Below are 576,716 nucleotides of genomic sequence, written 5' to 3' on the forward strand. Positions count from 1 at the left end.
TTAGTCAAAATGCTGAGTTGCTGAGGTCTGTTATGCGACCTGCGAAGACTCTGCGGATCCCTAAGTGTGCCGGTGTCGGTTGGCATCAGTCGCTGTGATGCTCGGGCAGAAGAAAGCTTTTGAAGCTCCCAAATAATCAACCAGGAGGGAGGGAACATGCCAGTCGGGCATACGTCTCTACCAGGGTCCTATTCGAGTGTAGGCTGAACTCCTGACAACAACAACCAACAGACCCACCTCCCTAGCAAGGCTTGCTATTGAAAAGTAAGCCAGGGAGCAGGAGAAAGGTCTGTAGCCACAATTATTATTATTATTATTATTATTATTATTATTATTATACAGTCCTATTCCTGGAGGTCCCATGAAGAAGAGGGACAAGAGAGAGATGAAGATGACAGTCACAAAGTGCGATTAACTGCCAGGCACTCCACCTTCCTAAGGATGCGCCTGTCCTTAGGCTCCTATTTTTTAACTCTATAACTTGTTCATTTTCTACTTCCGATATAGCCTATTAAACAGGAATGGGCCAGATCTCATATGACTGACTGCAAACATAATAATGAATGGATGAAGACTGTCCGATACTAAGAGTTTGACAACTCTTGTTACAGTGCTGGGTTGAATGTTAAATAATTGGGATTTTTTTCCCCTGTTGCGAATCAGTGCTTTTATTATTATTGCCGCAAATGGCATTGGATATTGCAATGAATATTGCATCACAGTTCTGTTATATCTGTTATAATTTTTGAGCTTGTACCTTTTGTTTTTACTGTACAGTTGTATGGTTTGAGGATGGCCCTTGGCTAAGTGAAGATTTGATTTGAACAGCAGACAAGCAAAAACAAAGTCCCACCAAGCACAATAGGAATTCCTCCTTAGTAAGCCCAGCTCAGAGAGCAGGACAAATCAATACCAAAAGCCTGACAGCACAGAGACGTCCTGTTAAATGAGAAAAAAGGCTTCTTTTTATTTTATTTTTTAAAATGGCACTGCACTGGCCATGCCCAAACTCTTAGGGATGGCATAGGGAACTTTTTCTGGCCCAAGTGGGGCGGATCCCGATCTCCCACCCCCGCAGGCCAAATTTGACAGGTGAGTTGGACCACCCACCTGCCTATTAGCTGACATTACTGTGCTGTCAGGTGATGTCGCACTTTGATTGTGTGGATTTGAACGTGCGGCATGGGCTGTTTGAAAACCCCATTTCAAACAGCCGCGCAGGCTCTTTAAGCCTCTAAAATCCAGCGGCTGAAAAAGCAGGGTGGGGCCGCTTGTAAAAGAGCTTTCAAACCATCCTGTGCTGCTCTTTGAAACTCCAGTTTGACTTCACATGTAGGGCGGGCGGGGATGGTTTGCATGCCAAGTGGGGAGGTCTGGCAGGGCCAGGGTTGGCTCGTGGGTCGGAGGTTTCCCATCCCTGGCTCTTGGACTGGCCAAAAGTTAGATCTGCATCACAGAATGGATAGTTTGTGTTATGTACTGAGTTGAATAGGATCCAAAATGCAGCAGTCTGATTGGTCCTAGAACAATAGGATCCAAAATGCAGCAGTCTGATTGGTCCTAGAACAATGCAGCAGTATGATTGGTTGGCAGGAACCACTCAATCATGCTCCAGATAGAAGTGAATCCACAACCTGATTGGCTTACAGTAGAATTCCGGAATTAGCCAATCATGTGCAGCCCACTGTGTAAATAATGTATATAAAGCAGATACTTTGAGGGGACTTTCATTCATTCCTCCTCACCACTATGAGCTGAATAAAGAGCATGAAATCTATTTTAGTTTGATTGGTTAGAGGGTGGTGCTGATCACACCAAGGTTGCAGACACGATCCTTGAATGGGACACCTGCACTGCAGGGGGTTGGACTAGATGATCCTAAGGGTCCCTTCCAACTCTACAATCCTATGATTCTCTGATCTTGGCCTTGGCTCACTTGAAATTTTTTTTAAAAAAACTGAATTTTTTAAATTAAAAATAATGACGATTGCACTTGGATATGTGTGATCCTGTGTCAGGGTAAATGAATTCTGCACCAACAGAATTATGCAATCCACAAATTTTGACAAATTTCTACTTTATTACTTTCTTCTAGCCATAGGGAGGGGTACTAAAACCATATGCCCTGATCAGTACTCACATAGCAATCTATTTGGCTTTTTAGATTACACGAGAAATGTCCCGTTTAAAAAGCTGAAAATCACAAGATGTCATATTCTTTGAATTATTATTTTTTAATGACCATTTAAAAAAATTACTTCCTTAGGGGCTTCTTTTAATATAATGAATGCAGAGCCCCACCAGGTAGGAGGAGAGTATTCCACTTGCATTATCACCTGCGGCCAGCAGAGAGAGCAGACACACCGTCTGCAACAAGCACAGCTAGGACCAAGACTGGACATTGCAGCTGGAGAGTATTTGCTAACTGGAGGAAGAAGCATAAATGTGCAGTGTAGAAAATCATCTTTGAAAAAGAAAGAATAATCCAAAGATTATTTTGCTGTCGTGCATTAATCCTGCAGATCTCAAAGGACCGCTTTGAAAACAGGAGTTAAAAGAATTAGCCTGCAATCTTTAAACCGCTTTTGAAATTGATGTAGCAAAGTTGTGGAAATCTCTAACGGTTAATGGCTGGCCCTTGTGGATTTGAGAGGCAGCGAAAGTGGTTAAATTAAAAGAAACTTTGTTAGAATTTGTGAAGACTGACAATGAAGTAGTATTTTCCAGAAATTTTGGTGCCTCTGGTAGAAAATCGAATCAGAGCCATTCTCATTGTGATAAAAATACCATAATAATCTAATTGATCATTTGATGGTGTTTAATTATTCCCACAAATCTACCACCTTGGACAACCTACTTCACCCTCCTGAATGGTCCTGATTTCTCCCCAAAAATGGGCTGCACATATAAACTTTGGGAATGCCTGCTTGGACATTGTGTGCCCAAACACAGAGTTCTCCTCCTAATTACAGCGTAGACAAACAAGACAACTGTCAAAGGTGACTGTGGGGTGCGGCGTTCATCTCGCTTTCAGGCCGAGGGAGTCGGCATTTGTCCACAGACAGCTTTCTGGGTCATGTGGCCAGCAGGGCTAAACCACTTCTGATGCGATGGGACACTGTGATGGAAACCAGAGCGCACAGAAATGCCGTTTACCTTCCCACCATAGCAGTACCTATTTATCTACTTGCACTGGTGTGCTTTCGAACTGCTAGTTTGGGAGGAGCTGGGACCGAGCAACAGGAGTTTACTCCATTACGGGGATTCGAACCTCTGACCTTCTGATCGGCAAGCCCAAGAAGCTCAGTGGTTTAGACCACAGTGCCACCCGCTAGCACTACGCAACTGGCACTTTGGACAGAGACCTCCCTCAAGACCCCTCTAATGGGGTACCCTGTTATCGTTGCCGTAGGGAAAAGGGGTGGGTGGGTGAGTCATCACTTCACCGCACCCCAATTGTATGAAATACTATAGGATCCCGCCCAAGGCCTAAACTGCCAAAGTTGTGACTGGCACTATGGAGAAGGCAAAATCTGCAGCACTGGGAAAATTATTTCCCTGCCCCAAATACAGCGACTGTCAACAGACCACAGCAAAGCCCCCCAAGCTGAAAAGAAAATGGTTACTACAGTAATAAATCCTGAATGGAGGGAGGGAAGGGTGGCTGAAACTCCCGGTCAACTGAATGAAGAGAGCTGAGTCGGCCGGGGAATATATATTTGTGGGGCGGACCTGAGTGAAGCCTCAAGTTTGCTCAGCAAGCCACGCTCCCCCCCCCAACTGCTGCAGATTGGCTAATTCAAAGCAAAGTGTTTGGCGAGAACCCGTGATCCTCCACAATGGCCAAGCACGCAAAATGCTAAGTGGCCCATATGTTAATTTTCAGCTTTGCCCAGTCCAAAAGGTGATGGCAAACAGATTTCTCAATTTATGCTTAGTAAGAGACATCTTAGGGACGCGGGTGGCGCTGTGGGGTAAACCACAAAGCCTAGGACTTGCCGATCAGAAGGTCGGCAGTTCGAATCCCCGTGACGGGGTGAGCTCCCGTTGCTCAGTCCCTGCTCCTGCCAACCTAGCAGTTCAAAAGCACGTCAAAGTGCAAGTAGATAAATAGATACCGCTCTGGTGGGAAAGTAAACGGCGTTTCCGTGCGCTGCTCTGGTTCGCCAGAAGCGGCTTAGTCATGGTGGCCACATGACCTGGAAGCTGTACACCGGCTCCCTCGGCCAATAAAGCGAGATGAGTGCCGCAACCCCAGAGTCAGTAACGACTGGACCTAATGGTCAGGGGTCCCTTTACCTTTACCTTTACCTTAAGAGACATCTTGAACAGCTAGAGATTATTGGGAAGTGGGGGGTGGAGTCCTGAACGCAGTCAGGTTGTAGGAGACCGGGGATGTCAAGATGACCAAAAGCCGTCATGATAGAAGACTGGTGACAGAACTGAGGAATGGACAACTAGCCTGCTTGCTGTAATAGAACTGTGGTGTGCCATTAGAAACATTAAATGACATTAAATGAAGAGCCTCAATCGCAATATTAGAACGCCCTTGTTCACACTTCGTCAAAGATTCTGTTTCCATTGGTTCCCAGTCAGAAGCCATTTACTGAAAACTTGCTCATTTGCTACATGGCTTTCCAAGTTTTGCCAAATACATTTTGCTCCATACTCTCAGCCCAAACTGGCATATTCTCCACTATAGGTGGGTGACAAAGTCTCCATTTCAAACTTTGCAATTGTAGCAAGTTTTGTAATTACTCCTACTTTTGATTTTGGTTTGGAAAGTCTCCATCTATTTTTTTCTTTTAAATGTCCAACTTTGCAGTTGTAGCAAGATTCGCAAACACACTTACATTTGATTTCTGACCAGTATATTCTATGACCTTATGAATCACAACAATCGCGGCTCTCCGATACTTTTTTAATTTAGCACTTGGCCACAAAGGATTTAAAATTATCTTCTGAAACGCCCCAAAGAAATTGTGTATTAACCAGCACTGTCAGGGAACTTGCACCTAGCCATACCAAAGCGTTTGGCAACTGCAGCACAGAATGACGACATGCTATGGTTTCTTGATTTACTGTTAAGAATCCCATTGGGCACAATCCACCACTGCAGGAACTTCTCCCGGGCAGGCGCCATTGAAATGAATGGGAGATGTGTCAGAATAAAATAGGAGAAGCCTATGGTGCTCTAGCCAGCTCCAGTTCATTTCTGTGTTTTGCTTGTGCACTGAACTTCCTGGGTGGATTGCGCCCCAAGGTCTATATTCTAGAATCCTTCCTTCCTTAACAAATGGTTGAAATAAACGGTGCTTTTATTTAATTGACTGTTGGGAACTTTACTTATTTAATAGCTGACTCTGTTTCAGCGCCTGCTTGGCACTGAAGCAGAATATAAAGCGAGAATTTCACTGTAGCACCAGAGATTCTTTATCTGGAGTAATGTTGATTGGAAATTCATCTCTATGAATAACAGATTCCTGATTAGGAAACTGATAGCAGAAATGGTTAGAGCAATCCATTTCACCAGGCATGTGCTAGACGAATTATTCAAAAGACTTCAGCCCTCGGGATATTTACAGGACTATAGTCTCCCGCCTTCCTTTTTCTGCTCAGTGATTTCTAAAAAAATATTTTGCCTGTGCCAGAGAGGTGCATCGTGGGTGCTGATTAGTTTGGCAACTCACAGCAGGTGGCAAGGACGCTGAATTTCTATTATTATTTGACGGTGAAAGCCTGCTTTAGAATGCAATAAAATAACTTCCAATATAATAGCTGTTACATTATGTCAGGGAACTGACATCAGAGGAAAGGGAGTTGGTAGGGCTCCCAGAGACTGGGAGAGAGTCAGCAGCCAAAGCAGGGACCAGCAGGGGGAGCGAGGGGTTTCTGGAGGAGGATCTCAGTAATGCTGAGAGAGACACAGCAGCCCAGGCAGGAAACAGCAGGGGAGAGAAAGGGATGAGAGACACGTCCAGCGAAAATAGCGGGGAGGTGTCAGAAGCAACTGTAGGGAGACCCATACTTCGCCGGAAGCTGCCACGTCGTGAGTCCAGGAGACGCGTTTCCGTTAAGGAGCTTCTTTGCTGGAAACGCTTCCGCAGGCAGCCACTGTCAGACTCTACTAGTGACTAGAGCAGACATGTCTGAGGAGCTCTGTCACACACAGAGGTTTGTGGAGCCGCACAAACTCTGAAGGGGCACAATTTTAAGCACAAGCAGCTAATCATCCCCTGACAGCAGTCTGACAGTCTCTGTACGCTGCCTGTGCAGGAGAAAGCATCATGAGCGACCCAGCCGGAACCGGAGAGGCAGGGGTTGGAGCTGGTCCAAGCTTGGAAGAAAGGTATCAAGCTCTGGAGGTCCAACTTGCGCTGCAGACGGCGAGGCTCGAGGAGAGAAGGGCTCAGGATGCAGACAAAAAGGGGAGAACCACTCAGTTCCCCAGAAAGGTACCAGGATTGGTGCAGAAGTTTGGGGGGGACCCCAAGGATTACCAGGCCTTTAGGACAGAGATGCAATATGCCCTTAATGTGCAGTTTGATGAGTTCCCTGATGAGGAATCGCGAGTTGCTTTCGTAATTGGGCATCTTGAGAAGGGGGCGCGAGACTGGGTTCGACCCCTGATGGCAACGCACAATGATATCCTAAAGGACACTATGGAGTTCTTTCGTGCAATGGATATCATGTTTTCTAGCGATATTGAGGAAGGGGTGGTGCGCAGACAGCTAATGGCTTGCAAGCAGGGAAGCAGATCTGTCCGTGAGTACTGGACTGAATTTACCATGCTGATTCACAGATTGGGGTGGGATTTATCGGCGGCACCCATTCAGATGCTATTTGAAGAAGGTCTTTCTTCGGCTGTGAAAGACGAGCTGTCCCGGAGCCCCAGGGCGGTGTCTATGGATCAGCTGACCAAATCTGCGCTGACCATTGGAGCGCGCCAGGAGGCAAGAGCCTTGGAGAGGCGGGAAGGGAGAGGGGAACGTTGGAAGGAGTTCCGCATTCCAGACATTCCTGAGCCAGCTTTCCCGCCGGCAGAGCCGATGGAAATCGGAACAGCCCGCGCGCGCGCAGTTTCAAAGCCCAGTGAGGGGGCTAAGAAGGAGGGAAAAGGAGCCCGGAAATGCTATCTCTGCCAACAGCCAGGCCACTTTGCCAGAGTCTGCCCCCAGAGGAAGGAATGGCAAGGGATGGTGGGAGCTGTTGAGGGGGGAGAGCAGGGAGAAACGGAGCAGGTAAAAGCCAACGCCTGGTTGCCACCGTCAGGGCACTGCAGCCAGGCCAAAGAGCAGTGAAAGTGCCCGTGCCAAAAGCTCCTCGACCTGCTCTAGTGATTGAAGTGTCGCTAGAGCTGCAAAATGGACACCCCCTAAAAATAAAGGTGCTGTTGGACTCAGGCAGCTCCTGCAATTTTATGAGCAAGGAGTTTGCTGCTGAACACCAGATACAGACGATCCCTTTAAGCAACCCCCTGCAGGTGACCACGATCGATGGCAGGGAACTGTTGGGAGGAGGAGTCAGCTTGCAGACCGTCCCGATGATAATGAGGGTGGCAAGGCACACAGAACTGATAGCGTTTAATGTGGCCACCTTGGGAGGCGCTCCCATTATTTTGGGAATGAGCTGGCTAGCCCTACATGATCCGCTGGTGGGCTGGCATCAAAGAGTGGTTTCCTTCGGTTCAGCACATTGCTTAGAACACTGCAGGGGGGAAAAGGGGTCAGCAGGGGCCCAAGCCACCCTGGCAGGGACTGAAGTAATGGAGAAGGGGAAGGTGCCACCACAGTATGCTGATCTCAGCGACGTGTTCAGCGAGAAGGAAGCTGACCAACTACCCCCGCATAGGCCCTTTGATTGCCAGATCAATTTACTCCCTGGAGCACAGCTTCCTGTAGGCAGGTTGTATGCCATGTCAGACAGGGAAATGCAGGAGTTGCGAGAGTTCATTGACAAGAACCTGAAGAGAGGCTTCATCAGAGAGTCCAAGGCAGCGGGGGGTAGCCCAGTGTTTTTTGTGGATAAAAAGCACACGGACAAGCCGAGACTTGTATGTGATTTCAGGCGGTTAAATGCAGTGACAGAGCCAGCGGCTTTTCCTATGCCCAGGATTGATGATATTTTGACCAGGGTGCGGAAAGGAAAGATTTTTACAAAGCTGGACCTAAGGGGGGCGTACAACCTGATACGTATAAGGAAAGGGGATGAATGGAAAACCACCATGTTCACCCCTTTGGGGGCATTTGAATACCTCGTTATGCCTTTTGGATTACAAACAGGCTCCGCGTGTTTTCAAGCCTTCATGAACCACGTACTGGGGCCTTTGCTCTACAAGAATTGCGTGGCCTTCCTAGATGATGTGTTGGTGTATTCGGAGAATGAGGAGCAACATGTGAGAGACGTCAGAGAAGTGTTGAGCAGGCTGCAAGCCAACAGGCTGTGGGTGAAACTGGAGAAGTGTCAGTTTCATACCAAGGAGGTGGAATTCCTGGGGTACCGCTTGTCAGACAAGGGGTTGGCCATGGACCCCGGCAAGGTTCAAGCAGTGCTGGAATGGAAAACACCCAAAACCAAGAAGGATGTGCAGAGGTTCCTAGGGTTTGGAAACTTTTATCGTAAGTTCATCCGAAACTTCGCCCACCTGACGGCGCCCATCACGGACTGTCTCAGCAGTAAAAAGAAGTTTGTTTGGACGGCGGAGGCGGAGCAAGCGTTTGAGGAACTGAAAAGGGCCTTCGCCTCTGATGAACAACTTCTGCATGTGGATTTACAAAAAAAGCTGAGGGTCGAAACAGACGCTTCTGACAGAGCCATAGGGGCGGTGCTTCTTCTGCAGCCGGGGAAGGAGGAGTCAGAGTGGCGACCGTGTGCCTTCTTTTCGCGAAAGCTGAACAAATCCGAGAGGAACTACACGGTGTACGACCGGGAACTTCTTGCGATTCATGAGGCTTTCCGGAGATGGAGGCACCTGTTAATTGGTGCACAACATAAGGTGCAAGTGTGCACGGACCATAAGAATCTAGAGTATTGGAGAACTGCGCGAGTGCTCAACCAACGGCAGTTGAGATGGGCCCAGGAGTTCTCCAAATTTAACTTTGAGATTTGTTACGTGCCAGGCCCAGAGAACGTTAGGGCGGACGCTCTCTCACGCAAACCTGAATATTTGGAGGGGGAGGGTGCACCCGAAGAGACCCATGTCATTCCAGAGGACCGCTGGGTGTGTGGGGCGGCATTGGTGGGGCAAAGGGAACTGGTAGAGGGAACGGTGCAGGATGAATACGCCCAGGACAAACTCAGGGGTCTCAGGAGGGAGGGAGACAAACCCGGGGGTTTTGAGGAGAGAAACGGGGCGTTGTACTACAAGGGAGCGTTATATATACCTGAAGGGGAATTGAGGGAAAAGGTACTCAAGCAACTGCACGATAGCCCCACAGCAGGGCATTTTGGGCAACACAAAACCATGTGGCTGGTTACCAGGGAATTCTGGTGGCCCAAGGTCAGGGAAGATGTGCGGGAGTATGTGAGAGGGTGTGACCAATGCCAACGAGCCAAGGGGGAGAGGCGGGCACCGGCAGGTTTATTAGAACCACTACCCACGCCGGAAAGGCCATGGGAGGCAGTGGCAATAGATTTCATGACTGATCTGCCAAGGTCCAGAGGGAAAACGGCCATCATGGTTGTGGTAGACCTGTTAACCAAGATGGCCCACTTTATAGCCTGCTCACATGCGGTCACAGCGGAAGAAACCGCTAAATTGTTTGTGGAAAATGTGTTTAGGCTGCATGGCGCCCCCTTGAGGGTGGTTTCTGACCGAGGGAAACAATTTACTTCCAGGTTCTGGAGGAAGCTCATGAGCTTATTGCATGTAGAGGTGAATTTCTCAACTGCCCGTCATCCAGAAACCAACGGGCAGGTGGAAAGAGCTAATGGTGTCCTCCAGCAATATTTGAGGTGTTATGTGAATGACCGAGAGAATGATTGGGTGGAGAAGCTGGCGTTGGCAGAATTTGCCTACAACAATGCAGAGAACGTGTCCACGGGGATGAGCCCCTTTTTGGCTAATCACGGGTGTCATCCCCGAGCCTTCCCAGGGGGGGAAGGGGAGAACTGGAGCGTTCCAGCTGCAGAACAGTTCGTTGAAGAAATGGAAGCGATCCATCGCCAGCTCCAACTTAACTTAAACAGGGCTAAGGAGGAATATAAGAGGCAGGCAGACAAAACCAGAAGGGAAGGGGAAAGCATTAGGGTGGGGGACCAGGTGTGGCTGTCCACCCAAGGGTTACCATTCAAAGGGGGTTGTAAGAAGTTAAGACCCAAAAGGCTGGGCCCATTTGAAGTCACGCAGCAGGTCAACCCAGTGGCTTTCAGACTCCGGTTACCGAACCACATGAAGCTGCACCCAGTGTTCCACAGGTCGTTGCTGTCACCGTATAAAGGGGACAGAGAAGGGAGGGTCAATAGGGGACCAGCTATGGAGGAAAAAGAACACAGCTACCATGTAGCGGAGATTCTCGATTCCAGGTGGAAGGGAGATCAAGTAGAGTATTTGGTAATGTGGGAAGGGGAGCCGGAGTCGGAAAACACCTGGGTCATGGCAGAGGATGTAGATGACGAGGTTTTGATAGAAACTTTTCATCAGAGATTCCCTCGTAAACCTCAGCCAGTGGCGAGGTTCCGGAGGGAATACTTCGCCACCACCGACGAAGAAGAAGAGTTGGAGGGGTTCTCTGATTCCGAGGCGGAGGAGGATTCAGCGAGCCGGAACGAAGACCGATGGAGGGAAATGTTCGAGACGTCTGAAGATGAAGAGGATTCTTTTCGGGGTTTTAGCTCCTCACCGCCCAGAGGAGAGAGTAGGGGCGGGGGGGAAGGGGGCCCTGGAGGGGAGGTGGATGTCAGGGAACTGACATCAGAGGAAAGGGAGTTGGTAGGGCTCCCAGAGACTGGGAGAGAGTCAGCAGCCAAAGCAGGGACCAGCAGGGGGAGCGAGGGGTTTCTGGAGGAGGATCTCAGTAATGCTGAGAGAGACACAGCAGCCCAGGCAGGAAACAGCAGGGGAGAGAAAGGGATGAGAGACACGTCCAGCGAAAATAGCGGGGAGGTGTCAGAAGCAACTGTAGGGAGACCCATACTTCGCCGGAAGCTGCCACGTCGTGAGTCCAGGAGACGCGTTTCCGTTAAGGAGCTTCTTTGCTGGAAACGCTTCCGCAGGCAGCCACTGTCAGACTCTACTAGTGACTAGAGCAGACATGTCTGAGGAGCTCTGTCACACACAGAGGTTTGTGGAGCCGCACAAACTCTGAAGGGGCACAATTTTAAGCACAAGCAGCTAATCATCCCCTGACACATTATGATGTAACTCACTGCTGATTGACATTGACAGTTCTTTAAAGTGCACACCTATGCATGTTTACTCAGAAGTAATACCCACTGTGTCCAGAAGGAATGACTGCCTTGTAAGCATGTTATGGTGCTACATTTTGTAAAAGCTGATCTTAAGTTCTATATGGGTCAAACTGTATAATCAAATGGGGGTTGGGGGACTAATGAGCTGTCATGTTAATACAGCACTCTACAAAAAGGAGTCTGGACTTTTGGGGTTTTTTATTATTCTTTATTTAAAGATAACAAATGCACAGAGGAAGAAAAGATGCAAAATGGAGAGGAGGGAATCGCACCCATGTAGAAAACAAAACAACAACAACAAAACAACAAACAGCATGGTAAGTGTTGCATCAAGACTTTACGTAACGTTTTGCAGATTCATACCATGGGCTGCAATATGGAGAGAAAAACAACTCAGGCAGGGGGATTTGCTTAGCAAATATAACTATGGCATATTTACTTTCTGGCCAAGAACCTATCGGCCGCCTTCCGGGCTGTTAACTCTTAAACTGCACCTTTAGAGAAGGGACAGTTTCGTGCCGCATATTTCCTTCTTCAGAGGATTGCTGTTCTTAGCTGGGGCAACTGACCCCAGCCACCTTCACATGGCAGACTGGTTCTGTAGCCCAACTGGAAAAAAACAAGTGCAAGTGGGGAATCGTGATTGAACTTTCCAATTCTGTTGCAGCTAAAACATTAGCGTGCTGTTAATCTTATATATGCACTTTATCTAAAAATAAATATGGAGCCCTAATTCTTAGATCCAAGTGATTTATATACTGGAACCAGAGTACTTTTAAATGGCAAGACTTCCACAGTAAACAGGATTAACACAAACCAGCCTGCCGCAAGATCACGATGATGAATTAGTCTAAAAAGCTGCAGATTTACAGTTATTATTAATGGGACTGTTATGCAAAGAATGCCTGCACTTAGTCACTTAAATGGCAACAAAAGATAGTTTGTGCAAGAATAGATTATAATCCATTGTAAAATCGCATAAACAGCTATGTTTCGCATGAATCTTACCATTTTATGGTGCAGCTTTTGTGGCTGCTTGCTCTTCCTTTTCGCCATCCGTCCTCTTTCTGCATCATGCTAAATTTAAGGCTTTGGAAGTTATCATGAACATGAAAGCTGGTGCAAACCTGTAGCCACTTCAGCTGATTTTAAGGGATGATGTTAATGGCTGCCAAGTGGAAGAGACTCACAAGTATATTTATAAGAGGGGAACCAAAAGTTGAAATACTTGTTGAACTACCACCAAGCACAGCCAATGGTAAAGGACCCCTGGATGGTTAAGTCCAGTCAAAGGTGACTATGGGGTTGCGGCGCTCATCTCACTTTTCAGGCTGTGGGAGCTGGCGTTTGTGCACAGACAGCTTTCCAGGTCATGTGGCCAGCATGACTAAACCGCTTCTGGTGCAACAGGACACAGTGACGGAAGTAAGAGTGCATGGAAATGTCATTTATCTTCCCGCCACAGCGGTACCTGTTTATCTACTTGCACTGGTGTGCTTTCGAACTGCTAGGTTGGCAGGAGCTGGGACAGAGCAACAGGAGCTCACCCCATCACGGGGATTTGAACCGTTCACCTTCTGATCAACAAGTCCAAGAGACTCAGTGGTTTAGACCACAGCGCCAGCCATGTCCCCTGGAAGTTGTAGTTACCAACACCAGGTGGGGAAAAAGATTCCCACACCTGCTGCAATGCTTCCTTGCAGCAGAGCTGTTTTCTCCGAATCCTCTCTTTCTGCCAGTTCTGCTACCAACAAGGAACACCTCACAAAACACTACAGGGAGAAGAGCTTTTGGTTTGTAGCTTAGGCCCTCAGCTGCACCATATCTCTAAAACTGTATCAGGCCACTTTAAACCGTCATGGCTTCCCCCAGAAAATCCTGGTAGCTGTAGTTCGTTAAGGGTGCTGAGAGCTGTTAGGAGACCCCCTATTCCCCACACAGAGTTGCAATTCTCAGAGTGGTTTCACAGTCTATTAAACAGTGGGCGGACATAGCAGACGACACAGAGATTTCTCCACGTAGTTCTTTATAAGTAAGCTGGAACTGAACTGAACTGAACAGCTCAGCCGCCCTGCTTTTATAGGCAGCCGGCTGTCAACATTGTAACAACAGCACCCCAAGGTTTTCCGCCTAAATTAACTTATGTGGACCTGAGTGAAAACTATATTACAATACCCCTGGTGGCCAGGGTGAGAACTTCAATACATAAGACAGTCAATCCCTCTTCTAGGGGACACCGGGGATTGTGGTCTCCTAACAACTCTCAGCATCCTAAAGAGACCGCAGTTCCCAGGATTCCTGAGTGGAAGCTATGGACGTTTAGAATAGTATGATACTGCTTTCAGTGTTTAGTGTGGAACAGCTGGCACCTGGGGCAGGGGCACGCCAAGGTGGCGCATGTGCCGGGGGGGTATGGCATGGAGGGCAAACAGAGCCCATGCCCAGACTTTGCCACCACCATCGTTGAAGGGACCCTCCTACCACCCACTGGAGCCAAGCGGGGCCACTCTGTGCCCCTGCCTGCCCACAGCTCTTGGTGGGCACAACAGGCAGGAGGGCCATGGGGAGGCAGGGGTGCAAAATGCACCCCTCAAATGTGTCCAGGGCCACCACTCCTCTGGCCCACCCCACACAACGCCATTGGTGTTAATCTCACACAGCCATCTAGTGGATTTAAGGGCCATACTGCCCCTCCCAGGCGCCCCCCCTTCCTTGAGGGATGGAAGGCTTTAAAGGGGAAGTCCTCAGGTATGTCCCAATTCCTTCTTTCCAACTCATCCAGCCATAGCCTTGGTCTGTACAGATGCAGCAACCTGGGGATATGGACCCCTAGTGCTCCTGATGTGGCGAGAGAGTTTAGGTATACAACCCATATTCTTGCACCCGGGACAGTCTAGTCCGACCAAGAAAGACACTGTTCCAGAGGGATTGGCAAACCCTGCAGATTTGTTCATTTATCGGGCTGCTTTCAACCGTTTGCAGGTATGTGCATATTGATTAAGGTGCATTCTGTGTGTGTGTGTGTGTGTGTGTGTGTGTGTGATCGCTTTTATTTGATTTTTCAAATATAGATTTATAGGAAAACCAAATACATTTCCATATACAGTGATTTCTCTGAATCTCACGACTTCCCCCATCCCCTAAGTGGATCCTTATGTCAATGTTTTCAACTGCGTATTATATCATAATCTATGTTTTATATCTATCCATATTATCCACTGTATTTGTTACATTACAAGTGCGTTTCAAATCCTGCTAATGTTCTCATCCGCTTACAGTGGTCTCCTAAATAAATTATGAATTTTCCCCATTCTTTCCTGAAGTTTTTGTCTTCTTGGTTCCTGAGCTTTCCAGTCAGTTTTGCCATTTTGGCGTAGTTCATCAGCTTAGTTTGCCATTCCTCTCTTTCTTCTTTCCATCTCTGGGCTAGAAGCATCCGTGTGGCTGTTGTCGCATACATAAAAAGTATTTTCTGCTCCTTTGGTGCATTTTAAATGCCATTTAAGAATGACGTACCATATTTTTCTCTCCATAAGACGCATCTGACCATAAAACGCACCTAGTTTTTAGAGGAGGAAAGGGGGAAAGCCCACAGCTCACAGTTGTGCAGCTTCTTTTGCAAAGGGGAAAATCCCCGTTTTTTTGAGGATCAGCTCAAAGTTGTTGAGCTTACTTTGCAAAGGGAAAAAATCCTGTTTTTATGGGGTTCAACTCACAGTTCTGCAGCTTCTTTAGGAAAGGAAAGGGAGCCGTTTCTACAGTTTCCAGACAGATAATCTAATCAGCCAGTCACATGTCGCTGGGGAAACAAACAGCCTCTGTCTGTAGAACATTCAACAATGAAGGCCTGGGCAAGGGGGTGGGGCCGGAAAGGGAGCCAGCGATCGACCACACATTCACTCTATAAGACGCACAGACATTTCCCCTTACTTTTTAGGAGGAAAAGAGTGTCTTATGGAGCGAAAAATACGGTACTAGCCATCAATGTTATACTCTGCGTCCACTCTCAGAAGTCGTATGCCTCGGTATGCTAGCTATGAGGAATCACAGGATGTGAAAGTGCTGTTTCTGACACATTCTGCTCGCAACCTTCCCATTGGCATCCTATTGGCCACTGTGAGAGCAGGATGCTGGTCTAGAAAGGCCTGATCCAGTCTGGTTTTTTAAAAAACAAAACAAAATTCTTATGCAGTGTTTGCTTCAAACCAAAGAACGTAAACCATACGAGGTTCCTGCAGCAATTACCGTATTTTTCGCTCTATAGGACACACCCGACCATAGGACGCACCTTGTTTTAGAGGGGGAGAACAAGGGGAAAAAAATCTCTCCCTCTCTGTGCAGCGCCCCTTCCATTTCTCCTCCCGCTTAGCTGAAGGGGTGCTGCACTTTTGCTGAAGGGGCACCTACCCTTCAGCGAAAGGAACCCGAAGCCTCTGGAGCGCAGCAGGAACTCCCGCTGTGCTCTGGAGGCTTCAGGCGCGCACCAACCCCTCTTGCTCTCCAGACTTCAGCAAAAGCAATGCGAAGCCTCCAGGGCGTGGCGGGAGCTCTCCCTCTGCGCTTCGGAGGCTTCGCGTTGCTATCGCTGAAGCCAAGGAGCCTGCATTCGCTCCATAAGACTCACATACATTTCCCCTTAATTTTTGGAGGGGAAAATGTGCGTCTTATAGAGCGAAAAATACAGTATACGATCTCGATTAGCGAAGTTCTGCCCTCAATGTCACAGAGACCCATGCAGGTCCCCAATGGATTAGGTAGAAAAGTGAAGGTTGAGCAACCTTGACTGTTCTAAAGCAACCCTTGAATTCTCAAATATTTGCCTGAACCTGTAAGAAATTGCAAAACTGGGGCAAACTAACCTGGCCACAGCACAGGGGAACAGAAAGTATTCCCAACGAGAGAAAGAGGGTGAAGTATAGAGCTACATTCAGAAAAGGGTACCGTACATTGCTCTTTCCCACATCTTATTTTTTTGTGTCCCTTTACGATCGACTGAAAGTCCCCTGGGCAAAGACTTATATCACTTTCAGATGCTGCACAGCATCTAAAGCACTCCTGCCATGATTTCCCCAATCATTCCTCTCTCATGTTATCATATCCAGCAAGAATATATTTCTCAATGAAGCAAAAGGTTTATATCTCCCAACTTGAACAAGATCTATTGCAAATGTATGCCAAGTAGAATGAAAAACATACATTGCAATCCTTTCTGTGGGAATGTCCTCATATCGAACATTCGGGTGAATGATACTAGCTAATGTGACCCAAAGCTCTGAATTAAGGAGACGCGAAATTCCATTAGACTGGTGACTTATGGCTGCTCAAATTGCTTGGTGACCTCCAAAGTTACAGGACAGATGTAGTTTGCTTTCTTTATTTACTGATCCTGGCTCATAAATGGATTGGACAATAGAGACAGCTCCCTTGTGAGATTCTTAGTTGAACTTGACTGAAGAATGCCTTCCCCTTGAAAACATAATATTTAGTTTCCAGCAGGGAACAGTGGGATACTGTTTGGTGCTATCTGGGGAAGAAGAAAATTAGATTATCATGATAGCGCTAAAACGGCTTTGTGTGGACAAAATACAAGACCTACCTAGACAGAGATTTCTCCACAATGGGTCTTTCTTTCTTTCTTCTTGGGAACTGCTTCCGATGATACGTGCTGAATGCAGCTAATTTATCATTTTCGGTCTACATTTGAGAGCCACAAAAAAGACCTGAGCATTGATTTCACTGGCCCTGAGCAGGCTGCACTCTGTTTTACGTTGTGAAGAAGAGTCTATGAACTATTTTAAAGGGAGCATCGGACAAATAAGCTGTGATTCCCCAAACATGTGGCTCAGAAACTGCACAGGAGAACCAATACCATAGACTAACTATTCCTCTCTGTGACAGCATTTGCAGCAGCAAAACCTCTGACAAAAATCTGCTTGGAAGCGCACATTTTAATTTACTGTGTATAACATAAAGGTAAAGGGACCCCTGACCATTAGGCCAAGTCGTGACCAACTCTGGGGTTGCGGCACTCATCTCACTTTATTGGCCGAGGGAGCCGGTGTACAGCTTCCGGGTCATGTGGCCAGCATGACTAAGCTGCTTCTGGCGAACCAGAGCAGTGCATGGAAATGCCATTTACCTTCCCGCTGGAGTGGTACCTATTTATCTACTTGCACTTTGACGTGCTTTCGAACTGCTAGGTTGGCAGGAGCAGGGACCGAGCAACGGGAGCTCACTCCGTCATGGAGATTCGAACCGCCAACCTTCTGATCGGCAATTCCTAGGCTCAGTGGTTTAACCCACAGCACTACCCACGTCCCATGTGTATAACATACCCTCCAACAATTCTCTGATGAAAATAGGGATGTCCTATTCAACAACAACAGAAACAAAAACAACTTTATTGTTTATGCCCTGCCCATTTGACTGGGTTGCCCCAGCCACTCTGGGCAGCTTCCAACATACATAAAAACATAATAAAACATTAAACATTAAAAAAACTTCCCTATAGAGGGCTGCCTAAGATGTCTTCTAAAGGTTGCATAGCTACTTTTGTCCTTGGCTCAGGAGTTGCATAACTCCATACCCTCCAACATTTATCCGATGAAAATAGTCCTAAGGAAAAGTGGGACATTGGTATCAAATCAAAAACCGGGACGGCTTCTGTAAATCCGGGACTATCTCTGGAAAATAGGGACACTTGGAAGTTCTGGTGCACAAATTGATTTTGAAATAATAATTTTACAGTACAGTGGTACCTCGGGTTACATACACTTCAGGTTACATACACTTCAGGTTACAGACTCCGCTAACCCAGAAATAGTACCTTGGGTTAAGAACAGAAATCGTGCTCCGGCGGCACGACAGCAGCAGGAGGCCCCATTAGCTAAAGTGGTGCTTTAGCTTAAGAACAGTTTCAGGTTAAGAATGGACCTCCGGAACGAATTAAGTACTTAACCCGAGGTACCACTGCAATTTGTATATTGTGAATGGTCAACATTCTCAGCAGACACAATGTCCCACAGAGTGGGCCAGAAATGTATGGTGCTACCTTGCGTTAAGTACTTAATTCGTTCCAGAGGTCCGTTCTTAACCTGAAACTGTTCTTAACCTGAAGCACCGCTTTAGCTAATGGTGCCTCCTGCTGCTGCCGTGCCGCTGGAGCCCGATTTCTGTTCTTATCCTGAAGCAAAGTTCTTAACCTGAAGCACTATTTCTGGCTTAGTGGAGTGTGTAACCTGAAATGTATGTAACATGAAGAGTATGTAACCCAAGGTACCACTGTATTTTATTGCACATTTAGATTTCCTCCTCTTACATACAGTGAGACATTGTAATACAGGCTCAGTAGATTATCAGTCAGGGCCATGATTCAAAAATGTGATGACACCTGGGGCACACCACACACACCACACTCCCCTTCCTATGGCAGGTGGGAAGCAGCACCTTCCATGCCTCGTTTTAAAAAAATAGATTTATACTTTCCAAGTTTATACATTTTATTAATTTTACAATCATTTTGACATTTCAAAGCTCGACTTCCTTCCCCCTCTTTCTGCAGTTCCTTAAATTTATTTTTAATATCTTCTGCATATCAAAATTAACTTAATTTGCTCATTTATTCATCTACTCTAAATATATACTCTTATGAAACTGCAGGTTATTACAATAATCCTGCCAATATTCTTATCTGTTTACAGTTTATCTGTAAATATTCAATAAACCGTTTCCATTCTTTTAAAAAGTTTGTTATCTTGATTTCTTATTTTTCTGGTTTTGCCATTTCTTCATATTCCATAAGTTTTTGTATCCATTCTTCCTTTGCTGGGACTTCTGCTTCTTTCCATTTTTGGACAAGTAACATTCTTGCCACTGTAGTTGCATACATGAATCAGTTTCTATACAGTTTAGTTAGTTCTGTTCCTATAATTCCCAAAAGAAAAGCTTTTGGTTTGTTTGTTTTTTTACAAATGTTATTTTAAACATCATTTTCATTTCATTATATATCATTTCCCAGTATGCCTTAACCTTGCTACAAGACCACCACATCTGATAAAAAGAACTTTCTTTCTCTTTACATTTCCAGCACTTATTTGATTTAGATTTATACATTTTTTTTCCAATTTACTCGGTGTTAGATGCCATCAATATATCATTTTCATATAATTTTCTCTTTGACCATAAAGGTAAAAAGGTAAAGGACCTCTGACAGTTAAGTCCAGTTGCGAACGATTCTGGGGTTGTGGCACTCATCTTGCTTTACTGGCCGAGGGAGCCGACGTTTGTCCACAGACAGTTTTTCCGGGTCACGTGGCCAGCATGACTAAGCTGCTTCTGGTGAAACCAGAGCAGCACACAGAAACGCTGTTTACCTTCCCACCAGAGTGGTACCTATTTATCTACTTGCACTTTGACGTGCTTTTGAACTGCTAGGTTGGCAGGAGCAGGGACCAAACAATGGGAGCTCACCCGTCATGGGGATTTGAACAGCCGATTTTCCGATCTGCAAGCCCAAGGCTCAGTGGTTTACACCAAAGTGCCACCCGCGTCCCTTATAAAGGTAAAAAGGTAAAGGACCCCTGACAGATAAGTCCAGTCGAGAAAGACTCTGCATAACATGATGTAAATTCCACAATCATTCCCATGCTTCCATGTCTATATTATGACCAATGTCTATTGCCCAATGTATCATTGGGGATTTTACTTGCTCATCCTTTGTCAATAATAATAATAATAATAATAATAATAATAATAATAATAATGCCTCCTAGGACTTGGCAAGAGAAGGCAGCATAAAAAAATATGGCGGCCCAAAATGGAGTCTCCACTTTTACTCCCCTTCCCTAAGAGATATCATATTAAAGTGTGGAGTATCTTTCGGCTTTCACAACTTTAGAAGCAATTTCTTCTAAAGTGAGACCGAATGAGATTATTGTTTTTCTTTCACCACAGCCTGATTAAATTTGGCGAGGAGACGAGGGATCAGATTCAAATTCTCTGAAATTATACGGCCTTAAGCTTCCAGTTGGCGATCTCCGTTATATATAATTAGGCCAAGGGGATTTAAAATTACTGACATTTGCACTTGGTTAACAACACCAGCGTTTCCAGCATGGCAGTTCGGGTTTTTTTTGTGATTTTCTTTTTTCAGTGGAAATCGTAAGTAATGCTTTTGCAGCTATAATGTGACTTTAGAAAGGGAGCCTCACTTTTAAATGTGTAAAAAAAATTCACAACACATTACAAATCAGGGTCTGGCTGTTAAAATTCACAACACATTACAAATCAGGGTCTGGCTGTTTAAATCTGGAGTTTAAAAATACATTTCCAGAGGGTAGGTTCTTATGCACAGAAAGCAGAATAGAAAACTGTTTAATTCCCATTGCATTTGGGAATTAAAGAGAACAACACTCCAACTTCATTTTAAAATTGCTCCTGCCTTTTGTATAATCTTATCAAAGTGTGAAATATCAAAGCTATAAAACCTTCAGTTTAATAGGGATTTAAAAAATCTGTATAAATACAAGCTTGAAATTTTTCTGGAAACTAATCCCTATGAATTTCTTAGGGTTTTTTTGTTTTTTTTTTTTAAATAAGGGATTCCCACTCCCAAAAGCAATATCAATACAGCTTGGCTATACATGCCTTATAATCAGAAAATTACTATCATTTGCTGCTTCAGTAAACAGAAAGAAAATAGCAACACACAATGGAGTTTTCATATCATATAACAGACATGAACGTACCAGCTGCTCCTTTTGCTGCGTATAATTATCTGTATTCCACAACATTTTTTTATCTTTTGGTTTCAATTTACTTGTACTGCTGGGATAGCTCAGTCCAGATATTGTGGATTACAACTCCCATCAATCCTGACCAATGACCATGATGGGAAGTGGAGTCCAAAACATCTGGAAGCTACCTCTGAATATATATTTGCCTGTGTCTTACGCATATTTACTTGGGAATACGTCCCATTGAACTCTGTGGATTTTTGAGTAAATATACGTAAGTTCAAGCAGCAAATAACATAGCTGGGTTTTTTGCTCTACCTCAAACCATGTGATGTATTTGTGTTGCAATGTTCTTGGCGAGCTTTAAGGTGGATCAATTTCCTTTTTCCAATAACTGTGAAGTATCGGGCGTGCTGTGATATCCTTTAAATAAGAGTATTTAAACATTTCCCCAAAGAAAGAAAGCTGATTGTATTGATTCATCTTTAAATCTTGTTCCTAAAAGCATTGCAGAAAAGACTTGGAAAGCATTTTTGAATGGCAGGGGATTGGAATGGAGAATTTTATTTGTACATGTTAAATTTGCTGTGTTTTAAAATAAATTTAAAGTGTGTGTGTGTGTGTGTGTGTGTGTGTGTGTTTAAATTAAACAAGACTGTTACCTTCTCCAATGCTTGGTGATTAGAGGTGATTATAAATGGAATCAAGAAATCCGCCATAGACATAAGAAAGAATAGACATGTGGAGGCTAATATGTGATTCAGGTCAGCTTTGCATCTTACAAATAGTTGTGCCTTTGACCATTTATGCCACTTGGCTTGGCTGGAAGACACTCATAACGTGAGCTGGAGCTGATCTACATGCACATGCCAGCTGATGACTCTGGACCAACTTTTGAATAAAGAAGAATTACAACTGGAATTTGGCTTAGCAAAGAGAGCTAATTGTCACTTTCTCAACTTAAGCACCTCACATCCATTTTGGAGACCTGCTAACAGGGCAGCATCTGCTCTGAAGGAATGGGTTTCCCAAACCCAAAATTGACTGTGCAGGCAGTTTGAAATAGGCACCAAAACCCCTATTTTCCTTAGCTAAAATCCATTAACTTGAGCTCTGAGTCAATGTATAAACAAAAACCTGGCTGTATAGACAAGTGCTCAGAGCCCTCTCCTTTATCAGTTTGTGATGGCAAGGATGGCCTTGACTGTACCAGTAGAACAGGGAAGACACGTCTGTGCCTTATGTTATATCCTGACCACAAAGACGCACAGACCTAGTCTGGGAACAGTGCCAGAGTGTGTTCCTGGAGATGGTGACCTCTTGCTCCAAGATAAGAGTAGGAACAGGAAGATCCTTTTATGGTCAGAAGTACAGGAAGGAATATCCTTTTATGGCCAGAAGTATAGGAAGGAATACCCTTTTATGGTTAAGAGTACCGGAGCAGGAATATCTGTGATGTCAACCTGCGTGTACAAGCTGACGTGGCTGGATTCCTGGGGAAGGGGGAGAGGGTGCCTGGAGGATATATATACTGCATGAAACTTCTCATTTCTTTGGACTTGCTGTGGACTGACCACGCAGGTGCCTTTCTGCTGTTCCGGAGAGCAGAAATAAAGAACTCTTTCTCTGAACCAATCCTCGGTGTCACTTGACTTCCTTCCTCCTGTCCGGGAGCAATGCAGAGCCCACCAATCGGTAAAGTCTAATAAGGCTACAGCTCCACCAAAACTCCTTGGAAGATCTGCTTGGGTTCCCTGGCTTGCCAAAGCCAGTGTCCTCTTTATACAGCTGGTTCTTAGACAGCTTTAAGGTGAATATATCATACCTTTCTGAAGAGTGAAATGGGTCGTTGGAATGCCTCGTTCAACCGAAGCCCTGGCCCAGAGCATTCTTGTCTACTGAAAGATCCTCCTCTGATCTGATCGTATGTCTTATGCAATGAAATTGAATGTCGACATATCGGACACCACAGAGGCTCCACCACAAATTATTTTTGTCCTTGACATGTTGGAGATGTGGGGGCAGAAATCAGGGCCACGTGGAGTTGTGAAATTGCCCACTGCACACTTCTTTTGAGATCCAGCTCTGAGGGCCTTCTGGTGGTTCCCTCACAGCAAGAAGTGAAAATACAGATATCCAGGCAGAGGGCCTTCTCAGCAGTGGTGCCCACCCTGTGGAACGCCCTCCCATCAGATGTTGAGGAGATAAAGAACTATGCAACTTTCAGAAGACATCTGAAGGCAGCCCTGTATTGGGAAGTTTTTAATGTTTAATGTTTGATGTTTTATTATGCTTTTATATATGTTGGAAGCCGCCCAGAGTGGCTGGGGCAACCCAGTCAGATGGGTGGGGTCCAAATAAATTGTTGTTGCTGCTGCTGTTATATTGGAGTAAAATCTTGGTAGTTATCTTAGTCCTGAAAACCTTGCTGTATTTCAAAGATATACACATTTTGCTGATTACTATTTGGAATTTACCACTGAGTCATGCATACACTAGGGTCAGCCAAAGGCATACTGCTTCCACAATGGAAAGACAAGTCATTGCTTTGCACAGAATTAAGGATTCGCACTATCCTTATCTGAGCTGCCAATATAATGATGTGAGCATAAAGAAAAGAAATGTGAGAACATTTGGACAGTTTTCCCCCACGAGATTTATGCATCCCATTTGGCAGTAGAGTATATATGTGTCATTTGACAGTGAAGGGACTCCAAGGTTGATCTCAAAGCCTGGGTAAGTATATGAAGGAAGGAGAAATGCTTTAGGTAACATATATATATATATATATATATATATTTCTGTTTTACAATTTAAAGTACTCATTTTTATATCCTTAAGAGATCAATGACTTCCCTTCTTCTCTTTCCATGGTTCATATTACATATCACAAATCCCTGCGTATTTTACAGAAACTATACCATTCAGTATTCCATTATTACATCCATCATAACTTATTTACACTGTTGAATTTATCTTAATGCTGCCAGCGTTTTCAGCTGTACACAGTTATTTCCCATATATTCAATAAACATTTTCCAATCTCCTCTAAACATATGTTCTTCCTGTTCTCTTATTCTACATGTTAAGTCTTCAAGTTGTCCATATTCTGTCAACTTAAGTTGCCACTCTTCTTTGGTTGGGACCTCGCTCGTTTTCCATTTTTGGGCTAACAAAACACAAGCTGCAGTAGTAGCATACATTAATAACCTTTTTCGACACCTGGAATTTAAGTCTGAATTATCCCCAACAGAAAGGACTCTAGTTTGGGGAGCAAAGTAACCTGCAATTTGAACACTGCAGGACAGATGTACACATACAGAGCTCATTCAGATGCTGGGGTAGTTGGAGGATAATGGTGCAACCTTTTAAGAACACTACATTTCAGGATCCAACTAGTTATTCACATGTTTGAATGTACATTCACAGCAATAACGCTATGTAAAACCATCATGCCTAAGAAAAGTATGTTTGCATCAGTTCCTCACAAGGAAGCCTATCCATGAAGCACCTCAGATGGCAGAAGCCCAGAGGCAGCACCCCATCGTCACCTGACATGCCCTGCCATTCCATCACTAGTGGAAAAGCTGCCTCGGCCCCGGTGCTGATTTCCAGCGAGATCTCACTGAAATGTCAAGGTGCGCTGAAGATCTTGCGAAATTTCCAGTGAGATCTCACCGGGAATTGGTACAGATGCCAGAGCTGCTTCTCTGCTGGTGCCAGCAGTGCAGTGTCATAAAACAGTTGTTGTTTAGTTATGTCCGACTCTTCGTGACCCCATGGACCAGAGCACGCCAGGCACCTCTGTCTTCCACTGCCTCCCGCAGTTTGGTCAAACTCATGCTGGTAGCTTTGAGAACACTGTCCAACCATCTTGTCCTCTATCGTCCCCTTCTCCTTGTGCCCTCAATCATTCCCAACATCACAGTCTTTTCCAGGGAGTCTTCTCTTCTCATGAGGTGGCCAAAGTATTGGAGCCTCAGCTTCACGATCTGTCCTTCCAGTGAGCACTCAGGGCTGATTTCCTTCAGAATGGAGAGGTTTGATCTTCCAGCAGTCCATGGGACTCTCAAGAGTCTCCTCCAGCATCATAATTCAAAAGCATCAATTCTTCAGCGATCAGCCTTCTTCTCACTTCCATACATCACTACTGGAAAAACCATAGCTTTAACTATATGGACCTTTGTCACAAGGTGATGTCTCTGCTTTTTAAGATGAAAAACAGGAAGGGACAACCACAAGGGTAATGTAGCTCAACCCCCAGCAAGGCAGTAATCTTTTGCCCAACTTGAGTTTCAAACCCACGACCCTGAGATTAAAAGTCTTTTGCTCTACCAGCTGAGCTAGGAAGAATCATGCTGGTGGAGGTGAGCGGTCTGGCAGTGGCGCTGCAGAGCGGCGCAACACTACTTGTTTGGCTCAAGCGGCAAAACAGGACACACTGCTCCTGGTTCCTGCAGTGCAATTTTTCCATCATAGCAGATAAACAGCACCCTCTCCTTGCCATTCCAAAGTTACCTCTCTGTACAGAATACTCTTGGCACAGCAGTGCAACCCAGCTAGGCACCCATTGGATCCATTGCAAACAGTTTTTCATGGCTTCCCTACCCTTTCTGCCCCTTTGATCTTCCCCACAACTCACCAATCATAGCTTTTACTTGAGCTAGGCAAGATGGGTCTGGAATTCATGGCTGCTTCCATACGGGGGCTAGATTAGGTCCCAGGGCTGGAGGAAGTCCTCTAACTGATGGTTAGCGGTGTGGGGTGAATTTTTTTGTAGGGGAACAGTTACTGTAGTTAGGGCCAAGAGATGCCATCTCGCAATGGCGATTGAGGGGCTGATATTGCGTGCCTTGGCAGAAGCTTGTTGGGCCTTTGTGAAGGTGGTGTAGGGCTCTTTGACCTGTCAGAGCATCGTGCCTCCCTCCCTAAGTCAGGTAGAATCTTCCTGGGCTTTGAGAAGGAGGCACCAGGCTTTAATACTTTAATACTCCAATTTGCCGGGAACATTTAGGAGACCACCCTAGTTCCTGTGGTCCACATGTCACTGGTTCTGAATTCCTTACATGGCATTCATCACAACTCCCTTGATGCAATGGGAAGTATTCCTCCAATTTGGTTCTGAAGTTCAAACCGACGAATCACAGCGATTGACTCAGTTTAGCTCTCCTTTTTTGAGCTACGTAGTCCAAACTAAGTTGCTTCCAGGTGACAGAACACCAGAGGGATCAGTCATACTTTCCCGATTCGACATAGCCTTCCGTACATCTAGGACACGTTCAGCAGGGCGGTGCTGAGATAAGTTCAAAGAAATTCATCAGAGCCATTTAACCAGGAATTACTTCAGCAACTCCTTAAAATCTATCTTGGTCTATAAAGCACAGCAATCTCCCCTTTGATCCTGTAAAGATAGAACCCAAGTACGCTATACATAGCACTGTGATGCAAGCTGAGGAGACGGTTGAAAGTGAAGCATGCCACAGAGTTATACAAAGCATCCAAACACTGCAGGAATGAGATCGAAGGCTCATGATAAACAATATACTCCTAGCAGGCTCATCATTTCATTATGGTTCAGCTCGGGAGAAATCTTGGCCTTAAAAAGGCACCAAGTCAATAGAAAGAACTCAAGTGATCAGAGGCAAGGCCGGAGGACCAGAGGGTTTAAAAGCCAAAGTGCAGACATTCAAAGATCTTTTCCATGACCGTCATTTCCCAGGTCTTCCTTTTCCCATGTCAAAGTTTCCTCCAGGGAGGCTCCCTTAAGCTTTCAGTATACTGAAATCTTCTGCATAAATTCCTGAAAGAGAGATAAGAGATTAACAAGAAATGAAAATGCAGAGAATTTTCTTTGCTGAGTAACAACGGTGACTATACAAGGGAAAAGGCAAGAGCCACCCATCACTGTTTTCCGAGGCAAAACAACCCAAAAGTAAGATATGTTTTCCAAATTGAAATTTGCATGGTTCCGTGTGTACGCCCAGCTGTTCACGTCACTCCAGCCTAGAGATTCTCTTCAGGCATTCATTAGACTTGAGGCAGGGCAGAGAGGAAGAGAGTGTGAACTCATCTGCTTCTCAAGGCAAAAAAAAAAAAAAAAAGGAGGGGGGAGTGTAATTGAGAAAAGAGAATTTGAAGCAGAAGAGGTGGAAGACTCACAGAGAGTGCCTTTTCCTACCAAGGGCTTCAAGCCCAAGTCCCTGGTGGGAAGAGAGGCTGCAGCAGGAACTGAGACACAGATTGTCGGTTCTCTCCAGGAATCCTGGCATTTGCAGTGAAGTCTTGGTCCCCTGTGAGGAAAGATGTCTCCCTGGGGTTGTACGCAGTGATTCTGCCACTTTGCCCCCTTCTCCTTCCTCAAGGAAAGTGTCTTCGCCCTGGGAAAGAGAGAGGGGGAGAAGGAAGCAGCTGATAACAGGAAATGTTCACAGCACTGGTACATGCAGAATCAGCATGGCAGAGGTGCCTGGCAAAGAGTGCCCGCTTCAGTTCTGCTTACAATCTGAGCAGGGGTGCTCAGCTCTGCAACTAATCCCCTGCTCACATTCTCACAGTAATTCTAATGCATATGTGGTTAGACTCCAAATGAGGTTGAGCTCTATAACTTCCATCAGCCTCAGGCATCATGGTCAGGGATGAAGGGAGTTGGACAGCCCTAGTGTGGGACATGGGTGGCGCTGTGGTCTAAACCACTGAGCCTCTTGAGCTTGCTGATCAGAAGGTCAGAGGTTCGAATCCCCATGACGGGGTGAGCTCCCATTGCTCTGTCCCAGCTCCTGCCAACCTAGCAGTTCGAAAGCACGCCAGTGCAAGTAGATAAATAGGTACTGCTGCGGCATGAAGGTAAACGTCGTTTCCGTGCGCTCTGGTTTCCGCCACGGTGTCCCGTTGCACCAGAAGCAGTTTAGTCATGCTGGCCACATAACCCAGAAAGCTGTCTGTGGACAAACGCCGGCTCCCTCGGCCTGAAAGCGCGATGAGAGCAACAACCCCACAGTCACCTTTGACTGGACTTAACTGTCCAGGGGTCCTTTACCCCCCCCCCTTTATACCTTTAGTGTGTGAGCAGTAGATTAACTCTTCTCTGCTTCTTCTATCTGGGATCCAGATTCCCAGTTAATCCCATGCTTGATCCATGGGGAGTTTCCTGACACCAAGCATGCAGGAGTTGGGTCCCCAGACCGAAGAGAAATATTTAGAGCTACCCCTGCAGCAAATATAATATACACAAACGTCGGTAGTGTTAGAGCAAACATTATATTTTCTCTTTTCAATCACTTTGATTTTAAATTGTTTCAAAATAATTTTAAAGCTGCTGTTGGCATCCATCTGTCCCGAGAGACAGTGAAGTTTGCCTCCGGGTAAGCAGCACCGAAGTGACCTCTCTGGGGCGCAAGCCTGGGCAGTTTGTGTGGAGGTCCTAAGCTGCCCCGATGACATGATGACTCTCAGTCTCACTGATGTGGTCCAAAGGAAAATAGAGCTGTTATGTACTAAGCTTGGATCCTAGAACAATAGGCAAGTAGGATCCTTGAATGCAACAACTGATTGGCTTGCAGGAAAAGACCAGTCAGGCTCCAGGAGGAAGTTAATCGGCCTATTAGGCTGGTAGGATTGTAGAATGCAACAACTGATTGGCCTGTAGGAAAAGACCAATCAGGCTCCAGGAGAGAAGCAGAATCAGCCAATCAGACTGGACTCATTGTCCTGAGGTTTGGGGGACAAGTCAATCACTGTTTTACAAGCTGCAATAAAGTGCGTGAAATCACTACACGTACCTATGAGGAATGGCTAAGGGAGCTGGGCATGTTTAGCCTGGAGAAGAGGAGGTTAAGGGGTGATATGATAGCCATGTTCAAATATATAAAAGGATGTCACATAGAGGAGGGAGAAAGGTTGTTTTCTGCTGCTCCAGAGAAGCGGACACGGAGCAATGGATCCAAACTACAAGAAAGAAGATTCTACCTAAACATTAGGAAGAACTTCCTGACAGTAAGAGCTGTTCGACAGTGGAATTTGCTGCCAAGGAGTGTGGTGGAGTCTCCTACTTTGGAGGTCTTTAAGCAGAGGCTTGACAACCATACGTCAGGAGTGCTCTGATGGTGTTTCCTGCTTGGCAGGGGGTTGGACTCGATGGCCCTTGTGGTCTCTTCCAACTCTATGATTCTATGATTCTATGACTACAGGACTCTGAGTATATTTCAAGAGCTATACTTTGGCACCAGCTTGGCTGTAAGAGTTGCCGGAAGGAAGCGTATAATACTCATATTGGAGTATAAACACTCTGCTGTGAAGTGCCATGCCAACATAGAAGTTCCATAAGAATTACCAAAAGGTCCTGGGTTGACCCTCTTCTCAGCCTCACTGATATGGTCCAGGTTGCTGGAAGGAGACATACAGTGGTACCTCGGGTTAAGTACTTAATTCATTCCGGAGGTCCGTTCTTAACCTGAAACTGTTCTTAACCTGAAGCACCACTTTAGCTAATGGGGCCTCCTGCTGCTGCTGTGCCGCCAGAGCACACTTTCTGTTCCCATCCTGAAGCAAAGTTCTTAACCCGAGGTAGTATTTCTGGGTTAGCGGAGTCTGTAACCTGAAGCGTATGTAGCCTGAAGCGTATGTAACCTGAGGTACCACTGTACCAGGTGCCATCCAACCAAATTAGAACTCCACTCCAGATTTGTGGAGGATTTATTCATTTATAAGTGGTACCCCCCCCCTTTAAAAGTACTTATTTCCCTCTGGCGTGTTTTCGGCTTGTTTCCAAACAGAGCATAATTGAAAAGGACTTTCAGAATTTTCAGAATGGCTAACACTTCCGGTTACACTACATTGCTTTACTTCCATGGGAACGTTCTCCCTGATTCTTTTCCATTTTCAGTGTCATGGAAATTTCACGGAAGTTGACAGTCCGGCAGAAAGAAACGCTCCTCGGGGACTGTTCATTAAGGCTGCAGAGCCTGCCAAACACTCATATGTCAAGGCTGCCTTCTTGCCAGAAGTGCTTGCTCATGCTTTGTGTCCAATGCATGCTCCCCAATCCATCACTTAAACGAGGGAGAAATAATAGAATGATCACGAAGCACATTCTCACCTCTTTTAGATTGAGGCTCTGCACACACTCAGTGGGGCTCGCTTCTGAGTAGATGTAAAAGGTAAAATGCAAAGGACCCCTGGATGGTTAAAGGTGACTATGGGGTTGCGGCGCTGATCTCGCTTTCAGGCCGAGGGAGCCGGCCTTTGTCCACAGACAGATTTCTGGGTCATGTGGCCAGCATGACTAAACTGCTTCTGGCACAGCGGGACACCGTGACAAGTACCAGAGCGCATGGAAATGCCATTTACCTTCCTGCTGCAGCCGTACCTATTTATCTACTTGCACTGGTGTGCTTTCAAACTGCTAGGTGGGCAGGAGCTGGGACAGAGCAATGGGAGCTCACCCCATCATGTGGATTCGAACTGCCAACCTTCCGATCTGCAAGCCCAAGAGGTTCAGTGGTTTAGACCACAGCACCACCCTCTTATAGTATAGGATATAGAGGATTGTATATATAGTATAGGATTATATATAGTATAGTATATATAGGAAATATATAGGATTGCACTGTGTGTGTGTATCCAAAGCTTCAGGATATTCAACATTAATGTTTAAATGCTCATGACCCTGCTTAAAAACATATACAAAATCAAATGCAGGATTTCAATGCCATCAAGGTGGTTTCAAAAAGATCCCTTTTCGGGAAATACTGGAGCAAATGTGGCCCGACTGCACTGGCTGCCAATTAGGTTCCGGGCTCAACACAGAGTGCTGGTTTAATAATAATAATAATAATAATAATAATAATAATAATAATAATAATAATAACAACAACAACAACAACAATAATAATAGTTGTTATTATTATTTTATTTCATTTATACCTTGCCCATCTGGCTGGGTTGGCCCAGCTACTCTGGGTGGCCTACAACACATATAACAATATAATAAGAACTCCAAATATTAAAAGCTTCCAGATACAGGGCTGTCTTCAGATGTCTTCTAAAAGCTATGTAGTCTTTGAACTATAAAGCCTTAAACAGCTCTGGGTTGTAAAACCTTATGGATCGCCTCTCCCCATATGAACCGACACAGACCCTGCAATCATCACCTGAGGCCCTTCCTTATGTGTCCCAGTCCCTCCATGAGAGGTCCAGAGGGTGGCAACATGAGAACAGGCCTTTTCTGTGGTGGCTCCATTTGTGGAATGCTCTCCCCAGGGAGGTTTGCCTGGTGCCTTCATTACATATCTTCAGGCATCAGGCAAAAATGTCCCTCTTCTCCAGCCTAATTAAACAACCTATGGCCTTTTAAACTGTGTGTGGGGGGTATTGTTTTGTTTGCTATTATGTTATTTGTTATATATTATGTTATGTGTTATATATATAAACCACCCTGTGGTCCTAGGATGAAGAGTGGTATAGAAATTTAACAAATAATAAGAATGATAAAATAGATGGAGAAAGCTAAAGGAAGCTTGATCTCCTGTATTCTAGTTATTATAGCTTTGTTGATGCGAGAAAACATAAAATGAATATAAAGCTTTACCGGGTTATCAACTCTTTTAGAATAAGCATAATAAAATCTATTTTTTCCAATTTTTTAAAATTAATTTTTACAAAATTATAAGCAAACAAGACAAACAAACACAAATCATAATCTTATTAAAAATTATAGTTCTTAACATTGTTAAGTGACTTCCTCGCTTCCCCTTGGTTGAATTTCCATGCATTTCCATTTAACGGTTTTCCAAATCACAGTTCTTATAAAATTAACCTTTAGCTTTAACATCTTTCAATCTTTTCATTTTGAAATGATACAAATTGATTCATCCTTAGAATAAGCATAATAAAATCTTATCGCTGATGACGCACGCAGTACAAGGCGGAAAATGGGCCTGAATCTGCAACCATTCCTCCCATCTGCATCATATTTGCACTGAGTAGCATATGCATGCATATGTGTCATGCATCAATTAGTATTTGCATGCAAGGTGTATAGGAAACTTAAGGTGCCTGCAGTGACAATTGCTTTATTGACAAATATACAAGCAGAGAGAAAGTGGAAGCAGAAGGCAGAAGGCAGAAGGCATCCCAACAGGTCAGAAAATTCTCCACAGACATTCACCCATTAGCTGGCTTATATATTTGCCTCCCACCATTCAGCATTTCTGATATCCTTCAAGCTAAGGGTGTTATCTTCTACCAGCTTTCAGGCCCCCTCTCTCCAAAACACTAGATCTGTATTGATCAGGAGACAATGATCTAACCCTTAACTGACCATATCGGACTTTGTTATTCTGTTAGAAAGTAGAACACTCTTTTAGAACAAGGATCTCTTCCAGGGCATTCTGCTGTTGCTCATCCTTTTGCTAATATATTTTCTCCCCAATAGAAGAGTTCATAACTTACTGAAAGAACCCCAAAGTCTGGGAAAATAAGAAAAGCTATTTATGGTGCATAATCCTTGCATGCTTAATTAAAATTAGCAAACCATTTTATGTATGCACACTACTGTACTGCATACTACTACAGAAGTGTTTTTGTGTTGTTGTTTTGTGTGTGTGTCAATTGAAAAATCACGTTTTGTTGGCGTTTTTGTAAAAAAAAAAAAGAAAGGCTGCGCAACCGAAAAAAGAGGCAAGGCATGTAAACCAAGATTTATTTATTTTTAAAACTTTTTTTTCCAAAGAAAGGCATTCATAATCCTATACATGTCCACTCAGTAGTGGACATGACCTCTGTCATCCCCTTCTCCTTGTGCCCTCCATCTTTCCCAGCATCAGGATCTTTTCCAGGGAGTCCTCTCTTCTCGTGAGGTGCCAAAGTATTGGAGCCTCAGCTTCAGGATCTGTCCTTCCAGTGAGCACTCAGGGCTGATTTCCTGACCCAATATGTAGCAATGGAGATTTATGTTACTGCTTTATGAATGAATTTTGGGGTTTCTCTAAAAGAATCTCAACCATTTGGAGGGGGGGGGGGTTTCCTAAGAAATACGGCATCGCATCACGCCCAGATCACCAGGGATGCCGCTCTCCTCGCCCCAGGAGCCGGCGGGGCAGCCGTGGTCTCTAAGACCCGACAGAAGCCCGGTCTTGCTGTTCCTGCCGAGCATGCGTGGCAAGCACTTGTGCAGCTGGCGGCTGCCTCTCGTGGAGCCACCGAGGGGAAAGGAGGTGGGAGTCCGAGCGATTGGGCGAGAGTTATTGCCTAAGCAGCCCTCCTTTACCTGGCGGGGCTTGGAGAGGCTTTAGAACGGAAGCACTTTCTCTTTCTCCTTTTTGCACCTGGGTTCGGCTCCGTCGGGATCAGCTGTGGGGGGAGATCGCGGAGCTGCAACCCACGCGGCGAGCGTGGTAAGTTCACCAACTTCTCCTCCTCCCCGGCGCAACTCCCAGCGTTGCCCCGCGATCCTTGGGCAGCTTGGGCAGCCGCAGGGGCACATGGAGTCCATGCCCACCGTTGCTTGTCCCGTTGCTTGTTCAGGGCATGGCATGGGATCGGGAGCTGGGAGGGTGGGAGACGGAGGAGGAACCCGGTGGCTGCTCCCTGCTCCTTGCTCCAGCCGGATCCTTCGCCAGGCTTCCCTGTCATGGCTCGATCGCCCGTTTCTCTTGTTGCAACCCGCACCCCACTACCCTAAAATATTTCAGGGCCTCCCCAAAGGCGCATTCAAATAGTGCCTTGTGATCGATTATGAGCGGCGGGGCTTTCCTGGCCTCCCCCCAATATTTTATTCAAGTTGGCACCCCTGTACCCCACTCTGATATCCTCGCCCTGTCACCCCAGCAGCAGTTCCAGGGCAGAAGCAATCGTCTACCCTGAATCCTAAAACAGGGAACGGCGTTTCCATTTGCAAAAAAAAACCAAATAAATGATTTTTTTTTTTAAAAAAATATTTTATTTTTTGGAAGAGGCGGGCTCAAAGAGGGAAGGGTCTGCGCTCTCCAAGAACGCGCCCCCCTTCTCCGATCCTGAACTCCACGGCTGTGAGTTGAGGTCTCCTTTCTCGCGCCCTGCCGTCGGTCCGCCATCGAGGTGGTTAATGAGTAATGAAAGGAGAAACTTCTTCCCACCCCGCCAAAGCGCCTTAACCGGAGCAATGATTCCGGGATGCGGGTGCGTAGACACACAGAGAGAGAGCCCGCCCGCCCTCGTGGCTTCAGTAAACAAGGGGGTTTCAGAAGGGTGCCACCCCGCGTGCGTCGTGTGAATGGAGGCCAAGGGCGAAAGGAGACCTCCCCTCCCTGGAGGTTTTGCATAGGGGCAGTGCAAAAAGCCAGCGCCTGCTGCTGCTGTTCCTCTCCCCCTCTCTGTCCCCTCTGACGCTCAAATGACACTTCAGTTGAAACGTATACAGCCAGCAGAAAAGAAAAGAAAAGTTTGCAAAGTTGACTGCTGCAGCAAGAGAACTTTCCATCTCCGTCCTGCGGCGCCCGGTTGGTTTCACGCCCCTGGCTTGCTTTCTCCTTATACTGTCATCAGTGAAATGATTTTCCTTTTCCTTCCTCTCTTCCTGCCCCTCCCTTTCTCCCTCCCTCTTTTTTTTTATTTTGGAAGATTGCTGAAATTTTCTGTGTCAGAGGTGGCTGCTCGTAAGAGGATGTAGCGAGTCTGAGGATGGGGCTTTCTGCGGAGAGGAGCTCACAATGGCCAGAGAAGACTCGGTGAAGTGTTTGCGGTGCCTGCTGTACGCTCTAAACCTGCTTTTCTGGGTGAGTTCCTCCTGCTCAGATGAGAGGCTCCAGCATTTCCATAGATTGCCCCCAAAGGGAAATTAGTTCACTGGGCTTACTCCTGTTTTTTTCCCTTCTTCAAGGGTAAAAAAAAATTCCCTTATGTATAGCACCTTGGCCCTGTGCATCAAGGAAAGAGTAATAAATGAAGGCTGTGGGATAGCCATGGAAGTAATGTTAGGTTTCGTCTTGCATCTGAAAAGTTTGTTGTCAAGAGGAAAGTATGCAAATCTGCTTTTGCAGGGCATTTTCATGCCCTCCTTCCCAGTGGCGTAGCATGGGTTGTCAGCACCCGGGGCAAGGCAAGTAATTTGCGCCCCCTAACCCGTGGATTTGCGCCCCCTAACCTGTGGATTTGCGCCCCCTAACCCTAACCCCCAGATGTTGCGCCCGGTGCGGCCGGCCCCCCCTGCACCCCCCATGCTACGCCACTGCTCCTTGCTATTTCCAGTGTTACCAGTTAGCCATAAACTCTTCAACAAATTGCATTCTATTCAAATAATTTACAGGGCGAGGCAGTTTACAAATTAAAAGAATCTCCCACAAAAACGAAATAATAATTACTATTTAAATTAGAATTAGGAGCTGCTAACACCTCTTTTTTTATACTGCCCGTTAGCCAAATGCAGGCTAGAATAAAGGCTTCTTCAGAGTTGTCTTAAAAACCAGTAGCGATACAGCCCTGCAGATTTCCTTGGGGAAGGGGTTCCAAAGATGTGTGTGGCCACCCCTGAAAAGGCTCTGCCGACCTAGCCATGATGAATTTATGTTTTAGAGCAGGAATAGGGAACCCGTGGCCCTCCTCAACTCACATTGGTCCTGGCCAGCATGACCAATGGTCAAGGATCATGAGAGTTGTAGTTCAACAACATCTGGATGGCTGCAAGATCCCTACTCTTTGACAGGGACTGCTCATTCATCAGAGGAAAAGTGGAATTATTATTAGAAGGTGCATGCAGGTTTTCCATCGCTGTGTTTTCCTAGTAACGCAAATGATTTTGTGCAAATAGAATCTGGCCTACAGTGTGTGGCTTTCGCACCCTTAGGCAGCTGCTGGGCGCCTAGAATCCTGATAGGGGCCCACAGGTGCTGGTACCAGCTCTGAGCTCCCTCCTCTAGGTGGCTGCTGCCCTGGACGTAAATCCATGGCCAAGACTAGCTTCCCCAACACAAGAATCTCTGCAGAGAGGATACTTAAATTGAGTGCATAAATAAACGCGTTACTTGTGTACTGTGTAGTCCATACGAAACTGGGTGAGAATGTACCACTGGACAAGCAACTGTAGTTTGATGTTGTTCTTGTATTTATATGAAAACAATAAGAATTATTGGGGGGGAGGGGCACCTATTTAGGACGAAGCCACCAGATTGCATGTTGCTGGTGCCCCCTTCAAACCTGCCTGGCACAATCTTTGGGGCTGACATAGGCTTTGCATTCAGATGTGATGCTCTTTCTAAAATGATTTTTAGTGTTGTGTGTTAAAACAGAGTGTTTTCTTCACGAGCACACCAACTACTAATTATTTTATATAATGGGTTGATAAAGCTGCATTGACATCTTACCTGTTGTCACCCAGATCTGGTCTTGCGAAGTTCAGGTGCTTGCCTCATGTCGTACTACGTTTTGGTTGTTTTTTCCAGCCACCACAATTTCCGTCTTCCTTGAGGTTTCTTGCCCTTTGTCTGAGAATTCATCTAGCCCCATATTTTCATTCGTTGGTAGTTCTTTATTTCTCCCATTGAAGCATATGACAAGCACTCAGTTATTTGGTAGAAAGAAAAGGGAGGCATTTTGGGACATCTCTAGGATAGGAGCTTCGTCCCCCTCATTCTGGGCTCGTTAATCCAAGCCATTCAGAATCAAGTTCGTTCCTCTCTATATAACCCCTCCAAGATTTGTTTCTTAGGCCTCATTTGCAGTATACCTTTAAAGCAGGGGTTGACAACCTAAGGCCCATGGGCCACAAGCGTCCCATGGGGGTCATTTAACCAGCCCATGGACCCCACTGCCCGCTCAGGGACTCCTGCCGCCTACTCGGCTCCTGTGCGCCATGCTAAACTGGCGTGGAGCAGAGTGGGGACTGCCTTCTGCGATGCTGGCTGGCTTCCCATTGGCTGCAGGAAGCTCCTTCAGCCAATGGGAAGCTGCGCACGCCTCCTCCGCGCTAGAAGGAGCGCTGGAAATAGTGTTTGCGCATGCGTGCGTGCGCGCGCACACACACACGTGCACACACACTCCAGCTCACTGCGGCGTCTGTGGGACCGTGAACTGGCCCAAGCCACAAAAACTTTGCCGACCCCTGTTTTAAAGAGTATCATATCATTTTAAAGAGTCCCAAAGAATCTTGGGAAGTGTACTTTAGCATTGATCTGAGGGATTAGGTTGGCAGCTTGAATGTGCTTTCAGATTTGGGTTTTTTTTAAAACAGATTTTATTAAAGTTTGAAACAGAATACAAATGTTATTTTGTCAAATTTCCAGTATCTTTTTTATCAGAGATTAAAAAAACCTAACCTAAATAACAACACAAACCAAAAAGAGAAAAGGAGAACTTCTGATTCTTCATCCGTCAGCAATATATAGAAAATTGTTGAAGGCACCCAGTCCAAGATAACACCCCACAATTCTAATGTCTATAAACCAATCTTTTCTTCAATCCTCAAACCCAGGATTCATTTTCTTTTTCACGCAAAAGGTCTGTAAGGAGTTTCCAATCTTCAGTAAATAAGAGCCTCCCTTATCTTTGGAGGCCCAGGCAACACCCAGGGTTTCAAATACCTTTTTCCTACTTTGGTGCTCCATCTTCTTATATAGATGCGATCTTGCCTCACTTAATCCATGCTCTTTTCACGGTAAGGTTAGATTACTGCAGTGTGTTGCGGCTTCTTGGGAAAAGCACTGGTCCCATATGCAGTGGTCAGATTGCGAAGAGGGTAGTCCTGCAGAGACAATAATTGTACTCATCTTGCAAAGTCTACCCTGGCTTCTGGTATGTTTTCAGGGGTGAAACGGAATGCTGCTTCGAGCCATAAACTCCAAATGGGGGAATCCAAAAGATCATGGCCTCCCTTGCAAACTTACCATTTGCTTAAATCTGCATTGTACAGTGGTGCCTCGCAAGACAAAAATAATCCGTTCCGCGAGTCTCTTCGTCTAGCGGTTTTTTCGTCTTGCGAAGCAACCCTATTAGCGGCTTAGTGGATTAGCGCTTTTAGCGGTTTAGCGGCTATTAAAGGCTTAGCGGCTTAGCGGCTAAAAGGCTCTTAGCGGCTTAGAAAAAGGGGGGGGGAGCGAAAAAAAATCGCAAGACTTGCAAGACGTTTTCATCTTGCGAAGCAAGCCCATAGGGAAATTCGTCTTGCGAAGCGCATCGAAAAACGGAAAACCCTTTCGTCTAGCAGGTTTTTCGTCTTGCGAGGCACTCGTCTTGCGGGGCACCACTGTAAGTCTGTCACCATTTGAAGTGAGCAGGGTATGGGCTTCAGAGGGTCTTTTCTACATCCCACCACTTAAATACCCCTACAGCTGGTGTTGAGGTGCTGGGTAAATAACAACAACAACAACAATTTATTTAATTATTTTTACCCCGCCCATCTGGCTGAGTTTCCCCAGCCACTCTGGGCGGCTCCCAATTGAATATTAAAAATGTGACAAAACATCAAACATTAAAAACTTCCCTAAACAGGGCTGTCTTCAGATGTCTTCTAAAAGTCAGATAGTTGTTTATTTCCTTGACATCTGATGGGAGGGTGTTCCACAGGGTGGGTGCCACTACCGTGAAGGCCCTCTGCCTGGTTCCCTGTAACCTCATTTTTCAGTGAGGGAACTACCAGAAGGCCCTCGGAGCTGGATCTCAGTGTCTGGGCTGAACAATGAGGGTGGAGATGCTCCTTCAGGTATACTGGGCCAAGGCCGTTTAGGGATGATTTCTAGACTTAGTTTGCATGTAATTTTAATCCAAACCATGGCTTAGTTTTGAAGAAACGATTGTGCTGCCTGTCAGTGAGAAGTCAGTACCGTCCCTTTGCTCCCCCTCTGATGTTGCTGCCAACACTATGCTCTGAGCTAAGCCAGAGGTGTATTGCTTTGGGATTTTTTTCTTAAAAATATAAAGTGGTATAGAAATGGGGGAAAACGTAATTATAATGTCTGAACTGTGGGCTCATGGTTTCTCACGCTCTGACAAAACACAGGCTTAGCTAAGATTTATTCTATGGCTTACCGCTCATGGTTTGTTTGGGGGAGATAGACCATGAACTGGGGTTTGGGTGCAGCACTATGTTGAACTATGGTTTGGTTCGCAGCAGTGCGGCAGCAGCAGCAGGTTCAGAAACTGATCAGAAACAACCACATGAAGCGACTAAGCCATGGTTTGTCTCAGTGTTACAAGTGACTTAGGTCTTAGATTGCTCTGCTTTTCAGATTCCCTTCTTTAATTTCTTCTCCTTATTACACTGGAACGAATGGTCGTTTTATTGCTCTATGTGCAGTCTCTTGGAGAATCAAGGCTTAAATGAGGTTAATAAATAAAATAAATTCACTGTTGTAAAAAGATCTCTCCTCCAGACTGATTGCGGAAAATGTAAGAAAGCTTAGTTAAATAATAAATGGATTTTGAAAAGTACCACGGTGTTTGCTTCTAACTGTGTGCAAAGATGGGCAGCTGGGGCAATCTATTTAATGACTATATTAATGTCACTAATGAGCTGCTGTAGTTATTTGCTGAAGTGGGCGATTGCGGTTGCAATGATTTTAAATGGCAAGGACTGCAAAACACTTTGCCAGTGTACTACAAACCGTCCTGCGATTCTTCTAACAATGTCCTTATGGACTAGACGCTCCTCAAAGTCCCTTCCAGTTTAATTCTATGATTCTACGAATTTAACACAAGAGAAGTTCCAGTTATGCGTATCTTCTGAGTAGCACTTGTGATGATAATTTAACTGATGTTACAGGACTCAAATACGACGCGATCTCTGCACAGTGTTCCTAGAGAATAATATTTTACTTTTTTTAAAAAAATAAACAATCCAAAACATGTTGTGTGGCGTTCTGCATGCACTCATGAGCTTTTCAGCTCTCCTCTTTGAGCTCAGCTTCTTAAGGCTACCCTAAAAGGCTAACAACTCAGTCTTGGCAAAGCATATCACGAGGCACAATGATCTCTTGCCAGGAAGAAAAATGGGTCGTCTACCCACGTAGGCATAGAATTGGCTGGCATTCCCACCCAAGCTCTTCTTGAATCCTGGCCGCCACTTCAGCCTTTGATGGCTCTAACTTCCGCAGAGACTTTTCAACTCTTGAGATGCCCAAGCCTGAATCCTTCCAAGTTATTTCAAAGTCATTTTCTGTTACCGTTGAGCAACCTTCCCTTCCAAATGCTGCTGCCAGATCTCCTAACTATGGCTGTAGGGCATGTGTGTCCTTGGTGTGCTCAGCTGCCGTGCCAGTCAAGTTTTGTGTGCGTTGATTGCGTGTCGAGGTCCCCAAGCCACCCCCCCCAATAATTCACATATCACACATCAATTTTGGTTTGGGTTTTTGGCACGATTTTGGCCCACAACTTTATTTAAATACACACAAGTGAGTGGTTGCTTAGGCGTTGGTTCCGACTATCTGTCCTTGCCCAGGGACAGAACTGACTTCCGGATTCCAGCGGAAGCCAGTGAGGGAAACAATTTTGGGGAGAAAATAAAGCTGGGCCTCAGTCCCTCACTTCTCACCCTCATGTTCCTGTGGGGCTTGCACGGCCCAAGTCCGATGCCAGGGACAAGGATGAAAAGAATGGCAAGCCCCTGGATTCCTTTAACGGAATTCCCTTTCCGCACCACCATTGGAGGGGTAGGCACTTACTCCTCCACCAACCAATTTGAACCAATGCCTAACCGCCAACCTTACAAGTTGTGACGATTTGCTACGTAGTAGGCAAAAACCAAATGGCACCAGCCAATCAGCCAAATGGACAAAATTCCTACCAGGCCCCTGCCTCAAAGCAGACGACCCCATGACAGGCATAGCAAGGTCAAGCGAACAACCCTCCCAATACAGGGAGGGTGGGCGGGTGATCCGGTGTAAGCAGCCAAGAGGACGCCCAAAGTTGGGCGTCCAATATTTAAAACGTCTGACCCCTCCTTCAAAATTGGTAACAAGCAATTCTCCTCAGTGACCCAATTAACCAATTCACTGCCTGGGTCACTCCGCAAATCTGCCCAGCAACACTGGGGTGGCTTGTATCCCCCATTGCAACACGTGCTCTCTGCTAGGGAGAACACGTTTTAAGGTCCTTCGGTGCCCCTGGAGCAAGAAAACAGACATGGTGCTGCTGTCCTCACTACACTTTCCAAGAAGTAAGGCATTCCCTTGGAAATGCTTCTGAGTAAATGTTTTTGAGATTGGGCCCCACAATTCAAGATGCAAGGACGGTCGTGGCGCCTTTATATTTTCACAGATTTGTTGTCTTATGCTCCATGTCAGTTGTGGACCAAAGGGCATCTTGTAATCTGACAGCCGAGGCTGCTGTAGCACAATGAGATGATTTCTTTCTCTCCTCCAGAGGTTCAGAAGCACTGGCCTTTGAGCATTATTTCTTCGCGGCATCTTCGGAAAGATTGGCAGGTGGGCGTGTAGAACATAGAAAAAAGGCCGCAGTGTTGTGTACTTGCTGAAATGGTTTTAATTCCAGTGTGTGGTTAGGGGTCCTGAAGCTTTTCAAGCTCACAGGCACATTAGAAAAGGTGGCGCTGATTGGCGTTGAGTAGTGATTACTTAGGTGTGATTACTCAGGTGTGCACTGTCAGTCTTAAAGGGATGTGGGTGGCGCTGTGGTCTAAATCACTGAGCCTCTTGGGCTTGCTGATCAGAAGGTTGGTGGTTCGAATCCCCGTGACAGAGTGAGCTCCTGTTGCTCTGTCCCAGCTCCTGCCAACCTAGCAGTTCAAAAGCATACTAGTGCAAGTAGATAACACTGTGGCAGGAAGAAAAATGCCGTTCCCATGCGCTCTGGCTTCTGTCATGGTGTCCGGTTGCACCAGAAGTGGTTTAGTCATGCTGGCCACATGACCCAGAAAGCTGTCTGCGGACAAACGCCAGCTCCCTTGGCCTGAAAGCGAGATGAGCATCGCAACCCCATAGTCACCTTTGACTGGACTTAACCGTCCAGGGGTCCTTTACCTTTTACAGTGGTACTTCGGTTTAAGAACAGCCCTGTTTACAAACGATTCGGTTTATGAACTCCGCAAAACTGGAAGTAGTGTCTTGATTTGCGAACTTTACCTCAGTCTAAGAACGGAATCCAGACGGTGGAAGGGCACTAGCGGCGGGAGGCCTCATTAGGGAAAGCGCGCCTCGGTTTAAGAACAGTTTTGGTTTAAGAACGGACTTCTGGAACAGATTAAGTTCATAAACTGAGGTACCACTGTACTTAGGTGTGATTACTCAGGTGTCTTAAATGACAATACCAACAGTCCTATCCTGCAACGGCTAACCCACTGTTCTTGTTGCATATACAATACGAAAATATTCCCCCACAAAATTCAGTGGTCAAACCCATAGAGATTGATTGATTGGTTTTGTCACAAGTATTGGAGAGGAGCGCTGGATTTCTTGGATAGACCTTTATTGCCATTTTTGCAGTTCCAACGGAATCCGCTGGGTTTAATATGGCTTATTCCTGTATTCCTGTGCAAAGGATTCCAACAGAATTAGCTCAGCAGGAGTCAATCGTTGAACACAAGGACTTACTAAGTACTTAATCCGTAGTTAACATTTGGCTGCAAACAAGGACTCAAAACCACATTGCCGTTTTTTGTTTGTTTGCGTGGTGTCAACTTTTTGTGATCCCAGGACAGGTTACAAAACAAAATAAAACTTCAATATAAAATATACAAACATTAAACTTGAACAGCTATATGGCCTGCCAGGGGAGAGCTTAATTTGGCAAGCGAACCCATGCTTTTACCAAGTAACTGTTTGCTTTGAAGGGTCTTAACCAGGTTAAGGCAGCAAAACGCAGCGCTAAACTATGTTTAAGCATTTGAAATATTTTGACTGCTTTAGACCAACATGGCTACCTACCTGAATCTATGTTTAAGCACTGTTTGCACTGGATCATACTGTAGGGATTGGTAGATGATAGTTCTACTGATTTTATTCTATTTTGTACGTTGTATACCCCTTTGATATATCTTATGAAAGAGTGGTTTGAATGCAGGTATTTCAGTAAAGAAAGAAAGAAAATCAACCCCTTTTAGAATACTACCACTAACTCTCATTACTATAGAGAGTTTCTCTGTCTCTAACTTAAGATTGTTGGTGAGAAATTTGCCTTCTTTCAGAAATCAACAGCTATCTAATCTGGACAGGCCTAAACTTGGTGTTTCTAAAAGGCCCCTGTTGCTGTATTGTTTTTACACAGACTTGTTACAGCAGGTTCTCAGATGGTAGTTGCTTTTAAGGTACATTATCTATTACTTGAAATAAAGTAGCACCGAAGAGACCTTATGGTTTCCGATCTCCCAAAGCCTGCAATACATAGTGTTTACTGCAGCAGGAAAAAACCAGCGATTCTCAAATTTTAAGTAAAATATAACTACTTTTTTTTTGCAAATAATTTTTATTCATTTTCCAGTTAAAAAACCCCATTCATATTAATAACAAATCAAACCAAATGTTTCCACATTCAAAAAAAAATTCAATTATAGTCTGAATTAATTAATTTCAATGGGACCCCCCAAGTTCTAGATTTCAAGAGCTAATATCCATCCTTTATTTTCTACTGATATTGATCCTCTCCTCAGTCGGTCGTCGGTATAACTCTCTATCTTGTTTTATTTTACCATTCCTTATTTATAATCACATAAGGGGCAATTTTTCTAATATAACTACTTTCAAGGTGCTGAAGTGGACATTGTGCTGGGCTTTGTGGGCAATGCATTCAATTTTTCTCTTAAGAAGTACACAGAAAGTCACTGAAAATAGGCTCTCTGCATTCACATTGTAATTTGTCACCACTGTGAGAGGTGCATACGAAGTCAGAAGCTGTGTGGAAACATAAATAGGTTTAAATCCTTTCAGGTAATGCGGAAGCTACAGGGTATGTACAGGAATCAGGTATAAAAGTGAGCCAAGTCATATGCATATAATGGTATGTCATACCCTCCAACATTTCTCAGATGAAAATAGGGGCATCCTATTCCATAATGATTATTATTATTATTATTATTATTATTATTATTACCCCACCCATCTGACTGGGCTCCCAAACCACTCCAGGTGGCTTCCAAAATATATAAAAACATTAAACATTTCCCTATACAAGGCTGCCTTCAGATGTATTTTAAAGGTTGTATAGGCCTCCGTTGGCTTGGGTGTATGTGACATAATTCCATACCCTCCAACATTTCTCTGATGAAAATAGGGACATCCTAAGGGGGGACATTCCGGGATCAAATCAGAAACCGGGATGGCTTTTTGTAAATTTAGGACCATCTCTGGAAAATAGGGACATTTGGAAGGTCTGGTATATGTGGACTTAATAACAGGTGGATTTGTAGAGGACAGAAATAACAGTAGATTATGGCTAACTTTATTAATTTGTTTATTGAATTTATGTGCCTTCATCTGAGAATCACAGGGCGATTTACAATATAAAAACTCAAAAATGCAAAACGTAACAGCAAACAAAAACAGTAACCCCCACCCAGTATTTTATTTATTACACGGTATTTTATTTATTAAGGCATGTGATGTCAAACTCGAAATGTCCTGTCATATCCTAGTCTGTCCAAAGGTAGGAGTGAATCACACAGCATGGAGTTCTTCAATTAATGATTTTTGCGGTTGTAAATTTCAGCGTTCGGAACTGCCTGGTATTGGAGACAGGATGGGCCCTGTAGCTGAACTAGCGTTTTTGTTTTCTTCGGAGGATGTTCTGTCTTTCCTGGAGGGAAGGACAATCATCCTTTCAGGAAAAGGCTCAGCGTTATTTAATGGCATTTGCCCTGGAAAACAGGCAAGCGCTCTTTCAGGAGAAAATTTAAATGGGAGTTAGAACGTGTCATTTGAGCAATGAATCAGATTCTGCAATAATTCACCAGTAACTGACATTTCAGAAACCGTGACACTATCTTCTGGGTCAAAACTTTTCTGTTTGCCTGGGTATAGAATGATAGAGTTGGAAGGGACCCAGGGGTCATCTAGTCCAACCCCCCACAATGCAGGAATCTCAGCATCCATGACAGATGGCCATCGATGACAGATGGCCATCCAACCTCTTGTTTAAAAACCTTCAAGGAAGGAGAGTCCACCATCTCTCGTCCATTCCACTGCCAAACAGCTCTTACTGTCAGAGAGTTTTTCCAAACGTTTAGTCGGAATCTCCTTTCTTGAAACTTGAAGCCACTGGTTCGAGTCCTACCCTCCGGAGAAGATTTTAAGCTGGCTACTTTGCCCTGCTGTGCGCTTACTGCCTTTTGAAGCCGTTTTTATGACGGTATTTTATTGTTCTTTGGCCAGTCACCACCCTGCTACTTTTTGAGGGAGGGCAGTTTATAAATAGCTTAAGAAAATAAAAGAGCTTCATGCTTTAAAAGCTTGGCACTGAGGTAAAAACGACGGAAGAGGGAGGACTAGTTAGCATGTGAGGGCATTGAGAGAGGTCAGAGAAGAGGCCGTGCCTTGGTACATCAAAGGGATCCTTTAAATTTACTTTTAGAGCTCGAGGGGCAAGTAATGTTCTTTGGACATGCTTTCTGAGATGGTGTTATCCAGGAGAAATTGACCAACCTAAAATTAGACTGGAACCGGGTGCAGACAAACGCTGCAAGATGACTGTCACTGGAGGCAAAATACTTCTTTGCCTTGAAAAGCTAGGTGTATATTTTTAAATAAATGAAATACAGAGTGTCTCGTTCTGATGAAATTTGGAGGAGGCACTGTCCATGAATCCTAGTTACAGGTAGGTAGCCGTGTTGGTCTGCCGTAGTCGGGAAAAAAAATCCTTCCAGTAGCACCTTAGAGACCAACTAAGTTTGTTATAGGTATGGGCTTTCGTGTACATGGTATCTGAAGAAGTGTGCATGCACACAAAAGCTCATACCAATAACAAACTTAGTTGATCTCTAAGGTGCTACTGGAAGGAATTTTTTTATTTTGTTTCCATGAATCCTGTGTGCATTGTGACATTTAAAAAGAAAAATTGGGTGGGCAACAGCTCCCACCTTCTGGTTGTGTTCTGCACCGTCACATACAAAACCAGATTGTTTTGCAGCCGCCCGCAAACGAAGCAGATGTTCAAATGCGAAGCTGCTACCATTTGGCAGGCTTCAGTTCTTATGACCCCTGTGCATTTGTGACTGTGTAGCTTCTGCGGTATAACGTGTTCAATTTGCCAGTGACATACTATTGCTGAAGAGCAGCATCAGGCTGTTTCATATCCAAAATCAGCCAGAAGAATTACGCAGGATTTGGAGAGTTTGGAAATATCAACACAATCGACAGCATGCAGCACTCCTGCTTGAGCCAAGTCTGGCTTAATTCGAATAGATAGTTCCACTGGGAATAAAGATTCTGAGCCAGACATGACCTCTATCAAAGTTTGAAAAACCCACTACTCCTTTGGGTATCTCCCTACCGCTTTCTTGTGAAAACCATAGCATTTTGTACAACATGAGATAAAGAAACACAATTTCCGGACTTAGCCTTTGATGTCTTCTGATGGAGAAGCCTTCTGTATCAGACTTCACTTTCTGACACTTACGTTTGGTTCAGATGTAATGGAAAACCTGGCAAAACCCTCACTATTTTAATCCTTCTCCTGTCCTCCTCTTTTCCTAGTGTAATGTAACATTTCTGCTAACCAGAGTTCCCTGTGATGTCCAAATGTGGGGAACTTTGGTTTGCTTGAATTATAGTTGGTGAGATCAAGCTGGGTTAAACTCTATTTTCAGATCCTGGCTAGCTGATAAACCATTACTGTTGTTGTTTAGTCGTTTAGTCATGTCCGACTCTTCATGACCCCATGGACCAGAGCATGCCAGCTTTAAACAAACCATAGTGTCCCAAGTTTTGGACACCACAGGGCTCCGTGGGTAGTTTAAAATGGAATGTTTCTCTGCTTCATAAGGGACCTGTTTGTATATGTGAGAACCTGAGACTCAATTGTTGTTTAGTCGTTTAGTTGTGTCTGACTCTTCGTGACCCCATGGACCAGAGCACACTAGGCACTCCTGTTTTCCACTGCCTCCCGCAGTTTGGTCAAACTCATGTTGGTAGCTTCAACACTGTCCAACCATCTCGTCCTCTGTCGTCCTCTTCTCCTTGTGCCCTCCATCTTTCCCAGCATCAGAGACTTTTCCAGGGAGTCTTCTCTTCTTATGAGGTGGCCAAAGTATTTGGAGCCTCAGCTTCAGGATCTGTCCTTCCAGTGAGCACTCGGGGCTGATTTCCTTCAGAATGGATAGGTTTGATTTTCTTGCGGTCTGTAGGATTCTCAAGAGTCCCCTCCAGCACCATAATTCAAATGCATCAATTATTCTGAGACTCAATACAGTATAGTGTTTTAGCAGAAACCATGGTTTCCTGTTCCATGTGAACTAAAATTTAAATGGAACCAGTTTCCCACCTCATTCCTAGTTTATACCAGGTTTGCAGTAATACAGGTGACTAAGCTGCCACGTGTCAGAAAGCATTACTAAGCGGTAAGCTCGTTATCTGTTTTGGCGAGCCCAGACAAGCTGACTAGCTAAGGCAAAACAGGACTCTTGTTGGTTGTTTGGTCATCATTGGAATGGGCACAATGCTGTGAATTGAAGTAGTTGTTTAGTAGTTAGTGCCATTCACTTTTGCCTTATATTGCTGCTAAGGTATTTCGCCTGCTGTAAGTTGGAAGCAGAGTGCAATGAGAAAATGTGTATGCAAAAATATTCTGGGTCCCAGGGTATAGTCTGAGGTCACATGTAAGGCTATCACTTCACAAAAGCTAAGCAGATCTAGATCTGGTCATTGTCTGGATGGTAGATTCCTTGGGAACAACGTGCAGGATATAACAGCAAGCAAGCAAGAAAAAAATTAAAAAAAATTGATGTAACTGTATTCTGCAGTTTGCTCCAGTGTCATGGCTAGCAATATATATTTTGTATGTTTTTCATTTAGGCTACAACATTTTAAAAAAATGTCTCCATTAAAGCACCAACTTTGTAAAGTATCTGCTAGTTTTGGGTTGTGTTTTTTTGGCATAAATACAATTAAGCAAATATCTGATTTAAAGTGAGGAAATGTAGCTTGAAAACGTAATGCTGGTCTGTGTGGCTTCATCACTTATTTTCAAGGCAATCACGGAGGCTGGCATATCAAGCAAAAAATGTAAAGTAGCAATTTCATGGTGATGGCTATATAACATTCTGATGGTTTAAAATGAAACCAGAAGTGATTTGGCCAGTCGACTGTAACAAGCAGAAAATGTTGAATTGGTTACTGTTGTGTTTATAATATACCACAACTGATACCTACAGATAATTTTTGGATCTTAACATTATTGATATATTGGCATTTTAAGTCGCATATGATGCTGTTTTTTTTTTATGGTCTTCCGTGCTCTCTCAGAAACTTCAATATGGTTTGATTACCTTAGACTATCACCTTGATCTCAAACACTTTGCTGGAATGTAAATTCCATTTATTTCAGTAAAGCTTGCTTCAACTTCCCTGAGTTTTATCTGGAAGCTCATAGCAAGTTTACACTTAAATAAGTTTCATAGAAATTAATGTGATTTGTGCAATGGGCACATTCCAGAGAAAGATAGGGCCACCTACATCCCATTAAGCAGGCTTACAGATGCAGTTAAATATAACTGCTGACTATCAACACATTAGGGATGCGGGTGGCGCTGTGGGTTAAACCACAGAGTCTAGGACTTGCTGATCAGAAGGTTGGCGGTTCGAATCCCTGCGACGGAGTGAGCTCCCGTTGCTCAGTCCCTGCTCCTGCCAACCTAGCAGTTCAAAAGCACGTCAAAGTCAAGTAGATAAATAGGTACCGCTCCGGCGGGAAGGTAAATGCCGTTTTCGTGTGCTGCTCTGGTTTTGCCAGAAGCGGCTTAGTCATGCTGGCCACATGACCCAGAAGCTGTACGCCGGCTCCCTTGGCCAATAAAGCGAGATGAGCGCCGCAACCCCAGAGTCGGCCACGACTGGACCTAATGGTCAGGGGTCCCTTTACCTTTACCTATCAACACATTACATAGAAATAAGTTCACTGGTTTTAGTGAAACTTGGTTCCACATAATGCCCACCATCCGGAGGGTTGTCAGGACACAGTGTGCCCATTGTTGGCTATGAAAGGAAAGCTCACACAGGCAAGGAATATTTTCCATTTTCAATAGCTCTGCTTCCACTTCCTATTCTCCTGCAGTTGATTGTGGTTGGCTGGCACAGAAAGCTAGGCGTGTCCCACCAATGTAAATGGAACGGTGCAATCCTGCACATGGCAACTCAGAAATAAGTCCTGTTGTGTTCAGTGGGGTTTACTCCCAGGAAAATGTGTCCAGAGTTGCAGCCTTAAGCACTTAGCTATATTCTTCTTTCTATTCCTTTTTTCTTGCTTTCTGTTCCTTTGTTTTTTCTCCCTTCTGACTTTGTTCTCCTATAAGACTAAGTAGCTGTTTTATCTCACTATATTATAAAAAGATAATGGGTATTTTTGTATATCTTTGAGTAAGTATCAATATTTTTTTTTAAAAAAAGCACTTAGCTGTGCTCTTCAGTCCCCCCAATTTGATGGTAATTACAAACGAGTGAGATGTTCAGCAAAATCACAGGGTGTAATTTTTTTCTTGCACTATATTGCCACTATATTGCAGCAGATTGCAGGTGCGGGCTTACATTCTAAAAAGAACAAAACAAATCTCTGATAGCTCACCAGATGCAAGTGCAGTGGTGCCTCGCAAGACAAAATTAATTCATTCTGCGAGTTTTGTCATCTTGCGATTTTTTTCGTCTTGCGAAGCACGGTGTCGGGAAAGTTTTGGAAAAGCTTCAAAAATCACCAAAGTCTTTAAAAACCTCAAAAAAGGCTACCACACCGCGTTCTATGAGTTGCTCCTCGAAGTCAAGTTGCAACTGTATTAACGGTGTTAAGAAAAAGGAAACAAACTTGCAAGACGTTTCCGTCTTGCGAAGCAAGCCCATAGGGAAAATCGTCTTGCGAAGCAGCTCAAAAAACAAAAAACCCTTTCGTCTTGCGAGTTTTTTGTCTTGCGAGGCATTCGTCTTGCAAGGTACCACTGTGTTTCTACTTTAGCCCAGTTCCTTTATGTACTAGGTTTCTGTGTGCGGGGTGTAATTTTTGTGACTTTTTAAAAAAAGGTAATTCCTTCAGCTCCAGTTTAAAACGGCACACCTCCAGGAAGATTCTGAAATGTAATTTGCCGAATTTGTGAATTAGTTTGAAGCATAAGACGAATGGCTTTCAAACTTTTTGCTGGATTGCACTCAAGGGATGCGGGCAGAAGTCCAGCATGCACATGGAACTTCCTGTTCTCTTATATGACAGGAAATATTCTTCCTATTATTGGGGATTCCCTGTTGTGCACGAGGAGTTTTCCTCTGCTTGTAAAATAGGACATGAAAGGCCAAGTTTGTGAGGGAATTATTTTGTCAGTATCAGAGCTACTGAACCACAGGCCAAGTGTTTGGGATCCAGTACAAGCAATAGTTGGACTGAGGCTTCGATAATAAGGAGCAAATTTCAATTTGTAAGGCAGAGGGGCTTGCGATTCTGATTTATTGAGGTACTTTGAGGGGAAATTCCTGCGTTGTCAATGCACACATTACTTTTTGTGTAGGAGTTGGAGCTCCTTGTTTTGCTGAATGCCTGCTTTAATTCTGCATACTGAGAAGAAAGCAGAGAGTGCCTTCTGCATTTTTATCTTGTAAATTAACCCAACTCCTGTGTAATTGGAGAGTGTGTGGTTTGGGGACCCAGAGATACAGGCAAGACAGATTCGTCTGGAAATCTTCAACATTCAGTAGGAGGAAGTGTTGAGAAGAACAAATTATATTAGAAGCACAGATGCTGTGTGGGCTGATGTGTTTTTTCCCTTGCAGTCAAAAGCCAAAAGTGCATATTGAATATATAATCCAGATGCCAGATGACTTCCACTTATATGTCATCTTCTGCTGGGTAGTAACCAGTTTTTTCTTCTCCTTCAGAGTGGGGGGTATTACCCTGAATACTATTCCCACATCTGTGGTTCTGGCTCTGCCTAACAAATACAGATAATATGCTGCTGAGCAGGAATTTGCAGTGTCTCCAAAACTGACAGATTATTGCAGATGTCTCACAACTACTTCTCAAAATAAAAATACTTCTCAAAATAAAAATTAAACACAGAGCCTCCAAGTGTCCCTATTTTCCAGGGACAGTTTCAGATTTACAGAAGCCATCCCGGTTTCTGATTTGAGCCCGAAATGTCCCGCTTTTCCTTAGGGTGTCCCTGTTTTCATCAGAGAAATTATGGAGGGCATGGAATAGATCACCCCTATTTTCATTGGAGAAATGTTGGGATGCCCCTGTGTTGGAAGGTATGTAAATGCACTCATTTTGGGTGGTTTTGCAAATCATGGGAAAGATTTTATAACGGGGTTTCCAGCGTTTGCCAACCTGGTGCCCTCTTGGATCAAATCCTAAAGAGGGCTACTGTGCCTTACCAGTCATAGAAGTCTCCTAAATGACTTAACAGAAACTTAATTTACTTGTCCCAGAACTGGTAAACAGGAGAGGAATATTCTCGATTCAGTGGAAAGATTTCTGCGAAGAATGTTGTATGCAATATAGAAGAAACCTGTTTTAGATACATTGGGTCCTTCCTTAAAGAGGAAGGTGAGACCTGGAAAACCGGCACCCTGTGCTGTGGGTGGGTATGAATGGTCAGCCACAACACCCGATTGGTAGGTCCCTCGAAACTGGGTTCAATCTGGCCAATGGGACACAGTCTAAACAGTTCAAGGGACCTATTTATGCCCATGCACGTGACCCAGAGCTTCCTCTTTCAGCGGTGCATTCAGAACACCTGTCCACCTCTCCCTACTTTTAGGGCTTTGCGCTTGACCTTGCTATGCTGTTGTGTGTTGCCTGTCATTGGGACAGGGGCATGGCAGGAATTTTCCCCACTTGGCTGATTGGCTGTTGCCATTTGGGTTTCACCTACCGCGTAGCAAATCATCACAACTTGTAAGGTTGCGGATAGGCTCTAGTTCAGGTGATAGGGATGGGAGAAGGCTCTCGCCATCCCTATGTGAAGGGTATTCTGTTAAAGGAATCCAGGGACTCGATGGTTTGATCAACCCCTGAGAGGGGGTTGTGCCTGTGCCTGAGTCCAGGGGACATTTGGGTGACAGAGTTAGCCCGTTCCCAGTTTTCCACTTATCCAGGTGTTCACCCTTGGCTGACCTATGCTGGAACCCTGGGTCAGCGTTACCTGCATGGCAGTGAGCTAGTCGAACCAGAGCCTAATCAACCAGTCACTTTCTGTAATCAATAAAGTTGTGGCCTAAATTCTGCCAAAAACCAAAACCAAAATTTGAGTCAAGTGTGAATTAATTTAGGGGGGAGGTTTCTGGGTCTGAACACGCAAATTTTAAAATTAGCTAGCTAGCTATATATTGACTTCAGTGTAGCCTAGAGAGCATTATTATTATTATTATTATTATTATTATTATTATTATTATTATTAGCGTTTATATACCGCCCTATACTTGGAGGTCTCAGGGTGTTTCACAGAAAAGATCACAACATATATAATCTGAATAAAAACAACAACCCAATAACACCCTCCGCCCCAGAAAAGTGCCACATTTTAAAAGGGTATAGGATGCTGAGTTTGTCACATTTCAGAGACAGCATATGTGTACATAGGGAATTGTCTTACGCCATTATTTCGTGAAATCCCATGCTGCCTTCCTACCTGCCTGCTATGCCAGCTCTCTGCTAAATTTCTACCAAAATAAATATTGGGAAGAAACATCTATTCTGATAGTTATGCCTTCATAGTTCCAGGTGCCTTGTGTAATTAACACAACACTTGAAAGGGCCCGTCTTAAAAGTTAACTTCAGCATTGGCTGACCCCAAATCTGTAAATTATATTAGATATCTGTCTACAGACTTGGTTGGACAAGAATTCCCAAGCAACCTTAGGCTACTAGAGCATTGTTTTGAAAGAAGGAGGAGAGTTTTCTCGTCGTGAAAGGGATATGAGTTTCCACATGTGCTATGGGAAAGCTGTGCACATCAGTACAGATGTTTAGCTTAGTAACCTTTTAGTCTTAAGGTCAGTAGACCAACTGCCATCAATTGAAGAGCCAGGATTGAAAATGCTGAATTATGTTTCTCGTTCAGTTCCTTTTCTAAACTGCCTGTATCTGCTAATGCTCATGCCTCTCTGTATTTTCTAGAAAAAAATGTTCTGAACTGGTATATTCTGCAAACTCATGAATATATCCACATACCCTGCCACTAATATTGCAAGCCTGTTCAAGTTTATTGATAGCCCACAGACCTTCAAATTGCAAAAAGAAATACTTAGAATCATAGAATCATAGAGTTGGAAGAGACCACAAGGGCCATATGACGAGGGGAAAAGAAACTAAACTAAAAAAAAAAAAAAAGCAACTTAAAGTAGAGTGGAAAATATTTATTGAATATATGGAAAATAATTTTACACAGCTCAAAACGCTGGCAGCATTCAATAAATTCAACAGAGTAAATAATATTTGTTTGATGTAAAAGTGGAAAACTGATTTGAATGGTTATAGTAAAATATGCAGGAAACTGTGATATGTAATATGAACCATGGAAGGAGAAGAATGGATGGATGTCATTGGATGTTTCAAAGTTTGTAAAATGTTTAATTTGATATGTAGAAAAATGAAAACCCAATACCTAAAAAAACCACAAGAAAGGTCATTTATATTTTCATTGTTTAAAAAAATCAACAAAGATTAGGACAAATGTGATGAAGAGCAGTACAGAAATGTGGTAACAGATTAGTTAATTAAAATCAATGCCCCCAAACAATTCTGTAACAGCAACACACCCAGAAAGTGTGCTTTCCATCGCAGTTATTCCTATGGCAGTCCTTACCTTAGAGCAAAAACAGATGAACTGATGACAGTTAAGCAGCTCTGTGGTAATGTCAGAGATAAATGATATTTTAGTCATAGCGAAGGGATCAAACTCCTGAAGGTGAGCTAGTTCCCTTCATCTTATATAAGTGTGCAGCTCCTACTTTTTTCATGCTGCTGCTTTAACCTCACTTTTCAAAAGCGGCGGAATAGTAAAATAATGCAGTCCCAACATGAAAAGCAATATGACTGGGGAAATTCCTGCTGCTCAATATGATCGCAAATTGTATTGTGCAGAGAAGCATGCCACGAAAAATATTTTGCTAGAGCTTACCAAAATGCTGTTGGTTGGAGAAAAAGGGAAGAATGTTATCTCCTTTCTCTCTCTCTTTATATATATATATATAAAATATGTTTTGTTGAAAGAAAGGAAGCAGAAAGAAAGGATAGAAGGAAAAGGGTCGGGTCGGAGAGAGATTACTAGACTGGCGCCATTGCTAAGAAGAAGAAAAAGGAACTTTAGAAAGGAGAATTTTAGAAAAGAGAAGAAGGGGATACATGGAGCAAAGCAGACAGGTATACAATACGATTGTCACACACTTGGGAGCCCACAAAGAAGAAATACAACACTGGAAAAAGAGGATGGAAGAGAAAAACCAATCTGCATATAGCATGCCTATGCTAATTTATATGGATAGATGCAAATTTTAGAAATAATTACCAAAATTTGAATACACTATATATCAATATAACACACCCTCCAACATTTCTCTGATGAAAATAGGGACATCCTATTCCATAATAATAATAATAATAATAATAATAATAATAATAATAATACCCCGCCCATCTGTCTTGGTTACCCCAGCCACTCTTGGCAGCTTCCAACATATATAATAAATGCAATAAAACATTAAAACGTTAAAAAAACCCTTCCCTCTACAGAGTTGCCTTCAGATGGCTCAGAGTCAGATACCCATTCAATATTTATCTGATGAAAATAGGTCCTACCATACCCTCCAACATTTCTCCAATGAAAATAGAGACGCACTAAGGAAAAGCGGGACGTCCCGGGATCAAATTAGAAACCGGTGCGGCTTTTGTAAATCCAGGGCTGTCCCTGGAAAATAGGGACACTTGGAGGGTCTGATATAATGGGTAAAACTGTGACAAGATGAGCTATGGGTGTCAGTGGCGTAGCGTGGGTTGTCAGCACCCGGGGCAAGGCAAGTAATTTGCGCCCCCTAACCCTAACCCCCAGATGTTGCGCCCGGTGCGGCCGGCCCCCCCTGCACCCCCCACGCTACGCCACTGATGGGTGTGCCAGGCATGCCAACTCTGGGGGCCAAGGGGTCTTCAGCCCCCTCAATATTTGCTTGAAGGGGGCCCAGCCTCCCCATGTTGAGAGGAGCCCAGTGCAATGTTGCAAAGGCTGCACTGACTTGCGTGATTTGGGAGGTGTGTGTGATGTTGCCCCCCCAATCTTGGGGGCAACCTGGAGCCTCTGGTGCCTACTCAGCCTGTTTTGGGGTCACGAAAAGTCGGACACGACTAAATGACTAAACAGCAACAACAACAACAACTGTTGATGGGCAGCTTCAAGAGCCGTGCTCTGCCTTCTTATGGTTCCTTATCTTTAAACTGGACTTGGTCTGGAGATCCCTTCCCACAGAGGACACCTTCAGACAAGCAAGTATTAAATCAGTCAAAATTAATACCATCAACCAACTGTTAAGCAAAATACAAAAAAAAAAAGAAAGTACAAAATCACAGCCTCTGTAGAACCAATTATTAAGGGAAGAATGTAAAGTATGCATTTTTACATTTTTAATCCTCATCGCATATATATATATATATATATATATGCTTTCGTAGATTTTCACGGGTATAGGAATGCAGGTTTTGGTGTCTTCGGGTGTCTTCCCGTGTAAGAGTCGGGGTGTCTGTGCGACGTTTCGACGAGGTCTCACTCGTCATCTTCAGGCTGGTGCTTTCGGCTTCTTGTTACTGGAACAGAGCAGAGTCTGGTGTTTGCGTTCCTATAAATACTGTTGAGGGGTGTGGTGTATAGCCTCCAACGTTCTGGGTAGAGAGGAAGTTCCTAGATTAGTGTGCCTTTTCTTCTTTTGTTCCTTAATTACTTGAGGGATATCTTGGGTGATTTCATGAGTGATATTCTGAATATCACTGGGTGGGTCATTAATTACTTGAGGGATATCTTGGGTGATTTCATGAGTGATATTCTGAATATCACTGGGTGGGTCATTAAGTGTAGATTAGTTGCTAAAGCTCTCGTGTCTTGACCTCTTGAGCTTGTGAAGAGTTTTTCTGAGAAGATGGCTGTGCTGCATTTAGTTGTGCTCTGGCTTGGCTTCGTGTATAGGGGCGAGCTATGGTTTTGTGCCTTGTGCCAGCCAGATCTGTGTAGGGATTGCAGGGGGGTGCAGCATCCGGAGGTGCCACTATAGTTTGGTTGCTGGATGGAGTCTGTAATATGTCTGTGGAGAGGGTCTGGGTTTGGGTCTGGTGTGGTTGATTGGTGACGGCGTTCTGTGTGCCTCTGGTTCTGGTGTCGGTTTTTGTGGGGAGGGCTAATTTCCAGATGTCTGGCAGGCGGGACGTGTCGTCACGCTTGTTCATGTTGTGAGGGTGTTTCTCTATCTCGATGGCTTCCATGATTATTCTCTTGTGGTGATGTTCCATGTTAAAGAGCAATTTGGAATCTGCAAAATTAATTTCGTGTCCTGTTTCTTTCATGTGTTGGAAAAGAGAGGAAGTTTTTTCTTCTTTTTTGACGGCATTCTTGTGTTCTGCGATACGTGCATTTATTCGTCTGTTTGTTTGTCCAATGTACGTGGCTGGGCAGACTTTGCAGGGTATTTCATAGACCCCTTGGTTTTCCAGCTGGATTTTGTCTTTTGGGTTTCTGAGGATATTGGCTATTTTTTGGTTGGTGCAGAAGGCTGTTTTGATATTGTGTTTATGGAGGATTTTGCTGATTTTGTCTGTAGTGCCCTTGATATAAGGAAGGAGGGCCATGCCATTGTTTTCTTCTGTGTCTTGGTTTTTGGGGGGTGTTTCTTTTTGGATTAGCTTCGTAACCCTGTTTTTCTGGTATCCAGAAAACACATTTGAGAGATTCTGTAACTCAGTTGTCAAGTGGTCTTTGTCAGCCAGGCGTTTGGTTCTGGAGATGAGAGTCTTGGCTACGGAGTTTATTTGTGCAGGGTGGTGGTGTGATTGTGCATGTAAGTAGCGGTTGGTGTGTGTTTTTTTCCGGTAGATAGTGTGTCCTAGGGAGCCATCAGGTTTTTTGTAGATTAGGACGTCAAGAAAGGGGAGTTGGTTGTTGTCTTCTATTTCCATAGTGAATTGTATTTTGGGGTGTAGGCTGTTGAGATGTGTGAGGAAGCTATCTAGTTTTTCTTTCCCGTGTGGCCAAATTACAAAGGTGTCGTCAACATATCTGAGCCAAAGTTTGGGTTTGTGTTCTGACTTGTCTAAAGCATTGGTTTCAAAGTGTTCCATGTACAGATTTGCGATGACCGGTGAGAGGGGTGATCCCATGGGTGCTCCTTCTATCTGTTTGTATCTTTGTCCATTGTGGATGAAGTACGTGTTGGTTAGGCAGTGGTTGGTCAGGTCCAGGATGTATTTGGGGGGGTTGTATTTGTTTTGATATCCCTCAAGTAATTAATGACCCACCCAGTGATATTCAGAATATCACTCATGAAATCACCCAAGATATCCCTCAAGTAATTAAGGAACAAAAGAAGAAAAGGCACACTAATCTAGGAACTTCCTCTCTACCCAGAACGTTGGAGGCTATACACCACACCCCTCAACAGTATTTATAGGAACTCAAACACCAGACTCTGCTCTGTTCCAGTAACAAGAAGCCGAAAGCACCAGCCTGAAGATGACGAGTGAGACCTCGTCGAAACGTCGCACAGACACCCCGACTCTTACACGGGAAGACACCCGAAGACACCAAAACCTGCATTCCTATACCCGTGAAAATCTACGAAAGCATATATATATATATATATATATATATATATATATATATATATATATATGCAGGTTTTGGTGTCTTCGGGTGTCTTCCCGTGTAAGAGTCGGGGTGTCTGTGCGACGTTTCGACGAGGTCTCACTCGTCATCTTCAGGCTGGTGCTTTCGGCTTCTTGTTACTGGAACAGAGCAGAGTCTGGTGTTTGAGTTCCTATAAATACTGTTGAGGGGTGTGGTGTATAGCCTCCAACGTTCTGGGTAGAGAGGAAGTTCCTAGATTAGTGTGCCTTTTCTTCTTTTGTTCCTTAATTACTTGAGGGATATCTTGGGTGATTTCATGAGTGATATTCTGAATATCACTGGGTGGGTCATTAATTACTTGAGGGATATCTTGGGTGATTTCATGAGTGATATTCTGAATATCACTGGGTGGGTCATTAAGTGTAGATTAGTTGCTAAAGCTCTCGTGTCTTGACCTCTTGAGCTTGTGAAGAGTTTTTCTGAGAAGATGGCTGTGCTGCATTTAGTTGTGCTCTGGCTTGGCTTCGTGTATAGGGGCGAGCTATGGTTTTGTGCCTTGTGCCAGCCAGATCTGTGTAGGGATTGCAGGGGGGTGCAGCATCCGGAGGTGCCACTATAGTTTGGTTGCTGGATGGAGTCTGTAATATGTCTGTGGAGAGGGTCTGGGTTTGGGTCTGGTGTGGTTGATTGGTGACGGCGTTCTGTGTGCCTCTGGTTCTGGTGTCGGTTTTTGTGGGGAGGGCTAATTTCCAGATGTCTGGCAGGCGGGACGTGTCGTCACGCTTGTTCATGTTGTGAATTGTATTTTGGGGTGTAGGCTGTTGAGATGTGTGAGGAAGCTATCTAGTTTTTCTTTCCCGTGTGGCCAAATTACAAAGGTGTCGTCAACATATCCAACACATGAAAGAAACAGGACACGAAATTAATTTTGCAGATTCCAAATTGCTCTTTAACATGGAACATCACCACAAGAGAATAATCATGGAAGCCATCGAGATAGAGAAACACCCTCACAACATGAACAAGCGTGACGACACGTCCCGCCTGCCAGACATCTGGAAATTAGCCCTCCCCACAAAAACCGACACCAGAACCAGAGGCACACAGAACGCCGTCACCAATCAACCACACCAGACCCAAACCCAGACCCTCTCCACAGACATATTACAGACTCCATCCAGCAACCAAACTATAGTGGCACCTCCGGATGCTGCACCCCCCTGCAATCCCTACACAGATCTGGCTGGCACAAGGCACAAAACCATAGCTCGCCCCTATACACGAAGCCAAGCCAGAGCACAACTAAATGCAGCACAGCCATCTTCTCAGAAAAACTCTTCACAAGCTCAAGAGGTCAAGACACGAGAGCTTTAGCAACTAATCTACACTTAATGACCCACCCAGTGATATTCAGAATATCACTCATGAAATCACCCAAGATATCCCTCAAGTAATTAATGACCCACCCAGTGATATTCAGAATATCACTCATGAAATCACCCAAGATATCCCTCAAGTAATTAAGGAACAAAAGAAGAAAAGGCACACTAATCTAGGAACTTCCTCTCTACCCAGAACGTTGGAGGCTATACACCACACCCCTCAACAGTATTTATAGGAACTCAAACACCAGACTCTGCTCTGTTCCAGTAACAAGAAGCCGAAAGCACCAGCCTGAAGATGACGAGTGAGACCTCGTCGAAACGTCGCACAGACACCCCGACTCTTACACGGGAAGACACCCGAAGACACCAAAACCTGCATATATATATATATATATATATATATATATATATATATATATATATATGCTTTCGTAGATTTTCACGGGTATAGGAATGCAGGTTTTGGTGTCTTCGGGTGTCTTCCCGTGTAAGAGTCGGGGTGTCTGTGCGACGTTTCGACGAGGTCTCACTCGTCATCTTCAGGCTGGTGCTTTCGGCTTCTTGTTACTGGAACAGAGCAGAGTCTGGTGTTTGAGTTCCTATAAATACTGTTGAGGGGTGTGGTGTATAGCCTCCAACGTTCTGGGTAGAGAGGAAGTTCCTAGATTAGTGTGCCTTTTCTTCTTTTGTTCCTTAATTACTTGAGGGATATCTTGGGTGATTTCATGAGTGATATTCTGAATATCACTGGGTGGGTCATTAATTACTTGAGGGATATCAAAACAAATACAACCCCCCCAAATACATCCTGGACCTGACCAACCACTGCCTAACCAACACGTACTTCATCCACAATGGACAAAGATACAAACAGATAGAAGGAGCACCCATGGGATCACCCCTCTCACCGGTCATCGCAAATCTGTACATGGAACACTTTGAAACCAATGCTTTAGACAAGTCAGAACACAAACCCAAACTTTGGCTCAGATATGTTGACGACACCTTTGTAATTTGGCCACACGGGAAAGAAAAACTAGATAGCTTCCTCACACATCTCAACAGCCTACACCCCAAAATACAATTCACTATGGAAATAGAAGACAACAACCAACTCCCCTTTCTTGACGTCCTAATCTACAAAAAACCTGATGGCTCCCTAGGACACACTATCTACCGGAAAAAAACACACACCAACCGCTACTTACATGCACAATCACACCACCACCCTGCACAAATAAACTCCGTAGCCAAGACTCTCATCTCCAGAACCAAACGCCTGGCTGACAAAGACCACTTGACAACTGAGTTACAGAATCTCTCAAATGTGTTTTCTGGATACCAGAAAAACAGGGTTACGAAGCTAATCCAAAAAGAAACACCCCCCAAAAACCAAGACACAGAAGAAAACAATGGCATGGCCCTCCTTCCTTATATCAAGGGCACTACAGACAAAATCAGCAAAATCCTCCATAAACACAATATCAAAACAGCCTTCTGCACCAACCAAAAAATAGCCAATATCCTCAGAAACCCAAAAGACAAAATCCAGCTGGAAAACCAAGGGGTCTATGAAATACCCTGCAAAGTCTGCCCAGCCACGTACATTGGACAAACAAACAGACGAATAAATGCACGTATCGCAGAACACAAGAATGCCGTCAAAAAAGAAGAAAAAACTTCCTCTCTTTTCCAACACATGAAAGAAACAGGACACGAAATTAATTTTGCAGATTCCAAATTGCTCTTTAACATGGAACATCACCACAAGAGAATAATCATGGAAGCCATCGAGATAGAGAAACACCCTCACAACATGAACAAGCGTGACGACACGTCCCGCCTGCCAGACATCTGGAAATTAGCCCTCCCCACAAAAACCGACACCAGAACCAGAGGCACACAGAACGCCGTCACCAATCAACCACACCAGACCCAAACCCAGACCCTCTCCACAGACATATTACAGACTCCATCCAGCAACCAAACTATAGTGGCACCTCCGGATGCTGCACCCCCCTGCAATCCCTACACAGATCTGGCTGGCACAAGGCACAAAACCATAGCTCGCCCCTATACACGAAGCCAAGCCAGAGCACAACTAAATGCAGCACAGCCATCTTCTCAGAAAAACTCTTCACAAGCTCAAGAGGTCAAGACACGAGAGCTTTAGCAACTAATCTACACTTAATGACCCACCCAGTGATATTCAGAATATCACTCATGAAATCACCCAAGATATCCCTCAAGTAATTAATGACCCACCCAGTGATATTCAGAATATCACTCATGAAATCACCCAAGATATCCCTCAAGTAATTAAGGAACAAAAGAAGAAAAGGCACACTAATCTAGGAACTTCCTCTCTACCCAGAACGTTGGAGGCTATACACCACACCCCTCAACAGTATTTATAGGAACGCAAACACCAGACTCTGCTCTGTTCCAGTAACAAGAAGCCGAAAGCACCAGCCTGAAGATGACGAGTGAGACCTCGTCGAAACGTCGCACAGACACCCCGACTCTTACACGGGAAGACACCCGAAGACACCAAAACCTGCATATATATATATATATATATATATAAACACCTCCCTTTCTAAGGCACCTAACAAATAATATAAAAGCCAAATAAAAGAAATCATAAAACAAAACTTTTTAAAACAACAACAGAAATCCATGCCGAAAGAATCACCACTAGAATGTATCCAGAATGAGTTTCTTCTATGCCGTATAAAATTCACCACAGAAATATTTCTGCTGAATTGAGAACATTCCTCTCTTACCAGTTTTGGAATAAGTGAATTAGATTCTGTAAAGCCATTTAGGAGGCTGTTATGATTGAGATTATTTTAACATTTGTATGTTTTCAAGTAAAATGTTAACGTTTGCGTGTATGGTTGTAAAACTTTATTGGTCTTTTTGCTTTATCTTTTTGTAAACCACTTCAAGGTTTTCTTTGTTTTTTGGTGTTTTTTACCAATGTGTATACATTTTCTGAAATAAAAAAATAAAAAAGGCCTTTTCAGGTATTTGACATGTGGGCATGTGCAAAGAGGCTGGGATCAGAAGTTCCTCACCATCAGAGGTGCCAACTTGAATAAAACATTGTGAGGGCCCAGGTAAGCCCTACCCCTATAATCGATCACAAGACACATCATTTGGATGCACATGCACATCATTTTAACATGCACGCATGCACATCTTAACATGCATTTACCACTTAACATGCACATCTTAAGTACCACTTAACATGCACATCTTAACATGCATTTTAACATGCACATGCACATCATTTTAACATGCACATTTTAACATGCACACATGCACATCTGCGCATGCACATCATTTGGATGGCCCCTCCAATGTTTTACTGGGGGGCCTTTGGCCCCTAGGAGATGGCTCCTATGCCCGCCATCGCTCTCCATGTGTTGGAGGCCAAACACAGGTTGTTGTACCTAGGGGTTAGCTAGATCTTCTTCTGCCCCACAAGCACTGATAACAGTATGTGTGGCCCAAAAGCTAACTTGTTGTGTACAGTCATACCTTGGGTTGAATGTGCTTCAGGATGAGCGCGTTCGAGTTGCACTCCACGGCAACCCAGAAGTAACGGAGCGCGTTACTTCCGGGTTTCGCCACTTGCGCATGCGCAGATGCTAAAAATGACATCACACGCATGCGCAGAAGCACTGAAACGTGACCCGCGCATGTGCAGACGCGCGGACACGGGTTACGTTTGCTTCTAGATGCGAACGGGGCTCCGGAACGGATCCTGTTCACAGCTAGAAGTACCACTGTATATCGAACGCCTCCCTCAGGAGACAAAACAAGGTTTCACTGGCACTGTGAGAGGGTGAAGAGAGGCTACTCCAGCAGTCAGCAAACTTTTTCGACAGGGGGCCGATCCACTGTCCCTCAGACCTCGTGGGGGGCCAGACTATGTTCTTTGGGGAAAAACGAATTCCAATGCCCTACAAATAACTGAGAGATACATTTTAAATAAAAGCACACATTCTACTCATGTAAAAACACCAGGCAGGCCCCACAAATAACTCAGAGATGCATTTTAAATAAAAGGACACATTCTATTCATGTAAAAACATGCTGATTCCTGGACCATCCAGGGCCGGATTTAGTAGGCGATTGGGCCGGATTTGGCTCCCAGGCCTTAGTTTGCCTACCCATGGGCTACGCCTTCATGCCCATTTGCATTGTCATTCCAGGGCCTTGTGCCCATTTTTGTGCCAAGGAAGGAAGAAAAGGCTGGAAGAAAAAAGTGGACGAGGAGTTTTGATGTGGGATGAACGCCTTGCATCCGTCCCGGCGTGTGCTTGCCAGTTTCGTAGCTGGAACTCCACTGCACGCCAAGGGAGCATGGTTCTGGTTGCAGCTGTTCCTTTGCTCCTCTGACATTCCTGCCTCAAATATATACAGGGTTCTTCTGTCTTCCGCATAGCTGCTTGTGGTGTAGCCTGCTGCCGAATGTAATTAATAGTTGCTCGTCCAGCAACTCAATGTCACCCCTTTGTTTTCCTTTGCTTTTGGAGGGAACGGAGAGTGAAAAATAAAGCGGCGCCACTTGAGTTAGCAGAGCTGTTTCTTAATCGATTGCGTCGTGGACACAATTAGAAGCTACAGCTGGAAACCTTTTGTGCCGTTGTCATAGTTTGATGCTGTTAACTGCTCAGCAAGAGAGGCCAGATAAACCGATAGGTCTGTGCTTATCTTTCTTTAAAGCAAAGTTGGGGGTGGGGTTAAGGGGGCTAAAGAGATATCGATGAAACTTGCGGATTTTATTTCCATAGAGGCAAAATAAAATTGACAAAAGGCGATTCTGGTTTTGAATAGGTAGCTCATGTCAATCACCCAGGCTTCTCCAAAGAGACCTCCAAATTCCCCACATAGCTTGCACCCCCCATCCCTTGCACTTTTGGTCATCTTCTGGTCTCCACCAGATCCCGAGTCCAGGTGCTGTTCTTTCTAAAGAGAGCTGGGTCACTGGCGGGTTCGTATGGTGAATAATGGCCGTTTACATGGTGTGGACTTCTCGACCTCACAGCCTTAGAATAGTAGTGTAGATCCCCCCCCCCCAAAAAAAATCTAGTAATAAGAATTAGGCTATTTTCCAGCCACTGTTACATGCGCAATGTGCAAACAAACTGCCATGAGCCTATGTAGATCTATCATGTTGCAATCCCATGGCTGTTCAGGAAAATCATGGAGCTATGCCAGACTCCCTCTTCAGGCCCCTCCCGATAATTAATGCTTACAGAATTAATGAGTGATCAGGATCTGATTTAAGGCCTCATTAAGAGCATGAATATTATGGTTAGAGCTGGAGAGAGGACAGGGAAATGTCTGATCCTGCACGTTTCTTTGGATTCTTAAATGTGGGTGCAGGACCCACAGTCTTAAGATCTGCATATACAGTGGTACCTCAGCTTACATATGCTTCAGGTTACATACGCTTCAGGTTACAGACTCCGTTAACCCAGAAATAGTGCTTCAGGTTAAGAACTTTGCTTCAGGATGGGAACAGAAATCAGGCGGCACGGCAGCAGCAGGAGGCCCCATTAGCTAAAGTGGCTAAGAGATTCAGGATAAGTACGGACTTCCGGAATGAATTAAGTACTTAACCTGAGGTACCACTGTATTATATACGCTTCTTTGGGTAGGGGGAGAAGGGTTGCATAGAAGCATTGAAAACAAATAGCAATAGTGGTGGAGGTGTGAGGCAATTAAGAAATTTTGGACAGTAATACAAGAAGAATTAAAGAAGATGTTGAAAATATCAATAATAAAAAAACCAGACATATATCTCCTTGGATTGATGGGGAAGAGATACCACGGAGGGGAAAAAGAATCTTCTTATATGCAAGTACAACAGCTAGAGTAGTGACTGCTGCTAAGTGGAAGTCACAGACTCTACGCTTAAGGGAAGAATGGATTTGTAAACTAAATGAATACTTAACTCTGGCAAAACTAACAGCTATTATAAGAAACCAATCGAATCAGAAATTAAAAAAGGAGTAGGAATGTTTTGATGAATACCGTATTTTTTGCCCTATAGGACGCACTTTTTCCCCTCCAAAAATGAAGGGGAAATCTGGGTGCATCCTATGGGGCGAATGCAGGCTTTCGCTGAAGCCTGGAGAGTGAGAGGCATCGGTGCGCACCGACCCCTCTCTCTCTCCAGGCTTCAGGAAGCTCTGCGCAACCCTCGGGAGACCAGCTCCGAGGGTTGCGCAGAGCTGCCTGCAGTCCCCGGCTCAGCACAGCTCTGCGCGGCCACCGGGAGCGAAGCCCGCCCTGCTCCAGATGGCGGCGCAGAGCTGCCTGCAGTCCTGGGATCAGCGCACTTCTCCCCATCGCCAGCCCCACAAGCTCGGGGGACAGCGGGGAGGCAGAGTGTGCCTTCCCACTGTTCCCTGACCTGGTTCTTCCAGCCCCGCACCTGGGGGGGGAATAATTTTTTTTCTTTATTTCCCCCCCAAAAAACTAGGTGTGACCTATGGGCCGGAGCGTCCTATGGGGCGCAAAATACGGTATATGGTAAAATATTGCTCAAAAATATATATGCTAATATGCCTAGATTAAACTGTAAAGTATCTGAGGGAAGGTAAATCAGTAAGGGAAGATAATAAGAATATATAGAAGATTTGAGAAGATTGTAAAATGCAAATATAAATGTAATCTCAGAATGTAGAGGAAATCGTGTGGGGGTGGAGGGAAGCGGGGGGACAAAAGAATATTAGGTTTGATTGATGGATATATGGGGGATGGGTAGGATGTGGTGATGGCTTTGGTTTATTTATATTGTGATGTAATATGGAAAAAACCAATAAAATTTTGTATGGGGGGGGGATAAAGAAAACTAATAGCAATAGCAACCTTCAGTTGCTTCCATTCTTTATCTAAGATCAGTCTACTCTTTTGATGCTATATCCGTGTTCCAGTTCTGAAGGAGGTTAATTTTGTAAACTGCCCTGTGATCATCGGGTGAAGGGCTGTATATAAATTTAATGACCAATAATAATAGCAGATGATGAGGTAATCACTTTCCTCCAAACCTCCTTAAATGGAGATTATGAAAGCTCAATTTGATCCTCTTCCAGAATGGGTGTGTTCATATGGTCCTTTTTTTGTGGCTCAAAATTTAAAATGTCATGGCCTCATCCCTAGTTACTACTTCAGCAGTGTTACAAACTGAAGATATGAAAGCTAGGAGCTAAAGGGCACCTTAAACTGAGCTTACGGGCACAAAAACGGAATGTGTAGGTGCGCCTTTTTGTAACAAGAATACGAAGCTGAAAATGAATGAACTCCAGCTAAAATATTATGTTCATTTTTCACATGGTCTAGTCCTTCCCCTGCCCACCCCCCTAATATTCTTCAGAGGGTCTCTTCGCCAGTCTTCGGAGAGTAGCTGGAAGTGGGGAGGCAGAAAAAGGTCCTCGTTTCCTTCCACTCTGCAGTTTTAATTTCAGGCATGGCACTATCAGGAGTTTGGCCTACACTCGAGTAGGACTCTGGCAGAGACTCATGCCTGACTGGCATGTTCTCTCCCTCCTGGTCGATCGTTTGGGAGCTTCATAAGCTTTCTTCAGCCCGAACATCACAGCGACCGATTCCAACAGACACTGGCACACTTAGGGATCCGCAGAGTTTGCGCAACTTGCATGACAGACCTCAGCACTTTGGCTAATCTACTTTATTTACATATAAACACACGGAGCACTGCAACATGGCTCTCTCTCTCTCTAGTATCAGACAGCAAAGAGAAAAAGAACAAAGGATAATCGTCCCACTTCACAGAACACAGTAATACAAACATCCTGTCTCCGTCACTTCCCACTCTGTGGAGTCAAAACATATACCATCATGTGATAGACAACAATTCCATGACTGCAATCATGGAGCAGAAATTCTAACAGGTACTGCGCCCAGAGCTCAGAAACTGCTTGCGCTAGTGAAATTCCCTGGCGCAAAACACGCCTAGAACAATGGGAATTTCGAACACTGTATTTCAGTATTGTGCATGTGCATGTTTATATATTTTCTTTCTATCAAGTTGAGTACTTTAAGTCCTTTTAACCACAAGATTGCTATGCTCAGCAAGGGGTGGGATTTGGTGACTTCCACGGCCCCTTCAAATTCTGAAATTCTATGATTTTTTAAATCATGTATAAAATATGAAATCTTAAGTTAGTTTCGCTTTTCCTGATTGCCCACGTTTGATAACCAAACTGTGAGTGTTCAGAAGTTGGCAAAACAGCTGGAATTGATCTTATTACACTCCATCATCTTAACCTAGTCCAGGTCTCTGATGAGCTGCATATTATTCATTCAGCTTCAATCACACAAGTGGCTTTCCCCATACATGCCAGCTTGAGTGAGGATTTTTCCCCTCCCCTGAGTAATCCGATAATTATACACATAGTGGTCTCTCAAAGCCAGTAGTCTGAAGGAAAACGGATCATGGTACCTTGTGGATTTCACTTATGAAATCTCTGCTGGAGTTATTAATCTTACAACAAGCAGAAAATAAAACCTCAAAGCTTACCAGGTCCCCGAGGTGCGCAGTTTTGGGGAGAGCAGCCAGTTCGGAAACGGCTCCGTTGAGAAACTCGCTCTTCCAAAGTATTAGTAAATTGGAAAGGAGCAGATTGCCATGTTTAGAGAAGTAATACTTTAGCAACGCATCTGCTCACAGCACTAAGTGGGGGGGGGATGTTCTGTGCAACAGTGCCTGTAATGCTGTTTTAATAATGTGAGTCTGCTCTAAATTGTGTTTGCTAAATAAAATCCCTGTTTTATTTCAGTTGATGTCCATCACTGTGTTAGCCGTTTCTGCCTGGATGAGAGACTACTTGAATAATGTTCTCACTTTAACTGCAGAAACAAGGTAGGCTTCTCATGGTTGTCCGCATGTAGCTAGACTGCCAAGGAGGAAAGTGCGAATTCTTGGGTTGGTTGTGGGAAAGGGTGAGGTCCCACAAAGCTTCTGAAAAGGGCTTTGGTATTTTGCATAATTTATCTGAGATGCTGTTTTTAAAAGCCCACTGCTGGAATAATCCTGTTTAAGGTCACGTTTCCACCATACATTTAATGCACCATTGCAGTCAAACCTTGGTTTCCGAAGGGCTCCATTTTGGAACGTTTCAGCTCCCAATTGCCGAAAACCCGGAAGTAAATGTTCCAGTTTCCGACATTTTTCGGAAGCCGGACGTCCAACGCGGCTTCTGCTTGAGTGCAGGAAGCTCTTGCACCCAATTGGAAGCCACGCCTCGGTTGTCGAATGTTTTGGAAGCCGAACGGGCTTCTGGAATGGATTATGTCTGGCAACCTAGGTTTGACTGTGCAACACCTTAACAATCGCGGCTCCCCCCTCCCAAAGAATCCTGAGAACTGTAGTTTGTTGAGGGTGCTAAGAGTTGCTAGGAGAAACCTATTCCCCTCCCAGAGCTAAAATTACTAGAATTCCCTGGGAAGAGGCTTGTTGTTGTTTAGTCGTTTAGTCCTGTCTGATTCTTCGTGACCACATGGACCAGAGCACGCCAGGCACTCCCGTCTTCCACTGCCTCCCGCAGTTTGGTCACACTCATGCTGGTAGCTTCAAGAACACTGTCCAATCATCTCACTGTCCAACCATCACATTCAGTGACTGTGTGAGGATTTCCCACAATTCCCTGTTCTGCTTCCAATAATTCTTGGCGTGGTGGATGCAAGAATTCTGGGAAGGGGTGGGGATTCCTCTTTAAACAGGAGTCCATGCTCCCACACCCTTCTCACTTTTCATTCTGTAAGAATAGTACAAAGGTTAGAGAGGGTTAGGGGTTCGTTCAGCTGGAATAGTCGTTTTGTGGCCTTTTCAGCCATTTTCTCACCATATGTTTCCTTTCTGTTCCGGTTGAGTTTGTGGGGTGTGGTGGCATCCTCCCCACTTGCTCACCCCTCTTGGTCTCTTTCTCTGAAGAGTCTAGCCCAGTATTTCCCAAGCTTGGATCTCCAGCTGTTTTGGGACTACAGTTCCCATCACCCCTGACCACTGGTCCTACTAGGCAGGGATGGTGGGAATTGTAGTCCAAAAACAGCTGGAAGCCTAAGTTTGGGAAACACTGGTCTAGCCCCTGGATGAGGGGTCTGTTGCCCTCCAGTTGTTGTTGGACTCCAACTCCCATCAGCCTCAGCCAGCCTGGCCAAAGAACGTGGATGATGGGGATTGTAGTCCGGCAACATCCTCCAGAACCCGAAAGTCGAAAAATCTAACATCCCTATTCTTGCACCAACAATCATTGCTTGAGCCTCTCCACCCAACCCTATTCCAAATTGCTGAAAGCTCCTCTTCACTTGTTTGCATTTTATTTATTTGCATTCTCTTTCAACGGAAGACTCATAGCCTAGCAAAAAAGGAATCAGTGTAAGAATTACAACGCAAATGCCTTACTTGCACTTCCCAATAGAAAGTAATTGATATAAGGAAAGCAATACAGATTCCATATTCAAAACTGAACAATACTTTTGATGCTAATTCCACATTTTAAGTAGCATAATGAGAGCAGGATTCAATTTCGTCCTCTTCTTTCCCCTCTGTGCCCCCCAAATTGGCTTTGGAACAGCAAATGAGGGGAGAAGAGGGGGGATTGTTCCATCTGGCAGGCTGAACAGATTGCACTGATGGAATGATTGACGTAGGACCACGTTGAATTCCTCACTTGTGTATCTCTAAGCAGTACGCATAAATGGGCAAAGCGTTTTAAACCACAAAAACGAACCATATACAAAACACCAAAATGCATCAAGATAGGACACCAAATGCAACAGTATATATCATGGAAATATATTCAGGTATCACAAAAAGAAATGTGCATAATAATAATAATAATAATAATAATAATAATAATACAGTTCTAATTCCAAGAGTTCTCAAACAAATGCCTTTGTGCAGCTTGAAGGCGGCAGTCCTCTGGCTGTAAACTCACAGTCTATATATTCAGAGATATACTGCCCCCAACATGGAGGTTCTACTTCTCTATCACTGTTAGTTGTTGAGGGATTGATCTTCCCAAAAAAGGAAAACCTCTCTTTCTTCCCCAGAAGGGAGAAACCACTGAGGTAAAGCAGTTTCAGAAGCAAAAGGCACAGAGCTTTTTTTTTTTTTTAAAGCACCCTCAAATCTTCCCTGGAGGACAAAATAGGGACAATAATTTATACAGGTTCCAGAAAACTGGGGTTGTCCCTTGAGCACCGATTCCATGGCTGTTTATTACTCTGCCTCTCGTGAGATCTCAGTATAGTCTAGGGCAGCCTCAGTTCATTCATTCATTGTCCGTGTGTTAAGGAATATGTACTTTAAAGTATGCAGCAAAACGAGTTATTTCAAAACTAAGAAATTGAATAATTCATAGCTTCTAAAAGCTGTTAGGCCATTTCCATCTAGATTCAAAGGGCACAACTGCCTCTCAATAGGACACTCCTGGTAGTAGTAGTAGATGTAATGATAATAATAATAATAATGATAATTTAATTTATACCCCGCCCTCCCCAGCCAAGACTGGGCTCAGGGAGGCTAACACCAAATATCTAATACATTTAAAACACAAAATCAAACCATTAGTTTAAAATACAATTCGAATCACATTAAAAATCAAAATAAAATTAAGTGGGTAAGACTAATGGTTTCTGCATTCCTTGATCAGAAGACTACCATTTTCTAAAACGAGCCACGGTTCAGTTCTGTTAGCATGATCCTGTTGTTGTTTTCATTTGCTTTCAGGGTAGAGGAAGCTGTTCTTTCCACTTACTTTCCAGTTGTCCACCCAGTCATGATTGCCGTCTGCTGTTTCCTTATCATTGTCGGGATGTTGGGCTATTGCGGAACAGTGAAAAGGAACCTTCTGCTGCTCGTGTGGGTAAGAGTCTTCTGTTTTCCTGTGCCATTTCGGCATTGATGCAAGGAGAACGTAACTTAATATCCCATTGCCACTCTTTCTTCTTTGGCGATCACTTGTAGCCAAGTAAGTTTGTCTTCCATGAACACGGTCTTAACAGTGAGTCCGTAAGTGACTATGGAGGCCAATTCTGGATCCACATGTCCCTCCACAGTGGGGACATAGGTTTCCAGGCGGGAGTTGATCACAGTGAGGGTTTGTCAAGGGTGCCTTCCTCTTAGCACGTTTCTCCCTTTCAGCCTGAGTTTGAGCGTCTTCAAAGCCCATGACACCTTTGGTAACAGCTGTTCTCCAATTGGAGCGCTCGCAGGCCAGTGTTTCCCAGTTGTCGGTGTTCATACTACATTTTTTAGACAATCCCACAGTGATTGGGATTGAAGATTGGAGTGATCATTCTGTGATATTATGGCAGTGGGCAAAGCTGTATTGTAACTTTTGAATAAAAGTATTTATTTTTTTAAAATGGCTTTGGGGGAAAAAGAGAGAAGAGGGTTGCTGAAGGTATTTTGGTCACCCATAGTCTCAGAAGCTGGTAGAAATGGAGAACTTTCTTCTCTGCTCTGGGACCAAGTCTTGTTCAACTTTTCAGTCAGCTTTGGAGCATTCTGTGTTTAGATACAGTTCTGCGTGAGGCAAAGCTTGTGGAAAGAAATGAAGTCTTTGCCAGTAGAATATAGATTAAGAGCTTGAGGAATGCCTAGCTTTGCTTGAATGGTAGAATTTAGGCTCTTATTTACAAAGCTCTGAAACTGGTTCAATCTTAACTTCATGAGTGGGACTGAACCAGCTTTATTAGAAAACAGTGCCTCAGTTTCAACACAGTTCTGTACTGCTCTGCTCCAAAGTACGTAAGTCCTGTTGAATTTGGTGGGGCTTACTTCTGAGCAATGCATAAATTGCACCGTAATTCCCCATTTACCTGGAAGTAAGCTCCATTGAGTTCAGTGGCACTTACTCCCAGGTAAATGTGTATCGAGTTGCAGCCTTAGTGCAGTCCACAATCTGGACATTACAGTTGAGATAAGGCTGTGTACCGGGCAACATTCCACTGTAAGTTGTCCTTAACAGACAGATGCCTGGGAATGGGAAAGAATCTGAATTATTTGGTTCTTGCCACCCCAGACTTCTAAAACAAGCTATTAAATCACTTGAGTGTCTTAAAACGTTTAACCCATTATCGTTTTGTTCTTTTTAAATCTCAGATGAATGTTCTGTTTAATCACCATTTTTTTTTTAAAAAAAAAAATGCAGTGTGTTGAAATAACAAACTTGGTCCTAATCCTTTCTTTCTTTGTTTATTTAAAATGCCAGTGGAGAAGCAGAATCAGTTACTGCTCTTTAACACAATCTGGAAGTAAACACATGTACTGTGTGTAGAGCAATCAAACTCCATTAAATCAAGCCTAGACAGTTCTAGAGCTCTTAACCTACAATATTTCACTCTGGGAAGCCTGAGAACCAGCTCTTTCTGGCCCAACTGATAAGCAAAAATAAATGATCTTTTCCTAAGTACACTGCAGTTCTTGACTAATTGCTAAATAAGCCGTTTACCATGGCATTGCAGAGATGTGCAGGTGCGACTCAATAGTTGATTCATCACCCTAATAAGAAGCAACAGCAACACCCCAGAACAGCTCGGCAGAAAAAGCTTTCGTAAAACCAGATGAAATGCAGGATAAAGAAACATGGTGTAAAATATTAAGCCTTTTCAATCTTTCCCTTTGTTTTTCATTCTGAGACTTCTCGAGGATTGAAGTAATCAAGCACACATTAATTTGAATGCATCCTGAAGCTAAATTAATTTAAATATATATATATATCTTAAGAATTATTTAAACCCACAGGTGTCTTTAAAGTACGGTGTACTGTAGAGGGATGGTCCTACTATTTTATTTTATTTTATTTATTTTATATGTTTACTGCCCTGTAAGGTAAAGGTAAAGGACCCCTGGACGGTTAAGTCCAATCAAAGGCAACTATGGGATTGCGGCGCTCATCTTGCTTTCAGGGTGAGGGAGCCGGCGTTTGTCCACAGACACCTTTCCGGGTCACGTGGCCCACATGGCTAAACCATTTCTGGTGCAATGGGACACTGTGATGAGTGCCAGATCGCACGGAAACGCCGTTTACCTTTCTGCTGCAGCGGTACCTATTTATCTACTTGCACTGGCATGCTTTCAAATTCCTAGGTTGGCAGGAGATGGGACAGAGCAATGGGAGCTCACCTCACTGTATGGATTCGAATTGCTGACCTTCCGACTGGTGAGCCCAAGAGGCTCAGTGGTTTAGACCACAGCGCCCTATACCTGTACTTTATAAGGCACGAAACCAGCAGGGTTGGAGTAGGTGGAGCTGAAGGAGCAAATAATGACAGGGCACTGTCTTGAGATTGAAACAGAAACCCTAACCTCTTGCCTCAAGGAGTTCCACACTTGGGATGGCAATGCAGAAAAAGCATTCTCACATGTTGCCAACCATCCAATGGCCCATGCAAGCAAGGCACGACTATCAGTCTTAAAGAACAGGGTGGTTTGCATAAGTTGCACTGTTCAGAAAGGAGCCAGTTGGACCCAGAATGGATGGAGTTACCTACTTGGGGAAGAGGACGGGATTAGCCTTCCTCCCAGTCACGTCTCCAAGTGCATCTCTTCACTTTTTGGTCTAGGATTATAGCTCGTACATCCTTTGAACACAGCAGATCACAGACTCTGTTCCTTCCATCTCTAGTTTCTCATTAAAAAGGGATTGGATTTTGTGTGATGGGAAAGATCTCTCTCTCTCTGCCTGAGATCTTGGAGAGCAGCAGCCAATTCGGGTTCCTGTACCCTGGTTAGGGCTGTCTTTAGCATATGCGGCTCCGGGGTTCAGAAATTCACCCAGCACCCCAATTTTTTTGGGGGGGGAGCAGGTCAAAGTTCTTGAGTTTTTTTAAGGGGGCAGCTCAGAGTTTTTGAGCTTTTAAGGAGGGGGACAGCAAAAACCGCTAACATGAAAAAGTAAAAAACGGCTGCGATGCCCCCGACTTTCCATTTTTGCAATCATGCTAAAATGAAAGACACCACTAGGGGCCGCCGCCAGATATGTTGATTATGCAGCTATTCCACAATAGGGAACGGAAATGACCCATCAAACGCAATCACCCGTAGGTCGTGGTTAACAGCTTAGGTGGCTTCAGAGGCGGGCGCCCCACAGAATTCGGCGTCCGGGTGCAACGCACCCCTAGCATCCCCAGGTAAAGACGGCCCTGTCACAAGGGCAGGGGCTACATGGGGAAGGAGGAATAATTGAAAATAATCTTCCCATTTCCTCCATTGGTGTTTGCATGAGGGCAACACTATTCATTGCAAGTCTTCTGGACCCATCCCAATGTCTGCTCACACACTTCCCAACCCTGACAACCATTGTCTAATTGTCTAAACTGAGAGTGAATACACACCAGAACATTCTTCTTCTCCTCCTCCTCCTCCTCTACTGCCCTTTATTCGAAGATCACAGTGCGGTTTACAATATAAAAACACAAAAATGCATACCAGAGTAGCACTAACCTCCCCAGCTTAAAAGGTCATAGATTATTTCATGAGCCAAAGGCCTGGAGAGGAATGTTTTTGCCTGGCACCTAGAAATATGTAATGAAGGTAGATTGGAACCTGCCCATTATGTTTGCTCGCTGTATGTGCTTCTTGAAGACAAATTACATCTAAATTTTGTTTGAAAATTATATGTTCAATTTTATTCGTCAGGGAGTCTTGGAAACAAATGAGCGTGGTTAATTAGAAAGATTTATTGCAAAAAAACCGCAACAGAGTTCATGGAGCAGTGAATGCTGCTGTCAGTCCATCAGTGAAGATGTTCCTACTGAGGAGGCTTCTTCCCGCAAAACCAAAAGGAGCCCAGCCTCCTCTTGTGACGTGATCTGTCCTGAAGTCCGCCTATTCGACGAGAGTGGGGGCTAAGGGGGGTCAGCCCCTCCCCTTCCTCATTCCCAGACACGGAGCTTCCATGTTCATTCCTTCACTCTGAGCTGCTGCTGTAATTTGAACTCCACTGGTCGGCTGGCAAATGGTTGTCTGTCTGCCACCAGGGCTGTTTTCAGTCGTCATACCTGAGGGTTGGGGACAGGACTCCTGATTGTACTCATCTAGTCCTGCGTTTAAATCCCCCCCCCAGGCTGTTTCTTAGCCTTAGCTGATTTACACCAGACCCTGTAGCAACTGTCAATAGATCCTTCAACATACTCCAATTCCTCTCCCAACCAATCCACAATTGCCTTGGCTATGTATGTTTTAAGAACTTGTCCCTCCTCCACCTCTGGAAGGCCTCTTCTTCGCAGAACATTAGATTTTTGTCTCATCTCTAAGACCGCGAGACAATCCTCAAATTGACCCTGTCTGCCAGCTAAACCTCTCATATCCCCCCCTTATTATCTCTTGTTCCCCTCAAATTTCTTCGTTCTCTTTTTCAATTTTTTCCAAGTTTTTCACAGAAATGTACAAAGTTTCCCAACTTTGGGCCTCCAGCTGTTTTTGAACTACAATTCCCATCATCCCTGACCACTGGTCTTGCTAGCTAGGGATGATGGGAGTTGTAGTCAAAAAACAGCTGGAGGCCCAAGGTTGGGAAACACTGTATTTAATTTACCAGACTTTTCTGTGACCATTTTTGTGTTCTTCCCAAATTCCGCTACAATTTTTTCTTTCTGCTTTTGCATTTGTGTCAGCATCTCATTTTTAAAATCCAGAATATACTCTATATTTGACTTTCTTCAGATTGTTTTACTGATGTTTTAATATTCTGTAAACCGCTTTGAGGTTTTTCTTAAAAATATAAAGCGGTATAGAAATTAAATGCATACATACATGCATGCATACATACCTGGGATGCTAGGATAGGAAGCACCCACATGATCTAGCCAGTGATGAATCAGGGAAGCATCGTTAGAGCAGCAGGCACAGTGCAAAGGTTGCTTGAATTGGTCCTTAGATGCCTTGGTGGAGTTCAGAACCAAGCTTATTCACTGAAATCACTATCCCCAAACACTCCCATGATAATACATTGGGAAGTGAGGGATGTAGGGAAAAATAAGAGGGGCATGATTGTTGCATTGGAAGTAAGCATGGACACCACAGGGACTTGAACCCCGTCCTGGGAACCAGGAGCGCCGACCACCAGTGGTTTTTTTGCTTCTTTTTTTTTAGCAGTGCAATAAGGTAAAAAGCAAAACCTGAGAGAACATTCTGTGAATGTTCTCTCAGGAAAAACAACAACCCATAAGATGTTCAGAAGAGCTCTTTGGAGAGACCTGTGAAAAGAGATGAGATTCAGATTTAGTGTGGAAAGAAGGAAGATTGTTCACCCTTTCGTTTGTGCATCTGAGGGTGACTTTATGTCTTGCAGTTCCCCCTTTTTTGGTGTGCGATCTAGAGTCACTAGTTTGTCCCCAGCCACCTTCCACTACTCCTACAGAAAATGAGTTTTTATTTATTTATAAAAAAACAGCTTTTCTTACCACCATGACTTCTGGGACTCTGCTGGAAGCCCTGGCTTCATTTGAGGGTTGGGACCCCTTGGACAGACCTGTGAAGAGACCAGCAGAAAAGAAAATGAGAAAAAGGAGAGACCAATACAAAAAATATTGTCTTGAAAAAAAGACCACTGAGTGGTGGAATGTGAACTTTAGGTAAGCAGCACAGTCCAAATGCAGGTGATTTCCCCCTCAGGTACAGTGAACTGTGGGAAGCCTGTAGGAAAGAAGAGCTGGAAGAAAATAAGAAGTGTTCTCCTCTCCTCAGGTGAGCCTCATTGTGGCGACACAGAATAGGACCTCTTCTGACAACTCCGTCACCGCATCCTGAAAGAGTCTTAGCACAAAGAGTTGCAGACAGAACACAACATAAATTTTCTTCCCAGCCAAGCAAGGGATACTCACTTAGATGTCCTTCAGGCATAATGTATACAAGTATATTGCTGCTGTCATTGTGATGTAGCGTTTAGGGTTTACTTGTGAGATACCTGAGCGTGACATCGCCTCTGAAAATACAAGAGTACTTGATAGTAACTTCCTTTCACTGTGATGGTCACTTCAAAGTGAGTAGTTTCTATATTTTTGTTTATATAAAGTCAACGCTTTGTGTTGTCTGAGCTACGTGCTAAGTACGGTAGCTGTTCCAAGATGCTTAGCAAAAATAAAATAAAATCCCCAAACCTTGTTTATTATCACCAGAGAGCCGTGTTATGCATCAGGGATCATTTTGCCTGGCCTGTTCCGTAGTTAACCTTTTGAGCTCCATTTCCCGTATCTTTTCGTAATCTTGCAGGTTCTGCTGGAAAGGCTTAGTGGAGTTGATGTTCTAGTCTGCTTCCTCATTTGATCCTCACAGCAACCCTGTGAGGTTGGTTAGGCTGAGATAAAGAGAGTTCCATGGCTTAGTGAGGATTTGAACTCAAGTCTCCCAGTTCCTAATTCACCACTCTTGCCGCTCCACTCTCTCAGGAACTTCCCTCAGAGAAAGCACTTTCCCATGAGATCCTGGACTTGCCATGTCCCTGAACAGTCACTCCAATCACCATCAGCAGGTTCATTCTCAAAATGCTTTATTTGCCTTTCCAGCAAGTTTTTAACTTACCTGTCTTTCTCTCCTTCCAAGGCAACCTGAGCCAACATGAAATTAGAAGGAGCAGTTTTGTCCTCTCCCTGTCTTCTTTGCTCCCCCCCCCTTCACATGCACATTTCTCGCTTCAGCAACAAAAAACCCCAACTTTCTCTTCATGAAATGACTTCTCTAGTTGCCTTTTAAATTTTCTCTCTGCTTTAAGCAACCTTCATATCCATGTGCTCCTTTTCATTTGAAGACTAATTAGTTTGAAAGGTAAATAAAACTTGATTCTGCCCGCTTCACATCCCTTCATTCACCTTCATTTTCTCTTGGCTTTTCCAGTTATTTTTCTTGATTCTCTTTAACATCTCCATCTTGGTATTTTTCTGAGTTTTCAGTTTAAATTTTGCTTGGCTAAAATCTTTTTTTTGGGGGGGGGACTTTCTCAAGGTCCACCATCTGTCTACAATTTACTGTCCCTGTGTTATTAGGATTAAGTCTTCTTTGATCTCCTTCGGTTTCCTTTCAATTTAAAATTTAGTGTCTCTGCTAACACTTTTTAGGGACAAATACCTGATTAAGATATATGTGCGCAGTATTTGAAATCAACCACAGCAGAGATCGCAGGTGAAAATTACCTGTGTCCCTTTTTAAAGTTGTAAACGATGAATTTCAGCAGAGGGAAATCCCTTCATTTACTCCATTAAAAAAAATCCCAATAGTTTTGAAAAGTGATCTTACCTGAGCTGGTTTGTTGCCTTTTCAAACCTGTTTCATCTTCCCCAGCCTCCCTCCCCTAATCCCTCTGCCCATTAGCTCCTTCAGCTCTGACCAGTGAGAGGGCTAAAGCCAGTACTCTAGCCAGGGACAGGCTCACTCAGCGGAATGCGGCTCGCTCCTTCCACCACTTGTTGGTCATAAGAACACATAAAAAAGTCCCCTGCAGCGTTAATACAGTGGGTGCAAATGTCTTTACAGTGGTACCTCGGGTTAAGAACTTAATTCGTTCCGGAGGTCCGTTCTTAACCTGAAACTGTTCTTAACCTGAAGCACCACTTTAGCTAATGGGCCTCCTGCTGCTGCCGTGCTGCCGGAGCCCCATTTCTGTTCTTATCCTGAAGCAAAGTTCTTAACCTGAAGCACTGTTTCTGGGTTAGCGGAGCCTGTAACCTGAAGTGTCTGTAACCCAAGGTACCACTGTATTTTCTTTTCCTTTTTAAAAATATTTTTTATTAAGTTTTACAATAACATTGTCTCAAACAGAAAAAGTAATACAGTTCCCCAGCTCCCCCCCCCCCGGGAGACTTCCCTCAACTTCCTTTTCTGGTTTGTTACGCAATAAAGGTAAAGGTAAAGGGACCCCTGACCATTAGGTCCAGTCGTGACCGACTCTGGGGTTGCGGCGCTCATCTCGCTTTACTGGCTGAGGGAGCCGGTGTACAGCTTCCGGGTCATGTGGCCAGCATGACTAAGCCGCTTCTGGCAAACCAGAGCAGCGCACGGAAACGCCGTTTACCTTCCCACTTGAGTGGTACCTATTTATCTACTTGCACTTTGACATGCTTTCGAACTGCTAGGTTGGCAGGAGCAGGGACTGAGCAACGGGAGCTCACCCCGTTGCGGGGATTCGAACTGCTGACCTTCTGATCGGCAAGCCCTAGGCTCTGTGGTTTAACCCACAGCGCCAACTGCCTTACATTCTTCCAATTGAATATTATATATTCTTATCATTTTTCTTTTCCCCCTCCGTACTTAGTTTTAAATTACTTCTAATATTTTGCTATTTCCCCATTATTACATCTTATTCTCTATCTTTGTTTTGTTGGTTGTGAGTCCACTTCTTTACAATGTTTCTGTAGATACAAAATAAATGGTTCCCAATCTTTTTTAAAGCCTCTCTTGTCCTTATCTCTCAGTTTTCCAGTTAGCTTCGCCATTTCAGTAGACTCCATCAATTTTTCTTGTCATTCTTCTTTAGTTGGTATTTTATTGTCTTTCCATTTTTTGGACTAGTAATATCCTAGCCGCTGTTGTGGTATACATGAATAATTTCTTCTGATCTTTTGGCAAGTCTTGACCTGTAATGCCTAGCAGAAAAGCTTCTGGTCTCTTAACAAAAGTTATCTTAAGCATTCTTTTCATTTCATTATAAATCATTTCCCAGAAATTTTTGATTATTTTACAATTCCACCACACATGAAAAAACGCGCCTTCTTTTTCTTTACATTTCCAACACTTGTTGGAGCTTGTGTTATACATTTTGCCATCTTTGCCGGTGTGATATACCATCTATACACACACATACACACGAATGATACTAGTTACAGGTAGGTAGCTGTGTTGGCCTGCTGTAGTCGAAACAAAACAAAATAATAATGTTTTTTTTTAAAAAATAATCCTTCCAATAGCACCTTAGAGACCAACTAAGTTATTTTTGGTATGACATTCGTGTGCATGCACACTTCTTCAGATAAGCTGCAAAGTGCATTTAACAACAACAACAACAACAACAACAACAACAACAACAACACTGTTTCTTTAATAGAAAACCTGTATTCTGATGTCCCCAAAGAAAGCCTTCCCAAAAGTACATTGGGCACCTTGCTATAAGGACGTTTACATGTTTTATGAAGCTCAAATCTTGCAGTTCTGTTTTGAAGCTTTGAGGCTGGCAGTACCTTCATTTCCTCACAAAACGCTACTATGTAGTAAAATCTAAACCAAGTGGAAGCATTTGGGTTTAATGCAAGATGTAAATCTAAACTGAGTTGACATGTTTAGCCTCTCTAATAGCACTGGAACCCGGCTATGAGAAGACCATAATTTATTATCTGCAGCTGCCTGCATATGGTCACTTGACAGCAATCTAAACGGAAAGGTTAAAAATGAGGAGGCTTCCTTTTGGCTTAAACTAAAGTTGGGTCCATCTGTATAGATTGTATACATTAATTGCAAAAACCTATTAGTTGAGAGCTGGAGGGTCCTGTTAAGGATGAAGAAAGCAATGCTCAAGAAAGATGGCTGGTATCTGTAAGGGGAGACTGACCGCCATTATTATACCTCAGTTGGGTATCTTTGATGACCCTGATTATCCAGACCAGGGGTAAGCAAACTGTTTCAGCAGGGGGCTGGTCCACTGCCCCTAAGACCTTGTGGGGGGCTGGACTATATTTTGAAAAAAAAAAATACGAACGAATTCCTATGCCCCACAAATAACCCAGAGATGCATTTTAAATGAAAGCACACATTCAATTATTGTAAAAACATGCTGATTCCCGGACTGTCCACAGGCCGGATTTAGAAGGTGATTGGGCCGAATCCAGCCCTTGGGCCTTAGTTTGCCTACCCGTGATCTAGATCCATTTCAATCTGGGTTTTAAGCCTGAGTTTCAACAGTAACTGATCATATTCTGTTGCTTTTAAAGCATTTTTTAAATCTTGTTTTTGGTAGGTGATTTATTTTTTAACCATTTTAATCCAACTTATTAATATATACTTTTCCTGTTCTTGTCTTTACAAATGGAAAAATGGACCCCCAAAAATACAATTCCTAGTCCAATTCTGTGAGTTCCCTGTGAAAGACTGATGCTGTACCATGCAAATGAAAGTATATCTATTCCTAGCCAATGCCCTGTGGTCTGCTTGGGTTTGTGCTGCATATGTATTGTACATCTTCTTGAGTAAACATATATATAATCCGTGTAAGCAAAAACCATATACAAGCAGTATTCTGTTTACTTACATAAATTAAACTAGTTATAGGTAGGTAGCCGTGTTGGTCTGCCGCAGTTGAAACAAAATAAAAAAATTCCTTCCAGTAGCACCTTAGAGACCAACTAAGTTAGTTCTTGGTATGAGCTTTCGTGAAGTGTGCATGCACACGAAAGCTGATACCAATGACAAACTTAGTTGGTCTCTAAGGTGCTACTGGAAGGAATTTTTTTATAGATTAAACTAATTCATATTTTTACTATCTTTTGTTGTCTTATCTATTTATTAACATGAATTAAAGAAAGAAAAAAAAACAGAAAAAAGAAAAAAGGTGTGGTTGAACTTCTTGTCTTTTCCCGGTCTATAGTCTTATTCTAGTAATGAATATACATAACATTATTGAGTTATTCTTTATATTCCTTCTAAGCCATTTCTGCATATTCCATAAGTTTTTGTATCCATTCTTCTTTCGCGGGGACTTCTTCTTCTTTTCAGACCTCTCCATACAGTCACAAAAGGTTGCTTGCCAGTGGCAAAATACAACTGGTGCAATGGGAGTATCAAACGCTGACTGTGAGAACGGGGGGGGGGGCGCTTTGGTCTGATCCAGCAGGGGACTTCTGATGTCCTTATTGTGCTTAATCAGGTCCTCCCTTAAAGAAGGCACGTAATGTGGTGAGACCTGGAAAACCGACACCCTGTGTTCTGGGTGGGTACGATTGGTCAGCCACAACACCTGATTGGTTAGGTCTCTTGGAGCTTGGTGCAATCTGGCCAATGGGATGCAGTCCAAACAGTTTGAGGGACCTATTTATGCCCATGCACGTGACCCAGAACTTCCTCTTTTGGCGCATGCATTCGGAACACCCGCCCACCTCTCCCTACTTTTAGAGCTTTCCGCTTGACCTTGCTATGCCGTCGTGTGTCATCTGTTGTTGGGACAGGGGCACGGCAGGAATCTTCCCCACTTGGCTGATTGGCTGTTGCCATTTGGGTTTCGCCTGCCGTGTAGCAAATTGTCACAACTTGTAAGGTTGCGGATAGGCACTGGTTCAGGTGATAGGGATGGGAGAATGGTCTCGCCATCCCTATGTGAAGGGTATTCTGTTAAAGGAATCCAGGGACTCGATGGTTTGGTGCCCGTGGCTGAGTCCAGGGGGACATTTGGGTGGCGGAGATAGCCTGTTCCCGGCTTTCCTCTTATCCAGGTGTTCACCCTTGGCTGACCTATGCTGGAACCCTGGGTCAGTGTTACCTGCATGGCAGGGAGCTAGTCGAACCAGAGCCTATGCAACCACTCACCTTCTGTAATCAATAAAGTTGTGCCTAAATTCTGCCAAAAACCAAAACCAAAATTTGAGTCAAGTGTGAATTAATTTAGGGGGGAGGTTTCTGGGTCTGAACACGCAAATGCAAGAACTGTGTTAAGGCTGTACTGCAAAGCCTCCTTTCCAGCCTTAAATCTGTGAGCTGTAAAGGCTTGAGGGAACACTAGCTTAAGATTTGAAGCTTTGTTGTACTGCCTTTCCTCCTTACAAGAGGAAAGAGCTTGCCACACAGCCTCCGGAGCATAGCCCTATTTTAAATGGAGACACGTTTTTTGCAGACCCTCCATGTGACCCTATTTACAGTCCCAGACTTACAGAAGCTGTCCCAGTTTCTGATTTGATCCCTGAATGTCCCACTTTCCCTTAGAACATCCCTATTTTCATCAGAGACATGTTGGAGGGTATGGAGTTATACGACCCCCGGGCCAAGGAGATAACTATGCAACCTTTAGAAAGACATCTTAGGCAGCCCTGTATAAGGAAGTTTTTTCTAATGTTTTATTATGTTTTTATATATGTTGGAAGCCACCTAGAGTGGCCGGGGCAGCCCAGTCACATGGGTGGGGTACAAATAATAAAATTATTATTACAGTGGTACCTCTGGTTACGTACTTAATTCGTTCTGGAGGTCCGTTCTTAACCTGAAACTGTTCTTAACCTGAAGCACCACTTTAGCTAATGGGGCCTCCTGCTGCTGCCACGCCGCCGGAGCACAATTTCTGTTCTCATCCGGAAGCAAAGTTCTTAACCCGAGGTGCTATTTCTGGGTTAGCGGAGTCTGTAACCTGAAGCGTATGTAACCTGAAGCGTCTGTAACCCGAGGTACCACTGTATTGTAAAATATTATTTTATATATTATTTTAATATAAAAATGATTGTTGTTATTATAAAATAGGACATCCCTATTTTCATCAGAGAACTGTTGGAGGGTATGTTTTTGAGATTGCATGCCTCTCTGCCTCAGACTCCCATCTAACTAGCCTTTAAAGATGGGAGCTCCCCAAGGCCACCAGGCAACTCCAATCTCCTTCTTAGCTCAACCAAGAATTACATGATTGAACAAGTGTCTATAATTGCATGCCTTGCCTAGCCTGAATAGTTCCTGAGAGAGCTAGCTGATATTCTGCATTGGTGCAACTAATTGGCTAAGCAACAGATCTTTTTTTTTTTCTTCTGAGGAAGCTATGCAACGCAATAAATAGCTCCAATGGCTATTTTGTGATATGAGTTTCTAGTGATGTAGCTTCTGGGGGAACATTTAAAAGTGTTCCTTGAGTAAATTTAGCCTTTCCCCCTATTGAACTGATTCCGGCGTGCACAGTATGTGCTAAGATGAACCACAAATGCTGCAGAATGATTTTCCTAGCACGAGACTTGTTCATTTCAGTATGTGCCAAGCTGGTACACTGGAATAAGGTTTAAATTGCTGGCCGTATGAGAAAACCAAATTTTTCATTTCCATAATGCTAAGTTTCCTGAGCCAGCAGTGAATTAACTCCAGTGTTGTTGCAGAAATAGGACTACGGCATCAAACCAATATTTTATAGTTCTCTTCTTCAAAAAAACAGACCTGAAAATAAAAGCCAGTAGAGCTAGGTAGATAATGGTGGTCATTCTCCCTTTACAGGAACAATAGCTCTGTCTTTTATATTGCTTATTTCCTCTTAACTAGACTTTCCAGTGTTTTACCTAATAGAATTGCAGCCAGTAATTCCAGTAAGAGACGACTTAAGAAGCAGCAATGGATAAAAGATGCTATCAGTTTCAGGTAGTTCAGGCTTCAAGGAATTGTTACGCTTCCATTTAATTCAATGAGACTTTGAGCACAGATCGCCTATCAGTTTGGCTCTTTGCCAAATAATCTGGTTTCCTGTTTCGTGAATGCTGTATATACAGAGACTCTGGTTCTTAAATACTTAGTTTTGTATTAGGTGGCTGGGGCATTCTGGTTGGAGGAGAACACTTGCCCATCATAAAGTTAAGATGTTTGCAGGAAGAATTTCATCACGGAATTTTTCTGTCATCTGATCCATTTGTAATGTATTTTATTTCTGTAGCTTTAGGGAGTCGTTTTTATTTTGAAATAAAATGCAAATCTCCTGCTTCTCCTCCTCCGTATCATCTACACATTTGCAAAAATCTCTCGGTATGTGAAAGATCTCTTAAATATTCCATTTCAGCTTGACATCAAAGACACATGGGTGCCTGATATCACTTTCTAAAAAGCTAGCCGTGCAATCTTATACATGCCTATCTGGAAATTATTCGTTGTTTCCAGTAGCGCTTTCTGCCAGGAAAGTAGGGTGCTGCCTCAGAGACAGTTCAGAGAGGCAGGGAGATCTAATGACTAGATGGGCAAGGCTTCAGGCAGGATTTCTGTCCCTCTCATAAAGACTTCCACTCATTTTAAATTGATAAAGAAAGCAGAAACACCAAAATATTAGTAGGCATAGTCACGAAATTAAAAGACGCCTGCTTCTTGAGAGAAAAGCAATGACAGCATCTTAAAAAGCAGAGACATCACCTTGCCAACAAAGGTCCGTACAGTGGTGCCTCGCAAGACGAAATTAATCCGTTCCGCGAGTCTCTTCGTCTAGCGGTTTTTTCGTCTTGCAAAGCAACCCTATTAGCGGCTTAGCGGATTAGCGCTATTAGTGGTTTAGCGGCTATTAAAGGCTTAGCGGCTAAAAGGCTATTAGCGGCTTAGCGGCTTAGAAAAGGGGGGAAAGCGAAAAAAATCGCAAGACTCGCAAGACTTTTGCATTTTGCGAAAGGAAGCCCATAGGGAAATTCGTCTTGTGAAGCGCATCGAAAAATGGAAAACCCTTTCGTCTAGCGGGTTTTTTGTCTTGCGAGGCATTCGTCTTGCGGGGCACCACTGTATAGTTAAAGCTATGGTTTTCCCAGTAGTGATGTATGGAAGTGAGAGCTGGACCATAAAGAAGGCTGATCACCGAAGAATGGATGCTTTTGAATTATGGTGCTGGAGGAGACTCTTGAGAGTCCCATGGACTGCAAGAAGATCAAACCTCTCCATTCTGAAGGAAATCAGCCCTGAGTGCTCACTGGAAGGACAGATCCTGAAGCTGAGACTCCAATACTTTGGCCACCTTATGAGAAGAGAAGACTCCCTGGAAAAGACCCTGATGTTGGGAAAGATGGAGGGCACAAGGAGAAGGGGATGACAGAGGTCGAGATGGTTGGACAGTGTTCTTGAAGCTACCAACATGAGTTTGACCAAACTGCAGGAGGCAGTAGAAAAGGGATTTCAAATGCTGTGGATGCCGTGTGCAAGTTGGCAGGATGTCCCAGGGGCCTTTGCACTATTGCAAAGACACCTGTTTCACCTCTGAGACTGTTGTTTACTATGTGCATGGGAAGTAACCCCTTGCCCATCAAGGAGTCCCTTGGATTCACCTGGCATCCAGTGCAAAGTGATGTTCTTGAGATCTTTCCTCCTCGCCGGCCTGGGAAGATGGGAATAAGAGGGGGACCGCAATTGCAACAGGGGTGACCAGGTATGGCTCACAGACCATCTGGCCATTCCTTGGTTAGATTGCATCGATATATCTGGTTGAATGAGCAGGGAGAGGTCCTGGAGCTAAACACCAGGAGCAGCTCACTGAGTGAGGTGGAGCCTCACAACTGCCTCCAAGGAGTGCAGTCGCTTCTGTTTACCAGTGTTAGAAGAATTTTAAGGTCATATATATATATATGAGATAAATGTTCATAACTGCATATATATAAACCACATGTCTGAAACCCTACAGAAAAAGTCCTGAAACCATTTTGTCCCTTCCAAATTGACCTCAAATCATGAGAGCCAATGTGGTGTAGTGGTTAAGAGCGGTAGTCTCGTAATCTGGTGAACCGGGTTCGTGTCTCCGCTCCTCCACATGCAGCCGCTGGGTGACCTTGGGCTAGTCCCACTTCTCTGAAGTCTCTCAGCCCCACTCACCTCACAGAGTGTTTGTTGTGGGGGAGGAAGGGAAAGGAGAATGTTAGCAGCTTTGAGACTCCTTCGGGTAGTGATAAAGCGGAATATCAAATCCAAACTCTTCTTCTTCTCAAATATTTCTCTGCAAGATCAAAGGAAAATGGAAGAGCCTCCCCATTGTCTTTTTGTTCACAAATCCTGTCTTAAGGGTATGTCTGTGTATGAATAGGGTGAGCCTGTGACCTGGCTCAGGAAATAAGTATTTATCATTACAAAAGACTGGCCAGGCTCCCCAGGTAATCCAATGAAGTGGCCATTAACAGGTCACGTACAGGACATAAACAACACACTTTGATTTCTGTTGTAGACCGCCTCTTCTGTGATGTATGTATGATTTTTCTGGGGGTGTTCTTGGACTCCAGGGCGGGCAATTTAAAATGTCTATATAAGGGCAGGCACACCTTTGTTCTCGGTCCTCCTCCGTCTTCCTGCATGTGAGGGAAGCAGCCTGTTGCAACAGCTTAATAAAGATCAGGCTAACTAGCTGCTTTGCTTCTCATTATTCTCTGGTTGGCTTCTGTTATTTTCTCCTACCAATAGGGAACCCACGTAATGACACTGTACGGGCTCTTGGATACCCCATAAGGGAACATGGGCAGATTTTGTTTACAACACCAGGGAAGAGCGAAGAGCGAAGCAACAGCAAAAATGGGACTGCACAAACACACCAGCAGGAGCTTCATTAGCTCAGCTGGTATCCAACACAGCTCCAACTCTGTGACTCCATTGCTGGGACGTTATTGCTCAACTCTGCTTACAAGCTGTTGCTGCTAAATACAGTTAATTAACAAATTATCCAAGCACCAGCTGATCTAGCACACAGCCTCAACCCATTTAGTTGAAGTCTTTTGTGTCCATAGCTGAACTGAGCTCCTGTAGTTCTCTTATTTCCTCTCACAAGAAAATTCTCTGTGGTCCATGAGCCAGTGTGGACGCAGGTGGTGCTGTGGTCTAAACCACTGCGCCTCTTGGGCTTGCCGATGAGAAGGTCAGCAGTTCAGATCCCCATGACAGAGTGAGCTCCTGTTGCTCAGTCCCAACTCCTGCCAACCTAGCAGCTCAAAAGCACACCAGTGCAAGTAGATAAATAGGTACTGCTGTGGCGGGAAGGTAAATGGCATTTCTAGCTTCCGTCATGGTGTTCCATTGTGCCGGAAGCAGTTTAGACATGCTGGCCACATGACCCGGAAAGCTGTCTGTGGACAAACGCCAGCTCCCTCAGCCTGAAAGCGAGATGAGCGCCACAACCCCATAGTCGCCTTTGACTGGACTTAACCGTCCAGGGTTATCTTTTTTACCACAAGGTTAGACTGAATATTGACCACAGTTCACTGCTGGAAGACTGGTTAATTTCAGGTGGACCCACTGGAACTTGATGGGTGGAAAAAAGTCAGAGGTGGCTATTTTGGCTATACATGGCTTTGTAGTGAATAGGACATGGGAACAGAAAAACTTGCAGGAAAAGTTGGACACATTAAATGCTTGATAACTTTCAGATCTATGTTGGTCTCTTGCTGAAAAGCCAACATGGGGTTGGGTTTGACTCCAGTCATATTCAGAATAGACCTATTGAAATTAATGAGCATGACTAATTTAGGTCCTTTAATTTCATTGGGTCTACTCTGATCAAAACTTTGGTGGATACAACCCATTGCACCTAGCAGTGTCGACTAACAAATATATTGTGATAGAAGTTTGTGGATTGGAACCCACATTTTAAGAACCATTGGTTAATGTCGTCTAAAGAGGGACCATAGTTTCTGATCATTAATTTTTAACCTTTCTTCAATTCCAGGTACATGAGTCAATGACTCATCCATGGTTTGAAAAATGTGTTCTTCACATGCTCAGAGGCAATTTTTATTGCAGTTACACAAACTACAGGGCCGAGCCTTGGCTCTGATTCAGCCTTGAATACGCCAAGATTGTAAGAAGTAATTTCCACAAATGTCTACTGCCTCTTGAAATTCTTTTATCATCTTGGTTAGCCAATAAAAACACACTATGTCATTATTTGACAAAAATACGACCGTGAAGCTGGTGGAATTTTAAAAAAAGAAGAAGAAGTAAGAAAATAGGCTTTTGTTACAGCCAACCGAAGCATGGGCCAGAATTATTGCTTTCCTGTGGATTTGTATCTATATAACAAAGAAAATCTGTTAGGAATATATCTCTGAGCTGACGGCACAAATCTCTTTACTAATAGGTTTTATCGGAAAAATGGCAGAAAAATAAATATTGTTTGGCAGATAAGCACTGGAAGGCTCTCACTGCACAGCCAAATGATTTGTATTTTAACATTTGCTTAACACAGTCATGCATGGTGCAATGAATCTATAAACTGGCTTGTCCCTCTCTACGTAAGCCAGACCAAAATGTGTGAGATCTTGGTTTAACAATGATTAAGTTCCTTTATGACTGAATAAAGTTGTTCAGATAGAACCAAACAGGTCGTGGCAGCTGATAAGATTCTCAGATTTGGTAGCAGAAGATGAATAGCTAGCATTCATGACCTGTAGGTGAACTGGCGTTTCGTGCCATTTTAACTCCTAGAATACTTCTCCCTCCCCATCACTTTCTAATATGGATGCAACTTTTTCAATTTGTCCATTAACACACCCACACACAGACTGTGGACTGGGTTGGGCCCTCAGAAGTAGCTCATACATCAAAAGTACAAATAAGTCACAGTAGCTGGAAATATGTGGTTTCAGACACTCCAAGTGCCCCTGTTTTCCAGTGACAGTCCCGAATTTACAGAAGCCGTCTAGGTTTCTGATTTGATCCCGGACTGTCCCACTTTTCTTTAGGACATCCCTATTTTCATTGGAAAAATGTTGAAGAGTATGGAGTTATCCAGCCCCTGAGCCAAGGAGATAAGTAACTGTACAATCATAGGGAAGGTTTTTTTAAAAAAATGTTTATTGTTTTGTTACGGTTTTATATGTATTGGGGACCGCCCAGAGTGTCTGGGACAACCCAGTCAGATGGGTGGGGTAGGAGTAGTAGTAGTAATAATAATAATATTGAATATGACGTCCCTATTTTCATTGGAGAAATGTTGGAGGGTATGTGGTTGCAGTCTGAAGGCATCAGTGCATGTATTGTGGGAAGACTCTTCCCTCTTCAGAAAGAACCCACACAACACCATCCACATAAGAGGAATTTTCTTGATGCTCAAACCTGTGCCTCTAAATTGCCCTTTGAGATGAGCCTCCCTGTGCTGGCTCTTCTGGGGTAAGCCTCCTCTCTTTCCTCCTCCTTCCATACAAAAGAAGAGTCCATAATAATGTTCATCGGTTACACAAGCAAACAAATGGAGTTTGCTACCAAAAGCAACAACTGTACTTTGCTTTGTTGCTGAGGCTGGCTCCTCCTCCTCCTCCCCCTCCTCCTCTTTTCTTCTTCTTCTTTTTCTTTTTCTTCTTCTTCTTCTTCTTCTTCTTCTTCTTCTTCTTCTTCTTCTTCTTCCTCCTCCTCCTCCTCCTCCTCCTCCTCCGCCCCCCAGTTACTTCTCTCAATAGTTTCAGCCTTTAATCTCTCCTTTTCACTTTCAAGGCCTTCCCCATGCCTCTTACTTGAGGCTCCAGAAGGGCTATGAGCGCTGTTTTTGTCTTTTTGGCATAGTAACACAGACCTGAAAGTTGCAGGTCCTTTTCAGTCATGTACGATCAAGAGGCTTCCTCCATAATTGCAAAGACTTGAAAGGCCACTTTCTCGTAATGAAAGTGAGTTCATCCCAAGATTTCAACCCTGTCTCTTAAGCTCAGCTGCCATCGAATGAAGCTGATTGGCAGGAATTCGGGGCAATCAGAAGCACCACTTAACACGCTATTGTAATTAACTTATGAAATTCGCTTCAAGATGTAGTGTTGACCGGTTACTTAGACCCGGTTGCTTAGACGGCCTTTAAAGGGGGATTATACAAATTCAGTAGTTGCTAGTCATGGGGGTGGGGTGGGGCTAAATGGAGCCTTGTGATTCAGCGACAACATGTCTCTAAATACCAACTGCTAAGGAGCAACAACAGCAGAGAGCGATTGCCTTCATGTCCGGCTTGTAAATTTCCCTGAAGTGGCCGTATTGCCATTGTGTAAAACCCTGATCCATCAGGGCTATTACATTTGCAGCGTGTGACCTAGCCACCCGGGTAACTCTTAGTTTCATGGCACAATTGTGTGATAGTTTGTGGTGGTGGCTAACAGATATGACACTCACAAGCTATAGGCCATCCTGTTTATGGGGATCATCCATGGATCTGCATTGCATCACATGGGCCAGCCATGGGTGGTGCTGGCCACCAATAGTAGTAGTAGTAGTAGTAGTAGTAGTAGTAGTAGTAGTAGTACCATGCCCATCTGACTGGGTTGCCCCATCTACTCCGGGCGGCTCCCAACAAATATAAACGCATAATAAACATTTAAAATTTCCCTATATAAGGCTGCCTTCAGATGTCTTCTAAAAGTCAGATACAGTGGTACCTCGATTTAAGAACAGCCCAGTTTAAGAACAGTTTGGTTTACAAACTCCGCAAAACCGGAAATAGTGTCTTGGTTTGAGAACTTTACCTCAGTCTAAGTTCGGAATCCGAACAGTGGAAGGTCACTGGCGGCGGGAGGCCTCATTAGAGAAAGCGCGCCTTGGTTTAAGAACAGTTTCGGTTTAAGAATGGTTTTCTGGAACGGATTAAGTTCGTAAACTGAGGTACCACTATAGTTGTTTGTTTCCTTGACATCTGATGGGATGGCATTCCACAGGGCGGACACCACTACTGAGAAGGCCCTTTGTCTGGTTCCCTGTAACTTCACTTCTTGCCCTGAGGGAATGGCCAGAAGGACCTCGGAGCTGGACCTCAGTGTCCGGGTTGAACGATGGGGGTGGAGACGCTCCTTCAGGTAAAGAAGAACCACATCATTTTGACTCCTAGCACTACAGTTTCTCACACGTTGCCTTCTAGCAGAGGAAGTGAGGCAGAACCTCTTCCCCCTCATATTTACCTTAATCTCCTGGAGTGCTTTGGTCACCTACACTTTGGGGTTTAGGTATTTAGGGGAGTTGGTGTCCGGCATGAAGGAATGCAGTCGCCACCCAAGTACAAAATTAAGAGTCCACCAGCTGCTCCATTACCTTGTACAAATATTGACACTGGACTTCGATTATTTGCTAAATGGGAGTGTTTCAATATATCACTCAATAGCCAATCAGTATGAGCAGCAAAAAATATAAACAACTGACAGCGACTTAGCGTTAAGGTCTGCAGAGAACCAGGCGTGACAGAGACTGGGATTCATCCCTGCTGGATTACTGGCTTTTAATCAGCTTTTTTTGTATTTTGGGGTGGTCAGGGCTGAATGTTTTGGCAAGGAGAGTATGCACAATCCTCTTTTTTGAATTGCTTTCAAAATGTATAGCAGCAGCATTTTAAATACTTATATGGTTCCTTTTGCTTTCTTTGCAATCGCGTTCTGCAGAGTCCCACATTTCAGGAGGTATTTAACACTTCAGCTCAGAATAAAGCATGTAGTTCTAGCGTATGGCTAGAGAGTCTGCACATTCAGTTTTCAGATATATTTCCCCCCGTTTGCTGCCTCTTCTATCTAGCTTTAAAAACACTGAAAAATCTATGAGGGAAAAAGACGCATAAGGGGCATTTTGTTATCTTGCTTTCAGACCAAAATTGAACAATTGAAGGTTTTTAACAAGTTTAATAGCAGCCAGCTAGTTTCACACTGCTGTAAGTATGACACTGGCTCAGTGCTTCTATTACCTTAGCCATAGTTAAGCGTAAACTATGGTTTGTTGCATTGCCTGTGTTTTAAAGAAACATAGTTTGCTGAACCAAGTCTTGCCTCAGAAAAGCATGGATAGAGAAACAGAAGCAACCCTGCTGTGTGACAGCGGAACAGACTTCCACGAGAGGTGGTGGCCTCTCCTTCCTTGGAGATTTAAAAGCAGAGGTTGGACGGCCATCTGTCCATAGCTGTCAACGTTTCCCTTTTTTTAAGGGAAATTCCCTTATTTTGAATAGGATTCGGGATCTCTTCCAACCTTACAATTGTGTGATACTGTGTTTCTGTGGTTTCCTCAGCGCTAATGCAATGCTAAACCATGGCTTTTTTAAAAGCCTGGCGAACTTTTCCTTCAGATGAGTTTAGAGCCTTTCTTGTCCTTTGAGCCCTTCTGAGAGCTGCTTATTCAAGCAGTCTTGCTTTTCCTCTGTTATCAGATGTGCAAGGAGCCTGCCCCTTCCTTCAGTTACCCTTTCCCTCCCCAACCCTCTGCTGGGGTAGCAAGTCCCAGAAATGCTGCCTTTTCCTTCCTCCCATGCTGAGGCCTAAGTTGCTGTGGACAATCTTGCCCACAGCCTAGCAGACCTCTTTGTTTCCCCCCTGTTACTTCTTCTCCATCCTTGCTCTCTGTCAGGCTTCAGGGAATCGACTCCCCCCCCCCTTTGGCAGTAGATAAGCAGAACAAAGGAAAGGAGTCTTTTTACGAGTTAGAAACTTTAATGATCACAGCAAGAGAACAAAGAATCCATTTTCTAGGAATGGTGGTGCTCCCAATTAAGGGTTTCACCCACTTCCTCCCTAGTCACTCACGTCACTAGTCACTACTGCGTCTTGTACCCTGAGCTTGTAACCACTGTGCTTTCTGTTCAGCTCTTTTTGACCTTGGGCTGAGCGGATGAATGCTTTCCAGAGACAGTGAATCTGTTAACCCTCTCTCTCCCAGTGTTACTTCTAGCTGTCCCCCTTCCAGTATTTCCCAGCTTCTGAACTATGCCCCTCTGCAACCACTGTTCCAAATCTATACTGTCCTCCTGCTCCTGGGGAGATTCAGTATCCTGATCAGAAGCAGAGGGAGGGGGAGGTTCCTACCATTTCTCCTCAGTGCAGACCTTCTCAGCACGGTCCCTGACATCCCCTCCCTAAATGTGCTGCAGGGCACACCTTTATCCAGGTTGAGCACTCTTCCTTCTCCTCCCCCAGGGCTGCCTTGCCTGGCTTCTTCTGGTTTTTTTGACTCCTGCCAGCAGCTGCCTATCAGGCTGACAGCTTGGACAGGGAGCTGATGGTGCCAGCTGCTCCTGACACTCTTTTGCTGTTTAATCACGTTGGCTCCCAGACTCATTTCTTCTAATAAAGATAGCCCTGTGCTTAACTGTTGCTCACAATAGCAATGCACTTGAATACAGAAATTTCGATGATCAGGATCTCCTGAGAGTTGCAGGGGCCACAGGAAGGCCTGGGATGTGTCTGGAGGGGTGGGCTTCCCGTGGAATATCGGAGGAAACTGAGTGAAGACAGCTTGTCCGTGAGCCCTCTAGCAGCTTTTCCACAGGTGGGGCTATACTGAGAGGCTATGCTCTAGAGCAGCGCTTCCCAAACTTGGACTACAACTCCCATCGTCCCTAGCTAGCAGGACCAGTGGTTAGGGATGATGGGATTTGTAGTCCAAAAACAGCTGGAGACCCGGGTTTGGCCAACCCTGCTCTACAGCATTAATGGCATACCTGTGGCTTTCCGGATGTGGATGTGGTTAGACTTCAGCTCCCATTATCTCTGATCGTTGGCAATGCCGGCTGATGGGAACTGGAGTCCAAGAACCAACTGACGAGCTGTAGGTTCCTCACCCAAACCCCAGAGCCATGCTACCTTCCATGTACTAGGTTCATCATACCCACTAGGTTCTTCCCCAAGGTTCTTCCAATATCTTATTGACAATTGAGGTGACATAAGAAGTACAGTTGTTAGACGGTTTATGTGGCAAAGTTCCTAGTTTACCAGGAACGTGCTTCCTAGAAGGTCATATTTGACTTCCAAATGCGCCAGTAGGTTTCTTTGCTCAAGAGAATTCCACATGGCATTCTCAAAATGCTGCATCAAGGCAACGTCTTATGCTTGATCAGCCTAATGGAGGAGTATCTGCTTGTTCCTGTCAATGCTGCATATTCCTACTCTTACAGAAAGGGTGAGCAATTCGTGACACAACTTCCATACTTATTGACCATTGGACGACAGGTTTCTTTGCTTTGCTTTTAAGCTGTGGCAGTCCCCCCTCCGCAGGGCTCTCCCCCTCTAACCTTGAGGATTATTTGCCAAGATGCCAAATAATGGGAGGATAGCACGACACTATCTTGACATCCATGTATTTCTATATCTAGGGGCCCTGTTGCATCCATGGGACCGTGGTTTCCTCACCATCACTTGCAAGCTCTCACTTTGCTCAGGAAAACGCAACTTTCCTCTCATTCACTTTCTGTTCGAACCATCTGAAATGATGTTTCACTTGTATTTGATCGTGTGGGAATAAACTGATAAACACATGGCATTTATTATCTTTGAAATGGTAATGTGGAGAAGGAATGAAGTCTGCATTGAAAACACACACATGCACAACCCAAAAAGAATAGTGCCACATTCAGGGGAAACCTGAGAAAATTAACACACTCCGCAGAACATTTGGGGCTTTGAAATAACCAACAATTTAGCAGTATTGTGAATCTTCACACCCCATGTACTGGCAAACAATAAGGGGGATCATTTAGTTTCATCCTGATTTCCCTGAAGTCAGCAGCTACATTTCAATTTGCTTGACCTAAGTCCACCCTTTTGCTTTGATCATATCTGTCATGAAGAGGATTTATTTTTAAAGACCTAACGACATTCATTCCATTTCTAAAATAGTTTGTCTTCCCAGCTGAGGAAACGCCCTTTTATTGGCATGCAAACGGGAAAAGCAGAGTTTCATCACTCCGGGATTTTGATAAGGGTAGCCGAAAAGAAGTGTGCCCTGAGGAATTCATTTCCCATTATTTGGGATGCTGTTCCCGGATTTAATCAGAGTTTTAAAAGAGCAGCTTCCAGAGTGATCTTTGAGCCGCCTCTCATCACGCTTCGTTGGGTTGTAACTATGATCTGAGCAGCAGAAGCCATCGGTTACAAAGGCAGGAACTTTTCTTGGCTCTCATCTTCTCCTTTTGAGTTCGCTTTGCAAATTGAGTGTTCTGCTGGGGGTCATGAGATGCTTCCGAGGGTACAGGCCAATGTCTGGATTGCTTGTTTCTTGGAAGAAAACTGGTAGCCAGTAGGAAATGCTGCACTTTCTCGTAACATTTATTGTCATTTATATGTATATATATATTTGTACACTGTGTAGATGTGTTCTACACAAGCTAGCGGTAAATAAATTTTCATATAAATAGAATAAAATAAAAGATTAACAGTTTCAGAATAACAAAGTGTTTTGTAGAGACAAAAAGTAATACAATGATTCCTAGAAATGACAATAATAGCTGTTATAATTGTTTGATTTATATACCGCTTGCATGACAAAATGGCATCTGAGCGGTTTACAAGTATAAATTTAGTTATAAAATCCATACATAAACCCCTGTAATGTGAGAGTGGCTGATCTATTCTTGACATTCTCCCAGGCACCAACCAATCTTCTTTCTCTCTTTCTTGAGCCAGAACCTCCCACCTACAATCTCACCTGTTGTTTCTGGGAAGTGTGTTTTGACTGCTTGTTGCAAACATTGTGTCGATTCCTTGCTTGCTGTAGATCAGTGTTTCCCAGCTTTGCGTCTTCAGCTGTTTTTGGACTACAATTCCCATCATCCCTGACCACTGTTCCTGCTAGCTAGGGATGATGGGAGTTGTAGTCCAAAAACAGCTGGAGACCCAAGTTTGGGAAACACTGCTGTAGATGCACAAAATGATGCATTGTACACATTCCATTTTATCTTTTCCTCTCCCCCCTGTCTTTTTAACAGTATTTAAAAGCTATCTGTGTTAAAAGCTATTCAGAAACTTTCTGAAAACCTTTTGTAAGGCAGAAAGCCATCACACACACACACACACACACACACACACACACACACACTGTGTTGCTTCAGCTGTGAAACATTTAATGGCATTCAGAAAAAGGAAATGTTGGAATTAAACCAATATATTGAGTGTAGAAGAAGTGGCTGAACGGTTGCATGTGAAGCATTTTCTATTTCCACGCCGGCATTCCTTGCACCATTGCCTGAAATATGATGGCAGAGTCAATCCGTACGATACACTGTATGCATGTTCATTATTTATTAGAGCAGTGAAAGGGAATAAATTAATAACAGCGGAAGATGCATCCTGACAAATGATTAATTGGTTTTCTAGCAACGCTGTAACTTTGAAAGAAGAGAGAAAATAGGAAACACTTTCGCAAAGGGAAAGTCCCATAAAATGCTTTTTTTAGAACAACAACAACATTTCCCAAGAGCAACGTTTTCCCCACTTCTTTACTGTAAGTAACCTGCACATTCTCTCTCAGGGTTAGGGAAACTGCCCAAAGGCACATTTTCTTATAGGCGACTTTCTGAAAGCAATAAGGCAGTGATGGGGCAGAGCAACAGGTGAGACTTACCTTTGTAAAGTCACATGTTTCCTATATACAGCCACCTCTCTCTTTTTTTAAAAAAATAATAATTGGTTTTTCAAATTAAAATTTTACAGAGATATATCAAACATAAATCATAAATTCCAAGGAATCTCTTGGACTTCCATCCTCCCCTTTGTGGGTCCTATTATTAATTTCCTCCTGCATCTTTTATGATGATACAAATCTTTTACATCTTCATTGTGTCCAGAATTCACCCTTAACCTACAAGTGATATTCTAATCCTACTAACGATTTTAACCGTTTACAACGGTTATAAATTTTCCCCTTCCTTATTAAAATTTTGGTCTTCCTGATTTCTGATTCTTCCGGTCATTTAAGCCCTTTCAGTGTAGTCCATCAACTTCATTTGCCATTCTTCCCTGGCAGGAACTTTATCATCTTTCCATCTCTGGGCCAATAACATCTGTGCAGCTGTGGTTGCATACATAGTCTTTCCTGCTCCCTTGGGAATTCGGCACCCAGCCACCTCATCCAGGGGTCAGCAAACTTTTTCAACAGGGGGCTGGTCCTCTGTCCCTCAGACCTTGTGGGGGGCCGGATTATATTTTTTGGGGGAAAATGAATGAATTCCTATGCTCCACAAATAACCCAGAGATGCATTTTAAATAAAAGGACGCATTCTACTCATGTAAAAACACGCTAATTCCTGGACTGTCCATGGGCCGGATTTAGAAGGCGATTGGGCTGGATCCGTCCCCCGGGCCTTAGTTTGCCTACCCATGTCATAAACCTATACAGCCAAAAGAGTAGCATTATCACTGTTCAATGATGCATTGACTCGAGGAGGGCACAGAACATGACTTTTGATGGATGCAATCTGAGGATAGGGCTTGTGGCCTGGGAAGAATCCCAAGGGGACCCAAGTAGGGCACATTTGGCGTCTGTTCCTGAGGTTCCTCACCTCATTCTACCTCCTCTGCAACCATTTCTCAGAAACTTGAGTTCCCTGAACCAGGCCTGCCACTGACCAAAGTAGCCGCCTATTCTGTGAAATATCTCAGACCATTTTAGCAAGCTGTACTCTTGTTCGGTGATGAGCTGCAGTGCAGTTGGAGGTGGAGCAGTGTGGAGGCTTAACAGAAGGATGGGCCCAAAGCCGCTGCTGCCATAGCGACTGTGAATGGCTGTGCCACTTGCAAAGTGTGTTTCCTTGACCCAAACTGTTCAAAGGGGGCATGTGTGACTGGGTAAATCAGTCATAGGCCTGCAGCCTGAATACGAGAGATTCCTTGTTCTTGTTGGTCCCTGGTCGTTCTGACGCCAATAACAAATTTGTATGTGTTTGAATTTCAGCAACAAATGAGAAAGCAATGGTTCTCTCCCTCTGTCATGCGCAAACATCTCCTATTAATAAGCCCTAAGACAAGAAATGCTTGATTCATGCCCATCTTCCAATTAAAGCTTGCCGACTGAAATCTCCTGGCGCTATGACTGAACCAGAAGGTGCCAGGAATTATTTCTTCTATATCCACCCTATAAGTCGATGTGGTTACCAAACCACAAAGGTTGCATTTGTAAACACCTTTTTTAAACAACTGATATAGCTGTGGATCAGCACTCACTTTAACTATTTGCTTACTGGGTGACCTTAAATAAGACCCACTGCCTATGATAGCGACCAAATAGCTTTCTATAGGTTTCCTGAAAGGACACATGGGAAACCCTTCGAACGCTCAGATGTGCTGTATATATGCCAAACTGTGGTTGCTACCAATAATATTCCTCCTAGTGTGTCGTTCGTCACGTCAGTGCAATTTGTGGGGTAGTGGCTAGAGTAGCAACGCTTTTTTTTTTTTTTGCAGAAATAACAGTATGGTAAACCAGCTTTGATTTACTACACGGTAAATAACTGCCTTGTAACTTGATCCTAAAATTATTACTTGGAATTGAACAGCCACTGATTATGTAACCTGCTATGATAGCACCAGCTGCCTGTTCTGAATTCCTCTTACCCTGAATTCTTGAAAACTACCCTCAGGGCAAAAACTACCCTCTATGAGCAGCTTTTGTCTAATTGTTTATTATCACAGCAGTTGGCTTGCATCCATCCCATTGATTAAGTGGGCTTGGAACATCTCGCTTTGGGAGGTAGGTTAACTATACCAAAACAACCGTTATATGCGTTTGGTTAAGAAGCCAAAATTATTTTAGGATTTTTAGAGGACAAAAAAGGTGTTTTAAAACAAGAAGTCATTTCTCCCTACTAGACTAGTTACAATTTAACTCCTGTTTTGTGTTTTGCAGTATTTTGGAAGTTTGCTTGTTATATTCTGCATTGAACTGGCCTGCGGCGTTTGGACCTACGAGCAGGAAGTTGCGGTGAGTGGGTAATGTACAGCGGTCAGATATTTTGATTGGAAAAAAATACAGCCATACCTTGGTTTTCAAACAGCTTAGTTCTCGAAAGTTTTGGCTCTCGAACGCTGCAAACCCAGAAGTGAGTGTTCTGGTTTGTGAACTATTTTTGGAAGCTGAACGTCCGATGGGGCTTCCGCGGCTTCCAATTGGCTGCAGGAGCTTTCTGCAGCCAATCAGAAGCTGCACTTTGGTTTCCGAACGTTTTGGAAGTCGAACGGACTTCCGGAATGGATTCCGTTTGAGAACCAACTGCAATCCCTTCTAATTTGTGCTGCCATTCTAAGCACGTTTATTTGGAAACAAAGCCTATGGAAATCAATTGAATGTTTGGCGTGCAATCCTGTACCGTTCTACTCAGAAGTAAGTCCTGTTGAGTTAAATGGAGCTTACTTCCAGGTAAGTGGGTGTCCAATGGCAGCCTTGGGATTCTCTTGCTTAGTGTTAGTGACATGCGAATCTTAAACCCACCAACTGGGCTGTAAGTCCAATATATCTCACTGGAATTCTCAGTCAATGTGTTCAGGGTTGTGCTTTTTATCTATTTTGAAGCATTCTAATTTGTATTGTTGTGTAAAGTGGAATGTCAGAAAGCACTTCTGCCACGTCGTTGATGAATAACCATGGATAACCCCACATATGGAGACAGGTGGCAGAATTTTTTTAATTTATTACGCTGTGTATGTTTAGAGGCGTTTTTCATTATTATTTTGGGTGTTCTACAGGGAGGAATCCTAGCAGTGAAAACAGGATGCGGGGACCAAGTATGAGCTCAGATTAATCCTTGAATAGCAGTTTTAACAGCAGGTGCTTTTGCATGTGTAAGGTTATCAGCTGTCCTTTCGGAAATGCAGTCGATTCTAAAATGTGCTTAATATGAACATAATCGGGGTTTTTTGAAACCTAGCTCTCTATGTCTTGCATTATACCGAGGCAAATTTTCATTGAGAAAAATTAGCCTCACCAAAGGATTATAGGGATGGCGACCCATGCAATCAGAATTTGCAGTGAGAATGGACAAATTAACTCGCCACGTAAAAGCGACTCTCAGCACAACCCCCTTGCAAGTCTACTCACTGAGCTTAATAAGACTTAAGGGACACGGGTGGCGCTAAACCACTGAGCCTCTTGGGCTTGCTGATTGGAAGGTCGGCGGTTCGAATCCCTGTGATGGGGTGAGCTCCCGTTGCTCGGTCCCTGCTCCTGCCAACCTAGCAGTTCAAAAGCAAGCAAGTGCAAGTAGATAAATAGGTACCACTGGAGGGAAGGTAAACGACATTTCAGTGCGCTCTGGCTTCCGTCACGGTGTTTTATTGTGGCAGAAGTGGTTTAGTCATGCTGGCCACATGACCCAGAAAGGTGTCTGTGGACAAATGCCGGCTCCCTCGGCCTGAAAGCGAGATGAGCGCTGCAACCCCAGAGTTGCCTTTGACTGGACTTAACCCTCCAGGAGTCCTTTACCTTTTTTTTTTTTTTACCTTAATAAGACTTACCCTCAAGTAAGTGTGTACAGGATTGCAGTCTCAGTTTCTGTCCATATTAAAGGCTTCCTTTTGATCATATCTTGCCCACATAAGCAGTAAAGTGCAAACACAGAATCACCTGTTACCAGTGGCGTAGCGTGGGGGGTGCAGGGGGGGCCGGCCGCACCGGGCGCAACATATGGGGTTAGGGTTAGAGGGCGCAAATCCACGGGTTAGGGGGCGCAAATTACTTGCCTTGCCCCGGGTGCTGACAACCCACGCTACGCCACTGCCTGTTACAAATTATTTCATATTAATCCCCAAAATTAGTTTTGGATGTGCAGGCACTGTCATGTGAGGATGTTTTGCTTTTATTTGTATTGCTTTGAGTTGGGGAAATGGCACCCATTTGTAACATATTTTCAAAAAATGGGGAAACCATTTCTCTCTCTCTCTCTCTGTCTCTCTCTCTCTCTCTCTGTGTGTGTGTGTGTGTGTAGAGGGAGAGCATTCTTCATTTCGTTTTGAGGAGGCTGAATATTGAAATTCTGTGTTATATGACCAGGCTCTAGTCATTGATTCAGATAAATGCAGCTGTTCTTTTGAAACCCATTGAAATAAATGAAACAGGTCAGTCTTGACTTGTTTGAAAGCTCTGTTGCTTTCAACAAGGTACACACAGCAGTTCTGTACAGATTTGCTCCCCATTGGGTGTATTCATTGGATTGTTAGGATTGCTGTCTTAGTCACAGCTGGATCGGGGCCACAATATATTCCATTCACTAAATGCCATGTGCTGGGAAAAGTCTAGCGACTGTTTCTTAAGTTGCTCGTGGTCTGTGGAAAACTCGCATCATTTCTAAAACAGCAATTATTCACATGAGCTTTTGCCTTGAGGTGGCATCCTTTTCAAGCTAGAGGTGTTGTTCTTGCATGGGGAAATAGTTTAATCACCGAGGAGAAAAGAAGCTGGCATGTTATTCGGCTAACTGTTAAATTTTCCCCTCTTATATTCCGTCTGGTACATATTTATGAAGAGAGTGACAAGTTTTTTCACACAGCTGCCAAAATATAACCGCGGCAGTGGCCTTTTCAACAGCAGCAAGTGTATTAGAAATTACAACGCTGTGGCGTTGGCTGTTTTCTTTTTCTCTTTAAATAAAGAGAGAGAGTTCATTTGGTATTTGTACAGCACTGGGACCAAAGGAATTTCTGGCAGATCTCGCGTCTGAAAATGCATGCTAACAGTTTTCATCAGAATTCATTCCCTTGCTGTACAGATTTCCAGCGAGAGGCGACTATTCCAAATACAACTGCAGTTTCTAAAAATAAAATAAAAAATAGATTACTTTGTTGAAATGTCAGGATAAAAATGGAAATGTAACTGCATGCTTCCTTCATCCGCTGACTGTTTCCCCCCTTCCTCTGGGGGGGGGGGAAGGAAGAGTTTTTGGGAGCTCAGGAATAATGCTTCTTGACAGGCGCTGCCTGAGGGTTGGACTTGAAGGAGACATCATATCAGCGCAGAGGCATTGGGGGACGATTCCTCCACTGTGCCCCAGCCTCTCGGCAGGCCCCCCATGTGGAAGATGCTGCTTTTTCTCCATACCTTTGTCACCCCTTGCATGTTTAGAGAGGGCAGGTGAACAGGCAGCAACAGTGCAGAGGAAAAAACACAAGAAACATTGAGTCAGTGTTGGCCCACCCTGCGTGGCTTTAGGTCTTGGTGGGCAAGGCTGATCCCTGCTGGGGGCTGTACGCATGGGTCTGTCGGTTTTCCTTTATCTTAAAGTGGTCAATAATGCTTCTCAGGAACCAGGTTGGTTTCAGAGGTATATGCTTGCAGTTTGACCTACTTAGCTGCACACCTGTGGTCTCTTGACTTTTTGCCTAATTAAAAGGATAGTTACTTTCTGCACTGGGTGCAGGAAGGGATATGGATGTTAGAATTCCTGCTCCATGATTGCAGTCATGGGATTGTTATCTTTCACGTGACGGTGTATGTTTTGACTCCACAAAGTGGGAAGTGATGGAGACAGGATGTTTGTGTTACTGTGTCCCATGAAGTGGGACTATTGTCCTTTGTTCTTTTTCTCTTTGCTGTCTGATGCTAGAGGGAGAGGGAGCCATGTTGCAGTGCTCCGTGTGTGTTTATATGTCAATAAAGTAGATTAGCCAAAATGCTGAGTGCTGTCACGCAAGCTGCGAAGACTCTGCATATCCCTAAGTGTGCTGGTGTTGGTTGGCATGAGTCATTATGATGTTCGGGCTGAAGAAAGCTTTTGAAGCTCCCGAACGACCAGGAGGGAGAGAGCATGCCAGTCGGGCATGTGTCTCTACTAGGCTCCTACTCGAGTGTAGGATGAGCTCCTGACAATGATAAGATAATTGATTAATTCAAACTGTACCTCGGGTTAAGTACTTAATTTGTTACGGAGGTCCGTTCTTAACCTGAAACTGTTCTTAACCTGAAGCAGCACTTTAGCTAATGGGGCCTCCTGCTGCTGCCGTGCTGCCGGAGCCCGATTTCTGTTCTTATCCTGAAGCAATGTTCTTAACCTGAAGCACTATTTCTGGGTTAGTGGAGTGTCACCTGAAGTGCATGTAACCTGAAGCGTATGTAACCTGAGGTACCACTAATTTGATCAAATAACCCGAGGTATTTAGTTTGATCAAATGTCTTGTAAGCTGCTGGTGAGGATGAGTGATGGCTTGCAGCGTTTGGCTGTTAACATTTTCGAAAATAAAACTAAGAAAAGATATTGTGGACAGCTTTTTATTTCTACACTCCATTCGCTGCGCACACTCTGTGTTGATGAAGAAGTTCAACAGGGTCATGTTGTCTGCTGTATGAGGGACTGTGGCGAAGATCACTGGAATTAAGTTCCTCATCCTCTCTTCTGGCATCCACACTCCTGTGATGCAGCTATATCTAGAATAGGAATTAGGACCCTCTGAGAATAGGAGCAAGGAGCCGCTGGTCCTCCAGATGTTGTTAGACTCCAACCCCCATCAGCCTCAGCTAGCATGGCCAGTGATAATAGTCCAACAAGAGGGCCACAATCTGATCTTGTGTGTGTCTTTGTGTGCTGGTCCCGGAGGCTAACCGAGAGGCGAGGTCTGAGTCCAGTCCGAGGTCGAGGGTCCGGTATGGAGGCTGTCCGTCAAAGGCGAGGCGGGGTCCAAGGCAGGGAGTCAGGTGAGGTCAGGAACTCCGGCAGAAGAGCAGGACAGGGTGCAGGCAGGAACAGGCTACCAACAATGTTGCTCCCACAACCTAGGACTGGGGCTGGAAGGCTTTTATCTGCCCCAAGGCATAGGGCTGCCTGATCCACAGGTGACTCGCCCCTCCTGGCCTTAAGGCAAGCACTCCTGTGGGAACTTAGTTCCCTCCGCCTCTCTGCCCTGAGCCTCTGAAGCTCAGGAGAGGATGGAGGGTTACCAGACCCAGAGGCAACCTCACCTTCCCCTGACAGGGCTGAGAGTGGAGCACCTGCAGGCAATGGGTCCTTGATCACCTCCGGAGCCGGAGCACATTCAGCTGGTGTCTGCTCCTGAGGATCCGGCACAGGTGAGGGCCCTTCAGGCTCAAGCCCCAGCCCCGGCTCAGCGGCTCACAGGAGGCGGGGAATCCTGTGAAGGCTGGGATTCCTCAGGTTCAGCCTCTGAGTCCGAATCCCAGGCCATCACAGTTTGTTTATTACAAAGGGCACTGAAAATTAGTTGTGTGATTCTGCTACATAACAACTATGAAGGATTTGATATTTAATTTGTCCTTACCTGTACGCTCTATCCTTCCTGCAAGGAGTTTATCCTATTTTATCCTCTGTTCTCAGCACAAAGACTCCGCTTCTGGTTTGGCGGAGAACTGCTCACTGGACCCATTCGCACAACCTGCCATGTGCAGTGAATGCATGTATTGGTGGTCGAATCACCTGGCTTCCCAATGCCCCATGTTGCTCCTGGTTACCGACAGGTAGGGGAGCGAGGCAGCCAGGAGCTTGGTGTGGTCATAGCAGAAGCAGCATTGGATTAGCTCTGCCGGCACCTGGTTGAGATCCCCGTTGCCTTGCACCCCTCACCCCTAACCTGAAGCAAGGCATGTTGTTGGGAAACCAGCTAAGCGATTCCACCTTGCCCTTGCTATCGCAGCAGCCTCTGCTGCGCAACTTGCTGTGCAAATTTCTCTGCTGCTTATATCATTCTTGCTGGGCAAGAACGTGACCTCTAAGAAAGAAAGAAACCAAATTCAGCATTCTTTAACAGCGAACTCTTAAATTTATCCAAATTTCCAGCTTTGATCGGGGAATGATATTTATTTCCCAATGTTTCCCAAGCAATAGCTTTCCTCTAGTTTCCAACACAAGTTTTCATTTTTAGGTCATCGGTGAGTTCCCTGCTTTTGTCTTTGGGCTACCCCTAAACCATGAATTGCTTTGAATCCTATCAGTTGACAAAAATATTCCTTCTCACCTTCACTCCATTTACATTAGAAGCAGTTTAAAACCGAGAGCAGAAGCTTTCAGATTTTTCTTCTGGCACATGTGTGAAGAGGAATAGGGAACACCTGAAGTTTGCTGGGGCTTGTTCTCGTAAGCAGGAAGCCAAGCTTTCCCATTAGGTGTGAACTCAACAAATCTCTTACGTTTTTAGGGCAGGAATTTCTAACCAGTGGCCTTTCATATGTTGCTGAACTACAACTCCCATCAGCTCCAACCAGCATGACCAAGGAAGATGGGAGTTGTAGTTCAGGGTCACAGTTAGATGCTGTGAGAGACGTATAACCTGGAACAAGTGTCCTTTCACTCACTATCGTTGCTATTCATAACAACGTGGGTGAACATATCAGACGACACAGCGATTCTTCAAACAGCTCTTGTTTATTCACAGGCCAGAACAGAACTGAACTGTAGGGTTCAGTCAGCCTGCTTATATAGAGCTCCAGTACAACGTTACTGTAACAACTTTCTAAAACTATCCAATCACTGAACGTCACTTTCGACCGTTCATTTGCATAACTATCTACAGTATCCCCCTGCTGGCCCAGGGTGAGAACTTCAGTACATAACAAATACTAAGAGAAATTCATTTCTTTCAGTACCAGTTATGCAGCTTGGAGCATCTCTCAGGAGTTACGGCTAATGAAGACTAAGCAACAGAAAGGGCAAAGAACAATCTGAGCTGTGCCCCATTTTGGTTTCAACTTCGCATAAAACTATGAGAGCGCCCGAAGCGAAGTCAGAGGTCCAGTCAGTGCTTGTGCTTATACATCCTTAAGGGGGGGGGAGTCATTGCTGCATTTAAAGTCTCACTTGACACTTTTTTGGCATGTATCTGCCGTGAGAACATTTGCATCGAGGATCTGATTTCTGTTATGATAGTTCTCACAACCAGAAGTGTGTCTGGTGTGTCTAATGTCTTCCATAAGACTGAGAAACCACAAACTGGTGCTTAGCTTCCTCGAAGCAAAGTTTTAGGCCTGGAAGCTATTAGAAAAATGACAATAAACATGATTTTAAAATCCAGACTGCTTGCTGAGAGCATGCTTGATTAGAAATTGACACAATCGTGCACATTGATTCCTCAGCCTCCTTATACACCCCTAAGAATTAAACCATTTTCTCAGAAATATTATAGACACCTGCTTTTATCTTGATGCACATTTATACAAGATGTAGGGAAATGATTTTGTTCTGGAAGGTACATCTGGAGACCTAGGGATGCAGAGAAATGTACATTTTCTCATTCATGATTTGAATGACAGTTCAACACAAGAACGTCAGCCTACAAATGTGACAATCTCTCTCTCTTATTTAATCACAACATTTGTGCCATTTTGCCCGAGATTTCAAGATTTGGGTGTCTTGTAGATGCCCTGGCAATTTTTCTGATCTCCATTCACACTTAAGATAGAGATTTTAATTCTAAGCTCCTCTTATTCCAAGTTCCTGTTTGTTAATATTGACAAAGACTGGAAGGGAGTTGAGCTGGCCAATTAACTCCATCGGCAGCTGTGACAAAAAATAATAATTCAGGTAATACAAACGCCAGTGCTGCCTTAACGGTAGTTTCCATAGTTGTCATTTGATGTTTGGCTCTATGTCATGGCATGACATTTCATTTTCAGGCTATAATTAATATTTATTAGAAGTGTGACAATGTCCAATTTCACCCATTTTGTAGAATAACTCGTGGCGGAATGAATAAGCATCCCATGTATGTTTCTGTTCACTATTCCACAGATATCATGAGGTGGGGGAACATCAGAAGGGCATGTAACAAAAAATCTGAAAATGTAAAGGGTGATATTGCTTGCCTTCCTCTGAAATGAGGGTAGTCATTTCTGAGCCTGTCATACGAGTTGTCCTCTCATTTACAAATTTCTGTCCACAACCACAAAGACACCATACTGGTACAAACGACACAGTTGGTCCTTGTCAACGTGAATGGCTGGAAATTTATTAATACTAGTTCTCACCTGATGTAGTTGTTGTTGTTTAGTCGTTTAGTCATGTCCGACTCTTCGTGACCCCATGGACCAGAGCACGCCAGGCACTCCTGTCTTCTCTCACCTGATACGTTGAAACAAATCACTGTCACCTCACCTGGTTTTGGTCCTTCTTAATTTCTCTTTTGCCGCCTTGCATTTTGCGATAGTGTTTGTAATGCAGCAGCTTACCATTTGCATTTTGCTTTTGTGGTTTTTATACTTTTAAACCACAGAGCCTAGGACTTGCCGATCAGAAGGTTGGCGGTTCGAATCCCCGCGACGGGGTGAGCCCCTGTTGCTCGGTCCCAGCCCCTGCCAACCTAGCAGTTTGAAAGCACACCAGTGCAGGTAGATAAATAGGTACCACTGAGGTGGGAAGGTAAATGGCGTTTCTGTGCGCTCTGGTTTCCGTCACAGTGTCCCGTTGTGCCAGAAGCAGTTTAGTCATGCTGGCCACATAACCCGGAAAGCTGTCTGTGGACAAACCCCAGCTCCCTCAACCTGAAAGCGAGATGAACGCCATAACCCCAGTCTCCTTTGACCAGACTTAACTATCCAGGGGTCCTTTACTGAAATACTGAATGCTTATTGTGCTAAAAGAAAGGGAAACAGCTGATATTACCTTGAATCAGATTTAAATAGAACCAAGTTCACGCGAAGCTGGTATCATTTAAAATTGCGTTTAAGAATGGATTCCATAGTATTGTCATTCACACTCCAGCATGTACCAGTCTGGAAACCTTATTTCAGCATGGAGGCCCCCATCTTGAGTCACACCATCTGTTTTCATGAGAGGATTTAGTGCTTTTTTTACACGATAAACCTCCTGCTCTGTAATAGTTGCTTAGTTTTACGAGGAGCCATTATCACTACAGTAGTTTGCTTTTGCAAAATGATTTCCCGTTAGCTCGCTACCTAATAAGGGCAGGCAGGGCAAGGATGTCAAATGATAAAACCCATAAAAATCTGAAGATACCTCCAGATTATCGCACACTAAAGTGGGAGGGATATCACTTGAGGAGCTGCAACAGAAATTTCTCTGCCTGGCTACCCCCTTAACATTCAGCCAACTAGGGAAAATCTGTAATAGTTTTATTGTTAATGTGAATGTAGGAATGCAGAATTACAGAATTGAGATCAGAATTATGGGGTTTCAGTGGGCGTTTATTTTGATGCAGAATTGCTCTCTCACTCAGAGAACAGTGAAGTTGACGGAAACAGAATCATGCTGAACCTTGTTACTCAAGCACTTACTGGGTCATGAGAAAACAAGCTGTACACATCTAAAAATAGTATTTATTTTTTGTGGGTGGAGGGGAGAATTGTAAAGGAAATATTTCCTCACACCTATCAAGCACGCACTGCTGGGCAAGTATTGCTGCTGCTGTTTATTTTACCAGCAAAAATAAACTATGGGTGGTATTCAACTGTGGTTCTGTTTAGACCCACCCAAGCTAATGAATGTGACTAACTTAGCTTCATTAATTTCAATGGGTCTACTCTGAGTAGGACTTAGTTGAATACCACCCAGGTGTTTCTTCCTATCAATTCTCTTCACATTTTGCGGATCATTTTATTAGAGTGTTTTTCAGTCAGGTCTTTTACTGGATAAATATTCATTGTAATTGATTCCCTATCATCCTGGCCAATTTCATGTGCAGGTGTTGTGGTGGTGGTTGTTATTTTGCACAATTCTAAATGAGAATGTATTCGTTTCCTTCAATGAAATATCAAATATAGTCAATATCGGAGAACCGTTTTTGAGAGGAAAGAGCAAACCTGATGAGGTTTTTCCTCTTCAGCCTTCAGAAAAGGGAGCCATGAAAATCCTCACTGTGAAAAACGATGGACAACAAGCTTGAACTTGTATTCAGAAGCATACTGCAGAGCTTAGACATTGTGCTAGTAGCCTTATCCTTTATGAATTTCTCTCATCCCTTTTTGAAGCCATCCAAGATGGCGGTCACCACCGCCTCCCCGGGGAGAGAATTGCATAGCTGAATGAATTTTGTCTGTCCTGAGTCTTCTAACACATGGATTTATGTTTCTGTGTTTTGTCTCCCCACCCTCAGGTCCCTGTGCAGTGGTCAGATATGGTCACTTTGAAAGCCAGAATGACCAACTACGGCTTGCCTAGATATCAGTGGCTTACTCATGCTTGGAATTTCTTTCAGAGAGAGGTAAGTGGCCGAGCTGATACTAAAATAATACAGAACTACGGCAAAACAAAAATACTCATAAACCACAGATAAAACGTTAAAAAATACAAAACCAAGTGGATCCATTTCCCCATAAATCTGAAATAAAGATTAAAAAAAACCAGCAAGAAAAAACCCCAAACAACATCCCAGCCCCCTTTAAGAAAAAAACCACACTACATAGTTTGTGTTTGGTTTTAATGAATTAGTATAGAAAAGGGAAGTGAGAGCTGGACCATAAATAAGGCTGATTGCCGAAGAATTGATGCTTTTGAATTATGGTGCTGGAGGAGACTCTTGAGAGTCCCATGGAGTGCATGAAGATCAAACCTATCCATTCTTAAGGAAATCAGCCCTGAGTGCTCACTGGAAGGACAGATCCTGAAGCTGAGGGTCCAATACTTTGGCCACCTCATGAGAAGAGAAGACTCCCTGGAAAAGACCCTGATGTTGGGAAAGATGGAGGGCACAAGGAGAAGGGGACAACAGAGGACGAGATGGTTGGACAGTGTTCTCGAAGCTACAAACATGAGTCTGACCAAACTGCGGGAGGCAGTGGAAGACAGGAGGGCCTGGCGTGCTCTGGTCCATGGGGTCACGAAGAGTCAGACACAACTAAACAACAACAACAATAGAAAAGGGAACAGTAGCTCACTCTCTTGTCCGCTCATGATGAACAATAACCCTGAAGACATGCATTTATTTGTTGGAAAGAGCAGCCGGATTAAGGGAGCAATTGCAACACCCTCTTGCCGGCTGCAGGGTTTAATGAAATGTTGGGGTCTCCAAAGTATTTGTAGACCTGTTGTGCATTGTAGCCAGACCAGAAGGCAGAGGATCAGGCAGATTGCTGTGCCGCCACGGAGCTAGCAAAGCAGTTGAGCCCCATGCCATCACATAATGGAGACTGCCTTGGCATCCATCAGTTTCCAGCTCAGGGCTGCCTCCACACTAGAAAACCCCACACAGGGATCACGCCAGAGACAATTCTGCTTTCCCCCACATTTGGTGGGCAGAAGGGGGCAGTTCTACAGCAGCCCACAGGGAACATAATTGACATGTCAGTCCCTCCAATCCCACACTACCCAGTTAAAAGAGGATTTGAATTGCTGTGCCACTAAGTTATGCTAAGGGCAGGCAATAGAAATAGAACTGGGCTGGATGAATCTCAGGCCTGACCTAGGACTCAGCTACACAGCTGCAAACAAAACGTTTAAGTGTTTTGTAATGTGCAACGTACAAATGCGACACTAGATGGCAAGAGCGAGCTATGGCAATTTCAATGTATTTTTAAAACTCCCCCCCCAAAAGCGTTTTCACAGCGTTTTTTTAATATGTGTGTAGATTCCACCCTAGGGTGGGGGAGTTTAACGTTCATAAGTTAAAGTGAGAAGCTTTCCCACAAAATGAAAAAAAGAGCTTGTCAGAGATTGCTAATACTGACTCTAGTGTGAAACTTGAATGTCTAAAGTTGGGTTTGAGGTGCAAGTACTGTGTTTTGGATTGTTGATATATTAAAATGGCTAGTTTTTGTTTGTGTTCAATTTATTGCCTCAAACTTATGGTGAGAACAGCCCTGGTTTTGTATATTTTTGAATCCTTGCTGAGGGGAAACACAGCGCTGTTTTTTTTGGTTTTTTTTTAAAAGAATGAGCTATTCTATAGCGAAAGCATGGAAGTGCACAAGGTAAAAGCCATTAATTCTAGATATATGTTCAGGAGCAGGAAAAGAACACTTTAAATGCCTGTCATTCTCTTGCCCTGGTTGAAATCTGAAATCTATCACTGTTGCACAGATTTCCTGTTTATTTAAGCATTTCCTGGCCACATTTGATGTCTGTATTTGTTTTAGAAAGCACTCAATAGACAGAACATAGAATTAACAAGTTTAAAGTTGCACTCCTCTAAAGCTATGCAAGTGTGAGAAGAAATAGCAGCTTCTTATGAAGACAGAATGAAAGAATTCTGGTTTGCTTAACCTGAAAAATTAACTTTCTTTCTTGCACTCGGGTGACTGGATTTAAAAATGGAGCCACTAACGTCTTCATCCAGAAAGCTCAGTTTCAGAAATAGCTGTGGGGAGTACTTGTGGGGAACTGCTGCCGTGATCAGTAATTGAGAATCTCTCTCATGATGCTTTGCTCTAACTTAGAGCTGCCATTCATCCAGAATTTCCAGGACATATCTGGAATATGGCAGTTGGAGATAGTGTCCAGGCGGAAATTGCTGAAACGTCCTGGAAAATCTGGACGTATGGCAACCCATGTCAGAATTTCCTTAAAAATACAGTGGTACCTCAGGTTACAGACTCCGTTAACCCAGAAATAGTACCTCGGATTAAGAACTTTACCTCAGGATGAGAACAGAAATCGCCTGGTGCCTGCACGGCGGCAGTGAGAGGCCCCATTAGCTAAAGTGGTACCTCAGGTTAAGAACAGTTTCAGGTTAAGAACGGACCTCCAGAACGAATTAAGTTCTTAACCCAAGGTACCACTGTAGCTCAGAATCTTTTTCTTCTTCTTCTCCTCCTCCTCCTTCTCCTTCTCCTTCTTTGCAAAAAAAAAAAAAAAAGTTCCCCAACTTCTGCGTCCGGATTTTCACTTTTTGAAATATGGAAAGCCTACTTTAACTGGAGGAAACCTCCATCTACCTATTTACAGAGACTTAAGTGAAAATGTGCAGAAGTGTTTTACCCAAATACTCATTCAGAAATTAACCTGATCCTGCTTTCCAGTGAGCAAAATGACATCGCAATAAATCGCATTTAAGTCATACTTAAGCCACTGAAATAAATGGACTCAAGTTAGCCATGCCATGGATTTAAATGGGTTTACGCTGTGTGTGACTTTGGCTGCAATTCCACCATCTGCTACAAGATTTAGATTGGGCAGACAAAGACCTCCACTCACTTCCATGGGCTCAGCTGGCCTCTTATTGTTCACTGGTGGCATCCCTGAAATAGGGTGTTTGGGAGGGTGGGAATGAATCAGCCCAGGATCCACTGCATTGGGTCCAATCCAGACCCAACTGATGCTCCATCCCAAAGCTGGCTCAGGAAGAATGCACCACCTTCTTCCAACACAACCCCGCGGCCAAGACCTCCCTGGTTGTGTCAGGGCGGCTAACATCAAATATAAAAACAATTGATTAAAATACAACTTAAAAACAGGATTTAAATACAACTTAAATTGCAGCCTCATCAAATCTTCACCAAACATCAAATCTTCACCAAGGCCAACTATCCAGACTGGTCCTATGTGGGCCAGAAAAAAGCCAGGGAAGTCCCCAAATAGGGGTTCCATCGCAGAAGGAAAAGGAAAGAGGGGGAGGGGGTCATTTTGAAATGTTTCTGGAACCTGAACAATTTATTATAGTAATTTGGTGAACACGTCTCAGCTCTTTGAAAATTTTTGTGTTTAGGGTTTTCACAGCGCCCCTTTAATATATGCCACTCTCCTCCCCAAACACTTCTAGCTATAAACCTGCCAAACACATGTTTTTTGGTGGTGGTGTTTTTTTGCAGGGTTAGACTAGTATGTGTGCAATCCTTAACACACACACACACAGCAGAAGAGAGGATGTTGTTTCAGAGTGAATCCCAAAGGCCCATCAATGCAATATCTATTAGTCCATTGCTATGCAGAGCAAAAAGGTAAATGAGAGTCATTCGAAATAATGGAGCATGCTTTTGCACAGAAACCTAGGTCAAAACCAGGCTGTCTTTATTCTCAGAATAAATAGAAATAAATCAGACATTTTATAACAGTAATGCTCAGAAACATGGTTGTGTATTTCACTCCCCAATGCAGACTGGAACCTTGTCGTATTTCAGAGTGTGACCCCCCCCCCCTGACGCTGCTTAATTGGAATTCATAGGTTATATCCAGTGCTAGTCCTACTCTGAGTAAACCCACTGAAGTTACTGGACATGAGTAACTTAAGTGCATTAATTTTAAAAGGTCGACTCTGAGTATAACTTAGTTGGATTCAACCCCAGTTATTAGATTTATCTGTCTTCATAGGAACTTGCTTCAGAAGGTTCCTTCAGAAACTATTCCTCCATAGGTATCTATTTGCATTATTTATCTTGCATTGCCATTCATTATCAGTTAGGATCTGAAGATTTCAGATCCCCTGTCCCCGTTCTCCCAGTTTTCCACTGGACTTCATTTCTGCTTAGTAAGGAAACATGATAGTTATTTCTTGCCTTGCTGGGGCCTTTTGGTGTCAGTTTGAACTAATATTCTCCACTCTTTTCTCCTCTCTCTGTGCATGTGTGTGAGAGACATACATCTGCAAGTTGCACCTGACAAACTGAGCTCTGGCCACAAAAATCTCACACCATAATGAATCTGTTAGTCTTTAAGGAGACATCACAGTTTTGTTTCAGTTGACCAGTGCAGCTGTTCCTGTGAAATTTGTTGCTGTGCACTTTGAAGCCCGTTTCTGTTTCATGAGGACTAGAAACCTGTTTTTTAAAAAAAGAAAGCTGAGATTCTTAGGGTGCAGAATGGCCTTCTGCCTGATTTAAATGCCGCAGAAGTGACTGCCTATGAATAGAATTTCCTGCTGTAGAATTTCCTATGAATAGAATTTCCTCCTTTCTTTAAAATTAGCCAGAACCCCAGCAGCACTCTCTTGCCAGATGTACTTTGGAAATAGGGATACATATTAAATGTATCCCTGGCCAGGGGCAATCTTTTAGGAGGCTTAATTAGAAAAGCTCTCTTCCTATTATGGGACTATAACTGATTTGGTGTGTTTCCCGTTTTGAACATTCTGCTAACTATTTTTGACCGCTTACAGATCAGCTATTGAATGCGTTAGAGCTGCACTCATTCTCTGCCCTAATGAGGGCCTATCTTTTTATTTTACTGAAAGCAGATGATTTTAGTTTGGAAAGGATGTTACTTAAAAAAAAAAAAATACTCGGCTGTGTTTTATGCAGAGTCCTCTGACTTCCTGATACCAACTTGTTAAAAAGAGCTATGCATCGCAAGACACAGGAATGAACCCGAGGTTAAGGGGAATGCGTTTAATGACTACAAATCACACAATTTAGTGTAAGGGTCGGGGGGGGGGATCTCACTTGAGCATTCCTGGAGTTTATGGCCCATTTCTAGAGTCAGTGATTTATGAATTTCAGCCAAGGTGGAAGACTGACAAGTAGAAGGAAGTAGTCAGTTTGGCACACCAGAATATATATATATATATATATATATATATATATATATATATATATATATAATTTGCTTTCGTAGATTTTCACGGGTACAGGAATGCAGGTTTTGGTGTCTTCGGGTGTCTTCCCGTGTAAGAGTCGGGGTGTCTGTGCGACGTTTCGACGAGGTCTCACTCGTCATCTTCAGGCTGGTGCTTTCGGCTTCTTGTTACTGGAACAGAGCAGAATCTGGTGTTTGAGTTCTTATAAATACTGTTGAGGGGTGTGGTGTATAGCCTCCAACGTTCTGGGCAGAGAGGAAGTTCCTAGATTAGTGTGCCTTTTCTTCTTTTGTTCCTTAATTACTTGAGGGATATCTTGGGTGATTTCATGAGTGATATTCTGAATACCACTGGGTGGGTCATTAAGTGTAGATTAGTTGCTAAAGCTTTCGTGTCTTGACCTCTTGAGCTTGTGAAGAGTTTTTCTGAGAAGATGGCTGTGCTGCATTTAGTTGTGCTCTGGCTTGGCTTCGTGTATAGGGGCGAGCTGTGGTTTTGTGCCTTGTGCCAGCCAGATCTGTGTAGGGATTGCAGGGGGGTGCAGCATCCGGAGGTGCCACTATAGTTTGGCTACTGGATGGAGTCTGTAATATGTCTGTGGAGAGGGTCTGGGTTTGGGTCTGGTGTGGTTGATTGGTGACGGCGTTCTGTGTGCCTCTGGTTCTGGTGTCGGTTTTTGTGGGGAGGGCTAATTTCCAGATGTCTGGCAGGCGGGACGTGTCGTCACGCTTGTTCATGTTGTGAGGGTGTTTCTCTATCTCGATGGCTTCCATGATTATTCTCTTGTGGTGATGTTCCATGTTAAAGAGCAATTTGGAATCTGCAAAATTAATTTCGTGTCCTGTTTCTTTCATGTGTTGGAAAAGAGAGGAAGTTTTTTCTTCTTTTTTGACGGCATTCTTGTGTTCTGCGATACGTGCATTTATTCGTCTGTTTGTTTGTCCAATGTACGTGGCTGGGCAGACTTTGCAGGGTATTTCATAGACCCCTTGGTTTTCCAGCTGGATTTTGTCTTTTGGGTTTCTGAGGATATTGGCTATTTTTTGGTTGGTGCAGAAGGCTGTTTTGATATTGTGTTTATGGAGGATTTTGCTGATTTTGTCTGTAGTGCCCTTGATATAAGGAAGGAGGGCCATGCCATTGTTTTCTTCTGTGTCTTGGTTTTTGGGGGGTGTTTCTTTTTGGATTAGCTTCGTAACCCTGTTTTTCTGGTATCCATTGGCGATTAACACATTTGAGAGATTCTGTAACTCAGTTGTCAAGTGGTCTTTGTCAGCCAGGCGTTTGGTTCTGGAGATGAGAGTCTTGGCTACGGAGTTTATTTGTGCAGGGTGGTGGTGTGATTGTGCATGTAAGTAGCGGTTGGTGTGTGTTTTTTTCCGGTAGATAGTGTGTCCTAGGGAGCCATCAGGTTTTTTGTAGATTAGGACGTCAAGAAAGGGGAGTTGGTTGTTGTCTTCTATTTCCATAGTGAATTGTATTTTGGGGTGTAGGCTGTTGAGATGTGTGAGGAAGCTATCTAGTTTTTCTTTCCCATGTGGCCAAATTACAAAGGTGTCGTCAACATATCTGAGCCAAAGTTTGGGTTTGTGTTCTGACTTGTCTAAAGCATTGGTTTCAAAGTGTTCCATGTACAAATTTGCGATGACCGGTGAGAGGGGTGATCCCATAGGTGCTCCTTCTATCTGTTTGTATCTTTGTCCATTGTGGATGAAGTACGTGTTGGTTAGGCAGTGGTTGGTCAGGTCCAGGATGTATTTGGGGGGGTTGTATTTGTTTTGAATGGCTGTCAAGGCTTCATTAATGGGCACTTGAGTGAAGAGAGATACAACATCGAAGCTCACAAGTAGGTCATCGGGATGTAGGTATTGTTTCTTTATTGTTTCTATGAACTGGAAGGAGTTAGTAACGTGTGAAGCGATGGATTCTGCATAGGGCTGAAGTTGCTTAGCGAGAAATTTAGCGAGATTTTGTAGAGGTGAGCCTATGGAGCTGACTATTGGTCTGAGTGGTGTTCCTTCTTTGTGTATCTTGGGGAGACCGTAGAGTTTGGGGCATCTGGATGATTTTTCTCTGGGGATGATTCTCTGGGGATGATTCACCAACCGCTACTTACATGCACAATCACACCACCACCCTGCACAAATAAACTCCGTAGCCAAGACTCTCATCTCCAGAACCAAACGCCTGGCTGACAAAGACCACTTGACAACTGAGTTACAGAATCTCTCAAATGTGTTAATCGCCAATGGATACCAGAAAAACAGGGTTACGAAGCTAATCCAAAAAGAAACACCCCCCAAAAACCAAGACACAGAAGAAAACAATGGCATGGCCCTCCTTCCTTATATCAAGGGCACTACAGACAAAATCAGCAAAATCCTCCATAAACACAATATCAAAACAGCCTTCTGCACCAACCAAAAAATAGCCAATATCCTCAGAAACCCAAAAGACAAAATCCAGCTGGAAAACCAAGGGGTCTATGAAATACCCTGCAAAGTCTGCCCAGCCACGTACATTGGACAAACAAACAGACGAATAAATGCACGTATCGCAGAACACAAGAATGCCGTCAAAAAAGAAGAAAAAACTTCCTCTCTTTTCCAACACATGAAAGAAACAGGACACGAAATTAATTTTGCAGATTCCAAATTGCTCTTTAACATGGAACATCACCACAAGAGAATAATCATGGAAGCCATCGAGATAGAGAAACACCCTCACAACATGAACAAGCGTGACGACACGTCCCGCCTGCCAGACATCTGGAAATTAGCCCTCCCCACAAAAACCGACACCAGAACGAGAGGCACACAGAACGCCGTCACCAATCAACCACACCAGACCCAAACCCAGACCCTCTCCACAGACATATTACAGACTCCATCCAGTAGCCAAACTATAGTGGCACCTCCGGATGCTGCACCCCCCTGCAATCCCTACACAGATCTGGCTGGCACAAGGCCCAAAACCACAGCTCGCCCCTATACACGAAGCCAAGCCAGAGCACAACTAAATGCAGCACAGCCATCTTCTCAGAAAAACTCTTCACAAGCTCAAGAGGTCAAGACACGAAAGCTTTAGCAACTAATCTACACTTAATGACCCACCCAGTGGTATTCAGAATATCACTCATGAAATCACCCAAGATATCCCTCAAGTAATTAAGGAACAAAAGAAGAAAAGGCACACTAATCTAGGAACTTCCTCTCTGCCCAGAACGTTGGAGGCTATACACCACACCCCTCAACAGTATTTATAGGAACTCAAACACCAGACTCTGCTCTGTTCCAGTAACAAGAAGCCGAAAGCACCAGCCTGAAGATGACGAGTGAGACCTCGTCGAAACGTCGCACAGACACCCCGACTCTTACACGGGAAGACACCCGAAGACACCAAAACCTGCATATATATATATATATATATATATATATAAAACATATACATTTACACAATACACATACATAACATACTACCTTATTTTCATAACATAAAACATACCTACATTACTCTATATAATACCTACCTATACTGTACATATCAACATACCTACACACCTACTCCACACGGACACCCACCAAGTGACTTGACTTCCAGCCACTCTTGTTACGCTACTTTATTTTTCCAACTAGCTTAAACGCATTTCATTATTTCTTTAATCTCTTCTTCTATCTTGACTTCACTCTCCTTTCACTCTAATCATTTTCTGGATTCACTCGGTATCTGTCAGAAATTCTACTTTTTCCACATAAAGGCACACCAGAATATTTAGTTGAAGGGGGAAATAAGGTGCATTCAAAGTCATACTAGGCTCCATACGGGGTGCAGGGTGGAAGGGGACCTCGAATTCTTCTTAATTCCCATGGAGCATCACACCTGTGCCACCTTCCTTTTGCAGTTTAAATGCTGTGGAGTTGTGTACTTCACGGACTGGCTGGAAATGACGGAGATGGACTGGCCTCCGGACTCCTGTTGCGTCAGAGAATTCCCAGGATGCTCCAAACAGGCACACCATGAGGATCTCAGTGACCTTTACCAGGAGGTAAGGACGTCGACAACATGTTTGTTTCTAAGCTTTGGAAGGGGGTGCTGCTGATATGGTGCTGACCTTTAAAGCCCTAAACGGCCTTGGCCCACTATACCTGAAGGAGCGTCTCCACCCCCATCATTCTGCCCGGACACTGAGATCCAGCGCCGAGGGCCTTCTGGCGGTTCCCTCGCTGTGAGAGGCCAAGTTACAGGGAACCAGGCAGAGGGCCTTCTCGGTAGTGGCACCCGCCCTGTGGAACCTCCCCAATGACAGGGAAATAAACAACTAGCTGACTTTTAGAAAACATCTGAAGGCAGCCTTGTTTAGGGAAGTTTTTAATGTTTGATGTTTTATTGTTTTTTTAATATTTTGTTGGGAGCCACCCAGAGTGGCTGTGGAGGCCCAGCCAGATGGGTGGGGTCTAAGTAATAAATTATTGTTGTTGTTATTATTATTATTATTATTATTATTATTATTATTAAGCCATTGGTTCAAAAATTCTGCTCTTCTAATTTGCCTCCTGGCACAGGTTTCGTTCCCCTCGCTTAAAACCCCCCAAACTCCAGTTTTATGTTTCTGCATTGTGATAATATGCAAACTACAAAAGACTTTTAATTTCACCTGCAGTGAATTAAATGCCTCGCTCTTTTCATTATCTTCCCACTTCTTTTATCTGAAGAGCTGAAGTGTTTTGTGCGGAGATTTGGATGGAGTATGAACTTTACGGCTATTAGTGAATAATTATAGGCGATCCCATCAATGAGTCTCTATTTTCACTTTTCACATAGCTCCAAAGATCCCTCAGAAGTATGTGGAGAGTGTGGCCTTTTGAATCTCCTTCATGAGAGACCTATAGTTTTCTTATTCAGCAGAATGTGCTTTCCTGTGAAAGGAACAAACTCATCTCATCATTTTGGGAGTTCATTAAAAATATCTGTATAGTGATATGGAGCTTTGGAGACTTTCTTCAAAGTCCTCAGAGATCTTGGCATCTTGGCTTTTTAACGAACATAAATTTTTGTGACATCAAAAGGTTCAGTAGAAAACGGGGAGGGGGAAGAGCTGGAACAGAAAAGGCTGTTTTATGACTAGGAAACTAAAAATTCTCTCTCTCTTTCTCTTTTTAATTTATTGAAAATTATTGTCTTGTTCATTGGCGTTCCTACTCCCCAGGATAGCTAGTTCACTAGTAATAATAATGCCATTAAATATCAGCATTTGAAAGCAGATAAAACGCTGGAACAGCAGAACAATAAAAAAACACACAAGACGGAATTAAAAGCAACTCTAACAATAAACTAAATGGCATGGGGAAAATGAAAAAAAAAAGGCTTTTCCTGGCAGTGGAAGGTTGTAAGCATTAGTATCAGGCAACTTTCTCTGAGATGGGAGTGTTCCAAATGTTGCTACTGTGGTTGAGGGACTTACCCTCAGAGCATAGAGAGTACAGTGGTACCTTGGGTTACATACGCTTCAGGTTACAGACGCTTCAGGTTACACACTCCGCTAACCCAGAAATAGTACCTTGGGTTAAGAACTTTGCTTCACTTAGTCATGCTGGCCACATGACCCAGAAGATGTATGCATTGACCTTGCTATGCCTGTCATGGGGTCGTCTGCCATTGGGGCAGGGGCCTGGTAGGAATTTTTCCATCTGGCAAATTGGCCGGCTGGGTGGTTTTTGCCTGCTGCGTAGCAAATCGTCACAACTTGTAAGGTTGTGGTTAGGCATTGGTTATAAATCTGGTGGAGGAGGGGTTAGGATAGGCTGGGCCTGCCCCTCCATGGTTGCTGCGGAAAGGGAATTCCGTTAAAGGAATCCTGGGGCTTGCCATCTTTTCGTCCAATCCCTGGAATGGGACTAGGGCCGGCAAGCCTTCGGGGAGCATGCGGGTGAGAACTGAGGGTCTGTGACTCAGCTCCATTTTTCCCCGACTTGCTTTCCCCCGCACTGTCTTTCGGTGGTGCCCGGAAGTCAGTTCTGTCCCCAGGCGGGGGGACAGATAGTCTTAACCAATGCCTAAACAACCACTCACGGTTTGTATTTTAATAAAGTTGTGGCCAAAATCATGCCAAAAATCTTAAACAAAAATTACGTGTCCGTTGTGAGTTATTTTGGGGGTGGATTGAGGACCTCGACACGCAAAGCGAGATGAACGCTGCAACCTCAGAGTCAGCCATGACTGGACCTAATGGTCAGGGGTCCCTTTACCTTTTCAGGAAGGAAACAAGTTTGAAAGGATTTCTTCTTTAAACGGAATGCTTAGAGAAAAAACTATTTTATTTTCAAGCAGATGGCCAAGAAAACTGTGCTGCAATTAATATAGTTACAATGGTAGAGGTACAGTGGTACCTTGGGTTACATACGCTTCAGGTTACAGACTCCGCTAACCCAGAAATAGTGCTTCAGGTTAAGAACTTTGCTTCAGGATGAGAACAGAAATCGTGCTCTGGCAGCGCGGCAGCAGCAGGAGGCCCCATTAGCTAAAGTGCTGTTTCAGGTTAAGAACTGTTTCAGGTTAAGAACAGACCTCCGGAACAAATTAAGTACTTAACCTGAGGTACCACTGTACCTGGAAAAGGACCTCTGAAGATGACCTCAATTGATGGGCAGGTTCCCATGGAAGTAGGCTATTTTTGAGGTTCCTGTGCCTCAAACTGTACAGGGCTTTAAAGGAAAGCATCAATACTTTGAATTGAATCGAACAGTGTGTAGCAGAACAATATAACACAAATGCTTTGGAGCACTGCAACAGTTTCTTAGCACTGACCTGAAAGGCTTGAAAAGCCTATCAAGGTGAGAACCAGTGCAGGTACCAACTTCTTTTCTAGATAGTCAGTCTAGAAGGATAACATGATCAGGTACCTCAACCTGCAAAGACTCAAGGAGAACTATGAATTCATCTTGATTTCTCCTAGAATAGGTATTCTGTCAGGATAAGACCCTCTTGGGGCCCAAAGCCAGGCCTGAAACCAAGCTCCTAGGATTCTCAGACTAACACAACAAATACCTTGTTTTCAGCCGGTTTGGATGATCTTTGGAGTCCTGGATGGGCTTTTGGGCAGGTCCCATGCCTGATTCCTTAGGACAGCTGGGATCACCTCCCCTTGCAAAATATATCAACTACTTCCCGAACCCAGCCAGTCAGGACACATGGCCAACAAGCCAATGATATAATAATAATAATAATAATAATAATAATAATAATAATAATAATACCCCGCCCATCTGAGTGGGTTTCCACAGCCACTCTGGGCGGCTCCCCACAGAATATTAAAAGCATAATAAAACATCAGGCATTAAAAGGGCTGCCTTCAGATGTCTTCTAAAAGCCAGACAGTTGTTTATTATGTTGGTGCTGCACCAAGAACCCAAGTGGACACAGAGCAGAAATATCAACTTGGCTATGTCCATCTGGCTTCTCTTGTGGCTTCTAGGTCAGCACCCTTCTCCCAGATGAAGTCGTGGATGATAGCTGTTTTGTTTTACAGGCTGACATTAAGCAGCAACACCAAAAGCGTTGCGAAAAAGATCTGGAAATTTGGGGTAATGATTTCCAACGGTGGTTGACCTTTCTCATCTCTCTTGGTCCACAGGGTTGTGGTAAAAAAATGTATACTTTCCTGAGAGGAACGAAACAACTGCAAGTGCTTCGGTTTCTTGGAATATCGATTGGGGTCACCCAGATTCTGGCGATGATCCTCACTATTACTTTGCTGTGGGCTCTGTATTACGACCGACGAGGCCCAGGTACGGATCAAATGTTGTCCTTGAAGAATGACACCACACAGCACCTGTCGTGTCATTCAGTGGAACTGCTGAAACCTAGCCTGACGAGGATTTTGGAGCACACATCCATGGCAAACAGCTTCACCACACACTTTGAAATGGAGGAACTTTAGGGTGATCGTCCCTTTTGCTAATTGTACATTTGAAAAAGGAGTCTGAGGTCATCATTCTGATTCAGAAAAGAAAACAGAATGGATGGAGATGTTCTTCGTGAATGACAGCGATCCCGGGCTCTTAACCTTCTTATTTCTTAAAACGTTTGTGACCTGAAGGTTCTAGCTATAGTTTTACCACTAAAATATATCTATTGTTTTAAGTACTGAGAGTGAATAGGTTCTGTTTCGTGAGAAGATGTGCATTATATAAAATGCTGATTGTAGCAGGGCCTTTAAACTTTTTTTAAAAAAATCAACATTTTAAAATTAAGAAGCATCTGTCAAAAAGAACACATTCAGGTTATGACTTTAGGGCTCTTTGATTCTGTCTGAACTTTTGATTTTAAACGATTAGGTAAGAGTGTGGGCAACTTGCTCAGCACTGAGAGCTGATCAGTGTTTTCGCTTACTTGTAATTTAAGTAATTTTCATAATCATTTGAAGAAATGGTAGCTGGATGCGTTGCACTCTGATGTGTTGCAAGCCGCAGCTGTTGGATATGTTGCACTCTGATAAGCTTCTTCTGGGGTTGTTAATCACAGCCGAAGGCAGACCCTTCAAAATCTGGAAAAGGGTCTAAAGCCATGAGGTTGGAAAACAGGGATCTCTTTCTCTTTCAAGTGCTTCTTTCTTTCTTAGATTTTAGGAAAAAATCCAAGATAATCACCTTTCCCGCTCTGTGGACAGAATCCACCTATACTGGCTTTTGAATCTTACTTTGATGTTTATGATGGGATGGCATCCTCTGTCACACCTGTGGGAGCCACACTAATTTAAGGACTGTGGCATACACCGCTCTGTCTTCCTATAGAGTGGAGTGGCGGCTGCTGCTGCTCAGAATCTGCTGCCTGAGGCAGTGCTCTCACTGTGGCTAATGGTAGGACAAGCCTTGGGTGAAACATATTCAGCCGCAGCTTAGTGAAATCCATGTGTCTTAGCTTCCCTGTGTAGCCGTAGCCAGTGCAATTCCGAAGTTGGATCTTCGGATCTTCCCCCCCCCCCAGCATTTCAAAACCCTGAACATCCAGCCCCCCCCCCCCACGCGCACCTAGACACACAAAGCCCATATCCCATGGGCAAACTAATTGTTGGCGCACAGTTAGTTGTTTGTAAGCTGATAGGACTTGATAAATTGCTGGGAAAGCCTATTTCAACCCCTCTGCTTGGACGTTGTGGAAATTGCCTCTAAAAGATCAGGGATGTTATTTGTATATAATAAGGCATGTGTATGTATAGCAGAACTGAAATCCATATTCACATTTTACTTAACACTTTTAAGTTTTGTAAAAAGAGAAACGTGTGTTTTTAGCAGTGTCTTTATCTAGCTTTTTTTTTTTTTAAAAAAAAAGAAATACAGTGGTACCTCGGGTTACAGACGCTTCAGGTTATGCATTTTTGCGTTGCGCACCGTGCCAAACCTGGAAGTAGCGGAATGGGTTACTTCCAGGTTTCGGTGCTCACACATGTGCAAAAATGCTAAATCACACTTTGCACATGTGCAGAAGCGCCGAATCGTGACCCACGCAGACGCGGCGCTGCGGGTTGCGAACGCTGCGGGTTGTGAATGTGCCTCCTTCACAGATCACATTTGCAACCTGAGGTTCCACTGTACCTGAAACATCTACTTTTTAAATGAATTTTTAATGTTCAAATTAAATTATGTGGTCCAGAGAGATTTTTAAAATACTAATAAATGAGATATATCTGAAATACCCACTTTTAGGAGAGGAAATTAAGTGGTGAATGGTCTTGGAACTGGATTTATTGAAGAGAGATTCTACATTCTTTCTAAGCAAGGGATCGTGAGGATAATGTCTTTAATCCTCTTTTTCCTGCCCTGTTCATTTTTTGTTCAGAATGTGTATGGCGTTAACTCTCCCATTGAAGCCAATGATACAGACATGTGTTTAATTCTGGCTTGATTATTCTTCACTTTTGGTTTCCTTCTTGTAGCACATGGCCTGGTTCATTTTCTTGAATCATCTAGAGCTGTTTGTACCTGTAGAAAGCATTCTGTGGGCCACTTGCTTCCTTCTTGGAGCATGCTTTAATCTAGATTGCCTGGGGAGATGGATGGATGGCCAACACTTCTCCAGCCAGCCTCCCCCAGCCTGGTGTCTTCCATATGTTGTTGGACTGCAATTCCACCAGCCGCACACAGAATGCCCAATTATCATGGATGGTGGGAGTTGTAGTTCAAAACATCTAGGAGTCACCAGATTGGGGAAAGACAACCTTGTTTGTTGGAGTAGGAATTTGGAGCGGTTTATTGGACTGGGAATGAGCAACAGCTTGCCTTGCCTCCCCTTCTCTGGTGGCTTGGGTATAGACCCAAGTTTGTTGAAACAGCATTTTCTGAGATCCTTGTTAACAAACCAGGATTATACACAGTGCTTTAAACAGCGTTTCTCATTCTGGACCTCTGCGGAGACTGCAATTTAACGGAGAAGGAAGTCTTCTCCGAAGCAACATGGTAAAGAGATTAAAATGTATTTATTGAATTGCGAAAAGTGCATCTTACTGTATTTTATGTGTACTATAGAGTTACGGTTGTTTCCACCTAGCCACATTCTTGTTTCACATGTTATAGTAGTTAATTTAAATGCTTGCCAATCCTATGGTAGCTGCTTAAAAGCTGATTGTGTCGCAAACACAGGCACATGGCAAGCTGAACTTCTCTGGCTTTGAGCCACGTTGGTCACCCGTCCACTGGTGCTCAAAAATGGGTGTGGGGGTAGAAACCAAAGTCTGGGTAGAAACCAAAGGTTGGAGACTGCCAACTTTTGCATTCCCACAGTAAACTTGAAGTGGCTGCCATGTGACTCTGAGATATATGAACCCACCTTTAAGCTTCTTTCCTCTTGAGCAGTTTCCCTCAGTGCCTGCAAAGTCAGACCAGGGAACTTCCCTCATGGGATAAAGCCAGCATTGCACTGGGCCGAGTGGAAATTTGTGTCCTCCTATGATTTTAAAAATTGTTCCAGTTTGCACTCACAGTGCTTCAGGAGAAAAAAAAAGCTATGTGTAATGTTGCAGGCAATAAAACCACTACTGTCATATATTTTGTCATGGCTTTATTAGAAATGGGAGCTGCCCTTCCATTTTCCTAAGATTCTAGGATTCTCTTCTGTGTGTTGTAGACAGAAACTTTTGCTTTCTTTATATTTAGCTAATACAGTGGTACCTCGGTTTTCGAATGCCTCCGTAGTCAAACGTTTCGGAACTCAAACACCAAAAACCCGGAAGTAAATGCCTCGGTTTTCAAACGTGCCTCAGAAATCAAACAGGAAATGTGGCTTCCATTTTGAATTTTCCATTTTGAGGCTTCCGCTTTCAGTTTTCAAACATTTTGGAACTTGAACGGACTTCCAGAATGGAAGTGTTGGTGCTGACCTTCAAAGCCCTAAACGGCCTTGGTCCTGTATACCTGAAGGAGCATCTCCACCCCCATCGTCCAGCCCGGACACTGAGGTCCAACGCCGAGGGCCTTCTGGTCGTTCCCTCATTGCGAAAAGTGAGGTTACAGGGAACCAGGCAGAGGGCCTTCTCGGTAGTAGCAGCTATCCTATTTTTAAAAGACATCTGAAGGCAGCCCTGTTTAGGGAAGTTTTTAATATTTAATGCTGTATTGTTTTTAACACTCGATTGGGAGCCACCCAGAGTGGCTGGGGAAATTCAGCCAGATGGGCGGGGAATAAATAAATTATTATTATTATTATTATTATTATTATTATTATTATTATTACGTTTGAATACCAAGGTACCACTGTATTATGGCAAGCCCACAACTTGTGCACATTCACCTTTACACAAAGAAATATAAAAAGGGGCTGGGGTTGTGGGGATAATTACTTTGGCATTCCCACTCACCATTGAACCCAGTGGGTTTGGGCTATACACAATTTTGGCTTCAGACGTGATCCCTGAAACGTAAGTTGCAGGTCTACTGCATAATGAGAAGGGGAATAACTGCCTCTTTCAAGACAGAGGCCAGCACATTCTCCCACAAGGATGCCTTTGTCACCCTCTGGACCCAAGATATGTCCAGGCTGGGAAAATTATCCCGCATGCCCTCAAACCACAGCAGCTCAAAATAAGATCCCATACAACAAGATGAGACAGTTCCTCAGGGGCCGTCTTAAAACCAGCATTTTATCACGTGGTGCCACTGCAGTGTTTTCACAGATAACAGCACCTCGCCAGTGCCTAGGGTCCAATAACAAATATTTGCCTATAGAACAAATAGACATTACCTGAGAACTGCCAATCTTTTCTTTATCGCAGGCATGGAGAAATGTCTCTATCTCTGTAGTGCACGCCAATATTTCCTTTTAAGAATCCCCGGAACCGGGAGGCAGAAAAGGTAACTGTCAGTCATGTAGACCTGAGCGTGAATATTAACAGATTCGGGTGCATTACAAATGAGGTGACTGAACTCACACGAGTAATTTTGTAAATTTGGCCTCCTTGGGTCTCTGTTCTCCATCTGTACTTTCACTTCACTTAACGGAGCTTTGTCTAGACACATTAGATGGAAAGCTTTGGCAACACGTAAGTACAAATAGTTTGGAGAGATCATGTTTAACGGAGCCCTTTTTTAATCTGCCAATTTACGTAGGTGTCCACAGCCTACTTAAAAAAAAGTAAACTACAAAAATAGATGGGGATTTATTCCTGCCCATATGGAAGGCATTCATGATTTCTATTGTAATTTTTCTCCCATACAGAAATATTTGCTTATGCTATATATCAGAATTTTTCATCACATGCATCAAATTCAATCTTGACTGCCTTCTGTCCCACGGTTTCACTTGCCCAAAGGGCCGTTTTTTATTTGTGCTGAAATAAACGGGTGCCTGGCTTTAGTGAGAGTAGACTCTAATGCCTGCAGATTGTATCTTTTGCACCACAGCTTTGCTCTAGCCAACACCACACTGTAGCTTGTGGTCAAGATGTAGCCTAGGCACATTAAATACCTGGAAGCAGATATGCTTATGCCATATCTCTTGGTCACTGTGGTTCTGTGGATTAAACCACAGAGCCTAGGACTTGCCAATCAGAAGGTCGGTGGTTCGAATCCCTGCAACGGGGTGAGCTCCTGTTGCTCGGTCCCTGCTCCTGCCAACCTAGCAGTTTGAAAGCACGTCAAAGTGCAAGTAGATAAATAGGAACTGCTCCGGCGGGAAGGTAAACGGCGTTTCCGTGCGCTGCTCTGGTTCGCCAGAAGCGGCTTAGTCATGCTGGCCACATGACACGGAAGCTGTACGCCGGCTCCCTCGGCCAGTAAAGCGAGATGAGCGCTGCAACCCGAGTCATCCGCGACTGGGCCTAATGATCAGGGGTCCCTTTACCTTTACCTAAGTAAAGGAGGAAGCAGTGTTGCCCTGAGCTGCTAAACAAATTTGGGGAACCCCTTTGAGCCATCTGTAACAGAGAGGAAGGGGGTACATGCCAGTGATGGGCAGTATTAATTGTTGCTGGCATCCGTCTGCCTCAAGAGACAATGGAGTGTGCCTCCGGGAGTGAAGTCAAATTGCTGGAGAATCGCAGCGCCTGCTGTGGCTACAGAGACCGGTAACTTGCTGCCTCCCCCGTTGCTTTTGCTGTGTTAGCAGCACTGAAGTGACGTCTCCGGGCCCAGGCCTGGGCTGCCCAGATGACAAGACCCGCCCCCCTTGGCCTTGACCCAAAGGAAAGCAGAGCAATACAGTTTGTACCAGCTTGGCTGCAGGAGTTGCTGGAAGGAGGAATACAAGATGCCATCCAACCGCATTAGGAACTCCACTGCAGGTTTAATAATAATAACAATAATAATAATAATAATAATTTATTTATACCCCGCCCATCTGGCTGGGTTTCCCTAGCCACTCTGCGCAGTTTCCAACAGAATATTAAGATACAATAACATATTAAACATTAAATTAGAGGGTGTGTGTGTTTTTTTTGTAGGACAATTAGAGGGTGTGTGTTTTTTGTAGGACATATTAATCATGCATTAGAGGGTGTGTGTTTTTTGTAGGACAGTAAAAAATGTGCTATTTTGAGGCAATGGAGGAGAGACTGATGTTCAGAAGAAAGTGGTGCTTTTGCCTGCACAATAAGTAGAATGAATGCCATCTCAAATCACACGAGGACCTTTAGCAAAGGTTTCTCACATTCACTTGAGGTTCGTTTGAAGTACAGGCAGGAGCAAAGTGCTTCCTGAATGAGGTTATGGCAAAACCAGTTGTCCCATTCAAGCATGCAGAAGTTTTATTTAAATATTCCTCAGATGTCCGATTTATTCAGCGTAACACATCTTGTTATACCACCTTTCCGAAGTACAATATCAGTTTCAAATCTCCCCGCCCCCACTCCAAAATTGTCAAAAAAACTCCAACAACCTTGGTTTCTTTTGTGTGATACACAGAAATAATTACATTTCATTTACAGCACAGATGCATTTTACACAGTCGCCAAGTCATTCACTACCGAAAAACAGCATTTAAATCACCTAAAACACAAAAAGAAGTTTTAGCATCTGAATTTCAGAGGGGAGAAATATAACATTTTTGCATGGGTGATGGGGCCCACGAGCATTGTGGAAAATCCTTACCAAATTCAAGGGCAGTGGGGGCAGAGAGGGTTGCATGAAGGTCACACTGCTGGAATGTAACCTGTTCTATAAGGAATGTGGCATCTTTAGAGACGGCATATTTAAATCCCAGCAGGGTTTCAATAGGGTACAAGATTGGGGGTCTTGGACGCATCTCATCATTGTGGTTCTGCTCTGTTTTCCTCTTGCACAAAACCCTTTTGTGAAACCGGTGTGGCAGATCTCTGTGTTGTAACCTCTTTTTGCATGCAGAGTGCATCCCCTGGATCAGGTCTTTAGTCTCCAGGAGTTTTCTGTGGCTGCCATATTCTATCGGCAAATTTAACATCCGTTAAACTCAGTTCAGAAGTACAATGTTACTAAAAGAAGCGGAAGCCGTTGCAGTTTCAGATTCAGAAATTGACACAAATTGCAAACAAAGCTAGTTCTCGTCAAAGTTAATCGGAGGGAGAGTTTGTAAACCTTGAGCTGCCCTTTCTTGCTTTTTATTTTAAGAGTCCAGAGCAGATCTCACACTCCCTGCATGGTGAGGCAAGCCGAGGGCTGCTTCACCATTTTCCAGTGCATTATATGAAAATGTTCATATTCCGCAGGAGTAAAGGGTTACAGCGGCAGGTTGTCAAAATGGAACTGTGTTTCTGCAGTTGAAGAATGAAATGATTGTGTGGTTTCAGTGGAGTCACTTAGAAAGATTACAGCAGAGAGCAGAAAACTCTAGCTTTGCATATTATAAAAAACGTCAGTTGAGTAAAAGGGGCCAGATGTCACTTGCAAATGCTGTAGACTCTTTCTAGTGTGTGGAAATGAATGGGTGTTCCAATGCAAATGATTAAAATTATCCCTACGTATCACAGCTTTTCTGCCTTCTTTTATAAAACAAAACAAAAACAAAAAACCCCACCAATTTGACCGTTTTGTGTAACGTTTCCTATGCAAACTTACCTGGCAGGAAGCCCCATTGAAAATCTTCTGCACAGACACATAATGTAACTGATGGGTTACCGGACTAGTTCAGTATCTGCCACAACGTCTCGTATGAAATACCACCAATTGGTGCAAGCTTAAGTCCTGGCAATAGGGGTGGGGGAGAGGGAGAAGGAGGACTGGGCTCCTGCTTCCATAACAATTGCATAGAAGAGGGGATTTTAGCAGATGCCTCTATCTGCCTAGTTCTTAGGCACAGCCCTTAGATCGCTCTGTTTTTCACCTGGCCACCCTACTGGCAAAAGACTTACTTCTGGTGCACTGAGTACCAACAACTTAAGCGCTAAGATGAGCACGCTTTGGAGAGGATAATTTCCAGGGCAGATAAATGTGGCCTAGGTGAAAAAAATGCCAGAAGATGCAAAAGTTATTTCACTTTCTGCCTTGCATTCATCATTGGTCTCTCTCTCTCTCTCTCTCTGTATATATATATATACACACATACATACATATGTATACACACATACATACACACACCATATTTTTCGCTCTATAAGACGCACCAGACCACAAGACGCACCTACTTTTTGGAGGAGGAAAACAAGAAAACAATATTCTGAATCTCAGAAGCCAGAACAGAAAGATAGATCGCTGCGCAGTGAAAGCAGCAATCCCTCTTGCTGTTCTGGCTTCTGGGATAGCTGCGCAGCCTGCATTCACTCCATAAGACGCACACACATTTCCCCTTACTTTTTAGGAGGGAAGAAGTGAGTCTTAAAGAGCAAAAAATACAGTGTGTGTGTGTGTGTGTGTGTGTGTGTGTGTGTAATGCAAGAAATTACAATTTATTTTATTAACCCCCCCCCAACTCCCCCACCTCTTTTAGAACCAGGCTCCAAAAAAGGAGTTTTACCTGTGCAACCAATGATACCTGCATGAACATGTCTCTGTTGTCCTGGCTTAATCCCTGTGATCATCTGCTCTTGTATGTATAACATTATGACAATTCATTTCATTTCCCCTTGATTCAGTTTCAAAGGAGGGGGAGCCACACCAAAGGGAGATATTTTCCTGCCCACTCTGAGAACTATTACTCTTAATGCACTGATATAGCATGGCTAATCCGTCCAGAGGACTGGGCTGGGAGAACCTATAATTCTACATACCCCATCCCCTCTCTTATAAATGAGCCTCTGATCCAATATTGTGGCAATGTGAAATGTATTTGGGTGTGATGCTGGTCACATAATGTTACAGTAATAGATGTAACTAACCCATACTAGACAAATTGTTTGGGAATAGATGAGGATGGCATCTGATGACCAACATCCAATATATTATTTTTAATATGACATAATTGCAGACAAGGAACTATGTAATGACATCCTTACTTCCATACAGCAGTGTATTCAATGACTAGATGAAGACACATCTGTTAATACACAATCATTTAGGACCCATTCTAGCAGAGGTGCTATATAAATCTATTTAGTAGTTTCTTGAGAAGCACCTTCAATGTTTGGTTACACGTTCTTACTTAGAAATATTTTGAAGATCTGAAATTATGGGGAAAAAACAACCCACCATGTTCCTAAACAAATTAGCAATGGTGGAGAAAAGTTACTTTTCTGGAAACAGCATTTTAAAAATCCTTTGGACAATGAAACAAACAAAGAAAAAAAAGATTTAAACAGTAAAGTTTGTGTATTGTTCCTACAATTATATGAGTAATCCTATTGGGGTACATCCTTTGATGTTACTGTTTTTTTTGCAAAATTAGGTCCTTTTCACCATTCATCCTTGTGAGAGTATTGCATTACTAAGTGTTTCCGACTACAGATTTGACAATCAACGTTTTCGTAATCCTCTGCAAAATTAACTTGCATGTCTCCCAGTGCTCAGCTTGTCTAATAACACAACATAACAGCGACGTTTTAGAGATGTTAATCACTAAACCAAGTGATTGTCACTTTGGATGAGATTGACATTGTATCACTGCACTAGGAAGACTGTCGTTTTCAGGAAACATAAAGGATGGTGTTCATAAAACAGGGTTTCTCAGTTAATTTATGGAAACCCTTGACATTCAAAGAGGATAGAAATGCAGCGAAAGGCAATGGTTGGCTTTAAGGAATTACAGGGTAATGAGAATTAAATAAACTTTAAAAAAACAACCAAAAGCTAACATCTGTGACAAAAAAAATTGCTTTTGAAATTATTCAAAACATTTTCATACAACAGAAAATACTTTACTGTCTATCCGGGTGATTATTTTACCTGTGTAGCTGAATTTGTGCAGTTTTATACATAAAGGCCTGATTCCTGATACAACAGGTGTATGTTGAATTATTGCAGTTGTAACAGTACCAAGGAAGCAAGCAAAAAGAATGATAGATGCTAAACTGACTGAACACCTCAAGTTCACTAATGCATGTTTCAAGTGAGAAATACTTCATTTCCCCCACAAGAAAGGAAGTTATTTGCACAACCATGGAACATTAACAATCAGGGTTTTTTTTGTAAGTGCACAGAAATGTCCCTTTTCTACAGTAAAATGTTATCATGCCTAACCTGAAATAAACAACAGAAGTAAACTTAGATCACAGCTCCAAAGAATTTTCACATGCATTATGGTTGTGTTTCTTTCAATCGATACAAATATTGTATGAGCCATTTTCTCACTATCTCTTTTAAACTCACTTGGTTATGGGTTCATGGTTTATCAACAGGAAAAAGGAGGACACATTATCAAAACTTCATTTCCAGTCTTGGTTTTGCATTCATTTGGAACTGTCTGACTGGTGGGTTGCCGGGTGTGTTTTTTGTTTTTTTTAAGATATTTTATCAAAAAGATTTTTCATGGTAAGAAGAAGCATCAATGGGAGACCTTTCATTGTGCTCATAGAGTAAATCAAAAGAGTCACAGAAGAGTTTGCTTCAGAAAAGTTCAAGTGATGTGTAGAAATTCCATCTGGTTGCCCAAAGCACACAGTTCAATATTGAAAACCCCAAATGTTTTGCATCTCCAGAAACTCAAATTTTCTTTCTTTTTCTTGTTTGCCATTCCACCAAACAAAGAGTTGTTGGGTCCCTCTTTCTTCGGGATCTTATGCTCTTGGCCGCAGTTCAGCTTCCGAGTGGTCTTTATTCTAACTGTTTTATAAAGCAGATACTCTGACAATGTTTCCTCCTGAGTACCTTGGAGATCCCGGTCTATCGTCTCCCTCCGGCGTAGTCACAGGCGGTGTTGGAATGCTGATTATTGCTGTGGTTACATAAGGCTGCTCACAGTTTAGTTTAACACACTCTTCCATTTTGGCATTTAAACTGGATCGGCTAGAGAAGTTTAAAAAAACAAACAAAAACAACAACCAATGGATAAAAAAAAATTATACAAATGTCCCATCTGCTTAGTGTTTTCTATTCAATTCTGGTATGTCACAAAAGCATGTAGAATGCAACTCAAATGTCTATTAGACTCTTCCAATGCTTATTCTACTGTTCATCCACCAGCCTCAACACATTTTACATGGAAGCAATTAGGAACCATGTCTTCATTGTAGATAAGAAAGAAACACAGCACTACAAAGGTAGGCAGGTCTGTGAAATCACCATGAACAGAAGACCAAGGCGGTTTTCTGGTCTACAGCTTCATACTGGTCCTAGTGACTGGTGGCATCTCAGGTGGCTGTATTTGCTGTTGAGAGTAATGGAACAGCTGACCTCAGTTACTAACATTAGATAACCAACTTAGATATCATAGATGTTATAAGTGCGGACACCTGAGTCACAGACATGTGCAATTCGTCTATCTACATTCATTTCAGCGGAGGCCACCATATTGGGGTGCAAAGAAGTGTTAGTAAAGATCATAGTTTCTCTGAAAATAAATGGGACATGTCGCACATGCAAAACTCTGTGCGCATGTCAGTGTATACAAATCCTTGAATTGCAACAGATTTTGGTGCAACAAATTACTCTTTTGGTTGTTTTGGAGGCTATTATTACAACGTGATTATAAGCTTTCACAAGACCAGTGCACCTTATTAAAATGCCCTGGAAGGCTAGCATATTTCGACTTAACCATTTTACAAAAAAAGGTCATAAATCTCAGTCATATTATGTACATGTTATAGATATGAGAATCTTTCAGTATATGACTAATATTAAGTCTTGATAATGTTTATTTAATAGATTTCTTTTCCTTTTAAAAAACACCTCTCCCATGTGATATGGTATGAGATCAGTTGATATACCTGTAGTCACAATATTGCCCAGTGCCATGAGTAAGTTCAGTGCTCATCCACACAGCAATATTTTCTCAATAAAGATTTTCAATCCTGGTGCAGTTAAGATTTTTTTAAAAATGAGGTCATCTATCAAGGGGAAGTATGACAAATGGTCTTGTGAACAGCTATCTGTAAACATACTGACCAAATTGAATTCATAGGTGTTTTCAATTCATTTGTGCCTTGTCACAATGGGACTACTCAAAGTCTCTCAAAATGTGGTTTCCAGTGGAGCCCAACATTTTACACAAATGATTTGCTTTGATAATTTAAAAGAACCAACATTCATTCACTGTTCCTCTGCCAGTTAAGCACTTCAAAATCGTTACATTCAAGACTAGGAAACAGCTTTTCTCGTAACACTACAGAACACAGGTTATGACCCCAAACAGAGCAATATTTTGCGCGGGCACACACACACACACACATGCTCCATGCCAATTCTTTGATAGGCAAGATCGAACATCATGTTATCTCTGCCTGGAGAGCGAACATAATGCTATCTCTGTCTGGGGTCATTTTTAAGCTGAAGTACCTGTTAGACAGAGGTGTTCTTTCCATGCATCTGATCTGAATGGTACTGAGTTCTTGGACACTACTTGGGCGACTGCCAGTTAGGTTAGTGTTTGGGATGCGGAATGTCTTTTTATGTCTCCGTGAGCAGCAAGAGCTCGTCACTCCATGTTGAGAAGAGAGGGAAGGACTATGGCTGGACTGCCTGTTGACAGCGGACACCTCCATGCAGCTTTCTTCGTAGGTTTGTTCATCCAGGAAGTCGTGATTCTGCTCAACATGATTTAGAAAGGAAAACAGCATTAAATCTGAAAAGCGGCTGTGATAAATGAAAGTTTCCCCATGGCACAAGATTCGGCCTCGTTCATATTTCATGGGAAGAGAGCTGGTTTGCTTATTTAATAAATTTAGTAGCCCAACTGTTCAAAATACAATGTTTTCCCATGGCAGCTTACAACATTTTAAATAATTTAGAACCATATCAAAATATAAGCAATGTAATCAGAAGCACGATAACAGCAGAAGGAAGGGTGGGGTGGGGGACCCAAATTCTTCTATATCGTTTGCTTCCTGCCCAATATATCACAGTCAGCCATATCGGTAACAGACTTAAAACAAAAATACTGCCAATTGAACTCCCTTCACTGAAAGTAATTTAAACAAAAGCATCACCGAGCCCAAGTAAATAAGGCAAGGAGCAAAAACAAGGTCCCCTTCTGATTCAGATTTCTATAGCTTATTTTAAAAAAATGGCATCATTAGGGCTGCTAACTTGAAGTCTGGCAGACCCAAACTTTGCTCAATTTCATGCTGCAACACTGAATTGCATTTCAGTCTGCTATATGCATGCTTCAAAACATGATCCAGTGCAGTGCAGAGTAAGTAAAGGGACCCCTGACCATTAGGTCCAGTTGTGGCCGACTCTGGGGTTGCGGCGCTCATCTCACTTTTTTGGCCGAGGGAGCCAGCGTACAGCTTCCGGGTCATGTGGCCAGCATGACTAAGCCGCTTCTGGCGAACCAGAGCAGCGCACGGAAACGCCGTTTACCTTCCCGCCGGAGCGGTACCTATTTATCTACTTGCACTTTGACGTGCTTTCGAACTGCTAGGTTGGCAGGAGCTGGGACCGAACAACGGGAACTCACCCCGTCGCGGGGATTCGAACCACTGACCTTCTGATCAGCAAGTCCTAGGCTCTGTGGTTTAACCCACAGCGCCACCCGCGTCCTCGCAGTGAAGAGTACGGATGGTAAATAGGAGTGCACATATAACTGTGTTTTTTTAAAAGTTAAAAAACCCAAGGTGCCAGCACTCATGCTTTTGATCAAAATGCTGTGTGTGCCAGCACAAAATGGCTGCCATGCAGGTCAAAAGAATAAGCAACAGTACTTCCTGTGGTTGAGCCCTGTCTCAAAAAAACCAACCTTTCATGTTTAACAGACACTATTTTTTAAAGGGATCAAAACTGGCGCTGTGGAACTCCTCATAACTCAGATTCGTTCGGCTGCCAAACTCAAGGCAGTGGCCCTGAGACATCAGGTGGCTTCTGAACACAGGAGCTTCATCCACACCTGACTGAGCTTCCAGGAGCAGATGAGGCTCATGTCATTGAAAGCGATGAAAACAAACACCATACAATGGTCCAGTGCGGAATACAAGAGGCTACGTTTTCTATTTCGCAGTGAGCAAAAGCGAAAAAGAAAAATGCATATAATAAAACCACTACTGAACTCAAAGTTCTCTTCTTCCAACAAAGGGAGCCTCTTCCAAGTCAGGAAGCCTTCCCCCCATTGGAGGAAGTGAGTTTTTGCAGCCAACCTAGTACAATTTTGCCCGCAGAATTGTCATGTGGCGTTTTTGGTATCTGCTGAGATATGTGGTGTTGCATTTCCAATAGCCAGCATGTTCAGATTTCCCCTTGGCTCTATCTTCTTTCTTTTTGTTGTCAGGACTCAGGAACGGGGATGCGAAGTTCAGGATATGGAAAGGGGCAAGTATGAACAGTGCTGCGCACTTTGCTGGAGGGAGCCAGTGGCTACTACGGATGACCCTCCAAATTTCCCTATTTTTCAGGGAGAGTCCTGGATTTACAGAAGCTGTCCTAGTTTCTGATTTACCGTATTTTTCGCTCTATAACACGCACCCGACCATAACACACACATAGTTTTTAGAGGAGGAAAATCCATAGGCATGCCACCCATAGGCATTTCCTCCATAACACGCACAGACATTTCCCCTTACTTTCTAGGAGGAAAAAAGTGAGTGTTATGGTGCAAAAAATACGGTAATCCCAGAATGTCCTGTATTTTCTCAGGGCGTCCCTATTTTCATCAGAGAAATGTTGGAGGGTATGGAGTTATGCAACCCTCAAGCTAAGGAGATACAACCGTTAGAAGACATCTGAATGAAAGCCTTGTATAAGGAAGTTTTTTAAATGTTTAATATTTTATGTTTTTATATTGTATATGTTGGATGTTGCCCAGGGTGGCCCAGTCAGATGGATGGAGTATAAATAATAAAATTATGATGATGATGATGGAATAGGATGTCCCTATTTTGATCAGAAAAATGTTGGAGAGTATGCAACTCAGCCCGCGAATTATCTGATCAAGCTGTTCATAGGTTAAACTGAGCTATTAATCATTCAAGCACAGCAGTATTCTCAACAGAGCTAATAAAAACACAAATGAGTGCCATTTTTCCATATAAATTCTGCCACCAAAATAATTTCAGGAAACTGCCACTTCATGAAATTTCACTTGCTAAGTATGATGAAAATCTACTTCATCAGAGCAGTTCTTAAGTAAGAGCAACAAGAGAACAGGAAATCAACACCATATTTATTTTTCTCAGATCACAAGGAAGCTGCAGGTTTATCATCTTACCGTGGTTTTTTCCAGACAGTGCAGCAGGTGGTGGTGCTGGATTTCAAAGGAAGAACCAGATTTGCTAACAAAGGCCTCTTCATCACCGCATAACTGTTAATACATTGAATATTATATTTTTCTCAGTTGTGAAGAAATAGACTTTAAACTAAGTTCTTGATCAGAGCACATCTGGACAATTTATAAAGAGATCTGTTTGTGGAAATACCAATTAATATAAAATAACTTGCGCATATCCACTGATCATTAGATTTCCTCGAAAAATCCTTTCAATGAGCCCCCATCCCTGCTAATAACCTGATTCACAGTTCATTTCAGGTGAAGTATTCGGTTTTAAGACCAAGAAAAGTGGAAGCATTTAAGCAAATGACCGGTTTGCCCTCCACAGTAGCTGTTGATCAAAGCTATTCTCTATGAAGGATCCTTTTGACATTCTAATCCTTATAAAAAAATACGTCTACGCTGGTTATCATCAATATATGTTGTAACAAACTCCATATGTTAAGTAACACTCTGCAGCACAATCTAAAAGCGTCTCAAAGGATAGCCAGCAATTATTAATGCTCTAAAGCTTTCCTGAATAAATGGGCTTTAGAAAATCACCTCAATGTCAGGAGGGAAGAATATAGACCTGCACCTCTTGAGGGAAGTGATTGCAGAATTCTGGAACTGCTAGTGATAAAGGGCCTCCTGTTTGCTGCAGATGACTTCACCTCTTACATTAAAGTGGGCAGGTTAGCAAACTGCTGCTCACAAGTTTGTTTAGATGTGGGTTTACGCTCTTGTCTTCCATCTCTTTGCCTGCCCTTTAATGTATGTGATGCAATAATGTGCGATTTAGCAGAGGAATAAGTGAACAGAAAGAGTGTCAGGAATGGATAGATCAAGAGGAGATAAATTGCAGGAGAGGGATTGTGATGCAAGCATATCCTCATTATAGCAGGGACCAGTCATCTGTAATATACTATACATCAAAGTTGCAGAGCAGTATGAAACTTGGTGGAGACCAGCAGGCATTTGGTCCATGCTATTTAATGGTGTGTCTGCCTGGATTAATCTATCCTGGTGAGTTATAACGTTATAAATGCGTTATAAAAATGTGACACCAGGGGGCACTGTACAACAGCCAATGGGAAATTGCAGAGAGCTATATAATGGGTTTCCCCCCACCTCTTAACTTTTTTGTATCAGTGTGTAGATCCAGCCCCTGTCTGTATGCGAAGGGGAGATGCTTTCTGGACGGCAGCTACAAACTCTTGGGAGCTGTATTGGAGATTCACAGGATGAAGGCTGCTTTCGGAGCTGAACGGGCAGGGCTCCATCACCTTCGACAAAGAGCTGACTGAGTCCCAAGGGAAACCTGGCTGTCACAGCTTCCTCTTAGGAAGCACAATGCTTCCTTCCTCAGCCTGACTGTCATTCTGTGTTTGGAGGCCTCTGATGTGAAACAGAACACGGATTGCTGGGCTATTATTGAATGCTTTTTCCGAATTTGGAATGCACACGCTCATTACCTGGTTACTGAGCAAGCCGTTCCTTTTGCTCTGCATGTATGCGTTTGCAGTCCCACTCTTCGCAGCATGGATCCTAGCGAGCCTGGCTTTCTGTGTTGGGGGAGGGGGGAGGGAATGAGGATAAGAAAGAAATGTCACTTGCCTTGGTATCCTTCATTCGGTTTTCAAAGGAAGATAACAAAGCTAATTGGAATTGCGTTTCCGTGAATAGCAAGGTCCCTAATCACGGAAGGGACTCTTTCAACTGGGCTTTCAGGTGCGGCGCTTTCAGATTTACAATGCAAATGAGCAAGAAGCATTTGTTTCTCAGCATGCATCAGCCAACAAGAACAATGAATGGTGTTTACACGCATTTTCACATTGGACATGTTGTTTCTCCATTTTTCCCGTCACCACGATCATGCTGTTGCTTGTACGTCAAGGTCAGAAATGCTGCTTTCATCTCACTTTAATTACTCCATTTCTAAAGGTTCCTTCGGAGAAAAGGACAGTACGCCAAAAAGAATGCGTCGCTGTTAAACTGCTGTGAGGTGCCACACACAATTGCTCAGAACATTCTGATTTGTGGTAGAACATCTGCATAACACAAGGAGAGCTAAACCAGTGGATCTCAATTTCTTTGAGTACAGGGCCTTGTGATACAACAGCAGTGTACACACAACATGGCCTGGTTGATGGGACTTTGCTTGGATAAATGCCCCAAACACTGAAGAATTCAAACGGAAACCTTCGTATTTGAATAACCTACATTTAATTTCCATTATCAAGGCAATCCAGGAATGTCCACCTTAAATTCAAAGCACAAACATCAACAATAATGTTTCAAGGGTTAGTAAAAAGAAGTGTAAGACCCTGTGGCTAAGAAACAGTAGTCTAAGCAAATCATGTTAGATGAAAACTCTTGAGTTCTGGCTCTCTTCTCAAGCTATCTACAGAGCTATCTTCAGTGCTATGCTTAATAGACAACTCTTTTTTACAGTGACAGCTTTTGCATGTTGTCACGCATGCTGACACTGCATCCCATTTTCATATATCCCATAACATTTGAAAAGGAGCCTTATATGTCTTTCTTAATAATTGCACAGTTTTGCAGGAACTGACATAGAAGAAACAGTTGCCCTTAGGGTAAAGAAAATATGCATCAGTGTTTAATATGGAGCCATTCTCAGCAAAGCATTTGGATTCTCCTTCTCATATCAGAGGCCAAAGAGACCAAGGAGTATGGCGATTCTTCAGTTGTATTATGCATCAAATTTGTTCTAGTGCAACTTTGTTGAAAGCTACCATAAGGGAGGGTAAGATGAGGAAAGGACTGGGTGCAGCTTGGCTCGCCCATCTGTATACAACTTTCTGAAGTGACTTTCTAACTAAGACACACTGCACATGCCAGGCCTGGTTGACCTCAGTTTTCTTGAGGACTATTCTATTTTCCAGATAGTCATTTGATGGTGCAACCCCCTGTCTCCCTCTCAGATAGGTAAAGGTAAAGGGTAAAGGGACCCCTGGCCATTAGGTCTAGTCGTGACTGACTCTGGGGTTGCGGCACTCATCTCACTTTATTGGCCGAGGGAGCCGGCGTACAGCTTCTGGGTCATGTGGCCAGCATGACTAAGCCACTTCTGGAGAACCAGAGCAGCGCACGGAAACACCATTTACCTTCCCGCTGGAGCAGTACCTATTTATCTACTTGCACTTTGAGGTGCTTTCGAACTGCTAGGTTGGCAGGAGCAGGGACCAAGCAATGGGAGCTCACCCCGTTGTGGGGATTTGAACCGCTGACCTTCTGATCGGCAAGTCCAAGGCTCTGTGGTTTAACCCACAGCGCCACCCGCGTCCCTATAGCTGTGCTTAATTTATAATAACTGGCAGAAGCTAGCAGCAATGACTTCACAAGTATGCAGCATGTAGCCTGGGACAGACCTTTACCTGGACTGGGCTGCGAAGAATGACTGTCCTTCTGGGAAGACAGATCTGTAGGAGACTGGTAGGTAGACCATGGTAAGTTGGGTCTGAAGCTTCAAATTGATGTCTCAAAGTCCCATTTAGGGATGTGATTGCTCTACAGGCACAATGACTGGCTCTACAACCTGTGTCATTGCTATGATAAATCAGAGGTGCAAAACCTCTGGTTCTACCCAACCTTCTGTGGTGGTCCACCAGCACCCAGATCAATTTATCAGGGGTTGGCTAACATACTAGATTGCAAAGCGAAAGGCAGAGATACTAGAAATGCTGCTCTTGAAGTGGGCTTGGGAAATAACTTTAGGGGACTGGAAGGTGAATTTACAATTCTTCTCAGGCTCAGATTTAAATCCGAGCCAGAGAAGAACTCCTGGCTTCCTGTTTCTTCTTTTCACACCAGGCCTCCCTATCTCCCAAAGGCACAATTGTACTTCAAGCCCCGACTCTCTTAAATATTCTCCCTTTACTTATCTGGGCAGTGGTGGTGGTGGTGATGAGAGCAGTGGTGGCTCATGGGGAGACCCACTCTCTGTCATTGTAGCATGCTAATCCTTTGGCTTTGTAGTCTTCTCAGAACTAAGGAGGCAATCCCTGAGAAGAATATGAATCCCCATGCCTTTCCCCAGCTCAATAAGCTTCTGGAAAGAAAGGGAGAGAAGTTATGGAGGGGAAGAGTAGCAGGACTCTGCTAGTCCTTTGCTGCACCTGCCCAGGTAAGGAAAGAGAAGAGGGTGGTCATGTTTTGGGAAGTGGAGTACTGGAGGAAATTTACCACCCCCCAGGTCATTTCTAAGTCAATTCAACATTGGCTTTGGAGAGCTGAGCCATCTCTTAAATAAACAAAATAAATCCCCTGTGCTGTTTTATTTTAAAATGACTCTCAGTCCCATGTTGATAACAGCTGGGTAGGAGTCTCATCAGGGCTGATATTTTAGTCCTGGTAGGTCCCTGCAACTAGTTTCACTGATTCCTAGCCTTGTATTGACCCCATAAATGAAATTAATGTTTTTAAAAATTTCATTTTAATTGGAGTTTGAGAGGCACTAAAGAGTCAGTGCTCTGAAGCTTCCTTTCAAATGCTGCTTGCCTCCAGGGGCAGGGCTGATGGATTTTCGTAGAAGCCACGCATTACAACCTTCCCAAAGTCTCTCTCTATATTTGTTCTATAATTCTAAATCTGTGACAGGGTGGGAAGGGATTTTTAGGGCAGGCATTTCCCTGCTCGCTAGCCAGCACAACTTAGAAGGAAGATTGCTCTTCAAGTAGGGGACATAACACAAGGGAGAACAAAGAAGACTGCAAAAAAGAAGTTTAAAGTAAGAATGTCAGCTTGAGCAAGTAAGATGTGTAAATTGAACAGCAGGAAGTCAACATTAAAGATTACAAGTTCTGTTAGAAAGGAACAATTTTCATAGGATCAAATGCATGGCAGATAATAAAACAGCCTTCCCCTGACCTCTCAGAATATGAACAGTTGTACTCTCTCCAGTCACTTTACTTTTATGGCAAAATGCGTGCGCTGGGTGAAGCCATATTGAATTTGTTCATGTGCTTAAGCTGCTAGTGTTTGATATCTGAAGTCAAGCGCTGAATATTTTTTAGGTGGCAGTCCAGGTTGATTCACGAAGCATGTTGGAAGAAGCTGGTCTGCAGTTTTGTTCCATTAAGATTTAAATGAAATGCTTCATTTTTAAGAAAACAAGTTACGAAGTTAATTTTGGGGGAGATATGAGGCAGACGTCCCTCCTACCCCCCCTCCCCAAGCACTGTTAATTATAAATACTGACAGAATCCTTGAATTGTATCCATAGGCAAAAGCACAAAAGTTGTATTAGCCAAATTACGGTAACTTCCACTGAAGATCTACAATGGCTTCATGGAAGTAGGATACATCACCTTCCACACGCGTTGATAGTGTTACACCATAAAGATGTTCTGAGCAGGTTTGTTTGTTTGCTATGGAGCTCAGTTTGGGGGGCTGGGAAAGGAAGGATCCAACACCAGTTACACATAATATACTATGGGCAAAGAACGCCTGTCAAAACCCTTCTAAGCTGCCACCTCAGGATAATGGCTGACAGGCTCTTAAGAGTATTTATTTCATTTTTGGCCACTTCTGCACTGTACCACAAGCAATATCATACCACTTTAAACAGCCATGGTTTTCCTCAAAGAATCATGGGAACTTGTTAAGAGTATGGACAACTCTCAACTTACTCAGGGGTTATGTTCTGGAACTTTTGGGGATAGCGTGCACAACCAAAATTGTGTCTAGTCAAAACACACTGGATCAATGGCAGGTGAGATTGCCAAAACCCTTTTCCCCCTGGATGCCTGTCCCCTTTCCACCCACTTTTAATTTTTTTAACTTTTGCCAAGCACGTAAAGTTGGATGTGCACAAGTTAAATGTGTGTAAGTTGTGAGTTACCTCTACCGAGTGTTGATGAAACCCCTACTGCCCCAATACAGCTATAATTTCAATGGTTTAACAATTCATCCTTCTTCCCAGGGAACTCTAGGAATCATAGCTCTGTGAGGGGAATTTTCGGCACCCTTAGGAAACTTGAGTTCCCATGATTCTTTGGGGGGAACCATGGCAGCTTAAATTAGTAGGATACTGTTCTACATGTATAATGCAGATGGGGCTTGTATTATTACATTTATAGGCCAACTTTCTTCCAAGGAGCTCAAGGTAGTGTTCATGCTTTTCTTCCTCTCCGTTTTATCCTCACAGCAACTCAGTGAAGTAGGTTAGGCTGAGAGATAGTAACTGACCCAGAATCACTCAGTCGGCTTCATACCTGAGTAGAGATTTGAACCCTAGTCTCCAACTTCCTAGTCATTCACTCTAGTATTTCATACTCTTAAAGAACATATAAATTAGTTAAAAGGTGGAGCCATCATGAACCGAAGTTTCAAGCTGCCTCTGCATTGTAAGAGGCGGCCTTAAGTAATCTTAGTGGAATGCATGCTGAGCTGGTTAGAAAAGCATGAGGATGACATACAACACCAGAAAGTAACTCCTGATGAATCAAGTGCCATTGAACAGTACAGAGGAAAAGCCAACTGACATCACAATTCATTATGTAATAACTGGAGTGAATTTTAAGTTGTGGTCAGCAGGCTAGCCCAATACATTTTGACACCTGAGGTGAGCCACAAAATGGCGTCCCTCTGGTCAGGGAGTAAGTGGCGAATGAAGAGCTACGTCAGGAACAAGGTGTGAATAACTATCTACATCGGGAACAAGGATGGGAGGAGAACAGCTGTGCCTCCTATTCACTAAGAGGCCACTGTGGGGCTGGGTCAGGTGGGTATTGCCACCCGAGGCAATTGTCTCTCCTTGCCTCATGGGCAAGTGCTGGTGATCTGTATGAAACAATCACACAATAACGTAGGGCTGCCATAAGGGAAAAAGAACTCTTCCATTAGCACCCTTAGGGGATTTCAATGCCTAAAAAAGCCCCTAACTCAAAAATTCTTGTAGCTTTTATGGAAAAAGGCTCAACAGCTTTGGGGATTTCCTAAAGAAAGCTCAATGATTTCTGTGGTTTCCTTAAAAAAATCCAACAATTTTGAAATATGGCCACCTTAAATAAGGTTGCCATGCACACCACTCAGTTGAAGGTGAGCCCAAGACATCCCAGCATCTGAGGTATTATTATAAACAGTAACAACATCCCACGGTTTAAAAACACACACAAGTGGACGTTTCAGGCAAATGCCACACTGTAACTCATGACAGGGCCAGCCAGCCCTGAACCTCACCCAGATACCCTCACCCAGATTGTCATCAAGTTGGGCTATGTGACGGCTTTAAGAGTCCACACAAAATGGAGGTCAAGTATATTCCTATGCGCTATAGATTCATTGTGTGTGTGCACCTGTATGTTTAAAATCAAAGAGGAACAGAACAGCATGTTTTCTAGTAGGCCCTCTAGTGCTTTGTGGAAGAGAGCCCTTAGCTATATTAAATCTTTGCAATGCGACATTACTGGCAGGTGCAATCTGTGGGCAATTCCCTCCTTTCTAAGCAGTGTTCCAAGCAAATACATGTCCAGTAAATATCACTTAGTTGCTCTTGAAATTACTCCTGTCATTTTTTCCTCTCTCATGCTGCCACTGTACTACTAATCACAGAACAGGCTGCCAAAATTGAACTTATCAGTTACTGTTCATATTCAGCTGCTTTTGACAGAATTCACTGGGGCGATTTAATATGTTTAGTCCCCGAGAGGTGCCAGGTGGAGAATGGATGGTTTCTGTATGTCATCAGAGAGTGAAAAGAACTGTATTTTTTCCATTAGCACCTGCCACCTGAGTGTTTTGTCAGGTGCGCTGAAGGGGCTTGGGCTTTGATTTCGCCAATGCAAAGCACTTTTCTCTTCGTGCAACAGGATGGAAAAAAAACACACACGCATATGCCGCAGTTCAAAACAAGGGAATGCAGGTACTACTGGAGCAAGTCATCTGTCTTGGCTGTGATGTTTTTCCCATTTCTTCCCTTAATCAGTAGAATGCTGATGCTGGGTAAAGGCACCTGGGAGCCCGGCAATCTCTGGAGGAAGGGCAGGGTATTTAAGATGAAAGATGCTTTAAGATTTCTCCCTGCACATACAGCTCAAAAATGCCAACACAAAGGGAACTTTCTGGAATCGCATGCCCCCTTCCTTGTATGTGTCTTGAATTCAACTATTGATCTTGTACGACGAATTTGTACCACGTTTGGTACAAAGGAGTCTTTGTCTGGCTAAAATACTACACCACATTTACTCACATGAGGCAAACAGTCAAAATGGCACCCCTCTGCTACTCAGTTCTTTAATGAATGTGGAATTCAGAAAAATGGGGCTGCCTTCGAATTTTGTGGTCTCCGAATGTTAACAGCGAACATGATCTCACAACTTCCCTAATGGATACTGAATCTGGAAGCTCAAAAAATGCTGTTATTCTCAGAGGCTAGGTGATAGGTGACAAACATGAATGCATTTAGCGACTTGCCAAAAAAAAATTCATATCCCAGGAGTAATGCATCCAGCTTTATTTCCAGAACCCCACCCTCTGAATTCAATCTCTTTTTCCTTGTATGCTATGAATTCTTAGTCTATAACATAGAAAGAGTGTATCTATTCTGTGTGAATAATTTCTGGATCGCTTGGATATCCAGTAAAGACAAATTGGGCCCTGGGTTTGGGGTTTATTCCCTGTCATTTGCATCATAATACATCACCAGTGCAGAACCTTTAAACATCTGTTGTTTTTTCTTCAAACCTTGGACATTTCCTTATATTTCAGAGGACACAGCCCTACAATAAATAGTGATTGGAAATTATCTTGCTTTCTTCCTTTCTAGCCTTTGAGATTGATAAAAATCTGTCAGATATATTTTTTTTGTAAAGAGGTAAATTTGATTCTACTTCAATAGCATTTTAACTATCTACTATTCACACAAAATCGAGCATGAAGTTTTGCTGCTTAGTGTTCGTTCTTTAAAGTCTTGATGTTCTAATGTGAAAGAGAAAGTGGGGGGAGAGAGGGACCAATTTGTCCATTGGTTTCAAAGAAAACAGATTCATGAAACAATCCAAAAGTGGGTGGGGCAACCTTTTCCTATGCCCTGCCAAGCTCATGCATAGCTGTCAACGTTTTAATTTTTTAAAGGGAAATTTCCTTATTCCGAATAGGATTCCTCGCCAGAAAAGGGAAAAGTTGACAGCTATGAGCTCATGCCACCATAGCAGATGGGTGGTGTTTCCCCTTCACTCCTGCTTTCTAGGTTTTTATTCATTTAAAAAAGTTTCCCTTCCACTGGTTGAATAGAGAGTGAAATAAGGTACACAATAGGACGTCCCTCTTTTCATCAGAGAAATGTTGGAGAGGATGGAATAGGATGCTCCTCTTTTCATTGGAGAAATGTAGGAAGGTATGCTAAAGTTAGTATAGCTTGTCTCCCATTTTGTGGGAGGGGGTGTAAGGGGAACAGGAGTGCTTTAGATCTGTTGGATCCACATTCTTTCCCAGCACACCCTCTGGAACACCTTTTTGCCTGCTCCAGAGTTGAGGCCCAGTGGAGGGACACTGGCTGTCTTTCTGCAGTCTCACGGAGGAGTCATATTGCAATAAGAATTTTAAGGTCTTAGATATATAATAAATGTTCATAAATGTACCAAGCAAACATGTACATAAACCACACATCTGAAGCAGCACAGGAAGACAGTCCTGAAACGAATTTTGACTCCCAATCTGACCAAATGTTTCTCTGCAAGGAGGGAGGAGGTGAAAAAAACCTTCCTTGTTACAGGAATTTAGTAATGACCATTTCAAAGGGTGACAGACTACCAGGAAAAGACTACCAGAAAAGGCAATCAGATAAGGCATTATCAGATAACCTGGCAGACAGAAAAAACACAATTCAAAGTGTTGGTGTTGACCTTTAAAGCCCTAAATGGCCTCAGCCCAGTATACCTGAAGGGGCGTCTCCACCCCCATCGTTCTGCCCAGACGCTGAGGTACAGCGCCGAGGGCCTTCTGACGGTTCCCTCGCTGCGAGAAGCCAAGTTACAGGGAACCAGGCAGAGGGCCTTCTCGGTAGTGGCACCCGGCCTGTGGAACGCCCTCCCACCAGATGTCAAAGAGAAAAATAACTACCAAACTTTTAGAATACATCTGAAGGCAGCCCTGTTTAGGGAAGCTTTTAATGTTTAATAGGTTATTGTATTTTAGTGTTTTACTGGAAGCCGCCCAGCCAGAAGGGCGGGGTATAAATAATTTATTATTATTATTATTATTATTATTATTATTATTATTATTATTAAACATTCAAATTTCTGTTGTAGACCACCTTTTCTGTGATGTAGGTGTGATGTTTGTGGGGGGGTGGTGGTCTTGGGTTACACCCCTTCTGTGATGTATGTATGATGTATGGAGGGGTGGTCTTGAGCTCCAGGGCAGGGAATTTAAAATGTCTACATAAGGCCTTGCGCGCCATTGTTCGAGGTCCTCCTCCTTTCCTGCGTGTGAGGGGAGCACCCTATTGCAAGAGATCAATGAAGATCAGGCTTACTAGTTGCTTTCTTTCTCAATAGTCTCTGGTTGGCTTCTGTAATTTTCTCCTACCAATAGGGAACCCACGTAAGGACTCTATACGGGCTCTTGGATACCCCATAAGGGAAAAAGGGCAGATTTTGTTTACAACAATATGCCCCTCACTGAGGGTAGACCTCTGTTCTTGCCCCCAGTGAGGAGGACCTGGAGATGCTCTCCCAGGAACCAGAGGATTGCAGAGCATCAATTACCTATCTACTGTATTTTTCACTCTATAAGATGCACCAGACCACAAGACGCACCTAGTTTTTGGAGGAGGAAAACAAGAAAAAAAATATTCTGAATCTCAGAAGCCAAAACAAGAGGGATCGCTACACAGTGAAAGCAGCAATCCCTCTTGCTGTTCTGGCTTCTGGGATAGCTGCACATCCTGCATTCGCTCCATAAGACACACACACATCCCCTTACTTTTTAGGAGGGAAAAAGTGAGTCTTATAGAGCAAAAAATATGGTATTTTATCACACCTCATGTCTTAATCAACAGAGACTTTAGGATTTCCTTGGCTTTCCCACACATTCACAGACAGGACGATATTCTTGGAACTGTGTTTACTTAAAGTTCAGATAGTTATGAGTTGCACCAATATTTAATGTGTCTTTCCCTCATCTACTCATGCAGATCTATGTGTATGATGACTGAAAGAGGATTTACCGTTCCTGAAGGGATAATTGTCTGAGTGCAAACTATACTTAGCGTTTGTTCTATATGAAAATGTAGGCCAAGCGCTTTGCTTAATTATATCCTCACGTCTCCAGTGAAGCTAACAACTTGTTTAATCTGAAAGTTATATTTATGTGGCTTATGTGGAAATGCACTTTGGTCCCTGGTGAGGTAGTTCTAAAGTATTCCTCAAACACTGGGAGCATTTCAGGAATTAATGACGCGGTTTTTCAAATACATTTTTCTATTTTATAGGCTGTTTCTTCCTGCCTAAAGTGGTATATGGTACATTCACTTATACCACGCTTTGGTCAAAGAGGAGGTTCAGATAAGTCACCCTCCTGCAGGTTCCACAATCATTCAGGAAATAAAGGAAGAGCTGAAGAATACTCAACACAAAGCAAAGGTTCTTAACAGATCACAATCATGTGAAATGCCTTAGCTTAATAATGGATTCAAAAGTCACCTTTTCCTTAAGCTCCTACTACTCCACCTTTTATTAAAAATATCACACTAGGCTTCTCTAGGTAGCCAGGGTTTTTGCAAGCTGTTAATTAAAGTTTCCCGTGGCCATTTGGAGTGAAATTGATTTTTTTACTGATTATGAAGAACACTTCATTCATAATTCCTTGGCTGTGCAGAAATTAAAGGTTTCTTGAATTCACAGCTGGAAAGGAGGTATGAGAGAAAATGAAGGGTTTAGCTTTGTTTGTTTTAAATAAAATAATAAGAACAATAATAATATAAACACTGTTGTTTGGGAAAATAAATATAATGCACCCAAGAAACCACTTAAACTGGTATCACATCCCATATAAATGATCTTAAATGGTTTAAGTGCCACAGGGAGGTCAATCCTATGCACATTTACTCAGATTTGAATCTTACTGGTTTCAGTGAGGTACATATAGATATACAGATAGGCACATATAGAGATACTCATTGTAAGCAACCTTGAAATCAGGTAGAATGAAAGATGATTTATCAATATTTCAGATACAGGAAAAAAATTAAGACTGCAGGTTTAAAGAAATAGACTATAACGTCCCATTGCAAACCCCACTTCCATCCACACGAACTCTCTATTATACTTGCATTTTTTGAACGTTAATAACGCATGCTCAAAATGTATAAAAATCCACTCAAAATGGTTTAAAATGGTAATTTTAGAGACATGCTTTTATATGCATGAATTTAAAACAATTATTAAGGTTGTTTTTTTTAATGTGTCAAACCAACCAATCAAGTAGTTATATCTTCAGGAGGTGTGAAAGCCAATTTCCAATTGATGGTTTTTGTTCCAGAGCTTCTGAAGCCGTCACATTTTTTTCTTCATTAACAACGATAAATTCACTTTGATAACGTACAGCATACAAAAGAACCACTTTGTGTCTATCCCAGAATGTAATGAATGGAAAGTAGAAGCACACCTTTTGTGCCTTGCGCTTATCTGCCCGTTGGTTCTGATGGTAGATGCGGCTGAAATTGGAGACAATGACAGGAACTGGAAGGGCAATGACTAAGACCCCACTCAGGGAACAAATCGAGCCAAAGATCTTCCCAGCAATTGTCTTCGGCACCATGTCACCATACCTGTGGTGGGGGGAAAAAAAGAGAGATTTCTGTTTTAAAGGTAACTCGCAATTTACACACATATTTAACCAGCTTGGTGGGCTTGGCTGAAATTATTATTATTATTATTACTATTTTACGAAAAGGAGGTGGAAACAGGGCAAGTGTCCAGGAAAAAAGACTTTGGGAGTCCTACCTGCCATTGAACCCAATGTGTTTTGACTCTGAGATTTTGGCTTTAAGTGCTATCCCCAGAACATGACTGCCATGTAAGTCACCTGTGTACATTTCCCTAGTTAGAATTTTAATGGATAGAGCCACATTACAGTAGTACCTTGGAAGTCGAACAGAATCCATTCCGGAAGTCCGTTCGGCTTCCAAAACATTCAGAAACCAAAGCAAGGCTCCTCACTGGCTGCAGGAAGCTCCTGCAGCCAATTGGAAGCCACGGAAGGCCCGTGGGATGTTCAGGTTCCAAATAATGTTCGCAAATCGGAACACTCACTTCCGGGTTTGTGGCATTCGGGAGCCAAAATGTCCGATTACCAAGGCGTTCAGTATCCAAGGTATGACTACTACTTTACTTTCATTTGTAAGTAACTTTTCCTACTTTGACCCACATTCCGTATGCAGCATCCCCAGGGATGTAAACAATATTGAGATAGATGGACCAATGGCATATTCTATATTCCTGTTTATCACTTTTATACACCATCTTTCCTCCAGTGACCTCAGCACAGCATACAAAGGGATTACCCATTAACCCTCTCAAAGTTTTTGTTAGGTTCGACAGAAATGCACCCAAAGCAGGGGTAGACTTGGGTAATATCGCATCTGAGCAAGGACAAAGTTGGGTGTGCCCCCCCCATTCCCCCCCCATATTTTCACAATACAGTCCTACCTTGGAAGTCGAACGGAATCCTTTCCAGAAGTCCGTTCAACTTCCAAAACATTCAAAAATCAAAGTGCGGGTTCTGATTGGCTACAGGAAGCTCCTGCAGCCAATCAGAAGCCTCGGAAGCCCCATCAGATGTTCGGCTTCCAAAAATTGTTCGCAAAATAGAACAGTCACCTCTAGTTTTGTGACGTTCGGGAGCCAAAATGTTTGGGAACTAAGCTGGTCAACTTCCAAGGTATGACTGTAATTCCTTTTGTTACTTTGAGTATGAACACATATGAACACAGGTTTTCTTATTCTTATTATTTTGTGCCCCCTCGGCTCAGCCTCTTGTGTGGGGGAATGGCCCACACAACCCTAAATCTGGCGCTGACCTACCCCATGAACTTCTTGGCTGGAGGATGTTGAATTTATTTAGCATCCCTTCTGAGATGGCAGCGCTCCTTTTTATGGGTTGGAAGAGAGTAGCACTTCAGAGATTGTATCATAAGGATGGGCAGTCCAAGATGAGGAAGTGTGACTCGTCCCTCAAAAGGTTTCTAAATTGCCCTACAGCAATAGATGGGCAGGGGCTAAGATGCTGTTCCCTCTCATTTAGAAGGAAAAAATTAAACTATTGATCAGTTATATAGAATTGAATTTGGTGCATTTCTTTATTTAGGAACAGACTATAAGATCCTTCTCATCTGAAAAGTAAAAATCGCATAGTGAATTCTGCAGAGAAACTTTTAAATCTTTTTTTTTTTTTTTTTTTTGCTGGTTAAGAGTTAGGAATGAATCCAATTTATCCATGAAATAAAGCCAAAGCAGGGGGAAACTAATGTGCTACAATAATCTTCTGCCCCACTAGAGGGCATAAAACACCACCAGAAAGCAGCTGAAATGTGTCATATTTTACACAGTGAGACACAAATGTACCCAAACACGTACTGCAGATACCCTCCTTTCCAGTTCAATTACATTCTCTCCACAAATGTTATACCCATGTGGGGTTTCTTGTCTAACTTCTGCTGTGCTTGCTGAAAGAGGGGAGAAAAAAAGATAGTACAATGACTTTTTGGTTTTATTTTGCAGCTTGTAAAAAGGGGACTGCAGAGACTGGGAAAGTAAAACAAATAGGTCATTGAACCTGACAGTGTTCCTTTTAAAAGGCAAGGTCATTCCTTACTAATGCATGAAAAAGATGAAAAACTTTAGACAGCAATAATCACAGTGGCTGATAAATAAATTAGAAGGTGGCGGAAATCAAATTTTGCAGGAAAACAGAACGGAAGCAGGGTAAGCAAATGTATTCTAATTTGTACGAGTTATTCTTGTCTGAAAATATAGGTCCTGCTGGTTGAAGAATTCAACAAGGTGTCTAGGGACCCTGAGTCTTGAAAGCCAAGTCAAATGAGTCTTATGCCACCTTAAAAATTAATAGATCTATTGTGGAGTTAACCCTTAGAGGACCAGAGGCAACTTCGTCAGGTGAGTTATGCGGTCAACAAAGTGGGCAGGTGAACATGGTCTTGAGTACAGAGAAATGAAAATCATGGTGCAACAGTTGTCTGAAAAGTGTGAGGCCAAATGGTGAAGCAAAAGATAGCAGGAGGGCATATAATATATATTCCTTGTTTGGTTTATATTGCCGCTTATAGGTAAAAGGTAAAGGTAAAGGACCCCTGGACGGTTAAGTCCAGTTAAAGGTGACTATGGCGTTGCGGCGCTCATCTTGCTTTCAGGCCAAGGGAGCTGGCGTTTGTCCACAGACAGCTTTCTGGGTCATGTGGCCAGCATGACTAAACTGCTTCTGGTGCAAAGGGACACCATGACGGAAACCTGAGCACATGGAAATGCAGTTTACTTTCCTGCTGCATCGGTACCTATTTATCTACTTGCACTGGTGTGCTTTCAAACTGCTAGGTTGGCAGGAGCTGGGACAGAGCAGCGGGAGCTCACCCTGTTGTGGGGATTCGAACCACCGACCTTCCAAAAGGCTCAGTGGTTTAGACCACAGCGCCACCCGTGTCCCTATTGCTGCTTTACACCAGTGTAAACAGGAAAACATTACAAAACAACAAAGCCACAGTGATGATCTTTCAGAGCAAGAGGGGAGCCCCTTCTGGAGAAGCCAGCTGAGAAAACAGCTCAGCCCGAGAGGCAAAGTGACAAGCGACAGGTGCCGTTGAAGCTCATGATTGCTGATACATTGAATGAAAATAAATAAATACAATGCCGTACAAAATATGTCTGCTTCGGACTGTAGTATTTTATTTCATTTTTGAGATTCTGAGCTATTGCATTAACTATCTGAATGAGGCTACACTTTTTGACAAACGTTGCAAAAGCTTGACAACATAGTCATAGAATTATAGAGCTGGGGGTCGAATCTAGAGATTTAAGAGGCCCATTCTCTCCACTGACAGAGCTCTCCTGCATCTCTGAGTCTTTCCACCTTTTGCTTTCCAGTTTAGCTGCCACTAATCAGAAGATGAGAAGCTCCTTCTGATCTGTAAAATGGCTCAAAACACCAAGAGCCTTAGCCATTGAAAGTTCAAGTTGTTCTGAGAAATGGAAAGCCGGCTTGGAAGTTTGTTGTGCATTAGGAGGCAATCACCTGTATCACTAGTAGCCTGCACCCAATAATTAAGTTCCAAATAACCTGGAATATAGCACAATAGTCCAGGAAGCCATTGTAAAAGCAAATGTACAAGCAATACTGAAATGGGTTTCTTCTTCTGGAAAACAGGAAACAATCTACAGGCAGCTTTCTGTGGCCCTGTTCACACACACCAAAAACAACTTTGGCTTAACAAACCCATAATATGTTTTCATTTCTGTAATATTCTGTTTTAGAGGACAAAAATAAAGAGCAAGTTTTTATATTTACAAAGATGGAGATTACTTTTGGGTGCTGCAAATAGGAGGCAAATTGGATTGAGAAGGTATGTCAGATTCTGCATTTGAGAGTTTTCCTGTGGTAATCTTAAGTCTCTCCCATTTCCAATTATTCCTGTATTGTGAAGAATAAATATTGAGCTATTTCAGCTTAACATTTCTTATATTTTTAATGCATGGTTCTATCCCCCCCCCATTTTTTTACACCCAACCTAATTCTCAAGAACCAGGTGGAATATAAACCAAAACAAACAAACAAACCAGCCAAACAATTAATGTGGGAAATTAGGATAATTTTCCAATGCTGGCATGCTTCTCTGTACATTAAAGCAAACAAACAATCAGATGCTTTCATTTGGATAGTGGCTCGAGAAAATACCATTAGTGAAGGACAGGAATGGCCTGTGTTGAAACAGTGGAACAAGAAAGGAAAAATATGAAATAATATTATAGAGCTGTCAAATTATATTTGGCAACTGCAAAATAGGCTGCTTGTCTGTGGAGGGTGAAGCAAATCGGTATAAAACTGCTCCCTATAGCTTCCAAGCTGCTTGGTGACTAAACACTGGCAAGTGAGCCCTAATTAGTCATTTATTTCAGAACGGCACACTGGAGTAGTTAATTTAAAATGCCACTGGTAATAATCTTAAGTAGCATTTGGAACCATGCATGTGCATTACAAATGCACACATCTCTTGCATTCCGGTAATTTTTAGGAGGCTTCTATTTGCTGCAGTTTCTGTTTCGAAACCAGCCAGATTTGCTTCTGTCTGTCTTTTCCAATGTGTGCCTGGAGCTCGGGATGAGCTGAGGCTCACCCCTTTCCAAAACACATAAGGAAATCCTTCATGTGCACTGGATATGATAGGGCAGCCGAGTCCTGGGTTCTCAAGCTCCTACGCGGTTTGGCAATAGGCTTGTGCAAAGCTTTGCAATGAATGGAATCCTATGCAGCTTTTGATCCTTGCTGTTCCCTACAGGAAGGGACACGGGTGGCGCTGTGGTCTAAACCACAGAGCCTAGGGCTTGCCGATCAGAAGGTTGGCGGTTTGAATCCCTGCGACGGGGTGAGCTCCCGTCGCTCGGTCCCAGCTCCTGCCAACCTAGCAGTTCGAAAGCAAGCCAGTACAAGTAGATAAATAGGTACTGCTCCGGCAGGAAGCTTAACGGTGTTTCCGTGCGCTGCTCTGGTTCGCCAGAAGTGGCTTAGTCATGCTGGCCACATGACCCGGAAGCTGTATGCCGGCTCCCTCGGCCAATAAAGCGAGATGAGCGCTGCAACCCCAGAGTCGGCCACGACTGGACCTAATGGTCAGGGTTCCTTTACAGGAAGGAAACAAGTTTGATAATTGAAAGGATTTCTTCTTTAAACAAAACGCTTAGAGAAAAAACTATTTTATTTTCAAGCAGAGGGCCAAGAAAACTGTGCTGCAATTAATATAGTTACAATGGTAGAGGTACAGTGGTACCTTGGGTTACATACGTTTCAGATTACAGACTCCGCTAACCCAGAAATAGTGCTTCAGGTTAAGAACGTTGCTTCAGGATGAGAACAGAAATCGTGCTCCAGCGGTGCAGCGGCAGCGAGAGGCCCCATTAGCTAAAGTGGTGCTTCAGGTCAAGAACAGTTTCAGGTTAAGAACGGACCTCTGGAACGAATTAAGTACTTAACCCGAGGTACCACTGTACAATGGAAAAGGTGGCTTCATTTGCCTCTGTGCTGGTGATGAGATGGTAGTACCAGAACTATTTTTGACACACAGGTGATAGACTGCTTCAAGACCAATTAAATCTTTAATGGCATGTTAATTTATGGTTGCGTTTTTCTTATGATTTATGGCAGGTTTTATGAGCAACGTTGACTGTTTAATCAGTTGACTTTAAAGGCCTGCAACTGCATTAAATTAAACTGTTTCTGTCATGACCTATGGTGTAGATAAATAAACATATGCTACTATATATCATGACATTATGTGATATGTTCCTTTTTGCATATCGTCTGACATTTCTCCGATGAAAATAGGAACGTCCTATTCAATAATAATAACAACAACAACAACAACTTATTATTATATTTATATTTATATACCATTGATCTGGCTGGGTTGCCCCAGCCACCCTGGGCAGCTTCCAACACATATAAAAACATAATAAAACATTAAATGTTAAAACAACTTCCCTATACAGGGCTGCCTTCAGATGACCTCTAAAGGTTATATGGTTACTTATCCCCTTGGCTCGGGGGTTGCATAACTCCACACCCTCCCACATTTCTTCAATGAAAATAAGGATATCCTAAGGAAAAATGGAACATTCAGGGATCAAATCAGAAACTGGGATGACTTCTGTAAATCTGTGGCTGTCCCTGGAAAATAGGAACACTTGGAAGATCAGGTTTTTTGGATCTGTCAAATGTTTAGTTACTGTGAACATCAGTAAAAATGCAAATAACTAATGAGTATTGGAGCTGCAAATAAAAAGAAGGTATCTTTTACCTCATGTGGTGGACTTGTAAAGAGGTAAAGGCCTTCTGGGAAATGATACATAATGAATTAAAGAAAATGTTTAAAAATACTTTCGTGAAAAAAACAAAAGCCTTTTTATTGGGTATAGTGGGTGGGGGAAGAGATACTAAGAGATGATAAAATACTGTTCATGTATGCAACAACAGCAGCAAGAATTCTTTAAGCCCAAAAGTGGAAAAAAACAAGAAGTACCAATGAAAGAAGAGGGGCAGGTGAAAATGATGGACTTTGTGGGACTGGCGAAGCTGATGGGAAGAATCCGGAACCAGCATGATCGAGTATTTCAAAAGGACTGGAGTAAATTTACACAATATTTGAAAGATTATTGTAAGCAATTAACATCACTAGTCTGAAGACTTGTAATGAGAAATTTTCTCTCTTTTCATATTTATTTAAATTATGATGTATTTCGTAAGGAGTGAAATTAGAATTGGAAAATGCACAAAATGCTATGATATAAAGATTAACATTTGAAAACCATGAGGTGGGAGGGAAGGAAGTCGATAGGTTCTAAAGAGCCAAAGAGGTAAAGTGAATGATAATGATGTGAATATATATTGTTAAATGGAAAAATAATAAAAAATATTATTATTTTAAATGCAAATAACGGCTCACAGAAATGGTCTACAGTGGCATGCACTCACAGAAGAATATGTTTGTGATTAGAAACTTTGCAAAATGCAGGATTTCCACCCTTCTAATTATGGAAATGGCTGTTACAATCCCTCCTGATTTCCCGTGCTGCATGCTATACTGCACATATGAGCCTATTGTTGTAAAGTCTGCAACAGCTTCCCCCCCCCCTCGCAAAAAAAGCCCAGCAGCAATGAAAATGAGTCAAATGCTTGACTGGATAGTTATTGACAGGCTCATAACACTTCTACAGAAGTTAAACATTCTCTTCAGCATATTGCTCCTGAGGCTTTGCGGCTCTGCAATAGTCACGTGGGGCCAATGTGCCTTTACTCTACCAGGGACGCGGACTTATAAAAAATATTGGGGGGGCTGGGAAAGCTCGTGAAATGTAAATAAGCTCATGAATATGCAAATAAGCTCATGAATATGCAAATAAAGTGGCGCCGCCCCCTCGTGAGCGAATAGGGGAGAGCGTGCTGCTGCCTATTAATCAGCTCCGGAACAGCTGATATGCGGGAAACCTGGGGCTAGAGGCAGAAGCCCCCGCCCCCGGGGATTCCCCTGTTCTCGCGGGGGACGGCCGGGGCTCTCCAGCTAGGGCGCGCGGCTGGCTGGCTGGCTGGGGAGGGAGCAGGTGGGGAGGAGGCGGGGGACGGCGGCAAGGGTGCCCGAGATTATTGGGGGGGCTGAGCCCCCCCCAAAATTTTTTTGAGGGGGCTCAAGCCCCCTCAAGCCCCATGGAGTCGGCGCCTATGTACTCTACACATATCAAGAAGAAATAAGGCAAGGAACAGCTGACATGAATGATCAGAGCAGACTCTGCATTATACCTCTGTCTTACCTATCGCCTTAATGGAAAAATCTCCAAGTGGCCTGCCTATAAAAAGAGTGTTCCTTGCATGAACGGTGTGCCATTTTTCAACACGACTGTTGCATTCTTTCCCCCTCTGACAAGATTAGATTGTCTGACTTTTGGGGGATTCAGAAACCAGAAACATGGGCAAGATCAGAAAGAATGCATTATTTCCATCCCCAAAAGCATCTTGCAAAGTGATACATTATTGTCGGAGCCACAACTTCCCTTCAGAACAACAGAATCTCACAAGGTGAATTAATGATATTTTGGTTTCGGTGAAGCTCATTAATCTGTTGCACTGCTTAATTTACAACAACCGTCATTTTGCACTTTCCAGGTTGAATAACCAGTTTATATATGCATTCTTTTTGCAACCGATTCTTCAGTTGTGATAACTTCTTGATGGAAGAAAAACTAGCACCAGAGATCACATCAACTTTCCTGCCACTCATTTATTCCTATACCCTCTGAGAGGATGGGTGAACAATGCATGGTACTCAAAAGAGCCTGAAGAATATGTGATGGCAGATGAAGCTAAAAGAGAAGCAATTTATCTATTTCTATTTTTTTGGGGGGGAGGGGACGTATAGAGCCCCATCCTAAACATATCTGCATACCATGTTTCAGTCTGCCATCTTGATTCAAAATGGTGCCCAGCATCCAAGCAGTGAAGACATTTGCCCCTCCCACCTCTGGAAGCCTTGTGCCAACTAAACCTATGCCAAAAAATGGGCAAAGTCATGCCAAAGTGATGATTTGGCTTACCATCTGGATTCAAAATGATGTCCAGCATCGAAATAGCGACAAAGTCTACCACCCCACCTTGGGAAGAAACTACCATATGTGCTGCGTTTGCTGACAATATCTCAAGAGACAGGCAAACCTATGCCAAAATAATGGGCAATATCACATTGTGGTCTGCCATTTTGAATCAAAATGGTGCCTGCTGTCTTGACCTTGGGAACCCTTGTGTCAAGTTTGGCAGTGATATCTTTAGAGGCATCGTAAATAATAGCGCGATCTCAGATGATAAATCAGCTATTTATTTGCAATTAGTTTGATAAAGAGCACAGCTGTCAACGTTTCCCTTTTTTGAAGGGAAATTCCCTTATTCCGAATAGGATTCCTTGCAAGAATAGGGAAAAGTTGGCAGCTATGATAAAGAGAGACATGCCTAGAAGTTCAAGGCATGAATTAAGCATAAGCTTTGTTACGGCAAGAAGGTGTGGGAGGAAACCTACATAGTACCAAGAACAAAAAATCATGTTCACACCCACCTATAATAAATATGTATACAATCAGACTCTGTAAAGCATCTGCAGATTTAATTATCTCTGCTGCAAACCGATAACGTTTTAATGCATTGCACGAAACTTCGCCTTCACAGACTAGGAAGCAGGTGCCCACAAGCTATTGAACGCAGGCTGTTTACTAAGCCAGGCCAAGGGAATCAGTTCCCAAAGCTTGGCTGCCCCAGCAAAGTCTAATTATGTCCATAGTACAGATGGTAAACTAAGCCACAGCAAGCTTCGGGGACCTGCCAAAGGTTTCACAGTTAGAGAAGCCAGGAATCCAATGTCTGCTGGAATGAGCCTCTACAAACTCTCCCATGTGGGACAAGCTTTGGTACACGATGCTGTTGAGACATCAATTCAGAATACACTTGCTAAAAATAAGTCCATGTCTTAAGTTGCTGCTACTTATGCTGTGTTCCCATAAGATCAGGAGCCCCTCTTCCATTGCAGATCTTATTCTAAGAACAAGCAATGCCTTTATCCGGCATATAAAATGGGTAAAGGCCTGGTGAAGTGCTTAATCAAGGCATAAGACACCTTTTAAGCATCTAGAAAGTGTGATGATATTCTCATACCCTATTTAAACCAATGGGGAAATTCCCATTGATTCTAGTAGACCAGTCTTATATTTTTGGTTCACATGAAGTTTGATTAAAATAAAAAAATTCCTACCAGTAGCACCTTAAAGACCAACTAAGTTAGTTCTTGGTATGAGCTTTCGTGTGCATGCACACTTCTTCAGATACACTGAAACAGAAGTTGCCAGATCCTTCTATATAGTGAGAAGGTGGGGAGGGGTATTACTCAGAAGGGTGGTGGGAATGGGAGATTGGCAGATAGCTGAGATGAGCCTGTTGACGACTCTTAATGACTGTAATAGGTCTTACAGGAAAAGGCAAGGGGTGAGAAGGTGAGAAATGGCTTAGTCATGTATAATGAGATAAGAATCCAATGTCTCTGTTCAGACCAGGTCTCTCCATGGTTTTAAGTTTGGTAATGAGTTGCAATTCAGCAGCTTCTCTTTCCAATCTATTTCTGAAATTCCTTTGTAGTAAAACAGCTACTTTGAGATCTTGTATAGAATGTCCTAGGAGATTGAAGTGTTCTCCTACTGGTTTATGAAGTTTGATGTAAGCAAAGTAAATAAGCAGTGCTTCAAGTTCAATTGCGGAGCGAATATTATACTTTGTGACTATGCAGCTGTGTTGAGGATGGGTAAAAAGAACATAAGGGCGGAAGGTTAGGTAATAAATAGAAGCAAAAAAAAAAAAGGTACCGGTACTTTGGCCAGATACCCAAAGTTCGAAGGATGTTCATAATTACATTTTCATTACTTAAACAAATCAATCTTTTTTATTTTTATTTATTTATTAAATTTGTATACTGCCCTTCATCTGAAGATCTCAGGGTGATTCGGAACATAAAAATACAAAACGAGAGCACAAAACACACAATAAAAGCAAAAACACCTCGGTATACCATAAGGCAGATGTCTCATAACACAGTATCTAGAAAACTGATACGGGGTAGGTATAAGAAGCCTGAGTCCTGTGGTCTTTAAAGCCTTATATGCGTACTATTCGGCTCCTCACTAGCAGTTGGTGTGCAAGTGGTTGCTAGTGACAAAGTAGACCGCAGTATTTTATGTTGTCCTCTATGGTAAGGCAGAATAGTCAAGTGCCCCTTGTTCATAAACCTAAATAATCTCATATTGTGGTAACCTCGGTCTTTGTGAGCATTTTAATTCACAAAGATGCCACGAGTGTGTTTGCTTATTCAAGCCACAGACTTTAACATAGTTGCTCCATTAGGATGCTTGCCAGATATGTTCTGGAATGGTCGATAAAGTTTCTGCTTGTTATAGGTGCAGACCTATATTGAAGAGTAACAACCACCATGCCTGAGATCAGGTTACTAGGCCTTCGGAAGCTCGCATTCTGAAACTTCAGAGGTTGGAGCCTTGAAGCTAAAGGTGGTTTCCATTAGAACTGTCCATGAGGAGTAGGGATAGAGCTTTATGGCAGCTGATGCAGGCAGACGATGGAGCCTGGCAGGTCAGATGAAGAGTGCTCAGCTATGCAGGTGCCTCAGGGTGGATCCTGATGATTGTGATAGGGTGGAAGAGTGAACTGTGTTATGTATTCAGTGGTCTGTGTTTGCCTGAGCTTGAGTCTGGACTAAGGATTCTGAGCTCCTGTGTTCTGATTTGATACCTGATATCCAATCTCAGAACATTTCAGGATTTGGGCCTCTGCCATTGGCCCTCTGAGTCATGATTCACAGCTTGGAAGTTTAGAGAGCCAATCACGTTGGGAGTGGGAGTGGCCCAGGCCTTCAGAAATGTATATAAGCAGTTGCTTTGCCCCTGTTATCCAGTTATGAAGTTCAATAAATGTTCTTGTTGTTACCACTGTGTCTTGCCTCGTGGGAACCCATCTACACATCAACCCATTCAGATGGGTTGTTGTTGTTGTTGTTGTTTCCTATTTTCAAGGAGAATGTGCTGCACATATCTGTACCCACTGCCCTTCATATGTGCTCTCGGTGTGTGTTGGGGGAGAGAGTCTAAACAGTCCTTGCCCAAGATACTAATCAGGAATAATATATTTCCCTTCCTAGCAAAGAAGATCTGGTAATGTCAGGAACATAGCCTGAGAAACTGTGCTTTCATTATTCCCTTTAAACAGTTTTATTTCATTTGAGAATGGTATCTGAGATCAAGCTAAGCAGCCGATAAACAAGAGCATTGTATCATTTTGCTTATTGCCATTATTCTCAATGGGGAAAAAATGTTTCCAGATTTCTATCTCAGCTTCAGGCAAACCAGGAACATGCAATATGGTTTGCGCCAATGAGAGATTGATACTGGCACAACATTTACATGAAGCTCTGCCAGTTACTGAGCACTGCAGTGAATAAACGGTTCAGAGACACTAATTATAAGTTTGCTGTATCCATGGAATGCTATATTAAGATAGAAAACCTTTGTAGTAATATGGTAGCAGACAGAGCAATCCTGCTCATAAGTAAATCCTATTGAATTCAATGGGGCTTTCACCCTAGGTGCTACTTTCATTTCTAACCCTTTTGAAACCCCCCTTTTGTACTCATTCATGTTCTACCTTCCCTGAGAGGGAGAAGAAAATAACCAAAAGTCTCTTCAACATGAGGTGAGATCCCTCTTGCAAATTCTTTTCTATACCAATATGTTCCCACACCTCTCTGACTTATTTCCATCGGCCTCTGGAAAAGCTCAGATAAACTGAAGGAAAGAAAGGAACTATCTACTGTTCTGAGGGGTGAACAAAATGGGGAGAATCAGGTATACCAGGATTCAGAGTTCAGCTAGTTAAGAAAGGAAGGCTTTTCACAGCCAACGTTTCCTTTCATCACAGGTCAAATATCCGAGAGCATATAGTGGATGGTTCACCTTTCATTCCTCTTATAATCCCTCCTAGCAGCCTTAATTCATTCCTGCTGAGGCCAGTTAAATCTCACCCTCTCTCTACGAAACACCCACCCACCTGAACACGAGCGCTTTGCCTCCTGGAGGAAACTAACTTTCTCCCTGCTAGTCATAGGGATGCCAGTTTTTAAGGATGACCTGCTTGTTGTACCTTTACCCCACAGATAATTGCACCCAGCATAAATGTGGTGCTCAGCAACTGCATCCCTGACCTTGCAATGGTGCTGAAGGAAAGCCTGGTGCTAAAAAAAAAAAAAGTTAAACATTATCCCTGTGCTTTAAAAAGCATGCAGATGTTAAAGGCCCAGGAACACAGGGAAAAATGGGAGCTCTAGCTCAGGGGTCAGCAAGGTTTACCTCGCCTGGGCCGGTTCACTCCAGCGGAGAGCCCTCCGTGGGCTGGATTGCGCGCGAGCGCCCGCAATTTCCAGCATCTGCGCAGACACGATTTTCGGCGCCATGGAAGCGAGTCCCCACGCCACGCTGCACCGCGCTGGTTTAGTGCAGCACGTGGGGACTCACAGAGTGGGTGGCTCGGTTCGGGGGCAGCTCATGGGCTGGTTAAACGACCCACATGGGCCGCTTGTAAGTCTTAGGTTGTGTTATGTGCCGGTGTGGTTGCTCGAGAGCAAAGAGGCAAGACTCCCACCGGTCTTTTCCAGGCTTTATTATCTGTACAAAAACATTTACAGTGCAGAGCGTCTCAAGTCCATGGCTGCTCAGTCGCTAGCAGAATCTGGGAGTGGGCGGTCCTTAAACTTTCCCCAGCATAACAGTCGTGTGACCCCCATCCTTCTCCTCCCCTCTCTGTGTTTAAACCGACTTGTCTCTCCCCCGCTTTGCTCAGGCTCGGAGTTGTGGCTCTCCCTTGCATCCTCCAATCCCTGCATCCCTTCCCCACTGGAGGCGGGGCTTCCCTCCTGGAGGAAGAGCTGCTTTGCATGATCTTCTTCGGAGGCTCCCTGTAACCCAACTGCCCTTCCACTTCTCGCCTCTGAGCTGATGGCAGTTCCCTGACAGGTTGCCTACCCCTGCTCTAGCTAGTACTACCTGCATCTACAAAATTGATTGGGGGGGGGGATGGAATTCTTTGTTAAAGAGCTGCTGCTTGAGCATGCTCATATTGAGCTACAGAGACGGCTTTGCACACTTCACTGCAGATCACCTCTGGAGGAACAAGTTGGGATGAACCCCAAAACTGAAACATGCTAGTGACTGCCTTTTGCATTTCAATGAACTGGGCATTGGGCAGATGTTGTTACCTAATCTGATTTAGGCTACTGTGTTTCCCCAATTTAAGCCCCATTGAACTCAATGGGATTTACATCTGAATAGACATGCATAGGACCGCATGGTTACACCCTGATCTTCAGGGTTACTTACTTATTCTGTGAAACACCACGACTATCAGTAAGTAATCTGAAGATTGCAGTCAGAGGTTCCACCCCGTGACATCAGTGATAATGGCTTTGTTTCTTTCAACCTGCATCTGATCTGAATCTCTGCCCCAGAGGTTAAAGTTTCTGTTTCCAATTATTGGCTCCCCAAGTCACCCAAAAACACTCCATTTTCTACATCCTCACTGCTTATTTTTTTTCTGTTGGCAACACCGCAACTGCTAACTTCCCTGTGTTCCTTCCATCTTTGACTATCCCATCTTCTCTCTTTTTGTGTCTATTGGAAAATAATTTCAAGCCTAAAGCCAAGCCCTCGGCCATCCTATAATGTGTTCATTTGTTTAGATATAGTCAGAATACTCTTCCCAGCAACTCCTGAGCAGTCATGGGCTCCTTTTTAACCCCTGCCACCTCTTGGGAAGAACAGCAACAGTGCTTGCAGTTAGTTACCTGAACCATCTGGGGGCGATGGAAATACAACACATCTGGGGGCGATGGAAATACAACATATTCTTTCTCCTGTTGGTTCCTTCCTTAGGAACTACTTATTGGCATACAGATCACTTCCCTTTTCACTTTTATTTCCTCCTCCTACTTTCTTTGTCTTAGTGTTAGGACGCCTTGGGTTCTCTTGACCGCATGACTCCATATTGGAGCTTGTGCTCGAATGTCTTTGAAAAACTGGAGTTAATTGACCTTAAGTTTCTTTATTCTTTCAACCAGCAATCTTACCGTGCTATTTATTTCGACACACCGCTGCAATATATTTACCAAGTTCCAATACCGTCAAGTAATTTGAAGCAAACATGCTCCAAATCCAAAGGAAAAAGGCACGAAACCACCCATTATCCTTTCCTTTGAATACAACTTTCATTTGTGCACAGCGATGCCATAGACTTAAGCGAATTTCATAGCTATTTCCTCTTCGCAGGGAACTCTGACCCTTCACCAGAGGGCTAGGGATACATATGAGAGGAGACAAATGTAATATATAAAGAGGCTTGTCTTGTCCAGGGTATTCTCAGTGCTTTGAGCTGACCTTTATAACAAAACTGACAAACGAGCATTCCAAGTTGTCAGTTTCCCCCTTCCCTATCCATTTTCTCCCTGCTGCCCTCTTCGCCTTCTGCTTCAGCCAGATGTCTTTCAATCACTTTCCAAGCTGTGTTGGGTTGTGGGAGGTGGAGCAGGTATTATCAGCACCCAGGGTCAGGGAAAAGGCAAGCACACAGGCAGGGCGGCAACATGACCAGTTTGAACAAGCATTAAGATTTGCTGCTACAATGTCCTTCTGCCATTGGAATTGTGCAGAAAACTCACAGCACAGCTAAAATATGAGTCTTGTTTTTCCTATTGCCTGTGTTTTCTCCAACAGAATTTGCTAGGAAACCATACTTCCTAGTTGTTGTTGTTTAAAAAAAGTTTTTATCAATTGAACCGATAAAACACTGATTTAGGTCTGTAGGCTAGATAAGCTGCTAGAATATTGTAGCGTAGATAAATTCCTAAAGTTGGCCAACGCTTCAGCCTCCCCAGGCATGGCATCTGTGAATCTGGATTATGGAAGTGGAAAAGGAACGAGTGTCCAGATCTGTTAATTGGCTGCATGTTCCATGCCATAGCAAACACTTTCTGCTTTGCAAAATTAAGGGCTGGCTCCAATATTTGCTATTTTTGTTATTTATCAATCAATGCTTTGCCCAAAGGTGCTTGATGCAACATACAATATTGACAATATTTGCTCATTCTCCTGTTAAAAGATCTCCCTGGAGGCTAATAACTGGAGGAAGAATCATTTGACCAAGGACAGAGCTCCCACCTCTTGGCAGGAATTTGTCTGAATGTCAGCGGTGCTGCTAGGGAGTGCAGGTTGCTGTGCTACAGGTCTGGGGCAGCCCCATAGCTCAGGATGCTCCCAAATCACTTCCCACATCAGTAGCAGCTGCTACTGTTGCTTCCTCCTTTCCAGTTTGTTTCTGTTTCAAAGAGCAGCCATGCTGCAGAGCAAAGCTCCTAACTGTCGTGCCCACCTTCTTCCTTTTCCAGAGGGCTGCCTGTGAAATGAAGATGGCAGGTGCTTCATTCTGGAGCATGTCTATTCTGTAAAAAGTGGGGAAGGGGATAGGGAAGGGGATAGTAAGTCTCATCAACTTACTAGCAGCTCCGCTGCCCACTGCTATGCCACCTAGTGAGGGAGAAGGACCATGTGATGCATAATAATAATAATAATAATAATAATAATAATAATAATAATAATAGTAATTTATTATTTATATCCCGCCCATCTGCTTCCAACAGAACACTAAAATACAATAGGAAGAAAAGAGTAGGGTCCCATCTCATTCTTCACAATGTTTTAAAAGGTGCTCCATACAGGAAACTGTTCATGTATGCTACAACAGCCACTCAGATGCTACTAGCCCAGAGATGGAAGGAAGAGACAGCCCTGACCAGAGAAGAATGGCAAATCAAGTTGATGGACTATGCCAAAATGGCAAAACAAGGAGACAAGAAATTTAAAAAAGGATGGGAAATGTTTTATAATGTATATACAAAATCACTGTAGACAGGTCAAAACATTAGCAGGATTTTAAATACAGTGGTACCTCAGGTTACAGATGCTTCAGGTTACATATGCTTCTGTTTACAGACTCCGCTAACCCAGAAATAGTACCTCAGGTTAAGAACTTTGCTTCAAGATGAGAACAGAAATCGCGTGGCAGCGGGAGGCCCCATTAGCTAAAGTGGTACCTCAGGTTAAGAATAGCTTCAGGTTAAGAATGGACCTCCAGAATGAATTAAGTTCTTCACCTGAGGTACCACTGTACACTTGTAATGTAACAGAATTTATAGATGGAGAAGTACTGATATACAGTTGAAAATAGAATCAAAAGGACCCATGGAAGGGATTGGGGTGGGGAGTCAGGGGATTCAGAGTAATCTTGATATTTGGATTGTGTACTGTTTTTTGTTGTATGTTTATATTTTTGAAAATCAAATAAAAAGATTATTAAAAAGTTGCTCCATACAAGCTAAAACCATTTCGCCAGGTTCAGCCAGTCGTTCTCAGCAGCTGACTGCCTCCAGCATCTTTCTCTTTGGCATATTATACCTCTCAGTATTCTCCCTTTCTGCTCAAGGTTTGATTCATCCTTGCCGCTTTTATCCCAGTGACAACCTGCTTTAAACAGAAGAGAGCCTCAATTAAAGATTGCCTATCAAGGCCTCTCCATTTTACAGGATTTAATTTTCTTTTTCTTCTCATTGATTGTAACACTCTTTCCCCCCCTCCAAAGCCTAAAATAACAAGTCCTCTGTCCTGTTTTGTTGTTGTGTTCGTCCTTTTCTGTTCGTCAAACATTGATTCTGTTTGCACCCCTCCCCTTTCCCCACTGTGACTCTCTTTTTTGTTTTGGATACTTCCTTGCTTGAGTTGACAATGCGATGTTGGTACAGCTGCAGGGAGGCCGTTAGGTAATTAATTGCTGTTGCTTGTCCAGCAGAGCAAGTTAACCAGAGCCACAGTCTTAATGCCACTGTGAAAAGTGGTTTCATGAACTAAGCAATAAGCGTTTCATCTTTTCAAATACTCACCTGTTGGTGAAGTACTGGGTCTAGCTAAAATGATACTGTGCTTCATTGATGGGTCGCTCATAATGTATGCAGCCACTTATTAAATTCAGTGATGGCCTAGTCCTATGTCAGGGATTGGCTAGGCGTGGAGGAATGGTCTGAGGACACAGCCAGGGAACTCTCCAGGAAAGCATCAGAGGGGGAAGGCTTCAGGCCAGGAGAATGGTGGTGGGATGCAGGAGACAGGTCGGAGGAAGATGGAGGTGCAGATGGGTTGGAGGCTGAGCAAGCAACAGGTCTACGTGAGGGCCACCTCCAAGGGCCTTCTGGTGGTTCCTTCACTGTGAGAAGTGAAGTGACAGGGAACCAGGCAGAGGGCCTTCTTGGCAGTAGCGCCTGCCCTGTGGAATGCCCTCCCATCAGATGTCAAGGAAATAAACAACTATCTGACTTTTAGAAGACATCTGAAGTCTTGGGAAGCTTTTAATTTTTGGGTGGGGTATAGATGATGATGATGATGATAATAATAATAATAATAATAATAATAATAATAATAATAATAATAATACTGAGGCATCTGAGGAGGAGGAGGAGGCTGAGGCTGTGACAGATCCCCAGCCACTTGCCAGTTCCACTGTCCCCATCTCCCCTCCTCCTCTGTGCCTGAGATCGAGGAAGGTGTTACATGTAGCAGAACAAAAGGCACAGAGAACACCTCCTCAAAGCAGTTTGTGACTGTTGGGTAGGCAGCCAGCTGGGGAGGAGCCTTAGGAGGAAGTAGGAGGCTGAGATCCTCAGTTCTGGCAATTGCCTCACTGGGCTAGACCTCCCTGTGGAGCTCTCTGCTGGGTTTGGTTTCTCTGAATAAAGAACCAGCCTTATGGCTCATCTCTGAGTTTCTCTGCTGCACTGCAGCTGGGCCAAATAAGAGTGTCCTTAAGGTGGCCCCTCTGTTTGTTCCACCCGCTGCTCCTGTCCTTGGGAGTCCTTCCACGAGGCCATCCTCCACAAAATCAAATACAGATTATTAAACAGAAACCATTTAAATCATTAAATTATGGATTCTGTCTGACAACAATGTTCATGTTCAATGCAAAGTCAGATAAGTGCTTTCTTTATCCTTTATTCCCCTGCATCCGTCCTTCTTAAAATAGCCTCAGCTGCCTGATAATCCATGATCTTTTGATTGATAGAAACAACATCCAGCTATCACTTCATTACCTCTCAAGAGTCAAGTTGTAAACTATTGACCCGCTAACATCAGTCCCTGCTTTCTCTGATATGTTCATGTTGCTGGTGCATAATATGGTGGTGATACAGAGGCTGGCATTTTCAAGATGGGAATCGGGGGAAAGAGATAAGCGAAGCAGAGGCTTCCTGAATTGTCTCCTTGATCTAACTGATATAATAGTGTGGGCTTCTCTGATGGTGTTAAAGAGGCAGGTTGAAAAGAAAGCCTGATCTAAAGGAGTTGGGACTCACCCCTCCAGTATAAGACTAGCTCCTACCCCAGTTGCTGTACTGGTTGGTGAGTGGAGACATAGCTGTCAACTTACAGATTTGAAAATAAGGGACCAGCAGCCTCAAAAATAAGGGACCAGCAGTCAAAATAAGGGATTTCCTTTTCCCTCACCATGTGCCCCGCTCTAGACAGACCTTTTCCACAGCACAGCAACCCAGCAAAGGAGATGCAGCAAGGAAAACCACCGTCACCTCTCCGCTGGGAAGCACTGAGCAAAGGCGAGTCCCCAGGCAACACGGCTGATTTGATCGGCGCAAGGCATGCAAGCTCCACCCCCCAGTCGTTCTTAGACTCCTTATTGGGTGAACAACGTAGCCAAGCAACACAGTTGGAGCCTCCCTCCTGCCTGGGAGGGAGGGAGAGGAGCTGCTTCCTTTGAAACCCGGGAAATTTATGGGATATTATCAATCTGGGACAGCAGTGGGAAACGGCGCTGGGATAAGGGAGTTTCCCGCCAAATAAGGGACGGTTGACAGCTATGAGTGGAGAGCATATAGTTGCATCATTGGCCCTTATTCTTCCTGGGATAACTGGCTGAAAGCAATCAGAAATAAACACGAATGTGGCTAAAAAGTAGGCCTCCCTCCCTCTCTCCCTTCCACCAGGGGCTTTCGGCAAGCTCATATCTCCGGTCTTCTTAACTATCAACTGAGATGGGTGCTGTGCTCTCAAGAAGCCATTGCTTCCCAGCCAAAGCTTGTTGTGGGTCTTCAAGCTGCAGTGAGATATAGGCAGCTTACAGGATACCTTCTCCTGGACCTGTTCCTTCACTCCTTTGGAGATGATTGCTGCCACCACCAGAATGGAGCCAGCTGCAGGTCTGGCATTGCTGCTGTTGCCCTCCCTGAACTGTCAGAACATGTTACTTAAGAAACCTCCCTACTGCATCCCTCACTGCTTCCACCTTTCCCGAGCCATCTGGTTCACCAAGGCTAGCTTCAGCCTAGTAATGGAGACAGAGGGCAAGACCAGCTGGCCATGTTGAGTTGGGTTGGCAGGCTTGCAGTTTCCTTTCAGGTTCCAGTCATTTAATTGTCCGGGTTTCAGGGCAGGGTTGTTCCAGTAAAATAAAAAGGATAGTTTTGTGTGCTAGTAACTATATCCTGTTACTTTTATTGCCCTTCTTAACTATATTTTTTTGCCATCCAAGTAACTTTTACTTTTCATGTGTATCGTAATGCAAAAACTCGCAGAGGTGGTGAGTAAGCTTCTTGCAGTGGTTACCCTTCCTGGTTACACTTCCTGCCCCCTGTTCCTTCCCCTTGTCTATCTCTTTTTAAGCTCTTTGATGGCTGACAACAGACTTTAATAATGTCCTAATCTGTCAGGAGCAAGCCATAGCGAGGAGTATCTTCTTTGATGTTGGACATTGTTTCAAGAAAGCGAGGCATTGGGAGAGGATGGCTAATGAATAATCTGCCCGTAGCTAGTGATCTGAACGTAGTCAGTTGGGCAAACCACACAGGTTAGCTATCTATAAATCAGATGGTTGTGGGCAGAGTTAGAGAGAGAAGCTCATGCATGGACTGACGGCTGTGGGGCTGTGCAACCTGAGGCTGCCTGGGGAGTCCCATCACCACTTCTTGAGGTCTTGGTGTCGTGAGCTGGAGATTGTCAGCAGCTATTTGGCGTGTTATTGGTGGCTGCACCCAGGGCTGGTGTTGATTGGCTGTCGCTGCGTCAATAGGGCAGGCGATTGGCAGCTTCTGCCGACACAGGGACAGGCGGTAGGTGATTTTCCCAATGAGTGCAAGTGGCAGCACAGGTCAGACAGGTGAGCGATTTTTGGCAAACCCCCCCCAAAGCAGCTCAACAACTCTGGGCCACCCCCCTAAAAAAAAGCCCAACAACTATGGGTAATCCTCCCAATTTTCTTAATTTTTAGTCCCACAAAATAGGGGTCATCTTATACATGGGGGGCGTGTTATACATGAAAAAAAAATACAATACTTCTGAATCTCATTTTAAAAGAACCACCTTGCATTTGGAAATTCAGATGGAAATGGCCCTGCCCAGTTGGGCTCTGTGAACAAACAAACAAACAAACAAACAAACAAACAAACAAACAAACGTTAGGTAGTCCTGTGAGGGTTCCTTATATAATGGCTTCAGCTTTAGGAAATCATTATTTTGTCTGTCGTGAGATGGGAATCTGTAAAACAGTGTTTCGGAGGAATGGGCTGACTTCCCTCAACAGGTGTTTGCTTTGGTAATGTTAACTCTGAATCAGAGAACCAGTAAAGACAATCAGAACTTTATGACAGTCAAAATAATTGGTGCATTTTATCTTGTAGCTGAGGGGTTTAGTGGATTTAGTTAATCCCCTAGGAGGAGGGGGGGGGGACTTAAGAAGTTCACCCAGCCATGTATTGCATCCTCTGAAAATAAATGAGAATATAATAGAGCCCTGTCCCCACAGGTTCAATAAATGCAATTATTTATATCTGTAAACTTTTTTTTTGTCTTGCCAGACATTATTATTTCATTATATACACTCACATAAAAGGGCTGAGAATGTAACCGGGTGTTCCATTTTACTAAGCTTTTGCAGTCAACCAAGCTGCTTAGCAGAATGTACAATGGGTAGGCAGGCTGTAACTTTTGCATGCAGCTGTAGATGTGTCAGAGATGTGTGTGTGTGTATGTGTCAGAGGCTGGAGTTTGCAACTGAACTGGCTCACAAGACTGCTGGGTCTGCTGAGAGTGAATTCAAAACGGGCTGGCCCAAAATAGGTTTGGCCTTACCAAAAAAAGAGGAAATGCAATAAAAAAAGAAGACGAAATGCAGATTTTGCTTATGCTAATTTACACGCATATTTGCAAATCTAGAAATAGTCACTATAATTTAAATTGGAATCTATTACACCATGGTTGGGAAGACTGATCAGGTTACCTGCTGACTCTAGTGGTTAACTGTTCATGGGCAACTTTAAGGATGCTGTTCTTCCTTCTTAGGCTTCTATGGGAGGAATTCGTTGCCAAGTTTTCCTAATAGTTCCATCTGAGCAAGCATTACAGCTTGGCAGATGGAACGATTCCCCCCTCTCCTACCCCTCATGACCCCCCAGAGCCAATTTCAGGGTTGTGGGGGCAAAGAAGGAGAAAAGCCCCATGTCAAGGATTCAGGGGATCCTTTCTCTCTCATGGTGGGATGCCAAGAAGCAGAGAAACCAGAAGAGTTCTTACCAAGTAGTTTATTCAATATTCACAGAGAGAGATGAAGGAATGCAGTCTCTCTTAGATAATGGCATTGCTCCAAGTAAAGTGCCACCCCCTCAGTCCCTCCTATTCTACGTCACCCCTGTGCCGGCTGACCTGTGTTTTCTGTCTCTGAGCTTTCTGTTCTACTACCCTCAAAGCACACCTGGTTCGGGGGGGGGGTCAGGAATGTTTTCAAGAGACACTCTGTCAGCTGTCTCTCTCCTGGTGCTGCTTCTTCCTGCTGCTCCCCCAATATTTCCCAGCTTCTCCCCTCTGCAGCCTCTGAACTGTGCCCTTCTGCAAACCACTGTTCTAAATCTATACTGTCCTCCTCTTTTTGGGAAGGTGCAGGAAGAGGGGAAGGTGGCAGTTCCCACCATTCCTCCTCAGTCCAGCCCCTGACACCCCATTGCACAAGCAGAAGTCATTGTATAGGGCTTCTGTTGACGGGGCTGCTCAGGTGAATCCCACCCTGTATCTGTAAACCATAATTCTCAAGCAAACCTAGAAAACTGCCTTATATTGAATCAAAACATTGACACGTCTAGTTCAGTACTGTCTACGCTGATTGGCTGCAACTCTTCATGATTTCAGACAGGTCTTCTGGCTCTACCTAGAGATGTCAGGATTGAATTTGGGACCTTCTTCATGCAAAGCAGATGCTTGTACCAGTGTGCTATAATCTTTTCTAAGGGGCCTTTAACCAGAGAGCCTTTCAAATAGAATATATATTCAAACAGAGGACCATTCTCTTATAGTCCTTCCAATGGAGGTCCTTCGTCAGCAAAGTAGACCACATGGCAACCTTACTTGAAAATTCTACTCATGCCAGTTCCTGTCAGGGACTAGACAGAGGAGGATTGGTGCAGACTGCCTCCCCAGCCTGAACCTTCCAGAGAAGAAGACAGTATAGATTTACAACAGTGGTTTGTGGGAGGTCACAGCTCAGAAGCAGATGAGGGGAAAATTTGGGAAATAATGGGAGAGGAGGAGGAGGAGGCCCAGACAGCTGCCTGACACATTATCACTAGAAAGCATTCCAGAACCCCCCTCCCAGAACCTGGCGAGCATTGAAAGTAGGAGAGCAAAGGGCTTGGAGACAGTTGGCAACCATAAGGTGGGTGTGCTGTTGACGAATGAGGAAGTAGGAGAGAATGGGGGAGTGTAGGGATGATTGCTGGGTGCGGAGCACACTCCCCACCCACGGGCAGCCTCAGCTGCCTGCACACATGACCTTGGGGTGTGGGGCACACTCCCCCTCACAGATAAAGCCACAACTGTCTGAACATCTTGCCCTCTGCCTAACGCTTTGCATTCTCAGTAGTCTGCGGTGTCCTGTCTGTGACCTTGGTCTCTGAGACCTTTGTCTCCTTTGTCATACACTATGCAAGGGGAAAATGACGTGGTGGAAACGGGTGCCAAAATAACTTTGTACCACCCCACGATCCCAGGACAGGAAGATGCGTAAAGGTCACAGCCCAAAATGTATCTGCCTGAGTTTGCATATTGTGTCAATAAAAGGAGTCTCCACATAGCTGGCTGGCAGCTTGCTTGCAGCTCACCTGTGCGCAGCTCACCTGCATTATCATCTCCTGCCTCATGTCCTTCACTTCAGGGAGCAACACCATTTCTTCAAGAGGCTGCATTTCTAAGCCTCTCTCTATGAATATTGAATAAACAACATTGGTAAGAACTTTCCTTGTCTTATCCATTCCTGGAAACCTACAATTGGGGGTGGGGTGGGTGGAGTGGATCCTCTGTCGCCTGACAGTTCCCTGTAACAAAGAATGTGAGGCTCTTGCGCTCTAGATCCTGACAGAAAACCACATTCACTTGAACGAAGGTGAAGGTAGCAAGGGATAAATGTGAGCCAATGCTTCCATTTGGAATGAGGACTAAGGGGTTAAGCCAAAACACCCCTCACTTCACAAAACAGGTGGCACCATATGCAAGATTCAGAAATTTGGCATGCCATTGCCAATGGCACACATTGGGCATTTGCTGATGAGTTCTGAAAGCTGGATCATGCAAGAGATGGTCGATACACATGGCCAGCAGCTGGTGACAGCCTAGGAACTGGCAAGGAAAGAGGCCAACTGAAACAGATGCAGCCTTGTGATCCAAGAGGTGCGCTTCAGGGTTTGGACCACACAATTTAACACCTGGGATTAATGTAAAATATGGGGAGAGGGGTTAGTTGTGATATTTAGTAGAAATCCGAACAAAAGGCTTGCCCAGTAACAAAACACCTCTGTCCAATGGACAGTCTTTTCTGGAAATCAGGCAAATAGAAGCTTTGCTAGAGAATGTTCCTAGCAGTTGGCACACTCCATGGGAACACCGTCAAGCCCATTGAGAAGAGTGGGGAGCTGGAGTGGTGCTATTGCTAAGCTTGCCTTGGTTTCAATGGAGCTTGTGCAGGAGAAATTCCTGCTGTATTGTACTCAGCGTAGCTGTTTCTTCTCTAACAATGTGGGGAATTTTCAATGGACTTTTGGAGTTGGGAGCACTAGAATCAAATATTAGGCTTTCATTAATTTGATCTTTTTAAAAAGGAAATATTACACAGACGTTATGTTTTGAATAGTGTGGATCTCAAGATGGGCAGTGTGCCCTGAAACCATTGAATGTTTGGCTCAGGAGATCTGAGCTTTTTTTTCTGACTTTTCCTCAGAACTACGGTACCTTTTTGACCTTTAGCAAACCACTTAGCCTCATCCTCATTTTTGGCCGTTTTCTACATGCTTGTAATTCCTGTTACGAGTGTCGGGACATTTACAACAGCAGATCCCTCTTTATTGTGCATTTGTATACCATTTTGTATAATGAAGCCTTAATCTTGGCTCACGCCTTCAGGCTCTGTTTGCAATGCAAATATTAAACAGCAATGCTAGAAAGATTAATGGGATACAGTGGAACAGAAAGCAACAACAGCATACCTATGAACTGGACTTCTTCCAATGCCTTGGCTTATCTGAAGCCACTAAAGTAGACACAATGTCTAGCTAACATCAGTCTCCAAATCTCAAGTTGCACAATGTCGCACCAGCACCTTTCTAAAAATATCTAAAAAGTAGTTTCGGTCTAGTAGCTCGAGGCTATGGAAATACTGATTGGGCTAATAGTGTTTCTAAATTCTTGTCCCATTGTTTCTGCTCCAGGCTACTTTCCTAGCAAGATTAATAAATGAAACAGGGTATGTGACATTGTCCTCAAATCAGCAGTGCTTCTTTTTCAAAAGAATCAGCAGGTTTCTTACTGGTTTCACTGCTCATTTAAGGTTAGCTCCCTCTTTTCAGTGTAGCTTTGGCTCCCTTGTTTACAGCAACTATAATAGTACCAAAGACATATTCTTCTGGGGTGCGCCACATAACACCTGTATGTGGCTAATAAAAATGCAACCTATTTTTACATAAAATATTCATGCTGTTGTTCTTTCTTGCGCTTCTGTTTTGAATAAAGATGGGGGAGATGTTTGATCCAGCTCCCATTTAAAGGCGAGCTCACCTAATCCACACTTCTGAAACAAGACGCGAAGTGAAACACAGCCATCCTTTGAACGCCACACGTCTCTCAAAATCTCGTTATCCAGCCCTCTACAGCCAAAGTCCCAACAATCAGCTGGAAGCACATGCAATTTGCAGCCAAGGGCTGGAGGAGGTGACTTAGATTCAAAGCGTTTCCTACAGTGCTTCGAATTCAAGCCAGTTTCTGAGGAGGGGCGGGGGGAATAATCAGTTTAAAAAGGAACATTATTTTTTTTCTTTCCAGAGGAAGCAGTTTGCATTCAAAGTGCCTTGTCCGGTGTTTACGTAAAGCCAGAAGACCCTTTAGAATGGTTCTGTATGAAGTTCATCTACAAAATGTGGTTTATTTTATTTTATGCCTCTGCTTCTTTTCCATATGCATGAAAGTTTTCACTTTCATGCCTGGTTAGCTGCTTACTGAGGTACCAGGGACAGCATGTTCCTCTCTTTGCATGCTCACGTGAAGTTGGGGATGCTTTCGTAAGACTGACAAATCATTAATGGGGGCAGCCCACTACTGTAGCACCCAAAGGAAACAGGATAATAATAACACACTTGCCCTTGCAACATTCTCATATTCATATTCTCATATAAGACCGGTCCTGAAAGATCTTCATGGGCTCCCAGTACGTTTCCAAGCACAATTCAAAGTGTTGGTGCTGACCTTTAAAGCCCTAAACGGCTTCGGTCCTGTATACCTGAAGGAGCATCTCCACCCCCATCGTTCAGCCCGGACACTGAGGTCCAGCGCCAAGGGCCTTCTGGTGGTTCCCTCACTGCAAGAAGTGAGGTTACAGGGAACCAGGCAGAGGGCCTTCTCAGTAGTGGCACCCGCCCTGTGGAATGCCCTCCCAGCAGATGTCAAGGCAATAAACAACTATTTTTTCTTTTAAAAGACAACTGAAGATGGCCCTGTTTAGGGAAGTTTTAAATGTCTGATGCTGTATTGTTTTTAATATTCAGTTGGAAGCCACCCAGAGTGGCTGGGGAAACCCAGCCAGATGGGCGGGGTATAAATAAATAAATTATTATTATTATTATTATTATTATTATTATTATTATTATTATTATTATTATTATTATTATTATTCAGCTGGAATTGGGGGCCCCCTCTCTTTTCTCACTTCGTCTTTATTGCCAGACACTTAATTGGGGATGCAGAAAGTGGTCCTTCATGGAACCCTGAAAGCAACTAAGACAAAGTGGCAACTTTTTGTTAAGCAGGTTTGTGCCAGAGGCAAGTAGCTCATCTATATAAGTGAGCCAATCTGCATTCTACAAGCAAAAGTGAAAGCAAGCAAGCAAACAACCAACCAACTAGAGTCAGCAGCCTAGGGTTGTGCGTAAGGGGAATTCATTTCCCTGGTCTGAAAGTTCAGCCCCTGACCACGAGCAATGTGCACTCATAGAATCTTTCCAAGGGAAAAATTATTGGGGTGCAACTCATTGCCAAATAACAATCTAGAGCACTGATGGTTCAAATCCCTGCATGCACCTGCAAGCTCCTCAAGTGAAAAAGTATAGTTTGAGATTCATCTGGGAGCTGCTGGCAGAAAAAGGTCACCCTGAAACTCATGCATATTTATTATCTCACTAGACTGTGGTCCTTGACTCCAGTTTGAGCAGTTCTTAAGTTGCTGGGTGGTGGTGGGTTTAGGAAGACGGAAGAGCAGACAGTAAGACCTGTGGCCGATAATGAGTGGGTGGGTTGTTGGCCTAGTGGCAGGATCACACCCTCCAACATTTCTCCAATGAAAATAGGGAGGTTCTATTCAACAACAACAACTTTACTATTTTTGCCACGCCATTTTGACTGGGTTCTCCCAATCACTCTGGGTGACTTCCAACACATATAAAAACATAATAAAACATGAAACATTAAAAAAACTTCCCTATACAGTGGTACCTTGGGTTAAGTACTTAATTCGTTCCGGAGGTCCGTTCTTAACCTGAAACTGTTCTTAACCTCAAGCACCACTTTAGCTAATGGGGCCTCCCGCTGCCGCCGCACCACCACCACACCACCGCCGCACAATTTTTGTTCTCATCCTGAAGCAAAGTTCTTAACCCAAGGTACTATTTCTGGGTTAACGGAGTTTGTAACCTGAAGCGTATGTAACCCGAGGTACCACTGTACAGGTGTCAGGCGGCCAAGGAACCAACCCCCACAGCCGGTTGCCAGGAATGGACGAGACAAGGAAAAATCCTTACCGTCTGCTTTTATTCCATATTCACAGAGAGAGGCTTGGGAAAGTAGAATCTCGGAATAATGGCATTGCCCCGAGTTATTCTCCAGCCCCTCCCTCTTTCCTTTTCATGCATCATCACTACGGGTGCTGAGAAGCGCCATCTGCCTCTGAGCCCTCTGCTCTCCTACTTTCAATGCTTGCTGGGTTCTGGAAGGTGGGGTCTAGAATGCTTTATAAGGACACAGTGTCCATCAGCTGTCCTGCCCCTCTGACGCTGCTTCTTCCTCCTCTCCCATTATTTCCCAGATTTCCCCCTCATCTGCCTCTGAGCTGTGATCTCCCTCAAACCCGTGTTGTAATTCTGAACTGTCTTCTTCTCTGGAAGGGTCAGGCTGGGGAAGCGGTCTCCACCATTCCTCCTCTGTCCAGACCCTGACAACAGGGCTGCTTTCAAATGTCATCTAAGGGTTGTATGGTTACTTATCTCCTTGGCTTGGAGGGCAGAACTCCATACTCTCCAGCACTTCTCCCATGACAATAGGGACACCCTAAGGAAAAGTGGGGCATTCCAGGATCAAACCAGAATGGCTTCTGTAAATCTGGGACTGTCCCTGGAAAATAGGGAGACCTGGAGAATCTGCAAGATTTTGGGCCTGAGAAATCCTCAGGGTTCCATTCCTAGGTAGTACCTTGAACTGAAAGCAAGAGAGGCCACAACTTGTGGGGAAAGATAGCAGCTTAGTTGTGGAGCACATGTTTGTCCGCGGCTTCTGATTGGCTGCAGGAAGCTCCTGCAGCCAATCAGAAGCTGCGGAAGCCCCATCGGACGTTCGGCTTCCAAAAATAGTTCACAAACCAAAACACTCACTTCCAGGTTTGTGGAGTTTGGGAGCCAAAACGTTCGAGAACTAAGCCATTCGCAAACCAAGGTATGACTGTACTTATTACTACTGAAGAACCTCAGGTCTCTCTATACAATCCATTTAGTTACCGGTATTTATAGGCTCTCTAAGCATGCCTTCTAAGAGTGTTCTTGGGTTTCACCTGGGACTCAAGCTACAATAGTAAAAAAAAATAACGTTTTGAATTTGTTATAAACATGTGACACCAGATGGCACCAGAGAGCAAAAAAAAAAGTATGTGATTTTTACAAAGGTTTTTCTTTTCTTTTGTTATAACAATTTAATTTCTGACTTATTTATAGTGGGTTTCTTCATCAGTCCTTGGCTTCATCAGGTAAGGATAATAAAGATTCATGTCTGAATCCCCAGGGAGCTGCTGCCATATAGACAATAGTTAAATGAGACTGACTAATAATAATAATAATAATAATAATAATAATAATAATAATTTATTATTTATACCCCGCCCATCTGGCTGGGTTTCCCCAGCCACTCTGGGCGGCTTCCAACAGAACACTAAAATACAATAACCTATTAAACATTAAAATGGTCTTCAGTCATGGTTTCCTGTGTTTCTAATAACACTGTGCTGATCATGGAAAGATAAATTTCCCCCTAGCGATGTGTATCTATCACAAAGTACTACTGAAAGCCCTTCTGTGACAGAACAATGTAGTGATTAGGTCATCGTGTGATAACTGCAATTGCCGTGTGAAAAACATGGATGTTATGAGTGTATGAACAGTATGAGTTCTACACCATAGGATAGGGAGATCATGGGCTAATTAAGGGTGGTAAATCATTTAATCACATATAGACATACTATGGCACTGTGAATGTAGTAGGGAAAAAGCAGCTATCAAGAAATAATGTCTTTACGTTACAAGACAAAAGAGCCCAGTGGTTTTTGTGCCGATAAAGTGCATTTATTTAGACACTCATTCCAATGTCAGCTGTGTTCCTGCTAAGGTCAGGTTCTGGCAACTGCCTTAGTGTTAATATGCAAGAATTGTAATGAAGTTTAAATATAGTGCTCTCTGGCAGAGTGCATATGTGCTGCACAGATAAGGCTCACTTTCAGTCAAAGGAGCTGAGGCTGAGAGCCGGTTTCAGTTCACTAAAGCCATCTATTGCCCTGACACTTCAACAAAAGAAAAAGATGGTTCACAAATTGATGATTATGCCCTCAGCTAAGGAGGTAGATGGAGCCCTGATTACTGTATATGGAGCACTGATTAGTTTCATGCATCCAGAAATAATGCTTGCTAAAAATATTTCAGAATGGCCCAGTGCGTCATCGGAAGTTCTTTTTTAAAAATTTATTTTGGTATCATGGAATTGAGGTTACGTGAAAGGCAAAGGGGATACATTGCTCAAGGTTACCAAGGTTACAGGGCAAAAGAATGGGCATCTCCTAAATCAGTTGGATGCCTCTTCTTGCATAAGAATTTACAGTGCAAAGGTGAAAAGACTAAACACTTAAACTGCAGGGAAACAAGGCTCAAAGAAATGCACAACAGCCATCAGACACCAACCTGCGTTGAATCAGACACAAACACATAATTATGGGCAATAAGAGTTTGCTTTCTGATCTCTGACTGGAAACCACACCAAGGGTGGACCTACACACAGGAAGAAACCCACTGTAAATAAGTCAGAAATTAAATTGTTATAACAAAAGAAAAGAAAAACCTTTGTAAAAATCACATACTTTTTTTGCTCTCTGGCGCTATCTGGTGTCGCATATTTATAACAAATTCAAAACGGTTTTTTTTTTTTTTACTATTGTAGCTGAGTCCCAGGTGAAACCCAAGAACACTCTTAGAAGGCATGCTTAGAGAGCCTGTAAATACTGGTAACTAAATGGATTGTATAGAGAGACCTGAGGTTCTTCAGTAATAATAAGTACAGTCATACCTTGGTTTGCAAATGGCTTAGTTCTCGAACGTTTTGGCTCCCAAACTCCGCAAACCTGGAAGTGAGTGTTTTGGTTTGTGAACTATTTTTGGAGGCCGAACATTCGATGGGGCTCCCGCAGCTTCTGATTGGCTGCAGGAGCTTCCTGCAGCCAATCAGAAGCCGCACTTTGGTTTCCGAACATTTTGGAAGTGGAATGGACTTACAGAACAGATTCCGTTCGACTTTCAAGGTACATTGCTACATTGTGCATTTAAATTAGAGTAGTTGTGGCAATTTGCTCTAAAAACCACTAAGGCCACTGCTGCTGTAGCACCATGGAAATAAGGCTTGCATCTTTTTTACTATTTTGCTCTTTAAATGAAAATTTCAGGCATTCGTGGCTGTGAGCTGCCCGTGTATTAAAGGTTCCTGAGTATCAAACTATGTTGCTTCTGTGAACCTTGCAATTCATTATATTTTCAAATGGTCAGAGACCGGAGGAGAAGAAGTGTTGTATGAGAAATAGGAAATATGTTCTGTTACCATGGCAAATGTGTGCACTAGCATTCACAAAAGAATTGTAAGCCATTGCTGTGGATGCGTGTTGTTTGTGTGTGCTTCTCAGTTCTAAGCGGAGCTTGTCTCCAAATGAAGTAAATTTTGCTCATACGTATCAAATCTGCATGACCTTAGCTGCATAATGAAGCACGGAAGATTGTTTTCTATGGAGGAAAACTGGCGGTTTCAGGAATCTTGAGCTTAATAATAATAATAATAATAATAATAATAATTTATTTATACCCCACCCATCTGGCTGGGCTTCCCCAGCCACTCTGGGCGGCTTCCAAAAAAATATTAAAATACTGTAATACATCAATATAGGCTTCATAGCAATGGAAACATGCAAAATTGATATCATGCCTGCCATGTCTATTATCTGGATCTCTATTCCCTGGGCACAAAATGCTTAGGGGCTCAAAATACAGCTGTGCACTTTCATCACTGGGCTCTGCTGAAAATGGCTTCTCCATCTGACCTCTCCAGACAACGAAATGACTTCTCTTTTCTTATCTCTGTAACTGCGATCTCCTGGGTGACATGGGCCCCTTTAGGCAGTGGAATGCACATGTGTAATAGCTCCTCATGTGTTGCCACTTCATCTCTCTATCTCTGTGACCAATCATACATTTCTAATAAAGGCCTACAGTTATCATTGTTGCTGGTTGGGATCACCACTTTGCTATCCTAGAACTTTTGAGCCTCCAGGTTCATGGCAGGAAGTGAGGGTACTTTCTGTGCTTGCCTTTTCCTGTCAAGCATGCACTGAGAGGATGGGGAGGCAAATGCATTCACAGAGTACTGTGAATGGTACCCAAAAATACGTAGTCATGAAACAATACTTTCACATAAAATTCACTTTTGATTTAGGGAATGTTCATGGTAAGGAAGCCACACAGATGACGTCTAACTGTTTTGAGTTAAGAACTAATGACAAACTGTGTACACTCGATAGCCGGTAATCTAAAAGCCCCAGGAAAAGCCAAGATATACTTGCCTTTCCAAGGTCTTTATGGCCCATCTCAAATGTAACATTTCTGTGTCTCTAAGATAGAGCAAGTGAAATAAGTTTGCCTCTAGCAGCTGCTATCATTATGTACCACAACAAAAAAGCAGTACGACAGAGTTTGGGGAGCCATTAAGTTCCTTTATGTCCCTTTCAATTTGTTTCTACAACATTGGTGTTTGATTGCCACACAATCCTGACTTGGGGGTTGTCTAAATGGTGGAGATTTTTATACACGGGCAGCAGGATCTATTGCTACTGCTGACAGAACATTCCTAGGTAGAGACGTTATTTTCCCCCAACCCAACTGCTTGCGTCTAAAGGAGTCATTTGGAATGGGAACTACCAACAACTACACTCTGTTAGTCTTTTCATGCTGTGTCTCACTTTTTTTTTGGTACAGACTTTCAGCAAAGAAAATAGAAGAGTGTTCCACAGTAATAGAACTGACTTCAAAAGCCAGACAGAGATTGCTTAGGTGTACCCGCTGAATGAGTGATATAAAGCACATAGTTTCTTAAATTATAGATGTAAGAAGAAGAAGGGCGACTGATGAAAGAAGCTCTGCAAATACTAAGAATCAAAGAATGTAATCCTGTTCTTGTAGGAAAATGTTAATCATCTGTAAATCTATTTTATTATCTGTTGTTCTTGGACTTAAAGACATCTGAAGAGATATTGCTGAGGATTCACGCATGTTTTATGGAGCTTAGACATAGGGGTGGGTGAGGAGATATGAACTGATTCTGTTCTCCTATGAGACAGAGCAGTAGTGTAGTGTGGGTTGCCAGTGCCCGGGGCCACATGGAGGGGTGGGAAGGGAAAAAGACAGAACACACGTGCTACACATGTGCATTCCACTGCCTAACGGTGCCCGTGTCACCCAGGAGATCACAGTTACAGAGATAAGAAAAGAGAAGTCGTTTCGTTGTCTGGAGATGTCAGATGGAGAAGCCATTTTCAGCAGAGCCCAGTGACGAACGTGCACAGCTGTATTTTGAACCCCTAAGCATTTTGTGCCCAGGGAAACTGCCCCTGTGACCCCTCCATGCTACACCACTGAGACAGAGGAAGCAAAACAACCTACATTTATGTGCACAAGTTTTTAAGGCTTGCTTACTTAGGTGTTAATCCATGGAGGTAATCCATGCTAAAAACATATGGAAATTAGTAGGATATTGATAACAATAGCAACAAGAACAACAGTATTTATTTATTTATTCCCCCCCCCCATCCAGATGGGTAGACATGGCATGGTATATTGTTACTTTATTCTAGTAATGGCAGTGGAATTCTTGAGGTTCAGAACCAAACTCTTCCAGTTTGGAAAACATGAAGCCATTATGAGGTGAGCCCAACCCTAAAGTTTGAGTCCAGCTCATGATCAGCTTGTCTAATACATTGTTTTCTACTGCCAGTGACAGCCAGCATTCCTGGGCATAATGGATCTTATTAGTTATTGGGATGATGCTACAAGTCTGCACTGAATTTAACATGGAAGAAAGAACAATCAGAAGAACCAATTAGGAAAAACAAAGGTACTACATGGGATAAAAATGGAAAACATTTACAACTAATGGAATTTCTGAGGACAAAACTCAGTCCCCTTAGCTACATTTGGCCCCCAAACTGTGCACCCCTATTGTTACATATTCTCTGGGTGGAAATTCTAATAATCTTGAATTTATTATAGGGCCGGATCCACAATTTGTGGAGATTATTATGGTTCCATTTGCTGATCCATGCCAATATTTCAGAGTTATTACAGACTTTCTAGCACTAGAAAGAAGAATTACGGAGTGCTATGCATATATAGAACTTCAGACACTGAATTCTCTTGCATCTGTTAGTTTTCATAAGCACCATACCTATTATTTTCTAATTTTGCCACTAGACAGCAACACAGCACAGTGCACAGATGTTCTGCTTTGCAACACTGGGCTTCAGTGTCTTAATTCTAACATGGGACCTTCATCCAGCCACAGTGCTTGGATAGTAGCATTGACCAATGATACTATGTACAACTGTTGTCCTTTATTTGTCTAGGAATCAAGCCTGTAGGTCCCACTTCCACACCAATGAAAGCAAGATTGGTCTGAAGATTTGTATTGCATAAACCTATAATAGTACAAGCTATAAACCCAGCAAATTCCCCCCCTTAAGATTAAAACGTCCACATTTTAATACCTTGCTTTCAAATTACACATAAAGAACAAAGGCTTCAGTAAACCGCTGGCATACACGGCCTTTGCTTTGTTGAAGGCTATTGTTGCTTCGAGAGATCAAACATTATGCAGCTTGATAACACCAGGTTTTGTTTTAAAATGCTCTTTTTAACAAGCCTGGTGAAGCTGGTATGCACCAGTATGTTGTCTGGTGAATGCTGGTGGCTGACTCCATGATACAATGCAATGCAAAGTTATGATTGCAATCAAATTGGAAAACTCAGTACCTGAAATAATCTTGCAGTTTTTAGTTTTGCCTTTCAAAACAATTTACTTGTCCAATGATTTAAGTACAAAGCCTTCTGGAGGCTTATCATATATTCCTATCGATTCAGATTTGCATCTTTATACAAAATTGGAAGAGCAAATCAGACTCCAATGGCATTCAGTTTTTGAGGTCCAGGATATGATCCTACAAAACATGTCAGATTAGTGTATCTGGAGTGGCTTGGTATTGATTTTGTGAAGTTAAGGACTTAACTTAAAAGGGAAATAAACTTTGCTGGATTCTGACTGGATGGTAGGAGTATTGTGAACCGCATTTTGGATTGTTATGGTTTGACTGTAACCCTCCTTTGCCATCCATGCACAATTATCCACATATTTAGCTGAAAATACATATCGAAAGATCTGTCCCTACTGGCCTACATGCAAAACTATTATATATCTGTTTTTGGGTCCCCCACCCCCCGAAGATGGAATGCCGGTAATCCTGATATTAAACAAAGCTTTGATTTCAACAGAACTCAGATGCAAAGTGGTTTTAGTGGGGTAAACCCCAGGGTTGCCATATTGAAAACCCAGACAGAAAAGTTGTTGAGCTTTTTTTTTTTTTTTGGCTATGGTTGTTGAGCTATATATTTTTTGAAGTTTTGGAGCATATATAAAGCTGATCGTCGAAGCATTGATGCTTTTGAATTATAGTGCTGGAGAAGACTCTTGAGAGTCCCATGGACTGCAAGAAGATCAAACCTATCCATTCTTAAGGAAATCAGCCCTGAGTGCTCACTGGAAGGACAGATCGTGAAGCTGAGGCTCCAATACTTTGGCCACCTCATGAGAAGAGAAGACTCCCTGGAAAAGACCCTGATGCTGGGAAAGATGGAGGCACAAGGAGAAGGGGACGACAGAGGACGAGATGGTTGGACAGTGTTCTCGAAGCTACCAGCATTAGTTTGACCAAACTGCAGGAGGCAGTGGAAGACAGGAGTGCCTGGTGTGCTCTGGTCCATGGGGTCACGAAGAGTCGGACACGACTAAACGACTAAACAACAACAACATATATATATATGGAAAATCACCCAAAATGACACTGCTAACATGGGTTGCCATACATCCAGATTTCCCTGGATGTTTTTCCGTGATTTCTACCTGGACACTGATTTTGACTGTAGTATTCCATGTATGTCTGGGAAATTCTGGGCATATGGGAGTTCACATTATTAGACTGTCAATTTTTTAAAACTTTAACATTGATTACAAATCTTCATGGGGTGTTAAAGTTATGAAAAAGAAAAAGAGTGTATATAGGAGTAGGTGGAATTGTTGTATATTTCCATCTGATTTTCTCTAATAATCAAACCAATTGTTGGGCTTACTTCATATTTTGATTAATTTATGATTACTCCTCATTTTCACGAGATTAGGTGTACCAATATGTCTGTAATCCTATATGAAGGATGGGCAGTAAAATTTAAGAAGCTTCCAGCAGAACAGCTGTTTTGAAACTGTGAGATGCCATAAACTATTTCTGAGAGAAACCGGTCATGCTTTACTAGAGATCATGCCTAATAGAGAAATTACTACACAACGGAAAATGAAACGAAATGATGTGGCACCTCTTTTATCACGTATTTCGAAAAGCACCCTCATTTTCAAGATGATGGAACTCGCACTGTAATTTCACTGATTTGCTGTACCCATTCGATTTCTTATGACATGTTGAAAATATCCTTTAGAGAAAAAATGATTACCTGCTTACTGGAGTTGTGTGCTATTGGGAGGGATGAATCTATGGGTGATTCAAACAGAAGTAAATAGTATGGTCAAAACAGTTCCAGTTAAAAACCCGGAACAAATATATTGGAATCTGCCAGATTTTTACATCCCTGCCCTGTAAACCCTAAATCCCATGTGGTATTGACTATCACATTCAATTTTGGATTTTTTAAAAAATGTATTTTTTAACTATCTTAGAATCAGATGACAATCAATTTAAGGGTACATTTTGTTTTTTAACCTTCAACACACATACTATTTTCAGATGGTAAGTCCACAACCTGTTGAACTAAATTGCCTTTCTTATATAGATTCCCCCCCCCCCCAAGCTTAGGATGGTATATTTTGTGAAGTGTTCTGCTTCTGCTGTTCAACACTCCTGGTGAAAAACAAATATTTCCCTGATGGTGGAACATGGTTTTATCCATTCTAGGCATACATAATGTGTTTTAAGGTTTTATTTTAATCCCAAAATATTTCACCGCAGTTCAGGTGTGAAATCTTCTGGACTTTAAAATGCCCAATTTAGATAGTTTATGGGGAATGAGTTAAATGGATAATCCCGGTACATAGATGATATATTCAGTGCATCTTTTTTTAGTCCTATGTATTAATTTTGACAACCCTATCCCATCCGTCTTAACTCAGAAAAATAAGACCAACTGATTTCAATGTCACTTACTACAAAGTAAGTGAGAATGGGATTGCAGCCTTAGTGAATTTCTTTGTTTAATTCTATCTATCTATCTATCTATCTATCTATCTATCTATCTATCATCTATCTATCTATCTATCATCTATCTATCATCTATCTATCTATCATCTATCTATCATCATATATCAATAATATATATAGAAAGATGCATTATTAGAAGGCAGCCAGCCAATAGTAACATGGAATATTACTTACCAAATATCTGGACCTATGAAAAAATATTTTGTTTTCTAAGGCAGACTTAAAGAAGGCTTGAGGCTAGTTCACAGAATTGTAGAATCATAGAATTATATCCAGTCTAACTTCCTGCAATGCAGGAATCTCAGCAAAAGCATCCATGGCAAATAGCCATCCAACCTCTGCTTAAAAACCACCAATACTTAGCCTCTTTAGACAGTGGAGAAATGTGCTTCCCTTCACCATGTAAAAAAAAAGACTATGCCATTCCCTTTGAAAAAAACAGGGGCAAATTTTCCCCACCCCAATTCAGAGGCAGTCTGAAGGGAGGGGATGGAGCTGGCCCTCCACCCAATCACAAAGGGGGCTGGTATTCTAGTATTCAATTTGGCACCATTCCCTCATCAGCCTTCCTTCCTGCAGCACTGGACTACTCCCTGGCAGCGTGGGCTATGCTAGCCACCCTTGGTAGGACTTTTGTGATCGGCTGGATTCTGTTTTTCACCTACTGCAAAGCCTGGAATTGCAGTTGGTTGTTGTGGGTATGGTTCAGTTATTTAACATGCTGCTGTTCTTGTTTGATTGGCAGGCATGTGGGTTTTGGGAAATGTCAAGGATAAGCATCGCAAGGCATTGCTGGGTGAGGAACACTCTCCAGTCCCCTTCCATTGCTGAATGGTTTGGCAGCTTCCTCGGTGGGGGCTGTTTGGGGAGTGGAATGTGCAACGTGATGAACATTAGAACATTGGTATCTGAAGAAGTGTGCATGCACACGAAAGCTCATACCAAGAACTAACTTAGTTGGTCTTTAAGGTGCTACTGGAAGGAATTTTTTTATTTTGACTATGGCAGACCAACACGGCTACCTATCTGTAATTAGAACATTAGACAGCAGGGGCAGGGTACACAGGCTAGGTACCCATGACTTCCCTAATTTCACCACCCATCTTCTGCTCTGGGGATGGAGGCCTGCTGGAATATTCCTGCCCAGTGCAATGACATACTCAGACACTACCTACTTGTACTTTCATAATCTGGTTGATTGTCTACAGATCTTAATGCTGTATAATAGTTTTGTCTTTATATCCAAATGCTATGTCTCTTGAGTCTCCTTTCTGGGTGCGTTAGCAATATGTGGTGATGCATGTAGGTACAATTTTATATATATATATATATATATATATATATATATATATATATTCCCCCCCCCTTCTTTATAATCACACGAATAACTTACAAAAACATCATTCAGTCAAAAATCTAACAATAACATGCATCAGAATCATCCTCCTATTAGTTATACATAACAGTATATACCGTATTTTTCGCTCTATAACACGCACCCGACCATAACACGCACATAGTTTGTAGAGGAGGAAAATCCGTAGGCATGCCACCAGTAGGCATTCCCTCCATAACACGCACAGACATTTCCCCATACTTTCTAGGAGGAAAAAAGTGAGTGTTATGGTGCAAAAAATACGGTACTTTTGTCCCTACTCATTTATCCTATTTCCCCCCTTCCTCCCTCCCCCTTTAACCCCTCCCCCCAAAACTTGTTCTCTCTCCAAATCTTTAACCATATGCACAGATTATTCATTCTAATTTGGGTGCTTGGGTTGGCTTCCCCCCGTGCTATCCAATTCCTATAACTTGTCCATTTATTCAAAATCTTTTGACATTTGTTTTTCCATGTATCTTCCGTCATTACCTGTTCAAATACATCAGATTGTAAATATTCGAAAACATAGTCATTTCATTTTTCCATTGTCCATTTATCCTTTTCTTTCCATCCTGATGCAATAAAAAGCATACCAGCTAAGATCATAATTTTATAATGTAGGTACAATTTGAATACCTCTTCCCCTTCATTTTAAGGTGAAAGGTGCAAATTTGACCTAGGTGCCTACAGTCATGCATGCAGGAACTGAGTTTCTGAAGTAAAGCTTGTTGTGCTGCAAAACTTTATAGCTGGCTTCATCAAAGATCCCAAGAAGCAGAAGAAATGTATGTATTGCAGACGTCAGTTGCTTTATCTTGCCACTTCCGCTTTTTTGAAAATGCTTCATCTGTTTATAGCTTGAGTGACTTGGACTGCTTGCTCTGTGAACACTTTTATTTGGGTTTAACAGCATTTTTCTTGTGGTATACTGTGGTCTAAATCATGGATTAATCTCTGTTGGTCTGATGTATGTATAGCCATGTCTCTCTATGACCTATGATAATGTCCAGTGCTATAGCTTTAATCAAGGAATCTCTTTTGCCTAAATAACCACTTGATGCTGAGGTATATAGTTCTATGCTGAAGTGCTATTAATTAATGCATAGAGTGAAGTATTGTGAAACCCATTCTCCAGTTCCCAAATCTTGCTTTGGGTTAAAATCATTATCTGTGGATGCCCAACTTTTAAATTTTTTGTTTAGTTGCACTCAAGACAACAGAATATAGTTTGTTCCATCTGCCTTGCTTTTAGCTAAGGAACGATAAATCAGATCACTAGAATATATATATGTTAGTCAATTAACAGCTGTAGCAGCATAAATTATATGGTCACAGTAATTGCTGGAAATATTAAAAACCCTATAAAAGCTCCAAATTCCCCTTATCCCCCCCCCATTTTTATTGTAAACAATTTTGCTTGTGACACCTTTTCTGCATGCCCTGAAGGAGCAAACACTGTTAAAAATGTTATGAAGTTCATTTTATTACTCAAATCTGCTATGTATGTGCCTCTTATAATAAAATTGGCTAATGAGGAGTTTCATCAATGCATGATAGAGACAACTGCATTTATAGTTCAAGTAATGCTTAATTGGTATGGATTAAACCAAGCATGATTTTTAAAAAACGATAATGAGCCTCTATTATTAGCAATTTCCAGCTGACTGATAGAGGGGAGGAAGAGTGGTTATGGCGGTTGCATGCCCACTCCAAACAAATTGTGCTCCTTTGAAGGTCTGCATACTTTATGTACATACAATAAAGGACTCCTTCTTTATGATTGTGAACCGTAAGTCTCATTCCCCTTTCCTCCCACACATGTACATGCATGGGGATTGCCAAACAAGACTGTGGTTTTGGTTGATGTTTAGGCATTAGAAGAATTAGCCTGAGAATTTGTCTAGATGGCATCCAAAGGGGTAGAGAGTTGTACCAATACTTTTCCCCTTGTCGGTTCAAATTCCTTCTTCTACTCAACCATGTGCGTCCTCCACATGCACCTTAACATGAGTGATGAATGTGTCCATTTAATTGCACATAAACCCCACAATAGTGGTAAAGGTAAAACATAGAGGACCCCTGGGTGGTTAAGTCCAGTCAAAGACGACTATGGGGTGTGATGCCCATCTTGCTTTTCAGGCCGAGGGAGATGGCATTTGTCCACGGACAGCTTTCTGGATCATGTGGCCAGCAGGACTAAACTGCTACTGGCACACAGAGGACTGTGATGAGTGGATTTCCACCAGTACTGTGTGGAGTAAAGTAAAGGTAAATGGACCCCTGACCATTAGGTCCAGTCATGGCTGACTCTGGGGTTGCAATGCTCATCTCGCTTTATTGGCCGAGGGAGCCGGCATACAGCTTCCGGGTCATGTGGCCAGCATGGCTAAGCAGCTTCTGGCGAACCAGAGCAGCGCACGGAAACGCCGCTTACCTTCCCGCTGGAGCGGTACCTATTTATCTACTTGCACTTTGACGTGCTTTCGAACTGCTAGGTTGGCACGAGGTGGAGTAAAGTAGATGACTGCATTTGCTGGTGTACACAGACTTCACTATAGGGAAGTGATATTCATGTAGGAAATCTAGTATGTTAAGCATTCTAAGTCTAAAGCTGTATAGGACAAGGTTACTTGAAGGACTTCCTTCATCCATATAAACCTGTCCACACTTACTTCAGAGGCCATACTTTTGTGGCCACCTGTAAGAGCAATTAGGTTGGTGGGCACAAGGGGCAGGGCCTTCACAGCAGTGGCCCCAGACCAGTTTTTCCTTAAAGGTGCTGGTACTCACCATGAAGTTGTTACAGTAAATCAACAACAACAAACCTATGGTTACGTGAAACATACTCAATAAACACACAAGACGTAACCGGCTGTACTTTTGAATAAATAAGGTATACTATTCATTGTATCAAATTGTAGATTTCAACAGAAGTCTCATAAAGTTCAACATAAAAAGCAGAAGACCTAGTGGATCAGTTCATTCTCTAGTCAGTTCATGCAGAAGATGAACTTATTGTTGTTACAGTAAATGCCACAACATTTTGGGGGGGGGGGGAAATGGTGCCGTTACTGCGTATCATTGAGTACCTCCAGGAAAAAAGCACTGCCCCAGATAACTCTAGTTGTGATATGCCAGGGCCCATGATGTAAACTTATTAATATGTTAATACATTGCAATATGAAAAACAAAAACAAATTATCAAATAAATATGCAACTCCATGCAACCGAAAAGGTGTTGTTGCTCTTACACTCTGCATGAAATAAATCTTGTTTGTTCCGTTCCTTCCCCTAGCTCAGTGGAACACAGTGCAATGATGAGACAATATATCTGCTCAGTGGCGTAGCGTGGGTTGTCAGCACCCGGGGCAAGGCAAGTAATTTGCGCCCCCTAACCCGTGGATTTTAGCACTGCGAGTGCGAGCGCCCCCCCCCAGATGTTGCACCCGGTGCGGTCGGCCCCCCTGCACCCCCCACGCTACGCCACTGTATCTGCTCATCCCAGTAATACACGATGCTGATGCGCTGCCTTTAAGGGCTGCAACCCTGCTGCTGCGTCCACAATGGAGTGTTGTCTCAAAATATTACACTCCAGGTCATATGATAAATCCTATGTTATGCAGTGCAACAAGAGATGGATCCCCCCCCCTTTATTTTGGGACTGTATTGTGAGGCAATCCATTCAGCCCTACTAATTGGAATACAAGTTTGAACCCTGGAATAGGGATGAAATGCTTGCTTTAGCTTGATAGGTTCATTACTGGGAGGTGGAGCCACAGCTTAATTTGGCAGTTTATAGAAATGTCAGCAGAATATTCTGTCATATGAGGCTCACAATATTAGCTATATTCCAGAAGAATTGCATGTACTCGGGGCATTTTTCTTAAATTAGGAGAATAAGTTGTTGCTATGTTCAATAAATTTCATTAAGTGAAAGGTTAGGAGATACATTTTCATTGTGAGATAGAGTAGCTCTGACACTAAGATCATATTGCTTTCCTGAGACACAAATCATTTACTTCTGGTATGGTTCTCTAACGTTTTAACTTCAAAATTGTGTGATGTTTTTAACATGCAGTTTCATTTATAAGAAGTAGCAAGATTACCTCTTTGTGTACTATATTATTTAATCTGGGATATCTACTATCCTGTAGAGAAGCCATATGTTTGTTATGCTGTTTGTGTCAGACAACCCGATGTGCCAGAATTTTTTTACTGGGAAAGATATGTGCGTGGTCTTGCAATGTCTGCAGCAATGATTAAATCCAAAAATGTGCATGACAAACTGGGCCAGTTGATGCTGCCATGATTAACCCAGAACAGGGCAGAAGAAGCAAAGTCCTAGGAAACCAAATTTAGCCCATAAGCCAGAAACAATGGATTGGTACATGTGCCTGTCAATCTCTTGTTTTTGCCATCTCAGGCAAGCAACAAACCAGAAGGTTTATCTGCATGTTGGTAGACAAAGGTTCAGGGTGACAATGGGCTGAGGATCACAAGTGGCAGAGACAAAATTTGGGAAAGTGATTCATCTCGAGTGATTTTTATAGGCCAGTTCTGAATAAAGGTAAAGGTAAAGGGACCCCTGACCGTTAGGTCCAGTCGTGACCGACTCCGGGGTTGCAGTGCTCATCTCGCTTTATTGGCGGAGGGAGCCGGTGTACAGCTTCTGGGTCATGTGGCCAGCATGACTAAGCCACTTCTGGGGAACTAGAGCAACGCACGGAAACACCGTTTACCTTCCCGCCGGAGCAGTACCTATTTATCTACTTGCACTTTGACGTGCTTTCGAACTGCTAGGTTGGCAGGAGCAGGGACCGAGCAACGGAAGCTCACCCCGTCGCGGGGATTTGAACTGCCGACCTTCTGATCGGCGAGTCCTAGACTCTGTGGTTTAACCCACAGCGTCCCATACATACATACATACAGTTCTGAATACATTTGCTTAAATGTGGCTGGAATTTATGTTAAGTGCTGTCAAACCTCGGTTGTCGAATGCAATCCGTTCCAGAAGCCCCTCCGGCTTCGGAAAAGTTCGACAACCGAGGCACGGCTTCTGATTGGTTGCAAGAGCTTCCAGCACTCAAGCGGAAGTTGTGTCGGATGTTCGGCTTCCGAAAAATGTTCGGAAACCGGAGCATTTACTTCTGCCATTTTTGGCGTTCGGAAGCCAAAGCGTTCCAAAACGGAGGCGTTTGGGAACCGAGGTTTGACTGTAGTTTAGGATTACAGCTCAAGGATCCCCGATTCCATGCTTGTGTACTTGGAAGGATGTCTGAATGACTGAGTTTAACTGGGAATGCCCATTATGCAAGGAAGCATCTACTATGGAGGAAGTTGTAAGACCCAAAGGTGCAGCCATGTTTAGGACTAGACTTTTAAAGTCCAGCCTTGAACTACTTGTGGCTCTATTACTTCAAAGTAGCAGATAGGTCTGTGTTGCAAATGTTATAGAATCTGAGCGAGAAGAGCTGTGATAGGCGCTCATGAACTATGGTGAACAGAGGTAGAGACTGCTCTTTTGCTCTGAGAAATATAGCAGTTATCCTGTTGTATAACAGCCTTAATGCTTGATGTCAGTATAGCTTTGGTATGTGTTTCTGTGGTTGTGGAACGCAAGTTAAATGATGGCTCTTAAAATACAACTGCAACAGGTGGTGTGGAGTGCTGCTCTTCAGGATTTCAGCCGGTTGATTCTAATATAATAGATAAGAATCTAGAATGTCTCCCGGGATGTGTGAGTCATTTATGAATGAAAATATTACTTGATGTTGTAGAATGCTTACTAATTATTTCCCATAAGTAAGATTTGGAGTGCACAGTCCATAATTGTTATAGTCATTGTTTTAGCCTGGTTTTTAACAGTTAATTTACTACATAATGACCGAACACATAATTTATATTAATTCTGGTAGCCACAAACATTAAAAATCTATTTTGTGCAACTAATACGAGACCGTAAAATTATAAATATGAAGCAAAGTTGGTGGAATACCAAAGCAACAATGAAATGGATATAAGGTGATTAAGTCTTAATTAAGAAACAAATGCATTTTCCTCAATTCATTAATTTAACTCAGCAAATAATATAGCGAAAAGTTTTGCAAACTGTGAATGTATAGCAGTTCTAATGACATCATTTGTGTGTGTTTATAGCTACTTATGGCATTGACATCCGTCTGTCTCAGGAGATAATGGAGGAGTGTGCCTTTGGGGGTGAAGTCAAACTGTTGGGCAGTTACGGCGCCTGCTGTGGATGTAGAGACTGATATGGGAGAGACATGTTTTGTTGTAGGTGAGGCAGATGAAGGCATCCGGTTGTGCTGCTGCAGATGTGCCATGGAGCTTCTTTTCTTTGCGCTCCTCCCAGCAGTCATTCTTCCTCAGATCACTGCTATGGATGCACAATGTGACTGTCTGCCTGTAGGGGAGGGTTGATGGAGAGCCAGTGTGGTGTAGTGGTTAAGAGCGGTAGTCTCGTAATCTGGGGAACCGGGTTCGCGTCTCCGCTCCTCCACATGCAGCTGCTGGGTGACCTTGGGCTAGTTACACTTCTTTGAAGTCTCTCAGCCCCACTCACCTCACAGAGTGTTTGTTGTCGGGGAGGAAGAGAAAGGAGAATGTTAGCCGCTTTGAGACTCCTTAAAGGGAGCGAAAGGCGGGATATCAAATCCAAACTCTTCTTCCTCTTCTTCTTCTTCTTGATGCTGCGAGCCTCCATGCAAGCTTTGCAGACATCTTGTAACACAGAGTTGGTCTGCCAATGGACCTGCTGCCTGAAGTCAGATCCCCATAGAGCACATCTTTGGGGATCCTGCCATCTTCCATTCTGTGGGCATGAGATGTCGCTGAGACAGGAGTGCAAACATGCTGGGAATGTGGGCTTGGGAGAGCACATCTTTGTCTGAGGCTCTGTCTTGTCATGTGATGCCCAAAATCTGTTGCCCTCCTTGCCAGAAAAAAGGTGCGGTTTTCCTTAATTGACACATACAAACACACAGGATGTCTCTGATTACCATGCATTCACAATTTGTAAAACACTATACAACCTTACTAGCTTGAGCTAACGATGTGAGAAAATGAATTCATTTCTCAGTTAGTGAAGCGCGCACACACCCTTATTTGAGATGGGTAAATCATCTACTATTGGGACGCGGGTGGCGCTGTGGTCTAAACCACAGAGCCTAGGGCTTGCCGATCAGAAGGTCAGTGCTTTGAATCCCCGCGACGGGGTGAGCTCCCGTTGCTCCGTCCCTGCTCCTGCCCACCTAGCAGTATGAAAGCATGTCAAAGTGCAAGTAGATAAATAGGTACCGCTCCGGCAGGAAGGTAAACAGCGTTTCTGTGCGCTGCTCTGGTTCACCAGAAGCGGCTTAGTCATGCTGGCCGCATGACCCAGAAGCTGTACACCGGCTCCCTTGGCCAATAAAGCGAGATGAGTGCTGCAACCCCAGAGTCGTCCACGACTGGACCTAATGGTCAGGGGTCCCTTTACCTTTACCTTTTTTAATCATCCACCAAAATACAACTTTTACAAATATTCAAAGCTGGTTTTATACAACTGGCTTGTTATACTTGGATTCATTTTGAACTGAACTATTTGATAAAGGATGACATTTTGAATTTTGAATACAGAATCTGAATTGCATTTCTTATTTTTGAAATTATTGTGTTTTTAACCAATTAATTAATTAATCAATCAATTAATTACATTTATATCTCACCTTTCCTCCAAGGAGCTCAAGGTAGCATATATGGCTGGTTCCTCTTCCCATTTTATCCTCAGTGACTGGCCTAAGGTGGACCCAGTGATTTTCATGGTTGAGTAGGGATTTATACCCTTGTCTCCCACAACTTAGCCTGACACTATTAACACCACGACACATTGACACCTGCTTTTTGTGTTCAAACACACTCTCCTTTGCTCAAGTGCGACCTGAGTGAACATGGCAGTGCATTTTACTGGTCATAGAGTCTCAAACTAACCATGACTGCTATCTGCATTTCCCCCCTGCTGAAACACAGCAAAATGAAAAGAATCCACTAAATACTAGGCACAGCTTTAGTTAAAAATTTAGATCAGCATTGTTCTTACCATGTGAAGAAAGGAGCAATCACTGTGGTATAATAATTATCGTTACGTAGACATAATTAGCAACGCGACTGTGGGAAAGTAATGGTGTGTAAATTACTACAGTCTCAAGAAGCCAGTAGCAAACACACACCTCCTTTGCAAAAGTTTGCACTTTGATTAGCATGCCTCATTTATGCCATCAAAAATGGAAATCTTCATGCCTTAAAAACAAGGCTGGCTTTGACTCTTTATGAGCTAAGTAACTAATTAACTGCCAAGGGTAGAGGCACTGTTTAATTTGTAAAATAAGTTGCCAGGATTTATTTCTGACTACACTTTCTGACATGGAATCTCTGACCCTTAATTTTTTCAGATTAAGTGTACGGTTAGGGTAGCAGGGGAGAAAAATTTCTTCTACCAAGCAAGCATATAGATGCAGAAGGGGCAATCATAACCTAATGTGATGTGGAACATATGAGTTTTGTTGCTGAAAAGAAATCCCAGAGCTTATTTCTTCTAACTCAAATTAAGCCCTTGTTAGAGTGGCTAAATGAAATATAAGGACATTCATAAGACCTATTGAACACGTTCATTGTGTACAAAAGATTCAGTCTTGGAATCTCCAAATAGAGCTACAAAAGAATGCTGTCTGAATCCCTGGAGAATCCGCTGCTAGCCTGAGCTAGATCATTTCAACTGACAGTCTAAAGTGAATTTGCAGTGACGCAAGTGGCTCTGTGGTCTAAACCACTGAGCTTCTTGGGCTTGCCAATCAGAAGGTTGGTGGTTTGAATCCACGCAATGGGGTGAGCTCCTGTTGCTCTGTCCCAGCTCCTGCCAACCTAGCAGTTCTAAAGCACACCAGTGCAAGTAGATAAATAGGTGTGGCGGGAAGGTAAATGGTGTTTCCGTGCGTTCTGGTTTCCATCATGGTGTCCCATTGCTCCAGAAGCGGTTTAGTCATGCTGGTCACATGACCGGGAAAGCTGTCTGTGGACAAACACCAGCTCTCTTGGCCTGAAAGCGAGATGAGCATCGCAACCCCATAGTCGCCATTGATTGGACTTAACCGTCCAGGGGTCCTTTACCTTTTTTTTAACCTAAGGCGAATTTGTATACATCCTATTAAAAAACATCATGGATATGTGAAAGGTGTAAACTGAATCTATGATGAAATCTGTTTCAGAAAGCTGAGAGTTTCCACAATAAGGACAAAAAATTGGCCAGTTCTATTTGTGCTGTCATTCCTTAAAAAATCTACTGGGTTGCAATGGTCGGCCAAGGCAGGCAGAAAAAGCCATTACAGAGTCTCTTTCTCCCCAGAGTTCTGAAAAGCAATAACTCTTTTCCCCTGAAAATGGCTTAAGGATGGTTCCTTGGTTAATGGCATTTGGGGCTGAGAGGCTTTCCCCCTGGACTCAGTGAGGCTTGCTTCTGAGTAGACATGTATAGGATTGCAATGTTGTTGTTGTTGTTTTAGTCATTTAGTCGTGTCCGACTCTTCGTGACCCCATGGACCAGAGCACACCAGGCACTCCTGTCTTTCACGGCCTCCCGCAGTTTGGTCAAACTCATCTTAGTAGCTTCAGGAACACTGTCCACCCATCTCGTCCTCTGTCGTCTCCTTCTCCTTGTGCCCTCCATCTTTCCCAACAACAGGGTCTTTTCCAGGGAGTCTTCTCTTTTCATGAGATGGCCAAAATATTGGAGCCTCAGCTTCAGTATCTGTCCTTCCAGTGAGCACTCAGGGCTGATTTCCTTAAGAATGGAGAGGTTTGATCTTCTTGCAGTCCATGGGACTCTCAAGAGTCTCCTCCAGCACCATAATTCAAAAGCATCAATTCTTCGGCGATCAGCCTTCTTTATGGTCCAGCTCTCACTTCCATACATCACTACTGGGAAAACCATAGCTTTAACTATACGGACCTTTGTTGGCAAGGTGATGTCAGTAGGAAAAATAATCAGTTACTGTGTTATATTTACCCCTTGCTAGTGTAGTAAAATAATGCTTCCTATGTAGAAATATAAACTAACATTGAATGAGAATTCCATACAAACTGATTTATGGAAATTAAACCTTGTTCCAATGAATGAGTTTATATTTCCCATTCAAATGTCAAGACAGGGAATCCCTCCCTCCCACTTCTACAATACAGCTGTTAACCTCTTTAAACATATACTTTTTATTGAGATTAATATATTCAAACACAAAAAGGATACATAGAACATGAGTCCCATGAAAATATCCCCCTCCTTTCTACTCCCAGCTGCAGAGCAGCTCCTCATCTTATTGTTATACAACATAGAGACAAATGGCCCCATGCAGTTTGATAACGGTGGTGCTTGTATAAGTACAGCTTGAAAACAGAATCAACAATATGCAATATGGCTGGATGCAGTTCAGAGAGAATCTTACAGACTTCATGTGAGTACTGCTGTTAACTGACCAACCTGCTAGTTGCAAAATGAGAACCATGTCATATACAAACAGCTGTAAACCTGCACACACGGTGCACCATTGTTCTACTGGTGAATCTTCCAGTGCCAAATCTAATTCAATTTCATCTGACAAGTATTTCATCTCCCAAATAACGAAGTTAAAAGTCACCTAAATGCACTTATTCAGGTTTGGGGAACAAATGCACTTTTGCTCTCAAGTTGCCTTGAGGTGAGGGACACGGGTGGCGTTGTGGGTTAAACCACAGAGCCTAGGACTTGCCGATCAGAAGGTCGGCGGTTCGAATCCCCGCAACGGGGTGAGCTCCCGTTGCTCGGTCCCTGCTCCTGCCAACCTAGCAGTTCAAAAGCACGTCAAAGTGCAAGTAGATAAATAGGTACCGCTCTGGCGGGAAGGTAAACGGCGTTTCCATGCGCTGCTCTGGTTCGCCAGAAGCGGCTTAGTCATGCTGGCCACATGACCTGGAAGCTGTATGCCGGCTCCCTTGGCCAATAAAGCAAGATGAGCGCCGCAACCCCAGAGTCGGTCATGACTGCCACCCCAGAGTTGGTCACAACTGGACTTAATGGTCAGGGGTCCCTTTACCTTTACCTTTAAATGCACTTATTCAGGTTTGGAGAACAAATGCACTTTTGCTCTCAAGTTTCCGTGAGGTGAGCCATTTTCATGTGTTGCAAATGAGGACAGAAATATGGGGTGGGTTTTTGTTTTCCCCCCAGCACTGGAATGCTAGCTGGATGAGTAAAACAGCTGCCAAGATAACTAGGCTTAAGTGGGTTGTATAACTAGTCCCCAAACGGAGTAAAGACTGCTTTCTGCCCCTATTCAAATGGATAATAGGGTTCTTATTATCTAGGAATGAAAATGTTTCCTGCAGCCCTTAATGTGAAATGCAAGAACAAGATCCAACCTAGTCATTTGGAAGCCGCCGCCTCCCAATATTCTGTCCTCAGCTCATCACTTCCCTATCGGTTTGAATCTCCCAAACTGTCAAGTGGCTTCAGTGCCTGCTGCCAATTAGGTTTGCTCAGGTAGCAGGGATGGGTTGAGCACCGCCAAGCAAGTCTGTTGACAGATTTTAATTGCTAGAAGCAACTGCAGGGCTCTGGCTACTTGGAATAGGGCTGTGGCCCGAACAACGTCCAATTCAACAACAGAGCACCTGTAGCAAACTCACTGTTCATCACAACAAATGCCATGTACATTTTAAAATATGGAGTCTTGATTTAGCTTAGAATGTGTTAAGTACAGAAGGCCAAAACCAGCTTGCAAGAAAAGAGTAAATGAATCTTGATTAGGCTCTGTTCCACTAATCTTGCAGTGACATGCGCTTATACGAATCCATGTTGCAATAGATTTATTGCAAATCTATGTTGCGACACTTGGAACAGCATGCAGAATATCCCACATCTTAAAGGATTTTGTGGAGCTGGAAATGATGTATAAAAGAATCACCAAACTGATTGGCCTGGGGGGGATGGAGTATCTAAGGAAAAGCTACAATGTTTGTGATGTTATGGTTTGGGAAAGAGGTGACTGTGATTGAGGGGCATAATATAGGTTTTAAAAAATCATGTATGGAGTGGAGAAAGCCTATAGACAATGGTGGTATGATGATGATGATGGTGATGATGATGATGATGATGATGCATCGCTGTGCACTGCACCTTCCAGAGTAGAAGAGCACAGGTCCAGTTGCAAGAGACCCCAGTCTATCATCTGGCACAAGGGAAAGACCAGAAGATGGTGGAGGCAGGGGTAAAGTTGTGTTAGACACCTATACTTTGGAATAGTCACAGTTGGGGCAAGGGAATTTGTACACAAGGGGGTTGTGCCAAAGGCTTCATGGAAAAGGTGGCTTTTGGGGAGGGATGCCAAAGAACCAAGAGAGGTGGCACCATACAGATGATCTAGGAGAAAGTTCCAAGGACGTGGAGCAGCAAGGAAGAAAAAGTGGAGTCTTCTGAGGAGCAGAAGGCAGAGGCCAGTGGTGGAGCTGGAAGAACAAAGACCTATGAGCAGGGATGTATCAGGATATAAGAGCAGAGATGCAAGGACAGACAAGATCATGAAGGGTTCTAAAGATAAGAAGGAGGAGCTTGTACAGGATTTGTGAGCAGACAGGAAGCCAGTGTAGGGATTTAAGGAGGGGTTCCATGTGATCAGAGCAATGAGAGAGGTGAATGATTTTGGACGCAGAGTGCTGGAAACAAGTGAGAGGAAGAGGGAGACCGAGGTAATATAGAGGAGAAGACTACAGTGGTCCAAGTCAGAGATGACCAGGACATGGACCAAAGCTTTTGCCAAGGAAACAGAGAGAGGGGTTGTATTTTTGTAATACTGTAAAGGGAGACTTGGCTATCAACTGAACATGGGAAACTAGGGAGAAAGAGGCATCAAAGATGAAGCCAATGGGAGTTTTCCTTTTCTTCTTCCCGACTCATAATACCAGATCTTGGAGGTCATGCAGTAAAACTAATGGAAATGAGATTTGGGTAGACGAAAGGAAGCATTCTTTCACATGGGGTATGGAGAGCTCGTGGAACCTGTTGCCTCAAGATGTGGTGACAGCCATTAGCTTAATTGACTGTTAAAGGGAGTTAGGCATGAAAGATAAAGTTCTCAGTGGCTACTAGTCTTGATGGCTATGGGCTTTTTCCAAACTAAGATGCAGCATGCCTCTGAATAGGCCGGGTGCCGTGGAGCAAGAGCAAGTATGGTTCTTGTCTCCATATCCTGCTTATAAAAGGTGAAGGACCCCTGGATGGTTAAGTCCAGTCAATGGCGATTATGGGGTTGCAGCGCTCATCTCGCTTTCAGGCTGAGGGAGCTGGCATTTGCCCACAGACAGCTTTCTGGGTCATGTGGCCAGCATGACTATACTGCTTCTGGCACAACGGAACACTGTGGTGGAAACCAGAGCGCATGGAAATGCCGTTTACCTTCCTGCCGCATTGGTACCTCTTTATCTACTTGCACTGGTGGGCTTCTTAGAGCCAGCTGGCAGGTCACAGTGCGGAAAAGGATTCTGAACTAGGCAAGCCTTTGGTCTAATTCAGCAGCACTCATAATGCTTGGCCACTACAAAATGTTGACCCATTCATTGCCCTTGCTTTGCTTCCCCCCATTAGTTTCTTTTTTAAAACCACAACATTTATTTATTTTTATTTTTTACAACCCAATTCTCATACTGAAGAATGCTATTTTATGGATAGGAACAGTAGCTCAAGAAAACTGGCCCAAGATGAAACAAAGCAAAGTCACATAACCTACATTCTCATTAGCTTTCATTCAGAATGCCAACCATGAATTTCATTCATGAGATTAAAAAAAGCTGTGCCGTGTTGCTCGCAACAAACCACTGTGAATAGAAATGGACTTTTAAAAAACTAAAAAAGAAGGAAATGTGAAGCAGGGAAAATGAACATCACATAGTTTTGTAGTTACTAAAAGCACCAACAAATAACTGTGAGCAAGCCAGGAGCAGCAGGCTGCAAGGCATACAGTTAAATCTAAAGAGCCGGTGTTTTAATGTGAATGTAACATTTTAGACAATCACAGTGACAAAATAGCAGAATGTGCCAGAGTTAGCAGGAATGTATTGATTGGCATGTGTGGTGCACCACAGGCTTCCAATATAGCTTGACTGAGAAGAATTAATAAGGGATTGCTTAGTCAGTGGGTGTTGCAATTACCTGTGCATGGGCACATAGGTATATCAGATTCTTCACAAATAAGGTGTTCTCACCTGAGCAGCAATCTAGCTCTGATCTTCTTGCCAAAATGCAAAATTGCCCAACCCACCCATTTCCTATACAAAGTAAACCACACACCACAAAGAGCATGTACAATAGAGAGCTGGTGTCCGAAATACAGTCATACCTTGGTTTTCGAACAGCCTAGTTCTTGAATGTTTTGGCTCCCGAACGCTGCAAACCCGGAAGTGACTGTTCCGGTTTTAGAACATTCTTTTGGAAGCCGAACATTCAATGGGGCTTCCGATTGGCTGCAGGAGCTTCCTGCAGCCAATCAGAAGCGGCGCTTGGGTTTTTGAACGCTTTGGAAATTGAACAGATAGGATTGAGCTAAATGCATGGGGTGGAATTAAGTGGGTAGTGTACAAGCGGAATGAGGTCTGCTCATGTAACAAGATTTGAATACCACGGGATTTACTTCTGAGTAACTTCTAATATGCATAAGATTTCACTGTTAGTTTATTAGTTAACCCTTTGTAATGCAATGAATTAACCAGCTATTTCATTAATTAGTTAATTAATTTATTAGCTTTAAGAAGTTTGCATATTCCCAACATCTCAATAGCCATCTCTTTGTGCATTAGAAGTATGTGTACAACAATTTTCTGCTTAATTAAAAAAACCCTACCATTCATAATTTTTGATGTAGTTTTTTCAATTTCTGTTACCAGATGCAACAGATAAACATGTTTGTCCTTAACTCTCAACCCCACTCATTAAGATTTGCCCTTGCCAATTAAAATCGGTCCCACCAATTAATCAACTAACGCTTTAGCTGATTAACTCACCGATTAAACCTCACTGTGCTAAAAATATCACACCAGCTTTTTAAAATATTAAAACAGCCAAATAACTGATTACTTTAGAGGGTTCTACCGGGGATTATAAATCTCTTTACAACACACAGAACTACCTAATGTCGGCGTGCAGGATTTACAATGACTCTTAAGTTTAAGGTGCCTTTTCACACTGCACAACCGTTTAATGAAAGTGTTCAGCGAAGCTTATTGACATTTACTCTTCCCTTTCCTATACATTTATTAAGCCTGACGCCACATCCACATTAACATCAAACACACATAAAATATAAAATAGCTGGAGAGAACACAAGGCATATTTTAAGGCTTTGATGTTGATGCCAAAGTTTTATTTAAGATATTTATGTCACCTAAAAAGGATAATAAATTTCACTGAAGGCTCACTATATTACCAGACGTTCCATCAACTAACTCCACGGGGTAGTCTAAAAGTGCCAAAAGGAAAAAACACACACAGAAATACCACGGAATAATCAATCTTTGAAAGCATGTTATTAAAAATATGTTTAAGATACCCATAATTTAAAATGTGATTTATGAAAAGTGGAATGACATATATATATATTAGTTCTAGGTCAGGCATAAGAAGCAGTGCATGTAGATTCTTTTGTCTCTTTCCCCCCGACACAGAGATCATCCGTTTCATAAGCATTAACAACTATGCTGCCCCTAACCCACCCTTCAAAGTATTTTGTACTTAGTATGAAGCGCAATATGATTTAGGAATGCTTGCTTTGGGTCACAGCCAGCTGGAGGTAAAGACAATTCCCAAGAGTGAACTGCTTGCCAGTCACTACTTACTGCTGGCTAGATGAAAATAAATCCTTCTATAGATTTGTAGCAAGCCGAGGAAATAAGTGCAAAAGACAGGAGCAGGCACTCGATGGACCAAATTCAGTTCATCCAGCCGTAAATCCACTGGGTCCTTTGGTATTAGAGATGAACAAACTGAACCCGATTATATGCAAACTGACCTCTGCTTTGTCTAAAAGCAACTAAATGTGCATAAGGAGTTTAATTCTCTCTCTCACTCTCTCTCTCTGTGTCTCTCTCTTTCTCTGCTTCAAAATGTGTCCAAATCAGAGTTTTAGAATATTCATTAATTTAAAAAAGCAGCAGTTAGACATCACTCGACAGCGAAATGTGAGTCAGGTTTTGGTCATTGTAATAATATCTGAGTGAATGAAGCCACAGAGCTGATGCACAGATTGATTTCTGAAATGAGAGTCCTGAGAATCATACCTGTCAGGAAGTAAAACTTCCTGCTGCTCTGGGAGCCTTTCCAACTTGCCCCAAATAAGGACATAAGAAAAGCCTTGTTGGAGCAGACCTGAGGCCAGTCTAGTCCAGTGTTCTCACAGTGGCCATCCAGATGCTCAAAAGAGAGCCCACAAAAAGGGCACAAGGGCAATTCAAGATCCCTAGCAGCTGGCATTCAGAAGCATGGTGCCTTTGATACTGGAGGTATTACACAGCAAGTTTGACTGGTATTCAGAAATAGTTTTATCCTCCAAAAATTTGCCCAATCTGCATTTAAAGTGTTAGAATTCCTGCTCCGTGATTGCAGTCATGGGATTGTTGTTTTTCACATGACGGTGTACGTTTTGACTTAGAATCATAGAATCATAGAGTTGGAAGAGACCACAAGGGCCATCGAGTCCAACCCCCTGCCAAGCAGGAAACACCATCAGAGCACTCCTGACATATGGTTGTCAAGCCTCTGCTTAAAGACCTCCAAAGAAGGAGACTCCACCACACTCCTTGGCAGCAAATTCCACTGTCGAACAGCTCTTACTGTCAGGAAGTTCTTCCTAATGTTTAGGTGGAATCTTCTTTCTTGTAGTTTGAATCCATTGCTCTGTGTCTGCTTCTCTGGAGAAGCAGAAAACAACCTTTCTCCCTCCTCTATGTGACATCCTTTTATATATTTGAACATGGCTATCATATCACCCCTTAACCTCCTCTTCTCCAGGCTAAACATGCCCAGCTCCCTTAGCCGTTCCTCATAAGGCATCGTTTCCAGGCCTTTGACCATTTTGGTTGCCCTCCTCTGGACACGTTCCAGTTTGTCAGTGTCCACTTCACAGAGTGGGAAGTGACAGAGACAGGATGTTTGTGTTACTGTGTTCCGTGAAGTGGGACTATTGTCCTTTGTTCTTTTTCTCTTTGTTGTCTGATGCTAGAGAGAGAGGGAGCCATGTTGCAGTGCTCCGTGTGTTTATATGTAAATAAAGTAGATTAGCCAAAATGCTGAGTTGCTGAGGTCTGTCACATGAACCACGCAGACTCTGCGGATCCCTAAGTGTGCCAATGTCTGTTAGCATCAGTCGCTGTGGTGATCAGGCAGAAGAAAGCTTTTGAAGCTCCCAAATGATCAACCAGGAGGGAGGGAACATGCCAGTCGGGCATACGTCTCTACCAGGGTCCTATTCGAGTGTAGGACGAGCTCTTGACATAAAGCTGTTCAATTTGATGGCCAACAATATATCTTTTGGATGCAAATTCTATACTTTAACTGTCCCCCCCCAAAAGCACTTCCTTTTGTCTGCCCTACAAGTGGAACTGAATTTCAGTATGCATGCTCAGTCTCACTATTCCTAAAGATTACTTCATATATTCTAGGGCAATGTCCTTTTTTCTTCTTCAGACTTTCTGGGGCTGAGTCTTGGTACAAACTGATGCTACTGAAGTCCTTTCTACGTAATTAAATCTCAACATTAGCAGCCAATCAGGCTTTGTCACCAAAGCATGGGTGGAATTCAATGTAGTGCTAGGTGAGTTATGGGCATGGGATGTTTGTCCACACAACTTGGTTTCTCCCCTCTCCTCCCCCATCACCTTAAACCTGTTTTAGGTTTCCCCCCAACCCTCCAGAGAAAATTTAAAAGGTGTGGGGGCACAGAGGGGGTAAGTCCTTTTGCCAAGTGTACCACATTCTGGGCTCATGACAACTTAGCTGAATCCTGCCCTATAACACTATCACGTCTACAATCAGAACTGAGTTTTCACCATTGAATACTTCTGTTTCTGAAACATGCAAGTAAAAATGGAGGAAAAGTGTAGAGGTTTGCCCTAGTCTAAAAGGACAGAATTTTGGGAGACAGATTAATTATTTTTTCCTGTCCTTATAAGGTTCTAGCCTATTCAAGCACCACTTCTAACTCAAAAGACTTTACTACAACCATTAGGATCCCAGGAGACATCTCACACTAGGATGGCAAAGGCCTGTTTCTCACTGTGGTAAACCTCTGTTTGGGCTGCACCATTTTACATTGCACATCCCACAAGACTCAATGCTTCTCCATACAAACAGAATACCCTGGAATGCAAAATTAGCATGTCAGGGAGAAGGCTTAGGACAAGACCTCTCTTCATGACATGATATTGGACAATAAGACCCAATGTGCTAAGAAAGGTAAACTCCTATTTACAGGACCGGATTAAGGTTTGATGAGGCCCTAAGCTACTGAAGGTAATGGGGCCCTTTATATGTCCAGCTGTCCTTTGTCAACAACAAATTGCTGCTGTTTTGTGTGTGTTGAATATATGCTCTATGGTAATTTATGAACCTAATAGGTATCTAAAGCCACTTGCACATAACAAATAGGAGCCTACACAACACAAAGCACTGTTGCTATATGTAGGTTTTATTTTATTTGTTTTTTATCTTATATTTTGGAAATGTACATCCAGGTTTTTTTTCCTTTAATTTTTTGGGGCCTCCCAAGAGAGTGGGGCCCTAAGCTATAGCTTGTTTAGCTTATATGTAAATCCGGCACTCCCTGTTTACAAGTAAGGCATTCGAGTACTATAGTTAAAACGTGCCTATGCAGCATTTGCAATAACCATATGTAGTCAGAGTCAGTTCTGGCATCAGTGGAAGCCCGCCACTTAAAATACAAGACTTCTGTTTAGGGCTTGTAAATTGAAAATTGTCATTTGTGATGAGGTAAAGTAAGGCTGGAAGATAGTTGATACACCTGGTCATGTAGTTTCTGCAACTGGAAACGATCTGCCTTTCGCAATTGGCAAAGCACTTAGGCTGGAAGCAGTAGCATATAAAATTACTGCACCACTTCCTCCTTTTCTATATGGTATCACAGCATCATGGGAAGTCAACCCACTGTATGTGTGCTCATGATGCATAGCTATCAGTGATCATATATGAAAATTAGCTGCAGCCTTCCATGCTGAACAAATTGTCTGCTTCAATGCAACAAAACACCTTAGCATCTGGGTTTGGGTTCAACTTAGGCTCAATTTTTTATTTTTACTTTCTGGCACTAGACTGGGTTTTAGGGCTGGTATGAATGACATATTTCTGAGCAGGACAATCTGTGTGATCCTTCCACTCCTTTGGGGAGGAGGAAAGACTGATAGCATGTATATTGCAGGCTGCTTCATATAAGACATCATTCACATGCCCTCTGCCCCAGCGCCTATTACATGGAAGATGTTGTTGTGAGTTTGAATGTATGAACCAGGCCAGAAAGAACTGACATGAAACAATCAAGTCCATTTCCCCCAATTGTATCCTTATTATATTTCCATTCTAGATATGGATCTGGTTCAGGGATTCAATATTTTCTGTTGTAGATAGATGTGGCCTTGAACTATGAGTCTAGCAGCCCTGTCATATCCTATCATGCTGTTACAGGGTTATAAATCTGAGTGCAACAGAAATAGAAATTTTGCTGGCTCAAGGCAGTGGCAACAATACAAATCGGATTGCTGCTTATAATTCCGTACACATCATCTTTAAACTGTCTGTGCAAATATTACAATGTTCCCAATTGACCTGTACAGAATTGCACATTTTTATATTCCACAATGGAAGCAATATCATCAAATTCTGTCCAGACTCTCCTTTTCAAATGTCAGCGAGTTTTGCACTTAAATATTATGGCTGCTTGAATACTGAGTACCCTCTTAGGTTTAGAAACAAAGATAATATGCTTCAGTGTGTTGGGAAAGTATAAGCATCCTTACAAATGGCCCTGTGTTACACAACGCATTCACAGATAAAGATCCTAAAACATTATTTAAATAGGCACAAACACAATTTTATGATGCCCTTTGTTTGATTTAACACTATCAGCCAAAGAACATCACCTTGATCACATTTGCAGATTGAACCTCAAGAGAATAGACGTGTATTACCTTTTGTCAACAGCTTTAGAAACAGTTGTTAGCAAAATATGTAATCGCTTTCAAACGGCAGCTCCTCAAGGCTGATGGCAACACTAAGCCAAAGGATTTTCTCCCCCAATTTACAGATTTAGTTATCAGATGCAGTTAGCAGGGCTCTAGAAGCATTAACAGTCATATATGCCTAATTTCAAATTCTGCCATATGACATTATATTACAAGTCTGCTTCCAGCAAGAAGCATTTGCATAGTAACATAGGTTGTTTTTTTAAAATGGAATGGAGATGTAAAAATTTTCACTCTGAAATTGTCCAGAGCTACTTGGCTCATCATAAAAACAAAATATGCGTAAGCAATAGCATAGCCCCCAGAAGCTGATTTTCACCTCCAGCCCGGTTGTACTACAGGGCTGATTCATTTATGCACACAGTACACAATTTACATAAGCTAGAGTACTTGGATTCAAGCTGATTTATGTTAGCTGCATGTGTGGTGTCTGCGGGTTATTTTTGAATGGGATGGCTAATTCTAACTTTGAAGTGTTATCGGAACTAACAGAAATACAAGCCTCCAACATGCCAAGCTTTATGCGTACAAAACATCATGGACCCTGGAAGGATAAACTCACCCTGAAGCTGCCTCAAATCTCACTGATTTTAATGGGGCTGCACCTGATCCGACATGTATGGTTCATCTGCAGCAGTCCAAATGGTGCAATGCACTGCAGCACATGATACAGGATGCTCACGTGGTCAAACTGAATGGCGCCATCTCACTATATATTATATACTAGGCTCCATATTCTACTTCCCAGGCAACCACCATACTACTGCTATCACTATTCTCCATAGACCTCCATAGAGTTGTGTGGATCACTGTGCTTCTAACAGTCCTGAAAGCTAGACCTGGCAAGTAGATCCCCTCCCTTCTCAGCCAGTGTTATGAAAGTGACTTTGTGCAGTGCTTTTATACTGAAAGTTCCTTCTAGGCAAAGGACTGCAGTTCCAGCAGATTAATTTTGCCCCCTTGCAAAACAACAACAAAGACCAGCCACAGACATGGAAACAGCAGAGTGAACTACTAGACTGAGTTCTTCAAGAGTCTTTATTTAGGGAAGGAATATACTACGTCATGGAACAGACTGGACCTTAACCAGAGTTTCCTGAAATGTTTTCCTTGGTTCATACAGGTTGTGTGCAACAAGCTCCTGTTCACATCTATGAATTATACCTGAAGGATCAATGTACCACTTCTCTTGTGTTGGAAAACGGTTTAATTGCTTTGAAAACTAACTCATTTGTGCTCTCAAGCCAACATAATTTGTGAATGAATGTTTTCAAACCCCAACCCCACCTGACATAATAAATAAATTTCCAGAACAGTAGCCTTCATCTGCTGGAGCAAAAATAAGGGTACAGTGGTACCTTGGTTTACGAATTTAATCCGTTCCGGAAGTCCGTTCTTAAACCAAAGCGTTCTTAAACCAATGTGTGTTTTCCCACAGCAGCGGGGGACTCAATTTACAAATGGAACACACTCAACGGGAAGAGAAACATGTTCTTATTCCACGGCAAAGATCACAAACCAAAACACCTACTCCCAGTTTGCAGCGTGCTTAATCCAAGTTTTTCATAAACTAAGCTGTTCTTAAACCAAGGTACCACTGTATTGGTGACAATCATTTTGAAAAGAACTCTAAAATGAAAGTATTTCAGCTAACTCAGACATATTTGCCCCAAGTCCCAAAGAGAGACACTTCTAAAAAGATACTTCTTAAAAGGCACTGTAGCCAAAGCATGGCAAAGAATATATTTGCATGTCAGAGGAGCCACTTCCATTCTATCTGCTGTCGAGTGACAGTGTTCTGTCTGGTGACAGTGTTCAGAGAGCCTGCTTAGGATTTTTTTGAGCTCTGCTTACCAATAATAGTTGACAGCACTGGGCTAGATAGAATAAAGCAGCTCCTTATATTTTGGCTTTTGTGGTCCAGCTGAAATTCAAATATCTGTTTCAATAGCAGATATGCCAGAACATCTTATATTTAAGCTACAAAGACAGCAGAAAGGTGGATTCTGCTAAGGAAGAAGCTAAATAATTATGATTCTTCCCAAGCACTTGCCCAAAGCATTTCTAAGCAAGCTGTTATTGAGTAGGGAGTCACAGATCAGATTTATGTCAGTCATTTATCCTGATGCATTTTTGTTTTGGGACATGGGCATCTGCCATTCAGCTACTAGAAACATTCAGGAGAGACTGCGGATGAAGTCAGAAGATTTGGTTAGGGACTGAAGTGATAGACGGAGTAATCTTTGCTGAGATATATTTAATGAGACTATTAAACTTTGCTATTAATAGCTATCGCCTTACTTTGCTGTTTTGCTAGTGTTTCTTCAATTACTTAATTTGCTTCATTGGCTCTAAGTGATGGGATGTACTAAATCACTTTTTGCTGGGCGCTGTGTAATAAGGTTACTGGGAAGACACTATAATTAATTCTGCACCAGTTATAGGAAATGTGAATATACTATACTAATGCAACTAGAAAACTTTTCGTATCCTGCACACACTTTTTTCATCCTATGCGCAACAAAAGAAATTTGCTTTTCATTTTAAAATGAGCAATTTGTGTGTTTGTGTGGTATTTTAAAAATGTTTGCCTAGTCACTAATTACTATTACTATTATATATGTATTCCACCCTATATCCATAGATCTCAGACACATTTCAGCCACATAAGAAAAAACGGAAGTTAGAATAATGAAAAATAGGAAAAAAATAGACAACCCCCCCCCCGGCAGTTTCTAGGAGCGAGTTAACAACTGAAAAGTTCCAATCAATCAATATTCCTAAGAAAATGTTTTCATTACAAGAAAGATGGAAGGATGCTTAAAATTTTGATCACAGAGTTGACGCAAATCCTGGAATCACAAGTGAAGCATCCGAAACATGTGACTAAGAAATTGTTGTGTTTTAATCAGGACTGATGATGTCCTAATTTTTCTGCCAGACTTGATTGTTGACAAGTACATAAAATGGGGGAAAAACTTGCCAGCAATTTAATTACTGTAATACGTAAAAAGTGGTATTCAACGAAGTCCTACTCAAAGTAGACCCACTGAAATGAATGCAACTTCAATTGGTCTACTATGTATAGGACTAAGGGTGAATAGCACACAAAGGGCTGCGGGGGGGGGAACTTTGCCTGCTAGTACTCATATATTAGAAAAAATAACAACACACTATACATTTTGGTCAGAAACAGCTGAAATGCAGTGCTGGCTACCAAGTCAATATACTCTCGGAGAAATCCTGCTGATTATGTAAGCTGAAGTGTATTAGCTGAAGTGCCCACTCAGATGTGTTGGGCAAATCCAGCACAGAATTTACACCTAATTATACCTATCTCTTTGAAAGGAAACATCTGCCATGTCAGTGCCTCTTGTCTTATAGCTATCACTCTTCTAATTACGTACTTGCAATGGCTTTCAAAGCATTCAAAGATGCTTGATTGTGAACTTTGCTTTGTATAGGTCACTATTTCCATTTGAATGAAATTTGATCTTGATTGTATTTATTAGTTAAGTCACACCCCCATTGAAAAAGAGATAGCACATCCCAACAGAGCCTGCTTAGTCTCCCAGTGGAGCTGGTGGAAACAGAGCTCTTGGACTGTAACAGTTCTGCAAGACTAGCCTCCTGCTATAAATGATTTCAAACAGAGTGATGATAATTTTTATGGCCACTTTATTTTCACAATAGCTGAAGTTGTCCAGGTTCACCAATGGGTAGCCACGTGATATTTCCCAACTCTTTCATACCAGTCTAAATAGCAGCAAAATAAAACAAGGACCATGGACAGCTCTCTCCTTTTTATAACTCCTGTCTTCCCAGTCTCTTCCGAAATGATGTTTCAAACTGAAATTTGGTGAGAACATCACTGCCCAATCTTTTCTAGCGTTCTCTCCTTGTTAGCACGGCATTGGTGAGTTTTGTGAAAGATGTGGAGATTTCTTCTTCTGAGCAAATATATGAAAAAGTAATTGATTTTTTTGGGGGGTGGGGTCTGTACTATACCTAAGAATGTCTTGTCATGTTCAATTTGTGGAGGAAATCCTTCATCTCAGCAGCAGCATTTTGAAGGATGCCAGCCTCCTTCAGAATTTCTCCCTGATACAGCTGTTGGAGGAAGGAATTTGGAGATTGTGAACAAAGGGGTGTGCTGTCTCTCAGTCAAATTCTCCCTACATGCCCCTCCAGAAATGACGAGAGGGATTAGCTCAACTTTGCTCCTCAAGTGACCATTGAGAGGCAGCACCATGTCTTTGAGACAACATCCCATGTGTCAGAGTCAAACATATCTCTCACCTCATGATAAAAAAATTCCTTCCAGTAGCACCTTAAAGACCAACTAAGTTAGTTCTTGGTATGAGCTTTCGTGTGCATGCACACTTCTTCAGATACTGAAGAAGAAGTATCTGAAGAAGTGTGCATGCACACGAAAGCTCATACCAAGAACTAACTTAGTTGGTCTTTAAGGTGCTACTGGAAGGAATTTTTTTATTTTGACTATGGCAGACCAACACGGCTGCCTATCTGTAACTCTCACCTCATGGTCACCTAGAGGAAAGCGGGGGAAATCTCTACTTCCTTTCATTCCCCAAAGGGTATGCTCTGAGTTCTTCTTCTTCTATTATTATTATTATTATTATTATTATTATTATTATTATTATTATTATTATTATTAATACCCTGTTCCGCCCTGCTGTAGCTGTTTCATAGAGGGAAGGACTCAGAGTCTTGCCTCTATTGAGACAATAGTTTGGGTGAGGAATTTTGGATTTCAAGATAGTATAGTGGTACCTTGGGTTACATATGCTTCAGGTTACATACGCTTCAGGTTGCAGACTCCGCTAACCCAGAAATATTACCTCAGGTTAAGAACTTTGCTTCAGGATGAGAACAGAAATTGTGCTCCGTTGGCACGGCGGCAGCGGGAGGCCCCATTAGCTAAAGTGGTGCTTCAAGTTAAGAACAGTTTCAGGTTAAGAACGGACTTCCGGAACGAATCAAGTACTTAACCCGAGGTACCACTGTATTCCAAACAGTATTAAGAAAGCATAATTCACCCTCTTGTCTGGTCAGAGTGATGCTCATTCAGTGCCTAGGGCTGCTGGGAATATGACACACATCATCACTTGCCAGAACCTATTTGGGCGTTTTGGGGCTAGGGGTGGAAAATTCTCCCCATACCTTGGTGACCCATGTGCCAATAAGGACTTGATTTATTTTTTCTGATTTCTGTCATTTGGAACTATGCTTTAATAACTGGAGGTGTGATGAGTGTTTCAATATTAATGGTCTCAGAAATAAGTAGTCAAATACTGGTAAGTGCTGTGTTATTGGATATGATCCGTATGTGATTTCTTTCAAGTACGTCTGTAAAAATGAACAAGCATGGCCTATATTACCCTGATTTCTCTTCTTTCCTTCTTTCCTTCCTTCCTTTCTCTCTCTCTCTCCCCACTCCTCATCCATAATTTATGTCCTTTATTAAATATAAAAGCTCTAAAATAAGCCATAATTTCTCAGATAAAATGCTTTCTTCATAAAAAAGGGGCTCCCATATACTGATTTACACCCACAGAGAGATCAAGGCCATATTGTGGCACCTGAATTCATGGTTCTTAACCTCGATGTGTAATTGAGGTGTACAATGGGAAATCAAACTTTGAAATACTGTTTCAATTATGAGTGATGCCGTATTTAAGCTCTTCTAATGCTTATTCCAAATACTTTCTCCCTCACAGTACAATGCACCATTATCTATACTTATTCTAGTATAAAGGATCATTCTGCACTAGCCATTCTTTCAAATAATGAGTGTTCCTAAATAGGAATGTTTCTGTATCAATTAATCTTGAGCACCACCCTCCTGCTTGTGTTCTTGCATTCATCTCTCCATGCTATAAAGGCCATATTCACAAGGTCAGTAAAGATGAAGTACTTATCACACTTAGGAAAGTGGAAGAATCCATTACACTTAATTCTCCTGGTTCAACATACTTCACCTTTATTTACAAGTACCGTAAATGACCTTCTGAATGCTCTTTAAGAAGGTTTAGGCCTACTATGTTCAGTGCTGAAGAACGACTTTAAATACTACTGTAGAAAAGTAACCTCTCCGCAGGAAAATGCAGCAGAATGTTAAGATAAAATATAGTAAAGACAAGTTCACTTGGAAAGCAGAAACTATCTAGAGCAGCCCATGAATGCTGAACATTGTCATAGTGTTTTCCTGAAACTCTGTGAAAATAGTTCGTGATTAGTGCAGACAAGGCATAAGCCTGTAACCAGTATCTTATACTGAACCATGAAATTAGACTATTACACTTATTTAAACTGATTTAAATGAATTAAAATGGTGAACTTGGAGGTCTGCAAATGTTAAATTTATCACTTCAAAATGGCAGGTATATGAAGCAACATGGAAAACAAAATAGAGTGGACCAAAATAGAGTAGATCAAGAATGGGGAGTTGCACAGTGAAGAAAGGAACCCCATTGCCAAACTTGCATGGCAAAATGCCTCCTTGGAGCTCCACTTCTCTTGACTAGATAGCCTCTTCAGATCCTGTTGCATAGGGTTCCCTGCTCTTTTTCTTCTTCACAGGAAAACTGGTACAGACCTCAAATCAGCCATGGCCCTCTTTTCCAAACACGTTTTCAGCTTACACAGTAAAAACCATGCTCTCATAAGCTTCCATTAGTTTCTGGATATAGTAATCTTTTGATACAAACTTGATGGACAATTGACTATTGCATGCAACCCCCTTCCTGACACTGTTTCTTTTCTAACACCCCATTTTTCCTAATAAACATTTGTGGGTTAATTTTGCCAGCTCTGTATTGAGTAGCTACAGTGGTGCCTCGCAAGACGAAATTAATCCGTTCCGCGAGTCTCTTCGTCTTGCGGTTTTTTCGTCTTGCGAAGCAACCCTATTAGCGGCTTAGCGGCTATTAGCAGCTTAGTGGCTTTAAGAAAAAGGAAACAAACTCGCAAGAACTCGCAAGACGTTTCGTCTTGCGAAGCAAGCCCATAGGGAAATTCGTATTGCGGAACGACTCAAAAAACGGAAAACTCTTTCATCTAGCGAGTTTTTCATCTTGCGAGGCATTCGTCTTGCGGGGCACCACTGTATTAAGTAACAGACAACTATGTAATCACCTGATCCATATATCACACAACTGGGAATGCTGCAGTATGGAATAGTCCTTTTCAAGGTACCAGCTTGTTACCAGTTATGTCCTCTTCCAGGAAATTCAATTACATCCTTTCTGGCTTTCAGTTTTTTCTTTTACAACTGGTTCCCCATTTTTCTTTACCATCCAAAATGGCAGAGGCAGACTTTGGGGTCTCAAATTTCAGCAGTGCCCTCTGAGGCAACAAAATTCACCGCCCCCTGCCTCTCGCGCTCCATTCTAAATAGTTGTGAAATCTCCCTGTGGCGCCCCCAAGCCTGTGCGCCCATTGCAACTGAACTGGTTGCACTCCCCTAAATCAGCCTGTAACCATGGCTACTGAACATGTTCATAAATTGGGACTTTTTTGGGGGGGGGAATTAGAGGGAGGTGGACACCTCTGATTTTTTTTAAAGCTTTATTTTCACTTCTGTTAACTTTGGGGCTCTCATTGTTGTTGTTTAGTCGTTTAGTCATGTCCGACTCTTCGTGACCCCATGGACCAGAGCACGCCAGGCATTCCTGTCTTTCACGGCCTCCCGCAGTTTCGTCAAACTCATCTTAGTAGCTTCAGGAACACTGTCCACCCATCTCGTCCTCTGTCGTCTCCTTCTCCTTGTGCCCTCCATCTTTCCCAACACCAGGGTCTTTTCCAGGGAGTCTTCTCTTCTCATGAGATGGCCAAAGTATTGGAGCCTCAGCTTCAGGATCTGTCCTTCCAGTGAGCACTCGGGGCTGATTTCCTTAAGAATGGATAAGTTTGATCTTCTTGCAGTCCATGGGACTCTCAAGAGTCTCCTCCAGCACCATAATTCAAAAGCATCAATTCTTCGGTGATCAGCCTTCTTTATGGTCCAGCTTTCACTTCCATACACCACTACTGGGAAAACCATAGCTTTAACTATACGGACCTTTGTTGGCAAGGTGATGTCTCTGCTTTTTAAGATGCTGTCTAGGTTTGTCATTGGTTTTCTCACAAGAAGCAGGCGTCTTTTAATTTTGTGGCTGCTGTCACCATCTGCATTGATCACGGAGCCCAAGAAAGTAAAATCTCTCACTGCCTCCATTTCTTCCCCTTCTATTTGCCAGGAGGTGATGGGACCAGATGGGGGCTATCATAGAACCATAGAATTGTAGAGTTGGAAGGAACCCTGAGAATCATCTAGCCCAACCACTTGCGATGGAGGAATGCGCAGCTGTCCCATATGGGGAATGAACCTGCAACCCTGGCGTTATCAGCACCATGCTCTAACCAACTGAGCTATCAGAATGAATTATCCCTGCTGTCTGCTTCTTAGGTGAGATTGTTTCTCAGTGTCCCCCCATTTTGGCTCCAATCCCGTTGACATTCCCCATCTAAGTTTACCAATAGAGGGACTATTTTATTTATTAGTTTTTAAACAATATCATAACAACACCCAAGATGCCAGCACCATACGCTAAACCTGATGTCTATCATGTTACCTTATAGAAGAGAAAAGCTGCAAAAATTGCATGCATTTCAAAAAAAAAAAAAAATAAATAACACCCATAATAGGCATTTAGGGAAAGCTATTACATTTGTCCTCCCAGTAAGTAATGTCAGACACATTTAAAGTGTATAGCTCAGAAGCAGGATTTAAGAATTGCTTGTTCAATATTATCCATTTGCCAATAATTAACAGTTGAAGTTAAATGATGTTTATGACAAGGAGAAGGTTTTGCAAGCCCCAAGGTATGGCTGACAATACAGCAGGGCTTCTGGATTTACAAGTTAATCCTTTTGCAGCTGAGGAAGGCAATGCTCACACTCCTAGGTATTACATTCACTGCTGGGTATTTTATTTCATTCTAATAAATTATATTTATTTACACATATAAAAACGATATATCATATTCATTTTGGGGCCCTCCAACATGTTGAGTGCTCCCTCTTTTCCTCTTCCTGGTGTTTATAGGGTGATCAATTTTGAACATTGCTTCTTCCTACTAGTATGAAAGAAAAATGCCTTCAGAGATATATCACTTATATTTATTCATATTTCAATGTAACTAAGAAAAGCACGATTGCAGTACAACAAAAAACAATGTCGAGCCACTTCTTAGATGAAGGGGTTGGACTGCTTTTGCAAATTTCTTGTTGTTTCATATAAGATTATGAATGCTATGCGCAGAATATAATTATGCAACTTTAAAAAAAAATATTGAGACACAGAAATAAAGCTGTTGTAGAATTATTATTTTTTTAAATCCTTGTATCCCTTGAATAACCTGAGGTTAGCTGGGGCTCCATGTAGATATATTTGGGTAGGTTTTCTTGGCCATTATTTATTTTTGACAACTCATCTAACCTTCAGCTTTATTCATTTCTGAATACAGCATGAATTCATATATTGGCTATTTGTAAATCGTATTGTCAGTAATTTCAAGCACTCTACTTCCCAAACAATGTTTGCCTCCACAGAAGTGCTTTTTGAACTATTCTTTAGCTGAATATATATTTAAAATGTTGTGATTGTATTGAAAATCCAGGTGGGCTTCCCCCCAGAAAATACATGCAACTACAAGCTGACAGGTGTCTAAATATCTACTCACAAGTCTTTCCTGAAATATCTATGTGGATTTGAGTTCTGATGTAGTGCTTTTTGTGCAGATACCTCTGTCATTTTGTAATGAAAATATCCAGGATGGTTCTATGGAGGTAATCTACTCATGGATTTACATATCACTAAAAGTGTTCAGCTTTTTACCTACCTCACATGTTGTGCAATCATGCTTCCTATAACCCTTATTACTAGTATTTATATTTTTTATTTTCCAATGTAATGAAACTGATAAAGGCTTTTTTTTTTTACATTACATAATGGCACCTCCATGGAAACAATTCCAAAAGCACTCCCATAGAGACAAAAATTATATTAGAACTACTCCTAATTTGAAAGTCCCTTTAAGTGGCGCTGTGGGTTAAACCACAGAGCCTAGGACTTGCTGATCAGAAGGTCAGCAGTTCGAATCCCTGCGACGGGGTGAGCTCCTGTTGCTTGGTCCCTGCTCCTGCCAACCTAGCAGTTCGAAAGCATGTCAAAGTGCAAGTAGATAAATAGGTACCGCTCCAGTGGGAAGGTAAACGGCGTTTTCGTGCACTGCTCTGGTTCGCCAGAAGCAGCTTAGTCATGCTGGCCACATGACCCGGAAGCTGTACGCCGGCTCCCTCGGCCAATAAAGCGAGATGAGTGCCGCAACCCCAGAGTCGGCCACGACTGGACTTAATGGTGAGGGTCCCTTTACCTTTACCTTTAGACTAAAGTTTGGTGAGATCAGCATCCCTTTTCTTACACAGCTTTTATGGAGTTTATTTTACTTCCTTTCCTACACCAATTGTTTCAGACATATTCTTAGGAATAACCTGAAATAAAGCCTTTTATAGCAATATTTGTAGCCCACAACTGATTTGATTTTCTTCGGTGAAATGGACTAAGTATGTTGAACAGGAATTGAGGAGCTACACTGATGTAGACCGAGATTTGAATCAATAACCTTCAGGAAAGTACTCAAGTGCCATAACTGATAAGCTAATATGCCTGTGGATAATTTACAGTGGAGTTGCTGGCTAGCATTGGAGAAGCTGGTTCAACTTTCATGATGAATAGCTTTCCAGTGCTTTTAAAATTGCAGCTATGATTTTTCGGAAGTCTTTTGTGCTTTACTAGCACATTTTTAAGGCAATGCTTCTAAGCATATCTGAAACAAAACACATAAACCTAAACAAGCTATGGAGAAGTTGTAGTGTTATATACAAAGAGTTTTGGGATATGCTGTGGTGGCTCAGAGAGGGAGCAGATGTGTCAAACACTGGAAAGGACATCAGTGAAACAGAAGACAAAATAAATTGTGTGCATCAAAGATGTATTGCCGGTTGTGTTCTTGCAGGGGTAGCATTGTGATTAGATCAGGCCTCGATTTCGGTTCAGTTTGTCTAGCGCTAAAATGTTTAGCAGGCACTGCTTTTTCTTTTTCTAAAAAAATTGCCGCTGGAACTGAGAATTAGACACAGATCCCAGTTCAGCTAAAGTTGGTCATGGTGACGAAGTCCCACTGAGACTAATGAAATAGGTTTGACATGTGACTAACTTGTTTCATTGCTTTCGGTGCAGCATACAATGCAATTCTCAGAATCCCATTGTATTCAATGCTCTTGTTGTCTAGAAAGTGTGTTTAGAAACTGCAGCCTTAGAGCCAGTTTAAAAATGACATTAAATTAAGATTTGGAAACCATTGGGTGTTGACTGACAAGGTCAGGATCACATCTATCAGGAGGGGGAATTTAATCCCTGGCACCATGGTCCTGGTTAAAATTGCTCCATAGAAGCCACTGTTTGCATTGGAAGAAAATCTCCATTGGCACCATGTCTAGTTTGGTCCTCTCTCAAGCTCAAATTGTAAACTAGGATCTTACATTTTCATGAAAGCTGCTACTGACTTGAATATTATATACGACTAGTGTCAGAATCCCTGATACATGATACAATGGCCCAGTCACATACTGAGCCACCGTCCTGTTTTAAGAGGGACATCCCAGATTGACAGAAGCCATCCTCGCTATTGATCCCAATCCGGGATGTCACATTTTGGCTCCTGTTTTGGCAGCAAGCAGGTGAGGAGGTGAGGAAGGGGGCAAGCAACAGGGATGGCAGGATGGTGGGGGTGGAGGTGCCCCAATTTGTCCTCCCAAAATGTTGAGGGGGGGTATGCAGTCAGCACATAATGCTAAGTCAAACTACAGTGGTACCTCGGGTTACATACACTTCAGGTTACAGACTCCGCTAACCCAGAAATAGTACCTTGGGTTAAGAAGATTGCTTCAGGATGAGAACACAAATCATGCGGCAACAGTGGGAGGCCCCATTAGCTAAAGTGGTTCCTCAGGTTAAGAACAGTTTCAGGTTAAGAACGGACCTCCAGAACGAATTAAGTACTTAACCCGAGGTACCACTGTATTGCGTAGCACAAATGTGTGAGCAAGCAGCTACGCACGGTACAAAAAAGACACCTGCTGCTCTTCTCTGGTTCTGCTACTGATGTATTACTCTGAATTAAGCCATGGTTTGGCTGAATGTTATGTCTGAACCTGGACTTGTGATTTGTCTCCCTTGGACAAACCATGAGCAGTAAGCCAAGAACAAACCTCAGTTGCACCTCAAGATTTGTCTGGAGCAGGGGTCAGCAAACTTTTTCAGCAGGCGGCCGGTCCACTGTCCCTCAGACCTTGTGGGGGGCCAGACTGTATTTTGAAAAAAAAATATGAACCAATTCCTATGCCCCACAAATAACCCAGAGACGCATTTAAAATAAAAGCACACATTCTACTCATGTAAAAACATGCTGATTCCCGGACCGTCCACAGGCCAGATTTAGAAGATGATTGAGCTGGATCTTGTCCCCGGGTCTTAGTTTGCCTACCCATGGTCTGGAGTGAGACAAAGCATAAGCCCAGGTTCAGACATACCACTGAGCCAAACCTGAGTTGAGTTTTGGGCAGTGCGGTAGCAGCAGCAGAACCAAAAGTGGAGTGCTGCAGGAACATTTTCATGGTTAGCCGTGGTTCGGTTTAGTTACGTGCAAACTCGGGCAGCTCCAGACCCAAATGAAATAACCAGTCAACAGCTTTTGCTGTTTCTCCGAGGCCTACACAAATTATGAAGTGAAAGTCTTCACTATGGCAATAAACATCATGCACCTAAGTGACTACTATATTGCAAATGAGGTAGTCAAGTAATGCAGCATATATCACTCTATACTGCAATTGTTGTTTTTAAAAATGGTGGGATTCAATTGGTGCCACTGTATTCGTGGAAGGGTTTTTGATCCAGTGTATGCCTCCACTGATGAAAGAAGAATGGAGGTGATTTTTGATTATTATCCCTCCTCAATGCAGTCCTTGAAATCAGCTCCCAGAAAGCTAGGATACCCTCCAGAGCAGAGCAGATGGTGTCATAGGGACTGCAGGTTGAAGGGTGAATTAGCAAAAATTGCTTCTCCTCTTCTTTTACTGGAGCCATCCATTGGATCGAAGCCCTTAATGAGTGCAACAGCATCAGTTGGATTCCACACGAGAGACATAATAATGCAGAAGACACACAGGAATGGTATACACATACACACACAAAATCCTTCAACTACAATGGGTATCAAAATGTGTGCTGTATGGCCAGTTGCTGTAGAGAACAAGACTACAAATATAGTAGCAAAAGAGAAATGTGTTACTGTCCCACCAGCTTTGTTCCAAAAATAGAAGCGAACAAAAATGAAATGCTCCTCAGATGTGCTCAGTTGTACAATGTGTTTAATATTTTGCCACTAGCAAAGACTTTTAATATCACCTTGCAAATATTGGTATATTTCCTTGGCAGATATTGGTGCATTTGAACAAAACATCAGTCACTTTAATGACATCCTCCTGTAGATCATTTCATAGAAGTCCAGATTAATTTCTTTTGAGGATTTGTTTGAAGCTCACATAACTGATTTTGCAACCCTCCTGGCCCTTACGATATTCAACTAGATCATGATACCTAAGGCTGCAATATTATACACATTTACCCGGAAGTAAATTCTGTCAAATTCAGTGAGGCTGACTTCAGAGTAGACATGGAAAGGCTTGCTCTGTAAGCAGCTTAGTATTTGATCCAAGGTGAATGCAAGGTTATTGAACAAATGTTACTGATGTTTTAAATATGCTGTATAAGTTCCACCATGTCTGGACTATTGCCCATGTTATCTGTTATCTTGAAAGAAAGAAAAAAACCCACCTTCCACAAATAGAAAAATGTGTGTCTGAATGCAAATTTCAAGTCTTTAATTTTATACACTTTTAACATTTAAGCCAAAGTTTAAGTGATCAGAAGTACAGGTGTTAATACTGATGCAATGAACTGCTCCTTGTTAACACCTTCACACCCTCCCTTTCATCCCCGAGGTATCAGGAAAATGCCATTAATGAGAGGTAAATGTAAGTCTCAAATGATTTTTGATTCATGGAACATTTGTGAAGCTGAGCCAATTTCCCTCTGGTAGTAAAGAAATAAATAAGAATGCAACAAGAAAGACCTTTACAATTTGTTTGGTTGCTGATACCAGATCTTTTCAAAATGTAACAAGACAAGTCACATATAATCATGATATATTTGTTGCTATTTAGCAATATAATCTTCTGTCTAGTGGTCAGGATGTGAACAGTGAATGTTCATTAATGGAGAATTAAGATCAGGTAGGAATACTGGTCACTCCTACCTGCTGAGACAGGGGCTGAAAGTCAGGTTATGAGGAAAGTGCCTAGTTCATTCACCTGATATCATAGTTTCTCATGATATTTTAAGCTGAGCAAATGAAGCAGGCACGCATTACTGATTAAAAATGTTTTTTTATCTTCTTATGTTTGTGAGCCTCCAACAATATTGTTGGGCTGCCTTGTATAAATATAGTAAATAAATAAAATTAAAAACATCACATGTTTCTGACAGATTGAGAAGACAAATTTCTGGTATAAAATGCTGATTGTCAGCGGTTATGCCTATGCTTTAATTTAAAGGCGACGAGTACATATATGGGAAACTAATATGGTGGTCAGACTCAAAGACAGGAATAATGTATCCCTATTCTACTACTTTGTGGAGGAAAATGCTACTCAGTTTTAGAATGAGTACTAGAGTACTAGAATTTCCCACATCTGGGAAACATAGTACTGAAGCCCGTTTCTGATTAAAGTAGAGTTGCCAATCAACTGAGCAAAAATAATGGGCTGGATGCTTTCATGAGAGCTCCTATTGCCCAATGATGGCAAAGCCAATTTTCGCGACCCCATCACAAGTTCATTCAACAAAAGTCTATGGCTTATTAGCCATGTTCACGGATAGCAAACCTGCCTGAATCTACCACACCACTGGAAAGCTGCTGATAATTGCCTTAGAGATTATGGAACTGGCTGAGTTCACGGCACTATTTATTTATTTATTTATTTTCAAACTGTAAAATACAGAGAACAAGTAACAATTCATTTCTTGACCACTGAGCAACAGTCCTCCAACCTCAGTCCTCTACAGCACCAAATACTTTTCAGGAAAAAGGATTGGGTCTTTTTCAAAATATAATACTTCTTTGGAGTCTTGTCATAATTATTGGGGTGAGTGTCCAAAGAACTTTTATCTTTTGAATTATCTGGTTTTCACATGCTATGGTATTATTTTCATATAGGATCTACCTTATATCCTATATAAGGTAAAGGGACCCCTGACCATTAGGTCCAGTCGTGACCGACTCTGGGGTTGCAGCGCTCATCTCGCTTTATTGGCCGAGGGAGCCAGCGTACAGCTTCTGAGTCATGTGGCCAGCATGACTAAGCCGATTCTGGTGAACCAGAGCAGCGCATGGAAACGCTGTTTATCTTCCCGCCGGAGTGGTACCTATTTATCTACTTGCACTTTGACGTGCTTTCGAACTGCTAGGTTGGCAGGAGCAGGGACCGAGCAATGGGAGCTCACCCCATCACGGGGGATTTGAACCGCCAACCTTCTGATTGGCAAGTCTTAGGCTCTGTGGTTTAACCCACAGTGCCACCCACATCCCTTATATCCTATATACTATTGTAGAAAAAAGATGGCTCAAACATTTAATAGCAAGTAAGTAGGCAAACCCTGAGCATTGACTGCTACCTGTTGCAATACTGAAATTGCAGTCTAAATTCAGTCTAGCCAATATAGTATTATTTTGCTTGTTGTCAAAACACCATGATATGCTTAGTTCAGAACACAAAGAGTCTATGCTATACAACAGCAATTCTCAAAGGGTGTGGCATGCCAAACTGGTGCGGCCGGAGAGGATGGCAAGTATGGCAAGAAGTTTCAAGGACAATCAGTATTATATTTTGGGAATGACTCATGTTCTTATGTAGCTGCATTGTTTTGTATTTTCTACTGCTATGCACTATGCTTAAATATGGCTACATCAGTCTTCTTATTGGTATGTCATGCAATGTAAGCATGTATGCATGAATAATGCAATCTGCATAGTCCTCCTGCTTCAAAACAATGTTAAGGTTCCTCAGTTAAATACTAAAGGAATATCAATATTAATGTGGTTGCATTTGATTTTAAACTGCTCCCTTGTGCATTTATAAGGACATGACTCTCAGCTACCTAGGATTCTTTGACAACAGCAAATCCCATTAAATCCTGAGTTAAGGAAGAAATACAGTTTAGTACAATTTTAAATGTAAATAAATTCAATGCTGAATATACTTGGTTTTTCAAGAGTCAGCATATCAACTTCCATATGGTCCCACACTGAGGGGTAGCAGAACTCTAAGAAACCTTCTTTTATCAGAAACTACATCTGAGAATTATAAACAATTACAGAAAATCATGGCTTGAATGCATTACCAGTTCTCATCAATTTCTTCTCCCTACAAATGCAAATGGTGGCGCTGTGGGATAAACCACTGAGGCTCTTGGGCTTGCCAATCAGAAGGTTGGCAGTTCGAATCCCTGTGACGGGGTGAGCTCCCGTTGCTCGGTCCAAGCTCCTGCCAACCTAGCAGTTCGAAAGAACGAAATGCAAGTAGATAAATAGGTACCACTCCAGTGGGAAGGTAAATGGCATTTCCATGTGCTGCTCTGGTTCACCAGAAGTGGCTTAGTCATGCTGGCCACATGACCCAGAAGCTGTCTGTGGACAAACGCCGGCTCCCTCAGCCAATAAAGCGAGATGAGCGCCACAACCCCAGAGTCGTCCGTGACTGGACCTAATGGCCAGGGGTCCCTTTCCTTTCTTACCAGCTAGTCAACAAGAGATTTAGAGACCAATCCTACTGAGGGTGGCTATTAAAATATCTGTCCTTACAAGCACTTTCCGTCCCAGTTACAAAAGGCACAACTGAGTGATCCTTCAGCACTTTGGTCAGTGTGAAGACATGGCTATGCCTGACAATGAGTGAAGATTGATTGTCTGGCTTGTTGAGCGTACATAGAGAAAAAAACAAGACCTATCCCAAGGAGAAATTTGGCCAAGACTCTCAAAGACTCCAATTTTCATTTAAAGAATGATTCACTTTGTATTATATGTTTCTTTATGTTATGGATGTGGGGTGGGGGTGGAGGGTGGGGAGGCTGTTTCTTACTTCAGGCATTCACCTCAGCCAAAGGTTTTACGCAACTTTTGTGTAAAAGTTGTGAAGTTCAGCCTTAGGGCTTTTAAAATTTGGTTTAGAGTCCTAGGTAGCGTTGATCAATGGACAGACGGAAGCTGTATATCTTTCTGGAGCCTTACTTGCTTATTATTAAATGGACAAATAAAGCAATTTGTTAGAAGTGAGTTCTGAAATACCGTATATCATCCCACACAACACTGGATCAAGAAAACATCAAAGAAGCGATTCAGTTAAACGCGTTGTAAACTTAATACAGGGAAATCCTGTTGGCGAAAAACAGGACTCCACAGCGCCATCTCGTGCCACAGTGTTACAGCACATATTAAGTGCTTTATCTTTACAAATGTAGCTGAGTCCTAAATCACCATGGTTTCTTGTGGCGTCTCTTGAGCAACTTGTCATGGTGGGTGGGGTTTAGTAATATAAAGACTGCAGATAGTTTAGCCAACAACCTGTAGTTACAAGTCACATACCTCCTTCCACCTTGAATTATTTTTCAGATGCCCAGCAGTGTGGACAGAAATAACCCTAACCCTAAATACCTCATTCCCACATATCATACAGCTGTTGTGTTTCTTGCTATCTTAACTCTTTAGAATAGTTAAAGGGTACTGTGTTGGCCGTCATGGATGAGAATGGTAGGAGCCTGCAATTCCTTCCTTGGTGGTCTTTAAATTAGACTAAAACACCTGCCTAACTCTGTATTTTAATGCAAATTGTTACTATTTAATTTCCTCATGTTTCTGAAGTGTCAGATGCTAATTACACAAGTGCACACTCTAGTCAAGCATTTCCAAGTGATGTGTGCAATTAAATGAGAAGTATCCTCCTGTGCTGGAAAATAGGCTATAAATTTTGCCATTCTTTCTGCCACACATCTCTCAGCTTTTCTATGGTGTCAGCCTCCTCATTTTTTAAACCTGCCGATTTTTTCCCCTTCCCATTTTCCTTTGAGAAGCTTCCTTCAGAGTGGATAAGTGTTAATGTAGTTAAATGCTTGTGTAAAGGTAAAGGACCCCTGGATGGTTAAGTCCATTCCAATGTGTCTATGGGGTGCAGTGCTCATCTTGCTTCAGACTGAGGGAGCCAGTGTTTGTCCACAGACAGCTTTCTGGGTCATGTGTCCAGCATGACTAAACCGCTTCTGGCGCAATGGAACACCTTGACGGAAACCAGAGCGCACATAAATGCAGTTTACCTTCCTGCTGCAGTGGTACCTATTTATCTACTTGCACTGGCATACTTTCTTATTTTTTTATTTTTATTGGAATTTTATTTACAAGATAACATAAACCCCCATGCTCCCAATACACCAATCCACCCTCATTAAACGTGAACATAACACACAATGAGCATAGCATACAACAATACAAACAACAACAAAAAGACTTCCTTTTCCTGTATCTCGCCTCCTTATTTACTTCTTATAAACTGTTTCCTTTATGAATAATTATTAAGATTTTTCTAATTATAACTTAAATACCCACAAAGTCTCCTGCAGACATTAATCGAAACAAGTCCAGGAATATATTTTAGAGCATTGTTTTGTGAAGTATTCTCTGCATTTCCCCCATGCTTTTTGAAACTCTTGTCTAGTGTGATCTCTAATTGCCTCTGTTAATCTAGCCAGTTCAATATACTCTAACAGTTTGTCTTGCCATTCGCACTGGCATACTTTCAAACTGCTAGGTTGGCAGGAGCTGGGACAAAGCAACAGGAGCTCACCCTGTTGTGGGGATTCGAACCGCCGACTTTCCAATCGGCAAGCCCAAGAGGCTCAGTGGTTGCATAGCACGCAAGTGACAAGCCTGCTTGCTCATTGTCTATTCTCCTGCTACCCAACACAGGATGGTATTCAATTAAGTTTTACTCAGAGTAAATCTATTTAAATGAATGGCCCTAACTTTGTCTAGCTCATTCATTTCAATTGATCAACTCTGAGTAAAACTTCATTGAATACAACCCAATACCTTCATGGCGGGTCCCTCTGACAGCTGCAGAACCAGCGGAAAGTGGGGATATACTCTTAAGTACCAATGATCAACCGTCTGACTAAAGCCTCCACCAAGGAATCTGAGCTAATCCTACACTTAAAATTACTCCTCTGGTGCATAGTGAGAGATCAGGCATTTATGAGGTTGCTGTGAAACTTTAATTTCATCTTGAAATGAAGAAGATAAGACAGAAGTGAGCTGTTTTCCTGATGGCACGTGAGCCCCAAATATTTACCACATCACTTAAGCCAACACGTACTTGATATACTTATTGGGTTACTGGAAGCAGCAGGGAAAGGGAAAGGCAGCACCAGCTCTGTACCCCTTCACCCTCCCCCAATAAGCAAACCTCACAACACATTGAAGGAAATAGTTAATAGCAGAAGCACTGATTCTCTGACAACTAACACTTTTTGAATAGCAAAGCTCTTCACCAGAAGCAAAACTAATTTGGGGCAATAAACAGTTCCACTAGGACAAGCACATTGGGCTGTGCCATGGAACGTCCCATCCCTCTCCTTTCTCCTGCTTCCCCCATGTGTCCCTCAAATCTACTCAGAAGAAGAAGAAGAGGAGGAGGAGGAGTTTGGATTTGATATCCTGATTTATCACTACCCAAAGGAGTCTCAAAGCGGCTGCCAATCTCCTTTCCCTTCCTCCCCCACAACAAACACTGTGAGGTGAGTGGGGCTGAGAGACTTCAGAGAAGTGTGACTGTCCCAAGGTCACCCAGCAGCTGCATGTGGAGAAGCGGGGAAGCGAACCTGGTTCCCCAGATTACAAGTCCACCATTCTTAACCACTACACCATGCTGGCTCTCTGAAGGTTTGGAGGAAACCCCAGAACATCTTTAGAGAGGAGAGGAGAAGGAGGGGAAGGTCTGCGGCAGAGCCCAAAGTGCTTGGTGCAAGCACAACTGTTTACTTGGATACTGTCCATTGTTTCCTGAAGTTATTTGTCCTTTGAGTAACAAAGGATATATACCCTCAATCAATTAGAAATTCAGGGGAGCATGAAAGTGATATCATTCTCCTTGCTTCACAGTGTAGTTACCATTTGAGGAAATGGTTCTGTATAGGGCTGAGGTGAAAGTTTTCATAGGATTCAAACTGAAGGGTGGGAAATGGGTGCTGAAATCTCCCACCAATTTGGGCTGTGCGTGTTCAAAAATCAGGGGCAAAATTGACCATAGCCACCAGAGGTCACCCTACTTTCCCAAGCATAGGTGATGACAGTATTTATCTGATGGAGGTTTCAGGCTAACCACCACTTGACAACCACCAGTAGGCGCTGCAGAGCTGTTTGTGAGTTTCTCCCTCATCCCTGACTTCTGCCCAGGCCTAAGCTTGCCCACACTTTAATGGCCCTCAAATGGGGACTGTGGAATCAAGGCTGCCATTATGGGACTGTTCTACCATGGATCATAATATCAGAAAAACCAGAGACAGCTATAAAGCAGGCATATTAATATTGTATTGCCATTTCAGAGTGATGCTATGCACCTCATATCTGCTAGCCATTTTAAATGGGATTGGGTCTCCCAAGGCAGTAGAGGAGAATGAACACGTCTAATTTGCTAAGCATAAGATGTGCTATAGCTACATAAGTCTGTCTAGGCCATTGCATATTTTAGGAGATGAACACCAAGTTACTATTTAATAGCACACATCCTACATTTGCAGGTGTGCAACACATACACACACACACACACACACACAAATACCACATATAACTTATCTGATAAGCAAATCTGCACAGTAATGAATGACTTCATTTGCAATGTTAACTTGAAACATGTGACTATATTACTCCCTATTGATAATCAAACGACTATAACATATAGAGTTGATTTTTGTCATTTATTAGCTAAGCAATACGTAGTCACAAAGAGATAATTTTTAGAACATTATTATTATTATTATTATTATTATTATTATTATTATTATTATTATTATTATTATTTACAGGTAAATGAAAGGAAATGTAACACCTTGTAAAAGGCTTAAAATGTGGAGTAGCATTTCTGCACCCAATGTAGTCAGGTCTGAATGTAAACTGAGTGTTGAAAATGTTTAATTGCTATATATAAAAACAGCATTTCCGCTCTGGTTTCCGTCACGGTGTTCCGTTGCATCAGAAGCAGTTTAGTCATGCTGGCCACATGACCTGGATATATATATATGTGTGTGTGTGTGTGTGTGTGTGTGTGTGTGTGTGCGCGCGCACACTTTGACTGGAGGCTGCTTTGGGCCTGAGCAGCTGTTAATGGAAAGATTGTGGATTCCCAGGTTACTGCAGAATTTGCATTCTTCAGGTTCTTTTTGAGAGTTTTATGAAGATGTGCTAGCTTATACTGCTAAGTGTGCACTTCAAGTGCTATAAACAAGAAGCAACATTGTAATGGTTTGCTTTTGATGGCACTGTACCAGAAAACCTATCATTCCCCCCCCCCCAATAAACAAACACTGGTTGGAATACTTTTGAATTTATTTAGCATAAAAACAAACATTTTTATTTGGGAAGTGCTCCCTGATTTATTTCTGCTAAGCAGCTCAGGCACTGCTATTTTACTTATTTATATAAATATTTATATATCACTATATCATAAAAATATATATATATCAGTGGTTTCCAACAATATAAAAACACAAAACAAGACAAATCATAAAAAGTCCAAAACAAGTTGCTGTCATAATTTGCTCAGCTGGGCTAAGAGTGACCCATAAACCCTTCTATGACATCAAACAGCTGAGTCAATGGCAGCCATAGAGTTTATGATGTTTGTAACCAAGCCTTATGAGGAACAGTTGAAGGAAAGAGACTGAGAGGTGATACAATAGCCATCTTCAAATATCTAAAGGGATGTCCCATGGAAGATGGAGCAAGCGTATTTTCTCCTGCTCCAGAGGAAAGGACCCGATCCAAACTATTCAAATTAGAAAAAAAGTAGATTCCAACTAAACATTAGGAACAACTCTCTGACAGTAGGAGCTGTCCACCAGTGGAACAGACTTTCTCACAAGGTGGTGGACCATCCTTCATTAGAGTTTTTCAAACAGAGGTTGAGGGATGCTTCAGTTGTGATTCCTGCTTTGCAGGGGTTTGGACTTGATGACCTTTTAACTCCCTTCCAACTCTACAATTGTACGATTCTATGAGGCCTGCATTAGACCTTGTGACCTCACAGCCAAGAGTTGCCAAGGGGAAACCTAGGGCCAAACAGCTGCCTGATTTGCAAGAGAAGCACAGGTCTATGGTGACTTCTGAACAAAGCAACAGACAACCACACACAGCTATATTAATAAAAAGTGTAGAGAGAATGGGTGATGATGACTAAATTTTGCATTTGTCGGGTATCATACAATGTGTAAATTCGTACGTTGTCCCTGCAGAAAGATACCTGAGTTCAGTTCCACATGCACTTGGATCTCATGAATTTTAAATACATGGGAAGATGTGAAAGTTCTATCATGCTTCTTTGGCTATTCTAGTTTTCCCACAGGCATATCTATGATATACAAATGACAGTAATCAGCGAGTTTCTTTATTTCTTTTGTGATCTTGCTGCATTGTAAATTGTATTCTTTTTCTTGTCTGTATTTTAAAATACTTCAAAAAAGGAGAGAGGATAAAGAAACAGAATATCACTGAAAGGAAATGTGGATTATTCACATATCTTGCTTCAGTGTTCCTCTGAATATCTGAACCCTCCCTATGTTTCAATTACATTTAGTTGTCAAGCCCAGACATTGGTATTTGTGCACACCTTTAGGATGATAACTCATATACAAGATTATCATATGCTACTCTTTCTATGAACAGAACCTCTGATTATGAACATCCTCACTCCATTTACAGATAGGTAGCCGTGTTGGTCTGCCATAGTCAAAATAAAAAAATTCCTTCCAGTAGCACCTTAAAGACCAACTAAGTTAGTTCTTGGTATGAGCTTTCGTGTGCATGCACACTTCTTCAGATATCTGAAGTGTGCATGCACACGAAAGCTCATACCAAGAACTAACTTAGTTGGTCTTTAAGGTGCTACTGGAAGGAATTTTTTTATCCTCACTCCATGTTTTTCATGCCTATTTAACCACAGTCACCAAGCCCAGAGCATCATATTACCTGGGGTTGAATTACTAAAACACTATGGGTTAAAAACTTGAAAATACAAAATAGCCAGGCTTTCCACTGAGTGAAAACATGCTGAGCCAATATAAGAGAGTTTTGTTCTTTAGAGAAACCCAATTATTGAATCTAATCCACTTTGGATTAGTGTATCCCTCCATCTACCGTACACTACTTCATGGAACAGTCCTGAAACTCTCTCTGTGTGTTTTTGCACATGCGCACAAGTAGAACAGGCTCACGTATAGGATTTACCAGCTGTTGGTTTTATGGTATTCTGTTTTGTGATTTTATAGCACAACCCTATTTGCTGAGTTTAATGTGACTTCAGAACAATCCAAACCCAAGGTCCACAGGGATGTGCAGAGTATGGAAAAGGTGGGTGCCCATCTAAGACCACCTGAACCTGGGTTCAGCTGTGGCTCTTGCCAGCTGAAGCTTGAGATGAGTCAGCAAAAGGGAGTATTCCATGGATTTGGCAGGATGAACTGCAGCCACCTGACCTAGCAAAATGGGTGGTGTTAAGTCACAGTCTTGTCTTTTCCCCATGCAATGACACTTTAGGACTGTAACTTTGCCCTCCTTCAGACAGAATGAACACTGTTTTTGCTTGTAGCCTTTTGAATTTAAAATTGAGCACTCCTAAGGAATCCATTTGGATCTCTTTTCGGGTTTCTTTCCATAGAATGTAACTTGTGCAAAAACAAAACAAAACCCAGTGCTGAACTTTTAATCAACCTTTCTTTTTAGCTAGCTTTATTTTCAGAAGTAATGTAGTTAAGGAGGACTCCATGGTAAACTGAAAATCCATTAGCGTTTAATAGCTGTTCAGATTGTTTAGTTCAGATATTTACTCCATTTTAGTTGCTTTTTCTAGAGGATTTTTTTTGTGCACAAATGAATTAAATTGTCCATTATTTTAAGCTTCTTTTAAGACAATAAGAAAGAAGAAATGCAAAATGCCATGTTTCAAATTAGATTTCACCATACAATCTTGTGAGCGAGAGATCTTTAGAAATGTAAGTGATTTTGATATAGCGGTACTGTATAATTAGGTAAAGCTATTAGAGTTCTGTTCGGTTATATTTCATCTTGCTTTCCTACTGCAATAACAAACTAAATAAAATATTATGTACTGATGTAACATTAGGCAACAATTTTACACCTGCTGACTTGGGAGTAAGCCCCATTGAGCTCAGGGGGATTTACTTCTGAGCAGACATGTAGTGGATTGCACTGCAAAATCACCTTTTACTGTCATTTAAGAGCAATGGGAGCTCACCCTGTCACGGGGATTCAAACCGCCAACCTTCTGATCAGCAAGCCCAAGAGGCTCAGTGGCTTAGACCACAGCGCCACCCGCATCCCATAGTGCAATTGTAACAGAACTGATGTTATATGGTCTGTTTGACTTCAACCAGTCAACAGTCAGACAACAGCATTCTGCATTAACTGCAGCTTGCAAACCATTTTCAAGGGCAGCCCCAACATAAAGTGCTGCAGTAGTCCAGTCTTAAAGTTACTGGACTAAACTATAAGTTATCCCTGCCCAGATCAGCTCATAGTTGGGCCACCAGACTAAGTTGATAGAGGGCACACCACGACACCTGTGCCTCAAGTAACAACAGCACAGAACCAACGAATTACAAACTCATACCTTCAGAAGGAGTGTGACTCCATCAAGAGCAGGCCATATGCAACTCGGCTGGATAGAGATTACCCACTAACAACATGTCAGTCTTGTCTCAATTGAGCTTCAGTTTCTTGGCCCAAAACAATTCCCTTATCCTGACCAAGCACATCCATCAATTTAGCAGATCCACTACCTCACCAACAGAAGATGAACAGAAGGAATAGAGCTGCTTGTTGTCATCAGCACAGTGATGACCACACACTATAAAACTCTGCATGACCCCACTCAGTAGCTTCATGTAGTTGTTAAACAAGATGGAGAACAGAACCAACCCCATACTGGAGAAACCATGGATCTGAGCAATTACCAGTCAGTGTTGATAATACTAGGATTTCAGGGGAAGACCGTGGAATGGGAGAATAATTTAGCACCCCTCCCATACCCACTGCTTCTCTGATTTAAATTGCATTCACCTCTTCCACTCGTGGCTTCCAGGCGGAGGTTTGGGTTTGCAGAACAGAAGAAGAAGAAGAAGAAGAAGAAGAAGAAGAAGAAGAAGAAGAAGAAGAGGCAGCGGAGGAGGAGTAGTAGTAGTAGTAGTAGTAGTTTGGATTTGATATCCCACTTTATCACTACTATGGTTTTCCCAGTAGTGATGTATGGAAGTGAGAGATGGACCATAAGGAAGGCTGATCGCAGAAGAATTGATGCTTCTGAATTATGGTGCTGGAGGAGACTCTTGAGAGTCCCATGGAGCTGCATGTGGAGGAGTGGAGACGCAAACCTGGTTCACCAGATTATGAGTCTACCACTCTTAACCACTACACCACAGAGTCTTCTTAATTTGTAGTTCTCACTTTAGGCCTCTTAGGTGAGGGATGAGCACGTGCTGGGGGAGTAGTTCTCTTATCACCTGAAAAACATGCCCCTTGCTCTCTGCCCCGTCAAAGGCTGCTTCTTGTATAATGAGCTAAAAAAGGACCTTCCATCTGGCTGCAGCAGAGGGCAAGAAGGGAAGCAGCACCACTTCATTGGCTCTGTTAAGGGACCAGTTCGTGCAACTGTCATCATGTGGCAGCAGCCATCCCTTTGGGCTAAAGGAGAGGAGGAGAGGGCAATCATCAGGCCTCTCCAGTGGTTCTGCTGAGACATCCTTTCAGCTCCTCTTGTCCCAGAACTGTTTCCATTCTAGATTTTTTTCTCGCTTCGCATCTCTTTTTGCTTTTGTGTCATGTCTTTTAAATCGTAAGCCTGCGGGCAGAGGCCATTTTGTCCTTAATATTATGCCAACTTTTCTGGCAGCCGATTCTGCTGAAGAATGGGGGTAACAAAAAATATATAAACTTATGACGTAGCTTGCAGACTGAGGCTTGGTGATGAGAGGAAAACGGAACCTTCCCTTGTACTTCAAACAACCACAGAAACTGAATGCAATCCAGACCTTCGTTCCTGACTCGGATGGCGCAAGCCTTTGTATAAACCCAATCAAGGTCAACCCTGAAGCTCTGTCAACTGTAGCAATAAATAAATGTTTTTAGAGTTCCATCTAGATTTAAAAACTGCAGTCATTTCAGCTTTCCATATTAGAAAGTCTGCTTCTCTTCACAGAAGCATTTTAAGAACATTTCCCCCCAGTTATCTTTCCCTCTCTAATGTCTGTTCTTTCTGTTTCTCTCCCCCACCCACCCTTATTTTTTCCCATGTTTCATCTGATATAAATTATCCAACTGTGCAGCTCTGTAGAAGAGATTGCAGATGGCAGGCCGTTTGACAAGTCAATTCCCTCCTTGCCATGTTTTCTCGATTTGCTTAATCTATTTCCAGCTATCGGCTCTGTTTGTTTGCTTATTTATTCAGGTGCTACTGGTTACCCTTAAAACGCAGCTTGTGGCTCCAGTCCTGGCACAGCTCAAAACGGAAATGAAAATGCCTTCTTTGGAGTGGTTTATTGAAAGACTCATTGGTTGTGCAATGCCAATGTTTTACATCATAAATGAAATAGTTGCCACATCCTATCATCACTTTTCTAAGGGTTACTCAGCATCTACAGTGTGGAGATAATTAAGCTGTATCACCACTGTTTTCAATATATTGCTGCACATGAAGTGCCTGTCACTGTAGATTTGAAAGGATTAAAATATGGATCTCAGAGGACCACACTTTGGGCAAAAGGCTTCTGCAGTTTCTATTACTTAAGGCGTAATTTCTTAAAGATTCTATACCAAATTCCTTTCCACTGGTTCCTGCAAACATTTGTGCTTTGGACCATGTGGAATGAAGTTCTTCTCCCAAGTCGAGGAGCTGAATGCATTTCCCGTTCCTGCCCAATTCCTTCATACCCCAGCACAGTCAATTTGGCCAGTTGTGGGGCTTATGTATGTAGCAGAGCCAGATTTCTCTAGAGGAAAGTAACCTAGATTGTAATAATGCAACTTAAAATGAACACAATGTTTACATATCCAATTAATGGTGTTGAGCAGAGAGGACCTGTTAAGCACAGCAGGTACCTCCAATCAGGAAGCTCAGCAGATCAGATGTTAGTCCAATACCGTCTGCAGAAACCTTTGCCAACTTGGTGTCTTCCAGATTTTTTGGGGAGACTATATATCCCACCAGCCCTGGTTAGCAGGTGCTAACTGGTGCATAAGGCACCATATACTTGCTCTCTCACATGTCTTCCCTGTCATTTCGAGCATATATGTAACAGCATCTCAATATCTACCACCAAAGCTCTGTTTCATATTTGAGTCACCTAAACCCTTTTCAGGCATTCAATCCAGCCAGGGATGAACAAGGGGAGGGAAAGGGACTTCTATACATTCACTGGAACTTGGGCACTGAGAACTTATGGGAAGCTGTCATACACAAAAGCAGCTCAGTATTACCCACACTGTCTAGGAGCGTATCTCCAGGGTTTCAGACAGGAGACATCTCCAGCCAGCCCTACGTGCAGGAACTGAACCTGAAACCTTCTGCATTCAAGGCCAAGGTAAGAGCCTTCCCCCTATCCAACAAGAGCTATAGGGCCTTCCTTTAATTTCCTATACATCAGCAGGCTTTCCGTCAAGGTACAGAAGACAGATGAAGATGGGACTTCAAGGCATCGCTATTCACTCTGCTGAAAGATCAGCTTCATCAGGTTCTTCCTTCAATTGTCATCATCAGCTATCCCACCAAGGTGTCAGCGACCAGGAGTCTGATTCCTTTTCATTGACTGGCAGCGGTGAGGACTCTGAAACTGAAGAGGAAGGGCATACAGGGCCAGCCCCAGAAGCGCTGCTTTCAGATGTACTTGTGGTGCCAGTTTCCACCACCCAGGCTGAGGATGTGGCACTGCCATCTTCTTCTGTCACATTATTTTAATGGAGAAGGCTGTCCCCTCTCAGTAAAACAGTATCTTGGTCCTAACAACCAGGCTGCTCTTACTACTATATAAGGGCTCAGTGGTGCTACGTGAGAGTTTAGTCTTGCCTTGTCACAAAACACAAGCTACAGAAGAGGGAGAGACACACAGGTTTTTCCCATCAACTTTGCTGAAAGACTATCCAGTTTTGGTTCTGGACTCCCCTTGAAATCTCTCAATTCCAGCTGGTATTTACAAGAACTCTGTTAACTAAGGAATAACGCTGTGGCTGGTTTGCTTTCCTTGCTCCTATCTACCAATTCCCTTTCCCTTTGTGATAGATCTTTTAGAATGTATGCTGTCTAATCACTGACATTTGTAAGGATTCCCCCCCACACAAACTTTGGCTGAAGAGTGAACTAAGAATGGCTGTGAATGAATGAATGAATGAGAATGAATAACTTGGCTTTGTAATTCAAAGCCAGCACATGGGTTGAGATACGCTAACCTAGAATTTGTGTCTTGAACACAAATTTTAAAAACCAGTACGTATATACTTATTTACAGAAAACAACAATTATAGCAAATATTCTTTTAATAAAGAACGACAAATAGTTTTATTTCCCTGACCCAGAGTACTTGATTTCCATCTTTTATGGTTACTGCAACTTCACATCTTTTTCCTATGGTTGCTTTCCCTGACAGTCTTTCTCAGTCTGACTGTTTCCACCTGCCACTCACTCCCTCCCATCGCATTCTGTTACACTTCCCTGCTGTCAATCATTCTTCCACTCCCTCTTCTGTTACACATTTTGCTTTCTGTCACCAGTTCTGTGTTTCATGTTTTGGTCAGGCATTCAATCCAGGTAGGAAAAAGCAAAGGTGGAGGAGGAGCTTCCATGCTGCAATCACTTTTGCAAACAATGATATTTCTCCTGATTAAAATAAAATAAAAATGATCAGTGCACACTAGTTTGTATGTGTATTGGTTCAGTGTTCAGAGTCAGTGAATGTGGGTAGGGCAGAACCAACCCCTGATCTCCTCCACATGTTCATTCATACCCTGAATGAACACCTGTAGAGAGTTAGAGTCAAGAAGCAGAAATTGGCCCTACCTTACATTTCTTCCTTTTATCCTCTGAACCAGAGTGAGGAATATATATGTGAGGCAATACTGGCTGTTTGGAAAATGAGAGGTATACTTTAGGGGCAGACACAGGGCAGCAACCCACTCCATGCAGCCCTAGGCTGCTAAGCATGGCCTAACAGCCCCCTCCCTTTAGAATCTCCCATTTCTCCCCTTGACAAAGAGCAGCCATTCCAGTAATCTCACCTTGATCCGAGCAACTTTCTCTTCCCTATTCTTCTCTTATTATCACACACCGCTCAGTTAATCTCCGGTCAAATCTCAGCCGCTAAGATGATTAATTATTCGCCTTCATCATAGCACTTTGTCTCAAGCAGTTAATAGCGTCTGCACACAGTCTAAATATCAAACAAATCTATTTAAGATCACTCATATTGCAGGAACTATTTATAGGGCTCTGGGTCTCTCCTCTGAATGAAATCCCTAATACCTTTTGAGCACTTAATACCATTTCCACTGATGTAAGTACACCTAATTAGAAGAAGATTCCTCTTGCCTCAGGTCAACTAATTCCTTGAGCACGCTCCGAAGAATACTGGCTGCTGGAGTTCATCTAATAGGCCTTCCAGAAAAAGAAGGAAATGTCTAGCTTGTAAAAGATATCAATGGCATTCTTATACTACAGGGAAATTTCCATCCATCAACTAATACTACTCTAATCCGTTTCGATTTTCTGGTGGAAATTAATTTCTCAGTTCTAGTGGTTCTCTTCTACCAATCCCTGTATTCTTTAAAATATATTAATGCTATCTGGTCAATTTGTGGAACAGCTGCAGCTCCCCAATGCTGCCAGGTAGTCCTACTCCTTACTTCAAAAAGGGAGCGGAGAGAGACACCAGAGCAGACAGTCACAGATGGACCTGTGATGTATTTTATAAGCTGCTAGACATTTCTTTCCTAGCAGCCCAATTAGATGAATTCCAACCGCTCATGGAAAGCGCTCCAGCTTTCTACACTCTCCCTTATTGCTTAGGCTTGATGTAGGTCCACTGATCATCTGAATAGTAGGGGAAGTGATGTCCATGTTGGAGAAAAGCATGTCCTACATTGGGTAGTTTTGCACCACTGGCAATATTAAAACAGTGATTGCTTTGTCCCTGTTTTTCAACAAGCCACTCATAAATACTATGTCATTGTAACATAAGGAGTGTAGAAAGCAATATTGTAAAAATACTCAATTCATACTGTTCCACCACATCCTGTGAAGGACTGTATATGAATTTAGCAAAGAAAAGCACCACCCTGACGTTGCACTAGCCTACTGCACTCCTGGCAGAACAATCCCCTTTTAGGGAAAGGGCTTAAGGCAGCAAGGATGTTCTCCTGTGAAAACTCAACTGAACAAAATGGGAGCTGTAAAGAGCACCACATCCATCTTAGGATAAAGCTAAACTGCATTAAATGCAGAGCCATCGGCAGTTTCTCTCTCCATAGCATCAGTAGAATTACCTAGTGCAGTGGTACCTCGGGTTAAGAACTTAATTCGTTCTGGAGGTCCGTTCTTAACCTGAAACAGTTCTTAACCTGAGGTACCACTTTAGCTAATGGGGCCTCCCACTGCCACCGCACGATTTCTGTTCTCATCCTGAAGCAAGGTTCTTAACCTGAGGTACTATTTCTGGGTTAGCGGAGTCTGTAACCTGAAGCGTCTGTAACCCGAGGTACCACTGTACCACAACATCATGGCATTTCCTGCATTTTCATGCTATCTGCTCTTGGTTGTCAATGATATGGCGTGGGAGTGGGGGGTGCTACAACAGGACATGAATACTACTAGTCATTGGGGAGGGATTAGGCAGAAGTAGGGTTTTTTGGGGCGGGCGGGCGGGCGGTGGTATGTATTCTATGAGACAGAGCAAATCAAAGTCTGACCCTAAAAGTCTATCTGGATCCCCCCACATTTTGTCATCTTATTTTTCTGTTGGTACCATCCTCCTGTATGACTCCAGGAAGCGGATTGGCCCATAGATCTAATATCCTACCCATCTTGTTATAACCATCAAAGAAGGTCAACAGAGAGGCTTCTGGTTTTGAATGGAAGTGAATGAGAGACTGTTCAAGATTCTGCATCATCTACCTCTACCCCAACTGTGTGCATGGTCAAAAGGGAATCATCAAAGGCCAGCGCAATGGTACCTTGAGTTTGATGATGCAGAGTTAACATCCAGGAAACACCACAAAGAAGTGGATATAATTCACAAAATGTAAATTGCATCTTAGAGGGTTATAGTTATGGTTCTTGTGCATTCTCTTTGTTGGAAGGTCAGGCACCCTCGAACCATACCCTGTACAATCATTGAAGGAACCTAAGGGGGATGGGCGAGATAAAATTGGATCTGCGCAAAATGGTAGCAATTTCACATCAGCGTCTTCCTGGAAGGCAATAGTGCTCCTCCACTAATTAGTCACTTTTGCTACATCACGGCAACCTGCCCTCCCGCTGTTTTAAAAATCAATTTACAATTTACCTCCACTGTCTACTGGTTTCCCTCGGAAAGGGCATTTAAGAGATTATGGGAAATTAAAAACTAATGAAGTTTGCAGTCCACTTGGAAATCATTAGTATTCTCATACACCAGATGTAACTCCTACACTGATTCCCTCCCCTACTAGTGTTCTACTGGGCAGCATAAAAACGAAGCCCCCAAAAGAGTCTAGCCTAGCCCAGAGAATCACAGGAAATTTTATGCAGGAAATATCACACAGGAAACACCATGCCTCCTAATATTTAACATATTCAGAAAATTCAGGAATCAATCACCTTGAGACAAAGTTCATTTATTCTCTGCCTCCCTTCTCCCTTCCAATTAATTTGCAGAGGATTACTAATTACATGTACCAGTTTTAATAACCGATGAGTCAAGTGGTGAGTTGAATAGGTCAATGGATTGCATGCAACCGTGATTCAGAACTGTCTAGAATCCATTGTCACTGGGCCAAGTAGATAAGCATGCTGCCAGGTTTGTAGCACCCCATTAACTGCCAGTACAAATTATTAAATCATTTAAACATATCATATGAGTAAAGCATTGCTTTGCTTTACTTCGTCTCTGCAGCTACCCCCCCCCCCCGCAATGGATTCTGGTGCAAGGATAATTTCTAAAACAGTTTGACCAGTGTGTTTAAACTTATTATGAAACTTGTGATAACTCATGAAGAATTGCTTCTTGAAGCTTTCAGCCAGAACCTAAAACATTGCACTTTGACAGGGGTGGACAACGCAGTGTTCACTGTTGACTGAGCTACAAATGTTCACACCAATTCCTCTTGTCCAGACAAGCAAAATGAGAATAGGTGTTTTTTTTTCTTCACAATCTACTAAACGCATGTTGTTACTTTTCTGTAAACAGTATCCTATTGAGTTAAAAGTCACAGCTGGGCACGAAGGGAACGCTGGTGATGTAACATGCACTATCATGAACAACTGTATGTGTTATGATCGCAGGCAGTGAAATGCAAACTTGTTTTGATTGATTTGTTTGCTTCAGGGAGCTGGGGGTAGGGGGTAGGGAGACATTTTCTTTGCTCCAGATGATTCAGAGTGACACCTCACTGATGTCTGCTGAAAGTCAGACTATTACACACCATGTTTGTTCAGCAAAATAAAGTGTATCTGCTTTGGGGGGGGGCAGCCTCTTTCGAACAACATGAAGGGTAAAAAAGATGTCACATTCAGTTAAAATGATGTGATGTTTTTGACACATTAACTATAGCAGTGCTGCTCTAAGATTGCTTTTTTTTTATTTAAAAAAATAAAAAATAAAAGCGTGTGTTCAGCTATTGAAGACGTGTCCCATGTATTAACAGAAAATTATTTAGCGTCTGAGATTGCAAATTATTCTTGGTGGTGGTGGTCAAAATCTGATTGCTATAGAATGAAAGAATTTGGGAAATGAAAATCGCTGACGTTTTTTAAAAAATAACACCAGAAATGTCTTGCAATGGCTTTACTGGAACTTCTCTCTTCCATTTTTAAAGTAATCGTTTAAGCCTCTGCAAACTGTGGCTTTTCTTTTGTTTTTGGAAATGGAAAACACATTTAGAATAAAGCCATCCATCTCAAAATGAACTTGCATTTTAATCTTGTATAGATGGAGGTGGATCTGGAAGGTTAATGCCTACCCTTTCTTAAAATTCATGCAAATGCTTTCAGCCAGATGTGAGACATAGTAAAGGGATTTCTGAATTAAGGAACGATTGACACTAGAAGACACTCTTGCTGAGTTGCTCGAAATTCACTTCCCCCTCTTTTAATTTCACATTTTTATTATGCCAGGTTAGGTTAATGGAACATTTCATTTTTTATTTCATTTTTTATTTAAGCAACAGGAGCACTGTTGTATTAAATTGAAGGAGCTTTTTGCATTATGGTTGGAATTGCTTGGGTTGATGTCACACTGTCTGATGCTTTTCAGGTCTCAGGTGAAATTCTGAGGTGCATCTTTTAATCACTTTGAGTAGGATCCAGTCATAGCTGAGCATTTCCACAAGTATATTTTAATTGATTTCCACTTTAATAACTTTTTGCAAAACAATTTACATTGCAACGCTATGCATATTTGCTCAGGCATAAACACCGTTGTCTTTGCTAATTTATCTTCTTCCACTCAGCCTTCAGTGCCACCTCCCATGATGTTTCACAGGGTTCCCCAACACCCTGGAACAACTTTTCAGGGGTACAGGGTGCTGCAGAGGGAAGGAGAAACTGGTAAAATGTACCTTTCTCCCTAGTCTCCTTACTTTGGATCAAACCCCATAACTCTATAAAGTCAAATTAGCATTTTCAAGTTATTGATTTAGTGGGATGCAAAATTAAGTTGGTTGGATTGCAACCTTTAGTTACAATCCGAAAATACCGATGCCAGAATAGTCTCCTAATGCAATTTCATAAGACTCTGATAATGGATTCCATATATGTATTCTAAGAAAGAAAGAAAAAAGGCTCTTTTAGAAAATCTGCTCTACAGCTCTTTCAGCGATGTTTGCAGCCTGACCCTTTGCTCATTAGCAGTGGCATAATTTATTAGCAGTGATGGTTCATTCGTGGTTGCTTGTTTCAGCTAGGACTGCCAACTTTTCTCCAGAAGGGATCCCTGTGCTTTAAGTAACTCCATGGCTGCTCTTGAATTAAAACAGGCGGACCTATTTCTGGCATGCCAGAATTTAATCTTTCAACTTTCAACCTTGTACGGTCAGGAACCACGAGAGCGTGAAGAAAGTAGCAACGCTCCTGCAGGGCTGGACTACACTATGGTCTGAGCCAGAGTCCAAGCTCCAGGATTATTTTATTATTATTATTTGGTGGGGGAGAGGAAATCCAGAGATCACAACACAGAAATCAGTACTGCCTCTTTAAAGAAAACCCAAGGGGAACCTAGCCTCTGTCCTTCCAAACCTGTTTCTCCACTGGTAGCTTCGCTCACCTTCATTCCCAACTTGTGGCACCAGATGTAGTGGTGGGGCAGAACAGGGTGGGCAGCATTGCTCCCTTGGCTTCCTAACATGGAAGTCATTGAGAGGGGGAGAAGCAATGTTGTGGGGAGGTCACTGTGGTTCAAGCACATCAGTTGAGTCAATCTATTTCTCCTACCGCCATGCCCATGCGGATAAGCACATCCAAACCACCAAACTGTCCGCTACTACTGCTAAGCATATATATACAGTGGTACCTTGGGTTACATGCGCTTCAGGTTACAGACTCCGCTAACCCAGAAATAGTACCTCAGGTTAAGAACTTTGCTTCAGGATGAGAACAGAAATCACGTGGTGGTGGCGCGGCGGCAGCAGGAGGCCCCATTAGCTAAAGTGGTGCTTCAGGTTAAGAAGAGTTTCAGGTTAAGAACGGACCTCTAGAATGAATTAAGTTCTTAACCTGAGGTACCATTGTATGTGTGTGTGTCTATATATATATAATGCTCTCATAAAAATCAGTGGACCATGAATATGCTTATATTTAGTTGGATGATGTCCAATGTCTGTGATTGAAGACCTCGAAATATCTGCATCCATTGGCACGTTCCTTGATCTTTTGTAAGAAGAGCTCTGATTTCATGTGGGGAATTTGAATCTTTTGATGCGAAATCTCAGTCTATTTACAGTTTGTTGAGAAAGCTGCCTTTCCTCCTTGTAAAGTTGTGAAAATGAAAACGCTATCTCTCTAACTCAAGATTTCAAATAGATTCTCCTGAATAAAATTATTTACTCTACAAAGAAGCTAATAGCAGTTGCATTTTTTTAATACAGTGTTATTTCTTTTAAAAGAATATTTCCATGTTGATCAGAGTCAACAGGTCATTGAAAATGAAAATGATTGATGGCCACCAATGCAAGACAAATGGAAAAAAAGGATGCCGATGTTATAGACCTGATGGAAATGAAAATCCTATATTAACTGGGGCATTTTCAGGGTGACACTTTGGCTTTTTAGAGACACAGCTGGCATTCGTGTTAATAGGGGTTATGCAGCAAAAGTCAATTTCATCCAATTTAAGGGAAGATTCTTGAGTTAATAGCATACTACTTGACAGAACTTGAGTTTTGTTTAATTAACAGCAATTTAATTTTCTACAGAAATCTGGTGTGTGATAAAAAAAGGAAGATAAATTACTTCAGTTGGTTCTTCACACCACCCAAGGGAAGAATCTATGGGGTCTTGCTGTCATTCCTCTCCCAGCTGTGATGGAGAGAAATCCACTCAGTTGGCATTTTAATGTGAACAATTCTCACTTCCTGAATCAACTGTGAACTAAAAGGTAATTCACACACTTCTCCAAATTTTGTGATAGTTCTCCAACCCCAAATACTGCATGAGCCCTGGTCTCCGAAGCCATAATGCAACACTCTCACCATTTCACCACACCGGCTATGCTTCAGTTACTGCTTTAGTTGCAAAGATACATATCATTGTCTTCACAACCACCACTTTTATGAGGTGGAATCAAACTATTAGGAAGCAGTAAGCTGATTGAATAGGTCAAAAGCATTCTCTACTTCAATCAATGTCACACAACTTTCAGTTATTTTTCACACACTTACTGAAGCACTTAATTAACCAAAAATGAATTCAACACCGGAGGCACTGAATAGCAAATCAGGAAGCATAAGAACTGGAATAATATATGTCAGCATTTAAAGGCTAATCATATGTAAGGACAACTCTAGATAAGGAAAATACGAGATGTGAAAAAGCTGGGTTTGAGACAAGGGAATGTGTAGGTGAACAGTCACTCTAGCTTAGGAAGCATCTGTTTCCTCTTGCACACCAAAAAGTAAGCTTTTACCCTAATTCCCTTAATTTTTGGAATTTTGGAAGGGCAGAGGATTAAAGTGAAGTGGAGAAGACGGAGGGGGAAGCAGCTAGGGAGAAAATAGAAGGTAGCCTTAAAGGAAAAAGTCTCTCAGCAGTTGTCATTCCCAAAAATGACTTTGATGTGGTTGTCTCTACTGGAGAAGCATGTATGGCATTGCAGTCTCCGCCCAGCTGCCATCAGCAAAGCCAGAAAGCTCGTGAATTGAGCAGTGGCAAGGAAAGCACAAACATTGAATGGCTATGTGATTGTGCACATGGATATCACATTTAGCAATGAGGCATTGTTTCATGAAGATGGCGTGCATCTTTCTGATCATGGAAATGATCTTTGGTTAGCCAACATTATCGAGGGCGTTGAACGTTGGTTGCAGTTGTGAGGGTATTTGGCAGTGAGCCGTTTGCTTGAGTGACGGTTAGGTATTGGAAAAGCTTGGTTCATGGGAGGGGAGGTTGTGGCCATCACCTACCCCTCCCCTTTAAGAGTATTCCGTTAAAGGAATCCAAGGGTCGTGGTTCCTGTCCAAAGCCCGGGTGGTGGCTGGGGCCATAGCACGACCTTTCCGGTGACCCTGGGGGAGCTCCTAGTTGATGTGCCTCAGCAGGGCTCCCCCTACAGGTGGTTAACCTTTGTGAGACTTCCTGCATGGTGGGCAGGAATCAGATATAGTCATTTCAGGTCCAATGCCTACAGCCAATACCACTGACATTCTGTAACAAATAAAAGTTGCGGCTTTTTTTCACCCATTAACCAGAATAATGGTGTCTACATGTTTTCATTCCTCAAGGGAGGGGGTGTGGGGCCTTGACATGCAAAACTGCTGCAGGTTGGCCTTCAAAAATTTAGGAGATTTCATGCCCTCAGAAGTAGTGATGTTGCCTGAAACTTTCATGCAATTCTGCCATTAATCTTAAAAGTTAGAGGTTCATTTTGAAAATGTATCAAATTTAAAGGTGTCCAGGATGAAAGCCCCTGGACCTATTTGTCCAGGCTTTATACACTCTGGAGGCACAATATTTTTTCACTCAAGAGGGACTGGTGTGCCTTAAAATTTCATCTACTTATGTAAAAATGAAACAAAGAATCATTTTTGGACCCTGGTCCAAATTGGAGATTCCCCAAGCCATCTTGAACTGAGACATGTTGTTTTTCTGAAGAGCTAAACTGGGGTAGAACCAATTCTTGTGGCTGGTGCACATCCTTAGCATATAACATTACATCCCAAAATAACACAGGGAGATATTTGGATGGAAACATGAAAATGTTTGCAATGTTCAGTTACCCTATATTTTTCATCAAATCTAATAAACTGGACATCACTGGATGTCCAGTTTCTGTCAGGTGATACATAGTGTATCAGCTGACAGAAACTATAGGAAACAATCAGCATACTGAGAAACGAAGCCTTGGGGAGCTATGATAGTTTAATGGTTACTATATTAGTAGTCTTGGTTTCTACTCCAGTAATTCCCCCTCCCCCGGTTGAGAAAAGAAGTTGCTCATTCCATTTTAAGGAATTCTTTCCAATATTTATAGGAAAGGCACCTGGAGACAAGATATGCACATTAAATTATTTATTAAAGTCAAACTGCATACATTAAAAAATAAGACAATTGTGCGTTGGTGTGGAAAGACGCATGCCCATAGAAAGACTATCTACTACACTCAGTGCCTATGTAACTAGAGGGGGGAGGGAGGGAAGGAGAGAGGGGGGGCGATTCATTAAGAATCCAGAAAAATACTCCAATAATAGCTTTAAAAATGCTACAATTTTTCATTGCAAACAACATTGCTTCCAACTTACCCTTCTGTGTCTTTTGAATAGAAAACTCAAGCACATCTGTATTTTGTGGTTCGCATCTCATTATATCACTGTTCATTTTAAAAGGAATATCAATAAACTTGATGGAAACAGCAGGTTTGTACAAATGTACTTTATGGAAAGAGCTTATGTATTTGAGTCATGCTCCATTTCCACCCCCAGCGAGAGAAGACTTTCTTCTAGGGCTCTGGAAGGGCCTGCTGCCCCCTTTGCTGCCTCCCCCACCACCACAGAAGCATTTCTGGGGCCTTGAGGGACAGTGAAAGGGGTGGTGGGATGGACATTTTGTAAGGGCTCAGACTGAGAGCTCACAAAAGCTCAACCCTCTTTTGGGTTGACTAGGGATGCCCGTGCCTCCATGATTGCAACATACAGAGATAAATATACTTCCCCCTTTCTTAAGAGGATAGAATTCTTATTGATAGCAAAATGAAAATAGGTCTGGTTTTTTTCTGTGGCAATCATTTAATCATGCCATGCAATGTTTTGGGTGGGTGTTAAAATTCGCCCTTGATTCAGCAGCCTCTCTGATTTGTATGCTTCCATGGCAGAGGGTGGGGAGATGACGTCTGAACTGAACCTTTAAAACCAGAGCCCACATAGTGCTCGACATCTGTCAGAACCAGTCAGCATGGACAATAGTGACGGCAACTGTACACCAATAATGTCTGGATAGCAGCATGTTTGAGCATATAACTCCTATTCTGGCCCGACTGCACTGGCTGCCGATTAGTTTCCGGGCCCAATTCAAAGTGCTTGTGTTGACCTCTAAAGCTTTACGCAGCTCAGGATCTCAATAACTTAAGGACCAACTCTCCCCATACAAACCAACCCAGTTTGTTTGGCTGTTATCTGAGGCCCTTCTCTATGTCCCCTCCACCAAGAGGTTCAGAGGATGATGACAAAAACGGACCTTTTCTGTGGTGGCTCCCCGTCTGAGGAAAGCTTTCCCAAGAGAGGCTTGCCTGGCTCCATCACTACATGTCTTTAGGCACCAGGTGAAAATATTCCTCTTTACTAAGGCCTTTGGCCATTAAATAATCTATGGCCTGTTAGATGTGGGGGGACGGACGGACTGTTACTATGATTATTCTTCGGATTCTTCTGACCAAGTTACAGGGAACCAGGCAGAGGGCCTTCTCGGTAGTGGCGCCTTCCCTGTGGAACGCCCTCCCACCAGATGTCAAAGAGAACAATAACTACCAGACTTTTAGAAGACATCTGAAGGCAGCCTGGCTTAGGGAAGCTTTTAATGTTTGATGTATTATAGTATTTCAATATTTTTTTGGAAGCCGCCCAGAGTGGCTGGGGAAGCCCAGCCAGATGGGCGGGGTATAAATAAAAAAAAATTATGATGAAGATGATGATGATGTCTGTTATTCTGCTTTGTATTGTGTTTTTTATTATTATTCTCCATAAATTATGTTCTTAATGTTGTACACCACCCTGAGATCTTTTGATGAAGGGCAATATATAAATCTAATAATAATTCATAATAAACAAATCAAATTAAAAAGTAATAATGTTGTTGGCCTTTCTTGCTTTAAAGAAATAGAACAAGTTAGTATAAAGTGTAACAAATTTAACCTGCCAGGCGAACTTGACAGTAACCAAAGAGAAAGGTATAATTTAGCAAACAACAGAAATAATTTTCCCCATGATTCATGGGTTGCTAACAAACTACCTAATGAGCTTCCACAAGATGCATCTTGTTTTTAATAACAAGCCAGCTTATTTCTGTTGCAAGCATGTGATTTGTGTTCTGAGAGGTACAAAAGAGGACGTCTCAATATAACTTTCCCATTAGTTTATGAAGGGAATCCATGGAGTGTTATTCATATATCACTTTTTACTACGCAGGGATTATAAAATAATAGAAGCAGCAGCAGTAACGTAGTGCAGTCTGTTTTGGTAGCTCTCGTTCTTCCAGATTTAAAAAAAAAGCAATCTGAGAGAAACCTTAATTGGGATGGTTAAAAACAACAACAACAACCCTAATAACAGCACAGAAAGCTTTTGAGGATTACTGATTAGGTTTTTTGCACAGTACGGTACATTACAGGCACGCTTCATCCTCCCACACAGCTAGTTCAAAGTATGGGCAGAGTGTGCTAGATGAAACTACATATTGGCCTCCCATGGCTGGCAATGGCTGGGCATTGTGATGAGCACATTTCCAGCAGGGCCAGCCCTGCTATTGGAAAAAGGGAGGAAGCCACCAGAGGCAGCAGATGCTGAGGGGAGGCAGGGAGCACAGGGCAGTGGCAAAGTGTTGGACACCAGATTTGTGGGCGCTACAGAGCCTGCTCTGTGCTTCCAGACTTAGCCTGCTGCCTTTAGGTGCAGTGTGTGTGTGTGTGTGTGTGTGTGTGTGTGTAGGGGTGGTGGTGTTGTCCTGGTGCCAGTCTTAAAATTAGATTTAACTTCAAGTTTGGGCTGTACGTGGATTTAGGGGAAGTGGGAACCTTTTCCACCTCAGGCAGTCAAATGTGGTTCACTTGTCCTTGGAGAAAGGTTTCAGCTCAGCCCTTTGAAAATGCCTTCTGGCAATAACAGAATGATGGGCTGGAGCAGCAGTTCTCAACCTGTAGGTCCCCAGATGTTGTTGGACTACAACTCCCATCATCCCTGAGCTCTGGCCTTGCTAGCTAGGGGTGATGGGAGTTGTAGTTCAACAACATCTGGGGACCCACAGGGTGAGAAAGGCTGGGCTGAAGGATGAATGATGCCCCTGCTTACTTATTATTATTAGCGTCTAAAGACAATTTAATTTTTGTGCATAACCGAGCATGATAATAGAGTGAGAGCAATGCACCAGGGAAAGCTATCAGATGGGGGAAATGTTGCAAATATTATGCAAATAAGGAATATACAAATAATGTGCTAAATTAACACACCTTATTTGTGTGTTTAAATAAAAAAAAATCACACTGTAGCTGGAATTTGAAAACTGAGATCTTGCGTATGAAAACTGAAATTTCTGGCATGATAGTTGAGAGGGAAACATTGTGGAGGAAGGTTGTTGCAATGATGCTCCAGGGGTTGCAGGGCTCTTTAAAAGTGCCTTCTCCAAGGCACTTCTGACACTTGCTCTCCCTCTGGTACCACTCCACAGACTGCCTTCCCCTGGGATGCAAGAGGCACTGCTCCATCGCCTTATCACTGCTTGTATATGTGGAGAGGGCAGGTGAACAGGCAGCAAACAGTAAAGAGGAGAAAGAAGGGAGCAGTGTCAGAGTGCTCCAGAGGCTGGCTGTGGACCCCTTACTGTGGCCTGGGATTTGGCAGGGTGCCCAGTGATGCCACCACCTGGCACCAAGTCCAGGTGTCAGTTTGCATTTCTTTCTTTTTCTCTCTCTCCCCCCCCCCAAATAATCTTTATTAGTTTTTCAATTAGATACTCCACATACACATATTGTATTACATTTTACATTTATACTTGCTCTTCAGAGCTGACTTCCCTCCTTCCTTCTTCTGGTTTTTTATATCACATATAATTTTATCACATTATTTTCTTCCATTTTATATATTGTTATTCATTTTCCATATTTGTCCATAGTGTATCCATAACCAAATAAGTCTTCATGTTTAAACAATTCTTGTTGTCTGTCCGTATTCATTTACCACGACAGTGGTACCTCGCAAGACGAATGCCTCGCAAGACGGAAAACTCGCAAGACGAAAGGGTTTTTGGTTTTTTTAGTTGCTTCGCAAGACAATTTTCCCTATGGGCTTGCTTCGCAAGACGGAAACGTCTTGCAAGTTTGTTTCCTTTTTCTTAAAACCGTTAATACAGTTGCGACTTGACTTCGAGGAGCAACTCATAGCACACGGTGTAGTAGCCTTTTTTGAGGTTTTTGAAGACTTTGGTGATTTTTGAAGCTTTTCCAAAACTTTTCCGAAACCGTGCTTCTCAAGACAAAAAAATCACAAGACGAAAAAACTCACGGAACGAATTAATTTTGTCTTGCGAGGCACCACTGTACTGTTAGTTATATTAGTTTCCTTATACATTTTGCTTCTTATTATTTTCATTATCCATCACTTTTCTTAATCTTTCCCATTATGAGGTTTGTTTCCAATTCTACTGGTTTTACTATTTTATCTTATCTTTCCTATATACAACATAAATTTTCCCATTCTTTTTGAAATGTTTCCTCGCTCTGTTGTCGAATTTTCCCTGTTAGTTTGGCTATTTCTGCCTATTCCATGCAGAATATGGAATATGTCAGTCTGCATTTCTTAATGCAGAAAGCATTGATCTGATGTGTAGAAATCTTTCCTATTCTACTTAATTCAAGAGGGTTCTGGAAGCTTCTCTGTGTGAAGGAAGGAAGCAGAAGGTTCATGACGTCTGGGTTATAGGCATGGTCAAACTTGGGCCTCCAGATGTTTGGGGACTACAGTTCCCACCATCCCTGACCACTGGTCCTGTTAGCTAGGGATCATGGAAGTTGTAGTCCCAAAACATCTGGAGGGCCAAGTTTGACCATGCCTGGATACCTTCAGAGAAGCTGAGTGCAGCTGGCTTAAACGGGTTCTATTATCTCTTTCTGTCAAGATCATGCTGACTACAGTAATAGGCCAGAAGGAGCCAGGGTTTCACTTTCTCTTTCTATCTCTCTTCCTTCTGGTGTGGTGTTCAGTACATAGTATGCTCAGTGTTAAGGTTTAGAGTTGTTTAAATTAAGTCTGCTGCAACTGGATTTCTCATGGACAGTGCCAATCCTGAATGTATTGGATTTGTGACCATTATGCTCATTTGCCTTCAGTAGCAGTAAAGCTCTGCTGGATGAAATATAATTGTCCCTGGTCTATTTTTGGGAATCCTACTTTGCTAACTATACATTGGAATCTGCTCTGGATGAGTTGTATGGGTTGCATGGGGCGGCGGGCTGAAAAAGGAAAATTGTATTTAAGCTCCACTCTTTCTTCATAGGTTTGGAATGGGAACAGCAAGTAAGGAATTCAGAAGCACAGGATATATTTGTATCATTAGAAAATTGGTGGGCATGGGTGCCTTTTTGTAGCCTTTGGAGAATGATGTCAGGACCCCAGCATCTGCAAGAGATTCTATGAAGTAATGGCTATCTAACATTCACATATTAAAACCATAACACAAATTCAGTGCTTAGAAATGGCAAGTCGGTTGTTTCCCATTTTCACAGTGTTTTGCCTCTCCTCAAAGAACAGCAGATTCAAATTACATGAGTGTCTCAGGGAGTCTTCCCACCCTCCGTCATCTGGAAGAGTCTATGAATCGATAAGCAACTACCCTGCGTTGATGTCCACCCTAATTATGTTAGTTATTTTTAGAAATCCTCTTTCATGTCAAATCTGTATTCATGGAGGTGAAATAGTAAATATGCCTGGGGATGCATATGCTAAATCATAGTAGTGAAATTTAATTAAATTGTTTGTTTCGTTCTTTGTTCTTTTTACTGCAGTCCCTTTAGCTCAGCAGTTGCTGCTTTAAAACCAATGATAAATATTTATTTATTTCAAAATTTATATCCCATCCTTCTGGCACAAGAAAAGACCACTCAGGGCAACTTACTACATCTAAAATTACAACTTCGTAAAAACCAAGAGTATAAAACACTCAACTAAAGAAACAGGATCAGCAGTTAAAACCAAATGTAAAAACATTATCTGGCAGGTACAATGAAAACCTTCTGGAATTAAATGTAATCTAAAATATGATCCATAAAATGCGCTTCACTCTTTCGGGGGCATCATCATGCATAGTTTGAATACTGAAGCATGAAGTGCTTATCCACCAGGGCTGCAATCCTGTCTACACTAACCTGGGAATAGTCCCCTTGAACTCAGTGGGACTTATTTCTGAGTAGAGATGTATATGATTGGAGAAGGACTGTAGCTTAGTGCTAGAACACATGATTGTGGTTCGAGTACCCGATCCCTGCTTTGAGTAATAAAGACATGTGGACACAGTGTATAATGGGCAAGAAAAGGCCACAACTTTATTGATTACAGCAAGTGAGAAGGTATTGGCTTAGGCATTGGACCACGGAAGATTGGCTCCACCCACTCAGAGGGGGGTGAGCCTAAAGAGGGTTTATTCACCAGTAGGGGGAGCCTGTTGATGCTAATACAACTATAAGCTCTCCTCTGATGTCACCGAGGGTCGTGCCATGGCCCCCCGCCACACAGGCATCGGACAGGATCCACGACTGCCGGATTCCTTTAACGGAATACCCAAAATTGAAGGGGTAGGCGATGGCCACACCTTGCCCTTCCACACACCAAAAACACATTCCAATGTCTAACCACCAAATACCAAGAAAGTTGTGGCGATTGCTATGAGGTAGGCGAAAAAACCAAAAGGCCTAATGCCAGTTGGAAAAATTCCTACCAGGCCCCCTGGGCAACCAGCCAGAGGTCCATAGCAAGGTCAGGAGAAAAGCTAAATCCTAAGCTCTAAGGGAGTGGTGGGTGGGTGACTCGTGGCGAAAAGGTGAAGAAATGGGCAGAATGGCTGGCGCGGCTGTATCTTAAACAGCAAACCACGCCCCTGCCAAGCCGCCCGGTTGGGTGGCCACCCAGGGGCGTGGCGCACCAGCCAGATGTGCGAGGCAGGGGGCATAAAGCCCCCTGCGTGACGCTGGAATCGCGTCCCACCCACAAACCTCCCCTCCTGAAGGAGGAGAGGCCTTTACATGCAGAATGTCCCTGATTCGGTATCTGGCATCTCTTGGTAGGACTGAGACTATCTCCTGACTGAAGCCCTGGAGAGCCACTGCTTCTCAGTGTAGACCAGGGTTTCCCAGACTGGGGGCTCCAGATGTTTTTGGACTATAATATCCATCATCCCTGACCACTCGCCCTGCTAGCCAGGGGTGATGGGATTTGTAGTCCAAAAACAAATGTAGACCCACATTTGGGAAACCCCGGTGCAGAAAATACTGAGCTAGAGGGATCGATGGTCTGATTCTGTATAAGGCAGCTTCTTTTGCAGCTATCAGACTGCTAAAGGAAATTAAGATAGGAATCTTGAGTTTCTTACATAAAAGTTAGTTCACTTTCTTAACACATGGTTCTATATATAAAAGGGGTGTACCTGATTTTATATGTTAAAAAAATCAACGACAAAATTCATTTGAATGGCTCAGGATTCCACCCAAAGCCTAACTGGTTTTCTTTCAATTAAAACATTTATACTTCACCCTACCTGCAAAATTGCTCCCAAAGTGGATTACAAAATACAAACCAAACGACAATAAAGTATATATGAACATAATCAAATCAACAGCAATAACAGATGCTCTCAAAGAATAGCATTGCCTGTAAACAGCAACAATAAGTCGAGAAATGCCCAGAACATGTTGACCTGCCACCAGGATCACAACCATACCACGCATTTAAAGCAAAGAATCCTGAGAACGGTGGTTTTTCTTTTAGGTGCTGAGAATGAATACAGTTCCCAGTATTCCTTGGGGGAAACCATGTTTAAATGTGTGTTAAATGTGGTGTGACCTGTGTCACTGTGTCTTGAAGAGGTGCTATGGAATTGCATCTCTGGCTCAGAAATTAGCTATCAAGTGTCTTCAAGGGGTACTTAGAAGGAGAGGGAAAGAGAAGTAGACCCCTCATACTCTTTTCTGGTTCAGCTTAATATTTCTGTCAATCTTCAAAGCACCCCCACCCTTCCTTTTATTTATCTGCATGTGAGGATAGTGCCAACAACAGCAGTACCATAGATCAGGGAGAAAGAATCTCCTTCTGTTCCTCTCTGTCATCCTGATGTGTCTCTTCATTGTGTAGGTTCAGACAGTGTGGTGTCATCTGGGATTGTGGGTCTTCACTTGGGACTTCTCCAGCTGTCTTTGGGAGGCATCGAAATCCCAAGTCACACTGTTGTTCCTAATCCCCGAGGCGCTGCACAGCATATCAGGCAGAACTGCGATCTGGGGGGGGGGGGAAGCTTGGGGTTCCTTGACAGCTTAGCAAGGGTTCCTCAATGAGAAAATCCATATTGGCAAACAAGCTTCCTCCGAAGGTGGTTTGTCCACCACTATCAGTTCCCTCCCTGAGAGTGCAGCAAACTAGGAAAGTTGGGTGCATTCTGGAGCAAATTTCTGGCCGTACCAGCTCAGAAAGTATCCAGATGTGCACATCTAGGAACTGTAGTCTGTTAAGGGAGCTGGGAATTGTAGCCCCCGAGGCGTAAACTTCAGTTCCCAGGGTTCTTTTGGGGGAAATAATCTACTTTAAATGTATAGTGTGTACCCACAGAGGTTACTCAGCAGACAAGCTGATGTGGAAAAGGGTTCTTTGAAGGCAGAAAGTTGGAAAAAAAACATACTACTTTATATGCTAAGTATAAACCAAATCTCCGGCTTTCAGGTTAACTGGATTTAACGTAGTCTGATTGTCACCTTCAATTTCACAAGTTTCATTTGAGGGTCACACCTGATACATAAATGAGCCCCGTTTCCTATATTCCGCCACAGGAATCATGAATTCATTCTTGATACTACTAAAATATTGAAGACATTTAGTTCACTGCAGAAAATTGACTGTTTTCATTATTTTAGCATAGCCCTCTACTTGTTTCATATCTTCCCCAACTTGAAACGTGCTGAGTTAGATTTGCTTTAAAGACCTTTAGCCTCTGCAGGGATTTCAACCTGAAGTAAAAGGAAAGTCAATATCCCAGGATGTTCAACAGGCATTTTTGCCAATTTTGTGAATGACAAAAAGGGCCTCGTTGCCATGGTGATGGTAAGGGGGTACAAAACAAAAGCCTAAGCTTGCACATTAATGATGGCTAAACTAGAAATGGGGATTAGCCCTCCTCCCTGCCCTCAAAGTAAATTGGGCTACTTAAGCATGCCAACTGAATGCTTGTCAAAACCCAAGGGGCTTGACTAGAAAACCTGAAGTACCCCGGTAGGTTGGCCACTTTTGCAAAGTCCCATTTCATGCCCTCCAACATTTCTCCGATGAAAATAGGGATGTCCTAAGGAAAAGCAGGACATTCTGGGATCAAATCAGAAACCAGGACAGCTCCTGTAAATCTGGGACTATCCCTGGAAAAGAGGGACATTTTTTTTTTTTTTAAATAAAATTTTTATTGGTTTTACAAAGTTTTTAAATAACAAACAAACACTTAAAAAGACAAACATACACGTATAGTTTCATACCATATTTTCATAAACCTCTTTTCTTGGACTTCCCCTCCCCCCCCTTTCTGCATCCCAATGTCCATAATTTTTAGCAACTCCCAATTGTTACTTCCAACCTCTGTCATCTTAGTCTTCTCTATATTCTGACCTTATACCACTGTATCCCTTTGTCTCTGAAAACCACAACACTTTAACATTCATTGAGTTTATAATAGTCCTTAAGGTAACTTTTAAATTTTCTCCATTCTTCTTCCACCGTCTCCTTTCGTTGGTCGCGGATTCTGCCTGTCATCTCAGCCAATGTCATATAGTCCATCACTTTCATCTGCCATTCTTCCAAAGTGGGTAGATCTTGTGTCTTCCAATACTTCGCGATGAGTATTCTTGCTGCTGTTGTGGCATACATAAAAAAAGTTCTATCCCCTTTGGACACCAATTGGCCGACAATGCCCAAGAGAAAGGCCTCTGGCTTTTTAGGAAAAGTACATTTAAGTACCTTTTTCATTTCATTATAGATCATTTCCCAGAAAGCCTTAATCTTCGGGCACGTCCACCAGAGGTGATAGAAGGTACCTTCAGTCTCTCTACATTTCCAACATTTATTATCGGGCAAATGGTAAATTTTTGCCAGCTTGACTGGGGTCATGTACCACCTATAAACCATTTTCATAATATTTTCCTTTAGTGCATTACATGCCGTGAATTTAATACTGGTGTTCCATAACCATTCCCAGTCAGCTGACATGATATTGTGCCCAACATCCTGTGCCCACTTGATCATAACCGATTTGACTGTTTCGTCCTGTGTATTCCATTTCAGCAACAAGTTATACATTCTAGATAAAATCTTAGTATTGGGTTCTAATAACTCAGTTTCTAGTTTTGATTTTTCCACCTGGAAGCCAATTTTCCTATCTTGTTTGAAAAACTCCATTATTTGACGGTATTGAAACCAATTTTGTACTTTATGTTTCAATTTCTCCTGGCTTTGTAGTTTAAGCTTATCTCCATCCTGTTCCAAAATTTCCCAATACTTCGGCCATCCGACCTCCATATTGAGTTTCTTCACTGCTTTAGCCTCCACTGGTGACACCCATCTAGGGGTTTTGTTTTCCAACAGATCTTTATATCTTGTCCAAACATTATATAGTGCTTTCCTAACAATATGATTTTTAAAGGCACTATTAGCTTTGTCATACCATAAATATGCATGCCAACCAAAAGCATTGTTAAAACCCTCCAGATCCAAAATGTCCGTATTCTCGAGGAGCATCCATTCTTTCAGCCAGCAAAAAGCTGCTGCCTCATAGTACAATTTTAAGTCCGGCAGGGCAAAACCCCCTCTTTCTTTTGCATCTGTCAATATTTTAAATTTAATTCTGGGCTTTTTGCCCTGCCAGACAAATTTCGAAATATCTTTCTGCCACCTCTTGAAACATTCCATCTTGTCAAGAATCTGCAAGGTCTGAAACAAAAATAGCATTCTAGGCAATACATTCATTTTAATCACCGCAATTCGGCCTAACATTGACAATTTCAAATTTGACCATATTTCTAGATCTTTTTTGATTTCTGACCAACATTTTTCATAATTGTCCTTATACAAGTTCACATTTTTAGATGTCAAATAAACCCCTAGGTATTTGACCTTCTTAACCACTGTCAGCCCTGTCTCTTCTTGGAATTTCTCCTTTTCCATATCTGTTAAGTTTTTTCCTAAAACTTTGGTTTTTTGTTTATTCAACTTAAATCCAGCCACCTGGCCAAACTGTTGTATTATTTCTAGAACTTTTTTCGTACTAGTGATTGGCTCTTGTAAAGTCAATACTAAGTCATCTGCAAACGCTCTTAACTTGTAATGTTTGGCTCCGACCTGCACTCCTTTAACCTGCTGGTCATTCCTTATCATATTCAGCAACACCTCCAGAACTGAAATAAAAAGTAATGGGGAAATTGGGCACCCCTGTCGTGTTCCTTTTTCTATCTTAAGCTCCTCAGTTACTACGTTGTTTACAATCAATTTAGCCTTTTGTTCAGAATATACTGCAGCCATACCATTCTCAAAACCTTGGCCTACCCCCATCCCATGAAGGTTCTTCATCATAAAGCTCCAAGAAATATTATCAAAGGCTTTCTCCGCGTCCACAAAAATCAATACTGCTTTAGTGTTTATATTCACCTCTAGCTTTTCCAGAATGTCTATTACGTTCCTTACATTGTCTGCCAGGTGTCTTTTAGGGAGAAAGCCTGCTTGGTTCTTATGAATCCTTTCCATCAACACTCTTTTAAATCTTTTTGCCAAAATGTCTGCAAAAATTTTATAATCCACATTAAGTAGTGATATTGGGCGGTAGTTCTTCAGTTGAGTCTTTTCAGTCTCTGTCTTTGGTATGAGTGAAATATATGCTTCTTTCCACGATTCAGGTGCCTTCTTTCCCTCAAGGATCTCATTACAAACTTCTTTTAATGGTTGAGTCAACCATTCCTTCAACGATTTGTAATATCTAGAAGTCAGTCCATCTGGTCCTGGAGATTTGCCCAGTTGCATGTTCTGAATGGCGGCCTCTATCTCTTGTTCTGATATTCTCTGGTTCAGATCCATCTTACTTTGATGAGAGATTTTTTGTAATCCATATTTATCAAGGAATTTGTCTATATCTTCTTCATTTTGCGAACCTTGAGTATATAGCTTTTTAAAATAACTCAAAAAACAGTTTCTAATTTCATTAGGTTTAGATATATTCTTTCCATCCACTTCTAGGCTTGTAACCGTATTCAATTTCTGCCTTTTCTTCAATTGCCATGCCAGAAGTTTGCCACATTTATTTGCTGATTCAAATGTCTTTTGTTTCATTTGTTTTATCTTCCATTCAATCTCTTGGTTCATCAATTCCATATATTGTGTTTGATATAACTTGATCTCTCTTAGAATCTCCTGGGACTTTGGTTTTGTTCTTAATTTTTTCTCTCCTTCCTTTATCTTTTCCAAAATCTTTTCTTTTTTCTCATTTTGTTTTTTTCTCTTTATTGAATTTTGTTGAATCAAGAAGCCTCTCATCACTGCTTTACTTGCGTCCCAGATCACTCTCTTTTCCACGTCGGTCCTCAAATTTATTTCAAAATAGTCTTTTAGGGTTTTTTGGGCCTTCATAAGGATCTCCTTATCTCGAAAGAGGGTGTCATTCATTCTCCATCTGAATTGACCAGTTGTTGTAAGTTTCATCTCCATCCTCACGGCATTATGGTCGGAGCAAGTTTTTTGGGCAGATTTCCACCTTCTTAACCTTTGGAGCCATACCATTAGTAATCCAAATTTGATCGATTCTGGTCCAGGTCATCATTGCTTGAGAGAAAAAGGTTCCCTCTCTCTCCAGAGGGTTCCTTGTTCTCCATATATCTATCAAATCCATGTTTTCCGTCATTTCGAAAAAAGTCTTAGGAAGTCTCCCTTCCTTACTAACTGTTAGTCTTTGTGCCTTGTCCATGTTAGTGGAGACCACACCATTCATGTCTCCCATGATTATCATATTGTAATCCAGATAGTCCATCAGAGTTTCATGAAGTCTCTTAAAGAAGTCAGATTTACCTTCATTTGGTGCATAGATTCCCACAACTAAAAATTTTTCTCCTTGTACTTGTATCTCCACTGCCAGATATCTCCCTTGTTCATCTTTAAATATCATTTTTGGGGCCCATTTCTCTTTCACATATATTACAACTCCTCTTTTCTTAACTTTATCTGATGCAATAAATTCTTGTCCTAGTCTTTTATTTATAAGTAATCTTCTATGGGCTCTAGTTATGTGAGTTTCTTGTAGACATATCAAGTCCAGTTGTTCTCTGTTCAAAATATGAAACACTTGTCTTCTCTTCAGAGGCCCATTAAGTCCATTACAATTCCAACTAAGGAATTGCAGAGCCATCTTATTATTTTTCTGAAGCTCCTCCAACAGCTCCAAGTTGTTGCTCTTCTTCTGATGGTGGTGGTTTTTGTCCAAACGAGAGATTCAAAATGTCTAGTACTCTCCTCTGTTCTGCAAGTACGTCCACTGTCCCCTTCTGTAGGTCCTCCTGATTTCTTGCCAAAAATTTGTCCTTGTCTTGAATAGTCTTTATCTTCACCTTCTTTCCCCTGTAATCAAATGACAGTCCTTGTGGAAATTCCCACCTAAAACGGATAGAGTTTTTCTTCAGCAGAAGAGTCAAATCTTTGTAGAAGTTTCTTAAATCCAGAATATATTTTGGAATATCTTTGAAGATCTGTATAGCTGAATTTCCAATTTGCAAGGCCTTTCCAAAGTGTAGTCCTAATATTTTGTCTCTTTCGTCCTTGGATCTAAATGTAATCAGGCAATCTCTCGGGGTCTTTCTGTCCTGCTTTTTGCCCAGTCTGAAAGCTGTTGTAATTTTGAATTCGTCTTCTTCAAGATCCCAGCAGTCAACAAACTCCCGTGTCAGATATTCCGCGAGATTGTCTCCTTCATTCTCTGGAATCAGTCTTAATTTTAAGTTTCTCTCTTTTCTCTGTAACTCCCACAAGGCCAAAGTTGCGTCGTGTTCATAAACCTTCTTAGCGATCGGCTCTAATTTCTCTTGTATCCCTTCAGCAGTAACTTTGGCATCTTCAGCAATTTTACGCGTAGTAGCATTTTCCTCCACCAATTTATTTATTGATTCTGTATTCTGGTTTAGTCTTACTGATATTTCTGTTAATTTTTGTGTATTTTCTGAAGTCTGTTTTGTCAGAGACTCCAAAGATTGATTTATTTTAAGCAGGGCTTCTGTCACGGCATCCATAGAGACAGCCGTCCCTTTTTCTTGTCCTGTTGTTCCTGCAGATCCAGTAGTTACGCCTGAAATTGAGCCTCTTTTCTTTGTCTGTTGCTGCAGCTGTTGTTGTTGTTGTTGCTTGGTCTTGGCTCTTGTAACTATCTCTTCTTGTGAGCCACTCATGTCAAGGTCGTTTCCCACGGGAGCTATTCCCCGTTGGAAAATTCCACTGTCCCAAGCTGTGCCAAGTTCTTTACCCTCTAGGGGGAGCAAATCAAAATGGCCAAAAATAAAATGTCCAAGTACAAAGACAAAGGAGAATATCCAAGGATGTAAAAAGAAAAGTTTTTTAACACAGTTAAGGCAAGTATAACTGGAGGCTTGTAGCTACAAATTGCCACAGTTTCCCAGTATATACTGTTTCATCTTGTGATGTACTGTAGCCAGGCACTATATAAACTTTGTATCGCAGTATCACTTTTACAGGAGAAAGTCAGTTCAGTGTCCTATTGTCCTAAAAGGCAGACCGTTTCATACTTTTGTTAGCTGAGACAGCAGAGGATTTTTACTGTAAATAGGTCGTGCAGTTACTAAAGTCTCTTTCACCTCCCCTCTGCCCTGCTAGCTAGAGGGGAGATCTAAGGTCTGAGTGTCCGGTTTAGTTATATAAAAGCAAGTTTCAACGGATGCAGATTTAGAGTTCCGTTGCTTTCACTTTCATGCAGTCGGGGGGAGGGAGACTTCCTTGATTTAACCTCCCCGCTTTTAGTCCGATTTTCAGAATTTGAAGGGTCCCAATTGTTTTCAATTCCTACTCATGGGAATTCAGTCCAAATTTTCTTTCAGGAAGGAATCGGCGCTCTCCGCTTATGGCGACGCGGCTTCACTCCGCAGGCTGGGTGATGACTCTCAGCACCGCGCTCACTCCCGATGCCGCTCTGTAGCCTTTAAAAAGGCTCTTTCGCAGTACCGGGGGGCGCAAAGGTGCCCACCGAATCTCCTTGTTCTCAGGCTTCAGCGCCTGAGATTTTAGGGGTCCCCCGCTCGCCGTAGCGGGTAAGACCCAAACTTGCGGAGCAGTCCTTCTCCGGAGCTCGGAGGTAGGACCGCCATTAAGCGCTGGCACCAACCGGAAGTCGGAAAAGAGGGACATTTGGAGGGTCTGTCATTTCCATTTGCAGCCATGGACTACAAGTCCCATGGTTCTCTGCCCTGCTGCTTCCCAGCGTCTACAGGTAAGACTTTGTTGTTGTTACTTGAGGAGCAGGGAGGGGTATAACAGGCAGTAGGAGCCATGATTCAAGCTGGAAGGGGTCTTTATTCCAATCAAAACTGAACATACTTTTTTTGAAAGAAAGGGTGCTATATTTTGAGCTCCCCCTGTCCTGTACATTGGCCCCATCCCTAGCAGAAATTCCATGTCAAACGTTTAATTAGAACGGGAAATATTTATACATTGTTACTTACTTATGAATTAAGATAGTGTTTGGATCGTATGGCATTGTGTGTTAGAACACAGAGTTGTATTGTTTCTACAAAAAAAGCCAACTAATTACAGCAAGAAAAACGCACCACAACTGTTACAGTACTACAAAAACCAAACCAAATGATGAACTCGAGGGACAATGCTCTCTAACAGCTGAGTTTTAGAGAGTTTTAATTCTTTTCTGAAAAGAGTTTTAATTCTTTTCTTTTCTGAAGGAAAAGAAGAAGAAAACAAGTGCACTGGTACCTCGGGTTACATACGCTTCAGGTTACAGACTCCGCTAACCCAGAAATAGTGCTTCAGGTTAAGAACTTTGCTTCAGGATGAGAACAGAAATCGCGTGGCAGCAGCGGGAGGCCCCATTAGCTAAAGCGGTGCTTCAGGTTAAGAACAGTTTCAGGTTAAGAATGGGCCTCCAGAATGAATTAAGTTCTTAACCCGAGGTACCACTGTATAAGGATGCTGTAAGGCAGCTCGCTCCCGCCCGCCCCCCGCCCCCAAGAATGGGGATCTAAAGAGTCAGCACAGCTATCAAGAAGGTAGCAAATTGGGACAGGATGAAGACAATTCCTTCTTGCTGCCAAAGGGGTCTTGGGTAACCCTAGGCAGGTGGGCTGAATTGCTTGCTGAAGCAAAAAAAGAAGCTGAGAAATGTGTGTGGGGCCTTACATAGAACTTCCCAAAGTTTGACACTTGAAATGCTGGGAGTTCCTGTCCATCATGATAATTTGATGCTTGAGCCCCCACCCCCCGCTACGCCCTGCAAAGTTGGGGATGCATCCCTTATCCAGACCACTTCACAGATGGTACACAGCTAATTCTGTGCCCCTGGGTTCCTGCAAGCCTCCTCCACTGCAGGAGGGGGAAGAGGGCCAATCATCATCATCATCATCATCAATTATGCTGCCAACAGAATATTAATAACATGATAAAACATTAAAAACTTCCCTAAACAGGGCTGCCTTCAGATGTCTTCTAAAAGTCAGATGGTCGTTTATTTCCTTGACATCTGATGGGAGAGCATTCCACAGGGTGGGTGCCACTACCGAGAAGGCCCTCTGCCTGGTTCATACAGTGGTACCTCGGGTTACAGACACTTCAGGTTACAGATTCCGCTAACCCAGAAATAGTACGTGAGGTTAAGAACTTTGCTTCAGGATGAGAACAGAAATCGTGCCGTGGTGGCGCATCGGCAGCGGGAGGCCCCATTAGCTAAAGTGGTACCTCAGGTTAAGAACAGTTTCAGGTTAAGAACGAATTAAGTTCTTAACCCGAGGTACCACTGTATTAAAAACAACAACAGTGGTAGCAGAACACCTTTAGCTACCTTTTTTTGGGGGGGGCAATGTGCTTTCGATGTCGCATTGTTATGGGCAGTGCTTTTTTCCTAAAAAAAAAATGTATAGGGGTACTCTCATTTTCCTACTCATATTGAAATACTGCCCCTCAATGAGGCCAAACTTAGATACACAAAATGTTTAGAGGTATGCGTACCCCCAGGAAAACAGCACTGTTTATGGGGCATTCTGAGGGAAAACATGGCAGCCGTCACAAACAAATGGCAGCCCCACTAGCCAATTTCTAAGCTGAACATTCTCATTTCAGCAAACCTGTAGGGCAACTATATTAATAGGAGTGGGACTGAAGTAGAGAGTCACTTGAACATACATGGTGAATTTATGGCAGAGACAGATTTGAACCAGGGGAACTTCTTGATTTGTAGCTCTGCCTCTTAGCTACTATACAACAGCTTTCAATGAGGGACCTGAACATATATTATTAAATTATCTTAATGGTTCTAGGCATTCCCGCCCCCCAAATAGTTTTGACCAGAATACCACACCGCTGACATATTAGAAAGGCAACATAAGTCGTAAGAGATAATTTAAATCACGTCTCACTCATCCTGTAGAAATGACAGTGCTTTCTCATATAATAAAAAAGCATTATGCCCATATGTCTCTGCCAATTCTACACATCAGGACTTTTCTTTATTTTCATTGTACTTTCCCCAGGGAACAAAACGTTGAAATGATTTACATTTCATGAAATATTTACTAGAAATGAAACCAGCTCTCACTTTTAATGGTCGAAGCCTAACATCAGCCACTCTGCATATTTCCTATTGGGCATGAGCAATAGCTCAGCATAATACTTTATTTGCAAAATAAAGTGATTTCTTCCTAATGTCAGCAAATAAGTGCTACACACACACACACACACACACACACACACGAAAGCCACATTTGTTTCAATGTAAGTAACAAATAAAAAAGCCCGTTAAAAATATAAAATAACAGCAAGATAAATAAGCTACACATCAACATACAAGGTGAAAAGAGAAAAGCTTAGTTAGTGGAGACATGATAAAGATATATAAAATTATGTGTGGATAGACAGTTGTTTCTTGCCTCTTGTAATACTAGAATCCAGGGTTAGTCAATTGGTAAAGAGGACTGTGGAAGATACTCCGGACAGCCAAAAGGAAGTACTTATTTACAGAGTGCACAGTTACACTCTATTTGCTTCCATGAGATGTAGCAACAGCCAACCATTTATTGGGCTTTAAAAAGGAATTAAACTTACAGAAGATAAGGCTATGGATGGATGCCAGATTTGATGGCCATAATACCTCCAGAAGAAACTTAACCTGGACTCTCTCTAACAAATATAGGCATATCAATGCCCTTTTCACAGAGCAGAGCCCCACATCAAAGCACTGGGCCAAAGCAATTTGGGCCAAAATTCCCGCAAGAGGCGTTTAAATCTAGTGTCATGACATAGACTCCTCATGCGCCTCAATAATAACAGGAGGTTTTTCAGACTGTATTATAGATATTAACTGGGCTGCTGAAAGAGAGTTCAGTTTAATGCCAGCAAGGCTGCTTTAAGTTAGCTGATCATTTCTTCCTTATCTTCCGCAGACTTTCAATAGCAGTGTTAGTTTGAAGGGATTGGATTAACCCCACACCAAGCTCTGGAGTCAACAGGGTTGTTTTTGTTTTTTTTTACCAGTGGCTGATTATTGCTCTTGGTTCTAAAACCTATATAAAAGGTTTTATAACTGGAAAACATTTCTGGAAACCAAACAATAATCTACCACACTGGAATCCCAGTAATTCATAAAGGTGAACCCACTGTGACCATCCTTAATAACCATTCTACTGAGAATTAGTAGGTCTAGTCTGTACTGTAGATGGACCAAACAAAAGCCTGAAAACTTCACACCCTGATGTTTACAATTTCTACAGGGGAAAGATCTATCCTTCTTGGATTCTGATAGCAGCAGCAATTTGGCTTCCAACATATGACCATTGCCTTGAATTTTGTCATTTAGCTACAAGCAAATGGACCTCAGGAACTTTTGTGGATAAAGATACAGTATTCCACTTTAATGCATGCTTCCTTTACACAGGTTTCACGTTTAAATAGACAGTTATAAATATTAATAAAAACCACTAGATTTTAATTTCAAATGAATCCCAAGGGCAAATTGATATCAGTCTTCCCAGAAGATTATTTTAGCAGTCAATGAGGTTGAAATTAGAATAGCAAGAACTAGCATGACTTTTATCAATTTTCCTAAATGTTCTTGGTAGGCAGCAGGGGTCTAATCGCAAAGTCCATAAATACAAATGCAAAAAGTGTTTTTAGTATTTCCTCCCCCTCCTCCAATAATTTTTGGGATATCTGTCTTAGCAAAGTAAAGAAGAACCTTCACATGCTCCAAGGAGATAGGTAATAATTCTGCTGCCCTCAAATTAGAAAATTTAATATTCAAGAGTTGCTCACGTTTAAAATTAAAACTTGGGACTGAGTCCCAAGAAGTCCCAAGATCTTGAAATGATAAACTTTTACTTGTAATACAGTGGTGCCCCGCAAGACGAATGCCTCGCAAGATGGAAAACTCGCTAGACGAAAGAGTTTTCCGTTTTGGAGGTGCTTCGCAAAACGAATTTCCTATGGGCTTGCTTCGCAGGACGGCAATCTCTTGCGAGTTCCTGCTGGTTTTTCCCCTCCCCCCTTTTTCTAAGCCGCTAATCCGCTTATCAGCTGATCCGATCAGCAGATAAGCCGCTAAAAGCCGCTAAAAGCTGCTAAAAGCTGCTAATAGCGCTAATCCGCTAATCCGTCAATGGGCTTGCTTCGCAAGACGAAAAAACCGCTAGACGAAGAGAATCACAGAATGGATTCTTTTCGTCTTGCGAGGCACCACTGTACTAGACACTAGTTCTTACTGTACATTAGAAATTCCTTTAAGGGTTTTGGGTCAGGACACACTTGGCCTTGAAGGAGATAGAAATACACCCAGCAAATGTTGACTAGATATAAGTCTAAAATGTAAAGAGAGACATACTTGTCTAGGCAAGTCATTCAGCAAAATTACTTTATTGAAATGCAAGGACTATCTAATATAAATAGTATATTAGATCTTGTGTACATGCCAAGAGAAATATATTGATAACAGGCAATTCCAAATGAATGTAACTCAGCACTTTGAAGAGTCAAGGAAGAGAAATCATAATGACCTTTTCAAGTATTACTACTTCTATGCTCTTTATTACCCTTTATCATATTCATTATTATAGTCTAGCTGGAACAAGCCAAGTGAAAACCTGTAAACTGGAATATCACCATTAACTTTAAAATGTTGCTCTTGGTGATCACAAGCCAGAAACTGATGCCACTGGTTCAAGGTCTAGTTTAGAGTAACTCCATTAGCAGTGCAGCTATAAACTTTGAGTGGTATAAGGTTAAATTGGTGTTGGTGTTACCAGACACAACAAACATTGCTTCATGGCTCTACTTGGCAGAGTGAGATTTTACTAAGCAGTGCTTTCCAAGTCTTAAATTCTTTCATTCTTACAATTTAAATAATAGATAGGTAGCCGTGTTGGTTTGCCATAGTCAAAATAAAAAAAAATTCCTTCCAGTAGCACCTTAAAGACCAACTAAGTTAGTTCTTGGTATGAGCTTTCGTGTGCATGTGTGTATCTGAAGAAGTGTGCATGCACACGAAAGCTCATACCAAGAACTAACTTAGTTGGTCTTTAAGGTGCTACTGGAAGGAATTTTTTTTAATTTAAATAATGTCATCAATCAATCTCTAAACTTCAGCAGATATTTGGGAGAGACATATTATAGAAGGTCCATCAATTATTTCAAAAACAAGTTTGCAAATGAAAAGCCCTTCTGAGTATTTCCATTGCGTTATTCATTCATTTTAAACATCATAATCCTTAATGCTCATCTTGAAGTACACATTTAAATTGAACTTACTTCTGCATCAGTAGCTTGGAATTACTGCATTAACATTCTGTTTTATACTGTGTTTATCTGCTTTGTCCTGTGTTCATATGGCTGTTATTCAGCCACTGAGTGTCTTTGGGGGAATCACTTATGACAAGGAGTCTCACATGATCTACTTCTATTCATACAGCAGAGAACTAGCCTCAAACTATTTTGAGGCTTGACAAGCTTGCGGCGCTCCAGATATTGCAGGACTGCAGCTCCCATCAATCCTGGCCACTGGTCATGTTGGCTAGGACTGATGGGTGTTTGAGTCCAGAAACATCTGGGGATCATAGTTTAGCCATGCCTGGGCTACATGATGTTCTGTACAACATCATGGGACAAAATCCAATCAGTGATCACTGAGCCTTAATGACGAAACATGTTTCTATTGCCAACACTTAGGAATTTTCATCATTACACTTTCTGAGACCCACATCTCAACAGGGAGCCAGCTGCTATCATCAGAAACCTATGGCCTTAATGCTACTCCTTTGCACCGTATCTTTTGCTCTATAAGACGCACCAGACCAGACCATAAGACGCACCTAGTTTTTGGAAGAGGAAAACAAGAAAAAAAATATATTCTGAATCCCAGAAGCCAGGACAGCCAACAGGATTGCAGCGCAGCGATCCCGCTGGCTGTTCTGGCTTATGGGATAGCCCCGTGCAGCCTCTCCCGGGCAAGGGGAGCCTTTATTCCCTGCCCAGGAGAGGCTGCGCGTGGTTAAGGCTCCCCCAAGAGCCGCACTCCCTTTAAAGAGCGTGCGGATTGTGTGTGCGGCTTTTGGGGGCATTTCCCTGAGGAGCTTCCCACCTGCATTCGCTCCATAAGACGCACACACATTTCCCCTTACTTTTTAGGAGGGGAAAAGTGCATCTTATAGAGCGAAAATACAGTAATTGTCATCTGCTCAACTGCTGTGTTTTTCTGGCCAGGAGGGACAGCGTCAGAAAACAATGGATTGGGCAAAAGGAACAGCAGCTTTCACTGCCTATACACTGATCAGCCCTTTCTCTCTGGGCAGGGATGGGGACTTGACCCAGTAGGAGGGCATGTATGCAATTGGCAGGAAGGAAGAGAGGACCCTATTAATAGCATTTTGAATAAGCCCTTCTTTGAACCGACAACCAGTGTTGCCAATAGGCATGATCCCAACTCCACTTACACATGCACATAAGTCATGGAATCAGAGTCAGAAGGGACCACGGGGGCCATCTAGTCTAAATAATAATAATAATAATAATAATAATAATAATAATAATAATAATAATTTATTATTTATACCCCGCCCATCTGGCTGGGCTTCCCCAGCCACTCTGGGCGGCTTCCAAAAGAATATTAAAATACTATAATACATCCAACATTAAAAGCTTCCCGAAACAGGGCTGCCTTCAGATGTCTTCTAAAAGTCTGGTAGTTGTTGTTCTCTTTGACATCTGGTGGGAGGGTGTTCCACAGGGAAGGCGCCACTACCGAGAAGGCCCTCTGCCTGGTTCCCTGTAACTTGGCTTCTCGCAGTGAGGGAACCACCAGAAGGCCCTCGGTGCTGGACCTCAGTGTCCGGGTAGAACGATGGGGGTGGAGTCTTTAAACCAATGCAATGCAGGAATCTTTTGTCCAATGTGGGGCTTGAATGCACAGCCTTGTGATTAGGAGTCTCATGCTCTGCTGGTGTCAGAGACCAGGCTGAGGTGTACTGCTCTGATGAGGAATGGTGGGAGCCTCCCCCTCCCCCTCCCCCTGCTCCTGACCAGGATCCTGAAGATGCCCAGGAGCAGAGTAAGACTCTCTTTCGCTAGAAAGTAGCCAGCCTATCAGTCCAAGCTCACGTAGAGCAGATAAGGTGGCAACACAAAAAACAGGGTGGTTGCCAGAATCCTTAATTGGGAACACTTTTATTCCGAGAATGGCTGTTTTGTTCTTTTGATGTGATCATTAAAGAATCTTTAAATGGTGAGCCAGCATCTTTAAAAACAGAGACATCACCTTGCCAACAAAGGTCCGTATAGCTAAAGCTATGGTTTTCCCAGTAGTGATGTATGGAAGTGAGAGCTGGACCATAAAGAAGGCTGATCGCCAAAGAATTGATGCTTTTGAATTATGGTGTTGGAGGAGACGCTTGAGAGTCCCATGAACTGCAAGAAGATCAAACCTCTCCATTCTTAAGGAAATCAGCCCTGAGTGCTCACTGGAAGGACAGATCGTGAAGCTGAGGCTCCAATACTTTGGCCACCTCATGAGAAGAGAAGACTCCCTGGAAAAGACCCTGATGTTGGGAAAGATGGAGGGCACAAGGAGAAGGGGATGGCAGAGGACGAGATGGTTGGACAGTGTTCTCGAAGCTACCAGCATGAGTTTGACCAAACTGCGGGAGGCAGTGGAAGACAGGAGTGCCTGGCGTGCTCTGGTCCATGGGGTCACAAATAGTCGGACACGACTAAACATTTTAGGCCTTGAAAACAAAGTGTTTAAGAGTCAAGGATTTGTTTTGCCATCTTTTATAAACCACAGTGACTTGGGGAAAAAGCAGAGAAGGAAGGAGGTGAAGAGAGAGAACCAGAATAGGTGTGAGTGGGTCACACTTTTTCCCCAGCAAAGAAGCAACAGTGAGCGTAGGGATGCCTTCTGAACCAAAGCAAGGCACATTTCAGTTCAGTTAGGTGCTTACTTTTTGTAATATTACAATGCTTAAGCGTCCATGGTAGCTTTGCATGGAGGGAAGATGTGGTGAAAACCAGAATACCTTTGCTCCACTCCCATGACCTCCTAGCAGCTCCTCTAGGACTGATGAGCACCAGCTGCCACTGGCCAGAGCTATCACATTATTGTCATTTTTTTGGCCTCAAAACATGTGCCTACTTCTACAAAAAAATAATAACTGGTGGAGTGCCTGATTTCAGGATCATAATATGCATAAAATGCCTTGCATTGCTAAACAGTTTTACCATTTAAAAATTAAAATTAACCCCCCCTCATTACTTCCCTCATTTCCCATTCCCCATTCACAGCAGTTCTATTTAGGAAACGCTAATAGTTTGAAAGGTCCCTATTTGAGAACTAGTTTGAATTAAAGTCAAAGCAGCATCCCCTGCAGCCCTAGATTAGGGAGGCAACATTTTATCAGCTGCTTGGCAGCTTAAACTGTCAACAATCTTCTTGATATATTTATAGTCCAGGGATGTCCCTCAACTACTTTTGGAACACATGTGCAATACAAATGAGCTTCGTTTGTAACAAGGGCTTCTTTTTGCAGGAATTTTTTTTTTTTAGTAATTCTAGCATGGAGCCCCATTAGAGAGCGATTTGGTTGGGGGATTTACATGCCAGACCTGCATCTTAATGAGTGAACACCGGCCTCATTTAAATTCTACACAATGCATTCATTGTTTTAAATTAGGCAAGAATCTGCCCTGTAATGTCATAGCTGTAAGTTGTCATGAAGGGATTGGTTTCAAATGCTCCAAAAATTTCCACCCAAGATACACAGTTGCTGTTTCTAAGCTGATTCCCCACCCTGACCCTCTGAAATGTACCTTGCTGAAGTTTGCCTGAGCTTACTGAATACTACATTAACAAAGTATGATGCAATATTAAGTCAACTGCAAAAAGGCACAATCTGAGCAGGTTTTCCTCCCCTCCTGATAGCAATTAGTAGCTCTAAATGACTTGGCTAAATGGAAGTCTGAAAGTGCAGCCAAGCATATAAACCAGTCAGAATGTTTTAAAGACTGTGTTTTTCAATGACTGATGTTGATACAGTTACCAAAGGTAATGTGTAGCAATCATTACGCAAGCTATTCAGGTCCTGTTGGTAACATTATATCTCATGGTTTTCATTAGGAAAGGCTACTGAGACGAACCAAAAAGAGGAAGCATTTGTAGAGGGGACTTTCCTGCTGTCATATCAACCCCAGCTGCGCATCTATTGACAGACAAAACTAATAAGTCTATTTATATCAAAATGTAGCGTTTATTAACAGGCACGCGAGAAAGAGCCATACTCAACAGATGCATGGATTCAGTTAGCTCTTGGATTCACTCTTAAATATAGATTTTCAGGTAGGGGTACCTGTTGACCATTTCCACCTGATGAGAAAGCTGGTCCATTCTTTTAGCATTGGATCCAGTTGGAGCTCTTATTCGCATGGTGACTCAAATGCTCCTTTTGAAACTTTAACAATTGCACAGTATACACTTTGGGAAGGGCCAAAGGTCAGTGGTAGAGCATCTGTTTTGAATGCAGAAAGTTGCGGACACAATTCCTGAAATCTCCGAGTAGGGCTGAGAGAGCGACCCCTGTCTGAAATCCCGGAGAGCAACTGCTAGTCAACGTGGACAGTTCTGAGCTAGATGGACCCGTTGTTCTGTCTAGGCATAATTCAGCTTCTTTTTGTTTCTGCTGCATTTGCTAAAGCCCATTGTATCAGTGATTCGGTGCACAGATTTTAATACTGAAACAACATGAGTCCTGCAAACCTTGTGGACATCCTTGTGTCCAATTGTGGACATCCTTTCTCCTAGAAGTTCCCTAAACCTTGACAATGCACACCTTCTACAAATGATACAAGACCAAATTCTAGTAGTCCTAGATGTGTAAGCCAACTTAAGAATGTAACTATTGTAAGATACAGTGGTACCTCGGGTTAAGTACTTAATTCGTTCCAGAGGTCCGTTCTTAAGCTGAAACTGTTCTTAACCTGAAGCACCACTTTAGCTAATGGGGCCTCCCGCTGCCACCGTGCCGCCAGAGCATGATTTCTGTTCTCATCCTGAAGCAAAGTTCTTAACCTGAAGCACTATTTCTGGGTTAGCGGAGTCTGTAACCTGAAGCATATGTAACTTGAGGTACTACTGTACTTGGAATTGGGTGGAGGGGGAACTGTATTAGTGGGTTCAGTGGCTGCACTATCATTCTTTTCCCGTTAAGTCTTCATGCCTACCCTGCCCTGCTAATGATGTCTTCTTCTTATGTTTTGCCATAGGTTTCAATGGATTGTATTAAATTTTGTCCGTTTAACATAATGAACCTCCTTGAAACCTCATTGGTGAAAGGTGGGGTATTATTAATAAAACCTAATTTGTTTTAGAAGAGTTGTTCCCTGCCCTGAGCCTCCTGGAACAGGAGAGATTAAAACTTAAATAAAAAAATAAAAAATACAAGATAGTAGCATATTGCTGCCCACAACAACCACAGAATATATAGGTTGCTGCACTCTTGTGGAGGAAAGCATAATAAGCCAGTTGTATGTTCTGATGAAAGTCCTCCAGGAGGAGTAGTAATCCTGTTAATGATTGATTCATCCCACACTTTAGAGTGCATTGCCCTATCACTTTCCAAATTGCAAAAAGTCTGGTTTGTTTTTGAAGTGGATTTACAGTGCTCCAGTGACAAGAATATTTTAATTCACTTCAATCATGCAAGCCTAAAGTTCCAGTAGACACTTGAGTAACTTCTGAAAAAAAACCAATGTTCTGGAAGTTACCCTAATAAAACACTGGTATAAAAGCTGGTGATGTTTTCTGCTCGAAACAGCTCAATTTTATACTTTTAGATACACGTTTAGATATAGCTTCTCCATAGTCAGGCTGCATGTCACTCACATGCACAATGTGAAGTCAACACATGCTCAGTTGCGGCAGTAACTACAATCATATCTTCAGTAACATGTATCTGTGAAGACAGATTAAGACCCACTTTTGCTGATATGTTACTAGGTAAAGGTAAAGGGACCCCTGACCATTAGGTCCAGCAGTGGCTGACTCTGGGGTTGCGGCGCTCATCTCGCTTTATTGGCCGAGGGAGCCGGCATACAACTTCTGGGTCATGTGGCCAGCATGTGGCCAGATATATTACTAGAGGCATATCATTCACACAATCAGATATGCTTAGCAATTCTTGGTTGAGTTGCCCTTACACACACACACACACACAAAGAGAAAACAGCAACAATTTAGATGCAGCACATCTAGATGGTGTTCTCTATGACAGCATTCAAATGCCCCGGCTGGAGTCTGATAGCTGCTGTGTCAAAGACAGAGCTCTGTGTTGAGTGACCCCACAATGTACCATTTTTCAGAGCCACTCCCGGATGACTTTTAAATGTGCACAAGTGAGATGAGGCAAACCGGATTTCAATCTGGAGTCCATCACAGGTAATTGCTCCTTTTCCTGTGTCTTTTCCATGTGTCCTAGTGGACAGAGTTTCCATGAATGGCATGCAACCTGTTGGTGGCTTTCCTACACAATGCTTGTCCCTTCTGGGTCTTATCTCAATCATCATCGGCAGAAGCATCCAGGTGAGTCTTTGAAGCTGCCAAGAGTTTGGAACAAACTAGGGGCAAATTTAAACAAAATGTAAAGGAAATATTTGTTTAAATGAAATTAAATGTAGCATAATTTTAGGCATCTAAAAAGGAAAAAAGAGAGAATCAAACCCACTAAATCTTTTTAATTATATGTTTAGCAAATGAGCTGTGCTTCCGTACACCTCAGAAGACAATTCTGACTGCGCTCCCTTGTTACCATGCAATTTTATATGGGGGAAAAATTCTGCTCTCCCTCTTCAGTCCTCAAAATCAGTTCACAAATCACAGCCTGATAAGAAACAGGAACAAACTGTTTAAACTAGTCAGCTCTAGAACATATTTTTACTAATCTCTGAACTTCTCTAAAGAGATCAAAATATCAAAATCTGATTAAAGGTGAAAACATCTGGATATACACAGATGTATATCCCAGTCACCCTTAGTCCCTTTAGTCTAGTTGAAGCAAGAAGGTATTTGGCCTGCTGTTTATTTTTTTAAGTACAGTGGTACCTCAGGTTAAGTACTTAATTCGTTCCAGAGGTCTGTTCTTAACCTGAAACTATTCTTAACCTGAAGCACCACTTTAGCTAATGGGGCCTCCTGCTGCCGCCGCGCCGCCAGAGCATTATTTCTGTTCTTATCCTGAAGAAAAGTTCTTAACCTGAAGCACTATTTCTGGGTTAGTGGAGTCTGTAACCTGAAGTGTATGTAACCTGAAGCGTATGTAACCCGAAGTACCACTGCATTGAATTCTGAAAGCCCATTTAGAAATTGTCAGTTTGCTTTTCAACTGTATGTGTTTTTATTTTATTTTTTTTAATTTATAGTACTTTCAGCTCAGTAATGGCTAAATAAAAAAATAAATCACTGCCCTATGATTTTCAAATAGCAGACATTTAATATATATTAATAGAGAAGGATTAAGGGGGAAAGTACTTCTATAGCACTAGCAGTAAATAAGAAGCAATATAAATTGCCTTCCAGATGTCTTATTTATTTCCCCAAAGAGTGAAGTTTGAGTTGTTGTGGCAGCCTGTATTCACAGCAGTCTGCTAAAGATATTAGCACTTGTCAAATACAAATTGATTTCTGTCTAAACTGTCCTTCAGCCTCTTTAGCTCCTAATCAGGTTGTGAAATTGGATGACTTTAAATTCCTTTTATTCGTGTTAGTGATGTCACATACCGTTTTGAAAATTGTAGCAATATTCATTCAGCGCTGGCCTTGCTGAACCGCCCCCCCCCCCCATCCTCCAAAAGAAACAAACAGAATGTCTTCTGAAATGGGCAAATATCATCTTAGTGTGAAGCCATCTGAGTGGAACATGGGGCATGTCTGAGCAATGTCTGTGCAGTTACAAGGGTTTCATAGGCAGGGGTGAAAGACAGAAAGAAAGGTAATTAGAAATACTGGATGCTGTGGTGGTAAGGAGATTAAATACATACCCAATCCAATAAAAGCAGCAGCACCAAGAGGATGTGGGTGGCGCTACGGTTTAAACCACTGAGCCTCTTGGGCTTGCTGATCAGAAGGTCAGCAGTTTGAATCCCCACAATGGGGTGAGCTTCTGTTGTTCTGCCCCAGCTCCTGTCAACCTAGCAGTTTGAAAGCATGCCAGTGCAAGTAGATAAATAGGTACCACTGCAGCGGGAAGGTAAATGGCATTTCCCTGCACTCTGGTTTCCATCGCGGTGTTCCGTTGCACCAGAAGCGGCTTAGTCATGCTGGCCACATGACTCAGAACGTTGTCTGTAGACAAACACCGGCTCTCTTGGCCTGAAAGCGAGATGAGCACCGCAACCCCACTGGACTTAACCTTCCAGGGGTCCTTTACTTTTTACTTACCAAGTCAGTAGCTTACAGCAGGTTTCCCTACAAGGTGAATACAGTCTACCAGTGATGATTGACAACAGGGATGTGATAGTCCTTCTGCTTTTGCTGCTGCAACAGGCCGTAATGTATGGCTGGTAGGCCATATTGGGCGTGGTGGGCCACAAATTGTCTTATTTGTGTTAAACATAAAGATCTAATGCCAGGAGAAGACGATGGTCCAGAAGGAGCAGAGGCACTTCTGAGACTATTATCTAGACTTCATTCTGTCTATTATAGGCTTATTCTTCTTTTAAGGATGAAGATGAGGATGAAAAGGATTCCTGATGGTGTATCTAATTTAGTGCAGAACCAAAATGGTGTGTGTGTGTTTGTCAACGCCTTTGCATTCTGAAAACATTTGGGGATTTTTCAAACCTCTGGTGAATGGATGTTAGAAGCTGGGTGTTAGAGTTAGGGTTAGACTGTGTCTCCATTGCTTAGGTAACTATCAGGTGGATGCTTCTTCAGTCTTCTCCAGTGTCATGCAGTTGACTGGCTGTGACACAGTATGGACGAGGGTACTCATCCCATTGAAAGTAATGAAGGACAGATGGATTGCATCTGCGTTTGAATGCACAGTTGAATGTGGATGTCCTCTGTTTGCACAGCATTAATTTTGATGGCTTGTGCAGTTGGTTGTTCATATAGAGGCATTGAACATGGACACATTTGGATATGGATATGGAGTATACGATGCATCAGTGTACATAGAACCAAGAAGATAAACAAAAAGGTTGCCTATAAAAGTTGATAAGCAGAACAGTGGCAATATTTGGAAGAATACAAAAAATTCAAGTGGTAAACAATAAAATGCCCTGCTTTGAAATTGCTTGGCCTGCTCAGAGGGCGAACTGCTACTTAGGAAGAGAAAGAGAAAGAGACAATTTTGAGAAAATCATAGATGTCTTTTTAAGAGAGATATTAAATAAAATTTACAATATTGCTACTGAAAAACCGTGTCAGCGTCTTCTTTGTACTTAACTGGGTGTTATTTAGAAATGTGCTCAATTATTTTCAGTTATTGGGAACAATTTATCAATAGCTATCCTCAAACAAGCCTCTTATGATGGTGTTTGCATTGAAATAGAGACTTGACACAACATCCTAATTCTTATTATTAAAAGCCAAACTAGCAGATATAGTTACAAACAGATTGCTTAAAATAATATTAAATCATACTATAAGTTTTTAGTCTTCGAACTTTGGGGGAGATAATTAGAGGTAGGGCTCAGAATTGCTTGCCCAATTCCCCCTGCAAACCCAAAGATCCCTTAAATGGCAAATAATAATAATAATAATAATAATAATTATTATTATTATTATTATTATTATTCCCACGCCCACCTGACTGGGTTTCCCCAGCCACTCTGGGTGGCTTACAACAGAATACTAAAAACAATATAGCATCAGACGTTAAAAACTTCCCTAAACAGGGCTGCCTTCAGTTGTCTTTTAAAAGTAAAATAGTTGTTTATTGCCTTGACATCTGCTGGGAGGGCGTTCCACAGGGCAGGCCTACTTGTTTTTATTAACCAAGTGGGGGGTTTTTTAATGTAAAAGGTAATTATTTAAAAGCAATGCAGTCTTAAAAATGGGCCTTTAGATTCTGAGAAAGAGAATGAAACTTAAGGAGTAGAATTGACTCTACTCCACATGTCAGAAGAACTGTGCAAATAGCCTCCAGCCAACAGTTAATTCTTTCCCTCAGAAAGAGAGGCAAGACAGAGGAAAAGGGAAGGGGCATGGCTAAAATGGACACTGTGATGCTGCTCATTCTCACTCATCCCGCTGAAACAGATGATGCCATGTGCATGTGCCCTGGTACTTTGGTTAATTGGCATGCGGGCAACAACCACTGTCCTGTGTCCTGACATGGGTCTGCAGCAGGCTTGCTCCCTGTGGGATAGCACAAGAAGGCAAGAATGGTTTCCATAAACTGGGGTGGAGGGGTGGGTCAGAAGCTAAGAAGAGCATAAATCTGGATCTTTGGGGAGTGTGAGGAATGGCATATCCAAAGTTTAGGCCCTAGACTAAAAAGAAGAAAGAGGCAGATGGTTTGCTTCCCTGACATTCAGCTTCTGAAATCCTCCCCTCCATCGGCCTGAGTGCTCATACCAGCATTCTGTTCTCTACTTCCAGGAATATTCATTCTGCAGCTCTCTTGCCTACATACATTTAATAATAATAATAATAATAATAATAATAATAATAATAATAATAAAATATATAAATTTATTTATACTCTGCCCTCCCTGGCCAGGGCTGGGCTCAGGGTGGCTAACACCGAATATAAATTACAATAAAACGTAGTAGAAAAAAAGAAAAAAGAAAAAAACAGTTAATTAAAATACGGCTTAAAATGCAGCCTCATTTTAGTAGTAGCCCATAAATCAATTTAGATTTCTGGAGTGTCACATGCAAAGACACCTAATGTTTAGAAAATCTGCAGATTTTGTTCCATTTTAGGCTTAGGTGATACTTTCCTTTTATTATAATTTTGGGTTTGTTTTTTAAGAAAAAGAAAAAAGTGTATATTACTTTTCATTGAGGCTAGTGGTCACGATACAGGTTTAATAAAGAAGGGTCATCATCATGCAGAATAATTTACTACCTTCACGTGGCAGCTCATGGTGTTGTTTTACAATATAGTTTAGCATCATAGCATACAGGGACATGGTAGAAGTTATAATTCTTACTGGCAGTATGAAAGTTGAAGGCTGCCTCATATTTAAACCACCTGAGCAATCTCTCAAGAGGACCAGTATTAAAGTTTGACAGTAAAAGGGAGAGAATGATATTTCCCAGTATGACCCAGAAGTAGCTTCTGACTTCAGCAAGTACCTAAACTAAAAGAATGATTTTTTTATGGTCTTTAGAATTTTTTTTAAAAAAAACCATTTATGGACTTTTAATAGCTCCCTGTGAGGGATTTACACTTGGGTCTCATGGAAGAAATGAAAGCAACAGAGAGTTGGGATTCAAAATATAGTCCCCAAAATGTTTCTAGAATGAAAACATGAAGTTTTCTTCTACTTTTTTCTTCTAGGTTAATATTCTTGTAGACTAGAGCATATCCAGGTATGGGTATGGTTTTCCTAAGCCACAACAGGATAAGGACCAGTGGGGAAGAACAGCTGGGACCACAATCACATGCAACATAAGAAAGAAAGTGGATGATCTGTGGTGCTAGGTAGGAGACAGAAACTAAGGGCAGGTGAGACTAGTCACTTATGCTAAAGAAAAAGCACAAATTCTGTATACAGTGGTACCTTGGGTTAAGAGCTTAATTCGTTCTGGAGGTCCGTTCTTAACCTGAAGCACCACTTTAGCTAATGGGGCCTCCTGCTGCTGCCTCACCGCCGGAGCACGATTTCTGTTCTCATCCTGAAGCAAAGTTCTTAACCCGAGGTACTATTTCTGGGTTAGCGGAGTCTGTAACCTGAAGCATCTGTAACCCGAAGTACCACTGTAATTTGAAGGGATGTGTCACTGGTTCTGAGTGGTCAACTGACATGCTGCTCAGTCAATAGGCCCCAGCCTTGGCCTGAAGGATAGCAATTACATGTCCCTGTAGGAGTTCCTTTGGTAGTGATACTGAAGGGCCTCAGAAATAGAAATTCCAGCATGTTGTTATCAAAGCAACTGTTATAAGACGGGCAAGGCCGTAGCAGGCAGACAAACAAAGAATGAGTAAATTAAGAAGTGTTAACCTTCAAAAGGAGAAACATGGAATGTTAGAGCCTGATTGGATAAGAATGTAAAGTGTCACTCTCTGTTGTTGTTTTTTTGTATAGTCTATAAAAAGTGGGTGCACCCTGACTGGGGTGTGCAGATTGCGAGCTTATCACTCTTTGTTCTGCATATGCATTTCAAATAAACCCTTTTACAACCTGCAAGGTCTTTGCCACTTTGTGTGAATCTGTGCTCCAGGACCAAATAGCAGATATGGAACAGGTCCAACAATACTCAAATATCCAATGAAGAAAGGAAGTACAGTGGTACCTCGGGTTAAGTACTTAATTCGTTCCGGAGGTCCGTACTTAACCTGAAACTGTACTTAACTTGAAGCACCACTTTAGCTAATGGGGCCTCCTGCTGCTGCCGTGCTGCCAGAGCACGATTTCTGTTCTCATTCTGAAGCAAAGTTCTTAACCTGAAGCACTATTTCTGGGTTAGCGGAGTCTGTAACCTGAAGTGTATGTAACGTGAGGTACCACTGTATCCTCCTCTATTCATCCCACAAAGCAAGGTCAAACGTGTCCCTTCAGGTCTCTCTATCTAGCTCTCATAACTCTTCACAGGTCATGTCTCCTGTTCAGGCCGTGCCTCCTGCCTATGCCACAGACCTCACTGGCCTACTCCAACCCCTGCTCTGTTTTTCATTTTCCTTTTTCTTTCCGGAATGTGTCCATGTGCTGCAATGATGCCTCTAGCTTGCTTGGTTGGCGAACATGAAGAAAGCTCTTTGATGTGGCTGATGTTCTACACACTACTGGTGTGTGCCCTCCCCCATAAGGTTTCCCACTAGAGCTAAAAAAAGGTTCACAACCCATGCCATATTAAGAACCCCAAACATATGGAGATCCTTGTTTTTTAATCACAACTCAGGGAACAGTTTGGATGGAATTTATCCTGGAAAGGAGGTTACCAGCGCTATAGATTGTGACCTTCCTTATTGATAGGTGGCAAATTAATTAATTAATTAATTAATATACTGCCCTATACCCACAGGTCCCAGGGCGGTTCACAGGGTAAAATCACAATATAAAAACACAAAATACATAGAACAACCCAAGAACACCCCCTCTCAAAAAATAATAATCAGAGAGGGAAAATAGAATTTAAAACACACACGTGTGGATAAATTCGCCTGGTTTTGACAGGTGTGGGCACCAAACTAATCTGGATAGATGCTGAGAGTGGAGGTTCATACAGCTATATGCTGTCCTAGAGGAGGCCATTCTCCATTTTCGAATGATGATGCATTTAAAAACCAAACTAAAAAACAGAAGTTTATAAACAGTAAGTGGAAGACACTTGAAGACACTTATTTCAGGTGGACATGTATGAAGCCATGCCCTAGTGATTATGCCTTGGGAGGAACAATTTGTTATCAAGCATTAAAACTGGCTAAGCCAATTGCAGTTAAAATTGTAACATCTGGGCAGATATTTTTTTTTTAAAAAAATCATATGATTTGTCACCATCCTATTTTAAAATGCTGCCATTTTTTTTACTGTTGCATTGTGCATCTGCCTGGTCTTTTGTGCTTCTAGCCCTGGTGGTAAAACGATTAATATGTGCATTGTTCATTTGATATGATAGGAATAAAGTCATTGTCATAAGATCAATGCCTATTACTTTGGGAGGGGGAAAAATGTCTTGCTTTTCAGTGGTATTTATTTGGCAGCTGGAGTCAATTAACCTAAGACAACTTTTTATTTCATTGACATAATAGCTTAATTAAAAGCATGCTGTCAAGAGTTTTAGAAGGGGGTGTGATTACATTTTTGAAATTGCTTTTGGCAATATGCCTTTCTAGGAGCTACGGAAAGGGATCCTGAAGGAAAAATCGACTACTTTCCACAATCCTATTGTGTGCAAGAAACTGAAGTATACAAAAATCTAATGTTAAGAGAGAAATAAGGCACATGATTAAAAAACAAAACAAAACGTGGCATATCCATTTACAAGTTTCGGAATCTTAAGATTCCTAAAACAGGTCTTTCCTATACTCTCTTTGGAATAAGTGTAAATACATCAGCATTCCGGCAGTTATTTTGGCTTTATTGTATATTCACAGCATCACTATACAGTAAGTTAGAAGGAGACACAGGTGGCGCTGTGGTCTAAACCACTGAGCCTCTTGGGCTTGCCCATCATAAGGTCAACAGTTCGAATCCTCGCGATGGGGTGAGCTCCCATTGCTTTGTCCCAGCTCCTGCCAGCCTAGCAATTCGAAAGCAGATCAGCGCAAGAAAATAAATGGGCATTGGTGCAGCGGAAAGATAAACGACATTTCTGTGTGCTCTGTTTTCCATCATGGTGTCCCGTTGCGACAGAAGTGGTTTAGTCATGCTGGCAACATGACCCGGAAAGCTGTCTGTGGACAAACGCCAACTTCCTCAGCATGAAGCGAGATGAGCACCACACCCCATAGTTACCTTAAACATCCAGGGGTCCTTTACCTTTACTTTATCTTACAATAAGTTAGGCTGAAAGATAAAGGCTTACCCAAAAGTCAGGTTCATGGCTTACTGGAAATTGGAATCTAGATCTTAGTCTAAATATGGCCTTCTTTATCACAATCCATCTTTCAACCTTTATTTTATTATAATTCTTTTTCTTAATCTATAGGATTATAAAAAAATTTGTATAGCTATAATCTATAGGATTATAAGAAAATTTGTATAGCTCTAGAACAAATCTAGAACAAATCTCAATATTTGCCTCCTTATTTATTTTTAGTTCTGCCATTCCAACATTTATGCTATACAGTGGTACCTTGGGTTACAGACGCTTCAGGTTACAGACACTTCAGGTTACAGACTCCGCTATCCCAGAAATAGTACCTTGGGTTAAGAACTTTGCTTCAGGATGAGAACAGAAATCGTGCTCTGGCAACACAGCAGCAGCGGGAGGCCCCATTAGCTAAAGTGGTACTTCAGGTTAAGAACAGTTTAAGGTTAAGAACGGACCTCCAGAACATATTAAGTTCTTAACCTGAGGTACCACTGTATTCTAGAAAACCTGGGGAAAATATTCATTCACATCAGAATGAAAGGTACTGTTCAAACAGACAGCTGGTACAAGAAATAAATTACTCTATCCTTGTCAAATGTCATATTTAATGAATACTTTTGACAATTGTTGAGGTCCTTAGTAATACATAATGACACGTAATGATTGAGATCAGGTAATACTTTGATACTGTTCCCAATTTCAGATTTTACACCATTAATATTATATTACATGAAGTAGTTTAAGAGACAGCTGAAATCCATGCAGCTCTCTTACAAAGAAAAATGTGTTGCTTTTCTTTATCCCTGTCTAAGTGAATTTAAACACACATCCCTACATGATGACAATGTCAAGTACACAGCTGCATGTGTTCTTCTAGATCACCGTCAGCTTGAATTCACATACAAATTTTACAAAAACAATTCACATGTAACATGTTTCGGTAGACTTAGATCACCTGCTCTGCTTCAAGTTATCAAGCATTGATTTACCAAGCAATGAGACAAAAGAGTGTGGGGTGACTTATATGTGGATGGTAGCAAAGATTTCTGCAGCATCTCCTTTGAAACCATAAATTTCAAACACAGTTCCCAACAACCCTCCTTCTTGCAATCCCTTGTCTTGAATCAACAACAATGTATGTAAGGAAGGAGAAATACTTGTGCTAATTGGCTTGTGCTAATTATAAGCAAAAAGGGGTTTTTCAAGGCTTGCCGTTAGGCAAAAGTTCAGACAGCCTTTATCAAAAGACACATTTGCCAAATTTAGACATCCATACAGTCATATTTATGTGAACATTGTTTAAATAAGCTATTGTACCAATCATTTCAAGTATTGGGAAATGAGTGTTTATGACTAGGGTCCAAAGAACCTTGTGAATAAGTCTGTGTGCCAAAGGAAAATATCAGCTTGTGTTAGTCAAAGTAAATAAAAGCCCAGAAGCCCATGCATAAAGTCAACAACTGGAGCACCATATTTCTTCATTCAAAGTCATTTTTTTCCTGGAATTTTTAAAAAGCAGTCTGACTGAATTTTATACAAGAATGCACATTTTGTATCAGATAAAATGTAAGTTTAATTTAACCATCTATATGAAACTTGAAAAGTGGAGTATATTCAAAACATCAGGATACAAATGCAAAATATGCATTCATGAGCTGTACTAGAAATAGCATTTAGCACCCATTATTTCTCTTTTAAAGTTGCACGTTCCTCCTCTGAAGTGAATGATAAGAACAGTTCCATTTGAGCAAATCAAGATCATACCAGTTATACCTTTTAAATCTCTGTAAACACATAACGTGACTAAACGTATTTGAATGAAACAGTAATAATAGTCCAACATCCATGGATAATGTCAACAGCCTTGATAAAATGGTGGCCACAAGAATAGTCTAAGGTTCAAATGTGTGAATGTGCCCTATATGGAGGAAGAGGAGGAGAAGGAGAAGAGTTTGGACTTGATATCCCACCTTCCACTCCCCTTAAGGAGTCTCAAAGCGGCTCACATTCTCCTTTCCCTTTCTCCCCCACAACAAACACTCTGTGAGGTGAGTGAGGCTGAGAGACTTCAGAGAAGTTTGACTAGCCCAAGATTACCCAGCAGCTGCATGTGGAGGAGTAGGGATGTGAACCCAGTTCACCAGGTTACGAGTCCACCATTCTTAACCACTACACCACGCTGGCTCTCCACGCTGGAGAAAACGTATTGCACCTCTCTAGTCTAGTATTGCTTGCTATTGCAGGCATGGCTTTCTAAGGTCATAGGTAGACATTTCGCAGCCTTTTTACATTATTTCTTTTTAAACTATAGATGCCAGTGATTGGTGGAAGCTGACCCATTAGGGCAAATGGGGCACTGCCCACCGGCCTCAGTCTGCTGTCACCCAGACAGTCTGATTCTTGCCTTCTTGCTATTTCCAATCCAGGGGCACCACTTCCTGTAAGCTTCCTCTACTTTAGTGTCTGCTGATCTTTTTGCAGATCTCAGCAGGGAAGAAGATGGGAGCAAACTTTGAATGAGCTGGCTTGTGCCCTTCACTGGCTCTGTACCAATGTGCCCTAGGCCCAGCCACCACTGTCGGGGGGCACACTTAAGATTTCCTGAAAGCAAGGCATGCATTCCATAACTGAGATATGACTTGAAGCTTCAGCAGAGGCAGATTTTGGGGAGTGTGACATTTTCGGTTGCACTGGGCATGGAGCCTCAGGGGCGCTGCGGGGATGCCACAACTATGATTTAGAAAGGAGTGCGAGTGGCACCAAATTTTGGCGCCACACAGGGCACTGCCGAAATTTGAGAGCCCAAGATCTGCCACTGGCTTCAGTTAGTAATCTAGCTGATGTTCAATTATAGATACCTAAGGTCTGGCCAGGTTGGCTCCCACCAAGGGTGCAGATCCAGGGGGGCACAAAACCTACGCTTCTCCTCTCTGGCTTGGAGTGGCCAGGAGGGAAAGCAGCGAGTGAAAGGTAATGAAAAGCAAACTTTTTGAGTTTCTGGTCCATGGTCTCAAACTTTTTGAGTTTCTGGTCCATGGCCCTCAGAGGCACCAATACAGCTCCTTGCTAAGGTAGCTCATCTGCAGTACCAATGAGAGTTTAAATACTTGACCACACTCCATTGTGTCTGGTACAGGAGCAAGGAAAGAAGGAAAGTCTGTACACACCATGCTGGAGTAGAAAGAGGCTCCACCACACTAGCTAGTTGGAAAGAACAACTTTATGGATGGATAACTCAATCTGTTTCCTGACTGTGGTGCTTTCAGATGTGTGTTCACCCAAGTCCATTCAGAGCTAATTCTGCATTGATCCATGGTTTGTTTTCAAAAATCATTGGTGTCACGGCTGCCTCAGGTCCCAGCTCACAAAGGACCAACGCCAGTTTCTCTTTATATACCAAGGTCTTTGTTGAAGTCCATTAGTTGTTCCACAGTAGCGGCGCGCAGCCGTACGTCTGTAAGCTTAGACCGTAGAAGTCCCCTCTGAGTCGGTCCCTCCCCTACACCAGTTTAAGAAGGCTGCGCTGCTCCACCTTTTCCTTTCTCTCCTTTTCCGCAGGGTCTTCCTGCCCGCCGGGGTTCCGCCCCTCCTGGATTCCCCTGACGCTGAATCCTCAGACTGCTCTCCCTCCCTCCTGCGGGCTTTGGGACCTGGTTCCTCCTCTGGGCTCCCTGTTCTTCCGCGCGCCTGCACATTTGAACTTGGCGCGCACGCCCAACTTCTAACCTTCCTCTTGACAGCTACACTACTCCCTTCACTACTCCCCTCCCCTTCCGGGAGGGCGGCTTGCTCTGACCTCCCCTCTTTCTCTGCTGCCAGAACTGCTTCCCCTGTCACACTGGAACCTCCTCCCCCCTCGCTGCGCTCTGGTGGGGAAACTGGTCCTGACTCCCAGCTGCCACTTTGGGATTCCCTGCTGGCCCCTTGCCCTCGCTGCGTCCCCCCTGGGACTCCCCTTGTCCTGGCCACAGATTTGCTGGAGAGGCTCATGGAATCCCTCGGACCCCTCTCATCTTCCTCCTCGCAGTCCTGGGATTCTTCCCCATCGCTCTCCATCTCCTGCCTCCCCTGTGCCTCTGTCCCTGAACCCCTGACAATTGGTATAACTGTTTTGGGGTTTGTTTGTTTTTGACTGAGCATGCTTACTAGAAACATTTTAAAATATCAGGAAACAGACAACCATTGGAAAGTTTGAAATGTTTTCCATTTGCTGTTAGCAGCTCAGCAAATGGGCTTAGGGCCTTCTGTGTACAAAATATGTGTTTTGAAAGAAAATACACTGAAAACTAAACATTTGAATGTGATTTTTGTGTGCGTGTGCAGACTGAAAATAAAATAAAGATTAATGCTGAACTTATTGTACCAACAAAATATTCCTATTTATGCAATACATCTCATACATATTCTGTAGATAACAACTGAACTGGATGGAGCAAAGTGGTTTCCCCTGTCTTGGTATTATTTCTAGGTCAGCATCATATCTATCTAGGAAAGGTGCCTTGCGGTTGGCCAGAGTTTTCCTCTTCGTGATTTAGCTGACATAGTTGAAACCTTGCCAAGGTGAGAGAGCATTCCAAGTTCAGCAATGAGGAAAGCAGCTTGGGTCAGTGCCATAATACAATAATAATAATGAAGCTTTCTGACCGTCATGGAGCAGAAGTTCAGGTAATTTTCAAAATGAGGAAAAAACACGCACGCCTTTGGCTTTGTTGATGCTGGGACTTTTCAAGGAGAACCTTTGCAACAGAATGGGAACCTTTTCCCTAATACAAAGAGATCTGAAGTGCTCCGAAATTGGAGATTATATTTCACACAAATAACAAGAGGCATTTCAAGTTGTGCTTTTCTCTTCCATGAATGATAGAACAGGGATGTTTCGGGAATAGAAAATGAATGATGTCAAACTGCCCATGGGGAAAAGGCTGTGTTTTAATTGTACTGTGCTGTACAGAGTATGGAGAACAAATTATGATAAAACCTTTATATTTACATTTTAATAAAGAACACCAACTAGAATACAGTGGTATCTTGGGTTACATAATAATAATAATAATAATAATAATAATAATAATAATAATAATAATAATTTATTATTTGTACCCCGCCCATCTGGCTGGGTTTCCCCAGCCACTCTGGGCGGCTTCCATAGAAACAAAAAAAACCACTAAAATATCATACATTAAAAACTTCCCTGAACAGGGCTGCCTTAAGATGTCTTCTGAATGTCAGGTAGTTGTTTATTGTTTTGACATCTGATGGGAGGGCGCCACTACCGAGAAGGCCCTCTGCCTGGTTCCCTGTAGCTTTGCTTCTCGCAGTGAGGGAACCGCCAGAAGGCCCTCGGTGCTGGACCTCAGCGTCCGGGCAGAACGATGGGGGTGGAGATGCTCCTTCAGGTATACTGGGCCGAGGCCATTTAGGGCTTTAAAGGTCAGCACCAACACTTTGAATTGTGCTCGGAAACGTACTGGGAGCCAATGTAGGTCTTTCAAGACCGATGTTATGTGGTCTCGGTGGCTGCCCCCAGTCACCAGTCTAGCTGCCGCATTCTGGATTAGCTGTAGTTTCCGAGTCACCTTCAAAGGTAGCCCCACATAGAGTGCATTGCAGTAGTCCAAGCGGGAGATAACTAGAGCATGCACCACTCTGGCGAGACAGTCCACGGGCAGGAAGGGTCTCAGCCTGCGTACCAGGTGGAGTTGGTAGACAGCTGCCCTGGATACAGAATTAACCTGCGCCTCCATGGACAGCTGTGAGTCCAAAATGACTCCCAGGCTACGCACCTGGTCCTTCAGGGGCACAGTTATCCCATTCAGGACCAGGGAGTCCTCCACACCAGCCCGCCCCCTGTCCCCCAAGAACAGTACTTCTGTCTTGTCAGGATTCGCTTCAGGTTACATATGCTTCAGGTTACAGACTCCGCTAACCCGGAATTAAGAACAGTTTCAGGTTAAGAACAGGCCTCCGGAACGAATTAAGTTCTTAACCCAAGGTACCACTGTATGTGCCTTTGTGTATAAAATTATTTGATATTATCAGAATTTGCACAAGAAACATGCTTAACTGAAGGAACAACACACCAGAATTTAGGCAGGCATTGTCCCTTCTAAGTTTTAGATGCCTGGTCAAAATTGTTCTATTTTCAGGAGATTTCTGCCCCCTGAATGCTTCTCAGATGTTTTACTGTGTGTGTAGACTTTAAGTTCTTGTGGTTTAAAATTTTGGAGGTTTAATTTATGCTTTAATTTTTGTACTTTATATATTTTATTGCTGTAAGTTACTTTGAGACCTACCAGGTGAAAAAGCAATTTTTTTTAAAAAAAAAAGACAATAAATGAATGCAAAAGTGTAAATCCCTCCTCAAAATCTACTTTTGCAGATCTAATTCTGCATTGACTGAGTACCCTGATCCCAGCAGAGAAAAGGACTGCACAGCCAAGGCAGCAAGATTTAATTCCCACTCAGCAGATCAGTGGCAATTTTAACCCCTTGCAGTGGTTTTGTGGGGGAGCGGATCCGTCTCCCTCTCATTCGCTTGCTTAAAGGAAAAGAGGAGCTACATCACAGATCATTTTTCCGAAGGGCTTTCAAGCCTTCACAAGTGATCTCATTTTAAATCTCCAACACTGGGGGTTTGGAGGGGGAGCCTGGGCAGACTTGCAAAACCCTTTCCTTGCACTCCCCCTTTAAACCTTGAAGATCAGAAGTTTAAATGGGGAGGGAGAAACCTGCAAAACTGTGTGACGGATTTTGACAGGTATGTGTGTGTGTGTCATTTGTCAAATTTGGCTCGTAAAATGGATCCTGATAAGGATCTGGCATGTGGGGGGGAAAATGGCTTCCATACCCCTGTAAAGCGACTTCCGCCCTTCGGAGGAGGTGGAGTTGCGGGCTTCACACACACACCCCTGCGCGACTGGGGGAGATTCCTGGCCGCATCACCTCCCGGCCAGCCAATCGGCTGGCTCTGGGGGTGTGGCCTGCCTTATTTAAAGCAGGACACAGCTGCGGAACTCCCTCTTTGCCACTTACCAGCTGTTCCTGCTTTTCCCACCCTCCCGCCCTATAAGGTTTTTGTTCTTTGACCTTGCTATGGACCTTGGTTGGTCACTGTTGAGGGAATTTTTCCACTTGGCAAATTGGCACCAGCCACTTAGTTTTCGCCTACCTCATAGCAAATCGTCACAACTTTCTTTTTTTTTAAAAAAATACTTTTTATTGAATTTCTTTTATACACCAAAAAAAGAAAAAAGAAATATAAGAAAAAAGAAAAACATACACTCAAAAAGAGACAGATACATTCAAAAAGATTACATCCAAAAACATAAAACATAAAACATCGACTTCCTTCCCTACTGAATTCGGGTTTTGCTTATTACAATTTCATTTTTACCGCTGGTGTTTGTTTCTAGTTTATACATCGGGAGTTTTATAACAAACCCTCTGTAGTTGGTACGTTTTTAAAATTACTTTCGAAATAAACCATGAATTTATTCCAATCTTCTTTTAACTTTGTACTTTTTTGATTTCTGATTCTTTGTGTCATTCTTGCCAATTCAATAAAGTCATATAGTTTTAACTGCCACTCTCTCACCGTTGGGAGGTTTGTGCCTTTCCAATTTTGAGCAATCAAAATTCTGGCCGCTGCTGTCGAGTATTGGAATAAAGTTTTATCTTTTTCTTGAATTTCTGTCCCGACCATCCCTAATAAGAAGGCCTCTGGGTTTTTGGGAAATGTGTATCTAAATATCTTTTTTAACTCTGTATATATCTGATCCCAAAATCTTTTTATTTCCTCACATGTCCACCACATATGTATAAAATTGCCTTCTTTTGTTTTACATTTCCAACAGGACTTATTTACAGTTTTATACATTCTACCTAGTTTTTCTGGTGTTAAATACCATCGATGTATCATCTTTTCTAGGTTTTCTCTAATTGCAGCGCTTGCCGTGAACTTTATTCCCTCATTCCAGAGTTTTGACCATTTTTCATATTCTATACTGTGCCCCAAATCTCTTGCCCACTTAACCATAACTTCTTTAATTTCTTCGTCTTTCGTTTCCCCTTCCAATAGTATGTTATACATCTTAGACAATATTTTGGATTTGCCCTCAACTATTTCAATCTGAAATTTGGACTTCTTTTCATTCATTCCAATTTTCTTATCCTCTGACCATTTTGCATTAATCTGATGGTACTGTAACCAGCCTGACAGCCTCTCCTTTAATTCTTCATATGGTCTTAACCTCCAGTTATCTTGAGATCTTACCAGTAGGTCTTCATATGTCAATTTTCGCTCTTCCAGGTTTACTTTTTTGATTGTTAAGATGTCTGTTGGGGATAGCCACCAAGGTGTTCTCTGTTCTAACAGTTTCTTGTTTTTTTCCCAAACTTCATACAATGGGCCTCTGATAATATGACTCGAGAACCTTTTATGTACTTTTTCTTTATTTGGCCAGAGGTAGGCATGCCAGCTGAACCTGCCATCCGCCCCTTCCAAGACTAGTAAGTCCGTGTTCTCTAGAGTTATCCAGTCTTTGACCCAGCAAAGGCAGGCCGCTTCATAGTATAATTTTAAATTTGGTACTGCCAATCCTCCTCTCTCCTTTCGGTCTGTAAGTGATTTGAATCTAATCCTTGGCCTTCTTCCCTGCCATATGAATCTTGAAAGGGTTTTCTGCAAATCCTTAAATAACTTGGGTCCTCTGATAACTGGTATATTTTGGAATAGGAACAGCATCTTAGGGAGTATGTTCATTTTTATTGCTTCCATCCTGCCCAGCCACGAGAGATTCACCCTGTTCCAGACATCCAGATCTTTTTTCACTTTGTTCCATGTTACTGTATAATTGTCTTCAATTAAATTTATATTTTTTGGTGTAAGCCAGATTCCTAAATATTTTATTTTTTTGGTTACCTTAATTCCATATTGGGATTCTAATTTTTCTTGCGCATCATTTCTCAGGTTCTTCGTCAGCATTTTTGTTTTGATTTTATTCAGCTTGAAACCCGAAAGTTTACCGTACTCATCCATTATCTCCAATGCTTTACCCATGCTTTCTTGTGGTTCCTCTAAGGATAACATCAGATCGTCCGCATACGCTTTTAGCTTATACTCTTTAAATCCTAATTTAATCCCTTTTATCTCTGACTTTAACCTTATTTTGTTCGCCAGGACTTCTAAAACTAAAATGAACAAAAGTGGAGAAAGGGGACAACCCTGCCTTGTTCCTTTTTCTATTTTGAATCTCTTCGTGATACTATTATTTATTACCAGTTTGGCGTGTTGGTTTGAATATATTGCCTGTATTCCTTTCAAAAATTCACCCTCGATCCCTGCCTTTTCTATAGATTTTAATAGAAACCGCCAAGAGACGTTGTCAAACGCCTTTTCTGCGTCTATGAAAATCAAAGACGCCGGAATATTGTTGTTGGTCTCCAAATATTCAATTATGTTTATAACATGCCTCACATTATCTTTCAGGTATCTGTTTGGGAGGAAACCCGCTTGGTCTTTGTGAATTAAATTTGTTAGACATTTTTTCAATCTATTCGCCATAATATCAGCATATATTTTGTAGTCATTGTTTAATAACGATATTGGCCTGTAGTTCTTCATGTTCTGTTTGTCTGTATCTGGTTTAGGAATAAGTGTTATATAAGCTTCCCTCCACGACTCGGGTATTTTCCCTTCTTTCAAAATGTTATTCATAGTTTCAGACAGTACCTGTTTCAGTTGATCTCCCAAGACTTTGTAATATTTGGCTGACAAGCCATCTGGGCCTGGCGCTTTTCCTGATTTCATTTTTTTTATCGCAGTTTCAATTTCTTCTATACTTATCGGTCTGTTTAATTGGGTTCTTTCTTTTTCTGTGACAGTCTTCCCTGTGCTGCCCTCTAAGTATTTTTCTATTTGTGCTGTGTCCTCTTCTCCTTTTTTATATAACTCCTCATAGAATTTAAGAAATTTTTTTTGTATTTTTTTTGGATCTACTATTAATTCTTTTTCTACCATTATTTTATTTATAACATTCTGTTTCTGTCTTTTCCTCAACTGCCAGGCTAGGAATTTCCCTGTTTTATTCGCGGATTCAAAATATCTCTGCCTCATTGATTTAATTTTCCACTCTATTTCTTGACTCGTTAGCATTGAATATTGTCTTTGTAATATTTTTATTGTTTGTATACTTTGTTCATCTTTAGGGTGTTCCGTTAATCTTTTCTCGTATTCCTTTAGCTGTTTGAGTATTTCGTCTGTTTTTTGCTGCCTTAATTTTTTCTTGTAGTTATTCTGCTGGATGAAAAACCCTCTTAAAACCGCCTTACTGGCGTCCCAAACTATTTCTATATTTATTCCCTTATTGAGATTCATCTCTAAATACTCTTTTAATGTGGCCTTAGCTTTCCCAATAACCTCCTCATTATCTAATAAGTATTCATTTAATCTCCATCTAAAACCTCCTTGTGATTCTCCTTTGAGTTCCAAGATTATTGAATTATGGTCGGAGAAAGTTCTCGGTTGGATTTCACACTTGACGGTTCTTAGAGTAATTTCTCTTGAGGTCCAAATTTGATCTATTCTTCCCCAGCTTTTATGTACTTCTGAGAAAAAAGTAAACTGTTTTTCTGTTGGATGTTTGTGTCTCCATACATCCGTCAAGTCTAAATTCTCTTCCAAATCCAAGAATGATTTCGGTAACTTTCCTTGCTTTCGTTTTCTCTTCTCTGTTTGTCTATCCATTTCTAATGTCGGCACTGCATTGAAATCTCCCAGTAATATCATCTTATTATTTCCTAGTTCTAATAATACTTGTTCTAACTTTTTATAAAACTCTGACCTATTTGAGTTTGGGGCATAGATGTTTATCACATTAATCTTCTCTCCCTGAAAACTTATTTGAATCCCCAATATCCTTCCTTCTTCATCCTTGTAGGTCAATTTGGGTTCCCATTTTTCATCAACATATGTTACCACTCCCCTTTTTTTTTCTCTCCCGGAGTTTATAAATTCTATACCCAATTTCTTATTTACTAATACATGTTTGTGTTTTTTGGCTACATGAGTCTCTTGTATACAAATTACATCTAATTTTTTCTTCTTCAGCACATTTGTAATTTTATTCCTTTTTACTTTTTCATTCATTCCGTTTACATTCCATGTTAAAATTTTAAGATTCATTATCACTTTTGTCTATCGAAAAGACAGTAATTTGTCATATTAGGTTTGGAGTTTTACCTGATTTAAATTCGGGTGTTTTAATTCTCTCCTTCCTCCTGTTCCTCACCTAACTCTTCCTCCTTCGTCTCTTCCTCCTCCTCTTCCTCCCCACCCTCTCCCGATCCTCCCTCCTCTTCCACCCTCCCTCCCAATCCCATTCCCCCTTTGGCGGTTAGGCATTGGTATTGCTCTGTAGATGGAAGAGGAGAGGTTACACCATCACCTGCCCCGCATATTGAAGGGTAGTCCAGTAAAGGATTCCGGGGGGCATGGCCCTGTCCGAAACCTGAGGTGAGGGCCTAAGGCATGCCTCCTAGTTGTGACCCCGGCGGAGTTCCTAGTTAATGTGCATCAGCAGGACTCCCTCTGCTGGTGGTTAACCCTTCCAGGACTTCTAGCGGATGGGCTGAAGCCGGATATAGTCGGTTAGGACCAATGCCTAAGCCAATACCGCTCATCACCTGTATCCAATAAAAGTTGTGGCCTTATTTAGCCCATTAACCTTAATAATTGTGTCATTATTTCCACAGGGGGGGGGGGACTCGCCATGCAATACCGAGTAGGAGTAAAATCCCACCTACAAAAGTCAGTTTATGGGCAAGCAAAAAATTCCTACTCAGCCCAGCTGTGATTGGTACCAAGACCTGCACTGCAACCGACCATGGGCCAGGTGGTTGCCAGAACACAGAAGGATGAAGCGGGGCTGGCATTGGAGTAAATAGCCCACTCAGGGCCGTCTTTAGCGTATGTGCCACTGGGGTACAAAGATCCCCCCCCAGCGCCCCCAAATTTAGTTTAGCCACCCCCAAACTAATTTTTATTGAGCTTTTTGGGGGAACTCAAGGTTGTTAAGCTCACCTGTAACAGTGATGAGGCGGAAAAAACTGCTTTTGTTTCCTGACTCGTCGGGAATATTTGATGCTATGGAGTAACAGAGCGACGGAGGAGGGGGGTGGGAACTTTCCTCCATTGCTTTACACTGCCGCCAATCAAGAGGGACCGGTATACAGTAGGTCTACACTTGGTGCCCCCCAGAATTTGGTTCCCGGGTGCCCTGCACCCCTTGTAACCCCCCCCCGGGTAAAGACGGCTCTGAGCCCACTAAGCCATGATCCTGCACTGACATCAGCATGCAGATGCACACCACATCATTCACCCTGCGTCTTTCCCCTTCCTGCCCACAAGTGACTCTCCCATGACCAGCAAGAGATTTGGGACCTCAGAAGGAGCAGGCATCTATATTAGAGAGTGATGTAGAGAAATCCAGAATTTGAGAGGTAGAGAGAAGAAAGTGGTCGGCGGTGCAAAGTATAACTTTTGCTGTAGGTATTGCAAACCTTGCAAGTTTTCTTTACTAGTCCTGGTGAGTGCAGCAGTAAGGGAGACATTTTGATCTCCTGGATATGAGGTGTTCCCACAATGGGACTCTCAGTCAGGGCAGTGTGTAGTTATGATATGCATGTATCGACTGACGAGTCAAGTGAATGTAACAGCCGCCATGCATTATTTAGGCTTCATTACGTTACAGTGGTACTCCGCAAGACGAATGCCTCGCAAGACGGAAAACTCGCTAGACGAAAGGGTTTTCCGTTTTGGAGGTGCTTCGCAAAATGAATTTCCTATGGGCTTGCTTCACAAGACGAAAATGTCTTGTGAGTTCCTGCTGGTTTCCCCCCCCCCTCTCCCCCTTTTCTAAGCCACTAAGCCGCTTATCAGCTGATCCGATCAGCAGATAAGCCACTAAAAGCCACTAAAAGCCGCTAAAAGCGCTAATCCGCTAATCCGTCAATGGGCTTGCTTCGTAAGACGAAAAAACCGCTAGACGAAGAGAATCACAGAACGGATTCTTTTCGTCTTGCGAGGCACCACTGTACATGACTCCAATTGGATTTCAATGAATACAATGTGTATGGGCATCAAATAATTTGAGCAACAACAAAGATAATCTGCTGAGGTGTTTGCTATTTATGAATTATACAGTTACAATACAGTGGCACCTCGGGTTACATACACTTCAGGTTACATACGCTTCAGGTTACACACTCCGCTAACCCAGAAATAGTACCTCGGGTTAAGAACTTTGCTTCAGGATGAGAACAGAAATCGTGCCCCGGCGGTGCAGCGGCAGTGGGAGTCTCCATTAGCTAAAGTGGTGCTTCAGGTTAAGAACAGTTTCAGGTTAAGAACGGACCTCCGGAACGAATTAAGTACTTAACCCAAGGTACCACTGTACTTCATACATTTCCCTTTTGAGCTTATAAATATTTTTAAAATTACTGTGTTAATGCTGGTGCAGTTCATTATTATTATACCCACATTACAGGGGACAGAACAGTAGCAGAAAGTGTGTGCTACCCCAGCCCTGCAAAGTAATCTGCTGTTATGACCATTTTGATGAAAAGAAGAGGGCAGTAGTGCATGACAACATACCCTCCAACATTTCTCCAATGAAAATAGGGACATCCTATTCTATTATTATTATTATTATTATTATTATTATTATTATTATACCCCACTCATCTGACTGGGTTGCCCTAGCCACTCTGGGCAGCTGCCAACGTATATAACAATCATAATAAAATATTAAACATTAAACAAACTTCCCTATATAGGGATGTCTTCATATGTCTTCTCAAGGTTGTATAGTTACTCATCTCTTTGGCTCAGCAGTCACATAACTCCATACCCTCCAACATTCCTTCTATGAAAGTAAGGACATCCTACCATACCCTCCAACTTTTTTACTTTTCCCAAGGTTCATCAGATAGCTACAAAGTTTATTAATCTTAATGAAAATGTTGGGATATTTTATTGGCTGTGAATGACCCTTATTTTGGTAATTAGCAGTTGACTGCTGAATATGCATAGAAACCAGTGGATCTTCTATAATATAATAAATCATGGGTTTAAATGGGACTTTTTATTACATTTGTATCCTACCTCTCCCCCCCCCTATCTCTTTCTCCCTCCCTCTCATAGAGAGATCACTTTTCTTTGGCATTGTGGCCATGAAGAGATTTTAATTATTTGAAATACTGGTATATGTGTGTGCAGACAATTATATTACCTAGGTATACCTTGGTAACAAAACCGCCTGCAATTTGCTGATATCTAAATACCATCACACAAAATTATTCAGAGATCAAAGGGTAATTTGGCCTATGGAGACTCTCTTCAAACAATTAATTCATGTAATCCTCTTTGAGATAATGAGAGAAACCATTACTCGAAAAAAATATGATTTCTCCCAGCAAATATTATGATGTTTAATAATTATGTTAATCTGTAATTCATATTCACAACTTATCTGGCAAAATCATTATATACATTTACGTTGATTGCATAAATATTGCATTACCTTTGATCACACATGTACTGTGCAATTAGGTTGTTGTTTTTTTAAAAAAATGAGTGCAGATGAATCAACAACTACGAATTCTAAAAGAATTGTCCCTTGAAATATTTGATGTGCCCATCCTTACTTTAATTAATCTTTACACATTCATGAAGGGGCACCAATATAACCATTCTTATAGATTTTCAGATGTTAGGGTTCACCCCCCCTGTGGTGGGGTGAAGTCTCCTGATGAGCTTATTCACAGTGAATAATATTTTCATACAGATATATCATTTCCTCAGATAGCACGAAACAGCTGGTGTAACAGTTCGATGCTGACAGAATGCAGCTTGCTTGTAGGTTTTCTTCCTTTCCTCTACCTAGGCTTTAAGTCTTCAACTGCAATTAGTTATGCTTAGAACCTGTCACTGTTTCTGTAGCCTTCAATTTTGTGTATACCTACTTGGTGTTGGACATATGTTTGCAAGCAAATTGCTAAGACATTCAGTTTCTGTAGGTTAGGTGAAAATGATTGTAATACTGGGCCTGTTCAGTCTGAAAATATATAGGGGGGGAATTTCAAGTAATTTTACAATGATAGCACATGTTGTTGTTTAGTCGTTTAGTCGTTTAGTCATGTCCGACTCTTCGTGACCCCATGGACCAGAGCACGCCAGGCACTCCTGTCTTCCACTGCCTCCCGCAGTTTGGTCAAACTCATGCTGGTAGCTTCGAGAACACTATCCAACCATCTTCTCCTCTGTCATTCCCTTCTCCTAGTGCCCTCCATCTTTCCCAACATCAGGGTCTTTTCCAGAGAGTCTTCTCTTCTCATGAGGTGGCCAAAGTATTGGAGCCTCAGCTTTAGGATCTGTCCTTCCAGTGAGCACTCAGGGCTGATTTCCTTAAGAATGGATAGGTTTGATCTTCTTGCAGTCCATGGGTAAAAAGTCCATGGGTAAAAAGTAGAGAAAAAAAGTAGTGATAGCACATACTCTCTGGTCTCTGATATGGCTACACAACCTGACTGTTTGTCTCCAGTCTGGGTGTAACACTAAATTATGGTGAGCTTGCCATGGATCTCTCTTCCTATGGTACAGTGAGAAGCTTTGACTTCCATTTTCAATGTGGTTTATTCATTTGCGTGTCAAGCCCTGAAACCCGCCCTCATGGAATAAAGACACAATGGACACAGAATTTAGTTTAAAGGTTAATGGGCAAAGTTAGGCCACAACTTGATTGAATATACAAGTGTGGCTGGTATTGGCTTAGGCATTGGTATCTAATGACTATAACTGGCTCCTACCCACCCAGCAGGGAACCTGCAAAGGGTAAACTACCACCAGAGGGAGCTCCAACAATGGCTATTGACAGGTGTTCACCCCTGGGGTTCCCGGGGGTCCTGGCATGGCCCTAGCCCCTGCCTGGGCTTCGGATGAAATCCAGACCCCCCCGGGTTCCTTTAACGCGATACCCTATCAAATGGAGGGGCAGGTGATGGCCTGCACCTACCCTCCCCACATTCCCCTAAACAAATGCCTAACTGCCAAACTTTACAAAGTTGTGACGATTGCTAAGAGGTAGGCAAAAAACCAAGTGGCCACTGTCAATCTGCCACATTGGGAAAAATTCCTACCCGGCCCCCATCCCAAAACAGGCAACCAACTGAAGTCCAAAGCAAGGCCAAACCCCGACCTATCAATGGGTGGGTGGGTGCTCGGCAGCACGAAGCAAGAGGGGTTCCCCACGTCACGCTACTGTTTAAATAATAAAGCCCCAATCACCCCACCACGCCAATTGGCTAAGAGCCAGTGGCGTGATTGTGACACCACCGTCCCGGAGCGGGGCAAAGCCCCGCCTCCAGCCGGTTGGGGGGAATCCCAGGGCTGCGCACAACATGGACCCTCGGTTAGGAGGATCCAACTTGTCAGAACCTGGGCAAACTACTGTTGGCCAACTTCAAACTGTGGTTCACAACTCTGGCTTGTCTCCCTAAATCAATAGTTAAGACTAACCACAGTCAGTCATGGCGCATGAGCCGAGGTGTCACTGTTGTGCCACTGGAAGTAGGATTGGGAAGGCCAGGGTGATGGCAATGGTAGAAGGAGCACTGGGTTGTTTGGATGGGGATGGGACAAGGCAGGGTGGTAGAGTAGTTGGAGCTGCACAGATGCTCTATTAAAACCACTCTTGCCTCCCTGGCCTCCCTGCCATGTGCCCAGACTCCATCCAGATAATCTGTAGTGATTTTGGTGGCAGGAGGTCTGGCTCCACAGCTCTGCCCCACCACACCAACTGCTACTGCAGCCCAGAAACAGGTAGCAGCAGCACTTGAAAGCTACACCTAGTGGACAGATTAGCACTTGAAAAGTAAACTGAAAAGTAAGTGTGAACGCTTTAAAAAAATAAATAAAATCAGCTGTACAGTTGGCTTTCTTGCCATGAAGATTTAGCCCATCTGCATGAAGAAGACAAGTTGTTAAGGGAATATTTAACAAAGCTGTGATTGTACAGATGGTTTAACTGAGCCTTAACCTTGTTGTCTTTCAACAGAAAAACTCTTCGTGGATGTAAGCCATAATTGATCATAACAAGCACGTATTATCTATAAATAACCTAATCAGCATTCAGTAAGGAGTTGCATAAATGAGCCCATCTACACATTGCACCTTATAATGAGCCACTACAAGACTAATGACTTATTAGTGCCACAGGCGATGAATGATTAATTAGTCAATTCAAAAATGACTTTTTAAGGGTCTAATTGCTACCTTTCCTAATTTCTGAAGGTTATGCAGAATTAATGCCATGTTGGCATATTAGTACTGATATAATAGTCTTTTGTTTACCAGCAATGAAATTAAAGAACTGAGTATACCCAAAAACCATGCTCTGTGGTATAGAAAATGCCTTTCCTTTCTCAAGAACACATGTGTGTGGGGCGGAACGTGGAACATGCTTTGATTAATTCTCAGCAAAGTAGTATGATGGACTCTGTGCTGTTGGTAATGCCTTCCTATATCCCAAAGCTCAGGGTCCATTTTGGAGATTTGGAGGAACACAGTTTAAAATGGATGCATTCCCAGTCACTGCTTTCCATTAAAGGAATATGTCAGGAAGTGAGAAGGGGGGGGGGAATGAAGAGAGGATGTAGTTTTATGATTGTCAGGAAATGACTTTACCAGGGCTCTCTCCAATCTCCAGTGTTGTGGAAAGGGACATGGAAGAAATATATCATAACGATCTCACTGTTTCCCATTGATTTTGGCTAGTTTAAGTTTTTTTAGGAGTGGGGATGCTGAAATAATCTGTGGTGGAGTGTTGGTGGAAGTGTTTTGGCTTCTGAGCTGAAAAACATGGTTCTCAATTTTTTATTTTCAGTTTTGGTAGACCACTTAAAAATTGGTGGAGATCTTGGTAGACCACATTATTATTATTATTATTATTATTATTATTATTATTATTATTATTATTAATTTGCCTGTCTGTGAAACAAAGCATATACATAACCAATATTTTAGCAACCATAGTCCTGCCTTTCATTCTGGTGATACCGGGGCAAATGAAAAGGCAAATTCAATGCTAGGAATCATTTGGAAGGAATTTAAAATAAAACTATCACTAAGCTGTTATACAAATTATTTAGAATGCTGCGTACACTTCTGGTCGCTTCACCTCAGAAAGGACGCTCGTTGTACAGTTGGAAAAGGTTCAGAAAACAGCTACCAAGATAATCAAGGGAATGGAGCGACTCCCCTTTGAGGAAAGTGTTAAGTTGTGGGTGAACATATCAGACAACACAGCGATTCTTCAAACAGCTCTTGTTTATTCACAGGCCAGGACAGAACTAAACTGAAGGGTTCAGCCAGCCTGCTTATATAGAGCTCCACTACAACGCAACAGTAACCATTTTCTGTAACTATCCAATCACTGAATGTCACTTTCAATCCCTTATTTGCATATGTGGACCTGAGTGAAAACTATCTACAGTATCCCCCTGCTGGCCCAGGGTGAAAACTTCAGTACATAACAGAAAGGTCGCAAGATTTGAAGCTTTTTAGATGAGAGAAAAGGCAAGTAAAGATGACATGATTTATAAAAATCATGCAAGGCATGGATAAAATGGGTAGAGAGATGTTTTTCTCCCTCTCTCATAAAACTTGTAGACATCCAGTGAAGTTGATTGTTGGAAGATTTAGGACAGATAAAAGAATTTACTTCTTCATGCAGCATGGAGACAGTAGAGTGAGAAGGCAGAGTGACAGAATTTTGGGTTTTTGTTTTTTTTAAATTCACCACACCTGCCATAAAGTGAGTTTATATAGTAGTGTTTTGGAGCATGGGTAAGGAATTGAAATACATCCTCTCACCTTTTTCCCCTGAATGAGTTTGCAGCCTACTTCAACCGAGCCACATTTCCCTTTAAATATAAATGATGACTGAGCCAACACAATACTTTCTACATACTTAAAGATAACAAATACATTCACATTTCAGTAAAAACGCAGACGGAGCAGTATTAGCTGCTTTAATGTTAGGAGAGCTATGTTAGGGTCTCCTTGGTAATGTAAGGAAGGGAACCGAAGCAATTGCATCTAAAATTAATACATCTAATTAACATCTGAGCCCTCAGTTAATGTAGGTCATTTGCTAGAAAAGTGCTGGAATAATTAGTGGTCCCATGTCAAGCTGAAGAACAAGAAATAAACAGCACGCAAAGAATTCAGAGAAATGGACTAGGTCTCTAAATGGTCTCGAGTTTATGAATATTAACTGTCCTGGATCAAGAGTTATGCAAAATGAGATATGTTTTTGTACATATGGAATTCAATACAAAAAAACAAGCGATCACCCATTTCCATGAATATATGCAGGATATATTCCATGATATATCCATGAATATCCAGGACATCTGGCTTGCCAGATGTCATTGGACCCTTCAACCCCAGCCACCATGGTCAGTGTTCAGGGATGATGGGATTTGTAATCTAGCAACAGTTGGGGAGCCATTGGTTCCCCAACCTTACTCAATAGGTGTAGATGGAAGGGAAGGAAGGAAGGATGGATGGAAGGAAGGAAGGAAGGAAAATAGTGATATTTACCAGTCTCCATACCTTTCTCATCAAAGCACAAAGCATTTTCTGTGGATGTTAATGAAATTTTGATAAACTAACCACTTTTTTGTGCCATCGTGCAAAGCAGGAAATAAATAGCTCTTGTTCCATGACTGTGGTTCTTTTTGTTAGTATATTTTTACAGGTGCCAGTGGCTTACCTTTACAACCTGACACCATCCAATTAAAAACCTATGGACTGCATAGCGAGTGAGTATTTCTGCCTCAAATTTATCATTAGGGTAATAATGAACTGCTCAGCATCGAAACAAATGTGGAGGAGGTTCGAATGTATAACATTTGTTTATTTATGCATCACCTTTTACATATATGCCTCAAGGTAACTTACTGTCAGTATCATAAAAACAGCAAAACAGTACAAAAACATCAACTGACAAGATACAATATGAAATGAATGTTGTTAATGGAGACTGTCTGTAGGAAGGGGCATAGCCCTATGTTTGGAGAAAAAACAAAATGGTGGGAAACCTATTGCAGAGAAACGCAACATTGAAATGTTTGTATGGATGGATTAACAAACAAATGTTGTCCACACAACATGCATTTTTAAATGCATATGCACTAGATTCCGTAGAAAAACTTGACTATAATGAACCAGACAATCATGAGCCTACTCAGTTGTCTTTTGTGAAGTCCCTATACCTCAATATCAATTCCTTGTAACAAGCAAACATAAGAAACCTCCTTTACATAGCTGAGAGTGAATAAGATATGATTTGTAAAGCTGTGACATTTATTAATAGACTTCAACTAAAACTACTGCAGATTTAATATCCCAGTAATCCTGCAAACTCAAATGAAACATCTACTCAGCAAAACAAAGTCTACACAAACTCAAAAAGCATCTGAGGACTTAATCTCCATGAAAAAGGATGAGCATTTCAAAGTGATTTATAAAGGGACTCTGATAGTCATTAGGAAGTCTATTTTCAAAATGTTAATCATGACGTAGCTGGCTTTTATGTTTTTCTGAATAAAACTTTAATTAGGAGCATATACACAGTTGTGCCATGGTTTGCATGTACGGTAGTAGACAATAAAAACACCGAGGTTCATTAAAGCGATCAAAGAAAACTGCAAACCCCTCACTCCTCTTAATAAGTGTTCTGCAGAAAGCTAGAATGTTTTTAAAAGCTTGAACAGGCCTTGCCATTAGCGTAATAAGTGACTGTAATTACCTAAATCAAGAAAAGACAACTTATTTGCAATGAACTTCCCAAATTAAAATAAACGTTTGACTGCTAACACAATGAGTTTTGGCTCATGAAATGCTAATTAGAATGAGACCACAAACTATTACTTTAAAACAGAATGAGTTCTCAGGACACTGCCCAGTCATATCTTTGAGGGAGCTGTTATTTGCTGTATAGCATCTTACATAACAGTATTTTTATTTTTATTTTTTAAGAAGGAGAGGAGTTAAGCACTTTTTAGTCCTTCCGGTATCAAAGGGGGAATTAGGCATAAATCAGAACAAGCATCAGATATTCCTAAATCTCTCCCACTGACCTAATCATATTTATAAAATGAATTACTGCAGTAAGAATCAGAGTTACCATGTTTGGGCTGTGCAGCGATAAGTAAGGCACTAAGTCTTCTCCAGGAGTTGAGCTTCTCTGTTTCATAGCTTAGCTTTGCACAGTTCCCAGAGTCAATCTCCAGCAGGATCAGTTGCTTCAGCACCCAGAAAGAGGGCCCACAACACCTTACTGAGTGTCTAAAAAGGTTATATTTATTAGAATATAACATATTAGATGATTCTAGATTCAGGTAGGTAGCCGTGTTGGTCTGACACAGTCGAAATACAGTGGTACCTCGGGTTAAGTACTTAATTCATTCCGGAGGTCCGTACGTAACCTGAAACTGTTCTTTACATGAAGCACCACTTTAGCTAATGGGGCCTCCTGCTGCTGCCGTGCCGTCGCTGCACAATTTCTGTTCTCAACCTGAAGCAAAGTTCTTAACCCGAGGTACTATTTCTGGGTTAGCGGAGTCTGTAACCTGAAGCGTATGTAACCAGAAGTGTATATAACCCGAGGTATCACTGTAAATAAAAAAATTGTCCAGTAGCACCTTAGAGACTAACTAATTGCAGTCATTAACAGTTGTCGACAGGTTTACCATACCCATTGAGTCAATCACCCATCTCCTACTACCCTTCTGAGAAAAACCCCACCCTCCCACTATATATAAGGGTCTGGTGACTTCTGTTTCAGTGTATCTGAAGAAGTGTGTGTGCACACAAAAGCTTATACCCAGAACAAACTTAGTTGGTCTCTAAGTTGCCACTGGACAATTTTTTTAATTTATGTTGGATGATGTGACACAGTCGACGCACAAGTAAGTGTGGGTAGGGGGAATCAATGCTGACATAGGAGGGAATCACCCCTTACCCCTGGGCAAGTAAACTAGCAGGCTGTGTGCTCCTCAGCAAAGGATGGGGAGAAATTCTCCTTCCTTGTTAAGTGAGTGTTGGATATATGAAGCTCATGCTGTGCACCTGGACCTCATTGTTCATTGCTAACCATGATGTGCAGGCCATTCCCAAAGGAACCCCCAAGTACCTGCAAGCCTCTGGTTCTGGGTGATAATTCAAGAGCATCCCTTGCCTCCACAATGCCTATGGGTTGCAGTAAATTAAAATCTTACCTTATGCCTGCACTGAATGATCAGCTTAGGTTGGTTCACCTCCAGCCACTAAACCCAAGAGCTCACTAAGAGTTCTCTGCAGGCCCTTCAAAAAGATGTCTATTTTCTCCTGGGAAAGGTGAACACCATCTGGGCAGGAATGCCATACTAATGAGGGATGTTACACACGCACAGCCCAGATGCAAGGGCATTCCTCCTAACAAAATGGTTAACTATTTGGTGAGTCCCATCAATGTTATTAGGAGTGATTAGGGTGCCTCCCTCCAGCACCATCTCTCCAAGAGTGCCGACCAAACTGCCACTAGCCCTGGGGTCCAAGCACAGATGCATTGAAGGTCTTTCACGGTGCCATGACTCACCGTGAGCCCTGTCTGCTGCACCAGGCTATTCTCCACCAAATCGGCCACTAACACAGGCATAGGCAAATGATGTTTTGGGACTACAATTCCCATCACCCCTAGCTAACAGGACCAGTGGTCAGGGATGATGGGAATTGTAGTCTCAAAACATTTGGAGGGCCAAGTTTGCCTATGCCTGCACTAACAGATGAGGCCACCCACCCATAAGTGGATAACAGTGGCGTAGCATGGGGGGTGCAGGGGGGGCCAGCCGCACCGGGCGCAACATCTGGGGGTTAGGGTTAGGGGGCGCAAATCCACGGGTTAGGGGGCGCAAATTACTTGCCTTGCCCCGGGTGCTGACAACCCACGCTATGCCACTGGTGGATAAGGAACTAACCTCAGCATAGCTGTCAACTTTCAGATTTGAAAATAAGGGATCAGCAGCCTCACCTCTCCCGGGGACAGTCTATGGGATATCTAACAATCCGGGATAGCAGTGGGAAGCAGTAAGAAACGGCGCTGGAATAAGCGAATTTCCCGCAAAAAAAAGGGAAGGTTGACAGCTATGAACCTCAGAGCATCCCCCTCTTACATTCCCACTGAAACAGTTCTGTTGGACATCTGAAGTGAGGTTGCAGAGGCAAAGGTGTGGCCAAAGTAGAACAGAATGGCCACACAAAAACACTGGTGCTCTGAGCCCCAAACAGGCCCAAACCAGGATTAGATGGCAGCTGTTAGGAAGCGCCCCTGCCCCTGCTGGTCAGAGAAGACTAGATGGACAAATAGTCTGGTATAAGGCAGCTGCATATGTTCGTGATAAACCCAGAGTAATTCCACTCCACTATCTGGTGTTTTTGTGTTGTGATTCTCTCAGCTTGGGTTCTAGGCTGCTTAATCCCCTTCAGCCTAATGACTCAGCTTTCTGCGGATTCTCATCTGCAAGCTGCTCCATACCACAAACGTTCAAGAAAAGCATGATGACATTGCATATGCAACCCTCGGTCCCCCAAATGGATAAATATGTGAAATACAGAGACATTCCTCTTGGTCTGTCCTTTCCCTTGTTTTCCAGCCCAGCACTTCTATCTATTTTCCATATATTTATATACTGTCAACTTATGTAAAATATCAAGGTGGTGCACAACAATATATACAAATACAACTTCCCCTACCCCAATACCATAAAACAATGCAAAAATAATCATTACAATAACTGGTTTATCCTGAGAAAAAAATGACACAAGAAAGTTACATGGCATTAATGCATATTGTTAAATCTAATATTGTTGTAATGGTGTATGATACATGGGTGTAGTGTATTATCTGCTGTGGTAATGCACAACATACAAAAATTTAGGGACCCTAAATTATTATTTATGCACCTACCCCCATGTTAGAGCTAAGAATTTCACAAACAAAAAGGCAATCTCTGCTTCATAAACACACACACACACACACACACACACACACACACAAATATGCACGGACACACATAATGAAAAATATGTACTCTTACTGACATGCTACAAGGAACCAGACACTATCCTTTGACCCACGCAATTTTCACTTGTGCACCTCACTATGTTCCCTTTTTTCCATAATTGATTTTAAAATTGAAATCTGTGAGGGGGATTTCTATCTTCCCAGAAAGGCTACTGCCTACCACAATTCCGCCTCCAGACATGTCTAAACAGCCTGGATTATTTCATATTTTGTTTTTAAAATATTCTGAGAGACCTTCTAGCCCCCTATTATTCTGAGCAGGTTTCTTTTTCAGTTTAAGGCTGTAAACATGTATGCTAGAAAAGCAAATTGCAGTGAACTCTGTGGAACTTCTTTCATATCCGCCAGCATTTCTGGAGACACACTTGCATCCTTAGAATACCCCTATCCCCACAGCAAAAATAATTGTCTGAGATCCACCCACCCACTATTTCAGATAATCTTTTTTTGACTGCTGTTCAATGTACTAACTTAGTCTACAATAGACTGCCTTGCATAGACTTCTGAAGCAGGTGTATTAATGAACTGATTGTAACACTTTCCTTTTTAAAAAAAAGTCTTAAGAAATTATTATTAAATTGTTGTAGTATCTGTTGCTGCCTTATTAAGGTGACTTACATAAAAAGAATGAATATGAACATAAATCCACTTTTCTGAAGAAGTGTGCATGCACACGAAAGCTTATACAGTGGTACCTTGGGTTACATACACTTCAGGTTACAGACGCTTCAGGTTACAGACTCTGCTAACCAAGAAATAGTACCTCAGGTTAAGAATTTTGCTTCAGGATGAGAACTGAAATTGTGCTCTGGCGGCGCAGTGGCAGCAGGAGACCCTATTAGCTAAAGTGGTGCTTCAGGTTAAGAACAGTTTCAGGTTAAGAACGGACCTCCAGAACGAATTAAGTGCTTAACCCAAGGTACCACTGTACCTAGAACAAACTTAGTTGGTCTCTAAGGTGCTACTGGACAATCTTTTAATTTTTTTATTTATTTCAACATAAATTCAGTAAAATACAATCATACTAAAAATGACTATTACAACATTCTAAAGGCCAGCCCGCCACCAAAAAAGAAATTATATGGACAACCAGCAATGTAAATCATATACTGAGAAGTAAATCTCATTGAGTTCTGTTGAGTTTACTCCCAGGTAAGTGGGTATATGTCTGCAGCCTAAGAATTTAAAACAGCAGAAGCATAAAGCCAAAACATTCGGCACTGCATCTGCTTAACAGTGGCAGACATTGAGCTATCAAATTTCAGAGGCATCCTGTGTGATACCAAAATTCAGAGCCACCCCCCAGGCTTATTGCCTTCCACTGTTTTTCATTGTTGTGGTGCCCCCTGCAGCAACCTCTAGGATTGACACCCAGTAAGTGTCCCTGCTGGGACGCGGGTGGTGCTGTGGGTTAAACCACAGAGCCTAGGGCTTGCTGATCAGAAGGTCAGCGGTTCGAATCCCTGCGACGGGGTGAGCTCCCATTGCTCAGTTCCTGCTCCTGCCAACCTAGCAGTTCAAAAGCACACAGTGCAAGTAGATAAATAGGTACCTCTCTGGCAGGAAGGTAAACGGTGTTTCCGAGTGCTGGTCTGGTTCACCAGGAGTGGCTTAGTCATGCTAGCCACATGACCCGGAAGCTGTCTGTGGACAAACGCCGGCTCCCTCAGCCTATAGAGTGTGACAATTGCGCAACCCCAGAGTCATCCACAACTGGACCTAATGGTCAGGGGTACCTTTACCTTTACGGGTGAACCAGTCACGCTCCCCAAAATCCACCTCTTTGCTTAAAGCCTAACTTCAATGGGGCCAAGATATGTTCACTGGGAGAGAGTTTCAATAATATGGAGTTAATTATGAAAAAGCCTTCTAATTGATTTTAAATCTATAAATTTACTATAGAAGAGGTGCACCTTAAATACTTGAGGTCACTGAAAGAAAGATGGAAAGCTAATGAATACAGAGCAGATTTCCCAGTTTACAAGTGGTTCCATTTCATGGAACTTGAATGCAGAAATGAGTTCTTTATAGGGCTGAGTGTAATTTATGTGTGTAAAATATTGCATCTAGGGATATGAAACGTCCCACTCAGAAGAGGATCAGCTCTGCCTGATGGAGGAGAAGGTACCATCTCTCTCTCTCTCTCTCTCTCTCTCTCTCTCTCTCTCTCATTTTTACACACTTTCACCTAACCAAGGTCAAGAAAGTTGGCCCTGGATACTTGACATCTTGGAAAATATTTACCCTCAGTTATATTGAGTTGCTCCTAATGCCATTATGAACGAAACCAAAAGAATTTTATTGTGCTGTTCCTGGTATTAATAGATAGAATCACTATAGAACTCAGCAGAACTGTGGCTATGTTTTTACTTTTTAGAAAATTAACGAAGGAATGTTCTGGTGAAGTCACTTCCTCATATTTTGGGATGAATCTGCAATGGCGGGCCATTCAGCGACAGTTTCTTCCTACCTGACTGAAACTGAATGGCATTATCTCTGTCACATCAACACTATGGCACACTATGGTATGGCACAATATAGCATACACCAGCTTTTGACGGGATTTGGAATCTTTTTGGTGCAACGCAAAGTTCACCAGTATGAACAGGACCATCCTTTCCTAATGGCTGTTCTCAAAGCTGCTGCAAGAGATTTGAACACACCTACCCACCTGCTGCAAAGTTTCAGAGATATTCATGACCTGCTGTTCTCTGCCATAAAGGGAGGGGAACAATGATACACTGCTACTTGGGGAATGATACAGTTTCATTTTAAAGCTATTCCAAAATGACAACGATGAGAAATTAACATTTGTAGCATTTTGTAGAGCGTTCTGAAACATTTCTCTCCCTTAATTCTGAATTCAAATATGCATGCTAATATTTTCCTAATTTTAATGACAATTGTGTCACCTGACTCCAATGATGGCATAATGCCCAGAAAATGTTTCAGTTAATTACACACCAAGATGATCTACTCTTTGGATTGTCTCCAGGACAAAGGCCTTGGTATATAATTAAAAACAATGAACAATTAACTTCCATCAAACATAACGTGAAGGACAGACAAGCACAGTAAGTTTTTCTATAGATTACTACGAAAAACATAACCCATTTTCTTCAACAAAATGACCAAATAACCTGGTGTTTAGATAGTATAAGCACACTATTTAAAGCTGTAAGTATTCCTTTACTGTCACACTGTCAAATTAAACACAAAGAAATATATTCAGCATGCCCTAATAACTATTATTCTCTCCTCAAGGACCTGAGAAACAAAAAGGGGTCAGGAGACATCTCAAACATTTCCTGCCCCATGTTCGCAAAGCCATAAACACCCATGTGGATTTTTGTGGGAATGTTTCTTGCATCATAATTAATGGGCCCCAATACAAGGCTCAGTGGATTTTAAACTATGTAACGATGGCTGCTGCTTTCGCCTTAAGAAAATAATGAAGGCTGCCTCTAAAGAAGTCAGTGAACATGCATGCTAATTCAAGGACATGCTGTCTTTGGAGGAAGAAAAGTTGCAAAATACTATCTTTTCTCTCAGAAGGATTATAGGAATATTCGCATGCTTTCCATTTTCTCTGAAGGAGATAAAAAGGGGAGGGCAACTGAGAGCTGGTTACACGCATGTCTCCTTTTTCCTGTTCCCCTTTCTCTCCATCCTGTGTGCAGTTAATCTCCTCTACAAGTCTTCCGCCACCTTAAGGAATCTGCCATATAAATATTTCTAATGATCAGTGAATACTGCCAGGGATCTCATCAGTCACTGCAGAACAAGTACTCTTTTGGGCAGTCATCACATAAATTGCATACCGAGAAATTATAATTCCTTCAGACACACCTCTTGATCTTTGGCAAGGTCATGCGCATTCTGTGCCCATGGATAATAAACACCAATGTAAGAAGATAGATAAATAAAGACTTGAGAAGATACACAAAGCTGTAAGAACACAGTGCACCATCTTATTCCTTTAAAAAGTGGTACATGAACCCCATTGTTATAAAAAAATAAAACTGGTGTAGGTGACAAGTGAAATCTAGGGGTAACTGTGCCCGTGAAGGACCAGGTGCGCAGCCTGGGAGTCATTCTGGACTCACAGCTGTCCATGGAGGCACAGGTCAATTCTGTGTCCAGGGCAGCTGTTTATCAGCTCCATCTGGTATGCAGGCTAAGAGCCTACCTGCCTGCAGACTGTCTTGCCAGAATGGTGCATGCTCTGGTTATCTCTCGCTTGGACTATTGCAATGCACTCTATGTGGGGCTACCTTTGAAGGTGACCCAGAAACTACAATGAATCCAGAATGCGGCAGCTAGACTGGTGACTGGGAGTGGCTGCCGAGACCATATAACACCGGTCTTGAGAGATCTACATCAGCTCCCAGTACGTTTCCGAGCACAATTAAAAGTGTTGGTGTTGACCTTTAAAGTCCTAAGCGGCCTCAGTCCAGTATACCTGAAGGAGCATCTCCACCTCCATCGTTCTGCCCGGACACGGAGGTCCAGCACCGAGGGCCTTCAGGCAGTTCCCTCCCTGTGAGAAGCGAAGTTACAGGGAACCAGGCAAAGGGCCTTCTCAGTAGTGGCGCCCTCCCTGTGGAACGCCCTCCCACCAGATGTCAAAGAGAAAAATAACTACCAAACTTTTAGAAGACATCTAAAGGCAGCCCTGTTTAGGGAAGCTTTTAATGTTTAATAGGTTATTGTATTTTAGTGTTTTGTTGGAAGCTGCCCAGAGTGGCTGGGGGGACCCAGCCAGATGGGCGGGGTATAAATAATAAATTATTATTATTATTATTATTATTATTATTATTATTATGCAATCATGGCTAGATTGTGTTTATATTTGCAGCAGAATGAGTCGTTACAGGTGCCCTCAGAATGCCTTCAGAAGGCATTCAGATACATTTTTGAATGTTCCTGCATGCAAAACAACACACACACACACAAATCCTTTCTGCAAGTTCAGAGATAACATTGGGACAGAACTTCCTTCCTGACTTCTTCCTGCATTCCCAATGAGTTATGCGGTCTTCAACACACACACACACACACACACACACACACACACACACACTTTTCTCTGTGTGCTTTATCTAAAAGAGGTGCAGTGGATGGCAATATGAGACCGGTCTTTTACAACATGCCTCGCACCATCATTGCCAGTTTTTAAATGCCAGCCTAAGGCTTTTTCATCTACACAGGCTTTGGGTGGTTGTGTCTTCTTCTTTTTTTACATTCTACTAGTGTGTGGTTTTATTTCTCTGTTGAAATATTTATAGACTTCTCTTTCATAAAAATATAGCAGGGCAGTATTCAGCCTACAGAATGACAATAAGAAAAATGAAAACATGAGTAAATATTTGGTACAAAGATGTTCTCTTTGCCAATTCGTCCCTTTTGCAACAAATTTGAGTGTATGTAAATTCTTTCTTAAGGAAAGTCCATTCTTAAGGAAATCAGCCCTGAGTGCTCACTGGAAGGACAGATCGTGAAGCTGAGGCTCCAATACTTTGGCCACCTCATGAGAAGAGAAGACTCCCTGGGAAAGACCCTGATGTTGGGAAAGATGGAGGGCACAAGGAGAAGGGGAAGACAGAGGACAAGATGGTTGCAGGAGGCAGTGGAAGACAGGAGTGCCTGGCGTGCTCTGGTCCATGGGGTCACAAAGAGTCGGACACAACTAAACGACTAAACAACAACAAGTTTTTCTAATTTTTAGCTTTGAGAATCTGTGTTCACTACTGACACTGGAAGTGTGAGAAGGATCCTTGAAGCAACACAAACATTAGGCACATTATCCAGGATATTTTGTTCAATATAAACAGAAGGACTCCTTTTGGTGCCACAGACTTTGGAAGACTTCAAGCTATTGCTGCAAGTTCACAGCACAGATCTTCAACATCAATATCTTTGTTCCATCAATGATTTTTTTCCAAATTCTTACAGGCCTTATATAGATTTTTTTTGGGTTGATACTGTATATATCATACATGAAGCCAAATAGAGAATTATATTGTTGGAACTGTTGGAACGCCCTTCAACAGATTTCATGGCCATGTCTAATGCAGCACAGGAGAACTCTACTTTTAATACCTGCTTTGGATCTTGTGGTGCCTCTTCTTGGGCCTCATACTCAAACTGCTGTTTCTTCCTCCTTTTCCTACCTTGTTCTGATTCAAGAGTTAGCTGGTATTTCTTTGTAATCCCAGTAGCATCTATCAGAACTTGGTGAAAACCCTTATCGCACTTGCAGCCCACAAGGTAATACTTGGCCACTTGCAATAGGCTTGTAGCTGAATTTAAATCAGCTTCCTTATTTTGTAGTAGCTTGCTTGTAAGATTGACTCCAGAAAGGATGCTGTACCATGTAACAAAGGGCAACACAAACTTGAACTTGGAAATTGCATCAGCAAGGGGCTTAGCTACTACTCCCTAATGCAAAAGGAAATGTGTGAGGGGAAATATGCCTTTATAGGATCATCGTTGCACCTTGACCTCAGTTCACATTTTGCTCAAAAAGTAATAATCCAACATTTTGAATATGGAACTCTACATTTGTGGTTATCATAAGATTTTGCATAAGTAATGAGGAAGTATTGAATGGACACCTTTGGATTTGAAAAGTGCAAGAATAGCTTCAGAGGAATCTTCATAAAGTGACTCTTCAGAAAACTCTCACTTCTCCTGAAGCACTTGCTTGTTACATTAAATTATTTTCCCACTAGCAAAAAAATATTAGAAATATATATATAAAACCTAGAGGGAGGGATAATCTCAAATTTGTGTTTATATTATTAGTATCTCTACTTAACTTAATTGCTTCTCTGGCAGCTTTTATCGAGACACAAAGCCAATAAAAATTCAGCCAGGAGGCAAAGCAGTTTAACATGAAGATCTTTAGAAGGCTAAAATAAATTCATATGCAGAAAACTCGAGTGTATGAGATTTAGATTTTACGCCTTTTAATAAAGTTATTTAAAACTGAGGTGGATTCTTCAAATGCTACAGAAAATAAGAGAAACTTTTGCTGAAAGCCTTAACTCCACTAGAAATGTTGAAAAGATACTCCCATTTTTTTAAAAAACAACAACCCACCATTGAAGATTTCTGTTGTCCATTTAGTGTAACAGGACTGTAATGGTACAGTAAGAATTGTGCTCCCTGCAGAGTAACTGTAATTAAATTATTTGGACGTGCACTCCTGCAGAATCACTTTCCGGACAACCAAGCATTCACTCAGGGGTAATCTTGGCCCTATTTTTGTTAGCAGGAATTATGTTTCTGTTTTAAATATAGCCATGTTATCTTTAATTTATAATTCACTGCATACACCTAGGGCGAAGCATTTTAGCATTCAGTTCGGAAGTGTTCCACTATTTTCTAAAGTGAGTGTAACGATAGACTTCTCAGAGTTTGCAAACTTTACTTGGGAATACAGTGGTACCTCGGGTTACATACACTTCAGGTTACATACGCTTCAGGTTACAGACCCCGCTAACCCCGAAATAGTACCTCGGGTTAAGCACTTTGCTTCAGGATGAGAACAGAAATCGTGCTCCGGTGGCGCTGCAGCAGCGGGACACCCCATTAGCTAAAGTGGTGCTTCAGGTTAAGAACAGTTTCAGGTTAAGAACAGACATCTGGAACGAATTAAGTACTTAACCCTAGGTACCACTGTATATTTTTTCATAAAAAGAGGGAAGCACAATCTAATTAATTAAAAGTTATTTGATTTAAGCAAGTTTGATCCAGCTGGAGTCAAGGTCATTTACAACCAGGCCTGACTCAAAGCTGCAACTAACACCAGCACATAAGTATTTATATTTATCTGCAATGCTCTTAACTACTCAGGACCAAGATACCTGAGGGAATACCTTGTTCCCTTAATCCCTGCCTGAGCACTGAGGTTTTCCAGGGAGTCACTGCTAGTGGGTCCTTTCCTGCCTGTCTTTTCTGCATTCAGCAGGAAGTGTGTATTGATGACAACAACAATGATGATGATGATATTATTATTATTATTATTATTATTATTATTATTATTATTATTATTATTAGTTAGCAGAGCCAACTTTGGGTCTCTACTTGTCAAGCAAGGCAAATGTGGTAATAAAAACTATTCAGCTATGTATACAAGGGCATCGATCCATCTATAAATACACATAGATTCTTTGAACCCAAATTTCAAGGTACAATATTCAAGCATTTAATCACAATTATGAAAAGCCTTCCAGGTGAGATGTGACTTAGAAAATTCTATTACTGAATTAAATCCAGCCAGGTAATACAAGGCCAATGTCCTGATCTGATTGATTCACTATTTGTTTCCTTTAAATCAGACTGTTATTAAAATGCATATTAATACAACTCTACAAAAATCTACTTATAGCTCCAAAATTGGTCATTTTGAAAGAATAATAGTTTAACTGGGAATTAATTATATGCGTCTGTGTGTCTAACTCAAAAATAAGATCTAAGCCACATTACAAAGACTACTAGAGCTTGTCCAACAGATTAAAATACATATTTTGATTCCAAATATGTGTTATAAACATCTTGGAATGAACTCGCTTTATCATCAACTTACTTGCCCTAGTTTGTCACAAACTGACACTGACACCTTTTTTATAGCAAAAAAAAACTGTAAAGCTGAAATAAATTACTACCCCAAGGTCATAAATGGAACTACTAGGGATTTACTTTAAAAGAGAGGGATTAGTTGCTATTTTGTCTCTATTGGTTAAGGGAAATTGGAACATTCATCTCTTGGCTTCTGGATGAAATTCAACTAGCCATAACCTACATATTATTATATTAAATGAAACAGTGACAACTATCTAGCTTTTAGAGATTGCTTCCCACATGATCAAAGTTATTAGCATTAACCTTACAATGTAATGAGAGGGAACAGTCTAATGTATGTGCAAGACTTATCCAAGACATTTTGCTGAAGGACTGTGACTCTCTCCCCTCCATGTTCAAAAGCCAACCAGACTGGCAGCTGAAACTTACTACAATATTACTACAATACTATAAATGGGACATTATTATTATTATTATTATTATTATTATTATTATTGTTGTTGTTGTGGTACATCGGGTTACAGATGCTTCAGGTTATAGACACTTCAGGTTACAGACTCTGCTAACCCAGAAATAGTACCTCAGAACTTTGCTTCAGGATAAGAACAGAAATTGTGAAGTGGCGGCAGCGGGAGGCCCCATTAGCTAATGTGGTACCTCAGGTTAAGAACAGTTTCAGGTTAAGAACGGACCTCCGGAACGAATGAAGTTCTTAACCCGAGGTACCACTGTATTATTATTATTATTATTATTATTATTATTATTATTACCCTCATGCTTCCAAAAAGTATATGTGCCTTCAACTTCCATTCATGTTTTTTTTAGAAATTCATAATTCCAAAATTAAGTATGACTAAGTTGTACTTCTAGACTTTTTCTACTTGTACATATGTTGAACATTATATTGTTTTGGTTAATGTTCCCCAGTGGTATGGTAACACATACAGTCGTACCTCAGTTTACGAACTTAATCCATTCTGGAAGTCCGTTCTTAAACTGAAGCCATTCTTAAACTGAGGCGCGCTTTCTCTAATGAGGCCTCCCACCGCCGGTGCACTTCCACCATTCAGATTCTGGTCTTAGACCAAGATAAAGTTTGCAAACCAGGACACTATTTCCAGTTTGCCAGAGTTCGTAAACCGAATAGTTCGTAAACAGGGCTGTTCTTAAACCGAGGTACCACTGTATTCTGTACCAGATCTTTGGCAGCACCCAGTGTTAAGCTATGGATCACCTCTTCTCTCAAACTGTTCTAAGACTTAATTCAGTCTCCCCCCCCCCCAACCTGGGATCCCAGATGTTGTTGGACTACAAATCCATTATCCCTGATCAATGGCATGTTTGCTGGGGATGGTGGAAAAATCTGGAGACACAAGGCTGCTTTAATCATTTGCCATATCTAGAAACGTTTCCTTTCTTTCATGATATGAGTGCAAATATAACCAGTCAATCTGCAGACAACTGAAGATGCTAAACATAACAGACAACCATTGTACTTGTAACCCACCAAATGGTGTCTTCAACCCACACATAGATAAACTTCCATGTGATAGCAACTTCAACATATTTCTCTGACTTTGAATGTGTATACTGAATAATTTCCCAAGTCGATAAGCAGTTAGTATTTAAGTGTAAAGTCAGAAGTGTGTTGCATTCTTAATGGAACAGAGGAAGATTGAAACAACGTGTATGGAATTATGTTATTAAATTATATATCTCCCTCAAAACTGCCTTGGGCTTCTCTTAAAGTTGGTTTAGGTTTTTTTTTACTTTATTCCTGTTTTACTTCCTGCATATGGTGAATGGTAGAAACAAACAGATTGGAGCAGTCGGAATACACTTTCTGTAATTCTCAGTGCTATTGAGCTTTGTAAACATGACTTTTACAGACGCATTTTGCCAGCTCTTTAAAGACTTGAAGTAGGTTTAATTAGCGCATTCAGAACTACCTTCTCACATTACATTTGTAGCTGCAGAAGCATGTCTCCTTCCGAGACCACTTGAGTAATATGTGGAGAAGCCCATCACAGGGCAACTATCCCTTCCATCAGCGCTGATTTAGTCTCTACAAGGGGCAAAGTGGGGCAGAGCTATAGTCTGAGCTTTTCCCATGTGGCCTAAAAAGCAGTGTGGGAAAGAGCATCATCTTCTAAGCTTCAACTGGAGGAGGAGGAGGAGGAGGAACAGGAACATGTTTTCTTGTAACACTTCCTTCCATTGACGATTGAAACGTGAACTAATATATTACTGCAGAAATATGCAAGTTGTAATAAAATGAAATGCATGCTATTATGACAGATCCTCAAAAGTAAATCCCACAATGTTAAATGAGGCTTACTCTTAAAGCAGCCCTGTTCAGGGAAGTTTTTAATATGTAACTCTGTACTGGTTTTAACACTGATTGGGAGCCGCCCAGAGTGGCTGGGGAAACTCAGCCAGATGGGCGGGATATAAATAATAAATTATTATTATTATTATTATTATTATTATTATTATTATTATTATTATTATTATTATTATTATTCCAAGGTAGGGATGGATGAATTTGTGAATTTCTGTTCTCTATGTTCCTCATTTTTCGATCTTGAATTCAGTTCTCCCCATTTCTGAAGCAATTTGCCATTTTTTTAATATAAAATTTTCCTACGAAATTCATCAGTATTTTAGTATGGATTTATTTTAATAAACACACGTTACAGGGAACCAGGCAGAGGGCCTGCTCAGTAGTGGCACCCACCCTGTGGAACGCCCCCCTAATAGATGTCAAGGAGATAAATAACTATACAATTTTTAAAAGACATCTGAAAGCAGCCCTGTATAGGGAAGTTTTTAATGTTTGATTTTTATTATGTTTTTATATATGTTGGAAGCAGCCCAGAGTGGCTAGGGCAACCTAATCAGATGAGTGGGGGATTAACAACAACAACAACAACAGAATAGGACATCCCTATTTTCACTGGAGAAATGTTGGAGGGTATGTTGTCATACATGGGACGTGGGTGGCACTGTGGGTTAAACCACAGAGCCTAGGACTTGCCGATCAGAAGGTTGGCAGTTCGAATCCCCGCAACGGGGTGAGCTCCCCTTGTTCAGTCCCTGCTCCTGCTAACCTAGCAGTTCGAAAGCACACCAAAGTGCAAGTAGATAAATAGGTACCGCTCCGGCGGGAAGGTAAACAGTGTTTCCGTGTGCTGCTCTGGTTCGCCAGAAGCGGCTTAGTCATGCTGGCCACATGCCCCGGAAGCTGTATGCCGGCTCCCTCGGCCAATAAAGTGAGATGAGCGTCGCAACCCCAGAGTCAGTCACGACTGGACCTAATGGTCAGGGGTCCCTTTACCTTTACCTTTTATGTTGTCATACACTACTGTCCTCTTCTCTTCAGCAAGAGGTACAAATGATGATGATGTTTATACATATACAGTTATAATGAATGCACACATTGAGTGCAAATTTCAAAGGCTGACATGTTTTGATTTGTGTATTGGCTTGGCAACTGAAAATTCGTTTTTGCTAATCCCCTCATTTGGGTAAATTTACTCTTTTGAAGTCCAACATAACCATGTTGGATTTTCTTGGCAATTGGCCATTTACATGTGTGCTTAGTTTAATAGCACTGTGGTCAGTATTTTGAGATCCTTGAAGCTGTTGCTTTTGAACTTCTGATCTATTACTTTTATCTATGTGATTTCCTGAAGTTTCAACATCCTGTTTTGTAGATTTCATTGTATTTCAAAGAGAAAAACAAGACAGAAATCCCAAAATGACTACTTTAGGAAAGAAGAACAGGAATGGAAGAACTTCTGACATTCTTTGCAGCATAATGGCACTATTATATTAAAACAAATTATAATAAAAAGGGAACACAGTAGGGCAGCTAAACATTAAGCAATTAATAGGAGTAATATAAGATAATAATGACAAAAATTAAGCTACCTAGAAACTCTAAGGCTGCAAATCTGTCACCAAATACATTAGAATAAGCCATGTTGAATTTAGTGAGACTTACTTCTGAATGGATATTTATTAGATTGTACTATAAAAATAAACCCCTTATGGTGACAAAGTATCATTACTTAAGAGTCATTTTAGAGAATAATAATTGCGTTCATCAAATAATCATCAGCTTCAGACAAATTACCTAAGATTTTCAGTGACATATTCCCAAAAGTATTGATGTGGAGATTAGGTATGATATGTAATATCAAATTGGAAATTGTAAAAATTATGTAAGATTAGTTGAGTGAAGAAGATATGCAGCATAGTTTTGGAAGAAATAAAACTGTGTGAACTATTCTTCTGCAAGCAATTTTGCACTTAATACAGCAAACTGCTCCCCCCTTTTAATTCCTGTGCCCAATTATTTTTAATGAGATTGCATATACTGAAAGTTTCCAAAACAAAATATATCTAGTCAAAAACTATATAGAAGACTATATAAATTAAGTTTTGTTTGTTTTTTTAATAAAAAAAACCTATAGCAAACTGCTTTCTTCTTTAGTTTCTGGGTTTATTTTAAGGAGTGAAAATGACTATGTTGTTTTACCCAGGTGACTTTTGTGCATCTGTAGCTGTATATTATATAGCACAATCCTAAGAACGTTTACTCAGAAGTGAATCATAATGTATATAATGTTCCTCCCTCCCTAGTAAGTACATGTACACACATTAAATAATAGTTCTTTTAGACATGATTGGGACTTCCTTCTAAGTAAACATGTTCAAAAGTTAGACATTTAAAAAAACCAAAAACATAAAAGACAGTTCGATCTACAAGCCAGAATTGTGGGATTTGAAGTAATTCATTCCAATATCCTATGCACATTTATCTACAAGCATTTGCCGATTCAGAAGACCAATTTGGCTGTGGTGACCCCATTTACATTCAGCTTATAGGTGAATGCAGGTGCATGGAAAACTTGCAGCAGTGCAGTTGTCAGTTTAATGAAGCTCATGCTATCTTATTCCATTCTGTATGGTTCTCAAGTATGATTATTCGCATTCCACACTCCGTAGGCAACTGGCAGTCTATTTGGTTGCTATCAGCCCACTTAGGATTTATATAAACTCCTATAAATTCTGCAAATAGTCATTTGAACCACTCTAAAGTGCCTGTTCACACATGTATCAGGGTTGGTCTGAAGAGGTAATGCTCCGCTTTGCGAAGGCAAAACTCGCACCAGACATGCAACTGTATGTCAAGGAGCATTACACCTGTTTTCCCTGACCTTCTGCCTTCTTGGCTAGAAAACAGGGTTTTCCCCCTGACTTTTTGTCCTTTCACAATTTGTTTGCTAGACATATCACTTGGCTGGAGCATGGCGGGGAAAACAGACATAATCAAATAACGGGGGGACATTTGAGGGAAACACCTGCTGACGCGTTTATTTGCTAATGCTGGAAATGTGCTTAGATGGAAGTACGTTAAGTTCAGGGTGGTTTCACTACTGTTTCCAATTGCTGACTTCCGCTAATAAAAGGAGCCTTTACAGAGCTAGACGGCAGCTTGCTTGGAGCATGCTTGCTCCTGCACAGCTCACCTGCATTACCAACTCCTGTCTCATGCCTTCACTTCATTGGTCCAAGGCAGGCATAGGCAAATTCGGCCCTCCAGATGCGACTACAACTCCCACCATCCCTAGCTAACAGGACCAGTGGTCAGGGATGATGGGAGTTGTAGTCCCAAAACATCTGGAGGGCCGAGTTTGCCTATGCCTGGTCCAAGGCATTTTGGCATCTGCGGTGGACCCCCAAAATGGTGTCTCCCTCCCTGCCAGTGGAGTAGGAGTCAGGGGAGATCTACACCAGGAATGGGGTGGGGGGGGGAGATGAACACCAGAATCTCCTATTCTGGCTAGCCTTGGCATGTATGATGAGTCACAGATGGATATGACTAACATCCACAATGAGCCACTCAGTGTGAGGTGGCAACTAGTGATATGAAAATTCAGTTGCTTCCAACTTAGGCACACATACCATGCAGTCAAAACATCCAATTGTGTGGGGTCCCCAAATGTGTGGTGTTCTTGTGTGTGAACAGTGTTGGCACTCAAGGCTTCCCTTGCAAATAACCAAGCTCAACATGCCATGGCCTAGGACCCTCATACCTATGGGACCGCCTCTCCTGGTATGTCCCATGGAGGACCTTACGGCCTTCAAATAAAATCATCTTGGAGATCCTGGGCCACAGGGAGGTTAGGCTGGCCTCAACCAGAGCCAGGGCTTTTTTGGCCGTGGCCCCGATCTGGTAGAACGCTCTGTCACAAGAGTCTAGGGCCCTGAAGGACTTGACATCTTTCTGCAGGGCCTGCAAGACAGAGCTGTTCCACCAGGTCTTTGGCCAGGGCACAATCTGACCCCCTCTTTCAGTAATCCTCATAGAACTCTAGCCCAATGGTTGCCATTAATTTGATTCTGAATCGATTTTAGAATGAATTGATTTCAGAATGTATTTTAATTAATCTATTGTGATTTTATGTAAACTGTGTTATTTTTACTGTTGTTAGCCACTCTGAGCCCGGCTTCGGCTGTGGAACGAGGGAGGGATATAAATAAAATTTTATTATTACTATTATTATTATTATTGGGGGTAGCTTGCATAGCAGTGCAACTTCAGAGGTGGGACAAGAAGTATGTTCCACCCCTCTGCCTTGAAACTGCGAGTGCCCTACCTGCTGCTCACATATTAATTGGACTTTTATGTTGCTGTCATTACACGTGAAGATATCTGTGTGAAGCAGTCTCAAGTCTACAAGTAATGTATTCCGTTTCCTTAATTTCTGCATTGCAGACTGCTGTTAGATAGCAGAGGAGCAGGGTAACAATGTAATCCTATAGGTGTCTAGGGCTCAGTGGAACTTACTGCCCGGTAAATGAGTACAGAACTGAGGATTTAGTCTGTAAATTGAAGTAGTGCATTACAACACATTTTTCAGGTGGACCGTAACAAAAGAATGCACTATTTCATTGGAATTAACTCTGTGTAAATCATGGCCTTTATTATACAAATATATGTAATCCAGATTCTAATAATGACTCCAAAAAGGGTAATTATATATAAATATTTGCAAGAATAGGCTGGTCCATACGGGCATACTGTTAAGTCCTGTATGAATGTAACATAATGTGTCCCCTGTTCTTGTTCTGCTGTTATCATTTATGAATATGCCAAATCTGGTAATTAGAGGCAATTCTGTCCACTGCATGGGTGATTAGCATAATTAATCTAGTTGAAGAGAAAGGTGAAAATCGAAGAAAGAGCCTGTAGGTTAAAGGCAAATAAACCAATCTGCTGGTGAAGACTCTACATGCTGTAAGTCAAAGAAAGGCAGGCATTCTAGTGAGAAAGCAATTACAAAAAATACAGAGGTCCAGAATGATAGACATGGAGAGTATCAGCAGTGGGTGGGATTTGATGAAGCCCAGAGAATGTTGAGAAGAATATGCTGCCATATTCCTTGCGACTGCCCTTTAAAAATACTCAGAAACTGTAGCTAATGCAAAATTGTTTGGAGTCAGATCACTTCCAGACAGCCTGTTTCCTGAGCTGTTACCCCAATTTGTTTGCACAAAGTTTGTGGGGAGGCTATACAATGTCTTTGTTTACTGAGCATCTATTCTGATTTGTTTTCAGGGACATAATAATAATAATAATAATAATAATAATAATAATAATAATAATAATTATTATTAATATCCCGCCCTCCCCAGCCGAAGCCAGTCTCAAAGCGGCTAACATCAAATGTATAACACATTAACATAAAATCAGACAATCAATTAAAATACATCCTCAAATCAGATCAGGATCAGAATAAAATCCAATCAGATGGCAACCCGCAGATTAGGGTTGGGGACCTTAAATGCTCCCCAGGCCCAACTGTTTGTGCTGAACTTATATGGGCCTGGGAGAAAAATTGGGAGGCCACTTTCATGCAAGTTCTTATGAAAGGGGAGAGGGAGTCAGACTGAACCCCAACCAAAGGCCTGGTGGAACAGCTCCGTCTTGCAGGCCCTGCAGAAAGATGTCAAATCCCGCAGGGCCCTAGTCTCTTGTGACAGAGCGTTCCACCAGATTGGAGCCACAGCCGAAAAAGCCCTGGCTCTAGTTGAGGCCAGCCTAATCTCCCTGTAGCCCAGGATCTCCAAGATGTTTGAAGACCGTAAGGTCCTCTGTGGGACAAACCAGGAGAGGCGGCCCCGTAGGTACGAGGGTCCTAGGCTGTATAGGGCTTTAAAGGTTAAAACCAGCACCTTAAACCTGATCCTGTACTCCACCGGGAGCCAGTGCAGCTGGTATAGCACCGGGTGAATGTGATCTCGCAGCGAGGACCCCGTAAGGAGTCTCGCCGCAGCATTCTGCACCCGCTGGAGTTTCTGGGTCAGTCTCAAGGGCAGCCCCACGTAGAGCGAGTTACAATAATCCAGTCTGGAGGTGACCATCATGTGGATCACAGTGGCTAGGTCAGGGCAAGAGAATTAAGGTTATACAACATCATGTGAAGTTATTCCACACATTTTATATACGTCACTTAACCCAAAAGGCATATTATTCATTGTTGTTGTTGTTATCTGGGTTTGTTGTGCAAGAATGCCAAATCAACTTTAATTGCACAACCTGAATTTGCTGATACACAGTTGAATCCCACCCGCAAAGAAGTAACTGCTTGGAAGTGCCTTCAGAGCGGTCTAACTTTATTACTTTTGGTTTTTGCACAAGCTTGCAGTTCACTTCCTGGCTCCCTAAGTGGTTTGGGACCAGGAGATTCGAACCTGCCTATCCTTTGAATTTCTCATCGGAAGCCTCATGCTGCAGCATCCCATCATCTCTGGCAGTACTGTAGCTGGCTGGGACACAGAATAGAGCCTGTTGTAGCTCACGGGTAATGGGACTTCCTAGAAATGTCCAGCTTGCCTCATCTTTTATGGAGCTTAGGCAATCTGCAAAAACATTTTTTTTTCTACATTGAGTTCTCTCTGCTGTTATGGCTCTGTTTTATGGCTCTCTTGTCATACTTGCTATCTTTAAATGGAAATATGGGGGTGGGGGCGGGGAAAATAATGTACCGTATTTTTTGCTCTATAAGACTCACTTTTTCCCTCCTAAAGAGTAAGGGGAAATGTGTGTGCATCTTATGGAGCGAATGCAGGCTGCGCAGCTATCACAGAAGCCAGAACAGCAAGAGGGATTGCTGCTTTCACTGCGCAGCGATCCCTCTTGCTGTTCTGGCTTCTGAGATTCAGAATATTTTTTTCTTGTTTTCCTCCTCTAAAAACTATAGAGGGAAAAATACGGTATATTAGGTTGCCAACGTTTTAATACGTAACCTGCTTCTATTCATAAAAATAGCCTGAGATGTGCAGTCCTTCAGTTCATGAAACAAAAGGTAATTCTCACACAGGATTATAGGACAGTGATTATTAGAGTCACAAAGGCCGCTCACACGAGCACGGTATTTTGAGTGAATGGAGCTTCCTTTGATCACTAGAACCTCTCCCTGCTTCAGCTCCAGAGATGCTAGATGATCAAAACACATGACTTCCCCCAAAGAATCCTGAGAACGGAAGTTTTCCCATTACAAAGCTACAATTCTCAGCACTTTGACAAACCACAGTTCCCATGATTTTTTTGAAGGAAGCCTTGCGCTTTAAATTCATGGTGTATACACAGCCACTCTCTTGCAACAGCTAAGAAAGTGGGCTGAGAGAAGAAATATGAGCAGAAATGACAGACATCCATCATTCCTGCCTACACAACTCTCTCTCTCTCTCTTGGATAACCTAAGAGGCTGTTTTAGAAGAACAAACCCAAATATCAATGGTAGTGATGACAAATTTGGCTAAAGCCCTTCTGCACTGCTATATGCAACCTCATTTTGCAATGTTCCATTTACAGTGGTACCTCAGGTTACATACACTTCAGGTTACAGACTCCGCTAACCCAGAAATAGTGCTTCAGGTTAAGAACTTTGCTTCAGGATAAGAACAGAAATCGTGCTCCGGCGGCACGGCAGCAGCAGGAGGCCCCATTAGCTAAAGTGGTGCTTCAGGTTAAGAACAGTTTCAGGTTAAGTACGGACCTCCGGAACGAATTAAGTACTTAACCTGAGGTACCACTGTATTTGGATATGCTATAGCCTGTTCTTACACAGTGTACAGAAGAATTGTGTGGGGGAAGGATTAATTATTTAAGCAAACCATTGAGAGATCTTTGGAAATTGGCGTTAAATTAAGGTTACCAGATTTTTTCCAAAGAATCTGGGGACACTTTTTAATTTTTTTGAAAGGAGAAAAAAAGTCATTGAAAAAAGTTATTTTTTAAAAAAATAAAAAGTAATATCTTCTCTTCTGTGGTCTCCTCTGTCGCACCACCTTGCTCTGGGCCCTGGCCTGCTCTCTTGGAGCGCTAGCTGCAGTGGAGTAGGCTCGGCTCGGGCCTGGGCTCGGCCATGTGTCCTTGCCCTCCTGGTGCTCTTCCACTTTTTCTCCTCAGCGGTGGCAGCAGCATGGCAAGGTCGGGGCTCCTCTATTTTTCCCTCCTTCCTCTTCCTCTCTTCCTCCTCCTCCTCCTCTCCTTCTCCCTGCATCGGTTCTGGGTTTTTCCTGGCCCGGAACGCCACTGAGCAGTTGGACAGGTGCTCTCACTCCCAGCTCGATTTGGGTCGCGCGTGCATGTGTGTCAGTTGATGAGCCGGGCGTCCCCGCTTCCCCGTCAGCAGTGGCAGTGGCAGTCTCAGCAGCCCGGAGCCAGCCTGGTAGTGCAGTTAGCTCTGACTGGCTTCAGGAGCTGCTCGCTGCCATTTTGCCTCACCGGAAGTCCCCATATGATGTGTCTTGTGCCGTTGAACTAACCACACAACAGTCGTTCTCTACTAATAAATCTACAACACTTAAAATATAAATCCGGGGACATTAAATGAAATCCGGGGACATTCCAGGGACGGATTTTGTCCAGGGACAGATTTGTTAATCCGGGGACTGTCCCTGGGAAACAGGGACGTCTGGATGTTAAATCCCATTAAGTCGCTTTGACCTGAAAGGCATGTATCCTAATCCCAAAAGCGAGGAGCTCTAAAGGCACTCTGTTCATGCTCAGAGACACCCCATTATTATCAAGTATATATGAAGGCAAAGATTTAACATTGAAAAGAGGGTTGAACCCTGATGCAGAGTCCTGGTTCTCCTTTATATTTCTACTACAACCCACAGAAAGCTGAATGCAAAGATCGCATTGAACTCAAGGAGAATTTTGTGAGTGCTTTGCATCTCAGAAGCTTCTGTACGTCACAAAGTGCATAAGGCTCTCATGCAGAGCATACAGTGGTTAAATATATCTGAGTGCAAAATACATATTTTATGAATTATCTGAAGATTAATAGCCATTTCCATTTCTTAACAGTGGTGTGACAGAGACGAAGTGCTCAGCGTCTCAGCACAGAGTATGCAATTCATCTAAGTTTTTTGCTTTCCTCATGCTCAACAACTAAGGAATTTACACAATAAAGTACATTTTGGGTCAAAACCCAGTAAATCTATAGTGTAGTCTTTAAATGAAAAGCTGTATCTTCCTGTCATGATGAAGCGCACATTGATTTTTGTTTTGTTTTGTTTTTTAGAAAAGTAGCTTGCTATCCTCTCTTTAGTGGGGCTGGAGGAATCGTTCAGAAGAACTTCTGCTCTCCAGGCAAGTCTGTTTGGGTTCCTGTGGAAGGGCTTAACAAAGCTCTTTGGAATGCATTCCGCATTCAGGCAAAAGCTGACTCATGGAGAGGCCAAGGATTTTATCTACGCAGCAAAGTTTGAAGCCATTCTCTGAACTCACTGATTGCTCCTTTTTCACTGTGCACAGATTTCAATACGGTATCTAAAACTGGGCATATGTTTAATTAATATTTGAACAGCTCGGATAAATATATGGGTTACATAGCTGGACCTTGCTGCCTCGCAAAATGCAGTCATAATACTTAAATGATCAGTGTTTTGTTTTTTAAATTGATTTACGACTTGTATTGATCTGCTTCAGTGTGGGAACTTGTACCACTCACTACCTGCGGGTTTGCTGACTGGGGCTTTTGTTATATTCTGGCTTTTAAGAAGTCCTTTTAAGAAGAATTCCCAATGGGAGAAAGAAGGCGTTAGATAAAACCGTTTCCTCTTTTTTGTATCTGAAAAGACCACACAGGTCCTCTTGACATGGCGCCATGGCAGCACCAGGAATCTTTCTGGAGGTGGGTGACAAGGAAGAGGCAAAAAGAGAGAAAGTTTTGTCCCACATATTAGGGCCAAACTGCTCCTTACATCAAATACCAATTTTAAATAAGCACATATAAGCTGGTCATCTTCATTTAGAAGGCATACTAGCTGCAAAAGGCCCTGATTTGGGCTGCGTGCTCACCATACGGTTAAATTGAAATTGAAATGGAATTGAGATACTTTATTGTCACTTGTACAACTTCTACAACTTGTATACAGTGAGATTACATGAGACCCCCCACTCAGCTCTCTTAGTCTTAATTCCCCTCATTTACTGACGCACACCAACCAAATCCGAAAGTCAGTTGCCCTGTTGTTATCTTTTCATTCAGCAGCCTAACAGCCCACGGATAGAAGCTGTTCTTTACCCTGTTGGTGCGACTAATTGTGCTTCTTTATCTTCTGCCTGAGGGCAGGAGATCAAGAAAGAGCTGGCCAGGGTGTGAATCATCCCTGAGAATTTTCCTCACTCTCCTGAGGCAACGTTCTTCCACAATGTCAACAAGTGGATTCACGGGACAGCCCATAATATCTTGTGCTGAATTCACCACCCTCTGTAGGCACTTCCTATCAGTTGATGTCAAACCAGCGTACCACACCGTGATGCAGTATGAAAGGACACTTTCTATTGTGGACCGGTAGAAGGAGATAATCAGATGTTGATTGACATTAAAGAACATTTAATGCACGTAACTACCCCCCAAAGAATCTTGGGAATTGTAGCTCTGTGGGGGGTAAACTACAGCTCCCAATATTCATAGGGGGAAGAAATGTGTTTGGAATGTATGGCGCATGTGTGTGGCTGAAAATGCCCCCTCGCTACTCTTTGCCCCTCAAATACTCTAGTAAGCAGTAAAATGAACATTCGCAGCAACTATCTACTGATTTTTTTCCCCAAGTATGAAAAGATTTGCAGACTAATTTTTTTATTTTCCAGTGCTTGAGGCGGGTATAATTTAGGTGTGAAAAGTGCATCTCATTTGAGAAACTGCAGAGATCCAGAAATCCTGGTGTCAGCATTTTCCATGGGCTTTTCCCTGTCTCATCCCTCCTCTCCTTTCTGTTGACCAGTCCTGTAGATCCACATCTCCCACGTTTTGGGGGATATATTTTTTAACATATGAATTCATTCTAACAGATGAGTTCATTTTAACGTTTGAATTCATTTTGAGCACAGCTTCTTTCCACTGTTTTGCCAATCAGTGTAGAAATCACATATGTAGATGTACCAGTGATCTGACTCAGCGTAAGGCATCTTCCTGTGTTCCTAAATTCTCAGAATCAAATAACTTTACAGTGGTACCTTGGTTCTCAAACTTAATCCGTTCCGGAAGTCTGTTCCAAAACCAAACCGTTCCAAAACCAAGGCACACTTTCCCATAGAAAGTAATGCAAAATGGATTAATCCCTTCCAGACTTTTAAAAACAACCCTTAAAACAGTAATTTATCATGAATTTTACTATCTAACAAGACCGTTGATCCATAAAATGAAAGCAATAATCAATGTACTGTACTATAAAATAAATAAATAAAATAAAATAAATAAGACAGTATTGTAGATGATAAAAATTGAAATTTATTTATTTTCCTTCCCTGCACTGATGATAGTCATTGTTTGGATGGGGGGATTTTATCCATTTCCACAGTCACACAATCAATCAATCAGTAGCTGAACTGGGTTCCACACAGTCACAAAAACAAATTAACCAAAATAGCCTCAAAAACAAAAAAGGCAAAATAAATAGCAAAAACAAAAGCGCCAAACTTAATCCATTCTGGAAGTCCGTTTGGCTTCTGAAATGTTCGAAAACCAAGGCACAGTTTCTGATTGCTGCAGGTGCCCCGGAAAAAATAACTGACAGTCGCATCTGACGTTCGGCTTCCAAAAATCGTTTGAAAACTGGAACACTTACTTCCGGGTTTTGGGAGTTTGAGAACCAAAGCATCTGAGAACCAAATGGTTTGAGAACCAAGGTAGTTCCATTCTAACTCATATTCTTGTTACATTGTAGAAAATCCGTGTCATTACTAAATTAAGAGGTAACAGGATGAAACCTGCTTTTTTTTATTCAGAAGCCATTAGTTTTAGACAGGTAAGGTAATGGTAAAGGGACCCCTGACCATTAGGTCCAGTCGTGACCGACTCTGGGGTTGCAGCGCTCATCTCACTTTATTGGCCGAGGGAGCCGGCGTACAGCTTCCGGGTCATGTGGCCAGCATGACTAAGCCGCTTCTGGCGAACCAGAGCAGCGCATTTAGTCAGGTAACTTCCATTAAAAAAACAAAAACACCACTCTGTAGGTTGCTTCTTATGAAAATAGTTTTGGTGCTCACGAATCCAGAGCTCTAGCTCAATGCAGGCTTTCTCCAGATGTGAACAGGGAAACATATGAACTTAAGATCAATTGAGCTCACATTATTTTGTGAGCAGTGGGATCCAAAGGGAGAGAGATTCTCACTTTTTTTTGAAGAAGAAAAACAGTTGCAGTTTCGTGCAATTTATCATTTATCCAATGTATGTGATTTTTACCGTTAGCTATTGTTCATTATTGCATCCTAAAAACGCAAGCTGTCAGGAGTTAAATCAGTCTGTATGTTGCGCCACACATGGCACAATGATCCATGATTGGGAAGGAGAATGATTGTCAGCATTATCATAATCCAACTCCCACTACACATTATTGCCCCTTCATTTAGTCAATGAGTAAAATGAGATTATAAGCTTTCTGGCGGTACCACTTATAATTTGTCTGCCCTAGGATATTCCCGAGCACACTTCTGGGGGTTGTAAAATCATAAATGCCAACAAAAATCGGAGGATGGTAAATCTTTACGTACTAACAGAATCCCTGTCTAGCTGGCATTCAAGTTAGAAAGTAAATCGAAACGGAGGACATTATCATTAGATGAAAATGGAAAATTAAAAGCCTTTTGGCTCCAAACCTCAAAGGCCTCTGCAAATGTTTGACCTACAACTGGGCTGTCTCAGTGTTAGTATGAGTTCAACGGTAGTATGAAATGTGTCATAACCCCTCTGTCATTCTCCTTCCCATCATCTATTTCGGCATGCTGGTCCCAGAGGCTCATGATGAATTTCAGTTTCCAGCAACCTCCATTATTTTACAAGCTCAGGGCTGCCTGGCTTGAATTCTGCTGCATAATTTGATGCCGGAAAATGAATGGGAAGCAAATGCATGTGAAAATTGCAAGTTTCCATACACGCTGAGAAAACTTTATTTCCAGTTTGGCAAATTTATGGGAAGCAAATTCTGGAACACAGCCCCTCCATGATTTTTTAAAAATTGTTATTTTAGGGCTAATTGATTTCAGATAAAAAGATCCAGGCTGTGATCACCTGTATTTATGGCTAGTGTGTACAGAGAAAGGGGACCAACAGGCAACCAATATTAATCCTCTAAGCCATATCCTCTATTTCTGATATTCATTCTATTTCTGATATTCATTCTATGACTGGCACCACCCATAAGAGTGAGGTTTGCAGAAGTACAAAAAACAAAACAAAGCAAGGTACCATTGTTGGGGGAAAATTCCATAGGTGTTGAAATCCCTATAGGTGATGATATTGATAGACAAGATGTTAAACTGTTTTTATATGCAACAATGGCGGTAAGAGTATTGTTAGCCCAGAGATGGAAGCAAGAAGAAATTCCTATGAAAGAAGAATGACAGACAAAATTAATGGACTACACAGAATTAGATAAAATGACAGGAAGGATTCAAAACCTGCAGGACCAGAGATTTACAGAAGATTGGAAGAAATATACGAACTATTTGAAGAGCAACTGTAACCAACAAATTACGCTAGTAGGACTACAAAAAGTTTTGTAAGGAGAAATATATGAAATATTTCAAAGTAGAAAAAGAAGAGAGATATTAGTTATGAGATTTAAATGTAATAGTGAAAGTAAGAAATGTATATTAAGTGAATACATTGGAAAATTTTCAGATGTGATTGATGGAAGTAAAAAAAAACTGTATAAGATGTTAAAGTGTGTTTAATTATTGTCAAAAATGATATGCTAAAAAAAGAAATCCCTATATCAGTCCAGTGAGGACTGAGCATGCTCATTTGCCATAGAATGCTGGCTAATTGTTTTTGTTTGTGTTCTAGGAGGAGGACAGAAGGGAATGGTTGAAATATTGAACAGGGAACATTGAGCACTGCAACATTTTGCCACAGGTCTGTTTGTTAAGGGTCAGTGCTATTCAGGAATCTCCTGCTCACAGCTAACACACAAACACCAGATAATTCATTGCCAGTGACTCATGTAAGCTCCCCCACCTGCAGCGATATATTGGCCTGGATGTATTGAGAATTTCTCCCTCTTACTGGGCTTTCTTCCCTACTTTCCACACTCCTGACACCTCTAACCACAAACGTGCCAACAATGTTTCTTTAAAAATGTTTGGCACATACTATACTTAGGTTGCATACAATCAATCCCACAGCCCCTCTCATTTCCCGATTAACCATAGACTCAATATGCTTGTAATTACTATGCTGAATTAAGATTCCTTTGTCACTGAAGGCAATTTAAAACATATTCATTATGAATCTCACAGTTATATCCCCCATCCCTTGGTTAATTGCTCTTATGTAAAATTAGGAAACAAAACCAGGCAGCAGCATGGGTGGTATCTTTCCAGACCTGCAAAGTCTTTCCTCACAAAATCATTCCCCCACCATGTGTTTTTCTGATGAGTCACAACACTGTGGGACCATCTCTTAGGACCTGTCTACAATTTCATTTCTCCCACAATTTCTAGTACTTTGTGTCAATCTGTTCTATTGGTGTGTGTGTGTGTTTGTTTTTGGTCACACCACTTTTCCAGGGAAACCCCACTGTTTAGTGCTGAATCAGAACAATCTGTGGAAAACCTGAAAAAAATAATTGCCTCTTTTCTGAACTAGTCCCCAAAGAGCTCCTGAACAGGATTTTGTGTGCTTTTCTGGGAAATGGGGGGGGGGGGAGAGAGACATTCTTTTCCTGCTTTGCCCTGGAAGGTAATTTTTCCAGTTATTATGGATTGAATTTATATACCGCCCCTATAGCTGGAGGTCTCAGAGTGGGTCACCTGGAGGTCTCAGAGAGGTTCAGGGCAGTTGTCTCTCTAGTTTTGAGCAGTGAACTTCTGGTTTTCTTGGGATGCTTAATTTTTAAATTTATTGTACTTTACCCTGTTTAGCACTCATAGAAAAATTGTGATCAGGTTATATATGCTTGGTGTGTGTGTTCTTGCTCATTTGTTTTGATTGGTTGTGATGGTTTCAATCACTGCTTTATTTTCTCTAATAATACGTATTGGGAGGATCCCAACTCCTTTGGTCAACATGATCCTCTGGTTTTCTGATTCTCTGACTCTCTGCCACGGGTGGGTGGAGCTGAAGGTGGAGACAACATGAAAAGCAGACTATTGGTTTTAGGAAAAACAGGGTTTCAGGGGTGTTTCCCCAAGTAAAATCCAAGGCAGAAATCACAAGTAGGAGCACCCAGGCCAGACAAAATCCAAAACAGGACAAAGAGGTGCGGACTTAAGGGAAAGTGTGCCTGGTACTTAGTTTCATAGGCATGAAGAAGACCTTGACGAGCCTCATGTGGTCCATGTCTGGGTGGATATTTTTCCAGAAAAATAATTACAGTTCCAAATCCACTCATAGCACATAGTGCTTTGGCAATGTTCTAAGTCCATTTTGTACTATTCATTCTATGTTGTTCTCTTCTTATCCCCCCCCCCATTAATACCTACAGGAGCAGTAAAAGAAAAGATAAGGATAAAACTCAGAAATAAAAACCAGATAGTAAAATCAACTATGTAGAGAACAGGGAATGGAGCCCTCTAGCACCGCCTTCTGGGTTTGCTCCTCCAAGAAGAAATGGAGCCATTATATAGGAGTGCCTATATGCCCCATCCCAGCAAGGTGGCCCAGATGGAACTCATGGCTGATGGTATCAAAAGCCACTGGCAGGTCTAGCAGAAAAAAACAGGGACACACTCCCTCTGTCCCATCCACCATCTACCATGATGACCAAAGTCATCTCTGTCCCATAGCAACAGAAGTATGCACGCTCTTAAAATATTGAAACCAATGTAAAAAATCTGTTCCAGATGCTAAGCTTGCTTAAGGATGCCCCTGCAACCTAACACCTTTTCTTTTTCTTTTTCAGCTGTGGTTTCTGCTCATTAGCAACCATTTCTGGAATTCAGGGAGGCTGTGGAAAGGATCTCTTAAGATTCATATGGCAGGGGGATGGCACATACAATAAGTGGGAATTTGAATACGTCCTTTTCCATAGCAGTACCGCACTTGACCCTATGTGTTGTATCTCCACAAGCTGTGACATTCAAGGTTCTGTAAAGTAGTTCCTGCTAGCAAAGTCTTAAGAACAAAAAAGTACTTCTGAGCAGATACATAGCAAACTCTGCAGTTCAGCTGATACTAATGTTAAGTGCACAAGCCTCTATATTTCAGGATAGCCTTCTATAATCTCCTTTCCCTTCCTTTCCACAGGAGTCTAAGCTGACCACCTGTCTGCTTTTCTTTTGCTGGCAGGCAAATACTTTTTCTTTTGACAGGTCTTTGGCCACTAACTGTGTCTTGCAGCTGGGACTTTTAAGGGTGGGTGTTGTATTTCTCTCCCCCCCCTCTCCTCTTGTGCTTTTAAATGGTTTTAGAGGTGTGGAACCTTATTTAATTGTTCTTTAATATTTATAACAGGTGTTTTTTATTTTTTAAAAGCTGGTTCTTTTTTAAAATAAAATACATGATGGGAGTTGCCTTGGGTTCTGCACTGGGAGAAAGGCAGAATAAAAATAATTTGTACCTATTGCCTGATCTTCACCAAATGGTTCTACAATCGACAAATGGGTTATAAATTGTCATAACTAAAACAAGTATAGTTTACATGACAAACCATAAAATAAAACTATAAAACTATCCCCAGATGACGAGGTCATGCTGAGTCTTATGTCTGTTTATTTGGAATCAACTTCCTTTGAAGTCTATGGGTTTCTATCTAATTCCCTGCATATTTCATACCCCATATACAACAGTGGACGGGTGAAGAAGAGCATTTTGAAGAAGCAAAGGAACCTAGTTGGGTACAGGAGGCTCCCTGGGGCAGATATTTGTCTCCAGCTGGTGGAGAGGTAGTGGAACTTGTCCCAGTCTCCTTCACACAGTTCTTGTCCCAGTCTCCTTCCAATTGTGTGTGGAATTAGAACATCCAAACAGGTTTTTTTGTTTTATTTGTTTACCAGCAATATGAACATGAAATGGTGGGAGTGATTGAAGGCGGCAGCACAACCACTCAGAATTCTCAGACATGTAGAACTGGGAGCCTATAGAATGAGAAGATTTGTGTACTATCATCTGATGTCTAAATGGCATTAACAGAGCCCTTTCTACTGCTCCTGAAGAGATTAGATGTTTGAAGAGGGCGTGTGAAAAATCTCTGTCCAAGGTGAAAAGTCACAGGTTATTTATCTTGACCTCTTTCTCAGTTTTCTGACCACAGAAGTGAAAGTTTGAGAAAGGTAGGCTGGAAGAGTTGTCTGCATCTAGGCAAGCATATTATTATAGAAGATTTACTTGTTTCTTTACATAGTTATATTAACCATGTCTTGACAATTTATTGTACCCCATACTTCACAGAAAAGCCGCAAGGGTGAACGGGCTTCTGTTGAAAAAGGTCTGGTCCTTTCCGTTAACTCTCAATATCTGACTCTTCCAGGCTAGCACTCAGATGCGGCAAAGAAAGCTAAGAGTGTAAGTTGCATCCTCTGAGATAAATGAGGTAGCTCTGAAAGCTGCTCCAACATGGCTTGCAGGCCTAAATAAAGGGGAAAGTGTAGGTGGTCTCTGAAGAGGCATAAAACCATTGTGCGTGGATGGCCAAGAGGAGAACATATATAATGTTGTAACTTGCACTGAATCAAAACAGAACCGAACTGACTGAAGTGACTGAAAGTGTTCCACACACAAAGCATAAGTATATTTTATTTAGCGCATTACGCATAAAACTGTTCACATATGAATTACAAGCCATTTGGAGGAGAGACCCTTGAGTACTTTCACAATGCCAGCTGGAAGTTTTTCCATCGCTGTGAGCATATTGGAACGCGACCATTTCCCACGACGCTGAAGCCACTTCCACCAAGTTCAGTTACTAAACATTTGCTACCTTCATTACTTCACTGCCTTAGGTCATTTTTGTTCTTATTACAGAACTGTTTGGTTTTTGGAAATTAAGTCTGTGGCTCGAAGTGCAAAGATCTCAAATTGCAAAGTGTTCCAAAGGCATCATTTTATTAGTTGCAAATAGTTACAGTAAGCTTAAGGCCTGTTCACAGCTAACACATTTCCTACCTACACAAGCAGCCCCGGTTTTCCTTAGTTGTGAGGACAAATGTCTGCATAATGATCCATGTTATCACATATGTCTGATAGCAATTTTTGTTACTGTGACAGTGAGAATAATGTGACCCAGGAAATGGTTTTCTACTATGTCTGTGATGATCCAGACCTCCCATTCCTTTAGGCCTTATGAGTGCATGTATTGAGAGCAAACTAGTTTGGCTTGTGTGAGCAATAAATTATTTATCATTATTTATTATATCTCACAGTGGCTGGCTTGGCTGTTTACGGCAAGATATGCTTAGCTTCAGCATAACTTTATGGTGTGCCTTGAAATCAGCAATAACTTATTGTGTGATCTAGTCCTTGAGGCTCTATTTCACTGAAGTGATCTGCCTTCCATTTCACTGAAGTGATCTACCTTCCCCCATCATACACCTCAAAGATGATCCTTCAAGGTGGATCGAAGTGCAAGATCCAGTGCCTCAGAAACATATCACAGATGGCAATCTAAGGAAACACTTTTTGCACTCATCTATCCACCATGTATCACAAAAACACACAACCATGAACATGATCTCCATCCTGGACAATTTAGAACTGCTAACCTTAGAACCACACCCATTCCAAAGTCTCGCATAGCGGGGAGACCTTCGGCATGATAGCAATGATGTACATGGTAAACAGGTCTGAAAATGTTTTGGGCAGCACAGGATGATTCATCACAAGCTTTTCTTGAGTGTGATTTGTATCCCAAACTGAAAGCAACAATGGAGTGTGTCAATGGAGTGTGTCTAAGCGGTACCTATTTATCTACTTGCACTTAAGGGTGCTTTCGAACTGCTAGGTGGGCAGGAGCTGGGACCGAACGACGGGAGCTCACCCCGCTGCGGGGATTCGAACCGCCGACCTTGCAATCAGCAAGTCCTAGGCACTGAGGTTTTACCTACAGCACCACCTGGTCTGGCGCATAGACGCAACTTATTAAGAGCATAACTTACATCCTAACAGTTGCAGCAGCTTGTGGGGCTTAAACCATTCAAAATGTAAGTTGTAAACAACCAAAACCAGGAAAGGCAGCTTGCATGATAGGAACTGACTAGAGCAGATGTTCAGAAAGAACCATGGGTGGATGTGTTGTTGTGAGCCTCTAGCATTTTAGGGTGCATACTAGAGAATCATATGAGTAGCTATTTTTGCACAGTGAGATTTTGGGCTTGTATTTTGGGAGTGGCTCTCTACGGTTTCAGAGAGAAGCCTTTCTCCACCCAGCCTAGAGATGACAGGAATTGAACTGGGCATGCTTTACATTCATCTCATAGGTTCTACCAATGAGCTCTAACCCTTTGACATATGTCACCCTTTGACTGTCAGTGTTTGTGGGCAAGATTCAAGTGCATTCCAGAAACTTAGGTTTGCAGCATTATAGTGGATTCAAGTGCTCTGTCACTCTTATCACAAGAAATCCACTTTAAAAACAAAACAAAAAAACCACTGCCTTTTTGTGGTTAGGGAGGCGATGGGGAAATGCACTGAAAAGCGTGAGATGAAGAAATGATTAATGGGAGACATATTAAACATTGTGCATGCAGAATAAGGATTTGTGCTGTTTGTAGTATAACCTTCCTGATCAAATGCTTGATAAACAACTACCTGACTTTTAGAAGACATCTGAAGGCAGCCCTGTTTAGGGAAGTTTTTAATGTTTGATGTTGGGAGCTGCCCAGAGTGGCTGGGGAAACCCAGCCAGATGGGCAGGGTATAAATAACAAATTATTATTATTATTAAAGGCTGGACATTGTCTAACCCACACCTAAGTTTTGTGCAAGAAAATCAAGTGGATGAACGTTCAATAATCAGGTTGTCTCGAGGAGCCCTTTAATTTGAAAAATAAATAGGACTTACTTTGGGTTAAGGTTGGGGTGCTTGCATTTGGAATTTCGTACATTTTCCCGCATGAAATTTGCCGCTGAACTGATCCATGCTGCTAACAGCTTGCTTAGATATATAAGGTGCTATTTTGGTACAGCAGTGTGACTTAGCTATACTTCAGGTGCCCTCAGCTGACCAGCCAATGTCGTTTTTCTTCCTTGAAAATGGGAACGAATTTTGTAAGGAAATGTGTTACAATAGCACACTGGCTTATAACACCACAGCTGTGCTAAATTCTTCCACACAACGTGATGCCCATTATGGCATCCTAATGCTGCGATGCTGAGTTATGTGCTGAAGGTGGAGTGCTGTGGAGTGAAGAGGTTTGGCAGCCAGCCAGGGTTGTGCTACAGTACTGCACGCTTGGCGGAGTGTAGTAGACGATAGCCGGTTGCTAGAAATTACAGTTCTCTCATGCTGCCTAGAATTATGAAGTGGTGTGAAGTACTGGCAAATGGTGGCTATGATTTTATGGTACAATTGAACTGCATTAAGGAGCAGGGAGGTATTCCTTAACAACTTTAGCCCATGACAATTTGCTTTTTACTTGTAGTGAACTAATAGCCGAGCACTGCGGTCCCAGCATATGGGGGAATAAGAAACTATTTAAGCTTCACAGTCACAGCAGAAATGATACCTAAATGTTCAGCAATTCAGTTTTCTATGGAATCATTGTCCATGTTCATATGATGGGGTTTTTATAGAAGACAAATGTGAGCTGAAATGTGAACTGAAAACTTGAAAGGAGACAGGAACATCATTTATCACACTTGGGTTTTTTAAAGATATAAAACACAATGTTATGTAGAGCTGGAGTAAAGGTGCATCTTATAATAAGCGATACCTTATCAGGGAATGCCAATTTTCTGTTAAATCTAGCATTAAAGGCAGTCACTTAGAGATATAGAAATCTCTTGTTTCTAATTCCAGTGTATTTATTATAATATACATTGTATAAACATGTACTATCCATCCAAATGTCTGTTGTAATAGCTTTAAACTTCTGAAAACTGTGCTGCAACATTTGGGAAAGAGCAAAATCTTTTAGAGAGCTAAGTGCTGATCTGTGCATTACCAAGAATTGAAGATCAGGTTAGGGTTATAGGGTCATACATGAATTTCCCAAGTTCAAACTCCACAAGCATCACTACAGCTACTTAAAACAAAAGATGTTCCCACCTTTCTGTTGGCTATAAGCAACCTTGCATGCCTTCAGTCAGTAGAGGGCAAGGTTGAAACTAACAGATAGTCAAGGAAAATACACTTTGTGGTTTCCCACTAAACATCTAAGCTCCACCCCTGATCTGATTTGAGATGTCTGATTAAAGGAACAACCAACTTGGAAATGCGAAACATTTCCTGAGCCACCCCAGTGGGAATCATAGAATCATAGAATCATAGAGTTGGAAGAGACCACAAGGGCCATCGAGTCCAACCCCCTGCCAAGCAGGAAACACCATCAGAGCACTCCTGACATATGGTTGTCAAGCCTCTGCTTAAAGACCTCCAAAGTAGGAGACTCCACCACACTCCTTGGCAGCAAATTCCACTGTCGAACAGCTCTTACTGTCAGGAAGTTCTTCCTAATGTTTAGGTGGAATCTTCTTTCTTGTAGTTTGGATCCATTGCTCCATGTCCGCTTCTCCGGAGCAGCAGAAAACAACCTTTCTCCCTCCTCTATGTGACATCCTTTTATATATTTGAACATGGCTATCATATCACCCCTTAACCTCCTCTTCTCCAAGCTAAACATGCCCAGCTCCCTTAGCCGTTCCTCATAAGGCATCGTTTCCAGGCCTTTGACCATTTTGGTTGCCCTCCTCTGGACACGTTCCAGTTTGTCAGTGTCCTTCTTGAATTGTGGTGCCCAGAACTGGACACAGTACTCCAGGTGTGGTCTGACCAGAGCAGAATACAGTGGCACTATTACTTCCCTTGATCTAGATGCTATACTCCTATTGATGCAGCCCAGAATTGCATTGGCTTTTTTAGCTGCCGCGTCACACTGTTGGCTCATGTCAAGTTTGTGGTCAACCAAGACTCCTAGATCCTTTTCACATGTACTGCTCTCAAGCCAGGTGTCACCCATCTTGTATTTGTGCCTCTCATTTTTTTTGCCCAAGTGCAATACTTTACATTTCTCCCTGTTAAAATTCATCTTGTTTATTTTTGCCCAGTTCTCTAATCTGTCAAGGTCGTTTTGAAGTGTGATCCTGTCCTCTGGGGCTAATTTTGGGGTATGGATGGAACAACTCCCCCCCCCAATATTTACATTAATCTCTTATTTTTAATTTTTAGTTTCAGTCTGCTATCAGAGGAGGCAGATAACTTTACGTTTCAGTTCACTATGATGATGATGAAGATGATGATGTCTGTACCGCCCTTCATTTAAGGATCACAGGCTGGTTTACAATATAAAAACACAAAAATACATAAAATAGTAACAAAGAAAAATAATAACATCTACAGTTTAAAATGCCTTGGTTTTTTCGATTAGCCTAAGGCCTGGGACGCGGTGGGATGCGGGTGGCACTGTGGGTAAAACCTCAGGGCCTAGGACTTGCTGATCGTAAGGTCAGCGGTTCGAATCCCTGCGGCGGGGTGAGCTCCCATCGTTCGGACCCAGCTCCTGCCCACCTAGCAGTTCGAAAGCACCCCTAAGTGCAAGTAGATAAATAGGTACCGCTTTATAGCGGGAAGGTAAAAGGCATTTCCGTGTGTGGCGCTGGTGCTGGCTCGCCAGCTGCAGCTTCGTCACGCTGGCCAAGTGACCCGGACGTGTCTTCGGACGACGCCAGCTCCCGGCCTCTTGAGCAAGATGAGCACGCAACCCTAGAGTCGGTCACGACTGGCCTGTACAGGCAGGGGCACCTTTACGTTTTAAGGCCTGGGAGAAGAGGAATGTTTTTGCCTGACACCTAAAGGTGCCACAAGTGGGGAGCTAATGCAGAAAAGCCCCATTCTCATGTTGCCACCCTCTCAACCTATCATGGAGGAAGCTCACAAAGAAAAGCCTCGTATGATAATTGCAGGGTCCGAGCCAGTTCATATGGGAAGAGGCGGACCTTGAGGTATTGCGGTCCTGAGCCATTTTCTACAGAGAAAATGGGGATGCTTGATAGTGAAAACCAATAAAAAATATTTAAAAACAGATAGAAGAAGAAGAAGAAGAAGAAGAAGAAGAAGAAGAAGAAGAAGAGTTTGGATTTGATATCCCGCCTTTCACTCCCCTTCAGGAGTCTCAAAGCGGCTAACATTCTCCTTTCCCTTCCTCCCCCACAACAAAGAAGAAAATGGAATTCTATCTGTATCAAAATACAATAACACTGCCTTAGGAAGTATTTGGAATATAATAGATCATTTCTGATGAACAATTCTTTTTGACAATTTTCCATTATGCCATAAAACCTCTTAAGGAGATACCGATGTGTTCTACTGTCTACAAAAAGACTCTAAATCCAAATGATTGTTAGTAACAGCAAAGAGGGAGTTCTTAAAAATATTCAACTAATTTTTACAAGATGCCTGCCAACATCTATTTTATATAATTCTGAAGAAACCAGATTGTGACAGATGACACCCACCCTCTTTGATCTGAATTTTCACCTGCTGTATAAATAGTGATGATTGAAACCATTTCTGTCCTGTCTTTTTGGAATTAGATCTTGTCATATTTTGAGGTATGCTTCATATGAAAATTTGTATTCCATTGGTATGGAAATGTGAGACAGCAGCAGCTCACTGCATACATTTTACTTTGTCAACTTACATTTTGTTTTTGTTTTCAGTATTTATAGTAGAGCCCTAGAATATTTTGGAAGAGTTCTGGGGGAAATTAGGTTTAATTATGTAATTTTACGCCTAGCATTTCCACAGCTTCTTGCTTTCCTCCATGTGCCAAGCACCATAATTCTTTGGACATTGATGATAACTACAAGATAGATGAACAATACAGATGTGCTTAAAAGGGAGTCATTGCTCAATACAATCAATGTACAGTACGTGTAAACCTCACTCTTGTTCATTCTTCAATTTGCCATGATTACATCGCCACATCAGCAAAGGGGCTGACATGTGCATAGAATGAAGGATGCATAAATTTTGTTCTTTTGGATTAGAAATTTTAAAAAGGACTGCTACAAGCGGCACTTTTGAAACAGCTTCAGGAATTGTAGGAAGGGGTGGATGAGGCCTATCATTAATGGAGCTTTCGAACTGCAATCCTATGCAGAGCTACCTGGAAATAACTCCCATAGAAGTAAACTACAGTGGTGCCTCGGGTTAAGTACTTAATTCATTCTGGAGGTCTGATCTTAACCCGAAACTGTTCTTAACTTGAAGCACCACTTTAGCTAATAGGGCCTCCTGCTGCCGCCGCGCTGCCAGAGCACGATTTCTGTTCTCATCCTGAAGCAAAGTTCTTAACCCAAGCTACTATTTCTGGTTTAGCGGAGTCTGTAACCTGAAGCGTATGTAACCTGAAGCGTATGTAACCCGAGGTACCACTGTACTGAGTTTAGAGTAGGATAGAAGTCAGTATGTTTTAATGGGAAGTCAATTATAAGAGTGTTAATCTGCTAAATTCAGTGTTCTAAATCTTGAAAAATCTATTAAGAGGGTATCTCCAGACTTCCTGTATTTTATGGGAAGCACATGCTAGGGAATTTAGGCTTGGGCAATTAAAATGGACCAAAGTGCCCTGTGTTCTAGCATAACAAATCCACTTTTAAAAAAGAAACAACCTTTTCGTAGTAAAGTGACAAAAAAATTGAAAAATGTAAACTGAACAAATAATTAATGCATGAGCAGGGAGACTTTTTGGCTCCGTGGGCCATGTCCTTATTTGGCTTCACCTTGTCAGCCAAATGGGATGGGGGTTGGGGCCACCCATCTGGGCAGGGTCAAATGTCAAATGTGGAGCTTTGCAAGTCTCCCCCATATCAAACTCCTAATCTCAGAAGTTTAAAAGGAGAGTTTGGGGAGACTTGCAAAGACTTTAAGACAGTGTGAAATGGGATCATGGGGGCTGCCTTACAGCCTTCTCAAAAGTGCTGTTTGACGCAGCCTCTCATTGTCTTCATTGGAAGAAGGGTGATTCGATCTGTCCTCCTGCACACAACCAATATTCCCCAAAGCAGCCAGCTGCTTATCTCATTTCCCAATCACCTGACCTGGAAGAGAAACACGACTGCCTTGGGAAAAGATTGCCTGCATGCTGGACTCCCCAGCTTTACAAACAGCCCGATGTCCAGGGCTTGCAATGTGACTCTTTCTCCTCATGGGGGACAGTGGAAAAGGCACTGGCATTTTAGAAGCATTGCTGTGCTTGAGAGAAACCTTCCTTTTTGCACATCTACTGAAAAAGTGGCTTTTTTTGAGCACAGCAACACCTCTTGCAGGAGATCTGCAAAAAGCTTTGGGAAATATGTAGTTCTTCCTGCCCTGGGGGAGGGAGGAAAAAATGTAGGCATTTTATTAGCATAGCCCCCTTTGCAGTAGATCTTGCAAAAAGCAGAGGGGGAAAAACCCTGTTTTTACAGCTCCACTTAAGTGCAGCAGTGGTTGTAAAATATTACCATCTTTCTCTTAATCCTCCACTTCCCGCAAAAAGGGAGAGCTGTGTTGCAACTCCTGAATGCGGCAACCAGACTGGGGACTTGGAGAGGCTGCTGAGACCATATTACACTGGTCCTTGAAGACCTACATTGGCCCCCAGGACGTTTCTGAGCACAAATCAAAGTGTTGGTGCTGATCTTTAAAGCCCTAAATGGCCTCGGTCCTGTATACCTGAAGGAGCATCTCGACCTCCATCGTTCAGCCCGGACATGGAGGTCCAGCACCGAGGGCCTTCTGGCGGTTCCCTCACTGCGAGAAGTGAGGTTACAGGGAACTTCTGGTGGTGGCGCCCGCCCTGTGGAATGCCCTCCCATCATATGTCAAGGAAATAAACAGCTATCTAACCTTTAGAAGACACCTGAAGGCAGCCCTGTTTAGGAACGTTTTTAATGTCTGAAGTTTTATTCTGTTTTTAGTGTTCTGCCTGGAGCCGCCCAGAGTGGCTAGGGGAACCCAGCCACATGTTGTTGTTGTTGTTGTTGTTTAGTCATTTAGTCATGTCCGACTCTTTGTGAACCCATGGACCAGAGCACACCAGGCAGGAGTGTCTTCCACTGCCTCCCGCAGTTTGGTCAGACTCATGTTTGTAGCTTCGAGAACACTCTCTACCATCTCGTCCTCTGTCGTCCCCTTCTCCTTGTGCCCTCCATCTTTCCCAACATCAGGGTCTTTTCCAGGGAGTCTTCTCTTCTCATGAGGTGGCCAAAGTATTGGAGCCTCAGCTTCACGATCTGTCCTTCCAGTGAGCACTCAGGGCTAATTTCCTTAAGAATGGATGTGTTTGATCTTCTTGCAGTCCATGGGACTCTCAAGAGTCTCCTCCAGCACCATAATTCAAAAGCATCCATTCTTCGGCCATCAGCCTTCTTTATGGTCCAGCTCTCACTTCCATACATCACTACTGGGAAAACCATAGCTTTAACTATACGGACCTATTTATACCAGCCACATGGGCATGGTATAAATAGAAATAATTATTATTATTATTATTATTATTATTATTATTATTATTATTATCGTTATTATTATTGTTATTATTATGGCTGCTTGAAGCAGGAGAGTCCCACATGCAGATAATCCTGCTTTTGGAAGACCTGCCACAAAAGTACCTTCTCTTGAGAGTAGTGATGGCCATAAAATTCTGAGTGTAGTTTCTCCTCTCCTATCTTCTACTTCTCTTCTTGCAATCACCCTGTCCTGACCAAGGAAAGGCTGCAGATGGATGAAAGGGGAGAAGAAAGTGCATTGTTTTGCATAGGGTAGGGAGATTACGAGAAGAGAAGGAGGTGGGGAGGGGAGGGGAGAGCAGAAACCACTCCCACACTCCACTCTGATGTTAGGGTTGAACCAGCCTCATTGGGCAGGGCAAAGGAGGACATGAGTGAACTGAAGGAGCAGGTACAAAACAAGCAGCAGGGAGCTTTCAGACAGCACTTGCTCCCAATTATCTGAACTGAGCAGGATTTAACCCCCACGCAACAGCTGGTGAGCAGTGATTAAATTCTGCTGCTTTGGCTGGTTTTGGAATTGAAGATATTAGTAAAAATAGCATATAAAAATGCACCGCATCAGGGGAAACCACAAGCAAAAATTTGAATTTTAGTCAATACTGCATACAAAAAAATGTGTTTATTGGGAGAAATTGCACAGCAGAATGCTGCAGGATGTTGAACGTTTTTTTAAAAAAAATAAAATAAAAATAAATATTCATATTGTGCAGCAATGTGGAGAACTGAATTAAGAATGGCCAGATCCTTCAAACCATAATGCCCAGTTTCACTTTTTCACAACGTAAGCCTCTCATGACACACAGTTTCAAAAGCAGCTTGCCTCTTTACGAGAGGACCACTGATATTTCCAAAATTGAGGCAGGGAGGGAGAAAAAAAACATTTATCCCTGATTGTGTGCGATTAGTTACACAATTCTCTAAATTTCAATCCAAGTTTATTACACATTGTTCTGGCCTTGTTTTAAAACTGTTGTTGAACGTACATTTGCTCTAACCCCAATAAGAGAGCAATAACATTCTGTTTGGCTACACTAGGGCACTATGAGTACAGCTTTCTCTTTTTGCATAAAATGCCTCAAACACATTCTAGTGCAAATAATGCACCTATATATATTCATTCACCCTTTGATGTTGCTAATATTTAATAATACTTTCCCAGAAAAGAGGAATACACCATGCTGTAACTTGACCTACAAAATCAACAACTCAGTGGTTACCAAATGCTCCATAGGAAGCATTAAAAATCCTGGTGGGAGCCATCAGCAGAAACAGAATCGAAATGAGGGTTTCCCGAAATAAACCTGAACCTGGGGAAATGATTCATAATGTTGATATTCCTTCAAGCAAAATTAAAAGGATGGTTTGAAAAATTCGGCTCTAACTTATCGCACTGATTGTTATACCTTTTAAATCAAGATATTGCTTTGAAATTATAGATGCTTTTAAATGCTTTTAAAAGTATGCTTCAATCTACACTTTGATGTTTGAATAAATAGCAATCTGCTCTCCCACTCCATCTCCCTCCCAAGGGAATAAAGCACTCTCCCCTATTTACTGAATTCTGAATATTTCTGTATATGCATGATCTTAAGGCCAAATACGTAATAAAAAATATGTGGCAGTAAGATGAATTCATCAGAGATTCTGCAAGGGTAAACAAAATGTCTAAGAGATGTGAAAATATTACCCTATTAATTTTTGAAATTACTTTCCAGATTAAAATATGGCAGTAATTTGTACAATCTACAAGAAAACTAAGCCACTGCTGTTGGGATTCACTTCACACTCAAGGACTTCAGTTTATGTGGGATGTGGATAAGCCTGCCAAACTTTCCTTGAAGTTGTAACTAGGGGATTAATTCTCATAGTCACTTGAGGTGGTAGCTGAAATTATCACACTGTAAGCTTGTAAGCAGCAACTAAGGAGTACTTTAGATGCTCTCCAGAAAGCACCATTAAGATGAAGCAAGAATGACACATTCTCCACAGGTAGATGAAAGTTCTTTCCCTTCATCTTGAAAAATACACATTACTCCACAGGAGGTATTTATTAATTAAAATGTTTCCACGCTGCCTTTCATACACAATAACAAAGTGATGTGCAAAAATCCAGAAGTACCATAGAATTTACCATTCAGAATAAAAACATGACTATCAAATAAATTGAAAAGAAAACCAGCCGGCCCCTATCCTATGTCAGAGCTGAACCCAATGTTCAGGTGGAACAACTGAGGAATTAACTCTACTCAATCTACCCACCCATGTTGGTAATACATGCCAGGCCAGATCCCTCAGCCACAATCAAGTTGAGCATTAGCATGAACTTATGGTGAATTGAGCTGGAATTAAAAAGCAGCAACATCAGGCCACAGGTTGCAACCTGAGAGCAGGCATCCCCAAACTCCAGATATTTTGGGACTACAACTCCCATCATCCCTAGCTAACAGGACCAGGGGTCAGGGATGATGGGAACTGTAGTCCCAAAACATCTGGAGAGCCAATTTTGGGGATGCCTGCCTTAGAGCAAGCAGGATCCTTAAGGCTGGGAAAGGGGGCCAGAAGAGGGAAAGAGCAGAAGGCATCAACTTCCTCTTCTCTACAGATGACTCACCCTCCATCAAAGCTGTACCTCCCTGCCTATAATCACTGGTATAATGATGCTCTTCTTACCCTCACTTCTTTTCTGCCCATTCAGGCACATGTTTACCCAACCTACTCTTAAACACTCTCAACATCCTTCAGCAGCATCACCCAACACTATACACACCGTTGAAACTCTCAACATTCACATAGGTAAAGGTAAAGGGACCCCTGACCATTAGGTCCAGTCGCAGACGACTCTGGGGTTGCGGCACTCATCTTCACTTTATTGGCCAAGGGAGCCAGCAAACAACTTCCAGGTCACTGCCCCACCCAATTCCACCGAGGTGCTCCTCCATTCAATGCTGATCAGCTCAAGGGCAGCGAAGACAAATGGCAACGCCTCCCTCTCACCAGCAGTGGAAGTGGTGGAACAGGCAGAGCTCTGATTACTAGAAAACAATAGAACCAAAATGGTATAAAAGATTCACCAGCCAACCTTTCTCCCTGGGCAGAGCCCGCCATGTTGAACATGATCAATTGCTAGTCCTGTCTCCCACTTGGAGAAAGAGGCCATATTGACTAATCATTTGGCCTGCTCTGTTGAGGTGGACCTATGCTCATAAGGCTGCAGTTCAGGTTTTGTAGCCAATCAGTGGCTCTGCACTCTTCCTCCCTCAGCTGAGGAGACAAGGTGGTCAGGAGACCTCCTGTCCCCTCACTCCCACCTTACTTGACATCATGGTCTGTGGGAGAATCAGCTACCATATGCTAATTTCCTCCAATTGGAGGTTAGCCAGGAATGGGGAAGGGAGCATGACTCCCTTATACTTCTTTTCTTGTCCCTTCGTCCTGTGCTGCCTCTGAGGTGTTCTTGAGTTTCCTTGAAAAGAAAGGCCTCTTTCATGGAGGCGGTTTTAAAATAGTAGCTTCACACAAGCAAGGTATATTATGCAATGTGTGGATGAGACATATGGTCGTGTGAAAAGTTGCGTGTCGAGGTCCCCAAGCCACCCCAAATAAACTCACACTTCACACATCAATTTTTGTTTAAGGTTTTTGGCATGAATTTGGCCACAACTTTATTTAAATACATACATGTGAGTGGTTGCTCAGGCATTGCTTACGACTATCTGTCCTTGCCCCAGGGACAGAACTGACTTTTGGATTCCAGCGGAAGCCAGTCAGGGAAAACAATATTGGGGAGAAATTAAGCTGGGCAGCAGACCCTCACTTCTCCCCGCATGCTCCCGGGGGCTTGCACGGCCCAAGCCCGATGCCAGGGATTTGGACGAAAGGATGTCAAGCCCCTGGATTCCTTTAACGGAATTCCCTTTCCGCACCACCATTGGAGGGGTAGGCACTTATCCCTCCACCAGCCAATTTTAACCAATGCCTAACTGCAAACCTTACAAGTTGTGACGATTTGCTACGCAGTAGGCAAAACCCAAAATTCCTACCAGGCCCCTGCCCCAACAGCAGGTGATCCCATGACAGGCATAGCAAGGTCAAAGCAAAGAACCCCCCCCCAATTCAGGGAGGGAGGGTGGGTGATCCAGTGCACACAGCCCAAGAAGACGCCCAAAGCTGTGTGTCCAGTATTTAAAACCTTTGACCCCTCCTCCAATTTGTCAACATCAAAATCTCCCCAGAGACTTGAATTACCCAATCACTGCCAATGAACATCCAAACGTATCTGCCCAGCAACAGTGGGGTGGCCTGCTGGGCCCCACCACAACACGTGCTCCCTGTTAGGGAGAACACGCTTTCTTATCATTTGTTCCTTTGTTTTAGTGGCATGACAAGAAACTTAGTAATTTACCAGTAGCAATTGCCACATTAATATATATATTTTTAAACCATTTTTATGTTTGCAGTGTTACATGCTTACTGATAACAATTTTCCATTACTGAATTGCCCGCCACTGCCACACACTAGGCGAGGGAAGAGAGCAAATGTCAGGTTCACATACTGAAGAAGTCCTTTGTGGATACTGTATCACATTGCACAAGTGCCTGCACAAAGACTGCACCATGAGGTCTCTCAAGTATCTGAAAATCCAATGGACAGAAAATTAATATTGCCCTCTAGGAAGGAAATAAGGAGATAGGGGGAAATACTAATCCTTCACTGCTTTACTCATCCTGGTTTTGCTGCAGCTTGCTAAAATTCACTAAAATACTAAATTGAGATGACAGACGAGACAGACATAATGCAACTCGATAACTATTTCAGAAGTCAAATTAGAACTGCTAGAAATCAACATACCGCATAACATATTGCAGCGGCCTACAAGCACACCCAGACAGTCTGAAATCTTTGCTTTCTGAATGATAAAACACAGAAAGCCAAGGTCATGCTTCGCATGTAGCATACAAATTACATCTGCTGTCCTGAGAGAGGAAAGGTAAGTAACAGCAGAGAACGCACAGAAAGAGAGAACAGAACAGAAATCACCAAGGAAGAAAGCCCTGCTATCAAAATGACTGTAAGGTTGCACCTACAACTGTGGAATTGCATAAATATAAAATGTTTGCTTTTCTTTCTTTCTTTTTTTGCTTTTGTTGGTTTTCTGTACTATACAAAAGTGTTGGGTAACATTTATAGAAATCTGTTGTAAGGGAGGAAGGCAGTGAAATTTTCATTCTGACCAGAAATGTGCTTATATATGTGTGTGTTTCAATAGTGCTTTGTCAAAATCTCCAGTTTCTCAGAAGATTTCTTACCCTGCAAAAGAGGCTTCCTTTTCTCTCCCCCCCCAGGGCATCATTCTGAGCACTTAAGAATGTTGATGGTTGTGAAGTTTTGCACTTCTGTTGCTGTTGTGAAGTGGCCAAGTGTGGTATGTGCATATTCCTTTCCAGTAAGCATTTCCTTCAGCAGTCTGAAGCCTCCCCAACTGCCTGCTCCTCCTAACCTGAAAAAGCCTCTTTAGCTACCTTTAAATGTCTTCCCCAGAGGGACACGGGTGGTGCCGTGGGTTAAACCACAGAGCCTAGGACGTGCTGATCAGAAAGTTGGCGGTTCGGTCAGATTGGGTTAAGGTAATTTATAGAACAAAAATTGAGAAAGATGGAAAGGACTTGCTGAAATAGCTAATTGAACTAGAACACAAAAAAGGGAGGTGTGAGGAGGCCGATGAAACAAGTATATGAAAGGTAAAGACATGGAAAGGCTGGATGTGTTTTTAAATGTTTTTGTTCTGTCTTTTCGTTGTTTTAGTGTATTGTTTTTTGTTTTTGTTTTTTTGATGTATTGTAAGGTATTGTTTTGTTTTGCTTAGTTTTCTATTGTTCTTTTTCTCTTTCTGTAACTTTCAAACTCCTAATAAATATCATTTAAAAACAAAACAAAACAGAATGTCGGCGGTTCGAATCCCCGTGACGGGGTGAGCTCCCGTTGCTCGGTCCCTGCTCCTGCCAACCTAGCAGTTCAAAAGCACGTCAAAGTGCAAGTAGATAAATAGATACCGCTCCGGCGGGAAGGTAAACGGCATTTCTGTGCCCTGCTCTGGTTCGCCAGAAGCAGCTTAGTCATGCTGGCCGCATGACCTGGAAGCTGTACTCGGCCAATAAAGTGAGATGAGCGCTGCAATCCCAGAGTTGTCCACGACTGGATCTAATGGTCAGGGGTCCCTTTACCTTTAATGTCTTCCCCTGGCTATAATTGAGCAGCTAAGAATGCTGCAAGGTGCAGATCTCTGGTAAGGTATTTTTAAAATGGATTTACTGTCTCCCCCACCCCCAAACTATGGCGAGATTTATTATATTTTTATTTAAAATATAACAATTATTTCTAAATTTGCACCTGTACACCTTACACTACCATAAGCAATTATTCTGCAAATTGTTGCTCCCCCTTTTTTTGGTGTTGCCAAGCTGCCACTCAAATTCTAATATCAGGTAGCCCCCTGTAAGCCATGATCATGTACCAACCATTATAAAGAGAGGGTACATTTTGTACACACAAATAGAGATCTGTTAACAACTTGTAAAGCATTACCTGGGACTCCGCTACACTGGCAAAAAAAAAGCGCTTTACATGCGTTGTTTATGCATTATACCACCGTGACACCAGGTGGCGGTGTGGAGTTCCGTTTTTGCTTAACCCGATTTCTCATTCAAGGTTTACAATGTCTTTAACTGAAATCCCATTTCTTAGACGGGTCTAGATCCAGCCCTGGTTAGTTCAGATCGGTGTGTATATTTTAGCCTCCTAGCTCATTTCACAGCTTCTTTGGCTCTTCCTTGGTTCCATGGCCCGCTGTTTCCCAACCTTGAGTTTCATTGCTTGATCTCTTTCTACTTCTTTCAGGTCCCTGCTTTTATTCCCTATCTTTGTCATTCTTCCCTCCCATTTCTGGCCTTTCCTATTAAATGTCTTCTAGCTACTCATACCTAAAACATTCTTGTCTGTCCAGTATCCTAGTCTTCACTTTCTGTCAGCGGTACAGTACATATTGTTCCATCTGTATGTGGGCCTTCTGTGAAACGTTTTCTTCATCTTATCTTTCATTTCCCTCATAGAACCTACACTGTTTGTCAAACTTCTGTTGGCAATACTTTTTTAAAGTGGTTTGCATCTTTCAACGTTTGGAATGGCTTTTGCAAAACTTGTCAGTTTCTTTGGATCATGAACATTGGTTTGATTGACGGAGATATAAAATTCCTGTCATATGCTAAACACAGTAAAAGCAAGTTTGGAATCTATTATGTCAGTGAAATAATTTGTTGTGATTCTATGGGAGATTCTCTCAAGATTTACAGGCATGCATTGTATTTCAGCATGGAGAATTTTATCTACTAACAGCCACTAAACTACAGAAAGTTGAAAAATCACGTACTTCATTACATCTTAGCAAATGCTTTATTGATATAAAACATCAATAAATTTATTCTGCATCCTAAATCATAAAGTTAAAATGGAGAAGTCAAATAATCTATTTCAGAAATTACTGCCCCATAACACGGAATTACTTTTTAAGTAGTAATTACAATGATTTCAATTAGTGTTCATTCTTTGAAATTAATAAAATGATCAGGGCCTATTCTTTTTCATCTGAAAACCTCTGCATTCTAGGTTGGAATAAGGTTCAGTAATAGAGTTCTAATGTGCAGATAACCTTCCTACCCCACAAAAATCTTGGTGCTGGATCAAAGCCACAGATGAACTGCCAAATAGATTGTTGGCATTGTAAGCTCTGGCACTCTCTTGGGAAGTGATGGTGGACCAATTCTACACACCTTACTTCCCTCTGTGTGGAAGCAGTTTTGTGTTGGACAAGGTGAAAGAAGCTGAAGCTTACATTAGGCAAGTTGGACATGCTGTGGGTGGGAAATGTAGTATTGTGATTCGAGGACCCGATCCCCGCTTGGGGAATAAAGACATGTGGACACAGTATATAAGGTTAATGGGCAAGGAAAAGGCCACAACTTTATTGATTACAGCATGTGAGAAGGTATTGGTTTAGGCACTGGACCACGGAACATTAGACTCCACCCACTCGGAGAGGGGTGAGTCTGAGGAGGGGTTAACCACCAGTAGGGGGAGCCTGTTGATGCTAATACAACTATAGGCTATCTCCTGATGTCACCGAGGGTCGTGCCATGGCCCCCCGCCACACGGGCATCGGACAGGATCCACGACCGCCAGATTCCTTTAGAAGAAGAAGAGAAGGGGGATACCCAAAATTGAAGGGGTAGGCGATGGCCACACCTTGCCTCCCGAAACACCAACAACACATTCCAATGCCTAACCGCCAAATACCATGAAAGTTGTGGCGGTTGCTATGAGGTAGGTGAAAAAAACCAAGAGGCCGGGCCAATTTAGCCAATTGGAAAAAACTCCTACCAGGCCCCCTGGTCAAACAGGGCAACCAATCAGATGTCCATAGCAAAGTCTCAGGAAAAGGTAAACTCTAGAAGGGAGTGGTGGGTGGGTGACTCGAAGAAAATGTGTGTGCAATGGCAGGGATGGCTGGTGCGGCCGCATTTGAGCGGCAAGCCACGCCCCTGCTGAGCTTCCCTATTGGGTGCCCAGCTGGGGAGGGGCGTGGCGCGGCAGCCATTGAGTTGAAGCAGGGGGAGGAACGACCCCTGCATGACGTGGGAATCGTCTCCCGCTCACAATCCCTCCCCTCCAGGAGGAGGAGAGGCTTTCCTGGATAAAAGTGTTCAATCTATCCTAACGGGATTGCTCTTCCACTGAAGGATCAAGTTATCTATCCATTTAGGGTGTTGCTGGACTCGTTGCTAATTTGGGAAGCTAAGGTAACAAAGGGTGCCGTTCCCCAGCGTAGACTGGTTTATGCTCTGCAACCCTACCAAGAGAAGTCTGATCTTGCCACTATTGTCCATGCACACTGAAGGGAGCAAAGAAGTCAGACGATAAAGGCAAAAAAATGGAAATTGAAAGGCAAAGTTGAGCAGGTCAGATATCTCCAGAATGTTTGGGGCTTCTTCAAAACCATATAATAGAAGCTCAGCTAGAATGTATACTGCAAATCAAGAAAGATAACACCAGGGCCAGTGTAGTTAATGAACAGACTGAAATAAGCTCTTAGAGCCAAGAAGGTTCCTTCAGAAAAAGTACCGTATTTTTCGCTCTATAACACGCACCAGACCATAACACGCACGTAGTTTTTAGAGGAGGAAAACAAGAAAAAAAATATTCTAAACGAAACAGTGGATGTATGATTTTTGTGGTTCATGCTATGGCCACAGACATGTGATCTGACAGTGAGTTTGGAGTAGCCGAATGCAAAAATCCTGAGGATCCATGTGGATCCATGCTTTGTAACCACGTTTTAAGTGGGGAGGGAAGGAAAAGCACTCAAGGGACAAGGAGCACGCATGGGGTGTGTGGAGAAGGATGCTGCTAATAATGCTATTTAGCAAGCTGATTTGGGAGGAGAGAGGGACAGAGCCTGCTTGCTTTAAAGGAACCAACTGGACAGGAGCCGCTTACACTCGTGTAAGTGGCTCCTCTCCTCTCCCACTTTGCTCCTTTAAAGAAGCAGGCTCTCTGTCCCTCTCTCCTCCCCACTCAGCGGCTCTTCTCCCGCTTTGCTGTTTCAAAGTGAGCCGCGGAGGAGGGAAGGAAGGGGAACCATGGATCTTCTGCTCACGACTGCAGCAGATCCCCCCCCCGCCACCCGTAGGCATTCCCTCCATAACACGCACAGACATTTCCCCTTACTTTCTAGGAGGAAAAAAGTGAGTGTTATGGTGCAAAAAATACGGTAAGTCTCTTTCAAATGAGAACAAAACAAGCACAAGAAATGAAAGCAGACAAAAAAGGAAGAGCGCATTACTAAAATCAGAAAGAACAAAGAAAAAATATTTAACAACATTAATAGCAGGAGTTCAGCTTGGTATGTGGTTGAACCTTTGAACAACAAGGTGCCAAATCCTTATCTGCCAAGCTCCCACAGACCAAATTTGACAGGTGGGTGTGACCAGCTGCTTGCCAGTCATCATGATGTTAGGTGATCGACACCTGTCAAAATCCAGAGATCACTGCAACCGCTGTTCAGCTAATCTTATCCCCGTCTCTCTGATTTATATAATTAGAAGTCAATAAGTTTAACATGTATGAGTAAAACCTGGCTGCTGGCTAGGGACTGGGGGAGAAATTTAATTCAGTTCATATATAAAGCTGAATCTGTCAAATTTGCAGTTTCCATATCCTTTCATATTTTGCTGATTAGCAGAAGTGAGAAAAACAAAATACTGCAGAAGCTGTAGTTTGTTTTTCATCTATATAAAGAGCCAGCTGCTTTGAAGAAACACAGTCTCTAGGGATAGAGGCAATAAATAATAAAAAAGAGGAGGGACCTTCGTGTAAATAAAGCATGAAACATAAATACTACCGAAGTATTAATAGTATCAGGCACTAAAAGCCATTCATCACCTAAAGGAAGAAACTCTGCTACACAGAATAACCCTCTGTGAATTCATTCCACATCTGCTTGACCTAGAGGCTACAGGAGGGAAAGAGAGATGAGAGATATTAAAGAGAGCAAGTGAATAAAAGAGTATGAAACTCTAGATTATTTTTTTAAAAATCTTTGGTTAAAGAGAATAATTAAATCTCTTACAAATTCACCCATACACCAAAGGCACTGAATATTATAAATTAAGATTCCCATCTTGACGTCCTTGCCATGTAAACCAGCGATGGCCAAACTTGGCCCTCCAGCTGTTTTGGGACTACAGTTCCCATCATCCCTGACCACTGGTCCTGTTAACTAGGGATGATGGGAGTTGTAGTCCCAAAACAGCTGGAGGGCCAAGTTTGCCTATGCCTGGTCCAAGCAGTAGACCCATTCTACAGTCTACAGTTTATTTGTTGTTGTGACCATCATGGTCATTTCAGCCATCACTACAAAGAAATATACGTCCTATCCATATGATACAGAATGTGCATAGATACACCATTAAAAGACAATGTTAGCCAATTTTACATACATACATACACACACACATATATATATCTTGAAATGCAACCCAAAACACATGAGTTTCTATATTTCATTGATGATCAAATCTTTACAATCCACCATATTATCATTAATGAACACTCTTCACATTTTTTGTGCTCAGTTTCACTTTTTTTGTGCTCACAACTTTGGCTCTATGGAAGCTCACTTTGTCTTGGTCTTTCAGACCCATTTTTCTTCTTCTACGGCTTGGAGATAACACAATTTCAGATTGGTCCTAGTTCGAAGTTTAATAAGATATATATACTTGTTAATTCTAAACCTTAAATCTGGCAACCAAGCTCTTGCGAAGCTTATCTCTCCAGAAACCAGTTCTAACCAAAAGTAAAACCAGCCAATAAACCATTTTAGGCATTGGCAGAACATCAGACCCACAGACTCACTCAATCTATTCATTTAAGGCTTATCTCATCTCTTATAAAGTACGATTTTATGTATATTGAATCAATATTATTCACCTCTTCCTTTCTCTTGTTGACCTCTTATGTATATGACATTGGGATGGTGCCCCACTGCATATCCTGCATCAGGCAGTATGGGGCTGGTGGAGAATATTCCGCCTTCTTTGTACTATATCCAACCTATTCCTACTAATAACTTCCATTCTGATGTAGGGAAAGCAGGGCTCAGTGTACAGCTAAAAAAGTTGCTGCTGCTGTTGAGTACTTTGCAGCATAAGAAGGTTATTACGCAACAATGTTGTTAAATACAGGTACCAATGGATTGGGTACAAGATGTTAGTAAACAAAAAAACAAGTTTATGCATTCAGAGAAAAGGGAAATAAAGGGTTAATTTAGGTGTGCCTGCTCTACACTTGCAACCAAGTGTGAGTCAGCAAACTTGCGAGAATGAGTCGGAGAGTGACTCAGCACAATATAAAGTATAAATACCGTATTTACTCGAATCAAATGCTCACCTTCTTTGGCCAAATTGCATTGCGAAAATTAAGGTGGGCATTAGATTTGATTTGACGGCGTATTTACATTCGCCAGCAAATAGGTTTTTTTGTTTCGAGGTTCTGAAAATTGAGGTGCGCATTAGATTCGATGGCGCATTAGACTCGAGGAAATATGATACCCTTGTGTTTGTAGCATATTTGCCTCGGGGCCCTGCCCCTAGGTTAGAACCTAATCTGTGTTGGAATCCTGGAAGGAGGACATGTTGCCGGAAAAGACTTATTATTACTTTTGCTGTAAGCTGTCTGTTGGGACAGACTGAGGCAGGATTACTTTATGCTACAACTGTATGTAACTGCTAAGCTGAGGAACTGCACTATACATTGGACTACCTGTCAGTAAAGGAACTGACCCTACCCAAACTGTCTGGTGTTTTTCTTTGACAAATCCAATCTGGGTTTTCCATTTGCACAAGCTGCAGGCATGTTGAATGGGCGCTTTGCACATGCCCCAACAAAAAAAGGAGATAGCAACATGTGCATTTATTGAAGAGTCAATGCCCCCCCTTTGTTCCCAATTTCTGCTTTTAAAACTGTTTTCTGAAACAACTGCACATGCAACAAACTATCAAGTTATCGTGGTACATCTTCAAGTGTCGCATGGATCAGTTTGGATTTCAGTATTGTAACAGGCATTGTGTCAGTGTATATAAGAAGTTCATATATTAAAAGAAAAGCGCACAAAGGCTGGATCTAGATGCATCAAAGAAGCATTTCAGTTAAACTCATTGCAAACTTCGTATGAGAAATCAGGTTAGCAAAAACGGAACTCCACAGTGCCATCTGGTGTCACGGTGTTAGAATGCATAAACAATGCATATAAAGCGCTTTTTCTTTGCCAATATAGCTGAGTCGAAAGGTGCACACAATTTTTCATGTAGACTTCTTCACAAAAGTTCACAGACTGATGCAGAAACAGGATGAGCAGGATTTAAAATTGAACTATGAGAGACTGAAATTGACAGAACCCTCCATCTGTAGCACACTGTCGGGAGAGTATCAGAACAAAGGATTTAGCTGTAATGTTAATAACGGATTTTAATGTTTATTTCGTGCATTATGTAAATGGATGAAACACAGCTTCTTATTTTCCTTCCTACATTTTGTGCATCTCTTCTCTACCATGCAAAAGTTATATCCACTTTAACTGCCAAGATATAAATGGATTCAAAAATTATATTATGCATTTGGATCAATATACAGATAGATAACCAACTGGCAAAAGACTTGGCTGGACTTTCTGATAGCCTCAGGTGATGTAGTTAACCTTATGGTTCCAAATTAACTGAGCATTCCTGAAACAAAATATTTTGCATATACAAAAGTCACTCTCTGTTCTAAATGGCATTTAGCAATTTACTGGGCATTTGTTTCAGCTTTAGCTGCAATGAGCTCCTCACTTAAAACTGTGTTATAAATTTTCTGCATGGGTTCACATAGAAGACATATGCCAAATAGTATGGCTGAATGAAATAATAAATGGTATATATCTCTCATTCCAGTGCCCTTTCAGTGTAAAGTATATAAACTAATATGAATTTTTACAAGCTGGTTAAATGACCGGGTAATTTTAGATATTGTGGGAAGTTGTAAAAGGTAAGGATATATAGAAAATTTTTCATGTCATCTTTTAAAATGGTGATTCTCATCTAGAAGCAACTTCTACCCCAGGTGAAAATGGTGTCAGAAAAGGACAGGCTGGATTTGACAGGTCATCAACTGATGTCCTTTAACCTGTACAGTATTGAAAATGTCAGTCACCTGCGTTTGGCTTGGAAAATGAATCTTCTGCCAGAGCTTACAGCAATGACCATCTGTCGACACGTGGAGGGGAGGGGGAATTTTCAGCAGCAGCAGTGATGTACATAACCTCCAACCCTATATGAAATGAGTCTCACTGCCTATGCTAAGTTCTGAAAAAACTGCAGGTCACCTACAAGTGAGTAATCTTTCTCTGCAGTGTTATCCCAGAAACAGAATGCCCCCCCCCCCGCCCAAGAAAGGTTCATCTAGCACCAGTCACTAGTGGACTGTCTCACCAGAGTGGTGCATGCTCTAGTTATCTCTCGCTTGGACTACTGCAATGTGCTCTTTGTGGGGCTACCTTTGAAGGTGACCTGGAAACTGCAACTAATCCAGAATGCAGCAACCAGACTGGTGACTGGGAGTGGCCGCCGAGACACATAACACCGGTCTTGAAAGACCTACATTGGCTCCCAGTATGTTTCTGAGCATGATTCAAAGTGTTGGTGCTGACCTTGAAAGCCCTAAATGGCTACAGTCCAGTATACCTGAAGGAGTGTCTCCACCCCATCATTCTTTCCAGACACTGAGGTCCAGCGCCAAGGGTCTTCTGGCGGTTTCCTCACTGCGAGAAGCCAAGTTATAGGGAACCAGGCAGAGGGCCTTCTCAATAGTGGAATGCCCTCTCACCAGATGTCAAAGAGAAGAACAGCTACCAGACTTTTAGAAGACATCAGGGAAGCTTTTAACAGACCACTGTATTTTAATATTTTGTTGGAAGTCGCCCAGAATGGCTGGGGAAACCCGATGTACCACTGTATTGATGAACTCGGTGAACAAACATGCATAGGATTGCATAGCTAATTTGTTTTTAATTATATGCCTTTGTACTATTTATGGTTGTTCCTTCCTTGACAAGCCTGCTAAATGCCCCAAACCCTCAAGTCCAGAATTTGTGATTTGTATGGATCCTGCTAGCAGAAACTTGACTTTATTTTTTATGTATATGAAACCTGATTTTCAAAAGAAAGAAATTCAGAATCATGCACAAACATAACCCCCCAATTTGCATAGACAGTTTCCATGATTGCATCGGTGGAACATGCACTGCATACAAAAAATGCTCCATTACAAAATTGTCTGGTTTTGCATGCAAATATTCTGTCTATGCACAAAATTACAGCTTTTAAGGCATGGAAATCTATTGTGTAATTACACTCACATTTGTAAATGGTCCCTCAGATCCTGCACTTATGAAAATTGAGCAGAGAGCTATGCATAGTAAATATTAGGTACAGAATTCCCAACTGATTTGCTTTTTTTAAAATATAGAAAAACAGTTGTTATTTTTAAAGACAATTGCTTGTGCACAGACTCTGTAATACATGACCCATGACCTTGCTGCTAACGTGACTAATGCTGCTTGAAGGAAATGTACATAATTTCTCCTCTTCAATCTCATTCACATAAGGCAAATTGTCTTATAACTCTTGGACGGAGTGGCACTTCTTACTGTATTTATTTCACACAAGTGCACATATGCAGTGGTAAGATACAGCAGGAAAAAAATATGCATGGCCAAGTCAATAATAATGCCTTTTTCTTTTTTTTTGAAGTTGCGGTGTCAGTTTCACAGCCTGCAAGCAGTGCTATTTTGCATTCTGCATGGGATTAGTGGGATCAGAATAAAAGGATACAAATTAGACATCCCAAAAAGGCAACTTTCAGAAACTAGAGGGAGAACGTTTTCATGGGTCAGCAAACTTTTTCACCCGGGGTCCGGTCCACTGTCCCTCAGACCTTGTGGGGGGCTGGACTATTTTTTTTTTGGGGGGGGGGAACTGAACAAATTCCTATGCCCCACAAATAACCCAGAGATGCATTTTAAATAAAAGGACATATTCTACTCATGTAAAAACACACTGATTCCTGGACCATCCGCAGGCCAGATTTAGAAGGCGATTGGGCCCGATCCAGCCCCCGGGCCTTAGTTTGCCTCCCCATGGTTTAAATCATCCACAATATTCAACAATATTTAACTTCTTGTCTGAAAGTTACTGTTCTGCAATAAAAGTGTTTCTAAGGGGGAGTATAGTATAAAACCACAGAATAAGATCATAAGTCTTATTCTTATCTTATCAAGGCTAGAATGATTTTGTTATCACCAATTACTGCTGCTGTGAATTACCAGTGCAGTTATCTTGCATGTCTAAGCTTCTCATTTTTGCATTCCACTGTCATGTGACCCCACTGTTTACAATTTCTACACCTATGTGCATCTATACTTCCTAACTGAAGAGCGTGTCATACAAATTATGAAGCAGACCAGGGGTTGTCAACCTGGTTCCTATCACCCACTAGTGGGAATTTCAGGCTTCTGGGTGGGTTGTAGGGGGTTCTACGGCATAAGCTGAATCCTCCTTCCATCGAGCACTGATGGGCAGTAAGGAAATTTTACCATCCAGAAAGATGCAATAGTGGGCGGTAGGTACAAAAAGTAGACTCTAATTTATGAACGCTTATGCTTTAAGGTGGTATTGGTTTAAGCCACACTCAGTGTAGACCCATTGCAAATAGTGGGCTTAACACCAACTTTAATGGGTCTGCCTTGGTGCTAATGTTTCTTATTACTAATTGCAGTGCAGATGTGAGATCTTTGCAGAGATGGTAGCTTCGAAGGGAAGGGTAAAACCTGTCACCCCATGTGCCATGGCCCTGATCCAATCAGGGCAGCCCACACTTAATATTAAATAATTTAACAACTCAGACTGGCAAGAGTGGCACATTTAGCATCACGTGCAGTTCGGCCCTGAGCCAACGGAATGAATTATGTGTTAAGGGGCACAAAACATACCTCAAAGACATGCAGTGTTTCTACACTTTTAATTTGATTAAAACGAACATCAGTAATCCCTTTTGAAAAAGGGCATCCAAATAGAAGTCACTTGTCTCTAGTAAAGGGAAACAGATTATCTCTAATGCTTAGAAAGAACTGTAGTCCACTTGCAACAGGCACACAGAAAGAAAGAAAGAAATTGATTTAATTAAGTCTGCTCAGGCTCCTGGAAGAAAATGGCTTGTTAGCTAGCTTTTCAAATGGTAGCCAATGGTTCATTAGTTTTAATGATATTCTATTCATGCCAGAGAAATCAGAACCTTTTCACATATAAAAATATGTTACTCCATCTTTTAGCTACATAAATAGAAGCGGTTTTAAATGCAATTCTGTTAGGTGTTCTTAAAAGAAGTGTCACCAAGACACTTTAAATCAATAGTAACTTATCCCAGTGCTGTAGACTGGTGCCTATTCAATTTAGTTAAAATAGATCAGTGTGGAATTTAGTCTTGCCACCAATGGGCATTTCGAGTAACAAACCCGTAAAGGTGTCAGTGTCAAGCCTGAAGGAACCGAATGAACAATTCCCAAAAGAAGGCCAATTCTAGGAAGGATGACATTGGACAACATATTACAGTTGGCAAAGAAAGAAAGGAAGGAAGGAAGGAAGGAAGGAAGGAAGGAAGGAAGGAAGGAAGGAAGGAGTTTGGTTCCAAAAGTGGGTATATAAAATAAGTGCTCTATAAATATAATTTATGGGATGTAGGTGGTGCTGTGGTCTAAACCACTGAGTCTCCTGGGCTTGCCGATCAGAAGGTCAGCAGTTTGAATCCCTGCGATGGGGTGAGCTCCCATTGCTTGGTCCCAGCTCCTGCCAACCTAGCAGTTCGAAAGCATGCCAAAAAGTGCAAGTAGATAAATAGGTACCGCTCCAGTGGGAAGGTAAACAGCGTTTCCTTGCACTGCTCTGGTTTCAATGTTCCGTTGTGTCACAAGCGGCTTAGTCATGTTGGCCACATGACCCGGAAAAACTGTCTGTGGACAAACGCCGGCTTCTTCGGTCTGTAAAGTGAGAGGAGTGTCGCAACCCCAGAGTCATCTGCGACTGCACTTAACTGCCGTGGGTCCTTTACCTTTTAAATACAATTTGGAAATTTTACAGGCGAACCTTTCAAGGCTCTGAGCGATGCGCCACCACCTTCCAGGGTTTGTATGGCTGAATATGGGACAGGGCCACCCAACAGCTGGCATACATATACCACATACACACCCGCAAATTCCAACTCCACAATGTTCCACTGACCAGCTGAGGAGGGGGACTGTATGGCTAGCTGTATGCACAGATGTGTGTGGAGTAGTCACACTCACTACTGAAATGTGGACCTGGGTGTTTGAGTCCAAGGACCCTTGTACAAAAACACACCCTTGACCTACACCACCAATCTGTTCCCTGTTGTCGTTATGAACAACTATTGTTCTGGAAAAAATTACAAGCAGAACATTATTTGAGATGACCAGGTCCCGAGTTGCCCTCTGCATCTGACAATTCTGCTTCTTACTAGGAATGATGGTTCTATGGCCGCAGAGAGTGGCTGGGGAAAACCCAGCCAGATGGGAAGGGTATAAATAATAAATTTATTATTGTTATTGTTATTGTTATTGTTATTTTCTACGGCACTTGGTGAATGCCAGCAAATACACAGCCAGCCTAATAAATGCAACAGTCATGTACAGGCTATCAAAGTTAACCATGTGTAGGACTGGAAACATTACTTTGGAAAGGTTGACAATCCACATTCATACATATTGAGCTTAAAGTTTCCAAGATAGCTGCTGAACCTATAGCTGCTGGGAGACATTCTGTGGGGCAGATTCTGAAAGAGTAATGAAAACTTAGGAAAGCCAGTGATGGCTCTAAATAATCGCACTACAGGAATATTTTATTCCCTTTCTAATTATGCTATTTTAAATATGCACTTTATATCTGACTTCCTTTAGTAATGTTTTCTTTTGAAACATTTAAGATATTTTGTGTGTGTTTAGCTTTGCTGCATTAACTGTTCATTCTGTAGCTGACCTCCTTTGCAATGTTTCACTTTGAAATCTTCAAGGAAATGTTTTAGTTTCCTGTTGATTATTGTTGCTTTTAATGTATACTTTATATTTAAACTGTTTTCAGTAATGTTTCTATCATGCATTGTTTTATTTAATGTTTTAATGTGGTATAGAAATGAACAACAACAACAATAATATTCTCCTTGTTGTCTGCAATATTGCAAGTGCAGGTTTTGCTTCTGGGCTGTTTAACTTGGTTTTCTGGACCATTAACAATGATCTATCATCAAGACTGAACCCAATACCCAATACCCAATACCCAATACCAGTAGTGAAGTGCAAACCTACACAACATAATACATATAGTTTCATATTATTTCCCTTTTCTGTGGACCACAAATTGATCTGTGACAGTTGCTTATAATCTTAAGTAGCATAAGAGATAAAGGTTCTTATAGGGTCGTCGTCCGCCCCCTCCAAAAAAAGTTTATTGCAGCATTTTGGATTCTTTCCCCACCTGTTCTTCAGCTACAATTATTTTTGTTGGGACACTGCCAAAAAATCTTATTGAGGCTTCTTCCTTAGCCAAATGCATTTCAATAGCATTTTTCTGTAGCGTTCCAACAAAATGTTTTTCCCCTGAAGAGTGCCCCCAAGTGTTTTATATTGACAACCACAACAAACTTTTTGAGGGTACTCATATAACCTATTCATTTTGTTTTTCTTGCATTCAGCGTCTCACCTTCCTTGTTTTGCTTATACTCTTAAGTAATCTGGGGGAAAATACCACTAGTTCATTGACAGAATCTTGCATATGGATTATTAGTGTTTAAAAATGATTTGTAAAGACGGGTGGGGGGATCCTAAGCGTATCTGGAAAAGATAAGTTATTACCCTCCTTACTATAGAAAATCAACAGATATTGGGTACAGTTAACCAGAGGCTGCAATACAGGAAACCCCAGTTGGACCCATCATCTGAGGCATCTCAAAGATTTTGCTAGCAAGAATTGTATTGCAGTAATTTGTCATTTATAATTGCCTCTGGAGCCACGACTGAAGGTAATGTCATTCATAGAACTGTTAGAATTTGGGCTTTGCAGTTCTGTGATACCTGCTAGTGTGAAAATAGAAAGTCACTTTTCTTCAGTTTGCCCTTTGCTTCATTATAGGAAAATATACCTTGATTTTATTCATTTGGCTTTCCCTCTCTCTTCTGCTACTTATAGTTGTTTAGCAGACAAAAGTAACAAAGAATGAGAAAATGGAATATTGTAGAATTTGGAGAAATAACCTTCAAATAAATAGTTCATTTGGCATAAGACGTTAGATGATGTTAGACTTACCTGAAGGGAAAGCAGGAACATTTCTGTAATTTCCTAGAGGAATTCTGGCATATTTCCAATAATTCTTGCAATTACACCCTCCCCCCAAAAAAACATAGAACATAGTCACAGTGTAGTGAGTTTAAGCGATTTCCTATGGATAATTTCTTAAATGGTTGACACCAAGATTTCCATCCAGAATGAGGATGATTTAGATTCTCTCCAAACTGATGAAGACATCATTGATACAAGTCACTTTAAAAGTAGGGGCCCATCCACACCTCTTCTTAACGTGGATTGTGAACCTCACCTTCTGCCTCCTTTAGTTCCCTTCATTCATACTGTGTTATCCTCCAGCCACTGCAGTCCCACACTTTGTCCTCCCCAAGCACAGAGTTTTCCTACACATTGACAATCCTAATCTCCAGATTTGGGGAGGAGAAAGTTTGGGACAGCAGTAGTTGGAAGAGAATGCCACAAGGGGTTCACAATCCACATTAAAGCAAGGTGCAGAGAGGTCCTATGTCTCATACAGGTACATGGGAGGTACATGGAGAGCCAGTGTGGTGTAGTGGTTAAGAGCGGTAGTCTTGCAATCTGGTGAACCGGGTTCGCGTCTCCGCTCCTCCACATGCAGCTGCTGGGTGACCTTGGGCTAGTCACACTTCTGTGAAGTCTCTCAGCCCCACTCACCTCACAGAGTGTTTGTTGTGGGGGAGGAAGGGAAAGGAGAATGTTACCCACTTTAAGACTCCTTTGGGTAGTGATAAAGTGGGATATCAAATCCAAACTCTTCTTCTTCTTCTTCTTCTTCTTCTTCTTCTTCTTCTTCTTCTACAGAGGCACAGCTCTGCTGCCACCCTCCTTACCAAATTGGCTTGCCTCGTTCACCCATGCAGTCCCAACTTTGTCACCAACCTACCCCAACCCTATACTGTGTATATAGGTCACAAAGCAGTACATTGCTCCATCCTTGCCCAGAGTGATTAATGACAAGAAATAGAGGTGGCGGGGAATCACTACATGATAATCTGTATTTTGTCAGTTACTGGGGTGAAACATTATGGTTGTAGAAGGAAAACTTACTACACAACGGCCTGGTTTTCATGTCACATCAAACCATAAATTGTTTAAGATGAATGAACAGTGTGCTGTCGCATGCTGCTCAAAAGTCCCTGCTTCACTCGGCCACCACTCCCGGACGTGCTTGAAGCCAGTCCTGGAGTTTGTTTGTTTGTTGTTATTAGTCTACAACAACAATAATAATAATAATAATAATAATAATAATAATAATAATAATAATAATTTTTATTTATACCCCGCCCTCCCCAGCCAAGACCGGGCTCAGGGCGGCTAACAAGCAATAATAAAACAAGTTGAATGATTACAACTTAAAAACAAAATTAAAATACAACATTAAAATATTGAAACATTAAAATATTAAAATGTAGCCTCATCGCAGGAGGAGAAAGGAAAAGAAAAAAGAAAGAGAGGGAGGGAGGGAATCAAATTGGCTCCAAGCCAAAGGCCAGGCGGAACAACTCTGTCTTACAGGCCCTGCGGAAAGAAATCAGATCCTGCAGGGCCCTGGTCTCATGAGGCAGAGTGTTCCACCAAGTTGAAAAGGCCCTGGCTCTGGTTGAAGCCAATCTAACTTCCTTAGGGCCTGGGACCACTAGGGTGTTGCTATTTATGGACCTTGAGGCTCTCCGTGGGGCATACCGGGAGAGGCGGCCCCGTAGGTACGAGGGTCCTAGGCCGTGAAGGGCTTTAAAGGTCAAAATCAGCACCTTAAATCTGACCCTGTACTCCACCGGGAGCCAGCGCAGCTGGAAAAGCACTGGGTGAATATGCTCCCATGGCAGAGACCCCCGTGAGGAGCCTCGCTGCAGCATTCTGCACCCGCTGGAGTTTCTGGGACAGCTTCAAGGGCAGCCCCGCGTAGAGCGAATTCTTCAGAGAAAGGTGTCCTGCAGGTCGTTCCATAATAATAGGAAAAGGTAGTTTGCATGAAACAGACCACTTCTGGGGAGGCCTCAGTGTTCAGCACCTTGCAGAATAGGTCCCAAATGAAGGGAAAGTGCTGATAAAGCAGGAGAAGGATGATTTGTTTTATCTTAGTGCCAATTTCACATTTCCATTGGAGCAGGTCAGTTATCTTCTGTGGAATGAAGTTGAAACTCTGTGCTTAGAAGCTCTGGGCTTAACAGTGTTTAGATCTGTACTTTAATACTTAATTTCATATTTTTTCCTGAAGGGAAATGATTAATAATTGTATTCAGTGAAGCATAAACTTTAAAAAGATTGACCCTGCAAGCTGTTTGGAGCAGAGGCAGCGGAGGGAGAGAGAAAGGAAGGAAGAGCAGGAGAAGATTAAGGGGGGAAAGTATCTGGGTTTTAGCTAAAGCTCAGCACTCGTGTGACATAGTTGCAGAATTGCAAGTGTATCACAGCCAAGTTCCTAGATACAACAATCTTTTAGATAAAGATTAGCAATTATGAGTAAGGCCACTGGAATGCAGTGTGGCAGAAATAAATAAACATCATTAGCTCTAACTGAACTATTCATTGCATGCGGCTTAGTTCTTTTGACTTTTGAAAAAAACAGAAAAAGGTCATGAAATAAAGTTCTTAGTTTCAAGTCCCTACACACTGTCAGCTACAGTGGTGCCCCGCAAGACGAATGCCTCGCAAGACAGAAAACTCGCGAGATGAAAGAGTTTTCCGTTTTGGAGGTGCATCGCAAAACGAATTTCCTATGGGCTTACTTTGCAAGACGACAATGTCTTGCGAGTTCCTGCTGGGTTTTTTTCCTCCCCCCCCCTTTTTCCAAACTGCTAAGCTGCTTATCAGGTGATCCGATCAGCAGATAAGCCGCTAAAAGCCGCTAATAGCGCTAATAGCGCTAATCCGCTAATCCGTCAATGGGCTTGCTTCGCAAGACGAAAAAACCGCTAGACAAAGAGAATCACAGAACCGATTCTTTTCGTCTTGCGAGGCACCACTGTAAATGCACGCAGGAGTTGAAATCCATGGTAGCTTGCATTAAAAGCCTTACACCAAACAAGAAGTGAAACGTAAACGGTCATAAAATACTATTCATAAAAGCAGCAGTGTTGCAATGCATACTATCCAAAAAGGAATCTCTAGTCAAAGAAAACAGAGAATCATAGAATTGGAAGGGAACCTGAGGATCATCTAGTCTACCCCCCTCCCCCGCAAATTCAGAAATATACAGCTGCAACCTTCGCATTATCAGCACCATGCTCTAACCAACTGAGCTATATGGCCTCGGTCCAGTATATCTGAAGGAGCGTCTCCACCCCCATTATTCTACCCGGACACTGAAGTCCAGTGCTAAGGGCCTTCTGGCGGTTCCCTCCCTGCAAAAAGGGAGGTTACAGGGACCGGGCAGAGGGACTTCTCGGTAGTGGCGCCTGCCCTGTGGAATGCCCTCCCACCAGATGTCAAAGAGAACAACAACTACCAGACTTTTAGAAGACATCTGAAGGCAGCCCTGTTTTGGGAAGCTTTTAATGTTTGATGTATTACGGTTTTTTAATATTTTGTTGGAAGCTGCCCAGAGTGGCTGGGGAAGCCCAGTCTTTGGGAATGTCTCTCCCCCGCCTACATGTTTTAGTGTTTTTGGCTCAAAGTTCAGTTTCTGCCTCCCGACTTAAAAGGATCAGATAGCAATGTGAAAGGCATTCTATTCCTGAGACCTTCACATACAATTTTGTGCAGGATCTTGCACACCTGGCATTCTCAACTGTACCGGAACCCTCTGCTTTCTGTGACATATATGGCACAAGGTTCAACACCTTTTTCAGCCCGAGGGTGACACGCCCTCTGGGCTAGTCTCCTGGGATCCATCTGCCAGTTGTGGTTGGGGCCAAAGTTACATAAACATCCTCACAAATCCATTCATACAGTATGTCCACCTATCATCCACATGTTCTGTCAATCCATTCACATGCACTCATTCACCTGTTCACACACATTCATCATATGTATTTCCCCCCACCTATTTCCCTTCAACCTCACAACCATGCTTCTTTACAAGGAACTGAGAAAGGGGCTTTAAGTCGAACTTTAGGCATGAAAGAAAAGTCCTTCTGCTGCCAATTGCAAATGCTCTTCAGTACATTTGTACTTCTAGAAACAATTCTGTCTTCCATTATCACAAACTCAAGGCAAAGGATACATCATGCAATATTTATGTCTGACTCCACTAAAACAGGTTTTTAAAGTGAGCAATTTAAGAACTAGAAAAACAAAACCACATGTAGAAATACATCATTGACAGCAGCATTTCACATATCCAGATTTTTCTGCACACTGGGCATCTTTCTATTATGCTCCCTATTGACAGCAAGCTTTCGACTGTGTAAGTGGGCAGTGTAATTTATTAAAATAATAAAAACAAATGATTGCACTTAGATGAAAAAGCAATGTTTTAGAGAGGTGAGAGGAAGAAAAATTTTAAGTGCTCTTCATGTGGTATTGAGTACAGAACAAAAATGAAATGCAAATGATTTCATCCTCTTGGTTTCTTACTTGCAAGCACTGGACATAGACAACCAGTTAGGACAATAGCATCCCTCGGTGGCCAGTCATTTTAAGTAATGTAATATAGGAGTCATGAGGCTGCAAGTATAAGCTTACTCACATCTTTTGTATGCTGGTTATTACTTATAATTTTAATACCACTCTCCATCCCTAGTAAGCATCCCCATGGCAATTTACAACAGCAACATCTCAATATACTTAAACCCAGAAGGTATTAAAAGCTAGGGTGAAACAGTTATAACAAAACAAAACAAAAAAACATAGCTAGAAAGATTAAATCACGCAAAGAACCTGGGGTAATAGCAACATCTTCTCTGCTACCTAGATGACAACAGAGAAGAGGAGTAGTATAACTTTCCTTTGGAGGAAGCTCCAGAAACAGGGAGCTGCCACTGAAAAGGCCCCACCCTGAACCCTCACCAATTGTACTTCTCTTGGTGATGGAATGCTTGCTGAGCAGTTCCCTTGAAGATACCTACCACTGATAGATGGCTCCGTGTGGGAGATGGTCCTTCAAATATCCTGGTTTCCACCCCTATCATTCAGCTTGGACACTGAAGTCCAGCTCCGAGGGCCTTCTTGCAGTTCCCTCCCTGTGAGAAGTGAGGTTACAGGGAACCAAGCAGAGGGCCTTCCCGGTAGTGGAACATCTTCCCATCAGATGTCAAGGAAATCAACAAGTATCTGACTTTTAGAAAACAGCTAAAGGCAGCCATGTTTAGGGAAGTTTTTAATGTTTGATGTTTTATTGTGCTTTTAATATTCTGTTGAGAGCCACCCAGAGTGGCTGGGGAAACCCAGCCAGATGGGCGGGGTATTAATTATTATTAAAAGTTTTATAGGTATTAATGAGCCTCTTGAATTCTAATGCATGACCTAAAGCCTCTAAAAGGGAACAGGTCGCCTAAGAGAGGCCACAGACGGGATATAATAAACATATATCAATTCAAATATATAAAAATAATTCAGCGTGATAGCTGAAACTGACCTGTCTGAAACTGACTTTGTCCCCTGGCCATACAGAGAGATGGTGCAACAAACACAAAGTATGGAATGGAACGTAGAAAGGAACACTTGAACACAAGAGGTCAACAAACAACATGAGTAAACTACCGTAGAAGAGAACTCTTCACTCCTGATCCTGCGCACATTTGCAAAGGGTAAGTCACATTTGATAAGTGTTCATAGGATTGCTATCATCCTAATACATCCTATTATGATCTTGATAGCAGAAAATAAGAAACTGAGATTCATTTATTGCATTTGAAAATATAAATGAGTTTTATGACATCTTAAAGACTGGCAACTATGTTTTGGAGCAAGTCCATGGAAGCTTATGCTATAACAAATCTGTTAGTCTTTAAGGCACTACAGGAGTTTTCACTGTTTTTGCTGCAACAGTTTAATATGGCCACCGCCCCCCCCACCGCCCCCTGGAATTTGAAAATATGTCACACAGCACTGCTGATTTATTTTCCCCAGCAGGAATGACCAATTTGCTATTGTAACAAGAAATATTTTCTTGCTACGATGCTACTTTAGAAGCACTGTCAATGGAGAATGTCTCTTAATACATTGGTCACTGTGTGGAAGGAGCCACCCTGCAACTGCTAACAAAGTTAGGAGGGGAAGAAAAAGCATCAAGGAAAGCGAGACTGAAGAAAAAGTATCAAGGAGATGGGGGGAGGGAAATTAAAGCATTTAAATTAACAATTTTATCAAAAATTAAGCATACCAAAGCTCCTCTTGGGGCTAGTTAAACCTTAATAAGAATATTTTTGAATATTTAAAAGCATATCATCTTCATTTTAAATTGCCAACCTGATAATCACAGTCAAACATGCTTGTTAGTGTTGCTTATTAATATATACCTGGGGAGCATTTGGGACCCTCTGCTTTGGCTGTGCTTTACCTTACATCTTTGAGGTAAGTATTAATTAATCAGCACCAACACATGGTTTGTCGTTCCTTAATCATAATCCTCTCTCCTGTGGGTTAGAGCTCTGTACTCATCAATATTCCCATAAAGGCACATTCTCTTGAATGTTAAGTAATTAGTAAAACGTACAAAAAGAAAGCTTCTTGGCCCTCTAGATGTTTTGAGACTACAATTCCCATCATCCCTGACCACTGGTCCTGCTAGCTAGGGATCATGGGAGTTGTAGGCCAAAAATATCTGGACGGTTGAGGTTGAGAAAGCATGGTTAAACTGATAAGCTCCTCTAACCTATGCAAGTATTTTAGCTAACAAGCCAATTGTCTATGTATGAAGTGTAGCATCGTTTAGGCTTGCCCCTGAGTTTTCTAATTTGATTCTACAGAGCGTACATGGAACAGGGACACAGGTGGTGCTGTGAGTTAAACCACAGAGCCTAGGACTTGCCGATCAGAAGGTTGGCGGTTCGAATCCCTGCGGCGGGGTGAGCTCCCGTTGCTCGGTCCCAACTCCTGCCAAACTAGCAGTTTGAAAGCACGTCAAATAGGTACCGCTCCAGAGGGAAGGTAAACGGCATTTCCATGCGCTGCTCTGGTTCGCCAGAAGCGGCTTAGTCATGCTAGCCACATGACCTGGAAGCTGTATGCCGGCTCCCGTGGCCAATAAAGCGAGATGAGCGCTGCAACCCCAGAGTCGGTCATGACTGGACCTAATGGTCAGGGGTCCCTTTATCTTTACATGGAACAGCCAGGATACCTTTTGAGGAAGCTGCCACCTCTCTGACCCACAACGTTGGGAAGGATACAATTGAGTCCTCCTCCACTGGACTGGATGTCAGACAAGACCAGGGTGGAGAATTATAGCACCCACTTAACATGTAAATTTGCCATGCTTCTGAAAGTATGGCATGGGCTTTAGACTGAGTCAGTCCACTGGTCCATTTAGCTTATTATTATCCATGCTGATTGGCAGTGGCTTTGAATGGTTTCAGAAAGGACTCATTACCAAGTCTTCCTGGAATTACCAGCAGCTGAACATGGGACCTTCTGTACGCAAAGGAAGCGCTCTACCATTGCGATACAAAACTAGCAAACCACAAGCACTGGGAATATGACACTGTAAGCCTGATTTTGTACATGTATAGCCCATAACTGTAATAGAGTGAATGAACCAGAGCTTGATTTCTGCTATGAAAAGGAAATAGCTCCAATTTCAAATGAAGTGCAGGGAATTTTGCAATGGGTTCAATTTTTACACAGCAGAAATTATATCTGAGAAGCAATTTAGCATACTGTCATTAACATTTTCTCAGTATTGAATGATTCATGAGAAACATATGCTTATAGCCATAGATTTTCCCTTAAATGCTTTTTGCTAATTACAATATTTATATCCCAAGGTCCTGATCATATAATAAGTTCTATATAAAAAGGCCTGTAGGATCCCACAATAAGATACAGATGTCTGCCAGGATGAAGGTTCCGATCTGGCAATGAATTAAAAGCCTAATTCTCAAAACGCTTTGCCAGCACCTCGATTATTCTAATGGGATTAAATGCAGGAACTGATGTGTAAATCATATTGACGAATGGTCACAGTGCTGAGGTCACTACCATTCTGCTGATCCCATGGGTATCTGCTCCCCATAAAGTGTGGACTTCCGCAGCCAAAAAAATAAATAAATATGTAAAACACCACCACCAAAACAAAAGCAACAACTCTAAATACCAGAAAGAATATTAGGCTGCAATCCTATTGACCTAGGAATAAGCCCCGCTGAATTCACCAGGACTTGCTTCTGAGTAGAGATAGAAAGGACTGTGCTGTAAGATCACTAACAATAATAATCAAATAGTGGGCATCTCCTACTGCTTAACATTTCCTTCAGAATCCCCCCCCCCTCCATTATCCATTCTTGCCTTTAAGTTTCTGAAAGAATATATGAAGAATTTTGTCAGATCAGAATTAAGTCACATTGAAGTCATTGTAATATACATCAAAGTAAACGCGAGTAAGATTGCACTGCTGTAACACTTGATACTTGATGGATACATGGTATTGATCACAAAAAACATTGTAAGAGAAGCAGCAGTCTGTAAACCCAAGAAATAGCCTTTGGATCTTTGGCCAATATAGTATTTCGTTGTGAGTGGATAATTTCAAATATTCATTGGAAATAGATTTGCTACCCACTGCTACAGGATTTATACATAGATCACTCACAACAATGCCATCAGTAACGAATAACATTCGCAGGAGACAGCAATAATTAAAAACCCATTAAAAACAAGCATCTTTTATCCAAACTGAATGGAGTAATTGATTAATCATGCTGATTAGCTAATTAATATTTTCAGAAGATGGTGCAGAGTAATAGGAATTAATAATATAATGCTAAAATTTTCAGCAACAGAAATGGCTTCTGTTTGTGCTTGAACTATTCTTGTTCATTGATCCATCTCTCCTATCATGCCTGGAAGGTTTTGATCATTATTACCAGAAACACAAAATTTTAAAAAGTTAATTAAATGTGTTTAACATGGCTCCTTAACTTTTTTTAAAAAAGAAGCTGGGGAAAAGCACATCAAAGGATAAATTCCCTCAGTTATGATGGGACTGCCTCTGACAGCAAAGTTATAGGTAGGAGTTGTAAAGCACTGTGGGGAAGAATCCAATGCATAAATTGTGAATTCCTCTCTGACATTTAGTAACTTACAAATAATAGTTCAAAAACAGAAAGACAGCAAAACATGAATAAAATAAATGAACGATGTACTGAATGTGAAACCCCTCCTATTGAAGAGGGAAATTGATTTATTTGTTTTTATTGCCTTGGCTGATAATTTAGGAGTGAATCCCAACACCAGCAGTGCCTGCACAAACAGCAACAGCAGGAAGTGTGGTCCTGCTGGCATATAAAGTCATGAGATGTTAGCAAAATTCTGAAGATAATGCAGTCCAAGCTTCAGGAAGCCACAAAAGACGCACACTGCCATATCCCTCTTCAGCTGGTCACAGTGGCAGAAAATCAAAAGACACACCTCCATAATAGTCACTTGTTGTGGTATAAGCTTTGGCATAGCCCAGCTTTTCTCAAGTTCCCTAGTCTGAATGTATTCTACCTGCTGGGCTGCCACAACTCAGTACCAATCACACTGCTGTTTCCAAATAGAATGGGCAAGATTGCTGCTGTATATTGCTGCTGCGTCCAAAGGTTTGTGAATTGAGCACTAAACAGGCAGTGCCATTAGAAATGGAAATGGACTAAGATATCTCTGACTTCCCCTGAATCCACAGGGAGAAACTTTGTGAGAATAATAATTTAAAAAGGAGCAGCTCTTTCCAAATCAGGTAGGGATGCTGCAGTAGCCAGTCACTCCCACTATTCTGGCAGTGGGGAACCTCTGGCTTGCAGCTCAAATTGAGCCCAGCAGAGGTCCTACATGACACCCAGGTATGGGGCAAATGAAGATGTTGCTGCAAAGGAACAATTCAAAAGTCTTAAGGTGCATTTTCAACTGTTCCTTGCTAAATGCAAGCCCCATTGGGATAGGTTCCATTTTGGAGTTCCTGAATTTAAGCTGGTCTCTGCGGGTGGTGCTGTGGGTTAAACCACAGAGCCTAGGACTTGCCAATCAGAAGGTCAGCGGTTCGAATCCCCACGAGGGGGTGAGCTCCTGTTGCTCGGTCCGTGCTCCTGCTAACCTAGTAGTTCGAAAGCACGTCAAAGTGCAAGTAGATAAATAGGTACCACTCCGGCGGGAAGATAAATGGCGCTTCCGTGTGCTGCTCTGGTTTGCCAGAAGCAGCTTAGTCATGCTGGCCACATGACCAGGAAGCTGTACGCTGGCTCCCTCGGCCAATAAAGCGAGATGAGCGCTGCAACCCCAGAGTTGGCCACGAATGGACCTAATGGTCAGGGGTCCCTTTACCTTTACCTAAAGGAAAATGTTTCTTTTGTCCACACAGTTTGTGGTCATGGATGAATTCAAGCCAGTCTGTGAAGAAAAATTCCAATCTGTCAAAGTGGCCTGTGTAGACTGGGTGACGTCAGGATTTGGCCCACCAGCCAGATTTTGTTCCCCACCCCAGCACTAACTCAGTGGAAATCAATCTCACCATAGATAAATGGGATTTAACCAATACTTTCCTTAGCTGGTGAGTTGGGAAGTTAGTACCTGTATCGGGATAGTAACACTCCTTGGAACGTTGTACTCACTGTCCAAGCAAGCTCATTGCATGACTTGAAAAGCATGGCCATTGCAAAATAAAAATAACAATCAGTTATTAGTGAACAACTAGAGCCTTTCCAGAGACCCAAAAAAGGTGTTAAAGTGGGAACCTCTGAAATGCTTAGGGGTACTTTGAAAACACAGACATAGAAATAATCTGTAGTCTGAAAGTGAAATCACATCCCCAAGGTTGCCATAATGCCAGGATGCTGTGATAAGGGAAGGAGGAGCAAAAACAAATGTGGGTACGAGGGGAGAGGATGCAGAAAGAGAACTGCATTGTGACTGGCAGGTCTAACTTACAATTAGAAGGAATAAAGAGGAAATATTTTTACAAGCTACCCTTCTGAAAATTGGCAGGGTTCATGCCCTCAGAAGGGGGCACCTTGGCTACAAACATAATTTAATTCTACTTCAAAATAAACCTTTATAGATACTTTTAAATATATATATCAAAACCTGGACCCATTTCCTAGTAGTTTGACAGGCTTGAATGGGTTAAAGCCTGCAAATTTCATCCACTCATGTCCAATTTTTTTTTGGGGGGAGGGGTTGTAGCTTTCTTCTTCTTCTTCTTCTTCTTCTTCTTCTTCTTCTTCTTCTTCCCCAATAGTAAATGGAGATTGATGAGGACTAAGTGAGCTGAATTGAGCAGCCTCCAAACTGATTAAATCCCAATCAAACTGCTGCGGTTCGAGGACCCGAACCCCGCACAGTGGAATGAAACACAAGGACACGTGATATAAGGTTAATGGGCAAGAAAAGGCCACAACTTTATTGATTACAGCAAGTGAAAAGGTATTGGCTTAGGCATTGGATTACGTCAGCTGACTCCACCCACTCGGAGAGGGGTGAGTCTAAAAAACAAAGGGGGTTTATTCACCAGTAGGTGGAGCCTGTTGATGCTAATCCAACTATAAGCTCTCCCCTGATGTCACCGAGGGTCGTGCCATGGCCTCCTGCCAAGCAGGCTTCGGACAGAATACACGACCGCCGGATTCCTTTAATGGAATACCCAAAAATTGAAGGCATAGGCGATGGCCACACCTAGCCCTTCGACACACCACAACACATTATTCCAATGCCTAACCTACCCACCAATACCAGGGAAGTTGTGGCGATTGCTACGAGGTAGGCAAAAAAACCAAAAGGCCTAATGCCAAATGGAAAAATTCCTACCAGGCCCCCTGGACAACCAGGGCGACCAACCTAAGGTCCATAGCAAGGCCAAAAGAAAACTGGAAACCCTGCTCTAAGGGAGTGGAGGGTGGGTGACTCACGACGGGAGGAGAAAAAGTGAGGGCTGGAGGCTGGCGCCGCAGCAATTTAGGCTGCTGTACACGCCCCCTTGAAGGCACCTGGTTGGGTGCCTGGCCGAGGGTGTGGGCGCCAGCCAGGTGGGTGGGAGGCAGGGGGCAAACGCCCCCTTCTTGAGGCGGCGTCCGGCTCCCGGCCACAACCTCCTCCCCTCTCTTGCAGGGAGGAGAGTCTTTTTATGAAATACCAAATCATGACCTGACCAAATGTTGTGGTCAGTGCAGGCTCCTATTGGTTAGAGGACCTGCACAATGTGGTTGAAGAGGCACCAGGACAGGTATGGGTGCTGGTGTCAGGCATGGTTTTACAGAGAGTGTAGAGGACACCTAACTGTTGTCATCATTTCTAAACTACAGTCATACCTCGGGATGAATACGCTTTGGGTTAGGCATTTTCGGGTTGTGCTCTGCGGTGACCCGGAAGTAACGGAGTGCTTTACTTCCGGTTTCACCGCATGCGCAGACCGTCAAAATGATGTCACGCGCATGCGCAGTAGTGCTGAAACATGACCCCCGCATGCGCAGACGTGCGGACATGGGTTCCGTTTGCTTCAGGATGCGAACGCGGCTCTGGAACGGATCCCGTCCGCATCCCAAGGTACCACTGTACTTAGAAACTTAATGTTTGACTGTACTCTTTATATTGTAGATGTACAGACTGTTTCAGAGGAGGGGTAAGGAGCATTGAAAAAACAATTTTAAAAAAAACCCCTAACATTTCTGTTAAATCTTTATGTGGGTCATGTTAGAAGAAATACTGACTAGAATGGAAGGATCTCTTATCCTTTCTTTCCCTCGCCAATTTTCCAACGACGGAAAAGTTAATATGTTAAGTGAATCTGCTGCTTTTGTTTTTTGTTTGTTTCCCTACTGTTCTGTTCCTCCCTCTGCTTCCAATGAGCATTCAGCCCCCTCTGTTCAGTGTGAACTCAAGAGAGAAAAAGTTACTATTATGATGGATTGCGTCTAAGGCTAAAGCTTAGAGAGGAAAACTAGCATAAAATGATCGTCTCATGAATGTGCAGAGCATGCTTCAACAAAGCTTCTTTATCCTTACAGAGGTAGGAAACAGAAACACAGAACTACCTAGGGATCTTGGGATGAAAAAAGAAAAAATCTTTAGTAGTTACGTTTTGATATAGCAATAAGGCTTCAGAATTATTAGTTTACACACATAACAAAGTGACTACATTAGAATACAGTGATAAACAATGCCTTTTTGTTATATGAACAAAAGCTTTCGCTTCTCTTTTCAAGTAATGAGGTTTGATTCAACCCCCTGGTTGTGGTTGTCTTAACTATGGTTGTTGGAACAAACCAGTTTCACAAACAATTGTTTTTAATTTAATTTGTTTCAGTAAACTAAGGGTGGAGAACTTCAGACCCAGGAGCCAAATATTTCTGGGGAAAATGTACATCTCTATCCAGATGTCTCCTCCTGAGGCCACAATCCTCATTGGCCATCTTGATCCCATTTTTGAACACTTTTCTCTTCGAACTGTGATCATGCCTCTTGCTTACTTGAATAGAGGGTAGTGTGTGTGTGTGTGTGTGTGTGTGTGTGTGCGCGCGCGCAGAAACCTTTTTCATTTGTGTGGCTGGAATGTAACCTACTGTTCAAAGCATAACATTAATAGCCCTGCCCACTTTTGCCCCCCACCCGGCCTTGGGCCCAGAAGATTGCTGATCAGGAAACATGGCCTGTGAACTGAAAAATAGGTTCTCCATATTTGCAATTAAACATAGTTAAGACTACTCCTGCCATTCGCATCCCCAAACCAAAAGTTGAAAGAGAAACCCATGTTGGTGTAGGGGGCTCACAGGATGACTTTCTGAACTTCCTTAGTTAAAAATGACACTACTGAGCATGACCAAAGCAAGCATTTTCCTCTGGGATATGTGACAATTTTAGTTTTCTCTGTACACCTCAATCCTGTTTCAATTCAGAAGACAGAGGGAGCTATAAATCATTTGTCTCCAGCATAACAACACACTTGAGCATGCTTAGTTCTCCCAACCCCACTCTTAAAGGTAAAGGGACCCCTGACCATTAGGTCCAGTCATGACTGACTCTGGGGTTGCGGTGCTCATCTCGCTTTATTGGCCGAGGGAGCCGGCGTACAGCTTCCGGGTCATGTGGCCAGCATGACTAAGCCGCTTCTGGCGAACCAGAGCAGCGTGCAGAAATGCCGTTTACCTTCCCGCTGGAGCGGTACCTATTTATCTACTTGCACTTTGACGTGCTTTCAAACTGCTAGGTTGGCAGGAGCAGGGACTGAGCAACGGGAGCTCACCCTGTTGCGGGGATTCGAACCACTGACCTTCTGATCAGCAAGTCCTAGGCTCTGTGGTTTAACCCACAGTGCCACCCGCGTCCCTAACCCCACTCTTAGTATGCAACAAATAGGAACTGTTTTGAATGCAAACTGAAGATGAACTTCCACATATCACACTGAAAGCATTCTGTAGTTGTGAAACAGCATGTGGTCAATAAAGGACCCTGAACACCCATGATAAGATACGTTGAGTTCTTCGGGGTAGCGTTGATGTATTTTCTGGATCATCATTATGCATAATTTTACAAATTAGTAACTATGTTGTGATATAAATTTTAATTATGTGTTCAACTTTATCTGTTTACATCTTTGTAACATTTCTGCAACAGCTGTTTTTTTTTAATGATGCAGATCTCACTTCACGGAAAGTCTAAATTTACCCAAAAGATACTTCGATTTGCAGTGGAGTGTTTTTCCTGTTTTTAATTGTTGTTATATAAGAAAAACTAATAGCTAGTACCCTGGTGCAGACACGGTACCTGAGTGGCAGACAAATAGCACACAACAGGAATTACAACATGTACAGTGAAGATCTATTAGCAATATCACTGGTGACTGAATTTCACAAGGTAAAGCCACTACAGGGGATTTCAACAATAGTTTAATAGCAGCTGTTAGACAACAGAGGCTATATTTTTCTCAGTATAATTAGATTTTTTGTGGATTATTTGTTTATTGACCTTTTAGTGTTGAATCATAATAATCTATGTGGCATTTGATTACCAACTATAAATATAGCGCTATTCATACTCGTGTCTTATTCATATTTTTTTTCTTTTTTAGCTAAAGACTGGTAAGTATAAAAATATCAGGGATGACACAGATACCTGATGCGCATTTCAAAACAAATCACAAGAAATAGACTATGCCTCCTACTCAAAACTGCATCAGGCAGGATAGAAGAGGCAAAAACATATTCGTGCGCTGAGAACACAGCTGTTCAAGCTTTCATGCAGCCAGCAGACACACACACACACACACAAAATCACAACAGTAAAAATACTCCTGCACAGATAGAGCATTGCTACTTTTTAACAAGCTCCTCTCTTGAAATTTCAAAGAAAGGGATTAAAGGGTTTGCAAATATTTCTGATGTAGAGATTTAGAAATCAGGTGCTACATAGACCTTTTGTGACACAGTTGTCTATTTAAAAAAGCATGCACAATAAATGTACATATTAGTAAACTAGGGCAGTGGCGTAGCGTGGGGGGTGCCAGGGGTGCCGACCGCACCGGGCGCAACATCTGGGGGGGGGGCGCGAGTCCAGAGGGAAGGGACAAGTTCCTTCCTCCGCCGGGCTCCCCGCCGCCACCGCCAGCCTAGCGCGCGCGTCCCCCGCCGTCGCTGTGGCTGCGCTCCGCTCACTGCTCGCAGGAGGAGCAGCCGCTGCAGCAGCGCCGACGCCGCCACCGACGCCTGGCCGGGCACGGGCAGCCTCTGCACCCTGCCGCCGCCGCCATCCCCTCGGCCCAGCCACAGGCGGCAGCTGCTTCTGCCTCCATCCTCCTCCGGGCAAGCAGCGTTGTTTGCGCGGCAGCGCCAGCGGCAACTCGCAGGTTAGGGGTTGGGGGGGCGCAAATTACTTGCCTTGCCCCGGGTTAGGGGGCGCAAATTACTTGCGTTGCCCCGGGTGCTGTCAACTCACGCTATGCCGCTGAACTAGGGGCTGTGCCCCTTCTCTCTGTGCTCACCAGCACCCCTCATTTACCCACTACGCTCACTTTTAACCTTCCCTATCCCATTTCTGAAGCCAGTTCTCTCTCCTATTCTGCAGTTCCACTTTGCACCCATTCCAACTTCACACCTACGTTTATGCTTTCCTTCTCCTTTCATGAAGCTACCCCCCTGTACAAAACACACCCCATAGTAATCTCCTTTTAAAATATCTTGTTTTTCTTTTCTTTTTTTACACCTAAACTACATTATTTTCTATTTATATTTTTTTACACAGTACAGTGGTACCTCAGGTTACATACGCTTCAGGTCACATACGCTTCAGGTTGTACAGACTCTGCTAACCCAGAAATAGTGCTTCAGGTTAATAACTTTGCTTCAGGATGAGAACAGAAATCGGGCTCCGGCGGCGTGATGGCAGCAGGAGGCCCCATTAGCTAAAGTGGTGCTTCAGGTTAAGAACAGTTTCAGGTTAAGAATGGACCTCTGGACGAATTAAGTACTTAACCTGAGGTAGCACTGTACCCATCTCTAGTAGAAACTGCTGGCTGCAGCCGATAGCTTAAGGGGAATTCCTATTTACATATAGCAATAACCAACAGGAGGCAGCGATGAGGACAAGGCACCCCCTCTGTCAGTATGTTGCTGCTGACAAGCTAGCCATTCTCATTGGCACCAGCTGCCCATGCCCACAACTGGGGTAGTTATTGAGGGCACTCCGAGTCCCACCACCATTTCCTGACAGTGTCTGGCAAGGAAAAGAATTCCTTTTTCCTCTTGATTTGCATGCAGAAACAAGCTAGTGTTTTCTACTATAAAAATCATTTACTGCCTGCCTCTGCTGCGGATAAATACACAGGACAGTAGGCTAGGAAAGTGCTTTAAAGGCAAAACTGAATTACTGGCTTGTTGTAGGGCAGGATTTCCATTTCTTTGGATCTTAAGCCATAAAGAGCAATGGGTTGTGTCAAAACTTCTGCTCTCTGTTTCCTTTACCTTCTGCCCACTCACCAAATTGACTTGAGGTGTCAGCCACTTCTAATGAAAAGTTTTGCTCCCCCCCCCACACAATTGATTTTAATTCTATTCTGTTCAGGCAAATAAATTGCTTCTAGAATGATGAGAAATCATTCCACTTTGTCAGAACTTTGAAATAATCAAAACGGACAGGTTTTCAGTTATGAGATGAGGAAAACGTTGATTTTTGCAAGAAGCTCTTAAATTTTTCGCAACTCTTATTCAAACCAAACCCAACGCTTCTGTGTTAGCTTTAAGCAAAAGATATTAATATTTGTCTCAGGAAAAGAAAGAAAATAGTGTACAGTAAGTCTGAAAAGAGAATGGCTACTCTCCTATGCAAGATAGGTGTAATAGTTATTTTGTAGGCAGCAGTCATAACCTTTAGGACTCCTATTTTTAACCACACGAGTTATCTCTTGCTAAAGCAGCAAATACAATCATTTGAGGAATTCTAGAGTAATAAGCACAACTAAATTCATATCTTAGTCCATGCCCCCCCAAAATACCCTAAGATGTCATGGGGAGACTTGGGTTCAAGTCAGATATTTATCACAAATTCCATATTTTTCATTAGATTGCTCAGGATTGGGAAGGGGAGGGGGAAATACCAGCATGTGCACATCCAGTTTTGGGAAAGGAACAAATATTTCATGCTTGCCTGGATGAGCCTTTTCCAGATTTGGTTCTGCGTGCATGAAAGGTTGCTGTATAGACTAAATAGGTGTGTAGTTCCTATTGCTGGGCTGGGATCAAATCTGTGTTGGGTATGGACATAGAAGGGCTAGATCCATACCCAGTAAGACAGACAACAATAACTGTTTCATTGGTGTGGGTGCCAGATCTCCAGAGTACAATCATAGATGCAAAATGTAGCCCCTGGTGTTCGAGGCTGCCATTTTCATTTTATGTTCTGTCAATGGCAAAAGTCAGTTTCATTAACCACCTGTAAAGTGTTATTTCATTTACCGCTGAGCTTTATAACAAAAGTTTCCTATTCGAGACTAGAACATATCCTTTTATAAAATATAATTATAAATGAGGCAAATACAGAAAATTACTTCAAGGAAACTAGAACCTTCACCTGCACTTAAGAAACATATTAGATTGCCTTATCCTCTAAATATTCTAAATCATATTGGACCCCTGCCAAAAAATTCTTCCTCTGTCTAGCTAATCCCTGGATTCTCCACCACCACTTCTTCCAAGAGGTACTCTGCCTTTCAGACAATGTTCGATGCCTTTCATATCTCAACTGGTGCTTATCTGCTAGGTACATAACTTACTATGAATTCGTCTATTTAATTCATTCCATTGTAGTATTAATCCTAGTGAATTCTCCTGTACGGTTAAAGTACACAGTCATGGGATGATTCAAAGGAAACAAGAGATTCAAGACATTCAAAATGTTAAACTAAGGTTGTTTTATGAGTTAGTTGCCCCTTGCTATATATCTTAAAACAGAACTCATCTAAGAGCATGCTCTCCGATGGAGCATGAGCAGCAAGGATAATTAAGTCTTAAGATTACAGGTCAAAAGCAGCAAAAAGCCAAAGAGAAAGAGAGTGAATTTGCTTTTCATATTTCTAAAGTCAGATCTATGACATACATTTCTGTCGAGAAGGGAATATTGTTTGAATCAGTTCAGCCATCCTATGGTCGCATCCTAGGTTTGGGTTAGGATACCTTCACATATGTGGAGAAAATAACCCTGTACTTATTCTTCAAATTAATGTTAGCATTTCTCCTGGCCAAGTATTTCTGTTTTCTCTTCTAATTACATGCCTCCTTGAGCCAAATATTAAGCTTTCACGCTGATATATTGTCACACTGAGATAATAGTTCGCAACTAGCCCTTTAATCATTATTCTGTTCTGCACATTGCCCTGATGAAAGCCTTTTGATAAAGGCAGGTTCATTACCAAACTGGATAGGACAATCGAGGTTCCCAAATGGCTATCACGAGCCAATGTACGTAAGGGTCAAGAGGCAAGTTATGGAATGGACTTGAGCAATGACCTTGCTTGCATCTGCAGGTGAAATCTATCAGCACTCATCCACGCAACTGCAACAGACAGGTGCTAGGGGATTTCCACTTCCCGTCAGCAAGCCAGCATCCAAATTAGAGCACATGCAATTTGCAAACATATCTCAACAGGAAACCGATGATTAACAAAAATTGTAATGTCCACCTGGATTAATCATTTTCTTCTATTTGGACTGCCTGAAGGCTTCCACAAGTGAACAAGAATTATGGAATTTCCAACTATGGTCTTCCAAGTTCCAGCAGACCACTGAAGCATTCATGGCTCCTGTGTTCCATTCCTACCAATCATGTCACAAGCAAGTTCCTATCTAAATAAAGGAGGCTTAATTTTTTTGTTTTTCTTTTGCAAAGTTAAAGCCAACAGAACTGTCATACCTATAATTCATTGTTTACATCGTATTTTACGTTGAAATCCTGGAAACCAAGACCCAACTTTGGGGAAAGCACTCTTGGTTTAGAGAACCCCAGCAGAGATTTGCAAATAAAAGTGTGGCAATATAGGCTGTAAAACTTTGTATTGTGCCCTTCCAGTGAGTCTCAAATTGTCCCTTTAAAAAGCTATTTCCAAACTATCCCACTTCCCTAGCATTGAAATAGACAACACGCTTGGCATACTATAAAACAGCTTACTTACAAAACACTTCAAAAGTCAGATTTATGTGCTGTTCCACACAGCAGTCAGAAAAGAAGCACAGGCAGTTAAAATGTTGCTTAGTTGCAAAAGGTAAAAGTTTCTATTGGAATAGAAAAGGTTTTCTACTGGAATAGAAAAGTTTTTCTATTGGAATAGAAAAATTCTAGATTCAGACTCCATTCTGGGCTGAAACAAAAGAGGCTCGTTAAAACCATGAGCTGACCAGCTCAAAGCTCCTTACATGCTGAAGTCCACATAGAAAGTGAGAGATAACAAAAGTTTGGTGACCCATTTCCTCTCAGGATGGGAAACAATGACATAAGCTAAGTCTGGTAAGGTGGCTTATTCATGCACTAATTAGAGTCAAACATGCTAGTTATATGAGCTTGGAATCCTACATTTGATTGAGCTGTTTTAATATAAATGGGCAAAATGCTTAGTAGTTACCGGTATGTCTTCTGCTCGTGTTTGTGCTTTACAAAATGAATGCTGTCCCTTAGGAATCATACTGGTATAGACTTCATTCAATGTCATTGGGGAACTGCAGGCACAGAGGCTAAGCTTTTATACAGAAATGTCTAGGGGATTAAATAATTTAAGGAACAATTTGCAAAAGCACCTAACAGCTGTATATATGTGGTCCTGCTGCTTGCTTAATTGTTAATGGTGTTGTTTTTATTCACCCTGTAGAGACCTACCGTGTTTGTATTAATGGACTATATTTTCAGATGAGCTGTGGATCAGATCATTAATTGACTTAAGACTCCCATCTATTCAGACAGCTACATAGTATCCTATTTTTATTATTTTATTTGGGGGGAAACCCCACCGCCACACCCAAAACAAAACATGGACTTGTATATATATACACGAGTGTTTTAGCTGTGTTTATATGCAATCACTTTTAGACTTGTCATGGGAAGTAGTTCATAAATTAAATAATAAATCAACAACAATTATATACCTGCTTGGGTCATTTTCAGAAAGGACATATCTCAGAAATCGCTTCCACTTCTGAGTGGGGGCGGGTTGCTGTCTCGCTGCCAGGCCCACCCCCCACCTTGGCGTTGGAGCGGGATTGCGTCCCGCTGAGGAGGCCCAGCCATGCTAATTTGCCAGGCAGCCAATAAGGAGGACTGGGAGGCGTGGCTGGGGCAATTTAAAGTGTAGCGTGAGGCTGCCCCTCCATGAACAAAGGTATTCCATTAAAGGAATCCAGGGGGTGGGGATCTCATCCGAGGGGCTAGGGCCTGCCACGACCCCCTTGGGAACCCAGGGGATGCTCAAGTCAGTCCGCATCAGTGGGGCTCCCCCTCTTGTGGTTTACCCTTACCAGACTTGCTGCAAGGCGGGCAGGAAGTCAAATATAGTCTGTTGGTACCAATGCCTAAGCCAATACCACTCACATTCTGTAACCAATAAAGTTGTGGCCTAAATTTCGCCCATTAACATTAACCTAAAATTCTGTGTCATTGTGTTGTTATTCTCCTGGGGGTGATGCGGGAGCGTTAACACACAATGCTTGACTGAGACTTAAGCCAATATAAAAGAGGTTTTGAAATCACTGATTTAGCCCCCCCAAAGGAACTCAGTGTAGTGTGATTGAGTCAAAGTTATCCACACCAACCCTCTGAGTAGTGAGGCAATAGAGATACTTATTGAATCTGTATTTATTGAATTTTAACTTACCTTTCCTCCAAGAAGCTTAGAGCCCAAAGCAGCCCTGTGTTGTAGGTTAGGGTAAAACAGAGGGACTCGCTGAAGTTTACTCGGTGAGCTTCATAGCTGATCGGGATTTAAAAAAGGGCCTCTTTAGTTCTGGTCTGGCACCCTCACCATGATACCATACTAGTTGCTTGTCTGTATGGTCCAGAACAGCTAACTTTGTCTCTGACATGATGGCAGAAATATGTATCACAATTTACAGTAAAAGTGACCGGGTCTTCTTAAGGCTTACCATATTATCCCCTTCTTCTATTCTTTGTTTTGGGGGTCATTTCACGGACCACATCGTCCCCACTATTTGCCAGCTACCAATTTCTGAGGTGGAGAGGTGGTATCCACTGAGGTTCATCCACTACCGCCAAGGATTTATGGCTGTGCAAAAAAACGTATCTTCCCTCTCCTCTACCTGCAAACCTCCTAAATCTGTTCTAAGTTTTTTTCTGCAACTCTCCAGAGCAAATTTAATTGGGGGGGGGGCGGGACATGCAAGGAGAGGAGAGGGAGAGGAAGTTCCATTGTGCAACAGAAATCTGTGTGCTTAGCGGAAGCACTTAAATTCCCATTTTTGGAACAGCTCAAACAAGTTTCCACAGAGTAAGGATTTAACATATTGCACACAGTGAGTTGTCTTTAGTGGCTGGTCTGCTGAACACTTGGAAGACTCAGAGAGAAATAACACAGAGTTTGAAATCAACTGTGCATTATGAGGTACATAAGTCATTTTTCTGGATCACCAGTTACAGAATTCAGCACAATTACTACCTGAAAGAATGCCTTTTGCTATTCATTCTTTAGATGCAAAGCAGCCCTTGGAATACTATATATATATAGTATTCCAAGGGCTGCTCTGCATCTAAATTATATATATATACAGTGGTGCCCCGCAAGACGAATGCCTCGCAAGAAAAACCCGCTAGATGAAAGGGTTTTCTGTTTTTCGATGCACTTCGCAAGACGAATTTCCCTATGGGCTTGCTTCGCAAAACGAAAAAGTCTTGCGAGTCTTGCGATTTTTTCCCCTCCCCCCCTTTTCTAAGCTGCTAAGCCGCTAATAGCCTTTTAGCCGCTAAGCCGCTAAGCCACTAAGCCTTTAATAGCCGCTAAACCGCTAATAGCGCTAATCTGCTAAGCCGCTAATAGGGTTGCTTCGCAAGACGAAAAAACCGCTAGACGAAGAGACTCGCGGAACGGATTAATTTCGTCTTGCGAGGCACCACTGTAATTGTTGGTCTATGTGTCTGCATGTATAAATATAGACTTAAATAGAACTGTTGTGGCACTTCTGTTTCCAACAATCTACGGGAGATTTAATAATCTGGGATACTCACCATACCCTCCACTATTTCTCCAATGAAAATAAGGACGTCCTATATTATTTTTTATTATTATTATTATTATTATTATTATTATTATTATTATTATTATTACCACCACCCCGCCCATCTGACTGGGTTATCCAGTATATATTAAAACATAACTTCATAACCTCCAACATTGCTCTGATGAAAATAGGGACATCCAACCATACCCTCCAACATTTCTCCAATGAAAATAAGGACATCTTAAGGAATACAGGACTGTCCATGGAAAATAGGGATACTTGGACTGTCCATGGAAAATAGGGATACTGCCACCATCCATTATTTCTATGGATTATGTAGATATGCTATTTCCAGAGCAATTGTATCCTTCCTAAGTTAATATGTGTTACACACACACACACACACACACATACACACATTCTGGTACAGCAAAATGAATCACTTGTAAAGAGACCAGCAGCAGTGACAAGAAAGAATAGAAAGAAACAGATTTGTTCATTCTCTGGCGAATATATGTGAAGCAATCACAAGTGTCTGTGTTTCCAGAAATCAATTTCCATAGCAAAGGATCCTGTGGTTTGCAAGGCCCTGAGGCTCCATTATCACATGCTCTCCAGCAGGTCAGGCACAGAACCAAATTCTTCTCCTGCTGAATTCCATGGAGTATTGCTATTGACATCAGTGGGATTAGGAGCTGGACAATTGTCGCATATATTTGCATAAATCCAGCTAGAAGTCTGGCACTGTTTAATACTGTCCTGTGTTGCTGTTTACAACACATGCTAATATACCACTCTTATTTTCCATATCCAAATGTATTATCCATACATTTTAGATTTGATGGAGATTACTACAATTTTAAGAAAATAATATGAGAGTGAAGCCATAGCAGCAGCACCATTATGTGAATCCTGATTAGTCAAATTCATGTTGTTTCTCTTGCACGATGATGTAATGCTGTACTGAATGTGAGCAATCTTTCCAATTCTTCAAGTGTAGTCACTGGAAATGTTTTTGCTGCTCTCAACTGCCTGAGACTTCACTACGTGCAATTTTCAACACGAAGCCTAAATACACTGAAAGATGCATTATGACTGATTAATATCTTCAGGTTGGAATATCCGACATTACCTTGGTTATGTGAACTGTACTTAAAAATAGCCTTCTATTTTGCTTTGAATTTTCCACTGAGCAGTGACTCATTCTCTAAAGGGTCAAGCAACATGTAAAACAACCAAGCTGAAAGCTGGCCATTTTCCTACCAAAAAATCACCCCCAGGTACTGTTTGTGCATAACAATATCATTTGCAGTAAAGATACCTTTGGGAAAAACAGAAGCTTGAGGAGCTATTCGGTTCCACCCTCATCCAGTTATCCCAGTTGTTCCCAGTTACCTGCAATAGTACTACTCAGTTCTTACTTTGGAAGAAATCCCAGTCATCTTGATGGGACACTTCCAGACAGTAGTATTTCAGATAATTGCTAATTCATATATTTGTATACTAGAACCACTTATGAAGTCATTCCTATCGAAGGCTGGATGACAGACTAGATAATAAATTCTAAGCAAACTTTCCCCCCATTCCATACTATGATGAATTTTCAACTGACTTTTCATGTGTGCACATTAGTTGGTCCCCCCCCCTCAAAAAATAAAATAAAAATGAAAGCACTGTTTGGCTATAGACTCTTACTAGAATGATATAATTCACCCAGCCAACCAAAAAATAACTTTTCACTTCTGTCTTAGAAAGCAAGTTATTAGGGATAATATAACTGCCAGATCTAATCATAGCCAAGGAATGCATCACCCTCTTTTCATATCAACCTTGATTCAAAATGGAATTTCTTATTCTGCTTCTCTTCTCAATTTCTTAGTTCATTTTAGTAACCTTTATTATGTGCCTACAGAGCTCACTATTCCATGCTGAAACAATTCATTATATGTAAAGACTGCAGTACAAGCTGTGCTCTGGCCAAAGCAGTTTTGCCACAGAATATTTAAAAATCCTCTCTCCTCTACCTCTCCCCTTCTTAAGGATTAAACCATGAATCTGTTTTTGGTACTGGATTATAAATGAATTCATCATACTATTTAACATTTACATTGCACATTCCTTTATTTACTATGTATATATTTTGTTCTTCATATTTCTATATTTTGACGTTCAAAACCGCCAGCAATTTTGTGAAGTTTTTTTCTCCTTTGCAGATTTAATGCAGAAAGTGTATTGTCACTATAGTTTTATAATGTGTGTGCTGGATCTAAGGAAACATGAACAGAAGGAAAATAGTCTTTTTTAGTGCTGTTCTGCAAATGTTTAGGAGTTCACTCAGTGCTATTATGGGTTGTATAACCATTCTCACGCTTCCACTTGTGCAGGAGTTTGTACAAATTGTTTCACAGGCAGAACATCACCTTTGCCTAAAGTTTCACTTTGCCCCTAGTGTAAGGTGTAAAACAATTCTTCCATCAATGGGAGGGGAACCCCACCCGCATCATCAACCAACTTTAGATATTAAATTAGTGATTAATGCAGTCCTTCCATCACAGAATAACATCTGACAGAGGTTTACAATCTGGTCCAACAATGGTTTGGATACTCAAATGTTCTCATATTCAAAGTGAATAATAAGTTCTTGATTTACAGCAAAATCCTAGGCATGTTTACTCATAAGTAAACTCCACAACTATAAAACCTATAGATAGTGTATTAGAAAAACACTATCCCTCTTCCAAAGCCTTTTTTCTAGCACATACACAGTGAACGGGAAGATTGAAGGACGCTGAAGGAATTGGTGGCACTTGGTTGGTTCAACAGTAAAGCATTTTATTCAAAAGTCCCTGGCATCCATGGATGAAATCTTCTGCTCACAATTTGAGTGGAAGGGCACCTTTTGACTCAACTCTCTCATCTGAATCTAGTTGACTTTCTTGTTAGCTAAAAGAATTGATTGCTTGTAAGGATTTTTTTAAAATGTTCCATTTATATTATGCCACTTTACAAGGGAAAGTGGTATTAATAAACATAAGACAACACAAATGATGGGCTAGATCCAGAAGGATTAGAGACTTTCCTTTAGAAAAATATAAATAAATGAAGGCTCAGAGTCTGAAATCCCTGTTCAGGGGTGCCAATGAAGGTTTTCATGGGCACCAGGGCTGGTGACCTCCACCCTAACAGACCAGGCCTCCAATGGCTTTAATCAGAGAGTAGAAACCATGCAACACGCTAAAACACTAGAAGTCAACAATGTCAAATCACTATTTGTAGTCAGTGTATCCTCTCAATTAACTTGGGGGTGAGAGTTCAGCTGCAAGGGCCCCTAATGCTTTTCATACCTATAAACCCACCATTGGTGGGTCTTCAGAATTCACTTCTACATCATCTCATTCTGACAAAGTGGCTTTCTCATCAATATCACAGATCCTCCAAGTGTCCCTGTTTTCCAGGGACATCCCTGGCTTAGAGACGCTGTCCCAGTTTCTGATTTGATCCCAGAATGTTCCATTTTTCCTTTGGATGTCCCTATTTTCACTGGAGAAATGTTGGAGGGTATGGAGTTATCCAACCCCTGAGCCGTCTGAAGGCAATCCTGTATAGAGATTTTTTAAATAAAAAGTTTTATGTTTTATTGTGTTTTTATATATGTTGGAAGCTGCCCTGTGTGGCTGGGCAACTCAGTGAGATGAGTAGGGTATAAATAATAAAGTTATCATTATGGAATGGGGCATCCCTATTTTCATCAGCGAAATGTATGGTATCAGACACAGTTGACGAATCCTCTTGAAATTCTTCCTGGTCTGCAGCCATGCAGGAGAATGCAATTTCAGAAGAAGCTGCAGGCCTTTTAAAGATTGGAGACATCTTTCCCACAGGGCTTGAAACCACTGGAAGAGGTTGCCAGCCTTCGTAGGGCTTCAGATGACTCTGTTCCTTTGCTGAGACAACAACTTGTAGTGTTCAGCCAGCAGGGACCACTGGGAACTGTCTAAGATCTGGTCTCTGGTAATAGCTACCACTTCCACAGTGAACCCAAGGCTCTTTCAGAAAAGAACAGACTGGAACCCGTAGCTGCAGGGAAGCCATTTTGATTCTTATATTAATTCTCTGCTGATATTTATCATGCTTAGGAAAAGCTTTATGCTAGTTCTTTGGCCACCTCATGAGAAGAGAAGACTCCCTGGAAAAACCCTGATGTTGGGAAAGATTGAGGAGAAGGGGACAATAGAGGACGAGATGGTTGGACAGTGTTCTCAAAGCTACCAGCATGAGTTTGACCAAACTGTGGGAGGCAGTGGAAGACAGGAGCGCCTGGCGTGCTCTGGTCCATGGGGTCACGAAGAGTCAGACACGACTAAACAACTAAGCAGCAGCAACAGTTCTGTATCTTTATATTTGTATTAATTGTTTTATGGGTTGCATTGTATTTGGTCACTTTACTGACTTTGTGAATAGCCCAGGAAATGTTGGTCAATAAGCAATGTAGAAATGGCTTAAATAAACAAACAAACAAACCACGTGGAGATTCAGAATATTTTATTTTAAAAACGTAAGAAAAGCCCTGCTCGATCATCTGAGCTATGGGGCATGACTGAACCTAGCCTGAACTTTCAGGAAATCTCTGTTCAAATTGTGAATTAAATCTTGAACAGCCCAAATCCAGAACTACATCTGTTTGAAAACATTACCTAGTTGAATGTGGAAAGGGATAAAGATAAGCTTTAATGCGCAGATGTCTGTATGTTATGAAATTCTCTTTCAAAAATCACAGGCAAGCTCCTGAAAAATGCTGGAGTAAGATTTTACTTTTATTGCTCTCGTTCTATAACCTATAAAAGGTAGGTTTTGCTCCTGCAAATAATCAAATTGTATTATACAGTCTGTATGTGAGTGGCCTGTGTGTGTTCCCAGAAGGCGCTTTTAGTCATGGAAGGGTAGCAAAGCTTCTTTTGATTTCACAATCTATAGAGTGAGCCACTGAAATTTGGAGCTTGGCTCCCATTCAAAAGCAGCTGTGTCACCGGGTCACTTCTAAAACACCATATGTTTTAGAAGTATATTGTGTATATTGGGGGCTTAGGGGTGACTCCAAGCAAAGGACTTCCTTAAGTGTGGCACCAACCTTAGGCTATGGTTGATGATACACAGCCAGATTTTTCTATATGAGGCAAAATGGCCTGACAGCTGTCTTTGCCGCATATCAATCCTACATTCCTAGATTCTCAGAAAGAAGTCCCACTGTGTTCAGTAGGATGCCCAGGTGTGTATATGGCTAAATAGGAACTTGTTAGTACCTGGTCGTCTCTCCAAAAACAGCGATTGTTGGGCAGCAAAGATGAGGTCTTGCTGAAACTGGACCTCCTTCATTTCTTTCCTGGTTTTCACCAAGGCTGGACTAACAACCTTATTTTATCTTTATAAAGTAGCTGCATAGTTGGTTTTGTAGAATTTTAACAGAATATTAAGAAGCCCTCTGCAGTACAAAGTGCCAGCTGGTTGCTAACAAATGGGGGTCAGGTGTGAAAGTGAGCTTGTAAACAAGAATCAGTTTTTTTGTCCCTCCCCTTAAATAAATACCTGCTCAAATTCACATTTTGCAGGTCTCTTAAATTACGGTACCAAATTTATCCACACAAAAACCCCAGTTATATTTTATGAAAGTAGTTCTTATAGTGAGGCTTAATGCATCTGTCCTTATGATAACTGAGTATCTCCATAATGAATGAATCACCAAATGAAGCATATTTTCATGCTGGAATTTACACTGGCATAATGCAGTCCTCATGTCCAGAATAAATTTGTATTTTATTACAAGGTTTGCCAGTAACTATAAAGAGCCAATGCCTCATGTTTTTCAGAATTAGCAGCTTGGTGGTGGTGGTTGGGGGAGACTCTTTCTTCAGCTGGTATATTTTAAGTCGTTTGTTTTACCCATGCATGACTAAGTTAGGACTGTTGCAGTTTTGAAGAGAATAACACCAATAAGCCTGATATTCAAGCAGAACAGAAGACAGCCATTTGTGTGCGTAACAGAGAAGGAACTATTTTGTGCATGGTGTCCCAATATAACAAGCAAGCACCCTTTCCTAACCTCACACAGTGTACTCGGCTGTGTCTTTTTGAGATGAGAACATTGCTTTCCAAAGAAAATATTTCTGCTAGGACATCCAAAGATGTATTTGACATGACAAAGATGCTGTGTGTACTGTAGAGCTGTTGGTAGCATAACCTGTATAATTCAAGTCAGACAGTGCACATAAATTATAAGACTCAATAAAATTAATTACATTGTTTTTGCTCAGAGAGATTATGTCATAAGTGCTCATCTCAGAAGAGCCAAAGAGAGACACATACTCATTTTAAATTCAGTGAAGTCATTTCTATAGTCTTCAGAATTATGGATACAATATGTTTTTACCTGTAGAGGACTCACCTAGTTATACTAACTTGGGTAATTTTTTTAATAGAAAACAAATCCATTAAAATTAATTAGAATTGAAGCTTAGACGAAACATAGTGAAGCTGCACACAAAGGCTGCATCCTGCTAAGTCAAATTTACCTCTTGAAATAAGAAGGATCCGACCCTCTGTCTCCTTCAGCAAAAAATGATTACGCATGAGGAAGCTGTTTCAAGCAATTTGGTTCCTGCTTGAGAGGCGAATTCACCACTTTTGACAATTTGAAGGCCATGTGGAAGGGAGATTTGGGGAAGACTTTAGAACCAGCTCTGCAAGAGAAAAGTCTGGTTTAACAAGCCGTTCTCCTCAGTTTCTGCCAATATACAAGGAGAACTCTTTCAAAGTAGTACACTGGTGGTTCAATGCACCAGCCAGGCTTGCCCATATCTTAGCTCTAGGGTCTAAAAGCTGTTGGCAGGGCTGCCCAAATAAGGATGCATAAAGACATATATTCTGGGACTGTTGTTTTGATTCTGCTTTCTTGGATAGAATGCTGGGGTAAAATTATATCCATAACTGGCAAAAAAGGTGGTTAAAGACCCAAAGTTATGCTTGCTCTCCATACTCAGATTGAAATTCTCTGATCTTGAGCCATGGCTAGTGACTATTTGTTGTATCTTTCAAATATGGCAAATGAGAACATCCCCACTTTTATACAGAAACAGAATGTCTGAGATTACAATAAAGTCTTCTTCATTTCAGTAGTCCAATAAATTAATAATTGGCCAAAAAGAACAACAACACAAAAACAGGTGAAAACATTTGTTTGTTTTACATGTAGTTGTTAAAATGGAACAGGCACCATAAAATACTAAACTCCAAGTTTTTAGCTTTTCTGTCACATCTCGGTGCACTTAATATCCTCCTGTCATATTATTTATGACTTCAGAAAGTAATGGGTTATTTCCTATTATCTCTTCAATAAATAAGTAAATCAGCACGTATTGCAGAACTACAATTTGTTAATGAGACAGCCTAAAAAAAATTCATGGTCTCTAGCTTCAAATGCTTGCACAGCATCTAACCCTTAGAGCTCAATACGGAAGAGTAATTGCATTTTGCAAAGTGAATTACATAAACCAGCTGAAGAATTCTATGACAGGCTCAAAAATTATGTCTTTTCATGGTGGGTATGGAATGGAATGCTGTTGATTTGACATACTAGGTGTGTGTGAAAGATTCATACAAATACCGAGTATTGAGCTCATGTATTTGATTCTGACCTGTTTTCAGAAAGTAATTTAATTATTATTTGATTTTATACCTATGTTATATATTTGATGTTAGCTGCCCTGAGCCCGACTTCAGCCGGGGAGGGCAGGATATAAATAAAAGTTGGATTATTATTATTATTATTATGTGAAGTGCCTTGGAGGGATTGTTTAAAAGCTGCAAGAGAAACTATCCAGCTAAACCACTATGCACGGGGAATGATTTCCACAAGCACATCAGCTCCCCTTGCACCACTCCCAAAATCAGCTTTGTAACAATAGGGACTCAAAGGATCTACTGTGTTGTCCCACGTCTCAGGAACATAATTTAAGAGTGCATGACCATCCACAAATATCAAGGATTTTTCCAAAATCAAGTTAATACGAACAATATCTTTTGACCAAAAGGAAGACACTTGGGACCCACAAGCTAGGAATCCCCACTCTATGAATCACATTTTGTCTGGCACATTTTAATTGCAACTAGCATGGCATCCTATTTAGCTACATTAAGGAAAGAAATCATAGGCAAAAGATATAGCAGCTGTGAGAGACTTAAGCTATTCATCAGGTAGTACCATTAGGCTCAGTTGTCAATGGATAGACCGTATTTTTCGCTCTATAAGACGCACCAGACCACAAGACGCACCTAGTTTTTGGAGGAGGAAAACAAGAAAAAAAATATTCTGAATCTCAGAAGCCAGAACAGCAAGAGGAATCGCTACACAGTGAAAGCAGCAATCCCTCTTGCTGTTATAGCTGGGCAGCCTGCATTCGCTCCATAAGACGCACACACATTTCCCCTTACTTTTTCGGAGGGAAAAAGTGAGTCTTATAGAGCAAAAAAATGGTAATTTCTGGGCTAGCCTATTTAAAATAGTAATCTGCCAGAATCTATTCTCCAAATACTTAAAAACTTCAAGGAAGCTTCCATTTTTTCCCTGTTTCTTACCAACAATGTAATGAAATCATGACGTGTGTGCAGATTCGCACTTACCTTACTGTTGCAAGGTGATGTGGGTGTTTCTCCCCATTGAACTTCTCTCCAGAGCTCTTCACCCTTCGTAGCTACCTGTGCCTGATCTGAAAAAGCCATATGGAAGACCAGTGTCTTCCACTGAGCTTCAACTGAAGCACAGGAAGCCATGGAGGATGGCTACCAAGCACCCTAGACTGGTGCACTCTCTGATTTTGAAAGTCCTCCAAGCTTTGCTTGAAAGACCCTTTCCATTCTGATTTCTTTAAAAGTAAAAATACCATATTTTTTGCCCTATAGGACGCACCGGCTCATAGGACGCACCTAGTTTTTTGGGGGGGAAATCAAGGGAAATTTTTTTATTTCCCGCCCCAGGTTTGCGCAGCCATCCCCAAGCTAGAAGAGGGAGATGGAGCGCTCCGTCTCCCTCTTCTGCCTTCAGGGACAGCTTGCCCCACTGTCCCCCAAGTTTGTGGGCAAGCTTGCTTCTCCCCCCCCCCCCGCCAGCCTCCAGATCAGGTCGGGGAATAGCGGGGTGGCGGCGCTCTGCCATCCCCCTATCCCCCGAGCTTGGGCTGGTGGGGGGGGGGAGAAGCAGCAGGAGGGGAAAAAGTGCGTCCTATAGGGCGAAAAATACGGTACTTCACTTAAAAAAAAGAGAGAGCTGTCAAGTTACACAGGAGGCAGTTTCTCCACCTACTCATTGTGACATGGTGGCCCTGATGAGGATGATACACAGTTTTTAGGAAACACAAAACACCTGAAAAGGCTTCAGAGTGCAGAACCACTCAGGAAAAATGAAAGAAAGGACACTCATGAACAATACATCAAACTAAAGCGGTGGTAGGAGTGGACACAGGAAAGTATAGTCAGATTGGAGGGGCTGACCACCATCTGCGGAGGAGATCTAGATATTTTACCCCTGTCTTCCATTTCAGCCCTTTCAACTCCTACATCAGTTACTGGTAGCTAACCTATTGAGCCCTCTGGTTTGGTGGTGATGTTATTGAATACCAGGTCCATCCATAATAGCACCATGCTCATCCACGAGGCTTTGATGGGTGATCTGGGTGCGCTTTACAAGCCTTACAAACCTTGATTTTGTTGGGGAGAGGTATTGCACCATCCCCTTTACAATAAAACATATTGATGAGGTTAAGAGGGGCTGCAACAAAACCCATCACCAAACCCACAAGCATTTCACAGAAATTTTCTTTCAGGTCAGTGCATAAAGATATTCCTGATGCAGTGGTACCTTAATTCGTTCTGGAGGTCTGTTCTTAACCTGAAACTGTTCTTAACCTGAGGTACCACTTTAGCTAATGGGGCCTCCTGCTGCTACCACCACGCCGCCGCCGCCACACGATTTCTGTTCTCATCCTGAAGCAAAGTTCTTAACTTCAGGTACTATTTCTGGGTTAGCGGAGTCTCTAACCTGAAGCGTCTCTAACCTGAAGCGTCTGTAACCCGAGGTACCACTGTACCCAGTTATGTACAACTTCTTCTTAAATGAACTAGGCATTTCCAACTGGCTTGATTGTATTTATTGTGTAATGTAGGATACAATTTCTGTTGATACTAGCTGAAATACCACTTATTCCATTGCACCCGCCCACACTAAAGGACTTCAGTATATAATGTAACTTATTTTAGATTCACTTGCTGATATTTTATGAGATGTATCTTACATGGTTTTTAATATTAATAATAATTATTAATATTTTAAATAAACCCATTACCCTACTATTTAAAAAAATGTGTTCTTCCTCAAAACACAGATGACAGTAGGCCTGATACATAGTGTTCTTTGAAATTTTACTAGTACATTGGTGCTATTTTTTAAGCTATGGTTTCCTCCTCAGCAGATGCTGCTTTATTTTCAGTGTTCTTGATGTGGGATTTATGATAAGAAAGGCGAACCTTTCAAAAAACATTTCAATATAATGAACATTTTTATCATTTGATGCATAAGAGTAATTGCTGAAGTTTCATATAAAAATGCCATTTTCAAGGGCCAGTTTCCATTTTTCTATTTGTTGGAGGATGAGGAATGACTTCCTTAAAGTCATTCTTAAACTACATCTCTTTCTTCTCACATCTCTAATAAAGAATCAGCTTTGCATTCAAAAGTGAATAGTGAATAAAGAATACCGGTACTTTTGATGGTATTGTATGGATGTTCTACAGCACAACTTTTTGATTTTTCTCTAGGCAGTAACTTCTAAAAGTCCGTTCTTAACCCATCGTAAGAGTTAGGATGAAAATGATGATGGCTCAAATAGGATACATTAAATCAATTTTGAAACCATCAGTTCTATTATGTAATACTTCTAACAACATCAAATGACCGAGCTATTTTCATATGTACCACAATGCCCAACTAACTTTCTAGGCACTTACTGGGGTTCTAGAAATTGGAATCTACTTTCTCTTCACAGAAGAAAACAAGAAAATGTTAATAACTCAATGACAGTGCTTTTAGAGCATATACGTGCCTGCTGCACCAGGCCAGTGGCTTATATGGTCCCACATTTTGTTCTTATGGTGGTCAACCAGGTGCAGTACTTTGCATAGAGAATGTTTTAGGCTCACCCACCACACCTCCTGCTCCCAGATCTCCTGCAGAGCTTGGGCCCGATCTTTTCTGACACCAGCTGTGAGATTGCCTTGGGATCTAGTGAATCCTAGACCAGCTCCACCTCACCCTTGGAATGTCCTGTTTGGGGGCTTTCTGCTGGTGGGGATACCAACCACAGGACTCCTGCCCACCCATTCAGAAGGGAAGGACTGTGTTGCTGGGATGCTGCTTATATTAGCAGAAATGAGCAGAGGGATGCCTCCACTTGATCTCCCTACAGTCAAGCAGAACAGGGGGTTGGACTGCAGCCTAAATGTCTGAAACCAGCTGCCTTTTCTGTAACACCTTGGCTTGTTATACTTTATACAGTTCTGCATTACTTCTGACACTCCTTATTTTAGAAGTCATTACCCATGATTGCCACTACAGGAAGCCTATCTGTTCACTTGTTAGCTGTGTTTTTTTTTTTTTTAAATAACAGCTAGATTTTAATGGAATTGAATTTAATGCTGCTTTTTTTCTTCTCTGTGTTGGATTTATGGAATTCATTTTATTATACTTGATTTTTATTCTGTCGCACTGTGTTGTTTTATATTTTCATTGACTGCAAACTGTTCTACTCCCCTTCAAACAAACAAACAAACAAAACTATAGCAAAACTATTTTAATAGGCACTACATTCTGTCTCTTCCTCCCTATTCTTTGTAAAGTTCACCAGCGCTTCATACAAAGGCAGAACTGCCTGTTCTGTGAAAGCTGGAGCATGCATTGACGGGTCATCTGAGCTGTACGGTGGTACCTTGGTATAAGAACAGCCCTCTTTATGAACTATCCGGTATACGAACTCTGTAAAACCGGAAGTAGTGTTCCGGTTAGTGAACTTTACCTCGGTCTACTAATGGAAGCCAAATGGTGGAAGGGCACAGGCGGTGGGAGGCCTCATTAGGGAAAGTGTGCCTCAGTTTAAGAATGGCTTTGGTTTAAGAATGGACTTCCAGAAGGGATTAAGTTCGTAAACCGAGGTACCACTATATTTAAGTATCAAATATTTTCAACCCTATTTGCATGTTGCTCTCTAGTGTTCCGTTTACAATAGTTATCTTCAGGTGGCATCACCAATGCTATATATTATACTCCAGGGTTGGTATCGTAATCAAATTTCCATACTGATATTAAGAATAGTAACTTTTATGGAATGAACAAACATTCTACCAGACATTTATTACAACTTTTGCTACCTATTGAAAATCATGACAATTTGATTAAGTTCGGTGTAGTAAGCAACTGTCATTTGATTCCTTTATACAGAGGTGGAATTTCTTTCTTTCTTTTCTTTCTTTTTTTTGGATATTTATATTTTTTATTACCTGGAGAAAGACTATCTAATTTGTAGCTCATAAAGCTTCCTGCTCAATGATCTGAGTAGAAAATTACCATTCATTATATGATAATAGGCTCGCTAAACTTTCTTCTGAAGTTGTTTTGAGATTATAAGTGTTTTTAATGTAGTTGATTACAGTGTATCTGATGAATATTGTAACATCCAAATAACTCATCTGTTTTTATTATTGGAATAATGTACTTGTCCCAACATTTCTACCATCTGGTGCACAGTTCTATCTTAATATTCATCTTTGTTCAGGTTCTTTATTATCATAAGTAGATTTGATGAATAAGTAGCATTCTGAAATTAATCTAAAGAAGTATAAAGCATATTCTAAAGCTTCTTTTAACTTATAAAGCTATACAGATTCTCAAACTGAGGTGTGATTTATTTTAACTGCACATATAATATACAAAGTGAGTAGTCAACTGAATGTTCGTCTCTTGGCCCCTTTGATAGAAAAGAGATGTCAGGATAATTTCTGATAGGGAGCTATTGCCTTTGGGCTTTGGGTAGGAAAGTACTATGAGAATGGCAGAGTGATTTGAGGATGAACATTTTCAGAATTATGAATAAATTAGAGGTAGAGGGAAGTTTTTACTGAGTTGTTTAATTGGTAGAAATTCTGAATCTAGTATGTAGTACTTAGCAATCCTTGCTATCCTGGATCCTAATTTTGTCACAGCCATTTTAATTGGCTTCAGCCTTTTTTCATTTTTTGTGTGGGAGATTTCCTGAATTGAGAGCCATCATCTCATGACATGACATACTTGCGTGCACTCAAATTAACACAGTTGCATTCATCTATTCAAAGAAACCAATAGGTGGAATTTATTATATTAGAGAATAGAATAGCAGCAGTCAGCTCCCATCATCTAAGACCAATTGTGTACAGACACAACCTTTCAAGAGGAGATCCCTACTTAGAAGAGGGGCACACACATTGTCCAGGGGAAGAAAGAGTTCATGCAAGATCGAAACTGGGTGATATCCCCAGACAAATTGTCAGTGACAGGACCAACCCATCTATTCAAAATCACTCTTCTGCATCCTGAACTGTTTGGTGTAATCATGAGCAATTTGGCTGGTGCTGTGCACACAGCCCTAGACCCTTCACTGGGCTTCTTAGCCCAAGAAAACGTACAGGCAGCAGCTAAGTTTGCTACGTGTACTGCGAAAACTCTGTGGCAAGGAAAAAGTCATGAATAGAGATCAGTTTTCCCCTGAAGGGGAAAAAGGAGTCATTCATTTTAGCTGCTATGAATCATCTTCAGTCCAAAGATGTTTCTACAGTAAATGCATAGGAAAAATCCTATGCCATTATAGCTGCATTTTCACAAGAGTGATGTTCATTTTTAAATGTTTTGGTTCACATCAGTGACCAGATTAAACTCTTTTCTTAAAGCCAATGTACAGTGCTTTCTTCTTATTTTGTGATGGACAACATATCTCCCATTCCTCTGCAAAAGAGTCATGATGCAGCTGAAATCCACCATAGCAAAATGCATCAACTTTATTCCTAAGCCGTTTTAGCACAGCCTCGTTGCTCCTGTCCACAAGTGATAAAGGCAGCTCAAGGAAATTGTTAGCTAGCTGGTTGGAAAGTGAATAGAGATTACAAAAAAATGATTGTACTATCTCTGTGCTACCCTTATTATAAAGACCAGCTCAAAAATAAATAAATGGTGGACATAAATTAGCCTCTTTCCCCCTTCATGGTAGTGCCTACAAACATGGGGCAACACATTCCTTTTGACAAGAGGAGTGAATTCACTCAGAAGAGATTCAGGAGTTACCACCAAGATGCAAAAACTGTTTAAAAGATATGTCTCTGGGTGGTGATAACTAATAAAAAATAGTTTTAATTTGGGGGGAAATGGGGGGGGAGGGACAAAAACACCACAGTAATATTAATTCAGAAGTCGTATTCTACCATAGGTAGTTGTAATAATTTGTATTGTCACCATATCACAATAATGGGTACATATGTAGATTGCAAAAGGGAGATATTTTCTGCCACTTCTACAAGACAAGTTGGTAGGGTAGGAAGCATAATGTTAAGTCTCTCTGAATATGTTTGCAACAGTTCTTCTGTCTCTAAGCCTTGGTTTATACCTAATGGCCCTGCTGTGGACCAGGATGCTACCTCTTGAATATAATTTATAACAGCAGATGTTGGTAGTCTCCCTTAGGAGTACTTTCACTGTATAAATAGAAAGTGAAAATAGGGAAATGCTGTTTCTCTATACAGTGGCTGCTAGATAACTTCCAGTGGTCTAAATCCTGAAATGGTGTTACTTTTATTATGATGACAATTCAATATTGTATGAACAACATATTCATTATTAAACAGTAGTAAATATATTTTTCAGGTGCAGAACAATTGTCACACGAAGTGATCCAAAGAGACAGTTAGTCAGGCAGACCTTCTCTTTGAAATACTTCTAGTGATTATGCTCCTCATCTTTAAAAAATATAAATATGCTTGCATTTAGCTGTGGACTTTGTTCAAACACGTGTTCACATACTACAGTGGTACCTCGGGTTAAGAACTTAATTCGTTCCAGAGGTCCGTTCTTAACCTGAAACTATTCTTAACCTGAGGTACCACTTTAGTTAATGGGGCCACCATGCCACTGCCGCGCGATTTCTGTTCACATCCTGAAGCAAAGTTCTTAACCCAAGGTACTATTTCTGGGTTAGCAGAGTCTGTAACCTGAAGCATCTGTAACCTGAAGTGTCTTTAACCTGAAGCGTCTGTAACCTGAGGTACCACTGTAGTTGAAAAGTTTGCCAGCTGAGTCCATTTTGACAGCACTACTACAGTATATGGTCATGATCAGTGCTACTATAAAAAGGGGTGTCAGAACTCACCATAAACTTATAAGGGCAATGGCTCCCACCTGAGAGGTGCCAGAACTGAGCTCTGGTGTGTTCTGGCTGAAGAAAAGCCATGGCCATGATCAACAATAAAACTCCGAGCTGGTGAAACTAGATAAACCACAAAAAGCTGGAATATAGTGCCAGATAGTAACTACCGTATTTTTCACCCCATAGGACGCACTTTTCAACCTCCAAAAATGAAGGGGAAATGTGTGTGCGCCCTATGGGGCGAATGCAGGCTTTGCTGAAGCCTGGAGAGCAAGAGGCATCGGTGCGCACCAACCCCTCTCGCTGTCCAGGCTTCAGGAAGCTATCCGCAAGCCTTGTAAGCCCGGCGGGAGTTCCCACGGGCTCACAAGGCTTGCGAGCAGCAGCCTGCAGCCCCAGCGAGTGTCCGCAAGCCTTGCACGCCGGGCAGGAGGTCCCGCCGAGCGTGCAAGGCCTGGGGCGGCAGCCTGTCACCCGAAGCACGGGGAGCCCTCCGGAGGGCTCCCCATGCTTTGGGCGAGTGTCCGCTAGCCTTGCGCCCCGGGCAGGAGGTCCCACCGAGCGCGCGAGGCTTGGGCCGGCAGCCTGTCGCCCGAAGCACGGGGAGCCCTCCGGAGGGCTCCCCATGCTTCGGGCGAGTGTCCGCAAGCCTTGCGCACCGGGCAGGAGGTCCCACCGAGCGCGCGAGGCTTGGGCCGGCAGCCTGTCGCCCGAAGCACGGGGAGCCCTCCGGAGGGCTCCCCATGCTTCGGGCGAGTGTCCGCAAGCCTTGCGCGCCGGGCAGGAGGTCCCACCGAGCGCGCGAGGCTTGGGCCGGCAGCCTGTCGCCCGAAGCACGGGGAGCCCTCCGGAGGGCTCCCCATGCTTCGGGCGAGTGTCCGCAAGCCTTGCGCGCCGGGCAGGAGGTCCCACCGAGCGCGCGAGGCTTGGGGCGGCAGCCTGTCGCCCGAAGCACGGGGAGCCCTCCGGAGGGCTCCCCATGCTTCGGGCGAGTGTCCGCAAGCCTTGCGCGCCGGGCAGGAGGTCCCACCGAGTGTGCGAGGCCTGGGGCGGCAGCCTGTCACCCGAAGCACGGGGAGCCCTCCGGAGGGCTCCCCATGCTTCGGGCGAGTGTCCGCAAGCCGCGCGCGCCGGGCAGGAGGTCCCGCCGAGCGCGCGAGGCTTGGGGCGGCAGCCTGCAGCCCGAAGCACACGGAGCCCTCCGTAGGGTGCCCCGTGCTTCGGGCAGGTGTGCGCAAGGCTTGGGGCGGCAGCCACGGCGGGGGGGAGGGAGATAAATTTTTTTTATTCATTTCCCCCCCCCCAAAAAAAACGAGGTGCGTCCTATGGGCCGGTGCGCCCTATAAGACGAAAAATACGGTAAACTATCTGAATTATGGTGCTGGAGGAGACTCTTGAGAGTCCCATGGACTGCAAGAAGATCAAACTTATCCATTCTTAAGGAAATCAGCCCTGAGTGCTCACTGGAAGGACAGATCGTGAAGCTCAGACTCCAATACTTTGGCCACCTCATGAAAAGAGAAGACTCCCTGGAAAAGACCCTGATGTTGGGAAAGATGGAAGGCACAAGGAGAAGGGGACGACAGAGAATGAGGTGGTTGGATAGTGTTCTCAAAGCTACTAACATGAGTTTGACCAAACTGTGGGAAGCAGTGGAAGACAGGAGTGCCTGGCGTGCTCTGGTCCATGGGGTCACAAAGAGTCGGAAACGGCTAAACAACAACAAAGTAACTAAAATGGTGAAAGTATAGTTTTCTTGGTAAAATGACCTTCGGGTATTAGAATAATTGGCACAGAAACTGATTAATGGAATCAGGAATGTTAGTTATCATGTCATGGTCTAACAAGAAGGCGATTAGCTAAGTGATTTGGAAGCAATACTGGTAAAGCTGTTAACCCCCCCCCCCAACCTATTTATTCCTTTACATGGTTGCCATGAAATAGGATCTGATAGTGGATTGGAGTCCAGCTACATGACAGAATGTTGAACTGGCCCACAAAGAATTCCCTGTTTCTCTGAAGCTCGGCCTGCGCTATGGTCCACATTAGTTTTATCTGTGTATTTATTATGGTGTTATTCTGGAGATCAGCTTAATGCTGCCACTCACTCTGCCTCTGTGGTTGCTGTTCTACTAAGGCAATAGATTAAATGGACAGCATGGTATTATTTACCTACATTATTAATATTGATTACAAACAAAATAAAAGTTTGTTTATTTGTTATATTTATAAGGGGACTCATTAAGTAAATTATCTAGGGAGTACAAGAATAACAATTGGATGCTAATGAATCACATTTTTCCCCTTCTTGTGCCAGGCTGTCCCTTTCCCCATTACAATATTGTAGCATCTTTCTGAATTGCTGCCCCTTCAGCCAAAGCATTGTTGTAGCCATGCTATTAATTTTAATATGTAGCCTCTACCTGACTACTTCAGTCTCCCATTCTCCAGCTTTTCCCAGACCTCATCATACATCTTTCTATCTATTCAAGCTTAGAGGTAACAGCCATTCTTCTGGGTAATTGCTTCAATCACATCACCTTTTCCACTCCATCTTTTCTACCATATCAAATATAAAATTTTCTTTCAAGGCTCTTCGCAAGGTTATTCCCAGCCTACCTATCATGAAACTCTCAAGATGACGGCTCTTACATTGGGTCTGCCAGTGATTCCACATTCACCCACACATCTTAAAGTTTCAGACAAACTTCATAGGGTAGGACTGGAAGACTGTATATTATCCAGGAGACACTGCACATGTGGTGGCTTTAACCATGCGAAGAGCTAGATGTGTGTAGACACTGGCCATGTGACATGCAGCATCAAGCATTGCCACCAAGCTTCACTTGTCTAGATTATGGTTACCAGATGTCCCCGTTTCCCAGGGACAGTCCCTGGATTTACAAATCTGTCCCTGGACAAAATCTGTCCCCAGAATGTCCCTGTATTTATATTTTAAGTGTTGTAGATTTATTAGTAAGGAATGAATGTTGTGTGGTTGGTTCAACGACACAAGACACATCAATATGGGGACTTCTGGCGGGGCAAAATGGTGGGCGCCATGGCAGCGAGCAGCTCCTGAAGCCAGCCAGAGTCACTTGCACTACTAGGCTGGCTCCGGGCTGCTGAGACTGCCACCGCCACTGCCAAGGGGGAACCAGGGATGCCCGGTGTGTCAACTGGGGGAACCACTGACCCCCCCATGACCCAACTGCCCAGCAGCACTCCAGGGCCAGGAAAACCCCGGAGTCAACGCAGGGAGAAGGAGGAGAGGAGAAGGAGAAGGAAGAGAGAAAGAGGAAGGAGAAAAAAGAGTGGAGCCCCAACCTTGCTGCGCTGCTGCCGCTGCTCAGGAGGAGAGGTAGGCGAGCACCTGGAGGGCAAGGACACGTGGCCGAGCCCAGGCCCGACCTGAGCCTACTCCATGGAGGCTAGCACTCCAAGAGAGCAGGTCGGGGCCCAGAGGAAGGCTGTGTGACAGAGGAAACCACAGAAGAGAAGATATTACTTCTTCTTTTTAAAAAATAACTTTCTTAAAATATATTTTTTTCTGTCTCTCTCTCTCTCTCTTTTTTTTTTTTTAAAAAGGGTCCCCGGATTCTTTGAAAAAAATCTGGTAATCTTAGTCTAGATTGCATGGCCAAAGTTCAACCAGCTACAGATTTATTATATAACTGTTTAAAGAAACAATCCTAACTCCAGTTTGGGAGTGTAGGGCTGAATGGAGCTCTGCCACTTATGCTGGCCACAATGGAAGGTGTGGGGAGGAGAGTAGTTTCTTCCCCCTTTTTGCTGCAGTAGCTCTAGGCTGGTGCAACAGAGAGGCCCATGCCAGGTCCACTGTTGGTAGCTAGGCCAGCTTAGGATCCACCAACTCCTTGCCTGGTCCAGGTCTGTCCATTTTTGACCTCACTCTCAGAAATGCCCTATGACTGGTGTTTCGAATGGCTAGTACTGGGGGAGGAAACCCAAACCCTCTCCAACACGCCTGGGGGCTTAGACTGCTGTTAGGGAAGTTTCAAAACACATACATCCCATATAGTTACATGATTCCACACTCAGGTATTTCATGTTCTTAGGAACTCTGAGGCTATCAGCAGAATTAGGCTATATAATATGCCATTAGATTAGGAACAAGTCGCCTAAACAGAGATACCAATGACAGCCATTCTTGCCCCCTGTGCTGAACCCCATGGAAGTAAATTTGTGTAAACGATATGTAGGACTTTATTGGAAAATGGTAACAATTGAGCCAGTAGAGGGAGATTCAGTGTTTCAGTATTACGTTTATAGCTGTTAAAATTAATTTATTCGGATTATAATGGAATGTAGTATTTTTAATCCACTGTAATCTGCAGTGAGTCTTTGGGATGGGTCCAGGTACAGCTTTGAGATACATACATAGACTGTGTTCATAAAAAAGGATCAAACATATATGAGAAAGACATATAGTGTGAATAAATGAAGCTCCTGCAAACATCACAGCAATAAGGTTTATAGATGCCATAGAAATGCGGAGAGCACTTTGCCCCAATATACTAAATTAGTTCATTCTTGTTTAAAGATGTCTGTATAATACCTGGGATTTTCATTTAAGTCATAGTTGTTTATCAGATCTACTCCCAGATATATAGCAGAGCACATATTTTGTCCTAGTGAAGCCCATGGCACCAGATTGTCTAACTCAAAATACATCCCTTAACTTGGTTGTGTATTGAGTTACACTGGCAGAATGTCATGTCCATGCATTGATTGCTTTATATCAGAAACACTGATATATCTGGTAGCACTTTGTTCTCTGATCACATAAATATTTACTTCCATCCAGAAATTTGCTTTGCAGGATGCTTCTTATATCCAAAATGCTTTTATACTTTTCAGTTAAGTGTGTGCTTAAAGAAAGCTACCTAATCCTGGTGAGGTATAATATTGAGAATTTATTTGGTGGGGGGTTGATTGGGTTGTTTTCACATCTATTCCACATTAGTATCTTTTTCAGAAAGATAGAAATGTTTTCTGTGATAAGCTGGAAAATAATAAGGGGTTTAAAAATGTTTTAAGTAGGTAACATAATTCTCACCAAAGCAGACCACCAAATGTTGGACCACAGTGATGGAAATGGCTTGTTTTTGAATATATGCATTTGCAACTGTATCACTAGTTCTGGACAGTTTATTAATTCCTAATTGTTTTAAAACAATTGCCATATAAATACTGATTCTCTTCTCACTTGGTTTTCTATAAAGAAGGGATTTTTCTGTGGATACTGAGTAACCTCCAGGAACAAAATTCTATATGACAAAGAAAGCAATAAGATGAACAAAATTTCCTGGTAAATAATAAACAAGGTGAGTACTTTCTCTTGTGCTTCTAAAATACTGTTCATGTCAACAAAATATCAGATAAATATTTTATTTGCAAAGGTTTTTTTTATATTTCACTGTGCTTCATATTACAGCTCCCTTTTCCAACCTGGTAAGAACATTTCAGTCACCAGTATTATAAATGTTTCAGTATTTTTGTAAAAACAAATGGGGACAAGAAATGAGGTAACACTCATTTGGATTCCTGGATTTTTCTGTTATTTTAAGTCAGGTTTTTAATCTCATTCTAACACTCCGGAACATCACTTAAATAATAGTCCAAGACTAATAAATCATATCCTAGCTGCCATTATCATACATGACAGCTCATGCTGTTAGTGTTGCAGTAAAATATTTGTTGTTTTGGCTTTTGGTCTCCACTGCACCAGTCAAACTGCTATTTTCTGACTCATAATGACTCAACTGCCAAAACACCAGATTCCATCTGCTTCCAATCTAAGGAAAGGAAAATGAATTACCGTACCTGCCACCAAACTCACACTTGGTGACACAATGCTCAAGCCATGGCAGTTTCATGAAATCAGCAAGTCATCAAAATACTATATTATCTGTTAGGGGAATACAGTGGTGCCTCGCAAGACGAAAAGAATCCGTTCTGTGATTCTCTTCGTCTAGCGGTTTTTTCGTCTTGCGAAGCAAGCCCATTGAAGGATTAGCGGATTAGCGCTATTAGCGGCTTATCTGCTGATCGGATCAGCTGATAAGCGGCTTAGAAAAAGGGGGGAGGGGAAAAAAACAGCAGGAACTCGCAAGACATTGTCGTCTTGCGAAGCAATCCCATAGGAAATTCATTTTGCGAAGCACCTCCAAAATGGAAAACTCTTTCGTCTAGCGAGTTTTCCGTCTTGTGAGGCATTCATCTTGCGGGGCACCACTGTAATCTTGAGCATGTGTTCTTTTTCTTCAACTACTACAAACTCTTTGACCTTCAAAGTTCTTCCTGGCCTTCTCCATGGTATATTCCCACCTGTAAACTTTGTTCTCTGCCTGAGCTGATCCAAAATTTAAATCAGTGGCCCTCCTCCATATGCAACCTCCATGACAGATTCAGAGAGTGGTAACAAGTTAGAAGGTCTTTTTGGTTGTGGTCTCCAATCTATGGGAATGCCCTTCTCAGAATGCCCCACCTGTTACTATCTTTTTGGCATCAGATGTGAATTTTGCTCTCAGGCATTTGATAGGCTGTTTTACTCGTCATTAGAACACAACTTGCAGAGCACTAGGCAAGATTTGATCGCCTAATATCAGCTGATCAACCATTTGGAACCCCACCAATCTGTCTAACATGAGCTGTGCGGTGTGTTGGGAGATAAGGATTCAGCCTGACAGACAGATCCAATTCTCCAGCCCTTGAATATAGTGTGTTTCTGCCCTGGGACCACAAGTCATTACCCTTGATTGTAAACCTGAAAGAGGAAGCTTATCAAATTACATAATTATAATGTGTGTTAATTCAGACATTAAAAGTAATATATTTCTAACCATTTTTTTCATAAAACTCATGTTTACACAATCTTTTCATCTTGGATTTTTAACTTTGTTCTGTTAAAATCCATAGACTTTGCATCATAAATAGTACATTCTTAGAACCCTAGAATCACAGCATTGTAGAATTGGACGGAACCCTCTGGGTCATCTAGTCCAACTCCCTGCAATGCAGAAATCTAAACTAAAGCATCCATGACAGATGGCCATCCAACCACTGCTTCAGAACTTCCAATGAGGCTGAGTCCACCACCTTACGAGGGGGTCTGTTCCTACTGTCAGAAAGTTCTTCCTGATGTTCAGTTGGAAGCTCCTTTCTTGTAACTTGAAGTCATTGGTTAGGGTCCTACCCTCTGAAGCAGAAGAAAACAAACGTGCTCCATCTTCCATGTGAGAGCCCTTGAGATATTTGAAGGTGGCTATCATAACTCAGTCTCCTCTTATCCAGAGTAAATATACTCAGCTCCTTCAACCATTCCTCATTAGACTTGGCATCCAGACCCTTGATCATCTTGATCACCCTCCTCTGCAAATGTCCCAGCTTGTCAATATCCTTAAACTTTGGTGCCCAGAACTGGACTCAGTACTCCAGATGTGGTCTGACCAAGGTAGAATAGTGTGGTACTATGTCCTCCCTTGGCTGGGGCATTTCATCCAAGCTGTTTATAAATACATTGAACAATATGCCCAGGACAGAACCCTAAGGCACCCCTCTTGTCACTTTTTTCTAGGATGATGAGGATCCATTAGTGAGTAAAATCTGGGCTAGTTCAATCAACCAGCTACAAATCTACCTAACAGTTACCTCATCTACATTTTACCAGCTTTTCTGCAAGGATATCATGGGGGGCTTCGTCAAAAACCTGGATAGGTGTAGATAACTGCACAGTAAAAATGCACAGAAGGAGACAAGTTAGCAATAGTGACACAAAAATACAGCAAGAATGACCAAAAAGGGGACTTCGTTAGCAGCGAGGTTTTAAGCAGGGATGGCCAAAAGAGAGGCTGTAGTGTTCAGAGGCAGGGGGCACAGAACTGAGAAATAAAGCAGTTTTGTGGGCTTTGGGGGCTGTCTCTTTTCTGTGAAAAATTGGCTAGAAATAATTGGATGCCTCTGATGCTGGAGGTGAGATTACTATAGTAACAAGTGACACCTGCAACAAAATGTTGGGAAGTGTATCCCATTTATAATTCCAGGCAGTCAATAACACAAGCCTTGCAATACTGTTCAATGGTGTTGGTGGGGAGGAGAGAAGACAAGTTTCATGAGTTGAAAAGGTATAATGACATCATTTTTCTTCACCCACCTACCCACCGAAAAGGGTTCCCTCTGTTCTATATAGCATTGCAGGACTGCCAGGCCAAAACCAGAGTGGAGGATGTGCAGTTTTAGTGATGAGAAAGGCATCTCTCCAATCCAACCTTAATTCTCTCTTTCTCCAGGATACTTTCTATAAGCTGTCTGGGATGTGTGCAGGTTGATTCCCTTTCCTGCCTCTGACCTCCATTGTGTGTGTGATGGAGAGAGGATACTTTCAACTGACGCATGAACATTCTGTGTCTCAAAGTGCACTTAGCCACTAACTTGATTAATAGAGCCACACAATCAGTCTTCTAATTTCTTTAAACCCTTCCCCCCACCCCCACTTTTCTATGTAGGCTCCACTGCCATCCACATTATGCAAGCTCACGGGTTTCTGTCAGGCAGCACTTATATACTTCTGTATGTTTGTTGTGTCCCCTGAATTTGTAAAAGCTACTGTTTCACGTCAAACTGATAGGCTGCCACTGTTTGCTTTTAAACAAAATGATAATATAAACAAATAGCAGCTTTATATATTTGGTACATAAAGGGCCAGCAGTTCACAGCTAGAAAGCAACAAAAGACCAAGGATGTATTTGCAAATCACCTTCAAAAAAGTCTACCATTCACCTCTATGTGGAAATATAATCAGACACTGAAATAGCTAATAATACTAATAATACTTCTATGTATTATTGCCTAGATAATTACTTTTGCCTGGTTACTAACTGCAAAATATGTAGTGATGATTCATAAACTGCAATACTAATTAACCAAAAAAGTTTTGGTTTTGCTTTTTTACTTTATCCATACTTTACTAAAATCTGCATTATTGATTTATTTACCAGATCTCTGGCATTACAAATTAGCATAGATTCGACGCACACTGAATTATCAATAAAAAGTGGCAAACAGTACTGTAGCTATCTCAAGCTGGACTACAGCTAAACAAGATTGTTTCTGATCTACTTTAAAGTTTGTCCAAGCTTTTATTCTAACATCTCACTTAACTCCTTGAAAAAGGCTGAAGTATTGTGCAATATGTTCCAATGAACATATTGTGACTTCTGAGTAAACATGCATAGAATTGTATTATTAGAGCTGTTTTTGGAGACTAAAATATGACAATATTTAACATGAGGAGTGCTCTGTAAAAAAGAAAATGTAATCTGTTGCATTTTTATAAGATTGGTAAATTGTCTAGCAATCACAAAGAAATATGGCTTTGCTCCCAGCATTATGACTTTTCCATGACTAAGTTCTCATTCCATATCCTTTCTATTTCAGAAAAGCCCATATTCATTTTCTACAATGTACAAAATTTAGCTGTTTACTTACCAGAAACCTTCATGTGGTTTTATAGCATTCAAGAGAAGTTACCAAGCAAAGTGTAGTTCATTTCACTCTGTCCATAATTAAAACATTCTTTTATACAAACAAATCTTAATGTCCTTAAATAGGCTTTAAGCCAGCCATGTAAACTGAAGATAATTTTGTCTAATGGAGAACTGCAGAATTTAACACTGAGTTTTAGAAGTGAATAATATATAACAACCTTGAGTTTGCTTTCTCCTGCTTCTACTTTTCCTTCTTTTGGCCTTGTCCCAAATGAAAATATAATTTGTGGGATGCAGGGATTACTCTTGAGATTACTGTTTCGCTATAATTTCACTATAATTGCAAACAACTGATATGAAAAGATAAACTGAATCAGTCAATCTGTTGATGTGTATAGTAATGAACCACAAAAAACTTACACAGTGCTTTTTTGTCAACACCCCTTCAAGCCAAGTTTAACATTAATACATATTATTGGTACTAGTAATACTCCTTCTCTCTAAGAGCATTAAGAATATCCATAGAGGTGGTCCTAAAAGGGAAAGGGGGTATCATACAAAAGTAGGAAAGCTGCTTTATAAAGTATCACACAGTGGGACAATGGACATTTTGTTATAAGACGCAACGTGGTCTAACTAGTGTTTAAGGAGCAAAGAAGCAGAACAATTCTATTTATCTGCATATCAGACTACCTACTTTCCTAAGTGTCTGGTGCCATCATCCTACTAAATAATAACAACAACATGGGGGAAATTCAAAGGCAAGGCAATGTAACAAAAGACAAGTGCCTCTTCAGCACCATGGACAAGAACAAGCAGATACTACCATCAATGCAGTCATTTAAACATGTCCTGCACGTAATGTGAGTCACAGCAACTACTGACCAGACTTTCTCTTCTTCTTCTTCTTCAGGTATTGCGGCAGATATTGCATCAACATTGTTTCTTCAAGTGTTATGGCAAATATTAGATCAACACTGTGTACCACTTATTTAACAAAAATGCTACTGGTAATATTTCCCTGAGTGCAAAACTAGACATTTCATTAGACACTTTAGTTTAATATATAGGCATGACACAGATATGCCTCAATCCCATCAAAAACAGAGGATAAGGGTCTACTTTTATGAGCGAAAAGAGTGAGCAGGTGGGAGGTACTGAGGCTTCCCTTGTCTCTCTGTTTTCTTCCCACAGTCAGTCAGTCCCACCTCCCAAACACTTTTATCTCCAATGCTCCAAAACTAGGTTTGCCTATCTGGGAGAAAAGTGGCGGAATGGAAAAGTTGGGGAGAAATAAACTGTTGAGTGGAAGAGGATTCAGTACTCCCAACATATACAACCCTTCTGCTTTAAAATCAGCTCCCTGCCCCCGTTTATTCATGACTGGTTCCTTTTCAAAGACATTATCATTACTAATTTCAACCTAATTTGTATGCACAATCAAGCCAGAGTTAAGCACTTTTACACAGCACTGATTTCAATGGGAGAGTTAAGTACTTGCTTAAATCTCTTCTATTGAAAGTAATGGAGCTTAATTGACTGTATTTTGCCCTATGCATGAAACAACATTAAAATGGATAATAATAATAATAATAATAATAATAATAATAATAATAATAATGATGATGATGATGATGTAACATATAGAGAGGGACTACCAATTTCCTGTATAACTAGATCACTATCCACTACAGAAATGCCAAGTCCTCTGCAAGAACAATATTTTCAGTGTTCAGGATTTACCTCCATAATAATTTTCCTTATCAGCCAATACCATTGTTGAATAGAAAATGATAGCAGTATACTTATGCACATTTTTAATGCTTTGCAAATGGTTTTCTATATAAAACATAATCTGTGAGTTCATTAATTCTGATACAGAGAAAGTTTATCTTCAGCAAATAAGTTTATATGGATGTTGCAGCAATGAAAATTTTGAAATGAGATAAATACGGTTACATTTTTTAAGCCATACATTTGAGTAAGGTTTTGCAAAGATTTGGGAATACAATGACTATGGTGTCCCTAGAATTGACTTACCTCCTCAGGTCAAATCCAGCACTTGAACCATTGATTTTAATGTTGTATCATATTCCATCTTAAGCAAATATATTTACACAACATGTTTTTAGAAATACAATACTACACCAGTTATTAATGTCCTTGTTAAATTTGCTGCAGTTTCAGAAGAGTTTGACTTCCCACAAAAAGTTTACTATATTATTATGGGTTTGAAATTTTCGTTGTTATATTTTCAAAGTTAGCAGGACTTAGATTTAACACATATTATGTACAAACATCATAATATATCATTCTGATATACCAGCACTGGCATAAATGCATGTAAATTGGTAGGTATCATCCCATTTCTGATTCCGTTGGAGAATAATATTGACTTTCCTGAGGTTAGACTAAAGTTTGTAAAAATATACTTACTCTTTCTTGGACAGATACATTCACCTTTAAAATATTTTAAAAGAATTTACAATTTTGGTCCAACACTAACATGAGAGCAAAATCACCAAATTTTAGATTGGATTTCAAGCATGTAACTCATCACCTGTTGTTCACTAACATTCAAACAGAAGTAGGTGAATGGAAATTTAAACACTGGGATCTCAATATGCAAGAGGAAAAATATTAAAATTAAAGCGATCTTACAATTGCAAGGACCTCTCATTATTGTGCTCAATTAGAGATGGAGAACTCCCATACTTCTCCACATCACCACAGACAGATAGATCAGAGGCACATCCTTGATCAAAACACAGGGGTACATTGTCACTTTCCTCACGCAATTTTGAAACACAAAATCGGAAGAGCAATGATAGCAACATGGCTTTTTTTAATATTCTGCTCAGGTAGCTACCAAAACAAATATGCACTTACCCAAGGGTGGTCATAGTGACAATGGTATACCAGAAAGCTGCAGGGATGCTGGTGAATTTGGTGGACGTTGAGCCTTTCTCAGCATAGAACATGACTGTAGCAAAGATTATGATGGCCATAGTGAGAGAAAAGAGGAGAAAGCCGAGCTCTGATGCACAGCTTTTCAGAGTGTAGCCCAGGATGCGCAAACCCTGCGAGTGGCGGGAAAACTTAAAGATCCGGAATACACGGAAGACACGCAGTGTTACAAAGGCCCCACTGACATCCTCATTGTTGGTCATCACAAGACCAATGTAATAGGGCATAATGGCCACTACATCAATGATGCTCATGACACTACGCACAAACTTGTAACGGCTCGGGGCAGCCACTAGACGCAACAGATACTCAACTGTGAAGATCATGACACAGGCCGTATCCAGGCAGAAGAAAGCCACATCATAGCGCTCTCCACAGGACAGCTCCTTGATGGTACCAGGACTTAGCCCACAGGGTACTGTCTCCACTACATTGGCAAGGACGGAGACGGCAATGAAGAAGCCCGTAACATAGTAAAATACCAGGGCCAGCGTGCTGGTGTGTGGATTCTCAAAGGCCCGCCACATCCTCTCCCGGGCTGTCATTGAGGGCAGATTGCATTCATCGGCATTATCCTGATCAGCATCATCCTGAAGACGTTCGGCATTTTCCCGCCGCCGGTCCTTATATTCCTCATAGCAACAGTCACCAATGATCTCGGGGATTATACCAAAGAAGGCCAGCTCCTCGTCATAGGCTGAGATGCACTCTTGACGCGGGTAGTGTAGCTTCCCTGTTCGGTAGAAATTGAGGATGTGTCGGAAGATGTCAGGGTCCCGGTCGAAAAAGTATTGCTGCGTCTCAGGGTGGTAGAAGAAATCCCTTTCTGAGCTGCCCAGCAGCGTGTCAGGATAGCGTTCCAGGGTATCCAGCCAGGTCTGGAACTGGGTGCCACTGACATTCAGCACAATCAGAGAGTCCTGGCTACGCTTCCTCTCTTGGCGAGGGGCAGTCGGCATGGGGTTTGTGGCCACCGGCATCCATCCTATAGCAGCTGCCCGAGCAAAAGGCAGCCATGCTGCCACTCCTGCTGCCATGGTGTAAGTTGCTACTGGTATGCCCAGGGGTTCTTTTTAGAAATAATCCAGTCTACATAAAAAAACAAAATGTACCAAGAAATTAGGATGCCTGCTATTTCCAAAGAATACAAATTTCTATGTTTATGTCTGTTGCTTTGAGGTTTATTTTATCATTCTATTATTTTATATGTTTAGTCTACCGATGTGTTACTTGATGTTCTACTGTTGGGATCATTTCATAGAGTGAAGAGCAGTATCAACATACTCTGAGTACATAATAAAAACCTCACCCATTTCTCCCCTCTGACTCTATGTCACCTTCTCTCATTTGCCACCATTCCATCATTATTCAAGTCAGACTAAGAAATCGGATTTTGTATATTAACTATTGATGGTAGCTAGATAGATGTCATGTAGTACTACAATCCCCAAACTGGCACCTCCTGTCTCTACCACTTGGTTCCTGATAAGGAAATCTCCACATGCACAAAAATACAGCAATAGGAAAGCAGCTGCAAGAGGTAATCAGTCAGCCAGCCAGCCTGCCAGGTCCAATAAGCAGCAGTTAGATAATATTCCAGGCCAAAGGCGCAATTTACTAGCTAGGAACAATTCCTGTACTGTCCTGATTCCTAGAGATGCACTCCAAGCCCAAATCCCTTCCCACCTACTCCTACATTAGCCATCAGCTGCAAATATCTGGCTTGGAAATGAAGAGAGAGAACAGATGATTATGCTATGTTCCCTTTGGTAAATCCTTAAGCTATGCTGCTGAAGGAACACTTGCTAATTTTCCCACATCCATTCATTAGGAAACAGCAGGCTTAGGAAGAAGATGTCCACTCTGAGTTCACAGCTGATTTCACATCATGCCAACCCATCACTCACCTTCTCCAGACTCCTCCTGTTCTGGGGAAACAGGGCAGAGGGATAAAGGCAAACCAGTAATTTAAAAGTTAGGGAAAGACAAGCTTTCTTTTAAGAAAACTTGCGGAGGGACGGTTTGACTCCTGAGGAACAGGTGATGGAGGGAACAGGTGTTTAGAAGAAAATGGGACCTGGATTCTGCAAGCTGTCTTAGGGAAGATGAAGAGGGAAAGGGAAATAGAGTACCTTAGTAAGCAAGGTGGGCATACTAAACAATTGGGGAAAGTGAAAATGTGACTTTCTCTGGGCAGAAGTTCAGGAAGAAGGACCAGTTGTTGGTGCAGGAGTAAAAGTAGGAAACTCTAAGGGAGAGGTTCTTATGAAAGGGGAGGGGGGCATATTTTATTAAATGGTGAGAGAAAAGGCAGGAGCTTCCTAATAGGTCGGGGAGGGGGGAAATGAAGGAGAAGTTGGAGGGGAAGAGAGGGAGGGAGGGAGAGGTGTTGGGAGTTTGTTCCTGAGAGGATAGGGATGGAACTTGAGGGTGCTGATTTGGGTAGAGGGGAACTAAACTGATTTGAGTTTGCAAATGCAGTCGAGTTAGGCTAGACTAGAGTATTCATAGTTGAGGAAGAGGAAGGGAGGATCAGTGGGTGTCTGGGGAGCAGGAGGGAAATCTCATGCCTGACCATCTTCAGGAAAGGTTGGAGACACCTTGGGGTCCTAGGAGCAAGTGTGGGTGTTTGTGGGTGCCTTGCGGCATGGGCATAGGCAGGACTTTGTTAGGGGGCGGGATTTTGGTTAGGGGGGCAAAACCGACGTGAGAGGTCAATTAGTTATTTCTATTGTTTTACTTGATCTAGGGGGGACAGCTGCCCCCTGCCCCCGCCATGCCTTAGGGAGTACAGGGATGTCAGAAAATAAGTAAGCTTAGGGAGTCTGAAGATACTAGGAGGGAGAGGGGGAAATACAGCTCACGCAGCGCAAAAGCAAACAGTTCCAGCAACAGTTCCACAAAAAAGAGATTGATGGGCAATATGAAACCGAGGACGGGGGGGGGGCGAAGGAGGACATAGGCAGGAAGTTCATTTTGTAATCTCAGGGAGGAAAGGGGGCTGGTGGGGTGTGATCCCCCCCGGGACACACACACACCCACCCAACAATCTAATGAAAGAGATTAGAAAGCAAATAAACTGCCTCAGTTCTCTGGGGAGCCCAGAGCGCTCTCGGTTCCCCTCCCGCTTCCTGCAACCCCCCCCCCCACCTCGCCCGAATTCGCCTCGCCCGCCAAAAAAAAATAGAGCGAAAAAGGCGCGCGCCTTCCCTCCGCGCCGCCTCGCCTGGGCGCCTCGCGAGCCCTCGCAAACTCTCCCCGCCACTTGATGCTGCCGAGCAGGTGGCGCGGCGCCCGAAACCTCTGGCGGCGGCGGCGGCGGCGGAGAGAGGTGGAATTAAACATTAAAAAAAAATAAACGTTGCTGACCCGTGTGTGTGCGCGGCTTCCTAATAATATGGAGTAGGGGCGTGTGACCGCTGTGTGTGTGTGTGTGGAGGCGAGGGGGGGTGTCTCTTTCCTGAGGTGGGCTCCCTCCCTCCCTCCCTCCCTCCCTCGCAGTATCTCCTCACCTGGCGAAGTCGCCTCGTGGCCGGGGCGCCCCGTTCGGCATGGAGGTGGCGAGCGGGCGCGCGTGCGTCTCTCCCCCCCCCCCCGCCACCTCTCTCGGCGAGAGGCTTCTCCTCCGCCCGCCCCCTTCTTCCCGCCGCTTCCCCTCAGCAACAAGTTCGACGGCGGCGGCGGCGGCGGGGCGGCCGGTGGGCGTGTGGCGAGAGCGACGCAATCCCGCCCGCTGGCGGCTCAATGCAGACCCGCTTCTTCTTCTTCCTCTCCTCCTCCTCCTCTCAGGAACCAGCCCTGCTCGGCGGCGGCGGCGGCGGCGGTTCCAGTCAGGCAGTCGGAGGGCTGCTGCTGCTGCTGCTGCCGCCGTCCATGCCGCGGGCGGCTGCTGCTGCTGCTGCTGCTGGCGGAGGGCAGGGCTGGGGGCGCAGAGCGGCTTCCTCCTCGCTGCTGCTGCCTTTCCAGTGGGTGGCCCATGCCTGGCAGAGCCGGGCGAGGGGCGCTTCTTGCTTGCCGCCGCCGCCGCCGAGGATGCTGCTGCTGCTGCTGCCGCTCCTGTCGCCGCTCGGGGCTGGCGGGGCTGCGGAGAAGGAAGCGGGGAAGACGGCAGCAGGAGGCGGAGGAGGAGGAGGGGAGAGAAGCCCACCCTGCTGCTGCCGCCGCTGCAGGTTATGATTTCACACAGGCGCCTCTTTCGCCTCCTCCCACCCGGCAAATGTCACTGGGGCGGCGCGGGGGGGGGGCGGGGGGGCGGGAAGGCGGAGGGAGTCCCGGTGCGGAGGAGGAGGAGGAGGAGGAGGAGGGCATCGATCCGGAGAGGAACAAAGAGAATTGCAAATCGGTGCACACTCCGGCTTGGCAAGACAGGCGAAGGGGCAGCGGGGGGGGGGGTGTGTGTGTGTCGCTCTGCCCCCATCGGAAGCACGCAGGCGACACCTTGGTTGTCCGCCTGCCCCACCACACACGTTTTCTGAATGAGTCTTTGCAGAAGGTGGTTTCTCTCTCCCCCCCCCCCCTTTTCTAATATTTCTGAAACTTTGTGGGATTCCCAAGAATGCCCATTTGCAAATGTCAACCAACTAAGCTGAGGTTATGCAATGTTTCGCTGTGTTTTGCAGCCGCTGGCCAAATCGCCTTGAGCCAGCTTTCGAAAATGATCGTCATTCCTGGGAGGTTTCTCTCTCTCTCTCTCTCTCTCTCTCTCTCTTCTCTCTCTCTCTCTCTCTCTCTCTCTCTCTCTCTCTCTCTCGTTTTCCAAATCATCTTCGCTTATCGCCGTCCGCTTTGGAAAACCAGAATCCCTTTCTTTTGGACCGCTAGATGGCGCGTAGAGGACGAGTAAGTCTCCGCTGCACTTTCATGGCTCCAACTTCAGAAATGGTTGATACCTGTTGTCTGAGCTGGACCACTTCAGCCTGGGGTGATGTTACAGGACTGAAATGCTTCTTGGTCCAAAAATTATATCTGCATAAAAACTTGATGTCGGGGAAAGGCATCCTCTCCTCTCTTTTTCTTCCCAAGAATATATGAACCAGGAATTTAATTGTATATAGAGGAACCAGAAGCGACCCACCCCATTATGCCGCCTGAGGCAAATCAGGAATGTGTGGCATGGGGTGTACAGCTTAGATGCATGTAATCGAATCATAATGCATGTAATCATACATGCATCTAAGCTGTACACCACATGCCACACAGTCAAACTTTGAACACATGGTGCTCTTCCTAATGATATTCATTCTGCCGCAGAATGGTGGCCCATCCTTTCCTGCCAACCTAGCAGTTCGAAAGCACACCAGTGCAAGTAGATAAATTGGTACCACTCCAGTGGGAAGGTAAATGGTGTTTCCATCTGCTGCTCTTGTTTCGCCAGAAGCGGCTTAGTCACACTGGCCACATGACCCAGAAGCTGTACACTGGCTCCCTCGGCCAATAAAGTGAGATGAGTGCCGCAACCCCAGAGTCGGTCACTAGTGGACCTGATGGTCAGGGGTCCCTTTACCTTTACCTTTAAGGCAAAACAGGAAGGTCCTGCCCTGTGTGTGCACTGTGCAGCACCCACCTCACTAAAGCCTTGCTTACTGGGGTCACAGCTGAGAGGTTTGCTGGAATATAGTTCTGGAATCTAGTATATCTTTCAGTTCTTAGAATCATAGAGTTGGAAGGGACCCTGAGGATCATCTAGTCCAACTCCTGCAATACGGCTGTCCCATCCGGGGATTGAACCTGCAACCTTGGCATTATAAGTACCACGCGCTAAGCAACTGAGCTATTGCTCAAAATTGTATAAATCCTAGGTTAAGATGATGATGTGCTGAATGATGAGAAAGTGGTGGTGGTAAATCACTATTGTATAAATGTAAAGAAGACAAAGTGCAGTAGAACCACAAAAAGAATTAATAGGGCAATTTTAGCTACAGATCTTAACTGAAGCCAATAACTAGTGGAAACTTAATGAAGACAATGGAAGCAATGTTTCCTTTCTCATCATTTTATTTGAAGGCACTTTCTCTCCCCCCCCCCAAAAAAAGCCTCTCCAGAAGATCAGGGACCCTCCTAGAGAAAGTGGGAATTGGACAAGAGTGTGCTTAAACCTAAGATAACCTAAGGAAATTACAGTAATTGGAAAGAAATGTTTCTGTCTCCTCCCCTTCTCCATCTAACATTGGTTAATGGGGTTCCCCAGCACTCCAAGAAGCTTCTACAGATCCAAATAGCTGTAGGAGGGAGAAGCAGGCAAGAGACCATTCTTCCATGAACTTCTTTAAGTTAATCTATCATAGATTCCAAGCTAATAATAACAGTACCATTGACTACGATACTTGTAAAACTATGCTGATCATGAAACGAGGTGAACCCTTGACTTGCGCTGCCCAAAACATCAGACTTGTCTGCTGTGTCCCAAAGGCAATTAAAGAGGAAATGTAAAATAACCAGCTGAAATCACTGCTATAAACAGCTAAAGCATAATAGGTGTCACCCCGGCCTTGCCTGGACCCAGATCCCTGTGGCTTTAAATTTGAGCTAGAGCATCATGGTTCTAGATCATTTTGTGGAAATTCCAGGTTAGCTCTGAATTCTATGAATAAAGCACAGAGGATGCAGCTAAGGCATAAGCACAGACCCCTATTTTCCATGGACATCCCTGAGTCAGAGAAGCTGTTCCGGTTTCTAATTTGATCCTGGAATGTCCCACTTTTCCTTAGGATGTCCCTATTTTCATTGGAGAACTGTTGTAGGGTATGAAGTTATCCTACCCCTGAGCCGTCTGAAGGCAATCCTGTATAGGGAAGTATTTTTATTTACTGTTTAATATTTTATTATGTTTTTATATATGTTGGAAGCTGCCCAGAATAGCTGGGGCAACCCAGTAAGACGTGCGGGGTATAAATAGTAAAATTATAATTATGGACTGGGACGTCCCTATTTTCATCAGAGAAATGTTGGAGGGTATGTAAGCATGTGTGGAGCATGTTTCTTGCACATTGCACAACCACAACCAGTCTTCAGGCAGGAGTTAGGGCAAGAAGCATTTCTGGGCAGGCTTGCATCCCAGTACATGTGAGAAGTTAAAATCCTCACCTACCAGCAGCTTAATGACTGCCGCTGAAACCTAGCCCAGAATTAGAGAAGGGGGTCTGCCTGAGCAATGTTTTAAAATGACGTGCACTATGAATGCACTACCAGGCACCTTCACGGTAATTATTAAAGGTACGCATATGTACTGTACAGCAGTTAGAGGAGTGATTTATGACGGTAAATGAATGAAGTCATTGTTGATGGTGCAATGTTGCATTACATTTACATAATGTTTCAATAAAATGTGCTTGGTAGACAAAGACGAGCTCTTCATTTTAAACAACATATGGTTTACTCTCACATCTAAAAAATAGAATTAACTGGATCTTGCAACACAGGGTCTATTTTTTAAAACTATTTCAGTGGTGGGGCCTGCTACATATTGGTTGTGTTTGGGGGAACTGGTTGCAACGTTGCCCCCTCCCCACACTGTACAGAACAGGGGCTACACAACAGAGAAGGATGTGTACTAAGATCAGAGGTGGTGACTAATCTTTTTTTGGCCAATCCTCTAAGGACCACTTGCCAGTAGTGGGTGATCACCAGTGGCGTAGTGTGGGGGGTGCAGGGGGGCCCGGCCGCACCAGGTGCAACATCTGGGGGTTAGGGTTAGGGGGCGCAAATCCACGGGTTAGGGGGCGCAAATTACTTGCCTTGCCCCGGGTGCTGACAACCCACGCTACACCACTGGTGATCACCCTTCCTTCCTTCCTTCCTTCTCTCTCACCCCACCACCTCTCTCTCTCTCTCTCTCTCTCTCTCTCTCTCTCTCTCTCACACACACACACACACACACACACTCCTCATCTGATCCTTGCTGGTCAGCTAAGAAAGGCTCCCCTCTTCACTGATCAAGTGATGGATCTGATGACTAGAGAAGGGACACTTTGAATCCTTATGACGACCCTGGGCTCTGTCCAGTTCAGCAGTGTGCCTACTTTATTTTCTTTCTTTTTTTTGCTACTGTCACCAAAATTAGTGGAGTCTTAGGGGGCAGAATAACTTTTTGGGGAGACTAGGTCTTAGCCACCCTGAATTATAAGTGAAAACAGTTGGACAAAACTTTCATTAGGGTGTAGCAGGAGTGATGCTTTAAATAGACTGACCTTGAAAAGTTGTGTTATATTGAGCTTTGTGCAGACAAGAGCTTTAACACCCCAGATATTGCAAAAAAAAAAAAATGTCGTAATTGTATTATTAAAAAGCCCTGCTCTTCAATTTCCTGTAAGCTAGTCAGGACATGTAGAATAAATGTCAGTGATGCCATTTTCAAATTCTAAGTGAAAGGGCAGGGCCTCTGATCTAATAATGTTGGAATATAATGTTTTGACTGCTATCAAAGCAGCTGATTGATGTCTTCACTTCAGTAGGACAGCAATGAGCCATTGTGTACTACCAAAAATGTGTTTAAAGTGTGTTTTCCTGCTGACCAGTCTCCTACAATATACCCTTATTAAAACCTTTCTTTAAATTCTGCAAACTTTTAAAGAATTGCAGCAATACTTTGCTCAGAAGTTACCTTAATGGGACTCACTCCATAGGAAATACATTTAGGATTGCAAGACTCCAGTTGTAAATTGAAACTTGTTGATGTTTAGGATCAAGAGCAGCCTATAGTTAAACATTTCTGATGCCCCTGTGATATTTTCTGTAAGTCTTAAAGGGGGGGGGGAATCCTTTCATTAAACTGCATTAAGTTGGAGAACTTGTTTGTAAAAAATATTCAGATTTGTACATTTAATGTGACATTTTTGTGTGTGTCTAAATCACAAGAATTGGATTGTCATTGCAAACAAATAGTTGAAAGTTATTTCAGAAAACTTTGGTCAGAAATGTGCTGGCTAAATTTTTATTGGCAAATTCATTTGTATTGTCTCTCTGCAGAGGTTAGATGTATAATGGATATTCCCACAGCTTCATTCGTTGGTCAATAAACCTCATATAGACTTACAAGAATAGTTCAACAATTCAACAAGAACTTCAGCCCGATTTTTTTCCCCCTCTGATGTTTGCTCAAATCTATCCAGTTATTTCTAAGTGAATCATCTCTCAGAGACAACTGCTAGTCAATTTCCATTTTGAGACATGAAATTACTCCAGCAAACGATTCATATTTCTGAATACAAAGTACAAAAGGCTGTATAAATCTAAACCTACTATATATTTTGGGAAGTAGTTTGTATCTCTGTGTATTCTCTCTGTGTACGGGCACCTGTTGAAACATTGTTACCCAATTTGGCCTGACTGTTCCCGAGATTAAGTTGTGGGTTTGAGGCAATGTTTGGATAGTGGTGCATACTGATTTGAGTCCAAATTGTGAACTGAACCATTCCAAACCGCACAGATTGGGATGCCTCTGAAGATGTTCCTACCCTATTTAGTTCCTTGAGTGGGATTTGGTCTATGTGGTGAGTGGGGCCAGAGGCAAAAGTGGGTGGAACAATGAATATAAAATTTACCTTTGCTCACTAGGCTTGTTTTTACAGACACACCATCTCAGGAGCAAAATTGTTAGGGGGTGCAAAATGTCAACACTCAGTGCTGCCTCAATGCAGCTGCATGCTTCCGTCACTGGTCTCTGTTGAAAATGGCTTCTCCATGCGAACCAGGAAGTGACCCCTTCAGACAATGGAACGACTCTTCTTTTCTTATCACTGTGGCTGCAATCTCCTGGGTGGCATGGACACTGCTTGGCAGTTGAATGCACATGTGTACTTCATTTGTTTCTCCCCTCCATGCAGCCCCGGGCACTGGCAACCCATGCTTTGCCACTGAGGCAAGCAGAGTCATTATAGCAGTTCAAGGAGACAATCCAGCCAAGCCAAAATGTTCAAAGAAGGTGCAAGACCAGGCCATTGAGGGTTGTGAAGAGATTGGATGTGTCTGGGGAGATGGGGAGCTGATGGGAGTCCTCACAGCCGGACAAAAATGCCTGGAGGGCTTCATTTGAGCCCTGGGCTTGGGGTTTCCCCACCCCTGTTATGTGCAGCAATGCTTGCCATTCAAGAAAACACTCTGACCACAGTTCTTCACTTTATGTATCATTCTGTATGCTGTTGCCATGCCACTGTTGCACTGGCGTTTCTCACAGCAAATATACAATACAGGTCCCCAACTCACTACCTGTGAGTCGGGGTGACCATACCTCTTTTGTGTTTTTATGAATAAAGTGCAAGGCTGGAGGGGGTGATGGAACTGACTGGTATAATGAGGCTTTAAGTGCCAAGTCAAGGGAGAGGAAGTGTGAATGCAACTATTTCAGGCACAAGTGCCCTGTGCCATTCCCTGCTCCCAAAACTGATGGGATTGTGATTTTGCCTGTTTTGCCTTGTGATTGTGCCTGTTTTGCACTGTCAAAGTCTATTGTTGGTTCACTTTAAATTGACCTTCTCAGGGTTAATTGGGCCCTGAAACTGATGTCACAAGGAGCAGGTTGGATTTGGGTTGGATTGGGAAAGAGTAAGGAGTATGTTGAAGCATCAAACTGGTAAAGGGGGACTTACTCAAAATAAAAGCTTGTAGACCAGCTGTTTAATAATGCCATGGCTTTAGTCTAATCTAACAATGTTGCCTCATGTTTTTATTCTGGGAGTGGGACAATATGAACAAATGATACTTGTTCTTAAAGTTTTCTAAGGAAATGCACCTGCTATTTGCAATTTATATGTTTGCTTTGGGGGGTTGTCTCTGTAACAGTGACAGACACTGTATAAAGTGTGTGTGCACACTCAGAGGATGACCTCCAAACCATCCTAAATATATTCATGGAAGCTTACGAAAAGCTTGGCCTATCGCTCAACATCCAAAAAAAGACAAAGTGCTGCACCAACAAGCACAAAACAACCCCTCTGCTGTGCCACATATCCAACTCAATAGTGTAACGTTGGAAAATGTTGGTCACTTCTGCTACCTGGGCAGTTATCTTTCCACAAGGGCAAACATTGATGCCAAAATCCAGCATCACCTGAGCTCTGTGAGTGCAGCTTTCTCCTGATTGAGGTGCAGAGTGTTTGAGGACCGGGGCATTCGCAGGGAAACCAAAATGCTTGTTTACAAAGCTATTGTACTACCAACCTTACTGTATGCTTGTGAAACGTGGACCACTTACAAACACCATCTCCAACTTCTCAAAAGATTTCATCAATGGTGTCTCCGAAAATTTTTATACATCACTTGGGAAGACAGGCGAACTAATGCCAGTGTACTGGAAGAAGCGAAGATCACCAGTGTTGAAAGAATGATTCTTCAACATCAACTTTGTTGGACTGGTCATGTTGTGCGGATGCCTGATTATCGTCTTCCAAAGCAACTACTCTATTCTGAACTTGAAAATGGAAAGTGTAATGCTGGTGGTCAACAAAAGAGGTTCAAAGACTCTCTCAAGCTAAATCTAAAAAAATGTAGTATAAACACTGACAATTGGGAAACACTGGCCTGCGAGCGCTCCAGTTGGAGAACAGCCTTTACCAAAGGTGTCATGGGCTTTGAAGGCACTCAAACTCAGGACGAAAGGGAGAAATGCGCTAAGAGGAAGGCATGCTTGGAAAACCCTCACCATGATCAGCTCCTGCCTAGAAACCTATGTCCCCACTGTGGAAGGACGTGTGGATCCAGGATTGGCCTCCACAGTCACTTACGGACTCACTGTTAAGACCGTGTTCATGGAAGACAATTGAACTCGGCTATGAGTAATCACCAAAGAAGATGCAGAAATTGTGGAGCAGAGTACTATTCATCAGGACCTAGGCAGCCATGCTATACTCTTTCACTGTGCAGCAAAATCCATTTCATACACAGCTGAGATTCACCCCCCCAAAAAAGTTGAATTGGGAGGAGTACTTCCTTGTGTGTGTTTTTATTATCTGGGTATAGGTTCTTTTTGTCTTTGGGGTTGTTGCAGTAGCACTCCATAAAAATGTAAGTTAGAAAGCCTAATTTCATATAAATTAAAACTGCTTCATAATCAATTAATCCCTTAAAGTCATAATCCTCTTTCTGTGACATCACAGTCATTTACCAGGAAATTGTCATGATGTGATAAAAAGGATTATGACTTCAACTAAGAATTAAACAGCAGGATCTGTAAAGAAAGGGGTGGAATCCTGTTTTCATGTGAATAATCCCAGACAAATGCAATGATGGAAGCCAAAATATTATCAAATATAATGGCAAAGAAGAAGAAGATTGCTTAAGAGTTTTATGGAGATGCATTACACTAAATTATTAAATAAATAAAGTTGCTTGTTTTTTTTTAAAAAAAATTTTTATTAGGTTTTCACATTTTATACAGACAACAACAAAACATAAAAACAAACACAAAAGACAACAAACATGTATAATTTCCATAAACCTTATTTTCTAACCCTGGTCCTTGACTTCCCCCCACCCCCTCCCTTGCATCCCTATTCCCAAATTTATGTCAGCAAGTTGGCATTCTCTTGTCCATCTTAATATTAGTCCTTTTAAAAAAAAAGAAAAAGCAAAAATAAATTTTTCTAAGTTGGACCCCAATTCCCTTCCATCGATTTCCCATTTTGTCTTGAATAATAATCTTATTATCTAAACTCCCTGGTCTTGAGTGTTGTTATAATTAGTTCCTTCCCTCCCTCCCATCCCCGATTTGCGTCCCTTCCCGCAACATGTCTAAAATAACAGTTCTTAGCCCGGGTTCCTCACGTCCGAGGCTCTCAAGTCTCTTTCAGTCCCTCTCCGCCGGTCTTGTTGGTAATCCTTTATGTCGGTCGTCAAATCTCGAAAGAGTTCTTTTAGAATCAGTCCATAATCTCTTCTCATATTTAAAAACAGCTGCTGGATAGTTTCCACAAGGCATGAATCTTGGACGTAATCAAGGTCAGAGTCTGTGTGGAGGCCCCAGTTATATTTCTTTATTCCAAATTCTTGCATTTCATAAACTCCCAGGGCCTCCACTTTCATCTTCTGCATCTTTCGTAAACTTGTAATAGATTTAATCCAATAGTCTCCTTGCTTATATTCCCCAGGTGCCAGCTTCTGGTTGGTGTTTTCCCACTTCACTTTTTCTCTTTCTTGTTTTGTCTTCTCCTCTTCTTTAGTTATCATTTCGAATTCAGCTGTGGATTCTTTCTCACTCGGGTCCTCATTACATTCAGCAGAGCTACTTGTTTCAGAATTCAAGGTCATCAATTGTTTGCTCATAGCAGTAGTCTGCTCTTGTAAGATTCCCACCAAATAGAACATCCTTTCGATTTCCCCCAGTATCTTTCCATCCACAGCCATTGTAATTCCACAGAATTCCCCCTAGAGGGAATCTGGTTACTTAGTATTTTCTCCAACAATCCTGAATCTTGTTATTGTTTCTTTATTTCCAACAATTTTAGTTCAAATGTAACTCCTTTTAATCCAGAGGAATCTTAAGTTGCAATTTTCCACTATTTACAGTCCGTTTGACAGCTGTCAAACTCTGTACCTCTTACACAGGCTCCAAAACAGGACGCTCCCAGGCCCGGGAGGGGGGGTTGTTTACAGCAAAACAAACGACTTCCAACACTCCACTCTCCTGCTCAAAGTTACTTTTTCCAAATCTTGGAATTTACTGTCTTTTTAAACTCACCCTTTACAGGGTAGGCACTCCAGCTTAGTTCTTATATCGTTGCTCTAGATCGTCTGCAAGGGGGGGGGGTGCGGACTTCCTTTTAACACACACCCCGATCGTCTCAAATTCAAAAGGTAAAATTCTTAAAGTCCAATTCCAAAATAAAGTTGCTTGTTGCTGACCTGGAATTCAGTTTAGATATCGGAGGCTGGTTTGGAAAATAATGGCCCTTAATGGCTACCATAATGGTGGCAGCCATTTTGTTTGTACTTTCTAAATCATCTTGGAGTTGTTAGGCATTGTACATTGCATTGCTTTCCCAATAATTTTTTTCAGACTGACCCGCTGCCACAGGGATGCAAAGTGTAAAATTGCAAAGCAAAAAACACTGGATAATGGGTAACAGAATGACCCAAGCCCCTGACCCAATGGAATGGGGACGATTTGGATGTAGTAGAGGTGTTCCCCAGCATTATGATGGGGGCTCCAGCAGCTTGAAGGTGCAAGCAGTCAAAAGCCACTGCTGACAGTATCCCCACCAGTTGTAGCCAGTGTAAGCACTGAAATAGGCTGTTTGGAGGTCAGGGAGAGAGTTCAGAAGGATTGGGAAGATGGCAGAGCTGAGCCAGCCAAAGATCTCCCATACCCATGCAGTTGTGGGCCAAATCAACCCTTGAGGCTTGCAGAGCAAAAACAAAACAGGGCTGCATATATGTGTGGGTGTCCCCAATTTTCTGCTTTGGCCAGTTGCGAGCAGCACTCCCTTCCTAAAGGGCAGCAGTGCATATTGGTTTGTCTTTATTTTACCGCTAATTGATAACCTGTAACAGGTCCTGTCAATGCATCAAGGCTCTATACTGTAAATATGAAACCTAGTACCCGTAATTTTCTCTCTATAAGATGCACCAGACCACAAGACGCACCTAGTTTTTGGAGGAGGAAAACAAAAAAAAAAAAATATTCTGAATCACAGAAGCCAGAACAGCAAGAGGGATCACTGCGCAGTGAAAGCAGCAGTCCCTCTTGCTGTTCTTGCTTCTGGGATTATTGCGCAGCCTGCATTCGCTCCATAAGATGCACACACATTTCCCCTTACTTTTTAGGAGGGAAAAAGTGAGTCTTATAGAGCAAAAAATACTGTATTTTGGTTAAGGAATTTTCAGAAGAAGTTACTGAAGCAAGTTGCTTCTTCTCAGTGGTGTAGCCTGGGGGCACAGGGGCGATTGCCCCCGGTGCAAAATGCAATATCATATTGCCATTAGATGTCAGGGAAATGCCAGCTCAGTTGGACTGTGGGTACCATGCTTTCTGAAAGCTGAGTAGCAATGGACACATCTGACTTCATTTCCGGGATGTCCACTCTCATTCACACCACTGCCCTTGTGGGAATGTTCAGGGAGGCAAGAGAGGATATATTCTTTATTAATATCCTTCCTAACTTGCGCTAGCAAGTTCCTTTACTTAGCAGAGTTTCACATTCCCCTTTTTAAACGCACAGTGGGTGGTTGGCTGCAGGCTTGTGTAAGCCACTCACTATTAGGTTACTGGCAAGTTCCCTTATATACCTCTTAAAAGAATAAATACGCCACAATCTTATGTAAATTATATAAAAGTAGTTTACTCACATTCAGTTCACAGCTGGATCCCTGAAGGCAGACTTAGTTACAAAGTATATACATGTGGAGCCATCCCATATGGGGATAATCTCAGTGTCCTCTGTTGGCTGAAAGCTAACAGAGCATCTCTAGCTAAAAAGCTGCTCCAACGACGGAGGAAGTCAAAAAGAGAGAGTGCTGCATACCTAGTCCTTTTTGTTACCTGGACAGGTAAGGTCACGCCCACCTCTAGTCACATGCAAAAGAAGTATGTCCCAGCCAGGAGGAAACAGGAAGTTTTTGACTGGCTGGACCAAACATTCCACCCGCATGTCCACTCTAGGAAAACAAGGAATGTTGTACTTGACTGCTATTTATGTATCACATCCGACAGCCCAGACTGTCTCCACCCCACTCCTCCCACACACCTCAAGGCCCTCTTCCTCCTTTGACAACTGCCAATTTTGCCCCACCCCAATTGGTGCCGCTGGACCCATGGCTTCATATGTAAGAGAGGTACATTATGAAGGAACTTAACACATGAGAAGAATATCAGCTCTGGAAAATCAGAGGCACATCGAAAGGTATAAGAACATGGGTAGGTTTTCCTGGACACACTTTCATTTCAAAAGCATACAACTGAGGATCTTTGCTCTGGATTGTGAATTTTATTGATACAGTTTGGGTTTGATCCAAAAAAGCATGAGTGGAAGGAAAATAGTCACTAGTGCTTTTCCAGAGATATATTGTTACACAATATATTGTGCAATTCCTTCAGGCAGTTTTTTTAATAGGTATGTTCTATAGTAGTTCTCATGCCCCCACTTGTGTCACACATTGCTCAAGTTTTTTAGTTTCATTTTTCTTATGCAATTTTCTAGTGTGAAAGTTTTGGTTTTATTTAAGACTTTCTGTAAAGGAAAGATGCCTCCCATAAGTACAAGGGCCCCTTAAATTGAACCTATTAAATTGAACAATAAATTATTGATACATGCCTAAATGGTAAGCAGGTAAAGGTTAAGTTCAGTCAAAGGAAACTATGGGGTACGGCACTCATCTCACTTCAGGCCAAGCGAGCCGGTGTTTGTCCACAGACAGCTTTCCGGGTCCTGTGGCCAGCATGACTAAACCGCTTCTGATGCAACGGAGCACCATGATGGAAACCAGAGCGCATGGAAACACTGTTTACCTTCCCACCCCAGTGGTACCTATTTATCTACTTGCACATGTGTGCTTTCGAACTGCTAGGTTGGCAGGAGCTGGGGCAGAGCAATGGGAGCTCATCCTGTCGCAGGGATTCGAACCACCGACCTTCTGATCTGCAAGCCCAAGAGGCTCAGTGGTTTAGACCACATAAGAGCAGTCTTTTGTTTTAGAAATTAAAAATGTTGATAAAAGTTAAGCTACTTTAAAAGTTTCCCTGATTTCAATAGAGAAGTTGGAAGCACATGCTGAACTGTCCTTAAAAGTCCTCATTTTTGGTTGAACCATGCCCTAGGTGTTCCTTTTTGCACTGATTTTAATGGGAACCTATTTAACTTTTTACAGAAGTCTGCTATTTCTGGAAGATGGAGCCTGTTAAATTGCACAAGATATACAATATAGAACAGCCAAAAGCCACTTCACCTACTTTTATGCTTACAGCAACATATATATATTTTAAGCCCCTCCAAAATGTTACTCTTATCAGCTATTTGAACTCTGGGATAAAATATATATGAGAATGAATTTTTTTTTAAGGCTCACAGAGGCCAAATGGAATTTATATGTATTAAAGTAGACATGCAACACCTGTAGAATCCTTAATGTACCATTTTTAGCCCAATCAATGTACATTCCTTTATTCTTTTTTCATCTCCTGGTGCGACTGAAGGCATTAGTGTTCTGAGGGTTTACAACTATCTTCCTGCTCTCCTAACAAGAATGAGATGTGGGAAACCAATTTGTTTTAATTAAGGACTTTTATGCTAGGCGACATAGCACAAGATAATATCAGCAGGGAATTATGAAATCAAAGGATCTGTAAATGAGACAATGAACTGGGCACAAAAATGATGGGAGGTAAAAGCAAGTGTTGTCGCAGGGAATGTGGGTGGATGGGTGGGTGGGTGGGGGTTGCTTATCAAATTGTTGTGCTATTAAAAACCATCATGGGATGAGGTTCAGAAAAAGGCAAAATGAGTATCTGGCTTGACCAAAGAACAGGAGTGCACCAGCAAGAGGACTTTATTGGTGCATGATAAAATTTAGCAGCATGGTCACTTGTATCTACCTCAGTGACAAGGAATATATATGCCTTATATTTCTAATCCTTATATTTCTAATTTTTAAGGGATGCGGGTGGCGCTGAGGGTTAAACAACAGAACCTAGGACCTGCCGATCAGAAGGTTGGTGGTTCGAATCCCTGTGACAGGGTGAGCTCCAGTTGCTCGGTCCCTGCTCCTGCCAACGTAGCAGTTTGAAAGCATGTCAAAGTGCAAGTAGATAAATAGGTACTGCTCTGGCGGGAAGGTAAACGGCGTTTAGGTGGCGCTGCTCTGGTTTGCCAGAAGCGGCTTAGTCATGCTGGCCACATGACCCGGAAGCTGTATGCCGGCTCCCTCAGCCAGTAAAGCGAAATGAGCACCGCAACCCCAGAGTCCACCACAACTGGACCTAATGGTCAGGGGTCCTTTTGCCTTTTATATTTCTAATAAGGGAGGGAGGATAGTCAAATTATCACATTTGAGAGGATTCTACAGATGATTAGCTTACTAAGTGATGGTGTGCACATGTAATAAATAGATGGTTGTCTGCATTCATTTATGATCAGACACAGAAGTTTGCTAGCTACTGGTTTACTCTGAGGTACATAAACACCTTGGTAAGTTACCACATCAAAATGGTTACTTGTATCATCCATGGAACTGAGGAACTCCAATCTCATCAAACCAATTCTCCAAGTCAACCTGTGCTAGAAATCTTACTATGTTCCTCAAAGACCTGTCGTTCAAGCAGAACAACAGCTGATTCCCCATTTGCTAGGACAAAGTCCAAGACTCTTCCATTCCTACTGTTGACTTAATGGAACAGATTTAATACACAAGTAATAACTGGTCTAAAATTATGGCTATATTTTACGCAAATGGGTAATTTATGTAATATCTCAGGAAGTGGAGAAATTATATAGCAATTTGTACTGACACAGATTCACAGTATATATTATTTTTTCATAGAAGATGGATGGTGTCATGGGGTGATATTCCTTGAGACCTAGTGTAAAATGGAAGATCTGTATGTGGAGAGCTCTCAGTGTCATGTAAATTGAGGCTTTTTAAGAAGCCATTCATTCTGAGAATTGGACTTACTCAGAGCAAATTGCAGATATTTCCTTTAACTATGCCTACTTGCATACAGGGGAAAAAAACTTTACCGAACAAAGCCATTCATGCAAGGGTAGCAAGGAGAACTTTTAGGTGTCGCTTCTATTTGTGTGGCTGTAGGGGCTACTGAAGTCTGAGATAAAAAGAAAAAAAAATATGGATTGAATGACTTACCAGTCTGGATATTCCCTTCCAGAGGGGTAGCTGTGTAGTCTAAACATAAAAACCAATAAAAACCCATACTTTTAAAAAACTATTAGTATGGCATATGCTTCATCAGTTGCATCCTTAGTTGTTAGTATGTATATACACCATTTTCTCTATAGTCTCTATTGATTCCCAAATGCATAGAATTGAACTTTTGTATATTGGTGTGTTCTATACCTGAAAGAGAACATGAGAAGAGCACAGTTGGATCAGATTATGCTAATATCACAGAAGAAAGAATCAGGATGCAGTATGGCCTTAACAGATTGGAGAGCTGGGCCAAAACTAACAAAATGAATTTCAATAGGGAGAAATGTAAGGTTCTCCAGTTAGGCAGAAATAACCAGAAGTACAGATATGAGATGGCTTGCCAGTAGTATATGCAAAAAGGATATAAGGGTCTTAGTAGACCACAAGCTTAACATGATTCCACAGTGTGATGCAGCAGCAAAAGATGTTAATGCTTTTCTAGGCTACATCAACAGAAGTGTAATCCACCTTATTCAAGGGAAGTAACAGTACCGTGCTATTCTGCCTTCGTCAGACCTCACTTGGAGTACTGTGTCCAGTTCTGGGCACCACAATCTAAGAAGGATATTGACAAGCTGGAGTGTGTGTGCAGAAGAGGGCAACCAATATGATCAAGAGTCTGGAAACCAAGCCTTATGAGGAACAGTTGAAGGAGCTGGGAATGTTTAGCCTTGAAAAGAGAAGACTGAGAGGAGATATGGTAGCCATCTTCAAATATCTTAAGGGCTGTCACATGGAAGATGAAGCAAACCTGTTTTCTCCTGCTCTGGAGGGAAGGAATTGAAGCAATGGATTCAAGTTACAAGGAAGAAGGAAGAACATCAGGAAGAACTTTTTGACAGAAATAGCTGTTGACAGTGGAATGGATTCTCACTGAAGCCTGTGGACTTCCCATCGTTTTGTTTTATATGCAAATATCAGTGTCTGTGCTGTGAAAGAGCGACCACATGTTCTCTAGCTGAGAAGGCTCTCCAGGGGAGACAAATACCCGGCTTGCTGATGAGTAATGAGATAAGGGGCTGCTCTGCATGTCACTAGATGACCAGGTGTGTTAGCAGCAAAAGGGCATAACCTCCTTGAAGACAAGGCAATTATAATGAAAAACTCTTTTCATGCTATGACGTGCTCCTATCTTATATGTTTGTAAAATGAGGGTCACGGAGAAAAATTAAATTTCATTATTATGCCTTATCGTTGAATTGAAACACCAGCTTGAAATATTTCCTAGGAACAATTAATTACCCAGAGTGCAATTTTCTGCAAATAGTGTCAAAGCGTGCTGAATGATCTTAGGATAGGACCACCCACAGGCCAGAAGAAAATTAATGCTAATGTAGTTAAAAGTAATAAAGGTTTAATAAAGGCAAATTCACTTCATAGACAGATTATGCTATTTGTTTATCAATTAAAAGAGCTTTTCCTGAGGCAATGTTGTCCATAAAGCAAAATGTCAGGGCAGATATCTTGCTGAATTATTATTTTATTAGCAAAAACAATCATGGTGTCAAGTATGCTGCTTCCCTTCTAATATGTGTTTTCAGTTAAGACTTTCCTTTGGAAGAGAAGTACTCGACAGAATACCAAACAGCCTTTAGATGACACACACTAAATGGTCTAGAAATCTTGCACCCACCAATCAAATCTGAGGCTCATTTCTTGTGTAGAATTTCTTGTGCTTTGCAGTGCTGGGATATAGGAATTATATGGAAGCTATGCAAATAGAAGAAACTTGGTTCAAACATGACTTTCTCCTAGAATTGCCATACACCTGGAATTTTCCATACATAGCTGGCAATCAGCCATCAGAAAAAGTTTCTGGGCAGAAATCGCTTAAACAACCGGGGAAATCTGGACATATGGCAGCCCATGTTGGCAGTGCTGTTTTGGATGACTTCTCTTAAAAATAGCTCAGAAACTTCAAACTTTGGGCAAAACTAAAAAAAAACCCACACCTCTTTGCCATTTTTTTTAAATATGGCACTCATCCTATCTCCTGTCAACCAAATAACATTTGATCCTAACAGATAATCCTTGAGTCTCCAATGGTTTGTCCACCCTATCCAATATTCTATCAACATTATATTTGTGTGCTAATTCACAAAGGTCCTAAATAATTTGGGTCCATATTACCTTTTGGACTCCCTGGTTCCTTATGATATATTCATATTCTGATGGGACACATTTGGTGGTCCCTGAGGTTTCATTGACCTTCACCAGGAACTGAGCTTCTAGTGTGACAGGCTAGAAAAGACTTCGGAACATATATATATATATATATATATATATATATATATATATATATATATATATGCAGGTTTTGGTGTCTTCGGGTGTCTTCCCGTGTAAGAGTCGGGGTGTCTGTGCGACGTTTCGACGAGGTCTCACTCGTCATCTTCAGGCTGGTGCTTTCGGCTTCTTGTTACTGGAACAGAGCAGAGTCTGGTGTTTGAGTTCCTATAAATACTGTTGAGGGGTGTGGTGTATAGCCTCCAACGTTCTGGGCAGAGAGGAAGTTCCTAGATTAGTGTGCCTTTTCTTCTTTTGTTCCTTAATTACTTGAGGGATATCTTGGGTGATTTCATGAGTGATATTCTGAATATCACTGGGTGGGTCATTAATTACTCGAGGGATATCTTGGGTGATTTCATGAGTGATATTCTGAATATCACTGGGTGGGTCATTAAGTGTAGATTAGTTGCTAAAGCTCTCGTGTCTTGACCTCTTGAGCTTGTGAAGAGTTTTTCTGAGAAGATGGCTGTGCTGCATTTAGTTGTGCTCTGGCTTGGCTTCGTGTATAGGGGCGAGCTATGGTTTTGTGCCTTGTGCCAGCCAGATCTGTGTAGGGATTGCAGGGGGGTGCAGCATCCGGAGGTGCCACTATAGTTTGGTTGCTGGATGGAGTCTGTAATATGTCTGTGGAGAGGGTCTGGGTTTGGGTCTGGTGTGGTTGATTGGTGACGGCGTTCTGTGTGCCTCTGGTTCTGGTGTCGGTTTTTGTGGGGAGGGCTAATTTCCAGATGTCTGGCAGGCGGGACGTGTCGTCACGCTTGTTCATGTTGTGAGGGTGTTTCTCTATCTCGATGGCTTCCATGATTATTCTCTTGTGGTGATGTTCCATGTTAAAGAGCAATTTGGAATCTGCAAAATTAATTTCGTGTCCTGTTTCTTTCATGTGTTGGAAAAGAGAGGAAGTTTTTTCTTCTTTTTTGACGGCATTCTTGTGTTCTGCGATACGTGCATTTATTCGTCTGTTTGTTTGTCCAATGTACGTGGCTGGGCAGACTTTGCAGGGTATTTCATAGACCCCTTGGTTTTCCAGCTGGATTTTGTCTTTTGGGTTTCTGAGGATATTGGCTATTTTTTGGTTGGTGCAGAAGGCTGTTTTGATATTGTGTTTATGGAGGATTTTGCTGATTTTGTCTGTAGTGCCCTTGATATAAGGAAGGAGGGCCATGCCATTGTTTTCTTCTGTGTCTTGGTTTTTGGGGGGTGTTTCTTTTTGGATTAGCTTCGTAACCCTGTTTTTCTGGTATCCATTGGCGATTAACACATTTGAGAGATTCTGTAACTCAGTTGTCAAGTGGTCTTTGTCAGCCAGGCGTTTGGTTCTGGAGATGAGAGTCTTGGCTACGGAGTTTATTTGTGCAGGGTGGTGGTGTGATTGTGCATGTAAGTAGCGGTTGGTGTGTGTTTTTTTCCGGTAGATAGTGTGTCCTAGGGAGCCATCAGGTTTTTTGTAGGTTAGGACGTCAAGAAAGGGGAGTTGGTTGTTGTCTTCTATTTCCATAGTGAATTGTATTTTGGGGTGTAGGCTGTTGAGATGTGTGAGGAAGCTATCTAGTTTTTCTTTCCCGTGTGGCCAAATTACAAAGGTGTCGTCAACATATCTGAGCCAAAGTTTGGGTTTGTGTTCTGACTTGTCTAAAGCATTGGTTTCAAAGTGTTCCATGTACAGATTTGCGATGACCGGTGAGAAGGGTGATCCCATGGGTGCTCCTTCTATCTGTTTGTATCTTTGTCCATTGTGGATGAAGTACGTGTTGGTTAGGCAGTGGTTGGTCAGGTCCAGGATGTATTTGGGGGGGTTGTATTTGTTTTGAATGGCTGTCAAGGCTTCATTAATGGGCACTTGAGTGAAGAGAGATACAACATCGAAGCTCACAAGTAGGTCATCGGGATGTAGGTATTGTTTCTTTATTGTTTCTATGAACTGGAAGGAGTTAGTAACGTGTGAAGCGATGGATTCTGCATAGGGCTGAAGTTGCTTAGCGAGAAATTTAGCGAGATTTTGTAGAGGTGAGCCTATGGAGCTGACTATTGGTCTGAGTGGTGTTCCTTCTTTGTGTATCTTGGGGAGACCGTAGAGTTTGGGGCATCTGGATGATTTTTCTCTGGGGATGATTCTTAGCTGGATTTCTTCACTGATAGGAGAGGCTTTTATTTTGGATTTGGTGGTTTTTTCCAGATAGGTGGTGGGATCTGTTTTTATAGGTTGGTAGGTAGGGTCTTGGAGTAGATTTGATAGTTTTGCTTGGTAGTCCGATGTGTTCATCACAACAGTGGCGTTGCCTTTGTCTGCTGGGAGAATGATTATGTTGTTGTCTTTCCTCAGGTTGGTGAGTGCTTTCTGTTCTTCTTTGTGTAAATTGCTTCTGGGTGGTTTGCTGGAGCAGAGGATGTTGGTGACTTCAAGTCTGATTTTATTGGCTTCATCTGGGTCGATTTTGGTCAGGCTAGCTTCGACTCCGCATATGATGTTTTCCGTGGGGATGCGTCTCGGGGCGACTGCAAAGTTGAAACCTTTGGAGAGTACTTTGGTTTCAGTTGGGGTGAGGATCCTGTTTGATATGTTATGTACTGTTTGTTTCATGGGTTGTTGTGGAGGGTGGCTGGGCTTCTGGCGTTTTTCTAGTTTGTAGAGTTTGTTGGTGTGTCTGTTTGTCTTATGTGAGGTCTCAGTTTCAGCTCTCCAGGCGGCTAGTTGTTTGCATTTGTCCCAGAGTGCAGGGTGGATTTTGTTGCATAGTTTGAGGTGAAGAGTGAGCAGATCTTTGTTGGTTTGGTTTAGTAGGTATCTTTTCTTATGTATTTCGTTTCTGATTAGGGATAGTTCAGTTCGTTTCAGGATCCTTTCGGTAGCTGGGGTTTTAGAGTGGAATTTAAGTTGGAAGCATGTGGGAGTTAAGTTGTTGTCTCGGCAGTTGCGTAGGAACAGGAGATCACATAAGATGGTGGCTCTTCGGATTTCTAGTTTCTCGTAGGTTCTTGTCAGCTGGAAGGTTTCCTCCCCGTAGAGGTGAGATATTTGCTTTCGTAGATTTTCACGGGTATAGGAATGCAGGTTTTGGTGTCTTCGGGTGTCTTCCCGTGTAAGAGTCGGGGTGTCTGTGCGACGTTTCGACGAGGTCTCACTCGTCATCTTCAGGCTGGTGCTTTCGGCTTCTTGTTACTGGAACAGAGCAGAGTCTGGTGTTTGAGTTCCTATAAATACTGTTGAGGGGTGTGGTGTATAGCCTCCAACGTTCTGGGCAGAGAGGAAGTTCCTAGATTAGTGTGCCTTTTCTTCTTTTGTTCCTTAATTACTTGAGGGATATCTTGGGTGATTTCATGAGTGATATTCTGAATATCACTGGGTGGGTCATTAATTACTCGAGGGATATCTTGGGTGATTTCATGAGTGATATTCTGAATATCACTGGGTGGGTCATTAAGTGTAGATTAGTTGCTAAAGCTCTCATGTCTTGACCTCTTGAGCTTGTGAAGAGTTTTTCTGAGAAGATGGCTGTGCTGCATTTAGTTGTGCTCTGGCTTGGCTTCGTGTATAGGGGCGAGCTATGGTTTTGTGCCTTGTGCCAGCCAGATCTGTGTAGGGATTGCAGGGGGGTGCAGCATCCGGAGGTGCCACTATAGTTTGGTTGCTGGATGGAGTCTGTAATATGTCTGTGGAGAGGGTCTGGGTTTGGGTCTGGTGTGGTTGATTGGTGACGGCGTTCTGTGTGCCTCTGGTTCTGGTGTCGGTTTTTGTGGGGAGGGCTAATTTCCAGATGTCTGGCAGGCGGGACGTGTCGTCACGCTTGTTCATGTTGTGAGGGTGTTTCTCTATCTCGATGGCTTCCATGATTATTCTCTTGTGGTGATGTTCCATGTTAAAGAGCAATTTGGAATCTGCAAAATTAATTTCGTGTCCTGTTTCTTTCATGTGTTGGAAAAGAGAGGAAGTTTTTTCTTCTTTTTTGACGGCATTCTTGTGTTCTGCGATACGTGCATTTATTCGTCTGTTTGTTTGTCCAATGTACGTGGCTGGGCAGACTTTGCAGGGTATTTCATAGACCCCTTGGTTTTCCAGCTGGATTTTGTCTTTTGGGTTTCTGAGGATATTGGCTATTTTTTGGTTGGTGCAGAAGGCTGTTTTGATATTGTGTTTATGGAGGATTTTGCTGATTTTGTCTGTAGTGCCCTTGATATAAGGAAGGAGGGCCATGCCATTGTTTTCTTCTGTGTCTTGGTTTTTGGGGGGTGTTTCTTTTTGGATTAGCTTCGTAACCCTGTTTTTCTGGTATCCATTGGCGATTAACACATTTGAGAGATTCTGTAACTCAGTTGTCAAGTGGTCTTTGTCAGCCAGGCGTTTGGTTCTGGAGATGAGAGTCTTGGCTCAGAATATCACTCATGAAATCACCCAAGATATCCCTCAAGTAATTAAGGAACAAAAGAAGAAAAGGCACACTAATCTAGGAACTTCCTCTCTGCCCAGAACGTTGGAGGCTATACACCACACCCCCCAACAGTATTTATAGGAACTCAAACACCAGACTCTGCTCTGTTCCAGTAACAAGAAGCCGAAAGCACCAGCCTGAAGATGACGAGTGAGACCTCGTCGAAACGTCGCACAGACACCCCGACTCTTACACGGGAAGACACCCGAAGACACCAAAACCTGCATTCCTATACCCGTGAAAATCTACGAAAGCAAATATATACACAAGATACACAAAGAAGGAACACCACTCAGACCAATAGTCAGCTCCATAGGCTCACCTCTACAAAATCTCGCTAAATTTCTCGCTAAGCAACTTCAGCCCTATGCAGAATCCATCGCTTCACACGTTACTAACTCCTTCCAGTTCATAGAAACAATAAAGAAACAATACCTACATCCCGATGACCTACTTGTGAGCTTCGATGTTGTATCTCTCTTCACTCAAGTGCCCATTAATGAAGCCTTGACAGCCATTTAAAACAAATACAACCCCCCCAAATACATCCTGGACCTGACCAACCACTGCCTAACCAACACGTACTTCATCCACAATGGACAAAGATACAAACAGATAGAAGGAGCACCCATGGGATCACCCCTCTCACCGGTCATCGCAAATCTGTACATGGAACACTTTGAAACCAATGCTTTAGACAAGTCAGAACACAAACCCAAACTTTGGCTCAGATATGTTGACGACACCTTTGTAATTTGGCCACACGGGAAAGAAAAACTAGATAGCTTCCTCACACATCTCAACAGCCTACACCCCAAAATACAATTCACTATGGAAATAGAAGACAACAACCAACTCCCCTTTCTTGACGTCCTAATCTACAAAAAACCTGATGGCTCCCTAGGACACACTATCTACCGGAAAAAAACACACACCAACCGTTACTTACATGCACAATCACACCACCACCCTGCACAAATAAACTCCGTAGCCAAGACTCTCATCTCCAGAACCAAACGCCTGGCTGACAAAGACCACTTGACAACTGAGTTACAGAATCTCTCAAATGTGTTAATCGCCAATGGATACCAGAAAAACAGGGTTACGAAGCTAATCCAAAAAGAAACACCCCCCAAAAACCAAGACACAGAAGAAAACAATGGCATGGCCCTCCTTCCTTATATCAAGGGCACTACAGACAAAATCAGCAAAATCCTCCATAAACACAATATCAAAACAGCCTTCTGCACCAACCAAAAAATAGCCAATATCCTCAGAAACCCAAAAGACAAAATCCAGCTGGAAAACCAAGGGGTCTATGAAATACCCTGCAAAGTCTGCCCAGCCACGTACATTGGACAAACAAACAGACGAATAAATGCACGTATCGCAGAACACAAGAATGCCGTCAAAAAAGAAGAAAAAACTTCCTCTCTTTTCCAACACATGAAAGAAACAGGACACGAAATTAATTTTGCAGATTCCAAATTGCTCTTTAACATGGAACATCACCACAAGAGAATAATCATGGAAGCCATCGAGATAGAGAAACACCCTCACAACATGAACAAGCGTGACGACACGTCCCGCCTGCCAGACATCTGGAAATTAGCCCTCCCCACAAAAACCGACACCAGAACCAGAGGCACACAGAACGCCGTCACCAATCAACCACACCAGACCCAAACCCAGACCCTCTCCACAGACATATTACAGACTCCATCCAGCAACCAAACTATAGTGGCACCTCCGGATGCTGCACCCCCCTGCAATCCCTACACAGATCTGGCTGGCACAAGGCACAAAACCATAGCTCGCCCCTATACACGAAGCCAAGCCAGAGCACAACTAAATGCAGCACAGCCATCTTCTCAGAAAAACTCTTCACAAGCTCAAGAGGTCAAGACACGAGAGCTTTAGCAACTAATCTACACTTAATGACCCACCCAGTGATATTCAGAATATCACTCATGAAATCACCCAAGATATCCCTCGAGTAATTAATGACCCACCCAGTGATATTCAGAATATCACTCATGAAATCACCCAAGATATCCCTCAAGTAATTAAGGAACAAAAGAAGAAAAGGCACACTAATCTAGGAACTTCCTCTCTGCCCAGAACGTTGGAGGCTATACACCACACCCCTCAACAGTATTTATAGGAACTCAAACACCAGACTCTGCTCTGTTCCAGTAACAAGAAGCCGAAAGCACCAGCCTGAAGATGACGAGTGAGACCTCGTCGAAACGTCGCACAGACACCCCGACTCTTACACGGGAAGACACCCGAAGACACCAAAACCTGCATTCCTATACCCGTGAAAATCTACGAAAGCAAATATATATATATATATATATATATATATATATATATATATATATATATGTGTGTGTGTGTGTGTGTGTGTGTGTGTGTGTGTGTGTGTAACCAACCAGTCTTTACTGATGTTTTAAATCATGCTACTGTAGTTGTTTTATGTTGTTGTTATATATATTTAGTGAAAGAGTGGTTTCTAAATATTTAAATGAATAAATAAGTCTACCGATTGCTCCAACTCTTCAGGAATACTGTTCTAAAACTGAATCTGGTCTAAAGGTTATTCTGTTGTTCTCGAGTTTCTTATCCCAGTCAGCCAGCTTGTTTCTGCAGAGCTTATCCTACCTCCCATCTGGACTGAATGACCACCCTCTTCTTCCACATCCTATAGTTATAATATCTTTGTTCTGTCCTGCCACATAGGGTTGAGCTATTCTTGTTAGCTTTGGGCATCGTGAAGTCTTGAGACATCCTGGATGTTTGGTACATAGCTAAACGCTGTCCTCCTCCCGCGGTGTTTATGGATCCCAATATAACACAGGTAGAACGGTCAATGATGCACATTTTTCTTCATTCAGAGGGAAAACATAGCTGTTTTGGGATAACAGATGTGAAGGGATTAAAATGACATCTGGAACTCCTCTACAGCAATTGGGCGTATTCCAACACAGTTAACTCCCTTGTGTCTGCCAGTAGTAAAAGCAAAAAAGAAAAATCAGGGGGGAAAGTAGATGTTGGGGAGAAAAAAACTCTTCTACAGGCATCCCTTCCAGCTCAGAGATAAATATCAGGTCTATATTTCACGGCTTTCACTAGATCTGTATAGGTATATTAGCAGCCTTGTCCCAAGGCTGTAACACAGGTTCTGTTATTTTCTATCAGTCCAATGACAGTATTGCAGGTCAGATCAGGTGACAAAAGAAGCTCCGAGGTCCCTATTTTCCAGGGATGTCCCTGGTTTAGAGAAGCTGTCCCTGTTTCTGATTTGATCCTGGAATGTTCCACTTTTCCTGAGGATACCCCTATTTTCATTGGGAAAATGTTGGAGGGTATGGAGTTATCCGGCAACTGAGCTGTCTGAAGGCAATATTGTACAGGGAAGGTTGTTTTTAAAAAATGTTACGATACGATAATCTTTATTCTCAGGCGGCTAGTCCTAATCTTTATAACTCTGCACCTTCTTCCAGAAGGCAGAAGCTGAAAGAGATCATTTCCGGGGTGTGCACTATTCTGTACTATCTCTGCAGCTTTCTTATGGCACCTGGAAGCAGAGATTTGATCCAAGGTTTAATGTTTTATTATGTTTTGGAAGCTTCCCAGAGTGCTGGGGCAACCCAATAAGATGTGTGGGTATAAATAGTAAAATGATCATTATGCAATGAAATGTCCCTATTTTCATCGGAGAAATGTTGAAGGGCATGGTACAGCTGCTGTGCCACTGGCACGTGGTGGTCATTGTCCCATGAGTGGTGGTGTGGCAGAGCAGGGTGGCAAAATGGGATGTACAGTGGTACCTCGGGTTAAGTACTTAATTCGTTCCGGAGGTCCGTACTTAACCTGAAACTGTTCTTAACCTGAAGCACCACTTTAGCTAATGGGGCCTCCTGCTGCTGCTGCGCCGCCGGAGCACAATTTCTGTTCTCATTCTGAAGCAAAGTTCTTAACCTGAGGTACTATTTCTGGGTTAGTGGAGTCTGTAACCTGAAGCATCTGTAACCTGAAGCGTCTGTAACCCGAGGTACCACTGTACCCAGGTATGTACAACTTCTTCTTAAATGCTACTGAACATTTCCAACTGGCTTACCTGAGGTACCACTGTACTACCCCTGACCTCAGGATTCAAGAATTTACAGCTGTCAGTTCTGAGGGAAGGCAGAGGTACTCAACTACAGTGGTATCTCGGGTTACAGACGCTTCAGGTTACAGGCTCCGCTAACCCAGAAATAGTACCTCGGGTTAGGAACTTTGCTTCACCCCCTCCAATTTTTTAAAATTGATTTTCCATACTTATAAACAAACAAACAAACAAACATATATCTTAAGTGTAATAATTCCACTTTTCTTTACATTCTTAGAAGACTTCCTCGACTCCCCCAAGCTAAGTTTCAATGTATATCATTGTAACAGTTTTCCAAAACTATTTTCACATATAATTTACTTAATTAACATCTTTCTTTCTTTTCATTTTTACTTTAGACATAGATAGGTAGCCGTGTTGGTCTGCCATAGTCAAAATAAAAAAATCCCTTCCAGTAGCACCTTAAAGACCAACTAAGTTAGTTCTTGGTATGCGCTTTCGTGTGCATGCACACTTCTTCAGATACTTTAGACATATTATTCTATAACCTCATTATTCTATAACTTCATATATTTAAATCCTAGGCCAATCTGGTACTTGCAAGTATTTCTTTTTAGATTATTGTCAGGGAACTGACATCGGAGGAAAGGGAAGTGGTAAGGCTCCCAGAGACTGGGAGAGAGTCAACAGCCAAAGCAGGGACCAGCAGGGGGAGCGCGGGGTCTCTGGAGGAGGATCTCAGTAATGCTGAGAGAGACGCAGCAGCCCAGGCAGGAAGCAGCAGGGGAGAGAAAGGGGTGAGAGACACTTCGAGCGAAAATAGCGGGGAGGTGTCAGAAGCAACTGCAGGGAGACCCATGCTGCGCCGGAAGCTGCCACGTCGTGAGTCCAGGAGACGCGTTTCCGTTAAGGAACTTCTTTGCTGGAAGCGCTTCCGCAGACAGCCACTGTCAGACTCTACTAGTGACTAGAGCAGACATGTCTGAGGAGCTCTGTCACACACAGAGGTTTGTGGGGTCGCACAAACTCTGAAGGGGCACAATTTTAAGCACAAGCAGCTAACCATCCCCTGACAGCAGTCTGACAGTCTCTGTACGCTGCCTGTGCAGGAGAAAGCATCATGAGCAACCCAGTCGGAACCGGAGACGCAGGGGTTGGAGCTGGTCCAAGCTTGGAAGAAAGATACCGAGCGTTGGAGGTCCAACTTGCGCTGCAGACGGCGAGGCTCGAGGAGAGAAGGGCTCAGGATGCTGACAAAAAGGGGAGAACCACTCAGTTCCCCAGAAAGGTACCAGGATTGGTGCAGAAGTTTGGGGGGGACCCCAAGGATTACCATGCCTTTAGGACTGAGATGCAATATGCTCTGAATGTGCAGTTTGATGAGTTCCCTGATGAGGAATCGCGAGTTGCGTTCGTAATTGGGCATCTTGAGAAGGGGGCGCGGGACTGGGTTCGACCCCTGATGGCAACGCACAACGATATCCTAAAGGACACTATGAAATTCTTTCGTGCAATGGATATCATGTTTTCCAGCGATATTGAGGAAGGGTTGGTACGCAGACAGCTAATGGCTTGCAAGCAGGGAAGCAGATCTGTCCGTGAGTACTGGACTGAATTTACCATGCTGATTCACAGATTGGGGTGGGATTTATCGGCGGCACCCATTCAGATGCTATTTGAAGAAGGTCTTTCTTCAGCTGTGAAAGACGAGCTGGCCAGGAGCCCCAGGGCGGGGTCTATGGATCAGCTGACCAAATCTGCGCTGACCATTGGAGCGCGCCAGGAGGCAAGAGCCTTGGAGAGGCGGGAAGGGAGAGGGGAACGTTGGAAGGAGTTACGCATTCCAGACATTCCTGAGCCAGCTTTCCCGCCGGCAGAGCCGATGGAAATCGGAACAGCCCGCGCGCGCGCAGTTTCAAAGCCCAGTGAGGGGGCGAAGAAGGAGGGAAAGGGAGCCCGGAAATGCTATCTCTGCCAACAGCCAGGCCACTTTGCCAGAGTCTGCCCCCAGAGGAAGGAATGGCAAGGGATGGTGGGAGCTGTTGAGGGGGAAGAGCAGGGAGAAACGGAGCAGGTAAAAGCCAACGCCTGGTTGCCAGCAGGGCACTGCAGCCAGGCCAAAGAGCAGTGAAAGTGCCCCTTCCCCAAGTGCCAGTGCCAGAAGCTCCTCGACCTGCTCTAGTGATTGAAGTGTCGCTAGAGCTGCAAAATGGACACCCCCTAAAAATAAAGGCGCTGTTGGACTCAGGCAGCTCCTGCAATTTCATGAGCAAGGAGTTTGCTGCTGAACACCAGATACAGACTATCCCTTTAAGCAACCCCCTGCAGGTGACCACGATTGATGGCAGGGAACTGTTGGGAGGAGGCGTCAGCTTGCAGACCGTCCCAATGATAATGAGGGTGGCAAGGCACACAGAACTGATAGCGTTTAATGTGGCCACCTTGGGAGGCGCTCCCATTATTTTGGGAATGAGCTGGCTAGCCCTACATGATCCGCTGGTGGGCTGGCATCAAAGAGTGGTTTCCTTCGGTTCCGCACACTGCTTAGAACACTGCAGGGCGGAAAAGGGGTCAGCAGGGGCCCAAGCCACCCTAGCAGGGACGGAAGTGATGGAGAAGGGGAAGGTGCCACCACAGTATGCTGATCTCAGCGACGTGTTCAGCGAGAAGGAAGCGGACCAACTACCCCCGCATAGGCCCTTTGATTGCCAGATCAATTTACTCCCTGGAGCACAGCTTCCTGTAGGCAAGTTGTATGCCATGTCAGACAGGGAGATGCAGGAGTTGCGAGCGTTCATTGACAAGAACCTGAAGAGAGGCTTCATCAGAGAGTCCAAGGCAGCGGGGGGTAGCCCAGTGTTTTTTGTGGATAAAAAAAACACGGACAAGCCGAGGCTGGTATGTGACTTTCGGGCCCTAAATGCAGTGACAGAGCCGGCGGCTTTTCCTATGCCCAGGATTGATGATATTTTGACCAGGGTGCGAAAAGGAAAGATTTTTACAAAGCTGGACCTAAGGGGGGCGTACAACCTGATACGTATAAGGAAAGGGGATGAATGGAAGACCACCATGTTCACCCCTTTGGGGGCATTTGAATACCTCGTTATGCCTTTTGGATTACAAACAGGCTCCGCGTGTTTTCAAGCCTTTATGAACCATGTACTGGGGCCTTTGCTCTACAAGAATTGCGTGGCCTTCTTAGATGACGTGTTGGTGTATTCGGAGAATGAGGAGCAACATGTGAGAGACGTCAGAGAAGTGTTGAGCAGGCTGCAAGCCAACAGACTGTGGGTGAAACTGGAAAAGTGTCAGGTTCATACCAAGGAGGTGGAATTCCTGGGGTACCGCTTGTCAGACAAGGGGTTGGCCATGGACCCCGGCAAGGTTCAAGCGGTGCTGGAATGGAAAACACCCAAGACCAAGAAGGATGTGCAGAGGTTCCTAGGGTTTGGAAACTTTTATCGTAAGTTCATCCGAAACTTCGCCCACCTGACGGCGCCCATCACGGACTGTCTCAGCAGCAAAAAGAAGTTTGTTTGGACGGGGGAGGCGGAGCGAGCGTTTGAGGAACTGAAAAGGGCCTTCGCCTCTGACGAACAACTTCTACATGTGGATTTACAAAAAAAGCTGAGGGTCGAAACAGACGCTTCGGACAGAGCCATAGGGGCGGTGCTTCTTCTGCAGCCGGGGAAGGAGGGGTCAGAGTGGCGACCGTGTGCCTTCTTTTCGCGAAAGCTGAACAAATCTGAGAGAAACTACACGGTGCACGACCGGGAACTTCTTGCGATTTATGAGGCCTTCCGGAGATGGAGGCATCTACTAATTGGTGCACAACAGAAGGTGCAAGTGTGCACGGACCATAAGAATCTAGAGTATTGGAGAACTGCGCGAGTGCTCAACCAAAGGCAGTTGAGATGGGCCCAGGAGTTCTCCAAATTTAACTTTGAGATTTGTTACGTACCAGGCCCGGAGAACGTTAGGGCGGACGCTCTCTCACGCAAACCTGAATATTTGGAGGGAGAGGGTGCACCCGAAGAGACCCATGTTATTCCCGAGGACCGCTGGGTGTGTGGGGCGGCTTTGGTGGGGCAAAGGGAACTGGTAGAGGGAACGGTGCAGGATGAATACGCCCAGGACAAACTCAGGGGTCTCAGGAGGGAGGGAGACAAACCCGGGGGTTTTGAGGAGAGAAACGGGGCGTTGTACTACAAGGGAGCGTTATACATACCTGAAGGGGAATTGAGGGAAAAGGTACTCAAGCAACTGCACGATAGCCCCACAGCAGGGCATTTTGGGCAACACAAAACCATGTGGCTGGTTACCAGGGAATTCTGGTGGCCCAAGGTCAGGGAAGATGTGCGTGAATATGTGAGAGGGTGTGACCGATGTCAACGAGCCAAGGGGGAGAGGCGGGCACCGGCAGGTTTATTAGAACCACTACCCACGCCGGAAAGACCATGGGAGGCAGTGGCAATAGATTTCATGACTGATCTGCCCAGGTCCAAAGGGAAGACAGCCATTATGGTTGTGGTAGACCTGTTAACCAAGATGGCCCACTTTATAGCCTGCTCACATGCGGTCACAGCAGAAGAAACCGCTAAATTGTTTGTGGAAAATGTGTTTAGGTTGCATGGTGCCCCCTTGAGGGTGGTTTCGGACCGAGGGAAACAATTTACTTCCAGGTTCTGGAGGAAGCTCATGAGCTTATTGCATGTAGAGGTAAATTTTTCCACTGCCCGTCATCCAGAAACCAATGGGCAGGCGGAAAGAGCTAATGGTGTCCTCCAGCAATATTTGAGGTGTTATGTGAATGACAGAGAGAATGATTGGGTGGAGAAGCTGGCGTTGGCAGAATTTGCCTATAACAATGCAGAGAACGTGTCCACGGGGATGAGCCCTTTTTTGGCCAATCACGGGTGTCATCCCCGAGCCTTCCCAGGGGGGGAGGGGGAGAACTGGAGCGTTCCTGCCGCAGAACAGTTCGTTGAAGAAATGGAAGCGATCCATCGCCAGCTCCAACTTAATTTAAACAGGGCGAAGGAGGAATATAAGAGGCAGGCAGACAAAACCAGAAGGGAAGGGGAAAGCATTAGGGTGGGGGACCAGGTGTGGCTGTCCACCCAAGGGTTACCATTTAAAGGAGGTTGTAAGAAGTTAAGACCCAAAAGACTGGGCCCATTTGAAGTCACGCAACAGGTCAACCCAGTGGCTTTCAGACTCCGGTTACCGAACCACATGAAGTTGCACCCAGTGTTCCACAGATCATTGCTGTCACCGTATATAGGGGACAGAGAGGGGAGGGTCAATAGGGGACCAGCTATGGAAGAAAAAGAACACAGCTACCATGTAGCGGAGATTCTCGATTCCAGGTGGAGGGGAGAGCAAGTAGAGTATTTGGTAATGTGGGAAGGGGAGCCGGAGTCGGAAAACACCTGGGTCAGGGCAGAGGAGGTAGATGACGAGGTTTTGATTGAAACTTTTCATCAGAGATTCCCTAGAAAACCCCAGCCAGTGGCGAGGTTCCGGAGGGAATACTTCGCCACCACCGACGACGAAGAAGAGTTGGAGGGGTTCGCTGATTCCGAGGTGGAGGAGGATTCAGCGAGTCGGAACGAAGACCGATGGAGGGAATTGTTCGAGACGTCTGAAGATGAAGAGGATTCTTTTAGGGGTTTCAGCTCCTCACCGCCCAGAGGAGAAAGTAGGGGCGGGGGAGAGGGGGGCCCTGGAGGGGAGGTGGATGTCAGGGAACTGACATCGGAGGAAAGGGAAGTGGTAAGGCTCCCAGAGACTGGGAGAGAGTCAACAGCCAAAGCAGGGACCAGCAGGGGGAGCGCGGGGTCTCTGGAGGAGGATCTCAGTAATGCTGAGAGAGACGCAGCAGCCCAGGCAGGAAGCAGCAGGGGAGAGAAAGGGGTGAGAGACACTTCGAGCGAAAATAGCGGGGAGGTGTCAGAAGCAACTGCAGGGAGACCCATGCTGCGCCGGAAGCTGCCACGTCGTGAGTCCAGGAGACGCGTTTCCGTTAAGGAACTTCTTTGCTGGAAGCGCTTCCGCAGACAGCCACTGTCAGACTCTACTAGTGACTAGAGCAGACATGTCTGAGGAGCTCTGTCACACACAGAGGTTTGTGGGGTCGCACAAACTCTGAAGGGGCACAATTTTAAGCACAAGCAGCTAACCATCCCCTGACAATTATCTTAGCATATTTAGCTAAATAGTCTTTAAATTTCTTCCATTCCTACTGGTAAGGAACTTTGCTTCAGGATGAGAACAGAAATCACACAGCGGTGGGAGGCCCCATTAGCTAAAGTGGTACCTCAGGTTAAGAACCGTTTCAGGTTAAGAACGGACCTCCAGAACAAATTACCGTAAGTTCTTAACCCGAGGTACCACCACCATTGCCTGCGCCAGAGCGAATGGCAAAATAAGGGAAAGAATCAAGTAGATTGCAAGGATGAAGAGGCAGAAGCAAGTTCAACCTTTGGTGGGTGAGAACTTTTGTCAGATGCCTGACCATGCTGTTGATGCTGGGATGAGTCAGCTTGAGTCACCATGGTACAAACATTGCCTTCTACTAATTTATTGCATTTTGTTGTTGTTTAGTCGTTTAGTCATGTCCAACTGTTCGTGACCCCATGGACTAGATGGGCTTTTGGCTTGATCCAGCAGAACTCTGGTATCAGCTCAGGTTTCTCACATTTTCTCAATTCTTGGGGGAAAGCTCGGATTCCTCCCATATATATGTTTGTTTGTTTGTATGTATGTATGTATGTTTGTTTGTTTATCTGATTTCTGAGGATGCCTAATTTATTTTATTATACATGCTATTTTGGAGCTTTCACAAAGAAACAAACAAATGGGATGAGTGGCCGCCTCAGCGATCGGCATGTGCTTCCCTATTGCTTGTGGAGAGTCAATTGTTTGCCATAGCTATAGCTATAGCTATAGCTATGCAATATTCAGTTTTGATGATGTATTAGCAATTCCACGAAGAGCTCTTGCGCCTGAGTTCTGAGCATGCCCGATTTCGTTTCAGAATGCTTGGCACAATGAAAATGTACCAATATCCACGGATTTATAAAATTGTTTTATGTCGCAAAGCCACATGCTGGGAACAATCAGCCTGCGTATCGTTCAGAAGGCTGATTTCATGATCTGCTACACTTAGTGATTTAGTTTCCTCCTACTCTATGTGTCCACGTAGATATTTCCCTGAGAATGTAATATGGGTATTATATGTTATTCAGGGAAGAACAGGAGGTGTCTGATCCAATTCCAAAGCAATGGATGCTTGCGTAACAGCCCCAGTAAAGAGTGTTGGTCTCAGGAGAACTGGTTTCAAATACCTGCTCAGCCATGAAGCCTACTTAGTGACCTAGGGTCAATCATTCTCCCTTAGACTGACCTACTTCACAGGGTTGATGTAAGGTTCAAACTAGGATAACCCCATGAGCATGTTTTCCATGTTAATTACATCATCACCTTGCCAACAAAGGTCCGTATAGTAAAAACTATGGTTTTCCCAGTAGTGATGTATGGAAGTGAGGGCTGGACCATAAAGAAGGCTGATCACCAAAGAATTGATGCTTTTGAATTATGGTGCGGGAGGAGACTCTTGAGAGTCCCATGGACTGCAAGAAGATCAAACCTCTCCATTCTTAAGGAAATCAGCCCTGAGTGCTCACTGGAAGGACAGATCCTGAAGCTGAGGCTCCAAGACTCCCTGGGAAAGACCCTGATGTTGGGAAGAAGAAGAAGAAGAAGAAGAAGAAGAAGAAGAAGAAGAAGAAGAAGAAGAAGAAGAAGAATAGTAGTAGTAGTAGTAGTAGTAGTAGTAGTAGTTTGGATTTGATATCCCGCCTTTCAGGGATATTTGATATCTCCCCTTCAGGAGTCTCAAAGCGGCTAACATTCTCCTTTCCCTTCCTCCCCCACAACAAACACTCTGTGAGGTGAGTGGGGCTGAGAGACTTCACAGAAGTGTGACTGGCCCAAGGTCACCCAGCAGTTGCATGTGGAGGAGCGGAGACACGAACTCGGTTTCCCAGATTACGTGACTACCGCTCTTAACTTGGGAAAGATGGAGGGCACAAGGAGAAGGGGACGACAGAGGACGAGATGGTTGGACAGTGTTCTCGAAGCTACCAGCATGAGTTTGACCAAACTGCGGGAGGCAGTGGAAGACAGGAGAGCCTGGCGTGCTCTGGTCCATGGGGTCACGAAGAGTCGGACACGACTAAACGACTAAACAACAACATGTTGGCACATTGCCCTCAATCCTAATAGCCTCTAGCCCTGTCCTCCATGAATTTGTCTAATCTCCTTTAATCACCCAAGGACTCAGCTACATTAGTAAAAAAAATTACCATTTTGAGTGCGTTATAAACATGTGAAACCAGATGGTGGTGGAGAGCAAAAAAAAAAAAAAAAAAATCTAAGCACTTTTCCATAGCACTTTTTTCTTTTGTTATAATGATGTGATTTCTGACTTATTTATAGCAGGGGTTTTTCCTGTATGTTGATGCATCCCAAGTTGATGGTTAGCACTACATCCCTTATAACAGCAAAATTCATAATTTAATTATGTATTGTGTAAATAAGTACTTCCTTTGGCCTGTCCTCAGTTTAATTAGATGACCCTAGGTTCTAGCATGATATGTGTGGCAGAAGAATTTCTCTTTCCCATAGCATACATAATTTTATACATGGCTATCAAGTCTCCAAAACTTGTATCTTTTTATGGAAATCCCTCTCCCTGCTGAACGTCTGGGGTTTAATTGATTTTTGCCTTTTTTCTGTATTGTGTTTCTTGTACACCTCTTAGAGATGATTATAGTTAGATTGCATACAAATTGTTTAAATAAAAAAGCAAGCCATTTGGACCAAGTGATTTGTTGGCTTTTAATTTGTCAGTTGTCAGGGACGCGGGTGGCACTATGGGTAAAACCTTAGCACCTAGGATTTGCCGATCGCATGGTCGGCGGTTCGAATCCCCGTGGCGGGTGAGCTCCTGTCGTTCAGTCCCAGCTCCTGCCCACCTAGCAGTTCGAAAGCACCCCCAAGTGCAAGTAGATAAATAGGTACCGCTTTATAGCGGGAAGGTAAACGGCGTTTCCGTGTGCTGCTCTGGTGCTGGTTTGCCGGAGCAGCTTCGTCATGCTGGCCAGGTGACCCGGAAGTGTCTGCGGACAGCGCTGGCTCCCGGCCTCTAGAGTGAGATGAGCGCAGAACCCTAGAGTCTGTCAAGACTGGTCCGTACGGGCAGGGGTACCTTTACCTTTACCTTTAATTTGTCAGTTAGGCCTCAGCTCTTCCTGAAATTACAAGGCAAACCTTGTAATTCACACTAGTTTTATCAACAGCACATTAAATACCATAATATTACTGCTAATATTCCCCAACTTACTTCATTATAAGTTTAAAAAGATGCAAACTCAATCAATGAATTAATTTGTTAAAACCAGATGTAATAAATATGGTTATAATAATAATAATAATTTATTATTATTATCCTGCCCATCTGGCTGGGTTTCCCCAGCTGTTCTGGGCGGCTCCCAACAGATCACTAAAAACAGAATAAAACTTTTCAGAATGTTTCACACAACCCAACAGCTCAACAAGTTAAATGGGTTACATGTATCAAATGTTTGTGGAGTGGAGAAGAGAAAAAATAATTTTTAAAGAAGAAGAAGAAAAATGGTAACTGGTATCTAGAAAAAGCGTGTAACTTTTTTATTGACACAGGCAAATTAAAATAGAATAAATTAATAAGTATGTTCTCAAAAAAAAATCTATTAGTGTCAACACCATTGAAGTGGTATCCTGAACAATCAATGTGAATGTATTTTTATCAACTCTTGGAAACATTGATGATTTATTAATGATTATTTGGGTGGAAAACAGTTTCTCTCGTTAAAGCGAAGCCTTTGTTTTTGTTGGATACAATTTATCTCTTTCTGTTGATGTTTGATTTGAAGGAAGAAGTTTAACCAATTGAATGCTCACAACTTATGACTCAAGCTGAACTCAGCCAGACAGCCAGCCAGCCATCTTGGGTGACCCATCAAGGCTGAACAGAGCTTCAGATTTTGCTGCCCACTTGAAGCAGTAAATACAGGAGGAGCATCAAGCTACGTTATGTGACTGCGGGGCTGCATTTAGCCTGTTGAGTCGCAAGTGGTACAAGCCTAATTTAATTAGCAGTGTTCATTTATTTGAACCTTCTATTCGCGTAGCCTTCTAATCAGAACATGGGTTTTATGTGCCCTGCTAATATATTCCTGCCTCTTTAAAGTACCTGCTTTTCTCTGGGCATCTGGTGAAAAATATATACCCCCAAACCAGTGTTGTAGCACTATATTTCCACCACCCACAAAACAAGCAAGCCAAAGCATAAATGAAGATTTCAGATGTTATCCTTTAATAATTTTTGAAACACTCTTTTGTACTGGAAACCAATATAATGTTTTGGGCTGCCAGTCAGAGGAGAAAACGAGCACAGGAAAATAAAGGGGAGGGAGAGAAGAAGAAAGGATTCATGCTGCTTTTTCCTTAAACATCGTGATTTCAGATCAAAAGTACATTTTTCTTTGTTAAAATCCCCCCTATAATCTCACACTGTTTGTTCTCTTATGTGTGAAAGTGTTGTATTAGTTGGAATTCATGCAGGGGCACTCAAGTAATTCAGACAATGCAAAAGTTTATCCTTAGATGATATCACTGGTGTATAGTATTGCTTTTCCCCCTGGCTTTCTAATCCTTTCTAATCCTTTGGGAAGTGGGTGGCACTGTGGTCTAAACCATTGAGCCTAGGGCTTGCCGATCAGAAGGTCGGCGGTTCGAATCCCCGCGATGGGGTGAGCTCCTGTTGCTCAGTCCCTGCTCCTGCCAACCTAGCAGTGCGAAAGTACATCAAAGTGCAAGTAGATAAATAGGTACCACTCCAGTGGGAAAGTAAACAGCATTTCTGTGCACTGCTCTGGTTCGCCAGAAGCGGCTTGGTCATGCTGGCCATATCACCCGGAAGCTGTACGCCGGCTCCCTCGGCCAGTAAAGCGAGATGAGCGCCGCAACCCCAGAGTCGTCCGTGATTGGACCTAATGGTCAGGGGTCCCTTTACCTTTACAGTGGTGCCCCGCAAGACAAATGCCTTGCAAGACGGAAAACCCGCTAGACGAAAGGGTTTTCCGTTTTTGAGCTGCTTCGCAAGATGATTTTCCCTATGGGCTTGCTTTGCAAGACGAAAACGTCTTGCGAGTGTTCCGATTTCCCCCCGCTTTCCCCCCACTTTTTCTAAGCCGCTAAGCTGCTAATAGCCTTTTAGCCGCTAATCCGCTAAGCCTTTAATAGCCGCTAAGCCTTTAATAGCCGCTAAACCGCTAATAGCGCTAATCCGCTAAGCCGCTAATAGGGTTGCTTCGCAAGATGAAAAAAACGCTAGATGAAGAGACTCACGGAACGGATTAATTTTGTCTTGCGAGGCACCACTGTAATCCTTTCTTGTGGGTGTTAAAAAAGACTGGTTGGCACTGTCCCTGAAGCTGTATCTAGGCAGGTACAGAGACTTGTGACCTCATCAGGGCTGGCTCCAAAGGTTGGCTAAGTTTTTGTTAGATTAGCCAGATTAGCAGAGAGCCACTGTCCTAGCAACATTGTCATTTCCCATTTGCAGAGATTATCCAAGAGCATCAGATGCAGCCCACCATTTTGCGTGTCCCACCTCTCACAAGTCTAAGGGCCCCACTGAGGACCCCATGCTTGAGTAATCCTCCATTTTCCCAAACCTACTTCCTTCATCATCAGAAGGCAGAACCACTGAAGGCCGTCTGTCTGGAGTACCTAGACAAGAGATATTTCCAGGGAGATCTATCCTCTTTCTAGGTGCACTGATTCTCTGAAGTTTCTCCGACCAATATTGCGGTGGCTTTGCTGCTGTGTGTTTTGACCCAATCACATAAAGGTCTCATTTTTCCAGCTGTAAACCAAAGGGATTATACCAATAGGTTCAGCCCACAGTGGCTATTATCAATAGTTTTGCTGGAAGCAGAGCAGAATCAGAGACCTTGCACAAAAAGATAAAAATGTGGCAGTTAATTTGTGTCACTAATTCTCTTGATTAAATGGAACCAAACCTCACATTTCCATTTTTAGATTGCCACCCTTCCTTTCAGTCCTAAAAAGTGACCTTTTTTTTTTTACAAATCACACAGCAAAGTCAACACTGTAACTGAACCAAATGGTTCACAGTGAAGGCCACATCCATCAAATTTAGTGGCTTCAATTTGTTTAATTCTGGATAAAGTACTTCAGTGAATTTACAAAGTAGGTAAGTCTTATTCTTGTAGGTGTTTAACGTATGGTATGGCTGACCACACAATGGCTCGGCATCCAAGGAATGCATGAATGACCACACCAAGAGCAGACTTGAAAGAAGACTTTAGAATGAAATAAACTTTCAGATCGACACGATCACCTTTGCTCGTAACCCAATTCCAGATTTCACAGAATCTTCAGATGTCCTTCTTAAACTCCAACAAGAAGAATGAAAAGACCACTGCTGTATGAAACCTCAGTACTGGAGCTTCACAACTTTGTTAAATCATGGGTTTGTATGGAGGTGCATTTGATTTCTTTTCTGTTCACATTTCCTGAACATTCTGGTGAGCTGCTGACTGACAGGTGGCTGATATAAATGCCTTTTTTTGAAAATCGACTGCTTTTTATGGTAGGATATATAAAGGATTTAAACAAGCATGCTTTCTGTTAAGCTGGCTTAATCTCTCTCTTTTGGCTTCAGAATTGCTATGCTAATCTTAAGTGAAAGTTTGCTGGCATAATTCATGTATGGATCACAGTCTTCGTTCTTAAGTATGCTGATAACATAATTGGAAGTGTTATATTCTCCCAGGCATTTATTTCCAGTCAGAAATGTCAGGATTAATTATTAATCAACAGGTGTAGAATATCATTCATGGCACAATCCTACACTTTCGTGCTAGCAGCACCTTGCAGTACAGCCATCAGACACCAGTGGAGAGCAAAAGTCTATGTTGCTCATTTAACCCACCTCACTGCAGTGAATTACACACAGCACAATCCTAAAGAAGGGATCATAGGAACACAGCAAGTTGCCTTATTCTGAGTCAACCTATTGGTCCATCCAGTTCAATCTTGTCAACACAGACTAGCAGTGGGACTCGCTCCCTAATGTGTGCAGTTAGGACCGCAGTCTTGAGGATGATTGATTTTCCCCAAGATTGCACCCTAGTTAATATTCTCAGAAATATTATTTACTTTGCACACGCTGAATGTGCATAACGTTGAGATTATGATGGCATGCCACTATTAAACCGATCTGACCATATTTTAAAAATATTGTTAACTCCCCCCATTTATGTTTAAAATATTGTGGCCTTTCATAGTAATTTAGCATATTAAGTTCATAAGATTGATCTGAGTAGTAAAGTTAGAATTCTAGGCCATAATACACTGGAATCAGGACCCTGCAGGTTTTTATGGTCATGGCTAGGTCTTCAAACCTACAGATGCAAAATTATCCATCAGCTCAGGACAAGGTACCATATATTTGTTTTAAAACACTTAAATCCTGCTTTTTAATCCAAACATCCAGGGAGACTAATAAAAGTGTAAGTGTCTCTCTGTCTTTCCATCTATCCATTACAGTAATGAAAAAAGACAACAAATCAATGACTTAAAAACAGCAACAGAATAAATAAAACTAGCAACAAGATGAATAACTATATAGGTTCAGGTTGCAGCCTCCTTAATTTCATCCTTGTTCTGCCTCTGCTTCTGCATAGGACAGGAATACTGAACTATTGTATGTGTCATCATAAGGATTACTGAGACAATGTATGTGAAGTAATGTGATTACTTTTGTTGATGATGAAGCAGAGGTGGGTAACTTGCGGCTCTTTGAATGATATTAGACTCCAGCTCCCATTAGCCCCAGCCAACATTGTCAATGGTCAGTGATGATGGAAATGTTTTTCATAGGATTCTGTTATTAATGGCATGATGATCTGGGGTTGCCATATTTCAAAAAGTAAAAACCAGGATACCCCAAAAGTTGTATGGGAAAATCCAGAAGCGTGACAGCCCTAGGATGATCACCAGTGATGAATTTAAAGTACTTCCTAGTGATGTACAAACTGTAGAGAAGGTGGCGTAATGTACTTTATTCTTAGCAATACAAAAGGAGCAGGGAGAAAATGCTAGTCCTTACTTTATAGGGCTAGTCACCTAGAAAGGAGCATAATTTCAGATACAGCATCTTGACAGCTCATATCCGTTAGCTTTAACTATTGCACTACTATGTGGCATTCCATAAATCATTTCGGCAAGGTCCTATAATTCTAAGACGCAATGGTTATGAAAGGTATTTAGCTTGTTCTTGCTTTAGATCATGTATTATATCTCAAGGAGTATTATCATTGGTAAAGTATTAAAAGGTCACCTTCTAGTGAGAATCATATTCTCCTCTCACTGCAGGTCTTGATAAAATAATTCAGAGCAACTTCACACTCATGGGCTATTTTTGAAGAAGGGACCCGTAATGGTTCTAGGGGTTGCTTGTGTGTAAATCAACACCACCCTTGGCTGGTTGCCTGAATGAACCCTTTCTGTCTGGACAGCCACGCGCCCGTGGCTGTCTCAATCACTGGCAGAATCCGTTAGTGGGCGTTTCTTGAACTTCTTCCAGCAAAGAAGCTCTTTGACGCCTAGTCTCCGCCTACTTTCCCTGCGCGGAAGCCTTCTGCGCAGGGAGGGTGTGGGCATCGGAGGACCCGTGCTCTCCCCACTGGTTCCCGGCGAGGAGTCTTGGAGCCACCTCACCGATTCCCCCATCTGCCCCCCTTCTCCACTGGTGTTACGCTGATTTCCTTCCCCAGAAGATGTGCTGCTTCTCTCCCTCCCGGGATGCTCTCCGGAATCCCTCTGGAGCCCTCCCTCTCCCCCTGGCTCCGATGGCAGTTCCCTGACAGGACCCATTCAATTCAAGCCTGTCCCTTAATTGAATTACATGATCTGAATCAACACTGTGCTGCTTTGTCTATTTTTCAACTGAAATTAGGATCCCCAGTCTGAGAATCTGTGCTCCTGGAAAGCTTGACTGCCTTATTACTTCTTTATCATCAGTCTAATACAATATAAACCAACACATGCAATTTTGTGTGACCTTTATTGTATAACATTGTTATCGCCGATAATATATGAGGGCCTAATTGGTTCTGGCACTCACCCATGCAAGAAATGAGGATCACACTTTACTGATCTTTGATGGTATGCATGATGGTGTCTCATTCTAACATCTTATCATTAATTTTCTTTACATTAATATGAGTTTTAAGAGCAGTTAAATATTCCCAATACAGAAGCTCATAATTTTTTTAAATGGACTACCTTAGAGGTTAATAATATTAGATAATACTACAGTATAATACTCAGCGTGCAAATAGCAGGGACATGTATGGTGGGAAATCAAAGGACTGGTTGCCATGAGAGTTTCTGGTGGCAGAAACTGGACCATGAGTGATTTGTGGTTTGTAGTCTTGTATTTAGGGAGAACATATACCTGACCCATATCATGGGCCAGGAGTCAGCTTCGCCTGCTGAACAGCAGCTTGAAGGGGGAGAAGGCAGAGTGACTCCACCTGCAACTGATCAGCCTTCAAGGACACAGAGGAGAAGGCAATGATGAGAACCAGCTGGCTTCAGGGTTCTTAAGCAGAGTTTCCAGCAGCAGGTGAAAACACCACTTGTAGTTCCTGGCTCTACTTTGGTGCTTCCTGCTCATCTTGACCCTTTTGGCCATCAGATTTCCTGACCCCTGGACCATCTGACCATGTGAATTGCTGTTTGCCCAACCCTAGGATTGGACTTGACTTTGGATACTGACTTGCCTGCAGGTGAGTACACCTCAGAGGTTGGGTGGCCTCCCACTCCACTGAGCTCTGTTCATTGTTGCTCAGACTACGACAACCCATGGGCAACCGGTGGTCCTTCAGGTGTAGTAGGAGGAGGAGGAGGAGGAGGAATAATAATAATAATAATAATAATTTATTATTTATACCCCGCCCATCTGGCTGGGTTTCCCCAGCCACTCTGGGCGGCTTCCAACAGAACACTAAAATGCAATAACCTATTAAACATTAAAAGCTTCCATAAACAGGGCTGCCTTCAGATGTCTTCTAAAAGTCTGGGAGTTGTTTTTCTCTTTGACATCTGGTGGGAGGGTGTTCCAGAGGGCAGGTGCCCCTACCGAGAAGGCCCTTTGCCTGGTTTCCTGTAACTTGGCTTCTCACAGTGAGGGAACCACCAGAAGGCCCTCGGCACTGGACCTCAGTGTCCGGGCAGAACGATGGAGGTGGGGCAGAACAATCGACTACACCTCCCATCTTTCCTGATTATTGGCTGTGCTGGCTGGGTCTGAGGGTGCTTTGAGTCAAAAAAACAACTGGGATGCCTCAGGTCCCAGTACATAATCCTTTTGGGGAAGATGACTATCCCCATCAACGTTGACTTTAGCTCTATATTCCTGGCCCTAGTGTTGCAACTGGCAAAACCTCCAAGGAGGTGGTAGCTATCTTAGCCAGATTCCTTTGAATAGATCCAAGGTGATGCCTGATCCACAGTAGGATGAAGTAGGAACGAGGTGGTAGAGTGCTGAAGGGGAAAAACAGACTAGTGCTTTAGGTGCACACTTTCTGATGTTCCTTTACATAAGCATTTGTCTAGATCTACAAAACAACCAGCAGTGAGAAGAGTGGTTTTGGGCTTTTCTGCTCAATTTGCTGAGTTTTGTTAAAAACTTGAGATAGAATTCAGAACAAATACTCTCCACCTGCCCTATAATAACACCAGCATCTCAAGAGTCCATGTTATTCTTCTACTCAACGTGTGTAGACCAAAGTTCATGCTGTTCTCTGATGAACACATCCCATTAACGATGGTGACAAAAGCACATTGTTACTCTTGGTTGTATGGGGATGCTCGCATGAGGTTTCTGACCTTGAACTTAGGCCACCTCACTATATCTGTAGTGTATTGGGGAAAGTATGTGATGCCAAACATCCGTTGAATTGTCCTCCAAGATGTCTCTAATGAGAATTCAAGATGGCTTGTTAGGAAGTGACTTTTCTAGTCTCTCCATATGCTGCTTAATATGGTGGATGTGTCCAGGAAATGCCATGAAGAGCTGTGTTGAAAGTGTCATCTTTTGCAAAAAAACAGTTCTGTTTTCTGCCTCATTCACAGGTTGATGGATGCAGGGTTTTGAACTTGCCTTATCGTGAGGTGGCTAAGGAGGCTGTATGTGTTTGGCTGCCTGTGTTTCCTTATGTGAAAAAGACCCTGGACTTTATTTGAAGCATGACCATCTTGGATGCTGAAGAGATGATTTGTAGAATGGAAGAATAGACACTTGCAAACAGCCCTAGGCAATTTATTTTCTTATTAATTGATGGAGAATGGCAAAGAGAGAAATACAGCATAAATGTTCAACATAGCACTACTGTCATCCCTTTTCTTACTGATTAAACTTCAAATATGCAGTAGTTGTTTTTTAAATGAGGCAGCAATTTCCTTTAACATGTCTGTCTCCAACGCTCAAGTGGTTGACAAGTTTAATTTTAGGTTGCTATTCAATGAGATGAGATTAGTGCTTCTTTCTTTTTTTCTTTTATTTTTAAAGAACGGTTTTACTTACCATTAAAGTGCACTACATTGGCACCTACGGAGAATATTACACTTTCATTGTGTGAGAGGACATGAAAAATTACCTATGACAGAAAATTCACACACTCCCAAAATGTGTTATTTAATTTTGTCAGAAATATGTGAACTACCGCGTGGGTCTAATGAAGTTCAATGGATTTATAAGCACACCTTCTGCTTGCAATCTACTGGCAATCCACTGTGCCATTTTGCACAAATACTATTTGTCGGAAATGAAAGGATAAGACTTGAATTACAAGAGAAAGAATCTCAAACTTACTTACTAATGCATTAGCAAAGGTTGGGAAGTATATCCATTGGGAGTAAGGAAGACCATGCATGTTCAAAATCCATCCATTGAATTTGATGTTTGTAATTTTTTTTTGGTTTTGAAATATATATATATATATATATATATATATATATATATATATATATATATATGCAGGTTTTGGTGTCTTCGGGTGTCTTCCCGTGTAAGAGTCGGGGTGTCTGTGCGACGTTTCGACGAGGTCTCACTCGTCATCTTCAGGCTGGTGCTTTCGGCTTCTTGTTACTGGAACAGAGCAGAGTCTGGTGTTTGAGTTCCTATAAATACTGTTGAGGGGTGTGGTGTATAGCCTCCAACGTTCTGGGTAGAGGGGAAGTTCCTAGATTAGTGTGCCTTTTCTTCTTTTGTTCCTTAATTACTTGAGGGATATCTTGGGTGATTTCATGAGTGATATTCTGAATATCACTGGGTGGGTCATTAATTACTTGAGGGATATCTTGGGTGATTTCATGAGTGATATTCTGAATATCACTGGGTGGGTCATTAAGTGTAGATTAGTTGCTAAAGATGTGGTGATGAACACATCGGACTACCAAGCAAAACTATCAAATCTACTCCAAGACCCTACCTACCAACCTATAAAAACAGATCCCACCACCTATCTGGAAAAAACCACCAAATCCAAAATAAAAGCCTCTCCTATCAGTGAAGAAATCCAGCTAAGAATCATCCCCAGAGAAAAATCATCCAGATGCCCCAAACTCTACGGTCTCCCCAAGATACACAAAGAAGGAACACCACTCAGACCAATAGTCAGCTCCATAGGCTCACCTCTACAAAATCTCGCTAAATTTCTCGCTAAGCAACTTCAGCCCTATGCAGAATCCATCGCTTCACACGTTACTAACTCCTTCCAGTTCATAGAAACAATAAAGAAACAATACCTACATCCCGATGACCTACTTGTGAGCTTCGATGTTGTATCTCTCTTCACTCAAGTGCCCATTAATGAAGCCTTGACAGCCATTCAAAACAAATACAACCCCCCCAAATACATCCTGGACCTGACCAACCACTGCCTAACCAACACGTACTTCATCCACAATGGACAAAGATACAAACAGATAGAAGGAGCACCCATGGGATCACCCCTCTCACCGGTCATCGCAAATCTGTACATGGAACACTTTGAAACCAATGCTTTAGACAAGTCAGAACACAAACCCAAACTTTGGCTCAGATATGTTGACGACACCTTTGTAATTTGGCCACACGGGAAAGAAAAACTAGATAGCTTCCTCACACATCTCAACAGCCTACACCCCAAAATACAATTCACTATGGAAATAGAAGACAACAACCAACTCCCCTTTCTTGACGTCCTAATCTACAAAAAACCTGATGGCTCCCTAGGACACACTATCTACCGGAAAAAAACACACACCAACCGCTACTTACATGCACAATCACACCACCACCCTGCACAAATAAACTCCGTAGCCAAGACTCTCATCTCCAGAACCAAACGCCTGGCTGACAAAGACCACTTGACAACTGAGTTACAGAATCTCTCAAATGTGTTAATCGCCAATGGATACCAGAAAAACAGGGTTACGAAGCTAATCCAAAAAGAAACACCCCCCAAAAACCAAGACACAGAAGAAAACAATGGCATGGCCCTCCTTCCTTATATCAAGGGCACTACAGACAAAATCAGCAAAATCCTCCATAAACACAATATCAAAACAGCCTTCTGCACCAACCAAAAAATAGCCAATATCCTTAGAAACCCAAAAGACAAAATCCAGCTGGAAAACCAAGGGGTCTATGAAATACCCTGCAAAGTCTGCCCAGCCACGTACATTGGACAAACAAACAGACGAATATATGCACGTATCGCAGAACACAAGAATGCCGTCAAAAAAGAAGAAAAAACTTCCTCTCTTTTCCAACACATGAAAGAAACAGGACACGAAATTAATTTTGCAGATTCCAAATTGCTCTTTAACATGGAACATCACCACAAGAGAATAATCATGGAAGCCATCGAGATAGAGAAACACCCTCACAACATGAACAAGCGTGACGACACGTCCCGCCTGCCAGACATCTGGAAATTAGCCCTCCCCACAAAAACCGACACCAGAACCAGAGGCACACAGAACGCCGTCACCAATCAACCACACCAGACCCAAACCCAGACCCTCTCCACAGACATATTACAGACTCCATCCAGTAGCCAAACTATAGTGGCACCTCCGGATGCTGCACCCCCCTGCAATCCCTACACAGATCTGGCTGGCACAAGGCACAAAACCATAGCTCGCCCCTATACACGAAGCCAAGCCAGAGCACAACTAAATGCAGCACAGCCATCTTCTCAGAAAAACTCTTCACAAGCTCAAGAGGTCAAGACACGAGAGCTTTAGCAACTAATCTACACTTAATGACCCACCCAGTGATATTCAGAATATCACTCATGAAATCACCCAAGATATCCCTCAAGTAATTAATGACCCACCCAGTGATATTCAGAATATCACTCATGAAATCACCCAAGATATCCCTCAAGTAATTAAGGAACAAAAGAAGAAAAGGCACACTAATCTAGGAACTTCCTCTCTACCCAGAACGTTGGAGGCTATACACCACACCCCTCAACAGTATTTATAGGAACTCAAACACCAGACTCTGCTCTGTTCCAGTAACAAGAAGCCGAAAGCACCAGCCTGAAGATGACGAGTGAGACCTCGTCGAAACGTCGCACAGACACCCCGACTCTTACACGGGAAGACACCCGAAGACACCAAAACCTGCATTCCTATACCCGTGAAAATCTACGAAAGCATATATATATATATATATATATATATATATATATATATATATATATAAAGAACACCATGCATGAACCTTGATTAACTGTGTGCTATTAGATAGACATTTCCATCCAAGAGACTTTGTAGATAGCATGAGGTTGTGCACATCCTTCTAGGAATTCTGGGATTAGAACTAGAGCATAGATGAGGAACATCTGGCCTTCCAGATGTTGTTGGACTATAACTCACATCAGGGCTTTTTTAAAAGTTCTTTTTAGGGGAGTTTCAGCTGAAAGAAAGCCCTGTCTCCCATAATCCCTGATAATCAGTCATACTGTCTTGAGCTGCTGGGTGCCAAAGTTCAACAACATTTGCAGGGCCACAGCTCCCTCACCCCTGTGCTAGAGCGTAAGAATATCATTTTTAAATTTCACACCTGATATTACATGTTCTATTCCAAAGCTGTGGGGCTATATTTACTTTATGATGAATCTCACAGTTATGTGCTCCATCTGTGTAATTATGAGCATCATATATCACATCCTCTGTTCTAGTTTTAGTCCGTCTTTGGCTATTACTTTTCTACAGCAAACAGTAATGCTTTAGCATATTGTTAACACAGGCAACTATAGTTTTCATCCTCAAACACAGGAGCCAACTCCTAGGGGTCAAGGTCCTTTCAGACCCCCCCAATAAAATATTTGAGGGGACTGCCCTCCCAATGTTGATGGGCATTGCCATTTAAATGGTGTGCATGCACCACATCATGTGATTGATTCTGTGGGGTGGGGGCTTACCTGGGCTCCTAATATTTTATTCATTGGCATCCCTGTCCTCAAAACAATCTCAGGAAGAGTCCTTTTTTGAGAGATGGTAAAGTGAAGGTGGGATTTGAAGGTGGGACAAATGGCTAAGTCCAAGATATTGTCCATTGGATCACATTTCTCGTGAACAGAAAGCAAAACGCTGAAAAAGAATACTGGAGAACACAGGGCGGAATTAGTATGTATATTGGTATTTACTTGTATTGGTGAATGAAAGGCAAACTGTACATATCTTCTTTATTCTTCTTTGGCGATCACTTGTAGCCGAGTAAGATTGTCTTTCATAAACTTTGCTCGTGTACTCAAGACATCGATTCTATAAAACATATTTTGCTGCACTGTGCGAAATATGAGCAAGCCAAGGCTGAACTGATATTACCCTTGCTGGTAACTTTCCCAGGAAAATCAGAGGCTCACTATGTCAGGTTCCTATTGGAAGACCGGACAAATGCTAGAACATTAGCAGTGGCGAAGTTTTTATCGGTGGTTTCAAGAACCAATGATCCCTATCTTTAAGTCTGAACAAAATGCTTGTTTAACCTGGATATAGGGTGTCTCAATTGTGCATTGCTTTGTAACGATTTGTTGGGTCACTGGACCGTTAAGACTAAAGATTGATTGATTGATCAATCAATCTTTCATAAACACAGTTTTAACAGTGAGTCTGTGACTGTGAAGGTCAATTCTGGATCCACACGTCCTTCCACAGTGGGGACAGTTTTCAGGCAGGCGTTGATCACGGTGAGGGTTCGCCAAGTGTGCCTTCCTCTTAGTATGTTTCTCCCTTTCGTCCTGAGTTCGAGTGTCTTCAAAGCCCATGACACCTTTGGTAAAGGCTGTTCTCCAATTGGAGCGCTCGCAGACCAGTGTTTCCCGGTTGTCAGTGTTTATACTACATATACTGAGACCCTGGAGGCTTAAGTCTGGGTTCATCCCTACATTTATCTGTTAACAGAGTGCAGGCATATACTTAAGAAACGCTATTTCTCTTATGTTTGCACAGATGCATGCAATTTTTTGTCCTATTATTGCAGATGGTACATAATAAAAGAATCTTTCTGAGTGCAAGGCAGTGCGAGGGGAGGGGGACCCTGCTCCCTGCAAGACCCCCCCCCAAAATCTGGTTTGTCAGTCCCCTCCAAAGTCCCACCCACTCTCCTCAGCCTCTCCACCCATTTCCTAAATTCTCCACTGCTTCCCACAAATCAGCTCATCAGTGGCCAAAGGAAAGAGATTGTGGAGTGGGGCGGTTTCAGCCTCTCTTTCATGCAATCTTCTCATCCCGGCTGTTTAGCTAACTGAGAGAAACAGCTGAGAGGAGGGAAATGGGATGTGTGGCTGCTCTTTGCAGAGCTGCTGATGGAGGAACAAAGCAAACCGCCTAAAATAGCTGCGAAATCTCCTTTAATCAGAGGCATCATTTGAGCCCACTCATTGCTCCATATTTTGCTCAGTGCAGGCCAACTCTACCTCTGTCCTCCTCTTCTGCCGCAAACAGCTTCTGCTACCTTACAACCGCTCCACCCACCTTCACTGCCTCCCGCAAGCATCCTGGGGATGACTTTAGAGAGAGTTAGGAAAAGGAGGTTCCAGCATGCTAGCATGTCTGATGCAGAAATGAGGGAGACAAAAGACTTTTGGGTGGTGGGTCGACTGTAACAGCATCTGTCAAGCGCCAAGGGGGAATATGGTGTGAGAGGGGCTTTTAAACATTAGTAACCACAATCACAGTCTTTAAGGGATCTTTTTAAATGCAGAAGATCAAGCTGAGGAACACGTGGAGCTCCTGTGATCCAATGCAGCTCTTGGTGTTCAAACAATTGGTTAGTTTTCCAACTTTGCTCAAAAAAAAATTTGCCGTGTGCTTTGCTCCTTCTTTAAAGGTATTCTCAACCTCTTTTTCTATATAGTTAAGACAATTGGCAAGAGCAGTATTTAGTTTTCTTCAAATAAATCATATCTCCCCCCCCACATGATTTAAGGACTGGGGGGGGGGAAGGGGTGTGGGGTGTTTTTTTGTGTATGCCAGATTTCATTTCTCTCTTTCTCTCTCTGTGTAACACAGTAAAGTCAGAAAGGAATTGGTTTCATATGCTTTCTAGAAAATTAGTTGTGCCTGCTGCCAATAAAATAAAATAAAATAAAATAAAATAAAATAATCATCTACATAATATCTTATATGCAGTGAGGCTTAAATAATAATAATAATAATAATAATAATAATAATAATTAATAATAATAATTTTAATTATACCCCGCCCTCCCCAGCCAAGGCCGGGCTCAGGGCGGCTAACAAGCAATAATAAAAACAAGTTGAATGAATACAACTTAAACACAAGATTAAAATACAACATTAAAATAATGAAACATTAAAATATTAAAATGCAGCCTCATCACAGGAAGAGAAAGGAAAAAGGAAAAAGAAAGAGAGGGAGGGAATCAAATTGGCTCCAAGCCAAAGGCCAGGTGGAACAACTCTGTCTTACAGGCCCTGCGGAAAGAAATCAGATCCTGCAGGGCCCTGGTCTCATGAGGCAGAGCGTTCCACCACACTGAAGCCAGTGTTGAAAAGGCCCTGGCTCTATAGAACCCAATGCTAAGATACTTTCAAGAATGTATAATCTGCTGTTGAAATGGAATACTGAGGAAGAAACGGTAAAATCTGCAATGATAAAATGGGCACAAGATATAGGACACAATATTATGTTTGCTGACTGGGAGAAGTTGTGGATTAAATTTACGGCATATAATGCCCTAAGAGAGAATATTATGAAAATGATGTACAGGTGGTACATGACTCCAGTCAAGCTTGTAAAAATATATCACATGCCCGATAACAAATGTTGGAAATGTAAAGAAATTGAAGGTACATTCTTTTACATTTGGTGGACGTGCCCAAGGATGAAGGCTTTCTGGGAAATGATATATAATGAATTGAAAAAGATATTTAAATATACTTTCCCGAAGAAACCAGAGGCCTTTCTCCGGGGCATAGTTGGCCAATCGGTGTTAAAGAAGGATAGAACTTTTTTTATGTATGCTACAGCAGCAGCAAGAATTCTCATCGCAAAGCATTGGAAGACACAAGATCTACCCACCTTGGAAGAATGGCAGATGCAACTAATAGACTATATGGAGATGGCGGAAATGACTGGCAGAATCCGAGACCAGGGAGAAGAGTTGGTGGAAGAAGAAATTTAAAACCTATTTGCAGAAATATTGTAAAGTTTTTGAATGCTGATGACATTGAAATGAATTGAAGGGGTTTTAGCAACAAGGTAAAACGTAAGATGGGATTAATAAATAGATAAACTAACAGGATATGAATTTGCTGAACCAATTTTTAAAAGGGATACAAAAAAGGGAGACGCGAGGAAGTCAGGAAAATATGTTAACTAAAGATGAGTAACTAAGAAAGGGATTTTTTTTGGTTTTTTCTATTTTGTATATGTGTTTTTTCCTTTCTATTTTTGTGTTTAATGTCTGTATTTTTGTATTTTGTAATTTTGTATCTTTTTTGTTTTATGTATTCTTTTAAACTTTTCTATTGATAAAACCTAATAAAATATTATATAAAAAAAAGAAAAGGCCCTGGCTCTGGTTGAAGCTAATCTAACTTCCTTAGGGCCTGGGACCACTAGGGTGTTGCTATTTATGGACCTTGAGGCTCTCCATGGGGCATACCGGGAGAGGCGGCCCCGTAGGTACGAGGGGTGTTGTACAGCAAAGACTGGTAGGCACAGTGAAAAATGAAGCAGGATGTTCTTTCTTCTAGATAATTTAAGCCAGAACACTTTTCTGCTTTGGCCTGGCCCATTTGTTGTTGTGTTTTTTTTGGGGGGGGGGGTACTGCCCTACCTACTATGCTCTCTGGCTCTGCCCATTATCGGCATGGGGCCCCTAGAAATGTATCCACATTGACATGTGGTCCTGGAGGTGGAAAAGGTTCCCCACCTCTTGTTTTGAGAAATATTATTAGTACTGAAATGCAGAGACTGATTTCACAAACCCCTGTGCTAGAAGAGGAACACAGGCAGAACTCACTGTACTTTATCGCCATCCATGGGTTTGGAATGTAGAGGTGTTTCCGTAATTGATACGCACACATAAAGAATCCACTAAAAATTGCCATGGAGAGCAAGTCAAACTCTGAAAGTAGGGGGAGGGAGGGAGACATAATGAACAAGTGTATTTAGATATATACAAAGAATCCAAATACCTACAGCAAATTACTTTCATTAACTGGGTTTTAAACAGCCTGTACTTTCAGGAACATTAAATACACTTAATCTGTAGCGTCAGAGTTAAGCCTTAATCTGTCCTCAGAGATGACCGTCAAGTACCATCATTTCTTAAATAAACCAGATCACTTTTAATATCATGCTGACTTGGTGCAGCGAGGGAGAGGAGGAGAGGCGAGAAATGGCAAAGAAACGAGCCTTTCAAAAGTAAAATTGTAGGCCTGAATAATTGTAGTGAGCAAGGGACTTGGGGTCGTGATAACCCTTCCTTATGTGCCAGACAGATGAAATGTCAGAATAAAATTGCAGACTAGCTTTAGTTTTGGCATCTTAAATTAAGTGAGGTAAAATCCTTTGAAGTGTGCTGTGTAATATGCTTTTAATTTGTGACTCTTTCTACCATGTCAAAGCTTGTGAAAACTTTCCACTCATTGTGAGTATTACCTGCTATGTGATCTGCCTTCATATCAGGACCTTTTCAGGTTCTGAGGAAACTAGCGCAATGTTTTGATTAGTTAGCGAACAATTGCTGACTGACACTAAAGCTATTAATTTCTTTAACGTTTAATTGTTTGAAAATACTACTAGGAGGTCTTAATAAGCCACACGCTTATCTTTGAATGCAGTCATCTGAAAGGTAATTTCTCTTCAGAAGTTTACAAAATTGTACTTAATTGCCGAAATTACTCTTCAGCCAGCCACCTCCATGTTGCAATCATATGTGCAGCAATGTTTTGACCATAATTTTCATCAGAAAGAAAATAAACAAATATAGCCCTGCTGTGATATAAAATGTGTTCCACCAAGGCAATTATTTTTATATTAGCAATGTTCTAATGTATTTCTTAATAGATGGGATGCTGTAATTAGAAAAGTCTGATGGATTAGGGTTTGCTTTACCATATATCACAAAGTATTGAAGTATGGCACATTTGCATATTTATTGTTTTATTCTAGCATATTAGACTGGCATATTTTATGGCATGCACGTTCATTAGGGAAGTAAAATATACCAAGCTACTTGGAAAGCTGTCATCTGTGAAATAAATTTTTTAAAAATCTCTGGCTTTTCAGGAAGATTGAAATATAACTTATTAATTTACTATCAGTGTCACAATAATCTTCATAATGTGTAAAAGCCATATAGAGTAAATTTTTGGCAACTTTTTATGTTTGCTTCCTGATGAGCATCCAGCCTGATTTGTTTTGCATGGAGACTTTTGTGGAAACTCACCTGGGATGCATACACACCATACATTTAAAACACCTTTGAAAAAAAGACTCCAGGGATCTGTAGTTTGTTGAAAGTGTTGGGAATTGTAGATCTGATAATTAAACTACAGTATCCAAGAGTCGAAGGGACGCGGGTGGTGCTGTGGGTTAAACCACAGAGCCTAGGATTTGCCGATCAGAAGGTTGGAGGTTTGAATCCCCGCGATGGGGTGAGCTCCCATTGCTCGGTCCCTGCTCCTGCCAACCTAGCAGTTCAAAAGCACACCAGTGCAAGTAGATAAATAGGTACCGCTCTGGCAGGAAGGTAAACGGCATTTCTGTGCTCTGCTCTGGTTCGCCAGAAGCGGCTTAGTCATGCTGGCCACATGACCCCGAAGCTGTATGCCGGCTCCCTCGGCCAAAAAAGCGAGATGAGTGCCGCTACCCCAGAGTCGGTCACTTTACCTTTTATCCAAGAGTCGAGTGGTGTTTGTGTGTTAATTTAAGTGTATGGTATGAATGCAGTCCAGATGTGTTCCCTTCAATCATTTCCCCACACTTTGAAGTGTGTTTTCCCATCATTTTCCTTATCACAGAAAGTCCATTCCTTTAAAGTGGGTTTGTTGCACCCTGTTGCCTGTATGCCATACCCTTCTGCAAAATAGTGACTGCCTGGAAGCTAACTTAAACTTTTCCAGTGGCTTTGCACTATCTTTAACCACTTTGCATCCTCTTTCATTCTTATTAAGGGTTGTTTGTTATGAAGAGCTCAAACTGTTTCTGTGTCTGTAGGGATCCAGCTACATTAGTCAATATAACAGCGTTTTGAATGCATTATAAACATGCAACACCAGATGGCGCTGTAGAGCACAAAATTTTCGATGAGGTTTTACATAGGGTTTTTTCTGTTCTAGCAATTTAATTTATGAGTTATTTGCAACTCCCCCCCCCCCGTGTGTAGATCCATCCTAGGTCTGATCTGCATGAAAGTGTAGGAGGAGGGCAAGATGGAAGACACTAAGACCCAAGTATTTTAGAAGCTGTGGAAAGTTAAGTTGCAGACATCCATAGGAGCCAACTCTGAGGGGTCTTCAGTCTCCCCAAGAAAATATTTTAGGAGGCCCCTGTTGTGTGCTTTGTCTAGATTGAAAGTGAAAAGTATCATGAAGAGAAGGCCACAAAGACACAGAAACAACTTTAATGTAAAATAGGGTTTTGGATGGAACAAGCAATGAAACAAGTTGCTGCTTGTATTGCAGAATTGTACTGAAACAGCACACCTCCTAAGAGCTGACTCAGCAGTTCCTGGTATGGCAAGCCAGGAAGGTCAATACACTACAGAAAGAGCACGATAAGAGGCACATTCATGGGTTCCCTCGCAACTGTGAAATTATCCTTATAGAAGGTTGAGTTCAGCATCTTTCATGAGTGCTGTATGGTTCACACAGACTTCTGCTTTTGGTGCATAAGGGATTCATAAGGCTTTGGAATGGAAATTCCAGCACTCGACTTGGTTTTTTAATTTTAAAAACAGATACTTTTGGATTACTGCTCTCTGCACGGATTCTCTGCAAGGGATGGATGAATCACTCTACCTTCAGTGAATGTCATTTTGTCATGCATTCCTTCATAAATCTGTTCCATCGCGTCGTCACCTTAATTTGCAATAAAATAATAATCCATATGAAGATTCATCTTGAAAGACATAATTCTGAATGCCTTTTCTTAGAAAATACACATCTGATGAACATATTTTATCTCAAAGTATCGTGGAAGCCAACAAAGTGTGAAATCCATTCTGCATTTTAATTCCGGAAGTTTAGCTCAGGTCTGTTTGCATCAGAGAACGCAAAGATCCTGTTTCTCAAGCGTCCCTACCTCTGACATGGGGCAGGTGAAATGTTTACTTAGGTGGAAATATTTAGAAGCAGACAACTTATTCTGCCCATTATAATTCCCCTCCCACAAAAATATTTCTCCCCACCATCGTCTGTGTGCTATGGATTATCCCTTCCTTTGGCTAGCTACCCTGGCCAGGGTCCAATGAATGCAGGGGCTGGAAACAGAATTCTTATTAAAAGTGGATTAAACCAATTCACGGAGGATAAGTCTTATCAATGGCCTTTAGTCATGATGGCCATATGGAATCCCTGTGTTTAGAGGCAAGATGCCACTGAACGCCGTTCTCACGGCAGCTGAAGTGAGAAAGGGTTGTTGGCTTCAAGCCCTGCTTGTGGGCTTCTGGGCAGAAGCTTGTTGGTTAGGACTAGAGTAGACTAGACAGCAGTCACGAAATTAAAAGATGCCTGGGAGAAAAGCAATGACAAAGCTAGACAGCATCTTAAAAAGCAGAGACATCACTTTGCCAACAAAGGTCCATATAGTTAAAGCTATGGTTTTCCGAGTAGTGATTTATGGAAGTGAGAGCTGGACCATAAAGAAGGCTGATCACCAAAGAATTGATGCTTTTGAATTCTGGTGCTGGAGGAGACTCTTGAGAGTCCCATGGACTGCAAGAAGATCAAACCTATCCATTCTGAAGGAAATCAGCCCTGAGTGTTCACTGGAAGGACAGATCCTGAAGTTGAGGCTCCAATACTTTGGCCACCTCATGAGAAGAGAAGACTCCCTGGAAAAGACCTTGATGTTGGGAAAGATGGAGGGCACAAGGAGAAGGGGACGACAGAGGACGAGATGGTTGGACAGTGTTCTCGAAGATACCAGCATGAGTTTGACCAAACTGCGGGAGGCAGTGGAAGACAGGAGAGCCTGGCGTGCTCTGGTCCATGGTGTCATGAAGAGTCGGACATGACTAAATGACTAAACAACAACAAAAGACTAGACAAATCTGTCATTCAGTCCAGCAGGACTCTTCTGATGATGAGGGCTCCCAATCAACGCTTCCATTTGATTGCTAAGAGTCAATAGGATGTGCACTTCGATTCCCTATAGTTTGAAGGCACCGTTTGAACAATGTGGTCCACATGCAGACAGAGACTTGTACACCAAGCCAGAGTTTGACTTGCGATGTCTATCCCAAATGTCTTCCACTGATGAAGAACCTTCAGTTTAAAAAGTCACTTGCCTTTTTGAACTGCTTTGGCAGAAAGAGCAGGTGAAGCTCTTTCTGTGTGTTGTCTTCCTTCTCTCAACCCTTTACAGCCTTGGAGAAAAGCAAAGATGGCTGTTGCGAAAGCCCTTGATCCGTACAAAGAGTTGGCTCATTAATTTAAAAGTGACAAACATAAAGTTAAGGACCCCCCAAAAGAAAACACACAAATCCATTATTGTGTTTTGTTTTTTTTTCTAAACAGATGCTGCATCTGTTAATTTCTTGTTTGTCAGATTGTTCATACAAACCCTTTCTTCCTTCCAATGCCATGGAGTTCATGCCTCATTTGTAAAAGTGCTGTGTCTCTGATTCCTCTTGGGTGCTCTCTTAACAGCCCAATCCACAAGCCAGTTAAGTCAAAGTACTGAAAGTCAATGGGACTAAATCTACATAAATCTTAATACTGCAGCTTAACTGGATTATATATCAGGCTGATTATGGGCTGGCATTAACAGATGTCCACTGAGGTCAATGTTTCTTAGTTCCTACCCGTCATTTATGCTTACTAGACTAAGGGTGAACAACATTACATAATCTGCGTGACTGCAAAACCAGAGTTTTGCAGATGTTGTCATACTGGCCTAGAGGGCAGAAAAATCAAGTGGAGAGATGTGCATTAGAGGGCAAATATTGTTGTTTTCAGAAAGGTCATGATTCAAACAATGGGTGGTAGTCATCCAGGTTTTCCTCAGAATATATGTATTGGAATGAATGAAAATTATGTCCATTAATTTCAGTAGGTTTACTCTGAGCAAAACTTACTTGACTAACACCTGTTGCCTGGGGGATATTCTCTGTTGGCTGTTTCGTTAGAAACTGGGTTGGATAATGTTCAGCATAGTGGTGTATATTAAGCAAGCCCTTCAATGCCGACATTATATTTCATACTTTTACATTTTCACCTGGGAACTTGATTATTTAGCCTCTTCACAGATGCTTACCTTTGCTGTGTCCATTCTCCATGTTTGACTCATTCCTTGGCGTGTTCCTCTTCCCTTCAATAGGGATGGGAAGCTGTTAGCAGAGAGAAGGAATTCCTTAAGGGGATAAGAGAAGTGTGTCTAGATTTTCCATTTCGCCGGCCTTTCCCAACCAAGTGCAGCCTAGGTTCTTCAGACTCTCCCATCATTCCTGGCCATTGGCCATGCAGACTAGGGGTGATGGGAGTTGTAATCCAAAATGTTAGGAGGGTACCAAGATGGAGAAGGCTGTATGACATTTTCCCCTGCCACATCTTATTTATAGTCAAATCCTTCTTAGCTCCCTGCCCTTCTGTGTGTCATTCTCTTGAAATTTACAGTAGTACTTTGGGTTAAGAACTTAATTCGTTCTGAAGGTCTGTTCTTAACCTGAAACTGTTCTTAACCTGAAGCACCACTTTAGCTAATGGGGCCTCCCGCTGCTGCCACGCCGCCGCCGCCCGATTTCTGTTCTCATCCTGAAGCAAAGTTCTTAACCCGAGGTACAATTTCTGGGTTAGCGGAGTCTGTAACCTGAAGCAACTGTAACCTGAAGCGACTGTAACCTGAGGTACCAGGTAGTTGAGTACATGTCACAGCACATCAAATCTTATGTAACAAGCCCCACCTGGGCTGTGGGTCCTTGCCTGCATTCCCTCAAAACCGACAGCTGTAAATTCTGGAATCCTGAGGTTCCAGAGTTTCTGAGTTAGCGGAGTCTGTAACCTGAAGCGTCTGTAACCTGAAGCATCTGTAACCCAAGGTATCACTGAACCTGTATCTAGGTTAGTTACCCCTTTCATCCTCCTGGGTTTAAATCAATGACCAGCATCCCTGAAGCACTATAGAAGGAGGAGAAGAAAGAACCTAGACCATTTTGACAAGTGGTCCATCCCTCTCAGACTCTTGCACTCTGCATGAGATAATAATAATAATAATAATAATAATAATAATAATAATAATAATTTATTATTATTTATACCCCGCCCATCTGGCTGGGCCTCCCCAGCCACTCTGGGCGGCTTCCATAAAAACCAAAAATACAATAAAATATCACACATTAAAAACTTCCCTGAACAGGGCTGCCTTAAGATGTCTCCTGAATGTCAGGTAGTTGTTTATCGCCTTGACATCTGCTGGAAGGGCGTTCCACAGGGCGGGCGCCACTACCGAGAAGGCCCTCTGCCTGGTTCCCTGTAGCTTTGCTTCTCGCAATGAGGGAACCGCCAGAAGGCCCTCGGCGCTGGACCTCAGCGTCCGGGCAGACTGATGGGGGTGGAGACGCTCCTTCAGGTATACTGGACCGAGGCCATTTAGGGCTTTAAAGGTCAGCACCAACACTTTGAATTGTGCTCGGAAACGTACTGGGAGCCAATGCAGGTCTTTCAAGACCGGTGTTATATGGTCTCGGCGGCCGCTCCCAGTCACCAGTCTAGCTGCTGCATTCTGGATTAGTTGTAGTTTCTGAGTCACCTTCAAATGTAGCCCCACGTAGAGCGCATTGCAGTAGTCCAAGCGGGAGATAACCAGAGCATGCACCACTCTGGCGAGACAGTCCGCAGGCAGATAGGGTCTCAGCCTACGTACCAGATGGAGCTGGTAGACAGCTGCCCTGGACACAGATTTGACCTGTGCCTCCATGGACAGCTGTGAGTCCAAAATGACTCCCAGGCTGCGCACCTGGTCCTTCAGGGGCACAGTTACCCCATTCAGGATCAGTGAATCCTCCACACCTCCCGCCTCCTGTCCCCCAAAAACAGTACTTCTGTCTTGTCAGGATTCAACCTCAATCTGTTAGCCGCCATCCATCCTCCAACCGCCTCCAGGCACTCACACAGGACCTTCACCGCCTTCACTGGTTCTGATTTAAAAGAGAGGTAGAGCTGGGTATCATCCGCATACTGATGAACACCCAGCCCAAACCTCCTGATGATCTCTCCCAGCGGCCGCATGTAGATGTTGAAAAGCATGGGGGAGAGGACAGAACCCTGAGGCACCCCACAAGTGAGAGCCCAGGGGTCTGAACACTCATCCCCCACCACCACTTTCTGAACACGGCCCAGGAGGAAGGAGCGGAACCACTGTATAACAGTGCCCCCAGCTCCCAGCCCCTCAAGACGGTCCAGAAGGATGCTATGGTCGATGGTATCAAACGCCGCTGAGAGATCCAGCAGAACTAGGAAATAATGTTCTTCTATTGACCTGGCTTTCCTTGGTTGATTCTCCTTCTCTTTTATTCTTCCCTCCCTAAAGTGTCCCTTCTTCACCTTTTAGATTCATTCATTCAATGCTGAAATCCCTCTTCATCATGTGTGAACCCAGAGCATTTTACTAACCAAAGGGCGTATATATAAAAACTATAAAACGCAATGTAGCTGTTTAAAACCAGTCTGAAACCCACCGTGTCATACAGGAAATGGGCATCCATGAAATTGCTGTTGGCTTTGAGAAAACCAACCCCCCGCCCCGTGGTGTTGGGGAAGGGGTACATCTTTAACCAGTCATGGAAACCGAATAATGATGGGACTTGCTGTACAACTGAGAGAAGGGGATTCTATAGCTGGGGAGCCACCACAGAGAAGTCCCTGACCTGAGTCACCACATCTGGCTTACACTCAGCAGGGGAACCTCCAAAATGGCCACCTCTGAAGATCTTAGGGACCAGGCTGGCTGATATATGGGGAAGTGCTATATTTAAAACCTGAGGGCAACGCTGCTGCTCATTGTACAGTATCCATCAACTTTCAGTGTTTTGTAACTATAAATCAATGTTTTATTCTAAATAGTTCCAACCAGTGGTGTTTTTTTTCCTAAAAAAATGTTTAGGGGTACTCTCATTTTGATTCAAGAAAGTCACCATTTTATAGTTCAGATCGGGAAAAATAAATACAGTAAATGGACAAAAATACGCTTCACAAAATATTTAGGGGTATGTGTCCCCCTGTGCCCCCCCCCCCGGGAAAAGAAATTGACTGGTTCCAGCTGATGACTGGTGTACAGCACATATTACACAATCTTCCTTAAGATTCAGTGTGTGTGTGTGTTCACTATATTTCAGCTCAATTTATCTATTGTTAATTAGCACCCCGCGTCTGCAGTACAATGTTTTAAATGTAAGTCCCTTGAAATCATGTAGCATGTGTCTCAATATTAATAAAGACCTTGGCAGATACTTAGAATGCATGCTGTACACAGTGCGCAAATCAAAATGCGTAGCTTAGGTGCCCACGTGGAAATCCTCATGTAATTTTCATTTTAGTGCAATGACTATAATAGAAAAATACAATCTTGATGCGAGAAAGTGCCAGCATTGTGCAAGGATGCATAGACGGAAAGCACGGTGCTTTCAGAATTCTTACAGCTATGTTGCTTTTCTAAAGGAAAGCAAAGAAAGTAAGTCCAAAGAACCTGGATAAATGCCATTGGTTTGTTTCACATCGGCACTGGTTGTCCACTTTACTTGAAATATCAATGCCCCATACCATTTGTTTCACTCAAGCAGAGGCAAGCTGCATCAGCTGGAAGAAATGCTGGGACTCGTTTCCTTTCTCTTTTATGTTTCTCCAAATTGATGTTGCTCTTTGTGCAGAAAATATTTTTTAAAACCATCTTTTAAAAATAATATCAACTAGCAATTGAACACCTTGAAATGTGAAAATGGAAGGAAGTAGATTTCCTTTTGTTGTCAGAGGAGAAAGCTCATATTATCACTAAATATAGCCATAAAGGAAACCTGAATCTACAGCACACACATACACAGCTGCAGTGTCCTTTCCCATCTCTGTGATACAAAAAAATAAATTTATCCTCATATATATACAGTGAGACACATAATGGTGTTTTTTACCTCTCAAGTCTCTGGGGGAGCAGCCTTAGTTCACTGGGAAAAGCACATGCAGTCTTTGTGTGAGATCTAGCCCTACTTCCCTGACTGGCAGCTCCAAAGATTTCAGGTCATGGGTTTTGGCAAAGATTTCTACCTTAGCCCATGGACAGCTCCCTGCATGAACCAGCAGTTCTGAGCTAATGGTCCAAGCAGTTTCCTGTGCTCATATCCCTGATACCCTTACCTTCTGAAGCTGGAGGTGCAGAGGGGACATGATGGAGGTGTACAAGACTATCTGTGGTGCTGAGGAAGCGGATAGAGAAAAGGTTTCCTCCCTCTCTCAGAACCCTAGAATTTGAGTCAATGGGTCTTGATAGGGAAATGTTCCTGCACCCCTTGGTCCTCTATACTCAAAAGAGTGTCCCCATCCTCATCCTTCAGCCTGGGTGCTGAGATCTAGTTCTGAGGACCTTCTGGCGGTTCCATCACTACAAGAAGGGAAGTTACAGGACACCAGGGCCATCTCAGTAGTGGCACCCACCCTGTGGAACACCCTTCCATCAAATGTCAAGGAGATAAATAACTATACAACTTTTAGAAGACATCTGAAGGCAGCCCCTTATAGGGAGGTTTTTAATGTCTGATGTTTTATTATGCTTTTGTATTTGTTGGAAGCTAACTAGTGTTTTATGACGCTTTTATATTTGTTGGAAACTGCCTAGAGTGGCTAGTCAGATGGGTGGGGTACTAATAATAATAATAATAATAAACTTTTTCTGGCCCTGAAGTTATGATAGAGGTTTTTTAAAATGCATGCTATGGGGGAAATGGCTAAAGGAATAAAAAAAAACAAACCTGTATTTGGACTTTATCACATAATTTAGCACAATTAATCTGTGGAATTTTTCTACTATAAAGTTTGATGTGGAATTCTGGCTTATACAGCTTGGCACAAGGAGAAGGGGATGACAGAGGACGAGATGGCTGGATGGTTGGATAGTGTTCTCGAAGCTACCAGCATGAGTTTGACCAAACTGCGGGAGGCAGTGGAAGACAGGAGTGCCTGGCGTGCTCTGGTCCATGGGGTCACGAAGAGTCGGACAGGACTAAACGACTAAACAACAACAGCAGCCTGGAAATGGTAGTAAATTCTGAAAACAAGGTGCTGGACTTCCTGAATTCTTGGTCTGATGCAGCATGGCACGTCTGATTCCTCTGAGCATTTGGCTGGGGCTTGTTGCAAAATCCCTCAACATATTTACGGTTCACATGTTGCAGAAGTTTGTGCAGGTATTTTAATTTATAATTTTAATGCACTTGTGGCATTATCCATCGGCACATCAATTAACATTTGTATGAACACATTAGGACATAATTTTCTCCAGCGCATAGGATGGGTTTTGCTTATATACTCCAATTAAGATTTTCCCAACATCAGGGTCTTTCCCAGGGAGTCTTCTCTTCTCATGAGGTGGCCAAAGTATTGGAGCCTCAGCTTCACGATCTGTCTTTCCAGTGAGCACTCAGGGCTGATTTCCTTCAGAATGGAGAGGGTACACAGAGAACATTTGGCCCTAGATGTTGCTGGACTACAACTCCCATCAGTCCCAGCAAGCAAGCATCTGCTAGATAACATTGCATTTCCAAGACCAGCTGACAAAGGTAAATGGACTGCAGCAGAACACCATTATTGGGGCAGAAGCTGGACCTGCCAATTAGAGCAGTAGTTTTCTCCACACCATGAAGAGCACTAAAAGTCCTTCCAGAGATAGAGTGACATACAGCAATCCTAAGAATTAGAAACAGAGGTTGGATTTCAATGTCCTTGCACAGGGCTTCCACTGATGAGGCATTAGGAGAATCTCACCTAGAATTAATTAATAAATCCATTCAATTTGACAGGTTGTCTAGAAGTATTAAATAGTTAAATAATAGATCGTCCATTCCTTTGGAGACTTTGGTTGTTGTTTTTTTCCAAGAGAGGCAGCGTGAGATCCCATAATACTCCAAATTGTGTTGTAGTTAAACAGTAGGCCTTCTGACATCAGTTTCCATGGCAACTGCCAGACCGCCGAAACTAGTTTCTCTCAGTGCTGTGTGTGAAATAGCGGGCTGATGTACTCTTACCGGCAGGATAGTAAAGCAACAATAACTTTCAGCGGTTTAAAATATTTATTATCCTAATGCTGAAACCAAGAGACTATTTCTAGGAAGAGATGTGTAGCGTAAAATAAAGAAGCGTGGATGAGGAGACTTATATATTGCCTGGTGAGATGTGCTGTAATCTTTCTGGCAATACCGTTTTAAAAGACTGACAGGGTACTTTTGCCTGGAGGCTTTGGGCGTTCAGGTTTGTCTAAGAAAAACATAGTACTTAGATCGCTGAACTTTTCACCAAGGGTGTAGACTGGAGGAAGCTAGTCTTCCCTGTGGTCCACAACTCATCCCTGCCCCCAGAAGCTGTCCAAGGATGCTTGATTGGTTCCTGGGGCTGTCATCTCAGAGAGTTAGCTTGTTCCTTCCTTCCTTCCCTGCCATGCTAAGAGCACTATCCGGCTTGCCTTAGAGAGGCAGCGAACCATGATTTTGCTAAATATTTCAAAGAGTTCTGCTAATAATTCAGAAACCAAAGACAATTCAAGCATGAAGCCATGTGGGGAAGAGTTTTAAAGAATTAAAATATCCTTTGCTTTCCTCTCCGAAACAATTCTTGTTATCAGCCAGTGCTCACCCAAATATGCCTTTGGTTGAATTATATTGATGATTCATTCTGAAAGATGCGAGGTTGCAAGAGTATGCTAAGATAATAATCACCCCCTGCCATTAGATTCATTATAGACAAAGATTCTTCAGGGGAAAAATGTGTAGGTTTTTCGATATTAATAATCCTTTCATCCTCATTTCAAAACGACTGCTTCTTTTTCTATTATTATTTTTTTAAATAAAAGGGGAAAGCGATGTTCTGAAAAAGTGAATATTGTGATTTCTGCAAGCACAAAGAAAATTATAGGGGCTTACTACCCTTCTCTAATTTCATCTTATTTATTCTGGAAGAAAAGCTTCAGTGAAATAACATGCATTAAAGCGTTCATGCATACGCATGGCAGAGAATGTGGCTAAGATTCACACCTTGAGACTATAGCATCACCTCTAGCTTTCAGAAGCGTAGCTGTCTGCATTATGATGTCGCTTCGTAGAGGAGTGATTTAGAAAGTTTTAACGTACTGCAGTCAATTATTATTGGGTTAAGAAAGAAAAGGGTGGAGTAGGGATTCACACTTCTCATTTTATAAAAATCAAGGGACTTCAAAACTGCCAAGGTTTGAGAGTGGAAAGGAATATTAACTGAAAACTCAAATTGTTCCCCTAGGGAGTTAGAGCTTTGCCAGCTTCAGAGAGATCGGATGCAACACTGTAGAGTTACAGATTTCTGAAATTTAAGGGGGAAAATATATGACAACAGTTAAGCTATGGCTGCCACACATCCAGATTTCCCCGGACATCACCGAGATTGACGGCGGAATTGACGTCCGGGGGGATGTCCTGGAACTTAGACAAGTCAGTTGAAAAATCATGTTTTATGAAATACGGCAACCCTAGTTAAGCCAACAAATGATTGCAGAAATTTATTCATAAAAATATCCCATGGTCTTCATTTTCATGGCCCAGCTGTAACTTATTGCCACTAGGAATAGACTTCTTTCCCCACTGACGATCTTGGTCTTTTCTAGCTGTCATTTGGCACAACCAGTTTTGCTTGAAAAGGAGATAGGAAGGATGTTGGAAGTGTTAAATCTGACGCATCCCCAAGGCCACTTTGCCAAACCAAAATTGTGAAGTGATGTGACCATGCTGAAAAATGATGATGGGAATCGTTAGGCAGGAACACACCACAAATGTACTCCAAAACTGTTCTATATATTCTAGTAAGACGGTTGAAGAGTCAAAGCAGAATGAGCTGTGAGCTTTTAATACTTGCGTATGGCAGCCTTCTTAAAAAGCAGAGACATCACCTTGCCAACAAAGGTCCGTATAGTTAAAGCTATGGTTTTCCCAGTAGCGATGTATGAGCTGGACCATAAAGAAGGCTGATCGCTGAAGAATTGATGCTTTTGAATTATGGTGCTGGAGGAGACTCTTAAGAGTCCCATGGACTGCAAGAAGATCAAACCTGTCCATTCTTAAGGAAATCAGCCCCGAGTGCTCACTGGAAGGACAGATCCAGAAGGACAGATTGAAGCTGAGGCTCCAATACTTTGGCCACCTCATGAGAAGAAAAGACTCCCTGGAAATGACCCTGATGTTGGGAAAGATGGAGGGCACAAGGAGAAGGGGATGACAGAGGACGACATGGTTGGACATGGTTGACTTTGACCAAATTGCAGGAGCCAGTGGAAGACAGAAGTGCCTGGCGTGCTCTGGTCCATGGTGTCACGAAGAGTCGGACACGACTAAACAACAACAACAACAATGGCAGCCTTCAGCAATGCAGTGTCCTCTGGACGTTTTAGACAACAGTTCTAAACTGGGGCTGATGGGAGTTGGAGTCCAAGCAGGGGCGGAGGAAGGCATCCGCCCCGGGTGTCATCACTGAGGGGAGTGACATTTGGCATGCCGCCCGCCCACGACTCCCAAGCCTCCCCCGAGCCATCGGGGGAAGGGGCGGAGCTGTGCCGCTTTGCCGGCGCCCTTCCCCCTTCGTTTTGACAGCTCAGGGGAGGCTTGGGAGTCACAGGTGGGTGGTGCACCATTGCCCCCTGCTCCTAGACTGCTTCTGGGGGGGGAGCCTCCCCATAGCTGTCAAAAGGAAGAGGGAATGGAGGAAGGCTGCTGGCAAAGCGGCTTGGCTTCCCACTTCACTCCCAGGAAGCAGTCCGCCATGGGCGGCTCATTCCACCAACCATGGGCGACTCACTCGGCCCCGATGGGTGGCTCGACCTCTACGACGCTTGCCTCGGCGCCCTCCTGGGACTCTCGCCCCCCCCGGGTGCCAGAGCAGCTAGCTCCGCCTCTGAGTCCAAGACATTTGAGGACACTATCTTGGTGGAGGCCAATATAGTTGAGCTTTTTTTGCAAGATCTCCAAAAGAAAAAAGAAGTTTTTGAGCTATTTTTAAGGAAATTCGTCGAAAAAAATCAACCCTTCCAACATCATACACCCAGGTTTTCCTGGAAATTTTCACTGATTTTCGGAAATTCCGCCTGGATGCTATTCCCAACAGATGAATCCTGGATATGTCGTGGAAATTCCAGGTCTATGTCAGCCCTAGCATATCAATGCTGTTCAAAGATCTGAATGGCTTCCAACAAAAACTGTGCTGTGGACAAGGAGTGGGAAAGATCATCATTATCTTGTTTATTATGTATTAAGAACATTTATAGCCCAGGGGCAGATGGGGCTCATCAACTTGGGAAGGTAGCCCATCTACGAGTAGCAGATAGAGACATCTAGGGCTGGCAAGCGGACATTTCACATTAACACCCCATCTTCCAGTGCCTTCTTCAATCACCACTTCAAATAAATAATCTTCCTATATGTATGGTATGTTAATTTCCCCTTTTTTTGTCAGCTACCTTGACAACCTGTTCTCAAAGGAAAGGAAAACTCTTGACATCAGCAACAGGAAAAAATAAACAGAAGGAATGGGAAGGGAAGAATCTGTAGGATAAATAAAAAAAATTCTGCCTATGAAACCACAAGAAGACAAGGTGAATGAAGAAAAGGACGTGCTGTAGGTATAAAAGAGTAACAATTGTAAGCATATATATGATAATGGCACATTTCTGAATAAGAGGAACGAAAGGACGTAGATACTGATAAATAAAAAAGCAGGGAGTCTAAAATAAACTCTTGAGGAAACCTTGATGGATTTCGGAAAAGAGGAGAAATTATGACAGGGTCTCCATTAAGGGACATAAACATGATGAAAGCAAAACAGAGTCAGAGCAGAACCCTAAAAGTCAAGAACATACAAAGAAGAACAGAATGATAAATAGTATTGAAACATAGTGTAGATGAAGGAAAGTACTGGTGCTGCTCTCTTGGTAGATTAGAAAAAAAGTTAAGAAAGGTAAATAGCTTCTGTTGAATGGTAAACCCAGAAGCCAGAATGGCAAATATCAAAAAGAAAATTACATTTTTGAAAACCCAAACACTAAGAGAAAATAACACGTGAGAAAGCGTGTTCTCCATAGGAGAGAGCACGTGTTGCAGCTGGGGATACAGGCCACCCTATTGTTGCTGGGCAGATTTTGGAGCAGGACCCAGGCAGCAAAATGGTTAAATTGAGTTACTGGGGAGAATTGAATGTCGCTAAATTTGGAGGTGGGGTCAGAGGTTTTAAATGCTGGATGCCCAACTCTGGGCGTCCTCTTGGCTGTTTGCCAAGATCACCCGCCCACCCTCCCTGTATTGGGGGGGGGGGTTGTTGGCTTGACCTTGCTATGCCTGTCATGGGGTCGTCTGCCTTGGGGCAGGGGCCTGGTAGGAATTTTGCCATCTAGCTGATTGGCTGGTGCCATTTGGTTTTTGCCTACTGTGTAGCAAATCGTCACAACTTGTAAGGTTGGCGGTTAGGCACTGGTTAAAATTGGTGTGGAGGGGTAAGTGCCTACCCCTCCAATGGTGGTGTGAAAAGGGAATTCCGTTAAAGGAATCCAGGGGCTTGCCATTCTTTTCGTCCTTGTCCCTGGCATCGGACTTGGGCCGTGCAAGCCCCACAGGAACATGTGGGTGAGAAATGAGGGACTGATGCCCAGCTTCATTTCTCACCCAATATTTGTTTCCCACGCTGGCTTCCGCTGGAATCCGGAAGTGAGTTCTGTCCCTGGGCAAGGACAGATAGTCATAACCAATGCCTAAGCAACCACTCACATTTTTTGTATTTGAATAAAGATGTGGCCAAAAAATTATGCCAAAAACCTAAACAAAAATTGATGTGTGATGTGTGATTTATTTAGGGGGATGGCATGGGAACCTCAACACGCAAATACATGAGGTGGGGAGAAGAATGGAAGAAGCAAAGAAGGTTCAGGAAGAAGTCATAAATAAACAAAGATTGGTCAAGAAAAGTAGAGGAATGAATAGCAGCTGGGGGTGTGTGTGGAATTGACCCAAAAATTAGTTTTGCATCATCCAAAATATGATGCAATCAATCAACTATATTTATAGTTCCTTCTCTCATTTCTATTGTTAAAGCAACATTTTAATACAAATTATTGGTGACGGGGAATGAGCCCCTTGATGAATTAGAAATGAGGGAAGAGAATCAACTGTGGACAAGAGATGGCAAGGAGAAGAGGAGTGAAAAGAATCCATTTTGAGAAATAAGATTGTTTCACAAACAGAAGCAGAAGAGGAATCAAACGTAAATGTATATTGGAGAAAAGTAACACATGCTTGGGACCTGTGCCATGAATGTCCACTAGCCCAAGTACTTGAATGAAGTTTGTGGCTGCTTACCCAGTCCTGGGGTGGGTGGTGGTTGCAGCCCCGTGCAGTAGGCCAAAATCCCTGGAGAGCAACACGAGGCATGGTGGCTGCATTTCGGGATTCCCCTGGCTGGCCCCTTTGGTTAGCGAATTTTCCCACCTGGCCAGTTTTTCAATTTTGGCCAATCTGGCCAGACTGGGTGGGCATTGTTTGGGTGTGGAGCAGGCTTCACTTGGGTCTAGCTAAAGGTAAAGGGACCCCTGACCATTAGGTCCAGTCGTGACTGACTCTGGGGTTGCGGTGCTCATCTCGCTTTATTGGCTGAGGGAGCGGTGTACAGCTTCTGGGTCATGTGGCCGGCATGACTAAGCCGCTTCTGGTGAACCAGAGCAAAGTGGTACCTATTTATCTACTTGCACTTTGATGTGCTTTCAAACTGTTAGGTTGACAGGAGCAGGGAGTGAGCAATGGGAGCTCACCCTGTCGCCGGGATTTGAACCGCCAACCTTCTGATCGGCAAGTCCTAGGCTCTGTGGTTTAACCCACAGCGCCACCTGCATCCCATTTTCACTCGGGTCTATCCCCAGCCAATAAGAGCCGAAGAACACCCTCCCTGCTCACTTCTTATTTAGTCATATTGTGGTTTTGTATGCTAACCTTCCTTCCTTCCTTCCTTCCTTCCTTGGGCACTGTGTTTATCAACTTTGCGTTGGTTCTAGAATGGTTGCCTGGGAAGGATTTTGTCCGCAAACAGTTTGCCCCGTTTGTGGATGTTGCCTTCACCATAGCAATGGTCATGACTTTGGCAGATAAGGAAAATCTTTTAGTCTAACATCAGGTGGGGGCCTGAAGTGGTACATTAGCCCAACCTCAGAAGAGGTGTATCCTGTTTGAAGGGTCTACATGGAAGTCTCTGTCCAAAAGCCAGGGCATTCAGTTGATGGGACATAGAGCTGTCTTCAACTGCCCGAGATGGCCATCTGTGTAGATTTTTGTCTGGTAGATGACCCATTAATCCTAGGCTCAACCCTGTCATGCCTCAGTCCTCCTCCAAGAGGCTGAGAAGGATATATACCCAATGCCTAAGCCAAAGACTGCCTACATCACTGCACACTGCAATCAATAAAGTTGTGGCCAGTTTTGAAACCCCAGAATGTCGTCATGTCCAGTTTATTCGCCTTTCTTAGGTTAGGCCTTGCTCCCTAGGGAGGGGTCACTGTGAGTGGGTCCGCAGTGCAGTGAAAAAGAATAAGCCAAGGGTGATGGAGAAAAACAATGAGAACGAACCGAGGATTGAGAGAATCAATTGTAGAACGAGCAAGCAGTGAAGCAGCCTCCTTAGGAAATAATGCAGAACAAATAGGAGAAAACAGTGAAGTTAACTGAGAAAGAAAGAAAACAGGAGCCGTGTCAAGTAGATCAAGAATGCACGAAACAAGAGGGAAAGTGTCAAGAGAAGCAAGGAAGAGATCTACGTGGAATGGCAAACACTTGCGAGAAGCGGAATCGCCTTCTGTTTAGAAATGGAAGCCAGCAAAGTTCAGTGTTGTCGTTGGGATGTTTCTTACATTTTAAAATCCAGGCCATTTGCCTCTCAGGAACAGAGAGGGCCTAGGGCACTCAATGAAGGCCAGGAAGAACACAGCACTCATCCTGCCGATTTAAAGTCTGCAAATGCACTGTAAAGGTGGGCCTTATAGATAGAGCACATAATCACCTTTTTCTGGTTTGAGAAGAACCCCAGTATCTTAGCTCTTCATCACATTCTCTATTGTAGGATTTAGAAGAGATTTAAGAGCATTTCTGGCTTGGCTTCTCCAGCAGCAGGAAAAATGAGGAAAAGAAATTGCGAAGGAAGAGCTTCCTGTGTTTTGATAACTGGCAGCAGTGGGTTTGCCTTTCCGCATTTCTGCAGTAAGGGATGGCTGAACCTTCTTTTCATTTCAGAATATTATGGCATGCATACGTTCAGGGCCGTCTTAAGCATACAGTGGTACCTCGGGTTACATACGCTTCAGGTTACAGACTCTGCTAACCCAGAAATAGTACCTCAGGTGTAGAACTTTGCTTCAGGATAAGAACAGAAATTGTGCTCTGGCGGTGCAGCGGCAGCAGGAGGCCCCATTAGCTAAAGTGGTGCTTCAGGTTAAGAACAGTTTCAGGTTAAGTATGGGCCTCCGGAATGAATTAAGTACTTAACCTGAGGTACCACTGTATCTGGCGCCGTGGTGCAAAGCTCCCTCTGGCGCCGCCTCCCCCTGTTTCCCAGAGTTTTTTTTAGGGAGGACGGCGCTGCCAGTGGGGCTGGAGGAGGCGGGCAGCGACTGGAGGGCACCTCCTCCGGTGGGGAAGAGGTGGAGGCTGGACGCGATCCCTCCTGGCTCAGCTGGCCACTTCATGCCGAGGTGGCCACAGCAGACGGAGGCTCCAGGTGCGGCGCTGCTTCAGCGGGGCATGGCGGAGGTGGGCAAGGGCGACGAGCTGATGCTGGAAGGTGCCATGTCCAGCCTCTGTCTCTTCCCTGGCACCCTCCAGAACTTGGTGCCCTCGCACCCTGTGCCACTAGCCTCTAAGAGTAAGACGTCCCTGCATACGTTGGTATGTGAGCAACTGCGCTGTAGAAGAAGAGAAGGAGGAGGAGGAGTTTGGATTTGATATCCTACCTTTCACTCCCCTTCAGGAGTCTCAAAGCGGCTAACATTCTCCTTTCCCTTCCTCCCCCACAACAAACACTCTGTGAGGTGAGTGAGGCTGAGAGACTTCAGAGAAGTGTGACTGGCCCAAGGTCACCCAGCAGCTGCATGTGGAGGAGCGGAGAAGCGAACCCGTTTCACCAGATTACGAGTCCACCACTCTTAACCACTACTCCACACTGGCTGTACTAAGGCAATGGCCCATAAAATAGGCCTTCGTCTTTCACAATGTCAGACCCTATTTTCCAGGGATAGTCCCAGATTTACAGAAGCTAATCCAGTTTCTGATTTGATCCTGAAATGTCTTGCTTTTCCTTAGGAGGTCCCTATTTCCATTGGAGAAATGTTGGAGCATATGCAACTCTCTGGTCGTATTGATCAGCACTCTGCCTCATCCCCTGGTTGCAATGGGGTAACAAATAATTTCTAAGCCACACTCCTAACGCTCTCCCCTCCCTGCTTCCTGAAAACCACCAGTGGAGCAAGTTAGGAAGGGCTGTGGTCCATCAAGGAGGCTGTTGATTAACTTCTGGACTAAAGAACATATCAATTAAGAGGCACATTTTTGGAGTAGATATACTCAGAAATACATATCTCAACAGAATGAAGGGAATTGTGGATGAGCTTCCAAGTTCTTGTTGAATTTTCTTGAACTAAGAAGCAGTTACAAGGGGAAGTGGGGAGCCTGCTGTCTGTCATGCAAGAGCTCGTTTCAGTTTGTCTACACATAGATGGAGCTATCCCACCACCACCTGGCAGCAGGAACATTTCTTGACTTATTCAGAACCAATTTAAAACATTTCAGACCAGGGGTGCCAACTTGAATAATATATTGAGGAGTGGGGAACAAGTAAGCACCTCCCCACATAATCCATTGCAAGTCTCAGCACACACACACCATTTGAATGGCAATACCCATCAATTTGGGGGTGGTGGTCCTCTCAAATATTTTATTGTGGGTGGGCAAAGAGACATTGGCCCCTAGGAGTCGGCTCCTATAATTCAGACCTTATCATGCCCATGATTAGAGAAAGTACAGGGTCCAGCCCCTGTGAGCTTCTGAGCTCCTCACACAACAATCCTATTTCTTTACCCCCTTCCACATGCTTTCAAGTGTCCAAGTCTCCGACTTGAAGAAATCTCTCACGTTGGGAAGTCTCTCACTTCCTACTTTGTTGTGTGCCTCAGAAATAAAAGTATTATTGCGTTCATTTGCATTGTTCATTGTACTGTCCTATATATTAAAATATCTATGCTCCTCTTCCGTCTTGTTTCAAATATCTCTTGATGTAAACTGACTATGTGGAAAGATGGGATATAAATAAAATTAGGATGGTTCATTTCATTTAATGTGCTTCATTAAAATCCCAAAGCACTTGACTTTTTAAAACATTTTTTTCCCCAACATTGCGGGGAGCATGCAGTATAGGTCTCCCTATAGCACAGCCCCTGTGGTACAGCCCAAAGCTCATTAGCAGTACTTGGAAGTAAATCCCATGTTTAATGGAACTCATTCCCAGATGATTGCAGGCAAACAAACAAAAACTGAATGAACACACCATGCGTTAATGTTTTCTAATTGGGGCTCTTCGCATTTACCTCATGTGCAGCTTTGGCAGGTTTTAGGATACCACTGAGACACAACCAGACCATTCTCATTCAAAGGCATCCCTTGTATGAGCAGATACCTCCACACTACTAGGATTTGTGCTATTGCAGTGACCTGAAAAATGGAGGTCACATCCTAGGAATGGCAACGGCCATATTTGCAGCTCCCACCAGGAGGCTCCCATATATAAGATCAAGGTTCTCATGCAAATGTTACACTGGGTCTCGATTTCAAACAAAAACTAATCGGAATACAAAATGAAAGCCCACAGCTGTTTTGAATGTAATTAAACACATACCAGACACATGCTATATTGATACATGAGATTTCAGGATTTCTCTGTGTACAAGTGGCAGCTATAAAATAATTTGATTACTTTTCAAACAAGGGTTTAACTTTCATGTTTGCCTCCTTTAAGATGAGATGTCTTAATCCCGCAGAAGACGACCACAGAAGACGTAAGCAGAGGATATGCTTATCAGGAAGCTTAAGCCTAACAAACGTATTTGAGGATTTGTTCTAGTGATACTTAAATCTTGAAGTGCTCATATAAATTCTAATTTGTTATTATGGGTAATATTTCTCCAACGTTGTGTTAAATATATAGGGTGGCATTCAACTAAGCTTCATCTAGAGTAGAACCACTGAAATGGATGAACATGACTCTGCTAAGTTTAATGTGTCTACTCTTAGTAAAACGTAGGTGAACACCACCCATAGGGGGGTGTTGCACCTCACATTTCTGAGGTAAACCAGCAAAGGAGAAAAGCAACTGAAACTGAGGTAAATTAATGGTCTTCATTGAGGGTTATAAACTTCTTGGGAGTACAGAGCACGATTGCTTACGGCAGGGGAGAAAAACCTGTGGCCCTCTCAATGTTTTTGGACTCCAGTTCCCACCAGCCCCAGCCAACATGGTCAATAATCAGGGTGGATGGGAATTGGAGTCCAACAACATCTGAACACCCATATGATCTCCTCGCTTGCCTTATGGAAACTAAAAAGCTGTGTTTCTCTATCTGTGTGTGTTTGCTTTTTTATTATTAAATAGCCACCTTCATGGTTATACTTTTTGGCCATTATTCTTAGACAGAACCAAGTAAAAAAGTTTACTTTTAACTACCTCATCTTTAAAAAATAAGGGATGCAGGTAACTAGAGGTGCACCTGAATTGGTACAGTTTGAAATTATGGGCAAGATTCAGCTAAGTTTTACTCAGAGTTGAAATCAATGGCCCTTTTATGCTACAACAGCTGTTCGGATGTTGTTAGCTCAGAGGTGGAAGGAAGAGACAACCCTGACCAAAGAAGAATGGCAAATCAAGATGATGGACTATGCTGAAATGGCAAAATTAGCTGGGAAGCTCAGGAATCGAGAAGACAAGAAATTTAAAAAAGCATGGGAAATATTTATTATGCATATACAAAATCATTGTGAACAGGTCAAAACAGTAGCAGGATTTTAATTACACTTGCATTGTAACTGAAAGCATAGATAATCTAGAAATATGAAAAATTGGAGAAGTATTGATATGCATTTGAAAATAGAATTAATAGGACCCATGGATGGGATTGGGGTGGGGAGTGGAGATTCAGAGTAATCTCAACATATGGAATTTGTATGATATTATGATGTAACTTTATTTTTTTCTTTTCTTTGTTCTTTTTAAAAATTAGTTTCTTTTCTTTTTGAAAATCAATAAAAATCATATTCTATAGATAAAAAGAAATAAATGGCCCTGCCTTAGTGAGGTTCATTAATTTCAGTGAGGCTACTCTGAATGAAACCTAGTTGAACGCCATCTTATTTTTCTAGTATTTGGATCTGTAGGGCACCACGGGGAGAATTCTGGCTGCTTTAAAAATATGGGGGCTGGAACAGAACGTGGGGATGGATCTGTCATTTAGAAAAGAAGAGGCGTATGACAGAATTGCAACTGAGAGTATAGTAAGTTTGAAAACATGGCTGACAATGAGTGTAACCTTGAGAACTGACACTGAGATGTGACAAGGCACACCAAGAGGTGTCAGAGTAACTGAAAAATACAGTCAAAAGAAGTTAAATGACACACTAGGAGAAGCTATAAACTTCTCCGAAAGAGCAGTTATAGAATTTAATGGACAATTAAAGAGACAGAGAGGGAAAGGCAGAGGGAAAAGCAAAGAAAAACCAGGAAGGGACAGAAACAAGGAATAATTTTTTTAAAAAAGTTTCTATTCCAGCAAGTATAAGAGCTAAAAATGGGTTTCTCTAAGCCCATGTGAAACATTCAGTTAGTAGTTTTGCTTCACAAAGGTATCCTGAGATTACCCAGAGTTCATTTGTAATATCACTGAGCAAATCTCATATTCTACCAATTTTACTGTGCAAATGCTTAAAAATAAAAGGAATAAATTAAATCAGGACAATCGTGCAATACTTACTAAAGGATAAATCAAACAAAATGAGTCCTGTAGGAACTTCAGATTCACGTTTTGTGTTTACGTGGAGAGTGCATATTATCTTATTAGTTTACTCCAGTAATAGCTCCAAACCAAATTAGTTCTGATATTTTTCATTTACTTCTTGCACTTGTCATAACAGTACACTGTTAACTTGTCTTGATTCAACCTTTGAATATGTCAAATGATAAATTCATTTTCCCATTTTCTCTTAATTATGAAAGTTTCATAAAAAAGGAGTAAGTACTGAAAGATAATCCAATTGCATCTGATGCATATTACTTTTATCATTTACTCAGTGCCTATCATACTGCTATGAAATTTGCTGCAGTTGAAAAGTAACGGTGTTTCGGTTAAGACACATCTGAGAAAACCTCCCTCTGTTATGCCCCTATGGTAGCAGCAGCGGCGGTGGCAGATGATTCATACGTTGGATCTGGACCCTGCTGCGCCTGTGGATCTTGCCATCTGAGGCAGTTGCCTCACCTTGCCTCCTGGGTGGTCCAGCCCTGACTCCATGACCTATAAGATTTACCTGCCCCTGGAAGGGGGAAAAAAACTTTCACGTTGAAACGAAAATCAATGAAGCAGGTGTTGAAAGCTCCCCTGAAGATAAGTTGGTCGTTTGTCGCAGCACTTGCAAGTAAAGTGTGCTGTCAGTGTTGTGATCTTGGCTTTACCTTTTTCTGGCTGGTTTCCTGGGATCTGAACTACCCATGAGCCTCAGAAGATGGCGTTGTTATCATCCTCTGCAGTCAGCGAGAGGCCCAATAGGCCCTTACTATGCTCTCCTTCAGGGACGCGGGTGGCGCTGTGGGTTAAACCACAGAGCCTAGGACTTGCCGATCAGAAGGTCGGCGGTTCGAATCCCCACGACGGGGTGAGCTCCCATTGCTCGGTCTCTACTCCTGCCAACCTAGCAGTTCGAAAGCACGTCAAAGTGCAAGTAGATAAATAGGTACCGGTCCGGCGGGAAGATAAATGGCGTTTCCGTGTGCTGCTCTGGTTCACCAGAAGCGGCTTAGTCATGCTGGCCACATGCCCCGGAAGCTGTACGCCAGCTCCCTCAGCCAATAAAGCGAGATGAGCGCCGCAACCCCAGAGTCGGCCACGACTGGACCTAATGGTCAGGGGTCCCTTTACCTAAGGGACGCGGGTGGCGCTGTGGGTAAAACCTCAGTGCCTAGGACTTGCCGATCGTATGGTCGGCGGTTTGAATCCCTACGGCGGGGTGAGCTCCCGTCTTTCGGTCCCATCTCCTGCCCACCTAGCAGTTCGAAAGCACCCTTAAGTGCAAGTAGATAAATAGGTATCGCTTTATAGCAGGAAGGTAAACGGCGTTTCCGTGTGCTGCGCTGGTGCTGGCTCGCCAGAGCAGCTTCGTCACGCTGGCCAGGTGACCCGGAAGTGTCTGCGGACAGCGCTGGCTCCCGGCCTCTTAAGTGAGATGGGCGCACAACCCTAGATTCGGACACGACTGGCCCGTACGGGCAGGGGTACCTTTACCTTTACCTATGCTCTCCTTCAGATGTGCCAAATCTTTTTTTTTTATCTATGCTTTTAAGGTTTGTTCATTTCACTAATTTTACAATCATTTTAACATTTCAAAACTTGACTTCCTTCCTCCTTTTTCTGCAGTTCTTTAATTCATTTTTAATTTCTCCTGCATATCTAAATTAACTAAATTTGCTCATTTATTCATCTACTTTAAATATATACTCTTATCAAACTGCAGGTTATTATAATAATCCTGTTGATGTTCTTATCTGTTTACAATTTATCTGTGAATATTCAGTAATCCATTTCCATTCTTTTATAAAAAGTTTGTTCTCTTGATTTCTTATTCTTCCAGTAAGTTTTGCCATTTCTGCATATTCTATCAGTTTTTATATCCATTTTTCCTTTGTTGGGACTTCTGCTTCTTTCCACTTTGGGGCGAATGACATTCTTGCTGCTGTAGCAGCGTGCATGAATAAGTTTCTATACAGTTTCGGTAGTTCTGTCCCTATAATTCCCAAAAGAGGGTGTGCCAATTCTAGGGGGCAGGGGTGTCATCAGTCCCCTCAGTATTCCTTAGCAGGGGGCTCAGCCGCCCACCAATATTCAAGCCGAATCGCCAAGCTGATCCCAGCACAGCATCAAAGGCCGGCTTCTCCTTAGTGTGAGAGAGGATGAACCATCTCCAATGAAGTTACACGGTGCTGGTCCCAGGTTTCCTCCCAAAGACGTGGCTCCTCTTGACGACATGTGCAATATGCAAGACTGGCCCCCCAATCTTCGGCCCAAGGCGTTCCTCTGCTTTCCTTTAAGGTCCGTGGAAGACCTTAAGGTCCACAAATGACAACATTTTGGAGGTCCCAGGTCGCATGGTGGTTAGATTGGTCTCAACTAGGGCCAGGGCCTTTTCAGTACTGGCCCCGACTTGGTGGAACGCTCTGTCACAAGAGACTAGGGCCCTGAGAGACTTGACATCTTTCCACAGGGCCTGCAAGACAGAGCTGTTCCGCCTGGCCTTTGGTTTGGACTCTGTCTGACCCTTATGTTTCCTTCCCCTTATGTTCTTGATCTATGGGCTATTTTTAAAATGAGGCTACATTTTAAATTGCATTTTAACCTGTATTGTAAATTGTTCCCCCCCCCCCCGTTATGCTTTTACTGGTCTTAGCTGCCCTGAGCCCGGTTCTGGACAGGGAGGGTGGGGTATAAATAAAATTATTATTATTATTATTGAGAGCACATGAAGAGTCAAAGGGCAGCTCTCCACTGGGGTGGGCAGGTGATGGCAACACTTCAACTGGGCACCAGTGACCTGTGTATGGAGCAACCATAATTGAGGCACATTATTCATTCAAAGAGGGCTGTACTCATCTCAATTCTGTATGCAGGCAGTCAAGTATGCTTCAAGTGTTTGCCTGGCCTTTGAAGCAACTTACATCTTTGTTCGATTTAGATACTGCATAATCGTATAAATATAACTATGTGCTGTACCTAGTGTAACTAAGCGCTACGTACAATGCGTACTATTTTACGATTTGAAAGGGAGGTGAATTTCCATTCAGAATAAGGTGTCGATAGCTATTTGACCTGGAAAAGACCCTGATGTTGGGAAAGATGGAGGGCACAAGGAGAAGGGGACGACAGAGGACAAGATGGCTAGACAGTGTTCTCGAAGCTACCAGCATGAGTTTGACCAAACTGCGGGAGGTAGTGGAAGACAGGAGTGCCTGGCGTGCTCTGGTCCATGGGGTCACGAAGAGTCGGACACGACTAAATGACTAAACAACAACAACAGCTATTTGACGTTCACAATGGCAATTGATGGTGGTAGGCCCAGTGGCCTGCATCCAATAGGTGGCTTTGCACTAGCAGAACAAGCTGATGCAGGAAGTGGTTTCTGATTTTCACTTATGCCCCTACCCTCTGCAGCTCTCTGCACAATGTCCCAGAATGTGCTAGAAGGTTCCCCAACTTTCAGGAATCATTTTGGAGGCTAGAAGGGGCTAGAAGAGGATTGGCAGAGACTGAGTAGCCTGCCTTGAACAAGCAAAAGGGCTTTTCATTAGAACCAAAAACAAGTAAGGAAAATAAAGATTTATCAAATCCCCTGGAAGTGGCCCATATTCCTGACTGCTGGTGTTCGACTTGGATCACAAACTACATAGGCCTGCCTTACCAAATGGATAGCCTGACTTGTGTTAGCATCAGCTGAACTTAAATCCAAGTAAACATGAGTAAAATTGCAGCATGCATCATTCTGTAGCATTTGGGCCTGAGGAGAACAAAACAAAGTAAACAAATAATAATCACTTTTATTAGAGTGTAGGCCATCATTTATTAATTAATTACTCCAGCTCCGCTGGAACCCTCCTTTTCCAAAGAAGAGACTGTTTTCTCATTACCGAATCAGTATAATTTCAAAACAAGTTAATGTAAAAATAAAATAAAACAATTAGCTCTCCCAAAGTACCCATTGCAACAAATATTTACTTGAAGGCAAGGATTTCAATTTCTCTGACTCATAGCGCATTACAAATTCAGCAGCATGAATTTTGGCTGTTTCTCGTGTCTGTTGCTATGCAGTCTTTTCAAAATGCCCCCTCTCTGTAAACCTCTGTATGTGTGCAGTAAGGTAAAGGTAAAGGGACCCCTGGCCATTAGGTCCAGTCATGACCGACTCTGGGGTTGCGGCACTCATCTCGCTTTATTGGCTGAGGGAGCCGGCGTACAGCTTCCAGGTCATGTGTCCAGCATGACTAAGCCGCTTCTGGCGAACCAGAGCAGCGCACGGAAACGGCGTTTACCTTCCTGCCGGAGTGGTACATATTTATCTACTTGCACTTTCACGTGCTTTTGAACTGCTAGGTTGGCAGGAGCAGGGACCGAGCAACGGGAGCTCACCCCGTCGCAGGGATTCGAACCACCAGCCTTCTGATCAGCAAGTCCTAGGCTCTGTGGTTTAACCCACAGTGCCACCTGTGTCCCTATGTGTGCAGTAGGGGTGTGCAAAGGATTAAGTCGCATCTCAAATCAAGAAACAATGTGCGGCTGCTTCAGACAGATTTGGGCCTCATGCAAATCAAGATGCAATTCCTATGAACTGGAGTCTGGACCTCCAAAGTGCTATGGAGATTTGGGAGTTAAAAAAAATGCTGTGGACAGCATGTCTGCAAAAACTGAAGCATCTCTGCCCAAGCTTGCCATATAGGGAAAGAGCCAGGATGGGGAAAGTTGGAAGGGAGAGCTTTTTGTACGTGTAACTGATAGATCTAACTTCTACCAGGGCTTTCAATCACTTTGCTTTGGGGAAAGGATAGTGACACAGTGCATCAGCTTGTTCTTGTCTGTTCTGTGCTGCTACAGATGCTTGCTTATGAAATACTGGATATTCAAGTTGTTCTGCTTCTGTGTCACATTCCCAAACATCTCTTCATGTACATCGGTGTTGCACTTGGTTTCTGTGAATTTTGGGGCCTGAACTCTTTTTTCCTTCATTCATCATAGCTTCCTAGCAACCAGCCCTCATTTCATTCAAAATTATGCAGTTGTCTAGAAGCATTGTCCACAAAACCATGGGGGGGGGGGAGCAAATTCAATTTAGTATTACATTTTCCTTAATGAATTCTAAAGTTCCCAAATGAACTTTTGGGCCTAGCACAAAAAACTGCTGCACCTCTTCACCTGTAATTTGGCAGGGATTCATACCTAAAGGGATCTCTTCTATGTATGCTATTTTCATACAAATTGCCTATAAAATAATGGAGATTAAGTGAATTTTTTTTAACCACTCCAAACTGTAGGGATTCCCCTTGCAGGAAGACTATTGCTTCTATCCTGAAATTTCACAGGGTTCGTTCCTTTAGAAGAGGCTACCATGCTTGAAAGCGTCATCAAATTTTGTCAGTTTTCTGTCATTTCTTCTTTTTTTTAGAAGAAGAAATATTAACTGTCAAAGTTACCCAGTGCAAAAGTCCTGAATGTATTCACCTGTAATTTGGCAAACATTACATGCTCAGGAGGAACTGATACTCCTACAAATTTCATCCAATTCTGCCAAATATAGAAAAGGGTATAGCCTTTTTTTATGGGTTCAGGAAATAAGGGAGGCATGAAGTTTCATTTTCTCCCTAAACTGGGGCACAGCTTTAAACTCCAGGTCAAATCAGACTATGAAGTGCTTGCCCTTCTTTGAAGTGCCAAAGTCCAGTCCAAACCAAATCTTGTGGTCAGTATGCAGAGTAGACCTATTGAAATCAATTGGCTAAATCTGTCATGACTAAATTAAGCTTTTTGATTTCATTTGGTCTTCTCTGCATATGAATCACTTGGATACAACCCACAGTTTTTATGATGCATTGGCAAACAAATTAATGAAAAATAGACAGAATGTTGTTCAATATATACAGATTATTCACGAGATTCTCCTCCTTTGATTTTTGAATTGGATAAAAATATTTACAATGATACTTACTTCTTCACATTAGTCAGTCCCTTGAAAACCTACTGATTTGTGGTACTAACCGCAAATCTTTTCATCTGTAATTCTAAAAAAAGTTTTTAAAACTATTTTCTATTTTTTGTGTACTCAAAACTCATACTACATTTTGCTCTTGCCTATTTTGAACTGACTGTGCATTAAGAATTCTGCTGTTCCTAAGAGAACGGCTGTTTCTTTCACAATGGACGTTCCACTCAAGGAGTCCCAAGGGCCGAGAAAACTGCTGCACGCTGAGACAAATGGAATAATCAAGTAAAAATGTCCCAGGCATTTCTTTTTTACTTTCTGATATTCATATCATTTGCATGGCTAAGGCTTTAGCAGCATGTGCTGTTAAGAAAAACAGTTCTTTATCGCAATACCAGTTCTATCATTACAGGTTAAAACAGCCTTAAATTAGCCAGCTCCTATACATCACTGCTATCAAACCTATCCATTCTTAAGGAAATCAGCCCTGAGTGCTCACTGGAAGGACAGATCCTGAAACTGAGGCTCCAATACTTTGGCCACCTCATGAGAAGAGAAGACTCCCTGGAAAAGACCCTGATGTTGGGAAAGATGGAGGGCACAAGGAGAAGGGGACGACAGAGGACGAGATGGTTGGACAGTGTTCTCGAAGCTACCAGCATGAGTTTGACTAAACTGCGGGAGGCAGTGGAAGACAGGAGTCCCTGGCGTGCTCTGGTCCATGGGGGTCACGAAGAGTCGGACACGACTAAACAACAACAACAACATACATCACTGCTAACATACCTGAGCAACTCTAACTCTCGGCTTATATATGCACTCAAATTATATACATCTGCAGAACCGATACGGAAGCATCAATATTTAGTATTCCATACATATCAGCAGTGCCATTGAACACCGACTTCCTGCAGGAGACAGGAGCCAAGTCCAGAAAGTCAGCTCTAGTAGAGGCCTGCTACTAAAAAAGGTAAAAGCTAAGGACCCCTGGACAGTTAGGTCCAGTCAAAGGCAACTATGGGGTTGTGGCACTCATCTCAATTTCAGGCTAAGGGAGCCAACGTTTGTCCACAGACAGCTTTCTGGGTCATGTGGCCAGCATGACTATACTGCTTCTGGCACAATGGAACACTGTGATGGAAACCAGAGTGCACGGAAACGCCGTTTACCTTCCTGCCACAGCGGTACCTATTTATCTACTTGCACTGGCGTGCTTTCAAGAAGAAGAAGAAGAGTTTGGATTTGATATCCCGCCTTTCACTCCCTTTAAGGAGTCTCAAAGCGGCTAACATTCTCCTTTCCCTTCCTCCCCCACAACAAACACTCTGTGAGGTGAGTGAGGCTGAGAGACTTCAGAGAAGTGTGACTGGCCCAAGGTCACCCAGCAGCTGCATGTGGAGGAGCGGAGACGAGAACCCGGTTCCCCAGATTACAAGACTACCGCTCTCAACCACTACACCACACTGGCTCTCTCAAACTGCTAAGTTGGCAGGAGCTAGGAAAGAGCAACGGGAACTCACCCCGTTGTGGGGATTCGAACCGCTGACCTTCTGATTGTCAAGCCCAAGAGGCTCAGTGGTTTAGACCACAGCACCACCCGCGTCCCAGGCCTGTCTGCTTTAAGTATTACTGGTATGATACGCCTGGTACTATCATAGCAGTAATACTTAAGTCAGGATATCTTTGGCTAGAACAGAAGGGAGCATTCCCCTTTGGGGAATGAGAAGAGGAAGAGAGGCAGAGAGTTCTGTTTTTCTTTTATTCCACGCTCACTGTGAATTCTTTTGAGTCTCCACTAGTTCACAGCCATCTTTCCAAAGGTCATCTTTGCACACCTTATTCCTGTCTATCAATTTAGCACCTTATCCAAGCATATGACTGTGTCTGTTTACACTGTCAACATACAGCATTGGGGGGGGGGCAGGATTCTAGCAGAGGAAGGACCATGATGAGACATTGCCTCACACCCTCTACATCTGTTCAAAAATAAAGGAGATTATAGTGAATGGCTCTACTCATTGGAAAATGTTGCTCTGAATTGCTACTGATACACAGGCTGATTCTAACAGACCCAATCTAGTCCTAAGCATTATTCATTAATGCACTACTGTTTACCCTCTCTTGCAGATTGCTAATGAGAACGCCAAACAATGTAGGAGCTGACCCAGATGCACAGTAGATTGAGCTCCTGAATATTTGATGTTGATGACCTCCTGTGCTACCGAGGAAAGCACTAACATCAGAGGTCCGAATCCTTTGCCAGGGAAACAAACATTTAGCGCGGCACACAATAAATGATTCAAACTCAACATATTTGCTTACATGTAAATCTCCAAGATGTACTTATGATGCAACAAGATTAGGAATGGGGGGGGGGATCTGTCAGTTTTCTGCTTCTCTCTTTTTTTTCAGTTCTCTACATTTTCACAACCATTTGCAGTTGATTTATTTTTTAAAGGTTTGCATGGAAATCCATCAGCATTTTAGGTACATGTTTGTATGCAGCTTTGTTGAATATGCTGATTTTTTGCAAAACAATTTTTGTCTAATATAATGCATTTTGGTATGTTGTTTTCACATGTGCATTCCCCCTCCCCCCCATGCTTCTCTAGGTCTTCCTCCAGAATATTCTTTTGATGGGCCTTCTGGGTGGGTTGTAGTCTGAGTACTAGAGGAGAAGCCCCCTAGTGGATCCTGCAGCAGAGGTCAAGTTACCACCACCCAGCACTTGAGTGCATAGGAACCTAAAGATTCACAACTGGCCCTCAGACCCATGATGAAGTGGTCTCCAAGAGCCCAGCCACCATGTTACACAGGAGTAAAAACCCCAAGCCTGAGGTTTTCCATCCCTGCTATACATACTCTGAGTGAGGAACCAGCCCAGCCATAGGAACACTTCTAACAATATCTATTTGTCTGTATGCCTGTACAGAATATCTGTAAAGAATTGAAGTATTTATAGAGTTCTAATATGAATAACCTTCATTATGACAGAAAACTTCAATAAGGCGCAAGCTACTCAGAGGTTTTCCTCATAGAGAATTTCAGTTTTGAAACATAATCAACATTGTAATTACACATTCAAAACATAAATTATATTGTGCTATAGACTTCCAGCAAAAGTGAAAGGCGAGTCTTGTAAACATTATAAATCTTGCTAATAATACTCTAAGGCTGCCTAGTAACGTCTTTCTCTTACATCATAGATGTTGGCAAATTGGATTTTAAAATGGCAAAATAATATGAGAATTGGAACTGTCGGAGATACACAAGGGGAACTTTGTTTTAATGCTCAGGAACTTAGTAAAGTATTTTCTATATTATGGATTTTTATATTATGGATGCATATTCTGTATTGCCTAATGCAAGTTTGCCATGGCCTTTGGCTAGAACAATAAACTTAGGAACTTAGGAACTGTTAGGCACCTGGAGCATAGCTCTTGATCTGAACATCAGGAAAAGATGCTTAGATAAGAGGAGATTGTCTTATCAATAGCTACTTGTCATGATGCCTCTATATTAGGGGTATGCACCGGTCATAAGATTTGACTTGTATCTGTATCAGTAGCTTTGGGAAGAAGCACTATTTGTTTCAGAGCCACTCTGTTTCTTTCCATTTCAACTCATTATTCAGAACCTAATTAAGTCTGTTTGAAATGAAGCTCTTTTTCACCATTCCCATTCACTATAATGGGGAGCCTTAAAATTGCCCCAACTTTGTTTCTCCTTTTCCAATTAGTGGCTGAAATTCGCAGGCATAGGAGTGCCCACCTCCCGCTCCAGAGTAGATTAAGCCTGTGATATCATAGATACACAAATCCAGGGGGTTCCATTCAGGGAATCTTTTAAAAAATGCTTTTAAAAACAAAAAAGTCTATACATTTTTGTGTATTTTGCAATTTGGAAATAGTTGCCCCTTCTAAAAGGATAAAAGGTAAAGGTACCCCTGACCACTAGGTCCAGCCGTGGATGACTCTGGGGTTGTGTGCTCATCTCGCTTTACGGGCCGAGGGAGATGGCGTTTGTCCGCAGACAGCTTCTGGTCATGTGGCCAGAATGACTAAGCCGCTTCTGGCGAACCAACACATGGAAACGCCGTTTACCTTCCTACTGGAGCGGTACCTATTTATCTACTTGCACTTTGACGTGCTTTCAAACTGCTAGGTGGGCAGGAGCTGGGACTGAACAACGGGAGCTCACCCTGTCATGGGGATTCGAACCGCCAACCTTTCGATCAGCAAGCCCTAGGCTCAGTGGTTTAGATCACAGTGCCACCCGTGTCTCATCTAAAAGGATAAAGCCTGCCAATTTTAGTATGTTAGCTACAGTGGTTTTCTCACAAGGGCACACTTGACTGTTTTGCAGCAGATATATCAGGGGACATGAAATGGCAGGATGACGTGCAGTAGGAAGAGGATACTGGTGAGGGGTGTAGTCGGGACTGGGACACACCAGGGCAAGCATGGAATGGGGGAGGAAGTACTCTCAGGGTGACAGAGGATGGTCAGGGGATGTGGGTCAGTGCACAGGAACCAGAGCAGCAGGACCCACCACTAGAGACAGAGGAGGCGTAGGGAGAAATGGGAGGAGTGGTTCAGGAGGCTGAAACAGGCAAGCCCCACAACCCAGTTCCATAGTTGGCCAGGTGTGGCTTGTTAGCTGTGGAAGAGCTCTGATTGGTCAGCTGGGGTCAGCTGGACTAGACTGGGAACAGGTGAGGGTCACTTGCCTCGTCAAGCCCAAATGCTACAATCAGCACGTGAAGTACAAAACGGAAGCCGAGCTGAGGTGCTGTGTCTGCTCAACTGCCCATGTTGATGGGCCTCAGCCTGGATGCGCCAGGTAAAAAAAGGTAAAAGGTCAAGGACCCCTGGACAGTTAAGTCCAGTCAAAGGCGACTTTGGGGTTGCAGTGCTCATCTTGCTTTCAGGCTGAGGGAGGTGGCATTGTCCACAGACAGCTTTCTGGGTCATGTGGTCAGCATGACTAAAGCACTTTTGGCACAATGGAACACCACGACAGAAACCAGACCGCACGGAATTGCCGTTTACCTTCCTGCTGCAGCGGCACCTATTTATCTACGTGCACTGGCTTGCTAGGTTGGCAGGAGCTGGGACAGAGCAACATGAGCTCACCCCGTCACGGGGATTCAAACAACCAACCTTCCAATTGGCAAGCCCAAGAGGCTCAGTGGTTTAGGCCACAGAGCCAGCAGCATCCATGGATGCTCCAGGAACTCTATAGGACTTTGGTTTGGATTTGACTCTGGCCTGTATCCTGACTGCGGGACTTCAGACCTGGTTACTTGGATTGACCCTGGACCGTGTTTCCTGACCTTTTGGACTTGTTATAACTGACTTGCTGCCAGGTAGGCCGGGGGTTCAGGGCAATAGGAATCAAAGGGGGCTGAAGATGGTGGTGGGAAACGAACATGGATACCCAGGAAACACTGGGGTGGCAAAAATGTCGCACACACCCAGCAAGGACCCTGTCACCCCAAGAGTCTGAAAGTTCATAATAATTAATTTTAATAATTTTGTTATTTATACCCCATCCATCTGACTGGGTTTCCTCAGCCGCTTTGGGGCAGTTTGGGATTATTGTGATTTATTTTTGAGGTAACATTTTGTCCCAAAGGTATATACAACCAAATCTATACTGTTGAATGTGAAGTGTTAACTGCATGCAAACTCATGACTTTCTGCAGAGAGTTGTTGGGCTACAAAGAAATGGCAGAGGGGCTCTGGGTCACTTAGCTGTTCACTTAACTGCCATTTGCATTGTGTCAAAACAAAGGTAGTTGTGAGGTAGATTTAGAAACTCTTGAGTTCTGATTGGTCATTCTGTGGACATTCCGCTTCATCTCATTGGACCATAGTTATGGGCATATGAGGGCGGGGGAGCAGGGGAGAGAGAATTCCACCCAAACTTAACATGATTGGCTGGAGAGAGACCCTGATTGGAAATAAAAGGCTGATCCCAGGGGTTAACTAGAAAATGTACACTGTATGAGCTGGAATCTAGAGTCAGGTGGAGGATATAGAGGATTAGATAACTGAGAAGACAAGTTCTGAACTTGGTGAAAATGAGGTCTGTGGGGAAGAGTATATGTCTCAAGAGTCATTAGGGATGCTTAGTGCCTGATGCCACAGAGGCTACTAGACCAGGATGGAGATTACAGATGGAAGGGCTGAAGATTGTTCTCAGTGCCTAGTTAATGAGTGTTCACTGGGTAGGAATGGTTTAAGGAAATTGGCTAAAAGTTTTGACTATTGGGAGGAACTGAATCTCTCATAATTCCCTTCATAAAGAAACAGTAATCTTACAGTGTAACCATTCTGACCTAAAGAAATAGTAACCAAGTGATGTTCAACATACTGTATGGTAGCCATGCCAGCTGACATCACCTTCTATTTATGATAGATAGATAGATTAGATTAAACATTATCTACCTACCTACCTACCATCTATCCATCTATCCATCTATCCTACCCTAGGCTCCTTTGGGAGGAAGGGTGGATATATATGTGATTAATAAAACCTTTCCTTTTCATAGTTGAGTCTATGCTGTTTTATCCCATGCCTATGTATAGCTGGGACACGGGTGGTGCTGTGGGTTAAACCACAGAGTCTAGGGCTTGCCGATTAGAAGGTCGCGGTTCGAATCCCCACAACAGGGTGAGCTCCCGTTGCTCGGTCCCTGCTCCTGCCAACCTAGCAATTCGAAAGCACATCCAAGTGCAAGTAGATAAATAGGTACCGCTCTGGCGGGAAGGTAAACGGCGTTTCCGTGCGCTGCTCTGGCTCGCCAGAAGCGGCTTAGTCATGCTGGCCACATGACCCAGAAGCTGTACGCCAGCTCCCTTGGCCAGTAAAGTGAGATGAGCCCTAGAGTCAGTCAGGGGTCCCTTTACCTTTATGTACAGCTACTGGTATAAAATTGACCTGGTATTTAGTGACATAGTGGCAGTGATAAAAGACTGAGAAAGACAAATTCATAGCTTAAATAAAGAAACAGAGATACTAAGGTGTGAAGCAAGCAGGACTTCTTTTTCAGCCGGAACTTGATGCAGTTTGGGCACCTCTCAGGTGTGCACCATTACCGTTATCACAGAACAAGGGAGGCATTCATGGCGACACCTCTGGCACCTCTTTTCCTAGAAAAATAGCACTGGAGACAACCCTCCATAATACATAAATACATAACTTATACATAAATAGAACATGCAAATTTTATTGGAGGTGGGGTGGTTCTCCACAAGCACATTTTCAGTTTATGTATGCCTTTTCATAATGGATCTTCAGCTGTCATCAGTTCAGTACTTTGTAAGTAGCAGTTTGTTAGTATCGTTCTGTACAAATTGATGAAAGCTAATTGAGCTGCACTTAAGACAATTGGAGTCTAACAGCCACTCCACAAGATGAATTTCCTATGATATTGTAGGGGGAAATTATTTATTTATCATATTTATATCCCACTGCTCATCTGAAGAGCTAAGAGCAGCAGACATATGGTGCACAGGCAGCCCATATTTCACAATGCACAGCCGCAGCAGGAAACCTGAACACCAGCCAGTCCCTTCAGGGCAATAAAAAATACCTATCTCTGTAAATTGTCTGCGGTAGAGATGGCCGAGCTCTGGTTTTGATATGAATTTAGTATGAGAAACAAAAGCACAGAAACAAAAGACAGAAATGATATTCCAAAGTATCAGTTCCACCAAAGTATCCACAAGTACAATAATACATAGCATTCATGCATTTGATAGCAACTGAAATCTTGTGTTTCCCATTCCAAAGGACTTAAGAAAAGGAGACCCTAAAACATTTTTGTGATCATTTTCCTGTATGACATTCTATTTTCTTAAACCCACATCTTGGATTCCTGAATATCTGAAGTTTGTTGTTCATTAGGGCTGCCATATTTCAAAAATGTGGACAGAAAAGTTGTTGAGCTTTCTTTTTTTCCAGCAAAACCACACAACTTAATAAGCAGAGCAATTAAACTCCTGTCCTACAACCCAGCTAAATTAGACTCCGAAAATAAAAACTTTCTGCTTCTTGTTCAGATCATTGGAAGTATATCATCTTGTAACTGCTAAATCAGAAGTCTCTCTTCTACTGTTTTTTACTATTGGTCAGGAAAGTCTGTAGCCCTGGTCAAGCATGCATTTATGTAGAAAGGGATTCTAGATGGCTACTAGTTCTTACAAAGCTCTACATATTCTTCAGGATCTGTGAACCAAGTCTGTGTTTGTAGAACCTAGGAGCTTTCCATTGACTTTATTTGCTGGCTTACACTGTCATGGAACCCAAGGTGGAGGGCATGCGGTTTCCCAGGTGGTCACCCATCTGGGCACTGAATAGACTCTGAGATGGACTCGTGTAGCTTCATATTTTACCCAGGGGCCATCACTACATGGAGGAATGTGAATCTGATGGCAACTGTTTGTAGCTGACAGCAACCAATGCCAGAAGATGGGCAGCTGGATGGGTCTGTAGCAGCAAAGGGACAAACTGCTGTGACATGTTAAATTAAATAGGCTCTAGTGATGCTACAATAAGCCGACGTGACTCGTTTTATAGTAAACATTTCCAGAGGGGTATCTTTCCTAGTGTTTTGCAGGAAAAGCATCAAAGGGTCATTAGACTTAAGATTCCACAAGACTCTTAGCTGTTATTGTTGATAGTATTCATATCAGAGTTCAGATAAGGTACCATAAAATTAAGTAATATCACAGTGGCTATTGCTGGGGCTTCTTATTAAAACATTCAGTCACTCCTTCTGAACGTCTCAGAGAAACAACACCATTTTTGCCAAGAGTTACAACGTACAAGCATGCAAGGAGTCAATGAAGTGGTTTCATTTTTATTTTTATTTATATAGGCTCCCATGAAACATCCCTGAAGCAATTTAATGGAAAAAAATCAATAATGAAACCATGTAAAAACAACACCAAATTCAATTCAGGTATAGACTGTGATGATGATGAGAATAATAATAATAATAATAATAATAATAATAATAATAATAATAATAATAATAATAATTTATTTATACCCCAACCATCTGGCTGGGCTTCCCCAGACACTCTGGGCGGCTTCCCAAAAAATATTAAAATACTGTAATACATAAAACATTAAAAGCTTCCCTAAACAGGGCTGCCTTCAGATGTCTTCTAAAAGTTTGGTAGTTGTGGTCCTCTTTGACATCTGGTGGGAGGGCGTTCCACAGGGAGGGTGCCACTACCGAGAATGCCCTCTGCCTGGTTCCCTGTAAGTTGGCTTCTCGCAGTGAGGGAACTGCCAGAAGGCCCTCAGTGCTGGACCTCAGTGTCCGGGTAGAACAGTGGGGGTGGAGACGCTCCTTCAGATATACTGGACCGAGGCCATTTAGGGCTTTAAAGGTCAGCACCAACACTTCCGAATTGTGCTCGGAAACATACTGGGAGCCAATGTAGGTCTTTCAAGACCGGTGCTATGTGGTCTTGGCGGCCGCCCCCAGTCACCAGTCTAGCTGCCGCTTTCTGGATTAGTTGTAGTTTCCGAGTCACTGATAAATTCCACTTAAAAGGGTTTTTGGAAAAGGAAGATCTTCAGTTGATAGTGACGTCAGACAGCATTTGTCTGATATGTAATGGGAGGTAGTTCAGAACTGCCAGCACAGTAAAGGTCCAATTCCTACATTGTGTGGAATTGAGGTCCTGCTACCCTTTCCTGTAGAGCACAATGATCAGTTGGGTATATAAAGGGTGAAACTATCTTTTAGGTTTCCTGGTCTGTATAGGGCTTTGTACACCAGTACCAGCATATTGAACTTAGCCTTGTAGTTAATTGGCAGCCACTGCAATTCTTTCAGCAGTAGCATAATAGGATGGCAATATTCTGTCCCAGTGAGCAGTTGAGCTGCTGGTGCCTTCTGCTCCAAAGTCCTGTCCTGATGGCACCACTGCATGGTTTTTTCTCACTACTGAAGGAAACCAATGGAGCAACTCTTGATTTGTCAAAGCTTGCATGTGTGTTGGAAGCACCATCCCATTTTGGGTTGTGGTCACTGTTTGACAAAGATTCAGCTGTACACAGGGAGTGGTTGTTTTTAACCCAAGGATCTTGCCAGTAGAAACCAACTCTACAATTCAATATCTGACCCCACACTAAGTTAATTGTGCACATTATATTCCAGTTAAACTGTGACCCGCTGTACTTTCCCACCATGTCAGAAACAATATAAAATGCCATTTTATACTTAAAGCCCCCTTGGACTTGCTTTCTTTATGAATTGTGACTTTGATTCATTTCTGCAGAACTACCTCTTCGTTTAATTCCGCTTTTTTGTGGTTTTGCTTCCAAAGCGACAAGGCCCTTTGCTCACATACTCTCGAATTTTGCAGCTCTGTCCCAAAAATTTACCAAAGCATTGATTCCTTTATACTACAAGGAGGAAAATGTTACTTCTTCAAGGCCTATTTAAATTAGATTTTGCATTTTGTGTACTTTGGATAAGATACTGTATCAAAAGCTATATTATCTATGGTATTTTCTACAGCTTTGGGGACAAAAGATGAAGGCACGCTCCATTTAAAGGGCTGTGTGGGTGTGCTGTGTAGCACAGCCTTCCACAAAATATGTAGAACTATCCAAAACTTGATTCTTTGTCCTCCACAGAAATTCTTGAATGTGTCAGAAAAAGAAGGCATTAAAAATGTATTCAAAACCTGGAAGTAAAGGTTTGCAAGTCCAAAAGTTTTATTAAGTTGACAGCCTAAGCTCAATTTTCTTGGAAAAAGTCCAGTTGAATTCAGTGGGGTTGGGTTTACTTACAATAACATTGCAGTTAAGTCATCACATTGGTTTATAGCATCACCTTATGATCAGACTTGTACCAATGGCACAAAGCAAATGTAGAACCACTATATATGCTTGCAGCAAATTTACCTGGTTTTCTCATTTTCATTAAAGATTAGGCTGGGTTGTGGAACTTGTAAATATTCAAGAGGGTTTGGTTCTGCAAATATTCACAGTGACAATAGTGTCTTATTAAAGTGATCAGTCTTACTGATGTTTATGGGACTGTTCCAGAAAGGTACAGTGGTGCCTCGCAAGACGAAATTAATTCGTTCTGCGAGTTTTTTCGTCTTGCGAATTTTTCGTCTTGCGAAGCACGGTCAAGTCGCAACTGCACCTCTTCAAGCGGTTTTAAGAAAAAGGAAACAAACTTGCAAGACGTTTTCGTCTTGCGAAGCAAAGCCATAGGGAAATTCGTCTTGCGAAACAACTCAAAAAACGAAAAACTCTTTCATCTTGCGAGTTTTTCGTCTTCCGAGGCATTCGTCTTGCAAGGTACTACTATTCCAGAGAATGAAATGAATTAAAGGAGAATGTCCTGGTAAGCTTGTCAGCTCAGTCCTCAGTAGGTTCACTCAGAATTAAATCCTAATATCCATCTGCCCAATGTTCCAAGCAAGGGTGCCAGCTTGAACAAAATGGCAGCTTCGGTCTACTGCAAGTCCTTATTTTCACTGGGAATGTGATTCACAAACAACTATACTTACAGAAAATAGTGAATAAAACGGCAATTCAGTTTACAGCATTCAAGAGTTTGCTATATGAAAAGCAGTCCTAGATTTAGGGCAGTTCCACCACACAGGGCACTCAACCTAATGAGAATAATAAATGCCTATATTTATGTGCTATCTACAGAGAAGCTCCATAAAAAAGCAACTGTACCTAAAGGAATTAATATGAAAATAAGAAATATTTTGGGTGTGCATGCCAAATTTTGTCCTTGCTCGGGGCACCATATTGCCAAAATCTGCCCTGGTGAAAAGAGGCTATTTTATGGAACTGAGGCAAGAAGATTAAGGCTGCAATCCTATATGCACTTACCTGAGAGTAAACAATGTTGAATTTGATGCCGAGTTCATGTTCAGTAATCCTTTCCATGTAATGCACCAACTGGGAGAGAAACGCATTTGTTATAGGCAGAGTAAGCCTCTGAATACCAGTTGTTGGGAATCACATATATCACTATTTATTTATTGAATTTATATACCGCCCTATACCCAGAGGTCTCAGGGTGGTTCACGTAAGACACCACAGTCTCCACGGGCAAGCCCTGTTCTCTGTTGTGCCCAAATTTTGTTTGTGTGCTTCCTCCAGGCATCTGTCCCTGGCTAGATAGCATCCAGATTTTCACTTTTTGAAATATGGCAACTCTAGGCTACAGCTGCATCTATAGAAGACATGGACAACCTTTCTGGGTGATATGAGTTTTAGTTCAGCAACATCTTGCAGGGGAGAAGTTCCCATGCCTAATCTGTAGCCTTATTTTGTGAAGACTCCTGCCATTGTGGTAGCACATTTCTTTCATTGTTCTGGTCACAGCAATGATCTCTGAGCAGAAAGTCTGAATAACTACAGAAGTGCTGATCTGTAAGAGGCAGATTATAATAGAATCACAGAATAGCAAGCTGAAACCTGCAAAATTGCAGAAAGTAATGGTGGAGGGAAGAGGCACATGGTTCATAAAAAAGGTTGCAATTTTAAGTCCTTACCCAACAAAATTGAATATTCCATCCACTTTCCCCGCTTGTCTAGAGAGTTGTTATTCCAGGACGTAACAGAACAAAAGGAATGCACTAAAGAATGTCTGAGTCACTGAGAATATACTATTAGCACACCTGATTAGAATATAAAACTGTTTTCCTTCTGTCCCTCCTCTACTTCAACTTTCAAAATAATGAGTCATTGTAGGCTGCATTTCAATTTTTCACCGATATTCAAGCAAAAGAACTCCAGGCAGTTTAATGCGCTAGTCTGTAGAGCTGTGAAAGTGCAGCATTGAATGTACTGGTTTGTGCCACTGGCGCAGTCCCATAGCCTCTTGCTTGGCCCAAATCTTCTGAGAACAGAGATTTTATGTACCCATCTTATGGGATATGGAAAATGAAATTTATGAGGCCCTGTAAAAGACCCTATGGACTGGTCTCGGTTGAGCCAGATGGGCAACTCAACCTATCCTCTCTGCTTAGCTTGCAGGATTACCCCAGGTGTTCAGACTACTTAAGGGCATTTCTGGTATAACCAGGCCAATACCCTGGGTGGATAAGAGCAGGCCATTTCTTCCCTCCTCCCATCCCTCCCCAATTAATTCACAGCACTGCTTTGATGTGGCATGCTGCGCCTGAAGATTTAAGTGGAAGATGTAGCCCAGGCATAGGCAAACTCGACCCTCCAGAAGTTTGGGGACTATAACTTCCATCATCCCTGACCACTGGTCCTGTTAGTTAGGGATGATGGGACTTGTAGTCCCAAAACATCAAGAGGGCCGAGTTTGCCTATGCCTAATGTAGCCATTCTACACCAATACTGCTTTTCATCTTTTTATTGCTGAGCACAAAAGTTATTTCTCGCAATGATGGAACTGCCAGAAGGCCCTCGGAGTTGGACCTCAGTGTCCCGCCTGAATGGTGGTGGTGGAAGGCCAAAGCCACGTAGGGCTTTCAAGTCCAACAACAAAACTTTGAATTGTGCTTGGAAATGTACAGGGAGCCAATGTAGATCTTTTAGGACCAGATTATGTGGTGCCAGCGGCTGCTTCCAGTCACCAATCTAGCAGCCGCATTCTGGATTAATTGTCATTTCCAAGTCACTTTCAAATGTAGCCCCATATAGAGCTCATTGCAGTAGTCCACTCACACAACAAAACTTCTCTTTCCTCTCCACCTGCAGCCCCTGCATGCCCTCGAAAACCTTTCTGGTGAGGGACCCTGAAGCTGATTTTGATGGTACAGGAAAGCAGAGGAAAACCAGAAATCCTGTTGTGAAATCATTGGATGCCACCTGGAGACCCCACTTCTTTTCCTTGTGAGTTCCCTGTGGTGCTTTGACTGTAATGATACAATCTGATTTTCATCTAACTCTCGCATTGTTATTGATTGAAGTTTTGGAAGGAGTTGCTTGAGAGCTGAGGCTGTGGCAAACTTGGTTATTTGCTGAAGGGTTATAAAACATTAATCTCCACCTCTGGAGCAAATGTTCAATAAAATTAGGCTTGATATTTCATTGAAAAATAAGCATGTAAACTGTATAAAGGCAAATTTAAAACAAACCCTGATGTCATAGATCCTGAGATAAGTTTTTCTCTTGTATATGGATGGCCAATGACTGCTGTCTTTTTCATTTTATTCCCAAAATGAGCTTGCCTGCATTATTTATGTAAATTTTATTTAATCTGCTTTTAGCACCACTTTTCCTTCATCCTTGTCCAGTCTACTTACTACTCTGTGAGTGTTTCGTTGACATTTGCATTTAATCACATCCATATTATACTTTTGGTCTCTCGTAGTCTGATTTCTGGCCTATTGTTTTTCCTTTGCCTATATTTCAGAATGCAAGCAGACCTTTGGCAATGATTTTGTCTGCACTCTAAATACATTTACTGGGAAGTTACAATCTAAATCAACTTGCTTCCAAAACCCTATATGGTCAGGGTCTGACGTTTTGTAAAGCTCAGTTGGTTAGAGTGTGGTGCTGATAATGCCAAGGTTGCAGGTTTGATCCCCATACAAGACTGCTGCATATTCCTGCACTGCAGGGGGTTGAACTAGATATCTCCCAAAGTCCTTTCTAATTCTATCATTCTATGAAATCTCTCAGCCCAGATGGTTTCTAATTTTATTTATTTATTAAAACAATTTGTTTCCTGCTTAATTGCAATTGTCTCTACGTGCTGCACAAGGAATACAACACACACAGAGAGAGACACGGTTTAAAGTATACTGTCAGAATTCTATTAAAATGTGTGCTAGAATAAAAAAAGTCTTTAGCAGCCTGGGAGTCATTTTGGACTCACAGCTGTCCATGGAAGTGCAGATTAAGTCTGTGTCCAGGGCAGCTGTCTACCAGCTCCATCTGGTATGGAGGCTGAGACCCTAACTGCCCTAACTCTGTCTTGCCAGAGTGGTGAATTCTCTGGTTATCTCTCGCTTGGACTACTGCAATGAGCTCTATGTGGGACTACCTTTGACGGTGACCCAGAAACTACAACTAATCCAGAATGTGGCAGCTAGACTAGTGACTGGGAGTGGCTGCTGAGACCACATAACACCAGTATTGAAAGACCTACATTGGCTCCCAGTTTCCAAGCAAAATTCAAAGTGTTGGTGCTGACCTTTAAAGTCCTAAACGGCCTCGGCCCACTATACCTGAAGGAACATCTCCACCACCATCGTTCAGCCTGGACACTGAGGTCCAGCACTGAGGGCCTTCTGGCGGTTCCCTCACTGCGAGAAGTGAGGTTTCAGGGAACCAGCCAGCGGGCCTTCTTGGTAGTGGCACCCGCCCTATGGAACGCCCTCCATCAGATGTCAAGGAAATAAACAACTATCTGACTTTTAGAAGACATCTGAAGGCAGACCTGTATAGGAAAGGTTTTAGTGTTTGATGTTTTAGCGTGTTTTTAATATTATGTTGGGAGCAGCCCAGAGTGGCTGGGGAAACCCAGCCAGATGGGTGGGGTATAAATAATAAATTATTATTATTATTCAGTAGACGGCAAAAGTCCAACAGGGAGGGGGCCTGTCTGGCCTCAGCTGGAAGGGAGCTTCTTAACATTGAGCGCACAATACATGGCTCCTGGTGGATATGACCTGTGCATGTGAGCCATGGAGGGACTGCTAAGAAGTCTCCAAAGATCTCAGTGATTGGGCACAGATATCAAAACTGAAATACTTTATTGTCACTTGTACAACTTGTATACAGTGAGATTACACAAGCACCCCCAACTCAGCTCTCTTAGTCTTAATTCCCCTCGTTTACTGGCGCACACCCACTAAACCCGAAAGTCAGTTGCCCTGTTGTTATCTTTTCATTCAGCAGCCTAACAGCCCACGGATAGAAGCTGTTCTTTACCCTGTTGGTGTGACTAATCATGCTTCTATATCTTCTGCCCGAGGGCAGGAGATCAAGAAATTGCCGGCCAGGGTGTGAATCATACCTGAGAATTTTCCTCAATCTCCTGAGGCAACGATCTTCCGCTATTTCATCCAGCGGATTCACGGGACAGCCCATAATATATTGTGCTGTATTCAACACCTGTATTATATTTCAATAAAAGGCGTTAGGCAGTTCTGGACTCGTTCAGAACCTTGAAAATCAATACAAGAAACTTGAACCTGGCTTTTGAACACTGGAGGCATATTTTGGCGGTAGTGTGTTTCCATCATCAGTCTAGTCACTAGTAACGTATTGGACCCTCCAGTAGGGTGGCAGTAGTCACCAAGCCACCTTTTCAACACTGGCTTTGCTGTAGTTTATCTGGGCAGGGCAGGGCAGGGGTGAGGTAGGGTGGGGTGAGGCAGGGCAGAAATGAGACCCACACCAGTGGGAGCACCAAATCGGCTCCACTGATGCGTCCATGCAGCCCCAACCTCACCGCTGATCTGTCCAAGTAAACTGTAGCATTGCTGGTGTTGGGATGGTGATTGTGACTATACTATGGATGCAACTCCACACGTGTGTTTCCCCCCACCACGTCCACTAATATTGCAACGTGAAATGAGGAAGAAAAGATGCATGCATTGAAACCTCCTTTTACCATCTCTGCTAGCAGCGATATGCACAATTCAGCAGGAAGAAATGATGAGGGATTGAGCACTTTGGAGAAGTACTGAACTGGCCAGAAACCAAAGTGCTTGTGGAAATCCCATCTGAAAGTCAATTGGAAGAACCGTTTGTGAATATATTGGACTGATAAAGATTGAAAGGACTTTTTTTACAGCTATCTGTCAAGGAGCACTCATAAAACCATAGCAAAGTATCAAGAAATGAATCCCCTGTTTTATAGTACGGATACACTGTGCATAAGTGCTGGGTCCAGACAAAATTCAGAAGTGTGTGCATGGGACCCAGAGAATGTCAGTGCTTAATGGATAATACAAAGATTTTAGGATGCCAATGAGAAAAAAGCAATAACTTTTTGACAGAAGATTCTAAGTTGTCCAAATGCCTTCGCTAGATGACCCCATTTCATTCTCATTTCCATCATTTACCAGTAAATGACAGCATTTAGGACAGCTGAAAAGAGATCTGAAATTATGAAAAGTACAGCTTTTTGGATAATCACTGCATTGTGATTTGCTACCGAATGTCATAAACGTTTGTGTCATAAGGCTGGCTTTCGACATTTTTGCCAAGCCATGAAAATGTGATCCTTTTAGCAGTCAGTGCTGGAAGTGAGCATGAAATGTGCTCACTTCCCACAGCCACAGCAGATGCTACCTTGTGCTTAGGGAAAGAGCTGTGTTCCAGACACCAGGAAAGTCCATGTCACTTTCACATGTGTTCATGAGTTTATTCTGTCCTGTTTAGCCATTTCCTGTTCCCGGGGAAATGCCGTTGTGGGCTGGAAGCAAGCCCTCCCCACGCACATGGGGCAGGATAGCCCCTGTGCCATTGGAGGGTCCTTGACCATGTCATCCCTAGGTCATCCAATCTGGGCAGTCCAGGGGCTTGGTGCAGGCTATTTAAAACTGCCTGCGGCTGAGGACTCGCCCCCTTTTTCTCCCTGGTCAGGGGTATTCCACTAAAGGAATCCGAGGGGCATGGTCTCTGTCCGAAGCCCCAGACAGGGGGCTAGGGCCATGGCACGACTCCTAGCGGTGACCCTGGGGTAGTTCCTAGTTGATGTGCACCAGCAGGGCTCCCCTTACTGGTGGTTAACCTTTCCAAGACTTCCTGCGGGCGGGCAGGAGTCAGATACAGTCGTATGAGTTCCAGTGCCTAAGCCAGTACCACTCACATTCAGTCACCAATAAAGTTGTGGCCTTTTTCGCCCATTAACCTAAAATATTGTTTCATGTGTCTTTATTCCACTTCCTGGAAGGGTTTGTGACCTTGCCACACAACTGCATTAACCCCACCTAGTTTAAATGCACATATATATATATATATATATATATATATATATATATATATATATGCTTTCGTAGATTTTCACGGGTACAGGAATGCAGGTTTTGGTGTCTTCGGGTGTCTTCCCGTGTAAGAGTCGGGGTGTCTGTGCGACGTTTCGACGAGGTCTCACTCGTCATCTTCAGGCTGGTGCTTTCGGCTTCTTGTTACTGGAACAGAGCAGAGTCTGGTGTTTGAGTTCCTATAAATACTGTTGAGGGGTGTGGTGTATAGCCTCCAACGTTCTGGGCAAAGAGGAAGTTCCTAGATTAGTGTGCCTTTTCTTCTTTTGTTCCTTAATTACTTGAGGGATATCTTGGGTGATTTCATGAGTGATATTCAGAATATCACTGGGTGGGTCATTAAGTGTAGATTAGTTGCTAAAGCTTTCGTGTCTTGTCCTCTTGAGCTTGTGAAGAGTTTTTCTGAGAAGATGGCTGTGCTGCATTTAGTTGTGCTCTGGCTTGGCTTCGTGTATAGGGGCGAGCTATGGTTTTGTGCCTTGTGCCAGCCAGATCTGTGTAGGGATTGCAGGGGGGTGCAGCATCCGGAGGTGCCACTATAGTTTGGCTACTGGATGGAGTCTGTAATATGTCTGTGGAGAGGGTCTGGGTTTGGGTCTGGTGTGGTTGATTGGTGACGGCGTTCTGTGTGCCTCTGGTTCTGGTGTCGGTTTTTGTGGGGAGGGCTAATTTCCAGATGTCTGGCAGGCGGGACGTGTCGTCACGCTTGTTCATGTTGTGAGGGTGTTTCTCTATCTCGATGGCTTCCATGATTATTCTCTTGTGGTGATGTTCCATGTTAAAGAGCAATTTGGAATCTGCAAAATTAATTTCATGTCCTGTTTCTTTCATGTGTTGGAAAAGAAGACAACAACCAACTCCCCTTTCTTGACGTCCTAATCTACAAAAAACCTGATGGCTCCCTAGGACACACTATCTACCGGAAAAAAACACACACCAACCGCTACTTACATGCACAATCACACCACCACCCTGCACAAATAAACTCCGTAGCCAAGACTCTCATCTCCAGAACCAAACGCCTGGCTGACAAAGACCACTTGACAACTGAGTTACAGAATCTCTCAAATGTGTTAATCGCCAATGGATACCAGAAAAACAGGGTTACGAAGCTAATCCAAAAAGAAACACCCCCCAAAAACCAAGACACAGAAGAAAACAATGGCATGGCCCTCCTTCCTTATATCAAGGGCACTACAGACAAAATCAGCAAAATCCTCCATAAACACAATATCAAAACAGCCTTCTGCACCAACCAAAAAATAGCCAATATCCTCAGAAACCCAAAAGACAAAATCCAGCTGGAAAACCAAGGGGTCTATGAAATACCCTGCAAAGTCTGCCCAGCCACGTACATTGGACAAACAAACAGACGAATAAATGCACGTATCGCAGAACACAAGAATGCCGTCAAAAAAGAAGAAAAAACTTCCTCTCTTTTCCAACACATGAAAGAAACAGGACATGAAATTAATTTTGCAGATTCCAAATTGCTCTTTAACATGGAACATCACCACAAGAGAATAATCATGGAAGCCATCGAGATAGAGAAACACCCTCACAACATGAACAAGCGTGACGACACGTCCCGCCTGCCAGACATCTGGAAATTAGCCCTCCCCACAAAAACCGACACCAGAACCAGAGGCACACAGAACGCCGTCACCAATCAACCACACCAGACCCAAACCCAGACCCTCTCCACAGACATATTACAGACTCCATCCAGTAGCCAAACTATAGTGGCACCTCCGGATGCTGCACCCCCCTGCAATCCCTACACAGATCTGGCTGGCACAAGGCACAAAACCATAGCTCGCCCCTATACACGAAGCCAAGCCAGAGCACAACTAAATGCAGCACAGCCATCTTCTCAGAAAAACTCTTCACAAGCTCAAGAGGACAAGACACGAAAGCTTTAGCAACTAATCTACACTTAATGACCCACCCAGTGATATTCTGAATATCACTCATGAAATCACCCAAGATATCCCTCAAGTAATTAAGGAACAAAAGAAGAAAAGGCACACTAATCTAGGAACTTCCTCTTTGCCCAGAACGTTGGAGGCTATACACCACACCCCTCAACAGTATTTATAGGAACTCAAACACCAGACTCTGCTCTGTTCCAGTAACAAGAAGCCGAAAGCACCAGCCTGAAGATGACGAGTGAGACCTCGTCGAAACGTCGCACAGACACCCCGACTCTTACACGGGAAGACACCCGAAGACACCAAAACCTGCATATATATATATATATATATATATATATATATATGCATTTCTCCTCAAATTATACATTTCTAAACACATTTGCTTTCAAAATAGGCTTTTTTGTGTGTGCTGGGAACTATGTTGTATGTAGAAAGATGCCAGAAGTATGAAAAATGGTGACTAAGTTCTGTTCCACATGTTAGCCTTTGCCAACTTAGTATCTTCCAGATGTTACCATCAGCTCCTCATCCGACAAGATGGCAACTGCTCTAGGAGTGCTGATCCAACCAATTCTTATAAGAATTTTTGAAGCTCAAATCTCTCAAACATCCCTACCTATACTGGTCCATCTACCTCAAGACTTTCTGCAGTGACTTGCAGCAACTAATGTTTTGCACCGGAGTCTTTCCCAACCCTTTGTGGAGATACCATGGACCTCAGCCACTAGAGAAGGCTCCTTACCAAATGCCAATGGAAGTTAAGAGCTTTGGATGCAGAAACAGTTCTGAGGGAGAGAGCATGCTTTACCTATATAGCCACCCAGCTTTGTTCTAGTGGCGTGTGGTGAAATGTTTCATTAGCACCAGAGGCACCAGCTTGTGAGGGCAATTGAGGGGTGATGTCGTCTGTGATGTCCTAACGTTGCACACTTGAGCATCACACCTCCCTCCCTAAGGTGGGAAGTTTCCTGGGCTTTGGGAAGGAGGTGCCAGGGCTCTGACAGGATGCTGTCTCCTTTCCAAAGCCGAGCAGGCTTTGGGAAGGTGGCAGGAGGGCTTTTGAACCCCACCAGAACATTGTGCCTCCCTCCCTAAGCTGAGCAGAAGCTTCCTGGGCTTTGGGAAGGAGGTGCCAGGGGTACATTTAGGGGACTAGCCTTGTTCCTCTAGTCCACTGACTACATACCACTGCTTCATTCTCTGGCACCTTCCATAGAAGCAAGCAGAGATGGAGAACCTATGACCGTTCATTTGCCATTGGATTTCAACTCCCATCTGCCCCAACCAGCAGGATCAATAGTCAGGAATGGTGGGAGCTGTCATCCAACATCATCTGGAAGACCACATGTTAAAATGTTTCTGCTAGTAGAGAGACCTGCAGAAATCCTCTCCCCATCAGAAAAGAGCATGTTCAACTGGATATGCATATATTTGAGCACATCCATATTACAATTTGTCCAACAAATGACAACAAATCTCTGGGGATTTTCTGAGTAATTACGTTGAAAGTCCCCATTGCTCAATGAAATGACTAATGCAACCATTTTGACTTTAAATATGCCCCTAGGGTGAACTGTTGGCCCAGTGGCCTTAGCAATACCAACATGCCATTACTCACACTCATGCAAATTATTTCTAAAATGCTCATTCATACTTGTGCCATGACCCTAAGCAGCATAGCTTGCCTTTCATTCTGAGATGGAGTATATTCACAGATGGTAGGGAGCAATTGGCAATTAATCCATAGCTATTCAAGCACTGATGAGGATGACACAAGAGGAGACTTTTGCTCAGGGACAAGGCCAGGGTGAGCAACCCCACAGAGTTGCACAAAGAAGGCATATTAAAGGCAGAGTATATAGCGGAAGTGAAACTGGGAAAAATACACAAACCTTTGAATGCACCATGAGCAATTTTTGAAGGACAAATGCATGCCAGGAAAGAAACAATGGGTGGCAGTGAGCTCAGAATAATGGGAAAAACCCGACTTCTAAGCTGACGACAGGGAAAAGGTGATAATGGCAAACATTAATACCTGCATTATAAATAGACAGACTATTCACCAGGAGCAAAGAAAGATTTCTTTTTATCTTGAGACATCATGACAAGCAAAAAGCACCTCGCACGGTTGGCTGAGGGAGGTGGAGAATATGCATCGCCCTCACTGATGATTGACACAAACACACATGGAAAGTGAATATGATTTAGTACCTTCCAGTGCATGTCACACCACACCATTATGAGAAGAGCTACACTGCCTGGAAATCAACAGAGTGACATGAGGAAAGGGGAATTGTATGCATTTGCCCACTGAAAGGTTTCTTAGGCAGAAAGCACAAAGGATCTCTGCACAAGATAGATGCATCCTCCAAACGTTTGCTCCATGGCAGGCAACCTTTTACTTGCAGAAAACTGAAAGGAGACCTCTTTACAATGCCACAGTGGGTGCTGGACAATTAATGGAACACTGCCTCATCAGCCCTCCAGGGTGTCCTCAGTTATTCCTCCCCAGCTGCCTTCAGTTGAGGGGATGGTGCTGGCTCTCAGTTTTGACCTTGTAGAACTTAGCAGGGCAGAAGATGGAGACAAAAGTAGTTGGATCTGCCTGTCATTGACTCAACTTACTGTTGGGTTCCCTGCCTTCCACCCCGCCCATCCCAATAGCTACCAACCACCAGTGGCAGAGGAATCCGCTTGGGTGCCTGGGGTGGCACACCTGGGGTGGGGGTGAGCAACCCATAGGGGTGGAGCGAGCTGCCCAAAGGGGTGAGTTGCACTGTGGGGCCTTCAAAGTGTGCCTGCCTCTCCCACTCAGCTGCCCTACAGCTGGGGGGGGGGAGGCAGCAGGCGGACTGTTTGGGCAGCTCAGAGCCTGCTCGCACCCAAGCCACTGCGTCTCTCCCAGGAGAGATGCATGGCTCGTGCGTGCTGCAGGCCCCGCGATGAGTGCCGCCCGGCATTTTGTCACCCCCCCTCAGTGGTGACACCTGGGGCGGACCGCACCCACCACACCCCCTTCCTCCGCCCCTGCCAACCACCACTGGAAAGTCCTCTTATACCAAGCCAGTCCATTGGTCTATGCAGCTCAGCATTGCCTACACCGATTGGCAGTACAGTCATACCTCATGTTACATTTGCTTCATGTTACGTTTTTTCAGGTTGCGTCCTGCGGCGACCCGGAAGTACCGGAAAGGGTTACTTCTGGGTTTCACCGCTCGTAGTGCTAAATCACGCTTCACGCATGCGCACAAGCGCCAAATCGCGCCGTGCACCTGTGCAGATACGTCACTTCAGGTTGCAGGCTTTTCACGTTGTGAACGGGCCTCCGGAATGGATCCCATTCACAACCAGAGGTACCACTGTATCTCTTTGCAGTTTTAGACAAGGATTCTTTCCTATGAAAGCCAGTGTGGTGTAGTGGTTAAGAGCGATAGACTTGTAATCTGGGGAACCGGGTTCGCGTCTCCGCTCCTCCACATGCAGCTGCTGGGTGACCTTGGGCTAGTCACGCTTCTCTGAAGTCTCTCAGCCTCACTCACCTCAGAGAGTGTTTGTTGTGGGGGAGGAAGGGAAAGGAGAATGTTAGCCGCTTTGAGACTCCTTAAAGGGAGTGAAAGGCGGGATATCAAATCCAAACTCTTCTTCTTCTAATGAAGCAAGGGAGAAGGGCTACCCCTATGCTATCCATACAATCAGTTATCAGTAATCAATATATTCATATATGCTCACACATAATCAGGGCTTACAGTATTTTAAAATCCATTTTGAATCAAAGGGAAGCTGTGCCTTAGCTAACTGCAAACTGCTTGAAACAGCAAAAGTTAGGAGCCGACCTTTCCCCTACAAACATCCGTGTACCCTGGACAAGGGGAAGACGTGAATCAGAGATACTGGTACAAAATCCCCTCAGATACAGGCTAAATTAATCCACAGAACAGGAAGAGCAAAACCACAAAATCTCCAAAACTCCCTGTCCTGTCATAACTAGGGGAGAGGTTAGACAGAGCGTCACTGCAAGCAACGGAAAGCAGAACTGGAACTCCGTGCTTGACCAGTGCTTGACCAGGAGCTGGTAGCGTGGCAAGAAGCTTGCTAATTGGCTAATTTTCGCTGACAATATCGTGAGTCCCTCATGGTTGTCTCATGATCTATGATTTGCTGTGATCTGCTCAGGTATAAAGACCTCTGGATTTCTGTCAATCGGGGTCCCAGTTCCTTTTGGAAAATTCCAAACTGGGTCCTTATTGCCTGGCAATAAACTTCACCTTCTTATTCTCCATTTCTGAGTCTGCCTGATCCTTATTAAACACCAAGCAAGTACCTGCTTATGCTCACGTGCTTCACTTCTTCTTCTATCCCTACCTGGAGATGTCAGGGATGGGAGCTTGGGCCCTTCTGTATGCAAGACAGGTTCTCTGTGACACAGCTGGCTGCAGGTTTTTCAAGAGGGGGCATTGACAACACAGCCAGAAAGTCACAGGAGGAAAGCCTGAGATCTTGTAGGGAAGAAGTCATTTCTACTTTCTCCAGGATTCCCAAAAGGCTATAAGGCAGACTTCCTCATCCTTGGCCCTCCAGATGTTTTTGGCCTACAACTCCCATGATCCCTAGTTAGCAGGACCAGTGGTCAGGGATGCTGGGAATTGTAGTTTCAAAACATCTGGAGGGCCAAGGTTGAGGAAGCCTGCTAGAAGGTATTCAATGTTTCATGGAACTTGAGATTTCATAGGGCTGTATAGAATCTGGGTTGGAATAGCACTATTAACTTTGGACAGTCTTGAAACTTCACTAAGGGAAACTCTTGGGCATGCTTGACACGTGCTGAAGAACAGAACATATTGCTTCAAAGAGTATTCTGTGTATGTTGAGAGGGAAAGGAGAGTGACAGTCGGAACAAAACAGGTCCTGGGCCAAACTGAGGGAAGGAGGGTGAGAAGCAGGGAGGGAAGACGGAAGAAATCTCTACGTCATAATAGGGAGTAGGGGAGTCTGCATCAGCCTAGGCAGTAGAGGGGTCCACCACCAAACATGGTAATTGATGTAGCTTCATGACAGGGCATTTAATGATCCTTTGGCTTTCAGAAAAGCCCTGCTGGATCAGACAAAAAGTCTGTCCTCTTTGCTTAATTCATACTATCAAAGACTCCAGAGAATAAGCTTGTTTCCTATATTATTATTATTATTTAGTATTTATATAGGGCATACAAACAGTAGGAAACAAGAGTGCATACAATGAAAAAAGTATAGAGAAATCAATAGTCAAGTGAATAGCCAAATCAAAAGTCTTAATATATATATATTTTTTAAATTAAAATATCAACATCACCTGCCGCTGCCAAAGGTTAACACAATAAAAACACGACTTTGGAAAACATTTGTAAAACAACCTATTTGGGAATTAATACTGGATTTATAACCGTTTCAAATGGCACCAAAACACCACTCCTAACCTATTTTCTAATATTTCTCTGGAGAAAATTCTGTGAAGTAGCCTTCTTTTCTCTGGAAGAAATGTCTTCAGAAGTATTGGCTCAGTTCTAATATAAACTATTTTGTTTTCACAATAGCCACAAGCACTTGCAATTAAGAAGAGGGAATAAATGAATGTGATTCATGTGTGCATTGAGTGAATGTGTAGTCATATAAATTTCATTTATTTGCCTAGGTCTGGCCCACTCTTTAAAAGACAGGAAAGTATTGCTGTTGTTTTCAGCAGACGCTGAAGATCCGTTAGATGCCTAGGTTTGTAAACCCTGGAGAATATAGCCACTCTCAGCCCATTTGTTCAATGAATTCGTATTCCATTGACTCCGTAATTTCTTCTTCATCTCCCTTTCAGTCTTCTTTATGCCCATGACATTTCTCTGTCTCTTTATAATTTCCACTTCTCTGTACTAGCTTGTCCAGGTGTCTATCCAATGGAGACACACATCCAGAGAGTCAGTGGCGTGACTGAAGTGGTTGTGTCGAAATCCAAAATTGAGGTCAAGCACCAGATTGGAGAAACACATTTGTATTGTAGAATCTTTTTGTTTGTTACAACAATGACTTGATATCTGATCTATTATTAGAAGTCTGGTCTTGCTCTGGCTTTATTTACTAGGCGATCACGCTGAATTTAAATTTGGGTCCTAATAGGGAGATATCAAAAGAAATGAAAGAACAGAAAATGAGCCTCTGGTCTATTGCCTTCCAGTGTCCCCAGGATGAAAACAATATTTTCTATAGAAAGGAATACCGAGATCCTTTGATGATTCGTTCAATATTATCTCAATATTAAAGTGAAAAGTTCAATGCAGCAAGATTTTTAAATAGTCGGGAACATTCCTTTGTCACAAAATAACAACACACCCTATTATTAGACTGTGCAGCACAGATTCAGTAATATGATATGGTGATATGAAGAAATGAACTGGCATTGTTAACGGATGTGGGTGTTCATCATGGGTGTTAATTCATTTTGATGGATTAAAAAAAACCCGCAGATAAGCTGAAAAACTTGCAAATAAATCTTCTCAGTGTATGCTAAAAACTGATAAATGAAAATGGGGGCATATGTATGAAGTATTTTGTATTTTGAAGAGTGTTTACCCTTTATTGTTGTTTTAAGCAATTTGACTTTGGCCTCCATAAATACCTTTAAATCATAGGAAGCAACGGAGGATACGAAAAAGGGTGTGTGTCTCCCCCACTTTTCATATACTTGTTACATACATAGCTAGCCCTCCTCCCAAAATGATTGCAGTTACATAAATATGAAACAAGAAAAGACTTGGATCACTGTTCCTGCTCATTCCAATTTATCATGTTTGTGATTACGAGATTAATTTCCTTCTTTCACTCACACCTCCACAATGGCATTGCTTTTCTCAAAGAAATACCTGCCTTTGGTATTACAGGCTCTGCTTGTTATTCTGCCCCGGTTGGCTTTCATTCCACAGAATAGTGGTGTCAGTTTTACTGCCTGGTTTTAATAGATACTGTGGATTTATCCAAATAAAAGTAGAGTACACATGTTTTATTACAGACGAAAACTGCAGAATACATCTAGAGAACAGCTCTTCTATTTCGAACAGTGCCCCTTTCCATCTTGACATTCTTTCAGAAAACCCACTTGTCAGACAAAGGCATCTCTGAACTATCATAGGCTTCTTGTTCTGCTCTCAGCCAACCTCTCCCTAACTCTGACTTCTAAAGTATGAGAGCGGAACACAATACTTGTAGATGGAATGAGGCGCTCATCCCAACTTTACCACTCATTTTTCCCAATTATATTAAGTTTCAACGTTTTTAACATATACAATCAAAACACAATTTCACCTTTTCCTCTTATTTTTGTCGACTTCCCACCCCGTTTTCCATGGAGTTGTTGTTTCTCCCATTCTGCTGTACCCTATTTATTAAATCATAACCACAATATTGTAATCTAATTACTTCTGTTGCTCATATCTCAAATCCTATGTAGAGGTTCATCATACTATAATATTTCTTTAAGTAGTCCAAAAAGGGCATCCATTCTTCCACAAAGCACTCGTCATTAGATTCTCTTAATTTTGCCGGTTCTGTGTAGTCCATTATCTTACTTATCAATTCTTCTTTGGTGGGAACTTCTTCCTTCCATTTTTGTGCATTAAGAATCCTAGCTGCTGCTGTTGGAACCATGGCAGGGGAATACTGCAGGAGGGAGGAATAATTCGGAACTGGGTGGAGCAATTTGCTGGGTGGGAATTTGACCAATTCCCACTTCTCTAGAAACACCCCCATTGTTCAGGAGGGGCCCTTGACACCCTCCACCCTGCCGCAGAGGCTTTGTTTTGTGGGGGGAGCAGGTAGTTGGAGGGTGGATGGGGTGAGAAACATTTAGTTCCATCAGTACACTTATTTCAGGATGTAGGCCAAAATATTTATCCGGAGACCGAACTATAGCCCAGACTATATCAGCATGCAAAATGGTGGCTTCTGCTTATAGCAAATAGCCTATTCACTAAAGTAAGAAGGATGAATTTAAGCACTGTGGAGCACAGTGATGTGAGGATTGGAGTTTATCCCCAACACAGCCCGTACTAGAGCCAGTGTGGCATAGTGACTACAGTGTTGGAGAGCTGTATTCAAATTCTATTCCTTTCATAATACTCCTATGCAGCCCCACTCACCTCACAGTGTTGTTGTGAGGATTTAAAAAAAAGGGGGGACCAATAACCGAGCACCTAAGCACCTTGGGATGTGGGTGGCGCTGTGGTCTAAACCACAGAGTCTAGGGCTTGCCAATCAGAAGGTCGGCAGTTCAAATCCCCACGAGGGGGTGAGCTCCTGTTGCTCGGTCACAGCTCCTGTCCACCTAGCAGTTCAAAATCACGTCAAAGTGCAAGCAGATAAATAGGTACCACTCTGGTGGGAAGGTAAATGGCATTTCCGTGCGCTGCTCTGGGTCGCCAGAAGTGGCTTAGTCATGCTGGCCACATGACCCGGAAGCTGTACACCTGTTCCCTCGGCCAGTAAAGCAAGAAGAGTGCCGCAACCCCAGAGCTGTCCATGACTGGACTTAACAGTCAGGGGTCCTTTTACCTTTACTTTTAAGCACCTTGGAAGAAGAGCAGGATTTTAAAAATGTAATAATTAAATACAAGATTTTGCCACCAGATTTCAACTCCAAACCATATTTGAAGGTTTCTGCACGGATGAAGCATCTGCAGAATTTCATGGCAACTGAAATGTGTTCCAATAAGACAAGCGCCATTTCTTGAGGGCCAGCACATTCTAAATTGCCACAGGGTTTTGCCTAACATGAAATTTCAAGGTGCATTTCGCAAGTGGAGGGAAACATATGAGGAATTCCAATGGAAGCCTAAAGGAATTTTTGATAAGAAAAGGAAAAACTCAATCCAGGGGTTGTGGTGTCCGTACATCACTAGTTTGATGTATATTCCAAATTTCATTGCAGATTCATGAAAGATTTGATTTTAGATGCTTATGAATGTTATCAGCCTTTGACAATATCCAGAGAACACAACGAAGAGTCATTGATTCTGATGGCCTCTTCGTGACAAAAACAGAAATTATTATTTTTTGTTTCCTGGGCGGGGGCGACTAAATAGCTTCAAACCTTTCCATTTTAAATACTGAACATGTTTAATTCCTCCTCCCCCCAAACAATTGCTCTGATATCTTAATGAATTGTTGACTGTTAGCTTGAACAATGAATGAATGAAAACATCTCTCCATAACTGTGAATCATAATCTGAACACATTCATATTACAGCAGTCCCCCCTCCAAAAAAACCCTGTTCAGCTGCTGCTTTAGAGAAGCGGTTCCTGTTAGCTACGCTTGATTTCTAGGATGTGCATGCATATAATCACATTAGCTGTCTGTTTTATGTATGGGACCGAAGAAGTCAGACTGGAAAATTAATTAACAAGTGCCTCTAATCCTTCAAAGATGTTTTCTGCTGTGTGAAAGAATGATTGCTCCGACAGAGGAAGCTTTCAATGACCTGTGTGCTGCTGTTCATTTAGAAAAATGCTCTCTTCTCTCTGAGCTTTATTTATTTTGTGCTAAAAACACCATTGAGAAGGATTAAATGATTTGATGCATTCCCGTTTCATTTTGATGCAGTGGAACAGATCTGAGGCAGGAGCGGGGACAGAGGAATAACTAAATATGATGCACTCTGGGAAAAGAAAGTTGGTTTCAGGGACAGAGCACGCTGCAGAAAATGGCGAGGTTTCCCTGCCTTCCTTATTATTAGGCAGATGGATAATTAGTCGCACTGCTGGTCCTACATATTCCTCTGGAAAAAAGAATCCTCAGGAGCTCTTGTTGAAGATGTTTGAGTATTTATGGGCTGAGAACTGGTCTCTCTTTAGTTGTGTCCTCAGTGATTCAGAGAGCAAGTGAGATAAGAACTGGTCTCTAATAGCGTGAAAGAATTTTTTTGATCTGTATGTCCTTCAACAGGCTTGGATTATCCAAGTAGAAGTCAACAAGAGCAACAACATCAATAACAAGGAGCAGTACTGTGTGAAATTTAGATTCTACAGTTTCTTTAGAACAAAGGATAAACTGGACTCCTCTTGGCAAGAGGTGTTGCAAGCCTTTCTGCCCCAAGTGCTTGGGCGATATCAAAGCTCCACTTATGAGTAAATGCACTGGAGCTAACGGACTCAAGTTAGTCATGTCCTTTTATTTTTGTGGGTCCACTATGCCTATGTCGACTGCAAGATATAACCCTTAGGAATGAATGGAGGTTCCCAATTCAGTTTCTCTGTTTGGAAAGAATGAGGATCTTAAATTCAGGTTGCCACATTTCTGCATTGGTTCACAAGAATATTTTTTTAATGTCCTTATGAATATGTTTGCATTTTAGGCTGGAATCTGAGGGGATAGGAACAGGGAAAATTCCACTGTGAGGCTGTGAGTCCTTGCACAAATGGAACTACATCATTGGCTATCACCCATAGTGAACATCTCCGCCAATGCACACATTTTTGTACACAACGTTGCCTAATATACACACTTTTTTCAAGCAGTTTCCTCATACGTAGTGTATAATATATGTGTTCTTAGCCACACTTCCCCCTAATGTATGAATTTTTGAGCACCTTTTTCAGTCAGAAAACTGCATCACAAGATTTGGAGAACACTGAATTGTAAGGATAGCTATGCTGTGGATTGTGGATTGTTTCAGAAAATATGAATTACGTTGGTTCACATCGAAACGCCAAAAGCCCCTGATTTTTTCGGTATCCTTGCCCAGGGCACAGATGGTTACATTGGGATGGGAATAAGCACTTGGAACACTGGAAAAAACAATACATGAGTGTGAATAATAATAGCGACAATAGTAGTAGTAATTATAATATATTCTTAAATTTAAAAAAATTTTTAAATGAAAAGTAAACCAATAGTCTTGGATCTAATGTTTGCTGCCCTCACTCAAAATATTACTTTTTAAATGATAAGGTTTTTTTTCATTGTAAATATGAAAATAACATTATGGCTACCTGGAGCAGCTGTGCAAATGTGCTTTTGGCCCTGACATTCTAAGTTTCCACTTCTAAAGAACGGAGCACACTGGTGGTTTCATTATGATGTGCAGAAGTGTACAAGGCTGCTGCATTCATTTTAATTGCCTTTCATGTTGAACTGCTGAATCTATTTTTTTTTGTCCAGGGGTCATGCATTGCCCACAGTACTCTTTGCCACTTGAGGTGCTGTTAAAAGAGAGTCCTGTCAATTTTGCGAGTCCCCAAACTTCCAAGGCCATAACCTTGTAACACTGAGTCTGGCAAACCGCTCACCGTAAAGCACATTGCAGACGGTATTTTTATAGCCTGTGAGCAAAGCGCTGTCAGGTTATGTATAAAGGTCTAGAGAAATAATGTCAGGTGTGGATGGGGTGAGACAGCTCACCGAAGGTGAAGTCAAATCTATTGCTTCCGTTGTTTACAATATAAGAAGGGCAGAAAATGGCGCTTGTGTGCTGTGGTGTTCGCTTATATCTACAAGCTGCTGATGCCATTTGTCAGGTTGTGATCTCGTTTCCTTCTTCGGCAGATAGATATTACTGCAAATCTAATTCTATTTCCCCCCAAAGTCAGAAGATTCCTTTTGAGGATACCAGAAATGGAATGAGAACCACTGCAGTATGGTAACCTCTTAAGTCTGTGGTAGCAGCTCCTTGCCATACCAGGAATGCTCCAGTTTCCAGGAAATGGTGATAGAAGAACTGCACCCTGAGCTTCACTGATGTGTCTTCCATTGTCTGATGTTATCAGAGTAGGATGTGAGGACACCCACATTGCCCCACTAAGGCTATGTGGGCAAGTTATATGTGGAGCTATTAGGGCAAATTATAGGTTGAAATTGAGACTGGATTTGTATGTGCTCACTTACCTGGGAGTAAACCCTGAATGGGACTTACTTCTCGTATAGAGTGGCACTGTGGTCTAAACCACTCAGCCTCTTGGGCTTGCTGATTGGAAGGTTGGCAGTTCAAATCCCCGTGACAGGGTGAGCTCCCGTTGCTCTGTCCCAGCTCCTGCCAACCTAGCAGTTCGAAAGCACGCCAGTGCAAGTAGATAAATACTGCTGTGGCAGGAAGGTAAACGGCATTTCTGTGAGCTCTGGTTTCCATCATGGTGTTCCATTGCACCAGAAGCGGTATAGTCATGCTGGCCACATGACCCGGAAAGCTGTCTGTGGACAAACACCGGCTCTCTCGGCCTGAAAAGCAAGATGAGTGCCGCAACCCCATAGTCGCCTTTAACCATCCGGGGGTCCTTTACCTTTGCCTTTACTTCTTGTATAGAGGATTGTACTGTACGAGATTTTCTGAGGAAAGAAGTGCATGTGACGCTGAACACTCAGCAGCTGAGTGTTACTGGATGCCACAGACAGGGACAGAGAAACGAAATGACACAGGGAAGATATACTGTAGTGCTTCACACAAGCAGTATTTGTGTCAGCAGCAGACCATTGTCTATAAACATGCAGTATACAGCACATACAGGAGAGAGTGACAGGAACTCACTGACTGTCTACCTTTTTTAACCCATGACTCTGGATTCAGGCTTAAATCTCAAGGTTGACACACATTGCATTCTACTATAAAAATGATGTTACATTTCCCAGGTGCACTTGCCTTTGACAGACAGGCAGGTTGCTACCTGAGATGGGACCTTTTCCAGTGACAGCACCCATGACTGTCTTAATCATGCATGCTGGGCACCTTCTTCTTAATCCCCCCTCAAAGTCAGTCCTGTTCTCTTTGGCTTTTAATGACTTTTGCTCTGCCTTTCGAGAGAGTCACTCCCCCCTGTGCTCAGGTTGTGTGTTTTGACTGGCTCTCGGGCTGCTTTATTGATTTGATGCTGTCTGCTTGCTTTTTAATGATTCCGTTATTGCTGTTTTTTAAATTGACTTCACCACCTTGAAATGTGTGTAGAGAGGTAGAATGCAAGGCCACAGACAGCCCTCCTTTTAGCATATTGAAAGCAGTGTTGCTCCTAAACTAGTATCTAAATCCGATAAAGCAAAGATGGCCAGATGTGTTCACTCTTCACCTAAGATGAAGATGTGTGTGCCCTGAAAAGCAAAAACATCAGACAGACACCCGACTAGAGAATAAAAAACATATACACTTGTTGAACATGCTGTTGCTTGTAGTATATTTGTACAGTTTCTTTCTTTCTTTTCATCCTATCATCACTTGTAAAACGAACTCTGCTCCTTTTTGTATTGCTTCAAAAGCCTACAAAACCTGTTTAACCAAATATGGAAGTGGGGGAATTTACATTCCAAGTAACTTCAGTGCTATTAAGTACCTTGTAGGAGATTTTGTTTTTTTTTAATGGCAAACATGATTCTACCAGTGTGTTTTAGGGTAAGCACCCTAAAAAGCAGGGTTACATATCTAGTACATAAATCATAAAAGTATTTTGTGAACTGTTTTTTTTTTAATGTTTTGGTTCTGCAACTCATGTTCAAAGAGTCATGTAGGATTTCTTAGACTACCATTCTGAAATACCCATGGAAACTTTCTAAGGCCAATCCATTAAACATAAGACTATATTTAATATTTCTAGCCCTGGTGGATTTGCTTCGCAGTTTATATTTTGTACCTTGAATCTAATCTTTATTTGTTATTGTTGATAGTAGGAAAACAGATTTCTTCATAAGAGTCTTTCTGGGCTGAATTTGAACACTGCTTGGAAGCAATATATTAACTATACTGAATGTGTTATTATCCAGTTCACAAAAGAAAGTGCTTTTCTATTTTCACTATCTTGAAGTCTCAATACTATCTCCAAAAAAACCTCTCTTCCTTCCTTGCACCCACCTTGCCTCTTTACTGCCAGGCTGACTCCTTCATAAATTAGTACTTTTGCAGAAGGCAATCACAGGGAAGAGAAACAAATATGCTTGCCATTTCCGCAATACTGAATTTATTATAAATCTTTCCTCTGGACCAACACTCCTCATTTTTTCCGAGTTCCTGAAGAATGCCAAAAGTTAACAAAATGTAGGTATGACTAACAGTATAGGTAAGGTATTGGTAATAGTTGCTTTAGTATGCTGCAGCTACATAAAAGAGCTAAAACAGCAAGGAACAACCTGCAGGCTAAGGTTTCTTTATACATTTTAAAATGGCTCTCCATGCTAACAAGCTTAAGGTCACCTCTACTTGTTGTTGCTTTGAAGTTTATGTGTTCCTACTGCTAGGTATCTTCGGAGAAGAAACAACTGCATTTTACTCAAATACTATGCCACCCAGTTGATAGTCTGTGGAAAGCAGAATCCTATTCTTGTCTCATGTGAATTTCTTTCTTTCTTTCTTTCTTTCTTTCTTTCTTTCTTTCTTTCTTTCTTTCTTTCTTCCATTTACATATGATGCCCTACTTAATTTTGCCATTGTGCACGCATATATATATATATATATATATATATATATATCATGAGGTCTTAATTTTTATAATGAAATTGAAATATATTTTCAGCCCTTATTTCTAACTATTGTGTAATAATGACTAAGCTCATTACAATTACAAAATAGTTCAATCAGTTTCTATTCAAATATCCTCTTTCCTCTGCTGGGACAGAAATGGAATGCTCACCAGTCTTCTGTTATCAAGAGAACTTTTTTTTTTTAAGCAACACAAATTCAAAGACTTCTTTTGCACCCAGGTGGGTCTGGTGTCAGGGGAGAGCACTGCCAGGCAGGTGCCAATGGTCTGAATGCCATAGCTGTCAAGCATCCCTTATTTGAAGGGACAGTCCCTTATTCCAGCGCTATGTCCCGCTGCTGTCCCTTATTGAGGGATGTCCCTTAAATGTCCCTTAAATGATGTCCCTTAAATTTCAAAGGAAGCAGCTCCTCTCCTCCCTCCCTGCCGGCTCCAACTGTGTTGCTTGGCTGTGTTGCTCACCCAATAAGAAGCCTAAGAACGACTGGGGAGCTTGCATGCCTTGTGCCCAGCCGCGTTGCCTGGGGACTCGCCTTTGCTCAGCACTTCCCAGGGGAGAGGTGACGGTGGGTTTCCTTGAGGCTTCGTTTGGCTGCTGGCTGGGCTTTCTGCCTTTGGCTCAGAGGGGCTCAGAAGTTGAACATACCTGTGCTGAGTGCTCGGATAGGAATTGGATGGATACGTCATCGGCGGCCCACTCACCCTTGCCGGCGAAAAGGTCTGTCTGGAGCAGGGGCACATGGTGGGGGGGGGAGGAGATCTCATGGGAGGGGGGGAAGCTGTGTGTGTGTGGCTAGTTAATGCAAGCTGAGGAGTTTTTTGAATGCTGGACGCCATTTTGTTGCACGTGCTGCTGCAAACTTTGCAGTGCAAAGCCAGGCCGGGGAGCCATCTTAAGTTGAGGCTGCATAGGCCTTGTGGTGCATGTGATTCAGATTCTATTCAGTTGAACCTCTGGTTACAAAGTTGGTTGGACAGTGTTCTCGAGGCTACCAGCATGAGTTTGACCAGACTGCAGGAGGACAGGAAGACTGGAGTGCCTGGAACAGGTGAGGCTGCAGGTCCCTTATTTTGGCTGCTGATCCCTTATTTTCAAGGCTGCTGGTCCCTTATTTTCAAATCTGTAAGTTGACAGCTATGCTGAATGCCCACCGCTGAGCCTGCGGCATTCTGGGTACTATTGTTCTAGGACCAATCAGACTGCTGCGTTCTGAATCCTAATGTTCTAGGACCAATCACACTGCTGCATTCTTAATCCTATTGTTCTAGGACCAATCAGACTGCTGCATTTTGGATCCTATTCAACTCAGTACATAACAGTATCTTTTGAGGGGGGCGGGGAACCAAAGAAAAATTGAAAAGAGTAAAAGGACTTCCGGCTCTTTGTTCTGCAGCTACATATAATATTCATTCCTTAAAATCCAACCATTTTATCTTCTATAAACCAGCATTATTTCAGTCTTCAAATGCCGGAATTACCAGTTCATTTTCTCTTTCATGCAAAAAGAAATTTCCAGTCCTTAACAAATGTCAGTGATGATTTTTCCCTAATTACACATGTTAGCTTTGCCATCTCAGCCAGAGCCAATAATTTTATCCACCATTTTTTTTACAGTGTGTAGAGCTGTATCTTTCCGTACTTGTGCATATCACACTGTATCTGACTGTTGTTGACAAGGGAGACAAGTGGACCCATAACTGTGGAGGAGTGCTACTGATGATGCCTCAGTTTATGCTATAAAATAATAATATCTTACATCATGTGGTTTAAATCCTAATAACGCGTAGCACATAATTTAGGCATATGCAGAGCCACCAAAAAGTCAAATTCAGAGACAATTTAGTATGACAAAACATAGATTTATTGTTCGTAAATGAGATTCAAAGTGTAAAAGAAAAAAGGATTTGCAAAAAGCTCTCTACATGTTGGGTGTGCTTGTAGGGTAAATACATAATTCAAGGAAGTATATGCCTTTCCAGTCTATGCTGGAGTAGACAGCATTTTGCAATACCTTATTTGCTTTTAAGTTTTGACTACCAAGTGCATACCCTCCAACATTTCTCTGATGAAAGTAAGGACATCTAGTGCTCCCCCCCAGGGGATATTCAGTGGTACACAGTACCGGCACCACTTTACTGTAACAACTTCATGGTGAGTACCGACACCTATTTTTCTAGAAAACAAAGAACTGGGAAGATTCTATCATCATCATCACCACCACCACCATTTATTTATTTATTTATTTATTTACCCCACCTATTGGACTGAGTTGCCCCAGCATATATGAAAACATAATAAAGCATTAAACATTATAAATGCTGCTCTACAGGGCTGCCTTCAGATGTCTTCTAAAGGTTGTATAGTTACTTAACTCTTTGGCTCAGGGATCGCATAACTCCATATCCTCCAACATTTCTCTGATAAAAATAAGGGTGTCTTAAGGAAAAGAGGGACATTCTGGGATCAAATCAGAAACCAGGATGGCTTCTATAAATCCAGGACTGCTCCTGGAAAATAGGGACACTTGGAGGGTTAGCAAGTGATCTAAATTCCCTATAACAAAGCAATGTCCTAAATGAGAAATTGCCTCTGGATTTGAAGAGGCGTTTAAACATGCTGTGCCTGTCTACATGCTTAATAACTCTTAATGGCAACTATATATTTTGGTTTTACAGGGGAAGAGGTTTCAGAGAATCAAATAAAAAGAGCTAAGGGACTGATGCCAGTCCCCATTATCTTGGAAGAAGGGAGTAATAAGAATTTGTCCCCATATCCGTAGAACATCCAAAAAGGAAAAGAAATGAATTAAATGTTAGTCTTCAGTAGAGGAGAAAGCTTCAGGAAGGGGAGAGTTTGAGCACTTATCTATTGCGGCAGAAAGGAATCAATATCTTCAACTGCCTAAGAGACGCGTCTGATGACCCTGGCTCTACCTAGCGAGCAACTGAGTCAGAAGGGCTGAGGGAGCAGACTATGAAGGCCCTAGGCTTAGGATGCCGACCAGGAACTCCTTGAGCCTGAATTCCCCAGAGATTTCAGCTCTAAGCCAGATTCCACTCAAGGCTGGCCTAGCTATGCAGAAGTATGGAGCAACATTCAGGGTAGATAGGAGAAGGCAGGAACTAGTGTCTGAATGGTGCAGCAAGACTTTTAATACTTAAAGTGTTGGTCCTAACAGGTGTGTATGTCATTTTAGCTCCACTTCAGGCAGCAGACTGTCTTGCCAGAGTGGTTACCTCCCGCTTGGACTACTGCAATGCGCTCTATGTGGGGCTACCTTTGAAGGTGACCCGGAAACTGCAATTAATCCAGAATGCAGCAGCTAGACTGGTGACTGGGAGTGGCCGCTAGGACCACATAACACCGGTCCTGAGAGATCTGCATTGGCTCCCAGTACGTTTCCGAGCACAATTCAAAGTGTTGGTGCTGACCTTTAAAGCCCTAAACGGCCTCGGTCCTGTATACCTGAAGGAGCATCTCCACCCCCATCATCCAGCCCAGACACTGAGGTCCAGCGCCGAGGGCCTTCTGGCAGTTCCTTCATTGCGAGAAGTGAGGTTACAGGGAACCAGACAGAGGGCCTTCCTGGTGGTGGTGCCCGCCCTGTGGAACGCCCTCCGATCAGATGCCAAGGAAATAAGCAGCTATCTTATTTTTAAAAGACATCTGAAGGCAGCCCTGTTTAGGGAAGTTTTTAATATTTAATGCTGTATTGTTTTTAACACTTGATTGGGAGCCGCCCAGAGTGGCTGGGGAAACTCAGACAGATGGGTGGGGTGTAAATTAATAATAATAATAATAATAATAATAATAATAATAATAATAATAATAATAATATAATTCTGTTAGTGCTGATTCTACTGAGCAGAGGTGGATTTAGGGCACCAGTGTGGTGTAGAGGTTAAGAGCGGTAGATTCATAATCTGGGGAACCGGGTTCACATCTCCGCTCCTCCACATGCAGCTGCTGGGTGACCTTGGGCTAGTCCCACTTCTCTGACGTCTCTCAGCCCCACTCACCTCACAGAGTGTTTGTTGTGGGGGAGGAAGGGAAAGGAGAATGTTAGTCGCTTTGAGACTGCTTTGGGTAGTGATAAAGCGGGATATCAAATCCAAACTCTTCCTCCTCCTCCTCCTCTTTCTTCACCACAACTGGTTCCTCCACACAGGGTGCAGATGCCAAGGGGATGCTTCCCACCTCCTTCCCAAAGCCTAATAAGTGCTTTCCCAGCTTTGGGAAGGAGGCAGGAGGGCTCTAGGATGCTACAAGAGTCTCACACCTCTGTCCCAAAGCCTGGCACCCCACTTACTGGGCTTTAGGAAGGCGGTGCAAGGGCTGGCAGAGAGGGCTCAAATTTTGACCTTGCACAGGGCACCATAGTACCAAAGTCTGCACCTATACTGAAACAACCTTGTGTCAGGAGTGTGTGCAGGAGCCAGGCCATTGTGACCAGTAGGGCTTCGCAGGACTGGGGCCTTCCTAAGTTTGTTCTGGAGAGGCAAGGCGCGGCTGCACAGGTGAGGACGCTTGGTAACTCACTGCACCTGGTGGCAAGAGCTGGGAATGGGTATAAGGTCAGCATTTCCCTTCGGCTCTTTGCCACAGCAACACGTTTCCTGCCTCGCTGCGTTTGGCTTCTTGCTTCCTGATCCTTGGACCTTGGCTTCTTGACTCCTTGCTTCTCAACCCCTGGACCCTTGATTTTGTGACTCCCTGCTTCCTGATCCTCAGACCCCTGGCTTCTGGACTCTCATTCCTGCTCCCACCCCGCCATCTTGCCCCCAGTCCTGACGTCCTCAGCCAGGACTTCAATCGCCCGTAGACCGGACCGTGACGCATTGCCCAAAAGGACGTCGGGGTTCAGAGATCCTGTTTGCCAATACAGAAAAGAACTACTGGTGAGGTGAAAGAATGCTGTCTCCAGGCCAGACAGTCTCCAGGCAAAGTGACAGTGCCTGGGAAGAAGAGTTAGTTGTCATTGCACAATGTCTGTCCCCAAATGCCTGAACTCCTATAACTCCCATGGGCTCCTGCTTGTAGCTAGGACAGCACAGACCGCAAGAGTTTGGTTGTTGTTTTTTTAAGCTAGTTAAGGGAAGCCCTGTCCGGGAGAGCTGTCCCATTGTTCATGCTAATTCCAATAATGGTTGTCAGAGGGGGGAGGGGAGAGATCTAATTTAAGATTTCTACCTCTGTGGACAAGTCTGACCAAGAACTATGAAAAGGGCAATTAATGGTAAATGGCCAGGTATTATCTATGCAGTAGAAAAGAGAAGGCCTACGACTTGGTTGCCTTGGTGACAGAAAAAGAAATGTGCATCTCAAATAAGACAAGCTAGCTTTGCTGATTTCCAAAATGGATTCCTCCCATCTTTCCCCCCCTCAATGGCAGTTGCTCAGTCAAGCAGCAACTAGTGGATGTCAGATATTGGGTGCCTTCTCCAAATAATCGCAGATTCATGCCTCCACCAGCTGAAGCAGAGGTGGTGCTATATTCCATTTAATCAAACACTCCCGCAAGTTTGCTGCTGCTGAACATATATGCGGTCTTCTGAGTTGAAACGCAGTCGTTCTTGGTCTTACCTGACATTTGCAGAGAGAAGTTTGCCAAACAAATACGAAAACTTTACAGAGGCAATATTTCTATTACTCCATGAATCTGCAGCTTGCCATATCTGCAGAAATAAATCAAACCCCTTGCAAGAACAAATATTTAATAAATTATAACTTATATGAAAGCCTGAGACACTTTCAAACCCGGCAGAGATATATGGAAAAAGAACCCGCACAAGGCAGCTCAAATCTGTGATGCATTCTGAAACGTAATTCCCAGAAGTACTGTTTTCCCAACACTCAAAGTACTAAATAGTTTCTAGCATTCTGAGAAAGCAATAGTACAAATATAGGAGCTGACAGTGTTTTCCCAAGACGGGGTCAGAGGAAAATCTTGTTCTTGCATAAAAGGCCTCTTCAAATGAGGAGCAAATCTTTAAAATCACTGTATAGCGGTATCTTAGTTCTCAAACTTAATCCGTTCCGGAAGTCTGTTCCAAAACCAAAGCATGCTTTCCCATAGAAAGTAATGCAAAATGGATTAATCTGTTCCCAATTTCAGAGGAAGAGGGGGGTGGGGGGAGCACACTGCCCCCTGCACCATGATCCCGCTGGGGTGCTATTGCGGCTGTCCCCCCCCCCCCGCGCTGGACACCACGCCCCCAGAACGTGCACCACGCCCCCAGGACATGCGTCACAACCCAGTCACACCCCCGCCTGCTGTCCGACCCCGGTGCTGGAGCATGAAGCTCTGCCACTGTCTGTTCCAGACTTTTAAAAACAACCCCTAAAACAGCAATTTAACAGGAATTTTACTATCTAATGCGACTATAAAATGAAAAGCAATGAACAATGTACTGCAGTCACCAAATCAATCAATCAATCAGTAGCTGTCTTGGGTTCCACACTGTCACAAAAACAAAAAAAAGAGCCACAAAAACAAAAATGCAAAATAAATAGCAAAAACAGATCTCAGCGTTAACACTCAAAACAGAAGTGTGGCGCTCAAAATGGAAGTGTAACACTCAAAACGAAGCACGTTCAGCTTCCAAAAGAATTTCACAAACCAGAACACTTACTTCCGGGTTTGCAGTGTTTGGGTTCCAAGTTGTTTGAGTACCAAGGCATCATTGTATTCTTCTCCAACTTAGATCAAAATATGACCCAGATAATCTTCGCTTGCTCTTGCCCTATCCATGACTGCTGGCCAAGTAGAGGAAATGGAGGGTATTTTGGAGAAGGGGGGACTTGTATGGCAGACTTTTGAAAATGAGGAGGGCTGGTGTGAGGAGAAGTCAAAATGGCTTAGCCTTAGCAAAATTCAGTTGTTCTTGATTTTAGAGGAAATAAATTGAGTAATTTTTCAGTTAATCCAAGGCAAGTATATCGCTTTTACACATCTGTAATAAACAGAAACATGTATAATTCAGGTTAAGCATTCTTTCTGTTTTTTGTTGGTTGGTTGGGTTGTGCAATAAGATTACTGCCAACTTTCAGTTTTGGGGTTCTCAGTATTCTTGGAAAGGACCATCGACTACATCTATTTCAATCAGATTTCAGACCTGATTTTGATATAGATAGTATGCAAGTAAAAGCTATATCAGACCATTATAGTGACCTCCTCCAGGAAAGGGATAGGAGAAATACAGGCCTGCTGCTTCTCATGGACCTCTCAGTCCCCTTGGATACTATCAACCATGATGTCCTGTTGGATAGACACTCTGGGTTTGGAATTGGAGCCATTAAATTTCACAGGTTTCCTTCCTACCTGATGGGCTGCTTCCACAAGATAGTGTTGGGAGACTTCTGCCTTAGCCCATGACACACGTGAAGATGTTCTAAGATGCTTTCCACCATCTAACTCAGGAATGGGGAACCTTTGAAAGAAGCTACAGATGAACACACAACAATGGCCTTGGAGCAATTTTCCAGTGCTTAGTTACAATGATACTGGCCGTTGTCAATAAAAGACTTAATAACTGGACATATTTGTGGGGAAACCAGATCCTTTACATATCCCAACAAGGGTTATTGGGTGAGATAAGTGAAAATCAGGTTTGAAAAATCTATTGGAAATTCTATTTAGCTCGGCTTAATTGGATTCAATTTCTTCCCTTAGCTGCTTGTTATTCCCTTGATTCTCCCTTTGTTTCCTTTGCCATCATTATGCTGCTCCTTCCTATTAAGATTTGGGTCTGTCTAGTTGGTCCTGAAGCTGGGACTTGTTATAAGGAGGCATTTAGGTTGTGTACCACCATCCAACTCTGGCTTACACCATGCCAGAACTACATAAGCCATTTGTTAAATGGACCACCTTAACTGCACACTGCTTGCTTCTCTGCTGTCACCTTAATCTCTGCTATCCTGGTTGATACTGCCAACCAAGGATCTCTCTCTTTATCTGTCAGCAGTGGATCTGAAAGCATGCCAGGCAAGAGCCATGCCTCTCTATATTCTGGACAGCATCTGGTGGACTGATAAAAATAAAGAATTGCAATGGTATATCAGGGACGTTATCCAGAAAGGCATATTTATGTGTTACCCACTTTCCCCAGAAATAAGTACTCGGAGAAACGCTATCAGGTTTAGCTAGCTTTGACTGAGAGGGAGAGAGAGGACTGGAGACTTATGACATCTTAATAATATTTGCTTTATTGCAAATACACATGGAAACAGGCACTCTTGCAACAGGCAGCAGGGTCCCAGCACTGTACTTCAGCTTTAGCTAGAAACTACAATTATTCTCTCCCACTGTCCCTGTTTCTCAACCACAAGACTTCTGGTTTCTTCCACATAAACAGAGAGTAGAGGCCTAAGATTCCACCCATGCAGGTAGATTTCCCACTTTGGAAATAATCCCACAGCCATTAAACTGAGGAACGTTGAGGCTCTCTTGTCAAATCCCTAACCGTAAAATGGCCAGAAACATCTATTGATACAGTGGTACCTCTGGTTGTGAACAGGATCCATTCTGGAGGTCTGTTTGCAACATGAAAAGAGCGCAACCCGCAGTGGCGTGTCTGCGCATGCGTTGGTTGCTTTTCACCACTTCTGCGCATGTGCGTGACATCATTTTGCGCTTCTGTGCATGCGTGAGTGGCAAAACCCGGAAGTAACCCTTTCCGGTACTTCCGGGTCACCGAGGGACGTAACCTGAAAGAACGTAACATGAAGCGGACGTAACATGAGGTATGACTGTATCTGCATGGCAAGCCTATTGGCACTTGCACCAAGGTACAAACTTTGCTTGAAATTTAACATTTGTGTATAATGGCCAGGGATAGCTCAGTTAGTAGGGCACGAGACTCCTGATCTCAGGGTTGTGTGTTTGAGCCCCACATTGGGCACAAGATCGCCCCCATTGCAGGGCATTGGACTAGATGACCCTTGTGGCCCCTTCCAACTCTACAATTCTGTGACAATGTCCCAAAGAAGGGTGAACACTTTTTGATCAAGGTTTATAAAAAATAATTCATGGGGTAGTGCAAATGGGAGGCTTAATTTCTCCCCTAGGGTCATATAGGGAGGGACGCGGGTGGCGCTGTGGGCTAAAGCCTCAGCGCCTAGGGCTTGCCGATCGAAAGGTCGGCGGTTCGAATCCCCGCGGCGGGGTGCGCTCCCGCTGCTCGGTCCCAGCGCCTGCCAACCTAGCAGTTCGAAAGCACCCCCGGGGGCAAGTAGATAAATAGGTACCGCTTACCAGCGGGAAGGTAAACGGCGTTCCGTGTGCGGCTCTGGCTCGCCAGAGCAGCGTTGTCACGCTGGCCACGTGACCCGGAAGTGTCTCCGGACAGCGCTGGCCCCCGGCCAATAGATGTGAGATGGGCGCACAAACCCCAGAGTCTGTCAAGACTGGCCCGTTCGGGCAGGGGTACCTTTACCTTTAGGGTCATATAAGGATGCTGACTTGCATGAGATTATAGACGGACTTCCATACTTAACCTGTGAATTTTGTTGCCACCAATTGTGTTGAGTGCCATTAGCTTAGATGACTCTAAGTGGGAGTTGGAGAAAATTCGTGGAGGAAAAAGATGTCACTGGGTGGTATTCATCTATGTTTTACTTCTGTGTGGACCCAATGAAATCAATGAACATGACCATGTTAGGTCCATTAACTCTAATGTGTCTACTCTGAGCACAGCTTGTTGGATGCCATCCAATGGCAGCAAGCAGAGGCTAGTTAGGAGACAGCATTTCAGTTGCCAGGAACAGCAGCAGGACAGACCTATTGCCCTCATTCCCTGCATACAGACTTCCCATCGGCATCTGGCTGGTTGCTGTGAAAAATGTTCTTCTCACATTACGTTCCTGTCCCCCCCCCTCTTTCCCTTCTCGACCATCACATTTCCTCGATGTATTTGTAGCACCCACATAAACCAGTCTTTTTAAAAGATGGCTCCCTTAAAATGGTTTAGACAGGAAAGATACTGTGGATTTCATAGAATAAACTAAACTCAAAGATAATAATAAAATAATCTTGGGATCATAGCTTAGATTGCCTCACCTAAAAATAACTCCTCTATATTGTACATGACAGCTGCTCCAGCGATGCACAGCTTCTTTGTTTTTCTGGCACTAAGATATCTTCTTAGTCAAGAGATGGGGAACCTCAGGCCAGGGGCAGAATCCAGCCCACCAGGTCTCTTTCTGGCCTTTGGGACCCTGTGTAGAACAATGGGAGCACCCCCTCAAAAGAATATACAGGACAAAGAAACAGAGAGCAAGCTTTGGTGCTCAATGAAGCAAGATGATTATAGCTTTACAGATTTCTGAGTTAAGAACTGACAGTAAGAACTATTCAGCAGGAGGGCTGACTCCTCAGAAGGTGGTAGACTCTCCTTTTTTGTAGGTTTTTAAGCAGACGTTGGATGGCCATCTATCATGGATGCATTGGTTGAGATACTAGTAGTGCGATAAAAACCAAAACTGGGATATTCTTCAAAAATTAAAGGTCTTCCAAGAAGTATGCACAAGTGCCGGTTCATAGACATTTTACGGAGTGCTACCTATGTTGTTTGGGATCACAGCAGTGCTCACAAGTCACACCATGACAAAATATAGTGTTGGGAGATTTGTAACCTCCCCCTACTTTTAGACAGATGCTGTTGCCCAGGTGGAAATTAGCAGAATTCCTGCTGGCTTTAATAACCGGCTAGCAGGGAATATTGCTGATAGAAGCAGAAGGTTTTTCACTCAGGACTTATGGCAGAGAGTGAGCTGTGCAGACTGCAAAGTCTGTGATGTTGGTTTCTATCAGTCATGCGGCCCTGGCGGAGGGGGGAATTTGAGTACTCTTGACATCCAGTCCAGAGAAATAAGAAGTTCTGAAACAGTACACACAGATTTCAAAATCCAAGTCCCTCAATCTGTTTTACTCCTGAAGCTGCAGCTCATTTTGGATCACATTCTCAGGTATAGAAAGAATGAGCTACATCCCAAGACAAGCTTCATATATTCCCTGAAAAGTGATGGAGCCATTCCATTTATGACACATTCAAAGATGTCTGATTGCTTCTCCTGCAAGAGACACGTTCCCTTCCTCGCCAAGTCTAATTCCAAAAAGTTAAGTGCTCAACTGTACCCTGCTCAACAAATCAGTAAATTGAGAAGCAAATCTGAAAGATATGGAATCTATGCTTAGTCTCCCTGGTGCTTCTTTGCTGCAGAGACAGAGTCATTACATGTAGTAAGGATCTAATTGAACCAGTGCATAATGGCAGAAAATCAGAACTCTGGTAGTGGAATAGCAAAGTGTGATTTTGCAGTTTTAGGGTGTTTTTTAAAAAAGGCATCGTGAAACCGCATAATGATTAAAGAAGCAAGGCATTTACCAAGACAGATGGAAAGAGCGGATTTACACTCTCTAGACTATTGTGGTTTTATAGGTACTGTGTGCTTTTCAAATGTTACTTGTATAGTTGAATCCATGAATATTTACTGGGAAGTAAGTCACACTGAGTTCCATAGGGCTTGTTCCTAGGGGTAATGTGCACACAAACAACTAAAGACTTAGATCACAATTCTAGACATGTTATTCAGACGTTTAATGGAACTTCCTTCAGAGTAAACATGCAAAGAATTGTGATTCACTTTCCCAATACATTTTAAATGTATAGCCAACTTAGAATACATTTGAGTTCTGATCCTAATCCAGAAACCTGGTCCTAATCTCCATCCCCCCCCCTTTTAAATTTGTGAGGCGGAGACTTGCATCTGTCTCCATCTAAAACTTTTTCAAAGTTTATTATAAGACTTCCAACCAGAAACATAGCTGAAATGATTCTGACGGCTCAGGTGAAGTGCAAATGTAGCGGAAGAAGGTGTCTGCTCCTGTAATGGGGCATCTCCCCCGTCTCTCTGCGTGAACCCCCACAATCTGCTCCAGAGGGTGTGCAGGAATCAGAAGAGAGGGAGAAAAACCAGGAATATCATGGCACAAATGTGTTACATGAAGGGAGTCCACACGATTAAAGGGGAGGAGGGCTCCACTCTGATATTGTTCCTATTTTCTTGGCTCCATCTCTCAACATCTGTGTATTGAGTGAAGGTGTGACAGGTGAGCTGGCTGTTGACATTTCCATTCCACTTTAAGGAACAGGCATGAGATTGTTGCATGTCACATGTCTGTTTCATAGCTGTCAAGTGTCCCTTATTTGAAGGGACAGTCCCTTATTCCAGTGCCATGTCTTATTGATGGATGTCCCTTAAATGTCCCTTAAATGATGTCCCTTAAATTTCAAAGGAAGCAGCTCCTCTCCCTCCCTCCCTGCTGGCCAGGGAGGAGGGAGGCTCTAACTGTGTTGCTTGGCTGTGTTGCTCACCCAATAAGAAGTCTAAGAATGACTGGGGGGTGGAGCTTGCATGCCTTGTGCTGATCAAATGGCTGCTTTCCCTGGGGACTCGCCTTTGCTCAGCGCTTCCCAGCGAAGAGGTGACGGTGGTTTTCCTTGAGGCTTCGTTTGGCTGCTGGCTGGGCTTTCTGCCTTTGGCTCAGAGGGGCTCAGAAGTTGAACATACCTGTGCTGAGTGCTTGGATCGGAATCGGATGGATACGTCATCGATGGCCCACTCACCCTTGCCGGCGAAAAGGTCTGTCTGGAGCGGGGGAACATGGTGGGGGAAAAGGAAAGGAGATCTCATGGGAGGGGGGAAGGCTATGTTTGTGTGGCTAGTTAATGCAAGCTGAGGGTTTTTTTGAATGCTGGATGCCATTTTGTTGCATGTGCTGCTGCAAACTTTACAGTGCAAAGCCAGGCCGGGGAGCCATCTTAAGTTGAGGCTGCATATGCCTTGTGGTGCATGTGATTCAGATTCTATTCAGTTGAACCTTTGGTTACAAAGTTGGTTGGGCAGTGTTCTCGAAGCTACCAACATGAGTTTGACCAGACTGCAGGAGGACAGGAAGACTGAAGTGCCTGGAACAGGTGAGGCTGCAGGTCCCTTATTTTGGCTACTGGTTCCTTATTTTCAAATCTGTAAGTTGACAGCTATGGTCTGTTTACATTCCAGCACAGTATGTTGGGAACTTACGTTTGCATATATGTCTGAGACGACATGAGAGACGACATGTTTCTTTGTTCTGATTTACGTTTAATAAACCTGTAGCTGTAGCATGACTTCACACGTCTCACGCCTACTTCTGTGTGTGCAGTAAGGTAAAACTAAAGGGACCCCTGACCATTAGGTCCAGTAGTGGCTGACTCTGGGGTTGCGGCGCTCATCTCGCTTTATTGGCCGAGGGAGCCGGCGCACATCTTCCGGGTCATGTGGCCAGCATGACTAAGCCACTTCTGGCGAGCCAGAGCAGTGCACGGAAACGCTGTTTACCTTCCCGCTGGAGTGGTACCTATTTATCTACTTGCACTTTGATGTGCTTTCAAACTCCTAGGTTGGCAGGAGCAGAGACCGAGCAACGGGAGCTCACCCCGTCACGGGGATTCGAACCACCGACCTTCTGATTGGCAAGTCCTAGGCTCTGTGGTTTAACCCACAGCACCACCCGCGTCCCTTGTGTGCGCAGTACACTCTGCTAATTGCGTTCTCTGACTTTTGAAGTTCAGGTCGCTGATTTACGTCAGAGCACGGGCCGATGAATGGAGATGTCCGAGGTGGGCTTGCCAGCTGGCATCCCGACCCTCTGTATGTCGACACTGGCTATATTCATAGAAGTGCCTTCATGTGACCAAGAGCCCCAATTTGTCAGAGATCCCATATTCTAGAGGAGCCTCTACTTGTGCAGACAGCCAGCGGTGTAGCTAGCTGCTTGTGTGCCTGGTGTGGGGGCATGTTCTGCAGCCGAGGGCGGGGCAATCTGTGCCCATGGGGGTGGGGCGAGCCTCTCTGATGCTTGGAGCCTCTCCACTACCTCCTCCTCAGCTGTAGGGCAGCTGAGGGAGAGGCAGTAGGCAGGCCAGTGCAAGTCCCATGCTGCCATTTCAGGCAGCGCAGAACCTAAGCCACCATGTCACTCCTAAAAGGTTTCGTGAGCCCAATTTTTAAAAAAACTCATTTTGTCACACCCACACCCACCCAGTGATTGTTAGAATTCCTGCTCCATGATTGCAGTCATGGGATTGTTGTCTTTCACATGACAGTATATGTTTTGACTCCACAGAGTGGGAAGTGACGGAGACAGGATGTTTGTGTTACTGTGTTCCGTGAAGTGGGACTATTGTCCTTTGTTCTTTCTCTTTGCTGTCTGATGCTAGAGAGAGAGGGAGCCATGTTGCAGTGCTCTGTGTGTGTTTATATGTAAATAAAGTAGATCAGCCAAAATGCTGAGTTGCTGAGGTCTGTTACACAACTGTGAAGACTGCGGATCCCTAAGTGTGCTGGTGTCTGTTAGCATCAGTCGCTGTGATGTTCTGGCTGAAGAAAGCTTTTGAAGCTCCTGAATGATCGACCAGGCGGGTGGGAACATGGCAGTAGGGCATGTGTCTCTGCCAGGGTCCTACTCAAGTGTAGGCTGAGCTCCTGACAGCGATGACACCCAAGGCGGTGTCCTGATAGTGATGACACCCTTCCTCCGCCACTGCAGACAGCTCCCCTGTCAGACTTCAACTTGATCTGAGAAAGCCACAGTAACAGTACCAAGAAGACAGGTGTGAAGTTAGAATCATAACCCTGCTTCTCTTTAATCGTGTAATCAGAGGCTTTCTAGACCGAGATATCTTTGCAGACCTTTTGTTTTGGGGCACATAGGTGGCCTTCCCCAAGTCAGACAAAATTTCTTTTTCGGATACGATTTGTAAGGCATGCCATAGGCAAAGATGTCTGTCACTCAAGGCCTCCAAGAAGAATATTGGCCCTACTTTCTCTGCTATTAATATATTTTTAAAGGCTTTCAATGCACTATTCAAGTTACACAAGAGCTCAGGTCACAATGATCAGCTTTAGAAAGAGGATGACTATTTACATCACTAATGGTAAATTAATCAGTTCATTCTGAACATGATCCAGAAAACCTGAGAACTTCACTGGGAAGCCCTAGAACCATGCCTGATATGGTACCTGATATGGGATTACGGGTGATATGTGAGCGTCACTTGTCCTGTGGATAATCTTACTTCTTCCATTTGCCTTCATGTTTAAATGAACAGGACAGGTGTTCTGACTGATCAATAGGAATTTGCTCATTTTATTTCTGAATTCATTTATTTTAAGTACGACACCTTTCAGAGCAAGTCCTCCCAAATCATAAAATACATTTAAAATGTTTCATTTTAATAAAACGCAATAATTTTAAAACAGCCTGTCCAGCCTAGCATGCATATAAAACCAATTAAACCATTGGAAAAGCACTTTGAAGCCAGCAGTGTTAGAAATTCAGCCTGCTGAAATAATCTTATAACAAATGGGGTTTTGAGGAAACACCTGAACTTAATAGAAGTACCCATGTATCCACTGGGAGGGGATTTCACAAATAAGGGGCCATGATTGACAAGGCCTCGTCCATACATGTGTTTACAGTTCAAATATGACAGGATAATTTCTGAGAATTTCCAGAGAATTGTATTCTTTCTTTTTAATGCTTTGTTGGTTTTAAAAAACTATGTAACATATGTAATCAACAGAAAAAAAGAAAAAAGATCAAAGAAACAAACATTCATTCCACAATTAGTGCTTGTTATACATCACACTTAGTAATAACTTTCTACATGACCTCCGGTCCCATCCCCCCCGCCCCGCTTGTGGTTCCCATATCATTCCATAGTTGCACAGTAAACCTTATCTCCTCTAGGTTATTCCAGTTACAATTTTGTAAGATTCTCCTATTACACGCAGATAAGTCAGTCCAGACCTGCCAACGGATTTATTTTTTTACAATGTTCTTTTAGATAAACTCTGTACACTTCCCACTCTCTATTAAATTTTTCATTGAAGAAGAAGAAGAAGAGTTTGGATTTGACATCCCGCCTTTCACTCCCTTTAAGGAGTCTCAAAGCGGCTAACATTCTCCTTTCCCTTCCTCCCCCACAACAAACACTCTGTGAGGTGAGTGGGGCTGAGACACTTCAAAGAAGTGTGACTGGCCCAAGGTCACCCAGCAGCTGCATGTGGAGGAGCGGAGACGCGAACCCGGTTCCCCAGATTACAAGACTACCGCTCTTAACCACTACACCACACTTCTGGTAACTTCTCAGAACCTTGCTGATAATCTTGCTAGCTCTGCATATTCTCTTTATATATATTTTTTTTTAATTTTAACATATAAATTATAAAATGTACCACAAAACTTATCACTTATACAATCTTTTTAGACTTCCATCAGCAGCTCTGATGATCCACCGTTTTAACCACTTCTTATTCATTTCTTAACTTTATATTGCCTTTACATCTCTTAACAAATCATCCTCCCCCTTGTCCATTTTTACAATACTTCTAATAATACTCCTCACAAAACTTCTTGCAACCCTACAAACGTGGTCTGTTAGCTCTGCATATTCTCACATTTTATTTTGCCAGTCTGATTTGGATGGGATAGTGTCTCCTTTCCAGCCTTTTGCAATTAGAATTCTGGTCGCTACTGTACATGAATATTCACCTAAATTTCTTTGAAATTTCATTGCTCATTAGTCCTAGCAGGAAGGCTTCGGGCTTTTTTGGGAAGGAACTTTTGAACATTTTCTTAAGTTCATTCAGAGAACTGTATTCATGGATTGGATACTGTGCTAATGATCCTATCCACATTTTACTTCAGATAAACTGCTACTCAGTTTATAATCAGATTTTCCACTGGTACATTAAAAAAATGGGTTGCAACAAATCCTACTGATACTCCGAGTATACCCATTGAAATTAATACACATGGCTAACTGTTAATTATTCCCACCCTGTTCTGACTCAACTCACCCCCTTGCAGTGCTGAAAGTAGCATGCACCAATCCTGCACAAATGGGGAGTTCTCTTTAAGCAAACCACAAGTACACAACAAAATATACAAATACAAAATATTTAAAAAGTCATAACCAAGAATGAACACAATAAGGGTTTGTTTTTTTAAAAGCAAAAGCAGTTTGTTCCTTAAAAAACAACAGCAACATGAATTTGCCCTTTGAAAAACTCGAAGTGTCTAATAGCAACAGAATCATTAAAAAGAATTAATCACACTACAAGATCATAAACTTAATGTCTGCAGCAGGAGAACAGGAATGATCAAGTACACTGGAAATCCCAGCAATATCTTTTTTCAAAGCATCAGTAATCAGCTATGCTGCTCCCATCATCAAGAAAGAATATAATGCATAAGTCAACTGATGCCAAAGGCCTTTTGAAAAAGGCTACCTTTTTTTGCTCAGCTGTCATGGGCTTCTCTGAAGAATCTCGTGGCAGTGAAGCTACAACAGAGAAGACCCTGACATGTGTGAGTATTATTACATAGTGTGGAGAATGTTGGGGTGCCCTTTTTGCTTGACCCCGGTAAGAATATAATTCTGGAACTTTTCTAAGGATCCCTTTGAGGAAGAGTTCAGTTGGATCTTCTTCACGCATCACTTTGAATTAGACCACCTGAAGAGACCTCCTGTTGAGGAACTCTTCCCTAGCAAAACTTCCTCAAAAAATATTTATATATTTCATTACGCTTCAATATTTATAGTTTCAATAAGGTCTTTGAGATGCCTGTCTTCCATTTTCCAGTCTGAATTTAAATGCATCTTGCAGGCTTACTTCTACAGAAAGGCTCCACATTTAAATTTAAAGCCATGTATTATAATGTACCGGTCTGGCCTACTTTTCCTTATTTTTGCAATACGGAGATAATCACCATTGTCATTCCATGGAATATAATTTTATTTTATTTTTTATTTTTGATGACCATTTTATATTGCCTTAATAACAGTTCAAGGTAAAGTGAAGGGCTCTCAGATGTTCTCTATAGCTCCTTGGACATTTCAATATATACTACATTTTGACAGGTTTCTCAAAAACTGCTCACTCAGGGCTCAGCAAAATAAATGCAAATAAATGTCTTCCCTAAAGATAGGATTCAGGGCTGCTAAGGGAATCAGAAATTTACTAAGGTACTTGCACATTGTTTACGGCTCTAGGACTTTTTTCTGCTTAACCTGAAGTTGACTGTAGGATCATACCAGTTAAATGCCACATCAACACCATACATATAAAGCACTATTATACCACTTTAACAGTCATGGCTCTCCCCTACCCAAAAAACCCAAGAATTGTGGGAACTGTAATTTGAGAGTGCCAAGGGTTGTGAAAGACCTCTGCCCTCTTTACAGAGTTAGGGTCCACAGAAATATTTAACAATCAGCCCCTCTTCCCAGGGAACACTGGGAAGTGTAGTTCTGTGAGGGGAATAAGGGTCTCCTAGCAATGCTCAGCACCCTTAATAAACCACAGTTCCCAAAATTCTTTGGGGGAAGCCATGACTGTTAAAATTGATACCATAGTACTTTATATGTCTTGTGTGGGTGTAGCTTAAGACTAGAGAAATCCAGGGTCAGATCAGATCAGAGAGAAGAAGAAGAAGAAGAGTTTGGATTTGATATCCCGCTTTATCACTACCCAAAGGAGTCTCAAAGCGGCTAACATTCTCCTTTCCCTTCCTCCCCCACAACAAACACTCTGCGAGGTGAGTGGGGCTGAGAGACTTCAGAGAAGTGTGACTGGCCCAAAGTCACCCAGCAGCTGCATGTGGAGGAGCAGGGAAGCGAAGCCGGTTCCCCAGATTATGAGACTACCGCTCTTAACCATCAGTCAGTAGAGCATGGGACTCTTAATCTCAGGGTCACGTGTTTGAACCCCATGTTGAGCAAAAGATTCCTACATTGCAAGGATTTGGGCTAAATGATTTCTACAATGCTATGATTCTATGCAGGGGTGCCAACTTGAATAAAATATTGGGGGTGACCAGATAAGCCCCCGCCTACATAACTGATCACATGTTGTGGTGCATGCGCACCATTTGAATGGCAACCCCATCAACTTCGGGGGGAGGCCCTCACAAATTTTATTGGGGGGCCAAACACCCTAAGAGTTGGCTCCTATGATCCAATGTCACTCTTTTATCAGGCTAACCTAGCTCACAGGGTTGCTGCAATAATTAAATAACTGGAATAATTGTGTAGCCATCCTGGGCTCCTTGTAGGAAGGGAATAATATAATTGTAATAAAGTATTATCACAGTGCATGTATCTCCATGTACTGGGCACACGATTTACCTTGCACATCATATTTTGCCCATGTGGCACTATGGCAACAATCCTGAGCACAGCTGTAAGTAAGTCCCATTGAATGTAATGGGACTTCCTTGTGATTAAGCATGCAGAGGACAGCTCTGCAATCTTTGCAGGATCATTATGTTCAGCTGAAGACTTCAAATAAATTGTGTGAATCGTCTGCTCGTGGTCATGCTGCTTTACGACCTTTTATAGCCACCGAAGTGGCATAGACATATGATAGTTGCTATGCGTATGCATTTCCTCTCACATTACATTCATGCGCTCACACATCATATGCAGTGATAGCTTTTCTCTCTCTGTAGGGCATGCTTGTATTTTACTTCCCTCCAAGTCTAGCTTCATCAAACATGGTGTACCGGGGTTCCCTAAACATCATCTAGGAAATTCTGATTTGATAATGAAGTCTCCATTTGTATTCTTAACACTCCAGTATTTGATTGTGATCATCTAATCATTTGTGCCAGAATAAGTGGCTTAATTTTGGTGGCATTGTTTTGATGATTCTGCGCCCTATGCAGTATACATTACTTAAAGACAAAGCCGGTTAAAAATAATGACAAATTACACAGAATATTTTCCAATAAATTCCTCATATTTTCCTTGAACAAGCAGCTTTCCCCCCAATGTGGAGAAACGAGAGCTTCTTTTCACCAATTTATAGCTCATGGTGTCCTTTAGCAGGAGAAATAAATTTCATTGCCATCAGGGGAAAATGACTAAAGGCAGAAAGAGTTCTGTTTGGATTCAAGTTCCTCTTTTAATACCATCAAGACAACCTGTTCATTATTTTCCCTCAGGGCTGATAGAAGTTCATTCTGCCAACAAACTGTCAGAGTTGGTTAGTCTTTAGAGCACTATTTGCATTTGATTTCCATGTAATGTTGAGGAAGTGAAACGAAGGGAATAAAACTTTTAGAGAAACTTTTGCGCAACAGATTTCTCAGCCACAGAGGCAAGTGCGCAGCTCGTGATTGGTGCAATGCTACATAGGAAACCCCTTGCATAACGTGACTTTCTGTGTGCTCTCATACCCACCAACATTTCTCTGATGAAAATAGGAACGTCCCACTCTATAATGATAATTTTGCTATTTATACCCACACATCTTAAAAGGTAAAGGGACCCCTGACCATTAGGTCCAGTCGTGGCCGACTCTGGGGTTGCGGCTCTCATCTCGCTTTATTGGCCGAGGGAGCCGGTGTACTGCTTCCGGGTCATGTGGCCAACATGACTAAGCCACTTCTGGCGAACCAGAGCAGCGTACAGAAACGCCGGAGCGGTACCTATTTATCTACTTGCACTTTGACATGCTTTCAAACTGCTAGGTTGGCAGGAGCAGGGACCGAGCAACAGGAGCTCACCCCGTCGTGGGGATTCGAACCGCCAACCTTCTGATCAGCAAGTGCTAGGCTCTGTGGTTTAACCCACAGCACCACCCACGTCCCCCACACATCTTACTGGGTTGCCATTCTGGGCAGCTTCCAACATATATAAAAACATCATAGAACATTAAACATTAAACAAAACAAAACAGGATTGCCTTCAGATGGCTTGCGGGTCGGATAACTCCATACCCTCCCACATTTCTCCAGTGAATATAAGGACATCCTAAGGAAAAGCAGGACATTCCCAGATCAAATCATAAACTGGGATGACTTCTCTAAATCAGGAACGACCCTGGAAAATAGGGTCTGTGCCCTGTGCGTTTGCAACATATTCTGGTCCCATCAACACCATACATTTGAAGCAGTATCATACTGATTTAAACAATCATGGCTTTCCCCAAATAATTCTGGGAGTTGTGCTGAGAGTTATGGGGAGACCCCTTCCCCCCCCCTCATAGAGCTACATTTTCCAGAGCAGTTTAACAATCAATCCCTCTTCAGAGGGAACTCTAGTAATTGTAGCTTGGTGAGGGGACTGGAAGTCGCCTAACAAATGTTTAAAAGTTACAACAAAAGGCACCTGCTGAATCTAAATTAAAAGAGCATTCCACAGGCCTAGGTCAATAACAGCGAAGGCTCCGTTTTTGTGTTAATGTCAGATGAGTCTCACCAACTTATGGGATAGCCAGCAATGCTCCTACAGATTACCTCAGTGATCAACCTGGGGATATCAGGGTTTAGTGAGTCCCTAAGGTACAATGGAAAATGATAGGAATGGTATAAATTGTGGTTTGAAGTCTGTACTTCTTCAGTCTTAGTAATAGGCAGGTGCTTTAGCTATGAAGGAAGTGAATTACTCATGCTTCAATGTCTTAGTTTGCTGTAGGAAAATAAACTCCACCCCAAATGGATGACATCAAGGCTATGGCCTTAATTCCAAAGGAGTACTTGCGTAGAAGGGGCATGGGTGGCGCTGTGGGTTAAACCACAGAGCCTAGGACTTGCCGATCAGAAGGTTGGTGGTTCGAATCCCCGTCAAAGTGCAAGTAGATAAATAGGTACCACTCTGGTGGGAAGGTAAACGGCGTTTCCGTGCGCTGCTCTGGTTCGCCAGAAGCGGCTTAGTCATGCTGGCCCCATGACCCGGAAGCTGTACGCCGGCTCCCTCGGCCAATAAAGCGAGATGAGTGCCACAACCCCAGAGTCGGTCACAACTGGACCTAATGGTCAGGGGTCCCTTTACCTTTACTTTACCTGCGTAGACACACTCCTTGCTTCATTCATGTGGTCTCTTGATTTCCCTGCCTTCTCTTTCATTCACAGCACAGGATTGTGCATTGGATATTTTCAGTCAGAAGAGAGTCACAGCGATTAACTGTGGCTCAGCTGAGCCAATTCATTCATAGGCAGGACACATTTCAGTTATACCTAGAGGAAAATTGTGATTATGCAGTTGTCCAGCAAGCTGTTAGATAATCCAGAGACAGCTGTCTTCTTCTTCTTGAGGAATGCTGAATGCTGAGTTTGTTTAATATTCACATGTTGGGGTCAAGTTGGTGAATGAAAAGGCAACAAATTGACTCTGCATAAGGTTCTAGGTATAACCAGTGGGTAGCCTTATGAATATGCAACACAATGTCCAGGATTTTTCTCTCTCCATGTGAAGTCTACCTATGAATCTTCTGTCTTTCTGTAAAAGCTGTATAGGAAACAAAATATAAGGCAGGGCTGGGGATTCTCTGGCCTGCTTAATCACGCCCAGCATGGATCCCAGTTTGATCTGTCAGATGTTTTGCCAAATCGGGTCCTCCCTTAAAGAGGGCATGTATTGCAGTGAGACCTGGAAAACTGACACCCTGTGTTGTGGGTGGGTACAATTGGACAGCCACAACACCCAATTGGTAGGTCGCTCGTAGATGGGTGCAATCTGGCTAATGGGACACAGTCCAAACGGTTCAAGGGACCTATTTATGCCCAGGCACATGACCCAGAGCTTCCTCTTTCGGTGCATGCATTCGGAACACCTGCCCACCTCTCCCTACTTTTAGGGCTTTGCACTTGACCTTGCTATGCTGTCGTGTGTCGTCTGTCATTGGGACAAGGGCACGGCAGGAATTTCCCCCACTTGGCTGATTGGCTGTTGCCATTTGGATTTCGCCTGCCGCGTAGCAAATCGTCACAACTTGTAAGGTTGTGGATAGGCTCTAGTTCAGGTGATAGGGATGGGAGAAGGCTCTCGCCATCCCTATGTGAAGGGTATTCTGTTAAAGGAATCCAGGGACTCGATGGTTTGGTCAACCCCAGAGAGGGGGTTGTGCCTGTGCCTGAGTCCAGGGGGACATTTGGGTGGTGGAGGTAGCCCATTCCCGGCTTTCTGCTTATCCAGGTGTTCACCCTTGGCTGACCGATGCTGGAACCCTAGGTCAGCGTTGCCTGCATGGCAGGGAGCTAGTTGAACCAGAGCCTATGCAACCAGTCGCTTTCTGTAATCAATAAAGTTGTGGCCTAAATTCTGCCAAAAACCAAAACCAAAATTTGAGTCAAGTGCGAATTTATTTAAGGGGGATGTTTCTGGGTCTGAACACACAAACCACATCCACCTGCCCACACCCAATGTTGTATGTGATGCCAGATGAGGGACAGACAAGGACATGGATGAAGTATTGGAAGCTTAAAGTGATGTCTCATTGTTCCTTTGCAAGGAGACTTGCTGTCAGTGCCCATGACACTCACAGTGAGCCCCTTTGAAGGCACACTTTTAGCAGCTACCACCTGAGTTTGTCTAAAAAGCCAAATTGAAAGCCCCAATTTGTCTATTTACAGGCACAGTTTGTATTCAAGCTGCACCTGTAAATAGACTTTTCCCAGTGTGCAGACATGGGTAGGAATTCAAACCATGTCTGGGTCAAGTGGGAATTGCAACAAGCTCCTTGGAAACGTCACCTGAAGTTGTAACGATCAAAGGTGATTTATAGGTGTATAAAAGTGTCCGTCTATCAAAATAGCCTGTGGGAGAGGTTGAAAAAAAGTTCCCCACCACTGATGTAAGCAAATAACAACCTGTGAAATGCAAACTTATCTTTCACTGGTGGGGATCTTCAAAATATAGTAACAATATTAGGAACAAATTCAATATTTATGATGACAACTTTCCAAAGACAAACACTTTCCCACAATGCACAAGAACTTTCAAAAAATGATGTGGGTGGGTGTAATTTATATTTGTATACTTAATTTTAAAATCCATACTCAAAAGCACACACTTCTGTTTACTTTTTTATTCTTCTGAGGAAGCTCTTTAAAGGTATAACTGCTGCACTTGAGATGTTAAAGTAATAAAAAACAAAAACAAAACCTAGGTTCCTTGTGAATTATTTTGTTTGCTTTTAAAAAGGAGTGTGAATTCCAAGGGAAGAGTTTATCTGTGTTTCTAAAATGTTATTGCTCGCAAAAATCTGGTAAACCAAGGGGAAAGTTGCATTGATGCAATCCATACTGTATAAAGTTGTGACACTGAAAAAAAACATATTCTTTTATAATGCAATCCTATGCATGTTTATTCAAAAATAAGTCCCACTGAATTTAGTGGGGATTACACCCAGATAAGTATCCATATGACTGAAATCTAAGACTGCAATGCTGTAATACCTGCTTACCTAGGAGTCTGCCCCATTAACCTTCCTCAATCTTGCTTCTGAAAAGACTTGTACATAGGACTGGACCATTAGTCATGCAGTGTATACTGTTTCTCTCTAGTTAAGAAGCTAAACTCCTGCTTAATTTGCAAGAGGCATTTTGCCTTGGATATTAAAAATTACTATGAAACAATAGATTAGGATGTGGCTATATTCTATTGTATATAAATTATCTCCATTTGTTGTTGTTGTTTTTTAAATAAAACATTGTTAATAAATTGCTGCTGTCTTTTTGCCACCACATGTAGGTTGCTAAGATAAATGAGTTTATTTTGGTTTTACAAATTAAAACCTTTTCAACATTTCTGTTGCCCATCCAACCTAAGGATATCAGGACCGGCCTTATCTGGAGGAAGCCCATGCCCCATCAGGCACTGCACTGTCATTTAAAAAAGTTTATTTACATTAATTTTCATCCCATCTTTTTCACCATATGTGCTCTGGCCAGGGAACTTGCAATGATCACTCAGTGAATTTCAGCTGGTATTTGTCCAGACAAAGCTCATCAGTTTTTCAAGAGTTTTCTGCCAGCTTGCAGTGTTCACCCCACAGCACCAAACATGGTAGACTGTCACTTGGAACTTCAGCCACCCCACCCTCAAAGAAACAAATTCGACAACAAAAGAGGGTTCTAGATTTGGGCAAGGGATGGGGGGGACGACAACACAAATCTCGTCAAACAATCCTTTACACAGCTCACAGCAAATCAATGAGAGCAAGGGGATAATGAGAGGGAAACAAGTACATTATTATTATTATTATTTGCAACTTCACTTCCAATGCTGCTTCAAAGAGCTCCTTAACTCACTGAAGAAGATTGTTGGAGGCAAAAATAGGGTTGCAAAGGACAGGAAGAGACAGTGAGAATCACTCTCTTATGCATATGGGATTGTAGAGCCTTCCGTGAGCAGAGGAACACAATTGGAGAAGAGAGGAGGAGGATGATGATGAGAAAGAGGAGGAGAGGGAGGGAAATGTTCTTGCACTGGGCTATGGCCAATACATAGGCAAACTCGTCCCTCCAGATGTTTTGAGACTACAGTTCCCATCATCCCTGACCACTGGTCCTGTTAGCTAGGGATGATGGGAGTTGTAGTTCAGAAACATCTGGAGGGCTGAGTTTGCCTATGTCTGGCCCATACACTCTCTCTCTCTCTCTCCCAGCATGTCATTGGCTTAGATCCAATGAGTTTGTGGAAGATGTTCAGCACTCTCAGGAGGTCTCAGGATTCTGCTTCTTAGGTGAAAGGATTATAAGTTTAGGAGGTTTTTTAAATAAGGTCCCAGAACTTTAATTGGAGATTTTCTGCCAATTCCTACTTATCTGTTTAATCCCTGGTCCTTGGGAGCCTTTAGTTCACCTGCTGGACTTAAATATGGTGTATTCAAAACAAATATGTTTATGGTTTTAACACAGATTTATTGGAAATGCACAGAGCTTCAAACAAACACGGGGGAAAATAATAATGGTGAATAAAGAAGATAAAAAAGGAACATATCTTCCATTCCAAAGTAGCAGAGATGGTGGTGACCAGTCAGCCAGCATCCCATATCCCAGCAAGTTGTCTCAGGATCCAGGTCTCACAGCTTATCTTTCTGTCCCTTCTGATACAGTTGTTTGGCTCTCTTCAAAGGCATTTTGGTACCTAAGGCAAACCACAAAATGCTGCCTGGCCCCACAGCAGGCAAGAAGGTGTGAGCGAAAATCTACATTAGGAAAAAGGGGGGTGAAGATCAGGGGAGTGGGAATCAAATCAAACTTAGCCAATGGTTGAAGTGGGAATCAAAGGCTACCATTGGAGGAGTCAAGGGGCCCACTCTATATCGTGATGGGCCGCGCACAGCCAAGGAGACCCCAGAGGGCAGCCCCTGCCATTTCCTCTCTAGGGATGGGAGGAGACCAGCAGCACCTCCTATTTGCCAAGGGGCCAACTGTGGAGCTGGCATGGGGGGTGGGCTGCCAAGGAGGCCACAGATCTGGCCTCCAAGGAGTGCGCCACAGCCATTGCTGCCACTGCAGGACCAGCAGGCGATGCATTCCTTGGAGGCCAAGTCTGCTGCTCCAGTGGATCCTGCCACCTGAGGAAGCTCCCTTACCTTGCCTTTGGATGTATTGGCCTTGCTCTCCACACTTCCCCAAATCAACACAGACTGTGGAAACTTCACACTGGACTTCAAGCATCTGGCATTGTGTGGCTCCCCATTCTTCCTCCAGATTCTGGGTCCTTGGTTTCCAAATGAGATGCAAAAGCTGCTCTCATCAGAAAAGAGATTTGGGGAGCCATGTCATCAGCTGGTGTTGGTCCACTGTGCTTCATTAAGTCCAGGGTCAACGCAGCCGTCTACCAGGCGATTTTGGAGCACTTCATGCTTCCTTCCTCAGACGAGCTTTATGGGGATGCTGACTTCAATTTCCAGCAGGACTTTGGCATCTGCCCACACTGCCTAAAGTACCAAAACCTGGTTCAATGTCCATGGGATTACTGTGCTTGATTGACCAGCAAACTCGCCTGACCTGAACGCCATAGAGAATCTATGGAGCATTGCTAAAAGAAAGATGAGACATGAGACCGAGCAATGCAGAAGAGCTGAAGGCTGCTATTGAAGCATCCTGGTCTTCCATAACACCTCAGCAGTGCCACAGGCTGATAGTATCCATGCCACGCCGCATTGAGGCAGTAATTGATGCAAAAGGGACCCAAACCAAGTACTGAGTACATATGCATGCTTCTACTTCTCAGAGGTCCAATATTGCTCTATTTGCAGTCCTTGTTTTGCTGATTTCATTTAATATTCTCATTTTCTGAGATTGTTAATTTGGGGTTTTCATCAGCTGTACGCCATGATCATCACAATTATAACAAATAAAGGTTTGACATATCTCGCTTTGCATGTCATGAGTCTATCTCATATATTAGTTTCACCTTTTAAGTTGAATTACTGAAATAAATGAACTTTTCCACGATATTCTAATTTTCTGAGTTTCACCTGTATACAACTCACATATACAACCCAGATGTTTGCCACGTGTGCTGTCTAGGAGTCAAACTCTAGCACTGGTCGATGGCTCATATAATCTTTATCTCTCTCTGCATACACACACACGATACATCTCACTGGGCTATAGCCTTTATTATATGTTACACGCAGACACTTCCACTGATGGATTTTTGATGTTTTCTGTGTCAAAAAGGTTTGCTTTCATATCAGAGCATTTACTGATTTAGCAACTGTTTAATCACTCTTTGGCTAATTATTAATGTGCTCCTGGTACTGGGTTTTGGGGTGTGCATGTTAAATATCTGGTTAAAACACAAAGGCAGTGTTCTTTCATAATGTTTGTTGTAAATTCAGCCATGATTCATAATCCATATTAGATTCTGGCACATTAACACTCCATTCAAAGATGTAACTATCGCTTCCTCTGGGCACAGCTACTATACTCAAAAGAAATTAACTGGAAATCAGCTTGGTGGAAATCAGCTTTTTACAACTGTTTCCCCTAATGAACAAAAGTAAAGCATTGTTAAAAAGTTTTGAGTTCAGATTTCTGTAGGGAGCAAGGAGAGAGTTGTATTACATTGCTCCTGAGAACATCCTACAAGCCAGCAATATGCTTCATTTTGTAGGAAATCAAGGCCTAATTACCAAATTTAGATGAGAGGCTGATATGTTCGGAGAAAGCATTGAAGTTTCTCAGGTTTCAGTGAAATGCTAAATGTTTATTGATACAGAATGAAAGAAAGGGGGAGAGGTGTGTTTTTTCATAGAATGTTGTCAACTTTTCTCCAGTTTAAGATTTCTACAGTGCCCTGTGCAATATCAAAAATTGGCACCTCTCACCTTCCATTGTTCATCACTGTTGTGACGCCCCCTACAGCTCCCTCTGAGCTTGGTGCCCAGTGTGGGTGAACCGGTCGTGCTCCCCTAAATCCTCCTCTGCAAGGAGAAGTGAAAGCCAACAGACTGCTTGGCTGCACCACAACTATTGGAAATATTTTTCAGTTTGAAGGCTGCATTCCCTTCTGGGCCACCTTTCTACAGCCCCATGTCACTGGAATCAAATGTGTCAGTGGCAAATGTGGGTGGAACAATTCAATGGGTATTATTATTGCGTGTCGAGACCCTGAGACCACCCCCTCGTTGATGAATAAGACACAAGGACACAGATATTAGGTTAATGTTATTGGGCAAATTTAGGCCACAGCTTTATTGGTTACAGAATGTGAGCAGTATTGGCTTAGGCATTGGAATTGACCCGACTATATCTGTCTCCTGCCCGTCACGCAAGGAGTCCAATTAGGGTCAACCACCAGTAGTGGGAGCCTCGTTGATGCAAACCAACTCGAGCTCCCCCTGGGTTCCTGACGGGGTCGTGGCATGGCCCTAGCCCAGCCCCAGACTTCAGACAAGATCCACACCCCCGGATTCCTTTAACGGAATACCCTTAAGCTTGGAGGGGCAGGTGATGGCTACACCTCCCCTCCCCCATCATAAGATCAACCAATGCCATACCTTACAAAGTTGTGACGATTGCTATGAGGTAGGCAAAAACCAAATGGCCCATGCCAAGTTGCCAAGTGGAAAATTCCTACCATGCCTGCCCCTCAATGGCGACCAACCAAGGTCCATAGCAGGGCCAAATTCGAAACCTGAAAATAGGGAGGGAGGGCAGGAGATCGAGGAAGTGAGCCAAGAGGAAGCGCTCCAGCTCGCACCTCAGTTTAAATGGGGCCTGGCCACGTCCCTCAGCCAGCGGATTGGCTGGCAGGCAAATGACATGGCTGGGAACCTCCGGGGAACACGGGACTTCATCCCCTGCCCCCAGAGGGGAGTGGGTGGCCACGTAGTCCACCGCAACTTCTTCCCACTGGGAAGTGGAGTGGATTATTATTATTATTATTATTATTATTATTATTATTATTATTATTATTCCATTTATGTCCCACCCTGCCTCCCAGAAGAGCCCATGGTGGCAAAAACATCATTAAAACATTAGCATTAAAAACATTCTAAAAGTAGTTTGAAAAATAGTTCATTGGAATTCAGGGACACATTGCAGCCAGGCAAATATCCTTGGGTGTGGGGTCAGAGAGGGGTGTGGCCTAAATATATAGTCGTGTGTGTCATACAGAGAGGCCTGGAGACCTATGTTAATGATAATGTAATACAAGGAAACCCGCAATTAAAGCCACCCCTGTAGGCATGGAAACTGACACTGGGACTGTTGGGAGGCTACTCATCACTAGTGTTCTGCGATGATCAACAGGAAGCTATAAAACAAGCACTGCAGAGGGACAGGAGACTTTTAACTAAAGGCACGGCGTCCATGCAATTTGCCTGTCCACAGACTGAATGAGTTTGTGCTGCTGTTGTGTTTTACTGTGCAAAGAGACCACAATTAAGGTCTGGGAGGGAAATATAGGAAGACATCGCTGAAAAAATACTGGAGTGCAGTGATCCAATGCTAACAATGTCTGGATTCTCCATAAAAAGTGAGTGAATAAAGGATGGAAATTCCAGACAAAAGATGTCTGGTGTGAAAAGACACACTCCATTTCCACTGCATGCTATATTCAATACAGCAGGAGTCTTATAACATTTTCTGCAGAAGTAGATATTTGCTTGGCACAGCTTGTTTGTTTACTAAATGGATTGCAAAAAAATATATTCACTTATTCAGTGTTAAGATAACCTCCTCGGATCTCGTTTTAAGCAATTCTTTAAGACACACTTTCTCATTAGCATTGCACTTGGAGAACAGGAGAGCACCGAAGGATTGTCAATATTATTTTTCTTCTTTCCATGTTTGGAAAGGAAAGCATGCTCGACTTCCCATTTGTGTACATCTTTGTCATTCCCTTGCATCTGCTTTCATCTGCTGTATAAACCTGTAATCTTTTGAAGGCTTAAGAATAATGAGGATTTAAAGGATTGTTCTTCATTTAATGTCAAGAGATAACTCGGACTTACTTTTTTTTCCTGCAGCGCAATGGAAGCAAATAGGCTGAAAATGAGGTAAAGATTTCCTGCCACCCCTCAGAACTGCTTCTTGGTCTTATTGCAGTTGTGCTGAACAATATGAAATATTTTAAAACTAAAAGCAGAAGGAGATTACCTTGTTGGATGGACATATTTACACAGTGCTATTTTTCTAGGAAAAGAGGTGCCAGAACTCACTAGGAACACCTCCCATGTTCTCTTATAATGGCAATGGCTCCTACCTGAGAAGTTCCAGAACTGATATTACACTTGATTTGGGAATTAAGCACTTGGAGGAGCAGAAACAAACACTGATTTTAAGCATTTGCTCCTGCAGTGGTGGAGTAATGTGCCAGTACCAACTCTTACATTTTTTCATTGTAAGCCAGAAATATGGATTTGCATTTAGGTAGGTTGTAATATCACTTGATGACTGAACAAGACATCAGTGTTATAGAATCTTAGGCAGAATATCCAGTTTGCCTGTCATCTTTTCAGATAGCAGTTCAGCGTCAGTAAGTCTTCAGTAATCAATTCTAGATAAATCAAGTGATATACATGAATGTATTGATTCCTTAGGCCCTACACATCAACTTTTCACTAGAGTGATTGATTTTATGGGATTTTCATCCCATTTCAGATTCCATACTTTCGCTTAAGACATTGGTTGGCCAATGTATTTCATATACTGAAGATTTTCTGTGTACATTAACTCAGAGGAGTTACAAAGAGATCAAATTATGCCTCACACTTCAGTAAGAATACTTGTAATTCAAGGGATTCTGGCAGGATTGCAGACACTAAAAGCTAACTGAGTATTATCTAAAGCTCTGATTTTTAAGAATAGTGAGGTGTGCACCTTTTGTCAACACAGAATATAAAGGCAAGGGGGAATTTATTGTCACTTCTCTCAAGCAACAATGAAACTTTTCCCCCCAATGGTACATCAGCAAAGTGATTCATCGCAAGATCTTAGCAGAGGAACCAACACTATAGTCTCTATCTGAATTTCCATAGTAGCAGCAGATTAAATTCTCTATCCACCTGGCATATAGCAGCTCAATCATTGCTGCTGTTCCTAGGAGGAACCGTTATCCTGTAACTGGAGCCTCACAGAAACAGGGATTGAACTCTGCTGATACGTTCTTTGGTCATCTTTGGGTTCAAAGTTCACATTCAGTTCAATCAGGTTCTGTACCCGTTCAATCTGCCCAAAAGGGAATTGTTAATCATGTCCTCAAATGGAGCTCTTAAATAGCATACCTCTAAAAAGGCTGGAGCCTTTCTTCAAAGTCCGGTTCTTAGGAGAGGGCCGAAGAGCAAGAACCGTTTGTGGTGAATAATGCTGACTATTTTTTACCGAGCAGTGTCTTAGGTCAGCTTCATATATTTCCACTGGGAAAGGCCTTATATTTCAGTGATGTTCAAAGTCTGAGGTTCATTCCCTGACACCTCCAGTAAAACACTATCTCCGAAAAAGCTTGCTTCAGAGATCACATCGCAGTGTGTGGTGAAGCCTTGCAGCTCAGCGGCAGAGCACACAATTCACATGTGTATGATTTCAGACTTAATCAAAAGCTTTGTCTTAAGAAGTCGAAGAGGATGGGCAAGATTCAAACGTAACAGAAACACGTGATAATGGGGTAGCGACGTGCATATGACAGAACTTTGGTGAGTTAGGGGAAGTAGACAATTCTGCTCTTTCTGCTGGGCAAGCTAATTGTGCCATCCTGCTTTTTAGGATGCTAGTCACAATGCACAAGCAAGCATTTTCATTGCCCCAGCAGGTGATATCTCAGCTGGCTCTCCTGTGGTCTTTGTTTAGCATTTAAAACGCAGCTGGGTGTGGCCCATCTGTCACTGCAGCAAATGCTACAGTCATATTGTCTGGAAATGATGTTATAATTCCTGCATCGAAAACAAGACAATTGAAGAAGGAGAAGAAGAAGAAGAAGAAGAAGAAGAAGAAGAAGAAGAAGAAGAAGAAGACGATGACGACAACAACAACAACAACAAGGAACTGAGTCTCATGACCACCAGCAGCATGCTAGCTGCTCCTCATGCTGACTTCAAATCACTACTGGCGTGTATAAAAACAGCCATACATAGGCTGTTGGAACCCAAAGCCTGCGTAGACTTTTAGTATATCACCAGGAATGACCACAGAGTCCAGTTCGCAGTAGGCTGCTAAAATTCAGTGTGTCCTGGAGTTATGCCTGGGCCCATGGCTCTTCACAACACTGCTGGCAAGTAATGTTCGAGAAATTCATTCTTTGTGAATTCTGATGCCAACAGAACATAATCACACCTCCTGGGCTAATATGTGAATTGGAACACACGCTTTACGAGGGATTTTGCACTCCTACATATTTTGCAAAGTTTTCAGCTCAGAAAGTACATTTAGATGTATGCAAATATGTAGAGAAAATATGTTTAGAAATGCACAGTTTGTGAGAAAACATACCGGTATATAAAAATATATATTTGAATATGGGTATTCACATACATTTAAGTGTTGCAGATTTAATGCAAGAATGGTATGGAACTGATAGATGGATGTGATATGGGCCAGAGTTAGACTGATTCGACCTTCCCTGCAACTCAATGCAGATGAAACAAAGTGTGCAGAATGCATTTTTATTTCTTTTTTTAGTATTATTATTTTTTTGAGAACTCTTGGTAAATTGTCTTTCCACCCCCAAGACATCTATTCTCCAACATTCAGATTAAACCAACCTTGGAAAAGCCCTTCCACCACCAGACCTCTTCTTAACCAGTTTCCTAAATTCCATTTTCCCACATTTGCCAAGTAAAAGATGAGGGGAATGGCTGTCAAGAGAGCTCGCAAAAGCTAAGAGCTCTTCCTAAGTTTCCAGCTTTGCAATGACGGCTTCTGAGCATACTTTGTTCTCTATTCGCTGAAGATATCTTGGAACTGTAGGGTTTGCAGGGGCCCTATGGTAAAGGAGACTTATGCCCATTCTGGAAACTCCAGCTTTGGCTAGATTATTTTTTTTAATGCTTCAAAGATGAGTGATAAACACATAGCATACACAGCTACCCAAACCTTTTAAGGGTATTTTCATTACATCTTTTATGTCAAAACCTTGAATCCTTTTATTGTTATCACATGTGTTGTCAGATCCTGCAGGAATTTTGTCCACTTATAGCTAAACCCAGATTTCCTATAAGGAAAAGTCAACTTCTTTGTAAAACATGGAGAAGATATATCATTCTAGCAATGTAGCACTGTAATGCTGGAGAAACGTGTAAACACAAGACATGTTGGGGGAAAGGTTCTCCTTTAATCTTTTCCCCTCCTGTTATCAAGTATGAGGGATAAAGACAATAAGATCATATACCTCAGCTATGTGAAAGTTGGACCATAAAGAAAGCTGGTCACCAAAGAATTGATGCTTTTGAATTATGGTGCTGGAGGAGACTCTTGAGAGTCCCATGGACTGCAAGAAGACCAAACTTCTCCATTCTGAAGAAAATCAGCCCTGAGTGCTCACTGGAAGGACAGATTGTGAAGCTGAGGCTCCAATACTTTGGCCACCTCATGAGAAGAGAAGACTTCCTGGAAAAGACCCTGATGTTGGGAAAGAGAAGGGGACGACAGAGGACGAGATGGTTGGACAGTGTTCTCGAAGCTACTAACATGAGTTTGACCAAACTGCGGGAGGCAGTGGAAGACAGGAGTGCCTGTCATGCTCTGGTCCATGGGGTCACGAAGACTCGGACACGACTAAACAACTAAACAACAACATGTGAAAGGTTGCATTTAGGTGTCCTTAACCTTTTTCCTCCCTTGTTCCTTCTTCAGTAGAAGCAGTGTAAGAACCCACAAAATAGTGTTATCTGTAGCTCAAAAAGGGAAACCACACAATACAAGATGTGTAGTTTGCACAGTGGAAGACAGGAGTGCCTGGCGTGCTCTGGTCCATGGGGTCACAAAGAGTCGGACACGACTAAACGACTAAACAACACTTTGCACTCAGACTTACAATTTTAGACCAAATCACATATTGTTGCTATCAAAAAGCAGCTGCTTATATTTTGTCATCCTGAATGCCTCTTAGTATGCAGATATGGGGGGGGGGATAATGTTCGGTATCCATGGATTACTGCTGCCCAGAAATTTGGTATTGTTCAATTTCTGTTGTGAGAATTCTTATTTTCTGCCTTCATGTGTCCAAGTTCGCAGAGTTTCATGCTATTGAACTAAATTTAAGGAGGGATAAATTCATCCTACAGAGGGTCAAGGTATACAATATGTTAAATATGTGATAGCTGTTTCTTATTTTGAACTGGTAGGAAACCCTCATCTGGAATGTGAGAAGTTGGATGTTTCCCAATAGAAATTCCCCTCAAGCTCCTATTTGCTCTGAAAGGGAAATTGGTGTCTCTACCTATGCCACCTATTCTCCCGGGACAAACGGTTAATTTTCTTAGGTGTAGAAGCCACCAGCCACAGTATTATGATGAGTTTATCCCTGTGAATGGAAATGAGGATAGCTAGAAATGTGTATCGCAAAAGATCTACGTTTCCTTCCAGCATTTCTTCCTCCACTTCCTCCAGCATCGCAATGATTAGCTCTCCATTTAAGGCCTATTAGAATATCCTGACTTTTCATTCACATTTTTTCAGTGTGGATCAGTTTTGAATGAAAGAAATGGCACTCTGTACTCATAATAATTCCCCGGAGAATAAAAATGTAGTGCAAACAAGACTTGAGTTTGATCAGAAATTCTCATCATGTTTCTTGCAAGATAGAGTAAGAAGTGTGACAGTTCGGGACTAATTCTTAAGTGATACTATACAAGGCCATATTATGTCTAACTGTTTTAAGAACAAGTCTAATTGTACATTTGGAACTTTCAAAGCAAGATTGGATGCTACAAGAGGAGGGGAGTGAAATGAAATAAAAGGAATTGTTTAGCTTTGGCGGGAAGATGGCTTACGTCAGCGAGATCCTCAAACAGTGAGCAGAGGCTAACCAGTGGACCAATCAATGGTGCCAAGTTGAATAAAATATTGTGGGGCACAGGCAAAGCCTGCCCATTTGAATGGCAATGCACATCAAGTAGGATTTGGCTCCTATGGGACCAATCCATTGATTGCAAATGTATCCTTTCATTTCAAAGTCATTGGATGCTTCGCTAGCCATTTTTTTTCTACCAAAGCTAACCGCCATACTTTTTAATACCATATGGCAGGCATGTCCAACCATCCAATCATGGAGGAGCTCAACAACTTTGGGCCTTCCTCTCCCCAAAAAGCTCAACAACTTTGGTCAAACCAATGGGTAGATCACTGTCAGTTTTTTTTATAGTGGGAGTAGATTGCAGTCTCTGGGGAGTTGGACATACTTTTTAATACCGTACAGCAACTGATGCTCCTTCCAGAAATTTCCAATATCTTGCTACTACTAACCCAACTGCCAACAGTAACTGACTAATAAGATGTTCAAAATGAAGGTTCTGTTATCTCACAAGATAAGGCTGAGTAAAGGCAGCGCCAGGGATTAAGCAATGTTTTCTCCAAATTTCTTTGAATATTGACTGTTAAATTGTGGTCCCTTTTTACAGGTCCACTACACGTGCTGGTGTCTTATTTAAAACCAATAATAAAGATTTTAATTTATTTATTTTTAGCTGGTAAACATTTACAAAGTGGCATACCCTCCAATGAAAATAGGGACATCCTAAGGAAAAGTGGGACATTACGGGATCTAATCAGAAACCGGGATGGCTTCTAAAAATCAGGGATGTCCCTGGAAAATAGGGACACTTGGAGGGTCTGAATTGGCAGCACCAGCACCATTGCAAATAAAGCAAGAAATTAAAGTGAGACTGAGAGAGTATGAGTTATGCCAGCCTTGCAAAGTTATCTGTTGTTGTTCTACCAATTTTGCAAAGGGGTAATTAGAGCAGTATATGAGAGCACTGAAGTGCAGGCTACTATTAACATAGCATTTGGGGGAGGGGGTTAGGGGAATGAAGAAATGGTGGCGGGCTCTGAAGTTGAATGCAGCAGCAGAACAATTAATTAAGGACTGCAGAGTGTGAACGGAGAGCTTCAGTGATGGATGGAAATACACTGTCTGGATGCCAGGTCTACCTGTAAATGAACAGCTATCTACCCACTGAGATACAAGGGAGGGCTAGACCTGGACTATAAGTTTCGCTAGTAGACCTTGCTATTGCTCATTTACCCGTTCTTCAAGAAAGGATACATTAGTTCTCAGGTGCAAGGACATAAGAAGAGCCCTGCAAATCAGATCAAAGGACCATCTAGTGGAACATCCTGGTCCCACAGTGGCCAACTAGATGCCTATAAGAAACTAAATGAAACAACACTCTCCCCACTTGTCATTCTCAGCAATCGGCATATTGCCTTCAACAGTGGAGGTAGAACGTAGACATTGTGACCAATAGCTATTGATAGCATTGTCCTCCATACATCTGATTAATCCTTTTTTAAAAAATACATCCAAGTTGGTGACTATCACTCCATCTTGTGGGATCCAATTCCACAGTTGAACTATGTGTTGTGTAAAAAAGTTACCTTCTTTGTCTGTCCTGAATCTTCCAAAATTCAATATCATTGGGTGGTCCCAAGTTCTAGTTTGTTTGGCGTGTTTACTGTGCTTCCCTTCTAAAAAAAGAATCAGCAGAGGCAAATGGTTATCAGGATCCATCAGTCAATATGCGTAAAAAGAATTGTGGACTAAAGTCAAATTAGGACCAATGAGCTTTGGCCATTTCAGATAAACCTGAGGATGTACAGAGTGCTTTCCCATACAAATAAAATGATGATGATGATGATGATGATGATGATGATTCCCATTGCCACAGTCTAAGAGCTGCCCTTCTGGGATTAAGAGGCTGAACATGTCTTCCATGGCTTGACTTCCATGGGTTAACTTAGTCACATATACATCTTTTTCTTTAAGCAATTGTAGGTGAAGGAGTGCTGTGCCATAAAGGAAACCAATTAAAGGCTTCCATTTAACAAAGCTCTGGGGGCATCCTTGTAAATTAACTTAAGACATGGTTAAAGTTAAGCACATGATGAATGAACCAATTGGAATGGGTCCAAGCCAACACAGGAGAAAATTAGCTGATTGGAATTCAGTGCCAAGGGATGAAGCGGGAGCCAAGATTCAAGCAGGATCCTAGAAGAGATCAGATATTTAGAAGGATTGCAAAAAGGCATCCAGGTGCAGAACAGCTATGACAGTTACAAGCATCAAACAATGGGAAGCAATGTCAACTTCCTGGAACCCAGTACGAAACAGATTATCCCACACTGCTTGAGAGCTCACCCTTTTCTCATTTGCAGTATATCGCTCTGCAGTAATCCATGCCCTTACTTTATCAACAGGAGTATACACTTTCAGCCCTGGACAACTGCCTGGTAGATGTGGTTTGGCCACAGAGTCCTGATAGGAACTTTATTATTTGAATCCTGGTCAGAGTGACAAGTCACCACCTCCTCACAATGGCACTATCGCTATGTGCCAGAGCATAAAAACCCAGAGGCATGCCAAGGACAGATGTAAAACTGGTATAAAAGTGACCTATCTCACAGAGTTTGTGTGAGGATACAGTAAAGACCATATTAGAACTTGGGCTGGGACAGATTTTCTAGAGAATCTGGATTTTTCTCCCCACCTAATGTTCGGAAGTTTTTGATGACTGATGTTTTAATGTATTTTTAAACTTTTGTTGGAAGCTGCCCAGAGTGGCTGGGGAAACCCAGCCAGAAGGGTAGGGTAGAAATAAATTATTATTATTATTAGAGAATTTTAGTGCCCACCCACCCTGGAAATATTCAGCAAAATCCCCAACGTATCTGCAGATCTGTCCATTCCATACAATAATGGGGCCTTTAGTATTATAGCATCTCCCTTTGAGACCCCCCACCCCTTAAATATTAGGCAGGCATCGTCTCTGTTGACCTGATGAATACCTTTCTTTCACAACAAGTCTTTTAAAATGGGATCGTTTTCAATATGCCTCTGCACTGGAATTGTTTTTAGATGTTGTAACTGGTTTAAATTTTTGCATTTGCCACCCTAAGCTCCATTGGAAGGAAGGGCGGGATATAAAAATAATAAATACATAACCAGGTGAGGAATTTGGGGAGCAGTGGTGAATCCTGTTTTTACATGTTGCTTAAGATCAGGGGTCAGCAAACTTTTTCAGCAGGGGGCCGGTCTGCTGTCCCTCAGACCTAGTGGGGGGCTGGACTATATTTTGGGAGAGGGGAAATGAACGAATTCCTTTGCCCCACAAATAACCGAGAGATGCATTTTAAATAAAAGCACACATTCTACTCATGTAGAAACACCAGGCAGGCCCCACAAATAACCCAGAGATTCATTTTAAATAAAAGGACGCATTCTATTCATGTAAGGATGCATTCTATTCATGTAAAAACATGCTGGTTCCTGGACCATCCGCAGGCTGGATTTAGAAGGTGATTGAGCCGGATCCAGCTCCTGGGCCTTAGTTTGCCTACCCATGCTTAAGATCATTCTTAATATTGTTGAAGGAAGGGCTTGGTGCCCTATTCCATTCTGTCTTCGTCATTTAATCAATTCACCAGTACATAGGAAGCTGCCATTTACCAATTCAGACACCCATTGGTCCATCTACTTCCCTAACGTATACACTGACTAGCAGTAGCTCTCCACAGTTTCAGGTAGAGAACATCCCCAGCCCTACCTGGAAGTAGCAGAGATTGAATCTGGCACCTTCTGCATGCAAAGCAGATGTTCTACCACTAAGTTATAACCTTTCATCCAAGTACTGACTAACACAGTTGTACCATTCCACTCAATATTAATGGAATTGAAATATCCCAGTGTTTTCTGAGGCATTTTCTGATACAGTGGTACCTCGGGTTACATACGCTTCAGGTTTCATAAGCTTCAGGTTACAGACTCCGCTAACCCAGAAATATTACCTCAGGTTAAGAACTTTGCTTCAGGATGAGAACAGAAATCAGGCTCCGGCGGCACGACAGCAGCAGGAGGCCCCATTAGCTAAAGTAGTGCTTCAGGTTAAGAACAGTTTCAGGTTAAGAACAGACCTACGGAACGAATTAAGTACTTAGCCCCAGGTACCACTGTATTTCCCAGTCCCCAGTCTGTTGGAGAATTTTACATCCATCCCCTCTGAAAGATATTTGGTGGCGTGCCCCATCCATTTTCCTACTCATCATTAGCATAGTGAACAATTTCAGGAATGAATTTTTGCTCAGTCCTAATTAGAAATGCGTTAATAACAATTAAAGCCAACAGTGACTCCAACAACATTTTTTCTCTCTCCCTGTGATAAGCTGTTCATCTCTTCCTCCTGTCTTTGATATCTCTCTCTCAGCCCGTCTCAGATCCTGCAACACAAAGACTCGTAGCAGGATCTTAATAGCCCCATGTGCCATGACTACAATATGAATGATTTCTCCTTATGGTGCTTTCATTATTAGAATCCTTGACCCCACTTGGGCAAAAGCAACAGTGAGTAACAGTTTCATTCTACAACACTAAAAGAGCCTCAAGCCTTGCATGTATTAAGGCCCCCCGGTTCAGATTCCAGCACCTACAGTTAAAAGGATCTCGGGTAGTTGGGTTAGGCAGGATCGTGCACAGCTGCTGCTATTCAGAGTAGGCCACAAATGGCCTTCTAAAGATTGTTGGACTTCAAGTCCCATCAGCCATAACCAGTATAGCCGATGGCCAGGGATGTTGGGATCTGTAGTCCAACAAACTGCTGGAGGGCCACAGTTTCCACATCTCTTGAGAACAGGCAAAACAGCTCACCACTGCCGTTTTGGAGTAGGAGAACCACCGCCAGTTGGGTTATGATTTTTTTTACTGGGAGGGAGATGTTAGTATTTCATGCCTCCGATTCTACAGATGAGATTGGTGTAAATCACATGCCTGTCTGGGAAGAGTGAGGGAACAGAAGACAGTCTTATCTCTTCCATTGTATGTACTATTTGTACTGTATTTTTGCTCTTACTTCTGCCTGTTTCCCTCTCGGAGCTGGAGAGAGAAAGCGCCATGATTGTCCATACACAGTGTGTAAATAAATATGTAGATTAGCTCTATGATGTCTCACACTTCTTGCTGTGTTATGCTAGAAGATTAGTGTGCATATATCATTTAATATAGGGATGCGGGTAGCGCTGTGGGTTAAAGGCCTAGGACTTGCCGATCAGAAGGTCAGCGGTTCGAATCCCCGTGACGGGGTGAGCTCCCGTTGCTCAGTCCCTGCTCCTGCCAACCTAGCAGTTCGAAAGCACATCAAAGTGCAAGTAGATAAATAGGTACCGCTCTGGCGGGAAGGTAAACGGCATTTTCGTGTGCTGCTCTGGTTCGCCAGAAGCGGCTTAGTCATGCTGGCCACATGACCCGGAAGCTGTACGCCGGCTCC

At 42.7% G+C, this 576,716-nt stretch overlaps 2 protein-coding genes and 2 long non-coding RNA genes across 7 annotated transcripts; 1 reads left to right on the forward strand and 3 right to left on the reverse strand.

Annotated features, from left to right (window-relative positions):
- Nucleotides 1–18,890: 18,890 nt before the first annotated feature.
- Nucleotides 18,891–21,299, reverse strand: LOC309541743. Its single transcript, XR_014223867.1, has 2 exons — nt 21,156–21,299; nt 18,891–19,332 (listed from the first exon to the last, which is right to left on the reverse strand). It is a non-coding gene; the product is annotated as an uncharacterized lncRNA (long non-coding RNA).
- A 12,000-nt stretch (nt 21,300–33,299) lies between these two features.
- Nucleotides 33,300–126,212, forward strand: TSPAN12 (tetraspanin 12). 3 transcript variants are annotated; one of them, XM_082239866.1, is made up of 9 exons: nt 34,156–34,618; nt 34,740–34,894; nt 54,463–54,608; nt 68,273–68,355; nt 71,227–71,362; nt 99,721–99,795; nt 109,857–109,964; nt 119,107–119,250; nt 122,836–126,212. In XM_082239866.1, the coding sequence occupies exons 3-9, from the start codon at nt 54,591–54,593 to the stop codon at nt 123,139–123,141; spliced, it is 870 nt and encodes a 289-aa protein (XP_082095992.1). In that variant the 5' UTR covers nt 34,156–34,618; nt 34,740–34,894; nt 54,463–54,590; the 3' UTR covers nt 123,142–126,212. The 3 variants fall into 3 exon arrangements, with proteins under 3 accessions (XP_082095990.1, XP_082095992.1, XP_082095991.1); XM_082239864.1 differs by lacking the exons at nt 34,156–34,618; nt 54,463–54,608 and adding an exon at nt 33,300–33,535; XM_082239865.1 differs by lacking the exon at nt 54,463–54,608 and having other exon boundaries at nt 34,161–34,618.
- LOC309541742 lies at nt 75,163–79,249 on the reverse strand. Of its 2 annotated transcripts, XR_014223865.1 has the most exons (4): nt 78,633–79,249; nt 76,976–78,050; nt 76,274–76,700; nt 75,163–75,503 (listed from the first exon to the last, which is right to left on the reverse strand). It is a non-coding gene; the product is annotated as an uncharacterized lncRNA (long non-coding RNA). The 2 variants fall into 2 exon arrangements; XR_014223866.1 differs by lacking the exon at nt 78,633–79,249 and having other exon boundaries at nt 76,976–78,190.
- A 7,365-nt stretch (nt 126,213–133,577) lies between the features above and the next one.
- Nucleotides 133,578–420,942, reverse strand: KCND2 (potassium voltage-gated channel subfamily D member 2). Its single transcript, XM_082239690.1, has 7 exons — nt 420,271–420,942; nt 416,681–417,847; nt 151,062–151,224; nt 139,904–139,993; nt 138,390–138,482; nt 135,527–135,774; nt 133,578–134,038 (listed from the first exon to the last, which is right to left on the reverse strand). The coding sequence occupies exons 2-7, from the start codon at nt 417,793–417,795 to the stop codon at nt 133,861–133,863; spliced, it is 1,887 nt and encodes a 628-aa protein (XP_082095816.1). The 5' UTR covers nt 417,796–417,847; nt 420,271–420,942; the 3' UTR covers nt 133,578–133,860.
- Nucleotides 420,943–576,716: the final 155,774 nt, after the last annotated feature.

This window comes from Podarcis vaucheri (genome assembly GCF_965113315.1).
Source record: "Podarcis vaucheri genome assembly, chromosome: 10".
NCBI classification, from domain to species: domain Eukaryota; kingdom Metazoa; phylum Chordata; class Lepidosauria; order Squamata; family Lacertidae; genus Podarcis; species Podarcis vaucheri.

Bases quoted from the DNA above. Each gene is read 5' to 3' on its own strand.
- TSPAN12 (XM_082239864.1), top strand. From the start codon at position 34,829: ATGGCCAGAGAAGACTCGGTGAAGTGTTTGCGGTGCCTGCTGTACGCT. The intron at 34,895-68,272 runs GTGAGTTCCTCC...GTTTTATTTCAG, and splicing joins CTCTAAACCTGCTTTTCTGG to TTGATGTCCATCACTGTGTT. The intron at 109,965-119,106 runs GTAAGTGGCCGA...TTCCTTTTGCAG, and splicing joins GGAATTTCTTTCAGAGAGAG to TTTAAATGCTGTGGAGTTGT.
- KCND2 (XM_082239690.1), bottom strand. From the start codon at position 417,795: ATGGCAGCAGGAGTGGCAGCATGGCTGCCTTTTGCTCGGGCAGCTGCT. The intron at 151,225-416,680 runs GTAAGTGCATAT...CCCCCACCACAG, and splicing joins GTCACTATGACCACCCTTGG to GTATGGTGACATGGTGCCGA. The intron at 135,775-138,389 runs GTAAGATGATAA...CATGTTGAGCAG, and splicing joins ACTGTCTGGAAAAAACCACG to AATCACGACTTCCTGGATGA.